The sequence below is a fragment of the Triturus cristatus genome, chromosome 1_2 (genome assembly GCF_964204655.1).
Source record: "Triturus cristatus chromosome 1_2, aTriCri1.1, whole genome shotgun sequence".
Lineage (NCBI taxonomy): Eukaryota > Metazoa > Chordata > Amphibia > Caudata > Salamandridae > Triturus > Triturus cristatus.
Genome location: NC_140580.1, coordinates 987,520,559 through 988,016,350, shown reverse-complemented (window position 1 = coordinate 988,016,350; position 495,792 = coordinate 987,520,559). Strand labels below are relative to the sequence as shown.

The 495,792-nt window shown below is 45.3% G+C and overlaps 1 protein-coding gene across 1 annotated transcript; it reads right to left on the bottom strand.

Annotated features, from left to right (window-relative positions):
• Nucleotides 1–32,311: 32,311 nt before the first annotated feature.
• On the bottom strand, nucleotides 32,312–268,841 carry AJM1 (apical junction component 1 homolog). The gene is made up of 3 exons (XM_085611009.1): nucleotides 268,509–268,841; nucleotides 35,103–37,351; nucleotides 32,312–34,723 (listed from the first exon to the last, which is right to left on the bottom strand). Exons 2-3 carry the CDS (start codon nucleotides 37,290–37,292, stop codon nucleotides 33,596–33,598), a joined length of 3,318 nt encoding a protein of 1,105 aa, XP_085467135.1. The 5' UTR covers nucleotides 37,293–37,351; nucleotides 268,509–268,841; the 3' UTR covers nucleotides 32,312–33,595.
• Between the last annotated feature and the right edge of the window lie 226,951 nt (nucleotides 268,842–495,792).

Here is a 495,792-nt window from a genome sequence, read left to right as displayed (position 1 = left end):
ATTGTTGGTATTGAATCACCTGCCCAGTCTAGGGTGGCTTCGCTGCCATCACCTCTTTTGGAAATAACTTCATCAGGCATCCTGTGGAGACCAGATATGTGGGTATTGACCATATGCCACCCCCTTATTGGGAGTAGATTTCTAGTGCCCACATTTAGTGGTAGACATTCCTTCTGCAATGTGTGCCATTGTTAGACTTTCCAACACTGGGCTTCTCTCCAAAATAGTTCCAGTAATGACAGGTGCATCACTTTGGTCAGAAAAGCTTTGTTTCCTGGTAGAACCCTTTTAAATAAAATGGATGTCAATCAACGCCTAGATAGAGGCACTTATTTACCCACACTGGTGGACAGAAATTCCACCAGCATGCTGTGAATCAACCCCCCTGGTTTCATGGGGTAGTAGGAGAGGATGGGGATCTTATGAATACTTCATGTGAGACAATGGTTTACTAATTGGAGTGGCCCGGTGTCCACCACAAGTAATAGTGTCACCCTCATGTTAGGTCCAGTCAAAGGTTTCAGTCATTTAAATCTGAGCTCAATCCCCGCTAGCTGTGGCACAGGGCAGATAGGCTTACCTTATAGAAAATAAGTAAAGCATTTAGAAGTACCAAAACAATTAAAAAGTTGAAAACACAACACAATATAAATCACACTCTCATTTACAAAGTGCCAAGAATCGCAATGCTCCAGTCATAGTCAATTGTCACAGTAGACTAGAATCTAGGCGCGTTTTGAGAACTACTGTGATGGAGTGCGAGTTGGATACATCACGAAGATTGGCCCAGCTAGGGTCTGGAAGTTTAAGTCCAATCTGAGAAGGGATTTTGTTGTTTTCCTAAGCAAAAACTCTTCTCCACGGAAGGAAAACCTGACATTCAATATGACGCTGTGGACTGCCTGTCAAATACTTTTCATGGCCAGTTCCCTTGAAGCTCCGGAGCAAAACACTTTTGAAATAGTTCCAAAACCTTGTTTGGTGCCCAAACAATCACAGTGGTACATTTCCAAGGCCCTCAAGACCTCAGGGAGCACTTAGACCCTCTCAGGGAGTCAGGCAGAGGACAACAGCAAACCCCAGGAGCAGTGACCACTGGTCAGCTGGGATTCTTCAATGGAATGTCTTGTTCAGCTTTTTTTTGTTCCTGGATCCACCTAGGAAATTAGCCTCATGATCACTGGAGGTCTTTCTGTCAGATCCTTCTCATAGGTAACATATAGTAGCAAGTTCTTTCTGCCTGGTATCTTTTCACAAGTCCAGGACTGTTCGGAGGAATGCTAGGCGAGGATCCAGCTATGTAGGGTTCACTGGCCAATGGGTGGGGGGGACACCATAAGCCAATCCTGGTCACTGTCTGACCAATAGAGTCATTTTTCCTAATTATACTTATGTGTTTTCATCTGAAACCAGGTAAGGGTTTTCATGATCAAATCAGAACAGGCCCTTATTTGACTTTCACTAGTAATACTAGTAGGATCAGATGCATAGCCCTATGTGTCTGCAAATGTATATGGAGACAGTAGTGGTTGTGGAATCTTTTTTGGTGGGGTCACCCATGAAAGCCCCAAGCTTTTTTTGCTTTTGGAGCTCTGTTTTTTCCCCTGTTTTTGCGTGAGACTCACAAATGGGGTCTCAGTAACTGTCGATTTGCAGCCTCCAGTGCCCACCTTTTAATATAAGGTCAGCAACCTGTAGATATCTTGGATAAGGTGCGATAAGTCTAAACACTCATGTACATGTGTAATCTGAGCGAGGTAGACTGTTTTCTGTGTTAACTAAGAACCTGTCTCTATTATAAGCGTCTTGCCACACAGTGATTTGAAGGTCTCATAATTCATTTGGTTCCTGAAAGAAAAACTACATTCCCTTTCGGGTGAAATTCCTGATCCCTGGTATTTTCATATTATGTAGTTTCAGGCCTTTTCCTGAAGGGAGTGTTAGGTGTGAATATACATATGTGCAAATCTACTCCTGCACCTAGAAGTAGGTCTATATTTTTGTGCTATTCACCATTTCCGAGTATAGATTTGCACCTGCACATACACCATGTTTCCAGCTGCTCGATTCAGGGGCTGTAGACATATTCGATCCTATTTATGAGCATAAAGTTAGGACTGGTAACTTTTCACGTGTAGGTGGACACCTGTGCCACAGTGGTGGAGCCCTTCCTGTGGGGAAATTAAAGAGAACATTATTAAAGTTTATTATTCATTAACACATAATTATACTATTGTAAGATAAAATATAAATGTAAAATACATTAAAGTATTTATTAACATAGAATTAAGAAAATTAAATGGTTTTTTATTTTTTTTTATTCCTCATACCACCAGAAGTGTCTGCAACTCTCAGGAGACTGCATAATTGAACTGTCCGCCCTGCGGTCACTGTATTCGCCCAGGGTCCTGACACCATACAGGAATTAATACAGGAATAAAATGAAATGTTAGAGTCCATCAACATAATAAACTAAATGTGTATTAAATAATTACATTATTGAAATGTATTTATCTAATTTATAAACAATATTTCATAAAGAATAATTAAAAACAATCCCAACACTTTTACATCTTTATTTAATATGTATTACATTTTGTTAAAAGGTATTTGGTGGACGACTAATTTGAAGTATTTTAAATTTGTACATTTTTTTAAAACGTTAAAACTTTTTAATGTCATTTTCAAAGTAAGTTTATTATGTTTTAAAATAATTTAAAAACTTGCTTAATAATTTTTATATATATATATATATATATATATATATATATATATATATATATTCACTTAAAAAACCATAGGTTTCACACATGTTATAGTTAGCTGGACATTTCACTCGTAAAAAACCATTGAAATTCCCCCGTTATAGTTAGTTCAGATAACTATAACTCGCGCGCCCGCAATCCACTGCTGATGACATCACATGTTACATCACTCATGACATGGTCAGTGGTATCACTCATGACATCACTGATGACATCATCCTTGTAATAGAGTGGCGGTCGCGCGAGTTATAGTTATCTGAACTAACTATAACGGGGGAATTTCAATGGTTTTTCACGAGCGAAATGTCCAGCTAACCATAACATGTGTGAAACCTATGGTTTTTTAAGTGAATTTGCAAGGTTTTTTAAATGCTAAGTTATGTATGTTTTATTATATTTTTTATATATTTATTTTACAATAAACTACCTATGTATATAGTTATAGATTTACTGTATCCTGTAATATGGAATGGCTCGTTTAAAATGTTATTTTTTTTTTTAAGGTTTTTCACCGTGCGCGCACGGTGCGCGCACCCCGCGATTTTTTGAAAAAAAAATAAAATGTTTTATTCATCCTTCGGGGTCCTTCAGGGACCCCCTGACAAAGGCTAGGGGGTCAGGAACTCTCTACCCTGCCCCCTTTTCACGTTCTCCACCTTTCTTTTTCACTGTCACACACAAAACACAGAAAATGGCGGCCGACACTTCCTGATTTCGACCGATTCGAACGTTGACTGACATGTAACCACCAATCAGAATTACGCTCGCGCACGTTAGGGTACGCGCACCGTGCGCGCTCGCGTGCGCGCACCGTGCGCGCTTCTAGATATTTATGTACTTTTAACTGCAATTGTCTCAGGAACTACTGAACAGATTGACACCATATATGCAAAAGGCACATGCCTGACCTGAGGACTACCGCTTTGCCAAATTTCAAGTAATTCTGTTCAGCCGTTCGGGCTGTACCTTCGACTAAAGGTCCGATGGGAAAATGCATATATGGCACACTTGCTGCTACATTTTCAGTTGAGGAAGTCCTGGTCCAGATGACCATGTAAGGGCGCAACACGTGTCGGCTGTCGAAAGTCTCAAACTGAACCTTGTAACATCTCGAACAAATTATGGAAACCTAAAATTGATGCATAAAAGCACAATAAAAAATCATCACCTGAAGCCTTGAAGCACTCTTTTCTTACCAACACTGAACAAGGAGGAGGAGGCACTTGCATACTTCCAATCAGTTACAAATTGAGGTAAGTAAGGTCCAATACCTCGAGATAGCATCCTTCAAAAGATAACAAGCATTGGCATAGCCAATAGGTCTCGCCTTTGGGACCTTATAAGTGTTTAGCCATGCAACAGTTGCATAACTAAATACTTATAAGGTCCCAAAAGCGAGACCTATTGGCTATGCAAAGCGGCCCTGCGGGCGCGAAAGTGATCGCGATCACGATGAAGCATCAAAGCGGCCGCAAAAGTTAAAGTACTCGCGTCAAGCGCGGTGCGCGCGCCCGCGCACATGCACTGTAGGTCTAGGCTGGCCTGGTAGCACTTTTTGGAGCCCTCTCAATAAGTCTCGCCAGACCAGCGCATGCGCTGGGTCAGGCGACACCTAAAAAGCAATCACATCCAGGAGGAGAACCCTTGGACCTCTCTTCTGAAACTAAACACTGTGCCTCAGGGTGCAATTTGTAAAGCACAGCTGGCACTAGCAGGATAAAAGAGGGATGCCTTCAATGACGTGTAGTGTGCCCATACAGGGCTGCTCTCTGCTGTGTCGTACACTGTACATGTTTTACACAAACTGTTCTGCTGTGGGCGGAAGAGAGGGCGGGTTTGATAAAGTTGTGTTTCTGTCCGTCCAGGAAAAGATATGGTTTTACTATGCGCACTATACAACCCAATAAACAAAAAGAGAATAACATGCAGACAATCATTCATTTTTGGTGAATAATATTTACAATAGTGTCTGATGAATTTATATGCTTTTTTTGTTGAGAAGTTTATTTATTTACTAAAGCATTAAAATCCAGTTGTGTACCACTTCTAACGTGTTTTATTAGGCCATCATAGTTAGAGTGTAATGCCATTAAATGAGCTGCATAATTGTCCCTTTTCACTCTTCATGTCGCTTAATTACAGCTTCTTGTCACATAATTTAGTTGGCTTGTTTTTGGCCTTGCAATGCCACATAATTCTAAGATCGTGACTCTACGTAGATGATACTCACATTTCACACTCACTCATCCTTATTTCAGGGTTTGCTGAACACAAAGCATGCTTTCTTCGTTTGAAAAGTTTTTGTTTATCTTATGTTCTAATGAAGTCGTGAATTTTACACCAGTGACTTTAGCACTTCCCAAGTCAAGAAATCACAGAAACAAGAAATTGATTTTTAGTTCACCATTTTATTTTCGCATTTTAAAGTTACATCATTGACAAAATATTCTACTGCTTTTTTCGTTTTGTTCAAAATATATTATTTCCTTTCACCCATCTTTGTTTATTGCTCTCTGGCAGGGCTTCTCTTCCTACCTGCATTCAAGAGCGGCAAACTCGAAAAATACATTTTAAGAAGGGCATGCCCTCTCACTGGGCACTGAGGAGGTCAATGGAAGTTTTCCGGCATTTTATTATACCCCATGCACTGCTTATGCATCCTTGATTGGCCAAGACTACCTTGGCCACGTCACCATCGGCAGGTAAGTCCCTCCACAACAAACTTGGCGTGTGTGCAAAGCGTGCACCATGTTCATATGCACTTAAAGTTCCAGCTCCATTAAAAATGTCTTAAAAACCGACCTCTCTGATTCATTCAAAGTGACATTCATTTTAAGAGCACTTATCCAGAATGCGAAGGAAGTTCTGTCATAGTTCTATCTCTTTTATGTGCCTTTTGTGTAGCTGGAGATTCATATACTAATGCCCAGCAGCAGTAAGTCACATGATTCTGAAGGCTAATTTATCATTGTGGAAAGGGCTCATGAAATGGATGCACTATTTATTATGAGTGAATACTATTAATTTCCTTTAGGTAATGTAATGTCTCACTATACATCAACATTTTCTATCGCACATTTAGATGTTAATTCAGTGTGGGCCATACAGCCTTCCAATCAAGTTGACATATCTTTCGGCTTGGATAGGCAAACATTTATTAACTCTATAATCTGAATGAAAATGTACTCTGCAGATTGTAGGAAGGATGACGTCTGAACACATGGACAGCTCTTTTGTAAGGTTGGTGTCTCCTTTAAAGAGGTGCATGTATTTTCACATGCAAAAGAAGTGAGCAGGCCATCCATAGAGGTCTCACACAGGGCATTATTGTTGCTCACTATGTAGTGGTGTGTTCTGCGCAGGCTGGCTTAAAGCGAAACAGTTTGGGTTCCTATCTGTATATTTCAGCTTAGAGCTACATTTCCCAGAATGCTGTGCGTGAGTCAGGCAATGATATGGAGGCGCCCCGTTAACAGTCCCAGATGACAGTGCCATCTGGAAAAGCCAGCGCTGAGCATGCAGTCGCTCCGCCACTTTTGAAAAATGAATGAGAAACCACTTGCATAATGAGTGCATAAGAGCTAGACATACACATCGTCCATATATAGCACGTGCTGTGACCTCAATGTCTTATCTAGCACTGAACTAGTGCACCATTTCTCTCTGAACTGCTGTCTACTTCCTGTGCCCAATGTTCTGATCCCGCCCAGTTGCATCATGGCCCTGTGCGGCTGGGGTGCCCCGCTTTCAGTGGAAGACAGTAGTCCTCGGGCGAGCAGTATCACGTGGTATAAGGGAGAACCTTCATGTAGGAGATGTATAAACTCTCAGCAGATCTGAACCTACTCAGCAGCACGTGATGCTATGTTGGTCAGTTTGATCCCATAGGTGGCTCACTGTTATTCTACTCACTCACACTCTCGCCCCCTCTGTAACTATCTCTCTCTCTGCTGTGTAGATGTCATTTTTATAGTGTACGGGTGAGGGGGGCATGTGAATTTGCTACCACTAAGGTTTCCCTGGTGACTCATGTGCTTGACATGTCCAGCTATCTCCTGGCTGCCTACACACCAAGGGGTGCATGAACGTCCGTTTGTGCTCCACTCTCGCAGGAACCAGAAGAGTGATGGCTTGGCAGCAGGGCTTAGTTTGTAAAACAAAAAATAATTGCCAGGGCTCGTATTAGGAGGCCACAGCAGCTTCTACCACACATTGCCACTGCCAGAGCACTGCCAATGACAGTACTTACACAACTACTGACCGTCGCACTGCTACAAGTGTTACAATTCAGAGTATTCAAGGACCCCACAGCTTTAAGAATGGCATGGGTGGCAGGTACTAGTTGTTTTTTTTAATGTATATTGAATTAATAAATAACTGTTGTTCTGCTCATTTTTAAATTATACAAACAGCACCACCATTTGACAGCTATCATAAGTGCTGGTGTTGGCAATTAAGTGCTGGTGCTGATCCCTGGAAACCACTGGTTCAAATTAAGCACTGCTTGGCAGATTCCAAATCTTCAGCACAGATGTTTCTGTGAATAACACTACATTTTCTTACTTCCCCTGGATTCTAGAACCTGTGCACAGATTCTGGGAGTATTTAACTTTTTTGCACACTTTGAAACCTTAAATAAATCCTGCAGTTCTCTTTTAGAACTCTCAGGCAGAGCAAAACTGCAGGAGGATCGGACATGAAAATCGCATCACAGCAGCCAAACTAATCATAGGCTAGTAACTGCAGTACCAACCTATTGTAAGGGCAGTTCAGGTCCACTGCAGCTGGGTGCCTCAGCAAGTGATAAGTGGAATTCTTGACTTAATCTCAGCCACTGGTAATCACTATGCATTATACTTCTTTTAATTGTTTTTCGTTAATCTGTTCTAGTGCAAACAGAGACCAACCATACGTAATTACTCTTGGCCTGCTGCTAAAGTGACAGTCCAGATTAAAGTGCTAAGCCAGACCAGCTTCAGTCTTGTTGGGTCTCATCAGTGAAGTGCTACTTGAGGGTTTTGGCATAGCAAGTTTAGGGCCCACGCTGGGCACACCCCTCCTTCTTACGGAGACTCATACAGAACAAAATGTGATGCAAAGAATGTTTGAATTACTCTCAGCTGCTGGAACCCACTCTGGGCTGCATTACAATATTTTTTTTTAGCTCAGTTGCACCATTACAGGCAGGGACCTAGGGACAGATTTACTAACAAGTCACGCACCGCAATGCAGCAAGACAACTTGCTGCGCTGCTTGCGTGAGAGGGAGAGGGCAGAAATGCATCATATCTTCTTCTTTCCTGCACAAAAACAATCCTCTGAGGCTTTCTCCTCTTTCTGTGTGTGCTGCAGCATATGTAGAAAGAGGAATAAACTAGGAGAAATAAACATATTCTCATTACGCCTCACCTGGGAATGCCAAAATCCATGGGTGGACACATGGAAACACACACACTCCATCCATGGAACGTCTTCCCATAGCAGATTAATGCAAGGCAGGGTCATGCTCTGCCTTGTTTTACTTCAGACTTACTAAACCACGCTGAGCTACACAAGGGGGCTTTGTGTGGCTTAGTAATTCTCACTGAAGCCCTTGCATTGCCTTGTGCCGCCTTGCTTGAGGCAATGGCAAAGAACGGGCTTTATGAATCTCAGCCCCAGCATCTGCTAACCAGTCTTTGTCCATTGGGAAAGGCATCCCTCTCTAAAAAAGGAACACAAGGAAACTACATTTCGGTTTCAAACATGTTGTGCTTCATCAGCGAGGTGCATCTTGTGTCTTTTGGCACAGCAATCTTAGTCACGTCTGGGCATAACCCTTCTGCCTACTGAGAGAGACTCAGGCCGCACATAAGGTGAAACATGTAATTCTTGAAAAAATATCAGATCTGTGAACAAGTGCAAAGTGCATCTTTTGAAGGAAGTCACCAAGCCAGAGTCACTCATATCACCCAGTGCAGGCGTTAATTTGTCCACCATGTCTAGAGGCTCATGAAGGCTGTTCACAGGGTTTAAATGTCAAGTGATGCCCCTTATTTTGATACCACTTGGGGCTTAGGGCGCATGTGATATCACTTAAGTCACCCCTCTGATTTTGAGGATATAATGTGAGCGTGGATCAGGAGTCAGTGCAAAGCAATCAAATATAGTAAGAGGATACTTGGCTTTTGGGAAAGTATGATATCCTGACAGACTATTGGGTGGGAAATATTAGTCCACATTCCTTTTCCAGTGCACCAAAGTATCAACAAAGTTAACATTTCACTAAAAATAACCATGCCTTTGCTTGTGTATACTTATTTGTTACTGTTCTGTTTCTCCAAATCGGGCAAGCGTGTTGAACACTGATGTCAGACACCAGTCTGTAAGTTTTCACTCATCGCAGGGTGCGATTTGGTTAACCATGTCTTTCTTTACTGCACTTCTCTTGTATTTCGAAGAGGTGGCTTCTCTAGCTTCAGTTTTCATGGATGTAAATATTCAGGGCCATCACTTCTATGAGGTGACGCAACTATGCTGCCTTAGGCCTCCAGCACTGGGTGGTGCTAAGCTACAAGACAAGGCGACACGGAGATGCTTCAATGGCCAAAGCACTATTTTCCTTGATCACTCAAAAATCCATCAAATCAAATCAAAGCAAAGCATGAGTTACCAGCACTACAGCATGTTAATGCCATTTTGTGCAGTCCAGTACTGACTGCTCTTAGTGGCCCTTTCGCATTGTTGTGTTGGTTTGCTACAGGGTTTACCCAGGAATGAGGCTGCACCCGTAGCTAATACATCTACCTCTAAGCATCAGCCCCTGTGTGTAGGTATGTGTTCTTACGCCTAGTTTAAGAGTGCATCTTTAACCTGCATGCATTTGTTCCTGGTTGGGTACTGTGCATTTCATCCACCTAGTTTTCAGGCTTTATAATTGGTCTTTTGTTGTCACCCTCACTCTGTCCCCACCCCTGCTAACGCGTAATGCTGGGTTATCCTACTGTAGTAACATGATAGGTCTATGCGTGCATGAGCGGAATCAGCATAGTGCAGAATGTCAAGTGTGGAGCTGTGAGAAAGTGATGATGCATGGGAAGCTGGTGTCTGTGTGCTGCATAAAGCCGGCAGGTATATACATTTGGAGGGAGAATATAGCTTGAACAGGACTTAACAGGCTGTGAATGTAACCTAAGGGGCCTAACAAACTAAAGAACTTGCTTCCTACCTAAATGGCGCCAGTCTCTTGTAAAAGAAACCCTGTCCACCAACTACATGTTTGCAACGAGGAAGGAATGCAAACCCACACATGCACAGCATGATGGATTAGCAGTGGACTGTACATGGAGGGGGTGTTCTTGCAACTTGCCATCAACAGGGAATGTGGAAATGAAGGATACATGGGGCATTAAAAGGTTGGTGGGTGGCTGTTCTGCACGCGTTTCATTGTTTGACTTATTTTCAGCTGCGGTTCCTCCATGGGTCGCGCCGCCACTCCCTCCCCCCCCCCCCCCACACACACACTGCTGTGCAGAAAGCTAGAAAAATAAAATGGTAATAAAACCATTTTATTTTTGGGCTTTCTGCCGAATGGAGAGGGCAGGGCGGGGCCAGTGTGTCACTACTGCTGATTGGCAGTAATGATGAGTGGCCCTTTCAGTGTGAATTGTTCATGTCGGTTTGGACGGATACCTTGCTATGGCCAAACCAACCAGTACAATTCAACCTCTCCAGCCCAGCTGCCTTAGACAGATGTGTTGGAGAGAAGGCACAGGCCTTCAGTGCTCTTTGGAGTGCTGAGAAAGCCACCTCCAGCCAATCACGACACTTCTCTCATACAGCATGAGAGCAGTGCCCGGATTGGTGGGAGCTTTGGGACCTCGGGCTTGGAAGAGTCTGGAGCTGGGGACTGGAGAACAACAAGGATGTGCTGCGGACTCAGGTAAGTGAAACCGTTTCCCCATATTTTAATGTTTATTTGTATGTATGTTTTTGAATTTTACATATGTTGACTCACCATTTTTGTAGGTCACTAACCGCCACTGTGTATTTTGAATGACCTTGTGTGGTTTTGACATGTGGGTGGACCATCCTCCTCGTTTTGCTGTGGGTGACCCATATGTGAACTCACACTGGTACTCATGGTTTGGTATGAAGACTTGTGTTGAGTTGAAGGAAGGTGCTGTGTATTGACTCACCATTTTTGTAGGTCACTAACCGCCACTGTGTATTTTCAATGACCTTGTGTGGTGTTGACAAGTGGGTGGACCATCCTCCTCGTTTCGCTCTGGGTGACCCATATGTGAACTCACACTGGTACTCATGGTTTGGTATGAAGACTTGTGTTGAGTTGAAGGAAGGTGCTGTGTATTGCTTTTTATAGGAAACCTTAATACATAACACAGCATTTGAATCCATAATATTAATATTCTGACACAGGACCAGTTAAAACATTGAAACTCATTTCTCACTGCTCTTACGTTAAGAAGATGCTGTTGCTCTCTCTGTCATCCCGCAAGTGTTTTTGGGCCCCAAGTACAAAGCAGTGGAAGGGTAGGCACGGGCCTGCCATCTCCCTTGAGGTGCGAGAGACCCAAAGGCAGTGAAATTTAAAATGACAACCCAACATCATCCTGCCTCCTTCCATCTCCATCAAGGTTCCCCTGACCAGAGAGGTGGGTAAATGGGAGGTGACGCAATGCCGTTTCCACTCTTCCTCCCCTAAACCTCCGGAAGGTCTGTACAGACCGATGAGACGCAAACCTGCTCTCCACCCTTTTATAGAAAGCGGAGAGCAGGTTGTGGAGAAGGGAGAAAGATGGAAAGCTAGAGAGACATTTTTGGTGGTTTTCAGGACACCAGAACCTAAAAATATTTGTGTGCAAGGGAACTGCTGAAGGTAAGAGAGGGTGATAGGAAGCAGGCTACATATATTTAAAAGAAATCAGAGGGAAGACATTTAACGATGGTGGAAGAGGGGAAGGAAAACCAAATTCTGCATGGCTTCTGTGTGGCTCCTCTCCTCATGCAGAGCTGGCCAATGGCATGCGTGACAGCACGGAGCACACGTGGAGCCTACAATAAGAGTTTTCTAAATCTGGGATTCCAGGTGACATCATATAACAGCAGAGCATCTCTCTTGTTGTTTATGATACCTTTAGGATCTCCTGGGGTGTTGTACGGAGGTGACATTGCGTGGGACAGCAGTTGCTTCCATGATCTCCACCCCCCTGTCTGGATCTCTGGAGCCTGGGTGAAGCTGTGAACGCAGGGACGTGAGCCACTGGGATGGAAGATGAGGGTCTACCTTATCGCCACATTCCCCATCCTCTCTCTGATCTCCATAAACCTAAGATAAGCAGGGGAAATGCAGCCGCACTCCAGTGGTTCCAACCACTAAATCGTTTGCCTGCCATGAATCTGTACAGAGTTCATTCTGTGTTCATAGCAACTATTAAATGTCAGCTGTCAGCAGGGAACCTGCTATGTGCTCTCTCTAAAAGGGGAGAGCAGGACACATACTCTCATTAAAAGAAGAACCTGTCCTGTGCTCTCATTAAAAGGAGAGCGCATGGTACATCCTCTCATTAAAAGAATAACGCCCTGTGCCCTCTTTAGTAGGGGAGAGCAAAGCACACGTTCCCATTAATGGAAGAATATATCCTGTACTCAGATTAAAAGAGGAGAGCACGGAAAATGCTCTCATTAAAAGAAGAACCTACCCTGTGCTCTCATTAAAGGGGGAGAGAACGGAACACGTTCTCATTAAAAGAAGACTGCCCTGGGCTCTCATTAAAAGGGGAGAGCACGGTACACACTCTCTTTAAAAGAAGAACCTGCTCTGTGCTCTCATGACAAGAGGAGAGCACAGCACATGTTCTCATTAAAAGAAGAATGTGTCTTGTGCTCTGATTATAAGAGGAGAGCACGGTAAATGCTCTCATTAAAAGAAGAACCTGCCCTGTGCTCACATTAAAAGGGTAGGGTACGGTACACGCTTTCTTTTAAAGAAAAACCTGCTCTGTGCTCTTGTGAAAGGGGTAAGAACGGAACACATTTTCATTTAAAGAAGAATGCCCTGTGCTCTCATTAAAAGGGGAGTGGACGGTACATGCTCTCATTAAACGAAGAACCTGCCCTGTGCGCTCATTAAAAGGGGAGAGCACGGTACACGCTCTCATTAAACGAAGAACCTGATCTGTGCTCTCCTTGAAAGGGGAGAGCACGGTACACGCTCTCATTAAACGAAGAACCTGATCTGTGCTCTCCTTGAAAGGGGAGAGCACGGCACACGCTCTCATTAAAAGAAGAAACTGCCTGTGCTCTGATTAAAAGAGGAGAGCACGGTACATGCTGTCATTAATAGAAGAACCTACCCTGTGCTCTCATTAAAAGGGGAGAGAACTGTGGTCTGATTTCTCATAAAAAGAAGAACCTGACCTCGGTAAAAGAGCACAGCACACACTCTCATTAAGAGGGGAACCTGCTCTTGGCTGAAATTAAGAAAGGAGAACACAGCACATGCTCTCATTAAAAGGGATCCTTCTCTGTGCTCTAATAAAAAGGGGAACCTGCTCTGTGCTCTCATTAAATTGAGAGAGCAGGGCAGATGTTCTCCTGAAAAGGGGAACCTGCTCTGTGCTCTCATTAAAAGGGGAGAGCACCGCACATGCTCTCATTAGAAGAGGAACCTGCTCTGTGTGGCCATCTTTTGGACCCCAATCCAACTTATCCACCTTGGTGGCAGTTCCTCCTCTACCGCTATTGTGGTCGGACCATTTTGGGGTTCCGCGGTTCCTTTTCAAATCTCCATGAGCACATCGCTGTCACCATATAGTTCTGGCCAATCAATCAAGACATTCAGATGAGCAAAGGTGACCCCCACCACAACTACCCGAACCCTAGAAGAAAGTTGCCCTATTCTGGAGGACGATGCTGACACAGCCAACTCTCAATTGGGAGATTGGTTTAAGGTTGCACTGGATCAAACTGCCCAATGGCTGCTTGTATCGTCAAAAGATTGAAACCTTCTACTGGGTGGTTCAAATAGGAGCTACTTGACCTGAAAAAGAGTGCAAACGTCTGGAAAGTGCTTGGCATAAACACTTTAACTCTACTGACAAGGTCAACTATCATGCAGCCTTGAAGGTCTACCACAGGCAGATTAGGCGTACGTGCCGCAATTTCTATGCAGGTAAAATTGACATGTCCCAGAACTCCAGTAGTGAACTTTTTTCCGATAGTCAAATCCCTCTCCTCCTTGGACCGAGTCTCAGCATCGATTCCACAATCAGAGGACCGTTACAATATGATGGCTCAATACTTTTTGGATAACGTTGCCACATCTATGCTTCCTTCCATCAGACTGTCTGAAATGCTCCTACTCTCAAGATTTGGTTTGACTCCCCAGTGGATAGGGAGGCTCTCTCTAGTTGCTTATCCACCACTGTGGCTGTATTACTCCCACTGCTGGCAACTGTTAAGTCAGGGGCCCCCTCCAACCCTGCTTCTCCAGCTATTCTGGAGCGAGGTCTAAATGTTATTGTTCCTCTGCTCTGCGATATCCTTAACAGCTCTTTCAGGTCATGACAGGTCCCTCAGTCCTGGAAATATGCTACTATAGTGCCGTTCTTAAAGAAGCTGCTACGGGATCCCATGTAGCCAGAGAATTTCAGGCCCATCTCACTGCTCCCCTTCTTCTCTGAGGTGGCTGAAAAATATATCAATCAACAACTCTCAAGATTCATCGAGGCAATAGACCTGCTTCATAAGACTCAATTGGGTTTTTGGCCCCAGTGCAGTACAGAGTGGACATTATTGCATGCCTCTGAATCCATTCGCCAGGCTGGCGACCAAGGTGATACCACGGCCTTACTTTTGTTGCACCTCAGCGCAGCCTTTGACACTGTGTCCCATAGCATTCTTCTTGAACAGCCGTGGTATTGGTGACAAGGCCCTGCTGTGGTGTGCCTCCTTTTTGCAGAACCGCACATTTCAGGTTGCACAAATGCCTTTCTCATCTAAGGTTTTTTCACTGCAGCAGGGTGTGCCTCGGAGTTCTTCATTGAGCCCTACTCTCTTCAGTCTGCGCATGCACCCCCTGCTGATATTACCGAGCACTATGGCTTTAACATCGTATCATATGCGGCCAATAACGCGGCTCTGGTTACATCTTGGCCAGTGGGAGGTGGCTAAGTTGATGAACCTCAGTTGTCTCAAGCTAAATGCTGGAAAGACTGAGGTCCTTATCCTCTGTAAACACCCTATAATCTGGTCTTCAGCCTGGTGGCTTCAGTCGCTTTGGCCCGGTACCCGAACCAAGAGTCAAGAATCGTGGCATCGGGTTTGACTCAAAGCTTTCATTTGATGGTCAAATCACAAGCCTAGCACAACAATGTTTTGGGATATCGAGAGCCTTAAAAAAGATCTTTAGCTGTTTGCCAGAGTCAGCTAGGAAGACAGGAGTCTAGTCCTTGGTCATGTCCAGGCTGGACTATTTTAATGTCCTTTATTTAGGGGTTTCTTAGTCACGACTGATGAGACTCCAACGGGTGCAAAATGCAACAGCGCGGCTGCTGCTGAATCTTTCAAAACGATCGCCAACAGCCCCCGCTTTAGTGAAGCTGCATTGGCTACCTTTGAAGAAAACGGTTTCATTTAATGCCATGTGCTACAGCCATAGAATTTTTAACAACAAAGGTCCACGGTATCTTCTACCGCTAGTTTCACCCTACTCCCCAAGGAGAAATCCAAGGTCAGCTGGGGCCTGACTGCTATACCGGTCATTGGAAGGGCCCGCTTCGGACGATGCTCCTTTGACTTCCGGGACGCTAAGATGTTGACCTCTCATCCCCTTTCACTCAGGCAGGAAAAGTCCGAGCTTTCTTTTAAGAAAGATCTAAATACTGGCTCTCTAGATCAATTTAATTTGTTCTCTTTGCGGTTGTTTCGTTTTGGATCCCGGGATCAAACCCTTAGCGTTGGGACACTTCAATTGAAGTAACTGTGTGCTCCAGAAGATCTCTTATCATTATTATTATTGAAAGAGGAGAGCACAGTGCATGCTCTTATTGACAGGGATCCTGCTCTGTGCTCTCATTAAAAGGGGAGAGCACGGCACATGCTCTGATTAAAAGTAAACCTGCTCAGGTCTCGCACTAAAAGGGGAGAGCATTGTACATCCTTTGGGAAGGGAGGGCATTAGAGATGCTGGTGGATGAGAGTGGCAGGAAAGCCGGTATCCTTTAAATACTTGGGTTGAGTGTTACACGAGGGGAGATGAGGGAGGGAAGCAAGATGCCATTTATAATTTTTCCTTGATTATTTGGGATGGGTGGGTCTGATACCACGGGAGCCATGTAGGGTGGCAGGAATGGCAAGTATAGTGTTTGATGGGACAGAGGGAGGACTGGCCAGGAGAAGATGGGGACACATGCCAGATATTGTTTTTTTAATATTATTTGGTGGGGCAGCCTTTTGTGTGTGCACAGTTTCCACATACCTCTTTGCCCTTCAAAACTGATTTATGGGACCCATAATGATGAATGCATGCACAGCAGAGCTCCAAGTGACATTAGAGTAATTTAAAGATTGCTTCCAACCCCCAGTGGAAAACAACTCTGTTATTGACAGGTACCCATTTATAACTGTATATGTTACGTATGGATCATATGCATACTCAACATAAATAACTCACTCTTCAGAGCCCGATTATTCATTACACTGGTCTCTGATCAGTGAACAGTTAAGCCATTTTTGAGCCTGGAAGGCAACTTCCCCAAAATGTTCTCTGTTTCTAAAAGCAAAAAAAAGCCCCATAATGTCTAAAAAAAAATAATAATAAATCTTTACCAATTTAGAGCACAGGTCCGCAATATTAAATAATTTTGTTTATACAATTTCGTGCAACTCCATAAAAAGTTTGCAAAATTAAGCTTTTAAAATACGATTTGATTTGCCGGTATCTCACATGATTTTTTTCACACAAGTGTGCACTTTGGGAATAACAGGCATGCAGGATAGCAGCATGAGGTTGGTTTGAGCAGAAAATGTCTTTTGAGGGGCATTTTCTGAGCAAACAAACTCCCTGAAAGCAAAAACGGCAAAGTTGAACAATGTGAAATTGTGAGAATGTTGTAACATTTGCATTTACTCAAAATTCTGTAACTATCTGAATTCTACGGCAGTATTTAAATCTTTGCCAAAGCACACTTAAGACTTTAACTAAAGAGTAAAACATACTCTGCTCAAAATAGAAAACGATGAACAACTGAAAGGCTGCACTTGATAAAAAAGTGAGCATGCCTCAAACATTGACAAACAATGTATTATTCTGTGTGTTGATGGGCACATGCAGACCTGCCAAACTGTAGCTGATTAGCTGCTAACCAGTTGGATGTTTTCACCTCTATTTTAAAAGTGACGTCATAGTCAGCTCAGGCTTAGTACTCATTGTCCATGACGTCGTATCAAGGCCCACATTGAAATATATGCCCAAGGCTGACAACTTAACGACTGCTATTTTATATTCCAGGAGCTTCTTCAACAGGACAGAAGACACCACCCTTCCTAGTAAGCAGCTTCGCCTCTCTCCCCTTTCATACATCCCCTGTGCCTCCTCTCTAGAATCAGCATGCAACCTGAGCTTGGAAGTTGACAAGGCGTCAACGATTTCCAAATGATGACGTGCAGCAGCCTGCCACCAGGAGGCAGCCAGAGCACGCTGATACATATCTGAGACCGTCTGGGGTTTGTTTGTCCTTTGTTTTAATGCAGGATACCTCATTCACTCGAACATGTTCTCAATAAATCCTTTACTGGCTCTTCTCTCCCTGGGTGCGGTGGCCAGCCTGTTGTCCTAACATGGTGCGGTCTTTTGTTGCAGAAGCATACGAAGTTGACCTGGACTTCAACTTTTATATATTTTATCTCCCAAGCGAGTAGAACAACTTCGAAATGACTCCCACAGGATTAAACTTGACTGTGTGCTTTGGTTCCCACCTGCTGTAGCTTTGGGTGGGAACACAAGGTTGGTGCAAACAGCTGATACAAACTCCAACAGGCTTCAGTAGAAGTGTGCATGGCACAGTGCACCAAGAATAATTTGGCATAATAATATAAGTAAAATTTGGGGATGATTCCGTGCCGTTTTGAATGCACTATACTTTACTTTTCAGGTTTTAGATATTGACAGGATGCAGATTCGCCCTCGGGAGAGGACACTTGAACACTCGAGAGAACACGCCTGGCTTAACTTGTGCTGATGTTTGCAGTTATTTTTTGGGAATCGGGACTTATTTTTCATCATCAAACTTTGACACAGAAGGAGAGAGAGAAAGGCAGAAAACTGAGAAAGAGAGATGAAAAAGAACCTGCAAGAATGAGATAAAGAGACAGAATGGAAAGGGGGGGCTTTTGGCCCCCCCGCCTGCATGGCTGTGCGGCGACCTCCCCCCGGACTACTCGGTGGTGGGGCGCGTCACTAGGGGGCGCGCCCTACCGCCGATTGGCTGCCTGGATGACCCGGATGTCGTTAATCGACATCCGGGTCGGAAGGGAGGGGGGCGGGCCACTGGGGGGGGGATAAAGCGGTGGGGAGCGCCCAGGTGACCCCCTTGTTCCCTGGACGCTCCCCCACATAGGACGTGCCCCGGCGCTCGGGGCAGATAACTTTTCGCTTGTTTTGTTTTAATCTGCAGGTTCGCTTCGTAGTGAAGGATTCGCGCTCGGGAGCAAGAAGAACCGCCGGACGGCCTCGTGGGGTCCGCTAGGAGGCATCGTGTGATCCTGGGACACGATTTCGCGATCCGGAAGCGACGGAGGCATTCTGTGGTCCGCGTCCCACGAGAGGGGAACCGAGCGTCTGATCCGGCGTCGGCAGCGTGCAAGGAAGGTAGCAGGTACTGGGAGGCGGTGGCACGCCCCTCCTGCGATCGTGCGCTGAGTGTGTTACGTTTCTATTTTGAATTTGCGTTTCGGATTTATGCATAGATTGATGCCGCCGGTCAGTACAAGGGTGAGTGTTAGATTACACACCCTCGTTTAAACGTGCATGCGCATAGCCAACAGGCCTGATTCTGGTGTTCACATGCTGTATTTAATGCCGGAAATAGAAAAAAAGAGAAACTGAAAGAGAGCAACAATATATTGGTGTCGTGTTTGATGGGGGAGGTTTAACACGCATTACTTGACAAGGACCCCGTTCAGCCATATATTGAAGGGGTTTTACCTAGCCTCGACTTGAAGACAGGACCTCTGGTGATTCTGAGCAACTCACTTAATCTCCCCGTGCCTAACAAACGCAAGGATTGGTCGATTATCGGTGCAAATAAGTGTGTTACTGAGCACAGTTTTAAGTACTCGTTGTAAACATTAATATTGAAAGAGTAAGGGGCTGAAACACGCGCAAGGGGCAACAGCCAAGGCCAGTGGACTGGGCAGTGGAGAAAGGTGGAGCTCGTACATACGTGTGTAACTATTCATAACTACCGGGATTTAATACATTTTCTATTTCAGGTGCTATTACTACGTCCCTGTAATTTCTTGTGGTAAGCCCCGAGTGGTGGCCAGCGGTGGTGGTCGCAGGTACCTTCAATTCCGGCTGGGAGTACGCAGGATTCGATCGGTAAGAGGAGAGCGGGGGGCTCGCATTACATTGCTTCTGGTAGCCGCCGGGTGGGTCTACGTTAGAGTTTACTCACCCCTGACAAACCGGATAAGCCGGGGCGTTGCGGTTACGGTTGCATGGTGCTTACAGCCCCCTGTAGATCCTCCATCTAGTGAAGGTAATAAGCGTACTGACACCTGTATTAGGATATTAGTGTAGGGCGGTGCACCCAAGTCATGGCGGGGCCAGTGGGTAGTGAAGGTGGGTCCAGGATGGAGGCCATGTTGCAGGCCATGATGCAGGAGATGAATAGCATCAATAAGAGATTGAGTAAAGTGGATGAATTGGAAGCGCGCTTGAACGAAAGGTTTACGGACCCCCCAGCGTCTGCAGGCAGGCCCGCGCGGCAGCGGAAGGCACCCTTGTCCAGGGGGGATTTTGTTAGCCCGCCCAAGTCATCCAAGGCTAAGAAGCAAAGGCGCAGTGCCCCAGCCCCAGTGGTACCGGTTTCAATCACACCCGTGGTTTCTGATTCAGTACCCTTGGTACCTGTCCCGACACCCGTTACATTGGCTCCTGCCATGCCGCCGCCGCCACCTCCTGGGGGGCTTACCCCCCCGCCCATACTACCGATCCCAGTGCCGGGTCTGCCGGTACCGGTCTCTCCATCGCCTATCAGGCCAGCCCCACCGGCTATGCCTCCCGGGGGGCCCGTAGTCCCACCAGATAGCCCAGACTCGGTCCCGCCTGAATTGGCATCTCAGATAGCGGCTTTATTACCTTGGCTAAAAAAGGGGGGGGTTTTACCAGCGTCGTCAGATCATGCAGCTGAAGCAGCACAGTTGGTTGAAAAGATTAAAGCAGCAGCGGCAGCGGATAGAGCTGCGGTTCCCCCTTCTTCTTCACTTACAGGTTCCAGCCCCGCCCAACCAACGGCAGATGGTGGTCAACCGGTCGCGGCGCAGGAAAAGGGTAAGGAGGTGGCACTGCCCCTCTTGGGCGATGGGTCATTGCCCTCTAGGTCTGAGAATTTGGCACAACATGTGTCCCAGGCAACGAAGGAATGCATTTGGGCGGGGAAATATGTTTACATTTTTTCATTACTACTGGATCACAGGGAGATGGACCAGGCAAAGACACTAAAGGAGTGGATGCTTCCAAGTGAGTGGAGGGCACAGTGTGCTAGGTTTAGGGTTGAAGAATCTTTGCTCAACTGGGTTAGGGCTTTTGCAGTGTTCACGACCATCATGGCCGAGCGGCCTCCTAATGTGCAGGCGGCATTGGCTTGCTACCAGAGTAGAATCGTGGGGTGGAGCGAGCAGTACCCGGGGGATGCCTGGAAGGAGTATGACGTCAATTTCAGGAAAGCTAGGGAATTTGACGCGTCATTGGCATGGGATAAGGTGGACTCTGTGTCATGGCATAGGCAGTTCTCTGGGAGCTCTGCCCCACTACAGTCTGCCACTGCGGGCAGGGGGTACTTCACCAGACCTCAGCACCCCTTTCGGGCGGCTCAGGGGAGTGAGGTCCCGGGTAGGGGTAGGGGGGGGGGGGGTTTGAGAGAAAAGGGGTGTGTTGGGACTTTAATAAGCGTACCTGCACGAGGGCCCCGGGCACCTGTAAATTCAGACATGCATGTTCGATCTGCGGTCATCCCTCCCACCCCGAGTCATCTTGCAGGTCCAAGCAGGGCAACCACAGCCAGAGGGGGAGGGGGAAGCCAGTGTAGGGCCGATATTCGGGATATCGTAACCCCTATAGATGTTTTGGCAATGATTCCTTGGTTGAATAGGTACCCGAATCACACAGCGGCCACTCTACTGCAAGAAGGTTTTTCTCACGGTTTTAGGATCCCGGCAGGGGGCTACACAGGTAGCACGCATTGCAGGAACCAACTGTCGGTGCAACATAACCCCGCAGTGGTGGCTGCTAAGATTAGCAAGGAACTGGCCCTGGGTAGAATAGCTGGCCCTTTCCAGGAGGTGCCTGTCCCCGATTTTGTGTGTTCTCCACTAGGGGTGGTACCCAAAAAAGAGAAGGGTGAGTTCAGATTGATCCACAACCTGTCGGCTCCGAGAGGTGCGTCACTGAATGATGCGATTGATGAGGGAATTTGTAGCGTTAAGTACGCATCATTCGACCAGGCAGTGGATTTATTGCGGGCACTGGGGCCAGGGGCATTGATGGCAAAATCAGACATAGAATCTGCCTTTCGCCTCCTCCCTGTTCATCCTCTGGACCATCATCTTTTAGGTTTCACTTTCGATGGCAAGTTTTATATGGACAAATGTATGCCCATGGGCTGTTCTATCTCATGTGCGTACTTTGAGGCGTTTAGCTCATTTTTGGAATGGGTCATGAGGGAGGTGACGGGGCATCGGCAGGTGATGCATTATCTGGACGATTTCCTTTTCTTGGGTGCGGCGGGATCTCAGGAGTGTGCTTGGGCGTTGCAGGAATTTTGCGCGCTCATGCGGGCTTTTGGTGTCCCGCTAGCCCCGGGGAAGACGGTGGGCCCGTCCACCTGTTTGGAATTCCTCGGTATCGAAATTGATTCCGTGGAGGGATGCTTCAGGTTACCCAGGGCTAAGGTAGGTAGCTTCAGAGCAGCCCTACGGCAATGCCTACGCAAAGACAAGGTTACACTGCAACAGCTACAGGAGGTGGTGGGGCAATTGAATTTTGCGCTTCGGGTTATCCCAATGGCACGCCCTTTTTCACGCTCTATTGCCCAAGCAATGAGAGGACTACGGGAGAAACACCACCACACGAGGTTGTCATCTGAGGTTCGCCAGGATATGCTCATTTGGATGGCATTTCTGGAGGATTTTAATGGCAGAGTAGTGTGGCCGGGTCCTCCCTCCACATCGGCGGAATTGGGCCTATGGACGGACGCTGCTGGGAGTACCGGCTTCGGCGCCATTTTGGGTACCAGGTGGGTCGCCCAGCGGTGGCCAGCGGAATGGAGGACACAGGGTCTGACTACCAATATTGGCTTTCTCGAGCTTTTTCCGATATGGGTAGCGTTGATGGTCTGGCCGGAACACTTGCGCAACCAATCCGTGGTGTTCTGGTCGGATAACATGACGGTGGTGGAATGCATAAATCAGCAGGGGGCACGCTGTCCATTCATACTCCGCTTACTGAAGGAGATTGTGTTGCAATGCTTAAAATGGAATGTAATTTTCAGAGCCAAGCATGTCCCTGGCGTCCTCAATAATGCAGCTGACTCCCTTTCTCGCTTTAAAATGCAGGTTTTCAGGGAACACCTTCCGGCGGCAGATCCCCAGCCGGCGCAATTCCCGGCAGTACTCTGGCAGATTGGTGCCCCAGATTACAGGACCTCGTGGTCGCTAGCTTAGCCCCCAGGACCAAGACAGCTTACGAAGGGGCGTTTTTGTCTTATCGGGCTTTCTTGGGGCGGGAATGGGAGGCTAGGTGGGTGCAGGAGGACAGCTTCGCAGCTTACCTAGAAAGTGAAGGGTGGTGGAAGAAAGAGGCCTGAGGTTAAATCACAACTAGGCACCCTTGGGATTGGGTCGTGGTTGCATTCAGCTCCGGCGGCAGAGTCTGAAGATGAACTTTGGCCCCCTGCACCTCTTGCGCCAGAAACACAAAGATAGGACTCATAAAAAGTGTTCGAAATTTGCGTGCCAACTTTTTGTGAATCTTATGGTATTTTGCAAACCGACCTATTCACTAATAGGTTGGTTCACAAAATACAGAATTACAGTAGGTTGCAATTTGACCTTTCTCATAAATATTATTGGGGTAGGCCAGCAATTTGTGGCCCACTGCAATTCGATGACCTCACAGGAGTGGTGGTCTGGTCGGATCGAACACCCCCTTCACCCCCCCAGAGCTTTGAGACCCTCACGGGTGAGTAGCGCGATTCAAAAATTCCTGATTGCTTGACTGATTGGTAGGGTCAGCAAAAAACCATGTCTGTGATTGCTTTTAAATAAAGCAATGATTGATTAATGCAGTAAGTTTTCTTGGAAGGAAAATGTGATGTGTTTGAATTTCTTTTTTAGAGTTTTACAAACTTAGAGCAGGCAGTGGTCCATAGAACCACTGCCTACTTTTAAAAAGTTTTTTGTCAACATTCACAAAGAGGAAAGTGTTTCTCGGGGACCCTTTACAGTTTGCGACCAAATTACAACCTCCTTTAATGTGGCAGTAAAATATTAATACTTAATGACCGGATTCTGGTCGCAAAACATTAATACATCCTACTGAAAATAGCTATTTGAAAGGGACATTCTAAATATGCCCCATTCAAATACTGATTTCCAATGCTAACACTTTCCTCAACCTATTTAGCCTCTTGGTAACATATCACGAAATCACTAAATGGATTTAGTACATTTGAAAAACACATTTCCTTGTTGCAAACCCTGGGATATACAGGGTTTGTGACCAGTAGATGTGTTTGTACATCTGGCCCCTTGTTCTCTACAAATCAAAAACACTGGAAATAGCCTAATTGATCCTGGTCTCTTATACAACAAAGGCGAGTTAGAATGGAGGATGAGAGTCCATCCCGGAGAGATACACAACCCTGTCCCAGTAAAGAGGAAGTAGCTATTTTAGGTATTACCTCTGTTTTCAGCTAAGGAGAGAGAGTGATGGGCCGCCAGTCTAAATAGTTCTGCACAATGCACACTAGTTGTTATATTGTATCTTGTGTTGTTCTTGGTGGGTATGCCATTTGTTGTAATGAAGAGCAACTGAAAGCTACCAGCGGTGAGCTAGTCATCGTTGTATGATGTCAGTCAGTCGAACTTCACTGATGGCAAAATCTATCACGCACAAATGACTCCTGAAATTTTGTGCAACCTCAACATGTGACTCTTTGGGCATCTATATTTTTGAAAGGTGTTATTTGTTTTTTTAAGAACCCATTCTGCCAGTCCCCAGTTTAAGCAGAAACTCTGCCTTGGCCAAAATGTTCATACCAGGTTCTCCAAACTCTTTCAACCTAAGAATAACTCATCTGTGCCAATTTCTGTAATTTAAGATGCATTTTATCTTGTATTGTTCTCTTTCCAGAATGCCATGGAGCTGAGAATTTGTCTACATTTCACAACCTTTTTGGTGTTAATAGGACCGGTTCTCAGCTTCACTGATCCCACTTCTGAGGACTTTTGCCATATTCCCTCTTCCTCATCACATGGCTTTCATACTGCGATGTACATGCACCCAAGCAGCAGTCTCTCAGCCGTAAGAAATGAAACCAAGTGAAAAATAACCTATTCTTTTCTTTAATAACATGGTGTAATATGGTGTCCCTAGACTACATCAAATATGAAGACAATACCCCACAGCCATTCCTGGTTTGTCTGTCATTGGCCAAGCCTAGCTGGGGACATGTTGAAAGAATGAAAGCCCCCAGATTCAGGTCTGCTGGCCATCAATGTTCCCTTTGTAGGACTACCCCCCCCCCCCCCTTGTCTGGAGTTCAGCAAACCGTTGACCCATGGTCTTCTGTGGGAGTTACCTTTCCTGATAAAGCGGCATTCTGGCGGTGCACCTTTTGCAGAGGATGGTGGTTGCTGCAAGTTGTGGGTGATCTGCTGCTGTCCCTATCATAGACTCATTCCTACATTCAGTCTTCTGAAGTTGGTGTAGCCCCCATCTTTGTAGAAGTTGTCTCGGTATACAGCCATGAAGAGGACTGGCCACTTGCAAACTTTTTAAAAGTTGTGCCTGCGCACTACTTTCTGCTTACCTTGGCATAAAGTGAAGTCAATTATGGCTTCCCTGTGCCCATGCCTCTTCTGCCACCATAAGCAAAAGACACACAAATAATGGACGGAATGCAGAACAAAGCAAACATTCAACTTCAATTAAGAGATCTGGGTTAAATCCATCGTTCTTTTGCTCACCATGCCACCCCAGTATAGACCCAGCCATATGCAAATCAGTCTTGAGCCTGCTCCTTATGGGAAGAGACCAGTCCGAACTGCTAAGCCAGGACATCCCGGGACCAGAAACAAGCATCCTAGGACCGGTTTCGGGGTTTCACCCCTCATCAGTTAGGTTAGCTTGAATCCAGTGGCACAGTGAGCACGGGACCTACACCTGGGCATACCTGGCGCACTTAGGGCAAGAAAGCAAAAGACTGGGTGTAAATGTTTGATTTGTTCTGCATTCCGTCCACCATTTGTGTGTCTCTTGTCTTTTGCCACCATAGCAAAGAGGTGGCCTGATGAATGTGAGCAGCGTGGAAAGTGGGTAGGTTGCTTCTTCAGTACCTCTACATTGGAATAGCCATGGGGCGGCATAAGGGATAAAGAAGCATCTATAGTCTGCTCCTGCAGATGCATCACCTCTCTTTTCAACAGGAAAGGAGAAATATTCCAGATCATACAGGGGAAAAAGTTGAATTATTTCAAAATAAGCAGCTGAAGGTAACCTTTCCTCTATGATGGCAGCTAGAGACATCTGATGGGGCATTTAATGGATTCCTGTCACTAATCTTTATCTGCTTCTCCAGTCGTATCCTTTAAAGACTTGGGGCCAGAGACTGAGGAAAGTCATGTAGGTTTACAGAAATGCTCTCAAAAACATCCTCAAACCCTGCATTTGTACTGGAGTGTTGAAGTTATCCTGGTAGGTAAAAGTTAGGTTTATTGCTTGTTAGATCCTTGCGATGCAAAGACTGCGACACAGAAGAGGTTCAGTGTCGTACTGCTGTGGTTACTTACTCACTGCCTCCTTGACAACAGATCCTACTTTTCTATGTCACAGTCCTTACACTCCTTCCATTTCAATGATGCAGTGAGGGTCCCCTGAGACTCCAGAATATGTCACAGTTATCCATAGACTTTAAACAGAATTGGACCCCCCCCCCCCCTGTACCGCAGGGGCTGCAGGGGTCTGCGTTACTCCCCTGACGTGGTCAGTGTCACAGTATTAAAGGGCTCAGGAGAAGTGCCTTTTTGTGGGGGGGAAATAAAGAGACCCCGATTTTATTTGCTCCAGGTGATGATGAGCTTCTTTTCTGGGTTCCGTTTGGTTTTCCACTGCTGAGAGGCTACCTCAGGGCATCTCAGGATATAAACATGGTGAAGAGGAAGAGAAACAATAATCGCAGTTACTTGTTTTTAGGTCGAGCCTTGGCAGTGCATGCGCTGCGAGGCATGCTGTATTCAATTAGGGACTTGAAGCTCCGCCCACTCTGCCCATATTTTTGTATCATTGTCCTCTCTAAACTGTGGCTGTTCATTGGTCAAAAGGCTTAGTAGTCCCTCCTTAGAAACGCCTGGTCTCATTTTGTAACCCCCCCATGGTGATACCCCCTGTTATGTGTTATGTTTGTTGGTACTCGGTAGGCTTTAATTACAGCCTCCGAGCACTATTTTCTCAAATTGCTTTGTCTGCCTGCTGTTGAAGGCAGAACACCCCGTCTCCTAACTTTTTATTTTATAGCATGGGCCCCGAAAGCATTTGCAATGCAATAGGTCTTGCATTTGCAAAAGTTTAAGTTATTGGCATTGTAAATAGCAATGCCTTTTATTTATCTGTATTAAAAACGACGAAGAAATAAAAGGCATTGTCATTTACAATGCCAATAGCTCAAACTCTCGTAAAGGCAAGACCTATTGCATTGCAAATGCTTGTTGATGTAGCACTTGAGATCACACACCCCTTACTTCTATGCACACTAAAAAACCAACATTCATTTATCCACTTTATGGTTCTCAGTATCTTGACCTCCAAGGACGGAAGGCTGAATTACCCTTGCTGGGATTCAAATTTGGGACGTTCTCATCACCGCGGGGAGCATCAACCCACTGAGCCATCTAGCTAATAGTCAGTGCCACTGGAACTATGGGACAGGGTGGACCAAGTTATGCGGCAAGGTTAACTGAATTATCAGTCAATCGATCGTTTTGTCTTTTTACACATGTAAACATTCTCTGGGAAAAGGTTCTGCCTCATTAGTAACAGTTTAACATTCAGATACAGCAATAGGCAATTGAACAGTGACCAGCCAACTTTTGAGAAGGGCCTTTCAATGTGTGCCAGTCAACATCTGACACCACATTTTCAGTAACTTTAGATCTGTTTGAGCTGGAAGCAATTTGGTTTGTTAAAATCTACAAATTATGCAGCAGATAATGGATTAGGGGTCAAAGGCAGCAAATAATAATTATGCGGAAAACGCCACGCCTGCAGAATCACATAATTCCAGTGGCCCTGCCGAAAGAACATGATGGTAATGTCTCCCATTACTAAACAGAAATCTCTACACTCAGCCCCACTCTCCCTTGTCACAGACCCCTCCACGGCCTGCCTTCCTTTTTGAGCCCCTCATTAAGTGGTCTTCAGACAGTACAGGCATAGCTATGGGGTGTGATAAGACCCAGAGATGACGACAGTAACAAAAAGAAAGAGAGGGTTTCTCTAAACATGGTTCTTTTTCTGAGGTTGGGGTTCTTTTCCAAAGCTGGGTGGCTGTTTCAGGTACAGATACAATGAATACCCATGATGAAAGGACTGTGACAAGGAAGAGAGGCACTAGGTGTGATGACATTGCCGGCATGTATTCGGGGCAGTGCACTGTGTGCTCAGAATAGGACCAGGTGTACCTCTTATAGCTCTTCTTAATTGTCATTGGCCAAAACACTTAAAATGGGAAATGGACAAAAAGTGTGAACCCCTCATTCCGCAAGTATTGTCAAAAACACAATCATATTACGTATAAAGGATATGTAATCAATTGAGGAGGAAAGACTGGCGTGTGCTGCTAAACATGAGGGGGCATAGGGTGGTTAGTTTATTTTGGGATCCTCGCATATTCCCACCCAGCACATCACTCTTGTTAGTATAAACGTAAAAGAAGAGAGAAAAAGAATAAGAGGGAAGGAAAGAAGGAGAACAGAGAAGAGCAAGAGAAAATGAGAAAGACAAAGATCGAAAAAGAATGAAAAGAGAAAACTGGGAAGGATGGAGACAGGAATAAAACAAGCATTGGCATAGCCAATAGGTCTCGCTTTTGGGACCTTATAAGTGTTTAGCCATGCAACAGTTGCATAACTAAATACTTATAAGGTCCCAAAAGCGAGACCTATTGGCTATGCCAATGCTTGTTTTTTGCTTATCATTTTCTCGTTCATTATTCAGGGCTTGGGTTGGTGCCCAGGGAACTGTCGAACAGAGAAATAGCGATTTGTCGAAAATGGCAAGGCACCGTGTTTTTAGAGGGAAACTGGGATTATAACTCTGGCCTCTTTGTTTCATAGTCTGTAGGTTAGAAGTCAGTCACTGGGCCATATTTTTTCTCTATAAAGCTAATCTTGACTATTCTTCATCGACCACAAACCGATTTTTTTTCACAAATTTTAACAGGTCTTTTTAATGCTCGATTCAGGAGTGCTCATTAATATTCCTGAAATGTGCAGACATGGGGTCCTTCTAGGCAGGATTTGCATTAATCTGCAGGTGTTACTTAGATCTCTGAAGTTTGCGCACAACCCAACGAGCTGTCCTCACAGAATTGTCTTACTATTGAACTCTAAAGGTGAAGTATTCCCTTGTAATGTTTTACATTGTAGTGGAACGTTCTTATCAGTGAACAATGAAGATTCCATGCTCACTACGAGACAACTTCTTCAAGAGAATACATTCAATGTAGCGCCTGTGTTTGTCTGGTGTGAGTAACACTAGAGCCGCGCTGTCGTCAGTCTGTTAACACCTTGCAGGCTTTGAGTTCCACTTCCTGTTTTTTCATAGCCCTCATGGGAGCGTCTGCTGAGGCCACTGGGCAAATACAACGACCGCCGCCAGTCATTCGGAGCAGAGTGTGTACAGGGGAGTGATAAACGGCTTTGTGAAGTGCAAACTCCTTTGATGCCATCTTCGTTGCCACCGGGAGCAAGCTGTGCCTTTTGTCAAAATGTCTGTTTATCCAGGGTCACTGCGGTGCCCTTTCCGGGTGTTATCACGCCGATAAGAGCCGTTCCTCTGACTGCACGGCCGTTTGTTTCCATTTGACAGCAAAGACGCATTCACCTTTAAGCATCTCCTCGCCACCCAGGCGCCTTGTAGCCCCTCCGTCAAGGCGCCTGATCCTAGAATCAAGGGGTTGAAGGTAGTTAGTTGATAGATGACAGTTTTCAATGGTGATGGAGAAGTCATGTCTGATCGCTAATGATTCCAAGTAAAATTCATACTGATGACTCATTCTAACAAGCATTGGCCGCATGCGCGCCTCGCGCTTAAAGTTTAAAAAAAAAAGACAAGCCCGGCGGAGCGTGGCGTGTGCGCGCTTGGGGGCGGGGGAGCGCATTCCAGGCGGGGGAGCGAACCCTTTGAAGTGCTCCCAAAAAGCGGAGTGCATGGCGGCACCAAGCGCGTGATTGTGCGCGTGCTAGCAATGCAATCCGCTTTTTGGGAGCACTTTGAAATGCCCTTTTACAATAGTCTCGCTTTGCGATCGCTTACGCGATAGCAAGGCGAGACCTAAAAATATATGGAAAGACAGGAAAAGGACTTGGTGACATAAAGGAGAAATAGAGATAGAAAGTGTAAGAAATAAAGAGACATTGAAAGGTACTGTACCATACTGCAACGTTTATATTGCACTTACTACTCCTCTGTAGGACACTGGAGCACTTGCCTATATGGGCAGCAGGCTACGTCGTCTAGGGTATGAGATTGGAAGACTATTGCCTTTGTTTTTGACCCTGTGTGGGAAGTTTTTACATGTGGTGCGTGATGACCACTGAGGTGTGGTTATCGTGTTAATGGGCACAGCACTTAGTAGGGTGGTGGAAGAACTGGTGTGAGGGATAGACACACATTTTTTGATTTTCGATAAACTGGTAGCTTTGAGCAGCTCTGCTAGTCTTTTTATTGCATTTCTTATGATCAAAGGCCATTGGATTGCCTAATCTGTGACCCCTTTGTTCAAAGGTTGTAACTATTATCCCACATGTGATTGTCTTGAGAGATGTAAAGAAACAGTCATAGTATGTAGCTAGTTGGGACCTGTAGCGGTGGATTCGATTAGATTAGAGTCCTCCAAATGGCTTGCAGAATGTGGCAGATTTCTTCAACTATTCCATGCCTGTTCAGTTGGTGATAGCTGGTTAATGAGCTGGGACAGTACTTGGTGATGGAGAAGGCCAATAGCAGATTTGTCTTATGTGGGTGGATTAAGGTAGTGGCGCAAGTGGTATAAGCGAGTTATTATGCAGCCAAAATGAACTTCAATTGGCTGCCAACCGCTGGGTGCTTTGGTATTAGTACAAGTGTGGGCCAGAAGGGCTCTACGTGATTTGGCATTACTAAATAATACACAGGCTAGCCACAGGCCAGCCCTTTATAAGTAGAGAAGAAAAGAAGGAAGCAAATGAGAGGGAAGATGTTACAGAAACAGAAAGAACCAGAAAAAAATAAAAAGAAATTAGCAAACAAAAAGGGAGTGAATACCAGAGGAAAAAGAAAGATAAAGAGACAGCTAGAAAAAAAAGAAGAGAGGGTCAAAGACTTGAGATCTAAGGAAATGGAAAGAGAAAATTAGGAAATCGAAAATGAGGGCAAGACAATGACATGTTCCATACAGAGAATAGGCACAAAGTGCACGGAAAAGAAGGTATAAAGCTTATCATCTCCCTTTCTCCCAGCCGTTGTTCTACAGTCTTCCCATTGGTGACTTCTTCCTGCCACTCTGTTCTACGTCTGAAACATCCCTACAACATCAAACTATGAATGAACTGTAGAGCAGTGTCAGCTGTCACAAAGAAAAAGTGGTGTGGCGAGTGTGGCGGGAGCGCGGGAGGGGGAGGGTGGGGTTTTGGGTGGAGTTAAATAATAATAATTTTAAAAAAGAAAGCAAAACTTACCTACAGCTGCCAGCCGCCTCATTCGTGTCGCCCCGGTCTTCCTGGTCCCAGCAGGTACTGGGAATACGTCACAGACTCACTGTGCAATCCCCGCGCTGCTCTCATACTATGAGAGCAACACAGGGATTGGCCTGAGTGGGCTGAAAAGACGCTCCACTCAGGGAGTCTGAGGGGTATCTCTAGCCCGGCTGTTCAATGCAGCTGGGTTGGAGAAACCTAAGTGTGCATATGTGTTTGGCCGGCTTGAGATGGCCGGCCAACTTAGAAGTGCACAGAGCACTGCTCCTCCCCCTACCAAGGCCCCCCTCCCTGCTGCACGCTGGCTCAGCCAGCAACTGAAAAAGAAAACAATAAAATGACATTGTTTTATTTTTCAGGTGCTCGCTGGGAGCCAGTGGGGCGACGCTCCTCCGCCACTGAGGAGGAGCCGCCCCTGCTGTAAAGGAATCATTGTATTAGCAGTTGTGAAATCCAAGTGCCTTGTTGTTATCCATTGTGATTGTCTGATCATAGGTGTGGTTTTAGCAGTGGGTGGGAGGAGTTCGTTTTTTTCAACTCAAAGTATGTGAGTGAGGGTGATCTGTATATTAGAATCGGACATTGTGAATCTTACTCCTGCCACTGAAGAGCCAATGGTGGTATTCAGGAACCAGGAATCTCTTTTACCTGGAGCTGAACTGTTAGCACTTCTCCATCTCACAGATGTCCATGGACACCTCGCAGAACAAAATGGCTTCCAGTCAGACTCAAACCCGTGCCCAAGAGAGGAGGGGATGTATGCCAAACAACTGAGCCACAGCTCACCTCCAATCTGGTGTTAAAAGACAGGTAAGCTAGAACAACTATTCCTCCTAATATAATAGCCGCCGACCTGAAACTGAAAGACATACTCAGGAAGCACTGAGTAAATGCCGCCATTTTGTGCCATCTGCCAATTGTAAATGTAGACGACAGAAGGAATCATTGAGGAAGGCCTTGTTGTTTAGACAATGAATTACGACTGGAAGGAGCTAAGGGTGCTGAGGGGGAACTGGGGAATTCTCCAAGAGCAAAAATATAAAGAACGAGTGATCACAAGTTTCGTAACAAATATTAGAAAAAGTTAACCTCTTCTGACATGTATTTTCATTTTTTTCATTATTTATTCATTTTACGGTTCAGTTTCAGTCACTCACAACTGAAGATCAACAGATGCCTTCCTTAACTTTCAGCTCCTGGGACTCCAGGGGACCTCTGTCTGAATATATCAGGCAAAATCAAGACAGGAAGCTTGGGGTGGAAAGAGGAAGAGAGTAGTATAGGTGCTGAACAAAGCCCAGGGGCTGCAAAGGCTGAGATGTGTGTGGTCTTCAGCTCCTCATGTATGAGACTATTAAATACTCTTTTTGGCTACCTTAGGCAAGTTAGGGTCTGTCAAATTACTGTTCCAGGCTATCAAATTCATCTGCCCATCTCGCTGTCAATAAACGGATTTTTAAATAATGTCCTAACTTGTACACATGCTTCTCTTAGTGTATATGCTTGCTCTAAACATTTATGTATCTACTTGTAAACCTTTTATATCAATTACCCTCTCAAGCATACAATAACATTCAACATTTTGGTATTTTTGTACCCCTTTAGGATAAGCAAAATATTTCCCCTGACCTCTTCAGTGCAATATGAAGCCCATACTTTCCAGGGCAGATTGTAGGCCAAAAAGTGGTTTGTTTCCTAGTGGTTAAGATTTGCCCTCCCTTCCCAAACTCAGGAGTTACCAACCTCAAACTATAAGTGTTTGCCACCACCCCCTTCTTGGGTACAAACGGACCTTCTAACTTGAACACTGGTGAAATGTTGCTTGAAACCATGAGTGGAACATGCTGATGACCCCAACAACATGCTAGAAAATTGGGGGGAAAGGGGAAGAAGGTAAAAGGTCACAGTTTTATATCCAGACAGATTGCAGCAGTCCTGTGCAAACCTTCCAGTGACTTTAGAAATATCTGTGATAAAGCATTCTCCCTGGACAACCCCCATCCACCCACACACACGCACACATACTGTCTGAGTTAAGCACCATCGTTTGGAAAGCCATAAATAATATACCATCCCAATGCATCAATAATAAAATACATTTCTACAAACAATAATATTCATAATAAATATCTGGTCGTATAAAGCAGAGGCCTTCAAGTTGAATTTTGTGACGCCAAGGAAGTCTTAGATGACAACCTTTGAAGTCACAAACATTTTTGGGCTGAGTACCTGTTTAATGGGGAATACTGGAAAGGAGCACTTTGGCCTCCACCAAGAGTTTCCCAAAAAGATACAAAAGGGCCCCATGATTGCAGGCAAGTTTGACAATCTCTGCTGTTTTGGATAGAGTCTCTATGTTAGTGGCCCCTGAGGTCACATAAGATCATCCAGAAGATTAGGGCTTGCTACCCAGTCAAGGGTCCTAGGTTCAGAGGCAGCCATGATCATACACATGAACTGCTTGCCAGTCCTCTTGTCAATGGGATAGATGGTGGTGGGGGTGAACCTCTTGTTGTCCTCCACAAATTCGCACAGGTGCTTGTAGATCTTTGGGAACTCATGGCGTAGGAAAACCCCTCTTATTCTCAACTCCCGCTGGATATGTATGAAGCAGACCTCCCGGGCCTTTCTCCCTTCCTCGCCTTCCTTATCAATGTCTGTTGTGCCCGGCGGCGGGGTCAGGATCAAGGTCTCCATGTCTTTCTCCTTCTTCACAATTTTCTTCTCGGGGCTAGATGAGGCTAAGGCTATCTTGGCATATTTCCGGATTGTCGGCACTTGGTCTTTCATAGAAGGTCGGTCTGGCATGGGTTGGCCGACAGCCACGGTTACATTCAGGAGAAAACATTCATCAGGGTCATATTCGGCTCCAGATTCCTGGAGCTCCTTCCCGTAGTCTCCCAGGTTTTCAGAATAGCTCTCTAGTTCTCTCAGGGAGAGGAATGTAGGGGCCATAAGCAAGCCCTCCAACCCAAACTGCAAGAAGTTGTTGGAGGATCCAGGGCTGGGGAACCCCAGGAACAACACTCCTCTTCCTCTCGACAGAAACCCAACCTTGGCAATCCGGGAGAAGGCCTTGTGCACCTCCATGTTCTCACGGCAGAACTTGAGAATGTGCCGGCAAATGCTTCCAATTCGGCCATAAATACAGTTCTCTTTGTGGGTGTCCCAGTCTTCCCGTCTGCAATTGCGGGAGCAATAGAAGGTATAACAGCTGTGGCAGGACTTGAAATAAAGGCAGGCATTGAACATGGTCTCAGTTCGCCTACACTTGGCATTTGAGCACATCATCACATCATCTTCTTCGGCACTCAGTTCAGGAGAGCATTCCTCTGTAGGCTTATACAGACTGTTGTTTGGTTCCTCTGGAGAATGCTTCCTATGTCCTTTAAGTAACTCTGCTGAGAGAAAGCTAGACACAGGCTGCTCCTTCATTGGCTTGGGCTGCATCAGAGAGGTTAACACTCTTTGAGACTCTGGTTTTCCCACATTCTCCACAACCTGAAAGAGAGAAGGGGGAAGGGTATGTCTTAGAGATATTCAAAGTCTTCAAGATATTACATCATGACACAAACTTCTTTTCACAAGATCTACTTTTAGAACTAATTAGGTGGCATTACATGGAATCTGGGACTGGGAAGCTGTCCCCCATAACATTTAATCACAAGAAGGATGTTCTGTTTGTAATTGCATCGTAAATCAGTTTTGATAGCACAAACTCTAGTTACATTTAAAAAGGGTTAAAAACAAATAAAAGAGAGCCACAGGTATATTAGTTATATGTAGAGACTAGTTAGGACTTTAGCTTCACCATAGTCTGGGAGACAAGCAATCTAGCTGGCCCTGGAAGTTGTTATTAGAAATCACTGTCAATGTTTACCTCTTCGTTTATTAGTTTCCTCAATTGTTCAGTCAGAGCCTCTGCTGCCTCACTTGTTCGCCTGCTGGACGGAGGTTTGTAGTCTATCACTAGGTCTGCAATCAGTTCATCCAGCTGCTCCAAACTGCGCTGACGGGAGGCGCTGTTTTCAATTGTCTCTTTGGTAGGATCCCGTGGATAAGAGACTGGGCCACGGAACATCCGCTGTGGTTGGCCAGAGTCCAATGCATTCCAGCTTGCAGAGCGCTTCTCATTCTTACTAAAGCCATTAGCTTTGATGTCATTATCTGTGATGGTGATCTCTGGGGTGACAAACCAGGACCTGCCCATGGTGTATCTCCCATCCGAGTGCATCTTTTCAATAATGGAGTTCTCTGAAAGGGAAAGTGCAGCGTAGCGTTTTGGAGAACAGGAGAGATTCACAACCACAGGTTGACGTCTGTCATCTGGCGATAAGGCACGTCTGTCCCTGGACAGCAGGTTTTCATAGCTGCGTCCTCGGAGCAATGGGTCTTCTTTCCTGGCACCCGGGGTCAAGATGTTATCCCAGGACTTAGAATAACTCCTAGTGTCAGCCCCCAGCCGCTGCTGATTCATGCTGTAGCTGGCATGCCAAGAAGAAAGCATGGCCTCCCTGCCAGATGACTGGGGTGTGAAGGGAGACATTGGCAGATGCTGGTAGTGTACAGATCCCTGGTCAGGAAAATACCATTCACTCAAATGTAAGGGCTGGGGGCTTCTTGGGTAAGGATATGTCCTTGAAAATGTTTCCCTTTCAGAATATTTCCCATAGTCCTCAGCAAAAAACATTCTTGAGGAGGCACTCTGGATGGGGTATGCTCGTGGGTCTTCTGTGTAAAAACCATGAGGTGGGGCGCTTCTTGGAGGATAGAAACGCGGATCCTCCCCATAGAACGTCCTTGAAGGGGCCTCTTGAATTGGGTAGGGTCTTGGGTCCTCCATATAAAAACCCCTGGGTGGTATGCCCTGCATATGACTTTTGGGAGGGTCTTCCATGTAATAGCCCTGTGAAGGGACACTATGCAGTGGAAATTGACGGGGATATCCTTCATAACCAGCACTTTTCATAGGAGGTGTTGGGCTGAATCCAACCTGTTCCTCAGTGTAAAAAAACTTTGTGGGGACATTTGGACTGCCGTAGCTGCCACAGTCAGGGCTGTCCCTGAATTCCCTTGGTGAAGGAACATTTTGATAAGGACCATATCTAGGATCTCTGCCATAGTATTCACTGGCAGGATTGTTTTGGAAATGCATTATTCTGTGGTCCATGCTGTAGGAATCACTGGGTGTAGGAGTACGAGACACTGAGATATGTCGCCTGTTTGGCACTGTGAGGCTCCTAGGGGTACCTGGTAGCCTTTGCCAATACTGCGCCTCCATCTGGTTTTGGACAGCCTTCAGGGTACGTGAGGTGTGCTGGATCACTGCCTCATCCGGCTTGATGTCCATGCGACACCTGACATGTGGGGTATTGGTTGGCTTGGAAGCTTGACTCTCTTCAATTGAACTGTTACTGACACACAGTGGTGAAATACGGCTGGCATTGCTTCGCTGTGGCTGAAGCTTTATGGGATGGACCTCATTCACTAAAGCCTTCATTGGTGTATAAATACTCTCCCGCTTGGGGGATGGCTCTGCTTTTGGTGGTTCCCTGGAAGCACGGTGGACTTCACGGCCCCTTCTGACCGTAGGAGGTGGAGAAGAGGATATTGGAATTTGAACTGGGATGAAGGTGGATTTTATCCTTGGGGCACTTTTTGATCTTGCCCTTCTCTTTGGCTCTGGTCTACTTTGTTCCTTGGGAGGGTCCACAGTTCGAGCTTCATGGCTCGCGTTAAAAGATTCAGTAGCAGAAGATCTTATTGGGACTTTTTTCACAACTGGCTGTGAAGATGGTTCAGGTGTTCCCGGACGCCTAGGTAGACTTCTCTTAGGCTGTTCCATGAGTGGAACAGTATTTGGCTGGTCGTCGAAGGACTCAAGGAAGTCAAAGCTTCGGCAGTGCCTTTTGTTGAACTGCGGCGGGTTGTGATCCTTTGAGCTGGACATGAAGACATCACATGGTAGGAAGGGTCTGCAGTCTTCGGAATCTCCAGAGGACGTCAGGTTTACATTGATGTCTTGATATACCGTAGACACTAGTATATCAGGTGGGTCGGTCCGTGTCATCTTAAAATACCTCGTCTTTCTCCAGCTTGTGGTTAGATCATCTCAGCACCAGAAGAACCCTGTGGATAAAAATAAGTATATGTTAGAACATTTCACATATAACAATTCAACTGTATATTAAGATCAGTTGTCACTTAATTCTCTGACACATTATATTAAGGAGGTAAAGGCTGGCAATTTGTAGCTTTTTTTTTTTTTTTTTTTTTAGAGGAAGAGATTGAGATTTCCTTCGGTAGAGGGAAGACTATATATGGACTAAAATTAGGATATCTCAATGTAAATTTAGAAATTCATTCATAGCTTTCGGGAATGAATATTTGAAAGAGACACCTAAAATGTTGCCTTGCAATTTGCACCCACCAGTTTTACAAAACACAACATTGAATCCAACTTCTATTCTCAGCCACAGAAAGTACTGGAGAAGTGACAGCTCATCTCAACCTTGTTGTCATTACCTTAACCCTTGTAGCATTTGCATATGCACAACATAGTTGCTTTTGTCGCTGTTCTGCAACATCTCTGTCTCACCCCTCTGTCTCACATAAATTTTAATATATGATGTATGTTAGTGTCAGGATCACGCGGCCCGGTCCGAGTGTTCGCAAATTATAGGAGAACGCGGCCTGATTATCTCCTGGTAAAGCGTGAACCGCTCGGGGACTACATGTCCCATGAGCGTTAGCGGCAACTAGGTATGCGCGCGCAGTCGCGAAAGGCTTCTTAGAGCGCTTCCGCCCTGGCTGCATTGCCGATTATTTTCTATGCGGAGTTTTTGCTACGCATCTTTGGTTCGGTCCCAGTCATCCCTTCGTGATCCAGTCAGCCTTGGGGAGACGCTACGCTGTAGCGCATCATGTTGGTAAGGTCCCAGTGAGAGATAACCGGCCCAGAATACCTGTGGAGAACGCGTGTTGGCACGGTAAGGGTGCAGTGCACCGCTTCAGTTCCTGTTGTGCACATATTGATTCTAGACATTGAAAAACTCAATCCAGAGGCCAGGACTACCCGGATACTTTTATTGGAACCTAATGAGGCACCCAATAGCAGGATGGTTTACAGGGCATTACGGGAGTGGTTATCACCAGGTGTTCCTCCATGTTGGCAAGCCAGACGTATGTAGGCTCATGCGAGTCACAGGAATATCGGAGCATGGCAGAAATCCCTGTGCCCGGGCATTGAAGTACTTAATAGAAAACAGATAGAGCCGTGTGGGGTAAAACACGGATTGTTCACCAGAAGTGAACCACAACTACCTGTGTTGAAGTTTGGAACTTTTGTTTACCTGTATGAGTGAAACTGTTCAATCTCAGATAAAGTGAGATCGCTACATTGAGCTTTTATGATTATGTTTCCCTAGCAGGGGTTTGTGGTTGAGTCGAGAAGAACTCATGCAACTTCTGCAACGTTCTAACCAATAACAATTGGGTATGTTAAACTGATCGGAGGGGTTACATTTAGAAAGAATACTCCAAGCATAGCGCTGGACTGAAGCTAACACGGTCTTCTTCATTGTAGTGGTGCGTGTGTATGTTCTTAATTGAGACAAGGCCTTGTCTTGTGGACCTCCGGTTCGGGGGTGAAGCACGTGGCCTGAAACCTGAGGAACCACACCTATCCTTATTTTCTTTTACAGGTGGTTACTCTTCAAACCTTGAGCTAAAAACACACGGTCAGGGGGCAGAGTGGTGGGGGAACAGTGGATGATAACGGTGTTGTCTTTGTGTCTTTACAGGTCTCCTTCCCTGCTGTCCCCTCCCTTTCCTCGCTCGATCGCTTCACTGATCTGCGCTATAATAGCCCTCAGACTTGAAGCTATCGAGAGGTGGACCATAATGAGCATCGTTCCGATCCTGAGGAGCTGAGGAGTCTGACAGAATAATCGGCGCACGGAATTAGCTCCTCCCGATCGAATCCTCTTCTCAAGTATGGCTACCCTTGAGGATGTGGTGGCTGTCTTACAGGTAGTTCAGCAAGAATTGGCAGCCTCCAGAATAGAGACCGCTAACTTACAGACCAAGGTAGAGCGTTTACAAAGGAACTCGTTCGATGCAGGGGGGTCTTCACTGTTTCACCCTCACCCTATTACGGTAGAGGTTCCCACGCCAATCCCCCTAGCGCCCCCAGAAAGATACTATGGCGACGCTAATAAGATACAAGTGTTCTTGACGCTGGTCATGTTACACTTTAACTGTAAGGCCAAGGCGTTCGCCACCAATCAAGCAAGGGTGGCTTTCCTTATTTCCTATTTGGCTGGTGATGCGGCTCTATGGGCCGTCCCATTAGTGCAGAGAGACGACCCCCTACTCTATGATTGGGACTTGTTCAGAGAGGAATTCAAGAATATCTTCGACCGCAGGTCACACACCCTCTCTGCAGACCGTGAATTACTTTTACTCCTTCAAGGAAGTAAGGAGTTAGTAGTCTATCTTGCCACATTTCGGCGCTTGGTGGCTGAAACCAAATGGCCAGAAGAGAAACAGTTTGCGATTTACTATCAAGGGTTGAGAGACGAACTGAAGGATATCATCGCTCAGATCGACCCCCAGCCGACGTCTTGTACTGAACTCATCAACCTGACGTTGAGATTAGAACACCGTCTGGGTGACAGGAAAAGCGACACCCGAAAGAAGGAACGCGTACCCCAACGTAACGAACGGTTCCGTACCGGGGAACCTCCACGAAGTCCAGTCGAACCCACGGAGATAGGAGCAGTACGGGCTCCGCTAACCCCCGAAGAAAGAGACTCGAGACGGAAGAACGGGTAATGTCTCTATAGAGGAAAAAGGGGGCATTTCGTTAGAGACTGTTTACAAAAACCCCAGAGCACTCGGGGAAAAGTCAGAAAGGAGGCAAGCTCCTACACCAAGAAAACTTCAGAAAACTAGACAGCTCGAGAGATCACGGAGGGAAACCCTCGAGCGCTACATATTTGCCCTCCTTAAGTGCTGCGGACATGAACCGCTTTTTTTACATTACGATTGAAATATATATTGGAGAAGAATGGAAAGAGGCTCAAGCGCTGGTGGATTCTGGAGCGACGGGTACGTTTATGGACAAATCGGTAGCCCTGAGGCTGGGGGTATGCTTGTTGAAGAAAGCAGTACCGGAAACGGTGGTTGCAGTTGATGGCCGTGATTTAGACTCCGGTCCCATTCGCTACGTGTCTGACAAGTTTGAAGTCCTGTGCAATCACCAACATGAAGAAGTCATGGAATTCAACGTGATACGTTCCCCTCAACATGGAATCATATTGGGTCTCCCATGGTTACAAAAACACGACCCACACATTAGTTGGATAAACAAGAACATCAGATTTGATTCCAAGTATTGCAATAACCATTGCAACAGTCGGCCGATATCGCCCTCGCAGGCCCTGCCGTCAAAACAGTGGATCGCGACTGCGGCAGAGAAGGACATCGTCCTACCCGACCGATATTCAGGATTTCGGGATGTCTTTAACGAATTTCAAGCTGAAGCCCTGCCCCCGCATCATCGACAATATGATTGTCAGATCGATCTCATAACGGGAGCAGTAGTGCCCTGCGGACGCATATATGCCCTTACGGAAAAGGAAAACGAGCATCTGCGGCAATACTTGGATAAATACCTGGGGTTAGGGTTTATCCACCCCTCCAAGTCACCGGCTGCCTCCCCCCTATTTTTTATTCCGAAAGCCAACGGAGAGCTCCGTACGTGCATCGATTACAGGGCATTGAACGACATAACAATTAAGAACCGCTATCCTCTTCCCTTGATCCCGGTTCTATTGGAACAGGTCAAAAAGGCAGTAATTTACACCAAACTGGACCTCAAAGGAGCCTACCACCTTGTCAGGATGAGGGCCGGAGACGAGTGGAAGACCGCCTTCAAAACGGGATACGGGCTATACGAATACCGGGTGATGCCCTTCAGCCTTTGCAACGCCCCTGCGGCATTTCAGTTCTTTCTTAATGAAGTGCTATGTGAATTCATGGATAAATCCGTTGTTGTTTAGATCGACGACATTCTGGTCTATTCCTCATCCGAAGAACAGCATGTACAACATGTGAGCTCGGTCTTACAGGCATTAAGAAACAACAACCTATACTGTAAACTCAGCAAGTGCGAGTTTCACGTGGATGTCGTCGAATTTTTGGGAGTCATGCTTACACCAAGGGGGCAGGTATTGGCAGAAAGAAAGGTACAAGCGGTAAAGGACTGGCCGGAGCCACAGAATGTCCGCGACGTACAATGCTTTTTGGGATTCGCCAATTTTTACAAGCGGTTCATCAACCAGTTTTCCAAGACCGTAACTCCCATAACCAAGCTGTTGAGGAAGGGGACTACGTTTCGCTGCTTCGGAGAAGCCCAACTTGCCTTTGATGACCTAAAAACTGCCTTTGTAACTGCTCCTGTATTGGCTCATCCCAATCCCGAAAAACCCTACATCGTAGAAGCCGACGCCTCCGAGGTGGCCATCGGGGTGGGCTTGTCCCAAAGAAACGACACCACGGGGCAACTGCATCCCATAGCATTTATGTCCCGGAAATTGAACGAGGCTGAGCAAAACTACACCATTGCAGAGAAGGAGCTGCTGGCGATCAAAACAGCATTTACCGAGTGGCGGCACTTTTTGTTAGGTGCCAAGGAAAGGGTGACGGTGTATACCAACCATAGAAATTTACAGTTTGTGCGCTCTGCCAGGCATCTAACCCCAAGGCAGCTGCGTTGGATGCTCTTCTTTGAAGAATTTGATTTTGTGGTGACCTTCAGACCGGGTAAAGAGAACAAGAAAGCGGATGCGCTCACCAGACAGGAATCAATCCGAGAGGAGGAAGAAGAAGTGGAACATGCCATCATCCCTCCCCAAAAGGTGGTTTGTGCCATTCAAACCAGCTACTTTTTACAGAAAGTAGTAAAAGGAATTCGGACATGCACATGGAGAACGTGGTTGAGATTCCACCGAGAGTGGAAAGAGGGACAAGGCATCTTTATGAAAAGGCATATGATGTTGATACCCATGAAGGCTTTACAGAAACAGGTGTTCAATTGGTGCCATGACATACCAAGTGCTGGACACCACGGGGTGTACAAGACCCTGGAGCGAATCGGTCGACATTTCTGGTGGCCTAGTGTTCGTAAGGACGTAGCTCAATGGACAAAGGAGTGCATCACATGCGCTCGCATGAAAACAGATCACACTAAACAACAAGGGTTGCTTCAACCCTTACCCACACCCTCAGTTCCCTGGAAGCACATTTCTATTGACTTTATCACAGGACTTCCAGAAGACTAGGGCTATGACACGGTTATGGTAGTAGTCGATTATCTTACTAAAATGGGGCATTTCATTGCTTGTCATCACGTACCCACAGCAGGACAACTAGCAAAGCTGTTGCTACTCCACGTAGTCAGACGACACGGCCTACCACATCGAATCATGTCAGATAGGTGAACGCAGTTCACTGCGCGATTCTGGAAGGTACGGTGTTCTGCCCTGCAGATTCAGGTAGCTCTGTCCACAAGCTTCCATCCCCAAACAGACGGGCAGACCAAAAGGGTCAAGCAAACACTTAAACAATATCTGAGGTGTTACGTAGATTCCACGACAGAAGCCTGGGTGGACCGCTTATGGGTGGCGGAAGTGGCTTATAACAGTGCCATACATAGCTCCACCAAAACCACCCCTTATTACAATACATATGGGTTTCACCCCAGGTTCCTTCCCTATCTACATCCAGGTGTGGGGAAAAACATACCAGAGGTACGCAACAGGGTTAAGCACATTCAAGACACTTTAAAAAGAACCTAGACCCAGCTACAAATAGCAAAAACAAAATACAAGCAGGGGGCAGACAAGCATCGTAGAGCAGGCCCGGTTTATAGAATAGGAGATATGGTATGGTTATCCACAAAGAATCTCCACTTCAAAAAACATTCCATATTCAATCCTAAATTTATCGGACCCTATAAAGTCCTTAAAATTCTGAATCCCGTGACAGTGAAACTAGCCCTACCATCTTCTATGCGTATACATTCTGTATTCCATGTATCACTCCTGAAACCCTCTGTCACACCCATTAAGAAGAAACCAAACCCCATATGGGTAAACGATGAGAGGGAATATGAGATATCAAAAATTCTGGACACCAAGACACGAGGTAGGAATAGATGGTATCTTGGAAGGGGTACGGGCCGGAGGACAATTCCTGGGAACCGGCAAGCGCTATACACGCTCCACGGTTGCTTGCCGCGTACCACAGGAAACATCCACTGCCAAACACACGACAGGAATCCGCATAAAGGGGATGTACTGTCAGGATCGCAAGGCCCGGTCCGAGTGTTCGCAAATTTGAGGAGAATGCGGCCTGATTATCTCCTGGTAAAGCACGAACCGCTCGGGGACTACATGTCCCATGAGCGTTAGCGGCAACTAGGCATGCGCGCGCAGTCGCGGAAGGCTTCTTAGAGCGCTTCCGCCCTGGCGGCATTGCCGATTATTTCGTATGTGGAGGTTTCGCTGCGCGTCTTTGGTTCGGTCCCAGTCCTCCCTTCGTGATCCGGTCAGGAGGCCATATGAACCTTGGGGAGACACTACGCTGTAGCGCATCATGTTGGTAGGGTCCCGGTGAGAGATAACCGGCTCAGAATACCTGTGGAGAACACGTGGTGGCACGGTAGGGTGCAGTGCACCGCTTCAGTTCCTGTCGTGCACATATTGATTCTAGACATTGAAAAACTTAATCCAGAGGCCAGGACTACCCGGATACTTTTATTGGAACCTAATAAGGCACCCAATAGCAGGATGGTTTACAGGGCATTGCGGGAGTGGTCAGCACCAGGTGTTCCTCCTTGTTGGCGAGCCACACATATGTAGGCTCATGCGAGTCGCAGGAATACCGGTGCATGGCAGAAATCCCTGTGCCCGGGCATTGAAGTACTTAATAGAAAACAGATAGAGCTGTGTGGGGTAAAACACGGATTGTTCGCCAGAAGTGAACCACAACTACCTGTGTTGAAGTTTGGATCTTTTGTTTACCTGTATGAGTGAAACTGTTCAATCTCAGATAAAGTGAGATCGCTACATTGAGCTTTTATGATTATGTTTCCCTAGCAGGGGATTGTGGTTGAGTCGAGAAGAACTCATGCAACCTCTGCGACGTTCTAACCAATAACAATTGGGTATGTTAAACTGAGAGGAAGGGTTACATTTAGAAAGAATACTCCGAGCATAGCGCTGGACTGAAACTAACACTGTCTTCTTCATTGTAATGGTGCGTGTGTGTGTGTTCTTAATTGAGACAAGGCCTTGTCTTGTGGACCTCCGGTTCGGGGGTGAAGCACGTGGCCTGAAACCTGAGGAACCACACCTATCCTTATTTTCTTTTACAGGTGGTTACTCTTCAAACCTTGAGCTAAAAACACACGGTCAGGGGGCAGAGTGGTGGGGGAACAGTGGATGTTAACAGTGTTGTCTTTGTGTCTTTACAGGTCTCCTTCCCTGCTGTCCCCTCCCTTTCCTTCCCTCGCTCGATCGCTTCACTGATCTGCGCTATAATAGCCCTCAGATTTGAAGCTATCGAGAGGTGGACCATAATGAGCATCGTTCCGATCCTGAGGAGCTGAGGAGTCTGACAGTTAGTATAAATAAAGCATGCCGCAAGTTCCTCAGCGTTACCACTGTGCCTGCGTCCTTTGTACTGTGACAGGATGTGAAATAGGAGGAAGAGAGGAATAGGTACAGAAGCATCAGAGGCCGTATTATAGAAAGGGCACACTGCTCCCGTTTGCACCATGGAACACATTTAACTAGGAGTGTGGGGTGCAAACAGGGTCAGTGCACCCTATTACTGATAATGCGCTGCCAGTAGGATTGCCGCAAACGTGCGCTGCCCTGGGGTCACTGCATTGGCATAGCTGGAGCAGCTGATTGAGATGTATACTCAAACGTATGCTATCATGGCATTACCAATGCATGCAGGCAGTTCAGCATAGTAAAATAAATATGCGAACTTGGCATCTGAAACGCATGCACTAAGCATTGCATAAATAATCAGCATTTAATCGTTAATAGCACAGAAAATATGCTAAACTGGCATTACAACAATCTCAAAATGGCACTGAACGTCACTATTGGAGAGCGTTTTAATTCTATGTACAGGACCCTGAGCAGTGGCTGTGCACCAGGCCAGATGGAACGAGAACGCACTTCCTGGAAGATAGAGGGGTAACGTGCAGTAAGGAGACACATGATGAGCAGGTGCAATAAAGGAACGTGCAACTTTATAACATTCACTACCTGTGGAGACGGATTACCTCTACATGGAGCCCAAAGCACAGCCGTGACCCTACCCCAGCCGCACAACCTGTGGCAACTGCACCCGACTCCAGAGGAAGCAACTGCTCCGCCTGCCTCTGGGGATGGTTACACCGTCCTGGACTCCACGAAAAGCATGGATTCTGCCCCATACCACAAGAATGCCACTCATACCCATAGCGCCAGGCCTACATTTTTGCAGCCAGCCTACAAACAACCTGGCAGCCCTGTCCGAGGCGCGTTTCCAACAGGCTTCCTGGTTTACCCCCTGGCCGGAAGCCTCATCCTGCCAATGCACAGCGTCCTTCCTGCCAACCACGTGGCACCTCACAATGCTTAGTTCGCCCTGGCTGCTAGATTCTTTGAGATCAACTCCTAACCTTATGTATTCACACCTTTTCCACTTAGCAAGTACACCCGGGGGAGGGGGTGGCTCCATCCCGATCCTCCATGCTGTGCCTATCAGCACCTCACAGCGCAACAGCGCTAAATGAGGAACATAAACCGGCCCGCAGGGGTACAGAACACAGAGCTCCGGCGGACCCGCTGGCATAAATACCTCAGCTGAAATGCACTCCGTGAAACTCAATGTCCTTCCATGCCACAAATCAATCTTAATTTACAATTCCTTGCCGTGTCTAGCGGTCCTACGGTAGGGCAAAGGAAGCATATTGAAATGTATACAACAAAGAGCGAAATAAAATCGGCCCCACGAAACTGGAATTTACACTTGCCTATTAAGTAGGTTTTACTTTTGAGGCCTTCCATGACGCTAGTTCTGCCTTAAAAGAGGACCCGAGAAACCACGCCTCCTCCCCTACCAAGGCTTACTCTCGCTATAATCTTATATAGTTATATACAAGAATAATGAACCCCGCATATAAGAATCACCGTCGACCCCATAGACTAATCTATCTTTTTATACCCTGGCATCTTTCGGGGCATCCAGAAACCTGCATCTTAGAACGAAAACGCAGAGGGCCAAACGAATTCTCGCTGGAAAGAGCAGGCTGCAGGTGCGTGTGCCAAGCGTGCGTGCTATTTTTATCTCCTTTTCCAGAACAGAAACTTGATTAGCCATTATTTTTGGGTGTTTTCTGGGATATTATAACTATCTCCGCCCTAACAGGACGTGGCTTTCATTCTGAAAAGGTAGACTGCCTGCTGATCCTCCAGACTGACGACTGAGCTAAGCCAAACATATTTATATATTGATATATACACATTAAACGCTACCGTTATGGTTTTGCATCCCTCCTTCCCGTTGAGCGCAGGACCGGTAAGCATTCAATTGTTCCACCGCTCCATAGTACCAGTCTGCTCCTCACTTGGAAAACTGCATATGGCAACCCGGTGGACGCAGCCAACCTGCTCAGCCCCAACCCTGCGAGCTGACTGGCCTTCGCCGAACAACTCGTGCCGACACACAAGTTGGGACCCAGGACGACCCCGATGTGTGGCGGGGGCTATTAATGCCCTGCACTCACTGCTATGAAACCGCTGCACGTGGTGTTGCCACAGCGATACTTAGATTACATGCTCTTATGCTCCCCCCCCCACCAGCCGCCGGTCAAAAGAGTGCCGTGAGCCATAGCTGCAATCCAACACGCAGACTCATTTTGTAGAGACCGCAATCCTTGAATAGCAGGGGGTGGACACCTCACCATTGGGTACAAATCAGGGACCTTAATCATTAACCACAGTGATCATGCCCACATTACTGGCCACCCCCGTTACACCCGCCCCAGGCCGACTAAGATGCCGCTCTCATGCGGCCCTTGTGCCTGCATAGTTGTTAGAGGGCCGGGTGGGCGGACGGGGTAAGAGTGTCCTGTCTGCGAGAGACAGGGCGACCCAAGATGTACAAGGTGAGGTGGCCTTGGGCTGACTCACCGCACTCTCATGCTAGCCTGAAGAATTGTGCACGACGCGAACAACGGCGTGTCTGGAGCAAAGAGGATGCCAGCGAGGTGGGGGGAGGTATAAATACCCTCCCCCGACCTATGTCCGCCGGAAGTGACGCGCCAAGGCAAAGGACTCCTTTCTGAGTCCAACCCTTGGCCAGTAGGGTGGCGTTTGTGCCCAAATGGCACTAAAGGGCCGCCTGTTGGAATGGCCCCCTGCGAGGGCCGCGGACAGCCGCATACTGATAATGCACTGCCAGTAGGATTGCTGCAAACCTGCACTGCCCTGGGGTCACTGCATTAGCAAAGCTGGAGCAGCTGATTGAGCAGTCAGTCCGCCTTTTACAGTGCAGGAGGCACCCAGCCTGCATGCATTTTCAAAAGAGACAGAGCTCACCCTGCAGGAGGGTTAAGTAAGTGACTGCACCTGCCTGTAGGGGGATATCCGGGAGGGGAGGGGTCCATGGGACACTACCGTCTCCCGAGGAGCATCCTTGGAGGTGCACTGACTGTGCACTACCTCTTTGAGGCACGCAGTCATTGCTCCTCCTTGCAGCCTCTTTTCACTCGCCCCCATAATACTGTGTGGACGCAGAGGGAAAGTGTTTCCCTAACTTGCATTGGGCCACGACTCGATGCAAATGAGGGAACATCTCTTTAGGATAGCACTGGCACTACATGCACACCGGCACTATCTGTATTAGAGAAGGGGACACTTGAGCGTCTGTGGCCACTTTTCCACTACCAACGTGCTCCTTGGGCCCAGAAAGTAGGCACACATGCCTGTTGTGCCTGGGACACTTTATGTAATATGACCGCTGGCTCTGATTAGAATGTTATGCATAACTGAAAGCCGTGCAAGTGCCGCATAAAGTGTTGGAACTTTAGGAGTCGGATTTCACACTTAGGCTGCATCTCCCAACTCAGCTCTCCTGCCGACTGTGCTGTTCATCTACTTATGTCATATGTTGCTATGCAATGGAGCTAGGACAGAGAATCCGAGCAAAGTCAGCTAGAACTGCAAAGGCGCGACAACGACTCATGACGACACGTAGATAGAACACCGGTTAAACAAAGGGCAGCTTCATAGACGTCCTTGGGGGTCGGGGTCACTGCTGATGTTGTAGCTCTTGCCAGACTACGGTTTTTCAAAACATCCATACATAATATACATACTTAGAGTCAGTAGTCTTCATTCATTGGTCTGTTAAATTGTCATTCACATTTTGCTTCTGCCCCACTAAAGCTTACAGCATGAGGCAACGGACACATTGGCTTCCTTTGCTTTGAGTGCCTGCACGAGCCTCTGATCATTCTTAGCATCCGTCTAAGAACAGTTCCTATCTCTTCAGGGACTAGACTGGTTGAACATATACTTTTTATATTACTTATATTTCAACATTAACCTCTTCAGTGCCCATGACGAGATAGTCTCGTCATGGAGCACGGTTGCGCTGTGCCCATGACGAGACTATCTCGTCATGAACCCCGCCCGCTAATGCAACGCCTGGCACAGGGCGGGGAAAGGGCGTGGCACTGAAGGGGTTAAATACAGATTGTTTCACTTACGTTTCTGGTGCCCGGTAAGATGGTGATTTATTTTCCTTTCTCCCTTTTATAGTTGTTAGAAGTACTCAAGTGACAGGGTAACATTTTAAAATGAGTGCTTAGTTAGGTTGTGATTAAGTCTTATCTTACGAACAATAATGATAATACATTGCATGGTACAACTGAATGGCATTTTAATTTCTTTCTTTCTTTCTTTCTTTATAATCTTTATTTCGACCGTTTTAGATCATAAAAGATATACAACAATAAAAACATTTAAAATAGAGTTAACATTCGAATAAAAAGCACATGACATTTTGAGAAGGAGCATAAATAACAACATGGTGCAAAATACAATTCATTCAATAGTTCTATTATCCCCAGCCTCAACCTGCTTTATATGTCTTGCTCGAATGTGCCACATTGATCTTAAAAGTTTAGCTACCGCAAACACAACCGGGGGCGAAAGATCTGTTTTTAACACTCTGTATGCATGTAGATAATGCCTAAGACCCAGGTTCTTAAGAAGGGGAACAAGCCAATAATTTCTGGGTCTACGGTATGCTTTACAGAAAAAGATCATATGTAGGTCATCCTCCCGGGTTTGGGTGCATAGTGAGCATTGCTCTGATGAGGGGGGATTGGACCACTGCTTCGTAAATGACCCAAGTGGGAGTGAGCTATGTCTCCACTGAAGGAACAATTTTCTGGTGAAGACCGGGCTGATATTGTCAAGAACACTCTCTTGGTGGTACACATCTTTCATTTTAATAAATAAGTTAGTAAGAGACCCCTCCTTTGTAGCCACTATAAGTTTTGATAATTTAAATTCATAAAATTCCTTTACCAGGAGTTTCCTAGGGATCCTACAACACGCACTCCCTGGGTTTCGCCAAAGCTCCGGCCGTCCCAGATTCTCACATGTCTTTTTCACATAGGATAACCATGGGATAAGAGCGGCTTTTGGCAGAGTTAAAATCTCTTGTAGTTCAGACCTATATGTTGCAAGTTCTGGCCTAGCCCACAATCGACGCCAGAAAGTCAGCGGTTTGAGTGCCAGCTCTTCACTAATGGGTCTCAATCCCAGGTCCAGCCTCAACGGCAAAAGAGGTGTACTTGTTGGAAGAGCTGCCAGCTGCCTAATAAAATTGTTTTCAGTGACTAGTAAGTTCTGTGTAGAGGTGTGGCCCCACAGTTCCCCGCCGTATACTACTGCCCCACGCGCTTGCATTTTATAAATTTGTAGGGCTGGGGTCAAAGGTTTAAAGGACGAAGTATTCCTCAACCTACAGATACCTCCAGTTAATTGAACAAGTCTCAAATTGGCCTTGTTACGATGGGTGTCCCAGGACATTGTTTGATTAATGGTGACTCCCAAATACTCAAATGTACATACTCTCTCCAACTTCTGAGTGCCTATGATGGGATTAGGCCGGGTGGAATTTGGGGGGTTGAGAATCATGTATTTCGTCTTCATTGCATTGATCTCTAGACCCCGCTCAGTACAAAAGGTCGAAAATCCATATAAATTCGTTGAATTCCCATGGGGGACTTAGACAGCAGCAGGGTGTCATCCGCAAACATCATAGCGGGCACCCTGCTGCCATTGAGTTTTGGTGCGTCGGAGTCGGCCACCCTCAGCAGGTGGTCGATAACCCCGTTGACAAAGAGGCAAAACAGGGTCGGAGCGAGGACACAGCCCTGTCTTACCCCCCTGTCAACCGGAAATCTATCCGTAAGTACCCGATTCCTACCGCACCTCACACGTGCAAAATTTCCCATGTGCAGTCTTATCAAAATGGAAAGGATATCTTGCGGTATGGCCAGGTCCGCCAAGACGGACCAGAGTCTTGCTCTTGGGACTAAGTCGAAGGCAGCACGCAGGTCCACGAAAACCGTGTACAAGCTGCCACCCTCGATTATTGCGGTCTTCCAGTAAATAAGGTTCAAGCGGAACACCTGGTCCGTAGTCGAAACCCCCTTCCTAAATCCTGCCTGATAAGGGCTAAGGATGGAAAAGTCATCAATCCAAGTTTGGAGGTGATGAAGAATCAGCCTACCAAACAACTTCTGGGAGACATCTATAAGGCTAATGGGCCTGTAGTTGGCTGGGAGCAGAGGTGACCCCTTTTTAAAGACCGGTACGATCTCTGCGCCCAGCCAAGTACTAGGCACCTCCATGCCCCCCAGAATAGCATTAAACATAGACAATAGATATGGTGCCCAAACATCTGGTTCCTGTTTAAAGAGATCCCCGGGGAGGCCATCCAAACCCGGAGCCTTGCCAAGGGGTAAGGCAGAAATTGCTGCTCTAATTTCAGTCACCGTAAAATGGTCTCCAGACTGACATGGTGTTACAGTGGGTGGTAATTCACCGGGGACCCCAGCCTCCACCCTATAAAGGGACCAGAAATGCTCCTTCCAGGCTTCAGCTGAGATGTTAGGTTCTATAGCCGATGGAAGATCTTCTGAGCCAGTATTTACAATTCTCCAGAATTTGCGGGAGTCCCTATTGGCTAATGATTTAGTAAGGGCCTCCCACTTCTCCTGATCCCACTCAATCTTAGCGTTAAAAATCAATCGCTTATACTCCCTCCTCCTAGCCTTGATCTCAACTCGGCTATTGCCTTCCTTGATGGCGATTAAAAGGTCTGATTTCGCCTTACGGCAAGCAACATTATACCAGGCCTGGCGATTAGTGCCCCCCCCCCCCTCTTAAGTGGACAGAAGAGGACTTCAGCCAGAGACTTTATCAAGTCATCGTGCGCCAAACGCAATAACTCATAAGTGTCTTTGGCGATAGAAATTCCCATTAAAGTACACACTACCTCCAAAATGGGGATTATCCTGGAGTATAATTCTGCGACTTTCCCTTGATTAGTGGCAAGCTTTTCCCATCTAATTCTCCTTCTGTTAGACGCAAGGACCAACCCCGTGGACGCAGAACCTACCATGACCTTTCTTCCCACTAGACCCGGGATCTTATATTGTAACTGGAGCGCATTGTGGTCGCTGTCCTCCCTTGTAATTACCTTAAAGTCAATGATTAGTGACCACTGGGAGAGTAGGACCAAGATATAATCTATTCTTGATTCCCTACCCTGTTTATTATACGTCCACTTTGGAGGGATATCAGAGTTTACACGGCCATTACAGGCCCGCAAACCATGCTTAAGTGTTAGGGCAGTGACCTGGACCGCAAGGGGTGTCCAAGCTGTAGGTGGGATAGCATATGTGGGAGGAACCAACCAAACGGCGTCCTCGTCTCGAGAGGGTCCAACCACTAAGCCCGGTAGAGGCTCAAATTGTGAATTCAGATCTCCCCCCACCACGAAGGGTATGTCCGGGGAAATGCTATCGAGAAAGGCTGAGAGTTCATCCATCGTCCTCGATTCTTGCGTGATATTAACCAGCCTTGAATAGACATTGACCAGGGCGAGCCTGGAAGAATTTGACCATTCCAGTATCACGCCGAGGATGTCCTCTGAATGGGTGAGGATTCGTGTAGCAGAGCACCCCAGATCAGTTGCCACCCAGATGATAAGGCCACCCGATGGCCGCCCACGACCCCCCCCACCTAGCTGCCACTGAGAATGCTGCGAAACCTGGGCGAGAGTACTCCTCTCTCGCCCAGGTTTCTTGGAACATACAGATATCATTACCTTCCACAAAGGAGGCCCATTCTGGGGAATCCAGCTTGTTCCCCAGACCAGCCACGTTCCAAGAAAGTATCTTTAGATGTGGAGGGCTCCTTATTTCATAGGGAACTGTGGGGGTATTTTCACCCAGGGTAGCCATAGATCTGATGTTTTGTCGGGGTTCCTCCCTATCAGCTATAGGAACGTTAATACTAGGTGGGGGGACTATTGCCCATGACTCGGGGTCCTTAACAACACTAAGCGCCTCAGACTGAGCTACCTTGGGGGAGTTTGACGTTAGACCAACTGGGGTATCATATCTCCTCTTGGGACCCTTAGATGAACTGGTGGCCACCCCTCCACTCTCCTTGTGTTGTCAATCCACCATGTCCAGCGAACTAAACCTGTTAAATGTCGGAAAATAAACAGGCTGCTGGACACCATGAGAGTAAGGATCCCCACACTCTCTAGCACCCCATCCCCTACCCCTCCTAGGAACAGTTTGCCATCCATCCCCCTCACCCCCGAAAGTCTGCAGTGGATAAAAGAATGACAATGGTAGAGGCTGGATAGATGTGCCTTGGTCATAATGCGGCCAGGAGCATATGTGAGAAACTGACCTAGGTTCCCTAAAGTTAATCAGCACACAATCACCATTAATGGTTTTTCTTGAGTTGCCCAGCCATGGAACTCTTCTTACCATGAGTACCTCAGCGGATACTCCTCGCGGGAGAGGTCTATTAGTGGTAAGCCAATTAACAACCTTGTTTCTTAGTGCAGCAACAGGTTCTTTAGAATCCTGCTTAAGCTCTGGCACCCCTGCTAAGATGACTGTGTAAGGGGCCGCCTCTGGGGGTAGATGCACCGGCCTAGGCCTTTTGGTTTTCGGGGGGAGAAGTTGTGTGGGTGTACTTTTGGTCTCTACCAGAGTAATGGAAGGTATCCCCACGGTGGACAGTGAGGCTACCGGACATGTGACCACCGGCTGCGATTGTGGGGATTTCACTTGTGGATTTGCTCCCTCTAGGGGGAGTACAAGTGTGGCCTCCTTAGTCATGGTTCCCCCTCTACCCATATCTGCCCTACTACCGGACTTGAGTGTGTATGCTAGTTTAACAGTAGCTTTTTCTATAGTCACTAATCTTGCCTCAATCTTTATCAGACGAGCCTCAAAGGGGCTTAATAAAGCCCTCATAAGAGCGCCAATATTATGTAAGGTTAAGTCCTCCTCTGTATTTGTGCTAGGGCAGGGGTTCTCTAGATATGTTAGGTGCGGATCTGGATTTGTAGCAGATGCTTCATGGGGTTTGTCTTGCACGGAACAATTTATTGTGGGTACATCTCTCGTATTATTCCCAGCTCCCTGGTTATGCTTCGCAAGTTTAGCCTTACGTCCCCCTGGATTATGAGCCCCTCTTTTCCTCTTTGAAATAGCTCCCTCCCGTTGTCCCTGTGCTGCACGGCTTTCTTTATCAGTGACAGGGGTATTATCTTCCTCAATGGCCGAAATAGGGGGTAGGGTGTATTCCCCAGTTTCCCCAATTTCTCCAGTGACTGAAAGTATACATTCAAGTCTATTCTCTGGGGTCCGTGCCTGTGCTATCGTTCCCATGGATAATCTCCTAACCCACTCAATTTCTTGTGATGTACGTCTTTCTAGGACAGTGATTTCATCAATTAACAGGGAGCCAGCTTTGGCGAAACAGGTGGCCAAAGTACCTTTGGCCGGTCCAGGAGCCAGCGTGGTTTTGCTACGAGTCTCACTGGCGATCATTATCCCCAGTATCACGGTGCGAATCGGTCGAGCGCTCAAACACCAAGGGGGGTAGCCCGGTCCCGGTCTCTTCCGTTCTCTAACGGCCTCAAACGGCCCGCCCTTTGCCCGGGCTTAGCCCCGGGCACTCCCGCACAGCGGAGAGCTAGATCGATTATATAGGGTGGGGTTAGGGGCCATGGGCGGAGCAACAGGGAGAGCGGACCTAGTGTTAGGTGTCGGTCGAGCAGGGACTCCTGGGAGATGCAGTCCCTGGTAAAACGCTCGCAGCCCTGATGCACCCTGAGGCCACAGACCACCACTCCTTCAGGCGGATTCAGCTGACTCTGTCCCCACACAGCGAAGCGGCACCCGCGGAGCGGGTGCGGCGAGGAATGGAGGTGAGTTTTGATTCAGCAGCAGACCTCCTGGTGAACTAGGCTCCTCACAACGAAGGTTTTGGCAAGTGATCCCACAATAGCAGGGCAAGCAGGTGTTTGAAATCCCCTCGGGCGGGTCGTGGGCGGAGCAACAGGGAGAGCGGACCAGGTGTTAGGTGTCGGTCGAGCAGGGACTCCTGGGAGATGCAGTCCCTGGTAAAACGCTCGCAGCCCTGATGCAACCTGAGGCCACAGACCGCCACTCCTTCAGGCGGATTCAGCTGACTCTGTCCCCACACAGCGAAGTGGCACCCGCGGAGCGGGTGCGGCGAGGAATGGAGGTGAGTTTTGATTCAGCAGCAGACCTCCTGGTGAACTAGGCTCCTCACAACGAAGGTTTTGGCAAGTGATCCCACAATAGCAGGGCAAGCAGGTGTTTGAAATCCCCTCGGGCGAGCCGTGGGCGGAGCAACAGGGAGAGCGGACCAGGTGTTAGGTGTCGGTCGAGCAGGGACTCCTGGGAGATGCAGTCCCTGGTAAAACGCTCGCAGCCCTGATGCAACCTGAGGCCACAGACCGCCACTCCTTCAGGCGGATTCAGCTGACTCTGTCCCCACACAGCGAAGCGGCACCCGCGGAGCGGGTGCGGCGAGGAATGGAGGTGAGTTTTGATTCAGCAGCAGACCTCCTGGTGAACTAGGCTCCTCACAACGAAGGTTTTGGCAAGTGATCCCACAATAGCAGGGCAAGCAGGTGTTTGAAATCCCCTCGGGCGGGCCGTGGGCGGAGCAACAGGGAGAGCAGACCAGATGTTAGGTGTCGGTCGAACAGGGACTCCTGGGAGATGCAGTCCCTGGTAAAACGCTCGCAGCCCTGATGCAACCTGAGGCCACAGACCGCCACTCCTTCAGGCGGATTCAGCTGACTCTGTCCCCATACAGCGAAGCGGCACCCGCGGAGCGGGTGCGGCGAGGAATGGAGGTGAGTTTTGATTCAGCAGCAGACCTCCTGGTGAACTAGGCTCCTCACAACGAAGGTTTTGGCAAGTGATCCCACAATAGCAGGGCAAGCAGGTGTTTGAAATCCCCTCGGGCGGGCCGTGGGCGGAGCAACAGGGAGAGCGGACCAGGTGTTAGGTGTCGGTCGAGCAGGGACTCCTGGGAGATGCAGTCCATGGTAAAACGCTCGCAGCCCTGATGCAACCTGAGGCCACAGACCACCACTCCTTCAGGTGGATTCAGCTGACTCTGTCCCCACACAGCGAAGCGGCACCCGCGAAGCGGGTGCGGCGAGGAATGGAGGTGAGTTTTGATTCAGCAGCAGACCTCCTGGTGAACTAGGCTCCTCACAACGAAGGTTTTGGCAAGTGATCCCACAATAGCAGGGCAAGCAGGTGTTTAAAATTCCCTCGGGCGGGCCGTGGGCGGAGCAACAGGGAGAGCGGACCAGGTGTTAGGTGTCGGTCGAGCAGGGACTCCTGGGAGATGCAGTCCCTGGTAAAACGCTCGCAGCCCTGATGCAACCTGAGGCCACAGACCACCACTCCTTCAGGCGGATTCAGGTGACTCTGTCCCCACACAGCGAAGCGGCACCCGCAGAGCGGGTGCGGCGAGGAATGGAGGTGAGTTTTGATTCAGCAGCAGACCTCCTGGTGAACTAGGCTCCTCACAACGAAGGTTTTGGCAAGTGATTCCCAGTAAAACAGCCACACCAGTGAATGATGTTTAAATGTAAGCGGTTTATTGCAAGCATTTAGTTGCCATGCCTGGGTGGTGTATATTTTCCCTTTGTTTTGTGGTATAGGTTTACAATAAAAATTGACCACCATATGAACGTGCTATGGTCAGACCTATTGGCTTTACCAATGTTGTTTGCCTATGAATTTAGGAGGATTACCCTCAATTGTTCTTTTCTTACAGTTCTCATTAACATCTATGCATGTTCACACTGGGAGGGAGCTCTATTGTGCTAACTAAACCGAGAACAAAGAACAGCGGGAAAAAAACATTGGAAAGCACTGGTGCACACCCTGGAATAATTATAATAGATCTCCTCCTCACCCAGTACATCATTTGTGCCATGGTTATGGGGACCGGGGCTTAGTTTTCATCATAATGCTTTGATCCATAGAAAAAGAGAGAAATGCAGAAAAAGGAGAAAGAAGCAGTAATGATGACAAAAGAGAGACAAAGGTTAGACATCCGGGATACAAACAACATGCAAGAGTGAGATAAACAGGCAGAAAGTGGAGGGTGGTGACAGAAAGATGCATGAGGTTGTATCAAGACTAGGTAACCTTGGTATTCTGCAATTCCAGCATTCAGCAGTTCTGGGTTACTAAAAAAAATGGATTTACTCGGGACGCCAACAGTCTATTTCTATAATCCATTAGTGGAGTGATCCTTTGGCATCCCTAGCATTTTGCTGCCTGGCCGCTGATAGGACTCAACAAGCCTGGTGATTTCCTTCTTCGATCTGTTGGGCCATTGCTGAAATAGAAAGTCAACGCACATGGAGACTTTAGCAAAGATAATAGGCCTGGCCTGTAATTAAAAATGCAAGTCAGACCTATTGGCTTTGCCAATGCTTGTTTCATTTGCTGCATAAACTGCGTATACAGTTATGCTCCCCCCATGCTGCATATTTCTTTGTGTAGTATGTCAATGGACTGCACTGCTTTTTATGCAGCATCTGTTCCATGTGCACAGTTAAAGCTTGCTCTGTTACTGCCTGTTGAAGCCGCTGTTAGCATGGCTGCGGGAAGGTTGCACCGCTGCTGCCTTGGTTGCAGTCTGTTGGCGAGGGAGCTTTGCACTGATATGTCCTGTACTGCTTCTGTTCTGTGATTATTAGCTAGGCTTGCCCCGCTGCTTTACCTCTGCCTTTTGGTGTGTGAACCCAATTCATCACACTCTTGTCTCTCATGAACCTGCTGCATAAGTGCTTGAAGCATGAGTGGGTCTCTACTACAGCTGTGCTTTGCCTACGAGGAAACCTTGCACTACCTGCGTGGGCCTTCTTCTGTGTTTAAGGGTAGTTTGCCCTGCTACTAACTAAACCCATTCTGTCTGCAAAGCAAACGTGCTTTGCTGTTGCAAATGCTGTGCACGTGTGTTGATTTAAGCTTGGACTGGTGCTGGCTGAAAGCCAGCAACTGATATGGCCTATCGGTATGGGTTTTTAAGTCTCGCCTAGCTATTGCGTTTACGCAATTGCTATGCGAGACTCTAGTAAGAGGCATTTAAAAGTGCTCCCAAAAGTGGATTGCATGGCGAGCACGCGCACAATCACGTGCATCGTGCCGCCATGCAATCCGTTTGGCATCGTACTTCAAAGGGTCTGCTCCCCCGCCTGGAATGCGCTCCCCCACCCCGCCAAGCATGCACACAAATTTGCTTTCACTTTACAGCAGTCTATTGCCTCCTGTCACACGCGTCCTCCTTTCTCAGTTACAATCATCTCGAGCATCAGCAGCCTTCGTCTAACTAAACTCACTTAGGGCCACGCATTTGGTGCTCCGAGTTTCTCGGTGTGCACTTAAACTGCAACTAAAACCCACGCAAGCCTCATGATATAATTAACAAAAACTAATTTATTCATACATAAAAGGCCATTGCCGTAAAATTGACTACTTAAAAAGACATCTGGTTATCCCAAAGGCGATTTACTTGTGACCCCGCAAAGATTTTGTGTCAAATGAGCTCTTTTAAACAAACTCACTTCCTTCCCAAAGTGAGAGGCATATCCCCGTGAAGTTTCAATTGCAATTTTTTAATGTACTGGAATTTATTTTCTCGGTTCTTTCCACCTAAGTAATTCGTTTTAAAGCCTCAAGGTGTTGTTATAAAATATGAACAAGGCAGAATGTATTTTAAATGTTTATTCACTTCATGTCTTCTGTTGCGGTTGCAAAGCATCATCTGTTGTTGGACTTTGCTGTTTGAAACACGCGGACTGATAGCAGATCTGTCCAGGAGGGACCCCTTAACCAGTCTTTGGATTTCTGATATTTGGCTGAACTTTATTGGGGTGAATGCTTCCTGCAGCTCACTTCACAGCCCCGCCAGCAATTAACCCCGGCAAATAACGTGCGTTTCTACAGCATTCTCACAGAAATGAGGGCAAGAGAAACTTGCCCAGCTATGTTCTCCCAGAATCACTACTTGCACAAAAGAGCAACTGGACGTAAACAGGAACAAGCATTTGCAATGCAATAGGTCTCGCATTATAAAAGTGTGAGCAGTTGGCATTGCTAATAATAATGCAACACTAGCTATTGGCTTGGTAAATGATAATGGCATTTATTTATTTGTTGGTTTTATAAAATAGATTAAAAAAGGCATTGTCATGAACAATGCCAATAGCTTAAACTTTTGCAAATGTGAGACCTATTCCATTGCAAATGCTTGTTTGGAACTAAAAAAGGGTTGACTTGAGTCCTCCCTCTCCCCCCCCCTCCCCCCCCCACACTTTTGTTGCGGACAGAGGGATGTGATACACCTATATTGGGGTAGAGGTGTCACACCACGAATACTCACTGGAGAAACACACATAACACCCACCATAAACATACACCTGCAAATGGGTAAATGTTTCTGTACTAGTGGAATTACCAAATTCCAATTACACTTTCCTGGTGTAAAACTCACCCAATCCTGATTCTGTGGATTTTACATTCTCTGAGTGCTTTTTTGTTCACCAAGTGTATTGGTGAAGTGTTCAGAATGCTTAATTAAAATCCACTGTAGTTTAATAGAGATTCTGCCATTGATAAGGGCAACAGACACGTCATAGAAAACATTATGGATCATTCACTCATTTGTAATTCTTACAAGACTCCGTTATTGTTGGAGGGGTACGTCTAAAATTCAAATACGATGTGAAAGTTTTAACATTATTTCTGAGTAACATGCGTTGGAGATAATACCAATGTGCAGTTAACAAACGAGGCCACTAAATGAAATCATGTTTTAAACCATGGGCAAACACAATAGTCAGCTTTAAAGCCCTCGTGTTTCCCTGTATAAATCTGCAGTGGTAAACTCCGAGTCCCTAAATTAAAAACAAGTCTTTGCACGTCATGATCAAGTAACAGAGATAAATAACCTTGGATATTCCTTAGCTCTGCCATGTTACTTAAATGTCTCAAATGAACTCTTAGCCAAGTGACTCGGATGTTCATTACAGTGGTGATGGCTACTACTTTTTTAAGAACCACTTTCATTTGTGTTCCTGTAATACCTACCTAAAACTATCCATCTTTAACATTTGGGCAGCCCAAAATGTATTTTGGTACAGATATCTGTGTATAACACAATTAGGTATTTGAATAACTCTTTGGGTACAAGGCTGGAAGCCAGCTTAGACAATAAGGTGGGCAGGGCATATTGATCCAATCAAATGCTGTTGAAAAACCAATAAAACTGGAATAAAGGGACTATCTTTTGACAATTACATATTTTCTCCAAAACAACCTGAAGTGCTATAATATAAAAACCTGACGAGTTTGCACAAAATCCAGACTGCTACCAGGTAATAAAGTTTCCTCTTTAGCAGACGGATTACTATGGGAGTCCGTTCTTTATATATATATCAGGAGGAATGTTATATCTTTCCAGGGCCTGTAAGGAACCCAAAAGCATTACAGAGTACAAATATTGGCCTAAAAAACTCCCTCTATAATGCTTGATTATGGTTCAGCACACTTGTTGTAAACTCGCCTGGACCTTTTGTGTTGATTCTATTTTCCAGATTACTTTTTCATTTTTAACTGGTGAAGGAAGACTATATTTAATAGCTGCTAACCTATTAAATTCCACCTCCACCATACACGCTGTTGAGTTATCCACGTGTAATGTAACCACATAGGAGATATAAGGAGGCGTACAGAATATTGAAGACGAACACAACACGTATGATTGTATTCTGCATATCCAAGTTTTTAATGGCTGTGTGGGTGAGGCGCAAAAAGTATTCACCTGTAAGTTTCTAGGATCTTGGACTTAGGGTATACCAATTACTATGGCACCGTAAAGTTTCTATCGGGGGTGCTGGTTCATCGTGCAAGCACATAGCACTTTAATATGTATTTTGGTCAACTTATATTGCTGTACTGTAAATAGGCTGTGAAGGTCTTTTAATTATTCTATGTTCTGCTTTTAAAAAGAGTCTAGTTTTAAACATGTTCCATTCTCTCCCCTAATACACCTTGATGAGGTTTTGCAATTGTAAATAACTAGTCATTTTATTTACTGCTATTGTCATAGTGAACTCCCTTTTTTTGCACATACACTGATGCACTTTGACTGATTCATTTTATTGTGATTGTATATTGATTGTAAATGGTTATTCATAATGAGATGTTTTACATGTACTGTGTGTCTGTAAGTGCGTAATTATATGGTGTACTTTTAAGATCCTCAGTGATCGAAAATAAAGTCCTTTTGATTGATTGTAACCACATAGTCAAGCAAGACCTCTTCAGGACTAGACACTCTGGCCTTACAGATTTTGTACCTAATGCAAGTGCGACTACATTTCAGACATTGTGCCTATCATACTCGTTTGCACTGACAAGGAAAGAGGTTCACGCCTGAGTTTCCTTTACTTTCTTGGAGCATTTTGTACAGTCAAACATCGATAACAAGGACTAATACTTAAATACAGTAATCATAATACGCTATTGAGAGGGCAGCGTAGAACTATTTCCTCATTAAATTTTTCCTGATTAGATTTACTTTTAGTGAGACATGTAGCGAGAATTCAAAACGTATTCGGATGTAACCATTTATATAAGAAAAACAATTTCACCAAAATAATTCTTCCAAATGATCAATAATTCTAAAGTCTGAAGATACGCCCTCAAATTTCCAGTTTAATGAGATGTCTACAGTATACGATATACACTACCAGATTATGGTAACTTAAATCTGTTGACTGCACCACCATATGCCAGAAAGAGTGAAATATACCACATGTACAAATCATTTAATCCATGATGGAACAAACAACCCAATTGCCCGTACATGAAGGTGTTGTGGGAATGGCCCCCCTTATTCCTGCCATTTGCTATTTCATAATGTAATTCCTATACCCCACTCAGGGGTTGTTTACCCTTTCTATCTGCCTGAGCGACCTAAACTGTACTATATTTTTATTTAAAAAGTTGAACGTGTGCTTACGTTCAACATGTGCTGACAGTGAAAAACTCCTAGTCATTTTTCAGTGTTGTAAAGCTATCTATCTCATAGAGTAACACTGGGTTATCTTTTTACACTTAATAATTGAAAATGTCAGTTTGGAAACAGATACAGAGATGCTTCTTCCACTCAAATAAATTGTAATTTAAAATCCTATTTAATGGCAAAGTCAGATTTTAAGTTATTAGAAAGTTGCCATTTTTCTGCCTTAACCAAATGAAACTCTCTGCCTGTGTCCAGGGTCACATGACTGTGAATGGCTCTCCTGTGGTGTTTTGTGTATTGCTTCCAGACATGGGGGATAAAAGGGCCTGTTGGGTGTGGGGCAGGGTGTTGCTCTCCTGAGCAAAACGTCATAGGGGGTTGTACTCAGCTCTTCGTGAGCTTCAAAGGGTAACCTCGAGCCTGCACACCCTTCCTGACTTCTAAGAGCTGCCTGCTCTGCCATGGAAAATGCAGCCCACAGCTATGCCTGCCTGAACTTTGTTATCAAACAGTTTAGAGCCAAACCCAGTAAAGGGGAGGGTGAAACAAAAGGGGCACCCCCACCAACACGCTGACACTGAAAATAAAAGTGTCACGTTCAGAACCTCTCATCAGAACACACCTAGACCTGGGAAGATTCAGAAGGACTGCCCTGATTCCTGAATAAGAAGGACTGTACCTGGTTGCCTTAAGCCCAGGATGCCCAGAAGTGACCCCAAGGGTCAGTTGGCCGACTTACTGTTTGAGCTACAAGGACATAACTAGCTTCCAGAGATCTCTTCTGCTGACCAGACCTTACTGGGCCAGACCTGGTACCCTCTGCTGGCCTCTGTATGAGTTATTTCCTGACCCCCTCCCACTCCCCCCCCCCCTCCAAGTATTGGTTGGAGTCTCAGTTTACTCTACTCTCCACACAAGAGAGGTTCAGCTGGATCTGATGCAGCATAGCATAGACCGATGCAGGAACGTGCATCACAGCAACGCACAGCTCCAGATCAGTGGCTTCACCAGAACCAACGCAGCGGGCACCGACTGACGCAGGACCTTGTATCGCAGCACGAAAGACATAAAGGTACAACTCCTAGTGGGATGAACTCAGTCCTGTACCCGACCTGCGCTCCATCATAGTTGGCCTGAACCTATGTCTTTTTCCTGGTCCAGCGCGACCAGATAACCACAGTTAATGCTTTGTTCTTTTTGGCTGAATTTTTACTAGAATTTAGAAATTCATAACTCCAATTCTACTGACTGGATTTTTATTGTTTTGGTATAATTATATTCATTAAAGTTAACTGTATTTTTCTGAATGGTTTGTGATTTTTCTTGTATTGTGTTTTTACTTTGTTACTATTTGAGTGCTCATAAATACTCCACACATTACCTTTAAGCTAAGCCTGACTGCTTTTGTGCCAAGCCACCAGAAGGTTAAACACAGGTTTATTTAGTATCTTCCGTGGTTCATCCTGAAAATGATTGTGTTTTTTATTTGAGTGGGGCTTCCATTAATAATCAACCAATAACCCAATTTCTTATAGTAAGTCAGACATTTTTGCATTAAAATCCCCAGAAATTATAACATCAAAAATGCCCTCCTTACACAAAATGTATCTAATTTCATGTAGTACTTCAGCTTGTACAGTGACTTTCGTGTCCCCAGGTAACACATGCACCCTGCAAAGTTACATTAGGCTTAACCGTCCTTTCTCAACAAATAAAGATTAATTGTAATGCAAAGAAAAGTTCCAGGTTTAATTAGCCCCCTGTGTTTGTCTTTGAAGTACCTTTAATCTATTCATTACCGCATTAAGCATGTCCAAATGTTATCCTTTGATTTAAGCACCTCTCCAGGATGACAGTTAAGTAGTGAAGATGCCTTTAATATTCTTTGAACTTCTTCTAAGTATGTGGTATTTGTATAGCGCAAACCTGGCCCAAAAACACAAACAGCAGAGCACTGTACAGGGTCAAATCCAAGCATAACGTCAACAAGTGATAGAAGCAGCAGCTAGGCATTGGATTATTACTGCACTGTGAGGTGGGACTTTTTTTTTTTTTTTTTTTTTTAAAGAAGTGCGTCTTCAGTTCTTTCCTAAATTGGAGCATTATCCTCATGGATATGGGCATATTGTCCTAGATCCTGGGTGATTAGATGGAAAAGGCTTGCTGCTTTGGGTTTATATTTGCACTATTTAGTCTCTAGTCTGATGGTGACCTGGCTACACGTTTGCTGAGAGCCATCAGAGATGGTGAGGTTGTTCGCAAGATAAGTTGGACTACTGGTCATGACAGGTCTGTATGTGATGCAGCTACTTTTGAAGACAGCGCGGGCCTGCAAGATGAGCCCATGGAGGTCCATCGTGATGGGTCGTTGTGACCATATTTCTTCCAGCCCTGAATGAGAGGTGCTGTGGTCTGTAGAATGCCCTTAAGGGGTGCCAGTGTGGAGTGTAGGAAGCGATGGAGCAGGGTGTTTCTTGGTTGGGTTGAGCTTCAGGTAGGCCGTGGACATCTAGGTCAAGATGTGGTACAGACAGTGTGAGGCGTTGGATGTCTGGAGCAGAGGGGATTTTCATGCAGAGTTGTGTATCAGCATATTGCTGAATCTAGATACTGTTATAAGTGAGTAGAGCATCAAAGTCTCTATGTAGAGGTTGAAGATGGTAGGAAACAGTATGGAATCCTAGGGGACTACGCAGTTGATAGGAACCTTTTGAGACCTGGAGCTGACAATGTGAACAAACCTGTGTTGATTAGAAAGACAGGAGAAGAACCAGTGAAGGACATCAACAGTGAATCCCATTCTAGACTACAGGGTGTGGATGAGGTTTCATTATTTGCATTTGAAAGGTCCAACAATTTTAGGAGGCAGGGGTGATCTTCATTAGTGGTCAGGAGGATGATGAGTAAGGTAGTGGTCTACATGTTGCAGGGTGATCTGAAGCCAGATTGGTCAAGCAGGGGATGGTTAACATTGATATGATCTTGGAGTTGAGCAAAGACAGCTTTTTCAATGATCTTGCCGATGAAGGGTAGGAGAATGAAGGGCCTGTAGTTTGCAAGGTCATCAGGGTCTAACGTAGGGTTCTTTAAGGGTGGGAGGCTCTGGCCTGTCTTGAGAGTTTTCTGAAAAGAAGTCTGGAGAGAGGGAGACATTGTCAAAGGTGAGTAGGGGTAAGAGAATTTTTCCGAAGACGGTTATATTGATGGGCAAGACATCACCTTAATTGGAAGTGGCTGAGGGTGTTAAATATGTCAGGAAAACCTGTGACATGTTTGAAGGATGACCATTGTGGATTCTACAAGAAGAGGTGGGCGTCAGAGGGAAATCAGGCTTAGAGTTGTCTGTGTGCTGTCTTTATTTTTTCACTGAAGAAGACATCAATGGCATTGCACTTGTCAGTGGAATGTGGGATGGGGGCCGGGAAGGGAGTTGATGCAGTGTTTGATTGCCTTGAAAAATGTTCTGCTTCTGTTGGTGGCTTCACTGATGCTGTTGTCATTGTTCTTTGTTTTGGCTGATGTGATAAGCTGTCTGCTTGTTGCACGCAGATGCTTCATCAGCATCTGGTCATCAAGATTTCTGTTTTTATTAAATTTTCCTTTCCTACCTGCAGATGGTGCGTTTATAGTCACTTTAACACTAATGTCACTTTAACACAAAAGTTCTTTACATTTACGTCACCATTTGTGATAGCTAATCACCATATTGAGGCCAAATAGACAATTTTTGTTTCATATTCTTACCTACTTTAACCATGAATGCCAACACTGACGCTCTGCTGTTTCATCACTGGATTGAGAGCATGGTATCATCCATTGCTCCAGCTAAACGCGTTATGTCCAAAAGGGACTCTCCCTCTGCTCTATGGTTCTCACAGGACCTCAGAACTGAGAAGGCAAAATGCAAACGGTTAGAGAGGCTGTGGAGGGTAAACTATGGGGCCCTGGAAAGAACACAATACAAGGTGGCCTCCCATAAATTTCAGAAGGCTGTCAGAAAGGCAAAAAAACTGTTTTTTGCGAGTGCTATTCAACAGGCAGAGCACTCCACTAAAGAAGATTTTAAGGTGGTTCAGTCCTTTTTTAAACCCAGATGTATTGAAAGGGAAATACCGCCTTCAATCACCTTTTGTAACACAATCTCGGACTATTTCGACCATAAAATTAAACGTGTCTATGACTCATTTGGCTTCGAGGAAACAACGGTGAAATTGGATCAGACGGTCAAAGAGTTGACAAGCGGACCGCTGGCTTTTTTTCAACCAATAACTTTGTCCACAGTCAAGAAGGAATTAAGCTGTTGTAAGTCTGGTTCGCCGGATGACCCCTGCCCTCCCAAATTGTGGAGCATAATGGCGGATTTTGTGGCTCCATCTTTACAGATCATTTGGAACACGTCCATCGCCTCCGGGGTTTTCCCGGATATGTGGAAACATGCGACCCTCCTCCCTCTAAAGAAAAAACCCAATGGGGATCCTGCGGACCTCAGCAACCTTCGTCCTATTTCTTTGCTGGCTGCCCCGGGCAAAATGCTTGAGAAAATTATCCAGCGGCAGCTCAGTAAATATATAGAGGACAACAAGATTCTGCATGAGACACAGTCAGGCTTTAGACCTGGCTTTAGCACCGAGACTGCTCTGATCGAGGTGGCAGAGTCAATAAGATGGTCATTAGATTCGGGAGACTCAGCTTTGCTGGTGCTCCTGGATCTTTCGGCAGCGTTTGATACTGTCGACCATGCAAGGCTGATGATGCGTTTGGCAGAAGTGGGCCTTCAGGATCAAGCGCTGGACTGGATACAGTCGTACCTGTCCCAGAGAACTCAGAAGGTGGCCCTGGGGACTGTGTTTTCAACTCCTAAGCCTTTATGCTGTGGTGTACCGCAGGGCTCGGCGCTTAGCCCATTACTATTTAATGTCTATCTGGCCCCACTCTTCACGCTTATTGCTAACTGGGGGGTCAAGGCAATATCTTATGCCGATGACACCCAGCTTGTGTTTCCATATGCAGAGGCATCAGTGGCAGCCATGTCTAGTTTTAAAGGCTGTCTTCAGGATGTTGCGCGCTGGATGAATACTAATAAGTTAAAACTTAATGCAGACAAAACGGAGGTGCTCTTTTTTGGTAAAGGCACCCCGCCCCCCTCTGAGCTCTGGTGGCCGAGTGCAATGGGGCCGGCCCCCTCCCCTAGCCTATCGGCAAAAAACCTGGGAGTGCGCTGGGACAACAATCTGTCGTTTGTCTCGCACACACAACAGCTGATGGGAAGCTGTTTAGGTAAACTCAGGAATCTTCGCAAAATCCTGCGTCTTCTCCCGGTGAACTGCAGGAAAACGGTAATCCATGCGACAGTGACATCTAGATTGGATTACGCGAATGGCTTGTTCTTGGGTCTGCCTAAATACCTTATTCAACGCTTGCAACTGGTCCAGAATGCGGCTGCGAGGCTGTTAATGCAGATTCCATTCAAGCATTCCATCTCTCCGCATCTTCGATCACTTCATTGGTTACCAGTGGCCAACAGGATCAAATTTAAGGCCCTTACGTTAGCCTTTAGATCCTTGTATGGCAAATGCCCAATATATTTGAAAGATCGGTTGCCAAGATACACACAGTCCCGTTCTCTTCGTTCCAACTGCCGGACCCAGCTAGCAGTGCCTCGTATAAAGAAGGCCCGTCTGGGAGGCAGAACGTTCTCGGCAAATGTAACGATGTTATGGAATTCACTACCCCCTGAGCTTCAGCAGGCTCCTTCTGAACCCCGTTTTAAGGATTTGTTGAAGACCTGGCTCTTTACTCAACCTTGTTAATGACTTGAATTCCGGTTTGTTTTCTCTGCCTGTGTCCAGCGCCGGGACACCTCCGTGCGAGGTAGCTGTTCGCGCTCAATAAAATTCTGTATTATTATTATTATTATTATTATTATTATTATTATTATTATTCTTTTATGAATATTACTATTGGTAACTACATGGGTTTCATTCTGAGGTGCCACATCTATACCTTTTATAAAACTTTGATCAGTATTTCCTAATATCAATATTACAACTTTAGGACTTGTAAACTTACTTTTAGACACCCAGTTGGAGTCACTTATACTGTCAGGTTTCAACAGGTGAACAAACAACATATCTTTTTTATTAATCAGACAAAGAAAGTATTCAAGTAGAAAAAAAATCAAACATATGTCCTATTTAAAAAATGTCTGCTTCAGGACAAAATCAAGATGGAAGCCATTTGTTGTCTTTGCAGATGGAATTTAGTAGCAAACTAACACTATCCATGATTTAATAGCCCTCAGAGCCAAATGTGGGGCTATAAATTCTGGAGCCATAGGATTGAGAGAGAAGCAGGCTTTAACATTATTTATCTTAAGCCAATAAATGGGCATGGATACAAACTCAGACAATGCATCCTCATTCATGGTGGGGTCAAGGCCCATTTTACTACAATAGTATTATTTTTGGATTCCACCTATGAAGATAGTGCCAAATCGTTTTGCTGTAATTTATAGTTCTAAATGTGTTGTTTTTATTAATATGCAATTCTTAAGTCTTCTTTTTTCAAATCCCGTTTTGACTTTATTCTGAATGGTGACCCAAAGGGTTATTTAAAAATATTGTAATTTGTAAGAAGGGATCCCTAATGAGATATATTGGTATGTTAACTACTTTAGGTACCATTTGGTGTAACAAACATATACAGTAAGGTAAAATCTCCTTCCTCCTCGATCTCATTTATACATATATTTTCTTGTATTTTCGTTTCATATAATTCTTCTCTTTTTTGAGAACTCATTCCTTTCTTAACCAAGTACTCTGTACTAATGATCGAGTGAAAAATATTGGTTTGATTCACGGTTTTAAAAAAATTGTTTGTATGGCATTTTGATAATATGTGAAATGTTTATTAAGAGTTATTCATGTGCAGAGATTCACAGATAAAAATCAGTGTATGAATATTGTGATTTTTAAACAAGTGCAAATAGGAGGAATGACAAAGGAGGCCTTTAGTTTTTGTTTTACATCTCAGTATAAGATTGATCGATGAAAAACATTTTATGAAATATTTATTTGGAATATTGACATTGTGTCTGTGGCTCTGTATATAAATATCAATTATTGTGATTCCGTGTTACATGAATATAAAAGGAAAAATTGTTATTAAAGGGGGGAGACATCTTTTGCAAAAAACAGGTTTTATTTATTTTGAGCATGTATGCATGAATGTGATAATAGAAGAACAATATGGGTGTTTCAGAAGATTGATTGAATCAGCACAAGGGGGGCGATAGTTTTTACCCGAAAATTAAAACAGGAACCTCTACACTTTTTTGCTTTGTTGTTGACCCTACTAAATCCTTCAGTGCCAAATTAATAGTACTTAATATGAGAGCAGGGTTGCATAAGGCCTTGTCCAAAGGTTTAAACTTTGAGCACCAAACCCTGGTCAATGTGTGCATTGCCTTGGATTTTCCACACAATTACTAAGTATTTAAAAGAATCCAAAATCTTAAGTATGGGAGAAGCAAAATATTTATATTTTCCTCATTTAATTCCAAAAAGTTAGCGGAAGACCAGGAGAAAGAGCAAAACTAACCACTTTTGAATTTTGTGTGCAAGTTTTGAAAGTATTACTTAACATGATACCTTGTACGCAATAAACGTTTGTTATTTAGAGAAGAAATAACTCTTCTTAAAGACAAAGACTTTGAAGCAGAGAAGAAGATGTTATATTCTCTTGTATCATCTTCACACTGGTGGTGACTGAAGCCATCAATATCTGGGGCATCAGTATATAAAACAGAACCAGAAATGGAATTTCCATTCTATGAACGAATATTTACACACAGGTATTTCTTGATGCATACAAAGACGCTATAGTATCTTCAGCAGAGGATGTTTTTCCTTTTATCTACTTATTTAGCAATGAGTATGATTCATTGGTATGGGCCATTCATTGGTAAAGCAATTTCCTGATTTAGAGTCTACTAAGTATAGTTTTTTTAAACTATTATCTCACCTTTGTTGAAAAAAAACATTTTTTTGTGGGGGGGGCAAATATAATCAACATTTGCAAAGAACAGCGTGCAGCAAAAGACATTGAACATAAAATACAAACCGATCACATGTGAAAGTGTATAGGTCAACAGTTGTGTTCAGCTAGAAAAGAGTAGAAGCTAGAAAGGCCCATATAGTACACTTAAAGTGGACAGCAGCACGCTGCTGCAATGCTGCATACGTAAGACAAATTTGTGAACTACGGTAGAAGGGAGGTGGGCAAACATTACGATGGTGGCAGATCGTGCCCGTCGACGGGGGGAGAATGACGGTTATGGGCAGACTGGTGCACCAAGCTAAGGTTACTGTGTGAAGGAGAATAGAAAAAGCGGGTAGGCGGTAGCATGGGGGTCCCCTAGTGGGCGTTGTACTAATGGTACACATGGGAGATGCGTTCTCAAGTCAGGGGGGAAGATAATTATTCTCCACTTCTGCAGTAGCCCGCCTGCACAATCAGCAGATCTCTTTATACCAAAGAGTGTCTTCTTCATCTGTGCTCCATTAGCGTACCACTTCGAACCATGCAGCTACCGGTAGGACCGTAAACGAGCGCCAGTGTAGCGTGAGGTGCATGTTTGGCAAGAAGGAGTGCCAGGGCTGCGAAGCAAGCACATACTTAATGTTGGTTCTTATTCTTAAAAACTATTCTCTCACCTTATTGTAGTTTTCTCACATTCATACCAATGATCAGAGACTACCAGAAGAAAACAACATCTCAAAGCCAATAAAAGTGACAGCAGTAAAGCATAGTGTTGAAAGATATCTCAGAAAGCAAAGAGACCTGGCTCCATTTGTATTGGTCGTTGGTGATGAGATTTGTGTGCTTTGTATGCTTGCCTCATAAATAATGCTCCATGTTGCTGATCGTGACTAAGTCGCTCTTGCCAGAAGGATGGAAGGCACAATGGTCAAGTTTAAGCCTATACGTGGGCCGGAGGTCGAAACAGCTTGCAGAACCTATGTGAAAAAAAAGTTTACTGCAAGTATCTTTTGGATCTACAACCCTAGGTTGTGGATATAGTTCACTAAATAAAGTGCACAGTTCAGAAACAAAACATGCAGCAACAAAGACAGAAACACCTGTGAATGTTTTGTTATCCGATCGCTCATGGAGGACCCTGCCAGCGCCAAAACCAACTTCTGCAATGCCATGACCAAATTATCCTACTGGATGAGAGACAACTGCCTCAAACTCAACTCCGACAAAACAGAAGTATTGATCTTTGGGAAGAACACCTCCATATGAGACCACAGCTGGTGGCCAGCAGAACTTAGACCAACACGCACACCGACAGACCATGCACGCAACCTGGTCATCATCCTCGATAGCCAACTGACCATGAAATGACAAGTCAATTCAGTCACCTCCTCCTGCTCCCACACCATTCGCATGTTCCGCAGAACCTTCAGATGGATTCCAATCAACACCAGAAAGACCATCACGCAGGCCTTCGTCACCAGCCATCTTGACTATGGCAACACCCTCTATGCCGGAATTTACACCCAGCACCTCAGAAAACTCCAGACCATACAGATCATCGCCACCAGACTCATCCTGGATCTCCCCAATTAGACCCACACCACCCCCCCACCACCACCTCAGAAACCTCCACTGGCTCCCAATCCAGAAGAGATGCCAGTTCAAGATCCTCACACACACACATACAAACCCCTTCATGACCAAGGGCCGTCCTACATCAACCATCGACTGCTCCACCTCACTAACTCTTGCACACACACCATGCATGCGCGTGTTCCTGCATTGCAGCCAAGTCCTGGAAAGACCTGCCTCCTCCAACTCCGAATGGCACCCTCCGTGGCTGACTTAAGAAAGAAACTCAAGACCTGTCTTTTCGATGTAGACACGGCACCCTCAGCGCCCAGATACCCCTAGGGGTGACAGTGCTGCACTTTACAAATGCTGAATGATTGGTAAATTATACTTTTAATTTATTTATATATATATATATATATATATATATATATATATATATATATATATATATATATATATATATATATATATATTGCTCCACCACTATTTCCGATTCTGGAAATATCACGGACACAAAGGTAGTTGCAGCAAAAAAGGTTTATTTCTGGCTGCACAGCAACGCGTTTCACCTTACGCCTTGATCACGCTGAGTGACAGGCGTTTTTTTGCACATTATTTAAATGCAGTGTAAAACATAAAAACAAACGGTGAACATGCCCTTAACCTTGTGAAAAGCGGCGGCCATCTTATAATGTATAGATCCACGTTAGAGCTCAGTTTAAATCAGAGCCTCAAACATACGTTCAGCAGGGAGATTAATAAAAAATTAACAATCAAAAACACAAATATGTTCTGTATCATGGATTAAATATGGTTAACAATACATCTCATTTTTAACACAGATTTTGTCAAAAAGAAAGAAAGAAAGGACGATTATCGAATCCAGCCCAAGTGGGCATAGGTCGCCAAATAATTACAATATTCATTTGTAAGTCCATCAAAATAAGAGAATAGTTGTTATTGAATACACCCCCAGTGGGGATTAATCGCCCCTCATCATTTGAAAGAGAAATCAATGTAAATCTTCCTACGAGGTACAAATGACTAAAGACCACATATAAACCACATAAAAACCGCCCAAGTGGGCCTAAGTATATTGAACTTCGATTATTACTTGAATAAGTTTATCATCCTCCACTGGAAGATCTCACCAATTTATTATTTGTGATTTAGATATTCTATCTCCCCAAGATTTCATGATTTAGAGTAGTTGTGAAAGCCAGCCACCAAGAAAGTGCAAAACACCTGAAAAATAAGAAAACAAAAATTTTTCAGGTGTTTTGCACTTTCTTGGTGGCTGGCTTTCACAACTACTCTAAATCATGAAATCTTGGGGAGATAGAATATCTAAATCACAAATAATAAATTGGTGAGATCTTCCAGTGGAAGATGATAAACTTATTCAAGTAATAATCGAAGTTCAATATACTTAGGCCCACTTGGGCGGTTTTTATGTGGTTTATATGTGGTCTTTAGTCATTTGTACCTCGTAGGAAGATTTACATTGATTTCTCTTTCAAATGATGAGGGGCGATTAATCCCCACTGGGGGTGTATTCAATAACAACTATTCTCTTATTTTGATGGACTTACAAATGAATATTGTAATTATTTGGCGACCTATGCCCACTTGGGCTGGATTCGATAATCGTCCTTTCTTTCTTTCTTTTTGACAAAATCTGTGTTAAAAATGAGATGTATTGTTAACCATATTTAATCCATGATACAGAACATATTTGTGTTTTTGATTGTTAATTTTTTATTAATCTCCCTGCTGAACGTATGTTTGAGGCTCTGATTTAAACTGAGCTCTAACGTGGATCTATACATTATAAGATGGCCGCCGCTTTTCACAAGGTTAAGGGCATGTTCACCGTTTGTTTTTATGTTTTACACTGCATTTAAATAATGTGCAAAAAAACGCCTGTCACTCAGCGTGATCAAGGCGTAAGCTGAAACGCGTTGCTGTGCAGCCAGAAATAAACCTTTTTTGCTGCAACTACCTTTGTGTCCGTGATATTTCCAGAATCGGAAATAGTGGTGGAGCAATAGATACAGGGTTTCCGATACCCTGAACGCGGACCGCTCGATTGACAGCCTTCAACCTGATCGGACTCTTGTGTTAATATATATATATATATATATATATATATATATATATATATATATATATATGCGCCAATGTTAACGGATGCTCTTATTGGTATCACTGTAAATGGTTAAACACATATCTCTTCACTTGTCCTTTATTGTTCCTAATCAAAGTTTCTGTAATTATTAGCTAATGAATCTATCTTCTATCTTTACTTTCACTATATTGCTACCTTACATTGCATACTATGGGGTCTATTAGGATTGCAGACAGATGGCCGCTGCCGGCCGGCGGTGGGAACCGCCGGGCTGGCGGCGGCCATCCGTCTGCGATCGAAACCCAGAAAAACGCTGGTCACATTAGCATGGCGGTGATGACTGCGACGGTGAGAAATTCAGCCCGCCACTTTTCCGTTGGTAGCAGTCCACACACTTGTCTGGCGGGCGAAGCTGGACATCTTAAATGGGGCCGGTACAGGGCCCGGTTCCGCCGGCATGATTATGATGCCGGCGGTAGCCAGCCTTTCAGCTGCGGTGGAACCGCCATGGAAAGGCATGCGGAGAATGTCTCAGGTGGCACATTGCGGGCCCCCAATGTGTTGGGGGGTGGGTGGGTGCACTGGGGGGGTACCATCATATCCCTATACCAGGCGTCAGGCCCTGTGCAGTGCCTGCCACGCAGTGCAGGGATATGCAGGACATGCTCCTTTCGACATCGTGGTGGTGCTGCTGGCAGCAGCAACCGCCGCAATGTTAAAGGCCGCGATCGTACTGCCGCGGTTGGATTTGGACTGCGGAGCATACTAATTGGACCGGCGGTTATGCCGCGGTCCTGGCGGGTGGTCTATGCCCGCTACCATGGCGGTCGGAGTGATTTTCCGACTGCCATCCTAATAGACCACCAAGTGTCTGCTTTATAGTCTGTGTTTCTGCATCCCCGTCACACGTTCTGAAAGTAAGCCTGCAACTTTTGCCCACTTCATCATAAGGCGAGGGAAGAGCACTTTTAACAAACCTTTACTTTGCCTCTAAATGCTGTCAATGACCAGGTTGTTATGGGACCTTGCCATAACCACCAGTATCTTTGTCGACTCTCGCCTCACCTGCCTGCCAGGTGAATTAGTAACACGGAGGATGAGTAGAATTCATAATTTCAAAGGCTTTTAACAACAAAAACAATCAGGAGTATAAATTCAAACCAGAAGCAATATGAAGACACACAATTGAAGCATTTGGGTTTTGAACAGGTTATAGAAGTTGAGAGGAGAAGAAGAAATACGACCAAAGGGTGGGCAGATGGCAATCAGAAACAGAGTAAAGTGCAGAAAGGAGGTTAGGGTTGGAGTTTGTGGCAAGAAGTAAAAGAAGAATAAGAATTGCAGATGGTGATAAAGTGAAACAACACCCAGACGAGGACACGAAAAGGAATGAGATTAAAGACCAGTAAATAAAGGAAAAGTGCGCTAACACAACAGAAGAATAGCACTCAAAAAGCAAAGAGCAAGACCAAAAGGAGAATGAAGGGTGCTGGAAAATGCCATGGAAAACATGGATAGAGAGGTCACGAGATAAAGAACACCAAGCTTCTGGTCATGTTGATCCAAAATTATTGTGGAGCAGCATGACAACACACTTTATTAAAGGTAAACGTTGGCTACTCTTATAATCAGTAATGACTGTGAAACATGTCACTGGAGAAAATATTGATATAGACCACAATGACTGTCAAGAAAATGCAAAGTTGAAGACTATTGGTCTGATTCACACTGAGAACTTACACTTTTGAGTAGGTTTACACTTTTGGGTAAGTTTGATACTTTTCGGTATTCACAAACTGCACTTTTGTAGTAACGCGCTTTTGCAGTAACTTATACTTTTGTAGTATGTCCAGCACTACACATGGCCAAACACTGGTACTGCAACATCCTCCCATAGAAAATAATGGAGTTAGGGAATTAAAATAAAAACCCGTAGGAAATAATGTAAATGTAATTAAATTATTTAAAAGAGTTAAAAATATAAATAAATATTTAACAACATATTTTTCATTTAAACAAAATGCAATATTACATTTTAATAAAAAGAATTACATTAATTGTAATTATTTCTACACTTAATTATTAACGCACATTTAAAATATTTTATTCTGCAACTGGGAGTTTGTTTTTGATTACTTTCAAACTTACAGTGCATAATGTTTGGATGTGGATCCTGACATTTTCGGGCATCCTTATCCACATTTGTTCTTGTGATTGAAGAACCAGCTTTAGTTGTGTGGTATTTAAAACCGAAATTGTTTATTTTTTGTGTGTCCCGTGATTACAGGGAACAGGAAATAACAACCCACAGTGTGTATTAGTTTTCATATCATATTTCTTAGATTTGGGTTGTATTCAATTGATCATCACATTGTCCAATGCCACTCTTGTAATGTATTAAGGAATCTCTTGTTGCATATTAAATAGTGTTTTGTATATATAACTAATGTTGAGTATTCACAAGATATATTTTAATACATTTGAACATCATTGTAATTGTATGTGAAATTTAATATATATGGCATGCTTCAGACAATTATGAGGGAGTTTGTTTTTATTTAAACTTTAGAAAAACAATTGTAATTTATTTTAAAAAAATTAAATTAAATGAACTTTTAAATCAACTTGAATGTTAATACATAAAATTAATTTACATAAATATTTTACATAAAAATATGTTTCATATATATTTTCAAGTTACATTTTTTTTTTTAATTTTCCTTATACGTTGCCAAAGGGAGTCTGTGACAGTCTTCCCTGTGTATATAACTCTCACTTGCCTCACTAATGTATTAATTATGTCATTTCTCTTGCATTTTCAGATATTGTTCAAGTTCTTGCCCAATTGCACTATATTGTAAAGCACTATGTCACTCATTGGGGTCCAACAGCACTTTACCAATTACTCCAGTGTCAGACTGATCTGTCGGCTACTAGAATACTTGAACTTGGGAGAGGATGTGGCCTAACGGCTAGAGCGGTCGACCTTGAAGCTGGGGAACCGGGTTTAGGTCTCGCCTGGGACGCTCAACATCCTCTGATTCTGGGCATATCACTTAATCTCCCCGTGTCTAGAAAAACAAGCATTTCCAATGCATCGGTCTCGCCTTTGGGACCTTATATGTATTTAGCTATGCAGCACATTAGCATGGGTGCTGAAACATCTACTGTTCTCTAACATGAGGGAAAGTAAGCACCAAACTGCGTGACAGGCCAGTTATGGGAACACATGGAGAGAAATATTGCCTTTTAGCGGGAAATTGTATAGTCCAAAGCTGTGTTTTTAATATAGAATCAGGGCCTTCTGTGGTCATATTACTTAAAATACAAGATTTGAAGACAATTTCTATGGACCAATGTCTGTGGAGGAGGTAGGTAGTATGGGTGGCAGGCGGTGTGTGGAAAGCTGGACACAGGAGACCTTAATAGCACTTAGCATGAATTAATGTACCTCACTAGTTTAATACCCAAATGTAGCAAGAAGCAACAGAAAGGTGACCAGTCAACCTTTCCAAAAGGCTTTTTCCACTGCGCGGCAACACATGCATGCAGCAAAATGTACAAGTATGCGAAAATTGCCGCAACTGCACAATCGCATAATTCCAGTGGCCCTGTTAATAGTTTAGGAATGCCGCTTGTGTCAGGAGCACATGCTAAATTGGGATTTGTGGTCTGATTATGGCCTATGTGGCCAGCAAAGTTTGCAAAAAATGTTAGTGCAATAGATCGTGTTCTTTAATCTGCACTTATCAGATCTGTTAGTCAAGGCATAGTCTTGACGGTTTGCCGCGAAGGGGGAGCGGCACTCTTTCTTAAGACACAGGGGAGGAAGGGCCAGGTGTGCTGCACAACCCAGCATATAATGTACAGCAGAAACTAGATTGTTACGCAACATACATCAGCGATGGGTACCAAACTGAATGTACTCATGGAATTTCCCTGCTCCAGGCACACTACATCTGCCTAGCAGCTCTGGGTGCTCCTGTGGTTTCTGGATTGGTGCCCCCCCTCCCCCCTCCATTGCATCAGCTTGCATACCTAAATATCAGGGTTATGTGACAATTTCAATAAGTTGGCAAAGATGAATTTATGTGCGCAGCATATGCGAGGCAGCTCTCGCGCAGACAACTGTAAAGCGGGCCATATTTCTATCTGCGTTGACTGAAGCGTGTCTCAAACCTTAGAACGGTCGTAATGCTCTTATTACAGAAAGCTGCCAGATGGAGATTTTTTAAATACAGCTTCATATCGCTTATTAATGCCCAAACCCTTGCACCAGCAAAAAAAAGCAATTAATAAAAATAAGCTAACATTAACTCCACCACGCGAACTCTTCCAAGACACGAGACAAAAGCTCCGTTTTTCACAGATGGCTGGCACCTGCCATTTTATGCCACTACAACGGGGCTGTGGACGAGGTTGAAACCTTTGCTAAGTGGCACATCCTGACAGAGCTTGTAAGGCTACAAGCTGGTACAATTGCGTTACAGAATATCACCAGCATCCACTGTTGCGAAACGCTCACGAGGTTTGCGCCCACTACGTCAAACGTATGAAGTCCGAAAGGTGCACCGTTAGAGGTGCACGCAAGGTGTCAGTACAGCTGCTGCAGGCGCTGGCTTGCAGTGGACACTTCTAATGTTCGCCAGATGACCTCTGCTGCGGATTTGTGAAGCTGCTGTGACCTTTAACCTCAGGGCCGGGCCGGCCCTGGCAAACTGCTCAGCTGGCCCCCCCCTGGGGTGAGGGGGGAGTGCAGCCGAGCAGTTTGCGAGGGCCGGGTTCGGCCCATTTTGTTACAGGGGGCCGATATTGCCGACCCCCGGTAACAGAAACGGCCCCCAGGGGGCCCAAACCGGTCCCCACCCTAGCGGCCTACCAGGAAACGCCCGGTGCCAGCTATGGCCAGTCCGGCCCTGTTTAACCTCGCCTGCTCCTGTAAGCATATAACCCCAGTATACTGGCAAAAAAACTCTGCCAGGCACGGTAAAACAAATTGCTGACAGCAAGCACAACCAGTGTTCAGCTGCAAAAAACGCGGCACGCAAGAAGTCCGCATGACAGTTCAGACTCACAGTTGACAACAGCTGGTATGGCACACAAAGGCGCATTTAGATAAAATAACTGCATAGTAACATGATAGGGCAGGGACAATTAATACTAATTATAACTCGTCTGTTTCGTTCACCTTCAATACGGACAATAATTCCTTATTATATAATCGAGTTTTTAAGCACCCAATGTATGTGCATGGAAATTAAATATATTTCCAACCCAACTTCCGGTGGCTAGTAAATAGGGTGTGGGAACCTCCACATTTACATGTTATAAGGAGCGGGCGGCCCTATGTTGAGACCAATTCAGTAATGCGACATGCCATGGGCCACATTTTCCTTCCATATTTATCAAACAAACATAACGAGTAAAACCTACACTGTGGAACACACACACATATGGTCTACAGTGCCGTATACCATTGGAATAAATTCGCGCCGAGGCCACCCGCTCGTTAATCGGGGTTCACCAGCCTTCCAAAACGCCATTTCAATATGACGGTGAATTGAGGGTCAACTGCATCTCATCATTAAGAGTACAAAAATTATTAAACATTGGATACATTCCGTAATAAGGAGGTGTCGGGCGATAACACAGACTTTCTAAGGGATGTTCACAATTTTGTGGATGAAAACTAGCACTGAAAGCGGCAGCCTGCGTGCCGGTGACCGCCTCAGCCCCGGCAGAGTAACACAAGGGCCCCAGTGGCTCCGACAATATATTCTATAGGAAAGCATTGTTAAGGCACTATGGGGGATGTAGTCCCGTGTCAACCGGAGATGAAGCCCTACATGGCAAATGCCGGATTCCCTGCGCCAGCATGTTCTTGCTTTTGAAAGCCCGGCAACCCATCGCCTCACCAGGGGTCTGGAGCCATGGCACAGCAATTCCAGTGAAGATCGCAACAGCTTTGTTTTCCACCAGCAGCATCAGGCACTTCCTGTTTGTATCACGCGACTGAAGACCGGCCTCCTGCGCGTCACATGATACTCTAAGACCACAAAGCACTCACGTGGGATGTCTCTTTACGTCGCGCATTATCTTAAAACAGTACTGCAAGTGAGTGCCCTGCTTGCGGCTTATTAGTAATTCCACAAATAATTTTTATTTTCATGACAGGTGCCGCCTCGACCAAGTTTTGCTCATGTGCTTCTTTCGTTTTTCGTTAGAGATTGATGTAGTCGGGGACCATTGCTGTGTGTGTTTTTTTAATACAAACCCGAGGCTCGACTGAAAGCGTGGTCTCGAAAGTGAAAGGAGGACCGCGCTGCAGCCGGAGCATGAGGATTTCTTGTCTTTATGTGGCCATGTGTTTCAAACACATGGCTCCATAAAGATAAGAAAGTGCTTCACATCAGCCGTGAAGCAGGCGAGCCAGTCCGGCTCGGGAGAAAGGGTGTCCACAGAAAACACTCATTTTCAATGGCAGGCCACCATTTAGCATAAACGGTGATGCCAGCCAATGGAAATGAGGGGCGGGGATTAAAGCCCTCTTCTGAAAGTCCTCTCTTACTAAATCTCTCGCAGAGGCAGAGCAGGGCTCTGCCCTGCAACGCCACGCGAGACCTCAAAAATGAAAGTGTCCATCTGTAACGCAACTGGTGCTCATGTAAAGCGCTCGGGTACCTTTGGGTCGAGTTTGCACTATATAAAACTCTCCCCCCCAAAAAACAGCACTCTGGCACTTGCAGCTTGTCCACCTTAAAAGGGTGAGTGTTTGGGCCAATTTTGGGTCCTGTAAAAGCCCACTGGACCAAACAAAAAACGACACAGTCGCCCTTTGAAGCTGGCCCATCTGACAGAGCCAGAGTGCCTGACAGGCCAGTCAAACACTTAGGGCCTCATGTAGGTAGCCCAATACCGGTCGGTAACGGCCGATTTTCGGTAATTATACCGTTACCGACCGGTATTTAGGCTTTTGCAATGTAGGGGGCACATTACAGGATTCGGTAATTTACCGAATCGGTAAAATTACCGAATCAGTAATTTTACCGATTCGGTAAATACCGAATCCTGTAATGATATGTAGGGGGAGTGTGTGGGTGTCGTGTGGAGTCGGTATTTACCACCAACTAATAGTTGGTGGTAAATGAAGAATGGCTCTGTAAATGCATTTTCAAGCGCTTAGAAGTGTGCAATGTGGCAGACATACATGCCCTTAGAGCATGTATGTGTGCCACATGTGCACACATGCAGGAATCAGGGGTGCAACAGGGTGTCAATGTGACACCCTGCCACCCTTGATTGTGCTCCCCCCATTACCGAATCGCTATTTACCGATTCGGTAATGAGGCATACCTTCCCATTGATTCAATCAATGGGAAGGTATGCCTCATTACCAAATCGGTAAATACCGATTTGGTAATTACTGAATTTCTACGAATCGGTAATTTTTACCGAATGAATACCTACATAGCATTTACCACTTCATAAATACCGAATCGGTATGATTCGGTATTTATGAAGTGGTGAATGCCAGGCCACCTACATAAGGCCCTTAATAACCCTAAATTAAATAAAAATAAAAATCAGCCATGGAACTGGGTACCTGCTGCACCAACATCCCCCAGAGGCTGCTCCTAAATGTAGGAGGTGAAAGGATAGAAGGTTTGCTTCTGCCAGGGTGCGCTCTTTTATGCTGCAACAGGGCTGGGCATCAGTTGCAGTCTCCACTAATAACCAGCAGAGACTGTTCCAGTGAGCTTCGAGATAGAGGACGTAGCAAGATCTGACCTTGGTTCCTCAAAGACTGTCTCTTACAACCTCCAACAGTAGTGACGAAGGTCGGATTGGGACCAAAAATAGGCCTGAGCAACCCAAAAATAGTGGACCACATTCAAAGAGCGTGACCTGCCACAAAACATTGGTTGGTTAGTATCAGGCATCTCATTTTTGGAGAAATGTGGTGTAAACTAAGCATTTTAAAGTTTGTAGGGTCAGTAGCACCGTAGCATTTGTCAATACGGGAAAAACTGCAGATGTAAAACCTGAATATTCAAAGCAGTCTCAACAGCTTGTACAATGTAGTGAGATGCCCACTGCCAATCAACGGTGTCTTCGACCCAGATTATCATATCAATCACAAATTGAACACAAAGCCAAGTGGGGGAAGGGCCTAGGTCAGAATCTCGGGGCAAAAGGCCTGCAGTGACAAAAAAGGGGCTCTGAAATTCCTTCCACTGATGTTTCACTCCAGAGGGGTTTCATAGAATACAAGCTCTCATTTTCAGTGGCAGCTCTGCCTAGTTTCTGCCCGTTTTTAGGTCTCACCTGAGACAGCGCATGCGCTGTCACTTATCAGACATTTTGTTAATTTACTGCGGGATTAGGGGCAGCCCATTTCTTACCTTTCGTTGGCTGCATCGTTATTCTCATTTGCATGCTTCTCTTTGGTCAGCTCATCCTAGCTTCCATTGCAAGTTATGTGTTTGTCCCTCCCCTAAAGCATGACCAAGAACTTATTTCCGTCCACTGCTTGTGCTTTTGGAGCTACTTTTTTCTTTTTGTTGAATCACTCCATAAAAGTGCTTGTCTTTGTAGGGCGTCTTCCTACTATGCTTTTCTCCGCCCCGTGTCCCTTTCTCTTACCCGTGTGCTTTTATCCATTTTGCTGTTGTTGCTCGCCCCTACTTGCTGGCTGTGTGGTTGCTTTCCCTTTCCACTACCATGTTGCTGCTTAACCCAATGGCTGTACGTGCTGTTGCTTGCTCCCTCACATTCTCCAGGTTATTTCTTACCCCCTCCTACCCTCCATCTTATCGCTTGCCCCTCGCATCCTCCTTTCATTGTTAGTGTTTCCCCTCACCCACCCTAACAAAAAAAAGTACTAGGACCCAGCCAGCACTAGCCCGTCAGAGTGTAAAAAAAAACTTTCACCAATCCCTTCCTGCATCCCTCCTGTTATTGTTGCTTTCTGCCAACCCCCAGTTGTAACTGCTTTCCCCCGTCCACCCACCACAGCACTATAACGTACTATGGCACTGGCTGTGTCATAGTGTTTTTTTTCATTTTCAGCCAATCAGCACAGCAGCTGTACCGCTGTGCAACATGACTAAAACACTGTCTAAACCAATAGCTTGCATAGCTGAGGCCTAGTGGCTTTGCCAATGCTTGTTTTAATACAACCAGTAGTGTATAATAACCTGTTTTTCACTACTAATACAACTTTATCACTACCCTAAGAACACTTTTAGCAACTGTAGAATATAGAAAGATTTAGAAATAAAATAATATGGTTCTATTCCTATGGTTTTCAGTTTGCATGCAGCGCCTTGATGCTAATTCTTAGCTCACTGTGGTACAGTGGAAGGATTTTAACTTATGAACTGCAAGAGACAAATTGACCTCTATAACAAAACCTGTGACCCACTGACCTATCTACATAAAATACAAATCTCTGATATACATGTCACACATTGGAGCTTATTACGGTGTCGGTCGGAGTTGCCTCCGACCTCACCATCTCAGTCTCGGGGCAGTTCCGATCGCCTGATTACGATGCGACCGAATACTGTTCGTTCGCATACTCACTTTTCTCTATGGGAGCTTGTGTTGCGACCGTAAACCGGCCATAATACAGGCTTCTAAAGAGAAATGGGTGTGTGTAAAACATTGCACCTGGTGGCAGGCACCCCAAGGGGCCTGCCACACAGAGCAGGGTTTTACAAGGGGTACCCTAGGTACACCCTTGAACAGCAACTGTAGGCTGCCGAGGCAAGGGAGCCCTGGCTAGGGGCCCCCAAAGTCGCTTTCCGACAGCCTTTCTGTGTCTCAAAGGCCCGCACAGAAAGGCTGAGGGAAACGGACATCGTAATCCCGATGGCAGAAACGCCGTCCATAGGGGATTACGGTGAGGCTTGGACCAGCTGGAAGACTCCGAGAACCGTGTCGGAATGACCGTCCGGTTTACCTTCTGACCGCTGACATCGTAAGCAGGCAGTCAGACTGCAAACCAACCGAGACAAGCCTCCGACCGCTTTCCGACTAGTGGTTGACATGGTAATCGGCCCCATTGTGTTTTGCAGCTAACTTATGGTGAGTCAAACAAGTATTTTTGTCATGGTCTGGCATGTACAGGTAAGTAGATAAATTAAATATTGAAATTTGGGCCAAGTGATCTAGGTTAAATCCATCTTCTTTTGCTCACCATGTCACCCCAGTTTAGACCCAGCCATATGCATATCAGTCTTGACCCTGTTCCTCATAGAAACAGTCCAGCCCAAACTGCCAAGCCAGTTCCTCCCTGGACTAGAAACAAGCATCCTGGGACCAGTTTAGGGGTATCACCCCTCATCAGCCAGGCTAGCTTGAATCCAGTGGCACAGTGAGCCCGGGGCCCACGTTTAGGCAAACCCAGCACACTTAGAATGAGAAAGCAAAAGACACACCAATGATGGGCGTAATGCAGAACAAATCAACCATTCACCCCCAGTCAAGAGATCTGGGTTAAATCCATCTTTCTTTTGTTCATCATGCCACCCCAGTTTAGACCCAGTCATATGCAAATCAGTCTTGACCCTGTGCCTCATGGGAGCAGTCCAGCCTGAACTGCTAAAACTGATTTGTATATGGCTGTGTTTAAACTGGAATGGCATAGGGGGCATACAAACGATGGATTTAGGCCCAGATCTCTGTACTGGGGTGAATGTTTGACATTGTTCAGCATTCTGTCCATCAATTGTTTTTTTGCACAACCACAAAACTGGCCTCCCAATAACGCTGCTTCAAGCTCAGGTGTACCTGCCCTCCACCTCTAAGCCTAGCACTGTGGGTTTGTAATCCGCTTGCCCATGTGGGCCCCATAGGACAGTGGCCTGGGCAGGTAGACAGGGGGCGGGGGGCTCGGCGGCCAGTAGGAGACTGTGAGAGGCAGCCCTCCAAGAAACCTGCCCGCAGCTGGCACTCAAGCACCAGCCCATCGGCCGGGGACCGACTGCCAGCTTTACCAATCCGACCCCGCTAGTGACACTGTTTTCTGCTGCGCTCTGCAGTACTAGCCAGTGGAGAGCGGACTGTGGTGAGCCGGAGCTAGGGCGGGTCGTTCTCCCTTCAAGAGCGCTCCTCATACCCTGAAACAGCAGTGCCCGGCAAGGCTTCTCGCACACGAGGAGGACACCGATCTGCACTCTGCACTAGTGACGAGGAGAGGCCAGGTGCAAAGGACAGGACCGCGAGTCCTGGATGCGGGGAGTGGTGCACACCCTCAGGACCGGCTCTTATGGCCTGTAGGAGGAGGGTCTCCGCAGGAGCAGGGCCCACAGCTGCGCTCCGCATCTTCCACAAGAGGCCAGATGAAGTCCGGTCTTAATTGCAACAACAGACAACCCGTGAGATAGAGGAAAGAGTCTGGGGTGAGGGGGTGGGCTGCCTGCAGAGCCGGCTCTCACGCCCGAGGTGCCTAAGTGGGCGGGCTATAAACTTCCTCAGTTGGAATCATCTCCACTGCAGAAGACAAATAATAATCACATAAAATAATTCTAGCACCACACATTACCTACAGGCCTCTGTCAATCTGGACCAGCAGAACCTGCGCACAAGGGATGATATCATTGCCGTGACGTGCCGGCGGCTGCACGTACACCGCGGTGCGACCAGAGTGAAGACAGGAAGGATGCTCACCTGCCCCGGAGCCGGTGCGCGCTGCTCCCGTCCACCACGGCCCCGTTGCCGCGGAAGCGCCACCGCGATGCCGCTGCTGGCCTTCCCTTGAGCGCAGCGCGCCGTTGCCATGGTTTCCCTCTGCTATTCCGACTCGACAGGGAGCCGGGGGGGGGGGGGGGGGGGGCGGAGGCGACCATGTAACTTTGCACAAGTGATGGAATACTAGTAGAAGTGAGAACGACAGGGATGACGTGGCAGTCGAGTCACCAGATAGGACGTCAAGATCCGGGCTCTTGAACTAATGTTAACTGATGCCACCGAGGGAAAGGGTTGGGCAGGCTGCACGCGGGTCACCAGAGGAGGCGAGTAAGGCAGTGGGTACCTGAATGAAGTACACCTGTCACCAAACTCCAAGACCTACAACCTGATGCGAAACTACCAACAAAGTGCAGTCTATGGTCTAGTGCAATCTTCCTTCTCACCGTGCAATCTGCATTCTCATGCCAAGCTCCCAACACAGCAGACAATCTGCAGTCTAGTGCCACACCGCCTTCACAATATACAGTGTGCAAACAAATTCATGACAAACTTAGCATTAAGCGCACGGTCTGCAGTCTGGTGTCACAATGCCATAACAGTACACCGCACACAAACACGTTAACCTTCCCACACAGCACACAAACCACCGGCTGGTGTCACACTGTAAAGACCGTATACAATGTACAAACTCATGTCAAACTGCCAAGACAGAAACCCAATTTGTAGTAAAACATCACACGCCCTACACAGTAGACAATATACAATCACAGGACAAACTGTAGTCTGGTGTCATCTTGCCAGCACAGGGCACAATTTATAGACCACTATCATACTGCCAACAGAACGCATAACATAACGTGTGTTTGTAAAGCGCCTGTTCACCCGAGGGTATCTTGGCGCTGAATAACAGATCCTTATTGTTACCCAACTCAATGACACTCACCAACAGAGAACGCAATCCACAGTCTTGTTCCAAAATGCACCACACAGTACACAATCTACAGTCCAGTGCTAGATTACTAACATGGCACACAGACTTCACCACAGAAACCAACACGCAGCGCACAATGTACACATTTATACAAATGCAGGGACGGCTCCTCCGTAATAGCTAAGGAGCATCGCCCCACTGCCCAGAGCCAGCAGATCATAAATAAAATGAGAATTACACAATGTTATTATCCTTTTATTGATTGCTATCTGAGCTACGCAATAGGTATGGGGGCGGGGCCTGGCAGGGAGGAAGAGTAATATGCACTTATAAGTGCGCATGTCTGTTCGGCTGGCCGTCCTAGACCGGCCAAACAGACATGCACACTTATGTTTCTCCAACCCAGCTGTGTTACACAGAAAAAAGCCGCAGCCTCCACGGCACTGTCTGAGCAGCAAGCGAGGCAGCTATGAGAGCAGTGTCTGGTTTGGGTGTGGAGCCTGTGCCCTGAGGCCCATCTACATCTGGGCCAGACAAAGAGAAGCAACGAGGAGGCCAGAAGTGTCAGAGGGAGTGGAGCGGCAGGTAATTCTTTTATTTTATATTATTAACTAACCCTCCTTTCCCCCACCCTCTCCCCCACCCACCTCACCACTTTAGATAGAGGGCGGCCGCCACTGTAAAAATGCAATACAGTTCACAATCTAGAGATCTCTGTCAAACTAACAACAACGCCTCCTCATAGTAACTCAATGAGCAATCAGGATATGTGAAGCCATATCTGGGTATTTATTAATCTCAGATCAGTGTTAGTCCAGATGTTTATGTGCGTCAAACGTGCTGCTTAACTCCTCCCTCCCACATGCGACAGTTTGTTAATCATAGGGTTTAACTATGAAAGGATTATAGCTGGACTCCACACACACAGTACAGTGCAGTACCCATGGAAATCCTGCTGCCTGGCACCGTAAGTATGCCATCACACACACTTTGAACTCTATAACTAGTTGCAAACTAACAACACTGGAGGCTCTACAAACAGCTACCTCACTGTCTCAATGCCGCAAGGTTTACAACCAGTTGTATCACTGTAACAATGCTGCAATATTTACAACCAGTTGCAACGTTGCATCAAGTTTTACAGTCAGCTATTTCACCACCAAGACACATATCTGTAACCTGCTGCTTCACTGACACAACACTGCAATGTTTACAATCGGTTGTCTCACTACTACGTACTGCAAGATTTTCAATCAGTTGCATCACTACCTCGCCACTGAAAGATTTACAATCAGCTGCCGTGCCGCCACAGCAGATCTGCAACCGGCAGCTTCACTGCCACAATACTAATGTTTACATTCCTGCAACCTGTTGCCTCACTGCCACAAAACCAATGTTTACATCCATCTTTGTCACTGCCATAGAACTACAAGGTCTTCAACCTGCTGCCTCACTGTCTCAACTCCAGAGTTTACATTCATCTCTGTCACTGTTATAACACTGCAAGATCTGCAACCTGCTGCCTCACTGCCACAACACAGCAAGATTTACAACCAGTTTCACCAGTACTACACATTGCAAGATTTACAATCAGTTGCCTTGCCACCACAGCACTGCAAGATCTGCAACCTGCTGCCTCACTCCCTCAACTCCAGTGTTTTCATTCATCTCGGTCACTGTCATAGAACTACAAGATCTGCAACCTGCTGCCTCACTGCCACAAAACCAATGTTTACATTCATCTTTGTCACTGCCATAGAACTACAAGGTCTGCAACCTGCTGCCTCACTGCCACAAAACCAATGTTTACATTCATCTTTGTCACTGCCATAGAACTACAAGGTCTGCAACCTGCTGCCTAACTGCACAACACTGTACGATTTACAATCAGCTGTCTCACCACCACTGCACTGCAATGTGTATGGCAGCTACTTCACTGCCACAACACTGCAAGATTTACAATCAGCTGTCTCAGAGACACAGCACTGCAAGATCTGCAACCTGATGCCTCACTGCCTCAACTCCAGTGTTTTTCATTCATCTCGGTCAGTGTCATAGAACTAAAAGATCTGAAATCTGCTGCCTCACTGCCACAATACCAGTGTTTACATTCATCTCTGTCACTGGCATAGAACTACACGATCTGCAACCTGCTGCCTCACTGCCACAAAACCAATGTTTACATTCATCTTTGTCACTGCCATAGAACTACAAGATCTGCAACCTGCTGCCTCACTGCCAAAAAACCAATGTTTACATTCATCTTTGTCACTGCCATAGAACTACAAGATCTGCAACCCGCTGTCTAACTGCACAGCACTGTAAGATTTACAATCAGCTGCACTGCAATGTGTATACCAGCTACTTCACCGCCACAGTACTGCAAGATTTACAATCAGCTATCACAGAGCCACATCACTGCAAGACCTGCAACCTGCTGCCTCACTGCCTCAATACCAATGTTTACATTAATCTCTGTCCCTGCCATAGAACTACAAGATCTGCAACCTACTTTCAAACTGCACAGCACTGTAAGATTTACAACCAGTTTCATCACTATAATGCACTGTAAGATTTACAATCAGTTGCCCTGCCGCCACAGCACTGCAAGACCTGCAACCTGCTGCCTCACTGCCATAACACGGCAAGATTTACAATTTTCTGTCTCTCCACCATGATGCTGCATGGTCTCTACCAGCCACTTCACCTCCACAAGACTGCAGTGGTTATAATTGGCGCTCTCGCCACCAAGACACTGCAGGTTCTAAACCAGACGCTTCCCAGCCCCAGCACTGCAAGGTTTACATTAGTCTGTCCAGTTGCCATGTCACTGCATGGTCTATACAAGCCACTTCACTGCCAAATCACTGCAAGATTTACAATTGGCTGTCTCACTGCCACCACAATGCATAGTCTCTACCAGCCAATTTACTGTCACAATACTGCAAGGTTTTCAATCGGGGCCGGACTGGCCATAGTGGGCACTCTGCATTTCCCCGGTGGGTCAGATGTGTGAGGGCCAGTGTGTGCCCGGAGGGGCCATTTTGTCACTGGGGGCCGCAATATCAGCCCCCTGTAACAAAAGCGGGAGCAGTGCTTCTTGCTAGCTACCCCGCTCCCAGGGCAAGTCGAGTTGCAATCTGCCAGGGCTGGTTGCTGTTCCCAACCCCGCCCCGGTTTACAATTGGTTGCCTCACTGCCAAAAAACTGCAGGTTCTAAAGCAGCTGCTTCACTGTCACATCACTGCAAGGTTTACAGTTGGCTGCCTCACTGCCACAATACTGCAAATTCCAAACCAGCCACTTCACTGCCACATCAGTGCAAGGTTTACAATTGGTTGTCTCGCCGCCACAACACTGCAGGCCCTAAAGCAGCCACTTCACTACCACATCGCTGCTGTGGAACATATAAAATCACTTGCAAAGCCAATAGATTTTGCATAGGTGACATCTATTGGCTTGCCAATGCTTGCTTTCTAGATAGCATCACTAGTCAGGTGAACAGCAATGGTGCAGCACTGTGTGTGTGATGGCGGGGTATGTATAAGCTAACTTCACCTTTAATTAGTCTAGTCCCTGGCGAGAATGCAGACAAGGCGGTACCAAGGAGGGACTAACAAGCCTATGTACGAATCAGAAGCCAGCTTTTACAAAGGACAATGACACAAGCCAATGACAAATATGGGCGGAGACTGGGTGGGGCTTCCAGTGCATACCCTAATACAGCATGCCTCGCAGAGTGAGCAGCGCATGCGCGCTGCAGCTAGGCTCGACGTAAAAGCCTGGGTGTCACTTCTGCGGGTACTCATGTTTCTAGCTCTTGCTACGACGTGCTGCTGTGTCACTGGTCAGCCCACCATGGTGGAAGGGCAGGGCACCACCAGACACTGCTAATGCCGATTATATGTGAAGACCACCATCTGCCAGAACCTTGACGTCACAAGTACGAATTCGGACAGGACAGACCTGCATCCCTCCAAGGTTGCTATCACAGCAAGTGTGACAGTGGATACCAATCACACCTGTTATTTACGCAGACAAGAAAGGATTAAACTGTGATATCGAGTGCAATGACAAAGCACGTTATTAATATTACCATTTGTATAATTATTATCGTGAACATTGGGCCGCCTCATAGGACGCATGGCCGGCCCACGGCTCTGAGGACCGGAGAATGGAGAGTTAAAAACAGCTACTGTACAAGCATGCAGAGTAATCACATCTCCCGTGCAATTAACCTTCCCTGTCCTTGGGCGCCCTTGGCACCGGCTCAGGATGCTGAGCGCGTGGGGCGGTCAATTACACGGAGATGATGACTGCTCCAGCAGTCAGAGATACCTAATTATTCGCACAGGCAATTGAATTTAGAGTGTTCCCTCGAACCGCCTGGGCTCATCGCTGGCAGGCAGTGTGCAGGGACAGATCGGTGGATTACCAGTGAGCTTAGCCCCATCTCCGATGCAGAAGCCAATAGGAATGCTGAAAATGAGAGCCCCACCTACCCTAGAATGGGCGCAACATCCTGGCTGGCATTCTTAGTGGCGGCTCCTCCTCTAAGGTGGAAGAGAGTCACCCCACTGCTCTCTGAGCAGTTAAAAAAGGTGAAATAAAATTATAATAATGCAATAATATAATTTTATTTTTCTGTACTTGCTTCGTTCTAGGTGTGTGGCAGGTCTGGGCTGTGCAGAGCACGGGGAGGACTGGTGACCACCTTGGGCCGGCAAAACAGTTATGTGCACTTTGCATGTTTTCCACCAGGCTCTATTGCACAGCCTGGGTGGAGAACATGCACAGCCTCCTAGTCCCCATCTGAGCACCGAACTACGATGCACAGACCAATCACGATGCTGCTGTCATGATGACAGCAGCGTCATGATTGGCTTAGGAGAGCCTGTGTGCTTCCTGCTTCGGGCCGGAAGTCAGAAGAGACGAGGAGAGGCAGCGACCATACCCAGGTAAGTGATTTATATGTTTTTTCATTCCTTCCCCCAACTCGCCCTCCCGCACAACCCCCATTCGGTAGCAGCCACCACTGGGCCTTCCCAGCATCCTCCTATTCGTTTCCTGCCTTGACTGGAGTAGAGGTCCCTACTGGGCTTGGGCTCCTGCTAGGTCTCTGGGTGCAACACGGGATCAGTGGCAGTAGTAGTATGCATGGAAAAAATCCCTAGCAACTCAGACATGTTTGTGGGTTAGGACATATGATTCCTGCATACACTGGGGCTGTTAGAAATGGGATTTCTGGTTGGCTAGGGCTTGCGCCAAAGCCAGGCAGAAACCCCCTGGGAGTTACACGCCAAAGATAACCCCTGCTCACCCCCTTGGTAGCTTGGCACGAGCAGTCAGGCTTATCCCGGAGGCAATGTGTAAAGCGTTTTGCGCGCGTACACAGCAACAACACCCTAGGCCCACCACAAAAGAAACTCCACAAAAGGTTATATATAAAAAATAGCCTTTGTATTATAATAAACACATTAGATGATAATCACATAATTTACACTGTGCCAACTGGCACTGGGCAGAATTTTACAGGGGACTATTTACACAAGACAGGGCCACATGGACCACTGCCAGAATTAGCACCAATCACCAATTGTAAATGTAGAACATATACCAACTGTAACACAAATTATCACTGTAGAGCACAACCAGTAACTACTGGCGCAATAATGACCTCAGCATTATCATAATAGAATCAGGTATAAAACCTATCCTGCCTCCATCACAGGGGCATAAACACATTATGCAATTTCTCATAAGTCTAACGCATCAGACCCTACCACCTAAGTATAATTACACTAGGGGCGTACATCACACAGGGAAGTATAATCTCCCTAACATAAACCTAAACAGGTAAAACGACCTCCTATGCAGAAATCATATCTAGAGGTATAAAACACAGGGTGCGCAAAACATACTACACACAGTACATTCCCTAACACCATAAGTATTAACACAGGGCGCGCACATCATACTACACACAGTACATTTCCTAACACCCTAAGCATCACCACAGGGTGCGCAAAACATACTACACACAGTACATTTCCTAACACCATAAGCATTAAATCCCAATAGTACTTTGATCACATCAGGGTCCAGGTTGCGCCAGAACCTAAACGTAGCAGCTGCCCACTACTTGCTGGGCAGCTGGGGACAAGAACATGGCCTAAACGCTGCAGCTGGCACTAAGTGCTGCGCAGCTGGGAAGTCACATGAGGCAGGGGCTCTCAATGGCCCTTCAAATAATTGCAAAACGTTGGAGCCACCTAGGCTCCACAAACAACATGTCCCCCCGTTGGAGCGCACTGGCGCTTTTAGAAGGAAATATGCCCCCAAAACGTTGGAGCTACGTAGGCTCTTAGAACCATTATGCCCCCATGGAGCGCACGGGCTCCCGAACTAACCATGCCAACATGCTGGAGCCACCTGGGCTCTGAAAACATACACGCGCCCTTCGTTGGAGCCACGTAGGCTCTGGAAGTCATTGTGCCCACGCTGGAGCCACGGGCTCTTAAAATAAACATGCCCCCGTTGGAACGGCCCGCTGCCAGGCGGGGCCGCTCTTACTCTGTCTCTCCCCGCCCGGACTCACTCGCACCACTCACCGGCTGGGGGGCGGAGGCAGGACTCCTCCGGTCGTTGCCCTGGGTCTCCTCTGGACTTGACGGCCTGCGCGGGACCCGCAGCACTTCTGTCATGGCGTGGGGCTTCCCTTCACTTCCAGGGAACCCCGCGCTGCCGTTGGCAGCCTCGGTCGCCGTTTCTCTTCAGCCGGGCCCCCTCCTGGGACCCGGGACTTCTCCTAAGCGCTTGTGGAGGCGGGGTAGGCTCCCATCCTCCTTTTGACATGCAGCCCTCCTTCCGGCCGCATTTCCTTCCCACCTCCGTCCTGCAGGCCCCGCCCAGAACCAGGCGGGCCGCGGATCGCGGTCGGGTTGGTTCTTTCCTTGTTGCGGCACAAGAGGGGTCGGCTCCCTCCGAATTTCGATATAGAAGCAGGGTGGGCTCCTGCTTATTAAAATATAAAAATAGGCGGCCATGTGGGGTGGGCACCCACTATTAAAGGCACCATGGGGGAATCCCTACGCTGGGGATTCCCCCCAGCAGCGATGTGCGGCCCCGGGGCAGCGAAGCTTCAGCGCCCCAGGGGAATCCATGTAGTGCGCTCCCAGTGCGCAGAAAGAGCCAGGTGCTCTTAAGAATACAGCAAAGCACGCACCAGGCGCTAGGGTTAAGTTCCTTGGGGAAAAAGAAATGGAGCACCAAGCTCCCAGCAAAGGAAAAGTCCTCCAGTATCCAGGGCATCCAGGGGCTGGGCAGGGCCCAGGGAGGCAAGCCTTCCCCTGGGCCCCAGCAGCAGCACGCCCCTGGTAGATTCAAGTCAGAACGCAAGAACATTTTCATGGGGTCACAGCCCCTCTTTTATACACAGAATCCTTTGTCTCCAAAGGTGCAGGGAAGGGGCGAACCAGATGCAACTGGTTCCTGAGCACTTTGTTTTGCTCAGCCCCTCTCCCCATTCACAGGACAGGCCAGGGACATTAGACGCACCACAGGGGGTGGAGCCAGCATTGTGTGGGGAAAGCCCATCCCTATTCAGGTCCCAGGTGTACTCCTCCCTGCCATCAACATGCAGCTCTCTCCACTCACCACCGGGGCATACCCATCCTGACTCCTGGATACAGACACACCAGCCAATCGCAAGCAAGACAGTCACTGCACATTTATTATACAGATAGGCCAGCTTCTAGAAGTGGCACTTCTACACGAGACACCGTAACGCCGCACACATCATTGCGCAGCATTCACTCTCACGAGTTCGCACATACCAAATTGGACCCTGCACTCCTCTCACATCAGGACTTAACACGGTCACTCAGATCCCCCATGCATTCCTATGGAAGGGCAGGTCAGTCTCACTAAACATACACAGAGCGTACGCACTTTCCACTGGGACACAGTGTAAAAGTGCCTAGAGGCCTAAAACCACTAGTACAACACAGGAAAAAGGCTAGGATAAATGCAAAAAGTTCTAGGGGTGAACTTGCCAAAAGGGCCAAGTCCCACACAACCCCCTTCCAGCCAAAACGCAGGGCAGACCAATCACCACCGTGATCGTCTTCCCTGCTTGGGGCGATAGAACACGGACGCAGGCCCGCACTGCAGGGACACCCTCCGCTACTACGCCATTCTGAATCAACGTGATTCCATCTGGAAAAAGAACAAACGAAAAAAAACTCAGGCCTAACTAGGCTACCCCACTGGTACTACCTAGTTGTCCACGGCCAGGACCAGGCCCTAGGCCACCCAGATACCACTGGTCCTTGCCAAACCCAGAGTGGGGGGTAGTAACCCCTGGCATACAAGCCATTCTCCACTCTCCCTCTCAGTGTAGTTCCCAACTACCACTGATCCTTCAACCTATGGTCCGCACCCTCAGGCTGACCAGAGGTCACGGGCAAGAATGCCCCACCCTACCTCTACTTCTGGGGTTCCGCACCCTCACAGGGAAGCACCCACCAGAACACAACTCTCCCACCAGTTCAGGACCTCTCTCCACCAACTGGTCTACCACCTGGGATCCACGGGGTCAGAGGCGAGGACTCCCTACCTCTGCACCCCCTTCCACTGTAGAGCAGGGTCTCTTCACTTAAGATGAGCCCCACCTGCCCTCAGGACTACAGCTGCCCTTGTGTCCAGATCCGGAAACACCGACTACTGGCTCCCCAACCGAGGGACGTACCCTTTGGTCAGATGCTTGGCGAACCAGGACTTAACGAGGGTGACACATAACTAATGGGTCGTGTGACAGTCTGCCTGGTGCTGATCTCACGACCTCCTGTCCATCTGACAGTGCGTGCAGACCCCCCAGGACAGAAGTGGCGACACCACGGTCACTCAGTGGTGACTCAGCCCTCCTGGCTGGTCCCTGACCTACTGGTTCCCACAGGGGAATCCCTCCCCCTCTCACCCCACCCTCTGGACTTCCGCACCCTCCCAACTGGAGCGGTACCGCCAGACACCAGGACTGCTGGAGCTCGGATTACAGACACTCCACGTCCTCTAGACACTGGGAGATCCTCCTCAAATGACCTATTGGTACAGCCTAGGCCCCCGACCTGATGTTCCCTAAAGAAACCATCCAGGCCCTGAGACTGGGTTTCGGGCACCTGGAGACACGCAGTCCCACCCACTCCTTCTCCGCTGAGTCAGGACGTGAGCCCCTACACCGAGACCTAGCTGGGCTACTCTGAACCTCTTCCACCACGCTGGGCTGGAAGACACCTCAGCCACTCCTTTTGGAATCACTCCCCAATGCAAGCTCCCTATCCCAGAGAACTCACACCCAATCAACCAGCAAGCTCCTTATTTCAGAGAACTCAAACCAAAGTATTCAGCAAGCTCCTTATTTCAGAGAACTCACACCAAAGTATTCAGCAAGCTCTTTATTTCAGAGAACTCACACCAAAGTATTCAGCAAGCTCCTTATTTCAGAGAACTCACACCAATCATCCACACACACACCCCCCAGACTGGTAAGACAGTTTCTACCGCCCCTGATTTCTCAACCTGACCACCACGTGACACAGGTACCATTACTCTGGGAATGGGACGTTCACATTCATCCAGCGCATTACACATTCATCACCACCCCTCCCAAGACTGGTAAGACAGTTTCTACCGCCCCTGATTTCTCAACCTGACCACCACGTGACACAGGTACCATTACCCCGGGAACTGGGAATGGGAAGACATGCACTGGACACACATCTGCTGCCACCACTGGATCCCACCCTTACTGGTGAATCCAGAAAACACACTGCACTTAAGGGATGATCTACCCTCCCGAGCTAGTGACTCCATACCAATTAAGTCCCCACTGTAGGCCATCCCAGGAACCAGCGCAATGGCTCAAGGGCAGTCTCTCCTTCAGATTCTCTCGTTTCTGTCCTTGGCAGGACACCCAACTCAAAGTGCACAAGAAACACATTTCCACAGAAATTACACTTAAAACAAATTTAGAACAATAATCCCTTTCCATGTGACTATCTAAATGCAGAGTTTTGTAGTGCAGCCAGCTGTCGCTGTGGTACTGCGCAAACGCAAGTCCTAATCCCACCGCTGGTCACCAATGTTAGAAATGGGATTTCTGGTTGGCTAGGGCTTGCCCCAAAGCCAGGCAGAAACCACCACTCTAAGTCAGGGCTGGGGAGTTACACGCCAAAGATAACCCCTGCTCACCCCCTTGGTAGCTTGGCACAAGCATTCAGGCTTATCCCGGAGGCAATGTGTAAAGCGTTTGCGCCCGCACACAGCAACAACACCCAAGGCCCACCACAAAAGAAACTCCACACAAGGTTATATATAAAAAATAGCCTTTGTATTATAATAAACACATTAGATGGTAATCACATAATTTACACTGTGCCAACTGGCACTGGGCAGAATTTTACAGGGGACTATTTACACAAGACAGGGCCACATGGACCACTGCCAGAATTAGCACCAATCACCAATTGTAAATGTAGAACATATACCAACTGTAACACAAATTATCACTGTAGAGCACAACCAGTAACTACTGGCGCAATAATGACCTCAGCATTATCATAATAGAATCAGGTATAAAACCTATCCTGTCTCCATCACAGGGGCATAAACACATTATGCAATTTCTCATAAGTCTAACGCATTAGATCCTATCACCTAAGTATCATTACACTAGGGGCGTACATCACACAGGGAAGTATAATCTCCCTAACATAAACCTAAACAGGTAAAACAACCTCCTATGCAGAAATCATATCTAGAGGTATAAAACACAGGGTGCGCAAAACATACTACACACAGTACATTCCCTAACACCATAAGTATTAACACAGGGCGCGCATATCCTACTACACACAGTACATTTCCTAACACCATAAGCATCAACACAGGGTGCGCAAAACATACTACACACAGTACATTTCCTAACACCATAAGCATTAAATCCCAATAGTACTTTGATCACATTAGGGTCCAGGTTGCGCCAGAACCTAAACGTAGCAGCTGCCCACTACTTGCTGGGCAGCTGGGGACAAAAACAGGGCCTAAACGCTGCAGCTGGCACTAAGTGCTGCGCAGCTGGGAAGTCACATGAGGCAGGGGCTCTCAATGGCCCTTCAAATAATGCCAAAACGTTGGAGCCACCTAGGCTCTACAAACAACATGTCCCCCCGTTGGAGCGCACTGGCGCTTTTAGAAGGAAATATGCCCCCAAAACGTTGGAGCCACGTAGGCTCTTAGAACCATTATGCCCCCACGGAGCGCACGGGCTCCCGAACTAACCATGCCAACACGCTGGAGCCACCTGGGCTCTGAAAACATACAGCACCCTGCGTTGGAGCCACGTAGGCTCTGGAAGTCATTGTGCCCACGCTGGAGCCACGGGGCTCTTAAAATAAACATGCCCGCGTTGGAGCGGCCCGCTGGCAGGTGGGGCCGCTCTTACTCTGCCTCTCCCCACCCGGACTCACTCACACCACTCACCGGCTGGGGGGCGGAGGCAGGACTCCTCCGGTCATTGCCCTGGGTCTCCTCTGGACTTGGCGGCCTGTGCGGGACCCGCAGCACTTCTGTCGTGGCGCGTGGCTTCCCTTCACTTCCAGGGAACCCCGCGCTGCCGTCGGCAGCCTCGGTCGCCGTTTCTCTTCACCCGGGCCCCCTCCTGGGACCCGGGACTTCTCCTAAGGGCTTGTGGAGGCGGGGTAGGCTCCCATCCTCTTTTTGACACGCAGCCCTCCTTCTGGCTGCATTTCCTTCCCACTTCCGTCCTGCAGGCCCCGCCCAGAACCAGGCGGGCCGCGGATTGCGGCCGGGTTGGTTCTTTCCTCGTTGCGGCACAAGAGGGGTCGGCTCCCTCCGAATTTCGATATAAAAGCAGGGTGGGCTCCTGCTTATTAGAATATAAAAATAGGCGGCCATGTGGGGTGGGCACCCACTATTAAAGGCACCATGGGGGAATCCCTACGCTGGGGATTCCCCCCAGCAGCGATGTGCGGCCCCGGGGCAGCGAAGCTTCAGCGCCCCAGGGGAATCCATGTAGTGCGCTCCCAGTGCGCAGAAAGAGCCAGGTGATCTTAAGAATACAGCAAAGCACACACCAGGCGCTAGGGTTAAGTTCCTTGGGGAAAAAGAAATGGAGCACCAAGCTCCCAGCAAAGAAAAAGTCCTCCAGTATCCAGGGCATCCAGGAGCTGGGCAGGGCCCAGGGAGGCAAGCCTTCCCCTGGGCCCCAGCAGCAGCACGCCCCTGGTAGATTCAAGTCAGAACGCAAGAACATTTTCATGGGGTCACCGCCCCTCTTTTATACACAGAATCCTTTGTCTCCAAAGGTGCAGGGAAGGGGCGAACCAGATGCAACTGGTTCCTGAGCACTTTGTTTTGCTCAGCCCCTCTCCCTATTCACAGGACAGGCCAGGGACATTAGACGCACCACAGGGGGTGGAGCCAGCATTGTGTGGGGAAAGCCCAGCTCTATTCAGGTCCCAGGTGTACTCCTCCCTGCCATCAACATGCAGCTCTCTCCACTCACCACCGGGGCAGACCCATCCTGACTCCTGGAGACAGACACACCAGCCAATCGCAAGCAAGACAGTCACTGCACATTTATTATACAGATAGGCCAGCTTCTAGAAGTGGCACTTCTACACGAGACACCGTAACGCCGCACACATCATTGCGCAGCATTCACTCTCACGAGTTCGCACATACCAAACTCGACCCTGCACTCCTCTCACATCAGGACTTAACACCGTCACTCAGATTCCCCATGCATTACTATGGGAGTGCAGGTCAGTCTCACTAAACATACACAGAGCGCACGCACTTTCCACTGGGACACAGTGTAAAAGCGCCTAGAGGCCTAAAACTACTAGTACAACACAGGAAAAAGGCTAGGATAAATGCAAAAAGTTCTAGGGGTGAACTTGCCAGAAGGGCCAAGTCCAACAGGGGCTCATTGACATGCTTTTGGCATAGGGCAGCATCTCAAGCCTTCTTGCAGAGCTGCCCTACGACAAAAGAAAAGGGCAAGAATGCGCCGTTCCTATGAGGTACGGCGAATTCCTGTCATCTCCCCCATGGGCTGTCACACAATTGGTTGCCATGCGCCAATGCAGGTACCTTTGGACCATGGTTCAAGGGTGTCTACCAGGGCCGGACTGGGAACAAAAACTGGCCCCCAGGGCTTGGAGGTGCCGCCGAGCTCTTTGCGAGGGTCGGTTTTCGGCCGATTTTGTTACGCTGCCCCCAACGGTCCTGTAACAAAAACGGCCCCCAGGGGCCCAAAACCGGCCCCCACCCTGGCGCACCGGGGGATTGCCCGGTGCCCGCTACGGCCAGTCCGGCCCTAGGGTCTGCTATGTGGGAACGATTGTCTTTGTGTATGAAAGGACACCTTCCTGTACAAAAACAATAAATTAAGGCAATTTCCTCCTTCTATGTGTGCTGTTGAATGCAGCACACACAAAAAGAGAAAAAAATGATATTGTTCCTTGTTGTGCCACCCCTCCGTCTCCCCTGGGGAAGCGTAAGCTTTTGACGCATTCCCAGTTTTACAGGGCGTTGTAAATCTGGGAAAGAGTCAAATGTCATGGGTGTTACGTGGGAACACCCAACGTAACGCCCACTGCACGCTTCCCATAGCAGTGTGAGGCAGTGAAGCGACTTGCGCTGCGTTGCCTCACACCCAGTGCTTAATTTGTAAAATATTAAGGGCCAGGGCTCTGACCAGGAGGCCACTGCAGCTTGTACCACCCATCGCCCCTGTCATCGCTGCCAAAACAACTCCTAACCATCTCTCTCCCTTGTAAATGCGACAGTTCCGATTATTCCAGGTCCCCAAAGCTACAGGAATGGCTGGGGAGGCAGGTATTAGTAATTTTTTTATGTATATTGTTTTCCTAAACAACTGTTATACTGCTCATCTCTAAATTACATGAGCAGTGCCACTTTGTGGCAGACTGCCTTAAGTGTGGTGTTGACAATTAGGTGCCGGTGCCGAGCACCGGAAACCAATTAAGTGCCGGTGCTCAGCACCGGAAAGCTCCGGTCAAATTAAGCACTGCTCGCGCCATATACAAGGCCATGAAAAGCCATGCATGGTGGCTTTACGCAGCCTTATAGATATGGCACTGCACGTCGCTGGAACATCAATAAAAGTGATGTTCTGGTGGCGCACAGAGGCTTGTAAATGAGGTCCACAGTGTTTAGTAGGTGTGTTACGAGGAACCCATTTTTCTAGTTATGCATCTTGGTGATATCAGACAATAGAACAGTTGTTGCATATGTAAATCACCAAGTAGTAATCATTCCAAGTCATTGAATGCAGTAGCAGTTCAATGGAGAGCTTTTCAACTGGGAGCTTCGGCAGAAGCAGATCTCTTGTCCTTAGCTGCAGTTCACACCACGCAATAGGACAATGTTCAAGCAGATCAGGTAAGCAGACTGTATACCTCATCCCAGAACTTGTCTGCGTCTCCTATGATTTTCCAGACGGTTGCAGGAGGTTTGGCACCCCATTTCTAGGCCTCTTTGCCTCCAAGAGTGATGTTCAACTGTCTATATTCTGCTCACAAACTCCAAAAGTGAGGGCTTGTGAGGTGGATGCCCTAGTAGTGAAGTGGCCTATGAAGTTATTGTATGCATTCCCTCTCTTTCCTCTCATACAGAAATTCCTATCAATCATTCAGAAGGGGAGTTCTCTTTTTACCCCAAAGGTTTCGATTTCCTCTTCTTTAACCACTGGATGTTCTTCCTGGTGGGGTCCTACCTCTAACTCCATCTCTTTTGTGGTCCTCAACTCTGTCCCTTTTGATCAGACTTATCGAGTTGGTTATGCTTGTAAAGCAAAGAGCTTTCTCTCCATCTTGCTCAAGCTATCAAGAAATATAGAAGACCGTCTGCTTTTAAGTCTTATTATAGACAATGGTCTTCATTATACAAGTAGTGTACAGCTCATTCAGTATCTGCTATTGCCTCTTCATTCTGTCTTGCAGTTCTTAGGGAATGTTTTTCCTCTGAATCTTTCCTTATCCATTTTAAAGAAACAATGGGCTGTGATAATAAGCTTCAAGGGGGGTGATGCGTTGGTGTTTACATTGTTTGAACATTTTTCTTTTTCCAAACATAAGGTCCGTTCTATGTCCCCTTTCTGGGATCTCCGTCTGGTTTTCAAATACCTTCACGTGCGTTAATTTGAGCTTCTAGTTTCCACTGATCTAAAATTCCTTACCTTAAGGTAGTCTTTTTGGTGGCCATTACTTCAGCCCGTAGAGTTGAGGATTCACCTGCATTTTTCTGCTGTCCTCCCTTTTTGGAGATTTTTGTGGGTGGATTGATAGCAAAACCGGACTCTTCTTTCCATCCTTAGACAAACTCTTCTTCTCATACTTACTTGGAGGTAGTATCTTTACTTCTTCTTCCTCTGAGGAAGAGGAGTTTTTGCACATTTTCGATCATTTGTGTGTGACAGATCAGTCAAAACTACCATTGCTCTGTCTATTGAAGGACAAGATGTTTCTCTCTCAGGAAAAACTCCAGGGCAATCAAAAAGGGTAAATCTGTCAGGTGGACAGAAATTCATGGAGTTTCCTTGCAAGTGAGATGTAGAGCTTGGGCTTCGGCCTCTGAACATACTTTCATTAAGCATTATCCTTTACAGAGAGTTTTGGGTGACAAACAGAGTTTTATGTCGGGGTTCTTAATTCCTTAAAGGTATAATCTTGTTTCTCATGATGATTATGTTTTGTTTAATTTTTTTATTAACTAGGTGCACTAGAAGAGTGTTATTTACTTACTGATATTGCTGAAGGCTTTGAGGCTATGGTATACCTCACTAGTAATAACTGTGATGAGGATGAAGGGCATAGAGTTAATGGCCAATTATTTACTAGTTAGTTCTACTCATTCTCGTCCCAGCCATTAGGTCACTTCCTCACTGACCAGGCCTACAACAATGCTTAATAGAGACGGCAGGAGACTGGGAATGCAATTCCCATTGTGGGGGTTCATGTAGAGTAGCTGCGGCTCACCTTTTCCGCACTTCTGAATGTTTCCTACCGCTGGTGTGGGATTCAACCCATTAGTAACACCCGGGACAAGGACAAGTAGAACTAAGAGTAATGAAGCTCAATGGTGCATTAGCAAGCCAGTTCTAGATGTAGGAAATGTTACACTGGCTACCAATGAGAAGTGGGGGTTAAGGGGATATGGGTGACATCAGGAGGGAGGAAACCAATAGGTAACTAGGGAAAATTACTTTAACGCAGACTACCACCTACCCATCACTATTAGTTCATTTAAATTTAAACAGCACATTTACAAATGCACTCCCCTTTCTTTCCAATAGAGAATATGTCTATTGATTAATACTGACTGCATTTGTGTGGAAGACAGCAGTTTCCAGCGCTATTGGTTCAGGGCCTCCCTCAACAACTGTAGCCCTGGAATTCCCAGACGTTAGTCAGAGCTTAGCTGTGCTACCTTAAAAACCTCAATCGCAACAGTAAATTAATAATAGTGTTAAACAAACCCGTATATATCGCAGATCCAATATAATTTTCCAGAGGCTAGTCCAAAGATTCGTTCTGAATGCCATGCTGTAACATATCTGATCGGCCCTCCTGTCTGCCATTTAAACAAAATAAAAGGCCTGTTTGACCACAAAAATGCTTTTAAACAGAAGGATAATCTGTCTCTGGAACAACATTAATAGTGCGGTTGGTATTGTGTTACTTTTTTGCAGAAAATATTTTGCTGGTGATTAGTTATGAGGGTCTAAGTGCAATGTTGAATTACAATGCCAACATAGGGCACGATTTGGATGTCAAGCAGAAAGCCATCGGACAGTCTGTCGGAAGCTATCTGCCCGACATCCAGGGTTGCCCTGCAACCGGGGTATTACGATGATGACGGTCGGTGGGAAACCTATGAGCCCGTCAGATGAGGAGCGGAATTGTAATCCTTTGAATGACGCTGGAGCCAGCCTCGGCTCTTCCGTCAGGATTACAGTGTCGGTTTCCGACAGCCTTTCCATGTCTGCATTTCCAAGAAGGAAACGCTGTCGGAAAGTGACTTTGGGGGCTACTAGCAGGGCCCCCATCCTCTGGCCCTCTGCTATGGGGCCGGGGGGCACCTATGGTGCTCCCCTAAACATCCCTGCACCGTGTGGCAGGCACCGCATGGTGCCATAAAGGATGTTTACAAACATCCATTTTTTAATAGAAGCTTGTGCTGCGGGCCTTCTCTGCCCACCACACAAGCTTCCATTGAAAAATGGATGTATGCAACAGCCCTATGGGCGGTCCCATCCTAATGCTGCAGTTGGAACCATCGACCTAAGGTCGGGCAGTTCCAAACCGCAATGCCTGACAACGTAATGAGGCTCCTAGTGTGCATGGCGGCCGAAACAGAAAAAAATGTGCAGCCCAAAAACTCCTTATCATGAAAAAGCCTAATTTATAGTGATTGAAGAGACTTTTTACATTGTCAGCTGTGGCAAACCCTTGGGGGCAACCACAGAAGCAGCAGAAGGAGTGAGAGACGAGAAAATGAGGGATGTACAGGGTGCACATAGAGGCACATACTGTGGTGGGAAGTGTGGACTAGTTGAGATGGTCAGGAACGATGTGAAGGATGGATAAAGCTGGTTGCGAGATGGGGCATGGAGAGTATTCTTTCCTGTGATTGTCTACATCTCAGACCTTTGGAGAAGGGGTTTGTGCACGCAAACAACACTCCACCCATGGCAGGCTCGATGCAACAGATGAAGAGACCTCCTACGTTCCTACGGCCATACCCTTATACGTATCGGGTGTAGGACCCCCATGGTTCCTTAAGTTTGTGACACCACAGAGTCAAGACAGACACCAGACAGGTTCTACTTAAATGAGGATTTGAATTGCAGATTTATATGGTGTGACTTGCTATAGAGAAGGGGTTGTAGGAAGACAGGATATTTTTTGTACTCTGCAAGTAAAGGCTGGAAATGACCAGGACCCTGGAAGTCAACAGAAAAATACAGGGGGCGTGGTGGATTCATAGAGTACAGATCCATCTCCTGCCAAACTCGATCTGCCAAGTCAGTTTCATCTATGTGCTTTTCATCTCAAAAGTAAATTAATTGTAGGAGTCTCATCACATCTGGTCCATTTCATAAAGCCACTTTTATCAGTAGGAACTAAAGGAGAATAGTTTTTCACGTTACATAAGTCCTCTGTCCCTACCATTTGTCTTTACTTTATTTATAGTTCTAGCATTACTACTATAGACGTTTAGTAGATTGTCAAAAGAAATAAGATTATTGGTATTTAGGGCTTATAACGGAAGATATTTTCCAATCATATAGGACCGGTATTTGGGTTACATGAACTATTTATCACATGTTTCTAAGAATGTTAGATAAACCTGTGCCAGGATAAAGCGAATAACACTCGGATTTAGACTGGAAACTCAAATGTCCTCAATAAGGCGCAATTCAGATCTGGATAAAGTAAGTATAAAACAAAGCAGCCGTCTAACATACATCCAGGTTGGCGGCACCCATGCCACAGTCTAATGATACCCATATAAGATATAGTTGCATATAATGAGTTCTAGAAGGAGATAATATACATAGAGAGTGGCTATCATAAAAATCAGGCACACATCAGCCGACCTTGAGGTATGCTGGACATCCCGTTATGATTGCCAGGAAAGGTAAAATAATGAATTGGTTAAAGATTGCGATGAAAGCCCTTATCAGAAATTGGAATGCTGTATGTGAGAAGTACGAAAAAATTTTGGAGGACTACACACTGCCGACAACATGGAAAGAGATATTAAAAATGTTCACTAGAAGAATGTCTCAAACGTGGGCACTTACTATCAATAAACACATTTACAGGCCAGTCCTCAAAGGTAACCTACACTTGTTGTAAGTATTCTCTTATCCTCTTGGCTAGCTTTACTACTTTTGCCTATCCACAACATTGGAGTATAAAGTTTCTCAAGAATGTAGACTTACACGTCTCAGGGGTGCAGCCAAATTTATGAGTGTACCTTACCACAGCCAAAAAGAGATAGTAGTAAGTCCAGCACCACACGTGACCAACCACTGATTATTTAACATCCTCCCACAGAAAACAATGAAGGTAGGGACCTTCAGTAAAACCCTATTGGAAATAATGTTAAATTTAATTGATTTATTTAGAAGAAATATAATATAATGTTACAAATAAGATATAATTATAAAACATATTTACTATTTAATTATAAAATATTTTATCAACGTATTTTGAACTTATAAATTAATGTCACATTAAATGTTATTAAAATTAAATTGAACTGCTTTTAATTAATTCTATACATCACTTTAAATAATTATTCATTCTTAATAAACAAAATGAAATATTTTACTTTAGGTGAGAATTTATATTCTAAATTAAACTTTAGCCCAAAAAAATGAATATATCTAAATTAATTAAAGATTCATTTAAAAATTAACTTAATATTACCGTAGCATTTGGTATGACTTTTCCCAATACTTTACCATAGGGAAAAGCTCCACTGCCACATTTATATAATTCACAAAATTAGTAACATTATTTTTATGCTACATATTGATGTACATTAATTGTATAAATCATGTTAAATGTAGAACAAAAGAAAAAACTTCATAGCACTATTAACGTCAAATTAAATATTTTATTAATTGAAATATATTAAATAAAATAAACATTTTTTCTGAAGTTTAAATGAAAAAATAATTACAATAAAAGGAAAATAAATTACATTTCGATAATGCATTAATAAATATTAGAATTGATGTTTAGAATTAAATGTCACAATTATTCAAAAAAGTTTACATATTTTATAATTAAATAATCAATGGTTCTTATTTTTTTATATGTATATAATATTAAATTATATTTATTTATATTTTTAAATAATTAATTTTCCTTTAACATTATTTCCTATTGGGACATCTGCAACATATTCACCGTACTCAGACCCGTTGTTATTTATAGCGCAAACTTGACCCAACGGTATTGGATCACTTTACATGAGCACCAGTTACATTACACAAGGACACATATATTTTGGATTTGTTGGCATCTGGAAATTAAGTGATTTGCCCAGGATCACAGAATGTTGAGCCAACACAGAGAATCTAACCTAGTTCCTCACATCTACATCCTCTTCTTACCCAATACACTGTTGCCTCTACCTACCCCCCACTCTGTCCCATTGGAAAAATTGCAGTATCATGCAATGACCACCTGTATAACCTCCCTAGCTGTGCTTTTGGTGGCATAAAAAGGTAGAGGGACCTAAAAGGGGTGTGGCCAAAGAATCGTAAGTTGGATTTATTTACAAGAGGCATGGCCTATGTAATTAAGGGCGTGGCTTAAAACATGTGAACTAGAATAGCATAGAATTATGTGCTTCAAACATTGAGCTGACTGACCAGTATTTGTGTGTCTCTCTGTGAGTTTTCTGTTATTGCTTCCAGACGTATCATACAACAATGAACATGCATGATAGCTGAGGTGGTGGTTAACAATTCTCGAATTCTGATTATTGGCGACTTCAACTTTTGGCCTGATGACTTCCGAGAAAGTCCCTGTTCCGTTGAATTCACTGAACTTTTAGTAGGAATGAACTGTTCCCAGCACATTAAGGTAGCCATCCATGTCAAAGGGCACACTTTAGACCAGGTCTGGACTGCCAACCTGGAAATCTCCCATCTACAGGTTCTTCCCTGTACATTACCTTTTTTATTCCTAATATTCGCTTAAACTACGCCCCTCTTCCAGGTAACTTTATGGCTAGCAATTGGAGCCGAGCGGATATCGATGAGCTCTGCTCCTTACTAACAGCTTCAGCCCCCGTTGCCCCAGAGGAGTCCCCCCACATCCAAGCAGAAAATATTAATAATTGGCTGGTCTCAGCTAGAGACAAAATTGTACCATTGAGGAAAGTTAGAAAAAAGAGGCCTTGCGATGCCCAACGCTGGTTTTCGGCAGATCTGAAGGCTAAGAAATTAGCCTTGAGGAAAGGAGAACGCACATGGTGACGTGACTATAGCCCTAATCAAAAGACCATTTTTGTGTCCTTACTAAAAGATTATAAAAACAACTATTCTTCAAACTAAGACAGAATATTTTTCTGCTAAAATATTAGCTTCCACTAATAAAGCCAAAGACATTTTCTCCATAGTGGACGAACTCTCCAAGTTAGACCGAGTCGTTGCTAAACCAGTTCCATCGCAATTCCTATGTGATTCGCTCAATACTTTTTTTATCGAGAAAATTGTTACCATCAAAGCTTGCATCACGAAATACTCCATTCCCCCAGCTCCCCGTCACTCTTGCACTAATTTGGCACGTTTAGACCACATCCCTCCCATTTTCTTGCCCTACTCAAAAAGTGGGATCGGGCTCGCCCACAGACATCTGTCCTCCCCACATCCTGCGGGAATTTTTTTCATGTTGTCTGGACCCTCCTTTACTCCTTCTTAACAATTCCCTTGCTCAAGGGACTGTCCCCAGCTTATTCAAGATGGCGGAAGTTGTCTCCATTCTTAAAAAACCCAGTTTAGACCCTCTAGTACCCAGCAGCTACCGCCCCATTTCCCTGCTGCCTTATTTGAGCAAGGCCCTGGAAAACCATGTTGCCACCTGTTTCAGCTCATTGGTAGAGTAATCTCACTATCTGAATTTTCACCTGGCAGGTTTTAGACCAGAACATTCCACTGAATCCGTAATTTTGGCAGTTATGGATGAGCTGAGAAGAGGGTCCGATCAGGGCACCACCCAGGCCCTGGTACTTCTCGACCTGTCGGCGGCCTTCAAAAACGGTCGATCACCATCTTCTGATAGACCGTGTCAGCCGCGCTGGAATTCAGGGCCTGTCCTTGAAATGGACCACTTCCTTTCTTAGCAACCGCTCCCAATCGGTGCGTCTTGCTAGCTTCAGGGCAGAGCAATCAAAAATGACATGTGGGGTCCCGCAGGGTTCCTCCTTTTCACCCTTACTTTTCAATCTGTATGTTCTTCCCCTGGTTCTGGCCCTGCGTAAAAGAGAGGTCGTAGTCTTTAACTACACTGACGACCTCCAGTTGGTTTTTAACATTGACACCTCTGTATCATCTGTGTCCAGTTTCCAATCTACTATGAATTTCATTAGTGATTGGATGAATACTAACCAACTTAAGCTAAACCCAGACAAAAGGGAGCTGATTCTTACCGGTGGTTTTGCCAACCCCTGGAATTCCAACTTCTGGCCTCCACCATTAGGGAGTCCCCCCCCCTCCCAGTCAGCTCGGTAAAAAGTCTGGGAATCGTCATTAGTAATGACCTAACCATGAAGGCCCAGATCAGTTCAGTGGAGTCTGCATGCTTTTTCCATCTCCGAAGAATTTGGAAAATCAGTAGATTCCTTTCCACCACAGCCCTGACCAAAGTGGTTCTTGCCCTAGTCATCTCTCATATTGACTACGCAAACTCCCTGTATACTGGCATACCGGCCTATCAGTTACATCGGTTGCAACTGGATCAGAATCAGGCAGCTGGGCTTATCTTCGGTCAGCCCAAACACCGACATGTGAGCCCACTGTTGAAAAGCCTACACTGGCTTCCTCTACCTCAACGTTGCCTGTTTAAATTGGCTGTACCATCTATAAAGCCCTCTCAGGACGCAGGCCCGCCTTCATCGCTTCCAAAACACAGAGGTATATCCCAGCTCGTGACCTACGTTCTTCAAATAAAAATCTGTTGGTTCCACCACAGTTTCAAACAAAAGAAACATGGAGGTCATAGATATACGACCTTGTCCCCCAATTCTGGAATACCCTCCCCTCCAATCTGCGCACCGCCGTCTCCTACTCCGAGTTTAGAAAGCTACTTAAGACCTGGCTATTTACCCAGGCGTACAATTGAAGACTCATTCACTCTCATACAACTGCCGTCCTCCCTCAGCGCCAAGAAACCGCCAGGTGAATGTGCGCTCTACAAAAAACCTTTAACATAACATAATATGCATCTAAAATGAGCCTGGCCTGCTGACTTTACCAATGCCTATTAATAGTATCATACAAATGAATAACAGTAAAAATGACTGTGAAAAGGTAGAATTAAAACCGATTCAATTCTACAAATATGAGACTCTGCATTGAACATTATGAAGGTCTGTGGAAGGGGTAGTGGTGTTTATAATGCCTCAGTCACTCTTGTTTCCCCCCCCCCCTCAAATCACTTGGCTGAGTAATCACTCACTCTGCTGGACAGGTGCACTCTTTACACACAACTTTCTATTGCACTTCATCACTGCCTTTGCATTCTGTCTGTACTTCCTTGTGTCATCTCCAATTCACCAAGCTCTCTCTCTGTCTCTCTCTCTCTCTCTCTCACCCACAGCACATATACTCACCATCTCTCTCGCTTCAACTGTAAACACCGCAGTTTTTTTCACTTGGGCTCTGTCAATATTTCAACAGCTGTGTATGCATCCATTATGCACTAAAATGGTAATTTAAATGGGCACATATGTGGCCATCCTCGCCAGGAACCTCTTGACGACCCACTGACAGGCACTGTGAGAAACTCTCACTGCCTTCAGCCTCAACCCGAGAGCTCTCAATGGTGCCCCTTCATGAACACCCCCACACCCTGAACTCATCCAGAGGAGACTCGGTTCACAACATGCACTATGCAAGAGATATATGCCTCCTTATCAAAGAAACTACAGAAACACAACATCTAGGAAAAGTAAATGCTCTTATAGAAAGTACGATGAAGTAAAACATGTGAAAGGTAAACATTGACTGCTTCACTGATATGGATTACCTTAAGCAGTATTACAGTCATTGTTGAGAAATTGATCAGAGTTTTTGCCTAAAAATATACGGACATGAATATGGAACCTGCTTCAAGGCCAGTTTTCAATTACTGCCTGGACGAAGCACTGCAGTATCACACTGAAAGCCATGGTCCCTAGGTATAAATATATACCCATGGCCGTTCTCCACTACCCATTCAAGGCTTTCTCACCTCCATTCACGCCATCGACCTTCAAACTCAAAAACATAAAGCGGCCATTATAATCAGCCTCCACATTGCAACAAAGTTAAACCCTCTTTCAGCTACCCCACACAATGACCCCTTGTGATCTCTTGGGTTTCTCGACCTGCTGCCTCTTCTCTCTAGTGTCAGCCTCACCCACATGACTACCACCATGCAAAACCTGCTAAATATCAAATGTTGTGCCTATCAAAATGGTGCAAATAGTCAAAAATCAATTATCCCTTTAGAGACACTAAGTTCACCACACATTCATATGCAGACATCCTCTACTGTCATTTACAGTCAGCAACACCTCATCAAGGGAACACACTAACTCAGGATGTCAAGACAAGCATGTGATAATTTAATACAAATTCAAACAATTGTTTAACAAAAACATACAATAAAATATCCCAAAGTGCATTCAATCTGTCATAGATAAAAACATGATTTATTTCAATTTCATAAATCATTAAAATACAAACAACCCCCAGGAATGGAATATAGTAAGACACTTAAACTTGTCATTAAGTTGTTAATTTGCGACAATAGACAGCACACCGCAAGATACTTAATTCTCTGTCCTCATATGTTTCTGTCTTTTACAAATTTAACTAAAGCTCCAGTGTCGACACGTTTCGGTGGATTAAACCGATATGACCACCTTCATCGGGACAAACAAATAATTAAATCTTCTCCTTTCCGTTTCTGAGCTTCAATAACCTGGTGCCCACACACTCGGTAAAAGGCCATATTCAAATGAGGCTGGTAATTCAAGGATGACTTGCAGTTTCTACTCAACACGTCTGTGTCACGTTAATATTCTATTTTCAGATTTCCACTCCGCTCCAGGGTAAGCAACTTCTTCTTTGGCTAACCACTGTTTGAAAAAAAAAATCCGGATGCCTTTCCCCGAGACCTAGGTGGAGGATATGGGTTAATACCCTTGTTCCTTGTAATATCTTGGAATTTTTTTATCAAAATGGTGCTCCCACAATTTGTAGGGAGTGATTGATGACCAGAGATATCAACTCACTTAAAGAGTACCAAACAAGCAAAACATGATTAATATGGCAGTCTGTGTGGCGAGACAGTAGCTTGAGGTGCAATCATACCTTTTACAGAACATTTTAACAAATTTATGGCAGAACCCTAATGGAGTATGGTATTGTCATTTATCGTAACACGTTCTCTATAGAAATGACAGTTGAAAAAAACATAACATTAATAAATGAACGTCAAGTTGCTTGCAAAGCGCACTGTCAGTCAAAACAGTGCATCCTCCTACAAACACCAACGGCCAAGTCAAAGCTAAGAATTATTTTGTCAATTGTCTACTTAGCTCCTCAGAGATCGAGAAGAGACAAGTTTTAAGGCTTTTCTTGAAAACAGATTTGTTCTCCACGAATTTCAGGGGACTGGGGAGCTGGTTCCAGGTCTTGGAGCCCAGTAAGGTAAAACATTTGCCCCAGTGCTTAGTTTGTAAAAAACAAAAAAATAAGTGCCGGCCCTCGTCATGAGGCCACTGCAGCATGCACCACACATTGCCCCTTCCAGCATTGCCAATAATAATAACAACACAACTACTAACCATCACATTCCTACAAGAGTGCAATTCAGACATTCCAGGCCCACAAACTATAAGAATGGCTTGGGTGGCAGTCAATAGTCATTTTTAATGTATACTGAATTAATAAACAACTGTTGATGTGCTCACCTTTAAATAAGACCATGTGGCAGACTGTTACAAGCCTCTGGGTCAATCATTAAGTGGCGGTGCCGAGCACCAGAATCCACCGGCCCAAAAAAAGCACTGATTTTCCCATTAAGCCTGAAAATGGGGGATAGATAACAAATTAGATTTGGTAGTTTTTAAGAGTTCTATGAGTCCTGTAGTGCGGAAAGCGATCAGAGAGGTACTTTGGGCCTGTAAGGTGGAATCTCTGAACACCAAGGTCACAGATTTCAACCCCATGAGTTTCAATTAGGGAAGAACAGGTTTTTCTTGTTTTTCACAACTTATTATGGTCTGTACTGAATGCATATTTGGGAAATCATGGCTTCTCTCCATGAAGACATCGAAAGACACCTTGCAAATTTGACCCATTCAGAAAATGACTTGATTGTTTCCGAGAATGTAATTGGCAAAGTAATTACTTTCTCTTGTAAAGGATCTTTCCATTGGTCAGTCTCCAACGCAAAGAAAGTTTCATTAAAAAAAGCTTACTTTTACTTACTATTGCCACCATAACAGTGGAAAAAGGTTTACATAATTCTCAGAGCAAGTGGTCATCTGCCACTTTCCAGTCACTCTTAAGTAGGTACGTTAAAAAACTTGACAAAAATACAGAACTGAGATTAGACTCCAGACTTTTATATTAGATATTTGTGGAGTAAATATTCACAAATACTAACGGAGCCCCAGGCAACATACACCTGTGTAACGCCAAAACCTTTATATTCTCAAATAATAACATTTGCACCCCGCTTCTGTAATTTCAGAAATCGTGTTATTCTGAAGGTGTGAGCCACAGACGTACTGGCCAGCATACATACTGCCCAAGCGGAAGTGGAGGCCATTGTGCAGAGTGTGTTATTAAATCCTATTGTGCCCGACTGTTATCAGTAGTCCTCCAGTGTCCAAATAAAAAAAGCGCTCACAAAAACTCTTCCGCAAAGGAATAATACGCTGCTTCGTTCTCTGAAAAATGGAGCCTGATGCTAGTTATGGCCCAGAAGAGTTTTGGAGGCCTGAGCCATGTCATGCGAAGGCCATCAAACTCCAGACACCAGTCCTGCCTTTTTCAAGCCAGTATTGTCAGGTGCATTTATCCAAGTGGTTCCATCGATAGCAAATGAAGGATGCAGTCCATAGAATGCACTGATAAATGAACCTCTCATCTCGAAAGATGGGTCCTACCGACATGCAGGAAGGTGGCAAACAAATCCTCAGCAGTTCCAATGGTGGGCAGGTGCTGTGCTGGAGAGAGCCCTTGCAGCACACAGCACATGCCGACAGGCAAGCTTGGCTACCTGCCCCAGCTGTAGGCTGCCATGCCTGGTGCCTGCACATCTAAGGGTTATCACAAAGGCTGGTGCGGACTCCTGCGGAGGAAAAATATGTGCAATTTACCAACCCTAAACCCTTCCATCTCCCAGATGGGTATTGATCAATGTAAAATAAATGGTTAATTAACTTCGTACGGACTATTTTTTTTTTAATCGGTAGCTTGCTGACCTAATATCCATTGTATGAATCCACCACTTATTAATATTATGATTTAGGGACAATTTAAAATGTCTGTAGTACCTAACAGATTGTAGAGTTTGGTAAGCATTACATTTTTGGCGCCGATTTTTTTTTTTTTTAAAGGACAGAAACCATTTTATCAAAGGTCCAAAGGGGAAAGAATCGAATCCTAGCAGCAGATGATCCCAAATTTATGATATAGTAGCTCAGCGGGTTAATGCACCTGCTGGACAAATACAATAGATTGAAAAGTAACATATACTCTGAAACAACGTGGAAAGCCCCTTATTGTAATGTTAAAAGAAACAAAAAGGTGCACAATAAGAGCACTGCAGTAAAAAGTGAACAACATTTCCGCTCCGTTCGACCTCGTGCTTCAGCACTTTGTTCAAGTACAAATAAGGAAAAACATGGAGGGACTCAGTTACTGTGTCCATGTCCACACTTCTGCCTGCACATTTGCTACCTGGACTCTGATGTTGGTTCTGGGTCAGGGTTTTCATCCGCAGTGCCGTTATAGGACTTTACCTTGTCTGACGCTGTAAATGCGCCTCACGCAAGTTATTTAACGCTGTGGTAAAAAGGCGTGTACATTTTAATTTGTGCAGATATCGGGGTGTCCGGTGACTATAAGTGAGACTGGCAGGTAAATGGGAGTTCTTGCCAATAAAACAATGGACTTGCCTCCAAAGCCCAACATACTTTGATATTGGGGTTTGCAATTGTGTGAAGTTGAAAAGAAAATAGGACATATTTACAGCGGATAAATCATTACTATGGGAACTTTTAGCTAAGTGGTCAAAAAACTAAGCAGGCATACACCTATTGGCTTTGCCAATGCTTTACGCCAACGCTGCACAGCATAATCAAGAAAAAAGGGCAAAGACATATATGTGCATGTGTCATCAATCATGTACGCTTATGCGTGATGATGGTGCAGTAGCCTAATATGATGGCATATACATGCATGCAGCATGGCGCGGCTGCCATTTTAAAAATGTATCGTTCCAAGATGACAAGTTGTTTTTGGAGAAGTTTGGAAAAGGGTCACTCTGGTTACATATTTTGGAGGGCCTAATTTGCAGCCAAAGAAACCCTTTTACTTTTCTAAAAGCGCTGCAACAATAGGGGCAGGAAAGCAACGGGGGAACTCGTAAGAGGAGTGAGGGAACAATGTAGAAGCTTGAAGCGGGAGAGAGAAAAATGTAAAGAAAATTAAAAGTGAAAAACAAACCTGTCATGGAGGGGTGGGGGAGCAGTGGACAGGCTGGAGAGGTGGAGAAGGGAGCAAAACAGAGTGCACGGGAGGGCTATTTGAGGTGGGGACCAGCACACGGAGAGAGCAAGAAAATGTGTACACTTTTTTGGAGTGCACAAAGAATAAAGGTAGTTCTTTCAATATGAACAGTGGAAGGATACAAGTTAAATCAGTCAAAAGAATGGTAAAGAAAGTATGCTCCAAAGGACGGACAAGCACTGGACTAGGATGGCCCGCAATTGAATGCGAAGCAAGCAAATGAGACTGTAGTGAAAGTCAACCAACAATAAGCAATCGGTAGGCCCAGAGTCCTCTGTGTGTGCTGGTATTGCCCACAATAGGTCTTCAACAACAGGCAGCTAAAAGCGGTCAGTAGGCAAGGTCTAATGATAGGAATGGTCGCTGGTTATTCTGATTGCACAAAGATATCTATTCGGATCACACTTCAGGCGAAAGAGACAATGACCTTTCACATGGAATTGTATTCTTTTTTTACACAGCGCCACATTCCAGCAAAAGTGTCACTAAGTTCCAAAAGTCTTTCAATTTCTAGTCTGAGAAATAAATAAAAAGTAAACACAGATGTCCATTCTAAAAACAATTATTAGCAGCTGGTCAATAGAGATTGCCTGAAATGCAGCCGTCTTTGAAACCGGTTCATGTTGCAAGACCTTTTTATTGCTCATTTTCAATTGAACCCCTTCAAGCATTTCAGGGGGCTGCTGCAGTGCCGCGGGTACCCCTCGCTACAGTGAGGCTCAGGCGCCGCCTGTACAGGTAAGAGCGGTGGGGCGGTAGGGCGGGCAGATGACAGCAACGGAATGGGGAAAATACATTTTGTTTTTAAAAGAAAACCACTTATATTGCGCTTACCGGGTGAGCGGTTTTTAAAAATTTTTATTTTCCCTATTCCATCGTCTATCGACTCCAATCCCGCCCCGCCCCGCCCCACTGCTCTTACCTGTACTGGCCACGCCTGGTGCTGTTGCGTCACAAACAATTCATTATCTATGGCCACCGAGGTTGCCCTGGAGGACAAAGCAAATCTGGAATTATGTAGGACAATACCATTTCTGAGCCGTTTCCTCTTTGCTAATTCCTCATCATCCCCCATCTCTTTGTTTGCCAACAACCTTTATACGTATCACAATGAAAATAAAAGTAATCACATTAGTTGGTGAACAATTTATTAAAGCTTACAAACACTACTTACAGGGGTCGCATTTTGGGAAATATTTTTAGGCTTTATCGGTATTTCTATTTATAATATTACAATTATTAATATGTTACCAATGAAAAATATGTAAAAGTCTGCATATCAATAAGTTAAAAGCTATCTGAACAATAAAAGTTATATCACAATGAAATTTAATAATGTACATGAGCATGTCAGACCTGCACTTCAGCTTGGCTCTGTCCTCTTCTGGCGTCATTATTCATTTACAAAAATGAGAATATTTTAGAATATGTAAAAAAGGTGAAAAATATTTCCCTTTGACTATCTGTCTTTACAAGTCTTTGCAAGTGTGGTTGTAACTTAGTCCTGAAAAGCCACCCGGAAGCACAGAATTCTACTCCATTTCATGCCCATGTTCAATTTTGCAATCCATTTTTTAGGTTTTGCCTGCACAGCACTTGCTGTAATGAAAATAAATCTTAAAAGGGGCACAGAGCCTGCCCATTATTTACCATTGACTGGCTTTCACGTCGCTCATGGTTCCTGTCTTCCTATTGGCCAGCAAATTTTCTCCTAGGCTTCAGAGTCTTAGTCATAGCCATGGAGCTTGGACCAAGTGCCGCTTCGTGTGGCCTGTGTCCTTTCAATGGCTGCAGGTACTCTTTTATAAATTTTCCACATGCACTCTTGCAGAGTGCATGTGTCTGGAGTCATCTTCATGTGTCCACAGTCACCCGACGGTTTAGTCCCCGATCCCATGCCTTGATCCCCTGTGCTGACTTCTCTCATCCTCCCACAGATTCTAATAATCTTGGGCCGCTCGGCATCAGATTTATCCTTAGCACTCTTCATGCAGCGGGGAAATCCGCTGAGCTGAGAGCCACAGCAGCCAGAGAAGCCCTGAGACAAAACCCACAGCGCCACCTACGGACATCCCCATCCCATGCACATGCAGCCCGGACCTCGGCTCTGCCCACTATCTTCCCACGCCCCAGATACGGTCTGCCATCCCAGTGCTCCCCGAGGGGCAGTGCGAGTGCCACCTCCTCCACCACCACCTCGCCCACGCTTCCTGACCCTTCTTCTCCCTACTCACAGGCTCCTTCCTTCCCAGGCTTCCTCTTCTCATCACACTCTTTCTCTGCACTCTCCCCTTCAGACACTTCCACAGCCCCTCCATCGCAAACATACCCTCATCATTCTAATTCGCTCTTCTCTCAGGCTTAGGGTGCCTCAAGGTCACCCCTGGGTTCCTCTGTTCTCTCCAGGCTGTTCCCATGCTTCAAAGTCCCTGACACCCCATACACTACTTCATTGCTTCCTCTAGATTGCCCCACTGTAACATCTTCCCTCACAAACGTCACGCGCCTTATTCCCCTCATCAGTTTTAATGTGCCTTGCAAGCCCCCTGACTTCTCACCATCCCATTCTCTCCTCGCAGGGATCCTACCTCCCTTTTGGTTTATTATGCACCCCTCAACACCTTGCTTGTTCTCGCATCTCCCATCACTCACTTCCACATCTCAATCCTCCTCACAAACGTTCCTTTATCCTCCCTTACACATTTCTTCGTGTCACTCCTCTCACTCGCTGGCCTTGTTATTTCCACTCTCCTTGCAGACTTCCTATACCTTCTGTCTCTATGCTCGCTTATCTGCCCACCCACGCCTTTTCGAGTGTTTTCTCTTCACACATTTCATTTGCTTTGTCGTATCACGTTTTATCTCTTTTGTATTCCTCCCCCACAGGCCTTCTCTGTTACCTCTCTTTTAATCTCACACATTTCCTGGCATGCTTCATCTGGCTTCCCTTCTCCTCAAAAGGGTTTCCTGCCACCCGGTGATTTGTGCAATTGGTGGGAGTAAGGAGAGACAGGTAGAGATGATATTCCCTGGTGCCTGGTAACATGGCTGGTTGCTGGCACTCACCTTCATTGATGCTTGGACACTGGCACACCTTGAGGTGTACGGATGAGCTTTTTTCACAGTTCGGACAGCTTTTATGAAAAAGGACTTTATTGTTCTTGGCATTGTGACTGAGCCGGTGAAAGCTTGGGCGCTGTTTTCGCTGATGTTGCTGACTCATTCTGCTCTACATATTAAAGGATAAGGGCAGGCTGTATTTCTTGGGCATTGATATTGGAGCGTTTTATAAGAGCACCAGTTACATTGCACTCTTTTTAGGTCTCGCCTGACCCAGCGCATGCGCTGGTTTGGCGAGACTTTTTGAGAGGGCTTTAAAAAGTGCTACCAGGCCAGCCTAGACCTACAGTGCATGTGCGCACGCGTGCTGCGCTTGACCGCGATTACTTTCACTTTTGCGGCCGCACGCTGCTTTGATGGTTGATCGCATCGCGATCACTTTCGCGGCCGCACGGCTGCTTGGGATAGCCAATAGGTCTCGCTTTTGGGACCTTATAAGTATTTAGTTATGCAACTGTTTCATGGCTAAACACTTATAAGGTCCCAAAGGCGAGACCTATTGGCTATGCCAATGGTTGTTTTGTTTGTAAAGGCTCCCTTGAGCTAAGGAGCTGAAGATCTCTGGCTGATGCACCTGTGCCCAGTGAGTGGTACAGAGACTTGAGAAGACTTTGGGGAGCATTTCCAGAACCAACAAAAGAATGTGTTGTGCTGTACTGAAGAAGGACAGCTATCCTGAAACACATGTGTAGAGATATACAGGGCTGGCTGCACCAACAAGGCTGAAAAACTAAAGCCTGTCACTGAAGTAAGTGTTAACCATGCACTGAATTTGCCAGGATGGATTGGGACGAACAGAGTGCTGGGATGTGAGGCAGTGTCCTCCCAGCCTCTTTTTTAAGGCACTGGGGAGATTACGTGATTTGGCCAGGATCACAGGACGTTGAGCCAATGCAGAGACTCAAACCTGACTCTCTAATTTGGCAGCTCTTTCTGTTATGCCACATGTTTATAGCCATCTGCAACAAGTAAAAAAACATTGGCAAAGCCAATAGATTTTGCTTAGACAAAATCTATTCGCAAATCTTTCCCAATACTTGTTTCTCTATATGAATTGTGCTATTTTTAGGTAAAATGCCAAAACCAAAATTAGAAATGAGAACCTTAATTCAACAAGAATGTATGAAAAGTGCAGGCGGAGATCTCTGCCTCCACCTGAATGTACTTTTCCTACTTTCTGGAATTCACGAACGAACGTTTACAGAAGTACACCTGGAAAGTTGTGGGCGGAGCAGGTTTCTGGTTGTACTTCTGGGAAGATCATGTGATATTCCCATCCGATTCCTGGTGTGTGGAATTCTCCATCATTGAGAACTGTGCATAGGCAGATTAAGATCTCCTTTGCAAACACACACCTTTTTTTGGTCAACTGCAGGGAAATTGGACCCATGAAAGAACCCCTTTTCCCACATCCCCACCAATTCTGGCAGTGATTCATTCCCCTTCCCACCCTGGAAAGGAACTTACACCAGAACTCGGCCTGGGAATAAATCCTATAGTTTTCAGAGTTTTCAGAAACATCAAGGCTAACACACGCTTTGGGACGCCCATTTCCCCACCCTTTGGGCGTGATTTACAGATGCGAGCTCTCCACACTCATGGTTGAAGTCTAAGCACACATCAATGTGTTTATGCCCGCCAGGAATCCCATAGGGAAATCTGGCACAAGTAAAACAGGTACATTCGGTCATAAACTGAAGTCTATAAGCAAATTTAAAGAGGGCACACAGTGGCAGCAGCTCGGGATCCGAAGGGGTAGGGCAGTGGGGGATGGAGGGAGGATACAAAAATAAGTACAGACAAAAACATAAATAAACATAGAACACTTTCCTTACCTGATGCACTGTCCGCTACATCTTGCACCTGTCCCGATCCCCGAGTGGCACTCACTGCGCAGGCTCCCAGATGCTAATCCCAGCGCTGCTCTCATGCTGCTCTCATTACCAGCATGAGAGCAGCGCTGGGATTGGTCTGAGCGTTGGTTTGCTGCTCAGACAGTGCCTGGGAGCCTGTGGTTTTTCTCCACCTGGCTGTAGAACACAGCCTGGTGGAGAAAATCTAAGTGCGCATGACGGTTTGGCTGGCCTAATACCGACGGCCAAACCATCATTCGCACTTAGAAGTGCCCATCACCCTCCTCCCCACTGTTGTCATGCATTGCATGGCCCTGCCCCACCCAATGATGCTGCTCGCTGGCAGCCTGCAGGAGGTAAGAAAAACAAAAAAAGATAATACAATTGGTTTATTATCATTTTATTTTTCATATGTTTACATCTGCTGCCACCCTTTGGGGCGACACTCCTCAACTATAATGAAGGGGCCGCCCCTGGGCAGATTGTCTCCAAGTTCCAGGATCACCTTCCTTGCCACTAGGCCACAAATGTTGTCATTATGCAGCTGCACTTCATGCTGTTTCCTTAGTCTGCCTTATGCATTCACCTTTATTATACCCCTTATTATGTAACTAAAAGAGTGGAACAATTTTTAGCAAGAGCTGAAAATTACATGATGCCAAATAAACCTGAAAGTAAAAGGTGGTGAGAAGGAGAGAATGACGTCAGACATTGAAGGATACAGAGATGTCAGTAGAGTGAAAGGAAAAAAGAGACAAAGAGAGGGAGACAGGGAAAGAAAGATAGAGAGACACTAAGGAAACAATAAATTGAAAAACGAAAATAAAGAGTGGTGAATACTTTAGGGGAGGACAACAGAGTCAACCACGAAAGAGCAGAAGAGTTTGTGAAGTAAAGAGTAATATACAAGTAGTAAAACTGATAGCAAGAAAGAAAGTGTGAGAGATCAGAAAAGTGAGAAATAGGAGGGCAATGATGAGATGCGAGGGATGGAAGAGAGAAGAAGTAGTTAGGGGAAAGAGATATAAGGAGAAGACCAAAGCATTCACAGAGGTAGATAGTAGGGGAGTAAAACAAACAGGGAAATAGAAGAGAGACTGGGAGGGAAATAAAGAGCAAAGGCACAAAAAGAGAGTGAGGGAAAGAGAACAAAAGTAACAGAAATGAGCAAAGAAGAGTGAGAGAGAAAAATATGAAGACGAAGAGAGAAACAAGGAATGAGAAAGAGAAAACAATATAATATTCACAGCCAAGACTACAATTCCCGGAAAGCACCGATTTTCAAAGGCCAGGCTGACAACGCAGCGCCCTGACGGCATGGAGTAAAATGGTAACACTATCTTAGGACTTTCTATTTTAAGTCATATTTATGAGTGGCTACAACTGCCTTCAAGGGCTACAATAATAACACATTTGGGAGTAAATTGACTAGCACATGTGTCTGCTCCTATAGATGTCACGTTAAGTGACATGAAGTGCTCCCACTGAGCCGCTGGATATGGATCTGATCACGGCAGGCAGCGGGGAGATGCTGTGCATGATACCAGACTCTGCTCAGGCAGGGCTGGGAGAAGGACCATGGGCAGAGAGACAAGCTCTTGGAGTGGAACTAGAGGCCAGGCTGGTGCTGGTCTGAAGCCAGTCGAGCCTGGGAAAGTGCGGAAGTGCATGCTCTACAGTACATCCACTTTAGGTTTGAATGCCTCACAGCTGAGAGCTGTGCAAAATGTGTGCCAGTGGTTGCAACTTACAGGTGGTGGGCATCAACACCTATTTCTGGGGACTAGGCCTTATTTTTCATTGCAAGAGTTTCAGCGACAGAGTAAGGCAGAAGAGGAAGATTGCATCAGGAAGAGAAAGGAAGAAAAAAAGAGATAGAAAGAGAAAAAGCAGCCACGGAAAAAGTGAGAGGCAGTGTAGGTGGAGGAAGAAAGAGGAATGTGGTAGAATCAAGACTAGGCAGCTATGGTATTCGGTCCCCCCGGTATTATTCAATAGGCTCCGGGAATTTTTTTTTTATCTGCAGTAACTTTTTTTTTTTTTTTACAAATTAAGCACTGGCTTAGCCCATTAAGGTATAGAGCAGCATCTGAGCAACGATGCTCCTTCCTGCTGTCCAAGCAACCGCTGCCAGCGGGTGAGATCCAGCACTTTGGGCGCATTGCTTTCACCGTCCTCCTTTAAGGCTGCATTACATGATAGAGGTGTTAATCCCAAAGACTAAGGTGCCTACACTTTTCATGTTATTATATTATTTTCATCGATTCAATGGATGCCTGAAGAATGTTTGGATGTGCTCTTTCGCATATCTTTTTTTTTGTTTTGGTAAATATGTTTATTTGCATTGAAATCACTCAAAAAGCAGTACAATCCACATCTAACGCTTGCCTGGGCATGCCAATATACAACTCCCATCACATTAACTTCCCAATTATGAGTCCACAGTATATGGGGTAATTCGGTGCCACCCCAGCAACCTTGCGGGGTATCCCTTAGAAGTCCATCACCCAGCGATGTGCTCTTTCGCATATCGCTTAGAGCTTAAGCTGTAAGGCACAGAGCCTGAAAGAAAAGAAATGGCCAGAACCAGGAACACTCCGCAAAAGGCAGATTGCCATCAATAGTTGGTATATGGAATCTTAAACTCGTTCCAAGGCTGAAAATGGGGTGTACACCCTTTACCAACTTTAGCATGAACCCTTTTGTGCCATCACACCTGTAATTAAATGCTCTGAAGAAGTCAGAAGGAAACAGGTCACTTCCATGTAAAACCCCTCTGGTATATAACAGACTGTTGTTCCACAATATGAAAATCATCCAAATATTAAAAGAAATGGAAGAAACAGGTTTCCAAACTTTAGTTCAGTGTAGCCATCGCCTGAGGAATGACGGCTAACTGTTGAAGTTTGTGTTTCATACTGTTTTCAGCCGAGTAAGAGTAAAACTGATCCACAGTGCTCTGAAGCGGTCCTTGTGTGGAAAGAGCGCTACATAAGTAACACATAACAGCTTCACAGTGCCACAAAGCGCCAAAGACGCTTACCCTTGCGAGTTTTGTCATTTTTGAAGCTCGTTAGCTTTAAAAAACAAAAACTGGCAAAATTGCAAGTAGTAATGCTTTACAATGTACACGCCTCTAAACCGGCTGTACTTGCACTCTTCGTTGTCGAAAGTTTGAGTTATTCCTTGTTCCCAGCTGAAGGTTCTTTGTTTCACTCTCTCGAATTGGTTCCCTTTCACTCCTGATACAAAGCCTTCACTTCTGACGCGTGTGTGTTTTAGTTTGACCCATGCAGTGTTGTTTATTTATTTCTGAATTTGAGGCACGTGGTACATCACTTACAAATGTGTCTTGTTTGCTACACTGTACCCAGTAAAGGGGCCTTAATGGGAACATGGCAACAGATAGGTTAGGGGGCGAATATGGTGCATTTGTCACTGTGTATGGAGGGATACAAAGTAAATGAGACAAGAGCAAAGCTCCCTTTTGCAAGATGAATATTGACAGGATGTTGGTACTCTCAGGGTCACTGTGGCCTATGGTTCTGGCAGTTGTTTTCCAACATCTGTTGCAGAGAAAAGAAACTGATCTGCAACAGCAAACATTCGGACACGAGAGGAGTGAAGATCGACCACCATGGTGGTGGGTTACTAGACGGGGGACACCAAAGAACGTTCATGGGAAAGTAGATGTTGCTAAGATGGGATAATCAAATGTAGGATGGGCAAAACTCAAGAAAGATTTTTTTATTGTAATTTTTTATTTGAAAGGTTTTATATAGCGCTGGCTAGACCCGGAGGTATCAGAGCGCTTTACATGAGTATCAGCAGGTTACATAGTTACAAAGGTTACACAATTATTAGAGCAAGGAAACAAAGTTACGTGTTAGGTTCAGACAAACAATAAGGACATATATGTAAGAGAAAAAGCAGGCAAGGGGAGAGATTCGGGGGAGAGGGGGTAGGAGCAGGGGAAGTAGACAGAATGAAGGCGGGAAAGAGGAGGGGAGGTTGAGAGACACATCATGAAAAGAGGAGGGGGAGGGTGACGGGGACACAAACTGGTAGACGAGTCAAAGCTGCGTCCAAAGTCCAGTAAGCGGTGATCCCAGCGGAAGTGGTATCATTCCCCCAACTCCGATGCGAGAGGCTCCCTTTACGCAGTGGACTCTCTCAGAGGGGAAGACCATTCTGCATCTGGGAGCCATGGAGCAAAGTCTTCTGGGAAGAGGAGATGCAGAAGTTATTGAATTATTGTGCAGCATGAATCCTGAAAAAATTGCAGAAAATGTAGGAAGTCTGACTGGGCTTCACCATCATTCCTTCTGAAGTGTGGTGAACTCTGCTTTACATTAAATTAAATGTGTTCTGTCGACGCTGTGTAGACACGGACTGTCCAGCCTGAAAGGCGGCTAAGAGTCGAGAGCGAGGGAGCTGATGAAGTCATCACAGTGATTTGGCCCAATCATAACTGTAAGCAACTTAATAAGCGTAAAACTGTGTGTTAATTTGCAGTGTTTCAATGTTAACTTTTGCTTAACATCATTTACATGTACTCTAGGCTTTAAAGATTATTTTGGTGCACGTGTCCTACCATCAGGTTTTGATTCATACGCTTTCATTCAGTTTAACACCTTTTGTTATGCCTAGTACTGCCCAGCGGTTCAAGAACGTTGCAGAACTGTTGGGCTGATTCAAAAAAGCATTTATGAGTACAGGGTGGAGTACTCATAAGTCCTCTTTTATGTACTCTTGCAGAACTTTCTTATGGATCTCAAACGTCCAACTCCCTATTAGAAAAAGTGCAAAGAGAGAGCAGTTCTTTCTTTATGTACCAATTTTATATCAATATTCCCTGAATTCTCCCCCTCAAGTTCCCAAGTTAGATGGTTTGGGACTAGTTCTCAAAGGCATGTAACAGAACGTAAAAGGCCCCAGGAAGTTTATTAGAGTGCACATTGGGCTAGAAAATAAAACACATTTGGAATTGTTTTTGTAGTAGCGGCTGGAGAACTTTTGAAAGTGGTGAGGCGGATATGCTGAATCTGGCGATAAGAGCACATCTGTACCAAAGGGCATTTGATGGGGGTTATTCACAAAAAATAGGGAGAAATTGTGTATTTTCTAGGACACTTTCATTCATAAATTAACTTAAATGCCTAGGTGGATTCTGAATGTCCATGCACAGACTCAAAAGAGCCCTGCAGTATTACAAGTTGAGCGGTAACCCATTACGGCATCCATCACCCAGTTCCAGTGGGAACTGCCACATGGCAGATCACAACAGGAGCCTTGCCCACCACCCTTCTCTCTGGCCTAGTGCCACGCAGACAAATACTCCACAATCAGGGTCAAGGCACAGGGATGTGTCCATGGCAAACGTCTGATAACCCTTCATACACACTGCCCTGCACTGCAGCCAGGAGACCAGGCCCTTCTGCAGCAGCTTCGTGCCTCTGATATCCTTAATATAAAGACTAACAGCATCCATGGCACTAGGGTCATGCAACGACCAGACTGTCAGTTGCAAATATTTCTCCTGCAAACCACATGGGCATCTTATCAGGGCAGGTTCTGTCACCTTGCTTGTCTGTAAGATGGACAGGAATGTGGTGTATGCGCGTCACACATTGTATGCAAGCAGAGCTGGCATAAAAAACCCTGGAGCTACTAAACTTTTATATTCCAACTAGTTCTCCCTTCTAAGTTCTTCTCTGATCTACAGTGCACTAGCACTGCAGCATCTTGTTACGTGTTACTGTTTTATCACAAGCTTCCTTTATCATTCCACCTCTACTGTTTATTTCTTCACTGTCACATGGGCCTTCATTTCCACCTAACGCAATTCCAGCGCTTTGAGGCCCTCTCGGAGCTGAATGAGGTGGTTTACAATCAAATAACATATGCTTTCATGAACTTTCAAGCTGCTGTACAGTTCTTATTTGCATTATTTTTGGTTGTGCCAAGAATTAATACTTTTAGAAAGTCCACTTTTGAGGACAAGCAAGAGTACAGGTTTTAATGCTTAGGCACCCTAAGGCCCAGCAGTGCGCATTATGAAAGAGGCACAGGACATACAATCTTTCAGTAGCAGCGATGTTTAGGATCCATGATTGAAGGGTCTGTCCTCAGCTCAGACTGACAGCCCCTGAACTGAAGTCACCGAGGAGACTGACATGTAACCATGGATGTCCAGACCCTCATGGTAGATGAAACCAACCTGCAGCGGTGCGTACACTCCTCCTACATTTCTAAGGCATCTCCGTCATGTATCAACTGAAAATATTCTTTAAGTACCTGGGAGCTCCTAACCCTAAAGCTATAAGAACAAGCATTGCAACCCGAACTGAATTATTCGGTCACCTGGTTACCAGTATAATCAATGCAATGCCAAAGATATATGTGCTCAATTCTGCTGATGAGTTTTGTATTTCAGGTAGTTTTCTACACACTGTGTGCAGTGCAACGCAATAATCTAGCCCAGTGCCGGGTGTGTGCATGACTTGCTCTTTCTTCCAGTAAGGGTTATATTTTTTTCTCTGGGTATCAATGGACAGAGTGGGGTCTTGGGTCATCCATAAGGTTGAAGAAAATCACTCAAACTGGTCTCCATGTGGAAGTAATTTAAATTCTCAACCCCCCCTTCTCATTTTTTGTGTCCACAGACATCTATTCAGTTTTGTGTCCATTAATTGCCAAAGAGTTGCTTGCCACACACAGCTGAATTCATTACACACTAGTATGAAGCGGCCTGGGAGAAAAGACCGAAAGTAATGGTGATTATGGGAAAGTAATTAAAACATTACCCCCTCAGCCGAGGAAGGGCATCCTTTCCACCTTGTGCCACAGGACACACTACAGTGTGTGCTGGGAGATCACCCGCTGTGTATGCGCACCAATCACTGTTCCACTGAGACCAACCCCAAGAGGACCCACAGTGCACGCCCTTGTTTTAACCTATCCTTTAAACTCACCCCTCTTCCAGCCCGGCCTAAGTGGTTTGTTTCCCTTCTTGATGTTTCTGAAAAGCCCCCATACTCTTTGCAGCTTCACATATTTTGTTGTTATTGATTACTTTTTAAGTCCATAGGCATTGCATTGTTCAGCTGCCCCAGGCCTTTCATCACTCGGTGATGGGCAGTCAGGGACAGCCGAGGCTGGTAGGGCCCATCCTTCATGAGGCAAAAGTGTCTAAGGCTTCGCCAGACCTCCTCCCCTGCCCTAGAAGAAAAGAGGGTCTGATGTCTCCAGTGCAAAAATACTGTATCTTTTTAACAGGATGGAACAAGCATTTGCAATGCAATAGGTCTCGCATTACTGATAGTTTGAAGTATTAGTGTTGCAAATAATAATGCAATGCCAATAGCTCATATTCTCAGTAATGCGAGACCTATAGAGTACATTGAAAATGCTTGCGTAGTGAGCCAGGAACCAGCATTGTATGTCTCAGTGCAGTACCGCAAGCTGCCCCCTAGAGGTCCCTAGTGAGCAAGGCACCAGAACTGCATGTCTCGGTGCAGTACCTCAAGCTGCTCCTAGAGGTCCCTAGTGAGCAAGGCAACAACTCTGTATGCCTAGGTGAAGCGCTGCAAACTGCTCCTAGAGGTCCCTAGTGAGCAAGGCACCAGCACTGCATGTCTAGGTGCAGTACCGCAAGCTGCTCCTAGAGGTCTCTAGTGAGCAAGGCACCAGCTCTGCATGTCTACAAAGTTGGAGTTATTGGCATTATAAATGGCAATGTTTTTTACCTAGCCATGTTGCCAAAAGGGGATCTCTGTTGGTCACATACGGTACTACACCCTGCAGAAGATCCTTCTCTCACATTGCAGCCTAGACCTGGAACGAGCAACCGGCAGACATCAGACACACCCCTTCCCTGAACACCTTCAGGAAGACCCTCAAGACCTGGCTCTTCGGCTAAACAGATCTGCGGACCCCCCCCCCCCGCCCCCTCCTGAGCACCTTGAGATCCTCACAGGTGAGCCCTGATTGATTGATTGATGGTAAATACACCCTACCCATAATACATTGCATGCAAGACAGTACTACGAGTACATTCAACTAGCTATGTCCATATATACAATTAGTAGCTTTGAAATGTGACAAAAGAATTATTACATTAATTTTGGATTAGGATGTACTCTGTGTGAAGCTGATGAAGGGAAATTTATAGATAGTCTCATATAAATGTGAGATGTTCTAGTGAGTGAAGTAACCACTGCCAACCTAGCTTAGGACCAAGTGTGTGTCCTGCCTGAAGCCTTTTAAGAAAATAGTGCCTTGAGGCTGTAATTAAAACCTAGGGAGTAACAACATATGTAACAGGGGTGGCCTCATGGGAGGTTAAAAGAAGAGACCAGGCGGTACGAAGGCGGGACTACTAAGCCTATTGACCAATGAAAAGCCACCATTTACAAATGACAGGGACAGGAGCCAATTAAAAAGATGGGTGGAAAGTGGGCGGAGCTTTATGCCCATATCCTGAATACAGCACGTCTCGAAGAGACAGCGCAACCGCTGCCTAGGCGAGACCTAAATAGGACGGGGACGGAGAACTGGATATTCTGGCTAGAGTTTACAAGGGTCTGGGTATAAAGGCACGCTGTTGTGTAGCCACCCAGGGAATTCCTATGTTCTTGGCAATGCTCCGCAGGTGATGCTATGTGTTTTGAAAAGCAGCTTACCTTCTCACTGGGAAGCATGATTAGAGAGCACATTAAACACTCTTTTTTGTTTTAAATCATAGTTTGATGTCGGATAGACTGCAAACTAAGATTTGAAACAAGCACAATTAAGAGCAAAAGGGAGTAAGAAAATCGAGAGGAGATGACTGACTTACCTAACAGTCTTCTTGTCCTCAGCTCTGCCCAGTTGGTGTGGCAGACCGAAGCACTACACACGAGCAGGCTACTCTGCTGCTAAAATGCTCTAAACAGACACATGAGGCATGGAACCATGCTCAGTGTATGTATTTAGTGCATGCAGCACCTGACCCGGCGTCAAAGAGCCTTGCGCTGAGCCTCAGGACTCTGTGACGTCAGGTCTCTCACGGCCTGCAAGCTAAAACCCTTCCCTTTCTGTACTCTTCACCCCCTGATGACTTGGGGAAGGGAGTGGCGGTGAGAGGCAGCTTGGAACGGTCAGGCCGTCCCGGAAAGTACACGGCTGATACTATACAAGCCAGGGCTGCTCTCAAAATATGACGCTGAATTGCGTGATTACTAGGTGGTCCCCAAGGACCCTCAAGTATTGATGGCCTGGCCTGGCACCGTGTCAGCTCATGGGCTGCTGAAAATTCACACCCATAACTGGCATGGGTGCACTAGCACATTCGCCCAAGAAAAATTGCCTAACGTCCGTTTCAGCAAGTATCATTATAGGCAGGCCAAGGCACTGCGATTTAATGGAAATCTGAATCAGGATTGCTCTTTGCAATTATAATCCTTGAGGCTTTTAAAGTCAGATGGGCGCACCCCCTTCGCCCATCATCATGAACCGCCCCTCTTTGGGAATTCAGACAAGCACAGTGTAGAGCACTCATCCTTTCAAGTGTGAATGGAAGGTAAGAGTGCCACATGCCTAAGTCACCCCGTATCCAAAGATGGGACTCCGCTCAAGGAAACCTTGTGGAAGCTTAGTGGATGCCTAAAAAAAGACACTTAAGAAGAAGGACCAAATAAGAACATTTCTCTGAAAAAGTTGACTCTGTACAGTTTATTAAAAAGGGGAGCAACTTATTAAAGGACCAGGATTTTTTTTAAAAGAATGAGGATGTAAACAGTGCACTGATCTTGAATATTTCTTGTGTTCATTGAAAGGCATCTCTAATATTGGATGCAAGGTTTCCGTGACATTTTGATCGATCTGAAGAGCATGGGGAAGTCTTTGTGGCGTATGGCTCAAGAACATTTAGTGATGTATAGATTGAGTACATTGGTATCAAAGGAAATCCTTGGCTTGTTCCAGGGGAAAGAAACTTTTATGGTCAGTGCTAAGTGGCACATTTTCAGACAGTAATATGCCAGTGTGTTTGCTATACATACTTCTATATAGCTAGCGGCTTAGCAAGATTATCATTTTCAAGCATATGTCCCAGGGCCAACATTAGTTGCAAATGTTTTCCCATATATAGTAAGAAAATTGTAAACTAAGTTCAGGAGTAAAGCATGTTGGTTTGTTGCGTGAAGCACTTTATGCTGCAGATGATCTGTTCTTCATGAACCCATCCTGAGTGATGAGTCAAACCTCAAGGTGAGGTCGTTTTGCTGAATTTTATACCACAGCAGGTGTGTAGCTTGCACTTTTAGGGAAGTGTGAAGAAAGAGGACCTCAACCAATCTCCTAGATTATTTATTTTGTTGATGAAGGATACTCGGCACAAGCTTGACAAAGCCCAGGGTGCTAGAGGTGGTTGAATGAATATGTTTAAATGTTGTCAAGAGATAAGTGGTCTACACACACAGGATCTACAGGGATCTAAAAAAGCCAAGACAAGCCAAAACAATAACCAAAAAGCACACAATGTAGAACTGGCTTGGAGGTCAAGAGATGAGTGCCTTGTAAAGTGAGTGATAAGATGTGCCTAATCCAGGTGCCAACCAAGCAGCAGGTGGCTAGGCTCACAAAGATAATGGACAAAGTGGTCATACATTTGATTTGGCCCTTATGAAGCACTACCCACCAGGATTTGAAACTGTGACCATGAGGTGCATACCCAGATCACTGAAGCAAGTGCGATAGTCCACCGAGCCACCAGAAAGTGCTCAGTTAAGTGTTTAGGGAATGTGCTTTGTGAGGGGTGCTCATAACTGGCATTGTAATTCCATTTCTTGAAATTTGCTTTTATCTGTAGAAGCACTCAAAGTAATTAAACCGGCAATCTGCAGATCCATCACCAAGGGGGACAGCCAGGGCCAATTTACCCCCACGCCACATTTTACGCCCTTCTCTCAACGTCTGAGCAGGCAACAAATCAGATCTATGGAAGACTACAGCCAGGCCTGGCAGGACCATTTCAGTTTCAAGTGAGAAGAGGGGGAGCGAGGGGAATATTTTACTGGTGCCAACCAGCTCAGCCCTGCCTCTGCTTTACTCTGTTAATTCGATGCGTTGTTGCCTTCTCAGTGCAGCACAAATAGGAGCAGCCATGCTTGCCTGAACAGACTTCACAGGCAGCGTGCAAGGATAGGATATTTCTGTGCACTATATACTCATGCACACTATCATAATTTGATTTTGCTATATTTACATATTAGAAATCTGATCCAAACCGAGGTACATTGGCAGAGCTGTGTGGGACCCATCTCTGGACCATCAGGGAGTTCCACAACTCAGTATTGGGCTGCCCTGGCGGTGCTGTGAGGGGGCATGTGTCATGGCGTTGCAGGGGGTGCAGCTGGGCTGGAAAGAGGCTCATTGGCAGAGCGGTGTCTCCCCAGGGCTTGCAGAGTGTTGCAGTTGTGTAGAAGCACCGGTAGAGCTGTGTGGGCGGTGGCAGGGGGCTTATTAAAGTGCCTTGTCAGGACTAGGTCCTAGTAGTGTCATACAAGTGGTATTGTGGCCAGTGTTAAGTGCATCAGCGGAATTATGTGTGGGATTCGTGAATGTGAACAGAAGTGAGGTGACGGGTCAGGACCCGGCTGCCTGATTGCAGATCTGTCCTCCTTCCCATGCCGGGGCAGCAGGAGCTCTTGTGGGGCAGGGTTGAGGTGCTTTGATAGACCTCAATGTTCCTCACACTGGGATGTCAGGGGTCCTTTGGTGAGTACTGGACACAATACTGGACGCCTGTGGTCAGGTCCAAGTACTGGAACATGAGAAGGTGCTGCTGGACCAGGACGCTCTGCGTGGGGTGTGAATGAGATACTTTGGAAGAGCTGTGAGTAGGCCAGATAGTGATGGAGCAGCGAATGGTGCAGGTAAGATAAGATATGCAGATGCTGGCAGAGCTGTGCGTCTGTCCCATGTAATGATTGCTACAGGTGAGGAAGCAGATGAGCCGGGAAAGGCTATGCGGGGACCAAGTACTGGCGGAGGAGGATGAACAGCATTTGTGGGCCAGAGGTACATTGGCAGAGCTGCTCTGCCCGGCTCAGATGCAGAATGATGGAGGATTCTGCTGGTTTGGACAGAGGTGCTTTCAATGAACTGTACGCTGTGATCAGGGCTGGGATAACAGGGGCGTGTGCCGCTCAAGGTTGGGGTGCATTGGCAGAGCTGTATGTGGCGCCTCAGGGGATAGTGAGGGAGGTCAGAGGTCAGCAAGGCGAGCACTGGAACTAGTATACATGCTGTAGCTAAATGTATTTGAAGCCGTGACTGGGCTGTACGGGTTGTTACTGCAGCAGAGGGGCCTGTGCTGTCGTCCGAGGGCAGGGTCTTCATACAAGAACGTGAAGCCCCTCAGATAGGAGGTATGTCCTTGACTTCAAGTTAGGCTCTCAGGTTACAGCAACAGCGGGCAGGTCCTGCCAGGGCTCCAGCCTCCTCCTGGCTCCCACTGCAGACCACACACCAACATTTGATGACCTCATTCGCTCTCTGAGACTAGGTGAGGCATACTGGAGCAGGGCACCCAGGATACTACAGCCTGCCTCAGGTTTGGTGTTATGTGCTGTGAACATTCACCAGTGGGACTGCTGCAGGTGAGTCAGTGGAGTGCTCATGTGCGTTGATAGCGCTGGCACTGCCCTGGTAGACTGGTATGTGGTTCTCCTTACCGGGGGTCTAGGAGTTTACATAAAGCGGCTTAAAGTTGCCTTGGTAAAGGTGTGTGGGTCTCAGTACATGAATACAGGGCTGTGGTGCTGCATCATCCCTCTGATGAGCAGTGGGGGTTGGGCAACCCGTCAGTAATATTTCAGCTTGGGTGTTTGCGGATCAGGAGTGAGGCAGAGCTGTGTGTCCCTCAATTAGTTTCTACACATTGGCTTTGAAGTGCGCTGGCGGGAGTGTGTTTGAATGTCTGGTCTGCAACGGCATGCCTGCCAAGGGTTGGATTGAGGTATTTCAGTAGAGCTTTTAGTGGTCTTACTACTGGATGTGCAAAGAATGAGCTGTTGAGGAATAAGGTGCAATGTAGGGTCTAACACTAAAAGATCTGGGGCACTAGCTGCAGATCAGGATTAAGAGGTGTGTGTGGGATGTGGTCCAACACTGAAATAGCCGGGTGTGGTAGTGCGGGACAGGGTATAAAAGCATTGGTAGAACTGTGGAGCGGCTCCCTGAGTTGGAAAATGTCTGACAATAAAGCAGGCCAGGATGGCACCTGAACTCTGGGAGAAACCAGAGCATATTGTCTGTAAAAGAAAAGTGACATAGGTAGATAGTTAAAGAGGTCATGCAGTGAACAGAAAAAAACTGTTCTATTTACCCAGACCTACGTCACTAACAATCACCAAAAGTAAGCCTTCCCGAATGTTGCTTTGTTTGATGACGTCTGCTAGGGTTTAGAGACCTATTGTGACACCATTCACTGCATGGCCACTTATTAGAATATAGACAAGGTTATTAAACCAAGAAAACCTTGCAAAAAAGGATTATCCCAATTGGCTAAAGGCAGGCAGCCAGCAGGCTCTCATACACTGTGCATGCACTTGTAATTCAAGGAGAAGTTGAACTGAGTTTGATGTCTGTGGTTAAGGCCGGAGGCTCCATCGCTGACGTCTGATCACTTGTCATGATGAGGGTCATCTGAAGTTATCTTTTTTTCAGCCAGAAGTCCGGATCATGGTGCATTTTGGTCTCTACACTACAAATGCCTTGAAGTGGATCTACAAGGTAGAGATTTCAAAGAATGGTTTGGCTAAACATCCAGGACTGGTTGAAGACACCACCACGGCAAGGAGGTAGCGGACAGCTCACGTCACACTAGGGGAGACCTTGTGCTTGTTTTTGAGGTATACGTGTGAAGTTCATGGCAGGACCATCACAGGTGGAGACAGGTGAGGGTTTCCGCCCTGGGCCCAGCGCATTTTGTGGCCCTGCTCTCTTGTTACATGTTATATATAGTGAAAAGATCTCTTGACCTGCTCCTTCTTAATGCAGCTAATGCGGCTTCAGCACTAGGTGGCACAAATACTGTGTTTCACTTTCCCTATAATACATGTTGATCTATTTAGACCTGCTTCTTTTGTCATAAACCCAAGGAAGGCCCAGAAAAAATGGTGACAACCCATCCCCACCAAAGCTTCTGGCATGTTCATTGGGGAGGGTTATACCGGGCATACCTTTGGAGAAGTGCATGAAAACCAGGAGGTATGGGCAGGTAATGGTACAGTACCAACGTGGGCAGGAGATGTGGCCTAATGGGTAGAGCTGCGAACTTTGGAAATGAGGGACCAGGTTTGAATTCCTGCCTGGCTTGATATCCTGTGATCCTGGGCAAATCCCTCAACCTTCTCATGCCTAAACACAAATGTAATATCTGGTTCACATGTAAAACTTGTTCTTGTTTAGAGAGCTCTAATGACCTTGGGCTAAGTTTGTTCCATAAAAGGCTGCGTAAATTGAAGCTGTGCAAGTGAAGGACAGGTGTCAAACTTCCAAATGTTGCGCTATGTTTTCCGTAAAACATAAATGCTTGTGTTTCACAAGTCTAAAGCGAAAGGTCGAGAGTAGAGAGGAAATAGCTTGAAAAGGAGAGAGGTAAATTAGAAGTTGACAGTGCAGTGGAGTGGAATGACAGGAGTCTGTTGCCTTTATATTGTACATCCTTCGATGCAGAAAGATGAATAAATAATGGAGTGGAGTCAACCCCGGGAGCGGAGTCCACCCCTCTTGGGTGGAATAGGTCGACAGAGTGTGGGTAGCAGGGAAGGAGGTCTGTGGAAGGATAACAGAAGGGGAGACTCAGTACAAGGGGTATCATGAGCGGAAGAGAGCGCTCAGGGAAGTGGGGTTTACGGCTGGCACTGTGTCAGGGTGTGTAATCAAAGTCAAGGTTGGCCAGGGTTTTGCCAGGTTGGATCAGGGCTGGCAGAGGGATGGGACTTTAGGGATCGCCTTGTTTGCAGTAGTCCACTTTCCGGAAAGTCCAGTGCAATTGGGGTTGGCACTGCATCACCCCAATGCAGTGTGGGATACGAGTCAACATTCTTAACCTGGATTACTTAAGGTGTGTGGAGAGGGCGTGAAATGAACGACCCAGGGAAGCTTAAAATCTGTTCATTCACAGATCTCATATAAGAAATACATATTAAAACCTAACACTATCTTACTTAAAAAAAAGGTGGATGTCTTTTTCGTGGCTCTGGAGTCTTTTGTTTTGGGTTCGAGATTCTGACATATTTAATATTGAGGACAATAGCTTATGCTAATGGTTTCTACATTTTGCGGGTGTGGTCATAGCTTTTAAGACATTAGCATTTCTTTTTATTAACATAGATCAATCCACACAAGTACAACAGCCCTACTCCCAAGCACTGCTACTGCCCATTAAGAGCACAGCAGCCCCCTGCTGGTGCTGGAGCGGAGTTTTCTGTTTGAAAATTCGTTGGTTTTTGAAGCTCTGGCATGTCTATTTGTCATATTAATTTTATTAATTACTAATAATTAATTATTTGTCTTGTGCGAGTGTGTTTATATTAATCAATCCGTTTGTCCTAATAAGAGAGAGTTACACATGGGTGCGCATAAATGTGCTGTTTAACAATAACGTGCGTGTTTTCATGTTTAAACGTTGCTATGTGCTGTTTATTTTTGAGCACAAAACGCTTTCCGAATTAATGCTTTTCTATGTTGCAAGTGCTAGATAGATGCATACACATAAGGGTATTAGTGGGGTTAACACTGTTTAATCACTATGCTGTGGTAACGTTGTTTTTGTTTCTTTTAATTAAGATGGTCTATTGTGGCCTATGGTGGCCTAGTTAAAGATGGCCGATTTTGTAAGCCTGGCCTCGATTTGAAAATAGAAAACTGTGATGGAAGAGAGCCCTGCTGAATATGGTCCTGAAGTCAGCTGACCACAGTCCTTGCTTGCCTTGTGAAATTTTCCGTGAGGACATCAGCAGCCGGGGTAATCTTCGAGTGAAATGGAACGTCCTTGGCAGCCTTGGGAAAACAAAGGAGCCTTAGAGAAAGACTCTGAGCATTGGTCTCATTGCCGAGGAGAAGTAGAACTAACAAGATACATTTGTAATTCTTGGTTCCTGTTCCGTAGTCTTTATTTTGTGATTTTTCTTGAGCGGAGATTTTCGAATGTAGCAATGTTGCATCCTTTCCTTCTCGCTCTGCTCAGCGGTCCAGCGGACATTACAACTTTTTTATGTATCTTTCTTTTGTTCGATTCAGTATAAGAATTGTTAGCCTAGAGAGGGTCTTGCCACTTGCCATTTGCCTTTGCCGCGTACTGAATCTGCGCTGCTGAGGATTGATGCTGAAGGGACTTCGTCTTGAGAGACTTTACCGAGAGACTTGTCCTGACCCGTTCTGACATTTAGCTAGAATAGGTAACTATGAGAAAAATGATTTATTCTGCTTGATTTTCATTTGACTAATTTTAGATAAAGCAATATAACTTGAACATGGTGTTGGATATTATTTCTTGTCAATTATTGTGTATTATATTTTGATTATTGCCGTATAGGTTGTATAGATTATGTTTATGGACAGTCTCAATAACCAGGTCTTATCGACCTCGATATAGATGCAGGGTGATTAGGAGTTTTTCTTTCCACAGGTTTATTGCTGCTGGTAGAGTATTTGAGCGTATGTTAGTGAAATGGGCCCTAGCGTATGATGAATGTATGTGCGTGTAACTGTGAGATTACTCTATCTGTGGTAGTGGGAATATTATACACACCCTGATCTCTATCAATTTCCTGGTAGCAGAGGATGGTTATTGATGATTGTCTTGATCTGATAAGATTGCATGTACATTAGCTTATCGATTATTGATTATTGATTGATGTTGGTATATGTACTAATACTATATGTTGGAGTCGTATTGTTGAGCTATATGTAGTGCTTCTGGAACTTGGGAGCTGGTAGCAGTTCCGTAGTAGGGCAGAGGGAAGTATATGCTGCTCTCGGGAAAGACGGAATTGTAAGGAATAACGTGTGACAATTGAAGTTGCGCGTCACATTGTCTGGGTTCGGAATCAGTGACATCGTCGTATGTTACTATTAGATATTTCTGGTATATAAGGAGTGTGTATGATAGTGAAGGTTATCTGTGAAACTCTGGTCTTAAGTCCCAGGGATCCGTAAGGGTTACCGTTAAAGCTTATCGCGGGAGAAGTAATAGGTATTCTCTGAGTTTGTTTGAGAAACTGAACAGTGGAGAGCTGTTTAGTTGATGTATGTTATAATTCTGTAGTGGAGCAGATTGTCTGTTCTCGGGAAGCAGGATTCTGTGCGTATGTACTATATTTTCTTGTATGAATGTGCGTGAATGTTCGTACATTTAGTTGACTGTAAGACTCTTTGGACAAGTCCTGGAGGAAACAGTTAATGAATGTATGTTAGAAGGGCAGAGTAGAGGGAAGTGCTACTGTGTCAACGAGAGATTTCTTGTGAAATAGATTCTCTTTTACTATTCTGTGGTTAGCGAAGCAGACAATGGAGATGTTTTTATGTTGTAACTAATAAATTTTGTAGAAATTTTGACACGAAGTCTACTGAAAAGATTTTGTAAAGGAGGGGTAGACGAGTGACAGAAGACAGGAGACAAGCGACTGCAGCGACTGTTGACGTCAGAAAGACCGCGCTCTGATTGGATAGTGGATCAGAATAGTGCTCGCGCTAGGATTGGTGCGTTAGTGTGAGCCGCGCAAGGATTGGAAGAGCTATTTAGTGACGTAGACGTTCCAGGATTGGTGCGTTAGTGTGAGTCGCGCTGCTATTGGTTGAAAATTCGTATTGTATATTTATAATACGGAAAGAGTAGAGAGTTTTTTGGTAAATGCTAAAATGTATTACCAAGAAGAGAAAAAGAAGAAAACATTTTTTGGTAAAATTAAAAAGTGGTTTAGCAAGGATAAAGATGTTAAAACGAGAGAGGGTGAGTTGTTACCTCCACCGAAAACACCTGCATCCTTCATGGCTGCAAGACATGGGTTTCATACCTGTATATGGTTGGAGAATTGGGTTAGGTATACTAAAGAAGATGGTGTTCTAGCATTTCCAGAACATGGTTCATTTAATCTGGCCGTGTTGAGAAATTTACGGGAAAAGATGTTATGTCTAGACCCGAAACCGAGACCTACACAGTTCGAGGCTTTAGTGGAATGGGAAGAGGAAGTACATGAGCGAGAAAAACAGAGATCTGGAGGGTACTACAGGTACATGTTTGGGAGGAGACATGATCGTGAGACTCATCATGATCGAATGAAAAGGTGGCGAGATGTTAGTATGTCAGAGGGATTATATCCGATGAGAACAGTTGAAGGAGGAGCAGAAAGGGTTCCTGAGTCTGAAATGAGAAAATATGGAGTTAATGAGTATGAGGATGAGGTCTTGAATGACATGATTTACAAGAGACCACCTCCATATAGACCAGAACCAGACAAAAGTACACCAGTTGTTTCTCCGATAAGAGATACAGTTTGTGTTAGTGAGACAGAAAATGAGACACCTGAGGTAAGAAGTGATCACTACCTTGATGAGAATGCCAGACAATTAGCCAGAACTACAACAGAGTTGACAGAGAAGATTAGGGAGTTAACGAAGAATCTAGAAGCTGTTACAGTGCCTGTAACTATAGGTCCGGTTATGCCTGTGTTTGACAAACAGAGGACAGGTGAAAATGGATTGGTGATTCCATATGTTGGGAATAATTTGACAAATTCAGTTTGTCCTTCAGGAGATTCAGGCAAAAGAGCAGAAAGAAGTGACCTGAGACAATCAAGACATGACATAGGTAGTGAAATATTGGATGCTAGTGAAGCTAGTTGTTCAGGGATGCCAATTTTAGAACCGCAGAAGAGAGTGGTTCCAGTGAGAAAAACTGCTGAAATAACAGTAGAAGATTTGAATGATTGGATGAAAGTTCTGCAGAAAAAAGATAAAGATTCACAAGTAATTGACGTGGCTAGGTTACGTGTAGAACTAGAAGAGCTTGTTACAGGAACAGTTCCAACAGAAATTCTGAAGAGTCATCATGATGGTGAACTAATGTTCATGTGTAAAAACATTACCTGGAGAGCAAGAAATACACATGACAGGCTAAGAGCAATAGCGAATGAGCAGGGAGTTGACATTGATAAAGTGAAAGCTTTACAAAAAACCTACAGGATGGATTTTACAGAGAAGGATATTGAAAATTTGAATGCTACTGGTAGAACAGGACAGATTAAGGAAATGGTAGCATTATTGCGAAGATGGAGTGATGTAGAAAAGTGGAAGGATAGGTGGTATAAGAAAAGAGATGAAGCTGAAGATAGAACAACTTATTCAGCATTTCCAGTGAGAGAAAAAGAGAAACCAGTGGATAATTATCCTATGAGAGAAATACCTGGAGGAGGATATGTACATGTTCCATGGACCAGACAGGATATTTTATCATTCACGAATGATTTCCCTCGATTGAGAGAAAAGCCCGTCGAGTGGTATAGGCAGGTAGATAGGTTTGTGAAATTGTCAAAAGTGCTGTGGGTTGACCTGAATAGTCTGTTTGATATAATTGTTCCAGCAGACTTGTGGACTGAGTGTAAAATAGTTGTGAGTTGGCCTACTGAGGAATATCCAAGAGACCCAAGAACAGGGGCACCAGATCCAGAGGTAATGAGAAAGTATGATCAGGTGATGGTATACCTGAAGAGTAAAGTTCCTGCAAAAGAGACAGACTGGGTAAAGATAGATCGAACACAACAGGAAGCGAAAGAATCAGTTCATGCTTTTTACGAGAGGCTGATACTAGCATTTAAACAATTCAGTGGAGATGAACACCTGGGTGACAAAGATTTGAGTCATTTTGTATACAGATTTGTATATGGCCTTAGACCTGAAATTGGTGAGAGAATTCGTGAGCATACAGTGGATTGGCAGAGTAAGAAAGTAGATGAGATTCTGAGACATGCGAAATACTTCAGTGATGAAATTGAAGCAAAACAAAGAAAGCTGAAAGAGAAAGCAATGTGGGCACAAGTGAAAGTTGCGGAAAGACAGGAAGCACAGTTAGTGGAACAGGCGAATAATCCAGGAAACAATGCAGGGAATAGACCTAGATATGCAGGGAAAGGAAAAGGAAGTCTTGAGGAAGCGAAAAAAAAGTTTCCTTGTCACAACTGTGGCCAATTGGGGCATTGGAGATCGGAGTGTCCTAATCCACCATTAGTGAGTAATGAGAATAAATCCTTAAATCAACAGGTGCAGAATGAAGGAAATAATCAACAGCAGCAACAACAGAAAGTTGTGAGACAGCAGAGTCAAGAGCCAAAACCGCCCTTGCCGCAGAATAAAGGGTTACAAAAGTATAATCAGGATTCAGGATTCTACAATGATGAACAGGTAAACAAACCAAGGCGTTCAAACAAGGTACAACAGTACTTGTTAAAGAGTGAAGGGAGTGAATCTGAGGGTGATTATTGACGGTGCCGAGGAGAGGAAGAAGAGTGCATACTTGGTGCAACTCTAGAAATAGACCAGGCAGGACCATTTGTGGATGGGAAAATAAATGAGGAGAGTGTTACTTTTTTGGTAGACACAGGTGCGACAAGATCAACTGTCAGGTCAACAGATGTTAGAAATCTTCCTCTCTCGGATGAAGCAATCCAAGTAGTTGGTGTAGCCAATACGCAAATCAGAACACGTCTTACTGAACCAGTAAGAGTACAGATAGGGAAATTTTAAGACATGCACAGATTCATTGTCTGTGACACGAGTCCAGTGAACCTGTTAGGTAGGGACTTGTTGTGCAAGATGAACTCCACAATTTTTTGTATACCGGATGGAATAGCCTTTGAGACACCAGATGAGGATGTTTTGTACCGAGTGACTCTAGAAAATAGAGAAAGTGAGTTAATTGGTGCATTTGCTGTGTTTAATCCGGAGGATTTGCCTCGAGAGCTGAGAGACACAGTGAAAAGGACAGTTTGGGATTTTACTGGAGAGGATGTGGGATTGATGAATAATGTAGATCCAGTGAAAATTGCAGTAAAAGAGGGGATTACATATCCTAACATTCCTCAATACAAAATGACACCAGAAATAATTGAAGGGATAACTCCTATAATTGAGAAAATGATTCAGCAGGGAGTCCTGAGAGAACTACTGAGTAGTCCGTGTAATTCACCGATAATGGGACTGAAAAAGCCTAATGGGAAATTTAGAATTGTACAGGATTTGAGAAAATTTAATCAAATTGTGGTGGCATGTTGTCCTATCGTGCCAAATCCATCAGTGATCCTGTATCAAATTCCACATGATGTCGAGTGGTATACAGTAATTGATTTGTGTCATGCGTTCTTTTCAATTCCATTACATCATGATAGCCAGCCGATTTTTGCATTTAGGTTTGGCCAGCGTATCTTAGCATGGTGTCGAATCCCACAGGGGTATACGGAGAGTCCTTCGATATTCAATCAGTTATTGAAGAAATCATTGGAGAGTTTGATCATGCCTGAGAGCTCAGTACTAGTGCAATACATTGATGACCTACTTGTGGCATCAAAGACACGTGAAGCTTGTGAAGTAGATACCATAGCTTTACTGAATCATCTGGCAGATGGAGGGTTAAAGGTATCTCCAGCCAAATTGCAATTTTGCAAGAAAGAGGTGCATTATCTTGGACACAATATTGAAAAGGGTCTGAGAAAAGTGACGGATGACAGGATCAGAATAATCAGAGAAATGAAAGCCCCAAAAACCCAGAGAGAAGTGAGAATGTTCCTGGGTATGGTGGGTTATTGTCGTCAGTGGATAATTAATTTTTCCTTGATAGCAAAGCCACTGATTAAACTGACAAAAAGTGAGATGACAGATCCATTGGATCTAGATGCAGAACAAATGGCAGCATTTGAAGAGCTCAAAAATAAAATGTGTGAGGCTCCAGCTTTGGGTATGCCTGACTACGAAAAGGAGTTTGAGCTGTACTGCAGTGAGAGAAATGGATGTGCACTTTCAGTGTTAATTCAGAAACATGGATTACTGAGAAGGCCTATTGCGTACTTCTCATCGACACTTGACCCTGTAGCTGTGGGTTTACCAGGTTGTCTGAAATCTGTGGCTGCAACATGCAGGAGTCTGGAACAAAGTGAGGGAATCATAATGGGATATCCTGTAAGGGTATTCGTACCTCACAATGTGGCAATTCTTTTGACAAGAAGCAGAACCCAGTACATGTCACATAGTCGGTTGACTAAATATGAAAAAGTGATTCTGGGAGCATCAAATGTGACTCTTGAAAGATGTGTGAATGTGAATCCAGCGACACTCTTGCCGGATATTGAAAACGTGGGTGTGAAAATGGAAGATGATCATGATTGTTTGGATGTGCTTGAGTACTGTACAAAACCGAGACCAGACATAAGGGATCTTCCCTTACATGAGAGTGATCATGTGTTGTTTGTGGATGGTTCATGCCTGAGAAATGATGATGGTGTGCTATGTGCAGCATATGCGGTGTGTAAAGTTTCAGAGGTTATGGAAGCATCACCATTGAAAGGAGTGAAGTCTGCGCAAGTTGCTGAATTGATAGCATTGACAAAAGCTTGTGAAATTGGGAAAGATTTGAGGACGACTGTGTTGACTGATAGTCAGTATGGATTTGGAGTTGTGCATGACTTTGGCCAGCTTTGGCTACAAAGAGGTTTCTTGACATCGAGTGGAACTCCAATAAAGAATGCTGAAATGATTGGTAAATTGCTTGAGGCGATACAGCTGCCTAAAGAGTTAGCAGTTGTAAAATGTGCTGCCCATGGACAGGGAGAAGATTTTATCACGGTTGGAAACCGTTACGCCAATGATGTTGCGCAATACTGTGCTAAGACAAATCAGTCCATTAATCGGGACCGAGAGGGGGAAATGTCTTTTCTCTCTGTGATGTTTACTAATGTCTTAGAAACCTGGGATGAAGTGAAACAGTTGCAAGATGAGGCAGGAGAGGAAGAGAAAAAAGATTGGATTAAGGCAGGATGTGCTCCAAGAGAAACAGACCATGTTTGGGTCTACAGAGATGGCAGACCAGTAATGCCTAACTCCATTTTGTCGTCAATGGCAAGAATGTATCATGGCCAGGGACATTTGGGGAGGGATGCGATGGTAAGGTCATTTAAACAGACCTGGTACAATGCAAAGTTCAGGACAATTGCAGAAAGCATCTGTCAAAGGTGTTTGGTTTGTCAGCAATTTAACACTGGGAAAAAGACAGTGGTGAGTCTGGGAACAATAGGCAGAGAAGGAGGTCCTTTTACAAGAATGCAGATTGATTTCATTGAGATGCCCCAAGTGAACAGACTGAGGTATGTTCTAGTGGTAGTCTGTTTGTTTTCAAGGTGGGTGGAAGCTTACCCGACTAGAAGAAATGATGGAATAACAGTGGCAAAGTTACTGTTAAGAGAGTTGATTCCTAGGTACGGGTTTCCAGTAACAGTTGAGTCTGATAGAGGTGGACACTTTCAAAATGAACTCATGGGTTTGATTTGTGAAGCATTGAAAATACAGCAGAAGCTACATTGTGCATACCGACCAGAGGCTTCTGGTGTGGTTGAGCAGATTAATGGCACAATCAAGAACAGGATTGGAAAAATGTGCTTAGCCACTGGCATGAAATGGCCAGATGTTTTACCTCTAGTGCTGATGACTATTAGATCTACTCCAGATAGAACTACTGGTTTGAGTCCGCACGAGATAATCATGGGACGTGCAATGCGCCATGCATTCGTGCCTGTCAATAAGTTGGTGACAATAACTGATGACATGATTTTGGATTACTGTAAAGGCCTGGCTGACGCAGTTCATTCTGTGTTTCACCAGGTTGGAGAAGAAGCTACCACACTTGAGAAGAAGCAAGCCCATGATCTGAGTCCAGGAGACTGGGTGAGGATTAAAGTACACAGAAGAAGAAATTGCTTGGTTCCAAGGTGGGGAAGGCCAAGACAAGTTATTCTGACTACGACGACTGCAGTAAAGTGTGCTGGAGTGAGACACTGGGTACATGCAAGTCATACTCTGAGAGTTCCAAACCCAAAAGAAGGGACTGGTAAAGAGTATTTTGAAGAGTCGGATTCCAGTGATGATGAAGATACAGAATCAGTGGGGAAAGAAGTAGGAAAAGCTTCGAATGAACCACTGCGAGTATCAGAGAAGAGATCAGATTCTGTAAGAGAGCCTGAAGTTTCAAAAAGCAGTGAAGGAAAAAGAAAAGAAAAGAGAAATTTCACAGAGACTACTCCTGAATCAGAAGAGGAGGAGATTGAAGAACCACTTGAGATTATACTTGAAGAAGTAGGGTCAGAAGAAGATAGAGAGGGACAGATTGCGGAAGACCCCCGAGGAGGTGTAGGGAACATTCTTGATGAGCTAGGTGAAGAGACAAGTAGACAGCAAGAAGATTGCGTGTCGGAGACTCGAGGAGGGACAGAAGTAGGGAAATCTCAAACAGTGGTGAAAAAATCTGTGGAAAAGAAGAAAGCTGCTAGAAAACGGAAACAAGAGGCACTTGAAACAGAATTGGATGATGAGAATGAACAAACAGAGGGTCGAGTTCTGAGAAAGAGAACTTGGATTGGAGAAAGAAGTAATAAAGAAATAAAGCCGAAAAAGGTGATAAAAGGAGATCGTTGGCCTAACAACAGAGTTAAGAGGCTGAGATACAAAATAATAAGAGCAAGTACATCAAAAGCTGAACAAGTGAATGAAGTTTCGAGTCAAAGTTCAAAAGCTGAAGGAGAAGAATCAAAGGAGTCAAAAGAACCAGTAGAAATAAAAAGAGTAAGAAGACCCAACCAAAAGTACAGATCACCGGAATGGTCTTATGTGGCACTGTCTGAAGGAGGAAAAGAAGAAACAGTGACTCGAGATAATCCGGAAGAGATCTTGAGAGAAGTGGTTGAGGAAGATACTGGTGAAATTCTGAAAGTACTCTTGACTGACATTGGAGAAGAGTCGAGTACTGAGGATTTTGATGTTGGAGATCTAATACAATTTGATGTTGAAGAAATTGAAGTGAAGAATGACAAATATCCAAACTGAATAAAGGAAGGATTCACTTGGATTAAGTGAACGAAAGGATCATTTGGAAAAACTGAAAAGCTGAAGAATTGCTGAAGAATTTAAGAGTTCCAACAGTAGTGGAGTAGTAGAGGCTAAACTAAAGTAGTAAAATGGCTAACATAGAAGATAATCGAAATAGATGTGCCTTCTTTAAAAGGTGGTGTAGAATGTGCTGCTGCTGTACTGGATTATTAATGCTTCTATGGGGTGTTTTAGTTTTATTAGTTACTTTTAAAGTAGAGTTTGAAATGCATACAGAGAATGTGACAAATGTAGAGAAAAATTCGCAAAAAGTAGGTCCAATTAGAATTAGTAATACTTACATACACAAAGATAGGTCAATTAATAACTTTTCTAGTAATGTTTTTTCAAAATTGTTATATGAATATGTGAAAACAATGGAAGTAAGGGATTGCTACGTTTGTATGCAATTACCTGCATCCGTTTCAGAGGGTGTTACTTATCATCATTTGCCAGCTACATATGGTATTTCTTGTAGTATTTTAAGTAGTGTTTTTTATTTGTTAGGGAAAGTAGATTATAAGATGTCTAACAGAGATAGTATTTTTGGGCATTTGCCAATGAACAAAGAGCTGAATCCAGCTAAAGAAGCTAACACTTTTGGTGAAATTTTTATTGAAGAAAAAGGACTAACATTAGATTACATTTTTAAGAATAATTTAACTTGCAGTCTGAAAGGAGAGGAGAAAGCTTTCCTGGATATGGTAGAAGAAAGGAGATTGAACATGCAGGAGAAAGCAGGAAAATATAAAGTGAGTGAGACAATCTGGGACATTGAGATGGGAAAAGAGTTGAAGAATGGGGCTAGTCCAACTTTAGCTTTAGATGCACCACAGAAGGGTAAACTTTGTATTACAAGAAGGAAATCCCAATATGATACATATTTTGTTGGGACTAGTGAGTGCCATGATACATACTTCATTGCAACAGGTTGGGGTTTTAGAGGTGGAGAAGATACAATTTTTCCAGGAGTATACTATGTTTGTGGGAACAAGGCTTATTACAAGTTGCCTGACCATTGGTATGGCACATGTTATGTGGGCCTGGTTTTTCCAAAGATTTTTCATATAGATAAAATAACAGATGTAGAACATATTAATTTACTAATGCGTTTTAAGAGAGAAACTTGGTCTGAAATAGTGGGTGACATTTTTGGAGTTTTGATTCCAGCAGTGGGAATTTCTTTGAATGCTTATGGAATTCGGAAACTGTCCACAGTGGTTGATCGCTTATCGACAAATACCGCTGGAGGGTTTCTTTTGGTGAATACGGAATTAAGTGCCGTACGTGCCATGTCTATGCAAAATCGACTTGCCCTTGATATTCTATTGGCCAAGGAGGGTGGAGTCTGTGGAATGCTGAAAGTTCAACATTGTTGCACTTACATTCCAGACGAAAGGAAAGACCTGAAGGTCTATATCAAAAATATTACTGATTTGCATGAAGAATTAGTACCACTTGAAGCTGAGAATTTATGGACTAAAATAGCTAATAAAATGATAGCTGTTAAGGATTTTATTGCAAAAATAGGTAGTACTATTATAGGTAGAATATTGTTTCCTTTAACTTGTATAATTGTTGCTTTATTGATAATAAGATTAGTGTGTGTGTGTTGTAAAAACAGGGGAGGGAGGAAGAAATTGAATAAAGAGAAGAAAATAAGAGGTTGAAAAGAGAACCTCAAGAAATTGAATTAGAGGAATTGAGGGAGAGTGTTTACTTAGAGACAAAAAGGGATGATGAAAGAGTGACTGGTGTGTAATGTTATGTAAGGGGAAAAAGACATTTCCGATTTCTCCTAAAATGGGACTAAATTTTCACTAATTTTTTTTTTTGGGGTTTATTTGGTGATAAAATCACCAAAGGGGGGATTGCTGGAGCGGAGTTTTCTGTTTGAAAATTCGTTGGTTTTTGAAGCTCTGGCATGTCTATTTGTCATATTAATTTTATTAATTACTAATAATTAATTATTTGTCTTGTGCGAGTGTGTTTATATTAATCAATCCGTTTGTCCTAATAAGAGAGAGTTACACGTGGGTGCGCATAAATGTGCTGTTTAACAATAACGTGCGTGTTTTCATGTTTAAACGTTGCTATGTGCTGTTTATTTTTGAGCACAAAACGCTTTCCGAATTAATGCTTTTCTATGTTGCAAGTGCTAGATAGATGCATACACATAAGGGTATTAGTGGGGTTAACACTGTTTAATCACTATGCTGTGGTAACGTTGTTTTTGTTTCTTTTAATTAAGATGGTCTATTGTGGCCTATGGTGGCCTAGTTAAAGATGGCCGATTTTGTAAGCCTGGCCTCGATTTGAAAATAGAAAACTGTGATGGAAGAGAGCCCTGCTGAATATGGTCCTGAAGTCAGCTGACCACAGTCCTTGCTTGCCTTGTGAAATTTTCCGTGAGGACATCAGCAGCCGGGGTAATCTTCGAGTGAAATGGAACGTCCTTGGCAGCCTTGGGAAAACAAAGGAGCCTTAGAGAAAGACTCTGAGCATTGGTCTCATTGCCGAGGAGAAGTAGAACTAACAAGATACATTTGTAATTCTTGGTTCCTGTTCCGTAGTCTTTATTTTGTGATTTTTCTTGAGCGGAGATTTTCGAATGTAGCAATGTTGCATCCTTTCCTTCTCGCTCTGCTCAGCGGTCCAGCGGACATTACAACTTTTTTATGTATCTTTCTTTTGTTCGATTCAGTATAAGAATTGTTAGCCTAGAGAGGGTCTTGCCACTTGCCATTTGCCTTTGCCGCGTACTGAATCTGCGCTGCTGAGGATTGATGCTGAAGGGACTTCGTCTTGAGAGACTTTACCGAGAGACTTGTCCTGACCCGTTCTGACATTTAGCTAGAATAGGTAACTATGAGAAAAATGATTTATTGTGCTTGATTTTCATTTGACTAATTTTAGATAAAGCAATATAACTTGAACATGGTGTTGGATATTATTTCTTGTCAATTATTGTGTATTATATTTTGATTATTGCCGTATAGGTTGTATAGATTATGTTTATGGACAGTCTCAATAACCAGGTCTTATCGACCTCGATATAGATGCAGGGTGATTAGGAGTTTTTCTTTCCACAGGTTTATTGCTGCTGGTAGAGTATTTGAGCGTATGTTAGTGAAATGGGCCCTAGCGTATGATGAATGTATGTGCGTGTAACTGTGAGATTACTCTATCTGTGGTAGTGGGAATATTATACACACCCTGATCTCTATCACTGGTACCATCCAGCATAACTAGTGCAGCCCTGCTGGTAACTGCTGGGAAACTATAGCGTAGCCGCCCTGCTGAGAGGTACTGCTACTGCTCCTTATCAGCACGTGGTCACGTTTTAACCAGATTTTATATTTTGGTGAAAAATAATAATAATAAATAATGATCTTTATGATGGGTCCAATAAGCAAATGTTGAATTAACATGTCTACAGTTGAACAATTTCAATATGATATATAGAGGTCTGTTCATAATGTAACTTAGTTGTTCCGCATCTATTTGGAAATGCTAATTGGATAACATGGATGCTGTTCTGATGCTGCTTTGCTATTCACTCCTCTCTCCCCCTCCCATCTCACTCCCTGCACATCCGCAGAAGCGAAGACAAGCTGAGCCATGGGGGTTTGCTGTGGACTCTGAATGAGCTTCCTGGTGTTCCGAACCGTGGCAGCTTTCAAGGCCCTTCCGCTGTTGATGGTGGATAACATCATTGTTGAAATGTCTTAATATTATTTTAGACATTTCCAGAGGACAATAACCTAGATGTTCGATACTTTTTTTTAAATGGATTGGTGCTTATGTACTTAACAGTGACCTTGATGTGATTGAATTGTTACTTGTGCTCATACCGCAATGAGACTGCGTTCTCTACTTTGTTATGCAAGAATTGTCTATAAGAACCCCTTGGTTTTGGGGGTGAGCCAGAAGACTTTCCTTTTCACTAGAGAAGCTGTCCAATTTCTTTTGTAATTCTGACAGATACATTTTAAGAAGACTTTTGTTTTCTACTATGGATACTACTTGATTTCTTTATGATTTTCCTGCTCAATTTGGACTTTGATACTGGGGAAGGTGCCTTTTCAGAGCAAGATCAATCATAGGGCAGAACTGTCTGTGGCACATTTTAGGGTGATCTGAAGTTTTGGTGTGTCCTGAATATTGGGGTATGGTTCTGCTTGCACACACAGCAGCTCTGCTGAGAAGTGTTTGTACTGTCCATTATCAGCACGGTACCTATGCTGAGAAGTGCTGTTCCTGTCCATTATAAGCACTTCAGCCCACTGAGAAGTAAAGTTACTGTCCATTATAAGCACTTCAGCCCTGCTGAGAAGTACAGTTACTGTCCCTCTTAAGTACAGGAGCTCTGCTGGGAAGTACTGTTACTGTCCCTCATAATGTACAGGAGCTCTGCTGGGAAGTACTGTTACTGTCCATTGCAAGCACTGTGGCACTGCCGAGAAGTTATGTTGTTGTGCATTATAAGTAAGGCTCCCTGTTTTCCGTTTTTACAGATTTTTACAGATAAATATAGACAGAAAACATTTATTTTCTTGTCTGTATTTATTTTTAAATGTGGATAAAAATGGAAATTGGGTTGCTTTTTGAGTTACTCTAAATACTGTTTGCCATGATTGCCAGGCCAATAGATGTGTGCATGATATAAGGGGGCTACAAAAGAAAGGAATTTTAGTAAAGAGGCTTTATCAGCAGTAGATATGCACAAGGTTGATACTGAAATTTGCATATTTTCTAGTAAGTGCATTGATTTATCTTCTGCGGGTGTTTACAACATTGAAACCTAGTAGGCATTCAAACATGAGGGCATATTTACCAGTTAAATAAATGTGGAAATATACTAAGTTCAGCTTCATTTTTCCACAAAACCCAAAATAAATATGGATAAATACAGATAAAATTAGCAAAAAAGAAATATGGATAAATACAGATGAAAATGTCAACAAAATAAATACCATAAAACTGGGAGCCCTAATTATAAGCACAGTAGTCCTGGTGGGAAGCATTGGTCATGCCCATTATGATCATAGCAGGCCTCTTTAGAAGTATTGGTATGGTCCATTAAAAGTATAGCCACCCTGCTGAGAAGTACTGTAACTGTAACTTAAAAGTATAGCCACTCTGCTGAAAACTACTATTACTGTCTATTATAAGCAGAGCAGCCCTGTTGAGAAGTGTTTGCACTAGCTGTGGTAAGTTTAACAGCTCTCTTTGAAAGTTAAGAGGTGTAGGCAACAGGGGGTGGTATTTTTCAGTTAGAGATTTAGGGCCCGATGTAGGTAAATATGAAATACCGATTCCTAAATACTGAATTTTACCGATTCGGTATTTAGGAATCGGTATTTCATATGTAGCTAATAATTCGGTAAAAAATACCGAAATCGGTAATATTCATTATTACTGAATCGGTAATACCGATTCGGTAATAAGGAATCACCTTCCCATTCATTCCGATGGGCCTGGAGGGCCATAGGAATGAATGGGAAGCCATTCACTATTACCGATTTCGGTAAATACCGAATCGGTAATAGGGGGAGCATATTCAAAGGTGGCAGGGTGTCACATTGACACCCTGTTGCACCCCTGAATCGTGCATGTGTGCACATGTGGTGCACATACATGCCCTAAGGTCATGTATGTCTGCCACATGGCACCTTGAGAAAAGCAAATTATTGCTTTCTTAAAGGTATTCGGTATTTACCACCAACTTGTAGTTGGTGGTAAATAACGAAACCTGAATGCAAAAATGCACTCACTTGAGTGCCTCCTACATAGCTTTTAAGGATTCGGTATTTTACCGATTCCTTAAAATAAAGATTCGGTATTTTTCCGATTCCTTAAAATAAGGAATCGGTAAATTACTGGATCCTTAAAACCTGCCTCCTACATTAGAAAGGGCTATATACCAGTCGGTAACGGGAAAATTACCGATTTTCGGCCGTTACCGGACGGTATTTAGCTACCTACATACGGCCCATAATCCCTAAGAAAGTAACTAGATTTGAAAGGTCTTGTTCATTTACAACAAAAGATTTGTTTTTTACCAGGACACTATCCGGGGATAAACGTGGGTCCCCCACTCAGATAATGCTGTCTTTGTTAACCCAAGGTTGAAAGAGGCATAGAGGTGCCCAAAAGTACCAAAATCCTAAAGTAGTGACACCACATTGCTTGTGCCTCACCACCATGGATGTACCATTGCATAAAATCACATGGAGATCCCAAGGTATATTTAACTCAGTAGGAAACATCCGCTTTAGCCTAGAGAATGGTCCAGGAGGGAGTTATGAGGTATGTTTAACTCAGCAGGAAACATCCGCTTTAGCCTGGAGAATGGTCCAGGAGGGAGTTATGAAGAGAGAACTCCTCACGTTTGCCCTCTTATCCTGTACGGCTGTGGGAATGTGATGTTTTTATACTCTGATGCTGATTAGACACACTAAGAGTGAATTGAATACATGAACACCAAACAACCAAGTCTTAAGAAACATATGCACCCAGCACCTTTTGTTTACTTAGTGAAAAGTTCAGTTATTAAAATGTCAGAGTCTGGTAGAGCAGGTTTCTTTAAAACGGTTCCCCTTTATATATGGGACATAAAGAAGTAATTTATACAATGTGAAATTTAAAAAAAGGTTCTTAAAAGAAAAATGCTATTTTATCATTTTCTATATGTGATTATGTTTATTTGTTGTTTTTTGCAAGGACTCTAATACTGAGGAGCCACTTTAGACTAAGCATAAAACATGGCTAACAGACATTCATATTGACAAGGCCAATACACCGGGGATTGCCGAGACCTATTGGGTTTGCCAGTGCTTGTTGATTATTATAATTGACCAACATATTAAGCTGGATAGAGCACCAGACATGCATTTGAGGTATCTTAGCTACCATGTCAGACACCTATCTTAAGTAGTCTTGTAGCAGTGAACATTGTGCAAACATATGTACAATATCACCTTAGTCCTGTTGACCACATATGCAAACAGAACTACAGCATTGCCCTATTTAAATAATCTTTAGATTATATAATAATGGCAAAATCTAGTTTTATAGTGCTGCATTTTAAGGCATGCTGACAACAGTAGTTTATCACCAAAATCCAACTGTTGAAAGGCGACAAGTTTACATTAGCAATTAGTGTAAGCTTCTCATTATTAGTTTGTGATTCTATATTGTCAGTAAAGTCCTCAGAAAAAAATAATATACCTCAAATTTTTGGTTTATTTTTTTAAAGATGAAATCCAATAAATTACTTTGCTTTAAGGTGCTTTTCACCTTGTCTATGCTTTTTAAAAACATTCTTAATCTGGAAGTATTCATTGGTTTGCTTTCACAGATATTACCTACTGGCGGTCGCCAGTAGGTAGTTATAGTTAGGACCCCTTTTCCATAGGAAATCCGCAACATTCTATTTTGAATAACTTTGGCGCCGGTCGACGAATCCTCGCGAATTTCTCAAAATAGGTGGGGCGCTACGCTCCGCTCCTACCCTGAAAGTCTCGGGAGGATTCGTCAAGCGGGGGCTGAGATAAAAGGGGGGTCCCAAAACGCGTTTTTCCCATGCATTTTTCCATAGGACCTTTAGACAGGGCTACAGCCCGAACGGCTGAACAGAATTACTTGAAATTTGGCAGAGAGGTAGTCCTCAGGTCAAGGAAGTGCCTTTTGTAGGTTTGGTGTAAATCTGTTCAGTAGATTCTGAGAAAATAGCCTTTAAATCAATATATATATCTGAGCCAGCTTACGGTACGCTTACCGTAAGCTTACCGTACGCGTACGGTGGCGTGCGCGAGCGCGATTCTGATTGGCTCTTAGATCTTAGTAAACATTCGAATCGGCTGAAACCAGGAAGCGGCGGCCGCCATTTTCTCTCTCGCACTGAGAGTTAGCTTGTTAAATTAAACCAAAACACATGTAAAGGAGCTGTTTTGACAGCTCACACACACATAGCCATGATGAGGGAGTCCCCCTAGACCCCCCCAAGGCCAAAAATTCCATTTTTATTTTTTCGCAAATTTCGCCGATTACGCTTACCGTACGCGTACGGTAAAAAATGTAAAAAAAAAACACTATCCACACTCTCCCCACCCCCTGTCAAATGTGCAGGGCTTATCAGATTTATGAAAAACCATAATATTTTTAACAAAAATCATAAAAGAAAAAATTATCCACACTCTCTCCACCCCGTGTGCAAATGGTGCCCAAAGGGCACCATTTGTGCATGGCTTATAAGCACCGTAAGCACAGTAAGCACCGCGTGCTTACTGTGCGCGCACGGTGCGCGAAGCGCACCGTGCGCGCACGGAACGAACTGCGTTAAGTGGGCGCGCACGCCACGAATGGCGTAAAGTAACTTAGCATTTAAAAAACCGTACAAATTCACTGAAAAAACCATAGGTTTCACACACGTTATAGTTAGGAATTAGCATTTAAAAAACCTTGCAAATTCACTGAAAAAACCATAGGTTTCACACATGTTATAGTTAGCGGAAATTTTACTGATAAAAAACCAGTGAAATTCCCCCGTTATAGTTAGTGCAGGCAACTATAACTCACGCGACCGCAATCTTCTGCTGATGACATATGTGTCTTTATGAAAAAAAAATATTTGTAATATATGTATAGCTAAAAATGTATGGAAGAAGACATGGGCAAATAAGTGTCTAAATACAGTATTAGCATCAGCAGAGGATTGCGGTCGCGTGAGTTATAGTTGCCTGCACTAACTATAACGGGGGAATTTCACTGGTTTTTTATCAGTAAAATTTCCGCTAACTATAACATGTGTGAAACCTATGGTTTTTTCAGTGAATGTAGATATAGATACCACTACACAATACAATACATTGTAAAATAACATAAGTAAGTTATCTTCAATCTGAGCGAAATTAAGGTTTAACCACCAAATAAAAAATATATTGAGTTGCTTAATTCTTGAGCTCTCCAATATCCTACAAGGATGATCAAGGACAAATGTGCAAAAGGAAAGCCAATTTACACAAGGCAGTATTCTTATTAAATTGAATTAAGTTAAACTGGCATATCTAAATTTACCATGCACTGATGGCAGATCGGGCTGGCTTTAAACTAACCTTTTTGTAATTTTATTTTTACAGAGTTTTATGTCGCGCGAACTTGACCCGAATCGGGTATCAGAGCGCTTTACATAGCACCAGTTACGTTACATGAGGACACACATTCATATTTGTTAGGCACGGGGAGATTTAGGGCCATATGTAGGTGGGCTAATACCGGTCGGTAACGGCCGAAAATCGGTAAATTTTCCGTTACCGACCGGTATTTAGCCCTTTGAGATGTAGGAGGCTGGATTGAAGGATTCGGTAATTTACCGATTTGGTATTTTAAGAAATCGGTAAAATACCGAATCAGTAAATTACCGAATCCTTAAATCCTATGTAGGGAGCACTCAAGTAAGTGCATTTTTGGTTTAAGGATTCGTTATTTACCACCAACTACAAGTTGATGGTAAATACCGAATACATTTTCAAAAGCAATTTTGTGCTTTTTTAAAAGTGCCATGTGGCAGACATACATGCCCTTAGGGCATGTATGTGCGCCACATGTGCACAAATGCACGATTCAGGGGTGCAACAGGGTGTCAATGTGACACCCTGCCACCCTTGAATATGCTCCCCCTATGACCGATTCGGTATTTACCGAATCGGTAATAGTGAATGGCTTCCCATTCATTCCTATGGGCCTCCAAACCCATAGGAATGAATAGGAAGGTATGCCTTATTACCGATTCGGTAGATACCGAATCGGTAATAACGAATATTACCGAATCGGTAACATTTACCGATTTTTTACCTACATTCTATTTACCGATTATTAAATACCGAATCGGTAAAATTCGGTATTTAGGAATCAGTAAATAGAAATTACCTACATATGGCTCTCAGTGATTTGCCCAGAATCACAGGATGTTCAGCGTCATTGCCGGGACTTGAACCCAGTTCCCCAGATTCATGGTTGACCGCCCAAGCCGTTAGGCCAACTCCTCTCCCTTGGCTCATAGTAAGAATCCCTCATCTTCCACACAGATGCTTACTTTTGTAGAAAGGTGGGAGCTCGGTTATAACAGAAAGCATACTAAAAGATCAATTTACAACATAGCCCATATTCTTCATCTGTCCAGAAAATAACATTTTAAATCAGGACAAGCCGAGCTACCTCTCTCATAAGGAAGTGTAAGGACATGCTCTTCTAGAATGTTTGCACCCCCAAAATAAAGCTGCTAATATCTGAATAATTTTTTATTAAACCATACATTTGTCAAGAATAATTCTATGGTCCTAAATAGATATAAAACTTTTGGTACAGCTGACATTTTGACTATGTTACAGTGACCTATAAGACTGACTTGTACACAATGCCAATTCTTCAGGTCCCGTTTTACCTTTTGTAGTAAAGGGTCATAGTACAGGGTCATAGTACAATGACACTAAATTTGTTATTGTAGAGGACAAAACAACCCCTACATAAGAAGAGGATTCCTGCCATTGCTTTTATTCCATCCAAAGGACAGTTAAAATCTCCACAGATGATCAATGGGTCTCCCAATCAATCCACCAATTATGCCAGATAAAAATGAAATACCTCTGGATCATGAAGATTTGGACCATACAGATAACAAAGTGTAAAATGAGTTTCACTTTGTAATAATTGCACAACTGCCCATCTACCCTTCGAATCTGCCAACTTTTTGACCTTCCTCAACAAATGAGGATGACCCAGGATCACTACACGACGGATAGAAACATTTTGGGTTGTATATATTTAAACCTCATAACCACCTTTTCCCAATAATTACCAATCTTTAAATTATTTCTTGGATACCCTCAAAGGTGATTAGCTACGCTTTAGAAATCTTGTTTTATTTGATTTGATAATAGAAAAGCCTTCAAAATTATCAAATCTTCTATTAACAACTTTCTCTTTTCACTTTTACTCAAGACTTTTGAAGTTCCATGTGAGTACTCATAAATTGATGAAGTGGAGCGCTGTGTCCCCGCGGTGGGGAAAGATGGCTGCTGGCTAGTTTTGGCTGTGAAGTGCTCCATTAAAACCTCTCCCCGTCTTTCTTCCAAAGGAAAACAAATACTTGTAACTGAAGTAACTGAATGGTCATCCCCTAGCACTGTTCTCTGGATGTATTGGTGGTGCGTTGTTGTGATCTTTGGATGGCGTTTCCAAAGCTTTTTGAGCAGACTGATGCACCTTGCAGAGTGCAGCACAACACTGCTGCCTATATGTATTGTGATGGTGTCAAAAGCCTACGAACAATTTTGGAATGTAGAGCAGCCTTTGCACAATCCAAAAAAGGAAGGCTGAGCATCTTCCGGCTCATGCTACCTCAGATGAGGAACTGGCCCACCCTCAAGAGGTGATCAGTCATTTTTATGGGAGGAGCGCAGGAGCACAGATGCTGTGGTATGCATTCTGTCTCTGCCTACGAGGGACTCCCATTCACGAGAGGCCATCTCTGAGCCCAGGAGAAGGGGCTCCCATGAATATGCAGAAAAGCTCTCCTGCTACCCGCAGCACAAGACACCTGCCAGCACGCTGCCATGCCTCTGGAGGACTCCATCCCCCAGAGGCCATCTCTGAGCCCAGGAGGAGAAGCTTCAATGAAAGCTAAGAAAATCGCTCCTGCTACCCACAGTGTGGGACGCACTAGGCGCGTACCTGGGCTGAAGACCGGGCCAAGAGCAGACCCGTCCATGTCCGTCAGAGCCCAGAAAAGGCTGGGCCATGACCCGCCTCATAGATTTATTCCGCAACCCTGAGCCCAAGTAAAGTTGCTCTCTCACTATACAAGGTGTAAGGTGAGATTTGTTACCGAGCAGGACTTATATTTTAAGGCCTATTCACTATTTTGTGTGCCTATAGCTTGCCTGGGTCTGTACGATTTGGTTTCTTGATTGGTCTATTGAAGAAACGGGATCTAAGTTGCAATATGGTCAAACGCAAGCTGGGGGTACCTAACCCTTCCAAAACCAAAAACTCCACTCTCAATGGGTTCATAAATAAAGAAATACTGCTTGCAGAGTGGCAGCTGTCACTCGCTGTTGACAGCCTCGACTTGCCCTCACTTTCTACCCATATGGATCCATCTGTTCTTACTGGAAGGGCCTAAAGCTGTGGCTCAGTAGGCTCTATAACTAACAACCAAACTCCCCCAGCCCACTCCCCGTCATCGCCGATGATTTTGCCCCTCACTGATAGCTCTCCCCTTGCAAAGCTAAAGAAACAAGGTAAACAACCCGACCAAGGGTCATCATGACTGATTCTCCGACTTTGCGTTCTTGTGACTCTCCTTGGTCTTCTAATCATCCCCTAACAGACCTTGGCACTAATGACCTCCTTACCCAGGTGTGTGACTCCTTCAGATCGATTTTATTCACCAGCCTTTCCCCAGTGCTTACTCGCTGGTCTGCCATCTCAAGCAAGCTGTCCAGGGTCAGGGGTTTGGAGACGGGGTGTCCAGCAGAGAAAAATCCAACTCCACCTTTGAAACTAGGGCTAAACAAACTACAGTCTGTATAGCAGATGCCTCCAATGCATGAGCTACCAGTAGCTTACTGACACCTTCAGAGTAGCTCACAGCCTTGAATTCATTATAAATAAGCTCAGAGTCCCATCTGTCTTTTAAATTTAAGGGAAGGCTAAGTAGGCCCTGATAATGAGCAGTGCTGGAGTCAGATTTATGACCAAGGGCTACAGAGGTGAAGAACTGAAGCACTGAGGTATTTCAATCTTAAATAAAAGAACTTGTCAGCTCAATATTGGAGTGTGAGAACAAAATGATGTTTCTGGAGGCTTTTAAATGGGAGAAAATTAAAATGAAGAGTACCTTAATAATTAGGTGAACTCTGCATTTTAATTTTCTCCCATTTTAGAATGTCCCATTTACAAACAGCAGACCTCTTGCTCCCAGTGGCCAGTAGACACTGTGCCATATTTATAACTGGCAAATACAGTCATTTAATTTAAAAAAAATGAAGAAATATAAAGTGAAGAAAAATATTTCTATGAAACATTTAATCAATCTTTTTCTTTTTTAATATTTTATGAAGCATGTTTTTTCCCTTTAAATTCCTCCTGGCACTGTGTCTACAGGCAACTGGGTGCAAGATGCCGGCTGGGAGACATGGGGCCTCATGTAGGTAGCCAAATACCGGTCGGTAACGGCCGAAATTCGGTAAATTTCCCGTTACCGACCGGTATTTAGTCAAGTGAGATGTAGGAGGGCAAAAACCTAAAATCGGTAAATATGAAGCGGTAAATACCGATTCATGTTTACCGAGTTCTAAAATACCGATTCATATTTACCGAATACATGTTTACCGATTCGGTAAATATGAAGTGGTAAATATGAAGTGGTAAAACGGAAACAGACATGTAGGTAAATTCGGTATTTTAGAAATCGATGAAATTCGGTAATTAAGAGTCGGTAATTAACACAGATTGAAAGCAGGTGGTAATCATAAACAGTGCATAAAAGAAATCCCAAAATGCATCAGCGTGGACAACATGGCCGCTCTGTATGTCATTGCAAGGCGTCTACGTCTACAGGCAGCAGGACTGAGGATTTGGAGACGGGAGGAACGAATTTACAGACAGCGCATCACACTTTTCCAACTGACTGAGGATGAGATACATGAAAGGTACAGGCTACACCCCCAAACCATCATGGACCTGATAGGGGACCTGCACCCACTCCTGGACCAGCCAACACCAAGGGCGCATGCCATACCACCACATGTGCAGGTTCTCTGCAGCCTACATCTCCTCGCATCTGGCAGTTACCAGGTGGTGATAGCTGCGGTGGGCGGTGTATCCCAGAGTTGCCTGTCCCGTTTCTTCAGGAAGTTCCTGGATGCCATGATGCAGAGAATGCACCACTACATCAGCTTCCCAAACACACAGGCTGAACTGCAGAAGACCAAGACAGACTTTTATTGCATGGCACAGTTCCCCTATGTAATTGGCTGTATTGATGGCACACACATCCCAATCTGCCCACCAGCTGCCACTGAGCACATCTACAGAAACAGAAAGCCCACCCACTCCATCAATGTGCAGGTTATCCGCGATGCAGGGAACATCATCACTGACATTGTTGCCAAGTTTCCTGGGAGCACCCACGACTCATACATCTTCCAGAACAGTGGGATCTACACACGACTGCTTGCCGGAGAATTTGGAGAGGGATACCTGCTAGGTAAGTAACAGTGACGCACCATGAAACTAGCAAATCTAAGTGTATTGAGGCATGTGACTGATGGTTCCCTTTCACTCACCCAGGCGACAGTGCATATGCCGTGCGCTCATTCATCCTCACTCCCTACCTACACCCATCAACCCACAGTGAGAGACGATACAACGTGGCACACAAATCAACTCGCAACGTGGTGGAGCGCACGTTTGGACTACTGAAAGGCAGGTTCCGCTGCCTCCACAAGAGCGGAGGCGCACGCCAGTACACACCCATCATCTGTTGCAAGATCATCGCCACTTGTGCAATGCTGCACAACCTTGCCACGAAGAGAGGTACAGCGGTGGAACTCACAGATTTTGAGGACAATGAGGATGATTCAGGACAGCCAGAGGCCAACGCAGATGGAGTGCTAACAGCAACAGATGGGAGAGTGAGACGGGCAGAGATCACATGCAACTATTTCTGAGTAAGTAAGGGGACACAGGCAGTTGTTGGTTGTCATGTAGTAGTTTAATTATGCGCCACTACGCCACGAAACCAAGATAATGCAAATCAGGTAACATTGCACATTCACAAGTGTGAAGACCAGGGTTACGTCACCCAATAGTCTATTGCTACGCGGTGCAGCATCAAAGTTTGCGGCCACGCGCTACATTGTGAGATGGCACGGATTCAGCCTCCTCACTGGTGCCAGCCCCATGCCGCCTGCTGCTCCTGCGTGTTTCTGGGACGGGGGGTGTGATGCTGCTCCTGCTGCTGGTGTCCATGCTTTCAGCAGCATCCCCTGCACCACTTGTGGCCGCCTGACTGGTCAATAGGACCTCCAGGGCACTGGTGACCTGCACCATCCCCCTAGTGACGTCGCTGCTGCAGTGTGTCAGGCCCTCCTGCATGTTCACTGAGCGCCGGCAGAGAAGTGATGTTGCAGTCGGCAGGCGGTTGAGTGCCCTGGTGTGCCTGTCTCCCCTCTGCCGTTCCCGGCGCCTTGCAGCTCTCTCTGCGTCCAACTTGCTGCACAACAGCTGCATGGACTGTGAGACGTCCCGCAGGCCCACTGCCATGTCAGAAATCCCCGCCGCCATAGCGCCGATGTTCCTGTCCATGTGTCTGAATGTTGTTCTGAGTCCCCGCACATGCCGCTGTACTGAAATTACTGCCTTTGTTTGCAGGCGCTGTTGTTTTAACATGTTGGCCTCAAGGCCCCCAAAGACCCCATGGCTGAGATGGATAGGTGGTGGACTTTGCTCACGCGACCTGCGGCGCTGTCCTGCACCCGTGTCGTCTCCCTGTGAGGTGGAGGGCCCAGTGGTATGTCTCCCATCCTGGGGCATAGGATTTGGCTCCGGGCCCCTGCTGTCATCAGAAGAGGTGTGCAACACGCGCAGCCTGGCAGCAGCACGCCTCCTCGACCTCACTATTGCGGGCGGTGATGTGGCCGGTGACTCCAGCAGGAGTGGTGATGCTGGCTCAGGTACTGGGGATGCAGGCTCAGGTACTGGGGATGCTGGCTCAGGTACTGGGGATGGTGGCAGTGGCAACGCTCTCTGGCCAGAACTTGTGCTGCCCGTAGCTGAACTGGATTGACGGTGTGCCCCCTCTCCTGTGCCATCTGCAGTCCTGCGCGATGTTACGTCTGTGGACAGAAATGCAACATCAGCTCAGTGTACCTGAAGGCATGCATTGCAAGCATGACAATAAATTGTTCTAACACTCTCACATTGTCCTCTGTCTGCTTTAGGCTAATGTCTGTACCATGCATTATTGTTCTGTGCTATTCTGTTCATGGTGGGGGATCCCTGACTACATCTCCCATAATGCATTGCCTGTCTGCAGTAACACATGGACTGGAGTGGGATACTCATTTCACATTGGGGGATGTGGGATAGGGGTAGGGGGGGCTACATTGCTGTGCATTCCTCTTACCTTGTTGGGTGGCGGCTCTGGCAGAGCTGTTGGCATCCCCAAGGCCCACGACACTCTCGGGCTCGATTGTCGACTGCACCAGCTCCTCCAGTTCGGTGAGGGCAGGTGCCCTGTTAGTTCCACCTCCTGTCCGGCTGGCCTCCTTCTGGATGTCCCCCATCTTCCTCTTAGTCACGATGCGCAGGTCGTACCAGCGTTTTTTTAGAACGTCTATGTCCCTGTGGGTCACTCCCACGGCATTTACCTGCACCTGGATTGCCAGCCAAATGGTGCGCTTCTCACACTCTGCCACTTGCAGGGATTGCCTCCCAAATAGCTTCTGGTGCTGCCTCACCACCTCCTCCATTAGCACCTGGAGTTCCTTGGGGCTGAATTTCACCTTGCGCCTCCTTTCCCCTCCTGTCCTCTGGCTGGACATAGTGTAGTTTGGTCTCAACAATCAGCCACTGGCTCCCTGCCTCTCCTCTGCACTCCAAGCCTCTCCTGAGTCTGTTGATTGAGTGCACCTGCCTGGGTGTGGCCACTTCCTACTTGGGTGGGGTTTGGTTGCACAGGATTGGCTGTTTCAAACAGTCATGTGATTTCGTTTTTCCGATTCGGTATTTTCCGATTCGGTATTTACCGATTCGGTAAATACCACCTCGGTATTTACCGATTCGGTAAATACCACCGCGGTATTTACCGATTCGGTAAATTCCGAATCGGAAAATACCGAATGTTACCGATTCGGAAAATGTTACCGACTTGTTACCTACATATAACTTACCGATTCTTAAATACCGATTCGGTACTGTTCGGTATTTAAGAATCGGTAAATATTATTTACCTACATGAGGCCCATGGTGTCTTATTTAGGACTGAAAAATAGAGCCATTTGTTTTTTTAAATAGTAGAAATTTAAAGTGCCACATATGGTGAAAGGTATGTCCTGTGCGACAAGTACTCTCATTCATGAATACACATACACCCCATTCATATGCACACATGTTCACACATCCCCAAAGACCACACTCACAGGCACCGATGGCAGCCCTGTCATAGTGCCCATACCCTAAGTATTTTGTTCAAACCATAGTATCTGACTCTATGGACATTAGGCTTAAAGTCAATGAAGCTAGGAGTGTCTGGTAACACTGTGCAAGTAGCTTGGCCTTCAGTAGCTCCCAATGATTTTCACTGATCAGAAGTAGCTCTCACTACTGAAAAGGCTGGAGACCCCTGCTCTACGGACATGAATAGGAGCCCCTCCAAATCTCGTATATCTTCTCGCCAAATGCCGCTTGGAAATCCATCTGAAGCACCCTCAACTCATCACTCTCTAGAATCCCTCCAACGTCCGGTTTCTTTGGCTGCCTGACAAACTTTGCTAGCATTGGTCAAGCACAGTTCACCGGTGTTTCATCTACCCACTGCTGCCTGTCCCTACATTGAGGTTTTAGCCAATGTAGCAAGCCAACTTGTTTTCAGATATTTTGTTTGCCATAGTGTGGTATGGGTGGGCTCCATGGGTAAGGAACATGAGGAGGAATGTATTATTGTTAATTATGCTAATCCATTTGTACCTGGAGAATTGATTCGCTCTTCCTACCAGGGCTTTGTTCAGTAAAGTGATGTAAGAGTATTGCTATTGAGATATTTTTACAGAGATCTGGGGCTGAGTGGTGGTGTCCAGAGGGAAAAAGAGTGTACCTTATTCTGCGCCCACCAATAATCACTTTTCTGTTTTATCTGGGGAGTGTGGCATTGACTAATTTAAAAGCCCACCTCCGCTGCCCAAAGCCGATTCTGGCACTGAAGTTAACATACCCTCCGACTAGCCACATACTCTAATGACCCAACGACTACCATGGAACACCTTCACTTCCAGTTCAAGACCAACCCCAACACCACCCTCCATGGCACCCTCATCTACAGGCCGCCCAGAAACTGACCGCCGTTCACCGACATCGTAGACCTAATCGCACCCCAGGCTCTTGCATCCACCAATTACATCCTACTCGGAGACCTCAACTTCTACATGGACAACCCCAGCGACCAGAACACCGCCTCCCTACTATGGACCCTTTCCAGCATCGGACACAAGCAGCTGGTCACCGCACCGACCAACACAGCAGGACGCATGCTCGACCCGTCTTCTCTGCCAGCAGGAACATCAGCTACAGCCACACCACCGAACTTCCATGGACCGGTCACCACTGCATGCCTTTTGCTTTCGCCACTCCTATCGTACATAACCGCCCTCACCGCCCCCCCATTGCAGCTGGATCAAGGCCACTGAAGAACTGCTTGTCAACTCCCTCAGCACAACCACTCCACCAATGTCAATGGACTAGAGCACCGCAGCACGCAACCTCCACCAATAGATCTCCAACTGCGCCAACACTCTGGCACCCCTCAAGAAAGACCAGCCAAGCAACACTCCAAGAAAGCCAGCTGGTTCACTTCCACCCTCCACAAGTTTAGACGTACCTGCAGATGACTCGAGAAGAGATGGAGGCACAACAAAACCCCAGAAACCCACACTACCTTCACATCCGCCGTCAACGCACACCACCTCCTCCTCAAAAACACAAAGCCAACGACCCTCCAAGACAGAATCAGCACCAATGCACACAACAGCAAAAAACTCTTTGTCATCAACAAAGAGTTTGTTAGGCTCAACAGCAAGACCACGGACATCCCTCCCTTCCAAGACCTCTGCAACAAACTCGGCACCTTCTTCCACCACAAGATCAGACAGATCTATGTCATCTTCGACACCCCAGACCCTGCCGCTATGCCCACCACAACCGCACGCAACCATGCCGCACCCCAACAGACCATGCACTGCGGGACCCCACTCACAACAGAGGATACACTTAAGACCATGATGGGCATTAACTCAGGAGCCCTATCGGATCCTTGCCCATACCACATCTTTCACAGAGCAGCTGCCACCAACACTCCCCGGCATCGCCACACCATCAACTGCTCCATCGAATCCACCACCTTCTGCAACGACTGGAAACATGGCGAGATCAATCCCCTGCTGAAGAAGCGGTCCTCAGACCCGATGGACTTAAAAAATTTCAGACCCATCTCCCTCCTCCTCTTCCCAGCCCAGGTCTCTCCACGTTCATAGAAGTGAGCCACATCCTGGACACCTCCCAATCCGGCTTCCGAAGCAACCACAGCACGAAGACCGCACTCATTTCTGCCACTGATGACATCCGCTCCCTCCTAGACGGGGGTGAGACCACAGCCCTCATCCTACTTGACCTATCGGCCACCTTCAACACCGTCTCACACTGCACCCTAATCACGAGACTCCACAACACCGGCATCTGCGACAAGGCACTCGACTGGATCCACTCCTTCCTCATCGGCCGGATTCAGCGATTCCGACTACCCCCGTTTCTCTCAGAACCTACAGAGATCAGCTACAGAGTGCCCCAGGGCTCCTCCCTGAGCCCCACCATCTTCAACGTCTACATGGCCCCCTCGCAGCCGTTGTCAGAAGCCACGGACTCAATATCGTCGCCTATGCCAGCGAAATCCAACTGTTCCTCTCCCTCACCAATGAACCCACAACCGCCAGAACCAACTTCCACAGCCGAGCGAAAGCCATTGCCTCCTTGATGAAAGACAGCTGCCTCAAGCTCAACTCAGTTAAGACCAAAGTACTCATCCTGGGACCCTCCCCTTCAGCCTGGGATAACTCTTGGTGGCCAGCCGCTCAGGGACCCCATCCCACCCCGACGGACCACGCTCACAACCTCGGCATCATACTGGACTCATCGTTCACAATGAACCGCCAAATCAATGCAGTTTCCTCAACCTGCTTCCACATGCTTTGCCTACTTTGAAAGACATTCAGTTGGATCCCCACAGAATCCAGAAAGACGGTTAGCCACGCCCACATCACCAGCAGACTACTACAGCACCGCACTCTACGCCGACGTCACCCTGAAACAGCTCAAGAAACTGCAGAACATCCAAGACATCACAGCCAGACTGGTCCTCCACATCTCTTGCCACATCCACATCACGCAACACCTCCAACAACTCCACTGGCTCCTAGTCAACAAGAGAATCACCTTCAAGCTCCTCACAAATCCCTACAAAGCTCTCCATGATGAAGGACCAGCATACGAAACCACTGCCTCGCATTCAAAGTACCCGCCAGACAACTCCGTTCCACCCAACTCGCCCTAGCCTCCATCCCCAGGATCCACAAGACCAGAACCTGTGGAAGTTCATTCTCCAACCTCGCCGCCAAAACCTAGAACACTTGACCCCTCCACCTCAAGCAATCCGCGTCACTGACCTAATTCAAAAAGGACCTCAAAACCTAGCTCTTCAAATGATCCTTCACCCAGAGGGACCAGCAGCATCCCTCCACCTCCGCTCCCAGTGACATGAGACCCTCACAGGTGAGTAGCTGTGCTTTACAAGCCCCTGATTGAATGATTGATTGATACCGAATAGAGTACCTGCTATTGACTTGATTATGGAAGTTGTTCACAGACCCACTATCAAGCCCTCATTGGTATTATCTCACCCCAGTAAAAAGGTCAAACTGATGTGTTAGAATATAGCTGGGTTTGCAGCCAAAGTCTAAATGAAGACTTGGGTGGATTTTATCTCATCATACAATATTTTCATCCTACAGGAGACCTGGGCCCCCAGGGACTTATTCTGTGATGGCTTAATCTGTTTTTCTGTTCTTGCTACATTCTCTGGGATGGGAAGGGCTTGTGTTGGGTTAGCCGTTTGGTTTAAAACCATTCTTGATTGCCTCATCTCGCCCATCCCTACAAATAGCAGGCTAATCCAGGTGTTCCAAGCCAATTGGTTCAAAACCTTTATTTTTGTCCTCAGTTTCTATAATGTTCATTTTTACACCAATGATACCCAGAATTTTGCCTCTCTTTTTGATTTTATTTGTGACCTGGAACATAGTTTTACCGACGCAGACTATGGTCTGAATATTGTTCTTGTTGGGGACTTCAATGCAAAACTTTCTTATGAAACGGAAGGTTTAGCAGGTCCTGTCCCATACATTTTCAAACCCAATTCATTGGTAGCCCCTGCTGGTTTCAGGTATTGTAGCGGATCGATGTTATTTGCCAATTTGTTTAAATTTGACATCTGTAACATACTTGAATGGGTAGTGCCACAGTGCCTTTTGACCCCCACTTTTATCGGAGGGGCTGGGACGTCCATAATTGACTATATTTTTTCAAGGAGGTACTTCCTTGAATATATTGTGGATTTTTAGGTTATTCCTAGCACCTATAGTTTTCCCAACCCTCTATTACATTGACATGCCTGGAGCTTAGCTCCTGGTTCATTGCTGTGGAGGACACAAATGTCCTTTTGAGGAGTGATAGACTTAGGTTAGTGATGAAGACTACCAACTTCAATGACATCCAGCTCAGGCTTTAAGCAGATCATTTGAGTATGCTCTACGACTGCCTCAGATTGACTAATGATTTTACATGTAGTGTGGACATTTTTGTTACCCAGGTCATACCACTAAAACATGCATAACTCTTGAAGCCCTTAGCAAGCACCAAGACAGCCGCCCATTTTCGATTTGAAAAGGCATGCAGGGAGGCAAATAGGTTTTTGTATAACGCTTTAAGGGCTAATCCCAGGGATTTGGTCACTGTCGCCTCCTGAAGAAGGTCATATAAATTGGCCATCAGCAGGCAGAAGGCGGAACTTGGGGGGGAAGTATGGACCACCCTGGTTACCTCCTGCAGGCCTAGCAATACTGGTTTGATTTAGCACACTGTCAATAATAAAAAACTCCTTAAAACTGATGTTAACTCGATTTGTACTAATAGTGCAGATGCCTGGGTGGCCCACTTTAGACAAGTGTTCTATTTGTCCAACATAGTCAGCCAGGAATCTGATACTGGTATGCCTACTTTTCCATTGGGTATCGAATGAACTATGGAAGAAGCAGCTTAAGCCATCTGTTAATGCCTCACTCATTACTTTACGCATCACGATGGGGTACCCATGGATTTATAGTAGTCGGAGGTGGATTTGTGGGAACTTATTATTACAAATTACGCCAATACAGCCAGTAAGACTGGCCTACCTGAGCCGTGACGTTCAGCCATTATTGTTTCTATTTTTTTTTAAAAGGGAACAGGGCATAACCCTGTTGTTATAGGCCTATCTTCCTATTGAAATCCTTAGTGAATGTTATCAGCAGTGTCTTCCTCAACAGAATTATGTTGTGGGTTACTGACAACAATATCATGTACAATATGGTTTTAGACCTGCTTGGGCACCCAAGAGTAGTGTCTCAACTTATATTTATGAATTAATAAATACACTTCATCTAAAGGTGGCCCCATCTATATAGCCTTTATGGATCTGGCCTGCATTTTTGATAGTGTGATCAAATTCAAATAATGAGAAGTGTTAGAATCAATGGGGCTTGATACTGGCCTGTTATCATTATTACGTACCCTCTGCCTAGACCTCAAATCCGCCATTAGATTTGAGAACTTCGGCCTGGGTTGAGGTGTCCGTCAGGGATGCATTTTGGCGGCAATCTTATTTCTTTTTTATATTAATGAATAGAATTCCACCTTAGTTGGGAAGGGGAAGAACATGCCGACCTTGAATGGCCGGAGTGTTCCCGTCGTTCTTTATGCAGATGATGCTGTTTTAATGTCAAGAACACCTAATGATCTTTAACTACTGCTAGATGCCTTTGTTAGCTTTATGGATGGCCCAGGCTTGGACACAAATTTAGCCAAAACCTTCGTTATGGCCTGTGGCCCTAAAAATTGCAATTCATTTTAGTTTTCCATTTTGTACAATATAGCAGTTTTCAGTTAGCTCTATTATTTTTTAGATCTTTTACTTGAACAATATTATTTTGAGAGGATGCTGTACATGCTGCTTGTTTTCAGAACGCCTCTCCTGCTACATAATCTGTACACCTCGTTCAAGGCTAGGAGCACAGAACAAGGTATCCTAGTGCTCGTGTTGCCCGTTCGGAGACAGCCTCTAACATCTAAACATATATTTGCAACAGAGATTTACCTTTAACACAGTGGCTTCTATTATATAAACAACACACAGGCCTTCAGAGGTCAGAAAAGATCACTCCTGTTACAACTATCCTAGAACGAAAGCTGTGTTCGGCATGCAGCTCTGCTTCCTCTAATCTTCCATCCTGCAGAAAAGGATTGCCAATCCTATTGCAGGCCGATTCTCTGGTCCAGCTATACAAGTGGGGCAAAGGCCAACCTAAGAGATCGGGCAGAGGGTACACCCACTATGCTCTCAAAGTAGGGGTAGTGATAGGTAGACATATATAGAAATCAGACTGCCATGGTTGGACTGTTTATTCTTTTCACTATGTTCATCATGCTGGTTACATTGCTTTGTTTCAAGCCTAATAATCGTAGCTCATTATTTCTATGCAAGATTCCGACTATTTCAATAAATATATTAAAAACTTTATTGGTATTTTTTCTTGTGTTTAACATGGGCATACATAAGTAAACAATGAAAGGGATAAGATTGGTTTCCACATTTCCCTTAGGGATCAGGCTGTCATGTTCAAGATTAACAAAATCACCTGCCACCACAGGAATGCTGGGGTTTGAGTGAGGCACTGTGAGCTGTCTAGGAATTGAGCCGACAGTCTCTGATTGTATAGATGGACTCAGTCCCTGCATTCTGAAGTTCTGTCATCCTAATGCGCAGTACTACCTTTTCTAGTGGGAACCATATAACAAAATCTGAAGTTGTCATGTTTCACACTTCAGGGAACCCCAATTGCAAGAACTCATGAATTTCCATACCTGGGGGTCACATTTGTTTCTCAAGGGACCTGGGCCTACTGCCTGAAACAGAGAGGGATTACGTTTTGGAACTCGATTGGTTATCTTTTCAGCCTGGCCTTGAAAATTTGAAATAAGACCATAGCTCCCCCCGTTGAGATTTACAAAAGGAAGTGCATACACATTCTAACTTATGCTTCTGGTCTGTGGGAGTATAAAACAGCCAAATATCTGCAGGATGAGGAAAACAGAGTATGCAGCCATGTCCTCGGAGTTTCGCCAAGGTCACCGATGTACGATGTCCTTGAGGAACTTGGATCACCGTATGTAGTCGATGACATTAACCTGGCTCCACTAATGTTATGGTGCTCCATTTGACGTAATCCTGAGGCCTCCCTGAATAGGGAGATCATTAGGGATTGCCTCTTATGTTACAAGGGTCTCTACAACTCTTGGTTAAAGTACATCAAAGACACCTGCACCAAGCTAGGCCATCCTGACATCTTCTCTATGCCAACTAATATTACCACTAGAGATAAAAGCTGGGTTAAATCTAGCTTTAGAGAATAAAGAAGAGGGAAATGAAAACTATCTGAACTGCGGAAGCCTGCCAACAGAGAGTTCTTGCTGGTTCAAACCACACTAGGAATGGAATCGCATCTGGAGATGGTGACAAAATACTGGGGCAAGGTATTATTGACTAGATTCAGGCTGGGCCAGATTAGGAGCCAACTTTCATTTCCACTGGGCCAGTTCGATCCCAAATCCATTTTGGTTTGCCCTGGTGATGAGTACTCTTCACAAACACTGATGTCCCTTTTTTTGTAGGTTTTATCGTAGCCACACAAAAAGGTTTTTAATCCAGCTTCTTAAAGGCCTTTCTGATTCTAGATATATTTCAGGACTTTTAGTTTTGCAGATGCTTTCCAGAGGTATGTGTAGATGTGGTTACTTTTCTTAAACATGCTCTTCGGTGTAGGCAAACACTATTTCTTCAGCTGTCCTGAATCCCCCTGTCAATTTTGCGGTATGGCTTGAAGTTTTTACGTCCATTTTTTTAATTAGTCTGCTGTCTGCACATAGTATTTAGTATCCTGTTATTGTATTCTGTAGCGCTGGGTCACTGTTGTGCTACATGGGGATTTGGTGCCAAGAAGGATGGTTTTGCCCATGGGCTGTGTGGTTCTTGTTATTAAATCTGCACTTTGCACTTTTGTTGATTATACATATTTTTTATGTATTTTTTTTATTGAATGTTGTAGTGTAATCATTTTCAGAGGTCATAAAATAGACTTTTTGTATTTGTTCCAAAGTGAAAGTTGCCCAACTATGCCATGCTTCAGACTTCTTTGACAATCATTTAGTCTGCGCCTAAAAATGTCTGTAAAGTTTGGAAATCTTGTGTCATGGATAAGCTTTTCTTTGTACATATGATTTTTGTATCATATATTTAACAATTTATTTTATTATATTTAACATGCATGTGCTTTTATGGTTTTCTTTTTTTAACCAAATTAAGCTTGATTGATTGATAGGCCATATGCTTCATCATGTCTAAAAAATGTTATCATTCAAAATCAGGACAAGTCCAATCACCTCTCCCATGAGGTAGTGGAAGGAACCTTAATGCTCTTCTAGAATGTTCGCACCCCCAAATGAAGCTGCTACTAGCTAAATCATTTTTTATGAAACCATACATTTGGTAAGAATATTGTTATGGTCCTAAATAGATATAAGAATTTAGGTACAACTGACATTTTGACTATGTTACAGCAACCGCACAGACTGCCCTGTACACAATCCCAATTCTTCAGGTCCCATTTTACCTTTTATAGTAAAGGGTCTGAGTTCAAAGACACTAAATTGATTATTGTACTGTACAAAACCACCCCTATATAAGCAGCTGATTCCTGTCATTGCTTTTATTACATTCAAAGAACAATTCAAATCTCCACAGATGGTCACTGGGTCTCCCAATCCACCAATTCTGGCACATAAAAAGCAAATACCTCTGGAGCATCAAGATTTGGACCATGCAGAGATTAAAGTGCAAGATGGGTTTAATTTTGTAACAGTTTCGCCATTGCCCATCGACCCTTCGAATGTGCCAACTTGTTGACCTACTTAAATAAATTAGTATGACCCGGGATCACTACACCACGAATAGAAACATGTTGGGACGAGCATATTAAAACCTGATGACCAACTTTTTAACTTTTTCCAATAGTTAATAAGCTTTAAATAATGCATGCGTTTCTTGGATACACAAGCCTTAAAAAATATCAAATCTTCTTCTAACAACGTTCTCTTTCTACTTTGATTCAGGACTATCAAGTTCCATTGAGTATTCATTAATTGATGAAGTGGAGCAGTGTGCTCCCATGGTGGGAAAAGATGGCTGCTGGCTAGTTTGGCTGAGAAGTGCCCCATTAAACACCCCTCCCTCTGCCTTTCTCCAAAGGGAAAAAACACGTGTAAGTGACATGACTGAATGGTCATCCCTGGTACTGCTCTCTGTATTTACTGGTGGTGCTTCGTTGTGATCTTTGGGCAGTTCCTAAAGCTTTTCGAGCTGCTTGAAGCACCTTGGAGACTGCAGCTCAGCACTGCTGCCTATATGTATTGTGATGGTGTCAAAAGCCTCCAAACAATTTTGGAATGTGGAGTAGCCTTTGTAGCATCCACAAAGGCAGGCTGAACACCTCCCAACTCATGCTACCTCAGATGTGGGGAAGCGGCCATCCTCAAGAGGTGATCAGTCATCCTTTTTCTGGGGCAGGATGCTGGTAGGAGCACAGAAGCTCTGGTGTGACTGTTCCAGACATCCTTTTCCAACCCTCATTCACGTCTCTGCAAGACGACTCGGGTTTCCCACCTTCTTTGGGGGCAAGCAGCAGACTCTGGCGTTAACCATGGACCCTCCAGATTCTCTTGGAGCCCCCAAAGCGTCTCTCACTCAACTGTCTTACTCTACTGATGGTGAGATTGTAGAAGAAAAAGGTACATTGGTTGGCTATTCTAACAAACACAGCAGTGTTGGTACAGTTTCTAAAGGTGACCGCATGGAAAATATAGTTGAGACTATTGAAACCCATATACATTCTGGAATATGAAGGAATATTTTCACTAAAGTAAAAGACCTTAGAAAGGACTGTTGCTTTGTGCATCAGCATTTAATAATGATCCTAAATGTTCAGATATTAACACCAAAACCTGTCAAATAAATGTGATAGCATGCCAGCACCCAGCATCAGGAAATAAGGTTTGGGGAGGGGGGAGGAGGAGGGGGGGGGGGAGAGAAACAAGGTTCATCTAAGTCTGAGACTACTTTAGACCAGGATGTATCTCTTAAATTATTGGAAACAAACAGATTGACATTCCTGAACAATCTTTTTCTCTTTCAGATCTTTCCCCTGACTACTTAGAAAACGAAGGTAGCTGAGGCTTGGTGGATTCTGAATTTGATTCCACTACAGACAAAGATGCTCGTGCTCCTGAATGTATGGTCAGAAGACAGGAGAGCTTTCGATAGACAGTTTGGAGTAGCAGATCCAATTTTGCTGAAGCGGGAATTTAGTGCCACCTATCGTAACCCACTTGGCAGTAAGAATTGGGTCCCCAAATGCCTCATATTGGCTCAAACTGCGGTATGAACCCTCCCTAAATACAATTATCAGCTTAACCTGAAACAAAGAGATGAGATCCATAGGTACAGCAAACGGATCCATGCAGGACCACGAGAAGCTCAAGCTGTCCAAAATCTGTGCAAAATTGCCACCAGAATGAAGGAGGTAGAGGAGAGTACTCTGGAGGTCTACTCTAGCCTGCTTCAAATGGGAAAACACATTGGTGGACATGAGAAATGACTGACATGTAATGGATGCTCAAGGAATTGACAAATTGTTATACTTGCTGCTCAGCCAGTGTGAATGTGGTGTGGAATGTTGGTGCGTGGTGATGCTGCGGAATGTTAGATGAGTGAGAGGTCAGTTGGTGTATGGGCTGAGCAGCCGGAAGGCTGCTCCTGGTGGGGCTCACTGTACTTCTACTCTTGATCTTACCATCTCAATAAATACTACTTAAGCTACCCTGGAAGTTGGATCATCACAACACAAATTTGCACTGCTGAAACAACCTGCGTGTTCTGTGCTCCGAAGAAGGTGTGGAGAGTTCAGACCCCAGGGATTTTATCATTTACTTATTTAAATATGCTTCTCTCGATTTAGATCCCGACTGGGATTGGGAGCTGCAGATCACTCAAGCTCACCACCATCCGCGGTCTGTGCAAGTAACAGCGGTGGGTCGGTGGGCCGTGTAAGGGGGGATTTCGAGGGACGATGCAGAGGGAGAACTAAATAAATAATTAATTTTCCCTCTGCATCATCCCTCGAAATCCCCCCTTACACGGCCCCACCGCCTCACCACTGTTACAGGCACGGACCGCGTCTGCTCACCACTTCCCTATGATTGTTAAACTTGTGTCAGCTGCCTCAGCTGATCCACACAACGCCATCCAAGAGCAGTCCTCGTTCTTTGGAAACGTCATAAAACAGAATATTTATGAAAAAGCCAGACTAGATGCAAAAACCTATTCTGATAGCCATTTGTTTTTCGTAAGACCTGGCTAGGGGCATGCCACAACAGAGAAAATATGGTGCCGTCAGCAGCTGATTCAGGCACTCCAGGACATGAAGATGCAGGGTCTTCTTGTAGCCCCTGGGTGAATCTGTTATTATGGACTCATGGCCACCTGTGTTTGCTTGAGAAATTAAAGATAATTAGTTTTTAGATTCTTTAACCCCTTCAGTGCCCCGCCCTTTACCTGCCCTGTGCCGGCCCTTTCATTAGCGGGCGGGGTTCATGACGAGATAGTCTCGTCATGGGCACAGCGCAACCGCGCTCCATGACGAGACCATCTCGTCATGGGCATTGAAGGAGTTAAAATACGTTTCTTAGGGAATCTTGATTATTGCCATTTTATGCCAGATTGTCATCATTAGGAAGGGAGAGAGAGGTCCATCTTGGGGTGTGATTGGCAGTCAAGAGAAGGCAGAAATAGGGATGATTCCCTTCTCAGAGGGAGGTGAGGGGAGGGGGGTTTTCTCTGCTGAGAGAGACCTAGGCACAAGGCTTGGGTTCTTTGGCGTGGGTTATGAGAGGAGGGTGAGGTTGAGGGCACAATGCGTGAGGTTGGGGTGCTGCAGGCGAAAAAAAAGAAAAATATGAAAGTGAAACAACGTTGGCAATTAATATTAGTTTTTTGTAATCATCACTGTTTAGTGATATCAAGTGAAATAATGTTACCTAATTTACTAATACTCACATAGAACGTGAAAGGCCTGAATAAACGAGAACTTTAGGAGTGCAGAGATTCTCAAGAACTCTCTGTATTCCGGATTTATGTCATGAAAAGGGTTTAGTACGTAGCAAAAAGCGATCTTGCAAACCCTATGTTTTTGAGACTCACACGGTTTTGTCCATCAGGTACATAGTATTCATTCGTGTATGCTTGGTCCTTCTCACATTTTTTGAGCATTTTGAAGTTAATTGCAATTATGAAGTAATTGAAAGAGTAATAATGTCTTTTATATAGAGCTAAAATCCAAATTTCGGGTGATTCCAAGCAATCTGCATAGCAGATGTTACCTGTCGCCAATATATGGTATTCAATTTACCCACCACAGAAGGATGAAAACTGAGAGTCCCTTGCCGGGATTCAAGCTCATGACAAAGATGCATCAAAATAATGCTATTCCTCTACTGTTGATGGGGCTGTTCCATCTTTACAACAGCCTTTGCCAACTTAGGCTTCTCCTAACGCCGTTATGGACCATTAGAGCATTATAGATAGAACAGTGAAGAGACATTTTTGCAATTACTCCATACATCAGCAAGGAGTAAAACCTAAAGCTTGGTATGCATGGTCTGATGGTCTGATGTTGAATATTCTAGATCAGGGAAGACCTCAGGTGACATGACCAATTCGGATACCAAATAGAGATTTGTTTTATTAAGAAAGGCTAGTATTGGGTAAGGAGACATGATCTGGACTACACTACTGATATTAAAACAAAAAGGAATTAAATAAAAAGTATATGCATGTGAAGGGCTGTCGCAGATTCTGCTTAGTAAGATCCGTGGGATTCTGTGCACTAGACAAACTGGTGTGATGTTTGGGCCGTGGAAGCTTTACACCACGGGTGGTCCTCTAGGATTGAAACCTGTGCAAAATGAGTGGCCTCACAACTCAACGTGCAGATGTGGTCTCATCGCATTCCACAGTTCCTGCAAAACATTTTCTGCTTAAACCAAGTCTCATGTGAGCAAAAATTACAAGAGACCAATAATCGGGGTTTACATGAGATTACGCTTGGATGTCAAAGATTTTGCACAGGCTTAGTCAAGATGTCAAACGATGTGCTTCATGGATCCTTTCTCTTCTCACATTGATCAAAGTTTTCATTCCCTACATGGATGCTAGGGGAATCTTGCTGAGGGATCTAGCTCGGTCAGTTCACTAGAATTTGGACGATAGACAATGTTTATGAATTTTTACTCTTTAAAGATATAGTTCACCTCAATTCATGCTTTGTTCAAGCAGGACAATAGATGATTGGACATTTTTTTAAACTCAATCCATAATAACAAGGCCCTGCTAATATCTTCCAAACTGACATCATCAACACACAACAGCAGGCGGGCATTCCCACTATGATAACTTTTACCTGTCACGCCTGAACCCTGCCGCTTCATTTCAGATTTACACCTGAAGTTAACCTAGAAACAGGGATAAGGTGGAGCATGAGGCCACCCTAAAAGATCAGAGATTTTCTCATCTTGTGATTTAAGAACAGGCTGTGATGCGACAGTGATGTAGCAAGGTCAGGTGGTACCCGGAGAGGGAAATTTAATAACTTCGTCTGACAATTAACGTCAACAAGTCTTGTTGAGGTTAATTAATTGTCAGGCGAAGTTATTAAACTAGTTTTAAATTATATTATATTGCCATTTTGTCACCCCCCTCAGAAATGACACTTGGGGCGGCCCGCACCCCCCTTCTTACGCCACTGTGATTAACCCTGGGCGTAGCGGACATAGTGCCTCTACGCGTCTTTCCACTGAGTTTTAAAAAAACTCAGTCGAAATACGCTACGCTCCCTCCCGCTTCCCAAAGTCTTTAAAAATGTAAAAAAGATTAAAGAAGCCACTTACCTGTTGTCTGCCGCCTCCCCTGTCTGGCCGCTCTTAGTCCTGCTCCTCGGTCCTCATGTCCCCTTCTGTAATTAACAAAACACTGAGTTGTACGTCTGACGCGCGTGCATACGCACGTCAGACATACAACTTAGATTTTTTTTTTTATTACAGAAGCCGATGCGAGGACCGAAAAGCAGGACGGAGAGCGGCCAGACAGGGGAGGCGGCAGACAACAGGTAAGTGGCTTCTTTTTTACATTTTTAAAGACTTTAGGAGGCGGGAGGGAGCGGCTAACTCCGCTCCGCCACGGAGGCGGAATTTTTTGCCTACTCCACGTTCGCCACGGAGCGCAGAGTAGGCAAATCTCCGTAAACTCCGCTGGCGGAGTGGAGTTACTCGCCCAGGGTTAACTGTGATGCGGTCAGGCACTGACTGTTGGAAGTCATTTTGACTGACCTCCTTGCCTTTGGCTATCATTCAGGCCTAAATAGAATTCAAAACAGCCCCCTTCCATCACATGCACAAACATATCCAGAAGGGAATATCCAGACAATCTGTTGTAAATCTACTGAGACTAAATAAACCCAAGTAGCATAAATCCAAAGTTTCGGAAACCCCACAGGTGAAATCGAAGGTGTAAATAGTTTTTTTTGTGGTGGCGCTGACTGTACCTTGGTAGATGCGACATGGGCTTATGGTGCAAGAAGGCACATAGGTACACCCTGTCAGAAAGTAGGCAGCTGTTCAATAATAGGATGGATATAGGTTTACTGCACTACCAGCCATATAGGTGTATGTATGCCATAGGGTCAAAGACACACCTTGTAGAAGTGGCATATAACTACTACAGCAGCAGACACAGTCATTCCCCCTTGCAAAGGGTGCAGTAATAGTGTCATATAAGTGACCCTATAGGATGCCATCGCTTATTGTGTGCATCGCTCTGTTACCTTACACAGTCACCCTATATGAGTTCACATTGCATGCCTTTAATTACAGATGTTTTGTTACCCTGGGCCACAGAAGACCCCTTAGGCCATTAAGAGAAATATCACCTGGACACATTAAGACCTTTCACGGCAGAAACAACAAACTGCTAGAGCTTGAAGTAAGACTATTGATGGAGCCATTAGCAGGAGTTAGTCAATGCATCTGCTGGTTTCTAGTGATTCTGACGGATGGGGCCAGAAGCACAGCCTGCTCTCGGCAGGTAACTGCAGCATCCCTGTAACTGTGCTAGTTTAGAAGACAGATGTCTCCCCCTAGTGGCGAGGGACGTCCTCTGTTAAAGGAGCTTATCTAAACTTGGAACACAGCCATCTGCGTGGGGTTAGATACTGAAAACGCTGCTTGGCGCTAGAAATGCCACTTCGATGCAGGTAGGCAGGGTGCAAGGTTTCACTAGTGTACGAGCGTAGAGGGCTTTAAGAGAGGAGAGTACAACAGCGGTGAAAAGTGCAATGAGATCATCCTGACCCGCCATGACCTCTGCTCTTTAGACACATCTCCTCTGACACCCCTCTCTGGGGCGCTACTTGCAAAACGAATGGGAGTCGACGTGACTTCATCATTGTATACTGTTTGGTATTTATGAGGCGCTTTTCATAGCGCTTGTGAGGCCTAAAGCGCTTTCCGTTCTGTTATACTTTATATGGAAGAACTGAGGTTCATCATTCATAGTTCTCTCTCACTTCCGCCTTCTCTCATTAACCCACCGAGGTACACGGCCAGTTCACCTCACCCCAGAGCCTGTTTCTTATCCTGCGTCAGCTGAGGTGTTTCGCTCGCGCCAGAAGTCAGTTAATTATAGGGTCCTCGGGGGCTCTTTATGATGATGTAAGTAGCCTGGATTTAGTGACAGCGTTTCCCAAGGGTGACGCGTGTTACCAAGTGCCTGGCTCAGTGCTGTGTTGTGAGAGGTCCACGTGCTTAAGTCTATGAGTGCGCCACAGTATGTACTGTGAAATGGGGTGGACCGGGAACCAACATCAGCACTGGCCAACATGTTCAAACCAGTCCCACACTGCAGGAGACAGCTGCTGGAAATGAAACCTTGGTGGTGGGGGGCTTTATGAGTGGTCCTAGCAACCCACCGGGGAAACGCCAGTGTGTAGAATAGCCATTCCGGATCTGACTGTAAATAATCGATCCAAGGGTGCCACTAGCAGGAATGCACTGACAAATGACACATGACTACTATCTGTGTGTGCAGTGATAGTCTCAGAACATGCACGGACGCTGACAAACTACACGTAGATTTTATCGGCGTGTACAGTGACGCTAGCAAAGCATGTGCTGACTGACAAATTACACAACAATGATACTATCAGTATGTGCAGTGACACTAGCAAAGCATGCACTGATGCTCACAAATTACACGGTGATTCTATCGGTGTGTACAGTGACAATAGCAAAGCATGTGCTGACACTGCCAAATTACACATGGATACTATCAGTGGGTGCAGTGACACTAGCAGTACATGCACTGACACTGGCAAATTACACGCAGCTACTATCAGTGTGTGCAATGACACTAGCAAAGCATACACTGATGCTGGCAAATTACACGTGGATTATATTGGTGTGCACAGTGACACTAGCAAAGCATGTGCTGACACTGACAAATTACACATGGATACTATCAGTGGGTGCAGTGACACTAGCAGTACATGCACTGACACTGGCAAATTACACGCAGCTACTATCAGTGTGTGCAGTGACACTAGCAAAGCATACACTGATGCTGGCAAATTACACGTGGATTATATTGGTGTGTACAGTGACACTAGCAAAGCATGTGCGGACACTGATAAATTATATGTGACTGCTATCAGTGTGTGCAGTAATACTTGCAGAGCATGCACTGGCACTAACAAATTACACATGGTTTCTATCAGTGTGTATACTCACACAAGCAAAGCATGTGCTGACTGACAAATTACACATGGTTTCTATCAGTGTGTATACTCACACAAGCAAAGCATGTGCTGACTGACAACTTACACATGGTTTCTATCAGTATGTATACTCACACAAGCAAAGCATGTGCTGACTGACAAATTACACATGGTTTCTATCAGTATGTCTGCTCACACAAGCAAAGCATGTGCTGACTGACAAATTACACATGGTTTCTATCAGTGTGTATGCTCACACAAGCAAAGCTTGTGCTGACTGACAAATTACACATGGTTTCTATCAGTGTGTATACTCACACAAGCAAAGCATGTGCTGACTGACAAATTACACATGGGTACTATTAGTGTGCACAGTGACACTAGCTGAACATGCATTGATGCTGACAAATAACATGTGAATTCTATCGGTGTGTGCAGTGACCCCAGCAGAGCATGCACTGACGCTGACAAATTACACAAGGTCAATATCAGTGTGTGCACTCACACTAACAGCGGCTGCACTGACACTGAAACATTATGCTTGGATACTATCAGTGTGTTCCCTAACACTAACTGAGGATGCACTGAAACTACCAACGATGCATTGGCTATGATGCAGAACACACAGACACCAGCAGAGTATGCAATATTACTGACTATGCACTCTCCATAGCCATGTGTGCACTGACAACAGAAATTGCACTGATGCCAACAAAAAAAGTATTGATGCCAAGAGTTGCCATGATATTAGCAGCATATGCTGTGGCAGAGAATGCACTGACCCTCTGCACTAATATTTGCACTGATACTAAAAGAATATGCATTAACCCCTTCTGTGCCCATGACGAGCTGGACTTGTCATGGAGCACAGTCACGCTGTGCCCATGACGAGTCCAGCTCGTCATGAGGCATTCCCTGGGGAATCCCTCTGGTGCGGGCACCAGAGGGATTCCCTTTCACTGAAAATAGCCTCGGGAGCTGGGGAAGAGCTTCCCCAGCTCACGAGGCCCCCCCCCCCTGCTTTCAGTGTAATGACGATCGGCGCGCACGTCGCACCGACGTCATTACACTGAAACTGAAACTGAAATGAGCCAAGAGGCTCATTTCAGTTTCACTTTCTACGTGCTCACGGGGCTATCTCAGCCCCCTGAGCACGTAGAAAGATGGGAGAGGTATCGTTGGAAAGGGGAGGGCGATCCCCAAGCAGAGATCCACCCACTAGACACCAGGGAGGGGGGAGCGGCTCCTTGGGCAAGGGCCTTTGCTCCCCCCTAATTATGTTGGCACCATGGAGTCTTTCTGCCCCCCCGGGGGGGGGCAAAAAGCCGGCTAGACACCAGGGAATTAAAAAAAAAAAAAATAGGGGTGGGGCTGCCCAAAACAGGCAGGCCCATGCCCCCACCCCACCCCCCAATTATCACAGTCTTTCTGTCCCCCCGGGGGGCAGATGGGGCATTGGCCCCTAATCTGCCCCTTCGGGGGGGCAGATAGCCCACTATACACCAGGGATTTGTTTTTAGTTTTTTTTTAGGGTGGGGGCTGCCCGAAACGGGCACGCCAATGCCCCCACCCACCCGCCACCATTACAGCCTTTCTGCCCCCCCTGGGGGGCAGACGGGGCATTGGCCCCCAATCTGCCCCCCCGGGGGGGCAAAAAGACCACTAGAGACCAGGGAATTTTTGTAAAAATAAAAATAGGGGTGGGGGCTGCCCAAAACGGGCAGGCCCATGCCCCCACACCACTCCCCAATTATTACAGTCTTTCTGCCCCCCTGGGGGGCAGATGGGGCATTGGCCCCTAATCTGCCCCTTCGGTGGGGCAGAAAGCCCACTAAACACCAGGGATTTGTTTTTAGTTTTCTTTTAGGGTGGGGGCTGTCCGAAACGGGCACGCCAATGCCCCCCCCACCCGCCATCATTACAACCTTTCTACCCCCCCTGGGGGGCAGATGGGGCATTGGCCCCTAATCTGCCCCTTCGGGGGGGCGCAAAGCCCAATTGACGCCAGGGATTTTTTTGCGCAATTTTATTTAGGGTGATGGATTTTATTTAGGGTGGAGGCTGCCCGAAACGGGCACACCAATGCCCCCACCCCCACCACCATTAAAGCCTTTCTGCCCCCAGGGGGCAGATGGGGCAGTAGCCCCCAATCTGCCCCCCCCCCAGAGGGGCAGAAAGCCCACTATCCACCAGGGATTTTTTTTGCGCCATTGTTTTTAGGGTGTGGGCTGTCCAAAACGTAGTGCGCCTCAACAGGCAAGGGTCCTAAACGTAGTGCGCTTCACTACGTTTTGGGCCCTTGCCCGTGGCGGGTCCTTAGGCCTCCCACACGAGTGAGGCACTGTTTTTATCAGAAGACCCTGGGGAACGCTGAGTGGTAGGAAATTTGTGTCAGCCCGGTGATGCCACAACTTTCCCACACAAAAATGTGTGAAAATGGTGATTTTTTTCAGCTAAATTTGAGGTTTGCAGGGCATTCTGGGTAAGGAAACGTTGGGGGATCCACACAAGCCATACCTCCCTGGAATCCCCCGGCTGTCTAGTTTTCAGAAATGTGTGGGTTTTGTAGGTTTCCCTAGGTGGCCGCCGAGCACCGGGCCAAAAAACCCAAGTGACCTCCCTTGCAAAACCAGGTCGATTTGAGGTAGGCAATTTTCATGTCGCCTCACTACGTTTTGGGCCCTTGCCTGTCGTGGGTACTTGGGCCTCCCACACGAGTGAGGCACCGTTTTTATCGGGAGACCCGGGGGAACGCTGGGTGGTAGGAAATTTGTGTCAGTCCATTGATGCCACAACTTTCCCACACAAAAATGTGTGAAAAAGGTTTTTTTTTTTCAGCTAAATTTGACGTTTGCAGGGCATTCTGGGTAGGGAAACGTTGGGGGATCCATGCAAGCAATACCTCCCTAGTATCCCCCGGGTGTCTAGTTTTCAGAAATGTGTGAGTTTGGTAGGTTCCCCTAGGTGGCCGCCGAGCACCGGGCCAAAAACCCAGGTGACCCCCCTTGCAAAACCCTGTTGTTTTGAGGTAGGCAATTTTCATGTCGCCTCAATACGTTTTGGGCTCTTGCCTGTCGCGGGTACTTGGGCCTCCCACACGAGTGAGGCACCATTTTTATCGGGAGACCCATGGGAACGCTGGGTGGTAGGAAATTTGTGTCAGCCCGTTGATGCCACAACTTTCCCACACAAAATGTGTGAAAAAGGTGATTTTTTCAGCTAAATTTGAGGTTTGCAGGGCATTCTGGGTAAGGAAACGTTGGGGGATCCACGCAAGCCATACCTCCCTGGAATCCCCCGGATGTTTAGTTTTCAGAAATGTGTGGGTTTGGTAGGTTTTCCTCGGTGCCGGCAGAGCTAGGGTTCAAAAACTACATTTAGGCACTTTGCCAAAAAAGGTTCATTTTTCACTGCGAAATTGAGGTGTGTCCACAATGCGTTTTGCGCCGTTTCCTGTCGTGGACACTAGGCCGACCCACACAAGTGAGATACCATTTTTTTCGGAAGACTTTGGGGAACACGGGGTGGGTGGAAATTTGTGGATCCACGCAGATTCCAGAACTTTCCACCACATAAATGTGGGGAAAATGTGTTTTTTTGGCAATTGTTTAGGTTTGCAAGGGATTCTGGGTGGCAGAACCTGGTGGGAGGCAGTCAAGTCACCCCATCCGGGATTCCCCTGGGTTTCTAGTTTTCAAAAATGTATAGGTTTGCTAGGTTTCCCTACGTGCCGGCAGAGCTATGATTAAAAAACTACAGCTAGGCACTTTTTCCAAAAAAGGGTAATTTTTCACAGCGAAATTGTGGTGTGTCCACGTTACGTTTTGCGTCGTTTCCTGTCGCGGGCACTAGGCTGACCCACACAAGTGAGGTACCATTTTTCTCGGAAGACTTTGGGGAACGCGGGATGCATGGAAATTTGTGGATCCACGCAGATTCCAGAACTTTCCACCAGAGAAATGTGGGGAAAAAGTGTTTTTTTTGGCAATTGTTTAGGTTTGCAAGGGATTCTGGGTAACAGAACCTGGTGGGAGGCGGTCAAGTCACCCCATCCTGGATTCTTCTGGATGTCTAGTTTTCAAAAATGTATAGGTTTGCTATTTTTCCCTAGGTGCCGGCAGAGCTAGTGTTAAAAAACTACAGCTAGGCACTTTGCTAAAAAAGGGTAATTTTGCATTGTGAAAATGTGGTGTGTTCACGTTGGGTTTTGAGCCATTTCCTCTTGTGGGCACTATGCCTACCCCTACAAGTGAGGTACCATTTTTATAGGGAGACGTAGGGTAATTCAGATTTGTAAAGGAACTGTTATTACCTATTGACTTTCGATGCATTTCTGCCTTCAAAATGAAAGACATTGTTTAAAAAAGAAGTCATTCTAAAAAATGACTGATAATTCTCATGCTAGTATGAGTATTCCCAATTTCAGAAATGTGCAAATATCTACTGTTTCTAAACTCTATATTTTATTCCCATTTCAGAAATACATAGGTGTCTTTCATACCGATTTTTCCATGTACACATTTTTACAGAATAATTACTATATACCCAGTACATAATAAAAAACCATTGCAAGTTTCTGCTCAGTTTTTGGCTCTGGGTTTGTCGGGTTCTTGGTGAACCTACAAGTCCTATATATCCCCACAACCAGTAATGTCCAGCGGATGTAATGGTATATTGCTTTCAAAGAGCTGTTAAAATTAGAAGAAGTTACAGGTGAAAACGTTGACACAAAAGGCTTTTTTTTTTTCAACAAATTTTCAATTTATCCTATATTTAACTGTTAGTTTCTATAAAGAAACCTTGATGGATCTACACAAATGACCCCTTGCTGAATTCAGAATTTTGTCTACCTCTCTAAAATGTACAGCTTTCCAGGATCCATTATTGCTTTTGTACCCATTTCTACCATTAACTGGAAGGAGGTTGAAAGCACAAAAAATAGCAAAAATAGGCTATGTCCCATAAAAATGCCAAAACTGTGTAAAAAATGTTGGGTTCTGACAAAAGTCTGGTATCCCCTAAAAGCTGGGAAAATGGTGATTTCAGCCCCACAAACCCTTTTTTGATAACATTTACAGGGAAAACCCCAGATGCTTTCATTTCCAGCCCGTTTTTCCCATTTCCCCCAAAAAAACTACATTTTGCTGTATTTTGGCTCATTTTTGTGACCCCTCCAGGGGAATCCACAAACCCTGAGTACCTTCAGAATCCCCATGATGTAGGAAGAAAAGGACGCAAATTTGGCGTGGATACCTTATGTGGTCAAAAAGTTACAGGGGCCTCAGCGCGCACTACCCCAAATAGCCAAAAAAGGGCGTGGCACAGGAGGGGGAAAAGGCCTGGCAGCGAAGGGATTAACAGTAACAGAGTATAAACTGATACTAAAAGAATAATCACTAATTATAACAGAGTATGCACTGATATTAAAAGAATATGGACTAACAGCAGCAGACTATACACTGATTCTAAAAGAATATGCATTACAAATAACAGAGTGGACACTGACAGAGTGTACACTGATACTGAAAGAAAGTGCACTAACAATAACAGAGTATACTCTGATACTAAATGAATGAGCACTAACAATAGCAGAGTATACACTGATACTAAAAGAATGAGCACTAACAATAGCAGAGTATACACTGATACTAAAATAAGGTGTACTAACAATAAAAGCCTTTACACTGTGACTAAAATAATGTGCACTAACAATAACAGACAATACACTGATACTAAAAGAATATGCACTAACAATAGCAGAGTATACACTGATACTAAAAGAATATGTACTAACAATAGCAGAGTGTACACTCTGACTAAAATAATGTGTACTAGCAATCACAGAGTATACACCGATTCTAAAAAAATATGCACTAACAATAACAGAGTATACTCTGATACTAAAAGAATGTGCACTGACAATAACAGAGGGCACACTAACAGACTATACATGGATACTAAAAGAAGTTGTACTAACAATAACAGCCTATACACTGTGTCGAAAATAATGTGTAGTAACAATAACGGACAATGCACTGATACTAAAAGAATATGCACTAACAATAGCAGAGTATACACGGATACTAAAAGAATATGCACTAACAATAGCAGAGTATACACTGATACTAAAAGAATATGCAGTAACAATAACATAGTACACACTGTGACTAAAAGAATGTGCACTAACAATAACAACCTATCTACTGTGACTAAAATAATGCATACTAGCAATAAAAGAGTATACACTGATTCTAAGAGAATAAGCTCTAACGATAGCAGAGTATAAACTGATACTGAAAGACTGCGCTGAAAATTATCATGCAGGGATACTAGACAAGTGTACTCCGAAATTAATAAAAAATCCACTGACACTATGGACAGAAACTGACGCCTAATTTAATGCAGTGCAAGTGCAGGGCCTCTATCTGCCTGTGCACTGATATAGTAGAGCCCTAACTGACTAAGAATTCACTCACATTCACAGTTTGTACTTAACGAGCTGAGCCTACTGGGGCACTACTTTACTCTGAGAAGAAGAACAACAGCTTGAACGAGATGTTTGACAATTTTCCGAAAAATCATTCATAAAAGAAAGAGTTGCCCTTTATTGATAATATTATGGGTGAATTTCTGGTGGAAGGGTGCTCAGTAAATCATCGAACTGAGCACCTCTTGCCGGTCTACAGACCACCTGGAAGAGGTTCCGAATTCACGGGAAACAAATTGTCCTTATAGTTACACTATCAAGTAAATATAGCACTTCAGCGAAAGTGAATGATTTCACCATTTGCACACATTATCCAGAGCTCATTATTCCCCATAACATTTTCACACACATGGGTAACGTAAAGATGCGCCAACTGGAACTCACCGAGCAGGATGCGTGATCTGAAAATCACCCAGATGCCCAGAAGAATCTTAAAGAATGTACCTAGGCCAAGGCGATCATACATGAGAATATCTACGGTTAGAACCCTCTTGCAGAGCCTAACAAGAACCCAGAAATCCCTAATGTTCATTCTAACATGGCCATATGGAGAAAATAAATATTTAATTCTACAAACGTTTAAAAACAGACCATACCTATCACGTACTTACTGTAAAGATGTTAATTAGACAGACTTTCTCTACGCGCTGCTGAACATAGTAAAGTACACTGTGCTGAAATGATACATTCCCCCAAAACAACATAAAAATAAGATTACTTAAAGAAATATCTGTCTGAAAAACCCAAAACTTGAGGATACACACCACAAGTATGAAATTCTACATACAATAGAAAATACATCTCTCCATAATGCCTTTGAAAATTGAAGTAACAGTAAGGGAACCACAAACACTAATTAATATGATGTGTATTTGTTCTTTAAAGAAGAATACGTCAAACAAATCCCTAGGAAGTGCTAAAAATAAAGACAACCATACCCTTTTATTCAATTGTTACAAAAAGGCAGAAATGTTCAAGCTACTATTTATTATGTTGTATAAATAGATTATTACAACAAAACAATATGATTAAAAAATAAGGCATATTTCCAAATGAACAGTTGAAAGAAATCTTGTTCTCGAGAGGCGACCAGGAAATCACTTAATATTGCAAACCATTTAGATTTTTTAATCGGGGGATGGAACACTACAACCATGTAGGAAGATGAAACACTGCAAATATATAATGTAAGAACAAGTAGAACCTTTAAAATCTACTCTATGTTTTGACCAAATAGAAAAACTTTCCCAAAGGGACTATACATCAGTATCTATTGAGAAATACATTTGAAGGTCTTTGAACGGTCATTTTGGACATTTGAGCAACTCTGAGCGATTTATAGTAGATTTCTTTTGGACCACAGGACATCTGTCATCATAGTCACCTTTGTCTATAATGTAGAATATGAATTGCACAAAAATATACACAATAAAAAGTAAACATCTAATAACAAACCAAAGTCTAACAATAAAGCTATAAAGGTTTACAGTAAATGGAATAATGAAAGTAAGACATCCCACCAATTTCACTAGTCATTGGAGTTACCAGATGTTACTATAGGCAAGTGTGCCTCAATATCCAGAAACTAATTGGTTTAGATTCTTTGATAGGTTAACCTAGGGTACATTTTAATGGGTTCTATGTATTTAAAATTAACAAATTGATTACAGTTGATACCAATAGGGTCATCCACTTATTTTAACAGTTTGTTGGGAATCAATGAACAAATATTGAAATGTAAAAGTAAACAACTTAAAACATCCTAATTCGGTAATGCCCTTGCTAAATCCAAACAATATGTAAAACCTTCAATATAAACCATTAATCTTCTTCCTCAATTCAAGTAAGTCAGGACTAGAATACTGTTTCTGAAATTCGAAATTCTACTGGAAATAGTTAAAAAAGAAATCTACGGCTCGCAAGAAACATAATGTCATTGACAGCAAATCACAATAGTTATTCATGTGTAACTCTACGAAGCGGTATGCATTCAGTCACTTGTATGTGGCATGCTGGATAGTGCTAAGATCAAAGACAGGCCAAAACTGCTTGCTTTAAATACTGAAAAAGATAAAAAGGGTAAATCTTGAGACATTAGATAGCCCATAGTTCGATGAAAAGAAAAAAGTATCAATCCGCTTACTTAAAGTAGCACTGAAGGGAGTAGCAAGGAACACGTAGCTGCACACGTCCTATATACAGAAGAAAGGCAGCGACAGTGAAAATCAATTCAAGATGCTCTTCCACAGTCATGTAATAGAAACGGCAAAAAAAACTATATTTCCCTGGGATATTAGCAAAAAATGGTCTGTTTTTACACTTCTCAAGTCTCTTGTTTAGATTATTGAGTAAGAAGGATACAATTCAGACTCAAGGGCCTGCGCTAATCATCTAGGAGCAAGTTTAGGACTACCAAATGTACCATATCTTAGAATCTATTCAGTAGTACTCAGCACTATATTGCAGAGCTATTCTGCATAGTCTTGAAGTGATGGTGCAGCATTATATCTTCTCCTCCTGCTTACTCCCTTTAAGACATGCTCATATCAAACCCTGTGATTGTCACTGTCAACACCTAACTGGAGATGACCTAATCTCAGCCTAACATTACACGGCATAACATGCATAATTGTATAGCACAAATCACCCGTCCAGGCCTCTTGGGACTACTGATAACACGTTTATTGTTACCAACTCAATAGACCTTGGGAGGATGAAAGGCTGTGCGGGTTCTCCAGGTTTGTACCTGTGACCATGGGTTTAAACACAGGCCTCTGAAGTTGATGCATTAGCCCAGTGAACCACCTGACCCAGAATATTCTTCCAGGGGAAAATCCTTTTAAATAAATTAAATTACATTGAATTCAAAGGGGGTGGCTCCCCGTTCAAGGAATATTTGCTCTATTAATTAATGCAGTCACGTGACAGGCTAGAGACATTCCTCGCTGGCTGGGCAGGGATGCAGGACTCATCTGTGCCATCAGGTGAACCCAGAAGCTGAACATGCTTTAATGAACAGATTCCCCCTGCAGTGAGATATTCCCTGCCCGCCCCTGCCTCCTGCCTCGGTCCATGCAGCGCCCCAGAGATGCTCTTCGTCCGATGGATTTCCTGACCGCATGAGCTATCCCATCCCTGCCAAGAGCTTCCTTAGCTCTGCAAATCCAGCCCCATAAAAACATTTTTATGGCCCAAGCTCAATTACCTGGCCTCCGATAGGAGCCTTGAATGGGATCGCGGTGTCTCTTCAGCAGGCATCAGCCGTGTCCCTTGGGGGCCTGAGCTCTGCAGTGCAAAATGAGGACGCTGAATACATCTGATGGACGACGGGGGGCAGCCGAGGCTACCTGACAGCAAGGGCACCCTGGGCGGGTCTTTCCAGCGACTCCGCTGCCCTCAAAGCCCAAGGGCGTGTTTGTTCAATGTAATAGTTTTTATTAAGACAATATGACAAATGCAAAAACCAGCAGCCATAGTCTATGTATTAATAGGTCTGTATACACAATACACAGTGATCATCAAGGACATAATAAGGAATATAAATGAGATTTAGTTTCCTAATAGCTACACATTAACTGTAACATGTTAAAAAGCAGAGACTATGGGCCTTATTATGAGTGGTGGTCTGATGGGCCGCCAAATTCACGGTGGCAGTGCAGTCATCGCCGCACCACTGGTCCGACTGCCCTATTACAAGTAGGGGAAGGGGGGTCGGACTGCCATGGGACCGATGCTGCCACCAGGGATTAGCGATCCCTGGGCGGACTTGCAGCAGTCTTGAGGCCACAATATGCTTGGCGGGGCTGCTGCGGCCAAGCCAAGCATATTACAAGTTTTCTCCCCGCCTCACTTTTCTTGATAGTGAGCCCACTGTGAGAAGTTTGGTGGTGAGAAAACAAGGGGGTCTCTAGAGGGCCCCCTTGGGCCTCTGGGTGTGGGGATACATTCACCCCTGTGTGCATGCACCCCAGTTCCTGCAGGGCATTGACTTGACAATCCATGCCCTGCATGAACTTGCTTTGGCATTCCCATTGCGGTGCCTTTTTTTTATAAGCACCGCCAAAGAACCGTCCACCAGTGATGAAAAATGTCAAAATCTGGCAGGCGGTGCATACATGGGTTTGGCGGTGTGGGAGCGGGGTGGTCCCACTCCCTTACCACCAAACTCATAATAAGGCCCAATATACGGCATAAGTAAATGAGACAATTTAGCGAAAAAAATAAAAGAAAAGAGAATAGAAGACAAAGAATCATAAATTAGGAGACGATATAGAAACTATAAAAAGTATTTAAAAATACTTTCTTACATAGGATTAAGAGAATAAGCAAACAGAGTGAAATGCATAATCCAACTTTATTTGGCTAAAAAGCCATAAAAGTGCATATCGATAAAAAAAAAACCAGTTGATACAAATGTACATAAAATACACAAAATAAACAATAAAATCACATATAAAAACAGTTCTCATACAGTATTCACCAAGTAAAAACCTAAAGATTAAATCCCAAAATAGTTTCCAAAGTGCCATATCTACTTCTAATCACCAGCCCACAGCAAATACATGTTTACCACTGTGACATAGTTCCAAATTATACATTTTTTGAAATTAGCTAAATCTTCCTTGTGGTGTCTAATACTGGCAGTGCACAAGATTGGTATTAGGTAATGTTTCCGTGCCCAGCAATGCTGGCGACAAAAGACCATAAAGTGCATGGTACTTTGGAGGGAAACATTATCACAAGGGCACTTTGGCAACAAAGAATTCCAGTCAGCCTGTCTGGGAAATACCACCAAAAAAATGAATAATGTTAAAACGAAATCTTGCGAGATAAAACCTATGCTTAACGTTAAGAACACCAACCATATGAAACTCACAACCCAGAGACCGTTTGATTAAACTATAATTAATTAATACTGGAACACTGTTTATCAAATTTCTCATGGTGAAGAAGAGCTTATCTTTCCAAGAATATTCCTTTCACCTGCATCTTTGTTCGTACCTCTATGACCTCTGGGTTATAAAATAACTCTGCTATAAAAAATCAAATTTTGATATATCTAATTCAGTGAATTGCCATAGCGCTGTCTATAGCAAGACCGTCACCAGCAGTTCCTTCATGAAGTGAGCTTCAGGATTCCCCCAGACTCTTATCCAAAGAAGTAAGGGTTTCAAATGTATCCTCTCCACCATGGGATCCGATCCTACCTCAGAACAACACATAAAGGGCGGTGTGGATTGAGGGACAGCCTAAAGTCTGTGTAGACAATTATTTTCAACCTGCTGTAGTTGGTTGGCACCCTTGTACCCCCAAACACCAGAACTCCAGCTCCTTACATTGCCAATGAAACACACCTGCTTTTATGGATCTTGACTAGCTCTTTCACAGGTTGGTGATCAAGTCAACGTGGAAAACTAAAGACTGACTCAATGGCTCTTTGGCATTAAATTATCCATGTGTTAAACATTTATTTATTTTTGGTGTTTAATAAAGCACACAAGATGATGGACGGAATGTTGCACATTGGCAAAACATTCACCCCCCCCCCCAGTCTCAGATCTGGGTTTAATAAAGCACAAACATAACCCAAGTGTATCAGAGTGCTGTAAATATGATTGGTAAACATAACCAAAGAGTTTATACATAAAGATGAAACTATTTATTTATCTATTTATTTATTTATTTATTTATTTATGAAGCGCAACATTTATCCCATAGGGATATCACGGCGCTAATGTAGCTGCAGGGTGGTGGTTAGGGCTGGGGCTATTAAGGTAGGTGACATCAGTCCTTGAGGAATAAGTGGGTTTCAAGTTTCTTCCTAAATGCCGTGTAGTCCTTGATCAGCCATAGTTCCAGTGGAAGCTTGTTCCAGTGCAAAGCTGCGAGGTATGAAAAGGTGCGTCCACCTGCCCTGATCTTTCTGATCCTTTTAGTCTCAACTAGCGCCTGAAGACGTGACTTTAGGCACCTGGGTGGAGTGTAGAATTTGATTTTATTCTGAAGGATCATAGGGCCAGTATGATGGAGTGCCTTGTGTTTATGTCCTAAGAGCCTAAACTTGCAGTTCCAATTTAACTGTGAGGGGAAAGCCTAAATAAGGGAAAGTTGTTACTTTAGAGATTACTGACCCTCCTAATTGAAATGTTTTACTTTTAATATTTTTTGGGCCCATACTCATGGCAAATGATTTGCTTAGGTTGGTTTTAAGATCCAGCTCCCCCGCCCCATACAAGTATAAAAAACATCAAGAAGAAGTTGGAAGCCATTTGCCGTTCTTGAGATTAAAAATGCATCATCTGCATACAGTAAAACTGGTATTGCACACACTTTCATTTGAGGTCAATCTTCCCCTATAACGCACAGATATTGTTCTATGCCATTAATGCAAATAAGGAAGAGCAATGGAGCCATCACACATCTTTGACGGACCCCTAATGAAGGTTTAATTATGAGGGAAAGTACACCCTCTGTTCCATATCTAATCTTCGCCACAATATCCCAATGCATGCTTTGAAGTAAATTAATCAGGGTCTGATCAATCCCCATCATCTCCATAATAGCCCAAGGTTTTACCCTGTGCACCATGTCAAAGGGACAGGAGAGGTCCATGATCGCAAGGTGAATGGAATCTCTCCTGGCCCTCACATATTTACCGATTATCAGCTGAAGGTTTAGGCACTGTTCCACAGTGCCTACCCGGGCCGAATACCGTACTGCACTCTGGACAGGGCCTGATTTTCCCGATCCAAGCCTCTAATTTGGTAGCTAGAATCCAACCTAGTATCTTGAAGGAACTATCTAGGAGGGTAATTGGACGCAAGCAACACAGAGAATGTCTATTCCCCTTTTTAACAAGCATTAGCATAGCGGCTATAGCCAATAGGTCTCTCTTTTGGGACCTTATAAGTATTTAGTTATGCAGCACAATATACTTGGGGCAACAACATCAACTATTGCATGGCTAAACACTTATAAGGTCCCAAAGGCGAGAACTATATATGCTGCTTCACAGCAACTGAAGGAATGTAGACCCCAACGCCAACAGCATGTGATACTTAAAATGAACAAAGGAATGGAGACCCACACCATGAGCTACTAAACAATGACCAAAGGAATGGAGACCCCCACACCAACACCATGTGCAACTTAACAATGACCAAAGGAATGGAGACCTGCACCCCAACATTACGTGGCAGTTTAAGATTGCCAACGGAATGAAGAGACATCCACACCAACACAGTGCAACACTTCGTGATAACCAACGGAATTGAGACCACAGGCACCAGCACCACGAGTCAAATCACCACTAAAAAAAGAATGGATATCCCCCACCAAAGTTATAAACTATGTCACAACAACTTACAACTACTTTTGGGGGTAATAATGACGAGACATTAACCAGTTCAAAAACAAAAAGATATGGAAATGGATGTGATGCTTTGTTTAGAACTGAACGCTTCCACCTCACAATTAAAGTCCATGACCAAAGGTAGTTATACAACAATGGGGTTAACCCGAAATAGGCCACTGGACCCGGGTAAATTAGTAGTACAAAAAAATAATGTCACAGTGGACAGCAGTCAGAGATACATTCAAGAAAAGAATTAATCCTTTGTATATTCAAAAATTGAACACCACCGACTTAGTCATTAGCCATGATTGGTTGTGATTTTATTTCATCACAATTGTGGATTATATCCAAATTCAAACCATAAAGTATTATACAATTAGCACAAATTCAGTGGAAGGTGCAGAGGGGGAAGGGTAGTGAGTGCATGGGGAGAATTGTGAAAGTGATATGCAAAAAGGAAGGTAGTGTGCATATATACATCAACATACAGTAATTTTCACCTGTCCAGCCAGATGTCTGGCATACAAACATGAATGTGAAAACATACCAAAATGCATGAGAGGCAGATACCAAATCTCTGTCCTCTATGTTTGACCACAAAAAGAACAGTGTCGACGTTTCGACCCCTATGTGAAGCAGCCAATTTGTAGCCTTGAGATTGAGGTCTTCATCAGGACTGGGTTGGGGGAAGTTAATATGCACCTAAGGGAATGGAATAGAATTATTGCGCTGCGGTGCAGGCATAACCGGAATAGAAGTCAGCAAAACTTGAAAAATGATTTACCAGAGGTAACAGCAAGAGAACTTCAGGCTGAAGAGTTGGGAACACTGGGCATTGATGGCTCCTAAAAGGGAAAGGTATGGACAAAGACGATAACACTCTGAATGTAATTCCATACAGTGCAAGGGGAGTATAAAACACGAAGCCAAAGGTCTGTAGAACTTCCTCAGAATCTCCGTATAAGTGGGGTTCCAAATTGTGTCCAAATGTATCCAGGAGTTTGGTCAGTAACCTCTCTGAAAATGAATAATGTGTAGGCATAAGTAGGCAGCATGTGACCAAATGGGTACACATATTATGGAAAAAGCCGCACCCTAACCAAGAACCTGAGCTGCTTGGCGCATTGTGAGCCAGCCAATGTAAAAAAGGGGGAGCCGTAGAAATATTCCCCCGACCCTCGTAAGTGACCCCGCGGGTATGTAAAAAATGAGCAGTGACAACATTCGTGGGTGGCACGGGTAAACCAAATGCTCCGATTGTGAAAGCGTATGATGCCTGTCAAAATGGTTGCATCCCGGAAAGGAGTTCAAATCACTATTTGTGACGAAGTGACGCATGTGGCTGGCGAGATCACTATTGCGGCGCGAGCGCATGAAAGACTCGATTAACGGTATTGTGTTCGAGCTCGCTGATCGACGGGAAGCGTTTAACTGAGGCAGAATTATGTGGCAGCGTGATCGCATTCTGGTGACCCAGGCGGTGTGGAAAAATATAATAAAATCATGGATCGGCAGGAAGCGCTTAATGAGATTGCAACATCTGTGAAATTAGATAAACAAGCAATGGCCATGCTGCCGTGAAAGTGACATGGCCGCGTGGCGCGAAAGTGAAAGGAAAATGAAGCTGACGAGGAGGGAGTGGGAGAAGGGAGGGGGTAGGGGAAGGGATTCACGCACGCGCTCTAAGGCTTAATGAGCCATTACAGAAAGCCAGATGGCAGCTGTGCATGTCGCGCGCGCTTGTGTGCGTAACAGCACGCTGGTGGCCGGCAAAAGCCTGTGGGTAGCACTTTTAAAACTCAGCTACTAAATATCTCGCCAGAGCAGCGCATGCGCTGGCTCAGGCGAGACCTAAAAATGAGGACATCCACCGCTTCCCTCCAGGATGGGAGAAGTTGCCCCTTTATTGCGACCCTAAACACATTGATTAATATTGCAGCCCAAAAAGCAACATTATCTTTATGTAGATCTAATGGTTCACTCCATGACTGCAGCATGACAAACCTGACCTCGATAATTTCACTGAATTGGGCAAGGGCTTCATATTTACAGGGTTTTACTTCCCTGTTTTCTGGAAAAACTCCCTTATTGCCTGCGTCAAAAATATTAGTGAAATTATACACCCATGCTTGAACAGGTATAGTGGAGTCAATTAAAGGCTTTTCATATCCGGACAAAAACGGTTGATTGATGACCTTCCAAAAAGCGGCAATATCCCTCAATGTAGCTGCTTTTTTTTAACTTCTCCCATGCGTCCCTCCTGAGATCGGTTTTCCTAGCCTCAAGGATTTCTTTATAGAAACTCGTAGCACACATAATATCTTCCTTGGGGCACGGGGCTTTGGATAATGCTAGTTTTAATTTGTCATGGGTGACTGTGCATGCGTGATCTAAACAACCCTGCGGAAGGGACTTTTTGGAAACATTGTTTAATGTAAGCCCATTAGCCGTAGATGTGCATAGAATATTAAAGGCTGTTACAATATTCTCAGGGGTTTCATCACAGGAGGTCAGTGATAAAATTGGTTGACTGTTATCTTTAATGAGCCTATATAAAAAGGCCTCGTCTACTCTGTCCCATTTTATCCTGGTGCCTTTATTCCGTGAATATGTTAGAGACAGATACTCCTTAAGCCCTTTAGCGTCAGAAAGGTCTAAATCAAGAAGCGTGACAAGTGGATTATGGTCACTTACACAGGAGATTTCAACATTATAGTCCCTAAGAAATACAGTGAAATCCGAGGACAAAATAATGTCATCTATCTCGCTCCCAGTATTAACACCTTTATACGTGGGGTCGGGTGGGGAGGTGACACACTTGACCTAAATAATTTAGTAAATGACAGATTTTTGGACACTAAAATCCTGTTCAAACCCTCCCCATAAGGCAAATGATAAAAGTGTAGAATATCCGTCCCCTCCATTGCATTTGATTTACTGTTCTCACATAATCAGATTGTAAAATCCCCCGTCCAAATTAATGGAGCCCCCTTTGTAGGACCATCATGAAATTGTGTTAAACTGTCTTCAAGGTCATCCATTGCTCTAGAAACGTGTATTGAAGATATTACTGTAAAAATGAACAAATAGGACATCAAAGGAGTTGGGAATCTGCAGTAACACCAATTGATAATGAGGTGTAGAAATAATTACTTTTGTTAACAGTTTAGTAAGTTTCACAAAGATCAAGATGGCTATGCCCCCTTTGGCTCTGCCTGCACGAGGTAGCATGGCAGAACTACTCAAAGACTGAAAAACATTTACCCTGAAAACCTTGGTGGCCCATCTTTCTTGCAGACACACAATGTCTGCTATGTTAATAACAGAGAACCAGCCAGGTTTTGAAAACTTTGAATGGATAGCAGAAATGTTCCATGAAAGGAGCGGGAAACCTCGTTGTGAAGACATCGACCCCCTCAGTGTAACCTTAGCACCTACTGAACTTGGCACAAAATTACCCTTGGAAGCCTTGTCATATTTAACCCCTTCCCCGCTCATGACGGAACTGCTCCGTCATGAGCCACGGTTGCCGTGTGCTCATGACGGAGCGGTTCCATCATGCCACGACCGTTGGCGGCCGCTCCGCCCACGCGGTGCTGTTTCCCCGCCTGTGCGGGGGGACAACGCAACTGGGCGGAGTCATGACGGAACTGCTCCGTCATGAGCACAGCTCAACCGTGGCTCATGACGGAGTGGCTCCGTCATGAGCACAGCGCCACCGCACTGCCCCCCCGCACCCCCCAGCGCTGCGGCGGAATTCCCGCCGCAGCGAAAGGGTTAAAATCTTAACATACCCTAGTCCAGCTTCAGCAAAATCCATGCGATTCTGGGCCACTGAGCCCGCTTTGGGACAAAGTCAATCCAGATCTTCCAAGGAAACCAATACATCAAAACAGTTTTGTACTTCCACATTAAAAGTTGACCTATCTTTTGTGGGGTGGGAAGCATTTGTAGCAGCATTATTGGTTGAAAGTACCAAGGGTCTGTAAAAATAGCCCAGGGTTAGGGCCTGAATTGATCCTGGAGCTCGAATCCGGCCATTCAGATAGCTTAGAAGTGAATTAACCATATTGGGAGATTTTAAATTAATGATCACACAGTCTCCTGGAACTTTGCTACCTGGATCAATCCATGTTGTTCTCCTTATCATTAGTACCTCGGTTCAGAAATCATAGGGTCATCCAGAGTTTTTCCTTAGCCAATTAATTGACTTCATTTTTACATTTGTATGAACTTCCTTCACAGGTGTGAGTAATGTTGGTACATCTTTTATAACTAAGTACGGAGTACATGCTGGTGGTAACTGCGGGAAAGTATTGCCCTTGCTCTCGCAGTCTCCCTGACCATCACCATTGACTAAAGTTCCATCCCTGTTATATCCAGGGAGATGTCCTGCCCTGCTACTTACAGCAACTTTGTTAGTCTCTACAACATGTGCAGAAGGTATGGCCTCTCGGGTTACAGGGGGCTCGCCTTTGCCTTAAGCAGATTGATTTGATTGGCTTCCTTGAAATTTTCCGGACCGTTGGATAGGGGCTTCTAGTTCATCTAATTTGTAATTTAGTTTTTCCAAACTCGATCAATACCTTTACACAAAAATCATTAAACAAACCTTCCACAACTGTGTAGGGTGGCAGTTTTGGTAGTGGGTGTCCACAGGGAGTGCACACATAAGAAGATACATTTCGTACCACAGATAGACGTTTTTGGGGATAACTGTTTAGGTGCTGCAATTTTCTAGGTCCACTACCATCCTTCTTTTTATATTATGCCTTCCAATTTGTCCAGCCGATTTGAGAATTTATTTGAGATACGAGATTCTAAATACGGTAGCTCTTTTGCTAGTAGAGCCCTCGAGTTTGTACCTAGTTTCTTTTTAATGGCTCTCGGCTCCCCTTTTCCCCTTTTTTATTTCATGACTATGAATTGGAACAGCCACAGACCCCCACCCCCGTAGGGGTGCCGTCCCCTCTTTTGCTCTTTAGTGAGCTGGAGGTAGACGTTAAATGACTTCCCTGCAATCGGTCAACCCCCTTTCCAGATTTCCCCATCAGACTCCCTGAGTGAGCCAATGATGTGGCTACTAACATCCCCCCGCCCAACTCTTTACCCAGCACATTATCAGACAGGCTCAATACTTTAATGCCCTTACTAAAATTGATCTTGTGCGCTCCAGATGAAGCTTTCTTGGCAGCACAAATTCTCCCCTCAACAGGGCTAATCTCTGAATTATTGCCCCCATGGTAGTATTCAAATAAATGGTAATGGCCTTAATCGAGGAACTGCCTTGCGGACAATTAGGTTTTCTATTGCAATTACTGCAGGATGACTGCGAACGTTCATAAGCAAACAACAGTAGCAAATAACAGTAATTTCATGTGTCCTCTCGGACACCCAGAGTCAACCAGCTAAGAGAGCAGGACTATACCAGCCTCATCTTCACACGGACGGGCACGGACGGGCCCCTGCTCTTGGCCCGGTCTTCGCCCAGGCACGCGCTCAGATGCGTCTTAAACGCGTCCTGCACCGCTGGGAAAAAGAGAGAGCTTTAAGCAAAGCGCATGCGTGGTGCTGATGTCAGTCTCCGCCCCCTTTACAAGGAATGCTGTGCCTCCTGGTCCTGGCCCCTCAGGTGCATAACCAAATCCAAACTTAGCTTCTGTTTACAATAGAGACCTTTGTTTAGTACATCATGGACGATTTTTAAGAGAAAGCAATATAAGATAAATAATTGGTAACAGGATGCCATAAATTATTGAGTTTAACAACTAATTGTAGATATTGTAGGTTAGATCTGTCCAGTCTGTGATTGTGCGAAACTAGATTCCACCGTACTTGAACCCAGCAAGGGTGTACCCGCTCACCAACGGATATCTCAGGCACTTACTTTTGAGATCTCCGTCTATTCGGAGCTTCCCTGTCATTACCCCAAGGGATTTTACATATACATTTTCTTGAACCAGACCAGCCGTGTCGAAATTATCACCGGAAGAGCGATTCCCCAAAGACATCGACGCTTCCTAAAACAGCCCTGAAGAAGTCAAGGGATACTTCCCTTTTGTGACGAAACACGTGTTGGCTGGTTGTGTCCTTTTGCGATTACGATTAAACTAAAAACATTGACTATTTGAGTGGACTTTAAATGACAACTCTTCAAATGCTCACAACATCAACAATCATTGTCTTTATTACATAAATGTGTGCCCAGGACTTTGCTTTCCAGTAACTCATGCGGGTTTGCACCCACACACATACGGAAGATATAGGGTAATTCCTCTGACCTGGTAGCACTATGTCACACCCACACTACAAATACCATAAGCACACACAGCAAGGCGCCATACTTCCTGGCACATCCAAAACCTTACTTTTATACAGCCCTATATCGGGGGACTTACTACCAAGTCAGTAGCTCAGAAATGGGACTAGAGGAGAGAGAATGCATTTGTTTGTGAAAATAAACTCCAGGCTTGATAGTTTAAAGAGACGTAACACCAAGATCACACATCTACCAGTGGCTGATTGTGAATAATAGAGATAGCGGCACACATAAGCCCGTGTGAGGTCTCTTCACACATGCACACCAGAGACTGACCCTTACCCTGGAAATTATTTTACAAAGAAGCCAGGGCCAAGGTACATGCTTCTGTGCAGGGGCTCACACTTTGTTAACTTCCTTCAGGCTCCTCCTCTTGTTCTTCTAGTTGGCTGACTGCATGAGCCATGTGCTGCTAGTTACCAGTTACTGATCTGGAGACCCACCAGAAACCTCCAAAAATGCTGGTGCAGCACCTGAGGCAATGGAGGGGCTGCCAGTTGACATGGAGACACCCCCTGACGTGCAACTTACTTACCCCGGCTCCACTGCCATTGCAAAGCCAATGTCTAGTGAGTCATTCTCACACTCTCCTCAAGAGCCAGTTTATCTTCTCCACATGCCAGTGACCTAGTCAGTACTCTGTGCTCAAAAAGTGGAAATCAACAACAACAGGCATAGGACTTGTCGCCCACGACTGGACCGGCCATACACATCAACTATTGGGCAAGGGGCAGGGGGCCCGCATTCCACTCAGCCCTGAGAACGGCTTGTAAGTGGCACAATACCCAAAACAGAGAGATACATTACTTCCTGCTGCAGATAATGCTCCTCAGTACTCTGCCAGATCAGGAGGTAGTGGAATGTTTTAGGAGTTTCCCATCAGAGCTGCTGTAAAATGTATGGCTTTTTGAAACAAACATTTAGAAAATGTTGCAGTACGTTGCATTGTTAGCTCTGTTTTCTAAAATAATTCTTGAAGAAGAATCCCTCTAAACATTTTTCTGGCTGCTTTTATGCCCTTGCCCATCCTTTGCAGCACCACATTAGATTACTATTGACAAACCTATATGCAGAACATCTGAAGGAACCCAGCCATTCCACACAAGCTCTACAATGAAAGCAGGCAGATACGATTTTATAAGAGTACACAGTAAAACTTTCAGAGAAAGCAAAGCAACATTATTTACAACTTATGTTATGGCTCCATATCATAGTGTTCGGCATGTCCACATCAGACATCGTATTCGTGTACGGCTCACTGTAAGACTTCAGGGGCCTTATGACGTACAGTGCTCCCGAGACGCAACAAGCATAAAGAAACACAAAGTAACACTCTGCACATCTTGCCCTACTTTGCGTCAAGGAGGCAAAGCAGGGGTGGTACAGGGGCATTCCCATGCAACCACCCATGGGCTTTGACGTATACCCCTATCTACTAACATTGATAGACTGTGATTTCTGCCAAAAACATATGCCTCCTCGAGGCTGTTCTAACTTTGTAGGTTGTACTGTAAAGCACACATACAAACTTATAAAAGGGTTAAATGAAGTCAAAGCATAGTATTTGGTGTTCAAAGAGTCCTTTTTAGTACAAGGCTATGCCTCATATTACACACATCAAGGGCATAGCGCAAGGGGGTGTGTGCTGGCACAAGGTAGCCTAAACTGCACCACCATAGAGAAAAGCAGCCCTCTCCCTTTGACCCAGAGCAGGCAGCGCAACAAGTCTGGTTGATGCCTGGAGTTGCATTAAATATGAGTAAATCAGGCCCCCAGAGTGCACATTGAAGTGCCCATGCAACTTTATATGATGCACTTGTCACGTATTACACTATTACTTGTCTATATAATAAGGTGACTGTTAGAAATGGGGGTATCTAGTTGCAATGGTTTGCACCTTTGTCCAAATAGGGGCCCTTCCTTCTAGTCAGGATAAGGGGGGATACACTCCTAAAATAACCCCTGCTCACTCTCTTGGTAGCTTGGCACGAACAGTCAGGCTTATCTCAGAGGAAGTGTGTGAAGCATTTGCACACACCCAACAGTAATACAGTGAAAACTAGGCCTGGGCGGTAAATTACGTTCCGCTCGCGAAATTTGGGTAATTTTGCGTTCCACAGAGAACGCAGAATTGCCAAAAATTCTGCGACCCGCGGCTTCGTGGAATTTTTTGCTTGTTCGCGCTTTCAAAATGCGTGTTTGTGAGATATTTCTCCCCGAACATGCAAACAGCGTTCGCGAACAAGAAAAAAGCATCGCGAACGGGCGGAACAAGCTGAACTTTTGCGTGCTCGCGGAGATTTTGTACCGTTTCGCGGAGCTTTGCATAGCGCGACTACGCAAATTCCGCCCACCCTAGTGAAAACACTACAAAAGGACACCACACCAGTTTTACAAAAATATCAAATATTTATCTGTGCAAACAAGACCAAAACGATAAAAGACCAACATACAGTAATCAAAAAGAGGCATTTTTTGCAAGTATGCTTAAAAATGCAGTTTCTTGAAGTCGGTAGCTCCATCCGGTGCTACCACGGTTCTGAAAACAACAGAATCCAACAGTTCCGGCCAACCGTGTCGGTGCGGACTGGTGCTAGTGTCAACAGACTCGTAAACAGTATCTTTGGTTCCGGCGGACCTTGTCGGTGTGGGCCAGTCATGGCAACTGACGCAGTTGTGGTGTGAAGTGTAGCGGTGCAGCGTGCAGTGCCCTCAAGTCGCGGTGCAGGCAACGACTCGGTGACGATCGTCCAGCGGCGTCGGTGAGACCAGGGCTGCAGTACGGAGTCAGGCGGTGGTCGTGGCGGTGCCGACAGGTCACGGTGCATGCGACAGTGCCCGTTGATGAGAGCTGGCATCGGTCGGCCCAGACTGCGGTATGGGTTGGGTCGGTGCGTCGGGTGACTTACGAGCGAAGCCCCCAAACCACGGTGCGGTCAGAGGTTTCGCGGTCAGCGGGCAGCATCGCCGTCGGTGAGACCAGGGCGGCAGAGTGAAGCGAGGTGGTGCGGAGTGCGGTGCCCACAGGTCATGGTGTAAGCAGCGGCTCAGTGGCAGTCATCATTGGTGAGACCAGTTTTGAGGTGCAGCGGTACCCTCTGTAGTGCCTTCCGGACACGGAGCCCACAGCAGTGTCGGTGACCATGTTGGCTGCTTTCCCCCTCTGTGGCATCTGAAACCGCAGTTCCAAAGGCGGTACCCAGAGGTAGGTGAAGTCTTTGCTGTCCCTGAGACATTTCATGAACAAGGGGCAAGCTTTATTTCAAGCCCTTGGAGATACTCAGCAACAAGTAGAGAAAGTTCAGTCCAGTCCTTTCACTGCCCAAGGCAGAAGTAGCAAACTGCAGGCCAACCCAGCAAAGCAACAACACAGCCAAGGGGCAGTTCTCCTTCTGGCAGTTCTTTGTTTTCTTGGGCAGAGAGTGTCTGTGCTTAGTCCAAAACAGTTTGGTCCTCCCTGGCCCAGCTTGACAGCAGGAGGTGGATACAGCATTGTCCAAGGCAGACCAGGCCCATTCAGATGCAAGGAAATCTCCTCCCCTTACTCTAAATGCAGCCCAGGTCTATTCAGCTCAGCTCAGACTCAACCAGGAGAGGCAGGACACACCTTGACAACCCCAGGAGGTGTCTGAAGAGAATGCACATCCCCAGCCCCTGTCTCTCCAAAGCCAGAAAGTCAATTCACAACCCAGCAGAGGCACACAGGATGGCCAAGCGAGAAAATACCTACTTTCTAAAAGGGGTATTTTCAAACACAGAACATAAAAATCATCTTTACTAAAAGATGCATTTCTACATTCTGAGTTCAGGCATACTAAACTCCATTTCTCCATCTTGTCCTCATGGGAAGATATACTTGTAAAAAGTTACAGAGTATTCCCCATTCTATCCTATGGGACAGATGGCCTTTCAACAGTGAAAAACGAATTACACTGTAATTCACCATTAGGACATGTCACACACACCAAGACATGTTCTACCTTTCACATACACGTCACCCTGCCCATAGGGGTGACTCACATGTAATGAAAGGGAAGGTTAGGGTTTGGCAAGTGGGTGCACTTGCCAAGTGAACATGACAGTAAAAATTGCGCGCTGACACTGCAGTGGCAGGTCTGAGAACCCTTTGAACGGCTGCTGCTCGTGTGGGTGGCACAATCAGTGCTGCAGTCCACTAGCAGCATTTGATTTACAGGTCCTGGCCCTCTCAGGGCACTTTACTAGGGACTTACCAGTAAATCAAATATGCCAATCATGGAATCACCAATCCATAATCCAATTTACAGTAGGAGCACTTGCACTTTAACACTGAACAGCAGTGAGAAAGTGCACAGAAACACTAAACCAGCAAAACAGTCAAAACCAGGAGGTCAGAAAGCAAAAAGACAGAGGAAATATGCCAAAAGATGCCAGGTCTAACAGTGACTGAATGGCTCCTTGTCACTAGGCCCCATGTTTATGGGGCAGTAAAAACAGGTATAATTGGGGTACAGCAGGCTCCTCAGACCTCTAGACACTGGTGCCACTGCACATGTTGCACTATTCACAGTTATGTCCCAGGTTGCTATCTGAAAGACAGGGAACGTTTAGCCTGCCTCACTCTATTGTCTCGCTCTCTTTAGCTTCAGATGTGTCTTCCTCTTCCCTCTCCTATTTCTCCCTTCTTTTTATGAGGGAAGAATCCTAGCACGAGGACAGGTGGTGGGTGTAACCAGGAGCTTTATACATTGTAAATAAAAGGACTAAACACATAAATTGGCAGATTCATACTATTCCTCATAAAATGCCTTCCATTTCCACTCTTTCGCCTTCTGTACATCACTGAAAAATAGTCTGCGTGGTTATTGTAGTCGTGTTACAGTCTGTTATTGTTTTCGTAAGACTCCAGTATTTTCACTGCCTTCTCCTCCCATAACCCACCTCTAACCATCAGTCCCTCCGTTTTAAAAAATCCATGTAGTCAACGACGGTGAGATGGGCGGAGTGCAAACGTCTGACTGGCGCCACGACGCCCGAACACCAAGGCTGCGTAAAGGCCGAATGCAGTGTCCACAGTGCTTGAAATGGAAAAATAGAAGTGCAGGTACTCTGTACCAGAGTACCTGCTTGTTGCTGAGAAGTGCCGGTACTCTCCAATTAAAAGTATAGCATTTCTCTTGAGAAGTGCCGGTACCCTCCCTCTCAAAATTAAAAAGTGCCGGTAGTCCCTACCGGACAGTACCAACCCATTTAAAGCACTGAGTGTCCATGATATATTCCGCCTTTGCAAAGCACTGCAGACACGTGCTGTATGAAAATGTCCATGAAATGCGTGACGCCTGTGGCTCTGCTTTTTGCCAATAGCGCCTTCCATTATAAGAGGCCTAGGCCCACAGATGCATTAAGTGCCAGGTGGAAAAGTGCTGGTGTTGGACTCACTCGAGGTGCCCTGCCCTTATTCACGTGTAGCTGACTCTTCCACGGATTCGCGTGTGCAAGGTCTGTTGTCGCATCATCCAGAGAGGCCCGTCCCCTGCTGGCTGAATGGTACAGTCCACGCTGGTGGAACAGGCTGCTGCTTATATACCACAGTATTGAATATGCATGAGACGCCGCAGCTGCCTGGTTCCAAGCCGTTAAATGGAAGTGAGTGAGTGCGAAGAGGCCCCCCCTGCCTACGGTTATTAGCTGGGCGCTCAGGCAATGCGGCCTTTAATGGCTGCGGATTCATCCCAGGAGGAGGGTCAGCAGAGGGGCGGCAGGAGAGACGATCAGGTGACACCTGGCGGCAAACTGATGCCGCCAAAGAGGGAAGCAGCGACGGGTCGATGCGCCTCTCGAGACCATAGCATCAAAGGATGAGCGTCGTCTCTCTCCGGGCTTCTAGAACATTCCTGGCACAACATACAACGGGTTGGTTCACAGCGGAGGAGTGCTTAGGGGAGTTCCTGAAACTGGTGCGGTAGGTCAGTGTGAGGACTGACTACCTACTGTAGGACCTAAAACTTCCAGTTAACTAACTTAGAGTCTCACATCAAGCTGAGAGGGAGTTCAAAAGTGGCCAATTTGCACCTGAAATTACCAATAAGGCAGTGACCTGTAATTCTGGGGCTGCACCGCACGAAATCTCGCAATATGGAACCGAAATTACCTTGGAAATCACGGTCACCGCACGGATTCCTGACTTCCAGGGCTTTTCCGGTCCATATTTAGCCAGCTTGCCCTCGAGCACGTGTTCCGGGCAACCCTAGGGTAATACCGCATTTGCTAATATTGCACGTGGTAATTCATCTAAACCCAGAATTTCCGGTCTGAGTAGAAACCCCCGCTCATTCCCGATTGGGCCAGCCTAGTAACTCATAACAACGGCCTCTGTCTTTTATCCTTTGTGAATACAATTAAGAAGAATATAAAACCGGCAATTGTTTGAATGTCGAATGGCAATTACATTCGTACTGTGCTCTCTATTAATAAATATTATATCATTCTCATTATGTATGCAGGCAAAATAGCTTCAAAGTTTAACTCTTAAATTTGCCAAATTAAGTGCAGATTGGTCAAAGGACGCACAAGTTATAAGGGGATATAGTGCTTCTGAATCCAGTGATTTTTCAAAATCTCATGGAAATCCCACAGACGTCTTAGAAGAAAAAGTGAAAAAATACTGAACAAAAGAACACCAATTTTTTCAGTTTTATAGTACTTTGCTCCAGTTGGTGTTGTAAAGGAGTTCGCTCAACCCACCAGCGAGTCCACCGACATCCCTCCCTCACAAGATCTCTGCGACAAACTCAGCACCTTTTTCCAACACAAAATCAAGAGCATCTACGACAACTTCGACGAAGACAACCAACACACTGAACCCTCACCAACCACCCCGACACCCTGAAGCCAGCGATCGACAACTGGACAGCCCTCACCACCGAAGACACACTGAAGATGATGAAGTCAATCCACTCCGGGGCTCCCACGGACCCCTGCCCCCACCACATGTTCAACAGAGCCGCCGACAAGATCACACCCATGCTCTGCCACACCATCAACCGCTCCCTGGCAACCGCCTCGTTCCCTGACGACTGGAAACACGCTGAGATCAACCCCATCCTGAAGAAACCCTCGGCAGACCCCACCGAACTCAAAAACTACAGACCCATCTCCCTGCTCCTATTTCCAGTGAAAGTCATCGAGAAAGCCATCAACAGCCAACTCGCCACATTCATTGAAGAGCACAACATCCTCGACTCCTCCCAATCCGGCTTCAGAAAAAAACCACAGTACAGAAACCGCTCTCCTCGCCGCAACAGATGACATCCGTCCCTTATTGGACAAAGGAGAAACAGCAGCCCTCATCCTCCTCGACCTCTCAGCGGCGTTCAACACAGTCTCTCACCGCACCCTAATACGCAGACTCCACGACACAGGGATCCGAGACAAGGCCCTCAACTGGATCTGCTCCTTCCTCTGTGGCAGAACGCAGCGGGTCCGACTCCCCCCTTTCCTCTCGGACCCTACACCTACCACTTGCGGAGTCCTCCAGGGTGTCCTCCCTCAGCCCTACGCTCTTCAACGTCTACATGGCTCCGCTCACCTCCATTGTCACAACCTACGGACTCAACATTGTGTCATACGCAGACGACACCCAACTCATCCTCTCCCTATCCAAGAACCCAACATCGCTAGACACAACTTTGGAGAAGGCATGGAAGCCTACAACTAAACACTAACAAAACGGAAGTACTCATCATGGGCCCAAACACAGATGCCTGGAACGACACCGCCCCCGGAAGCCCGCCCACCCCCACGGACCACGCACGCAACCTGGGAATCATCCTGGACTCAGAGCTCAAAATGGACCGCCAGATCAACTCTGTCTCGTCCTCCTGTTTCCACACCCTCCGCCTCCTACGTAAGACCTTCAAATGGATCCCCCTCGAACACAGAAAGACCGTCACTCACTCCCTGGTCACCAGGAGGCTCGACTACGGCAACGCACTCTATGCCAGAATTAACAAAAACCTCACCGCAAACTACAGAACATCCAAAACGCCGCCGCAAGACTAGTCCTCAACCTGCCAAGACACTGCTACATCTCCCAGCACCTGTGCACACTCCACTGGCTCCCCATCGAAGCTAGAGTCACCTTCAAAATGCTAACCCATGCTCACAAGGCCCTCCACGGCACCGGACCAGCATACCTGAATAGCCGACTCAAATTCCAAGCACCCCAAAGGACCCTACGATCAGCCCAGCTCTCCTACGCCATGGTCCCCCGCACCAGAAAGACCAGATCGGGAGGCCACTCCTTCTCCTTCCGCGCGGCCAGAGCCTGGAACGACCTTCCTCTCCACCTCAGACAGATAACATCGCTCCTCATCTTCACAAGAAACCTCAAAACCTGGTATCTTTGACAGACCCCCTCCTTGATGGACTGGAACCTGCGAACCCCCTCCCCACACACACACTCCCCAGCACCTTGAGATCCTTACGGGTGAGTTACACCCGATTTAGGTTGGTACATTTTTGTTCAAGCATTTTTACAGTCATTTAGCAAAAAACTCACATATATGTCCACAAAATTTGAAAAAACTAAAAATCTTTTGCAAACAATATAAACTGAGATAATTTTATATGTGCTAAGTCAGCGCATCAATGTTGTTACACTGATCGTCAATGTTATCGAACATTACTGGTCATGAACGTTACAAGTAGAACCATGCACAAACATGGGGTGCGTGATACCATTACCATGGCGGGCCCACCTGTAACACATACCACTTATGCACACAGGACACACGTTATATTTGGATACAAAATGTAAACTGACCAAATGTTTGCGAAGATCAATGAAAACTCAGTCACAAAATTAGTGTCAGCAGACTACACACTGTTAATTACATACGTGCAGGTGACATGCTTTGTTGCCTTTAAAATGAATCGCATATAAATATTTACAAAGGTCAATGAAAACAGCAACAAAGTTATGGGCAAAAATACTGACTTACAGGCCCAAATGTCACAACTATTACATATGCCTTTACCACTAACGTTATGATGGATTTAAAACCAAGTCTAAATCAAACACACAAATATGCTTGGCCAGTGCCTGATGCAAACCAATGGGGTTATCACAAAATACAAAAACACACATATAAAGTATATTTACATACATACCCCTAAAAGTCCTGAAAACAAATACAAAAGAAATGAAAACAGACACATACCACCAGAAGAAAACAGAAAACATACTTTACCTTCAGATTCTTTCTTTTTAAGTCTGGCTTAACAATGCCACTGTCTACATTAGCTATTGTTATCAATACTTTAAAATAGTGGGCTTTAATGCTTATTATTGGAATGTCGGAAGCTCCATTGAAAACAATGGAGTGCTCCGCGCTTATAATGGCTGGTATAAGCTCCAACATTCCAATGTGTCTTTGTTCACAGCTATGGCTGTGAACAAAGGCTTCAGGGAGCCTGAGGGGATTTCAATCCCCTCGCGGGCCCTGAAGGCTTTGTTTTGTTAGAACATTCTGCCCTCTAGTGGCAGAATGTTCTAATAGCCTTATAGCCCTTCGTAGCAGGGCTATACCGGCTTTTAAAGCTCCTCTGCTTTGTTAAAGTCCCTCGCCTTCGGCTCGGGCCTTTAACGCTGCAGCGGGACTTTAATAGCCGGTATAGCCGGTTATAATCTCATTTAAGCATTGTATACTGAAACTAATATTTTTTAGGGCCAAACATTTGATTGCTATTCACTGACTGTATTCGTTTTAGCTCTTCCAGCTTGTGTTACTCCCTCCCATGGAGCATAGTTCATTTGCCATCTCTCCGATTGGCTCCTTCTATGCTTCCACCAGTGTCCACTTTTTGAGAACTGTTTTTTTCTTTTTCGTAAAGCACTCCATGAGAGTGCATGTGTTTTTCAGCTGCCTTCCTTGTGTTCACTTCCCACCCCAAGGGCTCCAAGTTGTTTCCTCTATAGTGTTTTGCTGTTCCCTCAATGCTTCACATTTTTGTTATGCACCCAAGTCCTTCTCCCCACCCTCCCTCCCTCTGTGTTGCTAAGTCCTAAGTCCACTTACCTAGAAAACAGCAACCAGAAACAACGGCGGGCTAGAACAACCGCACCTCAATCAAAGTTTGCATAATATGTAATGTCCTGTGCACAACTTTTCCAGCACCTGCTACTGTTCGGTGCCACTGTCCAGCAGATCAAAGATGAAAGCAAATCGGAAGGTGCACAAGAGAGTACTGAAGATCCAACCTGTATTCAAAATATATCCTTTATTATATTTCTTTAGTAAAAGAAGGTTAAAATCCAGCCAACGCATTTCGTTTCAATTGCTCCTGGAACTTCATCAGGGTTTAAAATAATATCGGGCAAATGTTCGCTTAGATTATTTAACCTGATCATTCATCTTGAATTCATAGTCTGAAAGTTCTTTTAGTTAATTCACTAGTCAAATTCAGTAACTTCGGATATTTACCGAAGAAGTTAATGAATAACTCTGTTCGATACCCTGACTCGTATGTCCATAGAAATTAAAAGAGCTGGTAACCGGAAGTCAGGACGGGGGCGGGGCTGCTGCTAAGTGACAGAAGCATGTCACTCAGCAGGGAGGGCTGCTATTGCACTGTTTAAAGTGTTCATGTCTTTTTGGCCAGCCGTCTTGCGATGGTCAGCCACATATGCACACTTAAGACAGCTAGGTTAGAGCAAGCCAAAGCCTCCAGGGCACTGTGGAGCATCGAGTGAGGCCGCTCCCACCAATCCTAGCACTGCTCTCATGCTGGTGAGAGCAGCACCAGGATTGGCCAAGGGAGTCCCAACATCCGGTTCCTGTGTCGAAAGAAGAGGTCCAGAGTGAGGGCGTCGCTGAGTTCAGGTAAATATATATATATATATATTATTTTAAGCGCCTGCACCCCCCTTCCCGTAGATGCCAGCCGCCACTGCGGTTTTTGCACAATCACCCTCCATTGCACTTGTTGCTTACCCATGCCCACCCTCTGTTTCCCTTTTTCTCCCTGCTGCTTTCTCTCCCATTTGCCAACCCTTCGTTGCTGTTGTTGCTTCCTCTAACTTTGCTAAAAGGTATCAAAGTTGAGACTCATTGGCTTTTTCAATTCCTGTTTTTTTTTTTATTGGAGCAGGCTTTTTAAACGTTTTAATCAGAGTTTAAAATCAGTGGCAGCTGCCACAAATAAAGGGTGGTGAGGTGGGTGGAGGGAGCGCAGGAGAGTGGGATGTTAGAAATAAAACATTAAAGGAAAAATCTTACCTTTTGCCACTGCCGGCTGCCTCCAGCATCGCGCCGCCACTCCTCTTCCTGGGTCCCAGCATCCCCTGGTACAGACTCCCATCCAATCCCCGTGCTGCAGAGCAGCCCAGGGATTGGCCTGAGTGGGCTAGAAAGACGGCCTGCTCAGGCCAGGGAGTTTCTGGAGGTTTCTCCAGCCCGGCTGCTCAATGCAGCCGGCTGGAGAAACCTAAGTGTGCATATGTGTTTTGGTCGGTCTGAGACAGCTGGCCAAACACACATGAGCACTTAAGGAGTGGAGTGCACGCCACGTGGCACTCCTCTTCCCCCCTCCCATGCCTCGGCCCCACCCCTCCCAACAGCTCTGGTTGAGAGTCGGAAAATGCAAAATAAAACGACGCAAGACAATCATTTTATTTTACATTTGCTGGCTTTGAGCCAGGCATTGAGGCGACGCTCCTCCGCCATTGCGGAGGAGCCGCCACTGCAAATGCAAACTAGACCAACTGGCTTTGAAGATTCTTGTTTTCTTTGGAGGCAAACACACCCCACACACTAGCTCTGTTAGTAAAGCATCTTTGTGGCACTTAATTACATTTGAGTAAGCATGTTTCTGCATTGATGGATTTTCAGAATGCAAAACAATAGGATAGCAATGAAAATATTAGCTAAGTGTCACACTCTGAGAATGTGTGTTGATGTGACAGGAAGTTTTATGCAGCTTTGATTGCCTGCCAGCCAGTCAGAATCTTGCCTGGGAGACCAGGGCGGATTGACTGCCTTTAGCTTACTTCTGGTTTCTCACAAATCGTCGTGCTCATACTGTGGAGGACAGTAACATTCTGTTTGCAGGCAAGGAGCTTTTATCAAGGCGTTCTTATCTTCCCACTGAGAATAGATTCGTGAAATTAAAGTTTTGAATTATTTAGCAATTTCTTTTTATTATCTTTTCTTCGCACTCTCTGATCGATGCCTACCCTGGTGTGCACCCTCCATTACCACCATTTCACTCTCCAGAACTTCAAAGTGAGAGGTTTTATATTTAAAAAACTGTCCCAGGGGGCTCTCCGATATTATGAAGTATTAAATTGGTTGCCTATGTAGGCATAGTTTAAGTTGCAGCCTGGCATGAGAACGATTGGGCACACATCAGCAGCATTTAGAGGAAATTGCCTGGTGCGTGAGTGTGTTTCGGAAGCGAGGGTTGAGGGCACACCTTACTCAGGTCCCAGCAACTTTTGAACAACATGTCTGAAACAGTCCTGCCAAGTACCCTGCATCAGGCGTTAGACTAACGCATTTCAGTGTGGTACTCCGCATTACTGCACTGAAATGCATTGTCACGCATATACATGGTATCTCAGCTGTCATTGAAGCACTGCCTAAACTTTGTAAGTTTTGCATCTGGCAGTGCGCTGCCCGTGGCGTGCGCACGCAGCTCCAGCAAACTTGTGGCTCACAGCTGAGCTAATGCAGCGCCACTGATTTCCGTTTGTGAGGAGCCATACTTTTTGTATATTTAAAGTAATTAAAACTGGGGGTGTGACGATGATGCAGAACTTGGTGGCTGCTCTTTTCTGAGCTCTGCCACTTTTCTTCCACTTATTCAACCCTACATGCACCACAAAGGTTCCTGACTGGCTGGTTGTTTTGCCGCAAACCCGCTACGTAACGTCTGAGTATCTTCCCGGGAGCGATCCAGTGAATCAGAGGCCACGCGGAGAGACAGAGCACCAGCCCTGCAGCAGAGACGCGACGGGAGAACATACCGATGACATGGTCTCGCAGCAGAGGTCTGTTTAAAAGTGGCGCTGCTAGTGAGAGGGAGGTGAGCCATTCCTCTTCCTCCTAGCTGGCCGTTGCCTGAAAGCCTGAGGTGGGACGCAGCATTGTAAAATTGTCCGCTCATGAGGAAAGGCGTAAAAAGCCCGCGGCCTGGGCCATGTTGAGGACGAGGTAAAGAGACAGTGACCCGGGCAGCCCTTTGGGCCTGGTAGATGGACCAGAGGCTGAGTGGAGCGTTATCAGGGAGTGGACTGTCTCTCCGATCCCCTGGGATGGGCAGCAGATTGGTGCTCAGGATCCTCTAGATCCAGCATCAGAGTAGGAAGGGTGCCTGTTCATTTCAGGGTTGTAAGGAGTAGTGACAGGCTCAGTGGTTCTCCCCAGGTACTCAAATGGACGACCTTGCAACCGAGCAAAGAAACTTATGATTGACTGGGGAGCAGAGTGTGAACCTTAATTCCCTCGTCTTCATTGCTTGAATTTGCTCCCAAGACAGTTATCACTCATAGCTGTTAAATGTCACTCATAATTACACTGAAATGAAAAAAATGTCACACATAAGCAATCTGAAACCTTGGCAGCTATGCTGACACACTTCAGACTTTGCCCTGGTCCTATGGAACTTCTGGAAGCGGGCATGTCATGCAATAGACACTTCATCGAACTCTTCCAAATCAGGCCCCACTGCAGGTCTAATCCCATTGAAGGTGCTCACTGCCTAGTGTTCAAACAAAAAAGAGACTCACTCCCCCCAGCCGCGGCGCCTTCGGATGACATCACCACCTTGCGGTTAACACGGCCGTCAGTAAACCCTCTCCAGCTCCTGACCATTGAGCAACTAATGGTGACTCTCTGCTATGTGCAGGATGCGCCAACCCTGAATCAAGTGTGATGCGCAACTGTTCCGCTCCAGCACTACCATCCTCCCATACCACATTTGGCTCACTTTTTCACAGCCATACTCTCTTCGTGGGAACAAGCATGACTAGAAACTGAATCCGCTCCAACCCTACAAGCCTTTTTAGATACAAACTTTACTGTCCCATCCTTAACTATCACTCAGATGCTGCAGCTTGGCATGTGGATGGCAATAATATGATATAGCATAGAATGTCATAACGGAGAATAGTTGTTACAGAGATCACCCCACAACAATTTGACAAAATGAAGGAAGTCTCCAAAACGATCTTTTTTTATTACTATTAAAATCAGTCTATAAAAAGCTAAAGTTATGGTAATTGTAGGTATTCAAGTAAGGATTAGTTTTAGATTTAGGATTGGAGTTAAGTGAGGTTAGGTTTATATTAATGACTGCCAAGAGAGTTAAGGTTAAGGGTTAGGGAAACGACAGTGTATGGGTAAGGTTTACTGGTAGGTTTAGGGCTAAGATCAAGGAAAGTGTAACAGATGAGCTAAGTGTTAGGGACAGGAACACCATAAAGGTAGGGAAAAGGAAAGCATTAGTCTTAGTCTAAAGGTGCGAGGGAAGGGAAAAAAGAGAAGCAGAAGAGGCTAGAGAAAGGTGCGGTTAGGGTTACAGTTTATGGAGAGAAAACAGCATCTTCTTTGTGAGGATTATTATCAAAGACATTATGTACGCTGTAGGAAACTGGAATTTTGTTGAAGTTGCCCTCCCCACTTTGTTATGTTATGTTATGTTAAACGGGGTTTTGTTAAGCGCTCAGCTACTCAAGCAGAGTGTCCCGGCGCTATCAGACCCGAAGCCACAGAGCTCTAAACAGGGGGGGGGGGGGGCTTATTGGCTAAAGAGCCAAGTCTTGAGCTCTTTTCTGAAGGACAGCAAGCTCTCACTCATCCGTACAGAGAGTGGGAGGGCATTCCAAGCCCGGGGCGCAAGGTACTTGAAGGAGCGTCCACCAATGCGGGCGCGCCTAATTGCTGGGACCGTGGAGAGAGATAGAGACGCTGAGCGCAAAGCTCTGGCTGGTTTATAGAGGATGAACCTCTTTCTGAGATAACTAGGGCCCATGCCATGAAGGGTTTTAAAAGCAAGGGTGAGCGTTTTAAACTCAATGCGCCTCTGGATCGGCAGCCAATGAAGGGTTTGCAACAGGCCAGACGCATGGGCGCGATGACCAAGACCAAAAATCGCACGAGCGGCCGAATTTTGCACAATCTGCAGGCGCGAGAGGAGAGACTTCGGGAGGCCCAGATAAAGGACATTGGCATAATCAAGCCTGGATCCTATTAGGGCCTGCACTGTCGTCTTCCTGTGGGCAATGGGGAGGAGGGGAAGGAATTTTCTAAGTGCTTTCAAGACCCCGAAACACTGGCCAACCAGACTCATAATTTGTGGTTTCAGAGAGAGGGAGGTGTCCAGCTTAACCCCAAGATTTTTTGCCACCGGTGTTGCATTAGAGGGGGGGGACATGTCCAGCGGCCACCAGGATTTCCAACACGTATCAGGGGGACAGCCAAAAAAGAGAACCTCGGATTTTTCCGAGTTGCATTTGAGTTGATTCATTTGAAGCCAATTAAAGACTGCCTCCAGACAGCCTTTGATGAGAGCACCATCGAAGTCCATATCTTTCTCGCATGAGAAAAGGAGCTGAGTATCATCAGCATAAGAGACAATCTGGGCACCGAAAGACTCCGCAAGTGCCGCCAGAGGGGAAATATAGATATTAAAAAGAGTAGGACTCAGGATTGATCCCTGAGGCACACCCACCTCCATGGGTGGCACTACCGCGGAGTGTGGGGGTGCCCAGACTGTTTGTTGGCGGTTGGACAGAAAAGACGAAAACCAGTTGAGTACCGTACCACCAATACCGATCTCCTCAAGGCGCGCTAGAAGGCGGCCATGGGGGACGGTGTCAAATGCCGCCGAGAGATCAAGCAAAATCAGCATTGCCTTCCCCCCAGAGTCCAGGACTTCCTTAATGGCCTCAGTCACCTCCAACAGGGCCGTCTCCGTGCTCATGTTGGCACGGAAACCGGATTGAGTGTGGTGCAGAATACCATGGGACTCAACGAAGAGCGAGAGGACAGACTGCACGTGCTTTTCCGCAACTTTTGCCAAGGCTGGGAGCAAGGAGATAGGACGATAGTTGGCATGAGTAGTAGGGTCTAAGGACGGCTTCTTCAGCAGTGGTACGACCATCGCTTGCTTCCAGATGGAAGGAACTGTGCCTGTTTCTAAGGAGCGGTTTATAATGGGGTTCACCATCGGGTTTAGCACATGGGCCACTTTAGCCAACAGCTTGGCAGGGCAAGGGTCCAACGGAGAGCCCGATCTTATTTTTAAGAGTAATTCCAGAGAGTCAAGAGGTTGGAGAGGAGGGAAACTCATCAGGCTGGGTTGCCCCTGCTTAGGCACCTCAGACGGGGTATTGGGCCAGGACAGTCCTCCCAGGTCGAGAGAGGAAAAAGTAGCCTGAATACTCCTGATTTTATTGGAGAAGAAGCTGGCTAATTGAGAAACCCACGTCTCAGAAAAGGAACATTTGAGGGAGCTGGCGGCAGGAGAGGTAAATTCTTTAACAATAGCAAAAATCTCCTTGCTAGTGTTCGCAGCTTCTTCAATCCTATGGGTGAAGTACATTTTTTTGGCTACATAAATTTCTTTATGATAAGCCTTAATACAGGACCTATAGGCCTCCTTTAGTGAATCTAAATAGTTGGCACGCCAAGCTCTCTCGGCCTTCTTACAAAGCCTTCTACTGGTATTGAGAGCGTGTGTGAACCAGGGGCCAGAGGCACGTGAGGATTTCTTAAGGGAACGCTTAGGCGGGGCTAAGTCCTCCAAACACTGTGCTAGCCATGTTTGAAAGCGAAGGAGGTCCAGTTCTAAGTCCCCGGTGAGAGAACAGGGGTGAGATAGCCTATAGTGCTCAATCATCTCAGGTGTGACTAGATGAAAGGGGCGTGACAGGCGGGACTGACATCCGACAGGCCTACCCGTCCCCGCGAACAGGGACTGAATCTTGAAAGTTAGTAACGAATGGTCCGACCATAAGACGGGAAGAGGGGGTGCAACAGAGATGGGAGAGGTGGAGAAGATCTGGTCCAATGTGTGGCCTTTATCGTGGGTCGGCGATATCACGTAGGGTAGAAGGCCCAAGGGAGCAGTGATATCAAGTATCTGGATAGTGTCAGTGGCAGCCAGCGTATCAAAATGTATGTTAAAATCGCCCAATAGGATAAAATGTTTAAATTGAATGCTCAGAGTAGATATTATAGTAACAAGCTCTTCGCTAAAAGATCCCAAGGGGCCTGGCGGTCGATAAATCAGCAGACCGGCACAAGATTGAGCCGGCGAAAAGGAAAGGCAAAAACCCAATGCTTCAACCCCGTGGATTTCATTCGTGGGGATAATGGAGCATTCGTACTGTCTATCTATCAGCAATGCTACACCCCCACCCTTTCTGTTCATCCTGTCTTTTCTAAGTATGTAATAGTTGGGGGGCAAGGCATTAGCAATATCTGGGCCCGACGTATCATCAAGCCACGTTTCAGTAAGAAATAGACAGGCTGGCTTGAAATCGGTCAGGAAACTGAACAGATCTTGAGCATGCTTGCAAGCCGAACGAGTGTTTTTGTGCCACCTGTTTGACTGCTAGATGCTGGTTTTCAACTCACTGCACTGCACTGCACTGAGGACTTCTGACCAGAACTCGGTGCCTGTGCTCTTTCTCCTAAAATAAGTTAATGTCTAATTGTAACCCAATTGGCAAGGTCTTTTCACCCCTATAAGTCCATAGTAAATGGTACCCCTGGTACCTAGGCCATAGGTACTATAGATTGTCCCTAAGGGCTGCGGCATGTCTTATGCCTCCTAAGGGCCCCACACCCAAATTGCATACAAGCTGCCATTGCAGACTGCGTGTCATAGTGCAAACCATAAGTGAAAACACAACATGGCACACTTACTGTGTGCCAGGCCAAAGTCACTGCATGTATATATGTAAGTCACGCTACAGCAAGCCTTGTAGCCCTATGGAAGGGTACATTACATGTGAGGGCACATCTGCATGAGCAAATATGCCCCAGTACTGCTCTACTACTCCCCTTAATGCCCCTAAATTGAGTATTTAGGTGGCCCCCTGACACCAGGAAAACAGATCAAATCAAGACTTCGACTACTGGGCATCAAGGAAGACAAAGAAGGACTGACAGAGTGAGGACAGAGGATCTGCACCAAAGATTGGCGCCAAACCCTGCCAGGTTGCTTGAACTTCGCCAATGGCCATGGCTGACTTCATAGAGAGTTGGACACCCTCCTGACACTCTTGGAGGACCGTCCAGCACCTAAACAACCAGAAAAGATCTCCCTTGGAATGGAGGAGCCACTTCCCAGCACAAGCAGGCACCAACTGCAGCTGCCCATTCCAGCATACTGTCCACCCCCCGGTCCACAACGGAAGCAGCACCCAAGCAAATGGTCTTCATGCTCCATGAGGTCAGATCCATCTCCCCACTGAGTTTGGAGACACCGGGAGCCCCCCCAGGAGCTACCCTGCACCAATACTCTGGGAACCGAAGCAGTTGCCCCAACTAAGGATTGTTGCGTGTCCAGTCCAGAAACCACCTATTCTGACACCGACATACCATCAAGGGAGGTTAGGATCCATGAGGCCAGCACCAAGAGTGGTCCTGCTGCCCTGTTTTGCACCCCTTCACCAAATCTCCGCCCCAGAGTGAGAGCCTCTGACAGAGCAACCCATCCGGACAAAAAAAACAATTAACACGAGCGCCACAGCCAGAGTACACGGAAACAGACAGTGCCCCTGTACCTGAGAGACCCTCAAGAACCTACCCCTCCCATTGGGTTCTGCCAGACTGGCCCCCCATTCCCCACTTGCAACATCTTTTGACTGGTACAGTTTCCCATTAACTGTAGCGGGTAGCACTTGAGGCTACCATAGCGACCAGCACCTCTGTACCTGGACGCACCAGGGCAAACAAAAGTGAATTGCTGGTGGTTTCTTGCATCTTGGCCCCTACTTACCCTAAGCCCAGAAGAACAGTCATCAAGGTGGATTGTAAGTGACCCTATGCAGTGAATGTTTCTCCCATAGGGTAACATCACGTTTGAGGCTCAAGCCTCATATCTGTCTGCTGTCATTTTCTACTGTTTCTGCTGTAAAAATTTGATAATGTCTAAAGTACTCACCCAATTAAGAAGATCTTGGTGTCTATGGTATTTTTCTAAATTGGTCTCATACATTTTCTTGAATGTGTGTCTCATTTATTGACTCTGTGTGTACAACAAATGCTTAACACTACCCATTGATAAACCTAAACTGCTCGTCCACAGTACAACAAAAGAGAGCATTTGGGATTATTAATTGAAGTGTGGTACGATCACTGTGAGGCATCCGGGACTTCGGGAGACCACAGTAGGTGCCAGGCGATGGTAGCTTCTCAACCAAAATTGTTGTTAGGAGCGCCCCCCTCCCGATTCCTGAACTGCGCTCTCACTCATCCATAGTGTTTTGTGCTGCAGTGTCCGCAATTGCGCCGACACTGTGTCCACACACCTAGCGAGTGTGTAGGTAAACAACCTTTTTAAATTTTTTTCACTTACCACGTGGCACTTCACACTTTGCCACTCACTTAATGCACTGGTCCTGACGAAAGCTCCACATTTTTATACGAGAGCTGAAACATGTAGACCTACAACACAGACAACTAATAGATAAGTATTTCTTCAGTAGTTGCATCACATACCCTGCTTTTTAGTCTATATCCTGAGCCGCCAGTAATAAATCTCCCTAAGGCAAGGATTCTCAGAGATATATGTTTTTAACTATCACTACATCACACTCTTGCACCACACCAGCTCCGCTGTAGCCAGGCGTCGCAGCACAACCGGGGGGCATTCGGCCACCCGGTTGGGGCCCCAATGATGAAGCATGACACCAACCAGGTTGGTGTGTGAGGGGTCTTTTAACCTACCTTGTGGCTTCCCAAACACTGCCTCACAGTGATCGTACCACACTACATTGGGCCCGTCCATCATTGACAAAACTTATCTACATCCAGGGGATACGGACGTACCTCTCCCTTTTCCCTAGCTCTCTCATTGTTCTCTACATTATTAATTGAAGCCCTGTAAGCTAGTATGGGTCGTCTGGACTTTATACAGAGTGTGCCTCATTTTGGTACACTACACAAAAAACCAGCTTCCTACAGACAACACACTCTTATGCAATTTGGGGGCCCCTAACAGTACCAGCTTAAGCAGTTTGGAGTCCTCCGGCAAAACATATTTTGGTGTCCCATGTTCAGAACAAGTCTGCTTTTATAATCCATTTTCCATGGGGAAGAGGGAGTTTTATTAATAGGGTAGCGAGTCAGACACAGGTAAGGTAGAGCTGAGATACAAAGAAATACACAGAAATGTAGTAGGTACACAGAGATGCAGTGCTGAGATATATGGAGATTTACAGCGGAGATACATGGAGATGAAATACGTACACAGAGAAGTAGAGCTGAGACACATGGAGCTGTGAGGCGGAGATACATGGAGATGGTGTAGGTACACAGAGATGTATATCGGAGATACAAGGATGGGGGTAGCTAAATAGGGGTATAGAACTGGAATACATGGAGATGGGATAGGTAAACAGAAATATAGAGCTGAGGTACATTGAGATGGGGTAGGCACACAAAGATATAGAACTGAGATACATGAGGCACTTACACAGAGATGTAAAGGTTATGTTATGGATATTTGTAGAGCGCATGGCTACCCGAAAGCACCCCAGCGCTAGCAGAAGGATAGGGTGAGTCACAACAGCTTAGTAGGTGGATACGAAAGGGAAGAGGATTGGGTTCTGAGCGTAGCTGGAGGTCAAGAGTGTTCCAGAGCCTGGCAGAGGTGAAGTATAAAGACCGACCACCACTTCTCATCCTATTGATTTTGGGAACCAAAGCTAGGTATAGACTGGATGAGTGGAGACATCTATTTGGGTGGTAAGGAGAAATGATAGATTGGAGAATGGGGGGGGGCATTCTTCCAGAAGGATTGGTGAGCAATATATAGGGGCTTGAATTGTCTTCTATCCGCAACCGGGAACCAGTGCAAGGTTTTCAGAGCAGGTCTTGCAGAGTGGCTTTTGGAAATCTTGAGGAGCATGCGTGCTGCACAATTTTGGATGACTTGCAGTTTGTTTGTGGTCACCCTAGGAGCTCCTAAATACAAAGCATTTCCATAGTCGAGATGAGAGAGGATTAGGGCCTGGACCATAAGTCTCCTTGCTAAGAAGGGGAGGGCCGGGAGGAATTTGCAGAGCATTCGCAGGATACCATTACAGGAGCGGCCAGTCTAGTTGCCTGATGGTCAAAGGTGAGGTACAATGAGACTGGGTAGGTACAGAGAGATGTAGCTCCGAGATATATGGGTATTGGTTAGGTACATAGAGGTGTAGAGCCGAGAAAAACAGAGATGCAATAGGTAAACACAGATGTAGAGGTGAGAAAGAAGGACATGGGGTAGGCACGCAAAGATGTTGACCTGAGATACATAGGGAAGGTACAGAGAGATGTAGAGCTGAGACCCATAGAGACGGGGGTAGATACACAGAAATGTAGAGCTGAGATAGATACATGGAGAGTTAGAGCTGAGATACATGGAGATGGGTTAGGTACATAGAGATGTAGAGCTGAAATGCATGGAGATGGGATAGATGCACAGAGATGTAGAGCTCCAATTCGTGGAGATGGGGTAGGTACTTAGAGATGTAGAAATGAGAAACGTGGAGATGGGTACATACAAAGAGATATAGAGCTGAGATACTTAGAGATGTGATAGGTACATAGAGATGTGGAGTTGAGATGCATCAAGATGACGTAGGTGCTTAGTGATGCAGAGCTGAGAGGAATTGAGATGAGGGTAGGATATTGTAGGTATACAGAGCTATAGAGCTGAAAAACATGGAGATGTAGTAGGGGCATACAGATGTAGAGCGGAGATATATGAAGATGGGCGTAATTACACGAAGATGTAGAGACAAAATATAGTTAGATGGTGTAGGTGCACACATGTAGCTTTAGATTGAGAGAGTGTGAGAGAGTTAGAATAAAGAGGGTGGGCTAGGAGAGCTGAAGTGAATTAAGTAGAGAGAGGCACAAGCATCATTGTATGGTGCAATAACCACTAACAGTCTGAGAGCGCAAGGGTTAAAGTTGGAGATAGCCGGAAAGCGCAGCAGTCAACCTAAAAAGGAATCTGCTTGTTATGAACAACCCCACTGCAAGGTGTGGGCCATGGACAATTGCCCACTTTGCCCACGCCATAAATGGCCCTGGACAGTGGTTGTGTAGCACTCGTGAGATGTCAGCCCCAGTGGCACACACAATGGGTGGGGTGATTAGCACAGAGCAGCGTCCCAGCAAATGACTTCTCACCCCACCACTTGATCCACATTGGATTACAATCCTGATACAGTGAGTGAGAAAGCCACCCAGAAAATATAGGCGCTTCTCAAGGGTGTCAAGTGCAGAAGTCTCAACAGGGCACAAGGGGGCCCTAGGGCAGAAGCCTATTCATAGAGAGAAGGCCAGTCAACCTCCCCTGGACACAAACAACAGCACTGCCACCTTTCTGCATGTGCAAGCTCTTCCATAAGGTCAGGTAAGGGAGTAGTTTTAGAGTGCCACCCATTGAAGGCGCCAATTTATATGAAATGGCCTGCAAAAGTATAGGTGGTGGAGCCAACAAATTAACTGGGAGAGCCAAGCCAGAGCTGGGCCAAGGATCTAACTGGGCTAAAAGAGCCAATGAACCCGCTGAGACCTGAGAATAGTTGCCATCTAAATCATGCAGCATGCATCATGTGAAACTAAGATAGTCTCTTTAAAATTAAAAAAAGGTATTTCTTTAACTTGCATAAGCGTTTCACCGACATACATCACATTAATATTGTACAGTGCACACCCTCTATTTGAAAGTTCTTTCATATATGAAAATAAAGAAAAAGGAGGCTCTGTAAAGTGAAATATTTGTCTAGGATCACACAATGTATTCATAGTGGGGAGACCAGGACTGGTCCCAGGTATTTTCTTTCATATTATGCAGTTTAACTACTAGATTGGTACTGGTGTCTCTCCTTTCCATAAAGAAAAATGATGTATTTCTAAAAATAAAATGAAATTATTAAGTTTCATTTTTTAAGTTAAGTTTCCTTTTTTAAGAGGCGGCAACAAATAAATCTGTTTACATTCTCAAAGGGAAGGGGTCCCTTGGGGACCCTCCCCATTTGCAAATGGGTTACCACCTCCTTTGAGGTGTTGGTAAAATATTATTGTTTTGGTACTGGAATTTGGTTCTAAAACATCAATACATACCACTGTGATTTGGTAGTTGAAAGGAACACCCTAAACATGCTCCTTTCAAAGACTAAATCGCTATATCAAATTGCGATTTGATAAAACGTTACCAAACTGCAATTTGGCATTTGCACATAAAAAATGGTTTTTTTGGTCCCTAACAGGCTGATTCTGCGATTCGTCCCATTTCTGATTGCAAAAGCGTTTTTGTAGGGATGCCCCCAGATAACATATGTTATTTTTTCTCTGGCAGCAGCACAAAAGAGAAAAAGACAGTCATTAATCTACATGGATTTTTAGATCTGGCTTGACAGTGCAAATGTAACCTGACCTTTTAACCTATGCCGATAGGTTTCTACTGTTCTTTACTTCCATAGAAATACATATCAATTCCCATGCTATTTACTTGTAATGCCTCACATTAGCAGACAAAATTCCTTAAAATTCAGACCTTTTGGCATTGCTAGCGCTTGTTTTTAATTTTTGGTGCATGATGGCAGAGCGTGGGTCACAGGCAGAAGCCACATTAAAGTTTGGCCCGCTTTGGCCTCAAGGGTGCAAGAGGACCTCAAGCCGAGCCAGAGCTAGGCCTCTGGATCTAGCTTTAAGTGTCTGGCCCACCTCTTTGCAAAATACCTTTTTTCAGAGTACAGGAACATGACCTGACCCCAAACTCGAAAAATTCTACATTGCCAGAAGTGCTGAAGATCCTTCGGTATTGGCACTTCATTGTAGTTTGCACCAGTGTGGATAAAGTCTCAAGGTATCCATCACAATACCAGGTGGATAAATGGACCAGGCAACCTGTAGGGTTGATCACTCTCTGCCCATGTTTACACCAAGGGCGGAAGATTTTTATCACCTAGCTAGCTGGTCGATCACAGGGAGGGGCATCCCAGATGCACGTGCGCCAAATTCCCGATTCTAAACAGGGACACTTGCACGTGGCTCGATTTAACAGGGAGTGTGCCATCAATAATTGTTTTACATGGCATCCAGAACCTCGAAGTAGTCAATTGTACCGCTATACGTGGAAGGAATAACCATTATCCAACTTTTGGTACCTGCTTTATCAGGCACAGAAAGGTGAAAGGTCAGGTTGGCTCTGTTAGAATTCAAACTTGTGACCTGCAGGATGCAAACTCATCTTACTGAGATCTCTTACCAGAAAAGGCGATGTGATTTCCTAAAATGCAATATATGCTATTGTTCCTTTGTTGCAGGTGAATCATTTTTCTGTCATGTATTATTCTAAAAAAAACAATACTGCAAAGGCTGGCTCCATAAGCAAGCACCAGCTGAAAATAGCAGATGCGCCCACGCATCAGTGACGTAGCTTTTATAATTAACGTCGAAAAGACAGAAGCTATTGTGCCCAATTTCATACTGTGCCAGGTGATAACTGTTTTGTTAACCTGTTTATCTTGACAATTAAAAATGCAGAGACCAACTACCCTATCCCTCGCGTTTTATTTTTGGCATTTTATTGCAATCAATTCAATTGTAATTCAGTCCTCTGAAAGGTTCGGTTTAGAATAAACTGTAATGAAAAATATCTTGAAACGTAGTGGTATCTCTGCACATCCCAGCAACTCAGTGTTGTATCAAGAGCCCCAACACACGGCAGTCAATTCGTCATTAAAGGACTGACGCACTGGTGCTGCAGTCCTGTCATACTGTTGGTTAAGTGCTTCTCATCTCAACAGCACTTCCAGATCTAGCTGTACTTACACTTCACGTCACTTCACTTGCAAGAACTTCCTGGCTCCAGGCACGATCATGCGCACAACGTGGTTCCGAGCCCTAACACTGGCTAAGCATTTGCCACTTCAGCTGTTCTGAGGAAGTTACCATAAACTTCCCAGACTTGCACAATTGCCACGTGAAACCATGCACCACAGCATAATGTCCTACGGCGCTTGCATAGTGTATATAATGCTCCTTATAGATACATAACTGGATCCAGTTGGCCACTATCCCACATAATGTATCTCCAAACAATGTTAGTCTGTTTCAGCTTCGATGGCCAGAGTGACTCACCACTAAACAATGGAACAACGGAAAACACAGCACAAGATCAACAGGCGACTCTGACTCCAGACAAGAAGAATATTTGGGAGGGATAGAGCTCAAGAGCAGGTGTCTTAGATTTAAGTTTATTGACGTTTGGAACATACTAATAACCCCACGAGGGTCCACGTGTTTAACACCAGTGTCGACACGTATGCAGTTCGACGACTGTTTGAAGATGTATGAAGCAGGGGGTACCGTTGCAAAGCCTTTTCAAAACTGTAAAGAGTTAACATCTAAAATCCTCCATCTATTGTCAGGGCAATCTCATAACCGTGGAAGCGCTGGAATATATTTTACGAGTGCTCTCTCAGTCTATGGCCTTATTCAGGGAATGTAAGTTAAACTGGACTATAAAATGCACCGCCTGACCACCCTTCTTCAACTTCTTCTCAAATGAAACCCCCATGGGTGCTCCTTCAGGAAGGACGACGCGTTCACTTCTGGTGCACTTCAGCTTGGGCAGTGTCCATGAAGGCGGGGAACAGTGCCCATGGTGGAAGTGGGCGGCACCAGAGACGAAGGGATCAGTGGACTCCTAGGAAATATGTTGGGCACCTGAACGTATTTTTTTAAAAAACGATTTACTGCCTGTGCATCAGCATTTCCCAAATTCTGCCCTGGGGCCTCTTTCCCACTTTGGCAGTCCAAGGGCCATATAGCACGAAGAGCCGCTGTGTCTGTTTGTACGGCAACACACTTGTATTTCGGTGCGCTAGGTGCAAACAGGGACAGTGCGTCCTATCACTGATAGTGCCCTGCCCTCAGGGCAGCTGTGAACTCATGCTGCCCTAAGGGCAGGGCATTAGTGAAAGGCGGACCGGGTATTTGAAGCTGCAGGTCTGTCCTTTGCAGGCCAGGCAGCGGCCGGCCTGCACTTCAAAGGGAGGACAGAGATACCTCTCGAGGTGGGTGTAGGAGGTGACTGACTGCCACTGACTCAGGGGCCACATGGCATGCACAGCGCAACTCCTGAAGGCCTCTTTTTCTCTGTGCCGGACTCCATAATACGGCGCAGGCATGGAGTCAAAATGTTTCCCCTACTTGAATGAGGCTATGCCCCCATGCAATGAGAGAAAATCTCTTTATGATATCGCTGGCACTACATGGGCACCAGCGTTCTCTATATTACAGCATTTGTGCCCCCTACTGTAATACCAAAGTGCCCTGTGCATGCAGAAAGAGGGTGCACATGCCCATGGCACCCCTGGGGCAGTTTATGTAGTAAGGTCCCAGATCCCTAATGCCAAGTAATATGTGTGTTGAGCAGGTACATATCAAAAAATAATAATAAAGACCCTATGAGGTCTGGGATCAGAAAAAATGTTGTCACTTTTGCCCTTAGTTTCAGCAGGGGTGGCTCCTCCCTTTGAGTGAAGGAGCATTGCCCCACTAACCAAAATGCCCATAAAAAGCCCCAGAGAGGAAAAATAAAATGGTAATAAGCGTAATTTATTACCATTTTCTTTTTCATCCACCCGTCAAGAACTGAATGTCAGGATGGGCAGGGCCTGCTACGATACAACAGCAGAGAGGCGGGTGGGCTGCCTGGGCAGTTCATAGTGCGCATGTCCCTTTGGTTGCCATCTTGCAAGGGCCAGCCAGACATGCACACTTTGAAACCTTTAACCCAGATGTCTTAAGACGGTTGGGTTACACCAAGCCCCGGCCTCCAGTGCCCTCTGTAGGGCCAAGAGAGGCCACTCCCTCCAATAATGGTGCTGCTCTCATGTGGTTAAAAGCATGAGAGCAGCACCAGGATTGGTTAGGGGAGTAGTTAAAGGTTCCTCGCTGGGGGCAGATCTGAGCAGAAGAAAACTGGACAGGAGCGGCGAGAACCATCATGCAGGTAAGCGCCTTTTTATTTATTTTCTTTATTAACTGTATATGCAGTCACCTACTCATTTGCCTGCCCTACCACTCTCCAGTGCTGGCAGCCGTGACTAAGTTTTAGTGCTTACATTTTTTAAAGAAAAATACTAGGTATGAGAGCCAAAGTTTTTCTTAGAAGCCTCCTGCTGGTGCTGCCAAATGCCAGTGTTGCCAAATACCAAAATTGGCAAATACATAGGCTACTCTTGATTCCACCTCATGCCTCTTTCTTCCACCACTCTACACTTCTTATTTTTTATTTCCCCATCACATGTTCCTTTATATCCCTCCGTTATCCCTTTGCCATTGTTTTTCTATCTACCCCTTCATCCTCCCTTTTCTCTCTTTCTCTTGGCTACTTGGAGTCAAAGGCGTTTTATGTCAAATAAGTCCAAGTGCCCAAAAAAGAGTGCCCACCACCACCTGCTACCACAGACAAAACGTAAACACGATTTCGATATCCACCTTTGTGTGGAACAAATTTACGATACTTTTGAATTTGTAAATGATACCAAATGAATAATAAAAGTTGAGAATCAAAGGATCTCAGCAAACTTTCTGCATTAATCCTCATGCTTGTGAGCATTGCTGGATTCATCCCTTAATTTTACCACACACTGAATACATCTCGATAATAAGGAATAGGGGTTGACTCGCAACATGACAATACTCCTCTTAAACTCACCATTAGAGCTGGTTTGGGTGGCCTACACACTACATAATTACTGTAGGACATACTTTTTTTTTTATTAACTCGCTACAGCTTTTGAGAATTTTCTAACTTTCCGAAAAATATATTTTTTTTAACTGCCCATTGCATTGGCACCACCAGCAGCCTCCAGCGACCTCAAAAATATGCCTTCTAGAACCAACTGAGATTGGTACTCCATGCGATAAAGCACTCACCTCCAGAGTACTGCTGCAACTCACAACCCACTGCACTCCCACCTGCAACCAGATATCCACTGATGAAAACATTAGAACAGCACCTAAATCTCAAAGTGCTGCATCTAGGTTCTGATCATTTCAGCTTATAGGTCCTGCGACTGGAACTCACTTCCCTGTAATCCAGGCTCCTCGCTCTAGGACCTTAAAACAACCTGAAGAGCCATCCTCTGATACTTCACAGAAAAGAGGCAACCTCATGTACAAATGCCAGCTTAATTCATTGCATTAGATTGCGTAGTGCTTACCATACCTATGTAGGGCACTAAAGCGCTTGCCTACGAGAGTAGAATACTACAGCGTGTAGCGTGTGTTGTTGGAAGGGTGCTGGTCTAGTTTTGATCCACTGTTGGAAGTGTTGCTATGTTGTGCGGGAGGACCACCAAGGTGCGGTTATCTTGTTATGGGACTCCGCTCTTAGCAGTGCGATGGCTGAAGAACGGTGAGAGATAGGCAAGCTGTGTATGCTTTTCATGAAACTTGAAGCTTTTATCGGCTCTACAGGTTCCCGTGTGGTATCTATTATGCAACTAAGATGGTCACTGTACTGGGTTGTACATTCTGAGATTTTCTTTAATGTTTATGGTCCTGGGCAAGCATAATTTGGAGGAAGAGATGGTCAGGAGATCTGCGGAGATAGACTTTGTTATAATCACCCATTTTATATTGTCATTGTGAGATGTTAAGAAGTGGTCATAGTAAGTAGTTAGTTGAGAGCTGCAGTGGTGGACTAAATTAAAGTCCTCCGATGCCCAGGTATTTGTGGCTGATCTTCTCTGTTATTCCATGCCTGTTACGTTGATGACAGAAAGGGCTGTTCATTCAGACTGGTGCGGTACAGGGTCACAGATATGACCAGCAGTAGATCTGTCTTATGTGAGTGTAAGAGACCTGTCAGTATACAGGGATTATTATGCAGCTTGTTTGAATTACATTTGGCTGCATGACCGCAGAGCATTATAGTCTATTAGTGAGGGCCACGACGGTTATGACTGAATTTACATTACTATAGAATACCCAGGCTAGGCACAGATCAACCATTCATCGCTTTCGTGGTCATGGAACAGTGTTCGAGTGTTTGCCAAGATGACGAGAGAGTGCTGGTAGGGATGTTTCATATCCGTGGACTCTATAATGTACCCGAAGGAGAGATTATTGTTCCGGGCTCTACCTCAGCGTTAGTCTCAGCCAACGAGTACTTACAAGATGCAAGATGTCACGAGTTCTCTTGGATGGAGGCCGAGAAGGAGTCTTGCAGCAGTGTTTTGGATTAGTTGCACTCTACTTTTGATGAAACTGGGTGCGCCATGGTATAGCGGTTGACACAGTCGAGCTTGGAGATTATGAATGTGAGGACAGCTTGCATCTTCTCTTGGTATTCAGTGGCTTGCACTTCTTTCAAAGTGTAGAAGGTGTTCTTACCTCTCATGAAGTAGGTAGAGGGAGGGGCAACAAGTTCCTTGGGTCGTATGTCAGCAGGCTGGCATTTGTGCCATTGTCCACAAGTGTTGAGTATCACCCAAATATTTACAGCCTGGAGACAGTCGTCAAATCTTGAATTGCAGAGGTCTTCTGGGCCATTCATTTTTAGAATGATTTGTGTGTCGTCTGCATCGCTGTAACAGGTGCAGCTGAACAATCTAATCGGGTCTGTTAAAGGGTTTCGGTAGCGGTTGAATAGGAGGGGAGACATGAAACCCCCCGAGGGATGCTACAGTGTAAATAAATCTAGCTTCCTATAGCATTTCCACGTGCAATCATGGCAGTGGGACCAGTCTTCCAAATGAACCTAAACCAATCCATCATGGACGCTTAGCAGCCCGCTCCTTCCTATTGGCTGTTTAAACTTTTGTGGCTCTATTACTATGCTGGGATTGTGCATCATTGTGTTAGATCCCTTGTTTCTACTCAGCTAAGAGTATTCGTATTGTTGCATATCCATTTCTGCCCTTTATGTTAATTTCTGACTATTATTTAAATCATTCCTTGAAATAAAATCCACATTGTCCTGTTTTTAAGCACGACTGAGTGTCCCTAATTGGGCAGTTTGAGAGGCCAAAGCAGTCAGGTGACCTATTCAACCCTATAATATCAAACACAAACAAATGTAGTGGATTGTTACAGGGTTGTCACTGGTTATGGACTCTTTCGAAGTTGTACTCCTCTAGTTTTTAAAAGTTTTAGTAGCAGGCCATTGGCACTGGTTATAAATGACTTTTTTAGGAAACACACTGCATCATGAAATTAACAGTATAAACCTTGAATTACATTTTTTTTTTTTTTACAACATCCGGGTCAGAGGACATGGGATGTGACCCAGAATGGCCTTTAATGTACCTTAGGTTTCTACTATGACTTTAGGAAGAAGACACCAGTGCGTGAGTACCTTTAAATAATACAACAGTTCACTTTGGGTAATAGACCTCGGCACCCAGTGCCACAGGTTCCTTCTGAGCGCTGTACCATTAGCACCACTTACAGAAGCCCTTGGTCCTTACTGTGTCCTTCAAGCGCTAACCAGGCTTCGTGCTTCTCCAGTGGCGACGGGCCCGCCTCTGTCTCCCAATCACCGCCCTCTGTGGGATGATTTACACCTTTGACAATATGAAATGAAGAGACAACGCAGCAGGACACCGCTTGAGAATGATACCTGCAGCCCTGGCGCGCGGGAGAGCCTGCTGATGAGTCATTACACCTGGTGATGACCCCGAGCAAGCAATCTGTGTCGAGCACAGCACGGGCAGTTCAGTAGATTGCTTGGGCAACAACCTTTCCCTTTCTGTAAGATTCACGGTACATCTTTACTTTCCTCACAGATTATTAACAGGAGGCTCTTGTCAGGAGATGCAGCTCCTCACCTCCTTCCCTTCGCCTAACAAGCTGCATAGTCACCTTCAAAAAGGACCTCAAGCTCCTCCTATTCGACAGCGACCTGGGTTAATCACCCTCGACCATACCTCAGTACTCGATCCAGGAGACGAGCTACCTCCATTATGTGTCTCCACCATCTTACTCGATGCTTGTCCAACAGCTGCATTTGTCCTTGTCGCAGCTACCGATGCAAATGTCTGAACGTAATTACTGTAACTGTAACGTGCTGTACCTTTGTATCATGCTGCTGTTGTAAAGCGCTCTGATGCCTTCGGGCCATGTCCACGGTATATAAAAGTGACTAAATAAATAAAAAAATAAAGGTCGGCTCACAAAAACAGCCATCACTCTTATGGTCTGGCGACTTGGCACTGTACCACTGTGGCCTGGTGTCAATGCGCTTTACTAGTGTTGTCTGATTTATATACACTGCCTTAGAATGGCCTGGTTTCTATGCGCTGTACTCGTATGGTCTAGTTTCTATGTGCTGTACCCATATGGCCTGGTCTCTGTGCTATACTAGCGTAGTCAAGTTTCTACTCCCTTTCTGACTATTGTCTGGTTTCTATGCACTATACTAGTATGGTCTCGTGTCTGAGTGCTATACTAGTATGGTTTAATATATGGCCTGGGTTCTATGCACAATATTAGCTCTGTCTAGTTTGTATACACTACTGCTATTGTCTTTTTTGTGATCACTCTGCAAACACGGTCCAGTTACATACTATGGTCTGGTTTCTTAATTTCAAAATATCTTTATTGAAAATTTTGTGCAAGAACAGAACAGGAGCTGGTATCAGGGTCCAAAGCCACAAAGTACATGTAACGGTGTTTCAACTGATCAGCAGACAAATGCCAGCAATAGACGAACCCCTTGACAATGAAATCGCCCCTTAGTCCCCAGCTCCAGAAGGAAGAAAGGAAGAATGAATAAAGGAAGAAAGTGAAAGGAGAAGCTGAAAGGGGAAGAGAAGAGAGAAGAGAGAGTTAGTTATCTAGCGCCTCAAGCCTCTTAATAATATAGCATAGTACAACAAATTTCCGGCCATGTCAGTGTCCGTAAATGTGAAGACAACATGGTCTGGTTTCTATACACTCTACTAGCATGGACTAGTTTCACAACCTTTGCTAGTAGGGCTTGCAATTATGGCCTAGTTTCTGTACACTGTACTGTAGTTTAAAAGACATCCGAGTTTTCTATACTATCTCCCAAGACGGTGTACCTAGGCTATTGATCAACCACTGAAAGAAGCATATTTTTCTGTAATGGGCAGGAGGGGTGGGCAGATGGTTCACCTGCAGAGGCAGTTCCAAGGAGACCCACGCCGGGGTCATTCAGCACCAGTTTTCAGGTCTGAATATGGAGCTGCCTAACAGAAGTATTGCTAACAATATAAATAGAGGGGCTTTGGGTCCGACCTATGCAACCATTGGCTCTCTTTGAGCAGCATCTTTCAAACAAGAGCTGACGACCTGGTCAATTGCTGATTGGTGGAGCGCAGTGCAGTTTGCATCCCTAACCAAATGCTATTGGCTGTGTAGGCGGATCCTTTTGACTCCACTCAAGTGCTTGCATTAAACTGCATAAGGGACTACATTTTAACTTTAGTCCTCTCTGTCTGGTCCTGTTGGCTCCCTCAGGTGTGTCTCATTTGAATGTGCTAATGCTGGAGCAGGGTTTTCTATTGAAAATCTATTGAAATTTAAACTCCAGTTTATGTTTTATGTCATAATTAAAAATTACTGATAACTAATTATTAATTTTGTTGAAGTTTTAATTAATCAACTTTACTAATGAAAGAAATATACGCGGGATTGCATTTATGTTGCTTTATTAATACGTGAACTAAGTTGGTGAGCAAATTAATTAAATATGTGTGGCTAAAGTGCTATTTGTAATGTGTTTGCGCTTTAAAATAACATGCTTTAATGCTTCTTTGTGTTGCAGATGGCTAGATAATTACATACACATAAGGGTATTAGTGGGAAGTAACACTGTATAATCATTACGATGTGGTAACGCTGTTTTGTGTTTCTTTTAATTAAGATGGTCCGTTTTGGCCTAAACAAAGATGGCCGCTATTTACAGCCTGCATTTGAGTAGATGAAATACGACGAGAGGCCTCGCTGAATATGGTTGGAAACCACCTGACCTCGGCCTCTGACTGTATTAAAAGTTTCCGTGAGGACAGCAGCTCTGGGCTTGCTGCCAGTTGCCCTTGGAGAAGAATAAAGCCACAATGAACTCTGATAAACTTGTGGTGGCTTCACTATGATTCCGAGGAAGAGCATTCATGGATGTAACATTTTTTAGTTTGAGCTTCCTTCTTCCGTGTTTTTATTTTTGAGATTTTCGAGAGCGGAGGTTTTCTGAATGTTGCAAGTCAACATCCTTTCCTGCTAGCTCTGCTCAATGGCTCAACGGACGTTTAGAGTTTGTTTGTTACTTTCAATATGTTAGTTTTCTTATAAATATTGTTAGACTAGAGAGGGTCTAAGGCCACTTCTTCTTGAACCTATGCTCGAGAGGATCGACGCTGATTGAGAGGACGGCGACTCGGGAGACTTTACTGAGAGACCTGTCCTGACCCATTTACAACATTTAGCTAGAATAGGTAACTATGAGAATAATGATTTTGCTATTGATTGACTTTCATTTGAACTAATTTAGATAAAATAACCTTTTGTTTGAATCACAGTGTCGGGTGGTTATTTCTTTGTCATTTATTGAGTATCAAATGTATTCCTAATGTTTAAAATCATGACTCAAGACAGATCTATTAGGTTGCATTGACCTCGCTTTAGATGCAGATTGTTTAGGATTTCTCTCGTATATTCAGTGTGGATAGAGTAATAGAATGAATGTTAGTGTGATGGGCCCTAGCGTATGATGAGTGTATGTGCGTGTGACTGTAGAATTACTCGGTCCGTGGAAGTAGGGAGAATTTATATGCTCCGATCTGCAGCACTAACACTGAATACATTAGTAATTAAACACCAGACATATTGGCTCAGTGCTTGTTTAACTCCTGACTACCCATTGAAACATTGTGTGCCCTATTTATCCCAGACGGACATAGGGCATTTAGGGCACTCTGATGGGTCGACTCACAGACAATCAACTAGAGCAGGGTGTGAGATGTTGCTAGACTAGAGGAGCACACTAGCAGAGAGCATTTTTGAAACAAGGCAGGATCCTGACACGAGGATAGGTGTTCTGCCAAGGTGCAGAGATATACTAACGGTGCAATACTGATCCATGGGTCCAAAAGGCCTTCCAAATATTAATGATTGCAAGCAAAGGACCAAAGTTCTCGCTATAGGCACAGTCATATACAGAAGGAATAGTGGCATAATCACCACACAAGTAGTGCTCGCTTCCCTCACATACGGACCAGGTAGAACATTAAAACAAGTAATGCAAGATACACTCACATACAAATCAGGAGCAGCACCACACAAATAGTGCAAGCTTCCCTCACATACAGAACAGATACAGTACTGCACAACTAGTGCGGTCTTCCCCCCTATACAGAACAGGTACAGCATTGTAACAAGTAATGCAAGCTTCCCTCACATACGAAACAGGTACAGCACCACACAAGTAGTACAAGCTTCCCTCACATACAGAACAGATACAGCACTATATAAGACTTGTAGAAAGTTCATGGCGATCCTACCCCTCTCTTGTACATCTCCACCATCTCAGATCCTTGAGAAGCATATACAATAAACGCATCAGATGCTCGAAGGCCACCTTTTTCAGATCTCAACTAGACCAAGCAAAAAACCGTCCAAAAAAAACTGTTCAAACTCATCAAGTCCCAAGCTAACAGTTATCCTAATGTCTCGTCACCAGGTCAAGGGTCTTTGCCGAACTGTGAAGAATTTGCTGACTTCTTCACGGATAAGACTATTAAAATTGAGATTGAATTTCGCTCTGCCCTTGATCACCTGTCGATCAGTCCACTGAACACCCTCCATCCCCCAGGTTTGGAGTTCACTGGCCCTGTGCAGCCCTACCTCCCCAAAAACAATGCATCTTGGAGCTTGTTTCAAACCTTGGATGAAGACACTATTCGCAAAATGTGGTGGACTTTGAAACCTTGCAATCACTACAACGACCCTTTGCCATCAAACCTTTTACCGGCAGTTAGATCCTCCTTACTAACACTTTGGACTACGATCGTCAATGCTTCTCTTCGGCAAGGTGGTATTTCTGATTGCCTAAAATCGGGTCAAGTGACCCTGATTCTAAAGAAACCATCCGCGGATCCCACGGACCTTCATAACTTTCGCCCAATCTCTCATATCCCCACCTTGGCAAAGCTCCTGGAGAAATGTGTGCTCGCCCAACTCTGCTACCATATTGAACATTTTCAACTCCTAGACAAATGCCAATCTGGTTTCTGCTCGGGCCATAGTACAGAGTCTGCACTAACCCACATTGTTGATGATGCACTAAGAATGTTGGACCATAATGAGTTGTGCGTATTGATCCTTTTTGACCTCTCGTAAGCATTCGATACTGTCAAACACGATGACCTAATTGACCGCCTGAAACACAGGATGGGGCTCTCTGGGCCTGTACTTAACTGGTTCTCTTCCTGCCTTCAGAATAGATCCCAAAGCTTCAAGGTGAACCAATCCCTTTCCCATCCTGCACCGGTCCCGCTGGGGGTTCCCCAAGGTTCAGCACTGTCTCCCACGCTCTTTAACCTGTTCATGGAGCCTCTGACAGAAATTCTGAAAGCATTCAGCATTCACTATCACTATCACTATCACATGTATGCGGATGATACTCAACTATACCTGAAGCTTGCCTTCCCTGAGGACATTCAATCCCTCCATTCAATCCTGCTGGAAACACTAAGCTAGCTGGCTGATCTGGAACTCCCTTCACCCTGAAGTCAGGGTGAACCCTTCCACGGTTCTCTTCAGAGGAAAAAAGAAAAGTCAAAGGGCTCCTGATGAAGACATTTTTACCGCAGTCTGGCCTCTCCATCTGATGTTGGGGCTAGAGACGTTGATTTGTGGCCCAGCTGCCAGGCTCACGAGAATGCTTGGACGATTTTTAGACTGTGAATTTGTCGTTTTTGTTGATTCTGTTCTGCTTACATGTACTCTTCTTGATGCATAAACTGTAAAGCGCTATGATACCCTCGGTGGTCATGTCTGCACTATATAAAACTTTCTAAATAAATAAGCTTTCCTCACATGGGTGACAGGTAGAGAACAGAACGCTAAAGTTCACTACAACATCAGATAGGAGTAATTTGGAAGGTAGTAGAACAGACTTCCCTTACACATGTAAGGGATACAGCCTGTGGAGCAGCAGTGCAAGCTTCCCTCACACCCACAACAGATATAACACTAAATAGAAAAGGTAAACCATGGACTTCAGCAGTGCAATATTTGATAAAATACAGAAAAGGTACAAGCATGGCAGTAGCAAAGCCAGTTTTTCCTCATGCAGAAAACGGGTATCGCACGGGAAGCAGCATTGCAACCCTCTCTCACACACACACAACAGGTGCAGCATGCCCAGTGTGCCCCATGCTCCTGTGACCTGCAGCATCAGCATTTCTCAACATTGGTCTTTATTAACCGTTTTGAGAGGGAGCGGAGTTTTGATCAGATCCATGACCAAATTCATCCTTGTCCTGCCCTCATCCCCATCCACCCACCCGAAGAGCCTCTGCTATGGCTGTATTTGATGATGGCGTAGTCTGTACACCGATACTCAACCACGGTCAACCATCTTGTATAGTTTGGACCACTGAGCCACTGCTGGATGGACATTCAACCATTACCCAGCGAGCAGGTCTTGAAGCAGTGAATTCAAAAGGGAGCATGAGATGGACTTATGGGACATGGAAAACCATTCAGCCAGCAGCCAGCCCAGCTGTGAGGTTTACAATCACAGCATTATTCTCAAATGGTTGTAGCCGTGCTGAGGGTGGGGGCTCACTCTTGGTATGTCCTTCTACACACATATATTGAAGGGAGACCCCCTTCCCCCACCAATAATCTTGGCCATAATCAGAGGCGTGGCTTGGTCAGTATGACTGAGGGGTTGTGAGATTTCCCAACAATCACGCTGGGACATCTTGTTAAAACTGATTATTTGAGAAGCAGGACATGAAGGGATATTAAGGAGTGTTGATTGTTAGTGGTTCTTAAAACGCAATATTTTTCAAACTAATAAACATTTTTTGAGGCCTTCAAGAGATAGACCAGGGAGTGTGTGTGTTTTGTCAGTATGGGCATGTAAAAATCCCAGGTGAAATCCGACAGACACTTCACATTACCCATCTGAAAGCACTTATAACAAACTAGCTCCTACGGAATACATTTTAGTAACACCCCAAACAGCTCGTTGGAGCTATAATGCCCATAATAATATCATCATCTGGATATATATATATATCAAACCGGAAAGTCTTCCAATATAAAGACGAAGAGCCACACCGATCCAGTTCTTCAAAATTATCCTTTATTCACAGGCACAAAAAGACGCGTTTCGAGCTATCCAGCTCTTGGTCACATGACCACAGTTCTGATGCATAGGTTTAAATGCTCTTTTCCAGACAACAAAAATAAAGAAAAGACTCTGGATTTCACCACCATCCAGAGGCTAGGTGAGTAACGAAACATTGTTATATACCATTTCGATAATAATAAAAATCATAACAGTCGGCTTGCTCAGATTATACTTTGTAGCTTTTCATTATGAATATTGATTTAGGTATAGTACCCAAGTCTATAATACCATGTATAATATTGATAAAGATAGAGATAGATAGATAGATAGATAGATAGATAGATAGATAGATAGATAGATAGATAGATAGATAGATAGATAGATAGATAGATAGATAGATAGATAGATAGATACCATCAACACAATTCCTTCACAATGCGTCCCATCCTCTACACTCAGTGCCTCCCCCCCCCCCCTTTAAGGGACAGTGTTCAAGAACATTCAGTTCACAATTTGCACTTTGCAAAAACCCACACAAAAACTATATAGGGCTTTAGGTTTCCTTTCCTCCTTAAAATATCCCTCATGACATGACAAATGCTGTTCATCCTGTTCCTGCTATAAAACCTCCATAGAGTACTCCCAAAATGAAGGCATGTGTGCACTGCTCTGATCTCATCACTTCTACCACACAACCCCTGTCCCTATATACGCAGCACGACTCCCCACAAACTACCAGGTACCCCTGACAGAGAATACATCTTTCTGAGGGCCACACACTATCACACCAGGGCTGGAGCCAATATAGAAAGGAGTGTGAAAGGGATGGGAGTGGGGAGGTGACAGGCTTTGTAATACCCACCCGTGGTGGTGAGGGGGGGGGGCTAGAATCACTGCAGAAAACCATTTTCAGAACTTAATTTAACAGTCTGTCATCTTACATTAACATCTAATTAGAAGAACTCGGTTTACCCACTGGCGGCCATGGAGCGCGGCTGCAAGACAACATCTCGGGTTGCTCAGCCAATCTTTCTCAATTAATGCATACATGGATTCAGCACCCCACAATGACCTTGAGGCAAAAGCCAGGACCTCCTCTTTGCCATTCCTTTCTTGGAGCAGAACTGCCCCAAACACACACATTCTCCCATCTGTCATCTCTATACTTTTGTTGTACGTATCAAATGTTTTTAAGGGTTTGGCATCCATAATCCCTTGCTTCACCAGACCAAAGGCACTCTCACAATGTTCATTTCAGGGAAAGCTTTCTTTCATTTCATGCAGGGATATTAGGGGTGCAGTAATTCCATCACAATGTGGAACACAACACACATAAAGTTCAATTAATCCCACAAACAACTGTGGCTGGTTCTTGAGGCTAGGCGCTTCACCGATAGCCTTTAAGAATCTCTGCTTACATTCCACCAGATACGCAATGACCCAATTAATCCACTGCCCCCACATTAACTTTCACTTATCCAGTTCAGCACAGAATCAAGTTTATGGACATTAACTCCAAAGACTAAGACATCATCCAGGAAGTAGGTAACTCCATAGAGTTCTTGGAAGAATACAAGCAAGGCTCTCTGAAAAACGGTGGACACAGATGGCAGCCCAAAAGGCATCCTTTTGCAGAAGAACACCCTTTTCGGAGTCACAAATGGAGTCAAGGAATCCCAGTGCAGTTCCAACTGGTGATATGCCGAGGCCATGTTGAATATGCAAAATACTGGCAGACCCTTGGAGAGGGGCAACATCCCTGTGATATGAGGCAGTGTTTAATGATCCTCACAACGGTTCTAGTTAAGTTCATAGAGGTCCACACACATCCTAAAGTCCCCATCGGACTTGCTGGCCAAAACAGCTGGAGAGAGCGATTCCAAGCTTTTTATCTCTTGAATAATATCCAGATCAACCTTTTGAGATTCTTTCTAAATGTATCCCTTAATTCCACTGGCATTCTCTCAATCTTTTCCACAAAGGGAAATGCAAATCTCTTTCGAAATTATCTCGATAATGATACCGAGGATAAAAATGTTCCTAGATTGAAGGTGAACAGCATGGGAAACCTCTCCTCAGACACATAACTGATCTCACCGGATTGGGGTGGTTGAGATCAAGAATTATGTTCATATTCTTTGGTTCCTGCCACCCCAACAGGTAAGAGCCACGTTTAACACTTTAAACAAGCGTTTGCATCACACTTCACATATTTATCCCTCGGGGGTTTATTCTTGGAAACCCTCCCTTTAACCTTACTTACACTCACATTAGCCACCTGCTCTTGATTGCCTCGTATAATTAATTCGCTGAATTTTTCTATCCCTCAATCAACAATCACATCTACTTCCAGGCTAGGAGCATCTGTCAATGTTTTCATTACCATTGCATACGCATCAGCGTCACCATCACCCACCCTTAGAGTTACCTATTCTATTGATAAATTGTATTGAACAATGCAGCCTTCTGTACACAATCAATGCTTTAACAAGAACAGTTTTCTTTTTGCAGTGTAACTATCCCTGTCAATATCATGCAAATAAATGTAAAATCTCTCTTTCGAATGTTGTCAGTCTAGAGTGGGATGACGAGATAAAGCCATTAACTAAAGCGAGGTGACTGCACCTTCCATAATGGCAAACTAACAATTGCCACAACAAAGTACCTACATCTGTAAGAAGGGTTTCTTGTTGAAGCGGTCATACCAACGTGCCAAAAGCAGTAGAGTATGTTTGTTTCTGCCTAACTCACCATCAGATCCACATATAAAGCCAGACTTAAAAAGATATTTTGACACACAAATGGTACTAAAACCTGTTCAGACAGTAGGTATACAAGACTGGCCACCTGTGGTACTGCTCAACATGATCGTGTGCACACAATTGACTAACTGGATGTGCTTAACTCCATAGCAGTACATGATTCATTGCACCCACAGTCGGATCCATGACAGCTAGAAGATGTCGCGTTTTACTTTCACTGTACCTCAACACTGTGTCAGTCAATGCACAATGATTCCAGAAACACAAGAGAGATTGAATTTTGAATCCAAAATGGAGTCACGGTGGTGTGAGACATGGCGGTGTCACAAAGTTTGAGGCAGCTCTTCAATGGCAGGCCACAGCTAAATCAGGTGGGTGTGAGGCGTACTGCTGTCACAATACCGGTCACTCATCTTCGATAGCAGAGACTCTATTGGTCTCAGTTATAGCTTTCATTGTACATGGCTTTATGCCACCAACAGGAGGTATCCTCCTTTCTTGAATGATGAGACAATGAATTTCAGCTTTCACAGAGAAATGCAGCAGCACCTTGACTGCCATATGAACTTTGACAACAAAGGAAGGTGTTGGGCAGTGTTGAGGACCAGTCATTGCCACTGTGGAGAGACTGCTGTTCTAACTTTGGATGCAGGTAAGCAACTTTAATGAGGACCAGTTGAAGAGGTCCAAACAGCAACAACCCCCGGCAACAACTGCCTACCCTGAGAATGTTCCATGCCCAACTTAAAAGAACATATCACCTCCACTGTGTGTATGTACAACTGATTCCATTACAACATCCCAATATGGCCCACAACAACATGGGCCAGAATGCTAGGTCCCACGCAAAGCAACACTATGTGACAATCTGCAGAGTTGCGCTGTGCCAATGGGATAGCGTAGCATAGATTGAATTAAAATGTTTCACCCACAGATGAGCTAATTCACTATGCAAATGTGAATAGTGTGGCAGTAGCGTAATATTAAGCCTGATTTTTCATTACACCAGGGTTCACAGCTCCTAATCAAGTGATGTTCTGCATATTTTGTGTTCTCATTGAAATCCCTTGAATACAGTTATCACTCATGCGACCGCCCATTAGTGACTCGCTTATATGGCCTATTAAAAAAGGCATTTTTTCACCATAAACATATGTTTATACCTCTTTTACAAATGCCAGAAATTCACAAAAGGATTCCTGGTGCAGTGGTAAAATGCGTTTACCACTGCAAACTTCTCCATCACTAGTAGGGCAAAATGCACAGTAGTAAATCAAACTCAAGGGTTAGGAAGTAGCCATTCGAAAGCGTGGTTTGCCTTGGAAGATTGGAAACACTGCCAAACGTACCTATGTGGGCATTCCCAAATTGTAATCCTGTCCACCATGGTCAGAGATTTCTTCCAACCAATAGATGGAGTTACTACAAGAATGGAAGGGAACAAGTCACCCCCACATTTGCTGCGGGTTTAGAATAACAGCTTTCGCCACAGGAAAATATGTTTTGTTCACGGAGAAAAAAATGTGCATTTGCACGGGCGGCTCCATTCACCCTATGTGGATTCCTATGAGATGTAGAATTCTACAAAGCAGAAATCTGATTCCATGGGAACTTGGCATTCCCAGCAACGTGCCAGAAACATGCGCCTGGTGCAGCTTTCAATGCATACTACTGGAAATACCAAATACCAAAAAAACATAAAAGTACATTCTGGATGAGATCTAAATCTCTGCCCATACTTTTACATTTTCACTGGTGATCGGCTTATGTGTGCAAAAATAGTGCAGTATCACATACTTGATCGTGCCAATTTTTCACGACTGTTATCATTTACCATTATCTTTTCAAACAGCACTACACCTACGTGCTACTTTGTGTAACTTTAGTAAATATGGGTTAACTTAAAATCCTGTAGGTGCGTGCACTGTTGCCGTCCATTAAGATATTTTGGCATTCAACATGCCATGCCCTTCATAAACAATTCACGATGAGTCGTTCGCAAAGTTTACTCCTTTGCCTACCTCAACGCAGTCATATAGTCCATCACAAGTGCCTATATTTTCTCCTGAGTGCTAGTTGGTGCTAAAACTGGACGTGCCTTTTTCTCACAAGTTGATTTTAACTCTCCTTTGCTCAAGACTATGAAAATAAATAGGCTTTTCTAATCTTTTTTCCCTGCAACAATTTGAAAGGGGCAAAAAAGTCCAATTTTTAATGTAACTTTGTGGACTGGTAGAAATCGTAAGAGGGTTCTAGACGTTTGCAAGATAAAAGCTATGCATACCATATTCTCCACAACGGGTCGGAAGTAGAGAGTATAAAATGCTACCATTGGGTACTGTGTAGTACTAGATACTGTAATGACCAGTGCTTATTTTGAGCTGGTGGTTTCAGCTGCTCAGCATCTGCACCTAATTGGTTTCCAGTGCTCGGCACTGGCATTTAATTCTCAACACCGCACTTATAACAGACTGGCACATGGTGGCGCTGCTCATCTAATTTAGCGATGAGCAGAACAACGGTTGTTTATGAATACAATATACATTAAAAATGACTAATACCTGCCTCCCCAGCCATTCCTCTAGCTTTGGGGACCTGGAATAATCTGAACTGTCACACTTGCAGGCAAGAGAGATGGTTTGTAGTTGTTTTTGCAGCGATGATAGGGGTGATGGGTGGTGCAAGCTGCAGTGGCCTCCTGGTCAGGGCCCTGGCACTTATTATTTTACTAATTAAGCACTGGTGATGACCTTCCTGACATCATCTCTCATTCAACTCTGGCTCCATGAGATGCAGTGCTGCAGAGCTACAGAGGTGCACTACCCATGCCAGCCACTGCTGGTTTCCTGTTGCCAACAGTGGCCATCAGTGGGCCGAAGTACTGACTAAGAACTCACTCCAAGCATGAGAGCCAAAACTTCTACTGCCAGTGACCCGACAAGTGTAATAAACACTGCTATTACCATACTTACGCCATATTATGATTTTAGGGCCATTACCAATTCCAGGTAACGCAGGCACTGGCAAAGCCAGTAGGTCTGGCATTGGCAACCTGGTGCGATGGTTAATTCAATTTTTAAATGTCTTTTGAAAGACTACCTCACAAAAATTAAAAAAGCATACTGCCACCTAAACAAGATTGCCATATGCTTTTGATAAAAAATTAAAATAAAAAAATATATATCCGTCACTTACAATTTGTGGAGATCAGTACATGTGCCTCCTAAAGGGCAGGTGTACTCAAAACAAGTATAGGAAAGCTTTTTTAGTTTAAATGCAAATCATTGTAAAATATTATTTTCACTGCCGCAAGAAAAGAATGTGAATCACTGTAATCTGAAGACCTAGATTAAAACACAAGAATGACTAAAACAAAGTAAAGAAAATGATAACAAATAAAAAGGAAAAACAAGCATTGGCAAGGTTTGTACTGGCCCAGCAGCCCTTTCACTGAAGTGCACTTCTTTTTAGGTGAATATGCACATGTAACCAGACGAAATGCTGTCACTCAAAGTGAAGGAGAGCCAGTGGCTGAAGTGGGCGGGCCCACTGCCCAATGTTGGTTGCTTTGGTGGGCAGAAGTAAAATGTGCATGACAGTTCAAGGGCCAAAGACCTCCCTGTATGTTTATATTTTATTTATGATTTTCTTTTTTATTACAAGAAGCTAGGAAAAAAAGCCAAAGCTTTCTCTAGGCCAGACCTAAATATGAAGAAGCGTAGAAATTCAATGCACAGCTGCTTACAAGCTCTATAAAAAGATCTATTAAAAATTGCATTTTCCTCTATTAATTCTTTTTTTAATGTAGCTACAAAGACTTTCACCCACTTTAACATTTCAACTCAAATGTTTTTTTCAGAAATCTTAAGCAAATTAATATCAGTAATAACGAAAAGAACAATAATAATAAGTTATTATTATTGATATTATTACTATTGTTGTTGCTATTATACTAGTGGTGAAATTAGCATTGTATTCGCAAATATGTATTACTATTATGACTACTTTGCTGATGCTATACTTGTCAATATTCTTTTTTTTTTTAAGTATCTCTTTATTAACATTTTCAAGCATGTAAAAAGAGAACATCGTGCAGTATGGTTGCAGTAGGTCTAGGAGAGGAGCATCCTAATTACAATCAATATTATCAATGAATACTGATCAGAATTATTACATTACTATCATTAGTTGTCTTATTACTGTTATGAGACCACTGACAGTACTATCTGTCACAGTAGCACTTTCACACATTAGCATCAGGCAGGTCATTGGCCCCATCTCTAGATGGGCTGCTAGAGACAGTGCTCGGATGACAGTGCTGTGTCCCAGCTCGCGGGCAGCAGCTTGAGATGATGCGCCTGGCTCTCTCTCTCCTGGGGCTCTGTGTGGTAGGGAAAGGGCTGCTGGACTCTGCATCAGACCTGCCAAGTGTCACTCATCAGGGGGTGTATATACCCCAATGTAATAATGTCCCCGCGTTACTGCATTGAAGTAAATTCTCACTCAAAAAAAGCTCTCTTGTGACTGAGCGCTGTGAGACGCAGTGGCGTGCCGGACGAGCTGACAAGTCAAGTTAGAGGCAGTCACATACAGTGGCATAACGAAACTTAAGGGTGCCCCCCTGCAAAGTACATGGCAATGCCCCCCTCCGGACTCACACAGGAGCTGTCGGGCCAGAGTACTGTGCTGTGGGAGCCTCCCTGGAGCTCGGGCCCCCCCGCTCTGCAGGGGCTGCGGGGGCCTTTGTAACACCACTGGCCACGTACCGTGCCCATATCCTGTCCGCTGAGCAGACTCTACAGTTGGATGGTGTCAGCCGTTGCCGGATTTCTTCAGCTGTCCGAGTCACCATTCCAAGATGGGCCCTCCTTCTTTGTGTACCGTGATAGGTCACAAGATACGAGCATGGGCATCTAGCACTGGGATCAGTAGAAGACTGCATTCTTCCCTGGTGGTTTACATTAGTGTAGTGGGACTCGGGCGGCTAGCAACTTTAAAAATCGGTGAGGCGCGGCTCGCCGTAAAACTCACCAATATGTTGTCTTTCACCTCTCCGGACGACGACGAGCAGCAAAGGAAGGTGGCTTTCTGCCTGCATGTGAATCCAACCAATCCTGCTGGAGCAGGCTAACCCAGCAGTACAAAAGGGGGTGGTGATGGACGGAGCATCAGAACCAATCAAACACTCACACCCAGTCAACAGATCTGGGTTTGATCCATCACCGTTCTTTAGCCCACTCTGCCACCCCAGTTCAGACATGACCATATGCAAATCAGTCTAACCCTGGGCCTCATGGGAACAGTACAGCCCGAACTGCCAAGCCATGCCTTCCCTGGACCGGAAACAAGCTTCCTAGGACCGGTTTCTGGCATTTCAGCCGTCTTCAGCCAGGCTTGCTTGAATCCAGTGGCAAAGTGAGCAAGGGACTCACGTCTGAGCATACCCTGCCCAGCGCTCTTTTTAGGCTGGGTGCCAGACCCTGCAATGCCTTTGCCGTTTTACAGCACTGGGATTTAAGGATCTGAAGTGCGCATGACAGATTGGCCGGCTGTAAACAGCGGGCCAATCTGTCACACGCACTGAGCACTTGAATCAGTCATCCTGCAATACGCTGGAATCTGTCTGCCCCGCCCCCACCATCACGATAGAGCTAGTGAGGCCGGTAATAACCATTTTATTATTCTGTGTGCACCTACTGCCCTGGCAGAAGGCGGGGCGAAGCTCCTACGCCTTAATGGAGGAGCCGCCACTGGCACTGGGTGCAGGGTCTGACTGGGGGAGCTGGAGAGGGTGGGATTCACGCGGTGAGAGGTATGCCCCCTTTTACAGGAAGGATAGATAAAAAACCTTCCCAAGTTCTGAAGGATGTAGCCCGTTTCACAGCGCTTTGTTTTTAACACTATATAAACTGCGTCTGTCTCACGGCGGCACACATGAAGGCGGCACTTGCAGCTATATGGTGATGTTGCCATCTTATGCAGCAGCTGAAAGCAGTGCATCTGTAAGTTACATATCTTCTCCCGCCTTGGCTCAATTGCACACATCACTCTCTGGTTTGCTTGGAGTAAATCAATCTCTACAAAGTGAGTGAAAAGCATCAACATTGATTCTGAAAGCCATCCTCACCTTTCCGGCCTTTCCCAATGACATACTCCATCTGACGTCATTCACATTCCTATCTTTGTAGAACCTTAACTGATCTTTCCTACAGTTACGCCTAACTGAAGTCAAAGTGCCGATTACAGATATTCAGCGTATCCCACACAACCAACAGGAGGTCCGCAGCCAGGGCTAGGACGAGTGACCTCGAGTTGTATACACGGCAGCCAGGCGCAACCTGCGATATCCCTTCTGTCTGTTGATAGGATCCATTGTTCACTCTATATCAGTGGACAGAAACAAAGCCCCTCCCCCATCAATCAGTATATGTAATAAAGTGTGCGCGCGAGGCAGGGAGAAGCGGTAGCCCCATAACTTAGCTTCCAGGTTTAGTTTCTGTCTCCTTCCGCCAGTCCTGTTTTTTTTTTATCCAAAAGCACTTTGCATTCATTGACGTGTGAGCACTTCAGCAACACTGCAGGGGTCCTTTTCATTTTGGACAGAAGAAGCCCATTTCTGACATGTATCAGACTGCAGAGCACTGAAAAGGTACCACTTAAAGTGTCAGTACGAAAGGCATTGAAATGTCACAAAACCACACTAAAACCCTGGAAATGTCACACGAGTAAACTAAAAACTTGTCAGGAAGGGCTGAGGCAGGAACAACTGTGGCTCTGCCCGAGGGAGGTGCGGCATAGGTAAGAACGGCTGGGGCCTGCCCGGTACCATCGCGGCTGTAGAGTAAAGGCCGGAGGGCTCTGTCCGCAGACAGTGCAGGTGTAGGATAGAGACCGGGTGCTCGGGGGACAACGCGGGAGTAAGGTAAAGACCGGTGGGCTCGCAGCTTAGGGTAAAGGCGGTGGCTTTGTCCGGGGACAGCGCAGGTGTGGGGTAAAGACCGGTGGGATATGTCCGGGGGCAGCGCAGGTGTGAGGTTTTGTTGGTCTCTGTCCGGGGGCAGCGTGGGTGCAGTAGAACAAGAAATGACAGCCGTGCATGGGCGCGCAGCGGCAGTAGTAGGGTCTCTCGGTCCCTGCGGCTCGAGCCCGTGAAATGACATTCTCTCTTCCCAGATTTTATTCCAGGGGCTGGAGCTCCCGCAGTCACGTTTTAATCTGCCTGACGCACGTGATGTCAGCGAGGGAAGCCCCGTGATTTTCTTGACGCCCTCCCCCTCCTCCATCGAGACCCAGCCCCGTCTCACGCCACCCACACCCCAACCCTCATCCTTATCTATGCTCCAGTCTCGCAGTCCTCCTCACCTTTACCCGCCCCCCCCCCCCCCCACCCCCTCCTTCCAGCTCTCTGTGCACCGAATATTAGCTCTCGACGTGTCCGCAGCCCCAATGCCACCGGCCATTTGTTTGCCCGAGAGGCTCCCCCGTGCGCTGCTATACAAGGGGTTTGTGGGATGGAATCTGTCAGCCTGTCCGTCATCGCATCTCCTCTCCATCATGGCAGCGCCCTGACAGCCCCAGCCTGCAGCTCCAGGCGAGGCGCTCCGCTCTGCTCGTGGGCACGTCAAAAGATCACAGCACGGGGGCAGTAGTAGGTCTCCTCCTCGTGCAGTACAGCAGCACCACACGTCCTCGTGCAGCCCAGAAGCAGCACTCCGCAAAGAAACAGAAACGAAGCCCCTTCATGGTGCATAGAGACAGCAGCACAGGCTCCCATGCAGCTCTACTGCCTGCAGTAAAAGAGACGCCTTATGCAGCACGCGTGCCCTCGAGCAGCACATGGACAGCGCTCCCTCTTACAGCCCTCATGCAGCTGCGCGTGCTGGAGGAGGAGTCCTGATGCAGTATAGGAGCAGCACAGGCCCTCAGGGCAGGCAGCACGGACACAACGCCCCCTCACCCAATCCACAGGAAGGCACACACAGCAGCACAGACAGGAGGAAGACCTATCTTGCGGTATAGGAGCACAGCTTGCCCTTGTGTGGTACAGGAACAGTGGCCTTCATACCGCCTTGAAGCAACACCATGTACTATAGAAGCAGCCCCTCCTCTACCCTCACGCAGCCAAGACGTAACACCTCTTACACAGTACAGGCGCACCACCACCACTTGTGCAGGGCAGGCATCCAAAGACACACACAGTCCCCCTCAGATTCAAGGAAACAAAGTTACTCACAGTAGGGGGCGCCAAATGAATACAAAAGTAAATAACTCACAAGCAGTCGGTTGTCGAACATGTATTAAGGGTAATGTATTGTATAAGAAGACATTCAAAAACAAACTCTTTAAAGAACAGATAGCTGCTGCAGGTGAAGGGGCAGTGCAGGTGTTCGAAAAGCGAAAAAGGCACAACAAAAGCAGATGTATGGGTCCCTTTAGAAAGTAATCCTTTCATCACACTGACTCATTGTAAGTTCTGGGGTATAGTGTCCTGTTCATATGTTACCATGTCAAAGACCATCGACGTTTTGGGCCAAGACATCATTTATAAAAGGTCTTCATCAGGACCAGTTACAGGTAGCAACATATACAGAATGGAGGGGATCTAGCAAACAAGGTGATCCCAAAAACACAGTGATGACTTAGATGTCGCAAATTACAGTATCAATCAGAAAAGAATGATTCTCAAAGGGCATAGTGGTTGAGTCCACATCTATTAAATACAAGCTTTCACGCTTGTAAAAGTTCTGCATCTGAACATCGACATGGGGCCCTTTCATACAGCCCAGAAGCAGCACCGCATACACAGTACAAGAAATCCACCGGCACTAGTGCAGTACAATAGCAGCAGCACCCCTTCACATAGCCCAGAAGCAAGCACCTCACACAGTAACTGCCACCACCTGCCCTAGCCTTCCCATAGCCCAGAAGCAAGCATCTCAGCAGTACAAGAACAGTACCTGAGCTCGTGCAGTACAAGAGCAGCACCCCTTCCCATAGCCCAGAAGCAAGCACCTCACACAGTAACTGACACCAAAGGTCCTCGCCTTCCCATAGCCCAGAAGCAAGCACCTCACACAGTAACTGCCACCACCTGCCCTAGCCTTCCCATAGCCCAGAAGCAAGCATCCCAGCAGTACAAGAACAGTACCTGAGCCCGTGCAGTACAAGAGCAGCACCCCTTCACACAGCCCAGAAGCAAGCATCCCAGCAGTACAAGAACAGTACCTGAGCCCGTGCAGTACAAGAGCAGCACCCCTTCACACAGCCCAGAAGCAAGCATCCCAGCAGTACAAGAACAGTACCTGAGCCCGTGCAGTACAAGAGCAGCAGCCCTTCACACAGCCCAGAAGCAAGCATCCCAGCAGTACAAGAACAGTACCTGAGCCCGTGCAGTACAAGAGCAGCACCCCTTCACACAGCCCAGAAGCAAGCATCCCAGCAGTACAAGAACAGTACCTGAGCCCGTGCAGTACAAGAGCAGCACCCCTTCACACAGCCCAGAAGCAAGCATCCCAGCAGTACAAGAACAGTACCTGAGCCCGTGCAGTACAAGAGCAGCACCCCTTCACACAGCCCAGAAGCAAGCATCCCAGCAGTACAAGAACACTACCTGAGCCCGTGCAGTACAATAGCAGCAGCACCCCTTCACACAGCCCAGAAGCAAGCATCCCAGCAGTACAAGAACAGTACCTGAGCCCGTGCAGTACAAGAGCAGCACCCCTTCACACAGCCCAGAAGCAAGCATCCCAGCAGTACAAGAACAGTACCTGAGCCCGTGCAGTACAAGAGCAGCACCCCTTCACACAGCCCAGAAGCAAGCATCCCAGCAGTACAAGAACAGTACCTGAGCCCGTGCAGTACAAGAGCAGCACCCCTTCACACAGCCCAGAAGCAAGCATCCCAGCAGTACAAGAACAGTACCTGAGCCCGTGCAGTACAAGAGCAGCACCCCTTCACACAGCCCAGAAGCAAGCATCCCAGCAGTACAAGAACACTACCTGAGCCCGTGCAGTACAATAGCAGCAGCACCCCTTCACACAGCCCAGAAGCAAGCATCCCAGCAGTACAAGAACACTACCTGAGCCCGTGCAGTACAATAGCAGCAGCACCCCTTCACATAGCCCAGAAGCAAGCACCTCACACAGTAACTGACACCAAAGGCCCTCGCCTTCCCATAGCCCAGAAGCAAGCATCTCACACAGTAACTGACACCACCGGCCCTAGTGCAGCACAAGAGCAGCACCCCTTCACATAGCCCAGAAGCAAGCATTTCAGCAGTACAAGAACACCACCTGAGCTCGTGCAGTGCAGGAGCATTGTCCCCTCGCACTTTCCAGAATCAACACTTCTTACACAGTTTAAGAGTACATTAATCCCTTGTGCAGCACAAGAGCAGTGCACCTAACACAGCCCCGAAGCATCACCTATTATACAGTACAGGAGCACTCCCTGGCCTGGTGCAGTATGGGAACAGCGCCCCCATCATACAACCCAAAAGCAACACCAGGCAGAACAAGAGGAGCACACACAACTACCCAGAAGCAACACCTCTCACACTGTACAGGAGCAGCACATGTCCCCGTGCAATACAGGAGCAGCACCCCTCATACAGACTAAGATGCAAGACCTCGCCAAGCAGCTCAGAACTAGCAACACAGTAAAAATGTAACACTCCTTTATGTAGCACAGGGACAGCAGATGCCCTCATACAAGTGAAACACCCCACATACATAGAGCCAAGAACCAGCTTCCCTCATACAACACAGACAAAAGGAAACCTCCCCCCTCAATAAGCACAGGGGACCATATTGCCTAACAAGGAAAATAAGCATTGCCCTCTCAAACAGTTTTAGAACACATGCTCTCATACCACACAGGAACCCCGGCGCCCTCATATACCCCAGAAGCAGTGTGTGACTCCAGGCAACACAGGAGCTTCGCATAAACACATCATTTCAGAACCGAGACGCTCAAGGGTGAATGCACTTTACAAATACACATTATGCTATGATGAGCTATAGCAAACAAACCATGAGCAGCAGCCTTCATAGATCCCAAGAGCAAGACAAACCATCAAATAGCCCAAAGCCAGCCCTTCTCAGACAACGCAGGAGCAAAACACCCATACAACCATGGAGCAACACGCACCATCATAAAGCCCAGGAACACTGCAGCCCCTAACGGAGCATAGGAACAGCACAGGCCCCTATGCACCACAGAAGCAATCCACTCTTTAAAGACCACAGGAGCAGCACACCCTCATGAAAGCTAGTAGCAACAAAACTGCCTACAGTTCATGAACAAATGCATACTAATACAACACACAGCTGTACAAACCTACATACTGTTGAGAATCAACACACCTTTCATGAAGCACAGCAGCAAAAATGTTTTTTTTTCTACAATATGAGCCCCATATATACTGAAAAAAGGACAGCAAACCATCATCCACGTGCTCTGCATAAGCATAACCCACCCTTAGTACAGTGCTGAAGCACCATCCTCTTCTGGAGCCCAGGAGAAACCTGTCCTCAAACTGCACAGGAGCAACACCCACACACTGTTACAAAACAGGTGAACCTGCCACCTCAAGCTGCACACGAGCAAAACCCACACACTCTTACAAAACAGGTGAACCTGCCACCTCAAACTGCATAGGAGCAACACCCACACACACTTACAAAACAGGTGAACCTGTCATCTCAAGCTGCACAGTAGCAACACCCATGCACTCATACAACACAGGTGAACCTACCACCTCAAACTTCACAGGAGCAACACCCACACACACTTACAAAACAGGTGAACCTGCCTCCTCAAGCTGCACAGGAGCAACACCCACACACTGTTACAAAACAGGTAAACCTGCCACCTCAAACTGCACAGGAGCAACACTCACACACGGTTACAAAACAGGTGAACCTGTCATCTCAAGCTGCCCAGTAGCAACACCCATACACTCTTGCAAAACAGGTGAACCTGCCTCCTCAAGCTGCACAGCAGCAACACCCACACACCATTACAAAACAGGTGAACCTGTCATCTCAAGCTGCACAGTAGCAACACCCATGCACTCATACAACACAGGTGAACCTACCACCTCAAACTTCACAGGAGCAACACCCACACACTTTTACAAAACAGGTGAACCTGTCACCTCAAACTGCAGAGGAGCAACACCCATACACACTTACAAAACAGGTGAACCTGCCTCCTCAAGCTGCACAGGAGCAACACCCACACACTGTTACAAAACAGGTAAACCTGCCACCTCAAACTGCACAGGAGCAACACCCACAAACGGTTACAAAACAGGTGAACCTGCCACCTCAAGCTGCACACGAGCAAAACCCACACACTCTTACAAAACAGGTGAACCTGCCACCTCAAACTGCATAGGAGCAACACCCACACACACTTACAAAACAGGTGAACCTGTCATCTCAAGCTGCATAGTAGCAACACCCAGGCACTCATACAACACAGGTGAACCTACCACCTAAAACTTCACAGGAGCAACACCCACACACTGTTACAAAACAGGTAAACCTGTCACCTCAAACTGCAGAGGAGCAACACCCATACACACTTACAAAACAGGTGAACCTGCCTCCTCAAGCTGCACAGGAGCAACACCAACACACTGTTACAAAAAAGGTAAACCTGCCACCTCCAACTGCACAGGAGCAACACCCAAAAACGGTTACAAAACAGGTGAACCTGTCATCTCAAACTGCCCAGTAGCAACACCCATACACTCTTGCAAAACAGGTGAACCTGCCTCCTCAAGCTGCACAGCAGCAACACCCACACACTTAGAAAACAGATGAACCTGCCACCTCATACAGCACAGGTGCAACAACCACACACTTTTTCAATCAATCAATAAAACTTTATTCGATCTAGTTTGATGCCATAGATCATAAAAGCATACAAGTTTAAAAAAAGACATGTTATGTTATGTTATGTTAGTTGCATTTTATTGCGCACAGCTGCTCCAGCGAAGGAGCGTCCTGGCGCAGGGAAAGGTAAACACAACACAACACTAGGTCCGGTAACAAAAGCAAACAAAAAAGCTAGAAACAATTAAAACAGGAAGGTTTTCAGGGCCCTGCGGAAAGACATTAGGTCATTCGAAAGGCGGATTTCCAAGGGGAGCGCATTCCAGAGGGTTGCGGCTTTCACGCGGAAGGAGCGACCCCCCATCCGACTAAGTCTGAAACGGGGGACGACCACAAAGGACTGTCCAAGGGATCGTAGTGAGCGGGTAGGAACATAGGGAGAGATCAGTGTATTGAGTATTCCGGGTGCCAACTCTCTCAGAATTTTAAAAACCAGGCAGAGAGCCTTGAATTGGATACGCTTGCATATCGGGAGCCAGTGCAGGGACCGCAGGGTGTTAGAGGTAGGGCAGGTTCGAGGCAGACCAACCACCGCCCTAGCCGCCGCATTCTGGACTCGTTGTAAACGAAGAATCTCGGCATGGTTCGCTCCTAATAGGAGAGAACTGGCGTAATCCAACCGCGAAATGATCATTGCTTGAATGACCAGCTGTCTTGTAGGAGCATCGAAGAATCGCAGCAGGGGTCTTAGCCCGCGTAGTACTCCAAAACAGCAGGCCGCCACTCTCTTTGTATGAGTCACAAAGCTTAGCGTGTGGTCAAGCCATACTCCGAGATTCCTGAGTTCCAGGACAGGGGCCGGCGCTGATCCCAGCTCTGGAGGCCACCATTCGTCCCCCCCAGTGGTCCGCTTCCCTTCCAACGATCATCACCTCTGTTTTTGACGCGTTCAGCTGGAGACAGTTGTTATTCATCCAGCTGGCCACCTCTTTCAGTCCACTTCGGAACCTGAGGGCATCCTGCTTGGCATCCCCGCTGATCGTAACCGCCAACTGAGTGTCGTCAGCATAGGAGACCATGGTAAGGCCCCATTGCCTGACGACCTCAGCCAGCGGCTGCACGTACAGATTAAAAAGCGTGGGACTCAGCGAGGAGCCCTGAGGGACCCCCAGGTCCAAAGGATGGTACTTGGACTGAAAAGGAGGGGTGGCAACGCAGAAGGAGCGATCACTGAGGAAGGAGCGGAACCACTGCAGAGCTGAACCATAAATGCCAATGTCCTGCAGGCGGTGTAGCAAGATGCGATGGGAGACAGTGACAAAGGCAGCGCTCAGGTCTAGTAAAATAAGCGCTGCCGTTTGACCTGCATCGAGCACACTTCTCAAATGCTCAACCATTGCCAGAAGGGCCGTCTCAGTGCTGTGGCCAGCACGAAACCCATTCTGCGTGGGATCCAGGACATTCACAAGGGTCATATGCTCCGTGAGGGCCCGATTTACATGGGCCTCCATAACCTTGGCCGGCCAAGGGAGCAAAGATATAGGGCGGTAGTTTTCAGGTCTCGATGGATCCAAAGATGGTTTTTTTAGGATCGGGGAAACCACCGCTTGCTTCCATTTGGCAGGGACCAGGCCAGAGGTTAGGGAGAGGTTAATCAGGGAGCACACTGCTGTGCGTCCCTGAAAAGCAACGTCCCTGAAAAGAGCAGATCTTACCGGGTCTGCAGGCGATCCAGACTTGACTCGCAGGGCCCACTTTGCGAACTCCTCATTGGAGATGGTAGGAAGGGAGTGCAGCGATGGACAGCTGCTAGAGCCGCTCCAGGGAATCACAGGAGACAGTGTGCTTGGAAACGCAAGATAGATTTTCCTGACTTTATCCAAAAAGAAGGTGGCTAGGGATTCACAGTGGGCGGTGGAACTGTCCAACTGTGGGGGAACTCTCTTTGCCATTAAGTCTTTTATGGTTTTAAAGATGGTTTTAGTCGGGTTAAGGCTATTTCGAAATTCGGCTGCGTAAAACGCCGCCCGGGCCCTGCATATAGCTCGATGGTAAAGCTTAACTAAGGCCAGGTAGATGGATTTCTTGTCGGCATCGTACGACTTACGCCACACCCTTTCCGCCCGTCTGCAAGAGGACTTCATAGCACGCAGCGCGCTGTCATACCAGGGGCTAGCCTGCCGGGGACTGGACTTGCTGGAGATGATAGGTACCAGGACGTCCAGCGCCCTGGTAATCCAGTTACAGAACCGGTCATAGCCCGAGGTGGCATTCAGCAGGGGACCTAATGGCTCAGCACCCATAATGCGGTGAAGGTCCTCTAACCTAAGTTTGTTCCAGTGGCGCCGGGGTATCCGCAAAGGAGGCGGTATAGTGGGATTGGCAGGGAGGGGAAGCCAAGCAGACACCAGATAGTGGTCAGACCATATCACAGGATCAACCGCCACAATCCGAACATCAGAGAGAGTGGTAAAAAACGGGTCAAGAGTGTGGCCGGCCACGTGTGTAGGCTGAGAAATAAGCTGGGTCAACTGCAAAGCCTCTAAATCGGCCAAAAAACCACTGATGGCCAGAGACTCTAACCTATCAAAGTGGAGATTTAGGTCGCCCAAGATAGAAAAGTTTGCACAGCCGCTAGCCAATAGGCTCACAGCCTCCGGAAAGGCACCTCTAAAAGCTACATCGCTGCCTGGAGGGCGATAGACAACCATCCCTGACAGCGAGAACTGAGGGCTGATGGACACCTTAAACAGCGCACTCTCACATCCAGCAATCTGCAAGACCGTCCAGGTACATATAAAGGCGGATCTGATAAATAAGGCGATCCCTCCACCTCTAGAATGGCGGTTAGATCTGAAGCATGAATAGCCCGGAGGACAGGCAAGATTGACTATGGCATCATCAGTATCTTGTAGCCAGGTTTCAGTTACAGCCAACAGATCTGGTGTCTTATCCAAAATAAGATCAGCCACAGACAGATGGTGTTTCACTAGAGATCTGGTGTTCAGATTTAAAAATCGTAGACCAGATCCCAAGCTACCAGGCAACGGAGAGAGACCAGGAGGAGCTCGTGGGGCGGGAGAAGTGGCGAGCTCGCGAATACCTACAGGCTGGTCCAATGGCCATCTGTTGTCAGCACACTGAAACGGGCCACACAACGGATGGTGGGATGTGGCAGAGCAGCGTGGGAGAGTATCCCTGATGGCAAGAAGCGAGGCACCGGAATACATAATCATCCTGACAGGGCGACAACTACGGGCACACAAATATACACAAAGTAAAGATAAAAGATAAAATCCCCGGCGTGCCGCGCGTACTTAGCGCGGACGGGCGCAGACGGGCAGACTCTGGCTCGACTCCGGCGCGAGTCAGGCGCTACCGCTGCGCGTCACCGCTGCGCTAACAGAGTGAGCTTTAAATACCAGCTCACCTGGGCTACATGAAGCGCTAGAGCGCTGCAGCAAGTGGCACAGGAGGCAGAGACCACCCCAAGATGGCGGCCAAGCGCCACGAAGAAACTACAAAACCGGTGAAATTCCGCGAAAAAAACGCGGTGGGGGCACAATTTAAAATGCAGGTATGAGGCCAGAAACAGTTATACAAATAAAACGAGGCTCCAAACAAAAATAGTGCAAATGTCAGAAACGAACTTTAAAATCAATAATAAGCGCAGCGCGCTTAAATGCGACTAGTATAGCGCATGCAGGCACCTTTCCCAACATAGCAATTTCATTTAAGTGAGTAGTACAGTTAAGGGGGTACGGTTCTAGCTCACACAACAATCATTTCCCAGCCATCACCCGGCTAATTACTAAAAACATAAATAAACAATTAAAAAAGTTTTATATCCAGAGATATACATTTAAAATAACATTAAGGTTGTCTGTGTTAATTAGGTCCATGACATAGATGGAATAAGTGTTTTTCCCATTAACAATAAGAGCCCCTAAAAGTGGAACATTATAACAGCTGACTCGCTTCTTCCTTATAGTGTACGTCTTCTACGCATACAAGCCCACAGGAACGATGCTACACAAAAAAAGACATAAGGGTCACACAGCTTCTTCATAAAAAAATAGTGCAATTCGACATGGATTAAAATTATACCGCCTTAAAAGGGGAAGGATGAATCTGGTTCTCTGATCCCTATGATATTTACAAAAGAAAACGAGATGAAGATCAGTTTGCAGTGACAAATTGTCACAGGGACGCGATGCCAAGTCGCTAAGAGAATACTTTCTTTCTGGAAAACCCAGCATCAAGGGTATTCAATTAGCCCGAAATCTTATAAGAATGAATCTATGCTGTAAATTTTATATACCCTCCAAGTATGCGAATTCACCTTCGATTATGGGTGATAACTGGTGATAGAGTTTTGCTACAGTTTTTGTTTGATGAGTCTCCTTCCTTACATAGTCAGCTATGGCCAGAAATATGGACTTAAGTTTCTTTTTAGGGAATTTGTCGCAAAGACTCGGATTGGTGAACAGTTCTGGGACGCCAAAAGCATAGAACGTGGTCTTAACATACTCCAACCAAGCAATTTTATGGGCATTATCTAACGTCAGACAATTTCTTATTATCACCTGGTTGATATCCACTGTGTTTCTTCTCCGTTATGAATGCCACAGCATGATCGGGGCAAGTCTTACTGTGTCCGTTAAATAAGGTAGGCCCAGTACTAAATGGCAAACATAGAAAACGAGGCAGGAAGAGATGCAACCCTTTTTAAAAAGCCATCCTCTATCTTCTGCAGGCAGTTGATTGGAACCATTCCCCACAGCCCGGCCCCGTATGTTGTTGCTGAGATGGTTTTTGCATTGTAGATCTCTTATCATCCCAATGGGTTTAGATCTCAGTTTTTTTACAAAAACAGGCCAGTGCATCCAGGGCTCTTTCCATTGTTAATACTTTGCATTTTACCACGTGTGCCAAGTTTGTTTGCTGTCAAATGAGACTCCCAAATATGAGAAAGTCTCCACTATTTCTAGTTTCCTTTTCCCTATATAAAAAAATGGTGACCTATTCGAGAGTGGAGCATCCGACATCATAACAAATGATTTTGACTCATTTACCTTTAGGTCCAATGAGGATATGTACCCTGAATAAGCCTTTATAAGGCGTTGAAGAGCAACTCCCGTCCTGGATATTAATACTGCGTCATCCGCATAGGCCAGGATCGGTAATAAAACTGGGGGGAAAGTTGGAATGTCTACTGCAGAGTCTCTTAATACAGCTTCCACCCCGTTTGTATATAATGAAAAGCAGAATGGGGCCAGTACGCAGCCTTGCCTGACTCCTTTCTTAATCTGGAAGGATCTCGTACATTCCCCTTTATTCCATATCGTACACTTGCAGTCGCCTGAGAGTACATTTCCCTAATTATATTAATCAGATGAAGATAAATGCCCATCTCCCGCATTATAGACCATAGCTTCACATGGTTTACGCACTCAAAGGCTGCTGATAAATCCATGAAAGCCATGTATATACGTCCTCCCTTGGCTGCAGTATACTTTGCAATGGTCATGCTAAGATTTAGGCATTGGTCGATCGTTCCTCGTCCCTTTTGAAAGCCATACTGGGTTGGCATGAGAATGTCTTTTCCCCTTGCCCATTCTTCCAGCCTATTCAATAAAACCTGACCTAGCAGTTTGCCTGTACAATCCAGGAGGGAAATTGGGCGATAAATCTGGGGGTTTGATTTCTCACCCTACCTATGTATTGGGACTATGATACTTGTTTTCCAAGATGGAGGTGGTCCCTTCTTTACGATTTCATTAAATATGATGGTTAATAATGGGGCCCACAACTCTTGGTACTCCAAAAAGAAGTCTATAGGGACCCCATCCGGGCCGGGCGCTTTAGCACTGGAACATATAAGCAGTGCTGTTTTTACCTCTTCCAAATCAAACAACTAAAACTCATTTCGGGATACCGTGTAATCAAAGGGATCCTTCCTCATCGGATGTCTGTCGTTACAACGCACACTTTTACAACGCATGCACTTACAACGCATTTTTTACAACGCAAAATCCATTACAACGCACTACACTTACAACGCATGACACTACAACGCATTTTTAAAAACTACCTTTACAACGCATACCATTACAACGCATAATAGTAAATTGCATTTAAGGTAAGTATTAGATAGTATAGGGGTAAAAATTACTTTTCTAACTCCAGGGGGTGCAAGAGTAGGGTAAGTGTTGGATAGTATAGGGGTAAAAATTACTATTGTAACTCCAGGGGGTGCAACAGTAGGGTAAGTGTTGGATAGTATAGGGGTAAAAATTACTATTCTAACTCCAGGGGGTGCAACAGTGAGTAAGTGTTGGATAGTATAGGGGTAAAAATTACTATTCTAACTCCAGGGGGTGCAACAGTAGGGTAAGTGTTGGATAGTATAGGGGTAAAAATTACTATTCTAACTCCAGGGGGTGCAACAGTAGGGTAAGTGTTGGATAGTATAGGGGTAAAAATTACTATTCTAACTCCAGGGGGTGCAACAGTAGGGTAAGTGTTGGATAGTATAGGGGTAAAAATTACTATTCTAAGTCCAGGGAGTGCAACAGTAGGGTAAGTGTTGGATAGTATAGGGGTACAAATTACTATTCTAACTCCAGGGGGTGCACACACAGTAGGATAAGTGTTGGATAGTATAGGGGTAAAAATTACTATTCTAACTCCAGGGAGTGCAACAGTAGGGTAAGTGTTGGATAGTATAGGGGTAAAAATTACTATTCTAACTCCAGGGGGTGCAACAGTAGGGTAAGTGTTGGATAGTATAGGGGTAAAAATTACTATTCTAACTCCAGGGGGTGCAACAGTAGGGTAAGTGTTGGATAGTATAGGGGTAAAAATTACTATTCTAACTCCAGGGGGTGCAACAGTAGGGTAAGTGTTGGATAGTGTAGTGTAATATTATGCGTTGTAATGGTAGGCGTTGTAATGGAATGCGTTGTAAAGGTAGTTTTTAAAAATGCGTTGTAGTGTCATGCGTTGTAAGTGTAGTGCGTTGTAATGGATTTTGCGTTGTAAAAAATGCATTGTAAGTGTAGTGCGTTGTAAAAGTTGCGTTGTAAAGGTTGTTCCCCTTCCTCATCACGTCATTACTCCCAAAAATACCTTCAAAATGCAACACCCAGGCATCTTCGGCTACATGATTGTCTAGAGGTTTGTCTGAGCTTTTCTTAAAGTAGTGAGCATACAACACATTCCAACAATCCCTACTGTCATTAGAACAGGCTGCTCCTGCTAAGTCCTCCCATGCCTGATCTCTCATCTCCGCTACCCTGTTCTTCCTTGTATTCTTAGAATTCAAGCGTAAATCCTTAATCAGGGACTGATCCCTAGGAGATGCCTTAAGGGCCTTGTGAAGATCTCGTAGAGCCACACACTTAAAAAGAGGGATAACTCGTCACCTCATACAGCACATGAGCAACATCGCCCTCACATAGTCCAAGGAGCAAAAAAACTGTGGTTAGCACAGGAGCACTTCAAACCTTATGCAGAATAGTACCAAGAAACATGTCTAGGCGCCCCATCACCAATACACACTCTCATACAGGACATTAGAAATAGACCTCAAAGATAGAGGCACATACAGAAGACAACACACCAATATATAGCTCAAGAGGAACACACAGCCTCACACAGCACAACTATGAGCAACACAGGATTTCCCAGCATAGGAGCTGAAACAGCCCAGGTGAAACATACCCCCATACAAAGCTACAGGTAAAACAGAGACACAGCACATCTTACAAGCAAAACCCATAAAGGAGACGAGCAACCCGCCCCTCATATAGCCCAAAACTCATTAAAATACACGAATCGCAGCACAGCAGCCCTACACCCCCACATAGGGGCAACACACTCTTGCATACAACAGAAAAGCAACTCACCACATTGCTGCACAAGAGCATCACCCACCTTTGCACAATGCAGGAGAGAAATGCCTCAAAAACAACACAGCACAGGAGCAATATTCCTCGTGTTGTGAACAGCACACACGCAACACACACCACCACACAGCACATTTGCAACATGTATTGCAATACTCTGGCTTAGGAGTGACACAAACTCGTACAGCACAAAAGCAGCATACCCCTGATCGCATCATAAAACACAGGACCGACACAGTTTCATACAACAAATTAACAGCACACACCTTACAGCGCACGTCCAACACGCCCCACAAAACACAGACCCGGAACAAAACACCCTTTACAGCAGAAGAGCAAGTCACATCATCTGAAACAGAACTCACACACAACACAACATTAACACACATCCTTACGCACGCACAAGCATGTGACTGATGTGCAGTTTACAACATCTGTCTTTAGAGCTTGTACCAGAAGAACTGTTTGCAGCAGGACTATCCAACATAGATGCAACTAGGCTGGCCCCCTGCCTCCTTTTTAGGATATCAACATACAATACATTTACACCAGTTTGGACAGGCCCTTTATTCCACCAGGCATTTCCCCGGTGGGCTGGAGCGCTTGGAGGCCGGTTTTGAAAGCAAGGGCCGCCCGAGTGCCTCTGTCACTTTCCCCAGCTCCTTCAGGTTAACTGCACCAGGCATGGGGAGGCTTCAATAGAGAAAGAGAGGTAGGGAGGTGGAAGGTAGAGTGATAGCGATCAGAGAGAGAGGAGAGAAGGAGAGCGAGAATGGATGAATGGAAAGAGGGATAAAGTGCAAGGCGAAGAAGGGAAAGGGGCTTGTTCGGGCATTTTGCCAGGACTGCTTTTGGTTCCACAGTCCAGACCTGCATCCTCATACAATGAATGGAAATGGATATCACTTGCACATTCAATGGTTACTCCGAAAATCTGACCTGGATCCAGCCCTCCTAAACCTAAGCTGGATATCCCTAGGAAACTGTATGGTTAGGAATTGTAATAGCCAAGGTACTATTACCAAGCCTGGTACCTCTCTTCCCTCACATACAGGAAAGCCACATTCTTGCCATCAGAAGGCTCAGATAATAAGGTGCCAAGTCCCACCAACGCCTTTACTTTAAACCCCAGGTAAATGTTGTAAAAAGTGTGGCATAACAGCTAGGCCATCTTCAGGAGAGCCTAACCAAACAGCAAGTGATGTAGGTAAATGAGACCAATGACCACATAACACCTGCCTGGAGGTCCCCGAGTTGGCTCTCAAGTAAACAAGTCTCTAACGTTAAAACACTGTGTCTGCAGCCCATGGCCTGTGCAGCCTTGCAACCCTGGGCTACATACTCAGAATTAGAACATTGAAAGGTTGAGAGCTCCATTGAAGACAATGGAGTAGCTCCGGATATAATGGCTGGTATAATCCCGGAGCACCGACATTCCAAAGTTTGTCTTCATGCTTCTACCTTTTTAATTTAGAACATTCATCCCTCAGTGGGTGGAATGTTCTAATATCCTCATAGCCCTTCTGCATCGGGCTATACCAGGTGTTAAACGTCCTCTCCCCCGTTATAGGCCCAAGCCGGGTCAGGGCCTATAACAACTGATATAGCCCTCAGCAGCTGGCTATAAGGCTATTTTAGTACATTAGAATGTTGAGAGCTCCATTGAAGACAATAAAGTGGCTCTGAGCTTATAATGGCTGGTATAAGTCTCCTGCTACAACATTCCAATACTTATCTTTCAGTTTCTCCCTTTTTAATTTAGAACATTCTACTCTCAGTGGGTGAAATGTTCTAATAGGCTTATAGCCCCTCTGCCCCGCATTATGCCGGTTGTTAAAAGCCCTCACCCTCGTTATAGGCCGGTATAGCCCTCGGTAGCAGGCTATAAGTAGGGTGAGCAGACGTCCCGGATTTCTCCAGACAGTCCCAGTTTTCAGAGGACTGTCCCGACACTTTTTAAAAATTTAAATACATGTCCCAGTTTTTGGGACAAAAGTCAGGTCATCTTGCGAAGCAGCCTTGAAAGGTATACTGTCCTTTCTAAGGCATCTCTGAAGTCTGGAATAATTTAATGAATTCATCTGCTTCTACCAGGCAGCACAGGAGAAGGTCACTGCCTGCTCCCATCAGAGAGACAGTGTGGGGAGGAGGGGGCAAGGGGGCACAGGTAGACGTGCTGCCATTGTTAGGGTTATGTGAACCAAGCCATTAAAATGTGTGTGTATATACACGCATACATACATACACACACACACACACACACACACTTACATGACTACGTTCGCATAACCCTACTGATGGCAGCACATGTGTGTGTATATATATATATATATATATATACACACATCCACACATACACACACACACACACACATTTTAGTGGCTTATTTTTTTTAGGAGGACAGATAACTCATGAGGCTTAAATCTGGGTGCAGAACTGCACAGGCACCTTTGTTATAGCCCTGGTAGAGAATGTGGACTGTTTAACATGAGCTATCCACAGAATGAATGATATGTTTCTTGGTACTTAGAAATCTTCTACTATGTGGTAGGAAACCCCACTAATTTGGATATGTGAAATTGTTTGCACTGAACCAATGCGGATTATGCACAAACTGAGATATGCAGGGCTGTTTACCATCAGTATTGGTGTACTTTAGCATGAAAACAGTGAACTTATTTGCTTATGAGTACAGGATACTCTATAGTTATTGGTTAAATTAATGGGCACTTTACTGCGCTTTTTGCACTGGCACATCGGCACTTTATACTGCCTGTCGGCATTTGCATACACTTGCAGCTAGTGGTTTATGACAATACTACTGAAGAAATTGGGATACTAAAGTTTAGCATTAGTGCTTGACTCCAATGGAGTTAGATACTTTATCGGAATAAGCACTCAGCACTGACACTTTAAGCTTGCTTACTTGCATAGTTACATCAAGTGCTGTTATACGTCCTGTTAAGTATTTTGGCACTAAGAAACTTTATTGAAACTGGAACCAAACACTGACATTTTAAATCTAAATGTGCTGCGACACGTCAGATGTCACAGATCACCTCTTGCCTGGTTTTGGGTTAGAGTTTATGAAAGTGGTTATGACTCTAGAATGTAGGCAATGGGAGGTGAGGATAGCTCTTCGAGCACAGCCTAAAGGAAGTATCATTTTCAGAGGCCAGATACTTTATCGAAATATGCATGGTCACCTTAAAGTTGCCACTTTTGTAGAGCTATAACAAATATTGCCAATTGCCCTGTGATGCGATTTTATAACAAGATACCTTATCCTAACAGATACTGAGCATGGACACTTTAAATCTGAATTTGCAATTTTTGCACAACTATATAAACTACTGTTTTATTACACTCTGTTATAGATTACCTTTTACACTGGTTTTGGATTAGAGTTTAAGTAATCGGTAATACCGCATGTGTCTTGAAATTGATTTCGAAATGCACTTCTGCAATGCCATGCACGCGTCCCTGTTATAGCTTGTTATATTTTTTTTTAGACAGAACTAAGACGAATGAAATTAATTCCATATACAATGTTAATATTACTAGATCATGGTGGATGAACAATTCAGAACAATGAACTTTGACGTTAACGGCCCAGTTCTTGTAAATTGCACGGTGTGCGATATGTGGTGGTCCCTTTAAAAAGGACAGTTTGTACACACACACTCTATGACCCTGTTGAAGGCTATGGACGAAATGTGTCGAACTGTTTTTTTATACTGCACAAACATTATATGCAATAAAGAAAAAGAAATTAGTGCAAGATACCCAGGGCCACTGGAATTATGTGGCAAGTAAGGACCAAATTATGCAGGAGCGTTGACTAAATTATACAACAAGAAAAGGCAAGGCTGTGGCACAGTTTGTGATAGTATTTTCTCATTATTTTGACATTTTTACTCATGTTAGCACTATCTGTGGAAAAATGCCACCTCTTTTGTACCAGTTTGACATTCAAATACAGCAACAGAAAGGTGACCAGTTAACCTTTGTGCGGCGCCTTCCATTGTACAGCAACACACGCTACCTCATTTTTTGCAACATTTAAGTTGGAAACAATTTTTTGTTAAAATCTCCAAACTATGCAGCATACGATGGATTATATGGCAGATGTGGTAAATCCATAATTATTTGGAAAATGCAGTGGCCGCAAAATTACATAGTTCCAATGGCCTAGAATATACCGCATAGCTGAGAAGCGCCCGTCCCTCATACAGTACACAGCTCGAGAGTACCTCGCGTGCAGCACAAAGTGCAGGAGCCCTCGTCACACAGCAATCCCAGGTGGTCCCCTCGTACAGGTCAGGAGTCAGGACCCCGTCTTGTACCTTACACTGCCTGCAACTTTACCAACCACATTTCGTGATGCTACCAGTAGGCATATATTGCAAATGGTCTCTCTTTTCAGAAGACTGTGAGAGCTAAGAATGTACTGTCTGCGCCCACTGCCCCGCAGCTGGAACCTCCAACCCCCACTGTGGTTGTGGAAGGGCTTTTAGATGTGGCATTTGTGTAAACCACTCCCCACCTCCCTTTTTCCAATCCAATTTCAAATTAAAGAAATTTGATACTGTTCTACTTTCAGGTGTGTTCTTTGATTTCACGTGCACTCAAGGTACCTTTCTGGCATGGAGAAGTTTGCAAGTAAGCTAAACTGGAAAAGCCAAGAAAAGAAAGAAAATGCAGAATTGCAAAAAGACTGAGAGGTGAAATCAGATGTACAATGTAAGAGGAATGGTACAGAACCCGAGAAGAATATGAGAAAGCAATAGGGCAGAGGGGAAAGGACAAAAAGATAGAAATTGGAAAACAAAAAACAAAGGAAAATAGATGAAAGGATCAAAAGGGGAGAATAAAAATGAAAAGAACACTTCAGAACAGGCGCTGAATGGTTTAAGCATGTGACTAATCTGCATAGCAGCGGCTGTAATCGTTGCAATATAGTTCAATGGGTTGATAGAGTAAATGCAGGAACCATGAGTAGTCTGTAGGCAGGGCCACTGAAATAATGCAAATTTACGGCCGCAGCATTTTCCACATCATTATGGATCTGCCGTGTTTGCCACATAATCCATCATCTGCGGCATAATTCGCAGATGTTAACAAAAAAATTGTTTCAAACTAAAAAGGATCAAAAGTTACTAACAGTTTTGCAACGTGTGTGTGCGCACAGTAGAAGGCCCTTCGCAAAGGTTAACTGGTCATAGTTCAGTTGCTTCTTTAGGTATTTGGTTGTTAAACTGGTACCATTGAGGTGAAATTATTGCCCAGACAGTATTACCATGTGGAAAAATTACAAAATAATGTAGTAATACTCTGAAACATGTGCCGCCTTATGCCATATAATTTGCCTTTTCTTGCCACATACCTTTGTCAACTCTGCCGCATAATTTGGTGCTCTCCTGCAGATTGTACTTCCAGTCATAAAGTTCTGTAGGTGAATGCACCTTCTGTAGAAATATCTGCACACTGCCAGCCAGAGTCTGCTTAATGGGACAGCTCAGTGGCTAATCCACTTCATGACGATATATGTGTGTAACACATAAATCATGGGTTTATATTCACAGTGCGATAGATCCAATATTAGATGTGTAGATACTTGAAGGTAAAAAGTACAGAACACGTTGCTCTTTGTACCAGTAGCCTTAAAACCGAGGGTGCTGGAGGTGCGACCACACCCCCAGGTAACCCTGAAGGAGTTCGCTTTGTCAACTAATAAAGACATTGGCCCGTTTGTCTAGCCATGTGCAATCTTTTTTCAAAGACAGAACATCAAACATCACTTAGCTTGTTCTGACCAGTTGCTAATAATTCTTTCAACACAGCATTTACTTGTTCATTCTGTGACTCAAAAATGATGGCATTGTGTAAAATGGCCCTAGAAATATTTGCTGGGATATAAGAGAATGTGAAATAAGAATGCTGCACTATGCTAATGAGTAAAAACACGCACACAATAAAAACATCTGCTTGGTTTACAAAATAAAACTTTAGAATAAAACTGTGGTGCGGTATTTATCAGGTGTGGTATTACCTACCCATTGTGAGTTCTACACCTCGAAATGATGAATAACATGCTAATAACACATGTTTTCCCATGTTCTGAGCCTCAAAACTCAGAATATTGCCGTATCTTCCATTCAATTTCTGCCACGTATTACCTGACAACATTTATGCTGGAAAAAGTATTTTCTTCTCGTACAATTTTGGAATTCCGATCCAAGTGCAAATGTCATCACAATAACACTGACCGAACATTTCAGACATGTATTTGTTAACATGTGTTCCAAAGTGCACTGTTGAGCCTCATAGTACCCCGCCCTTGCACTAAGCAGGAATCCCTCAAACAGTACACTTGCCCTTTAAGTAGAATGTGCATTTTTCACCACTCTTGTCTTCAGTGAGAGTAGATGCCGCTGCCAGCACCCTACGCCCACACTGGCGCTACCCTTAGGTCCCCCCGCCTCCCACTGCCCTCCAGATCAAAGTTTCTAAAATACTTTTTGTACACTTGGATCACTGCACACAGCTCAAGAGGGCCTCGCGTACAGCACACAGCTCAGGAGCATAGGTATTGCTCAGGAGCAGCCCTCATACAATACACTGCTTAGGATGTCCCTCACACAATACACAGCTGCAGAGCACCCCTTATACAGTAGGCAGCTCTGGGACACCCTCGTGCAGCTTGGGTGCACATCTCATACATCTCACTGCAGGAGCCCCCCCACCCCGTGCAGCACGATGCCCAGGAGCCACTCACGCTACATGCAGCTCCGAGTCCCCTCTCTAACAGAGCGAGGATCAGCCAGGCCCTCCTCGTGCAGCGCAGCCGAGCTCCCTCGTACAGGCAACAGCTCAGAAGCACCATCAATACAACACACAGTTCATAGGCACCGCCTCTCAGACAGCACACTGTACAGTAACACCCCTCATGCAGTTCACAGGTCAATAACACCACTGCTCATGTACTACACAACCCGGGTGACACCTTAATACACCAGACCGCTCAAAAGCCCCCTCCTCATACAGCACACTGCTCAGGAGCACACCCCGACCCTTCATACCCCGCACAGCTCAGAAGCCCCCTCCTCATACAGCACACTGCTCAGGAGCACACCCCGACCCTTCATTCCCCGCACAGCTCAGAAGCCCCCTCCTCACACAGCACACTGCTCAGGAGCACACCCCGACCCTTCATACCCCGCACAGCTCAGAAGCCCCCTCCTCATACAGCACAGAGCTCAGTGCACCCTTCATACCCCGCACAGCTCAGAAGCCCCCTCCTCATACAGCACACTGCCCAGGAGCACATCCTTCACACCCCGCACAGATCAGAAGCCCCATCCTCATGCAGCACACAGCTCAGAGTGCACCCTTCATACCCCGCACAGCTCAGAAGCCCCATCCTCGTGAGGCATACTGCCCAGGAGCACAACCTTCATACCCGGCACATATCAGAAGCCCCCTCCTCATGCAGCACACAGCTCAGAATGCACCCGTCATACCCCGCAGAGCTCAGAAGCCCCATCCTCACAGAACTCAGAGCTCTTGAGCGCCCTCTTCTTGCACCATGCCACACAAGTGCGCCCTATCCTCAGCCACACACAACCTAGTACAGCACACCCCCATGGAGCAGCACTACTCTCTGTAGAGCGCGCCGCACACAGCACCCTGCCGCGCAGTGCGCACCAATAAGTGCGGAAACAGCCTACCTTAGTCGTGTATGCAGCGTACAGCACAGCAGAGCCTTGCGTGACATGAGAAGGCACACGGGAGCACAAACCTCACGGGCACACACGTACAAACAGGAGCATCCATCCTCGTGCCCCCCCCCCCCCTCCCTTTTGACAGCTGAGGACTGCAGCCACCCTTACCACAGTACGCAACTACCAATCACTGCAGCGCACTCGGACCAGCCTCCCTCGTCCACCAGATACCGAACCACGGGCGGCCAGCCAGGGTGCCGGGGGCTCAAACGCCACCCTCGCCCACGGGTTCCGCAAACCCGCCATCCGGCCCTCTTACCTTCAGCCGCCCGCTTCAGTGCACAAGATGCCCGCGCCTGACTCTTCTCGGTCCCTCTGTCCACACCTGAGGGTTCCTTTCGCCTCTCAATCCGTTTGACACATACTCCGAGATGGATGGCAAATTGGTCCAGGGCCAGGGATCCGGTGATCTGTCAACGGTGCGCGAGGCTATCTCTCTCAACCCAGGCTGTCTGCAGAAGCCTTGGGGGCCGGAGAGCGCAGGGGGCTTCGTAGTGCCCCCTCCCCCTCCTCACACGCCTCCTCCCCCTCCAATCATGGTGCATTAGACAGCAGATGTCTGATCTCCGCGGGCTCTCAAGCTACCTGTAAGCCTTTGATGGGTTCTCCGAAGAACCAGCCTCGGTTCGGACTCAGCAGCGCCCCCGGTGGCAGCCGTGAGCAGCAGGCCGTTCTTAAAGGGCCGGTGTCATCTGAGCCTGGCAGACCAATAACAGAACAGGTTCACCTGCTGACCCGGAGTTCGAAGTGATGCCCTGACCCAGGGGTTTATCGATGGCCCCGGCCAGTCAATAAACCGCATGCGGGAAATCTCTCTCATCAACGTATACACGGAAACGTATTTTAGGGACTTTTAACACTTTCTTTTGTGTTTTACACTGAAGACGTAAACTGTTGGCTAGAAAGATACAGAGGGACACATAGATAGGAACAGTGACATACAACAGCTCGAGAGACAGATCAAAGAATAGAGATCTGTTATCACATTGATGGGCAGATGAATAGATAGACAGATGAACTAAAAGAAGAACTGGATAGATGTGATCGAGTACCAAAAGTTAAGAGATCGATAATGGAATAAACATAAGTAAATAGGTGTGTGCGTTAATCGTTGGTCCACTTCGGCGGGAACTATTTCAGCCACCAAAACAGACGAAAACAATTTGTAAAAATTATGTATGTGATATAAAGAAGGAGGGCACACACCACTGTAATACAAGCAGAGTTAACAAATAAATGGGCCCATAGATGTTTTCATTTTCAGTTGTGTAGCCAGCCACCGTTCCAAAAGGTATCTTAATAAAAATACATAAAAACATCTATACATACAACGGGCTTCAGCCCTCTTCACACCTTGCTATGTTCATGTGTCATCCACATTTTGTTTACACTCACCATAGCATGTGGCTATGAGTCTGTCAGCCCAATTCAGCTCTTGGCTGTACTCATTGTGAGTAACCGCATTTAGCTGTGCGCATGTGCACATCCACCAAAGAATGAGCCCACAATTCCGGAACTGGTGGACGCAGCTTTGCTTTCATTTCTGGTGTCATTCCATGTCTTTAATGTATTTTTGCAGGGAGTCTTTTTTTTTTTTACACATACATGTGTGCCACCTCTAGGCTGTAGCATTTTAGACTTCCATTATTTAGTTAACTAACACACACACACACGCACGCACGCACGCACGCACGCCCCCCCCCCCCCTATTTGCTCAGATTTATTTAGTGACTTTAGAGATTCACCCTGACAAGAATTGTGGTTGTTACTTGAGGTAGGTACTTACAGTAAATGTTATGTAACAATTTCTGCGGTGTAAAAGGGCTCATACTTAATCCTATGCCCATTACGCCAGGACTCATTTGGAGACGTTTGCTAATTTATACTGATAAGTGGCTTTCTATCCTTAAATATTCCTGTAATTTGAAGCCTGGAGTTTCAAGATGAAGCGAACCTGGTGGAACTATTTAGGCTTGTCTCGGCTGGGCCGTTTTCAGTTACCTGAGTGGTAGCTTTTTGGGGTAGTGACTTTGGTGTAATCTGAGAGGTAGATTATGGTCTGCGCTTGTACTGACTTCAGGGCCAGCTCTACTGTGTAAGGCCTCGATCTGTGAAGTGTGCATAACTGTTTGTTGCTTCTAAATACATTTCCAGTCACATTATATGACTGATATAGAAATAGCATAACGGTAAATGAAAGGCTGCTGTAGGTAGACGCGAATAGAGACAGATAATGCATTCTTAAATATTAAAGGGGGAGTGTCAAATTGCATATACAGTTTATCTGAGCTACCTGTTAAACATATGGTTTTTAATCCTGTTTCTTCTTTAAATTGGGCCTTAAGTGCATTGTTTCAAATCTGCAAGGCACAGGGAACCTCGCTTTAGACCACAGAAAGGACGAGGACGCCTAAATCTTAGTTCCAAAACATTGTTGGGGAGTAGGAGCGGGGAGCATGGGGGTAAGAAGTGTCAGAGTTTCCTCCCCCCAGCGTCTCTGACATTACTCCAAACCGATGACAAGTGCTCTCACCTTTATCCAGGCTGTGCGACATTTGGAGACAATATCTTCAAGCAGAGGGAAGGGGGAGCCACCCGCACTAACTCTGCCCCCCTGCTTTGAAAATTAGCAATGATTTCAGGTCCGCAGGGAACTGGTAGTAATTAAAGCCTCTTGACTAAAATGAGTTACTGAACACAATTAGCTCTGCTGTGCAGAGAGAAGTGCTCTGCGTGCAGGGGGCTGCTGGGAATGTTGGAATGTCTCAGAGAAATGATTTCTAGGGCGGATTCTACCCATAAAAGCCCTAATGAAAAGCCAGGGGGTGAAAGGTGCCACCGTCACTCAGTCTGACACCTCACCATGCACACTTCATGACAACAGAAATCATCTTTGACTTTTCTTCTTGCTTTATATTTTTTTTTATGTACAGATTGACAGTGCACGCCTGCTCGCGCAGAGGTGTCCCTCAAAGGCAGAGCTACAAGGGCTGCCCCCATCTCGAGAAGAGCATCTGGTCATGTCAGGGTCTTCTGGGATTCCAAGTTCATAACAAAGGGCCTCAGGACTTTCCTCCTTCACTGGAAAGAGCTGCGGGTGGCAGTCATCCGCAGCAGGGGGCCATGGAAGTTTCTGCGAGTTCCACCAGAGGGCCCCAGGGAGTTTCCCATCATAGGGGTGCATGGAAGTTTGTATCATTTTCACCCCGTGCCGTAGAGAGTCCCCACCTTTAAACTAGGTGGCCGTGGTATGTTCTCAGGTCACGCTGGAGTGCCGCAGGAGTACCCCTATTCACACAAGAAGGCCATGACGCTGTCTTCATTCACAACAAGCCGCCACTGCGCTTTCCCCATTCACACTCGAAGGCACCAGCGTGTCGCCCATTCACAACTGAGGGCCCAATGTCTTTCCTCATTACCTCCAGAGAGCCACGAGCCAGTGGAGTAACACAGCCCCCCGCAGCCCCCACGGTGCGGGGGTCCCCAAGTTCCAGGGGGCCCCCTCAGCACTGTACTCTGGCTGGGGAGCTCTAGATTGAGTCCGGAGGGGGCCCCTCCAAGTACATTGCAGGGGGGGGGGGGCTCAAGTGTCGTTACGCAAGTGCCAGGAGCTTTCCCCCTAACCAATGGCCATGGCGCTCCTCCCAGGCACGAGCAATGAGAAGCCCACGGCCGTCCACGACACAGTCATTCCAGAGTCATTGGTCTCAAGCCCGTCACAGCAGCTGCCCTATACATCTCTTACAGACAGCTATGGAGTTTCCTTTCCCTGAAAATGGTATTCCAATGAGCTAGAAGTCCCCACCCAGCCAAATCAGAAGGGCTGGGCTGGCCATGCTGCCACTCTGCCATTTGGCTGTAGGGTTGGGGCTGCATTTGGAGGTGGCTGGGTTGCCCTGACCCAGCCATGCCCCATTCTTGCTGCGGCTTCTTGAAGTGTGGGGTTGGTTTGAATTTCTTGTTAGGGCTTTTTATTTTGAGTCCTGCCCTGCAAACCAGATGTCTTTGTCCCCAAAAACCAATTGTTCCAGAGCGCTCTGGGCTTTCCCCTGTGCATTATTTCCATAAGCATGTCTGTCTCTACCATGGTGTGCTACAAGAGGTGCATGTCTCCACCCCCTATGCATTATATAACCAAGTTGCTGGATATACCCAACATGTTAATCCCAGACGCCCAGTACATTCACCCCAATCCAGAAGACCCTGGTGTTAATATTAATATTAATTCCCATACATTCATTAAAAAAAATTCTTGGCGTTCCCTAATACATAGATTCTCTTACATTCCCCCTTATTTTAATTTTAGAAAGCTTCGGACCTCCAAGGCCCTCTCAAATGCAAGAGACCCTTTTATGCCACTTACGTTAGAGGAACTTCTTTCCCCCACACGTCAGGCACCAAAGGGTGGAAGGGATGCGTCCTCCTGGCACCAAAGGGTGACAGAGTCCACCCATCGATATGGAAGGGTAATCGTGGCTCACCCTGCGAACATCAAACAATGGCAAAGGGGTACCCTACTGACACAAAAGAGACAAAGAGGTATCATAATGTGCCCTTCTGTCACCAGAAAGTGACGGCGGTGTGCCGAAAGTGGCACAATTGTGCCCATTGAAACTTAATGGCGCCTGCGCTGAGCTCATTAACAACGAAGTGTCCTGTATGGCTCTAAATGACATATCTTAGCGACAGGAGGACGCCTTTGACACCAAAGGCTCTCAAGACAGCAGCCATTGAAAGATAGACAATGATTGTGGGTTTGGCCTTCAGTGCCCTTTTGGCTGTCTAGTGCCAATGTAGGCACCCTTGCCCCATGGTGCAAGGGTGCCTGCGTGGTAAGGAGGATTGCTTCTGTGCAGGAAGTGGCACCATCCTGCGCAAAAACAATCCACTTGGGCTTTTTCCTCTTTCTATGTGTGGGGAAGAATGCAGCACACTAGAAAGAGGCAAAAGTGAGGAAAATATAGAGATTTCGCCTCGTTACGCCTCCTGTAGGGAGGCGTAGGTTTTTGGCACATTCCCAGGCCTACCACTTCTGGTAAATCTGTGAATGTGTGAAAATCCATGATTGTTGCATGGGAACGCCCACGCAACAACCATGGAAACGTCTCCCGGTTGCAGAGTAATGCAACGCAGCGATTAGCGCTGCGTTGCATTACTCGAGATTTAAGAAGCCACTCAGGGACAAGAAAGGTGGTCTGGCATGACTTCATAAATCTCATTTTTAGGATGCGTCATGGTGCAAGAGTGACGCAAAGGGGCTCGTAAACATGCCCCTTCATCCTCTCCCAAATCGAACTGCCCCCTTTATTCCTCCCAATCAGCATATGGTAATTGACTCTTCGGTTAATGCAGGACTCCACTTTGCTAATGTCTTCCCACCCAACCAAGGCTGGACTGCGAGCTACAAGCTAGCTGGCCTTGAAGGAGCTTTATTACTAGTAGTACATAGCATTCCACCAGCAGATACAGCAAGTCAGTCATACGCTAGTCACAGGTGACTGAGTGCGTTTTCTCTCAAGTACAGACTTTTCAAGACATGGTCATACGATTCACCTTGCAGCACAACTTTTCATATCTGTTGGCTATAAATGCATATTTTCTGCAGGTCTTTCAGGAAAACTCTAATGAAATATGCCAGTGCCCCAGATTATGAGAGTGTCAAGGAGCATTATTTCTCTGCAGCAGACAATCCTGCCTGAATAATTATAAGCAGATTGCATGCTGCTCTCAGGGAGGCTTTCAGGATGGAGGGGCCAAAGATCTTAGAGCACATCTTGTCCTGTATGCAGGCCACTGATATCTGTCCTACTTCAGTTTCTTCTGTGTCTCATATAAGTAGTCAAGCTCGGCAATTGGCATTCCCTAATACCAACTGGATCGCCTCAAAAAGGTGAAAACATGTGGTGCATCAGTTAATTGAGGCCTACAGAAAGCAAACCTACCCTCACTTATCTAGAACCCCTCACTAACGACGAGTACGACAGGTCAGGAATGAGGCACAGGGTCAAGACTGATTTGCATATGGCCAGGTCTAAACGGGGGTGGCATGGTAAGCAAAAGAATGATGGATTTAACCCAGACCTGTTGACTGGGGGTGAATGTTTTGATTTGTTCTGCATTCTGTCCATCAACTGTGTGTCTTTTGTTTCCTCACCCTAAGTTGGTCCTTCCGGCATTTCCAAGGTGGGCAATAGGCTGTGTGGCTGCTTTCAGTGCCGGACAGTCCACTGTGGTCCAGTCATGAAGCCACCTGTGGTCTCATTCTGGCTAAACAAAGAGGGCTGATAACACTAAAATCGATGAAATAGGAAACGTCGAAAAAGTAGTAGGGAATAAAACTCTTATGGCTATTAATAACATCCCTCTAAAAAACAGACAAGAGAACGGAAATGGTGAGGATCCTAATCAGCCACTCTCCACTCTTCTGAGTAGAAGAGTGGACCTACCCCCAGAATCAGCACCATATACTATCATAATGACGGGAGTACCACAACTCCCAGAAGGAACAAGGGAGGACTATTATGTCCTAAGAAACAAAACTATATATTGGTTAAAACAAAACAGACCCCTTCCAGCGCACATAAATGGAGAAATTTTAATGGTAAGACGCAAGTCTTGGGTGGGATCAAGACCAAAAGACAGGAAGGGGGATGTCATAATCATAAATTTTAGGGATCACAGAGCAGTCAGATATGTTGGTGACTGGTATGAAGCTAGAGGGGGGGACGGCATTCTTACCCATTATGTTAATTATTTTTACCCACAAGAATTGATTTCCCAACTAAAACCGTTTCCTGTAAAAGACAATCTTGTAGGTTGGAAGGAACCCAATTATCAACCTTTTTTCTCTCATCCTTGCAACTATATCCCCAACCTACCTCCTTTTAGGGGTCCACAGAATAATGCCCATTATCATTATCAAAGGCCCCTCGCAGCACCCCATAAAGCGAATCTCTATCCTTATCAGGAATATAGCGTGCCTACTTCTAATTACTTCCTCCCACTTTACGATCTGGAAAGTGTAGATTGACTCATCGAAGTTGAGCCCCCGTTCCAAAAATCCATTTCTCCAGTATTCATCACGCCCAAAGAGGTAGCTAAATTGAGTGTTGATATAGAAAGGCAAGAATTTGAAAACAGTAATTACTTACAATCCCCCACTCTCCCTTTCATTGGAGGACCAGATATTACTGCCCACGGCAATAGTCCCCGTAGCGGATCTTTAGATCCGGGAAATTGTTCTCTGGAAGTTCGGGAGATTTTACCCGCAGAAGAATTAGTCAGTGCTAAAAACATCAGCGATCCTAGAAAGGACGCTTTAACACTACAAATTATGTCCTGGAATATAGCGGGTTTACGCTTGAAAATAATGGATGGAAGTGCAATGGACTTTCTGCAGGACTATCATGTCATAGCCTTGCAGGAGACATGGACCACTAATGAATTGCATATGACAGGTTATAAAACATACTTTTCTCCAGCAGTTGCAGGCTCATATGGAAGGGCCAAGGGCGGCCTAACGATATATATAAAAAACACTATACCAGGTTTAGAAGTCAAGGAACTTAGCCTACAGCCTAATTATCAGATCCTGAGGTTACTGTTCCTAAAGAAAAAGACGATCTTCCTGGTTAATACCTATGATAATCTGCCCGATACCGAGAGAATAAATACCTTTGGGGTCCTTCGGAACAAACTTTCCTCTCTCCAAAAGAAAACACAAGGGTCAGAGGCCCCAATTATTGTTTGGGGAGGTGATTTTAACCATCATCCTTGTGCCGTGGAAAATAGTAAGATCTGCGGAATAGTGGATGAAACAGAAACTTATACCACCCATTTCAGTCATTCTAGGGCAGGGGATTTCTTAAACGAACTTCTTTCAGAACTAGGAATAGTGATTTTAAATAAAACGGATATTAGTACTGGACAATTACAGCCAACCTATGTGGGCAGGGGATGGGAGTCAACTATTGATTATATATTGGTTTCAGCCGCCCTTGTGAGTAAGGCGCAGGAATTTAGATTAGTCGCTTACACGCTAAGCGATCATGTTGCTTTGGTTTTTGATTTAGTGATGGATTTGGGAAATTTAACCCCCCATCTGCTGATGACTGCACTTCCACAAAATAACTTAACCCTAACTAAAATTAATGGCTATGCCATAGGCTGGGGCAAGATAGAACCAGCAGACTTGACAAAGAAGGTGGTACTTGCGGTATTTCCCGCTGTAATGAAGTGCCTAGAGGAGGAGATAGACGAGGAAGTAGTTCTGGAAAACTTCAGCAAAATTTTGGTGAAAGTAAACGATTGTCTAAAACACAAGAAGAAAGGGAGCAAGGGTGGGAAGAAAGGATGGTTTAATCGAGACTGCACCCTGGCTCACAAAGCTCTAAAAAAATCCCTGACGAATTCTGTTAGAGACAAAGAGGAGATCCGTTCCCTAAGAAGGTCATATAGACTAGCCTGTAAATTAAGAAAACAGGAAATAAAAAAAGCACTTTGGGATCAATTACATGAGTCCGCCAGGAATAAAAATAGTGCGGAGTTTTGGAAGGTAGTGAATACACCCTTTCTGGTAGATGTAAATGATCAGCCAACAATAGAAGTAACAATAGATGGCTCTGCATGGGTCAATTATTTCTCCAAAGTCTTCGGTAAATTACCAGGAGCTGAACAACCAGAGGAGATCAATCAGAATCCACAAGGTAATCTATTTCCTATACCTATAAATTTTGGAATTACTGAAGTCACAAATGCCGTTAAAATGAGTAAAGGCGGAAAAGCTCCGGGCCCGGATGGAGTCCCAGTCGACTTTTTTAAATTTAATTTAGACCTGTGGGCTCCAATTTTAAAGAGGGTCTTTGACGCGGCCATGAAGTGTGGACTAATGGAAACTTGGACGCACTCTATCATGGTCCCTATTTTTAAGAGGGGAAACAGGGAGGAGGTGACTTGTTATCGCCCAATTTCATTACTGGACTCGCTTGGAAAAGTACTGGGGAGAGTCCTTCTCCAACGTTTACAGGAATGGGCGGATGACCAAAAAATACTATCCGATATCCAATATGGCTTCAGGGAGGGTTTTGGAACCACGGAACAGGCTTTGAATCTCGCCCTCATAATGGGAAAATACGTGTCGGCAAAGCAAGGAAGGCTCTATATGGTCTATGTTGACCTATCGGCAGCCTTCGACTGCGTTTCCCATTCAAAACTCTGGGCAGTCCTTACGGATATAGGTATTGACCCAACCCTTGTAAACCTCCTTCGTGCATTGTATTCTGATGCTTCCTCTAGGGTTCGTTTTGGAACACGGGGAGAATTATCAGAATCATTTAAGGTGGAGCGGGGTGTTAGACAGGGTTGTGTCCTGGCCCCCTTCTTGTTTTCCCTCTACACTAATGGTCTCGAGGCAGAGATGCTGAGGGGTTGCCAGGACCTCCCTCGAGTGAAAAATCGTCTAGTCCCCGCACTCCTCTACGCGGATGATGCAGTGATTTTGGCATAAACATTAAAAAAACTTATGTAATGAGGGCAGGCAAGAGACAGAAAGGGGGGAGGATTATATCCCTTGATAAAGAGAGGCTAGAACAGACTTCCCAATATTCATACCTAGGGATAATGATAGACGATAAACTCAATTGGAAAGCGGCAATTGAGGCTCGCAAACACCAATTATTGCGAGCAACAATCGCTCTCATAAAATTTTCTCAAAAGCTGGGAAAGAGACCACCAGTAGAGCTCCTTTGTATCTATAAAGCAAAGTGTCAATCTACCGCACTTTATGGAGCAGGGTTGTGGGGGCATAAAAACACAACCCCACTACAGACAGCAGAAAATAAGTTTATGAGATTTCTCCTGATGGCATCCAAGCGTGCCTCCACCTATGCCTGCCACGCTGAGCTTGGAATGCCTCATATTGAGGATGTGGCAAAAATCCAACCCCTAATGTTGTGGCGACGTATCTGGACAGCAACAAAAAATTCACTTACGAAAGAGATAGTGACAGATTGTATGTCTCTGGAACATGTGAAAAAAATAGAATGGTTGTTATACGTAAAAAACCTCCTTACAGATCTGGGTCTAGATAAATATTATATAAACCCCGAATCAATTGCCGAGATCTCAAAGACAGATCTCAAAACAAGGGCTTTGTCTCACATGGAAGGACTCCGGCTGAGCAGGGAGATAAACAAACCATCTGTCCAATATTCCTTGGCAGTCATGACTACCTTGGATATGGAACCATACTTGACTTACGTCGAGCCTCAATTTGAGCGGTTCCTTCTAGTACGCTTTAGACTAAATTCTTTCCATAGATTGGTAGCCTTTCCCAGAAGAAACAACTGGGATGACTCGTTAATGCCGTGCCCTTGTGATGAAGTATCACAACAATCAACACTGCACACAGTCCTCTTCTGTAAGTACTACACTCCACACCGTAAATTATGGCTAATACCCTTGCTGAGAGCCCTCGGCTTCAATAGATGTCGCCCCGCTATGCTCCATTTGCAATTTTTGAATAATGTTCTAGTTTCAAAAACTGTCAGTACCTTCTTAAAGTGCATTTTTAAACATAGAGCAAACCTCGGATGAATTTAACTTGGAGGTGTATAGATTGGTGTATTACTATGCTGCTATGTATCTGATATAGTTTGTATTGTGGAAATTGTTTTTACTGCATTTGTAAGTTTTTTATCCATGTGTATCTACTTTTATGGTTATTAATGATTATAACCGAATAAAGATTTACTTACTTACTCATTCTGGCTAAAGCCCCTGAAGGAGCTCCCAGCTGGTGGAGTAGTCCAATGGCTCCCCTGCCTCCTTGACCCAAAGCTGCTGTGGGTGAGTGGAATGGGAACAGGGGGATGAGCCAGTGCTTAATTTGTAAAAGAATAAGTGCCAGTGCATTAAAGCTCTGCTCAAAAGCCTTCGGCTTTCACTATTAAATATCAGCGCGCCCAATACCAAAGCTGGGTAGCGTTGAATCCACTTCATGTGTCTTTAATCTACTACCAGACATTCCTTGCCCTTATATTTCACTCCTGCATTCTCCCCAGTGACGGCCAGTGCAAGTAAGAGCGGTAGGGCAGGGTGGTAGTCGACAGACGACAACGAGGGAAAATAAAATTAAATAAAGAGAAAACCACTTACCTTGCGCTGGCCGCAGTGCTAAGTCGGTGATGCAGCCAGTGCAAGGTAAGTGGCTTTCTTTTTATTTCTATTTTCCCTCGTCGTTGCCTGTCGACTCCCCTCCACACCCACCCCACCACACTTACCTGCACTGGTGGTCACTGCTTTGCCCTTTCTGATGTTTTTCCGTCCTCCCCTTTCTCCATCTTTCCACTGCACTCGTTTTTTGGTCTCTTGCCCTCTGAAAATGTCTGATGCAGAAAAATAAGTGTTGGTCCCCAAAAATGAGTGCCGGTGGCCCCACAGCGGAAATTAATGCTTCAAATTAAGCACTGGATGGAACAGAAGACCCACCTACATCGCTGCAGAAAGAAAATCACAGTAGTGCACAAGAAAAACAATGCATGGATTTCCACCTTCTGCTGCAGCTCTGTACTACTTGTGCCTGTGATGGGCACAAAGTCCCTGCAAATCCAAGTATGGGCAGCCCCAGACTGGCAGTACCACACCACCCTTGCAGCCCAGGAACCAGAGGCTATGAAGAGCGAAAACAAAGTGTTTTGGAAATTTGAGTGATTTGCATGAAGCTACAGAGAAATAGGGCTTTACTTTACAGCGGGAGTTTAGTTTAAGGCATGAAAATGAAGCTTGGTGTCAGGGCTTAATTTGTAAAGGAGCTATCACAGCTTGCACCACCAATTGCCACAGGCAGCGCTGCCAATGACAGTACCTAAACAACTACTAACCATCACATTCCTACAAGTGTGACAATTCAGACGGCTATAAGAATGCCTTGAGCGACAAGTATTAGTTGTTTTTAATGTATATTGAATTAATAAACAACTGCTGTTCTGTTTATCTCTAAATTACACAAACAGCACCACCATGTGGAAGCTATCATAAGTGCCAGTGCTGACACTTAAGAGCTGTATTGAGCACCACAAACCACCGGCTCAAATAAAGCACTGCTTTGTGCGCCTCTGTAAAGTGGAATCTGGAATAACAGCAGTACTGTACATACCTGGGCAATATAGATTCTGGTATGATTGCCAAAAACGCTGTACAAGTCAGAGCAATGTGAGTGTCTGCTTTGCAGTGGTGTTTTTACAGACTGTGTCAGTATGTTTTCCGGCATCACTCTGGTGGTGTGCATACCACTGAAATGTGCATTCTTATGTGAAAGTGGAGCTTTATGTCCTAGGAGAGTGTGGTTTCTGAACTAGCTGAAACTGGTTTCTGGTATAGCAGTGGTGTGTTACATAAAGGAGCAATTTGTGGTTTTCATCGTGGGACAATGTGGACACTGGCACAATTGTACTGCATACAACGCAGTGCTTAATTTGTGGAGAAATAAGTGCAGGGCCCTCATCTGGTGGCCACTTCAGCTTGCACCATCCATTGCCTCCGCCAGTGCTGCCAACAATAGTACCAACACAACTATTAACCCTCATACTCTTGCAAGTGTGACGTTTCATACGATTCCAAGACCCCAACGCATTAAGAAGGGCTTGGGAGGCAGGTATTAGTCAATGTTAATGAATTTTAAATTAATAAACAGCTTTTGTTATGCTGATACCAAAAATAGGCAGGCAGCGCCACCATGTGCCAGACTGTCATGAGCGCCGGTGCTGACGATTAAGTGCCGGTGCCGAGCACCGGAAACCACCGGCTCAAAATAAGCACTGATACAACCTAATACACCCTAAGGTTGTATGACAAGAAACATGCACCAGTTCTGGCACCTTGAGCTGCAGGTCTGACACAGTGCAGCCCCCTTACACACTGAGCAGGGCCCTGTCACAATGAGCAGGTCTGACACTTTTAAGCAGCTGTGGTCACCCCTGGCAGGCATGGTTTCTTGACTGGCACCCCTGGCAAACTACAATATTTAGCACAAATGTTTTAGTAAACGAATACGGATGCACCTTACACTGTGACACAGCATGGTAACTTGTATGATTTCTCTGGGCATAAGATTTTTATTAAGCATTTATTCAGTGAGGTACATCATATCACATAGGCATTGTTTTTTCTTGCCCACATATTTGCCTACACTGTATCAAGGTTTTTTGTATCTTGCACAGTTTCTCAACTTGTGCACAGATGATTTTCTGTTTTGGAGAAATATCTGTGGACCGTGAAAGACCATAAAATTTTGGAATATTTCATTACTTCACCTTTACAACTGAATGTAAATCCTTCGCTCTTGAGCAAATATATTTTAAAAAAATGATTTGTGAAATGTACGGTATGGGGCTCTTAGGTATGAGTTGAAAGCTCACAATGTGCATACAGTGGTCTTTGGGCCAGCTTCATTCAATAATTTGTTTATTTGGATCTGCAACTTTCACCCATTGGCTTGAGGCATTGCCAGGGCCACTGGAATAATGCTGCAGGTGAGGGCCAAATTATGCATCAGAGTTGAGTAAATTATGCAGCAAGGAAAATGCTAATTATGCGGAGTAATGTGGCACTTTATATGACAGAATTATTTCAGTATTTTGACATTTATACACTTGTTAAGCCTGTCCTGGCATTGGTTGCACCTCATTAGTACCAATTTAACAGTAACACCTACATATAGAAATAAGCAACATAAAAATGACCAGTCAAGCTTTGCAAAGGGGCTCCCACTGTGAGGGAACAGGGGTCACCGTGTTTTCAGTAATTTTTGAACTGTTTGCGCTAGAAACTAAATATATATTTTTTTAAAATCTGCAGATAATGCAGCAGATGATGTATTATGTAGCAAATGCGGCAAAACTATATTCATGCGAAAAATACAGCGACCGCTCAATCGCATAATTCCAGTGACCCATTTTAGATTAGCCCAGAGAAGTATTTCTCTCTCTCACTGTCATGTAACAGACTGTTTGGTGTATTGTTTCTCCCACTATGGAGTTTATGCATTTCACATCATTCAAGAATAATTTACATATAAAAAGTACACTCAACCATCACACTTTCTCTCACATTCAATTAATTTTTCTCAGAGGAGCATTATATAGAGAAAAGAGTAATTTTTTTACTGCCATGGGTATTTTTGAATGCTTTTGTCATGATTCAAGTGGTAGCCTGACCAAACCATGAACTTTTTATTGACTTTTGATTATCACATTAACGCATAAATGCTACAATACCACAACCACCAGTACCACATAACCGACAATGCCAATAGCAAAGCCACACCTCCACCAATATTACCCCATCACTAATCCCATCACCTCTACCAATACCACTACTTATACCACACCACTACCAATACCATACACTACTAGTAGTACTACCACTGCCAACAACACATCACCATCAATGTCACCAACAATACCAAATCAACCAAGGTCACTACCACATAGCACACCCACTAGTGCCACATCCCACCATTAGTACCACTGCCAATATCACATACACATACCACCACCACCAATACCAACATCAATACCAACACCACCTACGCCAGTTCCAGTACCACATCTAGAATTACCTGCCATGCAGCAGTAGCACCAGCATCAATACAACCAGTACTACCATCACAATTACCACATCCAACCACACCATTACAAAGACCATTACAAAGACCATTACCACCAATAACCTATCAGCAATATCTCCACCAGACACCACCAACTACACACCACCACCAGCAATACTAATAAAATCTCCAATAATACCAACGTCACAAATAATACAATACGACCACCAACAACAAATTCCACTACCAGTACCACCACTGCCAATTCTATCAGCACAACACTTCTTCCACCACTAGCAACACCACCACAATACTAATGCCACTACCAGTACCACCTCCAATGCCGAACCAATACTAGCATCACTACTACCACCAATACCACTAATACCTCCACTGACACCACCTCCAATAGCACCACCACCGAAACCACTACAGCCACTGGTTCATAGAATTAGCAAAGCCAATTACAGGCTTTGCTAGAATGATAGCTATGACTTTGAAACGTGTCTGCATACTTGTACATGAAACCCAGACCTACTGCCTCTGCCAATACTTGTTTCTAAAAATGTCTTCCTTGCAAGGGGCCGGGCTCGCTGGGTATTCCCACTTGAGCTGTGCACTTTGTGGTTTATCCGAATACATGTCCCTGTGCAGATCTGAGAGTCTAATTCTAAATCCTTCACCTCACCTACAGATATTTGTCAGGAAAGGCTTCCTCTGTTTTAAGACCACCTTACTGCTTTCAATCACAATGATACTGAAGACCCGCCAGCCCCCTCCTTCTTCCATTCCCACATCTAATGTGGGTAGCCGTGGAGACTGCATCTGTAGCGCCAACACTCTGGGACCAGCTCCTGGAGTCCTTTCCATCCCTCCACACTTTTAGAAAGGAAATCCATAAACTAAGCTGTCTGTGCTGAGCTGGATGCCCTTTGCTGTCCTTCTGAGTCAGCACTTAATGCTTAAATGGCATTCAGGTGCTCTGTAGGAAACTCATCACACTGAACACATCTAGAGATGACGAAGCTTTAGGAGTCAACCCTACACATCTAATACATGGCCCACCCTTTAGGTACTTATGCAAAGAAAAACAACTCTGCACTTGTGCTTGGAACAGATCCATCTGCTAGTACTTAGAAGAGCGTCTATAGCCTGGTGCACGTGACGGGCCTCATGAACTGGTGCATCATGCATGGAACTGCCTGCATGAAACATTGTAGCAGCTCTGGGTTACGAAAAGCCTTCCAAAGATCTGCTGCTAGGGACCGGTGCCTTGAACTGCATGTAGGTCCTAGTTAATTGACACTTTCCAGTTCTAGTGCACGGAACAGCTTCCGCCGCATGGTGCATGGAATAGGTACTGTGTGCTGGTGCAGGAAACTGCCTGCATGAAATATCGTACAAGTACACGGCCACTATCTGCTGCTAGGGACTTGTGCATACAACCTGTCTAGAGGTTAGTGAAATTACAATTTCAAGTGCTAGTACAATCAGCAGCTTCTGCAGCCCGATGAATATAATAGGTACTGTGGGCCGCTGCAGGAAACTGCCTGCCTGCAATATTGTACAAGTACTCGGTCAATATCTGCTGCTAGGGCCCAGTGAATACAACGTATCTACCTGCTAGTGAACTGTCAGTTTCAAGTGCTAGTACAATCAGCAGCTTCTGCAGCCCGGTGCATGAAATAGGTACTGTGTGCTTATACAGAAAACTGCCTGCCTGAATATCGTCCACATATAGGGACATAAAAAATTCTCCAAAGTTCAGCTGCTATCGTCCAGTGCATGGAAAAGCATGTAGGTGCTACTGAACTAGCAGTTTCAACTGCTAGTGCATGTACCAGCTTCTGCAGCCTGGTAAATGAAATAGGTACTATGTGCTGGTGCAGGAAACTGCATGAAACATTGTGTAAGTACTGGGGCATAAAAAGGCCTCCAAAGATCTGCTGCTTTTTTTGGAGTTAGATGCCCCCCTAAGCTCAGCAGTTGGTAGCCCGAAGAATTTGCCACCCCCACCCCCCAGATTCAGAATGTCTCTTCTCTATGCATCCTCTAACTTAAATCACCTGAAAAAAATGTTGCGTAGCCCCAGACCATACACGTAAAACTATTGCTCACACCATGGTCACCTCCAGATTGGATTACTATGATATGGGCCTGGACAGAATTTCAGTTACGCCAAAGTAATTGGAGTAATTTTGGTAGTTCCACATTATTCTTTGTCATGGAATTACTGTTGAGTACACGATTACTCCTCCTCGCATAATCAAGTGTAATTTCGAGGAAAAAATACTAACACAAGAGCAAATTTAATAAACAAGAGCCACCGCTTGCACTTGCTATATGAGTTCTGCTGCATTTAGTGCTGTTTCTTAGCGCAAAATGCATCCCTGCGTCCATTTTGAAATGCAGAATTAATTTTCTCACGTAATTCAAGCGTAATCTTGTTGAATTTTTAATTAATTCCGCGTGATTACGCTACACTGAATTGCATGAGTTACTAGTCGCTAACTGGATTGAAAAGAAAGCCCTAGTCCTATCCTATAGAGCTTTTTCTCTGCAAGGGCCACTTTACATAAGGAAAGGGCTTATGCTTTACTGTTAACCCAGATCTCTTAAATCCAACAATCTTCTTCTAGTGAAAGCCCTCAAAGTGTGCGGAGCTACAATGGGGGGGGGGGGGGTGGGGAGGGGTCTCAGGTCTCTCACTCACTTGGCATCCAAATTATGGAATGCCTGCCCCAGTGCTCCTATAAAACCTCAATCGAGATCCAGCTTTTAAAAGAAGAAAAAGTTATTCATTTTCGACTAATTTCAGACTGCTTTCTTCTTTTGGCGCCTTGGTGCGGCTTATTCCGCTTTGCGCCGGGACGCCTCTTCAGAGGCGGCTATGCGCTGCATAAATGGCTTGTTATAATTATTATTCTGATTAGGGACCGGTGCATGGAACTGCATGCATGCCCCAGTTAATTAACAGCTTCAAGTGCTAGTGCATGGAACAGCTTCCGCAGCCTGGTTGGCGCATGAAAAACTTCCTATGCACGAGCCCCGTGGTCTGTGGCCAAAATGGCGTCCTAAATAGACTCCATGGAAAAGGTGGGTGGGTAAGAAATGAACACAAAAACACGGAGACTCTTTTGGGAATGCAATCCACATGCAGCCTGGGTGGTTCAAGGATTCTATTTAGCAAATTCTGAAATTGCATTTCTGGTTAGATTTGCACCCAGATCACCCGAGGATATTACATGGTGACAAGGAGTCCCCATTCTTCCTGACGAGCTGCCCTGGGGTTGAAACTGACTGGAGCGGTCAGGAGCACGAATAGTCAATCACATATTTCCGTAATGCAGGAGGCTTCATCCGTTCCCCGTGTGCCAGCGCCCATGAATATTTCATAGATAATTCATTTCGATATTTATGGATCTTTGGGAGGAGAGAACAGCATGTAATAGCTTGCCTGTGAAGAGGGAGGCCTAGTTCTGCCTGATTTTAAAATTCTGCAAATAAAGTAAATTTCTTGTTGATATGAAATGAGTTCCGTTCATGGCGCTCTTCCTCTTGCGCCGAAGAGGAGGCGGAGGGTTACAGGCCGCCGTAGGGCACCTTTTCTCACACAGATCAGATGCATCGCATTTGTTTTCTTCACACACAGAACAGGCACAACGCTGAGGGCACATACGGGAGTCCTGGGCTAGCAAGGTGGGTCGAGCGCCACTGGCCTTTGCGGCACGAGCCGAAATAAACAGGGAACTGACGAACTTCCGTCTCTAACTGCAGTTCACGTGGAAGGCACACATAGGGCTGGCCACAAGGGAGAGACGTCAGCTAAAGCCTAATGCAGCACGCCCTCCAAAGCAGTCATAGGTAGAGAGCAAGCAAGGCACGCGCCAGTTAAACCTCCTGACTGCTCTATGGGCCTGAAACATTGGTCAGAAAGTATAGAAGGTAAATATAACTTTACAAGGGGGCGAGGATATACCTTATGGAATCTTTAGACATTTGAGTTCAAATGGCAGATTTTTAGTACCATTGGACCAAATACATCAGTGAATCCTGGCCAAGGTACCAAGCATTGGCAAAGCAAACCTATCTTGAATTTGGAACCTATTGGCTTTGCCAGTGTTTTTTTTTTTTCAATCAATCAATCAATAAGTCAATCAAGTACTTGTATAGCGCAGCTTATCACCCTAAGGGGTATCCAGGCGCTGAGAAACTGACGGCTTTTATTCGAAGAGCCAGGTCTTGAGTCTTCTCCTGAAGTCGGAAAGTGTGGGTGCAGTTCGCAGGTGAAGAGGGAAGTCGTTTCAAGATTTGGTGGCAAGGAAGGAGAGGTATGTCCTCTGCAGCGGCTTCGACAAATGTATGGGAGGAGGGCGAGGAAGGTTGAGCAGGGTTCTCTGGCAGGTTAGTGGAAAGCCAGGCGGTGTTCGATGTGGTTGGGTCTGATGTTGTGGAGGGCTTTGTCTGCGAGGGTCATTACCTTGAACTCGCATCTCTTATGCACGGGAAGCCAGTGCAGGTTTCTGAGGTGAAGGGTGATGCTGATCCATTTGGCATGGTTGGGATGAGCCCAGCTGCTGTGTTCTGTATAGTTTGAAGGCGCCTCAGGAGTTGTGTGGTGGTTCTGGTGTAGAGAGCATTTCTGTAGTCAAGTTGGCTGGAGACGCGCTCGTGGCTTACAGTTCCTCTGGGGTTTGCGGGGCTCCACCTAAAAATCTTTCATACCATACAGAGGATGGGGAAACAGGAGGAGGACAATGCGTTGATTTGTCGCTTGAGGGTGAGTTGGCTGTCGATGATGATGCCGAGGTTGCAGGCGTGATCTGCATGCATCAGGACTACCCCAAAGCTGCTCCAATTTAGGCCCACCCCTTTGAGAACGCTACATCACAATGCAATAACCACCCACCACTCAGCTTCCTCTCCTCCTACACATTAACTTTAAGTTTGCCTTTGACTCTGTACAGTGCTCCACTGCCTTTTGGCAAAGTTTGCACTATAGAGATACCATATACATACAAGCATACAGAGATAAAGGGTTGGAATTTCATGTTCCCTTTTGCCCTAGCTATGCATGATTGTGATTCTTGTGAAGGACGGATTCTAGTTCTGGTCTGGAGATGGTGGGGTGGATGTTTGTGTTCCCCTTTACACCAGATGACTCAAGAGGGCCCCTCTTATAACCTGCAGACATTCTAGCTTTGGGTGAAGCCTTGGGTTCAATGGTGCTGATGAATTTAGGAATACACAAGCTAAGTGGCCAAGCTATTATTCCATATCCCTCGTCCATCTCTGGGCAACTTGACATGGAAATCCTTGTGCATTAAACAGGAATGTGCTTGGTTCATCAACTCCTCTTAGTGACTGGTTAGGAGCATCACTCTAGTCAACCCCAAAACACAGGCCACACAGGGCACCCTACAATCTGACACCTTCTACCTAAACACAAGCCACCATGTTTCATTCTACTCATCCGCTAATGTACTGCAGTGCCTTCTTAGAAGTATCAAGCGCTGCACTATATAAATTCCACTGCCATAGAACTTTTTAGGAGACATGGGTTTGATCAGAGCAGGGGAGGTTTATGCTTTTCATAACAGCAAACCCTTCTGATTCAGAGTGGAACAGTGCCTTCAATGCAATTCAACTTTCATCAGCAGGAGGATACTCCAGGCCCCAGAGCAGACAACCACTCACATTTTTTTGTAAACATATCATCTCAGTAAAGCCATAGTGGTGGTAAGGGGAACCATTATCTCAATTTCATTCCTCAGTGTTTTGTCGACATAGGCAGTTGCAAGTTCAGAGATACCCTGCTGGGAGGCTGAACAGGAGAACGAGGCTCTGTATAATCAGAAGTGGTCATAGGATGGAAGCATTCAATCCTGCAGAACATCACACCTCCTACTGTGTACTGTGCTCCTGTGAGGCACAGAGTGTACTGGAGAGGATCACACGGTTAAGGGATATTTCAACATTTCAGTTGGAGCGTGTGTCCAGTGATTGTCACAAGGGGCTCCTTATAAGCGACAGTTTGGGGGAGCCTGAGGCTAAAGCTGTGTTTGAAAGCACTGCGCCTCACATCACCTTCTTAGACTGGCCATAGACACTGGGACAATAGGCTGGACAAATGCAACACTAGCCTGGTCCAAAGTCCTGTTCCCAGAGGATGTCAGTAATTTACTGTGCCCCTAGTTGAACCCAGACTCCCCTTCTGTACTTCTAACTCATATAGAATAAAGCCCCCCCCATCTTTCCCTCATATAGAATAAAGGCACCCCCATCTTTCACTCATGTAGAATGAAGTCACCCCCCTCCATCTTTCACTCGTATGGAATAAAGGCACCACCACTCCATCTTTCACTCATATAGATTGTAGGCACCCCTCCTAATGTTCACTGACATAGAGTGAAGGCAACCCCCTGTCTTTCACTCACATAAACTGAAGCCCCCTCCCATTTCTCACCGACGTAGAATGAAGGCACCCACTATCTTTCACTGACATAAAATGAAGGCACCCCTCTTTCTTTTATTCACATAGAATGGAGGCACCCCACCATAGAATGAAGACACCCCTCCTATCTTTCACTCACATAGTATGACGGCACCCCCAATCTTTCACTCACATACAATGAAGGTACCCCCTATCTTTCACTCACATTGAATGAAGGCACCTATGTCTATGTCTGTGTATCTTTCACAGACATAGAAAACAGGCACCACACCATAGAATTAAGGCATCTCTCTATCTTTCACTCACATAGAATGAGGAATCGCTCTATCTTTCACTCACATAGATTGAAGGCACCCACCTATCTTTCACTCACACAGAATGACGGCACCCCTCCATAGAATGAAGGCACCACTCTATCTTTCACTAGTATAGAATGAAGGCACTCCACCTATCTTTTAGTCACATAGAATGAAGGCACCCCTTATCTTTTACTCACATAGAATGAAGGCACCCCCTATCTTTCCCTCAAATAGAATGAAGGGACTTCCTATCTTTCACTCACATAGAATGAAGGCACCCCTCTATCCTTCACTCACATAGAATGAAGTCACCCCTCTATCCTTCACTCACATAGAATGAAGGTAACCCCTATCTTGCATTCACATAGAATGAAGGCACCACACCTATCTTTCACCCACATAGAATGAAGCCACGCCACTGTCTTTTACTCACATGAAATTAAGGCCCCCGTCAATAGAATGAAGGCGCCCCTCTATCTTGCACTCACATAGAATGAAGGCACCCCATCATAGAATGAAGGCACCCCTCCTATATTTTACTCACATAGTATGACGGCACCCCAATCTTTCACTCACATAGAATGAAGGTACCCCTCTATCTTTCACTCACTTCGAATGAAGGCCCCCCTATTGTTCAATCACATAGAATGAAGACACCCCAATCTTTCACTCACATAGAATGAAGGCACCCCACCAAAGAATAAAGGCATCTTTCACTTGCATAGAATGAAGGCACCCACCTATATTTCTCTCACATAGAATGAAGGTACTACCCCTTTCATTTACTCACATAGATTGAGGGAACCACACCTGCCTCTCACTCACATAGAATGAAGGCACCCCCCTATCCTTTCATTCATATAGAATGAAGGCACCTCACTATAGAATGAAGGCGCCCCCAATCTGTCACTTGAATAGAATGAAGGCACCCCCTATCTTTTCACGCCCATAGAATGAAGGCACCCCACCATAGAATGAAGGCACCTCCTATCTTTCACTCACATAGAATGATGACACCCCTCTACCTTTCACTCACATAGAATAAAGGCACCTTCAATCTTTCACTCACATAGAATGAAGGCGCCCCTCTATCTTTCACTCAGAAAGAATAAAGGCACACTCTTATACTGAAAGCAAGACTGTGCACACGTTAAATTCACAGTGTCTGAGGCATATTACCATTTGTATCTAAAACAAAACCATACAACAAAACAATTGAGTAATGAGGGACCACAGGACGACCAGGTGAATTCAGTTTTCGGTTTTTATGATGTATTTCAGAATAATCCAGCCAGCCAACACGTGTTTCGTCATGGGGTACACACACCCCCGACTTCTTCAGGGCTTCTCGTAGTACGGCCAATATATCGGACCTTAAACCTGGTGATAATTCCGACCCAGGAGGTCTTATAATTCTGACGGAACCAGTGTGATTCAGCGTTATCAGTATGCAATCACAGTGAAGTCCAAAACAGTCCGTAAGTTTGTGACACCGTTTTTTGACACTCAGGCTCAGAAGACGAGTACATCCATCCGTTAGTGCCCGGTGCTCTCCGCGTGTGTTTGCGAATGTGTGAAACCCTCTTATACTCACAAAGAATGAAGGCACCCCCTATCTTTCACTCAAATGGAATCAAAGTAACCCCTATCTTTCAGTCACATAGAATGAAGGCACCCCACTATCTTTCACTCATATAGAATGAAGACTCCCCCCCCCCCATCTTTCATTCACGTAGAATTAAGGCACCCTTCCTATTTTTCACTGGTATGAAATGAGGGCACCCCCTGTCTTTCACTCACATAGAATGAAGGCACCATCCTTATATATTACTCACAAAGAAAGATGGCACTACCTCTATCTTTCACCTACACAGAATAAAGACACTGCTCTATCTTATAGTCACATGGAAAGAAAGCGCCCCTATCTTTTACTTACATTGAATGAAGGCACCCCCTCTATCTTTCACTCTAATAGATTGAAGATACCCCGAAGGTAACCCCTATCTTCCATTCACATAGAATGAAGGCACCACACCTATCTTTCACTCACATAGAATGAAGCCACGCCACTGTCTTTTACTCACATGAAATTAAGGCCCCCGTCAATAGAATGAAGGCGCCCCTCTATCTTTCACTCATGTAGAATGAAGGCACACCACCATAGAATGAAGGTACCACTCCTATCTTTCACTCACATAATATGATGGCACCCCAATCTTTCACTCACATAGAATGAAGGTACCCCTCTATCTTTCACTCACATTGAATGAATATGGTTTAATCACATAGAATGAAGACACCCCCAATCTTTCACTCACATAGAATGAAGGCATCCCACCTATCTTTTATTCACATAGAATGAAGGAACCCCACCAAAGAATGAAGGTGCCCCCTATCTTTCACTTGCATAGAATGAAGGCACCCACCTATATTTCACTCACGTAGAATGAAGGAACTACCCCTATCATTTACTCACATAGATTGAAGGCACCACACCTGCCCATCACTCACATAGAATTAAGGCACCCCCCCTATCTTTTCATTCACATAGAATGAAGGCACCTCACTATAGAATGAAGGCGCCCCCAATCTGCCACTTGAATATAATGAAGGCACCCCCCTATCTTTTCACGCCCATAGAATAAAGGCACCCCACCATAAAATGAAGGCTCCCCCTATCTTTCACTCACATAGACTGAAGACACGCCTCAAAAGGATGAAGGCATCCCTCTATCTTTCAATCATATTCCTATTCTTTCACTTGCATAGAATGAAGGCACGTCACCGATCTTTCATTCACATAGAATAAAGGCACCACCCCTATCTTTCAATCCCATAGAATGAAGGCACCCCCTCGCTTTTCACTTCCATAGAATGAAGGCACCCCCCTATCTTTCCACTCACATAAAATGAAGCCACCCTTCTATCTTTTACTCACATAGAATGAAGGCACCCCTCCATAGAATGAAGGCTCCCCCTATCTTTCATTCACATAGAATGAAGGTACCTCCTATCGTCCACTCACATAGTATCAAAACCTCCCCATCTTTTACTCACATAGCATGAAGACACCACCTATCTTTCACTCAAATAGACTGAAGGCACGCCACCATTGAATTAAGGCCCCCCCAATCGTTCAGTCACATAGAATGAAAACACCCCCAGTCTTTCACTCACATAAAATGAAGGCCCCCCACCTATCTTTCACTCACATAGAATGAAGACACCCCACCATAGAATGAAAGCGCCCTCTATCTTTCACTTGCATAGAAGGAAGGCACCCACCTATGTTTCACTCACATAGAATGAAGGCACCACCCCTATCATTAACTCACATAGAATGAGGGCAACACACCTGTCTTTCACTCACATAGAATGAAGAGACCCCCCTATCTTTTTACTCACATAGAATGAAGGCACCCCACCATAGAATGAAGGTGCCCCCTATCTGTCACTTGCATATAATGAAGGCACCCCCCTATCTTTTCACTCACATTGAATGAAGGCACCGCACCATAGAATGAAGGTGCCCCCTATCGTTCACTTACATAGAATGAAGGCACCCTCCATAGGATCAAGGCATCCCTCTATCTTTAACTCACATTGAATGGAGGCACTCCACCATTGAATAAAGGCACCTCCTATCTTTCACTCACATAGAAAGAAGGTGCCCTTCTATCATTCACTCACATAGAAGAAAGACACCTTTTATCTTTCACTCACATAGAATAAAAGCACCCTTTTTACTGGCATAGAATGAAGGCACCCCCAATCTTTCACTCAAATAGAATGAAAGCAACTTCTATCTTTCAGTCACAGAGAATGAAGGCACCCCCCTATCTTTCACTCACATAGAATGAAGGCACTCCTCTATCTTTCACTCACATGGAAAAAAGCGCCCCCTATCTTTCACTCACATTGAATGAAGGCACCCCTCTTTCTTTCCCTCTAATAAACTGAAGGAACGCCACAATAGAATGAAGGCACCCCTCTACCTTTCACCCACATGTAATGAAGGCTCCCCCTATTGTTCATTCACATAAATGAAGCACCCCCTTTATCTTTCATTCACATAGCATGAAAACACTCCTCCATATAATAAAGGCTCTCCCCATCTTGCACTCACATAGAATGAAGGCACCCCCTATCTTTCACTCACATAGAATGAAAGGACCCCCTTTCTTTCACTCACATGGAAAGAAAGCACCCTCTATATTTCGCTCACAAAGAACAAAGGCACTCGGCCATAGAATGAAGACACTCATATTTTTCAGTCACATAGAATGAAGGTGCCTCCTGTCTTTCACTCACATAGCATGAATGAAGGCACTCCCAATCTTTCACTCTCATAGGATGAAGGCACCCCTGTATCTTTCACTCACATAGAAAGAAGTCACCCCACCATAGAATGAAGGCACCCCTCTATCTTTCAATCACATAGAATGAAGTCACCCCAACATAGAATGAAGGCACCCCTCTATCTTTCATTTGCATAAAATGAAGGCACCCCACCTATCTTTCACTCACATAGAATGAAGGCACACCCTATCTTTCACTTACAAAGAATGAAGGGACACCCCTATCTTTCACTCACATAGAATGAAGGCACCCCCCCTATCTTTCACTCACATAGAAGGATGGCACCCACAGTCCTTCACTCACATAGTATGAATGCACCCCTCCATAGAATGAAGCCCCCCCCATCTTTCACTCACATAGAATGAAAGCACCCTACCATAGAATGAAGGCACCCCCTATCTTTCACTCACATAGAATGAAATCACCCCTTCATAGAATGAAGTCATCCTCTATCTATTATTCTCATACAATGAAAGCACCCCACCATAGAATGAAGGCACCCCTATCTTTCACTCACATAGAATTAAGGTAGCCCTCCATAGAATGAAGGCACCCCTCTATATTTTTCTCACATAGAATGAAGGCATCCCTTTATCTTTCAATCAAGATTGAAGGCACCTCACCATAGAACGAATGCACACCCCTATCTTTCTCACATATAATGAAGGCACCCCTCCATAAAATGAAGGCACCCCTCTATCCTATACTCACATAGATTGAATGCATCCCACCATAGAATGAAGTTGCCCCCTATCCTTTACTCACATAGATTGAAGGCACCCCACCATAGAATGAAGGTGCCGCCTATCTTTCACTTGCATATAATGAAGGCTCCCCACCTATCTTTCACTCACATAGAATGACGACACCACCCTTATCTTTCACTCACATAGAATGGAAGCAGCACACCTATCTTTCACTCACATAGAATGAAGGCACCCCTTTATCATTTCGCTCGCCCAGAATGAAGGCACCCCTCTATCATTTATTCATATAGAATGAAGGCACCGCTCCACAGAATGAAGCACCCCTCTATCTTTCACCAACATAGAATGAATACACTCCTCAATATAATGAAGGTACACCTCTTTCTTTCACTCACTTAAAATGAAGGCACCTCTTCTGTCTTTCACTCGCCTAGAATGAAGGCGCCCCCTATCTTTCACCCACATACAATGAACACACTCCTCGATATAATGAAGGCACACCTCTTTCTTTCACTCACTTAGAATGAAGGCAACTCTTCTGTCGTTCACTCACATAGAATGAAGGCACCTCTCCATAGAATAAAGGCACACCTCTATCTTTCACTCACATAGAATGAAGGCAGCCCCCTATCTTTTGCTCACATGGAATTAAGGCACCCCCCCTATCTATCACTCACATTTCATGAAGGCACCTCCTAACTTTGACTCACATAGCATAAAGGTACCCCACCATAGAATGAAGGCACCCCCTATCTTTCACTCATGTAGAATGAAGACACCACCTATCTTTCACTCACATATAATGAAGGCACCCCACCATAGAATGAAGGCACCCCCTATCTTTCACTCACATAGCATGAAGGTACCCCACCATAGAATGAAGGCGCCCCCTATCTTTCACCCACATACAATGAACACACTCCTCGATATAATGAAGGCACACCTCTTTCTTTCACTCACTTAGAATGAAGGCAACTCTTCTGTCGTTCACTCACATAGAATGAAGGCACCTCTCCATAGAATACAGGCACACCTCTATCTTTCACTCACATAGAATGAAGGCAGCCCCCTATCTTTTGCTCACATAGAATTAAGGCACCCCCCCTATCTATCACTCACATTTCATGAAGGCACCTCCTAACTTTGACTCACATAGCATAAAGGTAACCCACCATAGAATGAAGGCACCCCCTATCTTTCACTCATGTAGAATGAAGACACCACCTATCTTTCACTCACATATAATGAAGGCACCCCACCATAGAATGAAGGCACCCCCTATCTTTCACTCACATAGCATGAAGGCACCCCACCGTAGAATGAAGGAGCCCCCTATCTTTTACTCAAATAGAATGAAGGCACCCCTCAATAGATGAAGGCGCCCCCTATCTTTCGCACTTTGATGCGGTTCTCTCTGAGCAGGTGTCTACCATTGCTTGGACAGACTCGCACACACTGGACACAATTGTCCTCTCCTTTTCTGCACCTACACTGTAGAAGGCGCAGAGACTATCGCCAGCATTAGAAGTGTATCAAGTTAGTTTTGGGAACTCACCATGTCCTAAAATCAGGAGAATGAACTACACCGAAACCCAGATTATCCTTCAAATGAGCTAACATCCTGAGGGATCGAATGGTACACACAAGACGATAAGACTTAACCTCAATAGACTTTATGGGATTTACCATCACAGACTGGACACAATCCATGTCGAGATTACAAAGTTTGCCACCTGACTACACCAAACAAAGAAATCCTTTTGAGAAATGGAAAGAAATGGCCACAAAGTAACTTCACTAATTGCAACAGTTCTTAAGTAATACATCAGTAATATAAAATAATACATATCAAAAGCATGATCATCATTAAAAATAGGAACAAAGTCACATTTCATGGAAGCAAATCATTTGTGTTTACCATGGATGCCGGTTCCACGCAGTCTCAACCATGAAAGTCTTAACCACACATATGCCTTTACCACACATGCCTTTACAACGAAACATGCATTGTTAAGGCATGTACAGCAAAGATATATTCGTAGTTAAGACTTGAAAGGTAAGGCTTACCCCCGACCCTGCCCCCACCCTGAGTCCTAACTAACCCTTTCCTCCTGAAAACATGCCCCCTCCCCTCCGAGCCCTGAAAAACTTCCCTGCCCCAGTTATAAAAACACTACCTGCCCTAATCATAAACCTAAACTCTACCCCGATTCCTGCCCCCCAACCTACACCCCAAAACAGCCATCCAAGCCCCACCTCGACACCTAAAACAACCTCATCGCTCCTAAAAACCAACCCCTTCTCCAGCCCTAAAACACTTCCCTGCCCCCCAAGCTGTAAAAATTACCCCACCTTCCCCATAGCTGTAAAATCGACCCGACCCAACCCCCCAAGCCCTAAAAACGTCCCCAACCCCACCCCAGCACTGAATACAACCCCAACCCCCAAGCCCTGAAAACTGCTCTGACCCCCAGCCCTGATCACTACCCCGACCCCACCGCCCTGAAAACCATCCTGACCCCACAGCCCTGAAAACCACCCCCCAATCCATTCAAGCTACCCCCCAAAACCCGGGCCCAGCCCCACTTACCTAACCACGTCCTCTGGCTCCTCTGATCCTTCCTGCTTCCGCCCAGCAGCAGCTAGACCACGCACTGCCTTAACCACACATATGCGTGGGTATGGCAAGCCTAGTAGCGCTTGCATTGTCGGAACACGGGTGGTTGAGCCTGCACTGTTCCAACTGTTTCCCAAGCAGACCATCAGTCAACAGGCTCCAAATGGTCAATACTGGATCAAGAGCCCTAAACGTACCATAGGGCTGAGAAAACATTATTGAACAGGGGCAGATTCTCTTTGCGGCTTGCAATAATCAGGGAGAGATGGCACGAATCTTAAGAAACACAGACTCATCAGGCTTCTGATACCGCCGTAAGAGGATCACTCTGAGCAGGTCACCACACTAAGTGGATAGGGACCGGCTGGTGGCGTTCTGCTTTATTGTCCATGAATTGGGGCCACCTAAATTGTGATGTTAGTAAGGACATATCTATGATTTCCCTGCAAGAAGCATTAGAGAACCTGGATACTTGGACTCATGAAGCAACAGTGAGTCCCGACACTAGCTCACAAACTTTGTTTCCCTCACTTAGTTGCTGGTTTGACACTAGCACTAGGGAAGGTGAGATAGCCACCTTCGTTTTACAGGGAGGATAGATCAATGGAGGGGATTCCATTTGTATTTTAAGAAGCCATCAGGGCTAGGGTGAATGTAGAGTGAGTGATGCACACTGTGGGAGGGATTAATGTACTCTCAGAGCTTGCTGTCAGAAGGGCCATTGTACCTATTGTCCAAAAATGTTAATTTCCCTGTGACCAGCACAATGGCTGGTGCCAGGCGCTCTGTATTAGGGGCAATGAATATGACATTTTGGTACTCACCCCACTGTCTAATAGCCTTCATTACTACATATATATAGTAGTACAGGGTTTCAGAGTCCAAGTCCTAGGAGGCATATTTACTAAAAAGTCATAAAACACAGGGCAGCAAGCAAATTGGCTGAGCTGCGTTTTGTAAACTGAAAAGTTCTGAACAGCGCTATAAGTACTAAGATATGGAACTCTTCAGCTCTCTGTCTGCACTGGCACACTTGAGGCTGCATAGTGCCAATTCAGGCACTCTTGCAGCATTCACTTCGTTGCATTACTCTATATTTACTAAACCACGCAAACCCACACAAATCAACTTTGCGTGGCTTAGCAAATGCCAAAATAGATTTTGGGTCAGGGCTGCGCCACAAAAGTGACACAACCCTGACACAAAATCTCAGTAAATCTGGCCCCAGTTGTTTTCGGTCTGTCAGTATGGTGAGAGTGTGTATGTGTGTCTGTTCAAAAACCTTTCAGTTGAAGGCACGCTATGGTTATGATCCAGTTACAAAACCACTGGCGCTTGTATGTTACAGAGAGTAGTGTAGCACAAGTCCCTCAATGCACTGTTCATAACTTCACAAGTGATGTCATTCATTACACCTTAACTTCCATTATTGATGCAGATGCTGAAAGCCATATCCAACTAATGCTAGAGGGAAGGCAGTCAATCTGGTACAACAGGGCACAGAGTGTGGTCTTTTGCAGATGAAGATTTGGTCACGAGTGTAGACCTGGGCGGTAAATTTTGTTCCGCTCTTGGAATTTGCAATATTTTGACATTTTCGCGTTCCGCGGAGAGCGCGAAAATGTCAAAACTTTCGCAATCTGCCACGAAACGGAAGCATTTTTCTTGTTCGCGCTTTAAAAATGCGTTCTCACGGTCGCTACTTACCACGAGATGTTGGATTGTTGGTAGCCGGTCGCGCTATCCCGCGAGAGTTTGCGATCGCGAACACGTCATTTGACCCGGAACAGGAAATAAGCATCGCGAGCAAGATGGCCACGCCCATTAGCGACCACATGGGCAAGTTGGAGATATATTTCCCCGCAAGCACGCAAAAACACACCGCGAACGGGCGGGAAAAGCAATTTCCGCATCTTCGCGAAAGTTCTGCGTGCTCTTGGAGATTTTGAGCAATTTTGCAATAATTTGCAAAAGTCAATTTCGCAAATTCCACCCACCCCTACACAAGTGTGGCCGCTAGGGTGGATGTGATGTTCTAGCTGTGATCATGGCTATAGTGATCTTGGTGATGGGGAATAGTGAACATATGGTGAACAGGTGTTCCAAAGGGCTGTCATCCACTCCCATCTTCTCTACTTCTAATTGGTGTACTTGAAAAAGATTTCCGCCCCTCCACCACTAAATATATTTCCGCACGATTTACAAGTGGTTGATTTTTGTTGGCCCTGTAGCATTATGTTTTTTAGTTTGGCTTTGCTGTTCAGTTTAAATCACTATGGTGAAGGTAAAATAAGGTGTACATCATAAGGAATAATCTCCTGTGCAACAACAAAACAATCTGGAAAATGAACTAGGTACGCAAAAGGGAAGCAAACACTGGAAAGCAGAGGGGAGCGGCCAGTGTGTATAGACAGACTCAAGCCTTGAAAGCAAACCAACACGCCCAGCTTGTTTGTCATGAAGCAGCTAAGCAAGGAACCAGACAGGCCCAGTCTTGCTGGAGGTAAGCATGCACCACTGAACAGTCAATGACATTTATGCCCGTAGGCAAAAGCGCAAATTAATTATCAGCATTTTATATCTGAAACTGACTTGTAATCCCAGAGCCCAAGAACATGGCACTATGGGCAAACCCAGCTTGAGCGGTCAACAAGGGAGTTCTAGGGGTGATCAGTTGTTATGCCTACAGGGAATACTTTTAATCTTTTCCAGGACCAGATTGTGTGCCTGAGATAGTTATGTCAGGAAGTCAGATTCCTGGATTACGTGCACACACTGCTGAGAGCAGTGTTCAATTCTGAGAAAATTGAGGGCTTTTCAGATGAAAGGAGGTTCTCTTAGAAGTTTTTTTTATAGAAGTGATGTGGAAGGTGGAGAAACAAAATATTTACTGTGGTGAGGTTAGCAAAGAAATACTCTGATTATTTTCCATTAATCCCTGTTACACTAAATCCTACTATTCCGTGTGGCAGTGATTACATTGTGGGAGTGAGTCATGCCCTACAGGAACGCAACTCAGTAGCTCATTAAATTTAACAAACATCTATAGCCCCTTCCCTTGCTCTGACCCTGAACCAAGAGTTCTGTTTGTAATATCCAAAATGCAGCACTGCAGACAAAGGAGGGAGGGAGGACCTATAACTGTGGGATGAGGAAGAGGAATACTCAGTGGCATGGAGTTTGTTGTACCCACAGACATCAGCTGTGGAGTGCCCAGGGTTCCTCCCTAAGCCCCACCCTCTTTTACATGGCCCCCCTCGCAACCATCGTGAGAAGCCATGGACTCAACATCATCTCCTTCGCTTCCGACACCCAGCCGATCCTCTCCCTCACCAATGAACTCTCAACCGCCAGAACCAGCTTCCACAGTGGAATGAAGGCCATCACGACTTGGATGACAGACAGCTGCCTCAAGCTCAACTCGGACAAGACGGAAGTTCTCATCCTGGGATGAGCAGCTGCTCTGGGTGCCCCCTCCCCCCCCTCACCCTGACAGGCCACGCATGCAACCTTGACATCATACTGGACTCTTCGCTCACAATGGACCGCCAAATCAACGCAGTTTCCTCAGCCTGCTTCCACACACTCTGCCTGCTCAGAAAGACTTTCAATGGATCTCCACAGAATTCAGAAGGACGGTCACCAGCGCACTCATCACCAGCTGGTGTCACCCAGAAACTGCTCGGGAAACAACAGTACGTCCAAAACGCCGCTGTCAGACTGGTTCTCGACATAACCCACAGCTGCACATCATGCAACACCTCCGACAACTTCACTGGCTCCCAGTCAACAAGAGAGTCACTTTCAAGCTCCTCACTCATGTCTACAAAGCCCTGCACAACGAAGGACCAGTGTACCTGAGCCACTGCCTCACATTCCACATACCCACCAGACAACTCCAATACTGCCATCTCTCCCTCGCCACCATCCCCGGGATCCACGAGACCAGAACCAGAGGAAGATCATTCTCCTATCTCACCTCGCTGCCAAGATATGAAACTCCCTGCTCCTGTGCATCAGGCCATCAGCGTCACTCACCCAATTCAGGAAGGACCTCAAGACCTGGCGCTTCAAACGATCCTCCACATCGTCCAACTAGCAGCCCCCTCGCCCCCAGTGACTTGAGACCCTCACGGGTGAGTAGCCGCCCTTTACAAGCCCCTGACTGATTGATTGGTTGGTAAGTCATCGAAGCTCCACCACTTGGTCCCTCTTCCTAGTCATACTCCTTACATTATGAGAGTACGACAAGCAGTGCAAAGTCTTCGACTGACACCTCTCAGTAGTAACCCACAAGTCGTGCACCACTTAAGACCCTTTAAGGAGTCCGGTTTGGAAGCAAATCCATTACTTGATGATCCACCCAATCAATGGGCGTATATGTAGAGGCCAGGAAAACATCCCCCGTAGAGGGTCAGGTTTTACAGAGGACCACAAAATAGCTTAGCGCAAAAGACACAAACTAACATCAGTAGGTATGTAACATATACCCGCATGGAGATCTGCTTTAAGCATTCAGGTAGGTGGAGGCTGGAGCTATTTTGAGAGGGCCAAACCGAGAGTCTTGTCCACCAGAGAAAAATCCACACAAACCACAAATGGTCAGAAAGTAAGTCAATTACACGTATTCACCTCAGAAAGGAGACGATGAAAGCCTCAGGAACCAAAAGGCCCTTGTAGCACAACTGCACATCATAAAAATAGTACTACAGCTTAGAAGCAAACTAACAGTGCATGCAGATATCACTATGTGATTCCTCTGCCTGAGTAGAGAGACATAAGCTGAACCTCAAATCCAAATAGGTTTGTGTTCTCTAATGTAATGTCCAGTTTCGAGAAAAAGAAACACTGGCAAAGCAGAAAGGATGACACATGGTTCAATGGTCAACTTACAAGTTTGTATACCTGTGTAGAAATACACAAATATGCTTCTAAGCATGCAGTGAGTGCACAAGACCACCATTGACAGTACCATGACAGACCATTGCAGTACCCTTGTATCATCGCAGGGCCTCCAGAGAACACCGGGCCGCCTGAATAGCAGCCTACACAGCAGAGCACATCCAGTTAAACAAAAAAGGTAAAGGAACTAGATTTGCTTATATGTGTAACCAAGGGAGGGATGCAGAAGAAGAGCCCTCCAGAGCACAATCAAGGAAGTAAAACAAAGAAAAGAATGGGATCTCGTTGAAAACAGAGCTGCACAGTAGCATTCCCCTGGGCATGATTCCACTCACCATTTAAGGAATGTTATGAGGAAGAGGGTAATAGTGGTACTGGGCCACAAAGATAAGGGTGCTTCCTCAATCCGTGCCATTAGGCACACGGTGGGCACTAAACTCCATGTCACCACAAACACTGGTTCCAGTCGAGGGCCTTTAACGGACAAATCGTTGCTAATAGGTTTGCTAGTATTATAAGTCAATTGGAAACAAACCAAGGTTGATACACCCAGAATATATTAGGATTTCACATGAAACAAAGACAATCGCATTTGTAGAGCGCACAGATACCTCCGAAGAGGCGCAATGACGCTATTGGTAAAGCTCATCCGAAGAAGGGAGCAAAAAGTCGCTAATAGCTGCCTTAACTTGCCTCAAAAAGAAAAGTTTTTAACAACTTTCTGAAAGCAGCTTCAGACGTGATACTCATCACTTTAAGAGGGAGAGCATTCCACAGCTTAGTTGTCAAGAAGGTGACTGATCTGCCTCCTTTTCTGGCCCTGGGAATGCAGGTGAAAGCCTAGGTCTAGGTTGACATGAAGTGAGGTGGCCACACTATTATGACAACTATTAAAATCAGAATATTAGCTTTATGTTTCCGTCAGAGTGCATCACTCTTATAAATTATCAAGAAGAACGTATAATTTTGTGACAATGTTTACCTAAAAAGCAAGAGTTTCTCGGAAATCCTTAAGAACAAATGTATTCTGATGGAACATGAAGCTGATGTTCCATTCCTAATAACTGCTGTTTCGTCTCAGAGGACTAGTGAGAACACCGAAAATAAACATGAATTATTCAATGAATCTGAAGTATGCGGACAGAAGGGAATATGGTGGGAGAGGTGTGGTGCAGCTGCCAGAGCGGCTGACTCCGGAGCGTGGGGCTCACTGTGTGATCCCGGCAGCAGCTCAGCTCAGCATCATGTGATTCTGGGCAATAGCTTACGTAATCTCCCCGATGGTCCTCAGTGCCTGGAGACCCTTAGGGGTGATAAGTGGCGCTTTACAAATCTGGAGGGGGGCCTAGTGTGGTACTGAAAAGTGTCTGCACTCTCCCAATGTATCGCAGGTCTGCTGGGAAGTGCAGCTAGTCTCTCTTTCAGATGAAAGAAGTGCAGGTACTCAGGGCCGGCGCTAGGCATGGGCAGTGTGGGCAGCTGCCCAGGGCCCTGTAGTCAGCCCTCCAAACAAGTGCGACAGTCAGACCACAGCATGAAAGATGACACCTTGCAAGTGCGCCACCTTAGGAGGCCCTCCACCCCTGGCCTCACTGCTATGGTGTAGCAAAGGGAACCCGAGGGGAGGGAGCGACCCCTTCCCACTCACAGTTTCAAACTCTGGTTTGTCGGCAATTAGACCTCCACCCCCCACCCATGCAGAGTCACAGCGGGATGGCTGTTGCCCTGCTGTTCAGCTCCCTGGCAGTCTTAACCCCCTCTGGAGATCAGCTACCCTCAAACCTGCAGCCCTTTACGCGCTGTTAAGAGGTGCTTGTAGGTGGCTGAGAGGGAGGGAGGGGCTACAGCTTCAGGAGCAGGGGCATCTATTCAGATGCAAATTAGAGGGGCTTCGCACATTCCTCTTAGTGCCAATATCGGCACAACTTCTCAGTTCTCATACAGCAACATACATAAATAAACCACAAGACACCTTCTCAGTTTTCGTACAGCAAAATGCATAAATAAACCACACAACACCTTTTTAGTGGAGAAAATTGCTGCAGGTTTATTTGCATAACAAATATGCCAACATGGTGGGTTATCTTACGGGCGATCCAAGGGCAGGCCAGCCCCTACGCCGTCTGCCCGTCTGATGAGCCAAATTACACTGTGGCCGTTGCCAATCTGTGGTTACCAATTTTGGGAGGGGCCACCCCTCCCATCAGTGGCCTGCCAGTCCACGCACTTACTCACGCCCCCGGGGGGGCAGAGCGTTCCAGCTAGCCCCCGGTTGCTCAGGCCCACAACCACCCGTAGGACTAACGGTGCACCGTCGCTCTTCCAGGGGACCCGCTAAGACATCCCTGGGTATCCTTGGCTTAGCACCCTTGTGCTGCTGCATATAGTACCCTTCTGTACCTTGCAGACTCTGGATCGCCCTGTAACTCCTCCTGCAACACAAAATAATAAGTTAGATTCTTCCCCTCCCCCTCTTTGGCCGCCCGCAGGATAAGCGGTAGGGCGGGAAACAGCGAGACGGGCAACGGTGAAGAGGCTGCACAGTGGGCGGGGGAAGGTATTTGTACCCTTGTCCTCCCCCACCACAAGGCCGGAAGTGACGCGGCCGACTGACCCCCTGGTCCCTAGACCAGGGAGCCTGGTATGCTGAAACCTGTGCCTTCCTGTGGCACTAAGGCGGCCGCCCTGTTGGGAGGTCCTCTGCGTGGCCCCCCGGGCAGCCTGGCATTTGCCCAGGGCCCCAAAAATCCTAGGACAGGCCCTGCAATACTCATAACCTGGCAGTGTCTTCCCCTTTAAAGCACTGGAAATCATTCCGTCTGGCTTTAATAGGTAAATCATACATTGCCTTAAAGTGACGCTTCTCCGCGCAGTCAAATAAACGACCTGCACTCCGATAGCAGGGGGGAAAGGAGCACGGAGAAAACGAATCTGCTGTGCACAGCTCGGCGTCTCTAGTGCGTTTATAAGGAACAAGGAGACCCTAGGAGTCAGAAGGGACCGAGGGTGTAATTATTATTATAAAGGAACAGTGGTCCCATTCAATTCGAATAGATTAAAGTGCCACAATTAGTTCAATGAAAAATTGGGTTTTTATGTTTAAAGACAATGCAAAAATAACTCAAAAATTGTTTACTGTAAATAGTGAAAAAAATTAATAAAACAGTGAGTGAGTTGGTGGCAGAGTAATAGGAAATCAGCCGATTTCCGGTACCCAGGCAAGTGATTTTAAAAGGTGACTTTTTGGTGCTCAAAGGTAATTATTATCAAAAAGTCAATAAAACATTTCATACTCCGACATTTCAATTTTGTAATACACTGGAGTTTAGAAATGATTGTCGACGACGTTTCGATCCCTTAACAAGTATCGGGATCTCTTCAGGACAAGGAAATGATAATTAATTGCCTGGGAGAAAGCCTAGTGGGGAGGGGGAGAAAAAATGCAAGGTTAGGAAAGGAGCATAGGAAGAGTAAAGATAGGCGAGAATAGCTAAAGGGTAACATGCGAGAAGAAGGGATGCAAAGGGGGTGGAACAGAAATTAATAAAAACGGGGGGGTTTTTTAAGGAAACTTACAGTGAGAGGATGACAAATCCATCATGGCCGCCCTCCTAGTCCACCACACCTTGGCCCTCTTCGCTTTCAGTTACTGGGCGGTCCCAATTCACCAGTTTACTTCCGTCCCAGTGAGGCTCCATTCACACAGCCCGCACCCTGACGCTTAGCCTGATCCTCGCAAGCTCCCCAGGTAAGACACACTCGCTCGCTCACTTCTCACTTCCCCCTCATTACTCGCCCCTTCTCACCCGATTGTCTCCCTCCATTTCACAGGTCCTCGTGGGTTATGCGGCCTGCGTCGTTACTAATTTACCAATTCCTTCGCTTTAATTCTTGACTTCCGCCCCACGGTGAGTTTTATTTATTTTTCTTGTCCCGTATCCACACTACCTACCCCTACCACCTCCTAGTTTACTATTCTCTCCTTCTCCCCGCAGTATGTAGGTTTTCGAATCTATCCACAAGCCCGACCGGGCTGCCTCGGAAATCCTATCGGCTTATTAACAAGACCTGACTCGCCCTTTTTGGACCAATTCCTCTGTACTCTTCGCCGCTCCCCTGGTAAGCCGTAACCCGCTTGTCTCCCCTTACACATTCATTCCGTCACTCCCTCATTTCCCCCCCTAACCCTCCTTAATTTTCTCCAGGCTCACCTATCAGTTCACACGGAATTCTAACACCCGTAGAGCCCAGGTTCTGACGGCTTGTGACGGGACGCTTCATCCTAATTGGTTCCCGTTCTTTATCGCTGGTAAGCCCTTGCACAACCTTCCTCCCCCTGCACCCCACGTTCCCTCACTCCTCCCCCGCATTGACTCTCCCTCTTCCCCACAGGCTCCAATTCTACCCCATTCCGGACCACAACACTAGGATTCTCTAGTTTTGGCTGGCGCGGCTGCGCAACAGTTACTAATTTATTGGGTCATCCTCTCACTGTAAGTTTCCTTAAAAAACCCCCCCGTTTTTATTAATTTCTGTTCCACCCCCTTTGCATCCCTTCTTCTCGCATGTTACCCTTTAGCTATTCTCGCCTATCTTTACTCTTCCTATGCTCCTTTCCTAACCTTGCATTTTTTCTCCCCCTCCCCACTAGGCTTTCTCCCAGGCAATTAATTATCATTTCCTTGTCCTGAAGAGATCCCGATACTTGTTAAGGGATCGAAACGTCGTCGACAATCATTTCTAAACTCCAGTGTATTACAAAATTGAAATGTCGGAGTATGAAATGTTTTATTGACTTTTTGATAATAATTACCTTTGAGCACCAAAAAGTCACCTTTTAAAATCACTTGCCTGGGTACCGGAAATCGGCTGATTTCCTATTACTCTGCCACCAACTCACTCACTGTTTTATTAATTTTTTTCACTATTTACAGTAAACAATTTTTGAGTTATTTTTGCATTGTCTTTAAACATAAAAACCCAATTTTTCATTGAACTAATTGTGGCACTTTAATCTATTCGAATTGAATGGGACGGCGTCTCTAGTGCGGCAAATCCCAAAACAAATAAACAAGGTGAAAGCAGTCATAGTAATGCGGAAGCAGATATCGGCAACAAATATCAACAGCAAAATGGCATGGAAAACCAGTGGGGTCGTCGCGGAGCAAACCAAACAAACGTGATTGGCTGCTCAAAAGAAATGTAAAAGGGGAAGGATGGGTGGGTCACACGGCCTTCAATACAAACTGAATGCTTAGCAAGCGAACATCCACAGGCAAGGCACGAATGCCCTCCACGTCAAACAACAACGGAATAACACTGCGGAGTCACGATCAGAGTCACTTCCGTTTTCCCTTTCAGTGAAACTTGAATAGGTTTTGTGATCAAAGGGGTTTGTATGCAGACGAGGACCAGGGAGACAATTAAACTTGAAAGCGCTGCGTTCAAACTGAAGCTGCCAGGCTTTCAGACTCCTTATGTGTGACATTTCTGTGTTTTTTTAATATGTTTATGAATGATATATCATTGCCTTGTGTGGCATTTTGAATAAAATCAAACAGTGATGTTCATTTTTGCACAAACACTCAATGTCAGGTGTGTAGATGTGCGGAGGGGGAGGGGGCGGACACCAATGCTTCTTTAGGAACACTCTTTCCTTATTGAAACTAATAAGGCATGTGATCACCTGCAGCAACCGCCCCCTAAACCAGCTTTTAATGTAGCCAGGTGAGCGGGGTTCAGGCTGATAAGGTTAATAGACAACCACGAATCCGACTGCAAAGTGCAGCTTCACCTCTGTGAGTCATGGGCCCTTCACACACACAACAATCATAATAAACAGCATATTATACTCTGCACATCTGCTTGTTACATTGGCGGCATTCAGGGCCGGACTGGCCGTAACGGGAACGGGCACTGGGTGTTTCCCAGGTGGGCCACCAGGGCGGGGGCCGGTTCTAGACTCATGGGGGTCAGTTTTGTTACTCTGGGACTGTTGCAATATCGGCCCCGTGAAACAAAGGCAGCTGCAGTGCTTTCCTTGCAGCCCTCAGCCCCCCACCCCCCACCCCTGCAGCCTGTCCAACTCAATTGCCAGGGCTGGTTTGCATTCCCAGTCAAGCCCTGGGGGCATTAGCACCTGGGTAGTTATAGTTAGATCTGACTTTTTATAGGCAAGGCATTTTTTTTCTTAATAACGTAGGCGTCACTTGATGATTCTCCACAAAACTTTCTAAAAACAAATTCATCCACTTTATCTCCTTCATGGTAAGTTTTGCGTCACTACATCAAGCAGGGGGCGAAGATAAAAAGATGAAGGGTCCAAAATTGGGATCTCCAATTTTAATCCCCCTAGGAAATTTTACACTGAACAGAATTGCACCAAATTTGGCAAAAAGTTACAGCATTACTCAGAAAGCGTGCTTTTTGTGATTTTCTGTTTAATCATTTACAACAAATTAGCGTTTAAAGAGGAACTCAGAATGGGCTTGAAGGGGTTAACGCTCAGACAAAAGATATCCGAGCTGTTTTGTACCGTGGATGTACCGATATACAAAGACTTACAAAAATACCCAATCTGATTGGCAGCTGGAGCTTTCAGAGCAGCACTTCCAGAGAAGGACCTATGGTAGTGAAACAATCCAATTGGCTGGCCACAACACTGGAGACAATGCTGCAGCTGCTGTTCCAGAACTAAGGGACTCGAACCCTGAGTCCAATCAAAAGAGAGAAACAGCAGAGAAGGCAGCAGTTTGAGCACACCCTCATTCCCCAGGCCAAACTGAGAGGTGAACAAAATGGAGTCTTCCTAAGCTTAACATTAAAACAAATATATTTGGATGCAGGAACCATGTGTCTAGTGACTGGAACTACAGTTCCCAGTTAGGTCCTCCTGTGTTGTACCACAGTTTCAACCCAGTACCAGAGTACTTAAAACATATTTTTTTTTAATAGAAGGTTATGGTCATAGACTTGGGTGGGACAGAGCAACCCCTTGCCCCCACTCCGCATGGCATTAGGCTGTGCACAGCAGTGCGTATGGATGACCGCAGGGGTTGGGTGAAGAGCCTGTCTGAGGCCAGGCTGTGCTGCGAGCCCTCCACTACACTCGTTCGAAAGCCGTACCCACACGGGGGTTGGCCACTCATAGGCCGGTGGGCACAGGTTGCGCTAGGGGGTTGGATGTAGGCTCATTTGGAATATATAAAAAATACACAGATATTCACTGAAAAAATTGGGGTCCCTGAGACACAGCTGCTCTTAGGTCACAGGGAATGGGGTTCTCAGGGGCCATTGGATGGCTTGGGGAGGGGAGCCCCAGGCTACCTTCCCCCCCCCCCAAAAAAATAATATGGCCACGTGGATGGGTTCTCTGTAGCCCTTTAACGGCTTAGGGGTGCCACTTTAACTCTACAGAAAACAAAAATCTGCCCTGGGGATGGGTCTCCAGAGCCCTTCGGAGGCTCAGGGAGGGGGCCTACACCCCTTCTCCTTTAAAAGAGTAATCGGCCAAAGGGGATGGGGTCCCGGGGTTCTTAAGTAGCACAGAGAGGGGTCCCTTTGCCCCCTTTCCTTAAAAGAGCAATCAGACCCAGGGGATGGTGTCCCTGTGGCCCTTAAGTCAGTTGGGGAGGGAGTTGAATGCCCGCCTCCCCTAATAAAAAGTTTCGCCCTGGGAGATGGGGATCACTGGGCCTTTAAGTGGCTTGAGTAGGAGGGCCGCACACCCCCCTCTCCAAAAAATAAACGTGAGCACCAGGGAATGTGGTCCCTGGGGCCCTTTCATTGCTCAGGGAGTGGGTGCCACATGCTCCTCTCCCCAAATAAAAAAATGGATCAGCACAGGGGCGTGCTCGGGGCCACAAATGGCTCAGAGAGGGAGACCGCCCACCACCCTCCCCAAGATAAGAAAGAAAAGAAAAAAAACAGTGAATGTGAAATGAGCAGTGTAGTGCCTCATAATACTCTGCAAGGGTTTTTAAAATATAAAAATATATAATATAATAAATATATATATATATATATATATATATATATATATATATATATATATATATATATATATATTACCTACTGGCGGTCGTTAGGACCGTGTTTCCATAGGAAATCCGCAACATTCTATTTTGAATAACTTTGGCGCAGATTGACGAATCCTGGCGAAATTTTCAAAATAGGTGGGGCGCTCCGCTCCGCTCCTACCCTGAAAGTCTCGGGGGGATTCGTCAAGCGGGGGCTGAGAAAAAGGGGGGGTCCCAAAATGTGTTTTCCCCATGCATTTTTCCATAGGACCTTTAGTCCAAGCTACAGCCCGAACGGCTGAACAGAATTACTTGAAATTTGGCAAAGAGGTAGTCCTCAGGTCAGGGATGTGCCTTTTGCAGGTCTGGTGTAAATCTGTTCAGTATTTCCTGAGAAAATAGCATTTAAATCAATATATATATCTATAGGCGCGCTCCGAGCGCGTACGGTAAGCTTACCGTACGCGCACGCTGCCATGCGCGAGCTTAATTCTGATTGGTGGTTACGTGACTGTAAACATTCGAATCGGTCGAAATCAGGAAGTGTCGGCCTCCATTTTGTGTGTCTCACACTGATAAACAAAGGAGGAGAACGTGGAAAGGGGGCAACGAAGAGAGTTGCAGACCCCCTAGCGTTTGTCAGGGGGTCCAAGAAGGCCATAAAAGTATGAAAAATACATTTAATTTTTTTTTTTTTAAATCGCGGGGTGCGCGTACGGTAAGCTTACCGTACGCGTACGGTAGAAAATAAAAAATAAGAAGGAAAAAACAAATTTAAGTGTTAAGATATTAGGGGGCTCTAAAAAGAGCCGTTGTGTTCATTGAGTGTTTTTTGTGGTACCTATAAGTAAGTACCGATGCAGAGTCTAAAGTTCAAGAGGAAGACTCTGTTCCCTTCATCATTGAAATGTACACCGTCTCCTCTATAAATGTCTTGCATGGTGTAACGCAAGTTGTTGTGGTATATAGAACCCATACCATAGTCTCTGAGGAAAGCAGAAACAGATTTGTTGACGTGCTTTCTTGCTTTGTCAATCTGCGGACAAAATTGGTTGGACCAGTTCCACTTTTGCCTTTGGCATATGTTAGAATATACAAAGGCAGATTGAGGAAAAAGCGACATCAATTGCAAAAAGGTGTCCTTAATAAGCATTTCCAGACCTACACCAGTTAAAGTGCCTAGGTCATTTCCACCACAGTGCACAATAATAAGGTTAGGTTGTGGGAGATGTTGAAAGGTTTTCACCAAAGGCAATAACTGGTGCCACTTTAACCCTCTCTGACCAATCCATTTAATGTCTACATTTGGCAAAGCAAGGTCTCTCACCATACCTCTGTTTTCTGCATACTTTTCACTCCAGAAGACATAGCTGTGACCTACAATCCACACTGTGAACATCTTTCAAGGAGATCTGGATGCACTCAGAAGGTGTCTTTCAGTAGAATGGCAATATGAAATGAAAGTCAGTTTGAAAATGGAGGCATACATATTTTTTTTTAAATAAAAAGAACTCATTGGCTGATTCAAATCTTTTTACAGTAAAAAGTAGGCTGTATGTGTACATTTTTAGAAGCATGTTTTGTATTGGTTCAGAAAATTGTGTTCCCACAGAAGAATAGTTTGGATTTGCTGTTAGGTTGGACAGGTGAAGCACTCTTGGTCTTTCCATTTGAAACATTGTGTGGTGAACTTCTGACCTCTCTCCTCACAGCAGTGTTCCATGAGGTGTTGCTATGGTAGCAGGCAGAAGTCAAGTTGGGGGAAGGGTACATTTGGAAAGGGTTGAAGTTTTCAACCAATAGAAATGTATGATTTCATTTGAAAAAAAGTGGGAAGCACTGAGATTTGTAATTAACAAGTATATGTGTGAAAAAAGAGAGGGAAACATTGCCATTAATTGGTTCTGCTCAGAGGAGAGAGGTGTACAGCTCTGATATTCTGACTCTGATAGTCTGCTGTTTGAGTGCCACATTTCTTTCTCAACTAACTAATTTTAAAGGTGAGTTATGAGTTTGAGAGGGGATGTATGTGGTGATTTTTGCATGAGTGTGAGCACAGAGGAATTTCTGTCAGAGATGTATTTTGTGTCTCTCTGGTTCTTTTTGGAAGTAACCATGCATATGTCTCTTGCAACTGAAAATACACAGTCTGCATAAGCAGAATGTTAGCATACACCCAGCAGTTTATCCTGTACAATCATGCTGAGTATTCACAAGTGAGTGGTGTTTCAGGTAGCAGCGAGTAACGATAATACATTCAACATCACTAAGGCTGTTTTCTTTTGCTGGAGTGTAGTCAGTCACCAAGGTCACACATGTTTATGGTCTCAAAAAGCTGTTTGCACATGTGCTCTTTTCTGTTTCTGAAAACTGTAATGAAAATGTATGCGACTGTTAGAGTACTTAACACTTGCAGGAAAAAACAGTAGTAAGTGTGCTTTGAAATTGGCAAGCAAATTTCATTTTCTGCCTAAAATCACAGAAAACAGTAGTTATTGTGCTTTGAAATTGGCAAGCAAATTTCATTTTCTGCGTAAAATCACAGCATGTGTCTGTGAGCACAGAGGAATTGCTGTCAGAGATGTATTTCGTGTCTCTCTGGTTCTTTTTGGAAGTAACCATGCATATGTCTCTTGCAACTGAAAATACACAGTCTGCATAAGCAGACTGTTAGCACACACCCAGCAGTTTATCCTGTACAATCATGCTGAATATTCACAAGTGAGTGGTGTTTCAGGTAGCAGCGAGTGACGATAATACATTTAACATCACTAAGGCTGATTTCTTTTGCTGGAGTGTAGTCAGTCACCAAGGTCACACATGTTCATGGTCTCAAAAAGCTGTTTGCACATGTGCTCTTTTCTGTATCTGAAAACTGTAATGAAAATGTATGCGACTGGTAGAGTACTTAACACTTGGAGGAAAAAACAGTAGTAAGTGTGCTTTGAAATTGGCAAGCAATTTTCATTTTCTGCCTAAAATCACAGAAAACAGTAGTAAGTGTGCTTTGAAATTGGCAAGCAAATTTCATTTTCTGCGTAAAATCACAGCATGAGTCTGTGAGCACAGAGGAATTGCTGTCAGAGATGCATTTTGTGTCTCTCTGGTTCTTTTTGGAAGTAACCATGCATATGTCTCTTGCAACTGAAAATACACAGTCTGCATAAGCAGACTGTTAGCATACACCCAGCAGTTTATCCTGTACAATCATGCTGAGTATTCACAAGTGAGTGGTGTTTCAGGTAGCAGCGAGTATCGATAATACATTCAACATCACTGTCGGGAGGTGTCTCCCTCCGGGACCCGGGTGGCCCCGGACTTACCTGTCTCGCCTCCCTCTTATGCCCCACAGCACCCGGAGGACCGCGTTGGCCATACGCTGTCATCCCCGGAAGACGACGTGGAACGATGGCCCTTTCAGGAGTGGGCTTCCCCGGAGGCGAAGGGACACGCCCCCTCTGACGTCGACGCACTGGATAGGCTGGACGTCCGGAGAAGAGGGACGGATGCGGAAGCGCTGGAAGTTCCGGAGCAGGAAGGAGAAGGGACAGACGAGGACGTAGGAGACGGAGACCGAAGAGCCGGAGAAGACGCTGTGGCTACGCCAGGAGGCGAGGACCGCGCTGCGCCCTGCCAGGGACCCGGGGGTTCCTGGCTCCAACAGGTACGGAGCCGTATCCTGGGACCAGGGAAGCGGGTGTGGAATAGAGCGGGGGACACCTCCTGGTAAACTGTGGACGGTTCATCCACGCTTATCAGCGCTGTGCACTACTACTTGGTGGAAGGATTTCTCTTTAGCCAGCACGCTTTCCCTAATTGCGGTGTCCCTCACTCACCCTTCCCCAAGTTCGACACGTAATTCCCCAAACCTGAGAAGATTTCTCTTTCTTTTGATTTCATGTGCGGAGCCTCCATACCTCACCGGTGACGTAACCAGGCGACGCAGGGAGGAGTTTCCCGTACAACAAGCAGGGAAGAGCGGCCAGGACCCCAGCGACCCAGAATTCCCTGAAGGACTGCCGTGACTGTTGAATTAAAAGTATTCGCCAGTTCTAATCATTAAAACCTCTTAAGCTGAGACTTGTCTTACGTCCTCATTTACGCTGCCTGGGGAAGCCAACCCCCACAACTTGGTGGAGAATGCGGGCATAAGAGCACAGGACTACGAGACCTGATGGAGGCGCTCATCCAGCATTTGGTAGAGGGGCAGCGTAAGCTAGAATGGGCCGTGGAACGTCAGCTGACCAGTGCTCAGGCTGACAGAGACACGTTTAAGGACCAGATGAAAGCGCAACTGGATGCGCTGTCCCGTGTTGTTGACGAATTGCCCTCTGGCCCTCCAGGACAGACCCCTATCCGCTCCTCCGGTGCCTTTCCTACGATATCCTTGCAAAAGTATGTGCCAGGCGAGGATCCCGATGCTTTTTTTGTTAATTTCGAACGTGCCACGAAAGCGGCAGGATGGCCCAAGGAGAAGTGGCCTTTCTTCCTGGCACCCCTACTGTCCGCAGAAGCCCAAGCGGCTTACCAGTTAGCCAACGAAGGGGGCGACGTCCCGTATGACGACATCAAGGCGACCATACTCGAACACCTAGGAATGGACGCCGAAGCCTATAGATTACGGTTCCGTCGGGAAAAAGGCGCTTCAGGCGATACCCCGAAAACTCTATATCTAAAACTGAAGATGGCTGCCGAGAAATGGCTACGACCAACCGAGTATACGAAATCGGAAATTATGAATGCTGTCATATTGGAGCAGTTTGTGGAAGCATTACCTTTTGCCACCCAGCGTTGGCTACGTCAACATGCCGGACTCACCATAGACAGGGCCGTGGAAATGGCCACTTCATATGTCAGAGCCCAGCCTCGCCCTGTCACCTGGGAACCCGAAAAAGGGTTACGTCCCTCCACGTTACCCCGCAGACCCCTACGCCCCATTAAGGAACCAGAGAAAGTCCGGGCTGTTCGGCCAGAGCCCCTGGTCCCCCGACAACCGCAGTGTTTCGAATGTGGCGAGTGGGGGCATATCGCCCGGGTCTGTCCACGAAGGAAAGCAGAAGAACCGATGGATGTTAATTACGGACCCCGGAACATGTTATACTCCATCGAAATGGGAGCGGCCTACTATGTAAGTCTCCGGGTGAATACATTCAATGTGGCCGCCTTGTTAGATTCGGGGTGTAGGCAATCCATGATTAAAAGCTGCTTCGTTTCCCCCAATCAAAGGGTCCCGGGTGGTCAGGTGGCTATTAGGTGCATCCATGGGGACGTACGATGGTATCCCACAGCTAGAGTACCCCTTTCATGCCCCGGGACAACAGGTTCCAACTACGTCACCGTGGGATTATTAGACACTCTTCCTGAGGACCTCATTTTGGGTACGGATAACCCGGACTTTCTGTCCCTCTTCAGGAAGAACACAGAAACTCCGGTCAATGCAATTCCCGGTCTATTAGCCCAGGAACCATGGGCCATTGAACGGAATTTCCATTTAGCTCAAGTTAACGATCCTACGCTCCTGCACGCCTGGCAGGAGGCCAGAAAAATCCCGGCACCCCAACAGAAAGTGTATCCCTGCTTTTCCATAAAAAAGGGCCTCTTATACCGTGTTTCTCAAGCCCATGGTCCCTCACAACTCTTGGTCCCGAAGCCTTTTAGAGAACAGGTCCTGTTCTTTGCGCATAGTCATCTTTTGGCAGGCCACATGGGAGCTCAGAAAACCTCAGAAAACATACTGCGACACTTTTATTGGCCTGGTATCTATGCAGAGATTAAATCCTATTGCCAGAGCTGTCCAGTCTGTCAGCTCAAGAATCCGTACCAACCTCCAAGAGCCCCCCTTCAGCCTCTACCCATCGTGGGACAACCCTTCGAAAGGGTAGGCATGGATATCATTGGCCCCTTGCCCCGCACGTCACAGGGATATCGACATGTGTTGGTCCTGGTGGACTATTGCACCCGGTTCCCCGAAGCCTTTCCTCTCCGAAGCACTACCTCCACGGCCATAGCAGACAGACTCATGGAATATTTCTCCCGGGTGGGCTTTCCCCTACAAATCCTTACAGATCAGGGTACTCCCTTTGTCTCCTCCCTCATGGGGCAGGTCTGCAAACTCATGAATATAAAACACTTGAAGACCTCCGTTTACCATCCCCAAACGGATGGGCTGGTTGAGAGGTAGAACGGTAATCTCAAGTTGACCCTCAAAAAGATGCTAGAGAGCGAAGGGAAGTCCTGGGCGAGCCTCCGACCTCTGGCGCTCTTTGTCATTAGAGGGCAGGTACAAAGTAGCCTAGGCTGTTCATCGTTCGAACTCCTTTACGGCAGGCAACCGCGTACGCTGCTAGAAATGACAAAGGAAACATGGGAAGCAGAAGAGCATAACACCCAGAGTCTCCTGGAGTACGCACGGCATCTGCGGTCCACCTTGGGTAAACTAAGAGAATTAGCACACCAGAATCTCGAAAAAGCGCAGGTACAACAAAGGAAACAGTACGACAAAGGCACTAAGCTACGTACCCTTCAAGTAAATGACTGGGTTTTGGTTTCACTCCCCTCAACTTTGAACAAGGGGAATAGGGGTTGGAAAGGTCCTTATAAGATCATAGAGACCATCGGAAAAACCACCTATAGATTGCAAATGAGTGACCGCACAAAACAAACCTACCACATCAACTTACTTAAAAAGTGGTTAGGTCCCCTCCCCAAAAACATCCATTTATCCCAAACCGAATCACGTTCCCCCTGTACCTTAGAGGCCCTGACCGTGAATCCCGAACTATCTGTTCAGGAAACGCAGGACCTTTTGGATCTCATGTCTTCCTTTCACGATCTCTTTTCAGACGCCCCTGGCAAAACCAGCCTGGTGGAACATTGCATAGATACTCGATCAGGATAACCCATAAGACAAAGACCCTACCGTATCCCTGCGGCCCGTCGACCGGCGGTGTCTTCCGAGATTCAGAAGATGTTACAAATGGGAGTGATAAGACCCTCCCAAAGCGAGTGGTCCTCCCCAATAGTTCTTGTCCCTAAGCCCGATGGAAGCATCAGGTTCTGTATTGACTTCAGAAAAATCAACTCCGTCTCCTCTCTAGAGGCCTATCCCTTACCACGGGTGGACGAGTTAATAGAGAGATTGGGGAAAGCTAAATACATAACCACCCTGGATTTGACGAAGGGGTATTGGCAAGTACCCCTCAGGGAATCAGATCAGAAAAAAACCGCTTTTTCCACCCCTGACGGCTTATTCGAATTTACGGTCTTACCCTTTGGCCTACACGGTGCCCCCGCCACCTTTCAAAGGTTAATGAACATCGTTCTCAGATCACATACAGACTACTCCTCGGCATATCTAGATGATATTGTGATCTTCAGTCCATCATGGGCCTCTCATCTAGAACATTGCCGACAAGTGCTTCAGGAACTACGGGCAGCGGGACTACACATTAATGCAGGAAAGTCCTTTGCAGCTTTTCACCAGGTACGATATTTGGGTTATCTGCTCGGAAAGGGCTGCATCCAACCCCAGGCAGAAAAGGTTAAGGCCATCAGAGAGACCCCCGTTCCAACCACAAAAAAGAGCGTCAGAGCTTTTTTGGGTCTCTTGGGCTACTACAGACGCTTCATACCCCAATATTCTGAGATCGCGGCTCCTCTCACCGAACTGTTGAAGAACTCAGTGTCTGATCGGACTCTACGTCACCCGACGCCCCCGGTCCTGGAGGCTATCTCCCGGCTGAAGATGGCCATTACGAACCACCCAGTGCTTGTCTCCCCGGACTTTGAGCGTCCCTTCATCCTTCAGACAGACGCCTCTGACTCAGGCATTGGGGCCGTGCTTTCACAACTTACGGAGGGTGAAGTGGAGAGGCCCGTTCTGTTTCTCAGTAGGAATCTGTTTCCAAGGGAACGTCATTATCCCGTTATTGAGAAGGAGTGCCTCGCCGTGAAATGGGCGGTGGAAAAGTTGCGGTATTATTTGGAAGGACGTAGGTTTACTCTGTACACCGACCACGCCCCTTTAGTCTGGATGAGCCGTAATAAGTCCAACAATCCACGAGTCATGCGGTGGTTTCTCTCTCTCCAGCCGTTTGTTTTCGATGTTCTCCATCGGAAAGGGTCCTCCAACGCCAATGCTGACTTCCTCTCCAGGGTTCCGGTCGTCCCCGATCGGGACAATACATGGGGGGGGATGTGTCGGGAGGTGTCTCCCTCCGGGACCCGGGTGGCCCCGGACTTACCTGTTTCGCCTCCCTCTTATGCCCCACAGCACCCGGAGGACCGCGTTGGCCATACGCTGTCATCCCCGGAAGACGACGTGGAACGATGGCCCTTTCAGGAGTGGGCTTCCCCGGAGGCGAAGGGACACGCCCCCTCTGACGTCGACGCACTGGATAGGCTGGACGTCCGGAGAAGAGGGACGGATGCGGAAGCGCTGGAAGTTCCGGAGCAGGAAGGAGAAGGGACAGACGAGGACGTAGGAGACAGAGACCGAAAAGCCGGAGAAGACGCTGTGGCTACGCCAGGAGGCGAGGACCGCGCTGCGCCCTGCCAGGGACCCGGGGGTTCCTGGCTCCAACAGGTACGGAGCCGTATCCTGGGACCAGGGAAGCGGGTGTGGAATAGAGCGGGGGACACCTCCTGGTAAACTGTGGACGGTTCATCCACGCTTATCAGCGCTGTGCACTACTACTTGGTGGAAGGATTTCTCTTTAGCCAGCACGCTTTCCCTAATTGCGGTGTCCCTCACTCACCCTTCCCCAAGTTCGACACGTAATTCCCCAAACCTGAGAGGATTTCTCTTTCTTTTGATTTCATGTGCAGAGCCTCCATACCTCACCGGTGACGTAACCAGGCGACGCAGGGAGGAGTTTCCCGTACAACAAGCAGGGAAGAGCGGCCAGGACCCCAGCGACCCAGAATTCCCTGAAGGACTGCCGTGACTGTTGAATTAAAAGTATTCACCAGTTCTAATCATTAAAACCTCTTAAGCTGAGACTTGTCTTACGTCCTCATTTACGCTGCCTGGGGAAGCCAACCCCCACAATCACTAAGGCTGATTTCTTTTGCTGGAGTGTAGTCAGTCACCAAGGTCACACATGTTTATGGTCTCAAAAAGCTGTTTGCACATGTGCTCTTTTCTGTTTCTGAAAACTGTAATGAAAATGTATGCGACTGTTAGAGTACTTAACACTTGCAGGAAAAAACAGTAGTAAGTGTGCTTTGAAATTGGCAAGCAAATTTCATTTTCTGCGTAAAATCACAGCATGAGTCTGGGAGCACAGAGGAATTGCTGTCAGAGATGTATTTCGTGTCTCTCTGGTTCTTTTTGGAAGTAACCATGCATATGTCTCTTGCAACTGAAAATACACAGTCTGCATAAGCAGACTCTTAGCACACACCCAACACTTTATCCTGTAGAATCATGCTTAGTATTCACAAGTGAGTGGTGTTTCAGGTAGCAGTGAGTAACGCTAATACATTCTACATCACTAAGGCTGATTACTTTTACTGGAGTGTAGTCAGTCACCAAGGTCACACATGTTCATGGTCTCAAAAAGCTGTTTGCACATGTGCTCTTTTCTGTATCTGAAAGCTGTAATGAAAATGTATGCGACTGTTAGAGTACTTAACACTTGGAGGCAAAAAACAGTAGTAAGTGTGCTTTGAAATTGGCAAGCAAATTTCATTTTCTGCGTAAAATCACAGCATGAGTCTGGGAGCACAGAGGAATTGCTGTCAGAGATGTATTTCGTGTCTCTCTGGTTCTTTTTGGAAGTAACCATGCATATGTCTCTTGCAACTGAAAATACACAGTCTGCATAAGCAGACTCTTAGCACACACCCAGCAGTTTATCCTGTAGAATCATGCTTAGTATTCACAAGTGAGTGGTGTTTCAGGTAGCAGTGAGTAACGCTAATACATTCTACATCACTAAGGCTGATTTCTTTTGCTGGAGTGTAGTCAGTCACCAAGGTCACACATGTTTATGGTCTCAAAAAGCTGTTTGCACATGTGCTCTTTTCTGTTTCTGAAAACTGTAATGAAAATGCATGCGACTGTTAGAGTACTTAACACTTGCAGGAAAAAACAGTAGTAAGTGTGCTTTGAAATTGGCAAGCAAATTTCATTTTCTGCCTAAAATCACAGAAAACAGTAGTTAGTGTGCTTTGAAATTGGCAAGCAAATTTCATTTTCTGCGTAAAATCACAGCATGTGTCTGTGAGCACAGAGGAATTGCTGTCAGAGATGTATTTCGTGTCTCTCTGGTTCTTTTTGGAAGTAATAAACACTGAAACAACCCGGGTCTCAAGCTGAGTAAAGATTCAACACTAACAGGCCAGAGTATTCCCCATTCTTGATCTGACAGCTCTATAAGAGAGAACCTCCTTAAACAGGACCCATCAATCACTTAAGGTGGTTAATTTTTATCATCATTTGGGTCTGTGCACTTCAACATGCCGAACCAGTTCCTGAAATAGCGATCTGGTTACGTGCAAAGAAGACGCAACAAAAGAGGATTGTCGTCAGATCTCCCAAAGATTTTATGAGGGATAACATTGTACCCATAGAACAATAAAGGAGATCCTAAAGTCAGCAGTATTAAATAATAATAGTGTGAACTAAAAATGGCTAAGGGTGCTCAAAAGTTCTTTATTAATAGAGAACCCTTTTCATATTTAAAAAGCAATATGGCAATCCAGCACAAATAAGTTTGTCATTATGCTAATGTCCATAGCAAAACGGTCAACATGTTTCTGCCCATTTTAGATCAAAAAGTATCAGGGCTTTCATCAGGACCTATGATACTGCTGTGGTTCAATGTGAAAACGTGAAAAAAGAAATCCAAAAGGGAGTTTGTGTGAATAAAATATTCCTACCGCACCGGTCAGTTCAGAAGCAATCAAAACCGGATACCTGTAGACAAGAAAAGAATTTGAGAAATACTAATAACCTAGTGTCTAAAAGAACTCAGCCAAGGGTCATTAATTCTAAACGACTCTGAAACACGCATATAGTAATGCTGTGAAGCATTCAATACAGTAAATTGAATTGCACTTACCCATATAAATTGGGTGTTGCCCTCACCTCAACCTGGTCTCAACTCAGGGAAAGGGGCCCCGCTCTAAATCAGAAACAGTAGGAGAAAGAGAAAACAGGTTGCACGTTGTTACACCTGAAAAAACTCTCCTCTTTAAGCATGGCTTGAGAACATGAAAAAACACCCATGTAAAGTTTGTGAATGGCAACATGGTCATTGACACCACCAAGAATCAGTGGTAGTTTACATTACGTACTTTTAAACTACCACTGATTCTTGGTGGTGTCAATGACCATGTTGCCATTCACAAACTTTACATGGGTGTTTTTTCATGTTCTCAAGCCATGCTTAAAGAGGAGAGTTTTTTCAGGTGTAACAACGTGCAACCTGTTTTCTCTTTCTCCTACTGTTTCTGATTTAGAGCGGGGCCCCTTTCCCTGAGTTGAGACCAGGTTGAGGTGAGGGCAACACCCAATTTATATGGGTAAGTGCAATTCAATTTACTGTATTGAATGCTTCACAGCATTACTATATGCGTGTTTCAGAGTCGTTTAGAATTAATGACCCTTGGCTGAGTTCTTTTAGACACTAGGTTATTAGTATTTCTCAAATTCTTTTCTTGTCTACAGGTATCCGGTTTTGATTGCTTCTGAACTGACCGGTGCGGTAGGAATATTTTATTCACACAAACTCCCTTTTGGATTTCTTTTTTCACGTTTTCACATTGAACCACAGCAGTATCATAGGTCCTGATGAAAGCCCTGATACTTTTTGATCTAAAATGGGCAGAAACATGTTGACCGTTTTGCTATGGACATTAGCATAATGACAAACTTATTTGTGCTGGATTGCCATATTGCTTTTTAAATATGACAAGGGTGCTCTATTAATAAAGAACTTTTGAGCACCCTTAGCCATTTTTAGTTCACACTATTATTATTTAATACTGCTGACTTTAGGATCTCCTTTATTGTTCTATGGGTACAATGTTATCCCTCATAAAATCTTTGGGAGATCTGACGACAATCCTCTTTTGTTGCGTCTTCTTTGCACGTAACCAGATCGCTATTTCAGGAACTGGTTCGGCATGTTGAAGTGCACAGACCCAAATGATGATAAAAATTAACCACCTTAAGTGATTGATGGGTCCTGTTTAAGGAGGTTCTCTCTTATAGAGCTGTCAGATCAAGAATGGGGAATACTCTGGCCTGTTAGTGTTGAATCTTTACACAGCTTGAGACCCGGGTTGTTTCAGTGTTTATTATATTGTTCTCTAGGGGAAACACAACCTGCTGGTCTATCTTTTTCAAAAAAAAAATTCCCTTGGACCTCCCCCTACATTGATATGTGTTCTTTTTGGAAGTAACCATGCATATGTCTCTTGCAACTGAAAATACACAGTCTGCATAAGCAGACTGTTAGCACACACCCAGCAGTTTATCCTGTACAATCATGCTGAGTATTCACAAGTGAGTGGTGTTTCAGGTAGCAGCGAGTAACGATAATACATTTAACATCACTAAGGCTGATTTATTTTGCTGGAGTGTAGTCAGTCACCAAGGTCACATATGTTCATGGTCTCAAAAAGCTGTTTGCACATGTGCTCTTTTCTGTATCTGAAAACTGTAATGAAAATGTATGCGACTGTTAGAGTACTTAACACTTGGAGGAAAAAACAGTAGTAAGTGTGCTTTGAAATTGGCAAGCAATTTTCATTTTCTGCCTAAAATCACAGAAAACAGTAGTAAGTGTGCTTTGAAATTGGCAAGCAAATTTCATTTTCTGCGTAAAATCACAGCATGAGTCTGGGAGCACAGAGGAATTGCTGTCAGAGATGTATTTCGTGTCTCTCTGGTTCTTTTTGGAAGTAACCATGCATATGTCTCTTGCAACTGAAAATACACAGTCTGCATAAGCAGACTCTTAGCACACACCCAGCAGTTTATCCTGTAGAATCATGCTTAGTATTCACAAGTGAGTGGTGTTTCAGGTAGCAGTGAGTAACGCTAATACATTCTACATCACTAAGGCTGATTTCTTTTGCTGGAGTGTAGTCAGTCACCAAGGTCACACATGTTCATGGTCTCAAAAAGCTGTTTGCACATGTGCTCTTTTCTGTATCTGAAAACTGTAATGAAAATGTATGCGACTGTTAGTGTACTTAACACTTGGAGGAAAAAACAGTAGTAAGTGTGCTTTGAAATTGGCAAGCAAATTTCATTTTCTGCCTAAAATCACAGCATGAGTCTGTGAGCACAGAGGAATTGCTGTCAGAGATGTATTTCGTGTCTCTCTGGTTCTTTTTGGAAGTAACCATGCATATGTCTCTTGCAACTGAAAATACACAGTCTGCATAAGCAGACTGTTAGCACACACCCAGCAGTTTATCCTGTAGAATCATGCTTAGTATTCACAAGTGAGTGGTGTTTCAGGTAGCAGTAAGTAACGCTAATACATTCAACATCACTAAGGCTGATTTCTTTTGCTGGAGTGTAGTCAGTCACCAAGGTCACACATGTTCATGGTCTCAAAAAGCTGTTTGCACATGTGCTCTTTTCTGTATCTGAAAACTGTAATGAAAATGTATGCGACTGTTAGAGTACTTAACACTTGCAGGAAAAAACAGTAGTAAGTGTGCTTTGAAATTGGCAAGCAAATTTCATTTTCTGCCTAAAATCACAGAAAACAGTAGTAAGTGTGCTTTGAAATTGGCAAGCAAATTTCATTTTCTGCATAAAATCACAGCATGAGTCTGGGAGCACAGAGGAATAGCTGTCAGAGATGTATTTCGTGTGAAAGGGAAAGCTTGTTTTCTGGAAATGTGGTGGTTAGCATTCAGCCCAAAACAGTACCTCAAATAAGAGGAAAATGCTATCATATTTGAAATCAACATGGTAGATTTTTCTCCCACTCTTTCAATGGGTCATGTAGTTGCTACATGCTAAAAACTCATATTAACCCTTACCATACATGTAGTGTTACATACATGTTTACAGTGTTTATGCAGTTATGTAAGGGTCCATTCAAGTCTCTCTTGCACCTGACAGTAGATAGTCTTCAGAACCACACTCTTAGCAGAGAGGTAGCTGTTTTTCCTGTACACTCATGCTTACTAATCAGCACTGTGTGGTGTTTTAGGTAGGAGTGAGGTACGGTAATGCATTGAACATCACCAAGGATCATTATCTTTGATGGAGTGTAGTCAGTCAGCCAGGTTACACATGTACATGCTCTAAAAAAGCTGATTGGACATGTGCTCTTTTCTGCCTCTCTAAACTGTAAAGAAAATGTGTCAGACTGTTAGAGTAATTAACAGTTGAAAAAAAAAAATAAGTGTGCTTTTGATTTGCAAATGAAATATCGTGTTCTGCCTAGAATCACACCAAGGGTCTGTGTGCACACAGGAATTGTTCTTAGAGATTAAATTTGTGTTGGTTTTCTTGTGTTTTTCACTTGTAGGAAAGGGGTATATAGTGTTATAAGAAAATAAAAGATCATAACAAATATAGTAATATATTAAAATTACAAAAAGGTATTTTTTTTTAGTTTCTTTCAGGTATTGCTGCAGTGCAGTGAAGGAAATATAAGATGCCTATAAAATCAAGACAGCGAAAAATACAGAAAAAAAATGTATATTTGAAGACAACTGGAGGACCCAAGTTAGTTGAAGATGCTCATGTTGGGAAAAAGAAAAAGTCTTCTGGTAAGCAGACAAAGGAATTCTTTAAAAATATATTCAAAAAAAGGAAAAATTTAAAAAATGCACCCATTGGAAAAACTGTTTCAAGTAGAAAACAACAAGAGAATAGTGAGAATTTACTAAATGCTAATGTACAAGCAGAAGCTATAAAAATTAACTTGAAAAGAAAATCAGCATTTAAAGAGATCCGTAGGAAAATGTTTCAGAGAAGAGTGATGTCCAATTTGCTAAAGGATGTGAAAAAATATAAGAAAAGAGCTAAATTTTACAAGAGAAAAAAAGATATTGAGGCCATTGTAGCTAAGGCTTTAGAATTAAAAAGAAAACTATTCATTTTAATTTTGAACAGGATGCGTACATTAGAAAAAATAGTTAATGTAATGAAGTCACAAAGCAAAACGAAAAGAGTAGTAAAAAGAAATAACTTTTGTAAAGTGTTTTTAGGAGAATGGATGCATAGTTCAAGTACTGAACCATTTTTTAATGAAGAGAGTTATCTTCAAAGTAATAGTTTGCTGCATGCAGTTGACACCAGGGGACGAGCATATGAAGTAAAAGATGGTTGTATAATGGAAAAGGAGAAAATGGTTCCAAGAAATGAGGAAGAAGTGATTGCGGATGAGGTTATGGGGAGACGTCCTAAAGCCCCAGTGTATACTTGGAATTGTAGTAGTATTTGTACTGTGCGACAGGAATCTATTGATAAATTACGTGAGTTTTTAAGAGAATATAGTAAAAAGAGTGTTAAACAGAAGATTAAGGTGCTTCAAGGACTAGATCCATGCAGAGTGAGAGAGAATACTGGTTTGCAAGGACATTCTCTGGCTTGTCTATCTAGGAAAGTGTGTCAAAGTGTTTTTCACCATTTTAGGATGCTGGCAGTTCATCATACTGAAATTAGAACATTTGTGAGAAGATTGTATTTTGCTAAAAGTCCAGCACTAAAGTTAAATGAGTTGAATAAGGCTCTGTTCCGTGGATCTGTATCAGATGTTGAGAAGGTTACTGATGAAATTCAGTTAAGTTACTTTGGTCCGGAACAAGAAAGTGCAGGGAATGACACAGTTATTGAGGAAAATGTGGAAGAGAATGTAGAACCCTCCGTAAATAATTTGCTATCATCTCTAATGAAAGACCAAATATTACTTGTATTTGTTGCCGGAGAAGCCATTATAAAATCCAAACAAGGAATGTTGATCTCTACAAAAAAAGTGAAGAAGAAGATAATTATAAGTGGAAGGATTTTGCAACATATATATTTCTTGAAAATTGTTTTGAATTGGGTGAAGATCATCGTATTTGTAAATACTGTTACAACAAGTTAGAAGAAAATAAAATGCCAGCTAGAGCTGTACATAATAATTTAGAATTGGTTGAAGTTCCTGCAGAACTTTCTGATTTAAATACGTATGAGTCTATACTCATTCAATGTGTTCATCCGTTCCAGACAATAGAACGTATGGAGCCAAAAACAGGCAAATTACCTCCTTCAGATTTACAGAGAGGTTTAAAAGGAAGAGTTGTCTATTTGCCGTTGGATTTGAAAAAAAATATGGAAACTATTGATACAGATACTTTGGAAACTGAACCATTAGTTATTCTGGTTAATGGTGTACCTACAAAGAGTAAGAAAATTTGGCAGGAGCTGGTAGATGTACGAAAAGTACAAAGAGCAAATTTGTATTTGAAAAAAAATAATAAATGGTATGAATCAATTTATATAGATGAAGATGAAGAGGATGTACTAGGAGACACAGAAACACCAACTGGGCAAATTGAAAAAGTTGACAAGTCAAAAGAAGAAGAAATTTATGAACATTTCAGCATACATCCTCTTCATTCAAAAGAAGTAATGGCAAACACCATTGATCTGTTTCAAATGAAAAAAGCACAAGGAACTCCTGTGAGTGTATGGGAGGAGAGCTTGGAAGCTCGTTGTTTTCCCCAGCTGTTTCCTACAGGAGAAGGTGGACGATACGATGAACGTCCAGTCCAGATTCCTGCTTGTGAGTATCGGACTACAAGATTATATGCAGAAGATCCCAGATTTCGTCAAAGTATTCCTTATTTGTTCCATCTGTTATTTGAAAGTGACTTGTCTGCACTATCTTATGCAGTAAACCACATTTTAAAAAGTGGAACACATCTACATAATGTGTCTGCTAAGGATTTTATGAACAAAGTGCAGCAGCGAGATGATCATTTGGAATCACAATTGATCAATCTAATGGCTTGTCAGCGTGGGACGAATGAATATTGGTACCGACGCCATGGAGAATTGAAATGTATGTTACGGAATTTAGGAACTCCAACATGGTTCCTAACCCTAAGCTGTGCCGAGTACGCTTGGGATGATTTACTGGATTTTCTACGAGAGGCAAATTCAAACATTAAAAACATCGAATACAAGACAGCAGGAGAACTGTGCTCATTGGATCCGGTTAATGTTTGCAGATATTTCAATCATAGATTTGAGGCTATGATGTCCTTCATCTGCAAAAAAAAAATCCACCACTTGGAGAAGTTGTGGATTTCTTTTAGAGAAAAGAGTACCAAGCAAGAGGTGCTCCTCACATTCATATGCTGTTGTGGATCAAGGATGCACCAAAATTTGGAACAGATGCTGATGAAGCAGTGTTATCTTTCATTGAAGAATATGCAACATGTGCTATACCTAAAAGCACAGAAGAGAAAAAGTTAAAAGAGCAAGTTTTACGTTTCCAAAGTCATCGGTGTGGAAAATACAGTCGACGGAAGTACAAGACCAAAGATAAATTCTACACAAAATGTCGATTTGGATTTCCAAGACCTGTTCTTTCAAAAGGAAGAGTCAACAGTTTTATGTCAGCTGTGCGACATACTATTACAAGAAAATCTCCCAAAAATACGTACAACCTAAGAAGAAAAGAAGAGTCAAAATATATAAATGACTACAACCCAGTCATTTTATCCATGTGGAATGCTAACATGGATATTCAGTATGTGGCAGACAATTCTATTGCTGTTGCTCGGTATGTCACATCTTACATCACTAAATCTGAGAAAACAGAATTGAAGGAAATGTGGGAAGAGATTTCTCATGAGAAGACTGTCAGTAAGAAGCTGTACAGTTTCAGTTTAAAGATGTTATCACATCGAGAAATTGGATCCTACGAATGTTCAGATAGGTTATCATCTGCAAGTCTGTACTCGGAATCAAGAAGAATAATTTGTGTCAGTTTAGGCCTTGCAGGAATGCGAAATCGGGTACTGAAATCTGTTGGAGAAATTGAATATTTGGCCGAGAACGACCCAGAAAGTACAGATATTTTGAAAACAAACATGTTGGACACATATTACCCAAAAAGAAGTCATCATCTTGAGAACATGTGTCTTTATGAAGTGCTGCAAAACTACATTTTTTCACGGAAAGCCACAGAAGACATCAACAATGGAAAATATAAAGTCATTGGTGAGGAAGGATGTTTAGTGAAGCAAACAAGAGGAAGTTTGATTAATCACAGGAAGCTGAGTTGTGACACTCCTGACAAAAAGGAATTTTACTACTTGGCACTTTTACAGCTGTTTAAACCATGGCGTACAGAGGACGAACTACTTGGAGAATTTCAAAGCTATGAGGATTCATTCAATGCATGTAAAGATACCATTGAATGCAGTATTTTCAGGAATTATGTCCAAATGTTAAACGAAGAAATTGAACAGGAAGCTACAATTGCAGCTGAAGTAGCTAGAGACAGTTCTCAAGACAGCCAAAGTTCTGGAACGCTCAGTCAAGATCCACTTGGACAGCCAATCTTAGAAAATGAAGCTGCAATAGCCATGACTGAAGTGGAAACGGCTATGAATCAAGCTCAGGAAGATTTAATAGACTTACCAGATTTGGAACAACAACTGAATGAAGAACAACGACAAATTTATGAAGAAGTCAGAAAAAAAATTGATCACGGATTACTACATGAAAATAAAGAGTGCACATGCACATCATTTGAACCAATTAGGTTGTATGTGAGTGGACAAGCTGGAACTGGGAAAAGTTTCTTAATTAAAGTCATCAGAAGCTACCTACAGCAAAAAACTGATTCAACTTTATCTTGTGTTGTTACTGCTCCAACTGGGTTAGCAGCATATAACATTAAAGGAATTACTCTCCATCGCTTGCTAATGTTACCAGTGGAGCATGAGAACTAAATAGAATATCACAAGCTAACTGGCGAAGCATGTTTCGAAGTTTCAAGAGTGTTGAAAAAGATGCAAGTTCTCATTATTGATGAGGTAAGCATGGTATCAAACTTAAAGCTTGCCTTTGTGCATTTAAGAATGCAGCAAATTCTAAAAAGAGACTATGACGTGTTATTTGGTGGAAAACATGTAATAGTTTTTGGGGATCTACTGCAGCTCACTCCAGTTAAAGGACAACCAGTGTTTAATACTGTGACACATGAGGACACGAAGAAGTCATTAGGAAGCATTGGTAATGCGAATATTTGGTCATTCTTTGAGTACAAAGAACTCACTACCAATATGAGGCAAGCAAATGATGAAGAATATGGAAGTATTCTGAAAGATATCAGAATTGGACTACTCACAGAAGTTGGCAGAAAAGCATTACAGAGTCGGTTGCTACATAATTTATTTCCAAGTGAAGAAATAGTAGCAGAGAAAATATACAAGAACATTGCAGAAAAAAATACTGTAATCTGCTTAATGCCAACACTACGTGAATGTTCAATATTTAATGAGGAACTTTTGAAATTGGAAAAGGAAGAGATTAAGAAAATGGAAGCAGTGGACAAAATCCAGTATGAAAGAATTACTATTACATTAACAGGCGAACTGAAAAATAAATTGGATTCTCTAGAGAAGAACATTTCGAAAACAGCTGGATTAGAAAAAAATCTATATTTTTGCATGAACTGTCGAGTATTTTTAAGGAGAAATTTGGATGTTGAAAAAGGTTTAGTAAATGGAGCTATGGGTAAAGTTGTGGGTTTTGTTAACTACCAGAAAAAAGAAGGAATTGAGTTTTTAAAAATAAAATTTGATCAGATTGAAGAGGTAAAAGACATTAGTCGTTGTTCAGTCCGTTTTTTGCTTGTGAAAGACTTATATGTACGTAGGAAGCAGTTTCCATTTTTTCTAGCATATGCTGTAACTATTCACAAGTGTCAAGGATTAACTGTTGATAGTGCATTTGTAAACATTGGATCTACTGTGTTCAAAGAAGGTATGGCATATGTTGCTTTGTCACGAGTGAAAACATTATCTGGTTTATTCATGATAGACTTTGATGACTCAAAAGTTAGTGCTGATGCAAATTGTGTTAAGGAGTATAATAGATTAAGAAGAACCTATGCTCCTCATTTAGGTCAGTATCCTGTGTTGGAGAAACGTGTTGTTTGTCGGAAAAGGAGAATTGAGAATATCTGTAATGAGGATGTACAGAAGAGAAAACAAAAAGAGAGTCATGTGATTGCAAGCAAAAAGAAAAAGGACAATGTTGAAGAGGTTGTTGGTTGCCATTTTGAAAATAGCTCTGGTGTCAACTGCTACGCAAATGTAGTGCTGAATGTTGTATTTTATCTTGAAAGTTTGCAAGAGCAGATAATAGAAAATCATGAAAAAAGATTCTGTTCTGTGCTAAGTCTTCTTTATGAGAAGCTGAGTGTTGATAAAGCTAAAATAGAAAGTGCGACTGAAATTAGAAATCTATTAGATGTATGTTCAGGACGAACACAGTTTTCTCAAAATGTCCAGCAAGATGCACAGGAATTCTTGATGTACATACTTTTGGTACTTGAAGATGAAGGGATAGAAATTGAAAATTTGTTTGGTCTCTGTTATAAATGGGAACATAGTTGTGAAAACTGTTTCTACACATGCAGCTCTAATGTTGATTCAGAAAGGTTTATCTATTTAACATTGCCAGAGACTAAATCAGTGACTTTTAGTAAATTAGTTAAAGATGCCAATCACAACATGGAATGTTCTAAATGTAAATCAGACATGTTTTCAACGTTATTTTTAAAGAAATATGGAGAGTATGTAATTTTAATGATGCAACGTTGTAGAGCTGATGGAACAAAATTGGACACTTTAAGAAAGAAATTTACAGGACAGCAATTATCCATTTCTGGAAAAACTTTTGTCACAGTTGCAATAATTTTCCATGATGGGCCTATTGTAACTTCTGATCATTACACAGTTTTTCTTAAATGTGAAAAAGGCTGGACACTGTGTAATGATTCTCAATTGGTTTTCAAGCAACGTTTGCCTTTTGATTTAGCAAATTCCTATTTAATTTTTCTGAAACCAAAATTTTAGACAGAAATTGCAACATCTGTACAAAACATTATTACAATTTAATTGGATTACCATTGGAAATGTCATCAAAAAATATTTTAAAAATTACCATTTGGCCTAAAGGAAAGGTAATAATTTGCATTGTGGACTTCTTTGACACAAATTATTTTGGTGATTATGCTTATGCAACATAATTTTCAGACGATATTTACTGGAATTAGTTATTGTTCTTAGGTGAGATTTTTATTGCAAATGTAACATTTCTATTACGGTATGTTTTAGTGAGAAGAGATTCTGGGCTTTTTTTAAACAATCTTTTAGATTGTTTTTTTTTTTTGCCCGCTGTTAAGTGATGAATGCAATTGCTTTTACGATTTACAGTGAAATGCAATATATTCTGAAAACAGCAAAAAACGGCCAAAAAAATGTTTGTTGAAATATGAAAATATGTGCACTGTATTCTAAAATGTATTGTTAAATATTAATACCTTTTTCTTTTTTTACAGATTGAGAAAGGAAAAATATGAAAAATAAACTTCTTTATATAAAGTTAAATAAATCACTTATTTTTTATTAAGTTATTTTCATTGTCAGGTAAGTGTGAAATTTCTGGAATTATCACACATTTACTGTAATGCTCACTTTTTTTCAGTACTCTTCTCTATGCTTTTCTCATTTCTGTAGTAGTCCCTCAAGGACCTTGTAGGGTGTTTAAAAATTTTTTGTTAAAAAAAAAAAAAAAAAAAGTCATTTAATTTTTTTTAAAAAAAGTTAAGAGGTAAGGTTGGCTCTTAAAAGAACCGTTGTGTTCATAAAGGGAAAGAGGAAAGAAATAATGGGAATAGTAACAAGGACCACAGATGTGCTGGTCTATCCTATTGTTTATGAGGGAAACTCTGGTCTCCGCATGAACAATAAGTCCATGACATCTTGTGCACCTCATTGCAACCCTCCCAAAACGAGGGTTAATATCCAGAGGAGCAGAAAAGGGTGATGCTCCCACCGCAGAGGAAGGGCTCAGCTGAGCTGCCGAAGATGTACTCGGCTGAGCTTCTGCAGGTGTGCTCGGGTGACTTACTGGAGATGTTTCTCCAGTATGTCGAGCATAAGTCCTAGGATGTTTATCCTTAATGTGTCTAACCATAGAATGATTTCCAAAGGAATACTTCTTCCTTGGATTCCCTCTAGATAAGACACGCTCACAAAGTGAGCAGGTGACTAAAGGAGCATTTACCTTTTTCTGCCCCTCTGGATAGGTAAAATATTCCCATACAAAAGAAGTCTTTTGTTTCCTCCTTCTCTCTCTGATGATGCTGCTACCAGGCTCACTCTCAGAAGAGGACTGCTGTTCTGCCATCGTATCACAAAGACAACTCAGCTCCTTCTCCTAAGGGATCACAAGCAGTAATGAGGGGAATGGGTGTGGTGTAGGAAGGTTCTAGAACTGGAAGTAGTTTAAACCAATCAAAAGTGTTATTTCTTGATCACATGACCAACCGTGCGCGTACGTTACGCTTACGGAGCGCTTACGGAGCGCTTACGGTAAAAGTACGCATGCGCGTATAAAAGACACGCGCACGCGCGCATGCGCATAACAGGCACGCTCGAACACTTCCGCGTAACGTGCGCGCGTGCCTACGCGTGTAAAGTATGCGCTCACGCGTCGCGTACGCAGTACGGACGTCTACGCAAATTGCGTAACCATACGCAAACAGAGTCGAAATATTACGTACATAAAGCAAAACGTGCGCTTACGGTAAGCTTACCGTACGCGCACGGTAAAATTTTTTTTTCAAAAATGGAAAAAAGATTCACTATGTTAGACTACTATATCTTACCTGTTTTTTTTAAAAAAAGGTGTAAATTTATATATTGCAGAATGCATTAAATTTTACCATAGTGTTTAAAGGGAAAAAAAAGTAAAAAAAAAAGATGTAAAAAACCGTGCAAAGATAAAAAAAAAAGAAATGTTTCACACACTTTAAATATAAGAATTAGCATTTAAAAAAACCATACAAATTCACTGAAAAAACCATGGGTTTCACACACGTTATAGTTAGGAATTAGCATTTAAAAAACCTTGCAAATTCAGTGAAAAAACCATAGGTTTCACAGACGTTATAGTTAGCTGGACATTTCACTCGTAAAAAACCAATGAAATTCCCCCGTTATAGTTAGTTAAGCTAACTATAACTTGCGCACCCGCAATCCACTGCTGATGACGTCACATATAACATCACTCATGACATGGTCACTGACATCACTCATGACATCACTGATGACATCTCAAATGACATCACTGATGACATCACTGATGACATCATCCTTGTGATAGAGTGGCAGTCCTCCTCTCACCCTAATATAACAATTGATAAACACATTAAAAAATAGAGACTAAAAATTAACAAAATATTGGAAATACCAATACCAGTTACAACAAACTTTTCAGTAATTCTAAGATCCACATACACATCCACTCATTCACCAACAGTCCTATACAGTCACTCATACATGTACACACTCATATGTACTTATACACCTATACATCCTGTTACACAATGCCACTCATCCAAAGAGTTAGTCACACACATAGTCACTTATGCTAATAAAGAATCAAACATACATTTACTTGCATATACACTTATACACACACCACCACAGTTACTTCTACGGAAACTTACACATACTTAGTCTTTTAAACAAACACTTATAGAAAGATATACTTATTCATACAGGAACAATTTCAAACTCTCACTCTCACATATACTCACTTATATACACCAATAGTCACATATACTAGTTTAAAACATAAGTAGTTACTCATAAAGACACTGTTGAGAAAGTCATTCACTCACTAACACACCTTTACACATACTCATCCACCCATACAATCCTGCACACATGCTGTCTTCAACACATACAAACAGTGAGTCACTCATTCATGCACCTATGCACTACGTACTAACCCCCACCGAACCATGCAGACACTCAGACTGATACTCAAAAAAACAACTAATAACCTATATAGACACCCATGTAGCTACTCACCAACCCATGCAGCCACTTATACACAAAGTGAGAGACTGATACAGATATTTACATATTTAGACATTACTCACTAAGCCATGTATTCACTATGATACACTTTATCAATCAGTTACACAATAAATTTTTCCCAAAAAAATCATCCATTTAGACACGTATATACCCATTTATTCTTCCATCGACCTTGAGCTATACATATATAAAACCTATGTAATTTTCAGAAAAACACACATTCACTGGATGATGTCATCAGTGATGTCATCAGTGATGTCATTTGAGATGTCATCAGTGATGTCATGAGTGATGTCAGTGACCATGTCATGAGTGATGTTATATGTGACGTCATCAGCAGTGGATTGCGGGTGCGCAAGTTATAGTTAGCTTAACTAACTATAACGGGGGAATTTCATTGGTTTTTTACGAGTGAAATGTCCAGCTAACTATAACGTCTGTGAAACCTATGGTTTTTTCACTGAATTTGCAAGGTTTTTTAAATGCTAATTCCTAACTATAACGTGTGTGAAACCCATGGTTTTTTCAGTGAATATATATATATATATAGTTCCACAAGGTTGCCCCCTGAAGAAATGCCCCAAACAAGAGAGTTTCAACTCCTTTAATGTGCGGGTTGGCAACACAGAACAGCTTTATCCTCTCGTGCTTCATGTAAAGCCAAACGCGTTTCGGGCAGCCTTCTGCCCTTGATCACTGGCAAGTTCAAAAACCCCGGCAGGCAATGAGGAACACCTGATAAAAGGACCCACCCCAGTGGGCGTGGCCACAAGGCATTCTGGTCCGTGTAGTTCCCCAGTATTAAACCACAGTGGGTGCCGTCGAGATTTAAAAATAAAAACAAAGTCTGTTACCCCAGTGGGTTGCTCGATGGGAGAAAGTCTTGCCTCCGTTGCCTTTCAGCTCCCAAACACCGGACTCTCTGTCCCAAGCAGCGTAGGAAATCCGACGCTGGCAGTCCGCTCGAAGAGCAGCTGGGCATCTCTGCGGCCGGGCCAGCCGCTACACAAAGTTCCACAAGGTTGCCCCCTGAAGAAATGCCCCAAACAAGAGAGTTTCAACTCCTTTAATGTGCGGGTTGGCAACACAGAACAGCTTTATCCTCTCGTGCTTCATGTAAAGCCAAACGCATTTCGGGCAGCCTTCTGCCCTTGATCACTGGCAAGTTCAAAAACCCCGGCAGGCAATGAGGAACATCTGATAAAGGGACCCACCCCAGTGGGCGTGGCCACAAGGCATTCTGGTCCGTGTAGTTCCCCAGTATTAAACCACAGTGGGTGCCGTTGAGATCTCTCTCTCTCTCTCTATATATATATATATATTATATATATATATATATATTATCTACTGGCGGTCGCCAGTAGATAGTTATAGTTAGGACCCTGTTTCCATAGGAAATCCGCAACATTCTATTTGGAATAACTTTGGCGCCGGTCGATGAATCCTCGCGAAATTTTCAAAATAGGTGGGGCGCTACGCTCCGCTCCTACCCTGAAAGTCTCGGGGGGATTCGTCAAGCGGGGGCTGAGAAAAAAGGGGGGTCCCAAAACGCGTTTTTCCCATGCATTTTTCCATAGGACCTTTAGACACAGCTACAGCCCGAACGGCTGAACAGAGTTACTTGAAATTTGGCAGAGAGGTAGTCCTCAGGTCAAGGAAGTGCCTTTTGTAGGTCTGGTGTAAATCTGTTCAGTAGTTCCTGAGAAAATAGCATTTAAATCAATATATATATGTGGGCGGAGCCTAACCACACATCTCATCCTGAGATCTGATTGGCTGTCAGCACTTCATCCAAGAAGTGTTGGCAGCCATCTTGGGACCAATATACATGATAGCACCTCATTAAAAAGCATTGCAGTTAATAGAAGATTTTAAGACTTTAGTTACATTATAAATCATTTGTTGATGGTACCATACTCATTTTAGGAATTGTGGTATGTTCTAAGGTGATTACACCATGTGAAAAAGCCTTCTGCTGGGATATCATGATTGAGAGAAAAATATTTTCTCATGCTTTTACCACAGAGGTTTGGAAGGTGATCTATAAGCTAAACTGAGAGCTTATTTTCTGTAAATTCACATTATCTTTCTCAGTCATGTGAGAATGAAGTCTGACATTCTCAGTAAAACATGTACATCCAACAAGGGCAGAGACTGTCAGTTGATTCCTTTGTGTTCTACTGCAGCTTTCCAGAGTGTTCCAAAGAACTACTAGAGCGCTAACCGTCCTACTTATGATAAATGTATGGCACACCTGAAGCCATCTTGCTTGGATTAAAGTGGTAACTCTTAAAACATTTAATTTAAAAAGGAACAAAATGAGGTGGTTCATTTTTCCATAAAAAGTATGATTAGTGCTGCATAAAGAAAAATTAGGGCACATTTTGAGTGACTTCTCAAATCCTGGCATGCAGACTGAAACATGCACTTTCAATACCAGCAGCAGTTTTCCCTGGTGAGCAGTAGCTTTACTACAGTGATCTAATGAGCAAAAAGAGTGCTAACATTCTGATTTTATGGCAAATGTGTGACACATTTGAATGCCTTCTTGATGGAATCAAAGTAAAAAACTGAAAGTATTTCCTACTGAGGAGACTGCAGTAAATGAGGAAATTAGGAAACTTCATAACAAATAAGTCTCCCAAGATGGCCACCAGAGACAAAAGAGCCCAAATGTAGCCCAAATATCACCCAGATGTAGCCCAAGTATAGCCCAATGACAGAATGTCCAAGAATGTTCTTAAAAACAACTAGAGCACTTACTGTCTTCATTATGACAAAAGTATGGCACACCTGAAGCCATCTTGATTGGAATAAACTGGTAACACTTAAAACATTTAATTTAAAAAGGAACACAATGAGGGGGTTCATTTTGCCATAGAAATTATGATTAATGCTGAAGAAAGAAAATGAGGGCACATTTTGAGTGACTTCTCAAATCCTCTTCTATTTCATTAAAAAATTCTGACATGCAGACTGAAACATGCACTTTTAATACCAGGAGCAGACTTCCATGGTGAGCAGTAGTTTTACTACAGTGATCTAATGAGCAACTAGAGTGCTAACATTCAGAATTCATGGCAAATGTGTGACATATCTGAATACCTTCATGATGGAATCAAAGTAAAAAACTGAAAGCATTTCCGACTGAGGAGACTGCAGTACATGAGGAAATTAGGAAACTTCATAACAAATAAATCTCCCAAGATGGCCACCGGAGACAAAAGAGCCCAAATGTAGCCCAAAATCACCCAGATATAGCCCAAATATAGCCCAATGACAGAAGTGTGCAAAACACTTATTATTTTGTGTTTTTGCAGTGTTATATAGTGCAGACTTGTCAGGTATTGGAGTGCTTTACATGAGCATTGGTTACATCACACAAGAACAAATTCATTTTGGTTGTAGACATGGGGAGACTAAGTGATTTGACCAGAATCACAGAATGTCGAGCTGAAGCAGAAACTTCAACCTGGTTCCCCAGTTGCAAAGTCTGCAGTTCTGGAAGTAACACCACATCCTCTACCCTAAGTGCAACATTTAATCAAGTTGTCAACTAGATAAAAAAACATAAAGATAACAAATAATTTAAAAGTGCTTTGTCGCTATTTGAAAACTCAGAAAATATGTCCTTATTTTAGTCTTTTAGAGCACTAACCATAATTTTGATGCCAATAAGACCCTCTCATATATGTAATTTCTAAAGGAATGCTCTAGGTATTACAGTTTTGATTACATCAAGATGATGTCAGGCGCTCCACACTTTTGTAATAAATATAGAATGTTAGCAATCTAGTTGTTCATTAGGATACTGTTGAGAGGCAGAGGCCAGGGGCACGGACTCTGAAAATTGAAGGCAGGTAGGAGGGTGCAAAGGCAACAATTTAACCACACTGAGCAGGCAGGAAGGGCCGTGGAAGCACAACAGACTATGGAGGGCAGTGGAAAGGGGGGCAGGGGCAACAAACCAACAATACAGGACTTGCAAGAGAGGCTGTTGGAGGGAAGATCTATTACGGGTCAAGGAAGCTAGGGGCGGTCCCCAGAGCCCCGGGAGCCACCACAGAACTGAGCAGGAGAGTGAGTCAGGGACAAAAGGGGCACCTTAATTTGAGCCGGGGTGCCTAGGAACGCTTGCTCCAAAAATGAAGAAAACAGACATATAGACATGGAATTGGAGGCAGAATACAATGGCAGTTTAATGAGAAGATGCAACTTCAAAGAAACCGCAGAATAGAGACCTAAAGTACAAAATACAGAATCCAGATAATCATACAGCTGTCATGATATTCTCTGTATCTCAATTAATGGACTGACAGAGAGAGAGAGAAAACACATCTATAAATGCATCATGAGAAACAAGTTACACCAAGGAAAATGTTACCTAGGGACACTCACATTTACTCTTAGAGCAAGCATTCCTGCAATTACAATACAACATCTTTTAAATGCAAAAGTAAAGAGAACAATGGTTAAACATAACATGACATTTCATATAGGTAAAATAGAATAAGATACTTCAAGCAAAGCCGAGCAAGACATTTTAAGCAAAGGAAGACAAGAGCTCCCAGTTCTTGGGGAAAACCTGCACAGCCTGTTAACCTACATACAGACGGCGAGGTTGTCCGTCGATATCTGTGGGTGCTCCCTTTTTATATCATTTTGTGGGCTCCTTTGCACGCTACATCTACCTACGTATGCTACCCAAAAGCTTCGTCTGCAGATTTTACCAGACATTTCGTCATTTACCCACTTAATGCTGACAATGGACTGGGTGAAAAGGTCAGTCTCTCAGGCCAATCGCTTATCGTAAGTTCCATAGAGCAAGCAGAAAATAATGGGTATTGTACAGGAATTCAATATATTCATGTATAAAATCTCCTCAGTTCTCCTAACTTGACGCTCTGCGGTTGCCACTTCCTTAAAAGCGGGAAACCTGCCCAGGAAGCAAGTACCAGTCCAGGATGCAGCCTACTGTATGTCGACAGCTTCAGGGGGATGTTGAACTTTGATACCGAGCACGGAGCACTCGGGTAGGGTGGGGGCTACTAGTTTGGAGCAGTAGGCCTCGCAGACCTGCCTTCAGACTGCTATACACTAAAATTGCAGAGCTATGGTCAATTTAACAAAGAGGCCTACATATTGAACAGAAGGGCCTACACAGGGGTTTTATGCTGGCTGAGTGGTAAGGATGTCTCAGGATAATTATATAGCAACACAGGACCCGCTGGTCAATTTAATACGGCCTACAAATGCGGCTGGCAGGGCAAGGACAAGGGTCTCATACTTCAGGTGTGGACAGAACAGGCCAGGGGCCCCCTGTGATACAAAATCTACCCTCCTTCAAGGCTGTGGCAATGTAATAGACCATTGTGGGCAGAAGGAAGAGGCAATGGTAGTACAACCATACATGCCAACAGACCCGATTCAGCCAGGAAACGTCCAATGTTTTTAAGCTCAAATGGGCTTTATTTGATCTGTCTCCTGTCTACAATATCCTCTTTTTCAATGTAACTCAAAGGGGAAAATCAATACCCCAGTTTTTTTTCAAAATCTCCCTCTTACCAAGTTCAAAATGTTCGCAAGTATGGTACATTGGATCATGGAAGGAAATGGGATAGGGACATGGACTTGGATAACAGAGGACAGGAGAGACATGGAGAGGTGCACCAAACTGACCCTGCAGGGCAGGCATCAGGGTTTGCAGCAGCACAATACACCACACAGGGCATGCAGGACGGGAGTGCAGCACAACAATCCATAGAAAGCAAGAGGGAGGGGACAGGACCATGCACATGGACAACAGAGAACAGAGGGGCAAGAGGCAATGGTAGCTAGCTGACCATAATGGACAGACAGGAGAGAAGGCTGCAGCATAACAGACCATAAAGGGCAGGAGGGACGGATCAGGGGCATTACAATGGAACAGACAAGCCAGGAGGGAGGGAGTAGGGGTCTGCACATGTAAACAGAGGGCTGGGGGCAAGGGGGCAGGGCAGGAGCAGCAAGATGGCCATGGAGGTCAGGCAGGATGGGCACTAGAAGCAAGACACAACATGAAGAGCAACAGTGAGACTGTGATGGCATACACACAGACCATGGAGGGAAGGTGGGAGGGGGTCAGGGGCAGCTACCTGACCACACAGGGAAGGTGGGAGGGGCCATGGCAGCACAGAAGACCATGCATGGCAAGTGGGAGGGTTAGTGGCAGCACAATGGCTATGATGGGCAAGAAGGAGGGTGCAGGGGCATGCACAAAGGACGATGGAGGATAGAAGGGAGGGTCAGGACCTGTGCACAGACAAGAAAGTTCAGGGGAAGGGGCCTCACAACAGACCACACGGGGCAGGCAGGAGGAGCAGTTGCAGCACAACAGACCAGGGAGGGCAGAAGGGTGTGGCAGTACAATGGACCATGTAGGACAGGAGGAAGAGGATAGAGGCATGGCATGTGGACAGGCAGGGTGGAGGTGGCAGGGACAGGTTACAGTCATCTGACAATGCTAGGCAGGTGGGAGGGGAGTGGCAGCTCAACAGAACACTCAGAGTAGATAGGAGTGGCAGGTCCATGGGACATGGTGGGCAAAAAGGATGGAGCAGGGGCATGCACAAAGACATCGGAGGGCAGGGGGAAGGAGAATAGGGGCAGCAAGCTAAGCACAGAGTTTAAGCAGGAGGTCAATGATGGGGCATAGAATTGGGCAATGGAGGGCAGGAGGAGTGGACTGGTACATCATACTAAATTGAGGGCAGTGGCAGCACATCAGACCATGCATGCCAGGAGGGAGGAGGCTAGTCCATGGATTCACACAACAGAGGATAGGGAGGAGGGGGATGGGGCAGCAAGCTAACTGTTCAGAGAAGGCGGGCATTAGAAACTTTATTGTTTTTAAAACATTTTGTCTGTGCAAACTACTTAAAATATGAACAAGTATGCAGCATAATCTCACTTTTATTCAGGAAGAAGAAGACGTTAGTGACTGTGACTCCGGGCTCACTTGGCAAAAACACCCCCTGACCCTCCACCCCCTATCGCAAAATGTAATGCCCGTGAAAAGGGTAGGTGAACACAGTGTTATATAGAACATAGTCCTGAGAGCACGATTAAAAAAGAAAACTAGATATAGTGTATGGTATAAACTATGCACCAAAAAGTGTGATATAAGATGAACCAGGCGTGAAATATAATATGCAATACATTGTGCGCAATGACAGATTCATTGGAGAGCGCGAGATAGCACAGGCACTAGCGTGTGCTATGCGATATGCGCCTTGGAGTGTAATATGCACAGGGCAGTGTTGTGTAACTTAACTAGTCTCTAAAGTTGTAATATAAAATATGTGCTGGGGAGTGTAACGTTGCATATGCACTGTGACAAAGATATGGATCCCAAATTGTAATATGTATGGCATAGCACTGTGCGTTATAACATAGGCATCGAGGAAGGCACGTTAGATGGGGCAATATAACCCGTGCGAAGACAAGTGTGGCATGACATTTTCACGGGGTGGTGTTACAGTGCACATGGGCTAGAGAGTGTCATAGCATATGCACTAGCTAGTGGAATACAATACAGAGGTGTGTGGCACTCGGCAGGCAATGGTGGGTGTAACACAGCATTGGGCTCTGTCAGGAGCGCGCTGTGACTCGCAAGTGATGTTCGTCCCCTTTCCAGAGAGTAAAATAAAAAGTATTACACATCCGGCAGTGGATGTGTGTTTTATTAACTGTGAGGGGGGTTTCTTGCATAGTTTTGGTCGAATTTTTGTCGAATCCCCTTTGAATGGCTTGGTGTGCATGTGTATTAAATGTGCCCGTCAATAGCTACCCATGTTTGTATAAATAAACGACAAGGGTGTCTACCGGGATTAGGCACGGTAGAGCATCAGACATGTCAGAGCTTCACTAGTGGTGTAAATACATTCCACGTGGATTAATTGCATGCATAGTCGCCTTTTAATGAATATCACGCAAATCGTCATGGTGATAGGTACGTACGGTTTGTCCAGCATGTCCTAGGTGTGTCTATAAATATATATTTTTTAAAAATAATAAAAAACAGTGGCCGGCCCTGGGGATTGGGGTCAAAAAAATATAATTAGGAGACAGGCCCTGGGGGATGGGGTCATCAGGGCCAATAAATTAGAATAAGAAGGGGAACCACACAGCCCCCCTTCTTAAAAAAATAAAATAAATAAAAGACTGGCATCGTGCCGGAGGCCATGCCCCCTCCATGCAGCACTCTGCAAACGCGCCCCCAACAGGCATCTCCAGTATGCGCCAGGGAGCTGCGCTGCAGACAGGTGTTCTGAGGCCAAGCCCCTTTTTACACCTCTCTGCAACGCAGCTCTGTGGCGCTTACTGGAAGTACCTAGTGGTCTAGTGTGACCCTAGGGACCCTTAGGATTCAAGGGGACTTAATCTCTCAACTTAGAACAGCCACAGGGCGCGTTTACACAGTGGTGAAGGGAGGGGACGGGGCCTGAGGTGACGTGTGCAAACACGCACCATGGCACGTTTTAAATTGGGGATATAATTTCCCTTCAATACTGAGGGCCCCTGGGGGCTAACTAGCCCACCAAGTGCTTCCAGTAAGCGCCACTGAGCTGCATTGCAGAGAGGTGGTCCAGGCCGTGCCACTTTTTACACCTCTCTGCAACGCAGCTCTGTGGCACTTACTGGAGGTACCTAGTGGGCTAGTTGGACCCTAGGGACCCTCAGGACTCAAATGAACTTAATCTCCCAACTAAAAACGGACACAGGGCGTGTTTACACAATGGTGAAAGGAGGGGACGGGGCCTGAGTTAACGTGTGCAAAAACGCCCTGTGGCCTGTTTTAAGAGGTAGTTTTAATCCCCATGCCCTATTATATACTAGGGGCTTATAGAGGAGGTAAGGCTAATCACAGAGGGACCCCAACGCATAATGTTCCCTAGTGTATGTAGGTGTTTTCACTGTATTCTAAGTGTCTTTTAACATAGCACTGGCTCTAGGACTGGTTAGTCAGACTCAGTTACCACCAGTGTCCGTCTGAAAAAGTTGAGGGTACAGGATGATTTTGCAACAAGGCTTCTTTCTGCTCTTCTTTTTGTTCTTTCTGCACGTTATCCTTCTTCCTGCACTTATCTTCGTATTTGAGGACTTCTGTTGCTTCTTTCTGCACTTCTTTTGTTTCTTTCTGTGCATTTTTTCTTCTTTCTTCACATGTCCTATCTCTGTAGGCATAGTTAGAAATTAGCATTTAAAAAACCTTTGAAATTAACAGAAAAAACCATAGGTTTCAGGCACGTTATAGTTAGGAATTAGCATTTAAAAAACCTCAGAAATTCACTGAAAAAACCATAGGTTTCAGGGGTGTTATAGTTAGCTGGACTTTTCACTTGTACAAAACCATTGAAATTCCCCCGTTATAGTTAGTTCAGCTAACTATAACTCGCGCGCCCGCAATGCACTGCTGATGACGTCACATATTACATCACTCATGACATGGTCAGTGACATCACTCATGACATCACTGATGACATCTCAAATGACATCACTGATGACATCATCCTTGTGATAGAGTGGCAGACCTCCTCTCACCCTAATATAACCTTTGATACACACATTCAAAAATAGAGACTAAAATTTTCAAAACAATGGACATACCAATACCAGTTACAACAACCTCTTCAGTAATTCTAAGATCCACATACACATCCACTCATTCACCAACAGTCCAATACAGTCACTCATACATGTACTCACTCATCATATGTACTCATACACCTATACATCCTGTTACACAATGCCACTCATCCATAGTTACTCACACACATAGTCACTCATGCTAATAAAGAATCAAACATACATTTACTTGCATATACAGTTATACACACACCACCACACTTACTTCTACGGAAACTTACACATACTTAGTCTTTTAAACAATCACTTATAGAAACACATACTTATTCATACAGGAACTCTTTCAATCTCTCACTCTCACATATACTCACATATATACACCAATAGTCACATATACTAGTTTAAAACATATGTAGTTACTCATAAAGACACTATTGAGACAGTCATTCACTCACTAACACACCCATACACACACTCATCCACCCATACAGTCCTGCACACATACTGTGTTCAACACATACAAACAGTGAGTCACTCATTCATGCACCTATGCACTACGTAATACCCCCACCGAACCATGCAGACACTCAGACTGATACTCAAAAAACCAACTAATAACCTATATAGACACCCATGTAGCTACTCACCAACCCATGCAGCCACTTATACACAAAGTGAGAGACTGATACAGATATTTACATATTTAAACATTACTCACTAAGCCATGTATTCACTATGATACACTTAATCAGTCAGTTACACAATCAATTTTTCAAAAACAAATCATCCATTTAGACACTTATATACCCATTTATTCTTCCATCGACCTTGAGATATACATATATAAAACATATTTAATTTTCAGAATAACACACATTCACTGGATGATGTCATCAGTGATGTCATCAGTGATGTCATTTGAGATGTCATCAGTGATGTCATGAGTGATGTCACTGACCATGTCATGAGTGATGTAATATGTGACGTCATCAGCAGTGCATTGCGGGCGCGCGAGTTATAGTTAGCTGAACTAACTATAACGGGGGAATTTCAATGGTTTTGTACAAGTGAAAAGTCCAGCTAACTATAACACCCCTGAAACCTATGGTTTTTTCAGTGAATATATATATATATATATTTATTCACTGAAAAAACCATAGGTTTCATGCACGTTATAGTTAGGAATTGGCATTTAAACAACCTTTGAAATTCACTGAAAAAAACCATAGGTTTCAGGCACGTTATAGTTAGGAATTGGCATTTAAAAAACCTTAGACATTCACTGAAAAAAACCATAGGTTTCAGGGGCGTTATAGTTAGCTGGACATTTCCCTCATACAAAACCCTAGAAATTTCCCTGTTATAGTTAGTTCAGCTAACTATAACTCGCGCCCCCGCAATGCACTGCTGATGACGTCACATATTACATCACTCATGACATGGTCAGTGACATCACTGATGACATCTCAAATGACATCACTGATGACATCACCTATGTGATAAATTAGTGCATCTTCTCACACCCTTTCCAAATGATATAAACTTCAACCCTTCCCCCAATCTGCCTTCTGCCCATTACCATAGAAACAGGTCATGGAACACTGTACTGAGCACACAGGTCACAGTTCAGCACACACAATGTTGCTAATCAAAACAGCAAGTGTGCTTGACTTCTCAACATATCAGCTTATCATATATAATGTTCCTTTCACGCACTTTTTGTTAACCAATAAAAATCATGTGTTTAAAAAAACAGAAACATGCACCCTACCTTTCAGTGTAGAAGGTTGTTAAACAACCAATGATTTCTTGTCTTTTTTCAAAATTGCATCTTGGCCACCCTTTTAGAAACATCTTAATTTCCAAACTGCCATTTCATTTACAGAGACCATCTGAGTGCATCCAGACCTCCTTACAAGATGCTTACAGTGTGGATTGTGGGACACAGCTACATTTTCTGGAGCCAAAGGTATGCAGAAAACAAAGGCATTCACAAAGACCTAGGTTTGCCAAATGTAGACATTAAATGGATTGGACAGAGAGGGTTAAAGTGGCACCAATTGATGCCATTGGTGAAATCCTTCATGCAAATCCAACACCCTGACCTCATAATAGTGCACTGTGGTGGCAATGACCTAGGCACTTTGACTGGGGTAGGTCTGGAAATGCTTATGAAGGACACCTTTGCACAACTGATTTCACTTTTCCTTAAAACTGCCTTTGTATACTCTAACATATGCCAAAGGCAGAAATGGAACTGGTCCGATCATTTTTGTCCACAGATTGAGAAAGCTAGGAAACATGTGAATAAATCTGTCTCTGCTTTTCTCTTAGACTACAGAATGGGGTCCATTTACAATAACAGTCTGCGCTTTCATATGCAAGAGATGTATAGGAGAGATGGAGTACACTTTACTGATGAAGGAAACAGAGTCTTCCTCAACAACTTTAGACTCTGTATAAGTACTTACTTATAAGTACCAAAAACTCTCAATGAACACAACGGCTCTTTTTAGAGCCACTCAAGAACAAAACACTTAAGCTTAATCTTTATCTCCCAACAATTTCATTTTTTTTCCCTTGGATCCGCGAACCCACCGCGAGAGGATCCGTGCATCCAACGCGTTAAGATGCGCGCACCATGCGCGCATTTCGACGCTTTTTTTTTTTTAAAAAGGGGGGCCCCAGGGGGTCCTTCTGGGACCCCCTAAGCACCTCTAGAGGGTCAGAGTATTTCCACTCTGCCCCCTTTATATGTTTTACACACTTATTCCCCTTGCATCTTCAGCCTCGCTTCTACCGAGGCAGAAAATGGCCGCCAACAGTTCCTGCTTTCGAATGTAGAGAGACACTCGACAGCCAATTAGCATTCAGCACGCGATCGGGAGGGTGCACGCTCGGTTCGGGGAGGGTGCGCTTACGGTGCGGGTAGGGTCCGCGGATCCTCCCCGGCCATAGATATCACTAACTTTTTTACCCTAATTTTCTCAGGAGCTACTGAACAGATTCACACCATATATGCAAAAGGCACGAGTCCGAACTGAGGACTACCTCTTTGCCAAATTTGGTGTCATTCCGTTCAGCGGTTCGGGCTGTAGCTGCGACAACAGATCCTATGGGAAATTGCATGGGGAAAACGCGTTTTGGGACCCCCCTTTTTTCTCGGCCCCCACTTGACGGATCACCGCAAAACTTTCAGGGTAGGAGCGGAGCGGAGCTGGCCAAAAGTTTGGAAAATTTCGCGAGGATTCGTCAACCGGCGCCAACGTTATTCCAAATAGAATGTTGCGTATTTCCTATGGAAAATAGGTCCTAACTATAACTATCTACTGGCGACCGCCAGTAGATTATATATATATAAATATATATATATATATGAAGCAGTCTCGTCTCACCAAGTTTTTCAGACAAACAAACGAGAGTGGACCCAAGATAAGTGCTCGTTTTCTATTTTATTCCTTTAGAATATCGCCATGACGCGTTTCGACAGCTCCCTGCCTTGATCACATGACAGCGTTACCTTGTGTGCTTAGTCTATTTAAAGTGACGGCATCCAATCATATAATTCATAGACATAGAAAGCATCAAACATTGAATAATTTGCATGATGTTTCCAAAAGCTTGGACAATAATGGCATAAATGCTTAAAAAGTCATAAAGCTAACAATCATAGAGTATAAATATATAAATACACATAAAACTCAGTTAGCAGCACATTATTGTAAAATACATGTGTATACAATAACATAATCAGAATTTAGTACCATGCGCGCATTTCGCCGCTTTTTTTTTTTTTTAAAAAGGGGGGCCCCAGGGGATCCTTCTGGGACCCCCTAAGCACCTCTAGAGGGTCAGAGTATTTCCACTCTGCCCCCTTTATATGTTTTACACACTTATTCCCCTTGCATCTTCAGCCTCGCTTCTACCGAGGCAGAAAATGGCCGCCAACAGTTCCTGCTTTCGAATGTAGAGAGACACTCGACAGCCAATTAGCATTCAGCGCGCGATCGGGAGGGTGCACGCTCGGTTCGGGGAGGGTGCGCTTATGGTGCGGGTAGGGCCCGCGGATCCTCCCCGGCCATAGATATCACTAACTTTTTTACCCTAATTTTCTCAGGAGCTACTGAACAGATTCACACCATATATGCAAAAGGCACGAGTCCGAACTGAGGACTACCTCTTTGCCAAATTTGGTGTCATTCCGTTCAGCGGTTCGGGCTGTAGCTGCAACAACAGATCCTATGGGAAATTGCATGGGGAAAACGCGTTTTGGGACCCCCCTTTTTTCTCGGCCCCCACTTGACGGATCACCGCAAAACTTTCAGGGTAGGAGCGGAGCGGAGCTGGCCAAAAGTTTGGAAAATTTCGCGAGGATTCGTCAACCGGCGCCAACGTTATTCCAAATAGAATGTTGCGTATTTCCTATGGAAAATAGGTCCTAACTATAACTATCTACTGGCGACCGCCAGTAGATTATATATATATATATATATATATATATATATATATATATATATATATATATATATATATATATATATATTCACTGAAAAAACCATAGGTTTCACACACGTTATAGTTAGGAATTAGCATTTAAAAAACCTTGCAAATTCACTGAAAAAACCATAGGTTTCACACATGTTATAGTTAGTGGAAATTTTACTGATAAAAAACCAATGAAATTGCCCCGTTATAGTTAGCGCAGGCAACTATAACTCACGCGACCACAATCCTCTGCTGATGCTAATACTGTATTTAGACACTTATTTGCCCATGCCTTCTTCCATACATTTTTAGCTATACATATATTACAAATATTTTTTTTTCATAAAGACACATATGTCATCAGCAGAGGATTGCGGTCGCGTGAGTTATAGTTGCCTGCGCTAACTATAACGGGGCAATTTCATTGGTTTTTTATCAGTAAAATTTCCACTAACTATAACATGTGTGAAACCTATGGTTTTTTCAGTGAATTTGCAAGGTTTTTTAAATGCTAATTCCTAACTATAACGTGTGTGAAACCTATGGTTTTTTCAGTGAATTAGTGCGGTTTTTTAAATGCTAAGTTTTTTTCCCTTATAATAAGCCCTGTACATTTGGTGGCCTACGGCCACCAAAAGCACAGGGGGTGGGGTAAGTGTGGATAGTGTTTTTTTCCATTGTAATAAGCCCAGCACATTTGGTGGCCTTCGGCCACCAAAAGCACAGGGGGTGGGGTAAGTGTGGATAGTGTTTTTTTTATTTTTATTTTTTTACCGTACGCTTACCGTAAGCGTACGGTAAGCGTACCCCGCGAAATTGCCGAAAAAAAAATAAAACCGTTTTTGCACTTGGGGGATGTTTGGGGACTCCCTCAACATGACTATGTGGGAGGGAGTTGTCAAAACAGCCCCTTTACATGTTTTTGGGCTTCCGATTTTAAAAATCTCTCTCAGTGCGAGAGACAAAATGGCGGCCGCCGCTTCCTGGTTTCGGCCGATTCGAATGTTTACTAAGATCTAAGAGCCAATCAGAATCGCGCTCGCGCACGCCACCGTACGCTTACCGTAAGCGTACGGTAAGCGTACCGTAAGCTGGCTCAGATATATATATTGATTTAAAGGCTATTTTCTCAGAATCTACTGAACAGATTTACACCAAACCTACAAAAGGCACTTCCTTGACCTAGGGACTACCTCTCTGCCAAATTTTGAGTAATTCTGTTCAGCCATTCGGGCTGTAGCTCGTTCTAAAGGTCCTATGGAAAAATGCATGGGAAAAACGCGTTTTGGGACCCCCCTTTTATCTCAGCCCCCGCTTGACGAATCCCCCCGAGACTTTCAGGGTAGGAGCGGAGCGTAGCGCCCCACCTATTTTGAGAAATTCGCGAGGATTCGTCGACCGGCGCCAAAGTTATTCAAAATAGAATGTTGAGGTTTTCCTATGGAAACGTGGTCCTAACTATAACTACCTACTGGCGACCGCCAGTAGGTAATATATATATATATATATCCAAAAGTAAGAAGCACCAACATTTGGAGGCCCACACGCATCCGTGTAAAGTTCATTTTAATTTTCTCTGGCAGCACATCAAAGAACCTTTACACACTCCAGCAGACATAGCCATAGTAGTTCCAACGCGTTTCGGGCGTCATCACGCCCTTCTTCATGGGAAATGGCACGTAGGGAGAGGCAGCGTCATGACTCTTTAACTGATATTCAGAAGTCCCGCCTTGCAGCATGGTGCTTCTTACTTTTGGATATATATATATATATATATATATATATATATATATATATATATATATATATATATATATATATATATATATATACTCCAATCCCCTAATTTTCCCCACAGAGAAAGCGGGGCCGACACATGCTCGGAGTTGTCAGCTGCTTTTTATTTCAAAGATTCAAGCGCTCGAGTTAGATGTGAGATGAAACGCTAGGCAGACGCGTTTCAGCCTGTCGGCTTTCCTCAGTGCCATGTTCCATCAAGTGATTGTTGTTCCACCCGGGGGCCGGTTTAAAAAAAGAGAATAGTCCACTCTGATTGGTGTTGAGTGTAAACCAGCCTCCCCAGTCACTTTAGCGCTGCTCCCACCAGGTCCATGTCGGGTTTTCATGCAATCCATAGCGAGTGAAAAATACAGTGAATCTTCACTCAAAAAGCCAAGTAACTTCCCAGTCCTGCTGGTGGTGGCTTGCACTTTGTCCCGGCATCTCAGAAGCGGGTTCAATAAATGAAAAAAAGTCTCATCTGGCAAACACCTTACGCAGCAAAATACTGCATCCTCTCTCCCCGTATGGCGTTCCAACTCAGGTGAGTGTCCTTTCCATACGGGGGGGCGCCGTGCTGTAGTTTCATACAGTACCAAGTTCTAGCAAGTCTGCGCGGAGCTCCAAACCGGGAGGGCATGCCGGAAAGCGGTGCTTGCTATACCGCTATAACATAGACTCCAATCCCCTAATTTTCCCCACAGAGAAAACGGGGCCGACACATGCTCGGAGTTGTCAGCTGCTTTTTATTTCAAAGATTCAAGCGCTCGAGTTAGATGTGAGATGAAACGCTAGGCAGACGCGTTTCAGCCTGTCGGCTTTCCTCAGTGCCATGTTCCATCAAGTGATTGTTGTTCCACCTGGGGGCCGGTTTAAAAAAAGAGAATAGTCCACTCTGATTGGTGTTGAGTGTAAACCAGCCTCCCCAGTCACTTTAGCGCTGCTCCCACCAGGTCCATGTCGGGTTTTCATGCAATCCATAGCGAGTGAAAAATACAGTGAATCTTCACTCAAAAAGCCAAGTGGCTTCCCAGTCCTGCTGGTGGTGGCTTGCACTTTGTCCCGGCATCTCAGAAGCGGGTTCAATAAATGAAAAAAAGTCTCATCTGGCAAACACCTTACGCAGCAAAATACTGCATCCTCTCTCCCCGTATGGCGTTCCAACTCAGGTGAGTGTCCTTTCCATACAGGGGGGCGCCGCGCTGTAGTTTCATACAGTACCAAGTTCTAGCAAGTCCGCGCGGAGCTCCAAACCGGGAGGGCGTGCCGGAAAGCGGTGCTTGCTATACCGCTATAACATAGACTCCAATCTCCTAATTTTCCCCACAGAGAAAACGGGGCCGACACATGCTCGGAGTTGTCAGCTGCTTTTTATTTCAAAGATTCAAGCGCTCGAGTTAGATGTGAGATGAAACGCTAGGCAGACGCGTTTCAGCCTGTCGGCTTTCCTCAGTGCCATGTTCCATCAAGTGATTGTTGTTCCACCTGGGGGCCGGTTTAAAAAAAGAGAATAGTCCACTCTGATTGGTGTTGAGTGTAAACCAGCCTCCCCAGTCACTTTAGCGCTGCTCCCACCTGGTCCATGTCGGGTTTTCATGCAATCCATAGCGAGTGAAAAATACAGTGAATCTTCACTCAAAAAGCCAAGTGGCTTCCCAGTCCTGCTGGTGGTGGCTTGCACTTTGTCCCGGCATCTCAGAAGCGGGTTCAATAAATGAAAAAAAAGTCTCATCTGGCAAACACCTTATGCAGCAAAATACTGCATCCTCTCTCCCAATATATATATTTATATATATTCTGGCAGTGCCCCTAGAAGGGGCAGTGTCAACCCAAGCTCCTGAATCATTGAAATCATGACCCCCATAAAACTTAGCAGTCCAAGCTAGAGCTGTATGCTCTTCAGCTGGAGTGCACAAACCCCTTGTTATTGGTTCTAGCGGCTGCAGTTTGTAGCCTGAAAAATGTTTTTTAAAAGACTCAAATATATGTTAATGTTTTTTAAAAAAAAATACTTTATTGAAATTACTTTACGACAATCTCTTTTATTAAACATTGTAATGTGTGAATTTTTATAATATACATTTGATTATAGTTATTGGTGACTTTTTGACAAAGACACTAGGTCTACTTTATATATGTTTATGTGCTGACCCCTTGATAAATTCAATGGGCTCGCTTTTTATATTTGGGTGTTCTGACCATTTGACTAAATCAATAGGTCATTGACAAAGTCATTAGGTCTGCCTTACTTCAAATGACACCCTTTATATTGTTATATCACATAGGGCTGTATGTACAAAAGCTGAATCGCAATTGACGCCCGTGAAGAAATGCAAAACAACCTTTCCTAATGTACAAAGACCAATAGGGAATCGCAAAATGCGATTTCTACCAAGTAAAAATCGCATTTTGCGTTTCCCTATATAGGAAAGCACAGCTAGGGATTTCCAATTTGCGATTTCCTAAGCACATGTACAAAGCATTTCCTCAATATGAAAATGGCATTTAGGAAATGCTATTACCATCGACTCAAAGTCAACGGTAACCATGCGCAGTTTATAAATGCCCCCCAAAATGTTTTTTTTTTAAGTGCCATAAAGTGCACACTTGCCCCTAGGGCATTTGTGCGCTTTACCTGTGCACCACCTCCTCTCGGGGTGCCTCATGGGGGCCTTAGACCCATAGGCACCCTTGGTTTTGCATTTCCAAATTTTCGATTTCCTAATAGCGATTCCTACAGAGTAGGAATTGCTATTAGGGAATCTCTATTTTGTACATTCCATTTTGTATTTCCTCAATAGCGATTTCTTGGGATTCGCTATTTAGGAAATGCAAAATAGAAATTTTGTAAATATGGCCCATAGTCAAGTGCACGCTGGGGTTTGGAAGGCCAGGCCCTGCAACCAATCCTATGCGCACCCTGCACCCAACACCATGCTGTACACTCGGGGGGGGGGGGCGCCCTACCCCACCCCATGTATGGCAAAGAAAATCTTACTTTACATTAAAAAACCTAGAAATTCACTGATAAATCAAAGGTTATAGTGACGGTCTACTTAGGAATTGTAATTTCACCTTATGTTATATATATAAAAAAAGACCTTAGAAATTCAGTGGAAAAAAAGTTACTTTAGGGCACGAGTTGTAGCTACTTGAGATAACTATAATTGGTGAAGTTCAGTGTGGTTCTGTTAGTGTAAAATGGCATGTATTAACTGCCATTTTCATCTAACTATAACGTCCCTTTAACCTTTTGTTTATATGTATACACACACACACACACCCACAAACAGATACAGGGCCACAGTCACGCTCTGTAGTTAAGGTTAACACCTAACTTCATAGAGCACTTTGTACCAAACAAGGGGGTGCCAGCAATCTATATAAATCTATAGCAAACTGATCAAAAATTATATGAGGATTATTGAATTTTGCACAGGAAAGTTTCCTGTGCATAACCCCTAAACCTCTTGATGAAAATCCACCAGATTTTAATAGCACAGGCATTTTTCCATAGTTCACTCCCTTTCTTGTGGCAGTAACCTTAGGTCCAGTTGTTTTTGAGATATAGCAAAAATGTGTCTCTCACGTGTGCACGTGTCAATGATGTATCTATTTTGTTTTTTGTGGAGTTTTATATAGAGCGAACTAGACCCGAAGGTATCAAAGCACTTTACATGAGCACCAGTTATGTTACAGACGGGCACATTCATTTTTGTTAGGCCCAGGGAGGTTAGATGATTTGCCCAGAATCACAGAATGTGGACGTCCCTGCCGAGACTCGAACCCGGTTCCTCAGCTACGAGGTCGACCACCCTAGCTGTTAGGCCATATTCTCTCCCCTATCTATCCATAATTGTTTGCAGTCAATCGATTATTAATTACAAATATCGGTTAAGATACACTCTGTGCATTCAGCATTTAGGGTAAATGTGTACCCGACATTCAAGATCCCACATCACCCCAATGTTTACAAACAATACAGGCCAGGAAGAAATCAAAAAACATAAAAAAACCTTAACTACCATCTTCCTGCCCTTGCTAGAATCAGGGGTAAAAATGGCACCACGGTCTTCCTAGCTACGGTGGGAACAAAATAAACCATGCTCTGTCTTGCTAGTGGAAGAAAGAGTTGTCCTGGCCTCTTTATATACAGCCTGTAGCTTTCCCCAAGGATGAAGATAGGTTAAAAAAGAAAACGTTTATGAGTGGGGCAGGTCATAGTTACCCTGGTGATATCTTGACAGCCTGATGTATCTGCGTAAACGGGGGATTTCTTTGCACCCTATGTCTTGCCCAAGGGTAGAGCAATATGTGTCCCCTTAATTCTCCATCACATTGTCTAAGTGCATTAGAGGGCGCTCCCCCGCCTTGCAGTGCGGTGTAGATGCTCCCTACCCCCCATTGCATTGTCAAGTGCAAGGTGGATCATGGGACTCTCTTCCTTGTGAAAGGGATGCGGTGAATATTTGCACACAAAAAGCCATTGCCTTGAGCAATGAGAAATAAGGATTTTACCAAAATAACGCACAAAAGCCCCATAGGAGCGCATAAGGCAGTTGATGGGTGCGGCTGAGCCAGGACAGGTAACCAGTGGCAGGCTGGGCCGTGTGCACTGTATGTTAGGAGGTTAGGCAGAGGTTGCTGTGCATCCCCTTCAGGATACTGTAGAGAATCATACAGGGCCTATTTAGGTCGTTCCCTCATAATTCTGAGCAAGTGATGTTAGGACATCAGTGGTATCCCAGGGTCAACTGGAAGGCATGGAGCATAGACAGAGAAAAGAGACTCATGAAACAAAGGGGAAAGTGACAGTGAGATGACAGCAAGTAGCAGACGGGCAGTTATTGCACGGGGAATGGAAAGCTCAAGAGACACAGAATGAGAGACAAAGACAGTCTTTGGCGGTATGTGGTGCAGAAGCGAACTACAGTACATATACATTACCTTACAGATGGAACAACAGAGCACCAATAGATAAAAGGCAGAAAAAGGAGGCGTAGATAGTGACATTGAGATCAAGAGAGAAACAAGGACATAGCAAAAGAGTGATACAGATAAAGGGACTTTGGAATAGCTGGGGCGAATGATGAAGAAACAGCAAGAACTAGCGAGAGAGAGCAATGCAGGCAGACAGAGAAGTGGTGATAGGGAACTACAGGGTATCTGTGACACAAGCAGAGCAAGCGAGGCAAAGATGTATAGGGTGATAAAGTGACTTTAAAAAAGAAGAACATATACAAAGAGAAACAGAGAGGAACAGAAATAGACAGAGAAAGTGACTGGCAAGCAGTCAAGTATACAGAGCAGGGGTGTAGAGTCGAGGACCGAACCCACATGCATTTTCAGTACATCGAGACACGATACATTTTGTACATTCCATCTTTGCACAGTACTTATCCTTGAGATCTGACAGAAAGCATCCTTCATAGGCTTACATTGGACAAGAATTCATAACCTATCCTGAAAGGAGCACCTCGGTTCACAATGTTCACAAATCTATTGTTCAAGTAATGGTTTCGTGCAAAAAAAAAAGTTCATAGGCTGTCTTTGATGAATTTCAAACTCTGTGGTTTATTTAAAAAACCTTTCAAATTGTTAGAACCACGCAATATAGTAACAAATCAATCAACCAACTTGTTTCGTCGACACTTGGACATCATCAGGGCTGTAAATTAAATGAAAACACAATACATCAATGAACAAGTTACTGGTGTTCCTCGTTTTCAAGAACAAGAATTAATCGGTGTCCCCACAATTATTACATTAACTGAATTCCTAAACAGTAATGCCTGCCTATATCCAATCTTTGAATCCTCTCTGGTTCCAAGGGTATAAAATTACATAGGACAACCCTGACATGACATGTCATTTACATCTCAAGGCCAATCCGGTGACAACCCCTTGAAGCGGGTTGTTTGTGTGCATAGCTTTACTTCTGACAAATTGACACATTTTTATTGGGGTGCTGTTGGCAAGCATGAAAATGGTAAAACAATTACTCAACTAAAAACATACCTTCATTAGAAAATTAGGAGTTAAAACAAGTGATTTGAAAAACGAGAGGATTCAGGGCCGATACATGGAAAATTGTGGTTTCCTGTCCTCGAACCATACAGTTTTGTAACCATCTTTGTTTTGTTTCAAATAGAGGCTGAAATGTATTATCACAGCTTTTTTTCTTATAATGTTTTCATAGGACAGTCCAGTGCTGCCCCACCCCCAATAAACATGTTGATAGACTCAAAAGTGAATCAAAACAGTTTCTCCCCTGTTCCCCTGTTCTGGACACTTTTTCGTCTACTGGGTATGCACCTCTCATCTGACAATTAACCTTTTCCCATTTTGCCCTACTCCCTTGATGGTACTGTCCCATCATGCTGGTTGTAGCATCACAATTATCACAGAATACGTAGAACACAATCTCTCCACCTGCCTCCAGCTGCTCTTCACAAACAGCTCACACATAGTTGTTTCTAATAGTTCTGTGCAGAGCAGACAATTTAGAATGAAAATGTTTAACCTTTTTCTTCACAGTGGATTGCGCACGTTTTAGGTGTAGCTAGAGCTTGTGGCGCCCGGGGCTATCCCTCAGATTGCCGCCCCCGAGGGGGGGGGGGGTTGCTGGGGAAATAGGACGGTAAGCACTTGAAAGAGGACCGCGAGACACGTAGTATCGCCGCTAATAGTTACCTCAATCATGCAAGTTACATGCACATACATGACAAGGTCCAAGGCTACACAGTTGAATACACCGGTGACTGGCAGTGACTGGCAGTACAAAAGAGAACACACAGACTGCATGATCTATCTGGGGATTCAGAAAAACTGCATGTGACATCCATCAGAGAGCTGCGTGAACAATTACCTGGTAATCCCCTCAGCACAATGCAAACATGCACATACATGACACCGTTCAGGGATCCATCATCTACAGCTGACATTAAATGACCATTCATCATGGTCCCCCCATTAAAGCAGTGCACTTTGTGATCTGCATGGTACATGTTCTTTGCAGCAGGCACATTAACCCTCTGTGCTACCTTTCCAGGAGTCAACCCTTCCACTAGACAAAACTCGGATCTCTCTCTAGGAAGAACATTAATCACCGAAGTTATCATGACATTTTTATTGTTTCTGAAAATTGCTGGAGGCCAGGAAGGAGGCAGCAAGTTTTTTTAAACCATAATATACTTGCAAACACTACACACCCACCCGAAATAGGTACCTAGTGCGCTCACACCGTTCGCACTGCCCTAACCTGCTAAAGGTTCATGTGACCTCAGTGAAAGAGTCACAGTGACTGGATCACTGTTGCTCTAGGGTGTGCTGCTTCTTAGGCCTGCCCGCAAGACTGGAGATGAACTTCAGTATGGATTGTGGTGGACAGGCCTTCAAGGTTAACTCACAATTGACACCACTAGGGTACACCTGCTTGTGCTAAGACATCAAGCCTTCTAAGGTCTAGTGGGGCCTTCTAAGGTCTAGCATGGGAATGTGCTCCCTCAGTAGAGAGGTCTGGTGGACTGGTCATGAAAGCTGAACCCAGTTCCCCAGTTCCAAATTCGACAGCTCTGGCCATAGTGCCACATCCTCTCCCCCACTGAACACCATACTGCCCCACTGAGAGAAACTCGCACTGCCTTCAGCTATAACCTAATTGTGCCCGCTATAAACACTTGGATGTGGCTCAATTCAAATTATGCACTTGATAAGAGTAATATGCTGCCTAAAAAAAAAAACACTCATAGGGAATGCAAGATTAAGTAAAGCATGTGAAATGTAAGCAGAAACAACATGGTTACCATAACAATCTCTCACTCACTATTCAGAAATCAGCGAATGGTTTTACCTGAAAAGTTAAGAACATGACTGCAGGGCCCTGAAGGGAACCGTTTCAATGTCCATTGCTTATATCCTTAAAAAACGTAAGCAGTATGGTTTAAAAGACCACATCCATAAACAGAGCCATGGTACACATTTTGTTTTCCAATCCACCCATCAACCAGGTATTGCAGTCCCTCCAGGAATGGTGCACTTCCCCACCTGGGAACAACAATGCTGTTCAAAGAAAGACTATAAAACAAAAGTATCGCTTCACTGGCAAACTCTGTAAAGTGAGGCTGGTGTATTTGGATGTGGATAAAACCAATCTGGCCACTTTGCAACCACTCTGTCTTGCTTTATTTAGTTATGTATTTATTTTTCATATTTAAAACCTTCTATTTCTCTCCATCCCGCTGCACTTTGGAATAGAAAAAAGTCAGAAAAAGGGCATTTCCCGCAAGAGTGTTTTGCTTTTTTGGATCCATTTCACAGGGAAGCAACTAAATGAAAGAAGGAAAGAGAGGTTATGAACCGTTTCTTCAAGTTAGGGTTTTCAGTAAGTGAGGAGCAACACAAAGAGTGGGAATAATAAGAAGAGAGAGGGGGGGGGGACCGCTGCCAGAAACAAAAAAAAAAGAAGAGGACATTGCCCTAGTCCTATTCCTTCTCTGCCCGTCCCCGAACGTCCACGAAATCAAGCCAAGCCTTATCTGAATGCCTTTGTCCGCCCCCAAAATAGTGCCGCCTGGGGCGGACCGCCCCCACCGCCCCCCCCCCCCCCCAGCTACGCCACTGGCTAAAGTGTCAGGGTTTGCTGTAGGCTTGCTGTTCCGAGGCTCAAAAGGATGCTTTCAAATTGCAGACTTGCGTGTATTTTACTTCAGTGCCCACTTTTTAGTTCCCCTTCCATGTTTTGTCCACCAGTCTGTTTGCAGCTGACTTCTCTGTTTTAAGGCATATCTTAAAGTTGGCCATTGACATCTGTCCATGATGGATCTAAAGCTGACGTCAGTTTTCAGTACAATAGTCGGAAAGTCGATAGGAAGCTGGAGGAGTGTTTGTTTTTGGAGGCTAATCTTGGCTCTACATTTGCCCAGTCCACAGAGTTTGGCCGAGTAGGTTGATTGCCTCCCAGCTTGGGTTTCCAGATTGCAGGGTTTGTCATATTCCTCCCAGTTTGTATTGCTAGAGAGAGTTAAGCTCAAGTCTGGAAATGTGCTGACTTTCTTCAGCTGTGCAACCCCAAGGGTAGAAGTCCTTTCCTGCAGCTGTTTTTTCCTGAAGACCATTACGTTTGTTTTGTTTGTCTTGCCATTTCTCACCGGCTCGCAGCTATGATCTTTGGGGGGGGTGTCCAATCAGAATCAAGTCGTCGGCATACAGTAGTGCTGGAACCTGCAAACCCTCTATGACTGAGACATCTCGGGGAGCTTGAAGAACCTCTTTGTAAATATCATTTGTAAGAATTGACACCAGTAATGGGGCAAGTGGGTAGGCCTGTTGCACTCCACTGATGGTTCGGAACGGGCTGTTCCGGATTTCTTTTTGGCTCACCCGCTTAAGTAAAATAGGTGAAGGCCTGGGCAGCATGAGAGACACTTTGAAGGTGAACATAGCCGATGACGATGAGCAGACATTTTTACAGAAGGTTTCAATGCAACCAGTGTGACAAGTATTGAATAAAAAACTGGGGTTCCACCAACAAATATGTCAAGGTCAAAGGATACTGAGGAGAAGGCTTGAATGAGAGACTGAAGTATGAAAAAGTCTTTGCCGAAGAGAAAGTGATAAAGGCATACCCTACCTGTCAAAGGACAAGGCCCCAGGCTCAAAGATGATACTACCCGAGGCCTGCAAACATCTGTCAAAATGGAGGCCATGAATATTAGCACCACTTTTCACCAGTGGTGGAGGAGCGTTGCCCCACTGCTTTAAGCAGTGCGAAGAAGAAACATAAAATGATAATAACTTTGAGTTATTATTATTTTATGCTTCGTGCTGCTTTGCGGGCAGGTGGGTGGGCGGGGCTGTTCTGTTCTCGGAGCAGAGCAGGGGAGGAGTGGTTTGCCTGCTCCTAAGTGCACATGAGTGTTTGGCCGGCCCTCTCGGGCCGCCCAAAATAGTAATGGGCACTTTCCCTGTTCTCCATGTAGGCTGCATTACAGCCTGCGTGGAGAACATGCCCAGGCCCCCATTCGCTGGCTGAGCATCTAACCAGGACGCTCAGACCAAACACAATGCTGCATTGCAGCTTTGTGATTGGTCAGGGGAGCCTGGGTGCTTGCGATCACAAAGCTGCTTTGCAGCAAATCACAACGCTGCTTTGCAGGATTGTGATTGGTCAGTGGGGCAGTGGTGTAACAAAAGTTTAAGGGGCCCCCTTGCAATCTACAGGGAGGGTCCCCCACTCCGGATTTTATCCAGCGTGTACAGACCTGATTGCTGTGCTGAGGGGCCCCCTGCAGCTGGGCCCCCCCCGCACCGCAAGGGATGCGGGGTCCTGTGTTACGCCCCTGCAGTGGGGCCTGCTTTGTGTTCCTCGAGTTCCACGAGGAGAGCAGGTGCAAAGACGTGGACCCCGTGACAAGGTAAGTTTATTTATTTTTGTAAATGTTTTTTTCTATGTGCGACCCCCCCCACCCCTGCGTGACCCCGCGCGACACCCCACCCCACTGGGCCCGCCTGCTACCCGTGAGCCATGCTGGGCGCCACTGCTTTTCACAGAGATTCCATTCCGGCAGATATACTGACCAATATCATAATTCAGCTCTACAAGAAAGGCTTTACTTCTGAGTTCAGTGGACTCAAATAGAGACTAATGCCTATACTACATGGACCAGAAGGAGGTGAAGTACTCACATCACTTGGCAAATACCAATACCCAGGGAGAGGTATTTACCAGGAGCGGAAAGTGCCTCCCATTGCAAATATATTTCAATTTGAAATGAGGTACAACCTACATAATCTCTATTTACCGTCTCAAACTCCACATGGGTCTTTTCTATTTTCCTGGTCTTTGACCCGGAAAAATCTGTTCAGGCAAAATATCCTGTGGTAGGATTATTATTGCACACCTCGGAATTCTGTGCCTTGCACAAGCTCTTTACACAGGGATCAGAATTTGCAACCAGACCCCAAGATGTGGTTAGCTCCTTTTCTGCGCCTTGCTTTTTGCATTTCTGTCATTACAATTATCACCACTAATTTACTGGTTGCAGTAGCTGGCAGTTTTTAGTTGTTTCCTAAATCAATTATATGATAAAGCCAAGTAAATTCCCAGTTTTATCCAGAGAAGTTTATATCCACCTAAATTGTAAAATGAGCAGAGGTCGGTTTCCTGCGCCTTATTGCTCTTTTCAGGAAGTGGTGTCTGAATAACTCCCTAGCTGACAGAGAGATACAAGGAGAGGCAGAAAAGTGACTGTGAAATAGAGCTTGAGAGTAGCAAAGACAAACCACCAGAAAAAGCAAGACTAAGATATAGACAGGGGGCATGGCAAAGGAAGCGACTGTTAAAAAGCAAGTAAGAGAGATAAAGTGAAACACAGACTATCTGAAAAGAACAAAGAAGCAGTGACATGGACAGAATGAATAAAAGAGAACCAGCATTAACATAAGAGATCTAGTGAAGTAGGACTAACAAGGACAGGGCTATAACAACATAAACAAGGGCTTAGTGACAGACTCTGCGACGAGAACAAAGATAAAATTCACGGCTCGCGAGAGAAAGAGAATTTATGTATGGGAAGTGGGAAAAAAAGGAGGAAGGACGGACACAGACTCACTCAAGCCATTCAAAATTGAGAACAATGGAAGAGAAGAAATGGTAGAGGAATTTAAGATAAACAAAAGTACAAAGAAAAAAAGCGAATAAATAAAAAGAGAAAGAAGGAAATAATGAGAGGGAGTGGAGGTAGAAAAGATTAAAAATTGGAAGGATGCTAGGTAGAAGTTAAAAAACAAATTGGGAGTGAGAAGAATGGAGGTGATTTTTTATGACTTTTTTTGTTCCAGACACCAGACAAAAGAGCCTTCAGTAAACAAGTACAAGGGTGTTTATCTTGGCAGGTTCTAAAGGTCATGAGAGAGGAAGAAGCTGGAAGCTGGCACTGTTCTTGGCAGAGCCCCTGTTCCCTAATCCAACCCTTCATGCAGAATATGTGACTTTTAGAGGGTTGATGCTCAGTAAATCTATTTAACATTGTTGACAAGTCTTGCAGGGGCGGAGTAAGCGCCTAACTGAAGGTGAGATCCGGCTGATTTACGGCACATTCAGCCTCAGTGCAGTTTTCAACCCATTGCAGGCCTGTCTCTGAGCCTAGATGGAGGGAGGTTCCCAAAGAAAAACAAGCATTGGCAAAGCCAGTAGATTGGATTCTGGTACTCAAGCACTGACAAACAAAAGTGCTGCACTTCAGAACTTGCTTGCCATCGGTATACAATGAGTCTATGAACTGATGTATATAATGTGTCATGAGCCTGTGTACTTTTGAGATGTAAAGTAGTCCCTCATGCATTGCAATGCTATAGGTGGTGGAATGATGCTCAAATGGACAATAGCAATTGGTAGGACAGAAATGCTCCTCTGAGCAGAACCAAAGTGCACTCTATGCATATTTTAACAAACTAGTAATGACCGGTTTCGCAGCCAGCGGGCCAATGATTGCTTTTGTATAGAATGCAAGGATGAGATCAAGAATTAAATGTATGATGACAGAGTGTAGTTCATACAATTAAAATAGTCCCTCGGGCATTCCACTTGGAGCAAAAGATAATCCAAACATCCAAGAGAAAGAAGACGAGAAAAAGGGTGAGAGTAAAAGTGCCCCTTCGGGCTGCTCTACTATGAGACTGGCAAGGTCTGAAGCCAAAGGCTTTAGATTCCTGAACCAAAGTGGCCAGTGACTGAAGAAGACTGAATAAAAGTTCCTCACAGACTGTATAGAAAACAGTATGTAAGCCATGGATAGCACAAGCAACATTATGTGACAACTGGCAACTGACGACAGGGTGTCAGGGAGGGATGGCTGCTTTGATGACAGCATCACTTTCTCCTGTCTGCCACCTCACTGAGAAGATACACATTGTTGGCTTGGAGGTTACATACAACATTCTGTGCAGTAAAATCTGCTTAGTAACTGTAAAACGTTTGGGGTGGGATTTATAGAGGTATATGTAACAGAATGTATCTTTGTAGTGTCCAAGAATGGGAAACTGATTTGGCAACCAGCTAGGTACAAATATGTCCATCAGCCTGTTTACCTGTGTTTCTAGGGTGAAAGAGAGAAATAAAAGGTTTGCTGTTACTACTGAAAGGGCATGTGTAACCTTCCGTTACCCGGTGGTCTTCCTGTGTGGATTGAGGGGTCCAGCAGACAGGGGAGGTTGCGGTTCCATAGCCCCTAGGATGAGCTGAGAGTTGCACAGTCTATGGTACTGACCAGAGGTGAACCTGTCATGCCTAAGTGTGGGTGTGCAGCAGCGATGTTATCAATGATGGGACTTGATATGGTATCAGTGATGTCATTTGTCATGTAATGAGTGATTTAATATGTGAGGTCATTAGCACTGCATGACGGGTGAGTAAGTTATAGTTATCACATTGAACCATAACTGGCAAATTGCAGTGCTTTTTAAGTGGAAATTCTGCTGTTATTTCAACACCTACAATAATGTCACTTTAACATTTGTTTTTTTCAGTGATTTTCATTTTTTATGTATGTTAATATCATGTTGCAATACCTAACCATACCATCACTTTAACCATTGTTTTTTTCAGTGAATTTCTGTTTTTTTCACATTCTAAATGTAGCTTGTGTGACACCTTCTTCAGGGTGGGCCAGGTGAGTCTTGGATGGAGGAACATCTGTAAATATTATGTTCTGTCAGCATTTAGCGGCTCGCCGCGGACTCATAATCCTTCCTCCCTAATTTATGTTTTTCACTTTCATTATCATCATTGTATTATTTTTTTAAAGGTCACTCATTTCAGACTGCACTGGGGCCTGTAACTCTCCAATGGTAAATTGTCACAGCTTTGGCTGCTTAGAGCCCGCGGGTCACCAGCGAAAGCCGCTATGCCCTTTGTTACAAGCAGAGGGCAGCATGGCTGGCGGGCGGCTCGCATTGAACTCCTGTATTGCTGCTGCATTTGCAAGTGCAATATTGCTGGCTGAACCCCTGTGGATGTCAAAGGAAAAAATGTAACGCCTGTGCAAGGAAGGGATTGATCCTGGCTTTGGCTGTCTATGCAAAGAGTATGGGAGATGTGTGAGGGTGTGTACAAGGAGGCATTTGGTAAAGGAAAGTGTTGAAGGGTGGTGGAAGCAGTAGGCTGTCAGCATAAGAGACCTGAAATGGCAGTCTTCCAAGGCTGCAGCCATAATATCCTGAATGCGCCTGATCTCATCTGACCTTGACAGCTCAGCAGTGTGGGTCTGGTTAGTGCTTGGATCAGAGACCACCTGGAAATACCAGATTATGTAGGCGTTTTTCTGCTCGCCTCAGACTCATTGTCCATCATGCCTAATTCATGTTTTTCTTTTTCTTTATGATACGTACATTATTTTTTAAAGGTCAAACATATCAGATTAGACATTTGCCTGGAACTCTCCAAAGGCAAATTGTCACTGGCAAGAGTGCCTAGAGTCCACTGGTATCCCAAGGAAGTCACTAGGCTCTTTGTTTCCAGCAAGGGGCAACAGTGCTGGCAGTAACCGCTTGTTGTGTTGCATGCTGCTGCGACTGCAGCTGCTACCGCTGGAGCATAAAAGAGTCCTGGCTGAGCCACTGTAGGTGCAAAAATGAAACCAGTGAAAAGTGTTCGCAAGGTAGTGGCTTCCCCCGGCTTTTACTGTTGGTAACAAGAGTATGAGAAATGGGAGAGTGTGGAAAGGGGAGCATTTGGTGAATGGAAGTATAGAATGGCGGTGGAAGGCTGTGAGTAGGCTGTGAGCCAGTGCCTATGTCAGCATCAGAGACTTAAAATGGCAGTGTTCCATGATTGTGGCTATACCACCACGGAGACAGTGCTGGAATTGGAGAAAAATTGCTCCAAGAACCCATAAATTGGGGGTCAAGGTGTGGCATAGGAAAAGAGGTGGAGTCATGAGGGGTGGAGCTTGAAAAGCAGAGTCTGACAGTCAACTTATTTGTTTTAAAAATAAATCTGCTGCAAAGAAATTGACAAGGCAAATCTGTTCTAGCTTACTTAATTGGTCATAAAGAGGCTGCATTTTGAAATATCCTATAGGGTTAAGACTTCTGCTGCAGCGATCTTCGTGTGCCCAGCAATTTTGGTTTATTATAACAGTGGTAAGATAACTCTGGCGGTTAATGTAGTTCTGGGAGAGTTCTGTGTTTTGTCTCATTACACTTTTGACTCAATGTATGATAGAGGGTTAATATCTGTTACAAAGCACATTGTGTAACATGCAGATCACAGATTTATATTTTATGTAGATAGATAAGTAGACTGCTGCTTTTGGTACTGAGATCATTTTGTTACTTCCAGTTTATAGGTTGCCATCCTTCTAATACAGCACATTGAACTATTTACCGGCATCAAGGAGCTGAATGCACAGTGTAGGTCCTGGGTTACATCCTGAATTTTTTCTCAATATGTTTTTATTCTAAGATTGCAAAGAAGGGCTCCTCTGGAAATTAATAAAGTCTTATTAGTAAACACAACCCCAATCACTGCATCACGTTTTATATCCTGACTTTGTGTTTCTCCCAACAGTTCACTCTTAACATAAAATGTTTACAAGTCTGGACAATATGTCTGTGCACAGACCCAATTTCTTCATTTTGGGATATATCCCATCCCATTACAACCACACGTGGCCATTGAAACAGATATAGCTGATCCCACCCCCTTGCACGTAGCTGTCTATAAACCATATCACAGAGTAGCAAATTAAAAAAATACAGTTGAGACCCTCAGATGGGCTTGGGTCGGTTTGCGGAAACGAGTGGGGACACCATCGATTTACACACCCTCCACTCCGATCGCACACCACCCTCATTTCCCCTTCCTTAATGATAAGGGTTCTGTGGCACGCGCGCGTAGCATGGGCGTCACCATGTTGGGGGATCTGTACCTGCAGGACACCTTTTTAGAGCAGCCACAGCCACAGGGGGACGCTCTGTGCCACTCCCAAATGTATTTCTATATTTTCAGCTCCGTGCTGCTTGTAGGACACTGTATCCAGCTTTTCCAGCCTCTCCAGATGTGATGAAGCTTCTAGAACATCTACTAACTACACCCTCACCTCGTAGATTAATTACCAGATTGTACAACCTCATGCAAACAAACACCCCTTGGGTTGCTCCCAAGGCACTACTACAATGGAGAGCCGACTTGGAAGACCTGCCTACAGACGAGCAGTGATTATTTTGCTGCTCACAGTTGAGACATCTATCCCCAAACTATAAGCTGCGACTGATTCATTCTACATTTATACATAGGATGTATCGCACTCCCGTCCAGCTACACAAACAGGGGTTACGTCCCGATTCGCGCTGCTGAAAATGTAGACATGAAGCAGCTGCCTTTTTACATGTTGCGTGGAGTTGCCACCCCACTGCTGGATTTTGGAAAGAGGTGTATGATACTATTCAGGCAGTCACTGGTGTGTCGCTGGAACCTAACCCGCTGGTGGCGCTGCTGGGTTATGTGGGGGAAATCCTTCCCAAGTAATGCCGCTTGGTGGCCATGATGCTATTGCTCGCAAAGCGCAGACTAGCCATACGATGGGGCGCCCCTAGAGCCCCATGAGTGGCCGAGTGGGTGTGGGATGTCGCTTACTGTCAAGAGCAGCTGGTGGCATTTTGGGACCTAATGCCGACAGCATCCCGCCCGAGGAATATATGGGAACCTTTCACCACCTGGCTCAGGGGACAAAACACAGACCTCCCGAATGTTTCTAGCCCAAATAGGGTTACTTCCACATCCACATCACTTCATTATTCACTTTCCAATTGGCCCATTTATAGGAATGCCATTTGCACTTAGATGACAGCCGAGTCTGGGCTTGGAGCTGAGTCCAAGTAGGGCTCTACTTCCCTTTTCAAATCTACTGGGCTTATAATCTGTCTGTTTACTTAGCCCACCTTCGATATTGTCATTTCACAAGCTAACAAGCCTACGAGAGCTATTTTAATGTGTTGTATAAGTGTACCGGTTATGACACCGGGAGCACAATCTGGAATGGAGCAATGTACCTGATATAGTTTAATACTGATGTTTGCATCTTATTTCGACAATACTGTTTAACCTTAAGCTGTGCAGTATTTTAATGTGTATGTACCTATGTTATATATATGCCTGAACAAAACTTCAATAACAAAAATAAAAAGTATGGACAATCTGTGTTTCCTACGCCTTATAACCCTCATTTTCTCAGATAATATTTAGATAATATTTCCTGTACATTGATTTACACACTTGTATGATTTATTGTGTCTCTGTGTGGGATGTACACTCTCTTACTCCCGACATTGCGATGAGTAGTGCTATCAAATAATTAAATAAAAAATAAAGTTAAAGGTGTCATTAAAAACATTATTTAGTGTAATTACTCATACACACATATAAATCTTGCATTCTTACACTGCAAGCACATTTTCTACATAGCAGGGTTGAAAAGTCAAAGATGCTGCCTCCAAGCCATAGTTTCTCTATATTACTTGTGAAGTGATAAGCTATATACCTTTGTTTCCTTACATTGCATTAGTATCTTGGTGTTAGGCTCCAGACAGCTCCAGGCCAGGATGATACTTGAACAAAAGAAAAGCTGATGGCCCTTTAAATCAGGCCTTTGCTTGTGCCCGTCTAGAAGTGGAAATAACAAATTCCCCCTCACCATCTGTAGGTTGCTGCACAGAACGGAATGTGTTGTGGCCTGGTGTCGGAAAATTACACCAGAACAAATTCAGCATATTTCCCTGGGGCCCACAAACAGCTGCCGGAACCACGATCCAGCACAATCGCTCTACTTACCAGCACTGATGGGAGAGCAAACTTTCTAATGGAAATTAATATGGGAAATCAATGATTTGGGGCCATGTTTTTTTGGCACCTACCTGACAGATCAGTGCAAAACTTTCCATGAGGAAGCCGAGGTAAATCACCTTTTTTTGGAATGTTTCCTGCAGATTTGTTGAAAACGGCCCCTACATTATTATAGAAACAAAATTTTCTATAGAAAGTCAAACCTAATTACACTGGAGCTAGCTGCGCAAGTTTATAAAATATACATATCTCAAGAAATACATCCTTTCAGGCTTAAAGTGCTGCATAAATTATGCAAAAAAACGGAAGTAGGGAATCCGGAGTAGATCCCGAGTTTTAGGTGGCTCATTTATATGGATCACTCTACAACACCTCCAAAACTCCAAAACTGCCCACCTCAAATGTCTGTCTTTCTAGTAGAGTTTGTAAGCATGAGATTAGCATAGTTCAGTATTTCCCATACTTTTGCAAACCACTGCCCAATTTTTAGAGTGGCAAGCTTTTAGGACCCACCTAGCTTTAATGGATATGAGGCGAGCAATTGTTTATTCAACTAAAGCATCTTGTGGTAGCACACGGTCATTTACAGAAAGAACTGAATTTGCACAGACATACAGTTTACTGATAAAACTGTATTGCATGCAAATGATAATGTGTGAAAATTGGGTTTCAGTGAATAATTATCGTTTGTGCATCACCAAGTTAAGTGTCTTGGTTTTTTTTTATTCTATTAAAATATTTGTTTCCATTACACAAAAATGTGCTTCAATTGTGCTCTACTAACCACTGAATGTGTACGGTTCATTTACAAGTATTTACATTTTGTTGTGTTACCAAAATGGCATCCTACAGCCTTTCCTTTCACATTTCCTGTACCCCAGCAATATTGTCACATAATTCACTTTACTTTTCTTTCTCTGACAGCAATGTGAGAGGAGTTTGTAAACACCAATCCCCCTGTCAAAAAAGATAAGCAGCACTTTGTCAGAAGACATAGCCTGACATTTGACCACTGTCTTTGAAGTGCAGAAAATATGACAAGATAAATAAAAAAATTTAAGGCATCTTTATATTGCTTGGGCTTTCACAACCCGCAAAAAATCGGCTCACGACCCACACTTTGGGAAACGCTGACATAGTGCCATCCAGGCTGAGCTAGAAAAGTGACAAAGGCTTTTGCCATTTTTGCAGCTAGGGCTTTAAACTTAGGATTCACTAGTGCCATTGATGCCGAGCTGAAAAATGTCAAACGTCTTTTACCACTCCAGGCACAGTATTCCAGCTTTGGATTGGTGAAATACCATCCAGGTCAACCTGGAATGAATAAAAGCAGTCTTGGACACCTGTTTTATTTTCATTGGGTCTCATCAGAGAGACATAGGTTTGTCAGACACAAGGGAGCACTAAGTATAAGTCAAAACAGTACCCTTTCAGTCTTAGACTACCGCATAAATTATACAGTTCAGAGTTTTAGCTGGAGAATAACTCCTTCATATGGAGCTTCTTTATATGAAGCACTCTAAAACACCACCCACACTCCAGAGCTCTCACCTTGCGGTGAGCAGTTCTGGACTGTGTTTTAGAGCGCTGCATATAAAGGAGCTGTTCTCTAACTAAAACTAGGGAAATACCCAATGTTCCCTACTCTCTTTTTTGCATATCTTAATATGATTTTCTCCAAAGCAGGGTATCTTTTTCATATCGGAAACCTATTCCATAGGGTAAGCTGGAATACTGTGGCCCACATTTTGGAAGTTCTCATTCAGGAAAAGGTTTTGAGCTTCTTTAAAAGTAGGCATGTCACTGTAAATATTACATTTGATTAAACTAAATTACATTTGAATAAAGAAAGCTACAGCAGGCCTGCTTTCCCAGCATGCACTTCTACTGATAACACTCCACCACAGTCCAATCCTTTTGGATGCAGGTGAAGTGCCTGAGAGGCTCTGCTGACACACAGAACTCAAAATAATACACCTGGAGCTGTCTGGGCTTCTAGTCTGAAGGACTTCTGCCTGCCTGACATATGGGACTCTGCGGTTTTCTTGGCAGGGTCAGACCCTCCTACGGATGAGGAAATAAGCAGTGAGTATGCATTCTCTCACATCCGCACCTGGAAGCGGTCCCTCGTTTGTGTAGAGATTGTCTGCCAACAGTCTCTTGATGGGCAAGATTATTATTAATATTGCATTACATTGCAAGAGCGAAGAGACTGACTGCCTTGTTAGCTTAGTGCCAGGCCGACAACAAAGCCCGATAGAACTGCGACAATATTGGACACCCATGGGCATATTTACATGAAAATAGTGCAGCACGGTGCTGCAAGCAATTTTGCTGTGCCGAGCTGCATCAATGTCAAAATGCAGGGATGCACCATATTAACAAGAATACGGTGCACCCCTGTGCTCACCACTGCACCGGTGCTAGAAAAGCTGCTGAGTGCCAACGACGGCGACCTTGCACCATGGTGCAAGTGTGCCTGTGTTGCAGGGATAATTTTGTTTGTGCAGGGAGGGATACCTTCCTACACAAAAACAATCATTAATGGCTTATTGCTCCTTCTATGTGTGCTGCACAATGCAGCATGCTAGAAAGAGCAAAAAACGAGGAGAAATATAAGTAATTCTCCTTGTTGTGCCACATTAGTGCCTCCTTTTGAAAGGCGTTAGTTTTTGGCACTGCCTCAGATTTACAGATCCTTGTAAATCTGGAGCAGTGTCAAAAAGCTGTGGGTGTTGCTGGGAGCGCCCACAGCAACACCCATTGCACGCCCCTTTGTCACAGAGGGTCATATTTACAAGACTGAGTTAAGCCACACCAAGTGGCTTAGTGCAGCCTTGTAAATATGGGCAAGCATAGAGTGCCGCCGGAGCATCAAAAAAAGTGGCGCTCTGGTGTCATTAGAGGTTTCTACATATGCCCCCAAAAGTTTAGACCAAATTGGGCAAAATGGAGACTCATCCAACAAGCATTTACAATGCAATAGGTCTCGCATTTACGCGCGTTTGAGCTATTGACATTGCAAATAACAATGCCTTTTATTTTTGTTTTCGTTTTTAAAACATTAATAAAAGGCATTGTCATTTACAATGCCAACAGCTTAAACTCGCGTAAATGCGAGACCTTTTGCATTGCAAATGCTTGTCATTAGTTTGTTGGGCTCTGTTATTCTAAGTTCTTCAACTTAGCATAATACAATCACTGATTAGTTAGTATGCTGGGGATCGAAATAGTAACTTAACTCGGATTTAAGGCACGATCTGCGCCCAGCCTATGATAATATACATGCATTAGATCATGACATTGGAGAACGAAAACATCGGGAACATTGCACAAACTCAAAGCCTATATTGTTGTCCCTGTCCTTCCTCCATTATCGATCATGTCGGACAAGACATTCATGGAAAAAGCCCTGCAGCTGTCCCTCTTAACCACTGCCTCACAAGACGAGCCTGGGGCCGTCTTCAACCCACAAGGTAACCAGGAGCACAGAGGAACGCAGCAACCCAAATATGGCACCCTCTAAGTCTCACAGCTGGACTCTTTCCCTGCGCCAGTCTTCAGCTCCATACGTGCAAACCGGCGTCTGTGAATAACATGCACACACAAGCCAGGTGACACTCAAAGACCCGCATTGCTTACCCTGTAAAACACCGAGGCTCACACTAAGGAATGTCACTCTGTGCTAGGTGCATTCGATTTTGTGGGTAGCCCCTAACAGACCCTGCTAATCACAAGCCTTTAATCCAGAGCACTGAATTTGGCAGTCCAATACCACCCCCGACGGACAACTAGCACGAGCCTGCTCAGAGCCCTGTCACTACGGAAACACTTACCGCCCTCTTAGTGGTCCCAAGATAGACTGCAGAAAAGCTCAGCAGGCGGCCTAAGCACTAGTTCACAGGTGTCACCCCGCTGTACCTGCGCAAGCATTCAGCTCCATACGTGCAACCCAGCATCTGTGAATAACATGCACACACAAGCCAGGTGACACTTAAAGACACGTATTGCTTACCCTGTAAAACACTGAGGCTCACACTAAGGAATGTCATTGTGCGCTAGGTGCATAAGATTTCGTGGGTAGCCACTAACCGACCCTGCTGATCACAAGCCTTTAATCTAGAGCACTGAATTTGGCAGTCCAATACCACCCCCCGACGGACAACTAGCGCGAGCCTGCTCAGAGCCCTGTCTCTACGGAAACACTTACCGCCCTCTTAGTGGTCCCAAGATGGACTTCAAAAAAGCTCAGCAGGCGTCCTAAGCACTAGCATGCAGGTGTCACCCCGCTGTTACAGTGCAAGCCCAGTGCTCAAGGGGGCGGGAGGAGCAGGGTGCAGGAAACAACAACATCTGGCGTAATAAAAGCTGGGTGGCTTTCCGCGCCGGAGTGCGCAACAGAAGCTGGTAATAGTCTGACCACCATGGCGAAGGTTCAAGTGCCGGGGTTCATCCAGTAATACATAAATCGTAGGAATGTAACATCAGTGTTGTTACCGAGGCACCTCGACCAATGAACATGTGGGAAATGCTACGCCAGCCAACGAGACCTTGTAAATACACCGCGGCCCAATGAGCCTTTGAACGACTAATGAAACCCGCAGTTCACGTACACTCACCAATCAAAAACGTACGCGTCCCTATATCGTTTGCATTGCTTTTGCTTTGTAGTTGTTGAAATGTGAAACCCCGAGCTAAGGTCCTTGCAGGGCTTTAAGTGGGAAAAACAAGCGCGGCCGTCTTTTAATAACAAAAAAAAGAGGACAAAAAAAAGTGGTTACCGACGTAAACAAGCGCGACCCAGGTGGCCAGCACTCACAATGACAAAGAAAGAGTGCAACCCAGCTAATGAAGGAGACGGTGTAACGCCGCAAGGGAGAGATCCAATCCCGGTGGGCGGGGCCAAAAGTGGACAGGGCGGTAACAGGGAGGGACTAATAAGCCTCCTTTTCAATCGTGAGCCAGCGTTTAGCATGGAGGATGATGCCAGCGAATGAAAAAGATGGGCAGAGCTTCAAGTCTGCCTCTGAAAGCTTCGAAATCCGTATTGATTCCAAGAAGCCCTCACATGGCGAGGTCAGCGCATGCGCGCTGCTAACTCCAGGCGAGACCTAAACCCCAAAACAAGTCTTCATTTGTGCATCGTCTGTATTCTGGGCACAGAACATAATTTTTCCTCATCAGGATTTGACCAAGAGCAAGACAGAAAAAAGCAGAAAAAAGAAACAAGAGCAAGAAAATGAACGAAGAAAGCAGCAGATATGAAAAAGAATCTGCAGGAGTGAGGTAAAGAGACAGGAAGTGTAGAGCGGAGGAAGACAGAGACACAAGGTGAATTCAAGTTTATGAAGCCTTGGTATAGCAGCCACTTCATTCAGCAGTGCTCCTAAGAATAGCTTTGGGAACCTGCACTTAATATAGGATACAGTGAAAAAGGGAAACAGCAAGGAAGACGTAGAGCCTGCAAGAGGCTAGACTGATATGGTATACATTCTGTGTTGATACACACAAGAAAACAAGCATTGGCAAAGCCGATAGGTCTCGCCTTTGCGACGTATTGCCTTTGCCAATGGTTTTAACCATACTGTAGAGCTTCCCTGATACTGTGCAGCATGGCTACAGAAAACAAACTCTAGAACAATATGCCCTGAAACAGCGCGTGTGTCATTATGTAGGTGCAAACACGACACATGTGCACACCTACAAAATGATGCAAGCATTTTTTTTACCAAGTTGGATCAGTAAAAAAACAAGCATTTGCACAGATGTGGGAGTAGAGGAGGTGGGTTCATTCTTCGGAGACGGTATGCTCCTAGATCGTGATACATTTGTAAGGAACACGGGGGCTCCTGATCGCCTTTACTTGCTACATGCAATGACGGCGCATTACATCAAGACGAAATGGGCACCCCAGCGTAGCGAGCCTCCACAACATGACCTGGTCCATCTACTTTATTATATGGAGAGGGGTGGACACCTAGTGAAGTGGTTATATACCGGCATCCGGACACAGGCTTCCATCTGCCTTGCGGACCTCCGTGAGAAATGGGCAGACACTGCAGATGTGGTAATCACAGACAAGGCCTGGGAAAGCATTTTGGAACACCCCAAACGGGTCTCCCGAAATGCCAAGCTCAAGTTTATACAGCATATGGTTCTCCATAGGGCGTATTTGACCCCAAAGCGGATACATTGTATGTTCCAGGAGGCCCAGAGCTACTGCCCGAGGTGCAGGGAGGAGGAGGCTTGGTTTGCTCATATGTTGTGGACCTGCACACGCCTTAGGGAATATTGGGGACACATTTGTAGCGTTCTGGGAGAGATCACACATCTCACAATGACTGATAACATATTGGAGGGCCTCTTGGGTCTACGCAAGCGCACCAAGGCCTAGAAGGTCCACTTACGGTTCCTAGATCTAGGGCTTATATTAGCGATCAGAGCAATCACAATGAGGTAGAAGTCACCAAGGAGCCACCCACTGCATGTATGGAAAGAGGAGGTAATCAGGTGGGGTAGCGCGGAAAGCGCGGCACTTCGAAGAGAGGAGGCGAGGGGATTGAGGAAACGTCCCATCTCCATGGACTGGGACATTATGTTAGAAGAACTTTCACAATTCGATATCCCACTTTCCTGAGTCTTTCAGACATTTACTACGCAGACAGTGACAATTGGGGAGGCGAGGGAGGAAGACCCATGGTATACAGGCGGTATAGGTTGGAATCCATGATTCTCCCGGATATGGCACGGAATTGATGGAGGCACACGGACAGACCAGGAAGGGGGGGGGAAGGGGTAAAGGGTAACCAGGGGGTAGTTTAATTTAGTTTGGGGAATAACAGTATAAATTCCAGCCAAGATAACTTGGAGACGTTCGAAATGCATATATATGTTTCTGCATGCTACATTCATAGCATTATTATTTCTGTACTGTGGAACTGAGGGATATGAGGGTATGAAATATGTATATTTCCTTATGGAAACAGATGAGTCAATATTACACCTAAAATGAAAAATGGCATGAATATTTGTTATATTGTAATGTGCTCTGAACAATGGTTCAATAAAGTTTGTTTAAAAAAAAACAAGCATTTGCAATGCAATCGGTCTTGCCTTTGGGATCTTATATGTTTTTAGCTATGCAGCACATTAGCCTGGGTGCTGAAACATCTACTGTTCTTTAACATGGAGGGAAAATAAGCACCAAACTGAGAGACATGCCAGGTATGGGAACACATGGAGAGAAATATTGCCTTTCAGCGGGAAATGGTATAGTCCAAAGCTCTGTTTTTAATATAAAATCAGGGCCTTCATTGGTCATATCACTGAAAATACAAGAGTTGAAAAAAATATTATTGTCTACGGGTGCTCGTGGAAGACAATTTCTATGGACTGGAATCCAAGAGAATGCTAAAGTGATTCTGGTATTTTACTAACCTCTGCTGGTCATTTTCTATCAAGAATATTAAATAGAGGCAGTTGCCAGAAAAATTAAAAAAGGAAAGTCCCTCAGCAGAAAGCAATTCTGGTATTTTACTGACCTCTGTTGGTCGTTTCCTATCAAGACAGTTAAATAGAGGCAGTTGAACAGAAAAAAAAGTCCCTAAGCGGAAGCAGACAAGTCCTACGGCTGATCTCCAGAGCCCACAAAGTACATACACATATAAGTATATACTAAAGTATATACAAGAGGTCTAAATGCTCGACCTAAAAAGGTAGCACAAAAGCATTTTTTGGGGGGGCATGGGTGGGGAGAGCAACGTGGAGGGCGAGGGTGCGGGGGACAACACGGAGGGCCAGGGATGATAGAAGCAACACAGATGGCGCAGATGGGGATGTAGAAACACAAGAGGACAGAAGCAAAACAAGGGAGGGGGGAGGAGAAACAATAGGTGACAGAGAAAGAGAGCATGTGTGGGTAAAGAAACAGAGGATGGTGGTTGGAAGTAAAAGCAAAGGGTGAGAGAGAAGGAGGGAGATGTTTGGAGAAGAAGCAACAGGCGAGAGAGCAATGTGGAGCAGGCGGCGAGAAGCACATGATAGAGAAAGCAGTGGGGACATGTACACAAGGGAGACATTTGGAAAACACAAGCCACTCTCATACAGTGCTTAACCCAAAGGGATAAAGTAGTGTTTGAAAATTAAGCAGTGGAAGAACAGAAGCCTACCAGTCAAAAGAGATGGTAAAGAGTCTGTTGTAGGGACAAACACAAGATTGACAATCTGGGACATGAATAAGAAGCAGGCAAATGAGAGTGACAGGAAAGCCAAATAATGGTATGCAATCGGCGGAATCTAAGCACCTTCTTGATAAGCCCGCAATATTTTTTTGGCAACCAGACATCTGCACTGTCTGATAGGCTTGGCTTAAAAAGGGCTAAATATATTGGAGATATTTTTACACATAATTGTGGGTCTCCTTTCCACAATTCTAAATGTTAAAATACAAATTATGACGCGCAGTGCTCTTATATGTCAAACTTGCGGGAATAATCAAAAAGTGTCTATCTGCAACTCACCAACATATAGAACATGGATGCCGGTGGCTTTTGAGGGATTCAGAGGCAAGGAGACAGAGAATTACCTCACAGCGCGTACCCCTTGATGCACGAAGGTCACTCTGCTCACTGTGACTGAACACCACTTTGTTTTGATATTTCTCTATAATTGCAATGTCTCAGAAGTGGCTGTGGGGTAACTTGTTAGCATTATATAAAACATGCAAACAAAGACTTGTTACCATTTCTGGCATGAGTTCCAGACAATTGAGAAATTATCTTTGCACTAACCAGGATAGAGAGCAATCTATAAGTTTATGTTTCTTAAGACGTAAGGCTCAGTCACTTTCTTTAGATTGCATGTTTTTATTTTTCTCATTTGAACTAATTCCCTTCCTTTTCCTGGTAATACTGACTGAGTGTAATCATTTACTAAAGTCTTTTCTTTTATACTGGCAGAGACTTCCCCTTTTTAGGTCTTTCCTAGAGACAGCTTAGCTAACTCTCTTTCTCGTGTAACCAAAATAATAAATACCTTCATAGAGGGGCTTGGGGGCAGCTATCTTCTTCATCCACTGGTTTGTTGAAGTCTCAATCACATTTTGTTTCCATCCAAACAGCACACAATGAGTCAGCCAGCTTCAGTCTTTGGCTCTGCTCACTTTGAGTGATGGTACTTTTCCTGGTCATATGTGCACATCTACTTAAAATAAACTGTGCATCATTGCCAGGGCTGGTAGAATAATTGTTCTTGCTTTTCAATATTTTTGCCAATGCTTTTTGTAGGGCTCCACAGCTCCCCACTCAGTGTTACCGAGAACCTTACTTGCCGCACTCTCACCATTGCTTTGGGCAGCCATGTTTAGATTGGATTGTCCAAACGTTATTATGTTTTTCCTTACAAGCTGGCTGCTCTGCTTTGAAGAGGAAAAAATAACATTGCAATTTAAATGATAGTAAATCTGTAGGACGTTTTCACTTAAAAACACTTTAGTGTCTTTAATGTTCCATATAATGTATTCAAACCTTACACATTTCATCGTTTGTGTGGGGGGAAGGGTTTCTGATCATTTACCCTTAATTGCCATCACTTTTGTTTACTTTTTAATTCATTATTTTATTTCTATAAAATGTTTTCTTTATAATTGCATGAAGCCTCAGGAGCTACTTTTTGTTAGGTCTCTTGTATCTTAGCTCCTCAGAAATTCATCAGACAATATGGTGACATTCTTTTGTAGAGGAAGACCTTGGGAAGGTCTCTGATTCAAAGGAGTCATCACCACTGGAGTTAACACAGCTGCCTGTATTCACCACAGGCTATACAATGTGGGGGGGGATTATGTATTGTGCCCCAGGGTTCAGCAGTCATGTGTATTACAGAAGGGGTGCTTGTGCAGCCACTTCTGTAACACAGATTGTGCTGCAGCACATGCAGCGCCAACACTACCCTGAGAGGGCGTTCCCTCATTGGCATGGAGGGTGTCCCCATTCATATGTGAAATCACGTTGCCAACGCCTTATTACAGATACGGATGTAGAGGTAAACAAGTCCTTAGGAGACGCACTCTCAACGCTCTCCGCCCCCAGACAATCCCTCTAGGATGTGCGAAGGGGGTCCCATATACCCCCCCGGACAATCTCCCTATAGACTTGTGCAGACACTCACTTCACCCACCTGCAGGGGGATCTCTGACTCTGCATTAAAGGGCAGTGCCACCTGCACTGTGGAAAACAAAGCAGCTTGTAAGCAGCCGTTCCATATTTCACTGAATGAGCTGCTCCCATGACAGCCAAGGCAGCCACAACTTCGGCTGCCCTGGGGGCAGCACATTGACTGTAATAGGCGCACTGTCCCTGTTTGCACCAAGCACACATAATATGAGCCCTGGTGGTCGAGATATAGCACCCTTAACAGACCAGAACAGCTTTCGGAATAGGCTGAAGCATAAGAAATCCTATATCAATTCATCTTAGTCAGCCACTCAATACCAAACATGTAGTTGCAATCAATGCTGAAGAGATCTGCTACAATTTATGCAGGACCACTCCACCTTGACTTCAACCAGTCTTCGTGACCTCAAAGGCACATGAAGAATGACTGTAAGGCAGGCCATGTGGGGATATCTCTGTCTCCTTCCCTTTCCTCCTTCCTCAGCCTGCCCCCCCCCACCCTCACAGCTTCACATGCAATTACAGAATAGTCGATCCAGCTGCTGCAGTCCGCATGGGAAATAAACTGAAAAGTGTAATGAAAATCATAAACAGAACACAGGAACTGCAGAGTAAGTTACAACTGCACATAACCACAATTATAATGAGTGTGTCTTTCTCTCTTACTTCACCCTCGAACACACTCCTAGGGATTGCATCCCCAGGCAAGATAAGTGTGCCTCACTGTCACTCACATGCAGCACCAAAACACTTCTGACACAGTTCACAACCAAAACAACATTCTTCCAACCATGCACTCCCACATAGTGTAGCTTCCAACCCATTTTCTAAACCCTCTGCTGACGTGAAAAGTGCTATGAAGTTCTATGTAAAGGCAGCAATCTCACCCAATACAACAAAAATGTCTACTGTGTATATTTTGAGCTTGCTGTGTCACTGCAAGACCCTCAGCATCCTACGGAGAAGACATTTGTTTCCCTGGCACCTGCAAAAAGCCATTTCCCTGCTTTTCTGATTAAAACCCTAAAGGTGGTAAACATAGTTCCAATGGAAATCCGCTCCTATGGAATGCTGCAACTGGTAACTCGGACTGACAGGTATATTGGAAAAAGTCAATGAGTGGATGACAAAAAGCTGTCTAAAATTAAATGGGAACAAAACAGAGTTACTGTTCCTCGGGAGTAAAGCGATACCCAGGCCCACCATAGGTTGGCCTGCTTGCCTAGGCAATCCACCTATCCCCAAAGAAATAATAAAAAAATCTAGGCTTCTGGTTAGAAATGGATCTCTCCATGGTGACACAGGCTAAGAAAGTTGCAGCGAACTGTTTTGGACTACTCAGAAGTCTTCAGAAAATTCTAAACAGGATTCCTACACAGTTTAGGAAGACAGTGGTCCATTCTTTAGTCACCTCATGGTTAGGTTATGGAAACTCATTATTCCTGGGGGCATCTAAATTTGTAACCCACAGATTGCAGGTGGTCCCGAATGCAGCTGAAGGCTGTTGTGCAATGTTCTGGCGAGGGAGTCGGTGAAAAAGCACTTAATTGGGCTTCATTGGCTACCAGTAGAGGCCAGAATGAAATTCAAAATACTTGTCATCACCCACAGAGCTTGCCATGATCGAGGTCACAAAAAAATCAAGAGTCTAGTATCCCCTTACATTCCAAACAGGCGCTGGCGCTCAAGCGCTGAGGAACTTCTAAAATCAACGAAGGTTAGGAGGGAGAGATGGGGATGAAGATCCTTCTCCCACCCTGCTCCTAAACTCTGGAATTCTTTACCACTGGAATATCGGTTGATGAATAAAGAATTACATTTGCGCAAAGCGATTAAAACATGGCTATATAAGCAATACCTTTAAGGCCTACCCGACCTCTATCAGCTATGTGACCTCCCAGTGCTGGGAAGCCTTAGGGTAGCCACGAGCTCTATAAATCCCATAATAATAATAATAATAATATTAGCAAAGTGAAATAAATAATTCCCCCCCCTAATTTCAATGCACTGAGTCACCCCTTAAAATGCTAGATCACTCATGTTGTGGGAGTCAGTATCAACGTGTTCAGGGGCACAATTCTTGATTGAAAGTACACAAGAAATGTTATTGTTGCAATTCTCTCCTCAAAAACTATCAGTATAGTACAACAGGTGGTTTGCAAACATCACTTTATGAGGCACAATTCACTACAAATAGACAACACAAAATGTAATGAGGCGTAATATATATATATATATGGAAGCAGTTTCCATATTTAAAGAGGCGTGTACATGGTATTCGCCTCTTACGTGCACCACTGGCGGTTAGGTGCACGCCATCCAAAGCCACACATCTCTAATGACTAACGTCGATGTTGGCGTGCCCCCGGACATCGTATTGGAAAAACAGATTTGGGGGCATATCATCAAGCCCCGGAGATAAAATTATTGCTGCTTTAGCGCCCGTTTTCGGACGGAAAGTGGCGATAATTTTATCGCCTAATCAGCAAGGTCACGCTATCGCGTGAATCCTTGCATTATCGCCCTTTCCCCCAACGCCATCTTTGCATCTCTAATGCGATGCAAAGTGGGCGTTCCTGCCCTGACATAACTGGAGAAATGTCGCTAAGCGACATTTCTCCAATTATCAATGGGCACGCTAACCTGCAGAGCGACAAGTAAAGTAGCGATAACCCCTGTTATCGCTACTTTCCTTACTTCTGCTTCAAGACTGACTTAGCCATGATATCCTATGTAAGGGGGATATCATGGCTAAGCATGCCTTGCCCTATCAGCAAGCTTTCGCCAAACCTTATCGTTGTATTTCCTGCGATAATCGCACAATTGACAGCTTGCGCTCTGAATTTTATTGCTTTGGTGATAAGCGTTGCTAATAGCACGCTATCTCCGCGACAAAATTCTGAGTTGGCCGGCGATAATTATCCTCGCGCTAAGAGCGCTGAGCGATAATTATCGCATGGCCTTGATGAGATGCCCCTTGGAGGGCATTCAGCAGCGCTATACGTTCAACGCTGGGAGTCTCTGACTGCCCTTGGCGGGGACTGAAGTTCTGCGGGAAGCCCTTACATTCAAAATGATATTGGTTCGGAGCCCGGCACTGCCGAAACACTTGCTGTCGCCGAGCATTCCTGAACGGAAACCATGCAAGAAAAGACGGCGCCTGTTTAATTGATTTTACGAGTCTAAGCAGCGACAGTGAAAGAAAGAGGTGAGCGCTGCCAGTCACATAAAATAAAAAGATTGACTATCTACTGAACATTTTAGAATTGCGGGGCTGGCAACAGACAGTTGCGAAGCAAGATAACATTTATTTACAAGTTTGCTAAACCAGACAAACAGAATAATGTGCATATCGGCTGGCATTTCTTTACAAGGTGGATTACACCGAACTGGGAGGTTACTGGTGGCCTTTCCCTGAAAGTGCAGCTCACACGGAATTCAAACATGACTTTATTGCTCACAATTTGAGCTGTTTAAAAATGACATTAATGCATCTAATTGTGCTCCGACAGAGGTGACTGATTTAACAAGCATTTGCAATGCAATAGGTCTCGAATTTGCGAGAATTTAAGCTATTGGCATTGTAAAGGACAATGCCTTTTATTTATCTGTTTTGAAAACCAACACATAAATAAAAAGGCATTGTCATTCACAATAGCAATACCTTAAACTCTCACAAATGCGAGACCTGTTGCGTTGCAAATGCTTGTTTAGGACTTGTGTCCTGTTTAACACCCAAGCGTGCATTATCTGAGCGATAGCTCTGATGCATTAACTTCCTAGCATACAAAGGTCTCTACAGCCTGAGCGACAGCTCTGCTGCCTGAAAACATCAGCGTGCAAGACCTGTACGACGTGAGCTATAGCTCTGCTGTCTTAACTTAGCAGGCTGCAAGGTCTGGGTGACCTTGGCGATATCCTTGTTGTCCTAGCATCTGTGGTGTCTGTGACCTGAGTGATGGCGACGCTGTCTTAACAACCAAACCTGCATGGCCTGCATGCTAGGTTTGCTGTCTTTACACCCTGGCATACACGGTCTGTTTCACCTGAGGGATATCTCTGCTGTCTTGACAACTGAGGCTGCAAGATTTATATATCATGGGGTATATTTTTGTGGTTTTTCCCCCGACTCTTTTAAATCAATGTTGCCTGAATGATTGATTTGATACATTAGTTGAGTTACACAGGTCTTACAGGCTTGGATGTTAAGACAGCAGAGCTGTTGCTCAGGTTACCCGTATCATGCAGCTTACTCTGTGAATACAGTATAGTCACTGCTCTAGGAAACAGATCATGCACCCATGTGTTTGGACAGCAGCGCTATCGCTTAGGTCCTATATACTGTTAACACATAAGTGTTGTCAGTCTGGTTACACAGGTTTTACAGGTTACGGCCTACGACATAAGACCATTCACTTAAATGGATCTTGTAGGCAGAAGGACCTATAACTAGCACCACACTGAACTACCCCCCCCCCCTCTGTTCCCCCCTCCACCTACCCCACTGGATTCCCAGGAGATTGGAAAGTTTGGGGGTTACCACATGTGTATACACCCTGGAAGCCCCTTTAGGGGTTAATGTACAGGCAGGCTGCTGAGGAATGCATGTCAGATTGAAGCGGAAATGCATCAATTGGAAGGAAGGGAGGGGAGGAGGGCTTCAGGAGGACTCAGTAAAAGCCCCCTCCCTCTTGGAAGCATCTGAGGAACCAGCAGAGCTGCCTGTGAAGAAGCCCCCCCACCCCCAGTCCGGTCTCCGCTCCAGGGTGAGTGTTGTATGTGTAGAGGGGGCGGGAAACCGTGCTTCAACTTTCAGCCCCCCAAGAGCCCCCCGTCCCCGAGCACTCCTTCAGCACTGCCCCACCTTTCAGCTGCTGTGATTCGTTCTCTTTACTTCTGTCTCTATATATCTATCTGGCACATGCATCAACGTAGGCTTTTGCGATTCCTTAATTGCAATTATTAAGGAATCGCAATTAAGGAATTGCAAAAGCCTATGCATGTAGGAATCGCTAAAGAAATAGCGATTCCTACACATTCCTTTATTGCGACTCGCAAATTGCGAGTCGCAATTAAGGAATGCCGCTCCATTCAGTCCTATGGGCCTCCAGGCCCATAGGGATGAATTGGAGATTGCATGAGCAATTTGCGCGTACCAGTAGGTACTCGCAGATTGCTCATGCAATTTCAAGGGTGCAAGGGTGTCAAAATGACACCCTATTGCACCCCTGAAATTGATCTGTGCACATATGTTGCACACACACATGCCCTAAGGGCATGTGTGTGCGCAACATGAAACTTTGAAAAATTCACAAAAGTGCATTTTTCAAAGTTTTTGCAAATTACCATGAAGTTCAACTTCATGGTAATTTGCTCCCCTTATTAGCGAAATCGCTAATTGTTTTACTTTAATGCATTGCACTTAAGGAATCTCAATTTGGGATTCCTTAAATGCAATCGCAATTTAAGTAATCGCAATTGAGAGATTCCTTTAATTGCGATTTTTGCATTTGGGATGATGCATTCCAAATGCAAAAATACCGGTCGCAAAGGGGCAGATTCTGAGAATCTGCCCGTTTGCGACCGGTTTTTCCTTTGATGCATGTGCCTGTATATGTTTAAATAAATACCATTGGTAAAGTCAATAGTGCAGAGCAGAACGGGGCCCCGGAGCCACTGCACTGGGTGCACCCCTACAGCTACTGTCCCGGGAATGCCATGAGGGTGACGTAGAAGGCACGACAATGGGAGGGAGGGCGGGGGGTAAAAGAAGGCACAAAAGCATGGTGTGCCTGCAGTAAGAGAAACTGGATAAAGAAAATAGTGCTCACAGTCTAAATAACGTAATGTGTAACAACCGAGGTAAAGGGGCCAGTCGCCATGGGAGGTGACAAATAAAGAGAAGGCGGTACTAAGGAGGGGCTAACAAGCCTATTAACGATTCAGAAGCCAGCATTTAGGACCGACAATGACTCAAGGCAATGGCAAATATGGGCGGAGAGTGGGTGGGGCATCTATCCCCTACTCCACTACAGCAGATCGCCAGAGCAGCGCATGAGCGCTGGCTCAGGCTCAACCTAAAAATAGTGCCTTTAAATATTGTGTGCATGCATGTGGGTGAGAGTATGTGCCTGTGAGCGACATAACGTGTATATATATATATATATATATATATATATATATATATATATATATATATATATATATATATATGAGTGTGTGTCATTGTGTGTGAATGTGTGTATCTGAGTGAAAGTGAGAGAGATTAAGTGATGGAGTGAGGGACAGTGAGTGACAATGAGCGAGAGTGAGCGAGTAAGAGTGACAATGAAGACTGAAAAATTAGTGAGAGTAAGAATGACTGAAAGTGAGAGAGAATGAGTAAGAGTAAATGTGAATGACTGAGCGTGAGTTGGAAGGAATGTAAGAGAGTGTATATGGGTCAGAATGAGTGAGTGCATTTGACAGTGAGTGATAATGAGTAACAATGAGTGAGAGAGAATGAGAATGAGTGAGAGTAAGAGAACGAGTAAGAATGAATGAGTGAAAATGAGTGTGATGTAATGTGAGTGAGAACAAACATGAATGAGAATAAATGAGAGTGAATGACAGTGAGTGTATCTGGGAGTGAGAAAATGTGAGTCAAAAGAGATTAAGAACAAAATAGACTGAGTGAGAACAAATGAAAATAAGTTAGACTAGGTAAGAGTGAATGAGAGTAAACATGGTTGCAAATGTGAATGAGAATAAGTCAATGTGACTGAATGCAACTAAATGAGAAGTGATTGAGAGTAAGAGTAACTGCAAGTGAGTGTTAATGCAATTTAGTGAGAGTAAGTGAATGCAACTAGGGAGGGAAGAATGATTGAGAGAACAATAGGAAGGAGTGAAACTAAAAATATTTGTGATTGAGGGAATTTAAGTGCGCATGAGCGAGTGAGTGTGAGTGAGTGAATATACCTAAGCATAAGTGAGTGAGAATGTAGTGTTTGCTTGCATGCTTGTAGTTCTAAGCATATGCTAGCAGTTGTCCCTGTCATTTTGATGGAAATTCTTGGCTTACAAAGTCACTCAATGCAAAATGCTGGTTCTGGCTTATTGGAGGCAAATCATAGCATAGCAGCACGTGTGAAAAAGCACTGGCACTGACAGAGTAGAGGTAATATAATGTTTAGTACAGGCATAATAGAGGTAATACTTGGTACTAGCATACTTAGGTAATATGTGGTACTGGCGCAATATTTGGCATATGCACCACCTCTGGCAAAATGTTGGTCAATTGTTGGTATATGGGCAATCCATTGAAAAAAAGCCTACATTTATACACTGGAGGCAATTCTTAGTATATGGGGCACCCATGCAAAATGCTTGCATTGTTACATCTTAAGAAGTTCTTGGCATATGAGAGGATAACCATTTACATTTTGGAAGGAAGCAACTGTGGCAAAATGCTGACCCTGACATACTAGAAATACTATTTAACATAAGCGTCACCTATTGTATACGGACAGCATAAACAATGTGATTCTGGCACTGACATACTGCATGACGTTTTTGCCATCATGGGACACCCATGGCATATGGGGTGTACACAATCAAAATGCTGTCCGTGGCACAATGGAGGCAATTGTTGAGATATGGGTGTGCCCTCAGTATGTTTGAAAAAATTAACGGTGTCAACGTCTTGGGTGCATCAGTTTTCATTGGTGTGGCACATCATGTACGTACTTGACTATATAATGGCTGCTTCTTTAAATCCTATGGCTTTTGATCAAATTTATGTGAAAACTGTGATGTAAAATGAACTATTTACCCTAATTTTTAGAAAACTTTTCCAATGAGAGAAACGTCCTTCCCTGACCCTGAAGCCTCTGAGAAGATGTCAGGCTCACTTGCTTCACTGGAATTTGAGCCTAATTGCATGCTTCACCAGTGTCAAAGGTCAAAAGCAACCACTGCTAGATGCCACATCTACTCACTGATTTAGATCACAGAATATGTTCTGTAACAGAGGGTCTATTACATCTAATTTGAAGTGATGTTTCTATTTTATAAAATGTGCAAAAGAGAGGTGAAATGGCAATTAGAAAAAAAACTCATGTTGAAATGAAGATGTTTGGGTAGCAAAAGCATGAAGAAGGGGTGAGCCATTGGAAAATGAGAGTACAGTGGAAAGCAAGAAAGGTTCAGGGACCTTCTCCTAAAACCACAAAAGTATGAGAAAAAGGAATTAATGGAAGGGAGAAGGCCGGGGGGAAATGCCAGAATGAAGGTGGTGCCCTGGAAGGCAATTGACAACATGTTTGCATCAGAAAATCTTCTAATCAAAGCAAATTGACAAACAAAACCAGATGATTTCAAGTAAACATTCATCAGATCTATTTAATCTGTGTGGGTTGGTCAGAAAGGCAGTTTGTTGAGTTCTTGAATTGTTATTCAGGATCATATAGCACCTCAAAGGGAAGCATGCTTTTTCTGATCTGCCAAAGTCTCATCTCAACAGCTTCCTAAAATGAAATAGCATATCTAGGAAGCCTTCCACTTTTCCAACAAGGGAGTGAACCTGTGTCCATACAGAGTAGTGAACAAAAGTAGGTTCTGGTCTCGTTGCTGCCTTTTAGATGCAAAGGAAAGCGATATAATACTACTTCAATCCACACAGACAAATTTAACATTTGTTTCCCTAGACATGATGCTACCGAGGAATGTTTTACACTGATATGAAAACCAAAACCGAAAAGCACCCACTAAAAATGCCTGAATTTATCTCAGCCAATTACTTTTGGCTTCATATCAGTGAGTTGTGTTGTTGTCGACTAGGAGGTCCGCAGAGCCGAAATAAACATATGCAAATCAGTTTTGGTCCTGCTTCAAGAGGAACATTCAAGCACAAATTGTTGTGCAACATTCCTTGGAGAACTCCGACCAGGTCTGTCTGATATACAAATATGGCACCAATTGAGTGTCAGATTGCGGGAGAGTGTAAGATTGCAGGGACTAAAATATGATATATAGATGAGTTTTTTTTATAATGTATGATTTTCATTCAGAAGACATTTGAGAGTAAATATGCATAATATAAGATTTGAGAAGAGGAAAATAATATGTATTGGCTCACAGAACAAACGATGTTCCTGTCTGATGTGGCATTTCCTTTATCTAAAACTGTTCACAGTTATAAAAAGTGGTACAAAAATGCAATATAGTTTCACATGGCCATTGAAGGGGTGTATCAGAAGTATCCACTCGAGGCTACTATGCCTCGATTTGCATGAAACTGATTGACTTGGAAAAATTGTTCGATTTTTTCTTTTTATGTTTTCATCCTTTGGTCGGGGTAATGACTGGATGGGTGTCAGTGGCTAACAGGGGTACATTTAGTAATAAAGGTATGCGAGCATTCAATACCCGAAGTGTTGTACCTAAGGCCAAGTATGGCTTTCAGTACATGGAACAATAGACGTATTGTGTGGAGCGACAAAAACCTATGAGAGTATTACTGAAAAATATAGAGCATAAGAACAGCAAAGACAAACAAGCATCAAAAATACTGTATGTCAGAGTATAAAAAAACAGAAAAAAACAGTCTGGATGTTTAAATTGTAAGACCATTTTGAAGTAAATATTTAATATCCTTGGCCATCATGGTTTATGAGATATATTCTTAGCATTGTTTCAAAGCACTCTAGTGCTGTGCTGGTCCTCCTGTTCAGTGGAAGAGAAATCAAAGGAATGGGTCCGAGAATGTGGGAGCACCACACGGTTATTTTTATGTTGTTCAGAGGAATCTGGTTGGCCGATCTTAAGTTGCTTGAGGTGGTATATCAGGACAGGTTTTGCGAGGTGTATCCCGGGGCAGACCTTTGTTTGGTTTTGATGTTCATAGCAGAGATCAGGTCAGTCTTACTTAGAGGGTGGAGGGGGTTTACTCAAATGTTGGAAAGTAATCTAGTGGCAAAGTTCAATATTCTCTTCAGTGGAGTGAAGGATAACGAGGAAGGTTTATTAATAGATTATTGCAATAGTCCAGTTTGTTAATAACCAGTGAGTTAATCAGTGCTTTTACAGTCCACAATGAAAGACCAGATAGAGAAGTTGAAGGAGAAACAATTGAGTACGAGCCTGTGATGCCAAGGGTCAAGAGGGTGCCTAGTAAGGTAGGGTGGTTAACTGTGTCAAAAGTAGCAGAAGGTTCCATGAGTATGAGGATGGATGACAAGTGGTTGTGGTGGGCAGAAGTAAAGAACTTAGCTCCATGTGTGAATGGTAACAACCACTACTTCTCACTTTCTCTTTGGGTACCCCTGAGACCATGAAGGCAGCAGCTGAAACAAAACGCAAATCAAATTCTAACAGCCATGTTTAATTTCTGTCCTCTTCACTCCACGCGTGTGTCTTGGCACTTCAGCAACAAATACAAGGACTAGAGAAGCTAAAGGGCCAGGGGAGGTCCAGGAGTAATGTCAAGGGCAAAGGAGGATTGATGACCATTTCACTATCCCAGCCATTTTAGTGGGTTATACTACCAAACAGCAAGCCCAAGAATATCATATACAAGAATATTTGGGACAGAATATTGAGGGAATAAATATTGAAATGTGAGTGCATATAGGGAAGCATAGATGTATTATTCCCAACTCCACATCTATTTACCTTGATGATAAGCAAATCACCAAAGTACCTATATCTGGATTTAAGTATAGAAAATATAGACTTACTTACCTTTTGATATTTAGGATTCAATATTTTGTCCTTGATATTTGCATGCCTCGATATTCTGGATTTTACATTCTGGGTGCACAGCATTTTATTGTAGTGACATTTATACTTGGCTTTGTATGATACATGCATATTCTCTTTGAGCACTAGACTGCCCTCCTGAAGCCTTTTAAGGATGTATTTAATCTCAAAATGAAGGTCTAAGCCAAGGATGTCTGTGTCTGAGGAACTGCATGCAGACCTCTTCTGTGTGTGACGTGCTGTTGTTTACGGGGAGGGGGCATGATTTAAGACATATTATGTTATCTTTTTTCTTTTTGGTCCCTTTCTTTACCTTCTACATGCAGGTAAGCGTCTGTCCAACTGAGCGATTAAACAGACTTTCAAATATGTTGCAATATGGTGCTGTTAAACACATATTCGTGTAAAAATTATTATAGTCCTTGGTTTACCTTGATCTGTTATCACCTGAGCAACACTCATAATTATCTAACGTAGTTTCCAAAGTCACGTATTGAAATCTAGCTGTCATTAAATGCATGCATTATCCTGCACGCATGCTGCAGTCTGCTGGCACACTAATCCAATGTGAGCTATTACTAATTAATTTGAAATCCGTTTGACTTTCCCATGGCATCAGTACTGAATCGTCGTGCATCAGTGATGTTAACCCCTGAAAGAACAGCGGCATCTGGCACTTATCCGCTGGCATCATTATAAGAATGGAGTTTAATAATGCCAATTTGGCGGTGTAATTTTCCCCCCTCTGTTACATTTCCCAGCTTGGTTACGAGGAACGCTTGGTATTCAAGGAAGTGATTGAGCGCCCTTGGCAGCGACGCGCCTTCCTGCATACGCACTTGTGCAGGGACGCTCGTGCAGCAGGACACTGGGCTTAGTTCAATATAGCAGCGGGCTCTTTTCTACAGCCAAGCCATTAAGACACAGAAAAGAAGAAAAAACATGTAAAGCGCCCCAATACCTTCGAGTCGAGTTCGCGCTATATAAAACTGCAATTGAAAAGTCAAAAAGCGCTTCCTTCCGAGCTCTCCCTCCTGTTCAACTCATAAGAAAGCAGCTTAAGTAGCAAAGAAGATACCGGTGTCGAGTTGCATTTAGCTTTAGAACTTTGGTTGTGAGTAGTCTTGAGTTTTTGTCTGTGGCGTGTCTTGGTATTAGGTTATCAAAACCTGGTCACCCTGACCTGCCTGGACGTGGAGAAGGCTGGATGTCTTAAGAAAGCAGCGCAGGAGGAGTACAGTGTCCTGGAAGGTTTTCTGCGCCCCGCCCTTCTCATGCCCTGAGATAACAAACCCGCGAGCAAAAGATACGCTGTGCGGTGCGCGCGCACATGAACTGAAAGCCAAGAGGAGATGCCATGCACGTGCACATGGCCTGTCCGTGCGCGCACATGGTTTGTCTCCCTTCCGAACCCAAGTCGACAATAACAGTCTCGCCAAGGCGAAGCAGCAAATGAGCTGCGTTCGCTAGGCGAGACCTAAAAAACGATAGTGCAGAAATTGTAAAGTGAGAAGCCTACGCAAATCATAGTGGCTCTTCTATGTCAATGCACTGAGAAGCACCTGAGGGGAGTATTTAAATGAAAAGGAGATGGTATATTTTTTAGGTTAACAAAGGCTGCACCGACAGCCGAAACGCGTTCCAGCCAAATATCCTGCTAAACATGTGCTGCCAGAAGATTAAATGGTATTTCTAATGGACTGAAGTGCAGGCTTTCTTTGAAATGGGCGAGAAGCCGTTTCCATATATATAAATACATACAAATATACACACAACAAAATCATATCAGTAAAAACATCCTTTTATTAATTGGAAGATATTTTAAAGTTCATCACTCCCCAAACCTAGACCAATCCAATTCAGTAATACAGACTACTGTGTGTGCTGCTACAGAATGAATGTATCTTTTCTTGAGGTTATGTCATTTTTACAGAGTGAACGTTCTATTCAACTTGGGTAGTTTACATTTGTAATCACACCCACAATTTATAGCAACTCAGATTTGTATTATTTCAGCAGAAATTAAGAAAATGTATACAATATTATCATGCCAGATACATAATAAAAGGATAAATATATACCCCTACTCAGCCACGACCGCTGCAGGTAAGAGAGGGGGACGGTGGGGCCAGGTGAGGGGGGATTTCGAGAAACAACCACAAGGGGAAATTAAATAAATATTTAATATTCACTCGTGGTCGTCTCTCAAAATACCCCCTCACTTGGCCCCACCGCTCTTACCTGCAGCGGCCGTGGCTGCCCCTACTCCTTATAATCATTGAAGTCCATTCATGCCTAACTTCTTGCTTGTTGCCATCTATTTCACAGCGCCTAATGCTAAGGGACTCATGTCTCAAGTTTAGCCAGAACATCAGGGTCCTTTCAGACATTCCCTAGGTTCCCCATGCCTGCAGCTCTCACCCATTAGTTACTCTTGTTGTTTCCACCTATTAAAGACTAGTCAGTCACTCAGCTGTTTGCATTACTGAATTGGATTGGTGTAGGTTAGAGGAGTGGTAAACATAAACATATTTACCAATTCGAGGGATTTTTCAACTTACATGATTTGTATTGCATATAAAATAACAGTGTACGTTTCATTATAATTTGTGAGTTCTATATGTAGTAAATCATATGTGATAGCAGCAGGCCCCGATGAAGCGAGAAATTTGCGAAACACAAATTTTTGAGGACTGAATTGTAACAATAACATTTCTTGTGTACTTTTGATCAAGAATTGTGGCCCTTGCTTTCTTAATGAACTGGTGGTATTGTTGTATGTTATTTTACCAGTAAGGGCTTACTGCTCCCTAAAGAGAGAGCACACACGTCGGTCGCCTTTTCTGTATGAGGCCCTACGTTGGATATAATTGCCATCAGTATAACAAAGTACTTATTTAAGGGCTTGCGGGAGTAGCAGGGTGGGCATTTTCACAGATCGACCCAGACTCAAGTTAGGAAATCCTGGAAATGTAATGAATGAAGTCACTGATGTCTGACAGCCCTATGAGGCCTTGGCAGGCTGTACACTACACAAACACCAATAACATACAATAACAAGCATTGGCATAGCCAATAGGTCTCGCCTTTGGGACCTTATAAGTGATTAGTTATGCAGCACAATATCCTTGGTGCAACAACATGAACTGTTGCATGGCTAAACACTTATAAGGTCCCAAAGGCGAGACCTATTGGCTATGCCAATGCTTGTTCTGTAACCATTTATGCAATATCACCGTCATAGACATAGAAAACATTTCATGTTTCTAATTTAAAAAGGTGCATACTACGAAAAAGTGCACGCTAATGCATTCACATATAATTACCTGGGTATAGTTAGTGGTCACAAAAGTAACTGAAAACAATAAATAAAAACGCAAGTGCAATAATATAAATCAATTACATGCATAATGCATCGTCAGACCACTAAACTATACATGCACAATAATACAATTGGCAATTGTATTGGAAATGTATCTTTTTTCAATGTGATAGAACATCTACTATAATTGTCTCATATTAAAAAGAATTGCGCAAACCTCTTTCTTGTATCACTCAAAAACAAAAAGCATGCTGTGTAAACATAAAGCACTAGTGAGATAAAAATGAATACACCTAATCCCTTTGATAACCTTTAAACCACTCGAGGCTGGGCCCGTAAATCTCACTTGCGTTTGGAATGAAAGGCAAGGCTGGTCAGTGAAGAGTTAAATATACTATCTTTTTAGTCCCTTTCTTTACCCTCTACATGCAGGTAAGCGTCTTTCCAACTGAGCAATTAAACAGACTTTCAAATATGTTGCAATATGGTGCTGTTAAACACCTATTTATGTCAAAATTATTATAGTCCTTGGTTTACCTTGATCTGTTATCACCTGAGCAACACTCATAGTTAGCTAACGTAGTTTCCAAAGTCACGTATTGAAATCTAGCTGTCATTAAATGCATGCATTATCCTGCACTCATGCTGCACTCTGCTGGCACACTATGCCAATGTGAGCCATTACTAATTAATTTGAAATCAGTTTGACTTTCCCATGGCATCAGTACTGAATCATCGTGCGTCAGTGATATTAACCCCTGAAAGAGCAGCGGCACCTGGCACTTATCCGCTGGCATCATTACAAGAAGGGAGTCTAATAATGCCAATTTAGCGGTGTAATTTGCCCCCCTCTGTTACATTTCCCACCTGCGGTTACGATGAATGCTTGGTATCCAAGGAAGTGATTGAGCGCATTTAGGCAGCGGCCGCGCCTTTCTGCACGCGCACTTGTGCAGGGCTGTGCGTGCAGCAGGACACTGGGCTTAGTTCAATTTAGCAGCGGGCTCTTTTCTACAGCCAAGCCATCAAGACACAGAAAAGAAGAAAAACCATGTAAAGTGCCCCAATACCTTCGAGTCGAGTTCGCGCTATATAAAACTGCAATTGAAAAGTCAAAAAGCGCTTCCTTCCGAGCTCTCCCTCTTGTTCAACTCATAAGAAAGCAGCTTAAGTAACAAAGAAGATACCGGTGTTGAGTTGCATTTAGTTTTAGAACTCTGGTTGTGAGTAGTCTTGAGTTTTTGTCTGTGGTGTGTCTTGGTATTAGTTTATCAAATCTTGGTAACCCTGACATGCCTGGACGTGGAAAAGGCTGGATGTCTGAAGAAAGCAGCGCAGGAGGAGTACAGTGTCCTGGAAGGTTTTCTTCGCCCGCCCTTCTCATGCCCTGACATAACAAACAAGCCCGCGAGCAAAAGAGACGCCTTGCGGTGCGCGCGCACATGAACTGAAAGCTAAGAGGAGACGCCATGCGTGTGCGCATGGCCTGTCCGTGCGCGCACATGGTTTGTCTCCCTTCCGAACCCAAGTCGACAACAATAGTCTCGCCAAGGCGAAGCAGCACATGCGCTGCGTTCGCTAGGCGAGACCTAAAAAACGATAGTGCATAAATTGTAAAGTGAGAAGCCTACGCAAATCATAGTTGCTCTTCTATGTCAATGCACTTAGAAGCTCCTGAGGGGAGTATTTAAATGAAAAGGAGATGGTGTATTTTTTAGGTTGACAAAGGCTGCACAGACAGCCGAATCGCGTTCCTGCCAAATATCCTGCTAAACATGTGCTGCCAGAAGATTAAATGGTATTTCTAATGGACTGGAGTGCAGGCTTTCTTTGAAATGGGAGAGAAGCCGTTTCCATATATATAAATACATACATATATACACACAACAAAATCATATCAGTAAAAACATCCTTTTATTAATTGGAAGATATTTTAAAGTTCATCACTCCCCAAACCTAGACCAATCCAATTCAGTAATACAGACTACTGTGAGTGCTGCTACAGAATGAATGTATCTTTTCTTGAGGTTATGTCATTTTTACGGAGTAAACGTTCTATTCAACTTGGGTAGTTTACATTTGTAATCACACCCACAATTTAAAGCAACTCAGATTTGTATTATTTCAGCAGAAATTAAGAAAATGTATACAATATTATCATGCCAGATACATAATAAAAGGATAAATATATACCCCTACTCAGCCACGACCGCTGTAGGTACGAGAGGGGGACGGTGGGGCCAGGTGAGGGGGGATTTCGAGAAACAACCACAAGGGGAAATTAAATAAATATTTAATATTCACTCGTGGTCGTCTCTCGAAATACCCCCTCACTTGGCCCCACCGCTCTTACCTGCAGCGGCCGTGGCTGCCCCTACTCCTTATAATCATTGAAGTCCATTCATGCCTAACTTCTTGCTTGTTGCCATCTATTTCACAGCGCCTAACGCTAAGGGACTCATGTCTCAAGTTTAGCCAGAACATCAGGGTCCTTTCAGACATTCCCTAGGTTCCCCATGCCTGCAGCTCTCACCCATTAGTTACTCTTGTTGTTTCCACCTATTAAAGACTAGTCAGTCACTCAGCTGTTTGCATTATTGAATTGGATTGGTGTAGGTTAGAGGAGTGGTAAACATAAACATATTTACCAATTCATCGAGGGATTTTTCAACTTACATGATTTGTATTGCATATAAAATAACAGTGTACGTTTCATTATAATTTGTGAGTTCTATATGTAGTAAATCATATGTGATAGCAGCAGGCCCCGATGAAGCGAGAAATTTGCGAAACACAAATTTTTGAGGACTGAATTGTAACAATAACATTTCTTGTGTACTTTTGATCAAGAATTGTGGCCCTTGCTTTCTTAATGAACTAGTGGTATTGTTGTATGTTATTTTACCAGTAAGGGCTTACTGCTCCCTAAAGAGAGAGCACACACGTCGGTCGCCTTTTCTGTATGAGCCCCTACGTTGGATATAATTGCCATCAGTATAACAAAGTACTTATTTAAGGGCTTGCGGGAGTAGCAGGGTGGGCATTTTCAGACAAGGCCATAACATGAAGACACCTCTGGTATTGAGGAAGCTATGAGTAGACTGTGCATGTCCTGTATCTTCCTCTAAGCTCTTAGCTCTCCAAATGAAACGTATTAGAGCGCATGGCCCTGGACCTCTTGCACAGTCCCTAGCCACCTTCCAAATGCCACTCTTGCTGTCACTGAAAAGCCCTGCTTACCTTCTGCATCTCTGCTCTCAGATGTCTCCTGTCAAGGTGAGGTCATACACTCAATCATGTTCCATGCACACAGATACATAAAGCCAAAGAAAAACAGCATGATTGCTGTTCCTTAGCTATAACCAGAGTGGAAACTGCAGAAAATATATATCGAGAGCATATAAAGACTTTGACAGCGGATATCCCACCCCCCACGTTTGCAGTTATCTTCATGAATCTGCATGAAAATGTCTAGGCTGATACAAATGGGATTTAGATTTTCTCAGACAAACCGGGACAAGCACAGTAGGAAACAGGATAACAACCAATGTAACAAATTTGCAAGCAACTGGTAAAGCCCTCTGCTACATGACCAGCATCAAAATCTAACACTAGCAGCTCCGCCAAAGAGACAGACCCACCCACACTAGAGATGGTCACAAGCACAACCGTCAAAACATATCATCACAGATCGACCCAGACTCAAGTTAGGAAATCCTGGAAATGTAATGAATGAAGTCACTGATGTCTGACAGCCCTATGAGGCCTTGGCAGGCTGTACACTACACAAACACCAATAACATACAATAACAAGCATTGGCATAGCCAATAGGTCTCGCCTTTGGGACCTTATAAGTGATTAGTTATGCAGCACAATATCCTTGGTGCAACAACATGAACTGTTGCATGGCTAAACACTTATAAGGTCCCAAAGGCGAGACCTATTGGCTATGCCAATGCTTGTTCTGTAACCATTTATGCAATGTCACCGTCATAGACATAGAAAACATTTCATGTTTCTAATTTAAAAAGGTACATACTACGAAAAAGCGCACGCTAATGCATTCACATATAATTACCTGGGTATAGTTAGTGGTCACAAAAGTAACTGAAAACAATAAATAAAAACGCAAGTGCAATAATATAAATCAATTACATGCATAATGCATCGTCAGACCACTAAACTATACATGCACAATAATACAATTGGCAATTGTATTGGAAATGTATCTTTTTTCAATGTGATAGAACATCTACTATAATTGTCTGCAGGCACATATGGGGCAAAAGGTCGAAAGCAACATCAAACTGACAAAAGAAATATGACACCTAACGTGTGATGTGAAACCCTGACGTCGACCCGTGAGCAGCATGTCAAAACAAGCGGGACTGCTAGTCCCATAATGCCTTAGTATTCACATGCAAAGTGTTCAACAGGCACCAAAATGTCAAACGGCAAATGTAATATATTGGTGTTCAAACTCACAATAAAAACTTATACCACAGAGTCATTTTAATGCTCAGGAAAGTCCAATGCCATGCGAACCGCTTTTATGGATGCGCAAATTCACCCCTGAACTCCGGACACCGTCTTCAAATGTATTCCGTTTGGGTAAGAATCTAAGTTAAAACAAGCATTGGCCGCACGGCGCGAGCTGGCGCGAGACGCGATCTGTGGTTGTGGGGGGGGCAGAAGCGGGAGTTGTGTGCGCGCGCTAAAAGAAAAACAAGCACGCGAGTGGTGCATGCGTGAAAAGAAGCCCGGGAGTTGTGTGCGCACGGCCGCGAAAGTGATCGCGATCGGATTCCCGCGATAAAGCCAGATGGCAGCTGTGCACGTCGCGCGCTCTTGTGCACGTAACAGCAAGCTGGTGGCCGGAAAAAGCATGTGGGTAGCACTTTAAAAACCTGCTTATTAAATGTCTCGCCAGAGCAGTGTATGGGCTGGCTGAGGCGAGACCTAAAAAGTGAAGACTGACTGATGGATCTCAGGTTCAGGATCTAAGTGCTTCCACAGCCGATCTATCACCACATCCTCAAGACACCTAGGATGTGGATTGCCAAGAAGGTGGGTATTGATTCAAGGGCCTCAAAGACATCTCACCTGTAGCAGCTTAAATGTGATCTTCATGGAAGAAGATATTTCTGAACATGGACACGCCTTAAGGAGGATAAATTTATGATCATCCCCGAAAGGATGGAATGACAGCAAGTCCTCCAGTCATTGTAGATCCAATGCATCCGCTGTGTCACTTAAGATTATATAATGATGTGGACAATCCAGACCTCAGAATAACATCTGCTTCCTTGGACATGTGCAAAGGAAGAGGAAGTGAGCTCTCAAGGCTTTTCAAGTGGTCGCCTGAGTTCGAAGTACAAATATTATAAAGTGAACAAAGCTCAGCTAAGCAATGGACAGAAATGACCATATTACATCCCTGCTGAATCCTGCTTTCCTTTCACTATGACGTGCAGGAAGAAGTAATTCCATTGATTTTTTTTTCATGTGTCCTTTAATGATAGGTCCTGAAGAGACCCCCTATTGAGTGGGGGGTCGAAACGCCGTTGACACGCATCAAAAACTAACCGTTCTCCAGCGCCTACTATTGTGATAGAAGGCTGCTCATTAGTATTGTGTAACTATGTTATGGTCATTTTTTGTACAATCAGAAACCTAACTTATGTCACAAACAGTCACCTTTAATATGTAGGTTCTATGCTTACTTGGGACACCGTGCACCTTGTTTTGGTAAACTTGATTATGTAACTTGCATAAATAGTAAATACCCTTGATTCTTCTGTTATGCATAATTTTAATTCTCTCTTCTACATGCTTTGACCCATGAGCATTGCCATTGAGCTAAACTATTATCATTTACTTAACACAATGTCCACAGGAACCACTGTTCCTTGTTATATAATAGATACCCTGGTTCCGTGTGAGTAGGGTGACCCTTGTTTTCCTGTACACGATGGAACTGGGAACATCATCTGATCCAGTGGAAGGGAAAAAGCATCTCAAAGAAGAAAGAAACCACTGTGTATGCCTGAGACAATGGCTGGGATTCCTCTCATCACAAGGCATATCAAGTACTGACAGACATTCCGAGGTATCAATAGTGTCAATGTACACAGTGTAATACTTATTTGATGTGTGCCTCTCTGTTGGGGCAGCCTGGGTCTGTTATGCGCCAGGCCAGAGTTTCATCCTTGCCACCCATCTCAGAGACTTTATCCAAAAGAGAGGGAATCCGACGGCAGGGAAGTACGGGCAGAAAAACTGATTTTCCGAGTCTGGCTCGTGCACGGATTCAATGCACTTATTAAAACTAAAAATAGAGACCAGGAACGCGGGAAGAGGGGCGCTACCAGGTGTATCCTAGCAACAAATTTCTTTCAAGGGTCCTTGTGATCGCAGCAAAGTCAAGAAACAGACAAAAGATGAAAGTGCTTAACTTTGTCTTTTTTATGGGAAGATGGAAAAGCCTCGCGCACAGAGGGCAGTAGTGTTACACAGGGCTGCACCGGATTCGCTCGCTTCCAAAGCCCGGAGCAGTAGTCACGGCGCCTACACTAAAGTTGCGCCCTCTGCGTCAAGGCGCTTTGCCAGCAGAGTCCTCGAGCGCACACGCTTGGACTAGCCCTGCGCAGCCATTTTGATAAGCAAAGCCACAGCCAGATTTTACAATCCAGTCTGGAAGTAATAACCGATAACATCATGTATCAATATGTGATAATACACACTGGAGTATTTTTTTTTACCTATTACGCACCAGGGCATCGAAGTCACTATCTAGGGCTGGCCCTCGCGTTTGTGATTGCGTCAGCGACAATGGCCTAGTATACGCCCTTACGACCTCCTTTCCCAGCACGTGCATACACAGACACAGTAGAAATCCCGAAAATTATTTATTTAACATAATTCTTGCAACCTTACTGGGACATTGACCATAATACATTTTATAAGTACACGCAGACGCCGTAGCTCTTTGCAATAACATATATCTGTGCAGCCGCACGCGGACTGTGCGTTTACCTCTCAGGCGATGATGAATTCATAAGTGTAGAGATTGCTTCAAGAAACGAACCCTTTTTATGGGTACTTTTACTAAGATTTGCGCGAAACAATTCCGCATAAAGATCAATTGTGCTATATTGGGCGAACTGACAAAGTTAGTGCTGTGCACGGTTTTTTTTTTACCAAGCATTATGCAGCAGTGACAACTTTGCTGAGGCAAATGCATATAACGGTGTGCTGGTGAAAAACGACATCTACTGTTCCAGTGTTTAATTTGAAAATAAAATAAGTGCCAGTGCCCTTGACAGGAGGCCCCTGCCGCTTGCACAACCCATTGCCCATGCTCCCAATGACAGTACCACACAGATACTAACCATCACGCTCCTACAAGTGTGACAACTTAGACTATTCCAGACCCCCAAAGCTCTAAGAATGGCTTGGGCGGCAGGTATTCGTCATTTTAATGTCGATTGAATCAATAAACAACTATTGTTGTGTTCATCTCAACAGTAGACAAACACTGCCATCATGTGGCAGGCTGTCATACCTGCTGTTGGCAATTAAGTCCCGGTACCAAACACAGAGACCACTAGCTCAAATTAAGCACTGAGGTGCCCTCTAGTGCAAAGAGTAATCAACTGCCTCTTTTGTGATTTTTGCAATTAGGTATAATCTTGTGTACAATTATGCTCACGCAGACAACTACCCACGGGTATATTGCGCTGATTGTGTACTTTTCACTATAGTCACAAGTATTATGCATTAAAAAATTACATGGCGTTGCCCATCCCATCTTTTGCACTTTTGTTGACGGCTGGTTTTACTTGGCGTTAGTTATGCCACTCGAAACTAAGTCACACTACTTTCTGTGACCTTATTAGTTATAGGTTTGCAATGACTTCTGCATCCTCTTTTCACAGTTCTAGCCCCTTACACACACTATCAAGGGTTTGATGCTACGCACTGCAATTCCATTTAGCTCTGGCATCACAGAGCTTCTTTGCGTAAAAGTTGGGCAGTCTCGTCATTTTAGTGGCCTTCAGTCACAAGAGCGGCCGAGAAAAACCTTAGGAAATCTTTGGCCAAAGGTTATCATTTATATTCCCAATACATCAACTTCACGTTAATATACAATTTTAAAAAAACAAGCTGGGCCTGGTATTTGAGATGTTATCCTTTCAGCAGTCACACTCGGGAACACCCTATACAAAAGCAACTATTCATCAAGCATTCGCAAAGCCAACAAGTCTCGCCTTGTCGACCTATTGTCTTTGCCAATTGATTGCAGGCTGCAGCATCAGCAAAAAAAGAAAAGAAAAACAGCACCATGACATGTACGAGTGCCCGCGCACGTGCCCCTCATGACGATGTAGAAGCCCAGCATGAATGCTGCATACCAGTAATTACCGGCACGTATCACTAATGATCGACCACGCAGGGTCCAAGTAACATATGGGATCTCGGTTACATTTCCTGGGCATCATGGCCGAACAGCTGCTCAGTACCAACAATGCATCTCTCATTTGGTGCTGTCAGAGAAGGGTCGCACACCTGCGCCTTCCCGCTTCTCCACAGCAGGAACAATGGGAAATGTGCGTTGCTATGGAGAGAGGCGGCTTTCAGAGATGCTCATCTGGGTCACAGGCGTGGGGGCATATGGGGGCTGAATTAGATATGGTGCAATTGTGCTCTATGTCTTTCTGTGCTTTTGTGAGCCCGACTTTTTTGGCACCTTACGTTTGATTGGTTGTGTATTATGTCTTTTCTCTGTTGGCATTGATATATCAAGTGCACTTTTTGAACAATTTGCTTGTACTTTAGGTACACTCCAGATTGGATACTGGGGTACCCATATCAGTCCCTAGTATATGGTACACCATGTAGCCAGGGCATAGGTACCCCATAGGTCTCCCAGGGGCTGCAGCATGTATTGTGCCACCCCTGAGAGACCATTCAAAATGGCACCACAGGTCTGCTACTGCAGCCTGTGTAAGGTGGTGCATGCACCCCTTACTTTGATATAGGTTACCTATATCTATTCTAAATCACTGCACATATAAACCTATCAGTCACCCCTATGGCAGGCCTTATCAACCCTAAAGGCAGGGTGCTGGGTTTTATGTGAAAGGGTGCCCCTGCATGAGCAGAGTCCCTCTGCAGCCTTCGGAACCTATTTTCCAGGGTTGTCTGTGATGCAGCCAACCATATATATTTAAGTGCATTATAACCTTGCGGTAAATGCTAACTTTAAAACGACTGCTTAGAAACATTTCGTGTTTGGTGTCAAACACCTTGGAATCATACCTCCCCCGCCAGTTACTGGCGGAGGAGGTATGATTCCACCCTTCTAGAGGGACTAATGTGAAACACTGGTACACCCTGTACCAGCTTTCTCGACCTGGGCATCACAAAATGGATGCTGCCAGCCACAGCCACGAGTCTGCCCTCCTGCTGCTGAGCCAAGCTCGAGCAGAGGAAGGCCTGACAATAGGTTTCCTGTCACAGGGAGGCATGACCACCTCCCAGACTGGCTTTAGTGTTTTTGGGCTGGGTGGGTGCACTCTGAGAGTGCCAGAAAGTCTGCACTGGGGGCACATTTGGTGTCCCTGTGCTTAGTCCAGCTCATACTGGTTGCAAGAGCTATTTGCTCCTGCTCTGGCACGAAATTGGACAAAAGACATGGGTGTAGCCACCCCTCTGTCCTGACCCTCCCCCAGGTGGGTCCCCAGAGTTATTCCAACCCCTTCCTTGGGTATAAAGTAGGAACCCTGACTACAGGACTTTAGATTTTACCTGGACTAAACTCTGCAAGCACAAACCAAGTACTGTGACGGTCTACACTTTGCTGGATGACAGAAGAATCTCCCTTGGAGTAAAGGAGTTAGTCCCCTGCAGCAGCAGGCACCTTAACGCATCTGACCAGTTTGCATCTCCCAAGCTCCTGAGGACTCCGAAGATTTCTACAACACAAGAGGTGGGTTCCCAAGTGTCTCTGAGAATGATCTGCTTTCTCAGCAATCCTGAGACCAGTATCCCTGCTGGGGACTGTGCAACCCGAACCCCTGTGCACCATGTACTTTTGCAGCAGCATATGCTATGTGGCAATCCCTGAGGCTTTGCTTTGGGCTACGTGTAGTCCTGACCCTGAGCAGTATTTCCACTGAAGATTTCTGGCCTCCGCTCCACAAGTGCTCCGTGGGCTGGTACTTCGTGATTCAGCTCGAGGTCCCTTCACGATCCCTGGTCCGTTGGCCTGTGGGTCCCTGTGAAGGTAACTTTGATTACCTGTGGGCTTCTCTGGTTGCTCTAGACGTGCCCTGACTCCCCATAGCTTGGAGAGTCTCCTGGACCTTGCTGGTCCTCACCGTAACTTGTTTCCTCTGCCCGCGTGGGTTGCATTTGCCAAGGCTTGTTGGTGTTCAATCTGGACACTGACCCCTCACCACTCGACATCCTTCATGGGACAGCTCACCTCCAGACTTTGGTTGTCGTCGACATCTCCTGGTCCCCGTGGCTTCAGAGTCAAGCATCCTATCTTCACACCTGAGGCACCCGACATCGGTGGGCATTCGTATACCTAGCCCCTGGACACCCTGAAGTGACCCAGAATATTGTATAGCTTAATAATACAAATTTACTATTTTAAAATATCTTTAATATTAAATTATATTTATTTATATTTTTACCCATTCTAAATAATGTAACATTATTTCCTATAGTGTTTTATTTTAATTCTCTATCCCCATTCTATTGTAGGGTGATGCAGTATCAGTATTTGGCCATGTGTGGTGCTAGATCTATTACTGTGTTGTATGTTTTTTAGTAGTAACTTACACTCGGATTTTGTGAATAAGCAAATAGTAGTAAACTTCCTTAGAAGTTTAGGTCACCTTTGTGAGTCAGGCCCATTGTGTTTTATGGCTTGGCAGGTGGATTACTTTTTCAAACAAGGCTCCCTGCAAATAGAAACAGTTCCAGGTTCTCAAGAGAAGATGATAATAAGTAAAATGCCTATTTTGTAGCCTTATACATTGATATATGGCAAGCAATGTGTAGGGACATCAGATGTCTCAAAGCAGTAAGGGCTACTTTGCATTTTTCAGGGTCAGCAAAGAAGGATGGGTGACCTTCTCAGATATTCTGGGTGTTGAGGGAAGGAACACGAGTCAGGAGGTCACAGGACACATGTTTAGATCTGCACCTATGCATTTTTTTTTCATCTTGGGCACTGCCGTGGTTTTTCATTTATTGTCCACAATAGCGTCTCATATAGTCTGACTGGAATCAGACTATCAGTATCCCACCAAAGGCCAAGAAGCAGTCTTCGTTCTCCAAAGTGACAGCCTGACCACTCAAAGCCCAATCTCCTCTCCTGAACAGTATCCTTGCCTATGTTCAGCACACTGTGACCATGACCCAACTGCTCCAAGATGAGAGGACAGTGGTTCATTGCCGGACTTGCAGAGGCACACACGCGGTGCACACATAAAAGAAGGACCTGGTGCTGGCCCAAAGGAAACCAGTCTTCAGAAGCCAAGTATTGCAACAAACATGACTCAAGCAAGGCTCTTCCATCACTGCATAATTTGAACTGTTGGCCAAGAACCACAACCCGTCCCAAGCATCAAGAATGTGGACCAACTCTGTAGTCTCCAACCATTACCCTGTCATGTATGGTGTTACACATTCTGGATCCGTCCACATCCGTGTTTGTGCCAAGACCACCAGGTTAATTTATGAACTCAAGTGACAACATCCTCTTGGAGCCCCCATTATCTCTCCAGTTGTCCACCACTGCCTTGCTGATTGACTCTGAATCCGATAAATATCTGGAGGTGTCTCGTTTGTTTTGTTACTATGTTGTACGTTTTGATGTTTTTTTTTTTTTTGTGAGGACTAAGCCCCCTCTTCTAAGAGGAGTGTGCCCACACTTTCACCACTCCCTTCCCTCACAGGCTTCATCATTCCAGTGGCCCTGTCAATAAAATGGAGTTGTGCTCCGGTGCCCTCGGTCAGTTACCGACCATGTAAGCATCCATGTGTTTCTGGCAGCGCAGGGACACTTCAGCGACAAGGGTGCTCATTGACTTTAAGTTGGTGGTCAGTGGGGCCTTGCAGGTCTGTATGACTGTTGGATTTCGCCTGACCTAATCTATACTATAAAGTTTTGAGTGCTCGTCGAGTGTACCCAGTGCATTTCAATTATGACCCCAGGGACTGGCGCTCTTTGATGCAGGTGTTTGGTCTCCCATTGGGGGCCACAAGGTCTCTAAGGGACATTTGTGGGTGTTGTGTACGGGGCTGTAAACCTCACAATCGTTATTTTCATGTGGCGTGGAGCTATGTACTGTGTACTGGGCACTGAACTCTGTCTTCTGACACAGCAGGTCTTTACTCCTATCCAGTGCATAATTTGTAAAATAATAAGTCCCAGGGCTCTTGTCTGGAGGCCACTGCAGCTTGCACCCCCATTACTCTTACCAGCACTGCCAATAACAGTACCAGCACAACTACTAACCACCACACACCTAGCAGTGTGACAATTCAGACTATTCTAAGTCCCCGTAGCTATGTGAATTACTGGCGCCGCAGGTATTAGTCATTTTTATTGTATTTCGAATTATTAAACACACGTTTTGCTGATCTCCAAATTACAGAAGTCTGAGTGCGGGTGGTGATAATTAAGTGCAGGTGGTGACAATTAAGTGCCGGTGCTGAGCACCGGAAACCACCGGCTCAAATTAAGCTCTGCTCCTATCGCTGTTTCGCTTTGACGCTGCAGCTCTGAATCCAGGGCACGCTCTCTCCTTGCGTTGCCTCTCATAGTGCAGCACATGAGGCTTTCATGCATCAACCAGAGACCTCAAGTCTAACTCATTGCGAATGAGACTCACACATTTGCCTGTAATGCTGATCTCTCACTCACAACTGGCTAAGTGTCACACCTGGTAAGATGGGCTAAACCTTCAACACTAAATGCAACTCTTTACAAACTCTGGGCCCATAGGAAATAATGGAATTTACATTTCGGCGGACGGGATATCCGTCACCGTTGTGACGGAGTAACCTGTCCTCCGAGTTCTATGGGATTTGTAAATTGGCGGACGGGATATCCGTCACCGTTGTGACGGAGTAACCTGTCCTCCGAGTTCTATGGGATTTGTATATTGGCGGACGGGATATCTGTCACCGTTGTGACGGAGTAACCTGTCCTCCGAGTTCTATGGGATTTGTATATTGGCGGACGGGATATCTGTCACCGTTGTGATGGAGTAACCTGTCCTCCGAGTTCTATGGGATTTGTATATTGGCGGACGGGATATCTGTCACCGTTGTGATGGAGTAACCTGTCCTCCGAGTTCTATGGGATTTGTAAATTGGCGGACGGGATATCCGTCACCGTTGTGACGGAGTAACCTGTCCTCCGAGTTCTATGGGATTTGTATATTGGCGGACGGGATATCTGTCACCGTTGTGATGGAGTAACCTGTCCTCCGAGTTCTATGGGATTTGTATATTGGCGGACGGGATATCTGTCACCGTTGTGATGGAGTGACCTGTCCTCCGAGTTCTATGGGATTTGTAAATTGGCGGACGGGATATCCGTCACCGTTGTGATGGAGTAACCTGTCCTCCGAGTTCTATGGGATTTGTATATTGGCGGACGGGATATCCGTCACCGTTGTGACGGAGTAACCTGTCCTCCGAGTTCTATGGGATTTGTATATTGGCGGACGGGATATCTGTCACCGTTGTGATGGAGTGACCTGTCCTCCGAGTTCTATGGGATTTGTAAATTGGCGGACGGGATATCCGTCACCGTTGTGATGGAGTAACCTGTCCTCCGAGTTCTATGGGATTTGTATATTGGCGGACGGGATATCCGTCACCGTTGTGACGGAGTAACCTGTCCTCCGAGTTCTATGGGATTTGTATATTGGCGGACGGGATATCTGTCACCGTTGTGACGGAGTAACCTGTCCTCCGAGTTCTATGGGATTTGTATATTGGCGGACGGGATATCTGTCACCGTTGTGATGGAGTAACCTGTCCTCCGAGTTCTAAATCAGGCCCTCTGTTGTGTACAAAGCAGCTGCTGGGGGCTAATAAGAGCTCAGGAGACAATTCCACCACAGTGGAAATGCTGCCACAAACTCCTTCATTAATGTAATAGGCAGCTTTGGACACATCAGAGTGGTGCTCCACTACTTTTAAAAGCGATATTTCTGCTTCAGTTAAGTATTCCAGTTGTTTTATTCAATTTACAGATATATTTGATTGTCTTTTATGAGTTTCAAAGACAGTGGCGCTCAGGAAGATAGAACGTGGTGTGGAGGCTTCCTCTCAACAGTCAATTTGTATGGTTAGGTCCAGGATCTGTTTGCCTTTGTGGAGATGCTGTCAGCCCGTTCCAGTGATCGTTTTAAACCCATAAATAGCTTTTCCCCACGCTAAGGTCTGGCTGCCATCTTGACAGGCAGCTGAGATGAAAAAATGCAGCTTTTTCTGTGAATGTGCGGACATGGAAGCTGTTAAGCCTCCCCTGATGTCCAATAAGTATCGTCTAATGGTTTTATTTCACGGTGCTGTGAAGACTGGAGATGTCCAGGTCAGTGGTTACTGTCTTGCACCTGCAGCCCGCACGTTTGGGCTGCAGCCCCGGTGTGGTGTGTGCCTGACAGGTTCTATTTCAGTCTGTGGTAACTCGCTCTGCGCTTGGCAGGGACTGGCTCGCGTTTCACATGTCACCTTAGTTGATAGAGCTGATATGTTTACCTTGGCAGAGCTTGTTTGGGCTGTCGGGCCAATAAAGAACAAGAGAAATGAACTGGAGAGAAGAGAAAGGGGAGTGGGGCGGAAAGAATGGGGAGGGGCAACCGGAATGTTGACAGTAAAGAGAAAGAAGGGGAGCTGAAGAACAAGCTGGAAAGAGAGAGAAAGCGGAGGAGAAGGAGAGGAGGTTAAACAAGCATTGGCATAGCCAATAGGTCTCGCATTTGGGACCTTATAAGAGTTTAGCTATGCAACAGTTGCATAACTAAATACTTATAAGGTCCCAAAAGCGAGACCTATTGGCTATGCAAAGCGGCCCTACGGCCGCGAAAGTGAAAGTAATCGCGGTAAAGCGCGGCGCGTGCCCGAGCACATGCACTGTAGCTTTAGGCTGGCCTGGTAGCACTTTTTGGAGCCCTCTCAATAAGTCTCGCCAGACCAGCGCATGCGCTGGTTCAGGCGAGACCTAAAAAGGAGTGAGATTGAAAGGGAAACCGAAAGAAGGTTGGGATGGAGAGAAAAAGTGATGCAGGGGAGCGAGAGAGGAAGAGACAGAAAGAGCGAGCAAGTGAGGAAAGGGGAGGGAGAAGGCAGCAGAGTGAAAGAGGAATGAGGAAGAGGGCGTGGAAAGTAGTATGGGAGTCAAGCGGAACCTTTAGAAAAATGAGGTAAGAAGGCAGAAAGAGAGACGAGGGTCAAAGGAAGGAAGAGCAGCCACTGAAGGTAAAGTAACACTAGAAGATTATTTGACTGTGTAGATTTGGGCCCTGATTTAGAGTTTGACGAACAGGGTACTGTCCAGGGTACTGTCCAGGGTACTGTCCATGGTTCTGCCCTGGTCTGCAGTTTGTCGTACACGTCAGCTTCACCTCAGCCTCTCTTGAGGATGCTTGACACTCTAGGTCCCGAAGTTGGGACTGTACCTTTGAAAAGGGGCAGATTTTGAAAGAGTTATAGTTGGGATTATGTTTAGCCAGAAAGAGAGGACAATAAGATATTCAACATTGAGGAAAGAAACATTTGTGGAGATCTTGAAGACTGCACACTCGAAATCGAATTGATTGTTCATTACAACAACCAACAGGGCTTGCGCTTGTATTTAGAATATGCAAAGGGGTCATTTGGGGTCATAAAGCATGCCATATATGCAGGCCTAGTGTCCTGTTAAGGCTTTGCCATCAGAAACCTGTGTCTCGATGGACCACAGTATCACTGGGTCAGTGCACTGGAAGACTGAGGGTGGACCTTCTGGAGTACATTCGTCCTGGCCAGAGCCGCCATGCAAAGCAGTCACGGCTGGGCTTTGGGAAAGAGACAGCTGACACTTTCTTCTCCTACTTTCCTGTAATGTGTGGACAGCAGCAGCAAGAGGGGCCATCTGGGAACTGAAAGAAGTCTTGGCAAACATTTCCCCATCCGCCCAACAAGGGAACAAGCCCTGGTGCATGAAAGGACGCTGCCCTGAGGTGGATGGATTATCGCCTTTGATTGACAGCTGTCACACACATTTGTTGGAGGCTCTACCAGTGAGGCTAAGAAATTCCAAACGTCGCAGGGCATGAGAGCTGCTGATTTATGGCAGTTCTCTCATCCCTCCAAACTCAAAATGATCCTCTAAGTCTATCCAGCTCTATGTATTTTTAATATATTTAATTACATTAAAACACAATAACCTTACTGTACTCATAACAGTAACCTCCTAATTATTTCAATTTTAATTTAATGCAACTTTAATTAACTTATTTCAAATTAAATCAATCTTGCCCATCCCCTAAACGGAATAAAATGTAATTAAAATATGAACGAATTATTATAATTTAAACCTTTATGCTAACACTATCATATTGTTTTAATAGCTATATTGATTTTTAATTTTATTCAATTGTTTAATAATAGTCCCAATCCTTAATTAATTTAAATATATTTTATTCACTTAATTATAGTTATACAGGTCCTATCCCTAGATTAAACAAAAGTACACTATTTAATTTATTTACTAGCGCTTCAACACCTCATCAGGGGGAGAACGTGCTTTATAAATGCAAACCTTTTCCCTCTTCTATTCCTCCACTATCCTTCTCAATCCAAATAACAGACTAACATATCCACCGCTCAAAGTAATTTCATATTTCACTATACTAATTCACCACTAATCTTTTATGGGTTCTGGAGTAGCGTGCTACTTGCCAAAAAAGCACTTTAACGCCTTGTCAGGGGTAGTAAGCGCTATATAAATGCAATTACAATACAATACAAATAACTTTTAATACCAATAAGTAATTATTCATCTTTAATACCAATAAGTAATTATTAATCTTTTAACACCAATAAGTAATTACATTTACCTTACAAATATGTTTAAGTCAAAGTGAATGTGTAGTTTAATAGATGCAGACAATCAGAAGATGCTGTCAAAGTAATTGTAGGGAAATAAATGTCGAAGCAAATGGGGTGAAGTAAAGGTCGGGCACTGGTTTCTATTCGTGAGCAGTCTTAAACTATCCAATGTACTCATAAACAAGGAAGTGGTCACAGAACAGAGAACACTGAAACAGTGCCAATTCATCAATCATTAAAGAAAGCCAAATGACTTATCCCATAAAAGCAGGAGCAGCAATAGTCATGTGACAGCCAGCTCTAAACAGGCTGTGCAGGGAAGGCACAGAAAGACTCGGGGGCATATGTACAAGCCCTTATCGCCACGGGAACGTCACTTTTTGTGACATTCCTGTGGCGATCGGGGCCTTGCCTTATGTACAAGGCAGCGTTAAGCCACTTAACGTGGCTTAACGCTGCCTTGTACATAAGGCACCCTTTCACGCTATGTTTAGCGTGAAAGGGGCGTGCAGTGGGTGTTGTGGTGGGCGTTCCACCGCAACACCCATTGTATTTAACGCTGCCCCCTATGTACAAGGTTGGCGTACATAGGAGGCAGCTCCAACATTAAGACCAGGAAAACCCTGGTCTTAAGTTGGCGAAACGAGGAGAAATGCATTATTTCACCTCGTTTTTGCTCTTTCCGTGTGTGCTGGCTCGTGCAGCACACATGGAAAAAGCAAAATGCCATGGTTTGCTTATGTTCAGGAAGGTGTCCCTTCCTGTACATAAACGAACCTTTTAAAAAAATGCCATTTTGTAACTTTCATGTGAGCTGCATGAAGCAGCACAAAATAAAGTTACAAAATGGCATTTTAGGATTGTTTATGTGCAGAAAGGGGCACCTTCCTACACCTAATCAATCCTCCCCTGCACACACACACAAGGGTGCCTGCATTGGTGCTAAGTTGTTAAACTTGGCACCATCACAGGGGGAAACGCAAGGCTGCACCACATTCTTGTAAATATGGTGCATCTCTGCGTTTCAGAAGTGGCGGAGCGTGTCGTTAAGCCCAGGAGGCTAATGACACGCTCTGCCACTTCTTTTGTACATATCTCACTCAGGGACTATTTTCGAACCATAAAGTAAGCAGCCAGTGTGCCGGACACCCAGGCCAAGGTGCCTCTTTGTGGTCCTGACACACAGCAGAGCAAATACAGGCCACAAATAAATGCACTTTTGATATGTTTTATTCTTCTTTATTTTTTTTTTTTTATTTGTTTCGATATGAAAGGTGAAAACAACGCAACCCACGTTGCATCCTTAGCATACAAACAATCACGTTCTAGTAAATCATGCACTTAGTAAAGCAACACCATTAACAGCATGCACAGCTAAAGCAGGCAAAGAAGAAACAATTTCTGAGCTTTTAACAATTTATTTCTTTGATTATCATCAAATGGACACACACTGATAAAGACGCAATCTGAAATTAAAATTCCTAATTAGTTTTTTTATAGTGTTCGGGGGGAGGGAAGTTGAAGTGGTATTTTGGTTAATAGGTCTCACTCCTTTATTTCACAAAGGCATAATAACCAACTCCAGCGTAACTAGGGTCTATCCTGGGCAACAGCTCAGAAATTGTGATGTTAAAAAATTTTGGTTAATATATTGGCCCTGAAGAAGCGACATTGTTGTCGTGAAACACGTATTGGCCAGCTTGTTGTCTGTAATATGGTTAAAAGATCTAAATTTAAAAAAAAATTGTGCATGACTACCTCATCTCCAGACCTCAAACTTAGTCTGTCTTTGCTTTATAGATTTGCGGTGGAGAACGAAAAGCCCCTCTTAGTCTTGAGGTCTTTTCTTTTGTTTTGATGTTAGTGGAATCTGACTGTTCTTACACACTATCAACCCGTTCCAGATGTGCTGAGCATCACTTTTGATTTGCAGACATTTCACCGCAGGAATTGCACTGATGCGCTCTGTATGCCGGTGTTGGATGAGATGGCGCATGCCAAAAACTACTAGGGCAGGAATGTGTGTGAAAAATGCTGCTTTAATGACATAGGCCTGCAGAACAATGATCAACCAATACGTTCCTACCTCACCATACAGACTACACTTAAGACCCCACTATGCATAAATTCAACCTGATCCATTACCCCCTAGCTCCTAATTAATCTCCTTTCAGCACTCCCCAAAAGTGCAGCAGCCTCTCCTTTCACTCATGTCCTGCATAATTGAACTTATTAACATCCTAGGACCTTGTGTTTCACTGGCCTCTGAGCTCTCCCAACCATACACCCATCTCCCATCTCCCCTACCCGAGGTGATCCGCTCACCCATTAGCACAGCCTACCTCATTTAAAAGTTCTGAAGCAGCCTGCAAACCTGCCATTATGCGGCACCTGTTACCAGCAACACCTATAACAATCAACAATCCTTCTTTGTGCACCCGTGCCGCAAAGCAAAGACAAAACATTCCTCAAACAGCTACAACATGCAAACCTCATCAGAAGGCTTTTTTTCGAGGAAGGGAGGTACTCAAAAATTGCCCCTTGCTGACCAGTTCCCTATGTGCCCACTAACCAGGAAAGACGCAGCGGCGGCTCCTCCATTAGGGCGGAGAAGCGCCGCCCACTGCTTTCTCGCAGTGCGAGAAGCAGAAAATAAAATGGTATTTTAAATACCATTTTATTTTCTGCTTCTCGCGCTGCAAGAAAGCAGAAAGCAGGGGTATGCCTGGTTGGGGGCGGGCGGGAGGATATGCCTGGCTGGGGGAGGGCGGGTCGGGGGGAGTGGCTTGCACCACTCCGAGTACCCTGACTGCTTTGGTCGGCCCCAGCAGTCATGCGCATTCTACATTTTCTCTATGTAGGCTGCATGCAGCCTGCATAGAGAAAATGGCCTACCTACAGGTGCCCGGCTGGGCGCTGTCCAGTACTCCGCACCTATCACAACGCTGCCATTGCAGCGTTGCGATTGGCTTACAGGAGGGGAGGGAGCATGCCTGTTCCTGTTCAGGAGCAGGAAAACGCGGACCTGGCCCAGGAGCAGAGATGGCACGGGACCGGTCAGGTAAGTTTTATTTTACCCCCTTACGCCGCTCGCGGTAACCCCCATGCAATAACCCCGATAACTATTCTTCCGTGGGTCAACCGCAATCCTGATGTGATCAAGAGCTTCAGCTGTCTACTTTTTTATTTGTTGTATTGCATGAGTGGCCCCATGCCCCAGCTCTATGTTTTTATTAGAAGGGTACTCCTTTATTCCTTCTCTGCTCTGCTGGACAGTTTGGCGCCTAATACCACTGCTTAATGTTTGTTGGTGCAGTGTAGGCATCGCAATGTCTGGCGCAGTAGACTAGGCAGCAGAATGGCGAATACCAGATGCAGCCAATCTCACCCTGAAAATAAGGTCATCTCAACCAGGGAGGATGGGAGGACGAGAAGTAGCACTAAACTGCACCTCAAGGTCTCCACTGAGAATATGTTTAAATGCAGGACACAAGCGCCTTGCTATGTAGACTGGGGAAGTGCCTTGACACATAGCTCAACTAAACTGACCTCTCATATGCCCCGACGTGATCCCAAGGAGGGAACATCTTAAAGAATGAGGGCAGGGGGAGCACATGAACATGCAACCCACTCATCAGGACTCTGGTAGAGTCAGGACATAAGACTGAAAAACAAGCTAAAACAAGAAGACAACAGGACACAACGGACATGTGATCTCCAGCCAGCACACTCAGTGAATGCCAGGCCTCCCGGATATCTGTCCACGCAGCCTAGGTCCATCCAGAAAATCAAATAAATTAGAGCCTAAATCGGTTTATAAGTGGGACAATAGGAGGACAGGAAAAGCACTACCGCTCCACTGCACACTCCACACAAAGGAAAACAAAAAACAGAGAAAGAAAACAATTTAAATGAATCAGGAGGAGCATTCAGCGAGGAGTTCGCATCAAGTAACAACTAAAGAGGGTCTCTGGGCTACAGGTCAGGGATCCATGCTCTGAGGAAGGGGCAAAATGCCTGCCTGTGCATTTAAAGTCCTAGCACAATCACCATGGAGTGACTCAGCACGATCACCATGGAGTGACTCGGCACAATCACCATGGAGTGACTCAGCACGATCACCATGCAGTGACTCGGCACAATCACCATAGAGCGACTCGGCACAATCACCATGGAGTCGCTGGCCCCACTCTGTAAACCTAAGCCGAAAGTGAGAAACAATGAGGGAAATCTAAATAGAGAGATTTTTAGTGAACACTTTTATAAATGAAATGGAAACTTAAAAAAGTGAGAAAAGAGTTATTTTTTTTTCCCTACACATGCAGACTTTGGTAATATTATTCTCCATTAATTCATAAAACCTAACCCCAACCGTAACTGTAATTACGTTGCTTTACAGTAACCCGTAAATGTTACCCCTTAGTGAAGCCCTTGTCCTAACACCATTTTTAGGCTTTGAGCTGCACCTCATTTTAACACCTACCCCTAATGCTAGTCTTGGCCCTTATACATGCTTTATCTGCACACTATCCCGATGCCTAAACCAAAATCCAAGCTTATCCCTAACCCCAATCCTAACTATTAAACTAGCCTACCATGTAACCCTTTCCCAAAATCTAACCATTACCCAAGCCATAAACCTATGATATAAAATAAACCTCTCCTATTTTAAGGCTATATCTCATCACTAACCCTAACCCTAACCCTAACTATTTCGTGACGCGTACCAAAATCCCACCTTTTCACAACCTTATCCAAAACCCCAAACCTAACCCTCGGACATTACTATCTAACCTATTCCCAAAACCTTCATTACCCTAGCCCAAAACTTAGCTCGAATCCTAGCATTCATACTAACGTACCCTGTTTTAAGGCTATTAACCATCCCTTATTCTATTTCTGTTCTTAACCACTTACTGTGTTATCCTAATCCTTTCTCTGTTTGCAAACATTTTTTAAACTACTTTTTTCACTTTACAGCTTCTGACTCAATTTCCTCACTTTATGTTTCTCTCACTTTTTGTTTCTCGCTTTTTATCGTTTCTCTCTCTTTTTACTTAAAAAGCAGTCTGCTAAGTCTGCCGCGAGGGAAATGGACAAAGTGTCAACACCTATATCGTCTTCTAGCTGATGCTTTATTTAAAACCAAGCAGCCATCAAGAGTTTTTCATGGCTAAAAAAACAACATAAATCAGCAGCTGTCCTGTTTCATCAATTGTACGGTTCCCCGGCTCTATTTAGCGGAAAGAAACTGCAGATTGACCGCTAGTGGAGCCACTGCCAGAAGCAAGGATGTAGCTAACATTGGTGCAGCAGGTGCAGTGGCACCTGGGCATGGGCGTCTGAGGGGCCCATTGAACCCTAACAATTGCTATATTTTACTACCCCAAAAGCAGTCAAAGAGGCCATTTTCCTTGCTTACATCAGGGCCCATAGCATCCTTTCTAGGATACTGGCCAGAAGGTCACCTGTGCACCACCACCATCAGGAAGTCCACTCTCTTTAGGGCGGTTCTCCCAGTGCAGATAGTTCCTGCCCAGGTCATGTATGTGAGGCATGGTGTCACAGGGAGGGAAAACAAGCAATGGACCTGAGATACAGAGAGGAAACTCCCTGCATGACAGCGCCACGGAGGCTTTAGCTGGGGTTTCTGGCAAAGGCATCCAGCCCACCTCGGTGAAGGTAGTCAGAGGCCAGGGCTTCACCCAACCATACCGGCAGGCCGGCCGCTCGACCACCAAACATTAAATGCCCCTCAAGCTAGTCATAAAAACATCTTGAGCTTACAAAATTAAGATGGACAACCGGAAAGTTCCATCATGCTACTATCTTGGCCTCGTCAAAGCCAAAATGAGCAGGACCTCAAACCTCATTCAAACTGCAACTGCAAATTGGTACCTGTGAGTCTTGTAAACCGGTTGAGAAAAATGTGGCCTACAAGTCCCAGAATGCACTGTTCTTAAGGAAAGAGACTGTCGGTCTCTAAGCCCTGAGCTCAGGCCTCATGTGCCAATGTGAGTGCACACCTTGGAGCCAGTACTGGCAGCCAGGCACGCATTACCAAACATGTCCCCTCCAACGGCACGCGCTGCTGCTGGGCGCCATTACAGCAGGGAAATGGTTTGCCGTGTTTGTTTTAATTCTGGCTTTAATCGCGCTGTTACTTGGCAGCAGAAGTAATGAGCCGAGTGGGGTTTGTGAAAGGCTGCTCCCAAGAGGTGGATCCTGAGCCTGAACTCCTGTATTGAGAGTGATGAGAAATTGTGGGAGGAGCGAGGCGCAGAAAAAGGTAAATGGGAAGCAGTAGGCACATGGAAAGAGAGAGAGAGAAAGAGAAATACACACATACAGAAAGAGGCAGCAGAGGGAGGTGAGAGGGGATAGAGATTACTACACGGAAAAGGAGGGGACATGCAAGATAAGTGGCGGAGAAAGTATGGCGTGAGTAAAAGAGTGAAAAGAAGAGAGGAACGACAGAGAAGGTGAGGAACATGGAAAGAGAAGAGAGGCAGGAGAGGGAGAAAAGAGGGGATTAATACTCAGTAAAAGAGGGATGGAGAAAGAGCACCAGAGAAGGAGAGGGAAGCTATAGAAGCTGAGAAAGGGCTTAAAGAGAGTGATAGGAAAAGAGATAGCGACAAAGAGAGACAGCGAGAAACTGTTATATCCTCTTGATGTTTTATATTTCATGTTTCTGCACAATTAAAGGGTAGAGAGACAGAAAGAAAGAAAAGTGAGAGAGAAGGATGGAGGGACACAAAAAGGAGGGGAAGACAGCAAGGTAGTGAAAGAGAGAAAGAAAGGGGAGAAAATAAAGGAAGACTATGGAGAAGAGAGAGAGAGAGAAAAGGAGTGGCAGGGTGAAATAGAGAGAAAGACAGGGAGATGGGAATAGACTACTGAAAGAGCAAGCTATTAAGACAGTAAAGCGAGAGGGTGTGATGACAGAAGCAGTAAGAAAGGGGTATAGGAGAGAGTTAAAAGGCGAAAGTGAGCTTGGTAAAAGAGCAGGGATAAGAGAAACAGATACTGTGAGCTGAATAAAGGGAAGAAGCAAAGTGGAGTAAGATAGAAACCTGAAAGATATGTATAGAAGCAATGATAATAGGGAAAGGACAAAGGGATGCAGGACAAAGGCTAGGAAAGAATAGTTAGGGATACTGGAGGGAACAATTGAGAGGAAAATGAATAAGAAAAAGGGTTAGAGATAAGGTTTTCAGTTTCGTTTAGGCTAAACGTGTTTGAAAATGATGTGCAGAAAGCCAAAATATAGACACACTCTTTTGAAATATCTTGGGGTAGATTTGCAAAAATATAGTGAAAAGCAGCGATCACTGTTGCTCTTCTGCGGTGCACTGGGGAGAGAGCAACTCGGAGTCATATTTACAAATATGGCCTACTGCCGCTCTCTTTCCCAGTGCTGGCACTCTTTAAGGCTACCCAGCATGAGGCAGCGAATGAGCAGTTTGAGCTAGGGATGGAGAAGAACTTTTTTAGAAATCTATAAAAGCACACAAAGCTGAGCAGGGAGGGGTGTTGGAAGCAACAGACAGGGCGATGGGATGGAATTATGGAACATGCAGGGAGTATTTGAGGGAAAGCAGCACACAAGAGAGAGAGAGAAAGAAAACACGTGCATGCCTGTGGATTGCTAAAAGAAAAGAAAGTAGTTCCCTGAGTGTGAGCAGTGGAGGGATATCAATATTCATGAGACAGGATTCCTTCTTTGTGACCAGCATTCAAGGTAGAGAGGGAGAGCGGGTACCTGTTTTTCCCTGCAGCATGGAGCGTGTTCTCGTATAGACTACTGGCTGGCCACAAGAGATCTCCTCCCCTGATGTCCTCTAACCACTCACCTACCACACAAACTCTCGGACCATGCCCCGGTGCTGCTGACACGCCACCCACCCGATGCACTTCCACACACTTTTACATGGAGTTTACCTTCTGGAGCGCTGAGAGATGCCATTTTCAGGGAAGAAATATGCGAGGAAATCCAAACGTACTTTGACCACAACACTGGGTCAGTTAGCTCCCCTACCACACTATGGGACGCCTTTAAGGCGGTGATTCATGGGGAATGTTTGGACAAGCAACACGGGGTGCTTAAGTCTATACGCCGCACAATTGCAATGCTCGAAAAGGACATCTCGGACCTGGAGGCCCAGTTTCACATCTCCGGCAGCACGGATGTTTAGGCGCGCATCCGCGAGAAGATGTCGGAATACCAGGAGGAGGCGGGGAGGGAAACCCTGTTTCTAGGCAGGGAAACCCGGGCACGCAGGTACAGGAAGGGGGATCGCCCTGGCAAAACGGTAGCTCAACTGCTCCAAAAGCAGCGCGCCTAATCCTACATCGTGGAGTTGCTTGACCGAGAGGGACATAGCCACTCCTCCACACCGAAGCTGCTGCAAATTATGGTCAATTTTTATGCGCAACTCTACTCCACAGTACAAAGAAAAAAACACCCCCAGACCTGAAGGCATACTTCAACGACATTAAGCTAGTGTGGCTGTCAAACGCCCACAGAGAGTTCCTATACTCTACCATCACTATAGAAGAAGTCCAACAGGCAATCGCTGGACTCCGCAGTGCTTGAGGTGGGCATGAACGGGACTGGCGCGTTGCGTGGGTGGCACACATTTGTATACCCTGTTAATCCCAGTGACAGAAGATACAACACTACCTCCGATGATAGATGGGGGCGCCTGCGCTCGTGCTAGTAAGCTTGGCATCCATACATTTGCTGATCTCAATCCAAACGACCGATTCCTGGACCCTCCCTCCCAGAATCAGGATGGAAATGCTCCCCTGGACACTCTCCTTTATTATCAACTGCGCACAACATGCCACACAATATTTGACACTTTTCCTGCTCCCCGCAAACACTAATGCACTGCACAGAAACTCATCACATCCCTCTATAACCACATTCAGAGCTCCGCACCTGCGATGGGCCCACCGGCGCGGGAAGCCTGGGGAAACGACCTCCACACACCACTCACTGATGAACAGTGGGCATATTGCTGGTGACCAACTTGAACTCTTATCCTCCAACTACAGATTACACCTCATACATTTTACATTTCTACATCGCATATACCGAACCCCTGCTCAAACATACAAAATGGGTATCTCTCCCGATTCCCACTGCGCCCGATGCCACCTGCCGGACGCGGACTTCCTCCACCTTGCTTGGCAATGCCCTGTGATTTCCACAAACTGGGCGGAGGTATTTAGCACCATTGGGAAAATTATAAATACATAAATAGACCCCTCCCCGCTGGTGGGTCTCCTGTGGCATGTGGGGGACGTGGACCGGGATGTCAGGAAACTGGTGGCATTAATACTACTTTTGCCGAAACGCAGAGTCGCGATGAACTGGGGGAGGACCAGGACACCACTAACTCGAGACTTGCTTAAAGATACTGCATACTGCCACGAGCAACTGCCCAACTACTGGGAACTAATGCCAATGGGATCTTGCCCACGCGACATCTGGGAACCCCTCACCACCTACCTCCAACTAGTAGAACCCCTACAGAGAGACTCAGCCGAAGAGATTTTAACCCACGCACCCCAGGAGACAACCAGTTTATCTTACTCCTTACTAGAACACTTCGCCCCCTGCTCCCACCCCTTACGTCGGCCCACTAAGTGGCCAAATGTCACACCCCAGTGAAATATGGGAAAGTTGCGGGGGAGGTGACGGGGTGGGCGGAGTAATGCTGCGGTCTTCTTTATAATGTCATATATGTACGAGCTTTTATCTCAACGCGACCCTGGACTGTGGATGTTAACATATGTAACAGTGCTCACTGTGTATGTGTCATGCCATTCAAACTGCTATTCATACAATGTCTGTAACAATGCCAACAAGTTAAATAAAGAATAAAAAAAAAAAAGTAGAGAGGGAGGTTTGCAAAGGACAACAGACCATCATCTGCATTCACCTTCAGAAAGTACCGCAGAGGCAAACCTGTCACTTAGATGAATAAGGAAATCTATAGACAACAAACGGCACTTTACACAAGGGACCTCAGAGGAAGCAAATAGTTCGTGGGACCTCTGTCTGGTCCACTGAAGCACACAGCAGGCATACAGTGGAAGGTGCTGCTATTGGGGAGCAAACTAAATATTTCATACCCACTTCAGTGGTGGCACAACTTTGATACATTACACTGAAAACCACAAGAAGAGGGGAATAAATGCCTTTTTTGCGACTTCTAATGTAATTTGAATACATTTCATTTTGTTTTTTACCCTCCCAAAAGCAATTCACTTTGTGCAGTTCAGATTTTGCAAGGGTAACAATGAGTTGAAACACAGAACAGCAATCTTTAAAATATGGAGCAAGACCTTTCTTCAAGGAATGATTATAACATGAATAACAAGAAATAGTGTGATGCAGAAGGTGAAAGAAGAAACATAATGTAGAAAGAAAGAGACCCTCAACAGTATAAATGCCATAAATCTGAATGGGAGGAAGTAAATGCATTTTCAGAACCAAGGGCAAGATCAGTGGGTCTGGACAAAAGCAGGATCCAGACAAGCCAATTCAGTACAACAGATTGTATTGTACATTAAATTACCTGGACACTGGGCGATCTCTGGACGAGGGGGGGATTCAAAACGTTCGATGTGCTGCAGACAGAATTCCAGCTGCAGGACAGGGAGTACTTTCGTTATATGCAGATCCGTCATGCGTTGTGCTCCGTATTTCCGGACGTTGCCTCCATCCCGGAGTACTCCCCTCTGGAGGATAGAGTGCTAGATGGGCATGTCCCGGACGGCACGATTTCATTAATTTACAAAAAGCTCATCAATGACCGTTCGGGACTGCTGACCGGCCTTCGTGAGGCGTGGGGGGCTGATGGATTGGAGCTGGATGACGAGGACTGGGTGTCTGCGGTGGCCTCCCCGAAAGAGGTGGCCATACCGGCCCGCCTTCGCTTCGTCCAGCTCAAGATACTCCATAGGGTCTATGTTACGGGGCCGAGGCTGATGCGTTTGGGCTATGCTGTGGACGGGTTGTGTAAGCGTGGGTGTGGTTCTTTGGAGACCTTTCTCCATATTCTGTGGGAATGCCCGGAGGTGGTGCGATTCTGGCGTGGTGTGCATGAGGTTTTGCAGGTAGTTACGCATGTGCCGCTGTTGCCTGAGGCGAGGAGATGTCTTTTGAATGTATGGGAGCCAACCGACTACTCAGTGCCGCAGACGTGGTGGGCGACTCTGGGATATATGGTGGCCAAACGTGACATTGCGCAACTGTGGGGTTCCCAGAGGTCGCCGACTGTCTCGGCGTGGAAGGACAACATGGATTGGTGTATGTTTCGGGAAAAGGTGGTGTATGTTGCGAGAGGTAAGCCTGGGACATGGGTGAAAGTATGGGGCCCCTGGAACGCTTACCGTGGGGGAATCTGTACCCCGCCGCTACTGCCTGATCCTTCACCGGCCCCGTCTCCTTAGCCTGTTTGTCCTCCCGGTTCTGGGCAATGAGTTTACTTAGTCCCCGTCCTGACCTATTCCCCCCCTCGATATTCCTATGAACCAGTGGGGTCCCCCCCCTAGGGGAGCACATGCTGTTGTTTCCGACTGTGGGTTGCCTTGTGGACTTGCTTTTCCGTTGTTATTTATATAAAAATGAAACCGTCGTGTGGGGTCCGGATGGTGTGGCTGCCAACGCCTCTTTCAACTCCTGTGAAGTCCCTTTTGCCGCAGCGTGCGTTCTATTGTCTGTATTACATGCTCCTTCTGTTTGCTAGCGGCCGGCCTGAAGGTTGTAGGCCCATCTTTGTATATTTTTGGGATTCTGTAATAAACGGTTTAAAAAAAAATAAAAAAAATTACCTGGACACAGAAAGTGCCTGATCTGTGGACTGTAGATACCCTATGTCAGGGTTATGGGATGGTGTAGCTGTCGCTGAATCATTTGTTTTCACCTCTCTTCAGAACTGTAAATGTTCTTGGATACTTTGAAGATTCGCTCTTTGTCCAAACCCGCCATGCTGACCACAAGAGCTGAGGGGCCAATGTTTAAATGCACATAACAGATAAGAAAATCAAACTTACAAAATATATCTTCTATGGAAATAAGTTTGAATCATCTAAACATTCCTCCAGATAGGTATTTGCGTAGTTAAATTCCTTACTCACTATGAATTAGGATATTATCCACTCTCACTCTATGTGTGACAAATTAGCTACTTTTTTCAAAGAAAAAACACTTCACATTCATGATTCATTCATCACTCCCAGCGCTTTACCTCCAGGTTAAGAGACGATTATATAATCCACAGGTAGGACGCTATTTTAGTCTCAGGGAATTAACACCAATCTACCCTTTAGAAATGCTTAACCATATAGAAATTAGTAAATATGGATCCTCCAATGACTCCTGCCCTTCGTCAATTGTTAAACTAGCGGCCTCTACTGTTGCCACAATCTTTTGTGACATGCTAGACTCCTACATTCATTCTGCCACTAGCCCAGCTTCCTAGAAACAAACACAGGTTACACCCATTCTGAATAAGAAAAACATGTATCCCTACAGACCAGCCAACTATAGATTTATCTTGCTACCACCAGCCCCAGTGAAGATGCTTAAAATGCATATTAATCAACAACTATCTTCCTATTTTGAAACAACCATATTCTTGATGTTTCTCAATTTGCCTTCCGTGCTGCTCACAGCAAGGAATCTATTCTTCGTATGGTTTCAGAACACCTGAAAAATTTTTGGGACAATGGAGGGACAGCTGCCCTTGTCCTTTTGGCTTGTTTGCAGCCTCTGACACCATATCTCACTCCATTCTTATTCACAGACTAGCAGAGATGGATGTCAATTGTCCAGCCCTCTCTTGAATCACTATTTCCTTACAAATAGATCCCTGGGGGATGCAAAGATGGCATTCAATATGATCGAATGGTCTTTTTTATTTGTCATACCCGAACAATTTGGGTTTGCAAAGAGATTTCTATCCTGGGTAAGACTCCTTTACTTGGAACCTCTGGCCCGAATCATAGTAAATGGTGGGCGATCGAAAACGTTTACATTGCAGAAGGGAACTAGGCAGGGCTGTCCACTTTCTCCCTTAATTTTTGCACTTGCCCTCAAACCCCTGGCAATCTGGATCAGGGGTGATCCTCTTATCAGAGGCCTTAACTGGACGACAGAGTGGGAGGATAGAAACTCCCTTTATTTTGCTTTATTTGGCCAGACCCTACTTCTCCATACATCGAACGCTACACATATTCACTCTTTTTCAAAAGTACTCAGGATATGCCATTAACTGGGACAAGTCGCTGGTATAAGTCCTGTGTGGGAACTGCCCCACCCTGCCTAGAGGCTGCGGGGCCAGAACCTTTACTGATGGATTTCGATACTTGGGGATATATATAACGGCTGACCCTACTGCATTTTATTAACACAATTTGGCTCCCCCTCTGCGTCGTTTCCGTGAAGATGTGCAACACTGGAAGATCTTGCCCCTCACGCTGTTGGTTAGGGCCCCTTATATAAAATGATGGCACTTTCCCGCTTTGTTTATGCTTTACAGAACACACCTTACCTGGTTCCAGCTCATAATTTCCACTCAATTGCGGCAGAAGTGCGCACATTACTTTGGAACAACGATACCCCTCGTATAACATTGGCTAAACTTATGAAGAACAGGTATGATGGAGCAATAGCCCTTCCAGCAATTAAAAGTTACTACACGGCCTCTCAACTGGTAGTCACCAATCACTGGGTACACTGGCCCATAACGGATCCAGCTTATAGGATGGACAGGTACTATATGAACCCTGGCGATTACCGCAGAGCAATTTATGGAGGTACGAAGAACGCACCACATTACATTCCAACCTCCACTACCATCACTTTATTACATACGGCTACGACTGTCCTGGGGTGGAAAAACAGGATCACACAAGTCACCCCTTTATTGGAAACAGACGGACTAGGGATGTTGGCAAAACATCCAGGATTTGACAAGTGGGACCTGATAGGACTTTCCACAGTCAGGGATGTGTGGGTGGGGAGGAAGGTGACACCTTTCTGTGACCTCCAACGGGACTGCAAATTGAATACTGGGGAAAGCTTTAGATACCTTCAGGCCCGAAATGCACTACATAGAGTGATACCCAGGGGCACTGATCTACCAGTCTCCTCACCCCTAGAGGACAGACTTCTTGACGACTACCTCCAGGACAAGGCGATTTCCCTGACGTACAGAAAAATACTTAACAACACGCCAGGTACAATGGGGATAACACGAGCAAAATGGGTAGAGGATATGGGCGATATCAGTGACGAGGATTGGCAGGAGGCATTAGCGTCACCCGAGAGGTGGCGATCTGATCCAGATTTAAGTTTATCCATTTCAAACTCCTGCATAGAGCATATTATACAAGATTAGCGTTGGTTAGAATGGGTGCACTGGACTCCACGGCGTGTCCCAGGGGCTGTGGACAGACAGGAACGTACATGCACCAGAGGTGGGACTGCCCGCTTCTCTAGACATATTGGGGGAAGGTAACATGGGCACTGTTGTTAACATGTCAGAAAACAATGGAGGTCCTGCCCAGATGGTACTAAGAGCTTAGAGAATATGGGTCTCCCTTGGGTGTATGGTAGCAAAACGCAACATAGCGAGATCCTGGAAGGGAATTACTAGGCTCAAATTTAGAGATTGGGAGACAGACATGGACTGTTGCATGCAGGCGGAGAGGGTGATATACAAGGGAAGAGGATGCCAACAAAAATGGACCAGAATCCGGGGAGCATGGAACAAAAGTCGAGGGATGATTTGTACACCATTTAGTGACACTTCCCCACAGGTAGGGGACCACTTGGGAGAATAGAATCCATAAGGGGAAGAATGCAATAAGTTGCAATGCAATGGAATTGGTCCCATGAGGTGTATTGATTGATACTGTGCCAATGCACTGTGCTTGTTTGAAGTCAATGATACTGCGCTGTAATTTGTTTTTCTCTTTTGTTTATTTAATAAAAAGATTCTTTAAAAAAAAATGTATCTTTGGTATTCGTCTCCCTTCTTTTTCCTTGAGCCCAGTTCCACTGAATTGTGGGATGCCACAGGGATCATCTTTGAGACCTACACTCTTTAATGCGTAAATTGCCCCTCTGGTGGCAATGATTGATGGTTTTTTAGGTCTCGCTAGTGTAGGCTGTGCACATGTGCAGTCTCGCTGGCGAGATTTAACGTTCTGGGGATTTTTCAGTAAAGGGCTTAAAGCCCGCCCCTCTTTCCCATTGGCCAGCATCACCGTTTATGCTAAACGGCGGCCAGCCATTGGGAAAGAGCTGTTGGTGACGTTTTCACTCGGCTTTTTCTGCCGTCCCACTTGGATGGCCTCGTCTGCTTTCCTTCTGAAGTAAAAGGTTTCTTATCTTTATGGGGCCAAACACATGGCCCCATAAAGATAAGAAACCTTTTAGCAGGCGAGGCCGTCGGGACGGCAGAAAAAAGGCCAACGAAAACGTCATGGCGAGCTCTTGTTCCGATAGAAGCCAAGAACCCATGTTGTAGTTAAAAGGCCACAGTCCGCGGACGATGAGTTCGGAAACTTTGCATTAACCTTCGGTGACGCAGATGGGACAGCGCTTGACGCCGGGCCGTAGACCCCGAGGACCAGGGCTGAAAGCGCTCTCCAGTGTGCCGGGGAGAGCAGGAGTCAAGCCGCAACCTTTAGCACCGAAGCTATGTAAATTGGGACTGCAACCAAACAATGGCGTATCTGTCCGCGCTAGGTGCCGGCACGACCTTTTCGCCTCGTTCACTGAGAGCCCCATTGTCGGCTTTGTCTTCCTCTGACCGCCTCTGAAAAAGTGGGGTTTTGTCGTGCTTTATCTTGTCATCGAAACAAAATGAGCTTTTCCGTCCTTTTTTGTTGTCCTCCATGAAGAGCGCTCGTTGTGCAATCGTGACTCTCGGACATACTGCACGCGGCACTGATTGCATGTTTCCCTCGATCTTCGTGTCTTTCAGCCTTTTAAAAATCAGCCGCTTCCCAGACAAAAACGGCACAATCGTGTCTCAACCTCCTCATTGGCTCGCACTGGCTACAGTTGTAAACACTTTTTCCCCCTCCAAATTTAGCATCTCGTGTTTTCAAGCATTCAATAGGTTTTGTGTGAAATTAAAAAGTAGCCCCTCACCCCCACTTTTTTTTGTCAGAACAAGTACATGTTCGGAAAAATACATCATGTCCTCTGACGTTTTCACTGCAATCTAGATTTTGTGAAACCGCGGAACCTGTGAATAGAAAGAGCAGGAATGGCGCAATCGGTCTTGACCCTCGGAGATCAGAAACACGAAGGATAGGTTTATTTTTGAATATATTAACCCAGAGGAGTAGCCAGAAACTCCAAATCACCCCCACCCCAACTTGAACCATACCACTAATCACACAGAGCATTTGAAGTGAGCAGACCCAACCCTAGGAATGTTCCCTTAACTCTTTCATTCCCTATCTGCCTATTCTTCATACTTTCATCACCCTTTACCCGATCGACTCTTCATCCATTCTCCCCTTCCCTCGATCTTTCCATGCTGCCCTTTTTTTTATTCATTCCTATAACTTTACTTTATATTTGCGATTCCTTTCTCTTCCAGTTTTCCTGTTCTTTTTTAATAACACATTTTATTAGGTTATCTTGCAATACATAGGGGTCACAGTCCCACCTTGGCCACAGCGATGTAGGTTTAAGTTGTATCAATAACCATATTTCTGACAAATAACAATACCTACCAAACACGTAAGTGTCATAAACAATAAACTTACAGACAGGTTCCAGTCTCCAAATTTGTCCAAACGGTGCAATCATCATAGTGTGCCACATGAATACACTACTTACACATATTTTAAAAAAGAATAGAAAAACACTAATTGGGGATATACCGATACAAAACAAAACAACACAAGAAATCAATTCTCAGGGGTCCGATTCAGGCAGGGGGGGAAGGTCAATACCGCGATAATCCGCCCATCTGGTCCATATTTTGCGGTGTTTAGTGGGGCATCCACAGGCCTCGAAAACAGCAATCTCAGCCCCCATACATTTGTCCAGTTCAGTTTTCGATTTACCCAGGGCGGGGGTGATGTCGCCTTCCACATTTGGGCTATATCTCTTTTGGCCACTGCAATAGCTAAAAACAAGAGGTGTTGTTTATACCTATTCCCCCCTATATCATCCGTGGAATGTAACAAGAAAAAGCGGGGGTCGAGTGGGAGATCCAGCACCTCATGGAGACAAAAGCGAATTCTGCTCCAAAATGGCTGTAACGCCGAGCAGCTCCAAACCGTGTATAGGAAGGTCCCCTCCTCCCCACCACACCTCAGGCACACAGGGGACTGAATAACCCCCATCCGCCACAGACGCACCCTAGTGTAATATGCGCAGCGTAGATATTTAAATTGGATAAGCCGAAAGCCCATGGACACCGCTGCACCCCTAGGGCTGGTGATGGCTTCGGCCCAATCATCATCAGTGAGGTCAGGTATGTCTGCTTACCAAGCAAGCCTGGTCTTGTCCAGTGTGGTGGGTGAATGGGTTGTCAGTGTCTGATAGACCTGTTTGATCTTGTGAGGTCCTAGATCCCCTGTAAGCAGTCGCTCCTCCAATGGCTGAAACTCAGGGAGGGATTCTAATGCGTGGATCTGGGGACGAAGTGCATGTCGGAGTTGAAGGAACTTATAGAATTGTGTTTTATGTAAATCAAACTCGGTCTGTAATTGCTGAAAGGATTTCATGGTGGTGCCGCGCATTACATCGCCAAGAGTCGAAATCCCGACACGGTCCCATCCTGTGAACCCCGTTAATGCTGCTACGGCGCGGAGATATGTGCCCTGCCATAAGGGGGTCATTTGAGTAAGCGTCCCCTTCCATACCATCTGTCTGGTCTTGGCGCGCCAGAGCTGTATCACCACTCTACCGGCCGGTGGAAAGTGATTGAGGCGAACTGTGCTGTATAATAAATGAAGGAGTGGGACCAGATCCATAGCAGCATGTTCTGCCGAATATGCAGGATCTGTGGGGGAGCAGTACCACCATTCGTTTATTATCATCACATGGGATGCTACATAATAGGCATAACAATTCTGAATGCGTCCCGCACTCCTGTTTCTTCATAGTTCATCAAGTGTAATCATTTGGGGTGCTATCCTGGTAAGTGCTATGTCCTAAAGCACTGGAAAGTACATACTGAGTTAGCTGATATATGTATATCAGTCCGAGGATGCAGCCCACCACTTGTTAGATGAAAAAACATCATAAAAAAAGTCATCAATTTTAATCCATTTTACTCAGTTTCTTTATAAAGTTTATTATCCGTTTGAATGAATAGGAGAAACATGGTTTTTCCGATGGATTAAAATTGATAAATATACATATATCAGCTAACTCAGTATGTACTTTCCAGTGCTTTAGGACATAGCACTTACCAGGATAGCACCCCAAATGATTACACTTGATGAACTATGAAGAAACAGGAGTGCGGGACGCATTCAGAATTGTTTTGCACACGATGTACTAACCGTCCCCAGCACCCGATAATGACCTGGACTCTCATTTACATTAATTCACTGAAGAAAACAATAGTTATCTTGAACTGTTTTGTATTTTTGTCACGTTTATTTGAGTATGTTAGTTTACGTGTAACTGTCGTTTAAAACTTATAGAGGTAATGGTGGTTGATTTTTGCTTTTAAGTATTTTGTCTATGTTGATGAACACACACGTGATAATAGAAGGCGTGGTAGCGGGGATATAAGCTTCTGTTGGGTTACAGCCAGGTTAGAATCTTTTGCAACCCGTGTCAGCGGGAGCATTTTCACGAACGCGTTTGAACTTGATCGTTGAAACATCGAAGGTATGAATTGGATACAATGTAGCGTACCTTGTTGGGTTCTATAACAAATGATGATTTTGAGTTTAATGTGGTTGCTTTTTTTCGATGTTACGGGTTTTGAGTAAATAGTGGAATATATTTGTGCATAAGAAACGGGGGATTATTAATTGGAGAGAGTGTTTAAGTTTATTTATTAGGAAAATTGTTGTTTAGGTTTTGTGAAACTATTCATGATACGATGTTTTTCCTTTACTGTACAGTTACCCCTGACGAAGGCCGAATTGCCGAAATGCATTGGGTCAAACATTGACATGAAATGTGTGAATCCGACATGCTGTATTAAAGGCTGTGGCATTATACACGCATTTGTACATCGGAAAAACCATGTTTCTCCTATTCATTCAAACGGATAATAAACTTTATAAAGAAACTGAGTAAAATGGATTAAAATTGATGACTTTTTTTACGATGTCTTTTCATCTAACAAGTGGTGGTCTGCATCCTGGGACTGATATACATATATCAGCTAACTCAGTACATAATAGGCATAAACATCCGCTGCGGCGATCCCACCGCAATATGTGGATTGTGTACATGTGCGGAGTGCCACTCTGACCGCCCCGCCATTCCACATTAATTTATTTTGTATGGCTGCTACATGTGCGAACCATGTACGCGGAATGGGGTATGGGTAATTCTGGAGACGATATGAAATACGGGGCAGTGATACCACTTTAAAAATGGCTGAGCGCCCGTACAGAGAAAGAGGGAGCGAGAACCACACATAGGTTTCGTTATGAACACTAGCCGTCAAGGGGGAGATATTGTGAGCCCAGGAGACTTTCGGACAAGGGGAAATATATATGCCAAGATACTTGAAGCCCTCCGTCGCCCGGGAAAGCCGCGATGCCCAGGTGTCGCGTCCTTGATGTCCGCACACAGGAAATAGAATAGATTTGGCGGGGTTGGCATGGAGGCCCGAGGTACCTCCAAAAACCCCAAGGATTTCAAGTATAAGAGGGCCCGAGTTCCAAGGATCGGTCATGAAAAAGAGGACACCGTCCGCATACAAAGCTATACAGTCTGAACGCGACTGGGACCAGTCAAACCCCCGAAGGACCGGATCGCTCCAAACCCACGCCGCCAGGGGCTGTATCGCGAGTGCAAATAATAGCGGGGACAGGGGGCAACCCTGTCTGGTGCCCCGCTGGATAAAAAAGGGCTGTGAATGGTGTCCCGCAACTCGGACCGACGCGGTCAGCTCCGTATATAACAATCGCACATATGCCACGAAACGAGGCCCCAAGTTTATTGCCTCAAGGAGCTGAAATAGATACACCCAACTCAGGGAGTCAAACGCCTTATCTATGTCGGCGAGAAGCAAAGCAGCTGGTCGACCCAATGTCGGGGCTGCTGCCATGGCATTGTGTACCCATCTGATATTATGTTGAGTAGCCCTGTGTGGCATAAAGCCTGATTGATCTGGGTGGATCAAGTCACTGATGCAGCTGCGCAGGCGATCGGCCAACACCTTTCCCAGCAATTTTGGTTCAAAAATTATGAGGGAGATGGGGCGGTATGAGGAAGGGTCCTCCGAAGGCCGACCCGGCTTATAAAACAGTACAATTTCCGCGTGCCGCCAGTCCCTAGGCAAGATGGTAGATTCAGCAGCCTCCTGTATTGTAGACAATAGATGGGGCCCCAGCGTGTGTATATTGGGCCTGAGGAATTCCATTGGGAACCCGTTGGGCCCGGGAGCGCGGCCGGGATGGAGGGCATTAAGGTCCCCAGTGAGTTCTTCCGTGGTAATGGGAGCATCCAGTTGTTCCCGGAGGTGATCGGGGAGCCGACGGGGAGGGGGATATCCACCTGAAACTCTGCGATCAGCTCCGGTGAAATTTGTTCCTGCCTGGTATTGAGTGCAGTAAAGTGTCTGGCGAATTCCGCAGCGACATCTTGCGGTGTTGTGTGGAGGGACCCATCGGTGCCATGAATGGCGGGGACCACTGCCGGAGACGTATCCGCTCTGCAAAGTCTATGGAGCATCTTACTGGACTTATCGCCCCAGTGATAAATTCGGTGTTGGGAAGCCTCCCATATCTCTTTCGCTTCACCCATGAGGTGCTGCCGAAGATCCCGCTGCGCCTGCAGCAGGGTCCGGCGAAGAACTGGATTAGGGTCAGTATTGAGTTGCAAAGCGAGTGTCGCTTGACGTGTCTCCAGAGCCTCCAACTGCTCCCGCCGTGCCCGCCTTTCATTCGTGTGATAACTGATCTCAACCCCGCGAACCGTTGGTTTTAGAGCTTCCCATAGAGTAGTTCGGGAAGGGGCTGTGGGGCCGTTCTCCTCCAAGTATGTATTAACTGAAGTGTGCAGCATATCCTGGTATGCCGGGTCTTGAAGGTGCTATGGTGACATCCGCCACCGGAAGGGGTGTTTACGGGAGAGAGTATGAAAATGTAATCGCAGCGGTCAGTGATCAAAAAGCCCCCGGGGTATATGAGTAATATAAGAGAATCTGTGCAAGTGTATCCGCGGAGCGAAGAAATAGTTTAGCCACGATTGCGAGCCTTGTACCGTGGAGAGATAGGTAAAATTAAGTTCGGAGGGATGATATTCGTGCCATATGTCAGCCCACCCCAGGGTACTGGCCAGGGTATGCAATTTTGTCTGGCCTGGTAGGGGTGCACTGACTGGACTGCGCTGACGATCCAGTGGACCCATGGTGTTATTCCAGTCGCCCCCCAACAATGTCAAATTCTCGTGCACCACGCCATATGTTGCAACTAGTTTGTCGATAAATGCAGTCCCTGGGGGGGGGGGGGGTGCATATATACAGCCTATGGTGACCCGCTCCCCAGATAACGTGCATGTAACGAAAAGGATTCTACCACCCGAATCCGCCTGATGTGTAATGTATTGGAAGGGGACCCTACGATGGATGAGGACAGCCCCCCCCCCCTGGATCCCTGAACAAAGCCGGCGTGATACACATGATGAAAGGCAAATCGAGCTAGACAGGGCGTCTTGGTGCCTAATAAGTGGGTTTCTGTAATAATAGGATATCGGCCTCGTACCTTTTGGCCTGGCGTAAGATTGCACCCCGTTTCACCTTGTTAAGAAGGCCCCTGATGTTCCAAGAGACCACGGTTAAATCCCCAACCAATGTAGCCTTACCTGACACTAACACCCCTTAGGGTAACAAACGCATCAAAAGGAGGAAGGAGAGCATGACCTGTCTGTGGAAAAAAACAGAATACTACAAACACAACAAAACCAAATTCCCATAAAACCCCCCAACCCCCACCCGACACTGCCCAAAAATAGGAGTATCTGTCGCGGTGTGTATTGTAGCAGACCCCCAACTGGGGGACCCCCCGCACCCACACCAATGAATCCCTTCCCACCCTATAAACATACCCAACAAGGGGGGGGCACTGAAACTGTGGCCCTGCAACCCCATGGCCATGCCCCCCGCCCGCCCAGCAGAGACTGGGAATAAAAGGTTACTATATAACCCAGCCCCCAAGTCAACTTGCATTGAAGAGGAGAAAATCCCTCTCCCAAATCATCGCCCAGGGAAGGCCAATGGGAACGAGTTACTATATAGACCAACCCCAGGTCAACTTGCAATTAAGATATACATACGACTTCCCAGTCATCAAGGTGGCCGCTCCGAGCTTGCCGATCTTCTGCTGGACCCAGAGCCATGTCTTTTTTTGGATTTAGTGCGCCGCGGACGTTGAGATCGTGAGCTGAGAGAGGAGTCCGAGTCCACTACAGGCTGAGAATTAGGTCTTAGCTGTGGGCGTTCATCAGTCCATGCAAAAACAGCCCCAGGGGTATCAAAGAAAAAGGATTTGGAGTTGTATATCACCCGCATCCTGGTTGGATATAGCAACATATATTGCATGTTCAGTCCGAGTAGCCTGCGCTTCGCAGCCGTGAAAGATTGGCGCTGTTGCTGAACCAGGCGCATATAGTCTGGGAACACCATGATGGGGTGGGAATCATACTGGAGGCCATCCTTATGTGTTCTGGCGAACCGCAAGATTGCATCACGGTCAGCATAGTTCAGAATCTTGGCGATGACCGGCCTCGGGGCCGCCCCCGGAGGAGGCTTTTGTGCCAAAGCTCGATGGGCCCGTTCCACTACAAAGGACGTTGATAGGATATCCTTTAGCAAGATGTCCGTGAGCCATTTGGCGAGGAAGGTGGCCATCGATCTATCTTTGCATCCCTCCCGCAGGCCCACAAAGCGTAGATTGTTGAGCCGTGCGCGTCCCTCCGCCTCCTCCACTCTGGAGGCCAGCTCCTGCAACACCACGGTGAGCTTATTCACTTTTTTTGGAGGGAGGACACTGTGTCCTCTACCATCAAGACCCGGGTCTCAGCCTCGGCAATCCGGTCCACAGCCATATGAAGATCTTGGCGTAGGAAGGAAACTTCAGTCCCCACCGCGCCAATTTTGGCATCAAGAGTGTCTCTGGCATGATTAATTGCTGCTAGGAGGGCCTCATTGTTGGGTGCAGCAGGGCCACCATCTCCTCCCGTGGCCCCCCCAGGTGTCGTAAATTGATCAATGGTGCCCTGTTTGGGGCCTGCGCCCCCGGGCCCACCCTTGCCCATCTCCAGTAGACCCGGGTGCGAGAGGAGACAATGACAGGGTGGAGGGTCCGGCCCAGGTCTTTAGCTCAGCAGCGTCAATAAGGATCAATTGCCACACTGCTCTCAAGGTGACCCGCCGGTCAGAAGATAGTGTTGGCCCCAATCGTTGAGCGCGCTATGATGGCACACGTACTCTGATATCCTCCCCACCGAGCCACGCCACTAGCTGCAGGAGGAAAACCCCTGAGGTCCACACCCAGCAGGCGAACGCCAGCCGCACTCACCAGTAGGGGGAAAGGATCAGCACGCCAGTCTCTGTGCCTCGATCTGTCCCAGGCCCAGCTGCAGTCCTCCAGGGCCTCACACACAGTGCCGGTCGCCCCCACCAGGGAGGCCTCACATGGGCCCGGCAACGGCAGGAAAACCAGCAGGGGCCCTCACAAATCACTACTGGCACTTGTGCATCACGTGCCTAGGGCAGCCGGTGCAACCAAGAGGCCGCCGTCCCCACCGCCGGAATCAGTGGGCAGTCTGGGGCAGGCCCTGACGCGCTCCCACGCACCAGCAATTCAACGCGGGCTGTCTCAGGGAAGGGAATCCCAAGGATCTGAGAAGAAGGAGGGAGGGGAGGGATGAAGCTGCAGTCACTGAGGCGTCACAGGGCACGGCCTCCCGCTCACCTCTTGAGGCCGCAACCCGGCTTCAGCGCCGGCCTCCGCGCCATCCAGCACCAGCCGTGTGTGGACCAATCCGCCAGGGCCGGGGTGCGCCGTCCCCATCAACCAAGGTGCAGCAGGATAATCAAGAGGGTGCCAGTGAGCCCTTGATCCTCTCTGGTGTATCTCTACCTTCCGGGACCCGGGCAGACTCCAGGGATCCGCTCCTCCAAGTACTCCGATGCGCGTGGGGAAGACGGCGGCTCTGAGAAGCAGGGGGAGGGGGGGCAGCAGCATCACCTCTCCAGTTCAGGCTCTCCGGCGCCGGCCTCCACAAGTGGCACAGGGCGCCCGGCAGCGGACCTCGTCGCTACCCCCTCAGGGCCAGCCCCCGCAGCTATAACCCACAGGCATAGGTCTGGCCGCTGTGAAGAAAACAGGCCGGAGTGCACCAGGCGGGGACGTCAGGAATCAGCAGCCACAGCGCAGCTCACCGCCTCATCGGAAGTAGTGTCGTGGTACCAGGACGTAGGGGCAGCCGTCACATCGATGTGAGACGTCTCTGGGCAGGATCATTGTAGGATTTTGGGCAGATTACGGCGTGGATGGACGGGGCTCGATCAGGCTACGTCCACCATGTTGGCCTGCCTAGCCACACCCCCCTTTCCTGTTCTTTTACCCATCTATTTATTATCTTTCATATCTTTTCTTTCGTTCCTTTCTCTCATTCTCACTTTTTAGGTCTTGCCTGACCCAGCGCTTGCGCTGGTCTGGCGAGACTTCAAGTAAGGCCTTAAAAAATGCTACCGCCGGCTACAGCTTGCAGTGCATGTGCGCGGGCGCGCACTTGAGCAGAGGCGCCATATGGCGTGATTACTGCTGCGCGCGCACCACTCACGCACATGCACTGCAAGCTGTGGCCGGTGGTAGCATTTTTCCCCCGCCACGGCAGTCATTTCTCAAAGCGGGTGCTTTTTTTTTTTTTCTGTTTTTTCTGAGATTGCCTCAAAAGTAAAGAAATAGACAATTCTTTACTTTTGAAGCAATCTCGGCACCCGACTTTAGCTTAAGATGTTTAAGCTAAAGCACGGGTGCCGCCATTACTACAGAGCAGTAATAAACAGAAACAAGCATTGGCATAGCCAAAAGGTCTCGCTTTTGGGACCTTATAAGTATTTAGTTATGCAACTGTTGCATGGCTAAACACTTATAAGGTCCCAAAAGCGAGACCTATTGGCTATGCCAATGCTTGTTATTTAAAGCAGTGTCGAATGCTGGTGATACTCAACTGAGTGTCTCATTGAGCGACTTTTGACCCTGTCACCAGGCAGGTCGCTCCCCCCATCCGCCACGCAGCCCCCTGTGGGTTGAACCTCCGTTGCCGCTTTTGCCGCCTGACTGCTCGCTCCCTTTTTAGGTCTCGCATAAAGCAGCGCATGCGCTGCCTCTGCGAGGCATTAAGTAATAAGTATTACTACTGAAACTCCACCCATTGCATCTCACTTTGTTTTGTGACTTGCCATTGGTTACATCTGGCATTGCTCTTTTTATGTAGCTCATGTATTGGCTGGTGGTCCGAAACGTCACTTCCGTTTTGCTTCCTTTGAGCAGGAAGCAGCACTGACCAACTACTGTTTAGTTCCGCTGCTCCGCATTATCTACTCAATTTGGGACTACTTCCTTGTTTATTTTCCACCACCGTTCACCACTAGCTGCTGAGTTTGGAAGTGTTGGCATTTTCTTTTCCTGTTCCGCCCCCCTCCCGTTGGTCGTGTTATCCATCCTCCCGCCCTCTTTCCCGTTGTCAGTGTCACTGTGCCCTTTGTTCCCGCCCCCCTCCCGCTGTCCGTTTCCCCGTTCACTTTGTTCCGCCCCCCTCCCGTTGAGTGTGTTCTCCATCCTCCCGCCCCTTTCCCATTGTCAGTGCCCCGTTCCCTTTGTTCCCGCCCCCTCCCGCTGTCTGTTTCCCCGTTCCCTTTGTTCCCGCCCCATCCCGCTGTCCATTTCTCCGTTCACTTTGTCGTTTCTCCGTTCACTTTGTTCTGCCCCCCCTCCCGTTGAGTTTGTTCTCCATCCTCTCCCCCTTTCCCATTGTCAGTGCCCCCGTTCCCTTTGTTCCCGCCCCCTCCCGCTGTCTGTTTCCCCGTTCCCTTTGTTCCCGCCCCCCTCCCGCTGTCCGTTTCCCCGTTCACTTTGGTCCGCCCCCCCTCCCGTTGAGTGTGTTCTCCATCCTCCCCCCCTTTCCCATTGTCAGTGGCCCGTTCCCTTTGTTCCCGCCCCCTCCCGCTGTCTGTTTCCCCGTTCCCTTTGTTCCCGCCCCCCTCCCGCTGTCCGTTGTTTGGCAGCTTGTTACAGATTAGAGTCTGTTATGGTCTCCTTTGAACCTTTTAGTAGACACTTGGGGCCTTTGGTTTGTCAGAATTTACATATTTCCTGCTGAAAACAGCCATATTTATCTTCAATGTGTAAAATATAAAGGCCTACCTCACACTGTCTTTCAGATGTGGTAGGTAACCTTGATAGCGTCACATCCGCCTTGAAACAGACATCTCGAACTATGAGGAAAGAGTTTTATTAAAGTTTACAAGATGCAGTTTGTGTTTAGATGTTTTCGTTTTTGTGCCACTCTTGCTTTCTTTTGTGTTTATGCCGTTTTAGTTGGGGCATTTCACCGAGTTGTTCTTTATTTCTTTATTATTATTAACCAGGACCATGGCTTCGTTGTGGCAATTGTTGAATTTTAACAGGCTTCACTAATGCTGGCTTTAGAGCATAACTCATAACATTGTGCATATTTCCATTATTCTCTGCTCCATTACAATTATGGGATGGGAGATGGCTTTAAGTGTTTTTTAACCCTATAATTATAATGCATTGGAAGTTTGTTGCTTTTCCCATCTACCCTATGAATCTAATTTGTTTGAAGATTTCACTGCGGGTAGTCTTTCTCATTGTCACTTTTGAATGTTAAATAGTGCTTAAGCTGCCTCGAAGCACTGGGAGAGACCGGACATTCTAAGGAAGGAACAGGAAATAGGGTAGATAGGAAAATGCCATTTTGGGTGTTCTTGCAAAGGTTATGCCACCCAAATCCTGTTTCAGAGTACTGCAAGACTCCTAATCCTCCCTCTCACATTCCTCCAATACCTAGTGCTTTGAAGCAGCCTTATTATGGCCTAAGGGCTATAGAAGAGACCAGTGTGGCTTACTTATTATGCAATGATGAATCTATATCCAGGTGCCCTTAATACAGCTGGTTTAAGCCCTTTTCTCTGTTAGAGTCCAATTGTCCAACCAGAGTCGCGCTCTTCGTTACCTCCTGAAGCACAGCGCTGCTGTAATGGCGCTAGTGGTGAAGTGATGCCACTGACATGAGAACAGAACATGTCAGCGGGGTTGACTTCCAGCTATGCCTCAGTAGCACAAGTTGGGAACAATTTGGGTAAAGCCATTTGCGTAGAGCTTTTGGGAGAGAAGCGTGTATTTGTGTCTTCTCTTGGGGGCTGCGTAGTGGAAGTGATCGGTTGTGATGGTCTTCAGATGTGGTATGTTTTACATGATTCTTTCAGCACAATGTTTCCTCATTAATACTTTCATCCACTTCGAGATTACAATAGTCAGTCAGTTTGAAGTACTTGGTGTAGTTGTAATGTGGCTCAAGGAACTGTGAACTAGTGAAACCACTTCAAGTAGTTCTATGGTCAACAGATCTGCACCAGAGATGGTTCCTCAAACATGGCGACTGCATAGAGTTCAGGGGAGCCTGGACTGCCTCTGTGTGCATTCACATCCCGTTCCCCCATATACAATATTGAGCAAAGCAATATGGAAGGAGGCTGCCATGCAGACTTAGCATCCTTAAAATGAATACTGAATTAGAATATTGGTGATGGGAGGCAAAGGCTGGTTAATGACAAAGATCTCCAGATACTCTGGCATTTTGTGTGTGATTTGAACTCATATTTTCACTTTTGAGTATATACATAGGCGTGTCTATTTTTCCGTAATATAAAGAGGCAATTTCATCAACAGTGTCCGTGAGCAAAGGGGCGTAGCACAGGCCCCTAAATCCCCAGCGATGCAGGCGGGCGGACCTTCAGGGGCCCCCCAATACTTCAGGGCCCCCCGTTAAACCCAAGGCTAATGAATCTGTAAATTATGGGAGACGCAGGAGCACCTCATTACATTCTACTGAGGGGGGCCCATTATTTTGCGTTACACCACTCTAGGGCCTGCAACACCTTTTGACAGTCTTGGTTTTCTAGCGTGTGTGCACACATTGTGGTACTTGTATAGTCTCGGTAGGTCCCAGGATTTGCTAGTTAACTGTAGTCCAACAGATGCACTAAGTGAGGATTGTATGCAGCGGTGGAAGTACATTAACAAGCTTTGCAAATGCAATAGGTCTCGCATTTGTTGGAGATGAGTAATTGGCATTACAAATGCCAAGGTTTTAAGGTCGAGCCTGGGCAGCACATGCGCTGCTCTGCAACATATTTTATTGGAGTATAGCATGGAAGCTCCGCCAATATTTGTCATTGGCTTGTGTCATTGTCCTAAGTAATGCTGGCTTCTGATTAGTTAATAGGCTTGTTAGTCCCTCCTTAGTACCACCTTGTCTTAATTTGTAATCTCCCATGAGGACTGGCCCTTTTACTTTGGTTGTTACACAGTTCGTCTTTTTTAGTCTGTAAGCGCTAGTTTCTTTAATGAGTTTCTCCTACTGTAGGCACAAACATGCTTTCCTGCAGCATATGCGCTTTCACTTTCTGAGCAGCCCTGGACAATGGTGGCCGCTTCTTTGAATATGTCTTGCATTTACAAAAGTTTGAGCTATTTAAATTGTAAATGATAATGCCTTTTATTTATGTGTTAATCAGCAAAACAGATCAATAAAAGGCATTGTCATTTATAATGCCAATAGCTTAAACTCTCGCAAATGCGAGACCTATTGCATTGCAAATGCTTGTTTATTCTGTACCCCTGTGCTTGGCTTTCTGTGGCACTTTGTTTTTTCATTCTGTGCCCCTGTGTTTTGCTTTTTGTACCTCTGTGCCCTGTTGTCCCTCTCCCGCCGTTTTTTCCCCGGGTTTTTCCCCAGGTTTTCCCCAGGTTTTCCCCCGCCGCTGAGCCCCTGCGGCCCCGCCCCCTTCACGCCCATTGGCCGCCCGCTCACACCTCCCAGCTGCTCCTCCCTCCCTCTACCCTCATATGGAGGCCGCGAAGCGGTGGTAGAGAGCGACCTTTGACCCTGTCACCAGGCAGGTCGCTCCCCCCATCCGCCACGCAGCCCCTGTGGGTTGAACCTCCGTTGCCGCTTTTGCCGCCTGACTGCTCGCTCCCTTTTTTTTTTATTCTGTACCCCTGCGCTTGGCTTTCTGTGCCACTTTGTTTTTTCATTCTGTGCCCCTGTGTTTTGCTTTCTGTACCCCTGTGCTCTGTTGTCCCTCTCCCACGGTCTTTTCCCGCCGTTTTTTCCCCGGGTTTTCCCCCCCGCCGCTCAGCCCCTGCGGCCCCGCCCCCTTCACTCCCATTGGCCGCCCCGCTCCCACCTCCCAGCTGCTCCTCCCTCCCTCTGCCCTCATATGGAGGCCGCGAAGCGGCGCGCAGCGGGCGCGCCGCTGGCAAGCCCGTCTGTGCCCGTCCGCACCTGGACCGCACCCAGCGCCAGAACCCCTGGACCCCGCACCCCCCGCAACGCCAGACTGCACTACGACGCAAGCACCCTCCACGCACTCAACACCAGATGAGACCACCCCTGCTACCGGGCCACCCCGAAACGCACCCAGGGGCCTTTCACCTGCCGGAACTGCAGATTCACCAGCATCCAACCCTCCACACCACCAGCCAGAGAACCCAACCACCTCCGCTGCATCCTCCTCAACATCCGCTCCGCTCGCAAGCACGCCATCGAACTCTGGGACCTCCTAGACTCCACTGCCCCCAACGTCGCCTTCCTGACGGAGACCTGGCTGAACGCCACCTCAGCACCAGACATCGCCATAGCCATCCCACAGGGCTACAAGATCTCCCCGCAGAGACCGCACCAACGGAGTGGGAGGAGGAATCGCCATCATCCACAAAGACTCCATCAAAATCTCAACGAACACCGATGACACCCTCACCACTGCCGAGCACATGCACTTCCAGATCCACACCGACCCCAACACCACCCTCAGAGGAACTCTCATCTACAGACCTCCCGGACCCCGCCCACAGTTCAGTGACACCATCGTCGACCTCATCAGCACCCACGCCCTCGCTTCCACGGACTACATCCTCCTCGGGGACCTGAACTTCCACCTCGAGAACAACAACGACGCCAACTCCACCGCCCTGATCGACAACCTTGCCAACCTCGGACTCAAACAGCTCGTAACGACACCTACTCACGCCGCTGGACACACGCTCGACCCCATCTTCTCCGCAAGCCCCCACGTCTCCTTCAACCACACCACCGAACCACACTGGACCGACCACAGATGCGTCCACTTCACCTTCAGAAAACCCACCACACGCCACCGCACCCAACAGCTACCACGCCGCTGCTGGGGCAAGGTCACCGAGGACCAACTGACTACCGCCCTCACCCTGAGACCACCCACCGACCTCACCGACCCAGACACCGCCGCGACCAACCTCACACAGTGGATCAACGACTGCGCCAACACCCTCGCCCCTCTCAAGACCTCTACAACCAACCACACCAACAAGAAAGCCGCCTGGTTCACCGAGGACCTCCGGATCTCCAAGCACACCTGTCGGAAGCTGGAGAAGAAATGGCTCCATGACCGAACACCAGACAACCACACAGCCCTCAAGAGCGCCACCCGCAGACACCACCAACTCATCAGGACCGCCAAGAAGACCGCCTTCAAGGACCGCCTAGACAACAACGCACACAACACCAAAGAGCTCTTCAGCATCGTGAAAGAACTCTCCAACCCCAGCTCCAACACCAACGCCATCCCGCCATCTCAAGACCTGTGCGACTCCCTGGCCACCTTCTTCCACCGCAAGATCACCGACATCCACGACAGCTTCAACTCCGACCCCCCCGCACCCACCACCAAGTCCACCACCCCTGCGACTACCACTCGCACCAGTCGCCTGACCGTCTGGTCCAGCGTCAGCGACGAAGACATCATCAAAACCATGAACTCCATCCACTCTGGATCCCCATCGGACCCCTGCCCTCACCACGTCTTCAACAAAGCCAGCGCAACCATCGCGCCCCACCTCCGGAAAACAATCAACTGTTCCTTCGAGACAGCAACCTTCCCAGAAAGCTGGAAGCACGCCGAGATCAACGCCCTTCTGAAGAAGCCCAAGGCGGACCCCAAGAACCTCAAGAACTTCCGGCCCATCTCCCTGCTCCCTTTCCCGGCAAAAGTGACCGAGAAGATTGTCAACAAACAGCTGACCCGCTACCTCGAAGTTAACAACATCCTGGACCCTTCCCAATCCGGTTTTCGCAGCAACCACAGCACCGAGACCGCCCTCATCGCCGCCACTGACGACATCCGGACCCTGATGGACAAAGGAGAAACAGCCGCCCTCATCCTCCTGGACCTATCAGCAGCCTTTGACATGGTCTGCCACTGCACCCTATCAGCACGCCTCCATGACGCTGGTACCCAAGAGAAGGCCCTGGCCTGGACCACATCCTTCCTCTCTGGCAGAACCCAGAGCGTCCGCCTCCCACCCTTCCGCTCCAAAACCACCGAGATCATCTGCGGCGTCCCACAGCGATCTTCCCTCAGCCTGACGCTGTTCAATATCTACATGGCCCCCCTTGCACGACAACACAACCTCAACATCATCTCCTACGCCGATGACACCCAGCTGATCATATCCCTCACCGAAGATCCCCACACCGCCAGAGCTAACCTCCACAGAGGAATGAAGGCCGTAGCCAACTGGATGAAGGACAGCAGACTGAAGCTGAACTCAGACAAGACAGAGGTCCTCATTCTCGGACTCACCCCATCAGCCTGGGACGACTCTTGGTGGCCCACGTCACTAGGCACAGCCCCGGAACCCACAGACCACGCACGCAACCTGGGGGTCATCCTCGACTCCACTCTCTCCATGACCAGGCAAGTCAACGCCGTCTCCGCGTCCTGCTTCAACACCCTCTGTATGCTCCGCAGGATCTTCAAATGGATCCCCCTCGACACGTTACCCAGGCCCTCATCACCAACAGACTCGACTACGGGAACGCCCTCTACTCAGGAACTACAAACAAGCTCCTGAGACGACTCCAACGCATCCAGAATGCCTCGGCCCGACTCATCCTCGACGTCCCCCGCCGCAGCCACATCACACTCCACCTGAGAGGCCTGCACTGGCTCCCCGTCAACAAAAGGATCACCTTCAAGCTCTTGATCCAAGCACACAAAGCACTGCACAACACCGGACCCACCTACCTCAACAACCGACTCAGCTTCCACACCCCCACCCGAAGCCTCCGCTCAGCCAACCTCGCCCTCGCCACAGTCCCTCGCATCCGAAAAACCACCGCCGTCGGCAGATCCTTCTCCTACCTCGCCGCCAAGACCTGGAACACTCTCCCCACCATCCTACGACAGACCCAGGACCTGCTGGCCTTCAGAAGACTCCTCAAGACCTGGCTCTTCGACCAGTAGCACCCCCCCCTCCCCAGCGCCTTGAGACCCTCTCGGGTATGTAGCGCGCTTTACAAATGCAGTGATTGATTGATTGATTGATTGATTGACCAACAACAAAGACTCTTGCCAAACTAGGTTCAAGCAATGTTTGGTATTAGTTTCATCCTGGATAAACGATACCTGCTTGAAACAACTCAAGAAAAGAGACTTACTTATTATAGGGCAAGTGTGGAATTATCTCTGATGGCCTCCTGAATCCGGCCTTACTCCCACCCCAGCTAAAGTGGTCAAAACCTCAGAGTAAAATTTGACAGCCAGCTATCTTTCAAACAGCGCATCAAATAAGTTACTGCATTGTGCTTTTGCATAATAAAAACTCTTAGAAAGATTCTAGGTTTCCACCCCCCTTGAAGCTAAGAAATCTGTGATATATGTTCTCATCACGGCGAGACTGAACTATTCAAACTCATTATACTTTGCATTCCCTAGCAATCTCATCAGGAAACTAAACTTGATACAAAATTTAGCTGCAAGATTTCTATTGAATCTTTTTAAGCATTACTCCATTTCCTCTAAACTCAGTAACTTTCATTGGCTGGCAATTAGGAAAAAGATACAATTAAAGATCCTTTCTCACATCCCTAGAGCTTTATTTAAATTTTAATTTAGCAGCTTGCAGAATATGTTCACAATCTATTTTCCTCAGAGGTCCTTCAGATCATCCAACACTTACCAGCTACATCTCGACTAGCAGCTGCTCCACCAAACTGTTAGGATCAAAGTTACTGAACCAACTCCCTTTCATCCTCCGAGCCACACAAACCCCCTGAGATTCTTGAACGATCATAAAACCTCGCTCTTCTGAGCCCTTTAATTTTAGTTAGGTTCTTGTCTTGTTTTGTTGTTTGAGGTCTTAGTGCCTAGATGTTTTTTTTACCATTAGTCAGGCTTTAGAAATTCTATTTGGATTACACTACATTGCAATGAAGTTGGGTATGGCATGACATTTGTAGGGAAGTTCAGGGTAAATGATTAAGCGGTGAGTTGATGTTCTGTTTGTGCTTGGTGGGCTGTGACAGGAGAAGGTTTGGGGATTAGTTGCCAATGGTAGGACAGTTTCCTGAGTATTGCCAGTAAGATGACAACTTTGAGAAGTAGCCGGTTGCTTTGCCACAGTGCCCCTAGCTCAGGTGATGGGGGCTGGTAGAGGGTGCAGTTTATCTTTGAGTCTCAGTGAAATATGGGGGAAATGGAAAAGGTAAGAAACAGGAGGGGGGCAACGGAAGCCTAAAGCCGGTGCCTCTGGTAGAGGGCAAGTGAGAAGAACCTTTGAGGTGATAAGGGACCGAAATAGAATTATTTGTGGTTATGGCTGCTGAAAGTGTGGGGTTGGTTAGGTAATATTTTGTATTATTGATGTTGGGTTCTATTTCAGGATGAAAGGCGTCGCCCAGTGGTACTATGCAAGACCTCTCTCACTAAAGCAGTCTTCTGCACTCTAAGAAACTGGTGTGATCAGCGCAGTCTCACACAATGACAACATGGTGTCTCATCTGCGGCAGGCAATTTGTGACAGTGCCGTCTTATTTTAACATTATGCACCCTGGGTTTTTAGGTCTCGCCTAGCTATTGCGATAGCAATAGCTATGCGAGACTCTAGTAAGGGGCTCCCAAAAGTGCTCCCAAAAGCAGATTGCATGGCGAGCACGCGCACAATCACGTGCATCGTGCCGCCATGCAATCCGTTTGGCATCGTACTTCAAAGGGTCCGCTCCCCCGTCTGGAATGCGCTCCCCCGCCCCCACCAAGCGCGCGCGCCACGCTCCGCCGGGCTTGTCTTGTTTTTCTTGTTATCCAATCCAATCCAGCTGTGCGCTGTGTACCTTCACCAGCTGTTCATCAGTTCTTACCCCAAACTGAGCCCTCTCACTTCACGTTTTGGCTTTATATTGTCTTAGTAATTGTTGACGTTTGGCTCAATGCTATGTTTTTAAAACACATTCAGTACAATTAGGCTGTTTTAATGCACTTACCCTCTATTTTAGTCTTAGGGTAACCTTGTGTCATGTTATCCGACAACGCTGAAAGTGCACCTGTACCCTCTACACACAGTTTGCAAATGCACAACGGAACTATTTTTCCATTTTAGGCGTGCCTTTCATAAAGCTCTCTTTCACTCGATGTTTTATGCACGGATCTTTTCCATTCACAGCGGTAAAACACAATTATAAACTATTTTATATACACGTCTGTGTCATGCTATTATTTTTAGGAAATGGTGATTTTATATGATGCTTGTTTATTGTGGGTCTTCCCAATTCCAGGGGTTTGCAAAGCACGGTTAATTTGTGCATTTCTGTTGACAGCATTTCGTTTGCATGCCCAGTCTCAACCCTAAGAATCCTATCACACAAAGCCACGAAACAAGGCGCGAGAACATCAGGAGCTCACAGACATGGGTCACTCGAATCAGCACACTGTTGACAAAGTAACGTACGTGCGTAAATCGCCCTCAGCAAGACAACGTTCAAGCGATTATGCCCACGCGTAACACATCCTAATCAGAATACATTAGCACTCAGCACACTCATACAGCGAGCATCCATATGTGGCCAGACACAGACATGACCTATCCTGTCTGGAATGAACGACAAGCGAGTTTGAAGTAAAAGTGTAAAAAGATAACGAGCAAGTGTGAATACAGAAATACCTCAACCTCTCCCAAAAAATGAAACGAAGCCACCAACACACGCATCAAGTAGCCTTACAGAAAAGTATTTGCACCTCCTTACACACAAAAACACTCTCCAGAGACATGCCCACATGATGATAAGCTTTGACACATCCAATAGACCGAGCTATTTTGTAAGTGAATGCGCTTTTTCGTTAACTTTCAAATCTGTGTTTCTGTGTGCCTGGATGAAGAGGTGGGTGAGTGAAGGTGACAATGCATCAGTGGTTAGATGGCTGAATGAATACATCAAAAAACGAGTGAGTGCATGGATTATGGATCCGTAAGTGCATTAATGGATGAATCAGCTGTAAAAGCATGGGAGAATGGCTGTGTTAATGAGTGACCGCACTAATGGGTGAATGCATGGATTCAGAGAGAGTACAGCAAATGTACAGACTGAAGCATCAGATAGAAGTATAGATAATATTATAAATATGATAATAATTAATTATGTCATGTCAGTGCAAGTATTTCACCTGGGTTGGGTACCAACATACGAAAGTTGCCCACAGCATGTCAGGGATTACCACCATTAAGCATGTTTAAATTTACCCTGTCACTCAGTAATCCTAGTGCATGTTGAGACTCGTATATTCATTCCTTAAACTAAACTGCATATTGAGATGTGCCCATCACTATATTACTTTTTTGTATGTTCGAATTTCCCACATATTTTTACTGCACCATCATTTCGCTATGCAAACGGCCTCTGTGCAAAGTGTATACCCCTAGGAAGGTTAATTGAATCATTAGGTCTCACCTAGCTATTGTGTTTACGCAATCGCTATGCGAGACTCTAGTAAGAGGGGCATTTCAACATGCTCCCAAAAGTGGATTGCATGGCGAGCACGCGCACAATCACGTGCATCGTGCCGCCATGCAATCCGTTTGGGGAAGCGCTTCAGCCCACTGGCGCTTGCACGTGTAGCCACAGCCTCGGCATCATACTTCAAAGGGTCCGCTCCCCCGCCTGGAATGCGCTTCCCCGCCCCACCACAGCATGCCGAGAGATTGTTTCCTCATGGCGCCTCTCACAACTGTCCCTCCCCCACCACAGGGCTAGTCTCACAGACGCATTGCCATCCATCGATTTCACTTTCATGCCCGTGTTCTCTTTGCCTTTCAGCACACAGCCCGCCCTCCCCCTCCGTGTTTTCTTGCAGCTTTGCCCAGATCTGAGTCTCAAACAACCAAAATAATAAGTTTGCCCTGCACGCTTTCTGCGCTTACAAAGTTAACATATGCTGCGCTCATTCGCTTTTCATCCTTCTAAGGTCGATAACATTAGCTCCATTAATTCTGCGTCTAAGGATTTAAATAACCATATGTTTTCTTGCAACTTTAGGCACTTCACACACACAGCCCCACTGCTCACACACACAGGCGGCAAGGCAGCAACAGAACGCTCTGAGCCCCACCAGTGCTTGCCACACACACATGCCTCTCGCCTATCTCTCCCCCACCCTCCCCCCTCCATGTTTTCTTGCAGCTTTGCCCAGGTCTGAGTCTCAAACAACCAAAATAATAAGTTTGCCCTGCACGCTTTCTGCGCTTACAAAGTTAACATATGCCGCGCTCATTCCCTTTTCATCCTTCTAAGGTCGATAACATTAGCTCCATTAATTCTGCGTCTAAGGATTTAAATAACCATATGTTTTCTTGCAACTTTAGGCACTTCACACACACAGCCCCACTGCTCACACACACACAGGCATCAAGGCAGCAACAGAATGCTCTGAGCCCCACCAGTGTTTGCCACACACACATGCCTCTCGCATCTCGTGTTTTCTTCCAGCTTTGGCCCGTGTTCTCTTTGCCTTTCAGCACTCAGCTTCCCCGTAACCACCATTTAACTAACATCCTGCCACACTCACACACAGCAGAACTTGCATTAAGAGAAAATATGGCAGAGCCATAATTATATAGAGAACATTTGCAAACTAGGATATTTAGTCATTCATGTTTGAACTGCTCTTGTGGAAAAATGGAGAAGTGCTGAAGGCAGAAACTCCATGGCTCGGAGACAAATGGCTTGTGCTTCCACATTTTATCGTATTTGGGACATTCAGTGATTAGAAGCATATCCCATTTTGTGAATGTATTTTAATGTCAATAACTAATTATAACCTTAAATAATCAGGTGTATCCATTGGTTAATTTAACTGGGCAGTGAAATGCCAAACAAATATTAAAAATTGGGATGTTTGCGCATTCTGGCCACACCTCTGACTCCGCCCACTGATCCAATACTTGGGTTATCCACGCGCTCTGATTCTCCCCCCACAGTTCCCCTACTTTTTTTCCCCCCCACTTCGACCACTGCCCTAAACATGGTGACCGCTGACTTTGAAATCTCGCAAAGAACAGGACTGCTTTCCCGCTAGAGGTGCCGGCTGGGCTCAGCTTCACAGCGGACAAAGATTCTTATTTCAGTCCCTCTAGAAGAAGGGACGCGCGTACCCGTGTTTAAACTGCCCAAAGAACAACGGTCCGGGCACGAGGCGACTAGAAAGAGGGACGCTAGCCTCTGTATTGGTCCCCGCCGTTCTGCGAAAATGTCACAACGTAGTGGAAAAGGGGCACAAAGATGTGGTCTGTCCAATCAGGATCCCAGCTAATATCGCGACAAACAGCCTCCCATCTAGAAGGTTTGTGGTCTTGTCCAAATAGAATATTACTGTTTATGAGCAACCATACTCTTATGAAATAAGGAAGGAAGTTCAGGGGGCATTTCTTATCTCGCAGTCACTGCACCTATAGGACACAGCGACATCACCAAACACGCAACTGTCCCCCTGACATGCCTGGCTGCCTCCCAGATAGAATAGCAAAGGACTGGGATTCCATTTGCAATGCAGTAGGTCTTGCAGTTGTGAGAGTTTGAGCTATTGGCGTTGTAAATGGCAACACCTTTTATTTACATGTTGGTTTTTAAAACATAAATGAAAGGCATTGTTATTTGCAATGTCAGTAGCTCAAACTTGCGTAAATGCGAGACCTATTGCATTGCAAATGCTTTTTAAATCAGCGATCAGAAGAGTGATTCAAATGCAAAAAGGCAGGATCACTTACAGCATCTAACGAAGTTTCTCTTTCCTTTGTAGCACTGTTAAAATAGCTTTTTCTGTATTGACGTTTTAATTGCAGCGAGCCGCCCACTCCTACAACTGTTAAATTGCAGTGAAAGCTGTGTAGGGTAATTAGCGTCAGGGCGCCATGTGGTGTGTCTGATGAAGTGTTTCCTTCCGTTCACATTCCTACGTTTGTAAAAAGGGGAAAGGTTTGCAGAATGTGTGGGAGAAGGAGTAAACATATAAGTCTACAGATAAATGGAGCATAGGGACCCCGTATCATGAGGGGGAACCACAGAAAGGCTCATGTCGAGGGAGACTGGGACAGAAAAATGGTTAAGGTTGGGAGGATTGGACTACCCCACGGACAGACCCAGCCCCTCCCTGTGTGAAAAACACACACATACCCCTCCCCCATTCCATTCCGGAAGGTCAACTTATAACCAATTGGACTGGGCAAACATACACACATACGCAGACCTGCCAAGCACCACACATCAGGCGTTTATTTTATTTTTTATTTTTATTTTAAAAGTTTTATATAGCGTTAGCTTGACCCGTAGGTATCAGAGCGCTTTACATACATACTGTACAGAAAAACAGACGGAAATTGCATTACATAGTAGGCAGTAAGGAAGCAAAACCAGGGATAAAAAAATACAGCATGGAAGATAAGGTGGTTAACAACACAGTCAGGTAGCCAACTATCCTTGAATGTCATGAGAGAGGAGTAAACTTGGATATTAAAGTCTAGGTTAGTTGACGCTGGTCAGGAAAGTATTTGTTCAGGAGATGGATTTTCAGGTCCCTTTTGAAACAGGAGAAGGAGGGGTTGCATCTGAGGACTATAGGGAGAGCATTCCACATCCTGGGAGCGTTACCAGAGAACGATCGGTATTGTGTGGTTTTCTTTTTCAGTTTCGGATGAATAAGAAGGAGTGAGTTGGAGCTTCTCAGCGATCTGGATTGACCTGCTCTTACCAGTTTGTTGTTCAGGTAGTTAGGGGCCGGAGAGTGAAGGGTTTTGTGTGTGATGCAGGCCAATTAGACTAACGCATTTTAGTGTGTAGGTCCTATTCACTGCACTGAAATGCAAAGTCACACATATTAGCGCCTCTGCCTGACTGTCAAGGCGCTGCGGCCAGCCGAAGCGCGGCTGTTATTATATGTGCCAGGCAAAGCCGCAGGCAACACGCTGCTCGGCAGACTTGGGGGGCGGGGCTGAGCTCGCCTCGCTACAATGTAACATAATAAACACTGGATTGATTCCTATTCTTGATTTAACCACAGCGGGGGCGCTGCATATTTCAGTGATGTCAAGTCAGTGCATACCAATGTGTACCTCGGAGACATCAGCGTGAGGTCAGGAGTCAGACAGCTCTGTCAGACCCACAGTTATGGGTCGTTAGTAGACTGCCGCCCTCACCTGGCACAAACGGTCAGCAGTACAGACGGGGGTTTTGGGGGGGCAGCTGAACATAGGCAGGTCTGCCCCCCGGGGTGTTTCGGGAATGGGAGAGGCCCAGGCGAATGCTCCTCCCCCTTTGGACTAGTTGGGCTATTTTATAGCCCAAGGGATATTTATGCCCCCATTTTGTTCGAGCAGCGACCATTTTGTGGTATACACGATGGCTGGTCATAGGTATAAGAGACTGTTTTTCTTAGAAGTTAGGGATTAGTGCTTGACTCTTCTTCTGTCACGGCACTCATCCGCTGTCGGGCCTTTTTAATCCCTGCCACTGCTCTAGCCGGGCGTCCTGAGAATATTGGGGGCGAATGATGTCTGCCCATTGAGGAGAGCCTCTGCACGGGTCACCACCGTGCTGGACCCCCGCGTACGTATCTTGGCCACAGGTGAGGGATCGGGCCGCTCTCGACTTCGGAGAGCGAACCAGAGGGGACATGAACCAGGCCATAGGGTGGGGTCTTGTGCCCGTGCAGCCTTTAGTGGCAGCGCAGGAATGCGGCCTAGAGGCCCCAGGGGAATTGGGGATGAGGGGGAAATTGCCAGTGTGTGAGTTCAGGAGGGGAGCAGTGTGTTGCAAGCTGCCCCCCTCAGAGATTGAAAATTAGTGAGTCGGTGCAAGTGGGGGGCAGGGCATATGAGGGTTCAAGGCCTCATGCTGATTAATTAAATTACTTTTACTCATTTTTAATCGAGGCAACCAGACTTTCATTGCATAACTGCAAGCCTTGTTTGTAAAAGGCTTTATTATTTAGTTAAAAAACTGATGTAAAAGGGTGCTGTTTTAAAACGTTTGGGGAATTGTGAGGAGAACAGCTGCTAAATTTTGAGAACTGCTGCCATAATGATCCTGCACTTGGCACATCGCACTTTATTTGGGGGCATCATTCCTTACTACTTTGGGGGCAGTTTCTTAGCTTTCACTCGGAGTGGAGTGCCATTTCCACTCCCATTCGCGGGGCCATTATTTAGAAGCCCCTTTTGATTGTTTTGCGGTCTAGTATTAGATCTGTTCACAATATGCTATTTGAGGGGCAGCACAAACCCAGGAAGGTCTAAGGGAAAGGAACTAGGTGGGCAATTAGTGCAAGCATCCAGGGGGTTCAAGGTAGTTAGGGAGTGGGATAATGTTCGGTGGAATGGTAGGCGAGGGGAAAGGCCAGGTCGGGATGCAGTTAGTGACCAGCACACTGGACCATACATAATTTTGCAGCAGGATCATTTCAGCAACGTGTCAGACTCGGAGTGCACCATGCGGCTCCATTACTCTGTGATGAAGAGAAGGCTGGGCCCAGTACAGCCGGGCTGGAAAGCAGCGGGGGACAACAAGAGCTCCGCCCCACGAAGGCACGGAACGGCTTCGGCGGTGCACCGGGCCAAGGGAGACAGTACTGCCCCTAGTGGAAGTGTTCTCGGAGCGTGGCGTTCCGCATCAGTGGAAGAGTTGGGGGGGTATGGTACGACCCTCCAATGTAGTCATGAGGTGTCCACGGATGCCGCACATAAGGTGTGGTGACACGTTGGATGTCACAATCCTGACTACGAGGGAGTGTTAGATGAGGATGATCAGCAAGAGGTGCAGAATGGATGGATTGGGCAGGGGCGAAATCTCAACAATTTGTTCATGATATTTTCCAGGGTACTACAGCTGGCAATCGGCGACAGGAAGGTCAATGGCATCAGGACAGCCGTGATGTACCCGACTAGAGGAGAACAGGGGGTCCAAACGGCGGGCTCCAGAATGGGCACCGGTTCTAGTACCAGGTAAAAAGCACATCTGCATAATCAAGGTGGCAGCAATTGTGTCAATGGGCATGGATGCGAGGGAGTAGCACGCTTGGGGTTGCAATGCAGCTACGTAGGGGTTGGTAGATATCAGACATAATATAGTTGGCAAGGATGAGTTGGGCGTAGTTGAGGAAGGAGTCTCAGAGCCAGAGAACATGAAGGGGTTACAGTACAAGGTAAGGAGAGTGCTGTACTCAAGATCAAAGAACTACGTACATAGAGGGTTCAAAGCTGTTAGGTGCCCTTCATATGCTGGCAACTTAAGAGAAAAGCGGAAAGGGGTTAAGGGTGATCCTGCTGGTGCCTGCTGGAGCTTTAATACTGGAGGGTGCACCATGGAATTTTGTAGGTAGGCATGAAGGTTTAAGCCACCAGAAGCACACCCTCATACCAATTCTAACGACAGAAGCCGCCAGCCTAGTCTTTCAGCCGGGTAGCGGCAACAGCAGCAGGTGTCCGCAGGGACACAGTAGCATAAGCAGGCATGGGAGAAGTGTGAGGAGTTGGAGCAAAAGTTCATACACCCGTTAACCTCTGCCTTTAATTAATTTTGATTGTTGATGTCAATTGACAAAGATGACGCCAATTACTGAAGGAAGGGTTACACATGGTTTCTGGCTAGGGAACAGAGGTACGAGAGTAAGGAGGTGGGAGGATGATATCAAAGGAGTTAGTGCATCAGTCAATTTGGTTGAGAGAAACTGCTCAAAGATATGCATTGGGTTCCCTGTAGAGGATAAGGTTAGCACTGGCTCCACCTCAATTGTCTTGGCCAGGGGAAGCTCGCTGAACAGCTTCATATCGGAGGAAGACATTTTGCCCAGTAAGGCACTGGCATCCTTGGGCATCAACACTGATTCTGTGACCAGGGAGGCCGGGTTTACTGATAGTGATTAGAGTTGACAATCCCATTCCACGGACTGCCAGAAGATGCTGGACATTTCTGGGAGTGCATGGGTGAATCTGGAGTACCTTTGGCAACATTGAAGGCAGCTTGACCAGTACCGCACTGTCATTCCTGGGTATTGACATTGATTCTGCGGCCTTGGAGACCTTGTTTATGAATGTTGATTAGAGCTGACAAGCCCAGTTCCGCGGACTGCCAGAGGAGGCTGGATAGTTCTAGGATCTCATGGGTGAACTTGGGGTACCTTTGGTAACAAAGAAGGAAGCTGGACCCAGTACGGTGCTGCCACTCCTGGCATTGTGATTGATTCTGTGGCCATTGAGGTTCAGTTACCGAGGGGATAGGACTAACCAGCCAGTTTCTGTGGACTGCCAGAGGGTGACGGACAGTTTTTGGAAGCTCTGGGTTGACCTGTCTGCCCCTTTTGCCGAAAGGGAAGATAGTTGGACTCTGTACGGTGCTGTAATTCCTGGGCATTGAGTTTTATTCTGTGGCATGGAGGCCCAGTTACCGTTGGAAGAAAAAGCTAACAATGCAGTTGATATGGGAACCATGCTGGCTAAACACAAGGTTCTGGTAATGAGGGGAAAACTTTCTGGGACACTCTACTTTCCCAAGAAAGTTCTATTTCACATGGATGAAATATCGGTGGGGCGGGTCGCCATGCTGGTTACACAGGAGGTTCTGTCAAAGAGGCTTAAGGGGAGGTCCTGACTAGTAGTGAGCAAAGGAGCCAGATGAAGGACTGAGGATGTGGTACAGTTTAGTGTGAAGTGGATTGAACAGGGACAGTCTAGAGTACCTAGTGCTGGACAGCAGACAGGCACTGCATCCATGGGTAAGCTTTGGTGAAGATATGCCCCAACGGCAGACATGTGGTGTCCAGGGTTTGGGTGGATTGGGTTATGGAATCTAGGAGTGGTATCCCCACTTTGAAGCTGATGACAGGGGAGCTATTTTCAGAGGTTATTTGATCTTGATGATAGGCTCTAGAGAGCATGGAAAGCTGTTGTCCTTGACCCTCACGACTGGGATGTTTTGGGAGCAATTTTTTTAGGTATGTTAATTATTGGTTGTAATTTGGGAGGAAGTGCATCCGGGGGCAGCAGGCATCCAGATTTGGTTGCGTAAGTCTAAGATGGATCAGAGGGATCTTGGCAGTACAGTGTTACGTAGATACCCAGTTTCAAATTTTGCCCTGTGAAGGGAGCCACTTCCCTGCGAGAAGAGTCACACAGTGTGGGGTTTGGTGTGATGTCACAGTGGTGTGACACAGGAGACCACTGTTGTCTGTACTTCTGAGGAGCTGCTGACACACAAGGTCTTGGGACGCGTTCCGATCATATAGACAGGACCCTGGAGGCAGGTAAATGGGGACGGAGCAGGGTAGACATGATAGGCCTGGGGAAAGGGGCATAAAACTGCTATTAGCTATATGCACAGGTCGGGGAGGAGGTTTGCTAAGATATTTCGGAATGGATTTACAAGCCCCTTGCATAATTTTTGCACTGCCATTGCGTCACTTTTTGTGACGCAACGGCGGAGTAAAAATGGTGCCCATTTACAACGTGACACATCTAGGGAGATGTGTCATGTTGTAAAGCCCTGCGTCACATTATACCTGCATCAAGTATAATGTATGCAGGGTGGGCGTTCCCACACAAAAAAGCCACATAGAAGTGACGCAGTGAAATCTACAAGATTTCACTGCGCCACTTCTAGGACACCACTGCGTCAAAACCTTACGCCTGCTTGGAGCAGGCGTAAGGAGTGACGCAGCACATTGCATTGCATTGCTGGAGTTGCGTCATGCTTGCGACACGACTCCGGCAATGCGTGACTTTTGTGCCAACAGATGCATCAGAATTTCTGACGCATCTGTCAATCCTTGCGCCATGATGTGCCGTATTGTAAATATGGCACATCCATGGTGGCGCAAGAGTTTCTCAGGGTGGCGTAGGGAAAGTGAGGCATCTCTATAGATGCGTCACTTTCTTGTAAATCTGCCCCTTCCTTTTCTCAATTTATTTTTGTTTTTCAGGTTCGTCTCTAGTTCTGGAGGTCTCCTGTGTGTCTGTTTGGATAATTGAGCATTCATTTGTACAATGGGCTGAACAGCAAGCAAAAGAGGAGAAGACTCTGGGTCAATTTGGGATTCTCCTATTGTCGCTTTGACATCTGATCGTATGGTATAGGGGGGCTTAGGTTGGAAGCAACTGCTACCCTATTGGAATTGATTATTAGTAGGGGGGTTGATGTCAGGAATTTGCTGTTACACCAGAGTGGCAATGATCTAGTGGGGGGGGAGGGGGTATTTTGCTCAAACCAATGTAGGAGGACTTGCAGGCAATTGACACCAATGGTTAACTGGCATGCTAGATAGACTGAGTTTATTCCCCGCAGGGAGTGGTGTGGGGCTGTGAAGATGGAGGCAATAGGAAAGCAAGGAAAGGGTCAATAGAGAAAGGAGGTCTTTTTGTAGAGACGAATGGGCTGGCTTTACATATGACACGTTTGAATCTTTAGGGGGTTGGCGTTTCTCTTTTTTATTTTTGGATGGAGTCGTATTTGTTCCAAGTTCAGTATTTCCTTGCAAAGGCTCTGAAGGTGCCATACGTTTTTTGGGGGTGTGGGGTGCAGAAAAATGGGTAGTGTGAGAAGTTGGCCTGGTATATGATGCTCACTAGTTAAAGTGATCACCTTGTACCATGCCAAGCAACCCTTATGGTGTGGTTGTAAGTCAACCTTTTCGGACTAGCTGCCCTAGTGGTAGCGTAGGCTGAGCAGTCTTTGAGGCTAAACTCGTGATGCGTGTTAAGCCAGCTGTTTTACCAAATGCAACCCCCTTTTATACCAATGAAAGGACACCACACAGATATATATTCAAAATATATATGTATTTATTTATCAAAGTAACCCCTAGTCTCTTTATGAGCACAGGAGCACAAATCGTCAAACAAGATTATCACAGAATACACAGAAGTTGCACGTTATATGGATAGGCCCTGGTGGCCACTCAAACCATATACTAAAATAGTGGTATAAGTACCACGAACAGAAAAGGGAAAAGGCCTAGGGCCTCTAGAATCGCTGGGCCTACAAGGAGCTAACGTCAGTTAGTGACCAGGAGGTCCACGGGTGGCGTGTGCAGCGCAAATAGTCACACGCGTGCTCCCATAGGTTTCAATGGGTGCGTAAAAAGTACAAAGTTACTGCAAAAGGAATCTTCCGGATGACCTAGGAACTTAAGATTTGGAACACAGGCACTAGAGATGTATTACTACACATGGGCACCGGAGTACCAGCTTTACCTCACCCACAGGAAGCGGGTGCATAGGCCTCAAAGTGCGTCGGGTTTCTTCTATCTGTTCCGTTGAGCCTGGGACAAAGATGCTGCAGGCGGTCGGTCGGGAAGGGATGCAGTGGATCCAAGAGTGGATCGGAGATGTTGAAGACCTGTAAGCAGAGGGGACAGTGTTCACAGTCACTAGCCAGTGACCAGCGTGGCACCAGGTGGGTACCAGGCGATGTCGGGTGCAAACAGGTGATGAGGGGTAGCTTGTCTCCGCAGCCACGTGGTCCCTGAAGGTCGACGACGTCCAGGAGTCGGCTCACGAGCTGTCCCACGCAGGCTCTCGCTGTCGGCGGTGTCGGCGACTTGATCGAAGCAAACAAGCCTTGGCAAAAGCAATTGTAGAAGGATTCGGAAATCAGCTGTTGGTTCTGACCAGCAAGGTCAGAGGGATTGCTCCTTTGGAGGGGAGCAAGGGCCAGTCTGGAGCAACCAGACCAGCGGTGTTTGTCGTAGATTTCGTCGCCAAGATGGCCACTAGCCAGCGGGCCAGCAACCGGTTAGGCGCGTCGAGTGGCAAAATGCAGAAGGGCCCCACGCAGATCGTGGAGATGCTGGAGGGCTCACCTTTGGTGCAGATGCTGCTCGAGGGTTGGGCTTCTCAGGACCCAAAGCACAACTTGGAGGGAGCCTCGGTTGTTGCACTGGTCAGCTTGTCGTAGTCGTTCCAAGATGGCTGGCTCCACGTGTCTCGGTGCCTCCACGGGTCTCCTCTTTGCAGGGACTGTGGATCGGGCGGTGAGAGGTCTGGAGGTCCAGGTCTTGTCAGTCTCTGGGCTCGGGCTCCGGCGGGAGGCGGCGGCAAAGCAGACGGTGATTCGCTGGATGGTGCTTGCGTTAGCAAGGTGGTCACTCCCTGACCACAGGGGAGATTTTCTTCAGTCTTCTGTGCAGCAGAATGTCGAAGTTCCCGTCTTCTTCTTAGTTTCAAGTTGATTCCAGGATGTCTGAAGTCTTAGGACACAGCTCCTACCTTTATTCGGATTCTAGGGGCCGGACTACCTGCTAGGTCCCTCCCTATGGGTGGGACCAGGAAGGGGGGTGGTTACACCCCCAATCCTTTGTCCAGCTCGCCCCAGGCCCGGGACTGGTGTGCCCCAGGACCGGTTTGAACTGGCATATGCACCGAGGCTCCTTGTGAGCCACAGGCATGTCTGGTTTCTTTCAAGCCCTACCTGACCAATACACAAAATCCTGTCTGGGGTGGTGCACGCACCTCCCCTGGCAGGAAACCCTTTGTCCACACCTCCCAAGCTGGAAGGACTCCCAGCAGCAGGAGGGCAGACTTGTGTCTGTGGTGGCAGCATCCATTTTGTGGAGCTGAGGCTATGTCTGATTTTACCCGGGTTTCAGGTACTGTACATGTCGTGTCCCTCTAGAAGGGTGGAATGCTAACCCCGTCGCCAGAATTGGCGAGGGGTTAGTATTCCAATTCGTATGACACCTTACTCGACATGTTTTGATAAAGCCAAACCAAAGATAGCATTTAACCGCGAGGTTCATAATGCACTTAAGAGTATATGGTATGACGATATCTGGAAACAGTAGAAGGAAGTTGTTCCGACCACTGCAGACAGGCTCAGCTCATGCCAGAGCACCATCTCACATGGAACCAAGCACTCTGCCTTCAGGATTGTTAAGGCCTGCCATAGGAGTGACTTATAGGTTACCAGGTGTCCCATTTAAGGTTAGGTATAGGTATACTACACCTAAGTAAGAGGTGATTACACCAACTTACCCCAGCTGAGTGATCAGCCAGTTGTGTCAAATTGTTAGGCCAAGCCTGGGGTGGCATAATACATGCTGCAGCCCTTGGCAGGCCTTGGGTACACCAATGCCCTGGGTACCTAGTGTACACTGGTACAGGGGCTGACAGGGTGATCCAACCAATTGGGTATGTACCTAGGGTACATGGAGTCCATTTTACAGAGAGAGCAGATAGCCTGAGAGCCTGAATGGCAGGATCTCAGGCCAACTAAGTCGAAAAACCAGCTAGACACTAGGCAAAAATTTGGGGGTAACCATAGTCAGATATCCACCTTCCTACACAACCCCCCCCCAAACGAAGGGAGATAAGGCTGACCTTGACCAGGTAAGCCTATATTGCCCAAGTGGCCATATAAGGAGGAACCAGCACTGGCATGGTTACCCCCTGTCTCATGGTCCACTAAGCAATCCCTCACCCTAAGGGTATCAGAGGGTCTCCACCATAGGGAATCTCTACCTGTGGTGTGTCTTGGCAAAGTAAAAGGCTGGTGTTGAGATGGAGTACTGAAGTGAGTGTCCTCAAAGTGAGGCCTCAGCTTCCTCCAATCATCCTCCACCATGGATGCCTTTCTTTCTTTAACTGAGTTGCACTGTGCTCTCAGGGTCAGCCTCTGGCTACCTAAAGCTGGAGGCTGGGTCCCTTTTGTGGGCTTACTGGAGGGACAGGTCAGGTTTGGGGCCCTAAGGTCCCATGTTTGCCTGTGCCCAACAGAATCCCCCTGGGGGAGGTCCCTAACTACCTGTAAAGGAGATCCCTCAGGAATGTTTTTACCCATCACCTGACTAGGGCTACTAGCCAGGCAATCCTCATTCTTTTGATGGGGGGGTTCTTGTGGACAGGGGCCCTCTGGGGGTCCACTGGCCTCCCTGACCTCTGCAGCCCTGGGCTGACTGAGGCAGGGTAGAGAGAGGCAGGCTACCTGCACCAGACTGGGTCCCACCTTGGAAGGGGCCACTGACATCAGAGGCTCTGCCAGGCCAGGCCTGGCTACCTCTGGGGCAGTTCCTTCACAAGGGGTGAGGTCAGATCCCTGAGGAGGCTGACCTTTTCCTAATGTCTGGGGAGAGGGAGACTTTTCTTCCTCCCCACTACTCTCAGTTTGTGTGGAGTGATCCATTGTTTCAGGCTTCACTACACCTATGTCAGTCTGAGTATAGGCTGAGACCATTACAGCCTTGCCAACCTTTTCAGGGTGGCACTCAGTTTGTGTTTGAGCTGTGACTGTCACAGCTCTGCCAGTCTCTACAGGGAAGTCTGTCTGTGCCTGGGCTGTGGCTACCACTGCCCTTCCAACCTTTTCAGGGAGGAAATCTATTTGGACAGGGGTTGTGAATGGCACAACCCCCCTACCCTTTTGTGACAGGCCTACCATTTTAGAATGGGTGTCTTGTTCAACTCCAGCCCAAGCTGAGAGTTCTAAGTCATTCCCCAGTAAGCAGTCTACAGGCAAGGTTGGGGACACTGCCACCCTTTTAGGGCCAGTGACACCTCCCCAGCTGAGACATACCTCTGCCATGGGATGACTGTTCTGTTTGCCATCAATGTTGGTCACCTGGTAGGAGAAACCAGGCAAAAGCTGCTCAGAGGGAACTAGCCAATGGGCCACCATTGTGATGCTAGCTCCAGTGTCTCTGTAGGCCTCAGCTTTTGTACCATTGATGTAGGGCTCCTGTCTGTACCTACCCAAAGTGTTGGGACAGGCAGTGAAGTTGGCAAACCCCATGCCACCATCACAGACAAGAGTATCTGCTGCAGGGGAATTGGCTAAGCCAGGGTCCCCCTGTGTTCCCCAAGTAAACCCACCCAGATTTCTGGGGGCACTCCCACCACCTGGGGGATTACTGCTGACAGTAATAGGTGGTGTGACAGGAGTAATTGGAGGAACAGTTTTGTTTTTAGCCCTTGGGCAACCGCTGTCAGTTTTCCAATGCCCAGGAGTTTTACACTCATGGCAGTAGGGCTTTTTGGCTGTGGTAGAGGAGGGAGCTTGGGACCCACCACCCTGTGTGGAGTTTTGGGGCCCTGAGGAAGGTTTCTCTTTTTCTTTATCCCCACCCTTCTCTTGAGGCTTGGTGGTATCTTTCTTTTGGTCACCACCCTGGTTTTTAGGCCTGATCCTGGTCCTGACCCATTTATCTGCCCTCTTTCCCAATTCTTGGGGAGAGGTCAAATCTGAGTCTACCAGGTGTTGATGGAGAAGCTGGTTTTGACAATTACTTAAAATCTGCTCTCTCATCATCAAATTGTACAATCCTGTATAATCAGACACCTTACTTCCCAGCAACCAACCCTCCAAAGCCTTAGTGGCACATTCCACATATTCAGACCAGTCCTGAGTCTGTGTCTTCTGGGTGTCTCTGAACATTAACCTGTACTGTTCAGTGGTTAAGCCTAACCCATCAACTAGGACACTCTTCAGGACTCTGTAATTTCTGACATCCTCTTCTCTAACAGTGAGGAGTCTATCTCTGCCTCTCCCCTCAAAGGAGAGCCATAAGATTGCTGCCCACTGGTCTTCAGGAACCTGCTGCACTTTGCAGGCTCTCTCAAGAGCAGTCATCCATTTGTGGATGTCATCCCCACTTTTGTAGGGGGGCACAATCTTGGACAGGTTCCTATTGTCAAAGACCCTATCTTTGTCCCTAGGGACATTGCTGCCACCAGTGGGTATAGACCCACTCTCTCTATGCTGCCTAGCCTTGCTCAGTTTTTCTTCCATCAGGGCTACTTCTAGCTCCTGCTTCCTGATCCTCAGCTGGGCTTCCTGCATTCTGGCCTCATGTTCCCTCCTCTGAGGGGTGGTCAGTCTCCTTCTGGAGTGACCTTGAGAGCCTCTAGAGCCATGGGAAGCATTGGAGTCACCTGAGCGATTCCTTTGCCTTCCAAGCCCTGTGTTAAGTCCACTGGGGAGATCCAATGGGGTGAACCCACTGTCAGTCCCCAATAGCCTTAGTTTAGCTGGGCCAAGTATAACACTTGGCACTGGGCTAGTTCTCCCTTCATCCCCACTCACATCTGTATCCCCATCACTTTCTTCCTCTGTGGTAGGCATCCCATCTAAGGGGTGACTATTGGGAAGGGGTACTTCAGTGGCATCTTCAGAAGGGGGGCCTCCTGTTCCTGTCCCTAAGGGGGCTAACTGGGAAGCTTTCTTGAGTGCTCTCTGATTCTCATCATTCTGTAAGAGCTCTCTGAGCTCAGCAGAGTTTGGGTTCTTGGGCTGTTTAAGGCCTCTAAGAGTTGCCAAATGCCTGAGCTCATTCTGATTAAGGGTAGCAAAGCTGGATGGTGCCCTCTGGGGGTCACTCTCAACAGAGATGGGTACAGTGGACCCCTCTGCCCCGGCCATTGCTCTTAAGTGTGGGTGGATGTGTTGCAATCTACCTACACTTGGGTTTACCTACTAAACCTATCTAGTAGTTGTAGTCAGGGTGTGCTACTCCCTTTGCTCTACAACAACTAAGTTCAGTAGAACTTATGTATATCTAATCTTGTTTTATATGTACCTACAGGTACCTATGTGATCTTTCAATTGGTAACCAAGAGATTACAATGGTAAAACACAGCAAGCTCAAATCCAACCGCTGCTCACCAATGTGAGAAGTTGGCCTGGTATATGATGCTCACTAGTTAAAGTGATCACCTTGTACCATGCCAAGCAACCCTTATGGTGTGGTTGTAAGTCAACCTTTTCGGACTAGCTGCCCTAGTGGTAGCGTAGGCTGAGCAGTCTTTGAGGCTAAACTCGTGATGCGTGTTAAGCCAGCTGTTTTACCAAATGCAACCCCCTTTTATACCAATGAAAGGACACCACACAGATATATATTCAAAATATATATGTATTTATTTATCAAAGTAACCCCTAGTCTCTTTATGAGCACAGGAGCACAAATCGTCAAACAAGATTATCACAGAATACACAGAAGTTGCACGTTATATGGATAGGCCCTGGTGGCCACTCAAACCATATACTAAAATAGTGGTATAAGTACCACGAACAGAAAAGGGAAAAGGCCTAGGGCCTCTAGAATCGCTGGGCCTACAAGGAGCTAACGTCAGTTAGTGACCAGGAGGTCCACGGGTGGCGTGTGCAGCGCAAATAGTCACACGCGTGCTCCCATAGGTTTCAATGGGTGCGTAAAAAGTACAAAGTTACTGCAAAAGGAATCTTCCGGATGACCTAGGAACTTAAGATTTGGAACACAGGCACTAGAGATGTATTACTACACATGGGCACCGGAGTACCAGCTTTACCTCACCCACAGGAAGCGGGTGCATAGGCCTCAAAGTGCGTCGGGTTTCTTCTATCTGTTCCGTTGAGCCTGGGACAAAGATGCTGCAGGCGGTCGGTCGGGAAGGGATGCAGTGGATCCAAGAGTGGATCGGAGATGTTGAAGACCTGTAAGCAGAGGGGACAGTGTTCACAGTCACTAGCCAGTGACCAGCGTGGCACCAGGTGGGTACCAGGCGATGTCGGGTGCAAACAGGTGATGAGGGGTAGCTTGTCTCCGCAGCCACGTGGTCCCTGAAGGTCGACGACGTCCAGGAGTCGGCTCACGAGCTGTCCCACGCAGGCTCTCGCTGTCGGCGGTGTCGGCGACTTGATCGAAGCAAACAAGCCTTGGCAAAAGCAATTGTAGAAGGATTCGGAAATCAGCTGTTGGTTCTGACCAGCAAGGTCAGAGGGATTGCTCCTTTGGAGGGGAGCAAGGGCCAGTCTGGAGCAACCAGACCAGCGGTGTTTGTCGTAGATTTCGTCGCCAAGATGGCCACTAGCCAGCGGGCCAGCAACCGGTTAGGCGCGTCGAGTGGCAAAATGCAGAAGGGCCCCACGCAGATCGTGGAGATGCTGGAGGGCTCACCTTTGGTGCAGATGCTGCTCGAGGGTTGGGCTTCTCAGGACCCAAAGCACAACTTGGAGGGAGCCTCGGTTGTTGCACTGGTCAGCTTGTCGTAGTCGTTCCAAGATGGCTGGCTCCACGTGTCTCGGTGCCTCCACGGGTCTCCTCTTTGCAGGGACTGTGGATCGGGCGGTGAGAGGTCTGGAGGTCCAGGTCTTGTCAGTCTCTGGGCTCGGGCTCCGGCGGGAGGCGGCGGCAAAGCAGACGGTGATTCGCTGGATGGTGCTTGCGTTAGCAAGGTGGTCACTCCCTGACCACAGGGGAGATTTTCTTCAGTCTTCTGTGCAGCAGAATGTCGAAGTTCCCGTCTTCTTCTTAGTTTCAAGTTGATTCCAGGATGTCTGAAGTCTTAGGACACAGCTCCTACCTTTATTCGGATTCTAGGGGCCGGACTACCTGCTAGGTCCCTCCCTATGGGTGGGACCAGGAAGGGGGGTGGTTACACCCCCAATCCTTTGTCCAGCTCGCCCCAGGCCCGGGACTGGTGTGCCCCAGGACCGGTTTGAACTGGCATATGCACCGAGGCTCCTTGTGAGCCACAGGCATGTCTGGTTTCTTTCAAGCCCTACCTGACCAATACACAAAATCCTGTCTGGGGTGGTGCACGCACCTCCCCTGGCAGGAAACCCTTTGTCCACACCTCCCAAGCTGGAAGGACTCCCAGCAGCAGGAGGGCAGACTTGTGTCTGTGGTGGCAGCATCCATTTTGTGGAGCTGAGGCTATGTCTGATTTTACCCGGGTTTCAGGTACTGTACATGTCGTGTCCCTCTAGAAGGGTGGAATGCTAACCCCGTCGCCAGAATTGGCGAGGGGTTAGTATTCCAATTCGTATGACACCTTACTCGACATGTTTTGATAAAGCCAAACCAAAGATAGCATTTAACCGCGAGGTTCATAATGCACTTAAGAGTATATGGTATGACGATATCTGGAAACAGTAGAAGGAAGTTGTTCCGACCACTGCAGACAGGCTCAGCTCATGCCAGAGCACCATCTCACATGGAACCAAGCACTCTGCCTTCAGGATTGTTAAGGCCTGCCATAGGAGTGACTTATAGGTTACCAGGTGTCCCATTTAAGGTTAGGTATAGGTATACTACACCTAAGTAAGAGGTGATTACACCAACTTACCCCAGCTGAGTGATCAGCCAGTTGTGTCAAATTGTTAGGCCAAGCCTGGGGTGGCATAATACATGCTGCAGCCCTTGGCAGGCCTTGGGTACACCAATGCCCTGGGTACCTAGTGTACACTGGTACAGGGGCTGACAGGGTGATCCAACCAATTGGGTATGTACCTAGGGTACATGGAGTCCATTTTACAGAGAGAGCAGATAGCCTGAGAGCCTGAATGGCAGGATCTCAGGCCAACTAAGTCGAAAAACCAGCTAGACACTAGGCAAAAATTTGGGGGTAACCATAGTCAGATATCCACCTTCCTACAGGTAGTAACCCCGTTGTTTTTGGGTGGCGGTTGGCAGTCAAGTTGGCATGTTTTAGCCATGTTTATTCCTCGTTGACAGAGGCAATCCAGGCTGAAAGGGAACAGGTAGACAAGTTCATGCCTGGAAGAGGTAGGATCTTTAAGGTGCATTAGGAATTTAGGTTAGTTACAGGTTAATAGTTGTGAAGGTTAAAGTTGAAAGGTTAAAGAACAAAGGTGAAAGGGTGAAGTTCAAGGGTGAAAAGTCAAAGGTTAAAGTTCGAAGGTTCAGGGTTAAAAGGTCACAGTAGGGGGTACTGAATTGCAGGTTTCAAATGTTGCGGGGGGGAATTTCAGGGGGGTAGTTTAACATCGGTAAAATCTTGTATAGTGAGTTTGTAACTGTGATGTGCACCTATTTCAATAAAAGTAGCCTTTTTCACACTATTCCTTTGTCAGTGGTCTGTGCTGCTCCCCATATTCCCCAAGGGGATCTTGGGGGGCAGCTGAACATAGGGAGGTCTGTCCCCCGCGGTGTTTTGGGTATGGGAGCGGCCCATGCGCCTGCTCCTCCCCCTTTGGGCTAGTTGGGCTATTTTATAGCCCAAGGGATATTTATGCCCCCATTTTGTTTGACCAGCCACCATTTTGTGGTATACACGGTGGCTGGTCATAGGTATAGGAGAGCTTTTGTATCTGCCCTCCCACCCCATTTAACTAGCGTTTTAGGGGTTAATTAATTATACCGGCTTTTAAGTTGGGTTTGGTCGGCTTTGAGTTAGAACAGGTGTACAAGGTGCCCAAGTGATTGTTTTCGGGTTGTCGCTTTGAAGAAGGGACAGTTGGCAGTCAAGTTGGCATGTTTTAGCCAAGTTTATTTGTTGTTGACAGAGACAATCCAGACTTAAAGGGAACGGGTAAACAAGTTCATACCTGGCAGAGGTAGGATCTTTAAGGTGCATTAGGAAGTTAGGTTAGTTACAGGTTAATAGTAGAGAAGGTTAACGTAGAAAGGTTAAAAGTCAAATGTGAAAGGGTAAAGTTCAAGGGTGAAAAGTCAAAGGATAAGGTTTGAAGATGAAAGATTAAAAGGTCACAGTAGGGGGTACTGAATTGCAGGTTTAAAATGTTGTGGGGGGAACTTTAGGTGTGGGGGTAGTTTAACATAGGTAACATCTTGTACAGTGAGGTTGTAGTTTTGTAAGGCATCAGGCCCAGGGCTTTTAATTGTGATGGGCACCTGTTTCAATAAAAGCGGCCTTTTTCACACTATTCAAGTGTCAGTCGTCTGTGCTGCTCCTAATATTCCCCAATGGACAGGCTGCGCTTGATTAGCAGCTCGCCGCACCACGGTAATCAGAATCCTACTGCGGGTCGCGTCACAGCCGACATGGATCCGAACCAGCCAGGCCCGGCCCCACCTGAGAGAAGCCAGCCCAGGTGGCCAGCTTGTACACAGAAATGCAGCAGAGCTCACTGGCCTGTCAGCTGTTGCAAATTCAAGTGTGTCTGCCTAGGTGGACCGATTGGGGTCTAAGTCAGGCCAGGGGCATACATTAAAACAATTCAATAAGTTAAATTTAGTTGCGGGTGACGGGTGATTACGTTCCATATCATGTGCTTCACAGCTTGCCTTCCTCCTGTAAGTTCCATAGCACACAGGATGTGGACACATGCAGCCACACAGACTTCACATGCGCAGTCAATGCGCTGCAGCCAACAAGCAGCACAGTCCTCTCCATGCAGTGACCATCTGCAAGATGTGTTCGGAGCCTGCCAGTGCCTGCATTTGCAGCTGCGCATGAATGATAAAAGTTGCGGTGTACCATCTGTCTGTAAACTCAGCACCAGCCACGTTGCACAAAGTGCAGCTTTTAATTTTTTATACAAAATAACGGTGCTGCACAAATGTATTTTATTACCAGGAACACACACTTTACTTTTAATTACATTTGTTTAAAAGAACAACTATGTGTGCCAGACTCAGGCTTACTCCCCTGAGGCTTGTACAATGACCAGTGCTGCGGCGAGTCAGAGTCAGCGTCAGCTGACCGTTGTTGACTAATAATTTATTGTGATTAGGCAGCAGCTGAGGAGGTCGTGTTCATGTTAGGGTTGATTAAGCAGGACTATGGTCAAGTCTAATACAGCGCCCGGGCTTGCTCTAATATGTGCACCTCGCTCTCCTGATTTCTGGTGCTTTGCAGCAGTTTTTTAAGATCTTCTCAGAGTTTCTGGTTGCTCAAATGGGTGTAATTTCTGATATTTATGTTTCTCTCGTTTTCATTCCTTTACTTTGCTTGCGAGAAAATGTTACGCACCGTTGTTAAAATGTCACTCATAATTACACTAAATTATGAAAATGTCACACATAGGAATCTGAATCCTTGGCAGGTATGTGCACACCAAATAGATTGGTCACTCGCCAACTAGACGGATTTATAGAAACTCTGCAGCCCCTTGGGAGAAAAACAACAGCTGCAGACCAATCTTCAATGTGCCGTTCTTTAGCAAACTTATGGGAAGAGCGGCCTTTCACCAGATCATAGAATTCCTAGAAGAAAACTACTCTTAGACTGGCAAACAGGATTCTGCAGAGGGAGAGGGACTGAATCTGCCCTAATCACCATTTGGGATGGCCTAAAATTGTCAACAAAGATGGTGTTGCTGCACTACTGCTCCTAGACCTTCCAGCAGCTTGTGACACAATACACCAAGACACATTACTTCTTAGCCTGAAAGAAGTTTGTATAGGAGCATCACCCTCAACTGGATATCTTCTTACCTAAACAACAGATCATACTAGATTCACACACCACCTTTCTAATCGGATCCTTACTGCGTAAAAATAGGTGTTCCACAAGGATCTACCATCAAACCTCTACTCTTAAAGATCTACACAGAACCACTACTAAATCTTTTCAACAGTTTCAAACTCACTTGCTGCAACTATGCAGACATCATACAGATAATTCTCAAACTTGAAAACTCCAAGGATCTAGGGACATCAAAACATAACACCTGCCTCATAGCAGTACAACATTGGCTGCAGTGGAATCACCTCAAGCTGAATTCTTCAAAAAAATAAAATATTGACCAACAGTGATTGGAAAAAACTATTACCATATATCTTTCTGGCAAGTTGAAATGGGACCCTCACCAAACATAGTCACAAACCAACCTAAAAAATCTTGGCATTTTCTTAGATTCCACTCGTTCCATGAACACTCCAGTGGACATGCTGTCCCAATCCACCTTCTTCACAATGAAAACACTTAGATGCATCAATCCACATCTTGAATTGCCTCAAAAGGTACAAGCAACAACATTACTCATCCTCCCAAAACTTGGCTATGCTAGCAGACGATATCACACACTCCACTTTAAACTATCAAAAGGCTACATAGAATTAAAAATTCAGCAGCAAGACTACTTCTATATGTAAATACACAAACCCACAGTTCTCCAGTCCTGTAGGCTCTACATTGGCTCCCAATAGCATTAATATCCCTTTTCAAATTACTGTGCACCACAAACAGAACTATAAATGGCAAAGGACCAAAATTAATTCAAGCAAAAATCACAGACTATTCCCAACCGAGAAACTTACATTCAAGACTAGCACAGCTTTTAATAATTTGTGGTTATAGGAAGAAAGCCATTGGTGGCACTGCTTTCTCCATGCAAGCGGCTAAACATTGGCATTCACAACCAGCAAAGAACAGTGCCACTGAGAATCACTTAGAGTTCAGAAGGGTGGTTGAAAACTGGTTATATCTAATGTGATCCAATAAAGAATCCATACTTTCGCACTTCTTGTCCAAAGACGGATACCCTCCAGGACCCTCTAAGATCAGGACAGTGCTAAATCAGCAGACTCCCTTGACAACCAATTCCTAGTATTAAGGAGAACCTCATCTCCCTAGAAACTCAACACCCATGCATCTTTCTCAAACAAACACATAACAGTATTATCAATACAAACCTCATTGATTGTACACTCGTCAAAGCCTCAGTAAACACACCCAACAATCCACAATCCGAATATTACCCATATATTAGAAACACAAGTACAAAGTCTGACAGCTTCTGTGATGTTCAGCATCTATATGCAAGTAAAGGAATGGTGTCTGCACCATTAGAGGTCAGCTAGAGCAACCTAAGCTAATGCAACATATATCACCTGCTCACAGGTGAGCCTCTCTTTCTACTCTTTATAGTTACTCACATTGCATCCTACCACAGCATTTAAAATATCCCTGTGTGAAAACAGCTTGATATATAGCTAGGGAAGTCTATTATTTGAATAATTCTCTCCTCGCATCCCATCCTCTGCATTCCTTAGTGCCTCTGAGATTATCCTAACCTTACACGTCTGCTGCCTTACTCTCTACTAAATCCTAGTAAAATAACTATACCTCTCCTTACAAAGCATAAACTTTCCTCCGGGAATAACTGTCTCTGTAACAATAAAACATATCTAACCTATCAACTCATCCCTCGCCCATAAATTATAATGTCTATGGAGGAAATACTTCTGTTTCCGCAGAGCACAAGACTAACCCAAATAACCAACAAATCTATAACAATAATGAATAACTACTGGGGGCATGGCTTGCCAACACCCAAAATGGCCGCATTCATGTAAAGCTCCGGCCGTCGCCGTAGCTTGATTCCCCCAAATCCGCTACAGACATCCGTTTGATAGCCCACATAGGGAAGACTGAGACCCCCTGACTAATCGGTCTCGCCTGCCATTTGCGCGCAGAGATTTGATAGTCGGGACCTGGAGATCCCGGTCCCGACGTCTTGAGCTGCGGTGGAGACGGCGCTTCAGCCGTGGCTTCACACGGCTCTCTACGGCGGGCTGTGGGGTGAGAGTCAGTGGAGTCTCCGGAGCCGTATCGCCATCTTCTCCATGGCCCCTGCGGCGGTAGCGATTTTGGATCCCCTGTGCTCCTGTCCCGTCACCCGAAGCAACAACGCGGAGCTCCCGGCCGCTGGGGGTGGCTGCGGCGAGCCTCGTGAACTCCCGCTGCTGAGGTTCCGCAGAATTTTGGCCAGCCAAATGACTGCCCGCCTGTGTGGAGGTCAGTGCGGGGGGCAGGAACAGAGCTCCCGCCCCCTCCCACGGTGCTCCTCTACTCGGTTCTTCGAAGAGCCGGATCAATATTCGGCGCATCCGCCATCATGGGATTCATTTAGGACGGGCCAGACCAGTCGGGTTCCCCTGCCTCGGTGCGCCACATGGGCTGCGATCTGCGAGGGACCCTGCAGATACAAGCGGAGGGGCGGCGCAGCGGGGGCCGGGGTGCAGATTAGGGCTCACTTTCTGCCGAGGTCTTTCCCCCTTCTCCCCCCCCGCTATCTACGACACGTTTATGCCACTGGCTTGTCTCATATGTGATATTTGTGGCACTCGCTGTAATTTGGCGGCCTGAGTCCCTTGTTTGGCCCTGCAGGTGGTGATTGACAGCTTGACCAGTCGAGACTTTCGCCAGTTTGAGGGTTGGTGAGCCAGCTGCGGAGGGCTCTCTGCTCGCTTTGATTTCCTCTGTTTGTGCGCCGCCCATCGGGTTGGACCCCATCACATACTCAGACACTGTAGGCATGGCCACTACTAAGGGCACCAAGCAACCTCCTGCTGACGGTTGGCAAAAGATGCGCATACCAGATCGGAGGGGGCGGAGGGGCATAGGAGCTCACCTGACTCCAAACATCCCCCGGAAGATGATGCCCTGACCATGGTTGATGTGATGGCGGCGATCCAGGGGGTTCGCATGGCATTGGAAGCGAAAATTGATACAGTGACTACGGAAGTCACCCTGATCCGAGTGGACTTGAGAAACATGGGGGACAGGGTTAAGACAAATGAAGATTCCATCTCCACCCTACAACACTCCACTAAAGCGTTGGAAACTACGGTTAAGCGCCTTCAGACCCAGACAGCAGATTTAGAGGCTTAGTTAGAAGATTATGAAGGGAGGGCATGCCGGAACAACGTCCTAATTTTGGGGGTGCCCGAAAGAGCAGAGGGGTAGGCGGCGGATCTATTTGTGGAGGATCTCATTCAAAAACATTTGCAGCCCCAGTGTCTGTCGCAATTTTTCTCAGTTGAACGCGCTCACAGAATTCCTGGGGGACACCCCAAACCTGGGGCCCCGCCACGTCCCATTCATGCTCGAATCTTCAATTTCCGAGATAGGGATGCTATCTTCCAGATGGCGAGGGCTGCTCCGCCACTTCAGTTCGAAAACTCCACCATAACCTTTTTTCCTGACTTAACTTACAAAGTGCAACTACAGCGCAGGTCTTTTTTTGGAAGTCAAGCGAGAACTCAGGGGTCACAACTTGAAGTATGCTATGCTGTTCCCAGCAAAGCTCCGGGTACAGGCAGATGGGAAAACATGGTTCTTTCAAACCCCAGAGGATGCATGGGACTGGCTGGTGGGGTGGCAATCAGCTGCGGCACAGAAGCGTTCCTCCCCATCTGGAGAGCCTCGAACCGGAGAAGAGTGACGCTCTAGGGACCACATTTGTGTGGACTGTACCTTGGCTGCTGTGAAAGTGTATGCCCTGTTGGGTTGTATTAATGAGGGTTAATGGTGACTCTTGAATTGTTCTGAATTGATGCAGATCGATGGCAGTCTTGTGTATTTGAGGAGGTCCTTTAATTGACCGGCTGCATGATGTCTTCTTCGGTGTTCCTCGTTGGGACCCGGAGGAGCCAATGGGGTGGTTTTGGGGAGAGGAGGGGGGGGGGACAGTTTGGTATTATTGCTCTACGTTAATCATTCATGATGCAATGCGAAAAATTGTGCTTCATGGATGGCGCTCTTGGGTTGTTTAGGCTGAATAGCGTTCCCCTATATTTAGTCTGTTGTTGTTTGGTTATACAGGCCCTCTGCGATTTTTAGGGGTGGGCAGTTTTAAGTCAATGTTGCAGGGAGGCAGGGAGGGGGGTATTCATGATTAGTGTTTGGGGTTTTGTAGTAGTGTTTTTATTTTGCTTTTTGTGTGGTCCTTCTTCAGTGGTCTTTTTTCAGCAATCTAAATTATGTGGATGTCCGTCTCTTTGGGTGGACAATTAACGTTGGAGTATATGATTATTTCGTATTCCTGAGATGGTTCTTATCGGAGTGAATTTCCGCTATGCCAGTGATATTTTTCTTCTGTGTTAGGGGTCAGGGGGCCACGCTTTTAGCTTTAAAAGATGAGCATTGGTGAGTGTGTGGGCCCTTTGCTGGGCCATCTCAAACTTCTCTCCTGGAATGTCAATGGTCTTGGAGATCGAATAAGGAGGGGTGTAGTGTTAGAGTACCTTAAATGCCAAGCGCCCGACCTGGTGCTTCTTCAAGAAACTCATATCCAAGGCCCCTCTTACTGTGCACTCAATAGATGGGGATATAAACTCATAGCCCAAGCAGGTTATACCCGCGGTTCTAGAGAAGTTGACATCCTTGTACGCAGCTCCTTTCCTTTTCAGGTTCAGAATGTTGTACGTGACCTCTTGGATCGATTTGTCTCGGGAAAGTGGGAGGGTAGATCGCTTAATGTCTCATCCTTGTATATCCCTACGCAGTTGCACGCTACCACCTTGAATGACTTGGGTACACACCTTTTGAATCTGCCAGAAAGGGACATGCTATTGGGGGGTGACTGCAATGCAGCTTTGGATGGGATGTTGGATCGCCTACCCCCTAGATCGGGCGAATTCGCGGGTAGATTACTGTCTGGTTTTTTGAGGGCACTCGGTATCATAGAAGTTTGGCAAGTCTGTAATCCCATCGAGAAACAATATACCTTTTACTCTGGTGTGCACGGTAGCCTGTCGCATATCGATTATCTCTTTTGTAAAAAAAATAATAATAATTAAAAAATATATATAATAATGAATAACTACTGGATTATTACCCACCATAAAGTGATTCAATGCTTCGTCAATGGTAGTAAGCGCTACTAACATGCAATTGCAATGCAAAACAATACAAGAATCTTGCAAAGTATTCCATGGCTAAGCTTCACATGGTGTTTTAAATCAGAATGGCATGCCATATTTGGCAAACAGAATGCTCAATGGGTCAATTTTTGGGTATGAATGACCTACTCATCTCTATCTATAAACATCTAATATCATAGGCATCAACAGGAAGAACCTGAGTTCACAATGGAGAAGGTTTAGGATAAGAAAAGGAAATATGTGAAGCAACAAGAGCTCTCAGGATGAATAGAGATACATAATGGTCAGATTACAAGCAAAAACTAGATAAAAGTCAAAGCTTACACATCCCATTTTCATATCTTAGTGCCACAACACTTTTCACTTCTTATGAAAGGTAATGCGTAGTCAAGTCAGTGAAAAATAATTAAATCTGAAGAGTTCTTAGGATGGGGATTGACTCGGGTAGTGATTGATGAAGAATGAGAGGATTTAGGAGACCTGCATATATTAATGTATGCCTATTTTCTCATCTCCTCTTCACCCACTGCTCTTCAGACCGGAAGTGATTATTCCTGTTATTTGAGTTCACACTTTTGAGAATTGTTATCTGCAGCTTTATTTACTCTAATAAAGATTATTTAAAGTTAAAATTCTCATCTTAAGTTAATTAATTAACATGATATATTGTATTGAAAACATCTCTTCTTGTTCACAGTTGTACACACAGCTGTTTGAGCTTGGTTGACAAGACCGTTAACAGCATTTGTTCTCTTAGACGAGTGAAAATGCTCACTTTTGCCAATAGGATTCCTTCACTATGTAAATCAACAAGCAAAGCCCAGAGGTCTGGCTTGCATTTTTAGTTGCAAGATAGAACAATTAACTTTGTCAAAGTGAGCAAGTATGCTGAATTTGTATCTCAACAGCAGCCCATCGGCAGGGGAGCGGTTGGGTGTGTAGAATATTATTAGTAGGCCAGCCACTAAATGGGTTGTTAGAGTTGCCGAAGAGTTATTCTCTTAATGGAAACAACTGGGGGATTAACCCTTTGCATGGTTTTTGCCATAAAGTGAAATAACTAAATAATTTCTTTTTGTACACAATGTATGAATGAAATAAAGTACACAATGTGGCAAATGATTGAATTTATGTTTCAGATTTGAAATAGTCCCTAATGAATTTCATGGAAGAACCTTCTCGGAGGCAGTAAAACGATGCCCAACTTTAATATTGTTTCAAAAATATTGTTGGTCTTTATTATCATTGCAAAAATATTGTCCAGAATATCATGGCTCATAAATAATATCGCAGGCAATAATAATGTTTTTTACCTTGTTAAAAATATGTAAGGTTTTAATGTCATTGTTTAAACTATCATAATGGGGTTTTTAAATGTAATTGCATTATATAGCGCTTACTACCCCTGATGAGGCGTTGAATATTTTATTAGTTTGAGCACATCAGTATTATTTTTTGTTCATTATTTGTAGGCCTATGCGGTGAACTTATGCGGAGATTGCGGAGTTCCAAAAAACTCTGCTTAGCGTTGAATAGCGTAGTTTTTTTCCTCGCCCGCGATTGTCAACGTCAAGTTGGTGACTGCAACGAGGAAAATCAACCTCCCTGCGAGATTTTTCCTTGTTCGCGATCGTCAACATCAAGTTGGCGAGCGTGGAAAATCAACATCCTGGCGAGATTTCACAATGCGGGGGGGGGGTCAGGGTTCTCATTGCGAGTGGTCGCGTCTGCTCGCGACAGCTCGCGTTGAGAAACTGCCCGTTCGCGTTGAGAAAGCTGCCGCTTGAGTAAAAATCTACTTGAACGGCAGAAAAGGAAAGCAGGGACCGCTTACATTGTGCATGGTGCCGTTCGCAATGATTGTACAGTGCGGGCAAGCATCCGGCACTGTGCAATCCCCGGGAACGGCATTTTTCTATCGTACTCCGCCGCTCACGTAGCTCTGTGTAGTGCGGCGGAGTTTTGTTTTATTTTTGCACTTCGTGTAGTGCTGCGTAGTGCAACTCCGCGAACTTTGTCCAGGGTTAGTTATTTGTATTTTTTTTTATAAGTTCTTTTTTTATTAAACAATGCAGGTGGAATGGTCAATGCATACAATAAAGCATGAATTACAGTTGTCACAATTACGCAAAATAGGTGATTATTACGTACATTAGTACAGTGGGAAAGAATAAACAGGATAGTAGTATTATACATCAAGGAGTCTGTGGGTCGTCAGTGGGGGGAACATATGGGGGCTCACATATATTACCACGATAAACGTTCCATTTTGTCCAGAGCGCAATCCACTTTCGGGGACAGCCACGTGACACATAAACAGTTTTCTCCCGTGTCATACACCAGTCCATGTCGGTCTTCCAGGCGGTGAGTGTCGGTGGTGTTGTTGCTCCCCACAGGCGAGCAATATTCTGCTTAGCTACCATCTGGCCGAGCGTTGACCAGAGTTTGCCTTTGGTGTTAAGATCCGTGGGTTCCCATACATTTAGAAGACACCTTTTGGCTTCGAGACGCATTTCTACCCCCATACATCACTCATACATTTGTGTACTTCCTTCCAGTAGTTGTGGATTAAAGGACACTCCCAGATAATATGTAATAAGGACCCTTCTAGGCCACAATTTCTTTTACACATCCCCTCTTCGCTCCTGCCCACCAGCACCAGTCTAGGACCGGAAAGATACACACGATGTAGGTTCTTTAATTGGACCAACCTAAGGTTTGCGGAGATGGCGACCTCTTTCGGTGAGGAGAGCGCTTCCTGCCACTCCTCGTCGTCTAATTCCAGCCCATCCCGCCCCCACTTCTCCCTCAATGATGTAAGAGGATCTGGGATGTTGCGTATTAACTTCTTGTATGAGAGGGAGATAGCTTATTCCGTTAGGTGCCCGTATAGAAGTCTGTCCTCTAGTGGGGAGGACTCCGGTAAGTGGGACCCAGCCGGGATGTTAGTTTCAAGGGAGTGCCTAACCTGCATGTATCTGAAGTATTCTGATGCGGCTAACTCGTGTGTCTGTTGTAGTGAAGCAAATGTGATCATTCCGTTTTGTCCCCAGAGGTCACCAATTCGTGAGAGTCCAATTAGGTCTCATTTGTCAAACCCCTTAGTTCGACCCAGTGTGCCCAAGGATTCAGAGTCCCATAGTGGGGTAGCAAGCATGAGTTTTTTCCCCCACCCCAAAGGGCTGATTACCGTGTTCCAGATTTGCACTGAGAGCTGTGTGGGTCCTGTCAGGGGAAATTTGTTGGGTCTGAAATAGAGCGCCCTTGTGAAGCTACCATCCGGGAGTATCCACCTGTCCATCTTGGGGTCATCACCACCACGATATCGCTTTGTTCGCCCTAAGTTGACAGGGTATGCCCAGACGTGCGTCCCTTGCTCACTTTGCCACTGGATTCAAGATAGCCAGGCTTATGAGGGTTATGAACCCGAAACCGGTCCCAGGATGCTTGTTTCCGGTCCAGGGAAGACATGGCGTGGCAGTTTGGGCTGGACTGTTCCCATGAGGCACTGGGTCAGACTGATTTGCATATGGCCATGTCTGAACTGGGGTGGTGGAGTGAGCTAAAGAATGATGATGGATTAAACCCAGATCAGTTGACTGAGGGTGAGTGTTTGATTTGCTCAAACGCTCCGTCCATCATCCCCTTTGGTATCGCTTTGTTCGCCCTAAGTTGGCAGGGTATGCCCAGACCTGGGTCCCTTGCTCACTTTGCCACTGGATTCAAGATAGCCTGGTTGATGAGGGTTATGAACCCGAAACCGGTCCCAGGATGCTTGTTTCCGGTCCAGGGAAGACATGGCTTGGCAGTTCGGGCTGGACTGTTCCCATGAGGCACAGGGTCAGACTGATTTGCATATGGCCATGTCTGAATTTGGGTGGTGGAGTGAGCTAAAGAATGTTGATGGATTAAACCCAGATCAGTTGACTGGGGGTGAGTGTTTGATTTGCTCAAACGATCTGTCCATCATCCCCTTTGGTATCGCTTTGTTCGCCCTAAGTTGGCAGGGTATGCCCAGACGTGGATCCCTTGCTCACTTTGCCACTGGATTCAAGATAGCCTGGCTGATGAGGGTTATGAACCCGAAACCGGTCCCAGGATGCTTGTTTCCAGGCCAGGGAAGACATGGCTTGGCAGTTTGGGCTGGACTGTTCCCATGAGGCACAGTGTCAGACTGATTTGCATATGCCCATGTCTGAACTGGGGTGGTTGAGTGAGCTAAAGAATGATGATGGATTAAACCCAGATCAGTTGACTGGGGGTGAGTGTTTGATTTGCTCAAACGCTCCGTCCATCATCCCCTTTGGTATCGCATCATTTTAAAGAGGTCTGCTCGTACCAGTAACGAGAGTCGAAGTGTTTTCCAGGCAACAGTGTCCCGCTTGAACCTTTGTAAAGGTGGAAGGAGGTTCTGTTCATAGCGGATCTTGGCATCTGTGGAAACGAAAATACCTAAGTATTTGAATCCGTCCGTTACCGTTTGAATTGGGCAGTCGTTTGGTACTGTGGGGGGGTCACCGTTTAGTACGTATAGCAGCGACTTGCTCCAGTTAATTCTATAGCCAGAGCTTTTTCCGAAACTTGTGAAAATATCAAGGGCCACCCTCAGTGACTTCCGAGGGGAGGTCAGATATAGGAGGATGTCGTCTGCTTATAATGAGATTCGATCCTCCCATCCTGCTGCCCACCTAAATCCCCTAATGGAAAGATCCCTCCGTATCCAGGCTGCCAGTGGCTCAAGGGACAGTGCAAAGAGTAGTGGCAAGAGAGGACACCCCTGCCGAGTCCCTCTTTCGAGGGCGAAAACGTTTGAGATTTTGGTTTACCACCACCTGCGCCAGTGGTTCAGTATAAAGGAGCCACACCCATCCAATAAAATTGGGCCCAAAACCCAGCTTTTGCAGGACTGCTATTAGATATGCCCACTCAAGGGTGTTGAATGCCATTGTTGCGTCCAGTGATACCATGATGGCGTCCTCTTGGATGGTGGTGTGCCGCCCCAATACACCATGAAGTCTTCTAAGATTAAGTGCGGTGTTTCGGTGTGGCATAAAGCCCGATTGGTCGGGGTGAACTAATTTGTCTATTACTTGCCGTAGCCGGATTGCCAGTAGCTTGGCAAGTATTTGGGGCTCAGCGTTCAATAAGGAAATCGGTCTGTATGAGGTACATTCATGTTTTGGTTTCCCTACTTTGGGTATAGCCACCAGTGTGGCGATACGTTGGTCTCGTGGGAGTGTGCCCAGTTCTTTACTGTCTTCAAACATGCTCTTTAAATAGGGGGCCAGTTTGTCAGGTTTGAGTTTATATAGTTCAATAGGCAGACCATTTGGGTCCAAGGTGTCAAGTACCTTAACCCAAACTGTAGCTTCCACAGGAGCAGATGCGAATATCTTCAATCCCCGACTGCATATCAGCGAGCGTCAATGTTCACTAGTAGAAGTGAGGGGGAAAGGGAAATGGGATGAGAAAGAGAGACTGCACTGCTTCGTCTTCGACTGACTGGACTTTACAATTCTTCATGCCGAATCCTGCAACAAATAGTTACATGTAACAACTGAAAATGCAATTCTTAATCTACTATCTACTCTACTACTACTTCTAAATTACCTGTCTTTTCCGCAGTGGTTAGCAGCTCTCGTAAGATAGTGCTGATCATTACATCTCGATCTATCACTATTCAGTTCTGGTTAGGTGTATGTATATTCTTGTTGAATTCTGAAACATAAACAATATGTAACTTCTATTACAGAATAATTCCCAAACTCCCTACTATTCCTTAATTACCTGTTGCACACCTGAACCTTGCGCTCTTATTCTTTTAGTAACTTGCGACGTAATGTCAAACTGATGAGATTTAATATTATCCTGTAATGTCTTTCTCTTCTTTTGTCTTCCAGCAGGTGAAGAAGCTGTTTAGTTGGTAAGTACATTTATATATATATAATTATATCTACATGTCCTCTCTGGTAAATTCTGTAATGATCCAGTTCTTGATACTGTCTTTACAAATGTAATTCGTTTAGCAAGTCCTTTAATTGTAGAAGAGATTATACTAGCTTCTCTTTGCAAATTAGTTCTTCTATAGATTTCTCCTGTAATGTCTTTCTCTTCTCCTCATTCTATAGTGCTAGATTAAACTGCCTGAAATGCTTATATGCTGACAGTGAAACTACAAGCGAACTGTCACCCAACTAAACCAGATATTTAATTCCAATTCTGTCAGTAAATAGCTGTGCAGTCACAAGAATATATTTCACCAAATGCTATTTACTGCTAAATCACTTAGCTCTCAATCTTTTGGCACTCCGGTGCCGAAACCTCGAGTCTTCTTGAGTTTGGGAGGGCTGAGCACACAGAGAACGCTGCTAGTTCCTCACAAAAGACAGCTGAAGTGCGCAATAGGAATCGCGAGCGAGCGCTAAAACAGCTGCGAGCGTTCGCAAGGGAAACAACTAGACCGATAACCTCGGAATCGGTCTATGGCAGCCATCTTGGAATTTCGCGGCCGCAAAACAAGAGATTTCGCAGACAAAAGGAGACCAGAGTCAAAGGAATGACTTGGCGAAGTCTCCCATAGATTGAATGCGTTTGCTGAAGCCTATTTAAACCTCTACCTTGGGATTTTGACGTGCTGGCCTGGTCACTCCTGACACAAGGCTTTTCCTGGTTGTAACGCTCTGATCGCCGTGGCTATTTCGTTGTTTGTAAAGGGACTCTCCAACGCTCCTGTTTCAGACTCAGAGAGGACAGGTAATGGGATGTCTGCTAGTAGTGCCGTGAAGTCTTCTTCCCGGAGCGCCGAGCCACTCCGGTACACTTGTGCGAAGTGAGTAGCGAACTCGCGTACTATGTCGTGGGGTTCTGTTAGCACAGCACCTGAACCACTCTTAAGCTCTGGCACAAGCCTGTTTGCCCTTTCTTTTTTGTCCAGCCAGGCAATCAGTTTGCCTGCTTTGTCTCCTTAGTCGTATAGGCGTCCGTCCTTGTCTCTCGCTAGGGTTTTGGCAGCATCCGTTGCTAGCGCTTTGTACTCGGCTTCCTTGAGTTTCAGTCTATGGAGAGTGGCTTGGTCTTCGCCATCTTTTGCTGCCTCCTTGAGGCGAAGGAGGTCGCGCTCACACGCGACCATCTGCTTTGTGTTTTCCTTACGCAATCTAGCTATGGCTGAGAGGGCGTGGCCCCTGATCACTGTTTTGAACGCGTCCCATAGGGTAGAGGGGAAGTGTACTGTGCCTTCGTTTTCTTGAAAATATTGGTTGAGGTTCTGGGTGAGTGCAGCTTTAATTTCTGGATTGCGGAGATACCATGGGTTGATGGGCGCTACGCAACCTACCCTTTTTTCACCTATGGTGAGATGAGCCCACAAAGGAGAACGATCAGAGATACCCCGCGCCAAGTGTCTGATTTCTTGTGTAATAGTGGTTTGTTGTACGGGCATAAGAATATAGTCTAATCTAGAGAATGTGTGGTGGGACCCTGAGAAGAAAGTGTACTGTTGGTGGTCTGGATTGTGCATTCTCCAGAGGTCTGTGAGGCCAAAGGCCTCAATGAAGTTGGAGAGCCAGTTGTTCTCAGCATTGATGTCTCGGTCGGGTGGCAGTCAAGAACCCCCGAAACAACCGCAATGAAGTCCCCACCCAGTATGAGTAAAAGCGTCCTAAGATCTTTATATGATTGAGTTTGAAGCCCTGGTGGGATATATACCGCTAGCAGCGTAAGGGTTTGGCCTTCCCAGTGCCCGAGACCCCTGCGAAGCACCTCAGTGGATCTGTCCATGTGTGTGTGATGCTGAGCGGAAATGTACGTCTAAGTAGGATGCCTACCCCACAGGAACCGGAGGTGATGCCAGCGTGTGCCACCATTGTGTAGCCCCACCTGTTTAGAGCCTTACAGATGTTGCCAATTAGATGTGTCTCTTGGAGCAATGCAACATCCGGGGAGTGACGCTTTATATATTGAAGCACTATGCTTCTTTTCACCTTGTCCCCAAGCCCATTAACGTTCCAACTGATAAGCTTTAGACTTAAAACCCACTGCATCTTCGCTTTCAAAAACCAGGGCGTTGTCTCGCCTGCGCAACATGTGACACAACCAAAGCAAGTAATAACGTTTCCTGCATGACCGAAAATCCGCCCTCAAATCCTCCCCCTCCCACTTTGACATAAGAAAATTACAATAAGATTGAAAATAGCACTCTTCACCCAAAATCGTCCCCCCTCCCTGCTACCCTGCCAAGTATGGTTGAAACTACCCACATCCCCAACTAGCAGAGTGCCTATCACCCTAGGAAAAATCAAACAATTGACGGAGGAAAAATGGGCTAGCACCGACTCCGATTGCCTAAGGAGTGCCCCCACCCTTAGAGAAAGCTTGTGAGGGTAAAAGAAAAATAATTTCCTAGGGTCAGCCTACCCCATGTCTTACTAAAGATCCCCCGCCCACCTCACCATTGGGGAGTGTATACATTACAGTTTGTTGAGGTGGATCAATTGGGTTAGTACCACAGAGTTCAGAACGCTCAGTCTCTTTGAACCATTAGTTTCCCCGGGCTACTGGGCCTCAATCTCCAGGAGTGCTGGCTCTGCTTGTTGATGTCCGATCTACCATCCGCCAAGCACGACAAATGGGTGCTGGTTTCTCTCCAGTTATCACCCATAGTCACTGTTGATTTCCGAGTGGCCACCCTGTCCAACCAGTCCTGCACCTCCGATGGGGCCTTGAAGTAAAGGGATTTGCCGTCTACTATGACTTTGAGCTTTGCGGGGAAGAACATCATGTACTTGATTCCTCTTTCTCTGAGCTCTTTCTTGGCGCCGTTCCTGCTGAACCTTAAGCGTGAAGTCAGGAAAGAACCACACTGTCGCATTTTCATACTGTAGATATCCTTGCGTTCGAGCAGCCTGTAGGATTGCGTCACGGTCCCTATAGTTGAGTATTTTCGCAATTATAGTCCTGGGCACCGGTTCCGGTTTGGGCCTGGGGATTGGTGCCCGATGCGCCCGTTCGGTTGTGAATAGGGAGGAGAGCCGCTTCGGCTTGAGGTGGTTGAGGATTAAGTCCTCCAGGAAGAGGTCCACACTTGGTCCATCTGAGCCCTCCAGGACCCCGACCACCCTTATGTTGTTTCGGCAGGCTCTCCCTTCCTGGTCTTCAAGTTTCAGTGCCATCTGACAATGCTGGTGAACTAACTGCTGTACCCACTCTTCGTGGAGGTTTGAAGTTCCAGAACATTTGTTTTGTTAACTTTGACTCTGTCTGAAGTTTTACTCATATCCGCCCTCAGCAGGTTCATCTCAATGGAGACTTTGTCGATTTTAGTCTCGATGGCCGCCATGATGGATGTGAGAGATGGTCCGTTTTCCTCAGTGTGCCCATCTTGGGCTCCCTCTTCTGTGGGGTTGTGTTTTGGGACCGCATAGTTATCAAGTTTGTTCGTTTGCACTGCTGCTCTACCCTTGGGTTTCATTGTGATAGTGCTCACGTCTAGTCAACCCAGCGGGCGTGTTGTGTCTCCGCCTTCACAGAGCTTGAGTTTTAGCGACGTTGCGCAACAAATGTCTCAGTCCGCACCGTAAGGATGAGTAAGCGCTGAGTACGCAGTTACCAGGAAGATCAATAAGGGGCAGACAGTAGACCCTGTCCGTCTCCCACGCACTTGGTGTAGACAGGTTAAGAGATGGCTTGATGTAATCTGGTATGTGGTCGATTACGGCCTGGTTGTCCCTGTTTTACTAAAGAAAAAGGCCTTTCGCCTTTATGGGTTGCTATTCCTCCACATGTGTATGGCCGGTTTTGATGATGCACAGTGTCTTGATACGTGCCTCACCGTCCCGTTAGGCAGACTATCCCTCCTTGGTGATGTGGTGTGGAGTCTGCTGCTTCCAGTCTCCGCAGCTTTCAACCGCTTTTGTGTGGGCCCCCCCGCCGGGCCTCGTCTGACCTCAAATAACTAGGGCCTGTGGGAGCGTGAACGGAGAAATGCAGGAGAGGGCCTACTGCTTCCGCCCTGTGTATCGCGCTATGTAGCTGTTCTCAACGTTCCGAGGTAGCGAGGCCACTCTAGTCATCTGGCCCAGCGCTGTGTAGTGGTGTGAAAGGCCTCCGGGGTCCTCAGCAGTGCGCGCTCCCGCTCCCCCGCCCGGCTGCCGAGACCCACACAGGCCGCTGGCACTGAGGAACGCGGGTTTCCGAATAATGTTTCAGGATATTAGGAGCAAAGGTATGTAGGTTCAGCGTCGATGGGATTGCTTATGTGGGGGTCTCTGCATTGAGCGGATCTGGAGGCGGCCGTAAGTTACCTCTGGCCGTGCGCGGCCTTCGCTGGCAGTCGCAGCTGCTCTTCCGAGTTGCGATTCAGCCCTCGAGCATCTCTCTGCTGCCCGGTTTTTGCTGCGAACTGCTTCGGAGTGGTTGTGAAGACGTTGGGGGTAAATTAAGGTCCCCTCTGCTGGATTTATGACGGATTTTGGGTGTTATGGGCTTTGCCGCGGCGGAGCTCTGCTTTCAGGCGGCCATCTTCGCCGGCGCCAGGCCACGCCCCCCATTTCTATTTATTTTAAGTCAGTTTACTGTTTATTGGTTTGGCAATATTTAAAAAGTTATATTTTATTTACTTTATTTATTTTATGTTTGGCAATGTATTAAATTTGTAAGGGGTAGGTTGGGGAAGTGTAAATAAATATATGTTAAATTACGTAAAATTTGATTATTAATGATGTAAAAGTATTAAGTGTAATAGGTACATTTCTGCTTATTTCTATATGCATGTATTTATTGTATTACTTGGTATTAGCTAATATTTGTAGTGTAATGCTTAGGTGTAGTTAATATATCCATAAATTAATAGCTTTTGAAAAAAAATTCTTTTTGATTGGTTGTTAGGTTTGTAGAGGAGAGTTATAGGAATTGTGTGAAATATATGTTTGTTAAATGCAATGCATTTATTTATTATTATTTGTGTTAATATTTTAATTATGTTTTGAGTGTTTCTTGTGTGGTACACATTTTGATAATGATCACTTTTCAGTTTTTTGGTTTGTGATTGTTTTTATATGAAGGTAGGGTTACATGTGTTGATAAATAAGGTTTTATTAACATATACATTTGTTGAATAATTATTAATTGTGAAATAATGTTAATTTGTTTTTATTTCTTACTGTTGCTCAGATTAAAGTGGGAATAGTAAATCCGACCCCGCCAAAGTCCAACATTTCCTTCTCAGGTTGGAGTGGAAATAGTAAATATAACTTCTCAGAAGTCCAACACTTTCCTTACTAATGCTCAAGTTGGAGGGGATTAGTAAATCTGAGCTCCTACAAAGTGCAACACTTTCCCTTTTGTTACTCAGGTTGGAGTGGGAATAGTAAATTTAAATCCTTCAAAGTCTAATGCTTTCCCTACTGTTGCTCAGGTTATGTTTGGAATAATAAATCTGACCCATCCAATGTCCAGCAGTTTCCCTACCATTACTTAGGTTGGATGAGAAATAGTAAATTTGATTTATTTTTTTTATATATTTTTGTTTGAATGTAGTTATGATAGTATGTTTCATTTCTATGTATTTTACTCGTAACTGGACTGAAGTAAGAATAGTAAATACTTTCCCTCATGTAGCCAATTTGTATAACCTTTTAGACATTTTTGTTGGATTTTACTTAAAGTAGTATTTGTAAGTATGTTTATATGTGATTTAGAATGTATTTAAATTATTTGCAATTTAATTTTAAATTACACATTTATTTTAAGTTTATATTTTTATTTTGCATTATATATTTTTTTTATTTTAGTGTTTCATAATGTTGGTTTTGTCAGTGATGTTATTTATTATGCCAGTTGAGATGTCATCAGAGATGTCATCAATAATGTCATTTAGCATTTCATGAGTGATGTAATATACGAGGTCATAGCAGTGCATGACGGGGCTCAGTTAAAATTGGTTCACTAAGCCTTAACTGGTAAATTTCAATGTTTTTTGCAGATTTTGAATGTTAGTTCTTATCTCTTTTCCACAACTAAGTATAGGTGCACTTTAACCTTTGACTGTTTCACTGGATTTTAGTTTTTTTAGCATATGTTAAGATCGTATTACCATACCTAACTATAATGTCACATTACCCTTTCTTTTTTTTCAAGGCATTTCTCTGTTTTATTTTATACTGTTCTAAGTTGATCATATGCACAACCCCTTTGGGAAACATGCCACCAACTGCCCACAAACAGAAGGCCATGCTCAGCAGGATTTGGCCCAGCACCCATCCCACTACAGGTGTCCAACCCCCACTGCAAATGGCCTACGGCCTGACAATAGGGGATGGGTGGAGGGTCTGGTCTCTGATCAGACCCTTCTAACTTTTATATTATATTTTTTGGTGGCACAGTAGCAGATTGGAACCGTGGTACCACACAGGAAGACCTTGCTGAGTACCACAGATACAGCAGCTGGAACTGCGCATACCATGACCAAATTGTTTTTTTTTAAATGTTGACCTGAGGTAGGGTCGCTTTGGGATCCCATGTGGGCAATGACGCAAAGTAAAATGATGGGATACAGCATTTGATAAGGGACCACTGAGTCCCCATATATCACAGATATTCATTGACCTTGGGCTAAATAGGGCCCCCTTGAAGGATAGGGCCCTCTGAAGGGCTGGTGCCCTCCTGCATCACAGGGACTGCAGGGTCCTACGTTATGCCCCTGCATGTGGGCCTGGGGTCAGGGTTTGCTCGCCCTGCAAGATACGTGCCATTTTAAAAAGAATTTCAAAGCTGTGGAACCTAGTATTGACCTTTCTGGCTCCCCATAGGCTACAGCATGGAATGATCAAACTTTATTACTGCTGGCTTTGGCAGTGGATGGAGAGCAATGGGAAAAATGCCTTTTACTACCCATACAATAATAGACGGCTAACTCTGCGATGACCAAAGTCTCCAAAGATTCAACAGGCCCTGCAAAACTTCCATTATAAAGCAAACCCAAGGAGATGATGGATGGAGCACTGAAACTTTTCAGACACTCACCTCAGTCACAGATCTGGGATGAATCCATAATCGTTCTTTAGCTCACTTCGCAACCCCAGTTCAGACCCAGTTATATGCAAATCAGTCTTGACCCTGTGCCTTATGGGAACCGTCCAGGTTGAACTGCCAAGCCAGACCTTCCCTGGACCGGAAACAGGCATCCTGGGACCAGTTTCGGGGTAACACCCCTCATCTGCCAGGCGAGCTTGAATCTAGTGGCAAAGTGAGCAAGGGACCCACGTCTGGGCATACCCTGTCAACTTAGGGCGAACAAAGTAAACACAAGGAGAACTTACATTATACCCTTGCTTTACTCAGGACCATAGCGTTTGTTGCCGATTATGCTATCTCTGGTCCTCAACAGCGACGCGGTCACTGTCACTGGGCACTTAGTGTTAGTGTCAGTCTGTTCAGCCCTTGTGTACCTTGCAGTCGCCAGACATTCTTAGAGGCCAACTTTGTGCACACTGTTAGATGTCCTTTTTGGACATGGACACCTGATTAGAGTTCCCTACCTTAGTTAACGTATGTTAGTGTACTGCATGCACCATTATGGTTTGAATATACGACGTTACATCGTGGTGTTTACACCGCGATACCTTTACAACGCAGGCATTACAACGCAAGTCGTTACTACGACTTGCACTGGAGGGCGCTGGACTTAGGAATAGTATGATTTACTATTCCAACTCCAGCCTATGTTACAGTAGGGAAGGTGTTGGAATAGTAAATTATACTATTCCTTAGCTTAGAGCGCCTCCCAGCACAAGTCATTGTAAAGACTTGCGTGGTAATACCCGTGTTGTAAAGGTATTGCGGTATAAACACCGCGATATAACCGATGTTTCCCTTTTGGTTTAAATGTAGCAAGCTTGAGGCGAAGGCATGTTAGGAATCGCAGCCAGTGCCCAGATGGAAAACATGATGACTTATGTACTACAAGAAACTAACAGCACCAGGTATGTCATGAAGTACAAAATGGCACTGCTGTGCGCCAAATGAAAGTCTGACACTGAAATATAGCCTAAACAACTTCACCCAGGGAGAAGCCATTAAAGATCTTCAGAGGAATGTGGCCTTCGCTCTTAACTGTTGTGAGAAGAATGAGGCCAGCCAGGCACCTGGCCAGCAATCCACAAAGGCAAAAACTGCGCTTCTGGGACTGTTAAAAAGGGCATGGTGTCGGTGCATGCAGCTGATGAGCTGTGAGCTCGATTCGGGCCAGAAACAGAACATAGCGCTTCCGCCTCTAGAGAATCAAAGTCCCTCTTTTATGTCCTGAGGTTCTGCGGTCACGTTGGGGACATTAACTGCTACAGCACCAAGAAGGGTTGGTGCTGGGAGCAGGGCACAAGTCCTATAAAAAGAAGTGAGGGGACTGACCAAGTAAGACAATATGCAAACGACCTCATGAAATCATGACATAGCGCTATAAAAGAAATAAAATAGTGCTATTTATATTGTTGTTTGTGTAAATACTGGGACAGACTAACCCATCTGACAGTCTTACAGTGTCTGCATTTATACACAGGGACAGAACAAAGCCAAAAGCATGCCTCTCTTAAGTACCTGTGAAGAGAAGGCAAGCTGTGTGGCTTTGTTTCCCTCTGTGTGGTTTTGTTTCCATTTAAATGTAAGGTTCCAGGCAGCCCCCAGTCAGCATATACAATCAAAAGGAGGCCCAATGGCCCCTCAACCTCGGCCCAGCTGGAGGTGAAAAAAGGCTCCCTCGGTGTCTGTACGTTGTTGCTGGGAATGGAAAGCAGGCAACGTGCAGGTTCTGCTGAACGTGTCCCGGTGTCTGAAAATTACAACGAGACAAGTTCAGCACATTTCCGTGGGGACCAACGTCTTGGCAGGGGGTCGGCGTCCTCCCTGTGAAAAGAGTGGGGGGACGCCGTGTACCTGCGTGTACCCCTGACTCGAGCCCTGGCTGGTAGTGTAAACTTGGGCATATTGAGAGCGGGGGATAGAGGCTCATGGGACGGGAGTGGTTGTGGTGCAGTGTGGGTAAGACGATGTTCCTGTGTTTTGTAAAAGGGCACAAAAAGAGCTATATTAAACTTCAGAGCCAAACATCACACAAGAAGATCCTACAGGATAAGTGTCCTCTCTCACGCGAACATAGATTCACTCATATACGAATAGTACATACTGTAACTCCCAGCAGGACAAGTATACTCTAGTCTGCAAGAAGGAATTCTGCTATGTTCTGTAGTGCCATCAAGCACACATTTATTAGTTATAATGATGTAAATATTTTGCCCACATAAATATTCCCACATTTATTTATGCTACAAATACCTAAGCAGTATAGTAATTTATGTTAATGCATTGTTACCAGCTCACCATTAGAAGCATGCATCAACAGGAAGCTGCCTGCATGATACAAAAGGCTTCGGAAATTCCATCCTACATCAGCGATAAACTGGACACCACCAGAGGAAAAAGGGGGTCACAAGGAAAATCCTGCCTTCTTTGTGAGATTACGAAACAAAGAAAAGCAAGTCCAAGAACCAGACCTTCTGTTGTTTAATCCTCAACATATGAACCCAGATCCCTGAAACCATCAGACTTAATCCTAATCTGCTCTCATTCGGTAAAAACCTTAGAAGGGACATCCAGTGAATGATGTCACAATACATCCCGCAACTCTTATTCTCAGGGACTGTTGAGGATGCAAGATTGGGTAAGAGGACAAAATTGTATTTTTTTGTTGTTGGAAAACACATTTAAGACTCACATGTACAAACTCCTTCTACTGGACTAGTTTGCCTGCCTTTGATTCCCCACAATTCCCCTTTTGCCAGCCCCCCCTCTGATTATCCTCCTGTTAGACCTGGCACCTTGGCGTGAGTCTCCCTTCCACTTTTTGTCGCTGTGCCTCATGTGTTTTGCTGGTGTTAGCTGCTCAGAGCACTGTGCCACTGCCAACCAGTGCCACAGTGCAAGTGCTCCCTATTTAAAATGTATATGTTGGTTAGATTCCATGATTGGCTTATTTGGTTTACTGTCAGACCCCAGTAAAGTGCACCAGGAGTGCCCAGGGCTTGTCAATACAAATGCTGCTGGTGGGCTTGCAGCACTGGTTGTGCCACCCACAGAAGCGGCCTAGTAAAATGTGTCTAAGGTCTGCCATTGCAGAACCTGCATGCAGTCTGGTACTGTCATGCTGACTGGGCAAGTGCACCCACTTCCCAGTCCCTAAACCTTCCCTTAATTTCATATTAGTCACCCCTATGGTAGGCCCAAGGGCAGGGTGCATTGTAAGCATAAAGTAGGACAAGCCCTGATGTGTGTGGCATGTCCTAATAGTGAATTACAGCCATTTTCGTTTTTCACTATTGTAAGGCTACCTGTTCTCCATAGGCCAGAATGGGCTGTTAGAATTGTTACATCCTATGATCCTAACAGCCCCAGGGAACATAGTAGAAATTCGAGTTTAGTATGCCTGAACTCAGAATAATAAAATACATCTTTTAGTAAAGTTTATTTTAATATTCTGTGTTTGCAAATACCACTTTTAGAAAGTTGGTATTTGCTTGCCTAACCATTTCAGCCCGCCTCTGCTATGATGTGTATCTGCCTGTCTGGTTTGTGTGAGTGACAGGGCTGGGGAAACCCAGAGGGGCAGGGCTAGGTAGCCTGGTGGTGAATAGAGAGATTGACATCCAGATGGGTGGGAGGAGCGCACCTGGACTCTGAATAGGGCTGTGCTCTGCCACCACAATGTTGGCTCCACCTCCCGTGGAGCGGCTGATATCTCTGCCCTGCACCCTAAATAGAAAGTCAGAGTCATGTCAACAAAGTGCTCAGGAACTGGTTTGGACTGGGCAAAGACCCCTCTACCCCAGAGGAACAAAGGAATTAGGGGTATAAGTATTGGGACCCTGCTCCCAAGAAATTAGATCCTGCTTGACAAGAAGAACCTCTGCCTGAGGAGAAGGAAACGGGAAAGCTGTAAGGAGGAGTACTGTCCCTGACCTGGGGGATTGGCCTGCAGTGGTTGCCTTGCTGCTGAAAGGAGAGGAGAAAGACTACAAAGACTTTATTTCAACTTGTGCTTCAAAAGATCTCCAACGGCTTGGAATAGAGCTTGCCTCCTGCTGAAGTCTCAGGAACAACAGACTTCACCCCCCAGCTCCCCAAAGTTCTTTGGAAGTGCCTGCTGCTGTTGTTGGGCCTTCTGAGGGACTGCGTGTCGCAAGAAGCTGGAAGCACGACTCAAGAAGGAGAAGCGTGCCGCCGTCGGAACTGCTGTCGTCGCATCACGTAAAGGGTGTCGCCGCTGCAGCATCGCATCGAGCGGAAGCGTCTTGCATCATCCAAGAAGTGTCTCGCAACGCCGAAGAAGCGTGTCGCCATCGCAGCCATCGTAGCTGATGCATCGCACCGCATCAAGAGAAGAGTCTAGCATCGAAGAAGAAGCGTGTCGCCATCGCAGCCATCGTAGCTGTCGCATTGCACCGCATCAAGAAAAGCGCCTCGCATCCATGTAGAAGCGTGCCGCCGTCGGAGCTGCTGTCGTCGCATCGTGTAAAGGGGTGTCACCGCTGCAACATCGCATCGAGCGGAAGCGTCTCGCAAACGTCGGAGAAGAGTGCTGCTGCCAAGGCCGCTGTCGTCGCATCGCGTAAAGGGTGACGCCGCTGCAGCTGACACATCGAGTCGAGTCTTCTCGCAACCTCGGAGAAGCGTAACGCATCTGGAAGATCTTCACGTCTTTATTTCTTTGCACCAAAAACTTCATCGCATCAGCATCGTTGCAACACTTTCATTGCCCTGCGTGTCGCATCTAAGGTACATTGACTTAAAGTGTCGCATTTAAGAACTTAAGAGAACTAAGCAAACTTCTACCATCTAAAGGAACAGTATTGTGTATTTTTTGTCGGTTAATGGTCTTGTGGTAACTCTATATAAAGAATCCTTATTTTTAATATAAAACCTGTGTGGTGTCCATTTGTAGTGTTGTCACTTGGTTACTGTATGTGTTCACCAATGCTTAACCTATAACGCTCTGAGATAAGCCTTGTCTGCTCGCGCCAAGCTACCTAGAGGGTGAGCAGGGGTTATTTTAGGAGTGTAACCCCTTACCCTGACTAGAGGAAAGGTTCCCTGCTTGTCACAAGTACCCATCTGTGCCAACCAGAGAACCCGGATTCTAACACCTCCTCTCGCAAATGTTCCACTGCTGCTATGGATTGATGCCATTTTCTTCGTCAATTGAATTCTATTATTAGATGTAAAACACAGTTGTATACTGTAATCAAGCATGCCTTTAGAACACCGGCATTAAAATGACTGTCGTTGCAACGCGTTCCTTTAGCACGCAAGTTGTTAGATCGACTTGCCTTAGGGGGACGCTGGACTTTGAAATAGTATCATTTACTATTCCAACTCCAGTCTGAGCAACAGTAGGGAAGGTGTTGGACTTAATGTCTAACACCACTCCACAAATGTGCCCCCTAAAGCAAGTCGTTGTAATGACTTATGTGCTAAACAAATGCGTGGTAATAACGCGTTCATTCTATTGCTGGCGTTGTAAAGGTACAGCGTGATTCTGGCTTTGTTATAAAGGATGCTTCCCGTAAAAAGGTTAAACACTTCACTGCCCACCTGCCTAGGTCTGCGCTCTATAAATATCATAACTAAAATAAATAAATAAAAATATAATATGATGCCACTCCAAGACCAGCTTGTACTCCATGCGCCAAAGCCTCCAATGATAGCGCTAGGGTGAGATGTTAGATTATGTGAATTTCTTGTCAGTGACATAGGAGCTGGAAGTAAGAATGTGGGGTTGCTGCAGCACCCTCAAAATACCACTTCTGGAGTACACACAGAGAATGAGCAATAAAGATGCCTTTAAAGTTTGTTTTTATCATGTCACATTAGCTGTGTGTTCAGAGATGGGGCAAAGGCTAGGAAAATTCTGACAAATTTCTGCTTATTCTTTTAGCATGGAAATTGATGTTAATTTATGTTTTTTGCATAGTGCAAAGTAAGACGATTTGTAAAGTGAAACTATGCGAGTCATAATGTTCGTGATGTGAAACAAAATGCTATAGGGTGTCTTTTTTTCTAACGCACAACAACATTTAAGTACCTATAAGAACACTATACAAATATTTGAAAATATATGAGTTGTTAGGAAAGCATAAATGAACACTTTTTTGTAATCCTGAAGTGTGATGGAAACAGATTTTAATAGGATCAAAATTAATCAAGACTCTTTTTGGGGTTATGCGCAAATGACAAATATTCAATGAAACCTTATTTCCACACATTATTGTTTGCGCGCTATGTAGTTTTATCAGCACAACTGACTGTATGTGCAAAATTGGTGGTCATTTCAATTGAGAATGTGCTGTCTTTAATGACAGTTTGATACCACTTCGGCCTTTAGTAACATATGTGTGACAGTGTGCTCCAAAATGCATCATTAGCTACATATTACACCCTCACCTCTCTCGCCATCAGGCGAGGTTTGTTTGCTTGACTTGTTCTTTATGTGATGCTTGCGTTTTTCACGGTCCCTAAGAGATCACTGATGTAATATTGATGGCAGCACCCCCACTCTGAAAATGGTTGCAGCACCATTAGGTAGTGGTGGTATTGGGCAGCATAGAACGCCAAAATGACACTGTGTTCCAGGCCTCGTTCAGTGCTTTATTTGTGCCAGTGGTTTCCGGTGCTCGGCACCGGCACTTAATTGTCACCACAGTCTCTAGTGACAGTCCACCACATGGTGGTGCTGTTTTTAAATTTTGAGATGAGCACAACTGTGTTTATTAAGTCAATATGCATTGAAAATTAATAATACCAGCCTCTCATGCCATTATTATAGCTCTGTGTGGCCTGGAATAGTCTGAATGTCACATGTGTAGGAATGCGATGGTTAGGTGTTTTGTTGGTACTGCCATTGGCAGCGCTTGCAGGGGCATTGGGTGGTGCAGTCTGCAGTGGTCTTCCAAGAAGGGACCTGGCACTTATTGTTTTACAAATTAAGCACTGGCCCTCGTTCCATTGCTACCGAGAGCCTCCTGGCAGCGTCCCTGTGGGGTTCGGTTCATTAGTGCTGCTGCACAAAGAAAGAAGTAAGAATGGGGGCAGGAAGCCCTGGCTGCAGAGGGGAAGTTTGCTCTGCAGCAGCAGCAGCCCTTTCTTCTCTGATACATCACTGCAGGGAGCAGGCGACCCGGGTCAAGCATCCAGCGGCTTGGAATGGAGAAAAACTCATTAGTGATGACTGCCCAATAAAATGTTTAATACATTTTGAGGTTTGAATCTCCTACTGATTCTGTTTCCAGTGAGTGCCTGAACAGTACTGCATGGATTTTATTGCATCCCGCCTAATTTATCATGAAGATAAATTCACCAGCTCTGCCCAATCCTACTTCCTTTCAGAGCAATGCACCACGCATTGCAGAGTGCATCAGAGTGCCAATGCCATTTGTTCAAGTGATCTTTAAATTAGGGGTGGGGGCAGGGGCGAAATGGACTGACTACAACCTGAGGATAGAGATCTTCTCCGGCAAATCCATAGTTGATCAAGGTGCTTCTCTGCTTTTAGTAATCTCTTCTACCGAAGCCAACCTTAGCCTCGGAAGGCAGCAGGGTGGAAAGGTCCAAAGTGCACCGCTACACAGCAACTCTAATCTCCCAGTCAAGGAGAGGCAATGATTTCAATCACTTGTAAAAGCAGCAGGTGACAGATCTACAAGAAGGACTCCAGCTCTGTTATTGCCATCTGTGTGATCTGTCAGGGAAGCTCTGAAGGAAAAGGCACTTGCTTATTGTCACCAGCCCAACCAATATAGTAATAATATTAATAACAGTAATAATAAAAGTAATCAAAACAATAGTATTACCACTATTACTACTTTTGATAACATTTACTCTTTAACTTTTTTAGTATATATATGTTATGTTATAGAAAATTTGTAAAGCGCAGGTACACCATCAGGTCTCTTGGCGATGAGTTACGAAGTCACCGTTTGCAGAAGTCCATATCTAACTATATGCGTGGGTAAAAAGCCATGTTTTCAGCTTTTTCCTAAAGCGCATGTTGTCTGATTCTTGTCTCATAGTGGTGGGAAAAGAATTACAGAATTGGGGTCCTTGTATTGAGAAGCGCGACACTCCTATCCGGTTACATCTAAATCTAGGGACCACCAATAGATTCATATGCATAGATCCAAGAGTGCCCTTAGGGGGGTATCTGTGAATCCTAGAGGATATATACTTCGGGCCAGCGCCGTGAATAGCTTTGAAAAGGATGCAGCCCATCTTAAACATGGCTCGCTGCTCCTCTGGAAGCCAGTGGAGCTCCTTCATCAGCGGCGTGACATGGCAGGGTCTGGGTTGTTGGTAGATGATTCTACCAGCTTCATTTTGTGTCAGCTGTAGTCGATATTTTTGGTTGCATTGAAGGCCTAGATAAATTGCATTTGCATAATCAATTTTTTACACGATCATAGCAATAGTAATTTGAATGCTGGCCTCTCTGCTGAAAACGTTTCTAATTTTTCGAACTTTACGTAGTTGGAAAAAACAGGAGGAAGTGACCGGACCTATCTGAGAACTCATAGATAGATCTGCGTCAATTTGTATGCCTAGGCTCTTTATCGTGTTCTTTGGAATCGGTGCGGAGCCTAGCTCCGGAGGCCAGTGAGCAGGAGTCCAATGCAAAAGTTTGTTGTTGGGGATAATAATCTCAGTTTTTTCAGAGTTTAGTTTTAATTGATTTTGGTTCACCCAGTTTCAGATGAACAGCATGGTGTTACTTAGAGACTCCTTAGAAACAGTTGAGACATCGATAGTAAACATCAGCTGCATGTCGTCAGCTTGGTTATAGATTTTTACCTTCATTTCTTCAAGCGTGCGTATTAGGGGTCGAATATAGATATTGAAAAAGTACGGCAACAAAGAGGAGCCCTGCAGTACTTCACAGTTTATGTTGACGATGGCAGATCTGTGGGGCAAAAGCCATACTGATTGCTTTCGATCCTGTAAAAAGGATTTAAACCAATTTAAGACAGCACCTCCAAGACCCGCTGCAGCAACGCATTAAGTATATACTTACAATCCAAGTTATAAGCTACTAGCAATGCAGTAATACATTAATTAGACTTTATATTAAGATATATTACACAACAAATCATAAAATAAACATTACCAGTCTAGTAGGAACCCTGTATACACGATAGATTCAAAATCTACCAATATGTTAATCACCGTCAGGAATATATCCTAAATGTAGGAATATGCAGTGGTTTAAGTAATGTTATCATCAAACAGGGTACACTATATCCCCAGAAGTGTAGAAACCGCATCAGTTCCACTGCCTCTGCTAAAGACATCTTGCAGTGCCTTCAAAGCCTCTTCAAAGAACTGGACCACAATCAGAGGATGACTGAGGAAGGGCTCTTGACAGCATTCCCACCCACTGTCAGCGCCTTCTTCTCAGATACCGCGTACGGAAAGGCTTCCCTTCAGTAAAGTCTCGCTGAGTAGCGACATGACTAGTAGAAGGATTTTTGGCAACCAGAGAAGGCATACAGATTCCCTTTCACCTAGGAATGGGGATTACTGTATGCTTCTAGCAGCAAGCTGGTGCCACGCATGAGCAGCACCCTAGGCAGCCGCCTAGCATTGACCACCCAGAGTACCTACATTTCCAAAAGTATTTAAAACACATATTATCCTCCTTGATTCTGCCCTACATTGAACGATTGGTCCAGCCGTGAACAGCAAAAATAAAATGTGGCTGGAATCCTGCTTTAATTTGACTCCAAGGGTCTGATTTATAATTGGGTGGTAATGGACAAATCTTAAAATTTCTGCAGCAGATACTAATTTCGGAGGAGGAGCACCTTATGAAAGTTACGTCATTGTACTATCCCAGTAGTGATGAAAATGCCACTGGTAGATTAGATTTCAAATGTACCACTTCCTTCAGTAATCAAATGATTTTCCCTTACTACTCAAAATTTAATCAAGTTCCTACTCTAAGGAAATTAGAACATCTTCTGTGTGATCACTAATCGAACAAGAAGATACCAAGTCTGATGTGCTTCTGGAGGTTGCCCTGAATAACAGTTTACTGCTCGCCCGTACAATTAACCACTTCCTGAACCGAAACTCACCTAGGTATGGCAATCTTGTCTTTTCATATAGCCTTATATCCCGCCGTAGCGGGCTATACCGGCTGTTAAAGGCCCGCTGCAGCGTTAAAGGCCCGAGCCGAAGGCGAGGGACTTTAACAAAAGCAGCGGGACTTTAATAGCGGTATAGCCCTGCTACGAAGGGCTATAAGGCTATTAGAACATTCTGCCACTAAAGGGCAGAATGTTCTAACAAATTAAACAAAGGCTTCTCGAAGCTCGAGGGGATTTAAATCCTCTCGAACTTCGAGAGGCTTTTGTAAAACATTGGAATGTTGCTCTGCGGGCCTTTACCGGCCCGTAGAAGCATGGAGCACTCCATTGTCTACAATGGAGTGCTCCACATTCCAATGTTCTAATTTTGGTTAAACAAGCATCTGCAGCATTTTGAGGTCCACCCGGCATGATGATCCATAGTTTTTCTTAGGAGCCTAGCACCGACGCTTCCGAGTGCAGAGGTTACCAATGCCAACACTGCTTAGCCTTGTTTTCACCTCATGCCTCTTTCTTCAACTATCATACACTCCCTCTCACTTTTACAAGTTCTTTTTTTTTATCCCAGCTTTCTCCCTTTGTCAATGTTTTCCCGTTTCTTCTCGTCCTACTCTTTCCCTTTCCTTCCATTTATATTTCCTGCTCTGGGACAAAGTATGATAAATGAACAATATGTCCTGGTTCCCAAAAATGAGTGAGGAGGCCTACAACCTGCAACCAATTGAACATTTTCTGCACTGCTACTCCCTCTTAAGACACAAGACCTGGGAGTGGTTGTAAAAATGACTAAACCCAGCTCGTCCACTGAATGCCAGCTTTGATTGGTGGACATGGAGGGAAATTAGAAGGAAATATTCAGTTTAAAATCAAATATATTTACTAAAAGCAGATAGGAAAATGGTAAAGCGTGTCTGGCTTCTTGACCTGATGGGAAAGCAAATGGAGGGGAAAAAAACATAAAACCCCACTTTTCAATTAGTCCAAAAACAATTCTTTGAAAGGGAGAATCTCGACACCATCAGAATTTGAAGTATACTGATAGACATCCTGCAGGATTTCGTACAAATCATTCC

Excerpts from the sequence above, each read along its gene's own strand:
- AJM1 (XM_085611009.1), bottom strand. The coding sequence starts at position 37,292 with ATGACACGGACCGACCCACCTGATATACTAGTGTCTACGGTATATCAA. Across the intron at positions 34,724-35,102 it reads GGAAACTAATAAACGAAGAG|GTTGTGGAGAATGTGGGAAA; the intron begins GTAAACATTGAC and ends TCTCTCTTTCAG.